The 419,711-nt window shown below is 41.8% G+C and overlaps 5 protein-coding genes, 1 long non-coding RNA gene and 5 other non-coding genes across 23 annotated transcripts in view; 6 read left to right on the top strand and 5 right to left on the bottom strand.

Annotated features, from left to right (window-relative positions):
* Positions 1-166, top strand: part of LOC146979156 (uncharacterized) — a 4,475-nt gene extending 4,309 nt beyond the window's left edge. Inside the window, exon 3 of the mRNA XM_085790253.1 lies at positions 156-166. Coding sequence (XP_085646379.1) covers positions 156-166 — 11 coding nt within the window. The remainder of the gene's footprint in view (positions 1-155) is intronic.
* Positions 167-24,873: 24,707 nt separating this feature from the next.
* Positions 24,874-291,170, bottom strand: ptprua (protein tyrosine phosphatase receptor type Ua). Of its 11 annotated transcripts, none has more exons than XM_085792294.1 (32): positions 290,870-291,130; positions 234,984-235,103; positions 225,592-225,720; positions 173,929-174,200; positions 156,181-156,262; positions 150,774-150,889; positions 147,367-147,538; positions 145,150-145,443; positions 131,659-131,979; positions 128,281-128,390; positions 122,678-122,879; positions 118,466-118,568; positions 110,876-111,155; positions 103,752-103,788; positions 91,360-91,498; positions 88,191-88,220; positions 87,525-87,685; positions 85,867-86,054; positions 79,290-79,362; positions 77,562-77,638; positions 73,163-73,180; positions 69,183-69,219; positions 60,210-60,307; positions 57,600-57,716; positions 55,962-56,116; positions 53,054-53,189; positions 50,570-50,719; positions 47,617-47,931; positions 37,030-37,155; positions 30,041-30,198; positions 29,277-29,412; positions 24,874-25,961 (listed from the first exon to the last, which is right to left on the bottom strand). In XM_085792294.1, the coding sequence occupies exons 1-32, from the start codon at positions 290,937-290,939 to the stop codon at positions 25,899-25,901; spliced, it is 4,485 nt and encodes a 1,494-aa protein (XP_085648420.1). In that variant the 5' UTR covers positions 290,940-291,130; the 3' UTR covers positions 24,874-25,898. The 11 variants fall into 11 exon arrangements, with proteins under 11 accessions (XP_085648420.1, XP_085648422.1, XP_085648428.1 ...); XM_085792296.1 differs by having other exon boundaries at positions 87,525-87,682; XM_085792302.1 differs by lacking the exon at positions 234,984-235,103 and having other exon boundaries at positions 290,870-291,170.
* A 44,155-nt stretch (positions 291,171-335,325) lies between these two features.
* On the bottom strand, positions 335,326-351,788 carry gmeb1 (glucocorticoid modulatory element binding protein 1). 2 transcript variants are annotated; one of them, XM_085792292.1, is made up of 10 exons: positions 351,636-351,788; positions 349,992-350,184; positions 349,708-349,760; positions 349,491-349,606; positions 347,842-347,945; positions 342,945-343,093; positions 341,440-341,565; positions 341,185-341,322; positions 340,201-340,338; positions 335,326-336,443 (listed from the first exon to the last, which is right to left on the bottom strand). In XM_085792292.1, the coding sequence occupies exons 2-10, from the start codon at positions 350,117-350,119 to the stop codon at positions 335,560-335,562; spliced, it is 1,836 nt and encodes a 611-aa protein (XP_085648418.1). In that variant the 5' UTR covers positions 350,120-350,184; positions 351,636-351,788; the 3' UTR covers positions 335,326-335,559. The 2 variants fall into 2 exon arrangements, with proteins under 2 accessions (XP_085648418.1, XP_085648419.1); XM_085792293.1 differs by having other exon boundaries at positions 340,201-340,323.
* Positions 351,789-352,208: 420 nt separating this feature from the next.
* On the bottom strand, positions 352,209-352,342 carry LOC146979153 (U11 spliceosomal RNA). Its single transcript, XR_015037179.1, has one exon. It is a non-coding gene; the product is annotated as a U11 spliceosomal RNA (small nuclear RNA).
* Positions 352,343-357,156: 4,814 nt separating this feature from the next.
* Positions 357,157-360,522, bottom strand: rab42a (RAB42, member RAS oncogene family a). Its single transcript, XM_085792291.1, has 2 exons — positions 360,124-360,522; positions 357,157-357,662 (listed from the first exon to the last, which is right to left on the bottom strand). Exons 1-2 carry the CDS (start codon positions 360,336-360,338, stop codon positions 357,221-357,223), a joined length of 657 nt encoding a protein of 218 aa, XP_085648417.1. The 5' UTR covers positions 360,339-360,522; the 3' UTR covers positions 357,157-357,220.
* Positions 360,523-361,265: 743 nt separating this feature from the next.
* Positions 361,266-363,469, top strand: LOC146979147 (uncharacterized). Its single transcript, XR_015037155.1, has 6 exons — positions 361,266-361,309; positions 362,196-362,255; positions 362,510-362,560; positions 362,734-362,781; positions 362,984-363,054; positions 363,222-363,469. It is a non-coding gene; the product is annotated as an uncharacterized LOC146979147 (long non-coding RNA).
* LOC146979151 (small nucleolar RNA SNORA16B/SNORA16A family) lies at positions 362,294-362,430 on the top strand. Its single transcript, XR_015037166.1, has one exon. It is a non-coding gene; the product is annotated as a small nucleolar RNA SNORA16B/SNORA16A family (small nucleolar RNA).
* On the top strand, positions 362,597-362,668 carry LOC146979150 (small nucleolar RNA SNORD103/SNORD85). Its single transcript, XR_015037168.1, has one exon. It is a non-coding gene; the product is annotated as a small nucleolar RNA SNORD103/SNORD85 (small nucleolar RNA).
* Positions 362,810-362,940, top strand: LOC146979149 (small nucleolar RNA SNORA44). Its single transcript, XR_015037174.1, has one exon. It is a non-coding gene; the product is annotated as a small nucleolar RNA SNORA44 (small nucleolar RNA).
* Positions 363,093-363,161, top strand: LOC146979148 (small nucleolar RNA SNORD99). Its single transcript, XR_015037181.1, has one exon. It is a non-coding gene; the product is annotated as a small nucleolar RNA SNORD99 (small nucleolar RNA).
* A 4-nt stretch (positions 363,470-363,473) lies between the features above and the next one.
* On the bottom strand, positions 363,474-378,829 carry ctps1a (CTP synthase 1a). 2 transcript variants are annotated; one of them, XM_085792290.1, is made up of 19 exons: positions 378,663-378,829; positions 376,805-376,986; positions 376,543-376,713; positions 373,617-373,717; positions 373,350-373,466; positions 372,045-372,128; positions 371,117-371,197; positions 370,146-370,297; positions 369,394-369,526; positions 369,217-369,305; positions 369,030-369,124; positions 368,876-368,938; positions 366,682-366,725; positions 366,503-366,599; positions 366,367-366,422; positions 364,907-365,003; positions 364,644-364,788; positions 364,459-364,550; positions 363,474-363,772 (listed from the first exon to the last, which is right to left on the bottom strand). In XM_085792290.1, the coding sequence occupies exons 2-18, from the start codon at positions 376,971-376,973 to the stop codon at positions 364,466-364,468; spliced, it is 1,779 nt and encodes a 592-aa protein (XP_085648416.1). In that variant the 5' UTR covers positions 376,974-376,986; positions 378,663-378,829; the 3' UTR covers positions 363,474-363,772; positions 364,459-364,465. The 2 variants fall into 2 exon arrangements, with proteins under 2 accessions (XP_085648416.1, XP_085648415.1); XM_085792289.1 differs by lacking the exon at positions 378,663-378,829 and adding an exon at positions 378,014-378,360.
* Between the last annotated feature and the right edge of the window lie 40,882 nt (positions 378,830-419,711).

The raw sequence follows: 419,711 nt of genomic DNA, 5'->3' as shown, positions 1-419,711 counted from the left end.
TTTAGGGGACTTCAAACTACTTGTAGGAAGGTTGATGAAAGAGTCTGTAGGGGTTTTGCACATGTACCTAAGTCTTAAGTCTTATTCTTCTTTGCACTTTGTAGTTTGCACTACTTTAATGTTTGTGTTCCGTGTTGTGTCTCCTGTATGTTCAGTTCGTCTGTAGGCTAACTTTGTGTTTTGCTGCTGCCTACCTGGAACAGGTCTCTCTTGTAAATGAGACCCTGGGTCTCAATGAGATTTTACCTGTATAAATAAAGGTTAATAAAAAATAAATAAAAATAACAGGTGTCGCAATCACACTCGCCCGCTCTCGCTCCATCCTTCAATTGTACTGGTTGCCAGGTACACCTATTAGCTATTGGCTAGTAGCTAAAGCTAAGCTAATGCTAACCGTATTTAACGAGCAGCTGCTGCGGTGCTTACAGCGAACTGAAAACACATCTGAATCGTTTTACACTAACTCACCTGCAGACGAACCTGCAGCATCACGCCTGCACCGTAGCTACCGGCTGACCATTAGCATTAGCACGATGCCATTTCTCCACAGAGCTAATCTGGCCCCTGAGCTCCGCCTCACGTGACATCAATGTAGGCTAGGCTACTGATGCTGTTGGTGCAGAGATCATTTCATGCCAACGTAACCAGATGTGAATTATATATTTTGGTCAAAATTAATAAAACAATTATTTCTATAGGCCTACTATAATAAGATTTTCAGTAGAATTAATAGGATACTTTTATTCTGCACCCTTCTAGACGTTCTGTGGATGTACGATTTATGAGAAATTAATCGTTTTGATGAAAAAGTTGTAGTTTATAACCTTATGGAGTCAGTGAATGAGTCATGCCCAAACACACAGCTGTGGCAGGAACTCCACTGTAAAAAAAACTTTCTGATTTAGCCTACTATTTAATTCATATTTAGAGAGTCAAAACTAGTTCCAGGATCAATCCACACAGCACTGCTTTACAGAACAGGTTACGTAACAAAACCAACACAGTAAAGAAAAAAGAAGAGCTGAGAGTCAATGTAAAATTCACACACCTAAGGGGAACTTCAGAACATCCTACTGAAGACAGAAAAAGTTAAAACTGGAAATCTGTTAGTCTGTTAGGGTCAGGGAACATGAACTAGTGGAAACTTATTGTTACAGTGTTCTTTTTTTCAGGTTCCTTCACGTATAAATGCAATTTAATTAATTTGCTTATAGTTCTGTAATTATCAGCTTACAGTGTTTAGATTCTGTAGTCTACTTTTTCATCCATGACAACATATGGGAATCTACTGAAACTGTGTGCTGCACTCTGCCATCTGCACCGGCTTTCTTCTTACGTATTTGTCTCTGCTTTTGTTTTTGTGTGTGACTGTGTGTGTATGTGTGATGCTCACACTCATGCACCATGTGATATCTTCACCACCACGACCGAGAGCCCATTATTTAAGAAGTCCTGCATCCTACATTTGTCAACAACAGTGAAACCAGGCTTCTCCCAATCAAAGACTTCCTTCTCTAGTTGGAGTTTTCCCTGCTCAGAAACATCTGGCTGCTGCAGCTGGAGACCACCAGAGTGGGGAGATCAAACCACTGCACTCAAGCTGAAGACTGTGAAACCAAAGCATTGAGCTGAAAGTTGCTCCACAGCAAGTTCTTCCTCTCTCTAAACCGCAACTGGATAATTTATACATGTTTAACAGAGCCACTTCAAAGTTCATCTGGAATTTGAATTCTGCTCACGTTCACCCAAAGGACCATAAACTACAGTGGAGACAGCCTGATCAAAAACCTGGGACAGATTCGTTCTTGAAAAAAAAAAACACTTCTAGCCCTTTAATGTGAGCCGTCACATGCTCACTCTCTCTTTGTACCTATTTGTACAAGGTTCCTGGAGACACAGTGTGTAACGACCAATAACGACCATCCCTGCCTGCTCTTCCAGCACATGAATGTGTGTGTGTGTGTGTGTGTGTGTGTGTGTGTGCGTGTGCGCACACCGTGTGATATCTCCACCGCTGTGGTTCACTGGGTTATTTTGTCTCCTGCTGCTGCTCCTCTGGCTCTTTGGGACTTTTACAGTGCATAATTATCAGAGTCCCTGCTCTCTCACAGCAGCCGGTGTGTTACGTGAGTGGAGTGTGATGTTTCCACCTCCACCATTCAGACAGGAGCAGCATGGATCATCTTAGTTTCACAATTTACATTAGTTAATTATAGGTTATAATCAGGCTTCTATTTTGATCACCAGCCAATGTGGCTGGTAGGTTTGTCAAGTTACCAGACATGTATGCTGTCATTCCGTCATCCCACCACTCCGACATACCGCTATTCCGACATGCCATCGTCCCATCATTCCGACAAGGCTTTCAATATAAGGAAATGTGCGTTACTCAACAGGTGACTCCCTCCTACTTATCTGGACTCTCTACTTCTGGACTCTATCTATCTGGCCTGTCTAGCCTCTACTGTACCTGGTCTTTTTACTAAACTTAACCAACTCCTTTCTTCATTGCCTAAGCCCAACCAGTGCAAAATCTTTTGGGGAAGAAATACGCTATTAAAGGAATTGTTGGAAAGGCAGGATGTTGAGAAGAAAAAAACACTGTCATTCCGACCATAGGAGGCAAGAATTGTTGGAAATGATGGGACATTTGATAGAAAATAAGTGTTGCCATTTAGACAGTTAGAGGCCTATGTCAGACTGGTAGGATGTCGGAATGGCGGTTGCCCCCACATTCAGAATGTCCACTAGACATTTTTTCCTTTGTTGAAAATAAGAATTGTCATTTTTTCGCTTGGTTGATTTTCCCTCTGTCCTCGATAACCTCCTGTCCTAACCCCCCTGTATTTTCTGTTCTGGCCTCTCTTGTCTGGTTTATCCCAACCATTGGAACATGTTTTAAGTTCTTCTTTTTTTCTTTTATTTTAAACTTGTTCCGTTGGCTCGTCTCTTCATCACAGTACTCATCGGCTACCCAGAAAAATGCCTCGCACCACAGCATGAGGTAAGTTCACAGAGCGTATGGGAAAGTAGTGTACATGGAGACTGACCAGAAACAGAGCTACAGGGAGAACGGCTCTGAGCGGTAGGCTAAAGTTACATTCATCATCGGCCAAACTGACCGGTAAGTGAACTTTGACACTCATTTGGCGAGTGTTAATTTAGAGCCCTGGTTGGTAACTCTTTAATTTACAGGCCATTAATTACATCATAATGTCAAGAAATAACAATTAATTGTGTAGTAATGTCAAGAAAAAGCCTAGAAATAATGGTCAATTCCATAGTAATGTTGAAAAATATAGCCCAGAAATAATGATTAATGCAATTTACGCATTTCATCTAAATGGGTTACTGGGCAAGACTATTACAGTGGAAGTTCTTATTTCTGTGTTAGTTATGTTGAAACTACCCAGTTTCTAAGGAACAAAGCCCACTACACTTTACAGGCAGCACAATTAATTGTTATTTCTTGGTTATTTCTTGACATTAAAGGGTTACCCCCATAATGTTAACCTCTATCAGTATTCGACATTTACTTTTGTGTTTATTTTGTGTTTTATTTTGGTGTGAACTTCCTTCGCACAGGGGGGCATGAGGGCTATTTATCTGTGAGGCAAACAGGGTGTTGCTGGTCTGAAAGCAAACAGTTTTTGACCGTGTCGTGTTCACAATAAATATTGGTTAATTTGGACAATCTTTGTTTGACATGCACGCATCATCAACCACCAAAGATCAGCCACCGTGACTTTCTTTCATTTGGGATTGGAAAGAGAATAGCACTACAAGTATATCTTGCTTGGGAATGTAAAGTCAGTGTAATAGAGACCTCAGTGCAAGGCTCAGGAAAATGGAAGATAAAGATCTCAACATGTGAGAAGAGACTGATGAATTCATAGTACAAAATATCACTTCTTACTCTTAATATGGCATTCAACTATTTATCAGTTTCTCCTGCTGTAAAAGAGAAGAAGTTTGTGTAATCTGAAGAGAAAGAGGTGTAATGAACTGTCTCAGTGTTAATTATTAATCAAAATTGACAATCATCTTCATTTTAAATCATCCTTCTCAGCTAATTAGCAAAGAAACAAAAGTCTTTCTCACTTGATGTACGTGTGAAATTAAAAATATGTTATTCACAAATTTGTGAACATTTTGTTAACGTGACACTGGGAAAATGAACACACCTCACAGCAGGATTTGAAAATATCTTTCCCGAGCATTCGGCTTTTTACACTGAATATTAAGATTAATCCACGGAATGTACTGCATGACTGCACACATACATGGAGGGAATAATAATTTGAATAATTTGTGTTTTGTTACATCATTTTGCTGCAATTTACCCACAGTATCTCATACAAGCTGAGCCTGAAGTCTGGATGGTGGTAAAAATATTTTTCTTTTCTTTTTTTTTATTTCGGAAGACACAACTTTACTTTGCATAAATAAACAGAAATGAGAAAACATACAGCAGCATGCCGATGGGATACCCTCCATGTTGACATAAGCTATATGAGGGCATATTTTGTGGGAGCTGTTTGCATGCAATTATGCTGCGCACATTAGCCGCTGCAGCTCAGTGTTGCGCTGTGTTGCATGAACGAGCAGCAGTTTCTACTGCCGCTAGAAACCAGCTTCAAAGAGGAAAAACAACAAATCCAACACTGGTTCTACTCAAAGAGACAGATCAATCTACAAGATGTCTGAAGCTTAAATATTAATGAGCGTGGAAATGTAATGTTTCAATCACTTCAAACACAAGCTTACATAAAAAGTTAAATAATGATAAGACATGAAGTGTTTTGTACACATGAACCCTCCTTACCACCAATATTCTGTTTATAGTTCACACTGAACCAGTAACAGCATGTTGTAGTGATTGTTCTGATGTTGGCAGCTCTAAGCTTTACTGTAAGCTTATGCAACCAGATGCATTAAACTAATTAGTGGGATTTAGAAAATAATCAGAAATGATCATATCCTTTTGTGTTTTATTATTAGTTTGCACTGTCACCAAGGATCTGGACTACAAAACAGGATTTGGGCTTAGCAAGGAAACTTCAGGGTTAACTCTGGGTTTTCCGTACGACGACTGTGGTTTACGTCTTACCCGGATACACGGATAACGTATAGCCTGAGAAGGCTATGTTCGGGAATGAGATGGCATGCATAAAAGCTCTGCCTCCTCACCCATCGGTTCACTTGGAAATTGGCACCATTGTTGGGTGTGTAAATATTGTTCATACACAAAATGTAGAAAAAAAAAAGAAAAAAGATCCATCCCATAATGATGGAGCAGTGATCTTCACTCCTTTCTGCTCTTTGCCTCAGTGACTGTGTTGCTTTTTGCCTCGATTTTGATCTTTTCATACTACTGGAGAATTATTGTCTGCTCCTCTTTAAAGAAATATATCAGTCCAATCCAATCCACTTTATTTATACAGCATGTTTTAAAAACAACAAGGTTACCAAAGTGCTGCACAACAGATACAAAACAGTAAAATAAATAAAGTTAAAGTTAAAATAAAATAAATTAAAGCATATAAAAGCACTATAAGAAGATCAGATAAAACACTAAGAAATATAAAAATACAATAAAAGACAAACAGAATACACAACTCTCATGCTGTATTAAAAGTGTCCAGGGTGGGGGCCATTTTGACGTGGATGGGTAGCTCATTCCACAGTTTAGGAGCTACCACTGAGAGCACACCGTCTGCTTTTTGGCACGACGAGACGTAGCTGATCAGCAGATATTAGCATTTACCTAAATACATTCAGAGCCATTGGTTGGCGTGCATATTTAGCATACAGTGTTAGGACTTTGTGAACGCAGGAGCACATTACCAAGCCTACTGGTTGTAGTGGTTTAGAGCTGCTCAAATCAAGAATGACAATGTTTCTGGCACATGGAGTCACTGTGAATAATATACTATCATACATGTGCAAACACACTAATGGTGTATGTGATGCTGTTGATATAATACCATCTTGATTCCAGAACATGTATTTCAAAGAGGTGGTGTAATACAAATACCACCTACTGTGCTTCCACTGTACTCAAATTGATTGTGACATACAGTAAATTGCATTCGCTTGCCCTCGAAGTCTGAATGTAAAGTTGGAGTACTTTATTACAGATGCGTCTGATCCTAATCATGTGCTCTTACAAGTCATGTGGGTTGTGCCATGTGCAGACTGTTATTAGCCCAAGAGTTTCCCATTGAGCTCTCCTCCACCTCCTGCTGCCAATCTACTGTAAATGGTAACTTGGCCACTGAGGCAATTAGCACTACAATTACAGTGCAATTATGCCTATAAACTTGCATTATGGAAAGAGTGTCTAATAATGGAGACTGATTAAGGACTACAAGTCAGGTGTTTACTTTTTGCTGCTTTAAAAACTAAAAAGTGAACTTTTCTCAATCTCTTTACGTTTGTACATTTTGGAAGGTTTGGAGTGAATGTGTGTGGGTTATAATAATTATGACTTCCATTTGGTTTACTGATGATTTCTGAGCTGCTCTTTATCAATAATAAAAAAAAGGAGGGAATGAGATTTATTTTCTCATCAGTTTGACTATGAACAGAGAGTGAAGGCTGGTGTTCTGGTGTACTTCAGGCTCAAGCAGAATCAGAATCAGACTTATCTGCCAAGTTTGTGCATAGATAACAGGGTTATGACTCCAGTTTCACAATGCTCTCTGATTGTGCTGGCATACAAGCACATAGAGGTCTGCTTTATGACGTGTGATATACCCTACAATTTCCTGTCCTTCCTGTCCACTAGACAAGCCATAGGGCTTCAATTGCACTAGAAAGTAGTATAAAAATACTTGTCTGTGATGTGTGCAGCTGTTCATGTGCATATCCGGTTGTTACGGTGAGGAGATAAACTGGACACAATTGCAGACACAAACCTGGTAACTGAGTAACAAAAAATATATTTATTTATTTTTTAAAAAAAAAGGTGAACACAAAAGAGATCTTCAAAGTCCAACGAGACACAGGGCAAGAACAGAGACGAATCAAAGAAGAGGGAAGAGCACGCACACTCAAAAGAAAAAAGTCTGGAGGTGCTCGGCTAACAAACAATTTAAAAAGAACAAAAAGCCAGCAACACTCGTGTCCTTCTAATATCTTTAATACCTCACTGGTACAGGCAACTCAAACAAACTGGTTTTGACTGTCAGTCTTTGTCAAATGTGTGAAGTGTCAAAATAAAAAGCTATGTGGGAAATAAGTACCTACTGTAGCATTCCCAGCAAGAACAGAGACGAACCAACAAAGGACAATACATGGGAAAACACCGAGGTTAAAGTCCCCCTCCAACGACCCTTTTTAATTATTTTAAAGCACACATACTGTGGTCTTTAAATTGTGATTATGATGGTTTTAGGCAAAATCACAAAACCTGTGCCATTTCCCAGGGCTCTCCTTCTGCACAGCATCAGCAGCTCATTAGCAATGCACCTCTGGAGAGTGGGCGGAGACTGCTCTGCTTTGCAACCACCCAGCCACCCCCCTCGCACCGCTCCCTGAAACTGCCAGTTTGTGTCTGCCATTGGTTCACAGCAATTTGAAGGCAGAAAAACTTTCCTGCTGATATATCCTCTAACATCAAAAAAATGACACAGGAACATGTGAAAAACACGATTTTCATCGGAGGGGGTCTTTAAATAAATACATGAGGAAGAAACATGACACAGGTGAAGTAATCAACATACTGAGACACATGGGGTCATCAAAGGGGAAAGCACAGGGAAGACAAACAGGAAACCAGAGACACTGTGACACCGGTGTGTGTAATTATGACAATGAAACCTCTGACATCTGTCATATGTTTAGACCAGTATGTAATTTATATTTCCTCAATATCAGTTGTGGTGGAAATTTTAGGTTGAGGTTAGCATATTTCTCTCTAATAATTAGTGAATTATTATTTGAAGTAGCCTAGTATTAGTCTCTGTAGCTTTAGCCTTGTAGTAACCTGTTAAAGTCTATTAGGGGTAACCTACTAAACCCTGACTGCAATAATCCTTGTAGGACAACAGGATGAACTCTGTATAACCTTTGTAAGTATAACCTGTATTATAGATAAAGCAACTAATTGGAGTCATTGGGACATGCAGTATCTGTTGATTATTGCACCCTGATTGTTGATTTTTGCCTATAGCAGAGCTCATCTTATGACTGGGAATGAGATACCCAGAGGCATAAGTTGGAAACAGGTTCAAACAATTGGTCAGTGGGCACAGCCATGAGCTACTTATTTCAATTTCAATAGTTTGTCATTGTTACAATACAACGGAATAACTTTGGAGCAGTCAAACTTATATATTAAAAATCCTGAGGAGAAATAAGGTGCATTGACAGGATATAATTAACATATACAATATCTAATCAGTGTTCATGATATATTCTTGGTCATGTTTTTGGACTCAGCTTCCTGATGTTGCAGAAATGTTTAGGTTTTTCAAGTATGAGTATTTATTTAAAACATATCTGGAACTTTAACATTGAAGACCAAATATAAAAGTTACATCAAATCACAGTTATGGAGTGTGACGTGTGTCCCTCTTCCTGACTCCTGCTCATTGCTCTATTATGTAACTGAGGCAGATCTCTGCTAACAGCCTCGGGCCCTACAGGGAGACTCTAACTAACCAAAACAAAAACTAATTGGTGTTGCTGAGGGCAAGTCTGTAGTGTGTGACTCATTAAGTTTAGTTTTAATTAACTTAATAGTGTAGTGCATGATTAGGGGTGCAGGACAGAGACCCCATGCCCAGACACATTAGTGTACTGTATAGTCTGTCAGGTTTGGTTCCCGAAGACACAGGAAAGTTTGAAGTGCTCTCAGAAGCCACGCGTTTTATTTTTGGACGACAAGGCATGACTTTTTAAAAAGGTGAAGATGGGAGGGGGGGGGGGGGGGGGATTTATACTTCAGATTTGGATAACGACATCTGAACCAAGGCGACAAACCCAAAAGCCCACTCGTCTGCTTCGGCAGCTGAGAGTAACCAGATAATGATGCAGTTTATGAAGGATTTAGAGCAGAAACCGGTGGAAAAACTTCAGAGACGAGCTAAAAAAAATACTGTAGCATTATTAATCAACCAATATGCTGCAGCTCTAACAGCTATCTTTTATCATGCTGTGATGGTTTATGTCCCGGAGCTGTATGCTCAGTGTGCGCCGCTATCATTAGACCGACAGACATGCACGGTTTCACTCGGCTCAACTTGTGAACATCAACGCTTTGCTCGCTGGTTTGCTGCGGTGCGATTGCGGAGGCACACCAACAGGACTTTGATCCCAATAAGAAAACCAAGCTCTGCTGGCAATTAGTTTGAAATGAACATGTTGGCATTGATTTTCCTCCCAAATCTACTTTAATTACTGAATGCAATGTTAACCTTACAGATCTCTTAAAAGATATAGCGGGACTGATCCTTCAGAGCTCAGCCGGTGCATCCTGGTGGTGCTGCTTTCATTAATGTTTCCACAGCCGGGTAAATTAAAGCACTCAGAAGTGCAGAGCTAGAGAAGATTACCAGGAATGCCGGCTAAACTAGATCGCCGATGGCATCTCAGGATCAGCTCAAGTTCACCATTCAAGGTGAAGCTTCACAAGTCCCCTGATGAGAAAGGCTCTTTATCCATCCCTGTCTCCGTTACTGCCTTGTCTGTATTATTTATCTGCCTGTTCCTCTGAAGGGAGGAGAAACATTTGGAGCTTGTTACATCATATAATTCAACTTGTGGTTTCTGAATGCAGCCCTGCTTTATTACAAAGATAAGGGGAGCACTACAAATTCCATGAAAAGGCTAAAACCTGTGATGAATTTATCCGACTAAAACAGTTGTGCTGTTGTTGCACTGGATGGCACAATTCATTACAGTGCACTGGGCCTGTGTCAGTTATGGCAACAAATTCAGTCGGCAAAAAAAAAAAAAAAAAATCAGTATTGGAGGATGCATAAAAATAAGCTGCTGTCTCTCAAAAACAGAGGCAGAGGAGGCACATCAAATCTCAGAGGGTGACAGTGTGAGATCGTTGGGCCAACAGTTTCAAATGTCGAGTGTTTTCAAAAACATCCATTAATTTCCCAGGTGATGTCTTCAAATGTCTGGTTCAGGGTAAAACACAAAGACATTACATTTAGCCAGCATAGCCTGTATATTCATTAATTTATTTATTTTTTACCCCATCTTAACCCTTTGATGCACAACAGGGGTCTAAATGCTGCTATATCTTTGCGAAAAATTTATTTCATCATATAGAATTCCAGGTATTCCTCAATTAACTTGTTTTTGATCATAATACATCCTTATTTTATTTTTTACTTTTTCACTTTTTTAATAAAAACACATTTTGTATCACTACCCCTCTAATGCGCAACATGGGTCTAAAATGACCCACATTCATTTCCAATGTGATTTCATGCTGAGTGATAGTTTCTTTGCTGTAACTTTTGAAATCTATCTATTTTATGATTGAATGTTCCAAGTATTATCTAATATCTTGTTTTTTATTAGTGGGGTCATTATTTCCATTTTTCATTTCTTACTTGTGAACAAAAATGAACAAAAATGTCTCAGTGAGTGGACCAGTTGAAAAAACAAGTATAGCAAGAATACTTTAATTTTAGCATTCCCTCACTATCTATACCAACAACAGACAATTGTTTCCTTGATTACAATAATGACTAGTCATTACTTGTCCTTTTTCCCCCATTAATAGCTCTGTTGACATATTCTACTGTGGTCAACAGCTAGCCATAGTTTATTCTATCTGAGTAGGCTATTTCAATGTTATATCTTTGAAATCACTGCACAGTATTTATCATTTTCTTAAGTAAATATTGTTTTTTAAGCACATATAATCATATTTACTTGTTTTACAATGATTCCAATTTACCTAAAGAAACATTTGATGACTCATTAAAGATAACTGTGCATAATTGATAAGGTTTTAGTTACCTTGAATAAGTAGCTACATTACTTGTCATAAAGGGAAATACCTTAATATTAGCAAGTTAGCTAACTGTTAACATGATGACATGTTCTAGCTGGTGACAACAATAGAATAATATTCTATTGTAGACACCAGCTAGAACATGTCAACAGCTACCTACCTAGCTAGCTGTTGACATGTTCTACTGTAGTTAACTAATACAGTAGAATGTAGAAATGTCAACTGCTAGCTAGCTAACTGGTCCACTCTCTGAGACTTTTTGTCTATTTGTTCATAAAATAAGAAAGTAAAAATGGAAATAACACCCTGTACTAATTAAAAACAAGATATTCAAATGATACTTGGAGGATTCAATCATAAAATGTATTGATTTCAAAAGATACCACAAAAAAACACTCACCCAGCATGAATTCACATGGAAAATGAATGCGGGTCATTTTAGACCCATGTTGCGCATTAGAGGGGGTGTGCATATGTTGTGCATCAAAGGGTTAAAACTACTTACTATATTAATTTCATGTTGAAGTTAGATTTTTTTTTTCTCAATTTTAGTTTTTTTTTTTTTTTTGGACCAACATTGAACTACTTTGCCAAAAGGTTAACAACCGCTTGACAAATTGGTTAGCATGTCCTTTATGGGTGAGTGAGTGCACATCCATTACAAGTGTAGTAGGCTTTATGTACAGCTCCACTACTTCCTGAACTTTAGCCAGCCCCTTTATTTCCTGTCTTACATGATTGGACAACCTGATGTGTCTGAACATTGTTGTGAGGTCAGACACACCTGGATTAATCAGTTTGTCCAATAATGTAAGGCAGGAAATAAAGGAGCTGGCTAAAGTTCAGGAAGTAGTGGAGCTGTGCATAAAGCCTGTTACTGAACCAGAACCAGACTCAGGCAACCTTTGCAGATGTTTGGAGTTATTCAGCTGATTAGAGTGTGACATCAGGTGATGATGTCTGAACTTTAACCATATTCTAAATGTTCTAATTTACTAAATTTGGGGGTTTCATGAAATGTCAGCCATGATCATTACAATTAAAACAAATAAAGACATGGAATATTTCAGTCTGTAATGAATCTATAGGCCTACAATGAGTTTCACTATTTGAATTGAACTACTAAAATAAATTTACTTGTACATGATATTATTCTTTATTGACATGCATCTGTAGTATAGGATTCCAAATAAATTCAAATTTGAGCTACAACTTTTCTTAACAAATGATAAATGGATCAATCATTTCAAACAACACAAACTTAACATAAGGTCTACTTCATTCTACCACGGGTCTTGGTCCTCATGACTGTGGGGCAGAAGACAGATCAGGGTGTCATCAGTGCTTCTATTCATGGTCCCTCAATTGTGAGAGTGCTCCCAGTATATCATCAGCGTGTGAATGTAGTTTCCATTAAAAAGCGTTTGGGCGGTCGATAAGACTAGAAAAGACCATTCAATTTTCTTCAGCTGATAGAGACTGCTGTTGTCATGGAGATAGCGAGACCACAAGTTGTGAACAAAATTCCAGGAAAAAAATCTGTGCGACACTGACCACATGTTCAGCGTCTTTGGATCCATGAAGGCAGCATTGATAATGTGGCTTGGACATGTCAGGCGCAGGGGAAATGTGGTCCCAATTGCAGACGCCAAAAAAGAAAAGTATTTATTTCAAAAAGCAAGGTAAAACACAACAAGGGGGTCCAAAGTCCAAAGGAAGGAAAAACACAGGCCTAAGACAAGCTCAATCTCAAAGTACAAACGAAAATAAGTAAAAAGACAGAAAACCAAGGACTCACTGGAGAAGCGGAGAAACAGGGAACACTTGGACAATGACAATGATCAAACAAGAGACAATGGAAAACACAGAGGTTAAATACACGGTTACACCCAGCCTTTCCGAAAATAGACTTCCATTCTTCGTAATAGCGGGGTTTCCTATTTTTTCTAAAGACCCGCTATTCCGAAAAGGCTATTGGGGAAAACCCTCCATTCCGAAACCCCCCTCACTCCGAACGGACAGAGGGACGCAATCAGAAAGGAACCAGAGGCTGTGCAGTGCGCAATGATCCTTTTTTTCCTTTTTGGGGTCATGGGGTCAACGGATCATGTGCATAATTAACTGCAAAACAAGCACTTAATATTAATGACATATAACGTTCATTAAGCTTCAAGCCTGTCTAGCATCTACCTGGTCTTTTTTACTAAACTCAACCAAAGCATCAGAGTAAAGAAATGTTTTTTTCTCTCTCAGTCTGCTGTCAGCAGGAGCGGCTGCAGCAGGCTCGCGCCCGTGAAATGGGCTCAAACCTAGTCTGGGGCCGTTGACTCACTGTTTTGGTAGGAAACAGATCCAGGGCGAGAGAGACAGGCCTTTCCGTCAAAATAAAAGCACCGAGCTAATAAAATGCGGTAAAACTCTTTAATTTAAGGAATATAATTTACAAGAAAGTCCCCGAGCCATTAAGTTAACATTTTGCTTTTATTGTATTACAAGTTAATGTTTATTTTATAAGTTTTATGTTGGTGAACACTTTTATTTTGGGGAATTTGGTGATTTCGGTTTCCGCTACAGACAGGAACCAGAATGCAGACGAAATTCGAGGTAACGGACACCAGGCTCTTCGCTTGTCTGAAGAGCCTAGTGATGCGAGGCTAGCTCAAACCAGGTTCAGAAAGAGCTGTCCCCTAAATACACGAGGAAACGAGACACAGGTGGTGCAATCAGACACAGGTGACACACATGAGTTAATCAAATAGGCGGGAAACTTAACAGGAAGACAGGGTAGGACACAGATTTCAAAGTAAAACAGGAAGGAACACAACAGGAAATGAAAGACAGACTAATGGTGCGTTCCAGGCAGGCTTTTTAACCCGTAAGTCACGACTTCAAGTCACCAGTTACGAGTTTGTAGCGTTCCAGGCAAGTTACGAGTTACGAACTGGGAACTGGGAGCAGATCGATCTAGTACGAGTTCACAGGTGGGAAGTTACGAGTTTGACTGTACGTTCTAACTGGTAACCATAGGAACAGGTCGGAAAAATACGAGTTACGGGTTGCCTGGAACGCACCATAAGACACACAGGAAAACAGGACACAGAACTACAAAATAACACAGGAAGTGACAGTTAGACAAGACACAGGGAATTAAATCAAACAAAACATGGAACACAGGAAGGACACAGACCATGACGGAACAACACACATTTAATTTGAATCAAAGACAAAATGTAAAATAGCAAACAACATGCTACACTGTCTGCTAGGTAGCTGTATCTGTTAGCCTCTATAGTTGCTAAGCTAACAGGCTGTGAAGCTATCGATTATAAAACCATGTTAACAGATGCTGTCGCACCTGATACAGGCAGACAGTCGGTGCGTGTGAGGATAACAACGCTTCCTGTACATCCAAGCTTTTGTTTAGTTTTTTTCCCCCCCTTCCCTCCTTTTATCTCCATACTAACCCAAGTCCACAGTTTCAAAGAGAGGCCTGCAGCAGCAAGGAGCCATGTGTTTTCATACAGAACGCATAAAAGTGAAAGAAACCATTGATCATGGTCCCGTGTGTTCACAGAGCCCTGCTATTATTCACTGCTGTTCCCTCAGGTCTATTTCATGGGCACTGGAATTTCTTTGAAATTGTAGTACATGACAACACACAGAGCAGACACACACACTTTCCAATGGTCCAATGGTAAACCTTTAAATGCAGATAATAATAATAAAAACACCTCTGTGATAAATGCTTGGTATTTTTACTGTCCTAATCTGAATGGAAACATTTTTCCAGTGGGTTAACTATGTTACTACACCTTTGCTAGGTGATTGGCTATTGATTTTCCATCTGTGCAGTAGACTGGTCGGTGTTGGAATTTGCCCAGCAGACGCAGACGAGAGAGCTCTGCTATTTAATTTCCAGGACCATTAGCGCCGAGGAAATTATCAAGTGCGGCGCGCGGGCTGTCTGTCATGTTCAGACATGACACCGCTTCACTGTGTAAAGTCCATGAAATCGCTGCAGTGCAATAATCAATCGGGTTGTGTAATGGTATGTAGCACATTACTTTGGAGGTATTGACTGGAGTCACTCTCCGCTGATGCGCCGCTGGTTCTTACAACACGTGCCAACAAGTGAGTCTTGCTTGTCTGGCTGCCACCTGGGCTTATATCAGCATGTATTAATGCAAAAGGTGCGACTGGACTCCAGGATGTTTAATGAACAGCGATGTGATATATTAGTATTCACTGTGTGACAAACTGAGTTCTGTACAGACTCTCTTCACTCTTCTCCCCATTTGAATGACACGGAGAAATCAAAAGAGTGGCGGAGAGGCGCAGAGGCCTTTCATCTGCCACCAAGCAGAAGTAAGTGAAAGAACAGGGCAGAGTTAAAAAGAAGTGATTCACTGCTTCTTCTGTACATTATGTCTTTTTTGCTCTGCATGCCATCTAGAAATTCTCTCTGACTCCTGGTTTTTGTTTTTCAGGCTGTGGCCATCCTCTCCCCTCGTTACCGTTCTCACACAGAACGGACTGGATCCAGAGGGAGAAGACTTCGGACTGAAGTTTTGTTTTCAATATTTCACCAGAAGTCGTTCAACATTCAGGGGGAAAGTCACTTACACCACATAATAAACTTGGCTCATTAATTAAAAGGTTTTTATAATTAAATATTTTTTAAAGTCATTTAATTTTGGCCTTTGAGGACCTTTTTGTGTAACACCTGAAAATTACAATTAGGGAGTTTGTGAAATGAATTGTAAATTAGTTTCTTCATTAAGAGACTGAGGAAACCAGGTGTTTTTCAGGGGTTAAGCTTTTACTTTTTTTCAATTAATGGATGGAATCAGTTGTTATGACAAATAAAACATCCACCTAAATTAGATGCAGGTTGGACCAATGAAGAATAGATACATGTGTTCTCACCTAAACTTGTTATTCTTAAGATTCCGTACTTTTCATGACACCCATGGTTACCATGGGAACAGGAAGTGTGGTATAAACAGGAGCAAACACTCGTTGAACAGTTTCTGTTAAAAAAAAAAAAAATGCATAAAAAAAGCAGGTGGATGCATTTATAGCACAGACTCACAAACAGACGTGTGTTGTGCAGCTTTAAGTCAGTTGATAATAATCGTGACAACCTGATTTTATGTTTATGATGTGAACATCGTTTCTCATCAGTCTCTTGCGCTGCCATAGTGAGTCTGAATGCAGAGTGGCTACTGCAGATACGACTCTGCGGGACTCAAACACAGAGACAGGAGGCTGAGGTGAATCAGGACGGTGTATTGGTGGTCACGCAGGGATCAAACAGGAGTCAGAGTTGGCAGGGACAGACAAGAGTGAACCAGGACACAGTGGTGAGACCAGGTTCCAGGACAGACAGGTAGAGAGGCAACAGAGGCATGAACATAATCTGCGCAGACAAACAAACAAGTATGTAAAGTTCACTTGGACATTCATGCAGGGTTCTTAAATACTCTGCAGTGATCAGGTGAGCTGATGAAGCAGATTGAATGCAGGTGTGAGCAATTAGTGACAGGACACAGGCAGGAGGCCACGCCCTTGTTGTCCAGGGCAACCCTAACACGAAGCCTAGGGCTAGTTAAAGAGCTGTATATGTCATAATTATCATAATTAAACCACTAATGCTACAGTTATGTGGTATGTGCTTTAACTTTAATGTCTAGAAAAAGGAAGAAATTAAATTGTTGTTAGATATTAATATTAAGGGATAAATTAATAGATCTTTGTTGACCATAACAAACCAAACCTTCATTTAGATTAGTGGTGATAGATGTAGGCTATGGACTATGGAGAATACATTTAGATTATAATAGAGACAAAAGGCCTGTGGATTAAACAGTAAAATACATGAACTTTTCAAATGTGCAACATGGCTCTAATGACGGTGTGTCTCCCTGTCTGTCAAAGTTAAAACAGACCACAGTCTTGTGAACAGCATAACTTATTGATCGAAGACACAACATGTGAGAGAGAGCCACAGGTGGTGCCCCAAGTAGTTTTCTGTTGGTGTTCTGGCATCAGTCATTGAACGTCCTTTAAAAAAAAAAAAAAATTGGTCGACCCCCACCCCAGTACTAACCATATGTACTATTATGACATCATTCACACACACATTCATCAGAAGGTGTATTGGGACCACAACACACCTTCCTCACAGCAGACATAGTAGGGCAACAGTAACTGTGGGTAAAGCTGACCTACCAGCTGCAAGCAGATAACTGGCATAACAGCCATTATGTTTTTTGCCATATTGTGCCAGAATTATTTACACACATGCAGCTCATGTTTGGATCTATACCCTCTTACAGGTTCATCTGGCCTGCTATGGGGAACTTGATAATAACAAGAATAATAATTAAAAAAATAAATAATACTACTACTAATGATAAAAATGACTCTGTTGCCGCAAAATAGAGGGTAAATGGTGTTTTTCCACTGAAGACTTCCCGTATAAAAAGAACAACAAGTACAAGCACTGAATGTTCTATGCATTTTAAAGAGGACACAGAGTCTAAAACAGGGGTACCATGCTGCCTCCTTTTAGTTTTAGTGAGGAGTCTAGCTGCTGCGTTCTGGACTAATTGCAATTGATGTGGGCTCTGTTGAGATAAACATGTATCAAGTGAGTTGCAATAGTCCAGATGGGAGTAATTAAGACTGTCCACAGATCACCATAGAGCTCTGTGGTTGGTTGTATGGAACAGCGGCCCATTCCTCTTTGTACCACTGCAGACCCTTGTCTCCAATCAGCTGCCAGGAGCCATCAATTAACCACACTAACAAAGGCCCAGTGGCCCAATCCTTCTGCCACAGTAAATACTTAATCCACTGTCAATATGCGATTATTTAGGTCCTGAGATAGTATAGTATAGTATAGAATTGAATTAATCAATTCATTTTTTTGCACTAATCACATGACAGAGACTGTTTAATGTGATTCTCTCTCTCCAGTTTTATTCATCCAGTCTGTCAGAGTCCACGGATCACAGATCAAGAGGCTTTCTTCATAAAAGTATTCCAGGTTATGAATAATATCGTCATGAGAGTCCATATAGCAGACCCAGCACTGCTTTTTCCTCACTTCTCCTCTATCTCTCTTCATCTGGCTACAGCAGGCATCAACCATCGAGGTTCAAATATGAAGCATGGAAGCACCAGAAACTTCCTCCCATAGCTGCTTGTGTATGGAGTCAATCCCCATAGATACCCCACACTACAGCATTTCATGAGGCATAATGATGTGCATAATGCAGGAGTTAGCTACTTTAAGCGACAGGTGGATGGACCTATTTCCCCCTGCCGCCAACCAGCATGAACCAAAGTCCATCATGCTTTTCCCTCTCTACCCATTCTTGGATGAACTAGTTCCCGGATGGGGACAACAGAACAACACTCAACAGCTTCAAAATTCCTCATCATAAACATTATACATGACAGATGACATTGTTTTTTTTTGTTGTTGTGGTACTTCTAAGCCAATGGCAGTAGGCTTGTTTTTGCTTAATATACAGTTATACAATAAATTGCAATTCAAATAGAGAGCCTAAGCGGAAGCAGGAAGTAACGCTCGTCATGGGACCTCAATTCGGAAAAAAAATCTCCATGTAAGTGAACGGGAGTCAAAATTTTATTTTGTGATCCGATTTAATTGTGCCATGAGAAAAACATATGAACTGAAGATAAAATAAAAGATAAAAATAAATTCTTCTGTTGCTGTTTTACGACAAACTGACAATTTTTTGGCAGGAAATGCAGCGTTTTAAATAGGTAGAGATCATATATTTTTCTTATGACACAGTTCAATGGGATCACAAAATAAAATGTTGACTCCCACTCACTTACCTGGAGATTTTTTCTTAATTGAGCTCCCGTGGCAAGCTTCCCTTCTGCTTCCGCTTAGGCTCTCTAGATAAACCTTATAGATTGCTTTTGTGATGACCAATTAAAAATAATACACCTGGAGGGGAGGTGCATTTCAGGGAGGTGATATCACCTTGTAGCCCCTGTCTGCTCCTGGCTTCAGCACTGCTCTTACTAATTGCATTAATTAATAGTGATTGTATCCAGGTGTCAGATTCCTGTGAGTGTAGATGTTGACTCTATCCATCCAGCCTACACCGTTGTTGCCTCTTACTGCTCACATGTCATTAACTTTATCTGCACTTTTATTGCCATGACAGCTTAAAAGTCGGCCCTGCCAAAAGGTCTATTCTATAAGGGAATAAGAAAGGACTCAAGAGGTAATTGCACATTGTTACACTTTAGACATATTGTATGTTATTATAAAAGTTCAACACTGGAAGATGGATTTGCCCTGATTATATGAGGAGAATTTAATTAGCTGCTGCATTAAATGTAGACAGCTGTCATGCTAAAACAAAGGCTGCACACTAACCCTAGCTGGAGCTTTATTATTTGTTGAATAACTTTAGAGAGTGGCTTAAAGTCAGATGATAAATACACAGTTACATTCAACTTTACATTGTGTTGAATATGTAGATTGTATCTTATTTCAAAATTACACACTGGCTTTTAAGAAAGGGGAAGTGTCAGTCTGCGTTCAGCAAAACATCAAGAGCACTGCAGCAGACAGGTCCAGTGTTCATTCAGAATAAATATAGCATCACCATTTACATTAAGCACCTGAATTAGATTTTATTTTCACAAAATAATATAGAAAGTGCAGCCCGTCTCAAATCCTTAAAATGCAATTTATCAACATCAGCTCTCTTGATGTTATACTGCACTGTGATTGGGCTTTTATGGGCTTATAGCAGAGATTGTGATGAATTGGAGCAGCACTATGACATCTCCATACTGTAGCTTCCTTTGAGGACACTGAGGTCAAGTCTCCAATGTTTTCTCTGGGAATTTTGGAGTTAAGTAAGTTTACATTCTACAATTTAAATAGCACCAACTCTGGGGATCTCTAAGGTCAGTTCCAGTCACTTTACGCTCTGTACTTAAAAAGCAGAGTCGGTAGATTTGCAAACAGAACACTGAAATTGGGCACCACCTCTCAGGCTCAACTGGGCACTCTGCAGACATAGTCACCACCACACATGAGTAGAAGCCAATAGGTGATTATGGAGTAGGATTTCTTTTGTTTAAGTCTATATTTTGTAGTGTTGTCATACTTGACAAGTCCACATTTTCAAGGTCTTGGTCTTGTCGCGGTCAGCCGAGCTGGACTTGGGATTTTCCTCAGGCCCAGTCAAGACAACAGCTGCAGTGACATCTTTTTTTTAACCGCAAAACTCCCCTTTGTCACGTGCTCAATTTGGTTTATCTACTATAATTCAATAACTTTAACATACTTGAAATTGTTCTACAAAAGTATGCGCTTGTGTGTAACCATCTAAAACAGTTGGTTGCACCAATGTCAAAAGTGGAGGATAGATTTTATACAAAATTATCAAATTATCTTTTCTTTTTGGCTGAGAAATGATGTAAATATCAAGCCACATGATTATTATGAGTAGTGAATACAGTGATGGTCTTGAAAATGGTTTGGTCTTGGTCTTGACCCCCTCAAAATCGTGGTATGCTCTAGTCTTGGTCTTGACTCAGTCTTGGGGTGGTCTCGACTACAACAACACTAATATATATTTTCTTTTTTAGGAAAATCCTACAGGCTCTACCTTTTTAAATTGGAAAACATTTTTGAGGAACAACATGAAAGATACTAAGCTTTGTGCCGGGTGTAGGGGTGGAAGATGGACATGCAGGCCTCGTGAACTCAGAGCCACCGGGATGAAGGAGGGTCATTACAGACTTGCCCTCGGCCATCGCCCCGCATCTTCCCTCCCACCTCAATAGATTATGCCGTGGGTGGGAGAGCGGTCTCATCAGTTTTATCCCTGCCCCACATTTCCAACGCTGCCACGGGGCTACCCCGACTGATGTGCTGTCTCCGTACTCGAACGCTACATTTGCTATTAACTGCTGCCTCCATAGACGTTCTATCATCCGGGCCTGACATAATCAATGATGATTGCCTTACTGAATGAGACGTCTTCTTAAAAAAAAGGAAGAAAAAAAAACAGCAGCTTTCTTCGTCAGCTGCCCCACCGTCTTGAAATAGGTTTTTTTTTGCCAGACCTTGTGGAACATTATTTGATTTGACCGTGTAAAGAGACGGCAGAAGCTTCCGGTCCACATACCCGCTAAGAGCAATCTAATTTAATGCAATGTAAAGTCGTGTCAGAGATAAGATGAATCCACATGGAGATAAAGTGAGCTCAAATTGAATCTGCCATCAGTCTGGGGAGACGCCCTGATACATCTACATTCGGCTGCCGGGGCCACGGTCCCCACCCCCCTCCACCCCCCTGTGGCGAATCAGTGTCAGAATGAAGGAGATATTAATTGATTCATGCGGCGCCCACTGCAGGGCTGAGCCTTCACACAAAAACCAGCAGCGGGAAGGAGGACGCGTCTTTGTGTTTGGACAGCTTTTCTTCCCTCAATCCCATCAACCCAGAGAAAAGCAAGTTACTGATTGATTAGAAGCGTTAAAGGGGTATTTCAACATTTTGGCAAATTCACATATTGCCATAATCCTTATAGTCTTAGGAGTAGGTTCATTACCTTTAATTGTCGGTGCAAGCTGTTTTGAGATCGGCAGAGCAGAGACGCGAGCTGCTCAGCTAAGGAGGTGCACGGTATTTCCACGCTTCCCTTATCAAACTAAATACACAATCCAACAACACTAAAACGCTCGTTATGTGTTACAAGACAAGTTGTGATTCACCACGCTATGAAATAATAACGTATATAATTAACACTGCGACACATGAAGCAAATACTCTGAACTACTTGCACTTTTGAAATCACTCCGCCGAGCAGCCGTGTCTGGAATGTAGTTCCGGCTGCATTTGCCTCTAAGACAACTCTGTCACGTAACGTTCCATTATTATCTCATAGCGTGGTGAATGTGGAGGCCACAGCTTGTCTTGTAACACATACTGTAGCGAGCGTTTTGGAGTTGTTGGAGTGTGTATTTAATGAGTTTGATGAGGGAAAGGCGGAAATACCGTGTGCCATGCAGCACTCACGTCTCTGCCCCGCTCTGCACCGACAATTAAGGGTAATGAACCTAATAAGAGTATATGGCAATAGGCAAATTTCCCAAAATATTGAACTATCCCTTTAAAAAGCTGCATACTTCACACAACAGGCTTCGAGGCTCCAGAGCCCGCTGGACGCATCGGAGGACAAACTCTGCGACCCGCCGCTGGCAGATCAGCGGTTTTAAACCTGCCCAGCGCTGTTTACCAGTGGCCTGTTCAAACAGCACAGCGTGTCTGTTCTTTTGTGTGGATATTAATAACTTATCAGCCAGAATTCGAACAATCAAGAGGCAAGCGTAAGTCTGCTGTGATTGCTCAGTTAGTAGCATGGTGTGACGATTGAAAATGAAACAAAAGAGCAAATCGGTGAAGTATTCATGTGTGGAGCTGCAGGTAGTCTGAGACTAAAACAAAGCAGACGCTTTTAAGATTACACAGTGTTACTGCCACCTTTATGCAGTGATTAGATAAAGTGTATGTTTCCGTCGATCGCCTGGAATGAGGATAATTTCTCTGAGTGTGTGTGTTTTTGTGCAGAAAATGTCCTGTGATTAATGAAATCATCAAGATAAGCATCCCCAGATACACACACACACAGACACACACTGTTTATGTTTTTCATTGCTTTCAGTCATCTAGAAAAGTCTCAGTTCCAGCGCATGAATGCAGCCTTTCAGACTGAAACAATGGCTCCTACAGTAATTACACACACTGCTGCTGTGACAATGAGACTCACGCTGTTCTCTAAAGCTTTCAGATCAACCTCAAAAAGAAAAGGAGGCAGCAGCGACAGAGGCATATCTGAAGACCTGTGCTTTCCTTCCAGCAACACACAGAAAAAACCCCCCCACACATTTCCAGGTTTGTGTTTGTGTAATCTGCTTTGAGGAGAGCGCCATCGCTGTCCTTTTGTGCGCTGCACACAATGGCAATTGTGTTTTCTCATCTGACGTGCATTATGCAGCTTTTCATCATCTTTTAAATGCAGCATAGGGAGATCAATTGCCTCGGAGATACAAACAGAGTGTAATTGAACCTGGGAGACGACGGTGACAGCTCAGCAATACAGCCCAGCGTGCCCTTTGACCTTTATCACATTGTTTGACTATTTTGTATAGTCTTTACACTGGCTCCCAGTCAGCTACAGAATAGATTTTAAAGTTCTGCTACTGGTCTACAAATCACTGAATGGTTTAGGTCCAGAATACATGAATGACATGTTAGTAGGGGATAAACCCAGTAGAGCTCTGAGATCTGCTGATAGTGGAGAACAGAGTTCAAACTGTGAAGCAGCATTTAGCTGTTATGCTGCACACAAGTGGAACAAACTAGCAGCAGAACTGAGATCAGCCCCAACTGTGAGCACTTTTAAATCCAGGTTAAAAACATTTCTCTTTTCATGTGCTTATGGCTGAGCTCTTTTAAAGGGATAGTTCAACATTTTGGCAAATAGCCCATTGCCATAATCCCTATAGTCATAGCAGTAGGTTAGTTACTTTTAATTCTCAGTGCAAGCTATTTTTAGAACGGCGGAGCAGAGCCGTGAGCTGCTCAGAGCACGGCTCTGCTCCGCCGCTCTAAAAAATAGCTTACACCGACAAAGCTTACTGCTATGATTTTAGGGATTATGGCAATGGGCCAATTTGCCAAAATGTTGAACTATCCCTTTAAAGAACTTTCAGTTGTAATCTTGGATTTGCACTGTACTGTAGGTCCTTTTAATTACAAATCCATATTTATGCTGCAAACTCATTTTTCATGCTCTATCTTAGTCTAGTTTTTATTAGATTACTTTTTTTGGTTGTACCTTCTTCATTCTTTTCTCTTGCTTTTAATTGGATGTTTAATGTTTACGACTTTTACTATTCTGGGTTTTCTTTTAAAAATTGTATGTTTTTATGGATTCCCTCCCCCTCCCCCCCGTTTCCAGCTCTTACTTTAAAGGTTTTATCTTTATGTAAAGCACATTGACTTGCTCCCTGCTAAGAAATGCAGTATATAAATAAAGATGCCTTGCCTTGCCTATTTCTAGGGGGTTCATTCGTCCTGCTCTCTCAACTCCCTTCTTTCCGCACGCTGGAAAATCATCTGTCCGTGTCCCGTCTCTCTCATTTAAAAAGTGCACAGGCAGCAAATGGAGTACACTATATTGATAAGAAGGAGGAGAAGACGAGTGCAGGGCAGATGGGGGTCAAACAGTGAATCAGTGGAGCTTATCAGCCACTCATAAAACACAGCAGCTAGACGGGACGTCGCTTGTAACGCGCCACATGCAGATTAAGTGCGCCAAGCCCTCAATCAATGGATCATCAAGACTCTCCAATTAAAGAGGTGGCTTAATACCAGAGGCTGTGTTTGGTGGTAACGATGATAAAAAAAAAAAGTCCATTAAAGTTGCTAATTAAATGATAAGCGCAAATTAAAACACAGGTCAAGAGAATGAACTGTGGGCTTTCTAAGCAGCGATATCTGCTGGTTGGACGAGGCGGGGGCAAGGACAGGGGCAGCGGTGGCGATGGCGGAGTTGTTACGGAGCCATCGACAACTCCTCCATCACAAACTCATGAATGCTTCAAAATAGCCGTGCAAAGTGCAGCATGGGCCACGTATCCAGCTGGAACTCAGCGAGGAGGTTACGCAACCTCAGATTTAATGAAGGAGAAGTAAAAACAGTGTTCAGTATTAATATTAATTATTATAAACAACTTTGAGTATTCTCAAGTGACAGCGTGTCCCTCGTCCCCGTCTGTAACAAAAGGGGAAAAAAAAACTCACCAAAAAGTGTAGTTGTTAAGCAACAACATATTTTATTTCTCTTCCTTTTTTATACACTATTTAGAAAATAAAACACATTGAATAAATACAAATTTAGAAAGCGACAGATTTTTCTCTGTATTCTCACAGCAACACGTGGTTATTCTTACCGAGCTCTCTGGGGACTAGCGGAAGGATTCACGTCGCAGAATCCACCCTAAAGCAGACTTGGGCCACACACTGCAATGAAACACTTAAGACTGGGCATGCAAATGTGGTCCCCATTTACAGACACAGAGAGAATGGATTGGCACATTGATAAGACGTTGAGAACATCTAGAAACATCCGGAGAGGGAGGAGGAGAAAAAAAAAGGAAAGAAAAGAAACATCTATATACACGAAGAATAAATAAAGAGAAAATAGGTCCAAGACAACTCTACTGTACAAATATGTCCATCGCATGTGACGACTCGTTTCCTTTCCTCCGTCAGTTGACTTTCCCATCGCCAGTCTCGCCCCACGATTAAGTTCAAATATAGTACAGTACGACATGGGATGTTCACCGACAGCAGATTGCACCATTTTACAGTGTTACAAACAAACACAAAATATCACCCAGTGGTTGGCATCAACTGTAGTTCCCTTTCAGTGTTTGTTCACAGTAAGGCAGGATACAGCGGAGATCTTCAAATCCCGTCACGGAGGTGTACAACAGGTAGTCTTGGCTGCCTTTGACAGTGGTCATATAGAAAATGAACTCCGCTGCGGTTAGTGTCCTCTGGTTTTGGCAGATGTGAAGTGGCACGAGAGGGTTACACGTTGGATCAGAGCGCCGAGGAAAAGCAAAAAGGGTGTCGGTAGTATTTTTACAACTTGTCCAGTGAGTGTCCTCAGTAGGTCAGTTTATGGCAAACAACGTTTCAATCCAGGCATGGCGAAGAAGACGACCAGAGCTGTATACGTACATGGACAGGGAGCCAGGAGCAGAAATCCAGGAACGCGTGATCCAGGTTCAAGACCTTCTCCTTGAGAAGGAACCAGAGGGGAGGGATAGGTGCTATCTCACTTCCAAGCAGTCCAGGTACTCCTGGGCCAGGTCGTAGCAGAACCGATACTGTTCCTAGAAAGAGAACAAAGGGTTAGTCTTCAGAGACACAGATTCCATTAATGCGGCATTATTATTTTATTTATTTGAATTGCAGATGAGAGGAGAGGATAGATTAGTGATTTTGTGAAATTTTGAGTAAAGGGCTTGGGGCACGCTTGAGAGTGGTAAGTGCTTAGTTGTGACATCACAAAATTACACAATTACATAGGGCTGGTTTTAAGGCTCAGTTTCTGAATACAGGCTGTGTGTATTTCTCTGTGGACTGAGGCTTTGATACTTTCACAGTATTAATATAGAACCTAGAGCTGCTTCATGATCAGACCAGACATGGACATCCAGATGTGTACATATGGGTCCTTTAATGAATTCCAGGTGTTACTCTCTAAGACAACTGTAAATATACAGCAAACAGCTGGTTAGCCTAGTTCAGGAGATGTTTCTTCCCAACTCAGTCCAAAGGTAAAAAAAAAAAAAAAGTCTGGAAAATTAAAATGAATAATTATTATATTATTCTAATATATAATAAGAACAAGAGTGTAAAATGTAATTTTGTAATTTCATGGCAGGTTATGTAGCCCATTATTTTGTGGATGAGAAGTGATCTGCTGGTTGCCTAGCAACCTCACACTAATTACAGAACTCCAAGGTGCCGTTGCACCTGGCCAGAAAACACTCAACCACATAAACCCTCCTAAAATCATAATGTGCTATTTTTTACACCTTGTATGTGTTAATTAATGAACTTTAAAGGTTCCTTTGGAACAACCCGGCTCTAGCTGTTCTCCTTTATGCAGAACTCAACTAACCATATTGTAACCAATAAGTGCATTTCCCAAAATGTCTTAACTCCCACTTTAAAAAATCACATCTCCAGTATGAGCTTCAGGCTGAGTGCCAGAGGCAGGGTAGGAAAGACTAAACTTTGAGAATGAGGTTTTGGTTTTATCATGGGATTTTTCTCTTTTTTTTCTTTTTAGCAACAAAAACAGAGTTTCGCAAGCCTTGTCCTTTAACTCAAGCCTCAGATGTACTTGCTTTTAACCATGCATCCAAATGCTCATGATGAATACCAACCAGCTGGTACTTTGATGTGCTGGTCATATGCATTCTCAAAAAGTAACACTACATGTCTGCAAGAGGAAATTAAGCCCATGAACAGTGGGGACACATGGCTGTGATGAGTCATCTGCTGTGTGAGCTCCTCACTCAAAAAACCACTGCATGTCTTCTTAAGCTGCACTGGATTCAGGTCTGTTCAGGTGACTGTGGGTGGAGGGATTGGAAATGCTGTCTGCTCTACAATGGATGTTTTCCCTGTTTGACTGCTGAATGTCAGCGGTAAATAATGGATGTAGGCAGAAGGTCTCTCTGACCCCAGGAACTGACACAAAAATCAGAGGTTTCCTGTTAAACTTTGCTTCAAGTAAAAACTTCAAATTCTGTGTCTGAGACAATCCGAGCACACAAACATCATCTTAAAGGGATATTTCTACATTTTGGCAAATTCGCCTATTGCCATAATCCCTATAGTCTTAGCAGTAGGTTCATTACCTTTAATTGTCGGTGCAAGCTGTTTTTAGATCGGCGGGGCAGAGATGTGAGCTCTGCACAGCGCGTGGTAGTCTATTTTCGCCTTTCCCTCATCAAACTCATTTAATACACAATCCAATAACTTCAAAATGCTCTCATGGACAAGTTGTGACCTGCACATTCACCACGCTATCAAATAATAATTGAATGTTACAAGACAGATTTGTTTTTGAGGCAAATGCAGCCGGAACCACATTTCAGACACGGCTGCTCGGCAGAGTGACAGTGAAAAGTGCAAATAGTTCAGAGTATTGGCTTCATGTGTCATAATGTTACATAATTATACGTTATTATTTCATAGCATGGTGAATGTGTAGGTCACAACTTGTCCAGTTGGAGTTGTTGGGTTGTGTATTTAGTTTGATGAGGGAAACGTGGAAATACCGTGAGCCTCCGTTGTGTTAGCTGAGCAGCTCGCGTCTCTGCCCCGCCGATCTAAAAACAGCTTGCACCAACAATTAAAGGTAATGAACCTACTCCTAAAACTAGGGATTATGGCAATAGGCGAATCTGCCAAAATGTTGAAATATCCCTTTAAAAACACACTGCTTTAAATGGTGGTTACCTGAACACAAAGCTAGTTTGCACACACTTAGCTCTAGCTAGCTAGCAATGTGTGCAGTGTGCAGCCTATGTAGGGAGTTTTGTGATCGCTCAGACTCTGATTTAGAATAACAACCAAACTAAAAGCCCATTTGGTTAAATTTATTCATTCATTGTTCCTGCCAATATACTACATTAGAGAAGACTGGGGATGATTGTAGCCTAACACTTTTTGTCTCAGCTCCTAGAACTTGCAGTGTTCATGTATGGTTCTCAAATGTTGACACAAAGTAGCCTCATTTGTCCACTACAAATGGCAATGCCTTAAACTAATTCTAACTTCAACAGTGTCAGTACTTATCAAAACATAGACTTAAAAAGATTAGTTTTTTCACCTAAAAAAATGTTTTTTGGCTGTAAAACCTATACATTTCTTCACACAGCCATGCAAATTCACATGAAAGCTCAGGGAGGGAGTGGGTACACGTAGCTAACAAATGTTATCCCTGATTGGTGAAAGTGATGCTGTTACAACCATTCCCTTTGTTACAACCATCCCCTATGAAAGTTATTTTAGTCCTGAACACAAAATAGCCTAAAATAGTAGCTCTAGTAGTTCTCATGCTACAGTATCTATTAAGGTCTGATTAGTCTTTTAATGTGGAAAACAAATGAGCACAACTCAAGTCTTATTGAAATCACTGAACAAATCAGAGCTAACTCACTCACTGCTCTCAAAACAGGTCTTCCTGCAATTTAGCTTTAGTCTTTCTCTGTATGTTCATTAATTGAACATATAGTGCTGAAGTAAATGCAAATGTTTCTTTCAGGTTGCAATATCCACTGGTGTGGACACAGCATTCTCAGTTTCTCACATTTGTATTGACTCTCACCCGCTCTGTTTTTCTTGGACTTTGAATGCAACACACTTCGTCTAAAATGTAATTTCCTGTCGATTTTTACCGTGTAATTTCCTTTTTATGCTCTTTTTCTAAATGGATGTAAAATAAGCGAGGCTAGCAGTAAAAAAAAAAACATTTATGTGTTTAATGAGAGCGGATGATGTAAACTCCCAGAGTTCCCACAGAGAGGCTTTTACACTTCCTTGGTGCTCCATGTCTGAAGCAGTAGTAATATGATTCAGTAAAGAGACTTAAAGACCCCCCCCGCCACTCCCCCCTCCTTCTTGCTCACCATTGTCTCCACCATGTTTGGCTTAGAGTTGCGCAGTGTTTTGGCAGCGAAGAACACGTCCGCCACGCTGTGGTGACGAATCATTTCCAGGATCATGGTGCAGGCACAGAAAGTACCGCTTCGACCACCACCGTTTCTGCTCCAGACAACAACAAAAAAAAATACAATAAACACAAATGCACGAGCATGAAGACATGGGTGACCTAATAAAGATGTGGCGCAGCAGCTCACGCAGCCTCTCGGAGGGGGAGCTACAGAGTGAAATGTCACAGTTGGACTGAGCACAGATCAAGCATGCTGTCAGAAAAAGGCCAACTGGCAGACTTTCAAGATGAATATCCGAGTAAAGTTCTCATTAAAATACAGGAGCGGGGTTCTTAATCAGATACGAGATGTCTAACGCACAGTCTGACCTCCAGAGATCAAGGGGCCTCCCGGCATGGAAATGGAGGGACAAATCTAGAGGCAGCCAGGCCCCCGTAAATCAAGCAGGTGATGCAAAGACTTAACGCTTAATTTTTCCTCCGTAATGCAGAGTTAATGAGGTTTAATAACTCTGAAAAGTACAAGAACTTTCCCCCCAAAAGTGTGACCATGGGAAGTTTTCAATTACGAGCACCAAGGTGACTAGTTTGAATGCAGTTACTGGAAACACAGTCTACTTCAGGCCTGATCGTTCAAAGCTTTTACGAGAGGAAAATTCATCACAGTTGAAAGTCTAAAGAGGCTCGTTATTGGTGTAGGTGCGTGTCGAGTGGACTCACAGACAGTGGACGATGGTACGTCCCTCTCCACACTCCATCTGCCAGTTGTGGACCTGAGCCAAAAGGCTGAGGAAGGCTTTCTTGGAGTCGGGCACGTCGCGGTAGGGGGACCAGCGCAGGAACTGGAAGTGACGCACCACCAGCTGGCCTTCCTGAAGCTGCAGAGGAGACCAGAGTTATTCCATTTGTATATGCATTACTGTACACCCATCACATATGCTTCACAGTCTACAAACTCATTAAAATATCTATCAGGTTATTAGCCAGAGGGGGTTTCTGTCAACACTTCAAACCCCGCTCCAGTTCAATGGCAGAGATTCTGCTCTTAACTTATAATGGACTATTAAAGCCGCCCCGTGTAGCTGTGTACTGTCACTTGCCACATTAAAATGAGATGTTATCAAAATGAATGTAAACATAAACCGGCATGCTATTAAAACTGATGGCTTCTGCACTGCATTATAATATAGCAAAGACAGCCACATGAAGCTGGTGCAGACATGACTAAATAGAAATCTTCCATCATCTTTTGAAGCACAAAGTGCCTTTTAAAAATGAAGGATTTTGTGCTTTATTCTTTGTTTTGTTTATATATGTATTTCTTTTAAATGTTTTCATCATTGTGATTTCCAGAACCACTTTCCATGTTGTCAAAGAAAAATAGATCTCTTTGCTTTAATCACATCTCTGAGCAACTTCTGTAACAGTTTCCTATGTATATATTATATGCAGGCAATATGAAGTATTCATGGCCACCTGATTAATTGAAACAGTTTTTTTTCTTCTTGATCTGTTAAATTCTTCATTGTGTTCATCAACTAGTTGCTATTGCTGTCTGAGCTTTTTCACTTTTTTGAGGATATTGTTCACATTACGAATCCACGCATTGCCTGATCAATTGTTAATATAAAAAAATATATATTTTAAGACATTTAAAAACATGGGTCACCAAATCCATACTCCTAAATGTCACTGAAAACGATTGGTGCTATCAGAGAACAAGCAGAACTAAAGGTTTCTGGCTTAACTTGTTTACACGTTTCAACAAGGCCGAAGAAGCTGAGGCTGCTCGGTGGATTGTGTGGAATGTCACCTTAATGTTACCCTCTGGATTTATTCATCTTTAATAATTACAAGACATTGAGTTTTTGAGTGCGTTTCCTTCTCCGTAACAAATGTGAAGGTTAAGGGTGCAGTGAGGGTGAGGTGAGTGGGTGGAAGGAGGTTTGTCAGGCTTAATGACAAGGACACATCTGTTCAGCTATAGCTGCGGGAAACATCTACAAGAGACTGCTGAGAATCTATTGAGGTCAAAGGACGGGAAGTGGAAGCATCTTGACAGTTTAAAGTGGGAGAAGGAGCTTGATTAAAAAATATTTCAGAGCGCTGAGACATCGGAGTACACACAAACACGCAACCCATACACACACACCCGGCAACGCAGAAGCCACACAGAAGTATATCAGAAAAAGTCAAAACCAAGAAACTTCTTGCAGACTTGCAGTTTGTACAGTAACTGCTCTCACTGAATATTCTGTGTATAAAACAGGCCTAGGCTAATGATATTATCATGCTGTTGACACAGTTGCTTTGTGGAAAGTAGGATTATTATGCTGCAAATCATTCTGACCGCTGGGAACAGCACATTCCAGCTGGGACCTGGGTCACCATTCAGAATCATTACACTGGTATCAGGCTTCATTACCCCTCTTAAAAATAAATTAATTGATTCAGTGCCAGGAAATGCCTCCCACAGCAATACGGAGCGGGAATAGTCTTTAGCCGAGGCGAGACTTGAGCGATTGTTTTTGTCCATGTCCTATATCAAAGTAGAAAACATGTCACTGGATGAGAAAATTATACATTTAAACAGCAATTATGCCATTAAGGCTGTCAGACCAGAAGCTGGTGAGACAGAGTGAGTAAGAGCTCAACATACTGGCCCTTATTTCTGTCCAAACACATGGAGGGGACAGTTACACATCTGAAATGTGTTTCCTCGCATCACACCAACATCTTGTACTCAATCACCGTCAGAGCCAGAGATGAATCATTCATATTTAAACAGTGAGGTCCATAGTGTGAAGATGAAAGTACACCAGTGAGTCTGGCCTTGGATGGAAGAGTGAATACAGCCCCCTCCCTCCATCCTGTCAACAAAGCATCTATTGTCATGTTTATTCTCATTACAGACAAAACAAGAACCCAAACACTAGAGATTCCACATCCACAGCAAATGAGGATCATCAGAAATGACTGAGATTATCCATCATGCCAGGCGCTGATGAGTTTTCTTGCATATCCTCCACACTCTTGGTGTGATTGACACCGAGGAATACGATGGAGAGGCATGATACTGTAACAATGTATGAATGTGTATTTCTGCTTCCTCCATGTTGGGGCAGTGTCAGAGACAGTGTACCCTGAGTAACTGAGCTACCTCAATGTAATGGATGAATACCCTCTGATAATTGTATCCTGCACCATATCTATAGACATAGTGAACTGAGCACACCAGGACGTTGTGAAGGCATCGAGTGTTGCTTTCGTCAACAAAACTTATGACAAAATATCGTCGTCAACGAACCTTTATCATGTGACGAAAACGAGAAATATATTTCAATATATATAATCATGCAATATTGTTGACGATTTTAAAAACGAGACTAAATGTGGTTCACAAAATAATAACTCTGCTAAAATGTCTCGTCATTTCCATTGGCCAAAACGAGACGAGACAAAACAACGTTATAATGTTTAGTCGCATTATTGTTATTATTTTGCAGTATTTCTGTTTCCTAGGCAGCGACGTCACTTCCTCAATCCCCAATCACGACATTATTTAGAAGATGCAGCTGCGGTGGGTTAATATTAAATTATAATCAGATAGTCATGGATTATTCAGACTAAAATAAAACTAAAATGCTCAGACTTTTAGTCGACTGAAACTTGACCAGACTAAAAAAGCGTATGAACCTGACTAAAACTAAGAAAAACTAAAATGAAAGTTTGACACAAAGACTGGACTAAAACTGAAATTAAAACAGGCCGCCTAACACAACACTACCGCATCCATAATTTTGATTTTCAGATGTTGAAGAAGTCTAAATCTTGAACAGGATGTGGTACCCACAAGGAGTAGAGGAGCACATTCATTTCTTCCTCTGGCACTACTGCCCCTTGGCTTAAGAGAAAAGACATTTCACTCTGTAAAGCCCCAGTGGCTTACCCTGCAGCCTCTGTAAACACCACGCCATTGAAACTCTTTGGTTTCACCGCAACCTGAAGCTGTAACCCTTGGCAGCGGCTGTCAAGGGGGCAAATTGCACAAACACACACACACACACACACACACACACACACCACCCTTTGCCAAGAGACCCGGGGGCTTCAAGCTCAGAACTGGAACAGCCTCGCCTTCTAGTGGCAACACTTCGCTGTGCACTTTTTCTTCCGATTTACACAGTTCTTCTGGGAAGAAACGAGAGCTGCCCATCTTTTCCAGAGAGGCTGAGCTCAGAGCAGGGATATGTTTCTGTACCGACTGCCAAATCTATGTTGCCACTAACCACGGCTCCTAAGTGGCTCTTCATCCCATCCAGGGGATCGGAGGAGTGAATCAATGTTGCTGTGGGTTTTGTGGGGTGGCATCCTCGGCGGTCAAAGAATTTTTTGCTCCAGTGCTTCTGGCCCTGGGAGCCCTGTTGATCGGTGACTGAGCAGAGACATGAAACCCATGCAGGGCCTTGAAGGCTCCTGCTGTGGACCTCTGCACCACCACAGCTGCAGCCAGCAGATGACAATGACTCACTGCCTTTTTCTCAAGTCACTAAACCAATGCTTAGAGATACAGCCTCCTCAAACTAGAATTTTTAAAACCTTTGTTCTAGAATTATTTTTGTAACTTTTCTCTAGAATTTTTTCCCCCAAAAAATATGAAAAACTTTTTACAGAAATATGTATAAAATCTTTCCAAAAATTCACACCATTGGCATTAATTTAAATTACATTGACTAAGAAAGTAATGTTATTCAGTCTCCTAACAAATGTGTATTTTTGGTGTTTGTTTCAAAATTTTGACAAATGGGGGTCCGTGGTAGCCTGGGTATACCCATGCTGCCTTGCGCGCAAATTTATTTGCTCTGCAAGTCAGCCTGGAAACCATGGACCAATTTTTCCCTGAACGAGGGAGCCAATCACAGAACAGGGGAGGGGGCAGCAAGACGATGACGACACACCAAAGTGACTTTGTTGATAGTTTGTTGATCCAACATGGCGGTAGGGTTGTTCGGTATACCGGTACTAGAGTGGTACCGGGGTACTGACGCATTTAAAACGGTACCATACTGCGCTTAGATGGGACCGGTACTTTCATTTTGCGCCGCCGGCAGCGGTGATGTCGCCACGTGAAGTCGCCGCATTGTAATTTGAGCCGAGGCGAGCGAGTGAGCGAGTCACAAACGAAGCAAGGTGCTTTTTTTTATTACCGTTACAGCGCCACCTGTCCATGTGCTTGTGTTTATGTGTGACTGTGTGTGTGTGTGTGTGTGCGCGTGCCGCGCGCGAGAGAGACTGGCCGCCACAGACTCGTTAATTAATGCAAACAGCTGGTTGATAAGTCCGTTTTTACCGCGGATCACCACTGGCATGCTCTCTGTCTCTGTCTCTCTCTCTCTCTCTCTCTCTCTCTCCCTCTCTCTGTGAGTGAGTGAGTGAACAGCGCTACGCGGAGATGAATTAACGGAGCGATATTGCGTTGATGGGGGGGTGGGGGGGGGGCTTGGTCTTGATTCTGTGCCGCTGCATATGGGAAACAATAGGTGTGTGTTTGTGTAAAATGAACGTTTGTGTTTCATTCTATAAACTACTGAGAACAATTTCTCCCAAAAATTACAACTGGTCAAAATAACAAAAAAAGATGCAGTGTTTTCAGACCTCAAATAACGCAGTTGATAATCATTTTTAAACAGACCACTAATGATTTAATTTAGGAAGAGTTCAGTAGGCTACTGATGCATATGTTATAGTTCTAAGATTTTCTATTAAAATAAAGTCAATAATGACATTTTTTGTGTTCTCTTTTTATTTGGAAAAGTACCGAAAAGTATCGAAAAACATTTTGGTACCGATACCGGTACCAAAATGTTGGTATCGTGACAACACTACATGGCGGCAGACGCTTTACCTTTCGATGCAGCATTAGAAAATGTTTAATTAAAGTAGTTTAGACCGCAAGTTTATTCTGAAAAAAGAGCAACGTTTAGCGTTTTTTTCCTCATTGGATTTCTGTCTCTCTATCATTGGGTATGATTGATATGATTGGCTATAAGCAACGTACAGACACATTTGATAGACATTCATAGCGCCCAATAACAGCTCTGGGCTTGGTAAACCACGCCTCCGTATGAAAAAATGAACGGGTGGTTCCCAGACTGAATCTCAATCTACATTGAGATGATATCTGGATGTTAGCCAGGCTAGGTCCATGGTCCCATTTTGTATCAATTTAGGGGTCCTTGATGTAAAAAAGTTTGAGAACCAAAGGGGTCAAACTGGGGATGCTCCTCTAACTAGGCTAAATCCATATTGTGGTCACAGCCCTGAAGTTTACCTTAGGGGTGGAGGGTGAGGTCCAAGACCAAGACATCATATAGGCTATTAAATAATAATCTATTCGTATAATAACCAGGTTCCTGATGAACTGCACTGTTGATGATTTGATACAGGAAGAGACTGATGCACTCCATCTCACCTGGTAAGGCTGGATTAGTGCTTTAACTATTTCTACAAAACGGAGGTCAACAAGCTTCACTGCCTTAATGTAACTGGTTGTAATTCTTGATGGGATCCTTTTGTGTGAAAGGTTTGTCTCAATAAAGTCTCATCTCACCCCTCAGGACAGTGAACGTGAGCTGTTTAGCAGGCTGAACAACCTTCCCCAAAGCTTCTTATCATCCCATCAAATTAAAAGCCCTCTGAGTTGTGCTGTTGCAACTGCCTGATATTTTGTCATGAATGTATATGTTGGAATTAGTCATTTAATGGCTGTTTGCCAAACTTCAAGTGAGATGGCATTGGGCTTTTACTAAAAGTGGCACCCACTGAGTAACTCTTTCATTTGGTCCTGATTGGTTCTGCATCTTAGCAGAGGGACTGTCAGGTTCTTGGTTCTGCTTGCCCTGCAACTCAGACCAACTGGTTGTACAGAGCCGCTTCCGTTTCACATATGCTTCTTGTAACACTCAAAGCTTTAGAAATGGTTTGTCCCTTTGCCCTCATCCCTGCCTCGAGTCGCTACAATTTTTTATCAAAGTTTAAAGATTTTCTTGGATTTAATGGTTTGGTTTTTACCCTGACATGCAGTGCGAGGAAAAGGGACTGAATACTTTTATAAATGAGAGGTCTCAGTGTTTGATTTTCAATAAACTTTCAAAAGTGTCATACAAAAACATGTTTTTACAAATGGATGGGTTTCTTTTCTGTAAGATAAATATGCAACACAATATAGTGAGATTCAGTTCAATAAATAAAAGAAAATTTGTTTTCTTGCACGCTGTTCCACCTCAGGTTTTTCTCTCTCTGGGCAAACTTTATGTTTTGTTAGTTCCCTTTATCCCCTGGTTCCTCCTCTGGGAACATAATAAATTGGGGGCTTGTCCTGGATGTTTGAAAGAAAGAATCAGGAAGCAGATTCATTGTGTGAATACACTTGTTCTCTGTTCAGACTGTCTCTGGTGACTACTGCTGCCTGAATTAATCAGAGTCTAGCCTAGTCAAGTGTGTATACAGCCTCCCTGGTTAAGGTAAGTGAGTGTCCAGCTGGGTTGTATACTGCCTTTCCATCTGGCACTTAGAATTATTTTTCCTTTCTTGTTTTCAGAGTAATCCTGAGGGGACGTAGCACATTCATATATATTCAAATATCACTGTTTGAGTCGATACAAGATCTTAAAGAATAGGAGTGACAGTATTCAGGTGGGTTCACCTACCCGGGTGATGTTCTGAACCCGGAAGAGACGGATGATGACGTCATCATCAGCTGTCCTCGTCAGAAGCTCCACTGTCATTGGCCCAAACTGCTGCAGCCCCGGCTCCGGCCAATACTGCAAACATGGCTGAGAGGAAGAGGAGAGGAGAGGAGAGGAGAGGAGAGGAGAGGAGAGGAGAGGAGAGGAGAGGAGAGGAGAGGAGAGGAGAGGAGAGGAGAGGAGAGGGGAGGAGGTGGAGGAAGAGGAGAGGAGAGAAGAGGGGAGGAAAGGAGAGGAGGAAGCAGATGAAGAGGAGAGGAGGAGGTGGAGGAAGAGGAGAGGAGAGAAGAGGAAAGGTGGAGGTGGAGGAAGAGGAGAGGGGAGAAGAGGGGAGGAAAGGAGAGGAGGCAGATGAAGAGGAGAGGAGGAAGGAATAGGAGAGGAAGAGGGGAGGAGAGGAGAGGAGGAGGCAGATGAAGAGGAGAGGAGGAGGCAGATGAAGAGGAGAGGAGGGATGAAGAGGAGAGGAGAGGAGAGGAGAGGAAGAGGAGGAGGAGAGGAGAGGAAGAGGAGGAGGAGAGGAGAGGAGAGGAGGAGAAGGAGGGAGAGAGAGAGAGAGAGGAAAGGAGGTAACAGGTCATTAGTCCACACTTGCTTGAGGCAGGACAAACCACTGTGTCAGCAGCCAGTGACGGTGAAGGCCAGTAACAAGACACCAGAGTATTGACAGCACAGACAATTAACTTAAATGACAATGATCATCAGCAAATAGCAACCGTAAATTAAACAAGCGGAAAAAAAACCCCAAAAAACACCTGCTTGTTGCTTAAAACAATCCCTCACATAAGCTGTGGTCACCTAGGCTGAATTATTTATGACTGAAAATCATTACCATTAGCACATTGTAAATTAATGAGCTAGGAGAGGAAGTCAGCTGAGAGGTGGGCACCTACAAAAGCCAAGGTCATCCATCACTACTGCTTCAGAGATGGGCTGTTGGGGGGAGGGGGCACAAAAAAAACAAAACAAAAGAAATAAAAAAATCACAGTGGAGGAGTGTTGATGTGCCAGTGTGTTCTGTGGAGGGAACCCCTGGAGTAGGAAGCGATAATGGTACCCCTGGAGGAAGAGGGGGGGGAGGAGGAGATGGAGGGGGGGGAGAGGGGGAGAGCGATAATGGAGGGGGAGGGGAGGGAGATTTCACATTGACAGGAGGGTATTAACAGGTGACATTGGGCAGGAGGGGAGATAAATATTTATGTATGTAGAAAGCAGACTGGCAGCCCCCCCCCCTAAAAAAAAAAAAAAAGAAAATGTGTGTGTATGTGTGTGCTCAAGGGATGAACTGCTAATCCACTGACAGTCGCAGACAAGGAGAGAGAAGCAGAGAGTGACAGAGGGAGAGGGACAGGTTGGCGCTGACAGGCACGGTGGAAACGCCGAGCAGGAATCTGACATGACGCGGTGACAGGGCGGCGATAGGAAGATGCCAGAACAAACCCACGCATGAGCAAACATGGAGGGAAATGATAAGAACGTGTTAATGCCATGACAGCACCCCGTGCAAATGAAATGGCACCCAGGGACCGAGGGCGTCGCGCCACGGCAGAGCACCGGCTGGAGACCAAGACCATGTGTTGACCCGCTCTCACTGTGCTGCGAGCCAGCGACGGAAATGGCTGACATGCTGTTACTACTGGTTTCTACACGTTACACCACGGGAAATCATCATACTCTATATACGTACAGTGCCTATAGAAAGTCATCACACCCTGCAACCATGAACATGTGTTCCTGGTTTACTGTTCTGTCCACAAGCAACCGTGATTTTGCAACACTGAAACCGTGGGCTTCAGCGGTTGCGTGAGGATATGACAACTGCAACTATTTCCATTGTTTAGCCTACTTCAGAGCTGAGTGCATGCTGATGTAAATAGTGCCCGTCTGTAGAGGTTGTTATGGAGAAAAAAACCCCGACAGGAGAGGAGAGGCGGAGAGGTTTCATTCATCCTGAAGGGGTTTATTTACCACCACTCAAGTCATTTATCTAACATCACAAACTGAAACATAAGGTAAATAATATCCTATAGTTTCTCTATATCTTTGCTCCTCTGATCAGAGCAGGGTCCCTAGCAACAGTCTGTTACACTTGACGCCGGCCATTATGTAAGGGATAATGTATAGTTCGGAGGTTGTTATGGAGAAATAAACCCCGACAGGTTGTATGGAACCCCGACCTCTCCTCTCTGTAGCTCCGCGACACAAACGCATCCCATAATCTCTTGTTTATGACAGATACGACTACACAAAATACACGTAACGTGTATGGTAATCCATCGATCCACTGATTGATTATCAAAGGCTTCAACAAAAATGCACGAAACGGGAGGAGGCTCAGCAAAACAGCGGCTGTGACTGGACAATTGCAGAGTCGGGTACCGTTGCTATGGAGTCCCTAGCAACGGTCCGCTCAGCGGTGGTCTATCGAGAGAAAGATAAACACCGCAGAATATTGGTGATTGAACCAATCAGAATCGAGTATTCAAGAGAGCCGTGTTCTAAGTAAGGGATAATGTATAGTTCGGAGGTTGTTATGGAGAAATAAACCCCGACAGGTTGTATGGAACCCCGACGCGAAGCGGAGGGGTTTCATACAACTGAAGGGGTTTATTTCTCATAACAACCGACCAACTATACATTATCACCGCTTAGAACACGGCCTACAACTAAATCATTCAATAATGTAACACAAAATATAATGATAAAAGAGATTTTATTGCATGTAAAATTAGACCGTTGCTCGGGACGCCGCTCTGACCAAGGCAGCACAGAAAAGAGAAACTAATGCAGGATATTTACTTTATGTTTCATTTTTACCGTCATTAAATAGCTTTCGGGACTAATAGTGATGTTAGATAAACGACTTGTAAAACCTGTTACAAGGAGAGTGGAGGCCTCCTTATTTCCACATACGTGGCTGAAAAGTAAACTTGCATCAGAACCTATACTGACCGTGTCACAGCTCCTCTCCTCTCTGTAGCTCCGCGACACAAACGCACCCCATAATCTCTTGTTTATGACAGATACGACTACACAAAATACACGTAACGTTTTTGGTATGGTAATCCATCGATCCACTGATTGATTATCAAAGGCTTCAAATGCACAACGGGAGGAGGGAGGAGGCTCAGCAAAAAACAGCGGCCATTGTGACCGGACATGCAGAGTCGGCCGTTGCTATGGAGTCCCTAGCAACGGTCCGCTCAGCGGTGGTCTATCGAGAAATAAACACCGCAGAATATTGGTGATTGACCAATCAGAATCGAGTATTCAAGAGAGCCGTGTTCTAAACAGAAATAACAGGTTGTAGAACGCAGAGCAGCATTCAAGAGCCGTGTAATAACCAGAGTTAATGTTAGCGAGCTAAAATGGACAGGACAAAGTTGGTGTTGTTTATACGGTTGTCATATAGGCCTACAGTTGTTCATCTACAGAGGCGCCTGGATGAGCAGTGAAGGAGACTTTACAGTTGCGTATGTATGGAGTATCATCATATGGAGTATATAGTAACAAAACTTCAGTTTCAAAAATACCTGTGTTCATGTATTTATATAAGGCCTGAGTCTTGTTTATGCTATTCAAAACAAACAAAAAAAAACACCTGGATGATTCTGTTGCCATGTGGAAAAACAAATTATGGTCAGATGAGCTGTGTCCATAGACTGTAAAAAGAATGGACGTAGCGTCAGTGACGTCACCCATTGGTTTGGGGGAGTCTGTTTTGTGCCGCTACTACGGGGGTTTGAGCCGCGCCATGTTGGATTCTACTTGCCATATTTGGAGCGGTGCGGCCGTTGGCCGGCCGAGAGCCCGCCCACTGGCCTCGTAGCAGCGGCAACCAGGGGCGCCGGACCTGTCACTCAACGGTTCTGCGCCCTAATTGGCCAGAACTTTTAAACCTAATAACAGTAAAACGGTAGAGTTTTAAAAAAAAAATTTTCACCCCACCCCCCTCAGAGTGTGTGCGGGGGTTAGATAGAAAACTATCGGTTGAGACCAAAAAAATGAAATGTACCAGGCTGTAAATATGTTTTTTAAAGCTGTAAAATCGGCTATTTTAACATGGGGCTCAATTGGAGTTGCTCCCTTCTGGAGCCAGCCCCCAGCGACAGCCCAGGGGGTTGCAGCTTTTTGAACGCGGAAGTGAGCTTCACTTCTCAGACCGACAACTGCCCCCTTGGCTGTGTCCAAATTTAGGGGCTGACATGTCAACCGTTGGTAAATGGGACGGTCTAGCTTTTGGGAGAATTTCCTGACATCATAACATTAAACATTTGAAAGTGCTGGCTTTTTAAAAATTTTTTTAAGTATATATTTTTGGGCTTTTCACACCTTTACTAGATAGAACAGTTGAGAGAGATAGGAAATGGGGAGGCAGAGAGAGGGGGAATGGCATGCAGGATTCGAACCGGGGCCTCCTGCAGCGAGGACTTGCGGCCTCTATACATGGGGCGCGTGTTTAACCTCCTGCGCCACTCGACGCCCCAAAAGTGATGGCTTCTTTAACACTTCCAACGGCTCCTCAGCTCCTCGCCTCGGGCTGCCATGGCTACAGCGCAGTGCTCCCTACACATTCCAATACGGCGCGCAAAGAATCTTGGGATACGGGAGCCCATGGAAGATAGGTGCGGTGTGTCCTTATAGAACAGGCAAGAGAAGGCCAGATTTGTCGGCTTCATTTGGAGGAGCCATCTAATTGGGACAGGCCTCGTCAACACGCTGTGATGTAATTAGCCTTCAATTGCGTCCTCCAAAGGATGCAGCCCTTGAACTGAGACACAGCATAAGATTGAACAATTTGGACCGAATTCCAAGCGCCATGTTTGGCGAAACCCAAACACAGCACGCCATCCATAACGCACCATCCCTTCTGTGAAGCATGGTGGTGGCAGCATTATGTTGTGGGGGCGTTTCTCTTCAGTTGGTCAGGATTGAAGGGAAAACTGATGCTGCAAAGTCACCCAAATTCTTGAGGTAAACCTGCATCCCTCTGCTAGACAGCTGAAGATAGGCAGGTCATTCACCTTCCAACATGACAATCCTGAACATACCACCAAAATAACAATGCAGTAGCTTAAATCAAATAGATAGTCTGTGGATGTACTTGAAGAGAGAATTCTTCACCACTCAGAATTTGAGCGAACTCAAACACTCAAACAATTCTGAAAAGTAGAATGGGTAAATATTCCTCAATCTAGGTGCAATGTGAATCACGACGGGTCAAAAGAGACTGATTGCTGTAATTGAAGCAAGGGGTGGATCTATAAAGTATAACGTCAGGGGACAGATGACTTTGTTACTCTAGTTTTCTCTCAACATTTTTTGGCATTTTTTGTCATAAAGGTTATATGTAAAATAAACCTGGACAATGTTTAGTTTAATGGGTTTTGATTCCAGCCTTTATGACAAATATTCTTGCTTTTTTAAATGACGATTCTTGCTATTTAAAATGATGGTTTTCTAAAGGCACTGTATGAATCATAGGGATTATACATCTGCATTGATTTCTTTCAGCAAAAGTGAACTGACTGGTAGACTGACAGTGGACAGTATCAGCAGATAATAACTGAACATAGGGCTACATCCGGCTTATCTAATGTGGCGTTTCTCTGCTTTATATCGCTGTAGTTTGTGTAAGTAAGCAGAAGAACTGTGGATGAGGACTTTCATCTTCATAAATTGTTATTTTACACTTCATAAAACTCAAACTGATGAATCAAAAATGAAAATAACCATTAGCTGCAGACTTGGTGTTTCCCCATACAAACAATCCAAAGTGTGCACACTGCAGAAGGACCGAGAACATGGTGAACATATCTCCAGACGTAAACAGTCTATTTGTATGCAGCACTCATTCTTGCATTGTCCATACTGTTTAACCAGCTATTACACTTGCCATGCAAAAAAGTTTTGAATGTACGAGTGAGTCTCTGTCTTTTTAGGCAGTCAAGAGAACTCAAGAAGTCAAGGAGAGCTACTCACAGTCAGCGATGTGCTGCAGGAGGAGCTGTGAAAACACTCTGAGATTTTGATGGCAGTCGTTTCTGCCGCCCGCCCCGGACACTAGAAAAATGTGGTTTTTCAGTAATCGCTATCTCGGAATATCTCAGCAGCTGGAAACCGGTTGTTCATCAAAGCAAAGACGCTGCTCAGATCCCAGTTTGTTTGCCAGTTCATTAAATGCTAATGAAATAATCAACTGCAATAAATGGTGATTCCATGGTCATAAGTGGATCATCCAGTGAAATCGCTGTCCCTGTATGCATCTTTATGTATATGTGCTGTTTTCACCGGGAACCATGAAAAGAGATTCTGTGCATGCTCCACCTAGAGTTTTCAACATGAGAGTGCTTTGTTCCAGTCGTGACTTTTACCTTTTTTGACATTTGTTGCAATAAGAAAACCTTAAGGCCCACATCAGGCTGAGTTTGTAGTATTTCATTCTTGTTCAAGCTAGGATCAAAGTGTATTTTACCTTCAACACAGCTCTGGGAGAGCTCCTTGTCTTTGAGAATATCAACATCTACAAGGCGATTTCTAGAGGAGCAGGAGTTGCTCTTTGCAGGAGAATTTGCTGGCTAAGTGGACAGGACTAAAGAGAGAGGAGAAAGCTCTCTGGTAACAAAGCATTTTTCCCTATACTTTTTATTTAGTCTTAAACTTTGCCTCTTTGCTATTTGCAGTGGAAACTGCCCTGACACTTCACATTTTCTATATTGTCTTTAGGTTCTGTGTCCTGGACAGTTTTCAGGAGGTAGAAGCAGCCAGTATCTGAAATCACCTTAGCTGCCTCAACATCTAACTAAACTAAAACCCTTTGTGATTCCACATTATTTGAATAATTAGTCTTGAATAAACAGGTTTTAGATACATGATTCTGTTGCTGCTGGAGCCTGATCCACACTGCTCTTGGACAATTTATTGTCTGAAGTAAGAGGACAGAAAGAGTCCAATCTCTGTTATCCAAGTGTAGGTAAATGCACAGCGTGGCACTACTCAAAATCCAGCTGTGATTAAGATGCTGCCACACAGTGTTTTAATGTCGCTCATGGTGAAAAGTGACACGATGATGGTAAGTTAGAACACTATGAGGTTTAAAATGAAATGCTTTCCACTTCAAAGCAATTTCATCTCCAGCTGGTTTATTATCAAGGTTGGAGCAACAACACCAGTTCCTGTGCCCGGCCTGTGCCCAACGTAGACTTCACTGGCACTTAAATATCTGAACCTGGTGTTCAGAAATGTACGTTACAGACAACAGAAGCATCATGCGCTCTTGCTAGCTACACTAGCTCTGATGAAATGAAATGAAGCTAACACAGAGGTGCTGAAAACTCTATGGGCCGGATTTACTAAAGGTTTGCGTGTATTAAAACGTGTGCAAACGTGATTGCACGCGCAAACACATGTGGAACCTGATCTACTAACCGGACGCACCGAGGATTGCGTCCCTCACACGAGCAGAATAGCACGTGTGATCCATTTAGCGTGTTTGCCTTGATGAATATGTAAATATGGGCGTTTCAGCCAGAACGTGCTAAATACTGGGAGGAGTAGATGCAAATAGATTTATTTAGCGCGTGCAATGTGATTTACCAAACCAGGAAGAGATTGCGGTGGCTGTTTTTGCGTCTTTATTCACCACGTCTGAAAACCATGTACTAACTGATACAACTTTGCCAAAACGTATGCGTTTATTGATTTGATACCTGTCAGAGTCCCGTGATCTTACATCTCTGCATTTCCTCACGTCTGGGTCATTCTGTAATAGTTTTTCAGCCGTGTTAAAAGTCTTTTACGCGCCGTTACGCACGGGGCACGTCTGTCCTGCAGTGCGCTCCTCTCCTCTCCTCTCCTCTCCTCTCACCTGGCTGCTCAGCTCCGTCTCTCGGTCCCGGTCCCGGACTGAGAGACGTCACCGCTGCCTTCACCCGTCTTTGATCCCTCTGGTCCGTGGTCAGAGCGTTTAGATCCGTGTGTCCCACCTGAGCTCTCTATTAATCCACTCGATCATGGGCGGCACACACACACACACACACACATATTACAGGTGTGTGATTGTCGCTGCAGCTGCTGCCTGTTAGTCACTATGACGAGTTGGGCCCTGTAGCGATTTGTGTTTATTTATCTAAACAGAGCGCGAGAGAGATGAACACACATGCTGTCATTATGCATCGGATCAAATGTCATTCTGTCCCTTCGTCCGTCCAGCTCTCTGTCCACTCTCTCCATGGCGGAAACGATTACACGCGCAAAACCCTCATTTACATATTGCGGTTTGCACGTGTTTTCATTTAGCGGGTTACTCTTAGTAGATCACCTGTTTTGCGTGCACTAACCAAACTCGCAATATTATAGCGGGCGCAAACAATATAGCGTCCGCTATCTGAGATCTTAGTAAATCCGGCCCCAAGTCTTCAAACGGCCACTTGAGTCTGACTGCAGCAGGGAGTCAGTCTCCATAGACTCCCATGTAAAACTCAGCAGAAATAAAAACATGTTTACAGCCTGCTAGAGTTATGTGGTAGTATAGTTAACTGAGTGTGTATAGCCTCAGTGTCAAGTGGAGGAGTAGGTGCTTATCACAAAGTCTCAGCTCTTCTGTTTGCATAACCTTGGATTAGCCAGGAATTAGATGGAGTCAGGCAATGAAGAAGCTCACTCAAGACCACTCATCAGGAAAATATGGCATGGCGTAAAAGTTGGCAAGAATACGCCCAGATTTATTCATTAACCCCTCCCGTCAGCAAAGTGACGGTGGCCTCCGAGGACAAATAAACTTGTTTACCACAATCGGGACGACTGGGAGTATTTCAGGAGCATGGAGCGATGAGGTGATCTAAACCATTTTACAATATGTCTGCTGTTTCCTTCTCTTTCTTCTTCACTGGTTTATTTATGAATGCGAAACTCACTAAACCTGCTCTCTGACTGGCTGGATTTTCTGTTCAGGACCCTTGCTATATAAAAGAAGAATTATAAGGCTACGAATACCAAACTAATTTTATTTTATAGTGATTATACACTTATACAAATATATTCATGGGTAGTAGATTCAGATTTTGTCAATAATTACTACACACTGGACCTTTAAATGCTTTTTCACAAAAATAAAAAAGTCAGTCACCTGTGGGACAGACAATCCTGTAAAAACACCATCCAATCATTTTGAACGCCACGTTCAAGTCAATTGGAACATGATGTATCAATAAAGCTGCCATCTTGACCATGTTGACCAGTGTTTTGCTGTTTGTGACAGTGTGAAAATAAATTTCCCCATGGGACAATAAAGACATTCCATTCAATTCTATTCTATTCTATCTTTGTCTCTCCCTCCGTCCTCTGCGCGTATCGCTCTTCGTGCACTAATCGCGTGCGCAAGTTATCAACAAGTGACGCCACGGAAATGACAACGCCAGTGATACAATGTACCACACTAAAGTCTGGTAGGTGGTGATGTAGCTCTAAGCTGGATGTTGGATGGTTTATGTCAGGTGTTTTCTTTCATGTGAATGAGCCATGAGAAAAGGTTGGAGGAAAGTTAGCAACGCTGCACAGCATCGCTAACTTTCGACTTCACTCCGCAAAGGTGATACCTTCACGGACTTTCAAAAATGTGACCTGTTAGAACCGTTTCTCCAGGATCTCCAACCGTACCTTTAAGTGTGTATGTATTCCACTGATTCCAAATGCAGGATGTGTTACAAATATTTTAAAACAATTGCGTGTAATGGAGGGAAACATCAAAGTTTAATGAAGCATCTGGCAGCGCGCAGGATACACTGGTGTGACCCCATGCTAAGCACATCAGCTGGCAGAGTGGGGGTGTGGAATGGATGTCGTGACAATTTTAGATTCAAGCACTGGAAACATGGAAATAAACGATACTGACAACAGCTCTGACCTACAAAGACAAAGTGCAGTATCTGTAAAAATGCCAAACTGAGAAAAACAGCTTTTTGTGTTTTTCATTGTCAGGTTTAAACATCAAATTATGAATAACTACCAAGTCTATAATTGATTAGATAACGGTGGACTGAATTAAATGTGTTTTGTAGTTTGTCTTTCCGACCAATTTTGACCATTTTATGGCATATTTTGTGACCAATCTTGACAGTTTTATGGCAGATGCAGCACTTTGGCTTGGTTTTACTCCAATGGAATTATAGAGGAAATTATAGAATAGGGAGTACAGTACTCTTACTTCATACTACACTTTTCCTTGGTTTCACTGTGCTTTTTTGGATGGACAGCAAAATAAAAAGCCCAATAAATCTGGAAATTTTAGCAGTACCAATATCAAATTCTACCAGATTGAAGAGAATTATGCCAGACTTTTGATTGCTCAAAAAAAAAAGAAAAAAGAAAAAATGCAGATACTTCCTTTGTAGGGCAGAGCAGCCCTTTCTACCATTAGTGAGAAAATGTTGCATTAATAAACTGTGTTGTTCACCATAGTTTTGTACGTTTTTTCAATTAGTAGATCAGGCACTGTTACCATATAAAAAAGCTTTGCTTTTGCACCAGTATCACCTTCTCTCATCTTACCCAGGCAGAGTTGGACTGGTTGAGCTGGTTGAGCATCACCACCGAGGTGCAGCCGTAGTCGTAAACCAGCCTCCAGAAGTCGGTGGTGGTGCCGGGCAGAGGATGCGGCGTCACCACGAAGGCGGCGGGCCGGAGGAAGCTGTCGGCCAGCGCGGCGTTGATGTAGTTGTTGCTCTCTCCCTCCGTGGTGATGAGGAAGGCCAGGGAGCGGTCCGGCGGCAGGACGTCCATGCTCCGGTTTTTCTCGCGGTTTCTGGGCATCAGGGAGACGCTGCACTCCTCCACATCCAGGTGGGGGGTCACTGAGTTCAGCGTCTGAGGGAGGAGGAGGAGGAGGAGGAGCGGGGAAGAGAAGAAGACAAGAGTGTGCAGAGAAGATAATTAGAAAGGTTGGCGCCAGTGTGTGAGAATGTGTTGAGATGCAGAGATAAAATGAAAGAGTGAGAATTCAGATTATGATAAGAGGAGACAGAGGCAGCGGAACAGAAATGGGATCAAAGACGGATGGACAGAGGCAATGGAAATACTCCCTGCTCAAACAGCCTGACTGTCAATACTTGACAAGCTCAACTATCTCCAATCATCTCTGGGAAACTTAAAACATATTTATTATCAGTCAAAATCCCCACCAGGCCTTAATGGATAAAAACACATTTAGTGCAATCTCATACATTATGAATAAGCACATTATGAAGCAAAGGAAATTGAAATGAACTTATTATCTAACTCTGCTCATATTGTGAATGAGTCCCCACAGGTTCAGTTCCGAATGAGGAGAACGTTCCGGCTCGGAGCGGGAATATTGCCTCCGGGCAACAAGTTGCACTTTGAGAGGCATTTCTGATTGGTCGGCTCATGTGGAACGAGGTTACTGTGCAGCTGGTAGAGAGAAGAGATTCTAATGATTCTGCCAATCAATAAACACACTATTATAACTGGTATTAACTGGACGTGGCATTAACATTACATAAAATATGTGGTGTTGTTTGCAATCTAAAACATTTATACTGAGCCCCCTGGTCGCCGTGTCAAACGTGTAATAATTAGATAAGCAGCTTCAGCGTTGGTGGCTGTCGCTGTAATGTCAGCATTCATAGTTTTCTCATTAAACACCTGCAGCACAGTGTGTTTTACAGGGTAAATGTGAAATTCAAAGGCAGTCATGATACTGTTGTGTGAGGCTGATACTCATGTCATGGATAAAGTCACGTAGCGGCAAGGTGTGCACAAATTACAGTAAGAAAACTGCAGCGCAGTCAGACAGTCTTGTGTTTGACTTGATCCCCCATAATGATTTTCATGATCTGCAGCCTATAAAAAAAGAATTACTGTAAAGCAAAAATAACAAGCAGTAATAAGACTGAAACTGAAATATGTAACTGTTAAAGTTCAGATGTGGGAATGTAATATCAACTGTGAAATAGCGTTTAGTAAATGAGTGTGGGCATTGCAGAGAAACTCTCTGCAAATACTCGCAGTCCAATGTAAAGGAAGATATTTATATGTGAACATTTTTGTTTACTTGAAAGGAAGTAAAATCGCTGTAAAGGAAATGGTTTTCACTTAAAGGTAGAGTCAGTAGGTTTGTTTGGTGCAGTTTTTAAACACAACATTCAAACTGGGGATCTCCTTGCCACTTACCACGCCCCCTGCCCCTGACAGCAGTTGCCAGGACCAACCCATGTTCAACTGATGTTCACATGGAACCCTTCTCCACTGTGGCCTCAAAGTGGAGAAAGGTTCCTGTATAAAGGAGACATATTACGCCCCTTTTCCACAGCCGGTTCAGAACGGCTGGCTTCAGTGTCTGTCCCATTCAAATGAACCACTGCTTGTCCCGCCCCACCCCTTTTTACCAGGTAGGTAGGGGTGGTATTATGCAAATGTAAAAAATAGTTGCATCATTGTCAGACAACTGAGGGAAACAGCATATTGTAGAAATATGACTTTTTGAAGGCTCTTTACAACATATATTTGGGTGTTTGTCTTGCCTTCTGGCCCCCAAAATGTGAGAATTGACAAAAACATCTGTAATTTTCAGGCTCTCTAGGTTGAAACCCATGTGGTTTTATGAGCTGTTCCCTCAGTTGTCTTCTAGTGATGTAACTAGGATTCGAATTTGCATAACCCCACCCCTACCTGGTACCAGTAGAAGGGGGTGGGACATGCAGTGGCTGATTTGCATTTAAAGGGACAGACACTGAAAGCAGCCGTTCTGAACAGGGCTGTTTTGAGAGGATGAAAAGAGCTGTGATGTTTGATTCTTGGGGGATTTTGACCAAAGCATGTCACAGACATGTCTTTAAGACACCTGGGCATAATATGTCTCCTTTAATAACGTCCTGAAGTGAAATCACTTGAAAACACTAACCCACTGTATCAGTAAAGCTGGTGTTAGCTCTGCTGGTTTATCGTACAAAAACAAATAATGGCATGATATTCCTCTTTGAATAGGCCTTTGGTCTGTTGATTTTCTGTTAAATTTTTCTAAATAGCTGCAGCTAAACGACTCAATTTCAACACGTACATCACATTCACACTTAACATTTATTCCCAAAGCTAATCAGAACCCGGTGTTTGCTTTCTTTAGTGAATTTTCCAAAAACTTCAAAGCACAAGAACTTTTTTCTTTCTTTATTTCAAGCTATTGAGAACTTTTATTCTGAAATTCTTCAACCAGATGTGTCAAGGGGTCTATTCTTTGCTTGACAGGCCACTTAAAAAGTAATCATGATGTGTGCATAATGTAGGTATAACATCTGACTGTGGCCTCGATGCCATATGTGAACAGTGATAAATTATACTCTAATTATGTTCTTGCCCCCCATTGAATGGACTAGAAAAAATAGCCCAAGGCCAAACTTCCTTGCGAACCCCTGAAATAGATGCTCATACAAACTTAAATAGAAAATGCATGTACACGCGCGTGTGTGTGTGTATGTATGTGTGTTACCTGAAACTCCTCTCTGAGTTGTGAGGTGTTGCTCTGAGAGTCAACCTTCAGCATCTCTTTATAGATGAGACCAAACTCATTAACAGGGATGGCGGTCTCTCCGCACAGACAGGCCTCCAGGATAGCATCATGGATGAACACATACTGCTCCTAAAACACCAGAGGAAAAAAATATATTAAAAACAAAAAGTCACAAAGAAATCCCCTCGCTGCACGTTTACGAGCCTCCTGACTGTTAATTGCCCACTTGTGAAGAACAATGCTAAAATTTAATTACTGCCGTTGAATGTTGACTAATAGTCATAACTGTCAAACAGTCTTCACACTGTCAGGCCCACTCTCTGGCATTATTCCCCAGCAGGAAAATGTCTGTAAACGGGGTAAGAAAGTGCAGAAAGCAGACATCAGAGGAGCCAAACACTGCCCACACACTATGTATATGAATAACATCATGAGCTGTGCAATTAAAAAGGGAACCGAGAAATTTGTTTTGACAATCAACCAAACAAAAGATTAAAGAGTGGAGGATGCATTCAAAATCATACAGGCGCAAAAAAATGTCCCTCTTCCAACTTGTTTATCATTTCTAATGCATCCTGTAATCACAGCAATATGTATTCAATTGGTAGGCCGGCTCCAGCTGAAAGGTGGAAAGGGAGATAAATACCATTGTTTTGGGTATTTGCATTACTGTCTCCACTTGTAGACGTGTTAATAAGAGAATCTTTTTCAACTTTTAATAGCTGTGTTTACTCCAGTAATTAAGGTCTTTCTCTGGTTTGTTTGTTTGGGATGTTTGGGAGCGCACAGTCAATACTCGGATGTCTTAGAGTCTTTATTTACACAATTAAAACCAGTATCTTTCTGCATGAAAAGTTAATGATGCTTTGCCTTTTACATACAACACTTGACAGTACTATCCTGTAGTTTTATGACTTGTTTGAAGGTGAATGATTTAATATAAATTGCCTTTATAAATGAGTAATGAGTGATAATTAAATTAAATGACTTTCAAACCATAAAGAATGTACCATTAAATCATTTGTCTTTCATTGGACAGAAGCATTACAGTGGCTAAAGTAACATTCAACTATCCTCAACTTGTGTAAGATGTTTTAGCATGCTAGTATGCTACCATGCAGGTACATTAGCGGTTTACAGATAATTTGCTGTTTCATGTTTTACACCTTTAATACTCAACCCGACCCTGATTATTACTCATAGCAATGCTGTATTAGCATCAAAACAAAGTAAATAAAAAATGATAATGCATAACCTAAGAAAAAAAGTGGAAAGGTCAGGGGAAAGGTGCCCACTTTAGTATTCTTTCAGGGGGCCCAGAATTCCTAGCAACGGCCCTGGTTGCAGCTCATACAGAGACATCAGCAGAAAAAAGAGACTTTTGCATATCCAGTTAAAAGTTATTTGTAGGGACTTTAACTACTCAAATTCTTAAAACTCAAACCTGCATCATCCATTTTCTTTATAGTGACAACGAAGCTAATCATTATGTCATCTAATGTGCAGTGAGAAACCCATATAGTACTGTCAGCTGACGCTAAGGGCAGCTCTTTAACCCATCTTTAGGTCTTTCACGCCCCATAATCTCAGCTCTTAACAACATGTTTCCAGCTGCAGAAGGCTTTGGAGAAGCCCCGTTGAACACACAGTATGCTACACATCCAGCACCATGCAGCAAGCAGACAGATGTTGAAGGCCGCTAAAGTTAAAGCTCGTTATTTTAGTGTTCTGGCCCACAAACTCTGCTCTAATCAAATACTCAGTTCAAGCTGGGTGAGCAGATGTTTTTTTGGAAAAAGAAAAAACGGATTAGTTTGATTGATATTGATGATCACTGTATGCTACAGAGCCAATTTTACTTTCATGAGGAGCTGGTGGAGACCAAAACAATGCTAAAAGAACAGTTTTAGCATACATTACATTTCCAAGGTGACCAGACACAACTCCATCCAGACTCCACCTGCATAATAATGTTACTGCCTGTCTGCCTGTCTTGCAAAATACCTTTTTTCTTTTTTTTGTGGAGCTGGGTAATATAACAAATATATTTGATATATCACAACTTGTTCCATGTGGGATGCAGTGTGTGATTTATTTAACACTGAGCTGAAATTGTTATATAAATGTTTATATAATATTGGGATTCTTGCTGAGTGCACTATTATTGTCGCTTGACTCTCTGTTTTCATTAAGTGTCAAATTTATCTTGAATGTAATTTCTCTTTGAAATTCTAAAAAAAAAAAACTTCTAATAGAAAGTAACAGCACAGCTCTTCAAGCACTGGTGGCCGTGGGAGTGTTCTCTTTTATTTTTTACTAACCTGAAAAGAATAAACTGTCTGACAGTCACCTTTAGTAATGGTCAAATATAAAAGTGTCCTTCATCCTGTAGGGATCAAACCAGACTCTCTCTGTTAAAAGTTGAACTCGGCCTCTCTGGTGCACCGCCGCCCTCCCACTCACTTCAGTCTGGATCATGTTGATGCGTCGTGAACACAGGGTCTTGACGCAGTTGTAGATGTCCACCACTCCTTCACACTCGGCCATATCCAGCATGACATCCAGCACAATGTAGCAGCCGGTCCTGCCCGCCCCCATACTGGTGCAAAAGAGGATAAAGGAGAAAGGATTGACAAGCCTGAATACATCACTGAAATGAAAAAAATAAAAATAAAAAAGCCTCAGCAGGGAGCTTTTAGTAATGATGAAGTTACTCTTCCCAAAGTCAAGTATAATAATGGGCTTTGTTCTGGTAAGAAAATAAAAGGAATAAAGTGACCATTGTGCTCTGGCAGCATAAAAAAGGGAAATCTAAGCTGAAGTTTGAAAGTTAAAAACCTTTTAGTTGGAGAGTGCCGAGACATTTATAAAGACCCTATATCAAGTCCTACGTCTTTCATGTCTGGGTCTAACGCTGCTGTAAAGGTAGGTGTGTGGGTTCCTGTGAATGCCTCGGCACACATCAGATAAGGGTTTGTTCCTTTAAAGCCCATTTGAGTTCTTTACACTGGGATGTTTTATGCCTCTAGAACACATCTGTCTTCATAGATTTTTAACTGTTTTCTTCAACAAAAAGACAAAAAACACCTCCCTGTGTATCAGCGTTGCTAAACAAGCACATCATTTATGATAAGATGCAGCAGGATACAGTGGGAGCTTTCTAATCAGAATTAAAATAAGGCCCACAGCCAGAATGAAAACTAAAGATAAGGAGCAGATCTCAGCATCTGGGCAAAGTTCCACTTGGATGTTTACCCATGCTCATGCTCCATTGAGTCACAATGCAGATTATTTCTGACAGTGTCTCTACATGCTGTACAATAATAATTCATTAGCTGACTCGGTTGCATGTTGTGCACATTTCAATGAGGATTGAAACACAGTAAGGCTCCAGAGAAAGCTGCCAATCACACTCTGGTGCAGACTTGAGATTTTCACACTGCGTGCCCAATTTAGATTTGTAGCAGATCCAGATTGTATGTTGTTTGTATGTTGTAGTTTGATCTTTATAACAGTCTGAACAGACAAAAACCATATGAGATTTGATCTTTACAAATCATATTCAAACCATATACGGAGCCCTGTTTAGAACAGCTGGTTTCAGTGCCTGTCCCTTTAAATGCAAATGAATGAACCACTGCTTGCCCCGCCAGGTAGGGGTGGGGTTATGCAGTTACATCATTAGAAGACAACTGAGGGAACAGCTCATAAAACCACATGGATTTCTTTATTTTCACATGGATTTCAACCTAGGGAGCCTGAAAATTACATATTTTTTTGTCAATTCTCACATTTTGGGGGCCAGAAGGCAAAACAAACACCTAAAAATGTAAAGAGCCGACCACTGGATTTGTCTTTTTCCTGCTTTATTTCTGTAATTTTTTATTTTGGAAAACAGTACAAATCCACAGGAGAGCTGTAGACAGATCACCAGGGGTTTAACAATGCAGCTCATATGTTTTCAACTGGAAAAAAGAAACCCAAAAAACCTTTGATTTAGGAAGGTCCTCCCCAGTGCCAACTGATATATCTCTGTAATGAGAGTATAATTCAGTGCACTTGTGGGGTAATATTTTTAAAATCTCCAGACTTAAAGGTCCCTCAAGACTTTGCTCTCTCTCCCTCTCAGTGTATGCCTTAATTCTGCTGCATTTTTATTTCCCTCTCAGGAGATGCTACTGTATTTAGCCACTCACTGGGTGCTAAAGCAGTTGGTGTCCTTGTTTGTGTTGGTCTCTGCAATGGAGACAGTTGTGTAAGCCTTCCTCCTGCTCTCTGGACATGTATGTGCTTTGAATGCTTTCCAGGATGTGTGGTGCAGCTCCGTCCCTCCACGTCCGCCACCTCTCTACTCTAACACAGCGCATCTTTCAAGTCTGTGGTAGTTTCATTTCACTTGCGATTAACGTCTTTTCTGCTGTTTGCCAAATCCTTTTCTCTTTTTTCCCCCCATGTCTGTGGAGGGTTGGCCATCACCTCTGACTGGGTAGTGTTTATCTCTGCATGTATGGCACAGATGGCAGCTCACAGGCCTTTCACACTGGCACCATGTTGGAAGGTTGTTGCAACAGTAAATGTGGTGGTTTTAAATCTTAAAATAGATCTGTATCCACTTATAAACTGACCAAGATGCTCTCTCTTTTTCTTTTTTCTTTCTTTTGCATCTCAAACTGCACCAGAGTTCAGGAGGTGACATGGAACAAAGGCTGGGATCAATGTTGCATACACCTGTTACATACAGTACATGTGTGTTCTTGTCAAGGTGTATTATTAAACTCTTTAGACTAGGAATGAGATTTAGAATAAGACTTGTGATAATAATAATGATATTATTATTATTATTATTATAATGATCATATGGCAGATTCCATCTCAGACGAGCCAATTTCCATATATTACTCAATTCTTACATGATGAAAGTACAAACAACAAACCTGGCTCACTGTATGCACACACTTACAGTTGAGTGAATATTAAATCTGTGAGCAAAGGCTTTGTTTGTCATTTTAAGATGATTGTCAAGCAGCCAGAACAGATAATAAAAGTCGTTTCCTGAAAAGGCAGGAATCGATGGTCAAAACCGCAACTTTCCCTGTTTTTGTGAATCTGTTGCTTATTTATGTGTGAACTATCCTGCTGGAGAGTCTTGGTCTATTTTTGTTTTTCACACTCTTCTGCTCTCCACTTTCACATATACAAGAGGCTCAAAGTTATTTCAGGAAATGCATAGAAGCACAAACTCAAGCAGAAATAAACAGGCTGAATTAACTGTGCTGAAAAGTGTTAAAGATTCAAGACTTTAAAGTACGATAAAGAACGTCTGAGACTGTGGTTTTATTTTTAAAACTGAAAACGGAAGGCGACGGGTTACCTGCAGTGGACCACCACGGGCCCGGCATCGGGAGGCGTGGAAGCTTTGACCCGGCGCAGGAACGCCAGCAGGCCGGTGGCGTGGTACGGCACGCCGTGCTCGGGCCAGGAGGTGAAGTGGAACTGACACACCTCGTGTTTAGCGGGGTAACCTCTCTGCAAGAAACAGTCAGGATGAGGTGCTGTTATTATAAGAACGGAGCATGCAAATAGAAACAAAGTAAACCTGCAGCTGAATGAGAAACATAGACTGACTGTCCTGAACATTATACACCGATCAGGCTTAACAACATGAGCACTGACAGGTGAAGTGGAGAACAGTGAATAACACTTTATCATGGCTCCTGTTAGTGGGTGGGATGTACTGTATTAGGCAGCAGGTGAACATGTTCTCCTCAAAGTTGATGTTAGAAGCAGGAAACATGTGCAGCGTAAGGATTTGATCCAGTTTCACAAGGACGACTCAAAGTCATTTTATTGGTCTCCCGTGGGAGAGATTTGTCTTGGACAAAGGGCGATGCTGCTACAAAACAGCTTCATGAAGTGCTAAAAACATAAGTCGGTGAAAAGCTGCAGCTGTTGTGAGCTGTTCCCGCTCTACAGTGGTCAGGATAAGTGAGGGGAATAACAGCATTAAAAAATAACGGCTCTAACTTTTTCAGGAACGAGTACAGTAGTTACTGTTTCCCTCGTTATAACCTCGTTACCGTTACTGACAATAAAATGTGCTGTGACTTGACTCAAGAAGTCCCGCCACAAAATAGTACACCTGTTAAAGTGTACGTTATGTAGTCTACACTTTTTTTTAGTTCATCAACTGGTTGAAAAAAAGGCGCTTATCTGGAACTAACCAACTCACTCAGTATTCTGTGCGGAGGAATACTGAGTGAGTTGGTTAATTCCAGATAGAATACTGACTGATATTTACAAAGATCTAGTCAACAAGGAAAAAAAGAAAAAAGACTTTTAAAGAACTTCAAGCAAGTGTAACTGTAATATACATCTCCTTTGTGTTTGTTAAATTTGTGTTTGTATATGTCAAATAAGAAAACAGTTAAAAAAAACAGTGGTTAGGAGGTTAGTCCAAGTTATTTGACATATTTGAGCATTTAAAACAGAATACTTACTTTTCCTGGTTATTATATTTTATAATGTAGTTACTTATTCAGTTACCTTTTGGGGAACACAACTAGCAACTGTAACTAATTACTTTTTAAAGGTAACATGCCCAACACTGGTCAGTATCTATCAAAAATGTCCAATGAATGGACAGTGGTGAAGCGGCCACAGGCTCATTGATGAGTTTTAAAATGAAACTTAAGACTTAAAAACTTAAACCAAACCAAAAAAAACTCTCAGTCTTGTCATCACTGACTCCCTAATATTGAACTGTATTTTACTGCTTATGTTTGAAGTCTGACAGAAGAACTCTTTACGCATTATGTGCTATGATTTGTCTATCTCTGGTACAATGCATCAAATGACTGATTGTTGAAACCTTCTGCCGTGTTAGAGAGCGTCGGCTTCAGCTGGGTGTACTGTACCTAATAAAGTGGCGGCTGTTTTGGCTGGTGTATATAGAGCCAGAGAAGCTATAGTGAGAGGGTTGAGATAAATATAACATCAGAGTGTGACTCACCCGCTCCATGGCGAAGGTGCGCACGGTGTACTCAGCCAGTGTTTCTGTCTTCAGTAGTGTTATCTTAATGTCACCATAGAGCTCAGTGTCATCAGGCCAATACTTACAGCACTTCATCTGGACAAACAACAGACAGCTTCAGGTTAGAAAGGCTCACACACACACACACACACACACACACACAAACACACATATAGTATATAGCTGACTCATTTTAACACTAGAACACAATCCTTTTCACCTCTTGGCACTGAGATTTCCACAAACAAACACATTGCAATGTTGTAATCCTCTTGTGACCTTTGCCAAATAATTGGACTTTACTCCAGGTTTACCACTCATCTCCATCTCCAACATTTGAGACAGAGACATGTTGACACTGAGTTAAGATAAGACATGTTTAGATATGATTTTAAAAGGCCATTTTGGAAGTAGAACTCTGCAGTAGGTGTTATTTTCTCTCTGCCACCAGGTCGGCCCTCCTCCGACCCTTCACGGTTTAAGTTTCTAAGAGAATGGCTGTTTTTATTTTTCTGTTGATGCAGTGTGTTTTCTGTTGTGTCTACATTTTCCTCCGCCGCCGGCTGCACGGTGTCGACACTTTCCACTACTCCAGGCTGCACATGCGTTTTACTGATCCAGAAGAGCGGCGTTTCTCACACTTACAAAGAGAGATGATGGTTGCACTGTAAAACGCTAAAAGGTCACTCGTAATTACACTGGGTGCTTTTTTAAAAATAATTTCATATTTCTACTTTTTTCGCCTGGAAAATGACTTAATTTGTGATGGAGGCTGAAGTTTATTTGGCTGCGCTGCTCATCTGCTATTTGACTTCATCCACAAAATGAGATGGCATTTGCATTTTTTTTGTTTATCAGTTGTTTTTAGAATGCAAACAGCCATTAAACTGTTGCTTCGGATGGAGAAGTCTGGTTAAGGGTTACCATAGCAATTGCAACCCATAAAGTTGTTTTCCTAGTGTTAAAGATAAAAATAAAATTGATATAGCACAGGCAGAAATGTTCTTATTTTCATGGACTTTGGAAAACTTGTTCCAGTAGTTGGTGTCATCCACTGTTTGTAAGTTCTAGTCTATATCAGGGGTGTTAAAGGGTAATTGCCGTTTTTTTTACAATCTGGACTTAACTTTGGTGTCAGTACAAGTCGTTCTGACGAAATTAGATCCAGCTGAGAGCCGCGTATATCCATATAATGTGAGTCTACAGGGCAGCAGAATGCAGCCTCTAAATAACACATTATCTGCCATGAAACTCGTTCATTTCACCAATATTTAGTTATGATACACTAGTGCTATTCCCCTCTGAGTCCGGGGTTAGCTGTTATCAACATCCGGGGTCTGTAGGTTGACCTACTAACCTCTGACCAGATCAAAGTGCTTCCTGAACTGACTCCAGATTTTTAAAGTATTAGCCACGATCGGGTTCATGGAGATCTTGTAATTGGGAGCACACCACTGACCATAACAAAAAAGTTGGATGATATTATCTCCATTTCAGCCCATTAAGGTAAGTACAGACTTGGAGTTCCAAGTAAGAAATTTAGCAATATTACATGCCCAATAATAGACTACTGACGGGAATTATTTTTGCCTCACTCTCAAGTCCATGACCAGCAGATAGACACCATCCTTTTGACTGTGCGTGCAGTAACAAGGGAGATAGAGCCGTATTGCCCGTAATTAGCTTAGCTCTAACGCTGGAAGTGTATAGGTAGTGTTAGCCGAATTCGTCCGAACAAAATTGTAAACAGCTGGTATTTAGACAAATTAACGACACACTGCTGATCTAAAATGTTTGAAATATCGATAAAGTGATATATTTACAGAGTTTAGAGCTAAAATGAAATCAGCTTCTGACTGCTGATTTCGGCTCGGGTAGGAGGCAGGCTAACACTACCTATACACTTCCAGCGTTTGAGCTAAGCTAATTACAGGCGATACGGCTCTATCTCCCTTGTTACTGCATGCACAGTCGAAAGGATGGTGTCTATCTGCTGGTCATGGACTCGGGAGTGAGGCAAGACACGAAAAAAAAAAGAATGGCGTATCCCTTTAACCCTAACAGTTATTTATGAATTAGGATTTTTTTTTTTTTACCATAGCTATGAACAGTTTTACAAGATGAGTCCATCTTAGATCATATCAAATATCATGTAACATCTTTGTTTTGGAAGATTGAATACTGTTTACCATACCAATTTACACATAGAAAGAACCTACGGTGTCTAGATTTTTACAAAGGTTACATGTGTTGCATGATGCTTATCACACACATGGCGAACACTGCATCACTTGTCGGCTGAATTCAGCAGAGGCAGGAATAGCAAATAGAAAAGAGGCCAGAAGATTCCTCCATGGGCCTTCACACACATCAAAGCTCTGACCTTGGTGTGCAGCCACCAAAGCAAGAGGTGATCACTCATGATCAGACAGCGGGAGCCATTTCCTCCCACGACACCGAGCACGGCAGCTCTTCTGATGTATAGGAAATGATAAAGGAAGCTCCAGAAATACATCCCCCCCTCCATCCATCTTCACAGAAGGAGGGGGCTGGAGAGGTCACAGGACAAAGGGAAGAGGAAAAACCTACCCTGCCCACTTCCACCAGCTTGGTGATCATGACAATACTGAAGCAGTTCTCCTGCCAAACCATCCTCCAGAAGTCGTAGATCATCTCCTGCTTGGGGCCTGCGGAGGAGGAGAGGAGGGGAGGAGGAGGGGGGTGGATACAGTAGAAGTACAGGTGGAGAGGAGAAAGGAAGTAAAAAGTGAGAAGAGAAGGTGGGAGAGGAGAAAAAGAGGAGGGGAAGGAGAGATGAGCCATAAGTCAGAGAGAATAGCGGCAATAACCATCAATGTAGAGGCACTATGTAATCCATGCCAGGGAATAGAGTAACAATGTGCCATTCATGAACTATTGCCCGCTCTGTGTTCTCCTAATACTACTGAGAAATGTCATTTCAATACACCCACAAATCCTGGAGCTATTGTGCAAACAAGCTCATGGATTGGCTTTCTCAGCCCCCCGGTGGCTGACACAAATCACAGCCCCCTGAAGAAGATGACACTTTCATTGATTTCATTACACACTGTGGTGTTGATAATATCACCAGGTCCTCCTTCATCCTCCTCCTCCTCCTCCTCCTCCTACACTGCACCTCTGTTTGTGACCACCATGTCTGTTCATTCCTACCCACACAGTGTGTTGAATAGGAATATAATTGTGTCTCATGTAAATGACCTGGTGACTTTTCTGAAGAGCTGGTCGTGCCTCGTCCTTCCTCTGTGGGCTGGCACAGTGGTGTGTGATTTAACCCTTTACTACATCGCCCTTCTGTTGGATAATAACAGTGTTTATCTCAGGTGGAGGAGACTTAGCCTCGTAAACCAGCCGCTCCCGGAAATGCGATTCATTTCATTTCCGAGGGAGAATCTGGCCTCATCCCCGTGGTAAGCGTTTGGCCTGAAACCCTCAGAAGGCCGAGCCAATCAGCGTCGCCGCTGTGATTGACACAGCACGTTGGCCAAACAGGGACCGACTGGTGCAAAGCCCCGTCACTACACCAACTTGCTGATTGGCTGAATGGGGTTGTCTGTCAACGCTACTACTCCCACCCAGCTCCCGCCCACCCCAAACGCTCACAGCGGGGATGAGGCCAGCCTCTCCCTCAGAAATGAAATGAATTGCATTTCTGGGAGCGGCTGGTTTACGAGGCTAGAGGAGACTCCCATATGAAATCAATGCTAAAATCAATCAAGTCAGTTATATCCACATTTGCTATGTTCTTTCATATGAACAAATGTTACAAATCAATAACAACAGTGAATATGTTCAACTGACAAGTGGTAACTGCATCTGAAGCCTGACATACAGTAGCTTTACTTTACACTCATTCATTCTCCTGTTTTTGAACAATAATAAAAAAATAAAAAAATTAATTTTAAAAAATTAAATGAAATAATCAAACAGGAAAAAAGTTGAATATAGAAAATATTATAATGAAAATAATATAACAAACATTCAATCAATACACCTGTTGAGAAGTATGGCTCATTATGAGCTAATACACAGTGACAATTCATTTGTGAAAAGGAATAGGACGAAGCAGAAGCTTAACTTGTCCTATCCCTACATTAATAATAATGTGTCAAGATGAAAAGCAAATTTATATTTTTTAATTAGTAGAAATGCTGCAATTTAGCCATAATTGTAAAAAAAAAAAAAAAATGGAGAGTAGTAGTTACAATTTAAAATGAAGCCTCATGTTTAGACTCGTGTCTGGATGTGGAGAATGATCTGAGAGTGTCCGTCTCCTAAATAAAACCCATTATGGACTTGATGTGCTCCACTCAATAGGTGAGATTAACGCTGAAACATCGCCATTCCCAAAAAGTTAATTTGCACATCAACAATGTCCACATGTTTACTCAGCACTACATGCTGATGGATGTCACTTTGGCTGAGATACTCTAAATGGAAGTGTCAAAATTAAGTTTGCACATCAGAGCAGCAATGTTCACTTCATGGACATTACTTTGACTTTGACTGAGATATTCTGCTTTTGTCTTATACTAAATTACTAAAGATAATATCAGAGCCTTATCATGACCCCTGCAGGAGAGCACCTGTAACATTACTGTAAGCGTTCAACTCCTCTGCTCATATCATATGTACGAGTGAAAAATCAGTCCTCAGCATGCGGATTCATTTGCTTGAACAACCACGGCTACTTCTACACTGCTCCCACTAAAGAACTGACCTGGACTGACAGTTGGACAGACTCCCTCCATCTTCCAATCAACTGCCAGAAGAAGGAGTGACACCAACCTTGTCCTTTCAAGTTCACAGTGCGGTCTGAGACGTGTCATTGAGTTTTCTTTGTCTTTCTATAACTTTTACAGGAAGGCCAACAAAAGCGGCTGTATTCCACCCACATAGAGACCGAGGTATGTTTGAAGGTCTGGCTGGGAAAAGAATAGATTGTATGTTTGAAATAATCCTTTTTAAGTCTGAAAAAATAACATTTTTTCCCCACAGAAATAAACAATTAAATCTGGGTCGCAGCAACTCTTGTTTTCCACTGCCTTTACTTCCACAATTGCCTTATTAATGAGAGGAATCAAGAGGTATGTACAGTATTTGACTAAACGCTCCGGGGCAAAGAGCCACAGAGGTTGACCAATGCAGAAGGAGGTGGAGGAGAAATAACCTCACTTGCATGTTAAAAAAAAACAAACAAGATATCTGCAAAGCCTGGCAGCCACATGTCTTTTCATGACTGGTCTGTACAGTAGTGGGGCTGAGGCAGGGCCGTTGCATAGGGGTGAGGAGTGACAATTCTAGGGGCCCATAGTCTAGCAGGGCCCCCAACAACCCCCAGTATCCTAATCTTCTAATTATTCTGCGTATAACCCTGACTAAAATTCAAACAAATGCTGCATCAGCATCAAAACAAAGCCACAAAAATGAAATACGATTTATTTTCCAAGCAATAACCTCCTACTTTCCTATAAAAATGATTTAGTCCATGCTAGAGCAAGAGTAGCTCCCTGCAAACTAATAATAATAATTGAGTATATTGCATCAGGCACTGTCAAGAACAAAGAGTGACAGAAAAGTGCATGATAATAAATGATAAAATAGTCTAAGAAAAAAGTGGCAAGGAAAAGTCAGGGGGCAGGGGCCCACTTCAATGTTCTTTCAGGGGGCCTAGAAATCCCAGGAACGGCCCTGGGCTGAGGTGAGCCCCTCCCCGCCTGAGAGAATCTTAATATACGCTCAAGTGGGCAGCTGCTCTAACCAGTGTTTTCAGCGTGCCGGTCGGTCTCTGTGTGTTTTAGTGATAGGGAGATGTTAATTTTTCAGCAGCAGCGAGAAAAGCCCGCTAATGCATCGCCGGAGGGACGTGGCAGTGAGTTTAAGAGACGGTTGATGTGTGATCCTGGCGGCTGGGAGGAGGGGGGGGCTGAATCTGTATGCACAGCGCAACTTTCCGCCGAGCTTTCAGAGCATGTTTGGCATTTTCTCCTCCCCCGTCCGCCTCTCCCCCCCTCCCTTACCCGCCTCCTCCTCCTCCTCCTCCTCCTCATCTCTGGACATAATGGAGAGTTAGCCCAGAGCACCTGCTGCCTGCTGCTGCACAAACTCAGCTACCTTAAGACTCATCGCTGAGACACGGAATAAAAACTCAACCTCAACCCGCTGCTGCACTCCACCACACAGGGCTCGCTGGGAGGTTATACAGTGTTATTCACTATTATGCAAACTGTGTGGAAGTAATGAATAGCACTTATTTTTGCAGCCACAACAGAGTGGACTTTCACTTTGGTACATATAGCTGCTTTCTATTCTGCATTTTCAGGTTAGGTTAGCAGTTTAAACTCCATCTTATCGATGGTAATATATGCTAATATAATCAATGAATATTAATTAAAAAAGTAATCTTAATTGTTAATTATGTCAAATATCTTTTGCAGTATTGGGTAACACTTTATAATAAGTACACACTATTAAGCATTGGTTAAGCATTAATAAATACTGAATTCTTTGTTTCTAACACATGAATACTCATTAGTATGTAGTTTATAAATACAGTTAGTGCTATCAATGATAAGTAAAACATTTTTAACTGTGTTTATAAACTACATACTAAGGAGTATCCATGTGTTATAAATGATGAATTCAGTATTTAGTGCTTAGCTAATGTTTAATAGTGTGTGTACTTATTATAAAGTGTTACCCAGTATTGTTTAAATTGTAGTCTGAGCTTGAGGGACTTCACTGCTGTAATTAGCCCCTCAATGGCCGGAACGAGCCACCCGGTGGAAGCCATCCTGTTGCAGTTTCCACAGTCCCCTCGGAGAAAGGAAACAACAACAGGAACCACGGATATTTCAATATGACTGTGAATAAATTCAAAACGTATGTTTTATGCCATTTGCTATGCAAGAAGGACGTTCTGGCTCATTTCTGCCGACCGGCTACGGCAAAAGTTATATCTATCGAGCTATAAGCCCATCATCTTCAGTGAGCTAGTGAGGCAACGTCTACCCATCCGGCAATATTTTGCAAGCACATCGTTGCTGTGGCACCACCCACAACAACTGTGATTGGTTGAAAGAAATCCAAACAGGTGGTTTTTTTTTTCTCTGATCTCAGAATCACAGTCCGACGGTCTGGTGAGTGAGACTATTTAAATTGTGTCAGTGATTTTTTTTTTTTTTTTAGATTAGAAACAGTAAGAGAGGGGCCGGTGTTTAGCTCAGTTGGTAGAGCACCTGCCCCATGTGTTGAGGCTATAGTCCTCACTGCAGGCGGCCCTGGTTTGAATCCCGCATTGAGCGGCCCTTTCTTGGATGTCACCCCCACCTCTCTGCCTCCCATTTCCTGTCTCTCTCTCAACTGTGCTGTCAATTAAGGCAAAAAAGCCCAAAAAATATACTTAAAAAAAAAACAAAAAAAAAAACAGTAAGAAAGATAACATTTATTGGCTGTGGGTCTGAATATAAAGCACTGAATGGATGCTTTGTTAGGAACAACAGAGGATATAATAATGCTGTTTTTGTGTTTGAAGTATTGTGAAGTCTGTTGTTGCTGTGTTGTCGCATCTGTTGTGATTTTTCTGTCAAAACAAGAGCAGTGCTGTGGAAAAGAATTTCACCTTTGGGACAATGAAAGTCAAAACTCAAACTCCACTCAAACACCGGCACCACGGCAGTGCCTCCCAGCAAGAAGGTTCTGGGTTCAATTCCCGGGCCAGGGGCCATTCAGGGTGGGGGTTTGCATACACTCCTCCTGCCTGCATGTCCAAAAACATGGACAATGCCCATGGACTTGCCCTTAGTCAACTGGGATTGGCCCCCAGATCAACACCCTGCACGGATAAGCTACTGCACCTAGACAATGGATGAAACCAACACACAAATACAGAAAACCACAATTCCTCTGATGACCACTACTGTAGAGGCAGGCTACAGAAAGTCAGTCAATCCTTGTCATCTCCCAAACAACATCACAGTTTTGGCGTCTCCAGCTAATTTCCTCTTCCATGACAACTACAGGGAGCCAATCTTTATTTAACTCATCTGTTTACATTTTATTAGCGTGTTGCATAATTGAGGGTTTGGCTGTTCCCAGTGACAGGTGGTTAAGCAAACGCTTGGCACTTACTGGCATTCACCACATCACCCAGAGAGTGACATGGCTGAGGCTAAAACCATCGTTATGCACGGACCAGGAGCCTCAGTCACTGTTCACATCCAATAACAAAATGAGAAAGATGAGATCGATTGTATGATCAGATAGCTGATTTGTGTGTTTCTGAAACTGTTCTCAGGATTTTTCATAAGTGACACTCTCTAGTGGTTTTTTTTTTTACTGTACTTTTTTTTTTTTTTAATTTGCATGAAAAACTAAAAAACATCCAGTAAGAGGCAGCCCTGTGTACACAACCACCTTGTTGATGAGAGAGGAGCTGACAACTAATCCGGCCCAGTAATATAAGCACTATTCACAACTGTGATGAGCAGAAACTCTTCAGAATACATAACATGTTAAAGGGATACTTCGCCCAAAATCGATAATTCACCAATCATCTACTCACCGTAATGACAAGGGTTTGGAGAACTTTGTGAGTCATCAAGACCCTTTAGGAGTTCCAGGGGTGGTCCGGCTGGCAACAGATTTTCATATAATGGCGGCGGATAGAGCTCACTTTTGAATCTTCCTAAACAACTTTTTCAAGACACTTGGGTAAGTACAGACGAGCAGTACGGAGGTATTTGGATGTTTCATAGTGTGTGTTTTGGACGATTCGAAAGTGAACTCTATCCGCCGCCATTATATGAAACTCTGTTGCCAGCCGGACCACCCCTGGAACTCCTGGAAAAGTTCTCCAAACCCTTCCTTGGTATGACAGTAGTAGATGATTGGTGTATTATCGATTTTGGGTGAAGTATCCCTTTAAACACTGAAGCAGATGGGCTGCAACAGCAGAGGACTATGTCAGACTGATGTGTTTTCTTAACTGACTCTGGACTTTAACATATGGGATGCGCTGGTCCCAGATATGGACTAAATAGCTTGATCATGCAGGTATGGGATAATAGGTTGATTCATGTTTCATCAACATAACAATCAACTTTAATGCCACCTCCTGAATTTAGCAGAACACCTAAAGCATGTGATAGCTTGGCAGTGTGAAATGTGCGACTGACGAATCTGAAGAAACGGCGTGACGCAGAGTCTCGGAGGAAAGTTTCAACACCTCTTGGAAAAAAAAAAAAAACTATCTCGCAAAACAACAGTGGCTGAGAGTGTAAGCAGCGATGAGCAGGAGGGAGAGCCTCTATAGGAGCACTTTGAAGTACTGGAAGGCTAAATATCAGAATGTGCACATCATGCTGCGACTCAGCCTCATGATACTGACCCACAGGTTGTTAGTCTGCACAGCCTGCATTACAAAAGCAGCAGCAGCAGCAACTTCAGTGCACTACAAAGGATCCACCTGGGCACAGTGCTGAGTGCAGGTCGCCTGTCTCTTAGCAATGTTTCAAGTCTATTTTCTTCTATTTTCATCATAGTGGGTGTTGAACTCTCAAGAAGCCCAGTGACCTATAGTCAATACTGTACCTGAACACATCCTGACACGCAGGCTGCTGATCATACTACAGTACAGTACACTTCAGTGAGTGGACACAGGTACAGGGATGATGGTGATGGATCAGAGACCTTGATTTTCACTACCTTTCACAGTCACATCCCAGCTGATGACCAAAACTATGACAAATAGGATGGAACCTTTAATCTGTACTGATGACTTTCCCTTCAAAGGGACAACGAGGAGTTTTGGAAAAGCAAAGTGTTTTCACACTACATTTATGAGCCTCCGCACGCACCATGACATTCTTTGACCAGCGTAAGACAGACTCATGTTTTCATTCATCAAGAATTAAAGTCAGAGGTTCGAAGACGATCAGATAGCGTCGTAGTTCCGACCATAAACGGCGATTCGGCGGCGTTATTCTCATGACTCGCCGGGCAGCGTCCGCGAAACCGAAAGTAAGGAAACGCTGGTCGACTCGCCCAGCGTTTCCGCCACCACTAATAATAACAACATAACGATAGAGACAAAACGATATATTTATCGAAAATGGGCCCATTAACAAGTGTGGGTAACATAGATTCATCCACATTAATATGAGACTTTTTTATTGTCGCAGAATTTTTCGTTCTGCCTCTGGAGAAACTCCTCGTTGTCCCTTTAAGTCACTTTTGAGAGGAACAAGGTATTTGAAATTTGAGGTGCATCTATCACAAAACACACAAAAAAGTACCTTATGTTAAAAAAAATGTAACTTCTCTTCCTTAAAACATCTAAATATTGTTACGCAGAGGAACAGTCCATAATAATATATAATGTAATCTATATTTTGGTTTGCTAAAAGTCTAAGAATGATCTATGGTCCACGATATGGGTTTAAACTTAGAAGAAAATTCTAGACTGACACTCAATATGAAAAAACTGTTCATCTCTTTAATGTTTAAACTGTACTACAATTCAAATATATATGACACTTATCATTGTTGTCAATCACTTTGGTCACAATACTTGTGCTATCTTCCAGTTTTGTGTGGATGTATCCATTATACTGTCCATGGTGTGTTTGTGCTCATGGTGTGTTTGTGCTCAGCTTCCATGTTATGTATGGGAATTTATGTATATATTCTGTTTTACAGCAGAATAAAAATCTAACTTACTAAAAAGGAGCATACACTTACTGTGGGCAGTATAGCTAGGGAATATACTATAGCCCACTATATAAGTGACTTAAGCACTCTATTTCATGAATTAAACAAACTTTAATGTTTGATCATGAATTGGCACCTTTAGTGGGGAATTTTTAATTCTGCCACGTGTTCCTATTGAATAGTACATTACTGTAACTCCTCTCACCTCTGCCTGCACCCTTATATGCATTGAGACTTTGAGAGCAAAATGTGAAGGAGAGAGAGAGAGAGAGATTTCAGAGGTTACTTTTGTGAAGTGGTAGAACTGAGACCAAAGTGAGAGATGGAAAGAAATCAGAGGAGGATTACGGAAGTGAAAAACATATTCCCTGAATAAATAGGATCACAGCCAGGAGAGAATAAAGAAAATGTCTTGCTCTCTCTCTCTCAGTCTCTCTTTATGTGACTGTGTGTGTGCTGCCTGGGGAACGCAGCCTATATAGTGCATCAAACTGACATCAGAGAGATGGTGCACCACACATGCAGATGGTGGGGAGGAGAGACACAAAAGCCGAGCTTCACCGACAGCGACAGTCAGCGGTGTTACAGTGCAGAGTGACTGACAGTTACAGTCCGCTGTTATCGAAAAGGAAAAAAAAAAAAAAGTGAGGCGTTACCGTGGAAATCCAGATGTGACCATGATGCAACAACCGGGCTCCATCTGGTCTACACATGAATACTTCAGGAAGCTTATTCTAATGCTGTCAGGTAAAACCGCAAACAAACGCAGCACATTAGCAGTCAAACACTGCTGCCGGAGGGCTTCACACTCACCTTGAGTGGCGATGAAGTGGTTTGATCGCTGGTAACCCTGCGTGACAGAGACAGTGGAGGAAAGAAAGAAAAAAAAAGAAAAAAGAGAGTTAATAATTACAATGATGAAATGAGACGCAGGGACCTCTAACTCTCATTTCAGCCCTTCCATCCATTCTCTTCCTCCGTTTTCAGCATCAAGTCATCTCTTATTCATCTCGCCTCTGCTAAAATCTCTGCTCCTGCTTTTTGACTGAAGACGTTTCAGCAGCCGTGGTGGAAACTGTGCCGTGCTGCCCTGGCTGATGGTGCTCTGCTTAAAATACATTAGCATATGTAACCGGACATGTTCTTTTTTTTTTTTTTTTTTTTGGATTGTTTAGGTTGGGTGAAGGATCACACTTGAATTATAATGCATAGAGAAATGGAATACATTTTTTTTAATCCTTTTTTTCTCTCTTTCTGCCTCTGAGCCAGGTCATTACATGCAGAGTGAGGGAGCTGCATTTCAAAGATGGCCTGGCGTGTGGGAGTTTGCACGCTGCCATGGCTTCTGATCAAAGGTAGATTGACAAGTGAGCGATTGTGAGACAAGTGAGTAATTCCACCTGAGTGACAAGTGACTGATCTGGCTGTCTCCTCTCTGCCCGGCTTGGCATTAGTGCTGTTATGATACAGTGTGTGTGCACGGTCTAGGGAGGCTATTAGTGGCACCCTGGCCCTTCCACCACCACACAGAGCCTGTGTGCTGAATGCAAAGCAGCCAAGCATGATAGATCCTCCTGCATTAAGATTAGCGTGCCCTCTCATCCCTCACGGCTAAAGTGATTCCAACTGCTGTATACGGTAAACATTTGTACAAATATTGTACACTGTGTGTAGCCGATACTGTACGCCTCCCACACCTACAAACACACACACACACACACACACACACACACACACACACCCACGTACACTACACATATGCACTATCAGCCAGAAAGCCACACAAATTACATTCCATAACTGTCATGCCACAGAGAGAAGTTGAGATGGATGGCCATCGCTATGAAAGAGTGCAGCGACCCTCATTCCCATGAGCCTCTGTTGCTGAGTTTCCCTGGGCCAACCGGTTTCCTGTCTGTCACCTTGGCAACTGCACTTTCCAAACAGCAGGCAAGCAGAAAAAACATCAAGCAATGTCAATTCACAATGGACTGGAAAATAAAAAATAAAAAATAAATAAATAAAATAAATAAAACATGCAGAGTCATTTGAGATGTGGAACTCTTATCAATTCTATCAAAAAAAGAAAGAAAAAAAGTGGAAAAACAACTTTCAGTTTGTTTTGCGTTTCACTCTTGCTACCACCTGTGACAAGTTAATGAACAGCTGACCTTCGTGTCTGCAAATAAATGAGCTCATATTTATCACGCATCTCAGAGTCACTTGTGAGAATCCTGCTGAAACTTTTAAGTGATAAAAACAAAAAAACAACGCGTCCCTGGGAGCACTGGGGCATTAGAGGGAGAGCTGAATAAATGACATCATGGTTTTGCAACACCTACAGCTTTTTTTTAAATTTTCAGTTCAGGTTAAAACTGTAATCAACAACTTTCATTTAAAGAGACACAAAATATAATTGTTTGTGGTTATAAAACAAGAAAGTTAAAGCCTAAGAGATATTTTGACAAATGATGAAGTAGCCTACACTAATTAAAGAAAAAGAAAAACAATGTAATTTAGACTCAGAGGAACTCATCTTATCACTGCTGAAGCTACATTCCCACAAGGACATAGAAGCAGCAAGAGGTCATTCCTGAAGTAATCTGGGTGGAGCAACTCCCCCAACCCCACAGAGCAGAAATGCTGTCACAATGTGGTAAAAGCATATCCATGCTACTCCTCTCTTTCCTCTGTCTCCTGCTGTTACTCTCTGCTGGTGCTCCCACTTCAAGAGCTGCAGACTGGATCTGCAACTGGGCAAAGCACCTATGCTCACTTATTACTGCTTATTAATGTCAGAAGCTTATTACTTAGCAATATCTGTGCTTACTTCACTGCTGTCACTATTATTAACAGCAGAGTGTGATTCTGTTTGAGGTTTAAGCTTTTACTGTTGCCATGATTCTCTTGGTGGGAATTGTTGGGTCCTCTGTGAATAATATCGGTCAACAAAAGTTGAGACCTCCTTTAAAAAGTGCCTCGAGATGAGCCTACTACTGATGCTATATGAATAAAACTGACTTGAGCTCAGCTATCTATAGTGCTGCTATAGTGGCTAACAAATGCTAGGATGTTACTGGCTTGGTAACATGTGAGTGGTTAGCTAGGAAGCTACAATACTTTTCAAAGAAATAACTGCAGTTACTAAGTCACCAAACATCAAGCAATAGCTACACCTGACAATGATGCAATGATGTCATGGTGCTATGGTTTCACTTAAGTGAACTTTGATAAGCATGTCCTAATTTAAAACTGCAATCTTGCTGACCAACAGAGCATAAAGCCTATATATATATATATAACTTGTATATAACTTATCTGTGTTTATTTTATACCGTTTTATATTTCTATATTTTAATACTTTTAAGCATTATTTGTATTACCTTGTAGCTATGCTACACTGCAACAACCAAATAAACAGTCTTATGTCAAAGGGAAATAGTAGGCTACAGCAGTTGGCAAATTATCATGCTTTAATTACTCGCTAAATGGCATTTGAGTCAGGTAGCCTTACTGCTTTGCTTATGTGGCTGGCTAATGCTATCATGTTAACATCTCCCTAGCGTCTGAATGGTCAGCCACACTGTTTCACAAAGTTAGGCCTTGTCCACATGGAAACAGAGTTTCACCCAAATTGATCCTTTTGTCATTAGTTTTGAAAAAGTTTTCCGTAAACACATCATCGTTTCAACAAATATCTGCGTACACACGTATCCACTGAAAACGACTCAAACCGCTGTAGTAGGCTACTACATAAGCTAGGCCTGTGTGGCGCTGTAACGCTGCCATATCTAAACACCAAAAACAGAGAAGAAAGAAGAAGAAAGTTCCCCCGCTGTAACTGCAAAATATTATGAGTATGTTGACTGGGAGTCGTGTCATTGTAGATTTGACAATTGATGATGATTAAACAGGCGCGATTCAGCTGCAGTGTCCACGGGACCATTCAGTAGTCGGCTGTTGTTGTTACGTCCATAGACTGTATCGGTGTGGCTCAGGTGACAGGTGAGAGCGGTGGGGGGTATGACAGATCTGTTTTGGGTGTCTACTGTAGCCTACATGAAAACGCTGGGGCGGTGTTTTGAGATTTTCCCACTCTGGGACCCATTTCCCCCCCCCGAAAATGCCGTTTCCATCTGGACGAAATGCCAAAACCATAAAATTCTTATGTGGATGAAACCCGTATCCGTATGGAAGGGCTCTTAGTCTCCAGTATTACATCTACTCCAGGGAAAGTGATGAATTTTGCAGTGCTACTTTTCCACTTCTTACTTTTCTCTGAGATGCTTGATAAGTATGGATCTGGTGTAACTGTGGTGAAACTGAGAGCAATATGTGAAACCTATGTAAGCTACCTCTAAATATTTAGTTCTGCATGCAGCGGATTTTGTAAAGTTTTTCATAGTTGAGTCTATCTACAATGCGTGCCGAGTCGCGGTGTGTCTACCTGGCTTTGTCCTGACCTCATCCTCTCTACACTGTTGCACGCTCACAGTTCAGAGGACAATCTGATGTTAAGCAAGAACTCCAGGTGAGCATCTGACTATGGATGACGGAGGACAGAGAAGCTGCTGCGGTGTGTTTCCAGGGGAAACACCCAGGGGGGGAAGCAGTGATGGCTAAAGGCAGAAAGGCTCAGCAGCACAGAGCAGAAGAGGGAAGGAAGATCTGCTGTTGGAGGGAAGCCATGACTGGCTGGCAGGGACAGCGAGAGAGAGAGGGGAGGGAGGGGGGTGGGGGGCAGCGTGAAAAAGGGAGAGGGGATGAAAAGAGATGAGAAGCAAGGTACTTACTTCCCTGTTTATCCGTATCTAAGAGGTGCCAAAAGGTTGAACAGGGAGGGGGGCAGAAAAAAGAGAGAAAGAGAGAAAGAAGGGAAGTAGAGGGGAGGAAACAAGAGCTAGTTATTGTGATTAAAAGAGCAGGGAAAGAGGGTAATGAAATGATTAGAGAGCAGCTCGCTTTGAGGACCTGTGGAGAGAATTATGTTCACAAACCTCAAATCCTCAGACTCCTACAGTAAACTGCAACTCAGGTTTTACACATACCAGTTATTCTAAGTAAAGTGATGGACAGAGTGGTGAAGTAGCAGGTGACCAGATTCCACTTACAGACATGCTTTGTTTTATATATTTAAAGGGATAGTTCAACATTTTGGCAAATTGGCCCATTGCCATAATCCCTATAGTCAGAGCAGTAGGTTTGTTACCTTTAATTGTCGGTGCAAGGTGTTTTTAGAATGGCTGAGCAGAGGCGTGAGCTGCTCAGAGCTACGCTACGGAGGCTAATCGGATGTCTTGGTTTCCCTCATCAAACTCATCAAATACACAATCCAACAACTCCAAAACGCTCTGGTGGACAAGTTGCGACCTGCACATTCACCACGCTATGAGATAATAATGGAAGACAAAGTTGTTTTAGAGGTAAATTCATGAAAAATAGCTGATGCGCGTTCCCGTCAGGGGCAGTTTTCCTGCAAGCTGCCGCTGCATTTGCCTTGAAAACAACTCTGTCTCATAACGTACCATTATGATCTCATAGCGTGGTGAATGTGCAGCTCACAACTTGTCCAACAGAGCATTTTGGAGTTGTTGGATTGTGTATTTGATGAGTTTGATGAGGGAAACCAAGACATTTTCCATGAGCCTCCGTAGCGTAGCTCTGAGCAGCTCGCGGCTCTGCTCTGCCGTTCTAAATATAGCTTGCACCGAGAATTAAAGGTAACAAACCTACTACTATGACTATAGGGATTATGGGCCAATTTGCCAAAATGTTGAACTATCCCTTTAAGTGAAGTGATAGAGTGGTGAAGTAGCAGGTGAACAGATTCCACTTACAGACATGCTTTGTTTTATATATTTAAACCACAATCTACAACTGATCTGACGTTTAGTGAAGCTGCTGTGGTATTATTACTAATAGGAAAAATGCCCAGATCTACTTCAGTAGTTGAAAGTCATCCGAAACCAAATTGTATGAAATCATAATTCTCCTTTCAGATGACACGGAGGAATAAACTGGGCCATCCTGCATTCTTTTGGATGAAACACAAAGACGGGGCAAAAGGCAAAGATAGATACAACATACTGAGTCTGTCTTTCAAAGAAATGAAGCCGTCAGATTTTGTCTGCTTAGCGGTGGCAGCCGTTACTTCGTCGTCCTCATTCCCATTTTATCTTACGCCAAACAAATTACTGCTGCTTACCAGCTCGAGTGTAACAGGCATCACTTTCTCTAAGCACCAGAGCAAGAAAAGAATCCCTTTGGTTAGTGGGCGTTCAGAACAGCGAATGCAAAATCCTTTAAGAAATGAGTGGGTACGGTGTCACTTTTGTGTTACATCTGTCAGCATTAGACGGCAACAGAAAGAACATCTAAATATTTGACATAAAATGTGATGTCTTGCTACCCATGCAAAAGAGAAAGGATTGTGTAATCCTACATGGCATTGAGAGGGTGGTGGAAGTTTTTTTTTGTTGTTTTTTTTTGCTTAATCTTTTTTTCTTTTCTTTTTTTAAAGCACCATTTATTTCAACCTTGGACTCATCCATGAATCATCTGGAATCATTTCACTGCGGCGTTGTGATGCCAGGGTGTCTTGGCTTGACTTGCAAGTGGTGCTGTCGATGGCACGGTTAATGACACAAAGGTCCTTGGAGCGTTTATACCCAACGGCATGCCTCGCGGAAGAGTAAAGAGGGGATAAGGTGGCCACACAAAAGCACCGGGGGAGCACATGGACATCCCGCTTTAACCGATGCCACCCACATAACACTCATTGGAGCTCTGGCCTCGTCTGCCCACTTTACATTCCCTTTTGTTCTGCAAACAACGGCAGAAACAAAGAGTCCAATGCTGAATTCAGAGACCGTAACAACCCTGGGAGGAGTGCTTGGGTAGGCTGTGCCAAAAAACACACTCAAGACCGACGAGAGCTTTTCAGATGTCACCTTCAAGTGACCCTTTTCCGTTTACGAGTGGGCAGGAGAGATCCTGGCCTGACCTGTGCGAGGGAGAAAGTGACTGTCCTTCAGATAGCGTTGGTCCGGCTTAATGCGAAGCTGCCAAGACAGGTTCTGGCAGCAGCGCATCACTGCTGCTGGGACCGGAGAGGCTGCCTAAGATACTCACTCGAGCTGAACTGTAAGTGAGATCAAAATATCTGAAAGTAGATGAAAGGATCAGCTGTCCGATTCCCACGCAATGTCGCCTTACTAAAGCATTTGGGGGAGTCATGTGGCTCTGTAACTTCAAGCTTATGGGCTCTTGTGGGATCACTGGGGTTGCTGTGATAAAATCTCACCTTAAAGCCTGCATTTACTAGAATGCATATTTATATATATATATACAGTTGCAAGAAAAAGTATGTGAACCCTTTGGAATTTTTCTAGTTTTCTGCATTAACTACTTTGCTTTCCATTGCAGGCCTGAAGTTTGCCACTCCAAAACACTAATGTGGAAATGTTTTGTGGACTGATGAAATTAAAGCAGAAGTAAGTGGTCCGGTCGTTTTCGCTAATGCTGCGTTCCAGGCAGGCTTTTGAAATCGTAAATTACAGCTTCAAGTCACAACTTACGACTTTGTAGCGTTCCAGGCAACCCACTCGTGTTTTTCCGACCTGTTTTACCGGTGAAAGTCACTATAACGGCCACTCGTAACTTCAGACCGGTGAACTCGTACCAGATCGAACTGGTACGACTTCACGGTCGGAAAAATACGAGTTGCCTTGAACGCACCATAACAGTCCTCGTCCCTACGTCGCCACATTCACGGCGTCCCTTGGCTGCACACACAGCCCTGCATGCCGTTCTCTCTCCTCATTGGATAAAAACTGTAGGATACGATAAATGTTTTCTCTTCGGCTCAGAGCAGAGCAGAGTGACTGACAGACCCGTGTTTCAGTCCAAACACTCTATGTAAGTGATTGCTGTCGGAAGATATAACTATTTAAGACTTATATTAACACAAATATATCACTTACTTCTGCTTTAAGATTTAATTTTTGTATTTTTTTATTTTATTTTACTTTACTTTATTTGTAAAGTGCACATTAATTAACATTTCTGCAAAAGTGCCAGTGTTAGCCAGAGGCTAGTTTTCAACTGCAAGATGTTAAAATAACATGTAAATATGCCGGATTATAGCAAAATGCTAATTTCCGTCCGAAGTCCCAATAACCAAAACAGTTCAACAGCAGCACACATTACACATAATATAAAAGAGAGAGAGAAAAATAATAATATTTTTTTTTTTGTATTTTCTTTTATGTGCGTATGGTGTAAAAATGTCACTGCATACCAGCATGTAAACATAATATCAGAGGTGAAGTATGATGGCATGGGGCTGCTTTGCTGCCTCAGGGCCTGGACAGTTTGCCATCATCGAGGGCAAAATGACTTCGAGAGTTTATCCAGCTTCCTACAGGATAATGTCAGGGTGGCTGTCCACTTGATGAAGCTCAGTAGAACGACCCTATACATTGAAGTAAATCTACTATCTAGATAATCTAGAGTAGCTTCAACAAAATAAAATCCACCTTTGGGAGAGGCCCAGTCAGAGCCCAGACCTGAATCCAATAGGGATACTGTGGAATGAGCCATTCACACCAGACATCCTATAATAACATGGCTGAGCTGAAGCAGTTCTGTCAGGACCAATGGTCCAGAATTCATCCTGAGTGTTGTACAGTTGTGATCTGCAGCTACAGGAAACGTTTGGTTGAGGTTTTTACTGCCAAAGGAGCTTCAACCAGTTATTAAATCCAAGGGTCCACTTACTTTTTCCACCTGCACTGTGAATGTTGAATGGATATGTTCGTTTAAGACATTATTATGGTATTAGGTTAAGCACATTGTGTTTGTTCATACTTGTGACTTAGATGTAGATCAGATCACATTAAATGACTAATTAATGCAGAAATTCCAAAGGGTTCACATACTTTTTCTTGCCACTGTATATAGATATATATAAATATAAACTGCTACGTTGTGGGCAGAGTTGCTAAACGACAGTTCGGTCAGAGTGATGGAGAGTTTGCACACAGCATGTGGAGTGGAGATGCTCTCTGGTCCACCACAACAACAAAACAGCATCAGTCTGAGCTCCGGAGGCGCTGCAGGATCAACACAGAGAGATGTACTGTAGGAGTAGAATGCGAGAGAGGAGGAGAGAGACAAATGCAGGTGACTTACGTCTATGTAGTTGGCATTGACATAATCAGAACTGGGGTCTGCGAGGAGAGAGTGGAGTTTGACCCGATGGCGATCATCTGAAACACAGAATAAACAGGATTTCTCAGTGGATGCATTAGTTCTTATGAATAAGAAAGACGGCAGAGTTCATATAACATGACTGTATTAGAGATATGGCTGTGGATTCTGGCTCATTAACACTCACCCTAACATTAACACCCCATAAGTGACTCAATGTTTCCTTAACTGTATTTGCTATATGTATGAATGTGTCTGTATATATGGGACTGCCATGGAAATGTAATTTTCTGTGAAGAATCCAAAACAGGGGTGGGCAAACATTTTGGCTCAGGAACCACAATGAGTTTTAAATTTGATGTACGGGCCGGGCCACTATCAGATACAGTAGATGAAGAGTGTTTGTGTGAACTATTATAAATGACATGTAAAAGCTATTACCTAGAAGTAAAAGAAAACGTACATCCCTGTTACATTCTGGTTCAGTAGAACAGTGTTGTTGGTTCCCCTTTTTTGCCAGTGCATCAAAGTTTGCGGTCTTTGCTATAATTTGGACAATTTTGTACCAATATTTGACAGGCTGGATTAAAAAGCCCAATGTGCTGCATAATGCCCATCTGCCTTATAGTTTGCCCATGTCTGATCAATAAAGTACTCATCTCATCTCATAAACACTAATGAGTAACACTTTATTTGACACACATTATAACCATACTTATAATGAGATATAATGCAGTTATAACACTGTATAACTATAGTTATATAAATGATGTATGTATGTATTATAATACATTATAATTGTTAGTAACTTGCTGACAATGCCCACATCGATAATGCATTATAGTTATGTGTTATAATTGTCTAATAAAGGTGTATAACTATCATTATAAACACTCATAAATTATCATAAGGCTTTATAACAATAAGCATAATACATTCTAGAGCATTATAACTCCATTATAATACTTGACCTTATAAGCCATTATAAATTGATCTATGATGTGTTATGCTTATTGTTATAACTACATTATAACTCATTATAAGTATGGTTATAATGCGTTATAGAGATAGTGTTACCCACTAATGCAATGAGTAAAAAAAATAATGTTCATATACTTTTATCATAAAAAAGCTCAATTTATTACAATAACCATAATATTAATGATATTAAATACAACAACAAATACAACATGGTGCCTTTCTGCTTTAACCTTGATCATAAAGTCCTAAAATATTATCATTAAACTAAACAGTCACCTTTTCTTCTTCAAAAAACAACTTCTACAAAAAACCACAAAGATTAATTTTCTACAGGCTTATTTTTGTGCACAAATTAAAAAAATATCTCTGATGGTTCTGAGTATATCTGCTATCAACTCAGACAAATCAAAATCCCTTTTAAAGCCACTGCTGATAAGTATTAATCAAACCTTAACTATGTAACTTTTTTTTTCTTTTGCCTACAATTAACAACCATTCAAGCAGAGGTAAAAAATAATTATTGGGTAGCTTTGGCTCACTCACAGGGTACAGGCAGTGGTGCCGTTTAAATGGTAATCTACTTTAGTGTGCAAGTATAAAAGGCTATTAATGTTTCTCCCGTAGCCAACAATGAAAGAGCTGGAACGAGGCCAAGTAATAACAGCATCAACATCTCTTCCTTGTAATTTGCTGGTTAACCCTGTAGGGCTGCGCGCGGTAAATACTTACGGCTAAGCAAGCTATCGTGCCGTCCTTTGGTCTTGTCTTTCTTTTTCGTCACGTCCCAGCCGTCAAAGAAGCTCTACAAAGTGAAAGACACAGATCACAAGTTAAGTTTTAAAGAGAGACATTACAAGAAACAAGAAAAAAAAGCGAGAGGGAGGGGGGAGAAACGTCTTTGATGCGTCTTGAAAACTCACAAAAGAACCGACTTTGTTACCCTGAGGTTTTGTCTGCAGCGTCTTGCCAAGTCATCAGCAGACATCTGCCACGACGCGGAGGGGAGAGACCGAGGCTGAGAGATGACACGCGGCACTGAGCGACGGCCGTGGCCTTGAGAGGGGACGACTCGGCCCCGCTGCACTCATTCTCATTCCAGACAGACTGCCAGACTTGCTGCTTGAAGAAGCCACTGCTCTCTAATACCCCTGCGCTCAAACTGCTTCATTCCTGACAGCTGTTTATAACACCCATCTACTAAATCTGCTGCCGCTGCGGGACGAGTCATTCAATCAGAATCAATATTATAAGCATAGGAAAATGGGGCTCGAGGAGATTGCGTGGACCTGGCTTGAGTTGTGTCATATTCTGTTGCACTTTAAGTCCCAGTTTGACCTCCCCTCCCTTCTCCATCTCCATCTGTAGTTCCATCCAGGCTGGTTGTAGTGGAGGAGGCGCGCGGCCTCTCATCTGCGGCCAAAGCAATCCCCTCCTGTGCAAATGGGAGAGCAGCTGAGACCCCCCCGAAACCGAACCCGAAGAGAAGCAAGATGAGCGGCGGGGATTACATCTGCCACTGGATCCTGAAAAGGTAATGCCTGATCTAATCCTTCTTAACACACCTGCCTTTGTCCAGCAGCGCCCTGTTATTTTCTGAAGCCACGAGACCATCCCGCTCACCTTCACGGAGCTTTAGTCGATTTATTTCTCTATTATCTTATCGGCTAATTTCACGAGGATCAGAGCTTTAAAGCCCCTTAACAAAAAAAAACTTGGACTCCAATCTTTCTCGATAAATATTCATGAGTAATTATGAACCAATCAGAGTTGGAAATCAGGAAAAAAAAACATTTTTTATGTCATTAGTTTAACGGGGAAAAACATGGCTGTTCTGCTTTATGAGAAGCGACCGACCGCGACCTGGTAACATGAGCAAACAAGCCCAACTATCATGGGATTTATATGCAAATACAGCTAAATCCTTGAGGTTTTGCTCATGCTTTTGATATGCCCACAGACAGGTGCAGATATGAGCACGGTCAATGGATGATCTGCCCCTTCCTTTCATGCTACAATTAGCGGACACATTCCGCACAAGCACACACTAGAAAAACAATACAATAGAAGCTCCTTTGTTTGACTGAATAACAAAGACAAAGAAAATAGTCGGCCGCAACCACTTCACAGGAACAGGGCAAAGGATAGCCAGCGCAGTACGTGACAGGCGGTCCCAAACTTTCAGATTGGACTGTTGCCAACGTGGGAAAAATGGCAAAATCCATATCACACGAACCCACAAAGACCTTTGTGGCCAATGTGGATGAGGCAAGTGTGAACTGTGCTTTATTTATTATTATTATAGCATCATTAATTTTTTTTTCCATCTGTGCCTCTCTAGCTCTACTGGAGCAGGAAAAAAAACATAGGAAAGTTTGATACCACTTTAGTTTTCCAGGGCGTTTTAGAATGAAAGTGTTTCACAGAGTCATTAGCTTTCCAACTATGGACACTAGCTACTTGATAACTAGTGTTCAGTGCTGTGCAGGTGGTGCACTGTGAGCTGTTAACCATTGTTTTCTCTCTCTCCTTTCACAAGAAACACTGATTAGTGCTACAGTATTGACTAACTGGGACAATATCTTTCAGACCCTATCAAGTATTTTACACAGACCTATTAACGTAGATCCATTGGTGGCAGCTCTAGGAATTATCACCTAATGAAAAGCAACATGGGACATACAGAAGTATGGTTTCGTTTGTCGGCGTATAGCACAAAGATTGATTTTACTCAATTGGAAACAAAAAGCAGCCCAGACTTAAATGTTATGACAGATGTACTGTAATGAGACATTTAGAGTTGGAGAAAATACGATTTTTTACTGAAAAATCAAGAATAGAATCTGGCAGCAATTTATTGATTATTTTAACCGCAACATAACTGCTCTTAACCATCCATATGAAAGGAAAGACAGTTGTTTTCTGCTTTGTTAAAGGGATATTTCAACATTTTGGCAAATTTGCCTATTCATAGATTTCATGTGACGTCAGACAGCGGTCGCAGCGCCATCTTTAGGACCGACTTGCAACAGGCCGTCTATCTGTTGCACCGTGGGCTGTGACAACAAGTCTCACAAAAAGAGTGGATTCACTTTTTTTTTAATTACACGGCTCTATTGAATGCTGCATTCTGATTACATTCTGGTTAATTACACTCTGATTCTGTATTTTACGGTCTGTTATTTCTGTATAACAGACTGTTGTAATGTAAAACACATTATTGCTAGGGACGCTGCTCTGGTCAGAGTAGAGGAGAAGAACTATGCAGGATATTTACCTTATGTTTCATTTTTACCATCATTTAACAGCTTTGCACTAATTGTGATTAGGAGTGGAGGCTCCTTCCACACTGTGGCTGGAAACCAAACCTGCGATCAAAGCCTCTGAGCCGGTGTCACAGCTCTCATCTCGGTGGCACCACGACTTTGTGACACAACCATAAACCATAATCTCTTGTTTAGGACACATAAGACTACACAAATACACACATCGTAACATGTATATGACAATCCATCAATCCACTGATTGATTATCAAAGGCTTTGTTGAAAACAAATGCACACGACCGGGAGCAGGGTTAGCAAAACAGCGAAGTGACCGGACTTGCAGATGCACTAAATGATTCATCTAATAAATCTCTAACTCCTAAACCATGTAATAAGTGGGATAATGTAGAGCTAGTCTGTTGTTATGGAGAAATAAACCCCCTCAGGATCTATGAAACCCTGACATTTGTGGTTTATATAAATATATACACACATTAGACATTTTCTTTTGAACAAATCACCTTCATCATATTCCCGTGTGACCTGTTTGTTCATTTTTTATTCTGAGATACTTAAAGGGACAACGAGGAGTTTTGGGAAAGCAAAGCGTTTTCACACTACATTTATGAGCCTCCGCGCGCACCGTAAAATTCTTTGACCGGCGCAAGACGGACTCATGTTTTCATTCATCAAGAATTAGAGGTTCGAAGACGATCACATACCGTCGTAGTTCCGACCATAAACGGCGATTCAGTGGCGTTATTCTCCTGATTCGCCACAAAACCGAAAGTAAAGAAAGCTGGTCGGCTCGACCAGCATTTCTGCCACCACTAATAATAACAAATTAACGATAGAGACAAAACGATATATTTATCGCTCTGCTTCCTCTCCTTGTTTACCCATAGCACCCACACATTAACAAGTGTGGGTAGCGGAGATTCATCCACACTAACGTGAGACTTTTTTATAACCAAATAGAAACTCCTCGTTGTCCTTTCATTTAATTACCATGTGTAAATATGTACATGTATAATGTTTGTATTTCTGTCTATCATGTATTATGTTCAAAATGAGAAAAATCAATAAAGAGAGTCAATAAAGGAAGCACTGATTAGTGAAGCTTTACTTTACTTTATAGACATGCACATACACTGCATCTTCTGTGCATACTACTATTTTCTATCACATCCCAGTGATACATCAAGGGAATTAGAATGAACCCTCGGCACAATATAAATAACCCGCTATGTGTGGGGCCTTCCATCATAACATTAGGGTGCACACAGCGAACCCAGACAAAGACAGAGCTTCACCCACTGGGGGGCTGCCTCAGTCACAGAGGGGTGACACATTTTCTGTCACTGTGCTTACTCACTGGCTGTGGTTCCAGATGTGGGCTTCAATGAATGCAACATGCATGTGGTGCCCTCCCCACACCAAGGCCCTGAGTCATTCACAACCCCCCCCCACCCCACCACCACCACCACCACAATGTGTTTGCGATGTCTGATCAATGGCAGCAGCAGCATGACCCTGTGGGAAATAAGGGTTATGAAGTCTGACAGCAGTGTGCGAGCCGATCCCCTTCATCTTGTTTATTTCTCCAGGCGATGGGAAGGCAGAGCGAGGAGTGAAAAAGTGACCCATATATTGATTTGGGAGGGGTGTAGGGGGTGGGGGGTGGGGGGATTTTGTTGGCCCCTCAGGGGATAGCTTAATGAATCGAAAAAGTGCATCTGGCTTCGCGCAGGTGGAGGCGCCGCAGAAAGACTCATCACCACCGGTTGATACAGAGATATGAAGAGAGGGGAACTTTGGAGCGCGTAATTAGTCCACGCAGCACCGGGACGTTCAGCACATCTGCATTATCTCTGTAATGTAGATGAGTGAAAACAGCACTTTACAGCTCGCACATTAATATTTAACTCTCCATTTAAGCTTTTTCAAAGTCAAAGGTAGCTGTCTGCAGTGAGCTCTGTCCACTTACTGCACCTAAAATATACCAGGGACCATCTGTATTATTGCTTTTCTGCTGTTTCTCCCAGCTGGACAGAAGGGTGATGGAGGTGTGTGAGAGACACCTGTGAATAAAAGCACACAGGTCCAACAAGCCACGTGTCCGACAGCAGTCCCTGTTTACCTGACTCACAATCACACACATAAGCCTGTGAAGCAACAGTAACGTAACATGAAATGCTGTGACTTGACCAGTGTAACAAGTCCATTTCATACTCCGCTCTTCTGTTGACAATGACCTCATGGAGCTGCATGTTCAGCTCTGCTCAGATGCTCCTACTGATGTATCACCACTTGACTTTTAAAGGTCCTATTTTGTTCATAAAAGTGGATGTACAGTACATGTGATTGATGAATTAAGCCTATTAAAGGGACAACGAGGAGTTTCTATTTGGTTATAAAAACGTCTCACGTTAATGTGGATGAATCTACGTTACCCACACTTGTTAATGGGCCCATTTTCGATAAATATATCGTTTTGTCTCTATCGTTATTTTGTTATTATTAGTGGTGGCGGAAATGCTGGTCGAGCCGACCGGCGTTTCCTTACTTTCGGTTTCGCAACGAGTCATGAGAATAACGCAGCCGAATCGCCGTTTATGGTCGGAACTACGACGGTATGTGAACCTCTTTGAACCTCTGACTTTAATTATTGATGAATGAAAACATGAGTCCGTCTTGCGCCGGTCAAATAATTTTACGGTGCGCGCGGAGGCTCATAAATGTAGTGTGAAAACACTTTGCTTTTCCAAAACTCCTTGTTGTCCCTTTAAATCATTGGCTGTGTCTCAACTTAAGGGCTGCATCCTTCAAAAGATGCATTTAAAGGACCAGTGTGTAATAATTGGCAAGGTTTATTGGCAAAATCCTAATACCTATGTATATATGTATAATCAAAAATCAATCAGTCAAATTCAATACATAATCCACAACAGATCCTCAGCCTTAGCACCCCACTCTCCCCCACCATAGCCCTGCTTGGTGACCTCTCACCCCAAAACATCTCCAAACATTCATCCTCATCTCCCCAACCATTGCCAAAAAAAAAATCTTACTCAATTGGAAAGACGGAACAAAACTATCAATAAAACATTGGTACAATCTGCTAACTGAACGATCTAACACTAACACTCAATTCTGGAAAGATTTACATTCACCATAAAAGACAATATCACCTGCTACAACAACACCTGGTCCCCATTTATGCACTTTATCCAAAGCTGATCCCTCCAAGGACTAGTCAACACGGTTCATCCCTTTATTTTCTTCCTTTTTATATATATGTATAATTTTTTTTTCTACTCTCTTCTCCTTTTTACTTCCAACAAATTCGACACAACTCAAGATTGCCAGCTCGATACCCCTTATCACAACCCCCCCCCCCCCCTCTTTATTTTGTTCTGTTTGTTTGCTCTGTTGCCCCTCGTCCCATGTACTTGGGACACCATGTACTGTCCCATGTACTTGTCTAACTGTCCTGTAATGTGTGCATAAAAAAAAAACATAATCCACAACACTTGTAGCTGCTGCTACTGACTTTGTGATTGGGAGATCGGAGAGCGGTGGGTGGATTAACAGGTCAAAACACAACATCAAAACTTAAACATGATTTGTGTGCTGCAAATTAGATTTTTAAATGCAGATTTTCTTGTTGTCAGATCAGTGTTTCAAATCAACATGATTCCTTAGTCTCTGGTGACATATTGGGTGATTTTATGATTACTTGTCATAGATTTCTTATAGCTTTAAAGTTCACAAGAAGATATTGCTTAGTGAAAGTATATGCATCAAGGTGAGGTGAGGCAGTCTCCCCCTGCCATCTGTCTGTTGTTTTATGTTACAGGTATAGAAACTCTAAGGTATCCATGTTGAGGATTCCCAACACACCCTGCAGGGGCCCTGTGGAGGTCGGTCAAGTTTGTCCGCAACAAACTGGAATAAATCATTTCTTTATGGACCTGGCTCAAAGCTGGAAGCACAATATCGCGTCACGCCACTGTGAGATCGTTCCCAATCCATCCTGCTCACCTCGTATTCCTGTTTGAAGCCGTATCCCTCCGCCGTCTTCATCTGGTTGATGTGCTGCAGGAGGTCGGCGACCCTCACGGCGGGGTGCAGCTGACCCGTGTGATACGGCGAGCTCTTCCTCCGACAGTGGCGGTGCGGCGAGCCTCCCAGCAGGCTGCTGGACTCGTTGACGGAGCTGCGCTGCTCAGCTGGGAACAGGGACGACATGCAGTTAGAGCCACGTACCACTAGGTGCGTTTCCATTACCAATAGAAATGTCCAAAACGGTAATGGAAACAATCAAATAAACTCAAATATTGCTAAGACATTTTTACGCTCTCATGAGGTGGGTTTTCAGATGTATCGTTATAAAAGTGTAGAGTAAAAGTGTTGTGGAAACACTATTTTTGGTTCAAAAACATCACACAGCTGATTGAATGTTTCCCGGGTCGTCCTGAAATTTTGTATCCATAGTTGGTCTCCCAGAAATTATATTATATTTTTAAATCTACTACCAACCTCTTTCGGTTTTAAATATCCTTCTCTTTTTCTTGTATCTCTATTTATGTTATGCAATTGACCAAAGGTACATAAGAATAATTATAAGTAGTATAACTTAAAGGGACAACGAGGAGTTTGTATTTGGTTATAAAAAAGTCTCATATTAATGTTGATGAATCTACATAACCCACACTTGTTAATGAATCCATTTTTGATAAATATATTGTTTTTGCTTTATCGTTATTTTGTTATTATTATTAATGGTGGAAATGCTGGGCGAGCTGCCGGACGCTACCTGGCGGGTCATGGGAATAACGCCGCCAAAGCGCCGTTTATGGTCGGAACTACGACGGTATCTGATCGTCTTCGAACCTCCGACTTTCATTCTTGATGAATGAAAACATTCTTGGCAAGACGTCCATCTTGCGCCGGTCCAAGAATTTCACCGTGCACGCAGAGGCTCATGGGAAACGTAGTGTGAAAACGCTTCGCTTTCCAAAACTCCTTGTTGTCCCTTTAAATTATATATAATATAATAATATATATCATATATACATAAGGGCTTTGCCTTTGAGCAATCAAGCGCTGTCTTTGTCTTCTGTTAAAAACAATAACAGCAACAGCTGTAGTGGCAGCTGAGATCGCTGTCCCATCACCATGGAAACACAAGACGGTTAAGTCCATCTTCCTCAAAGTGAAGTCTCTTGGGACAAGAATTTAAATGAATTACGGGATATTGCAAGACTATAGACTTTACGAGATAAAACACCTTTCAATGGAAACACCTGCCAGCAATTGTACTTTTTTGAAATTTTAAAAATATCGATTTTATTTTCCAAAAACCTGTGATGGAAACGCAGCTACTGACACACAGACTGTTTGTTTGTTATCAATGTAAACTCAGGAAGAAAATTCCAGGAGGCAGCTGAAGCAAGAAAAAAAAAAAAAAAAAGTCAGTGTTTCCACAGAGATGTGAGACATGTGAGTGAGTGACACTGCAGAATATCCAAACAGACAAGCGACTTGCAGGAGATTTCTCTGTTGAGAGCACCTTATGGTCTGGCAGAACAGATTGGATACATGCTTTTGAGTAAACATGGCTGAAGGTCAGGGAGGGAGGGAGTTTCATCTCAATAGACACTTTCTCAAGAGCACCCATATGCTCCTCACTGTCTTACTTCGCGCGTTGCAGCCGTGGGCATCCATGAAGGAGTGGGCCATCCTCTCATCCTGCTGGAGAGTGCTCTGCTCCGTCATGCTGCAGTCTAAAGAGCTCAGTTTCCGACTCTTCTCCTGCCTGTAGGACATGGCTGCCTTGTTTATGGCCACCTTCTTCCTACTGTAGAGATGCAGACACAGAGAGGCAGGAGGAAGAGAGAGGAAGAGAGAGAGGAGGAGGAGGAGGAGGAGGAGGAGGAGGAGGGAGGGGGGTAGTAATAGACAGAGGAGAGCAGAAAAGAGGCAGAGTGAGAGAAAGACAGGCAGAGAGATAAGGAATAAAGGAAAGCAGGACGGGTGAGGAGATGAGAAATTGGACTGAGGGGAAATATAAGGGCTACAAGATTGAAACTGGACAAGGAGGAAAAACCGAGATTTGGTGATAGTAAGAAGGTGTCGGGGGGGTGGTGGTGGTGGTGCAAAAGGAGGAGGATGAGGACAACGAAGAGGAGGAAGTGTGGTGTGGTGAGGGTGGGAGTGGATGGGGGGGTTGGGGTGCGTGGAGGATGGGCTGAAGATAGCGATGCCTATTTCCACGTTGGTAAATCCTGGGACTACGAAGGGCAAGCAAGGGGAGAGATGGCGTCAGGGTGGGGGGAGGGTGGAGAGAGAGAGGAGTAACTTACGGGTAGTAAGGGTAAGAATAGAAGTCCCTTCTGATTAGCATGACGGAGGAGGAGAGGAGAGGAGAGAGAAAGAGAGAGAGAGAGAGTGAGTGAGGAGAGAAAAAAAGGAGAGGTGACTAATGGTTGGTCAAGATGGGCATCAAGAGAGATCAATGAAGATGCTCGGTGCGTTGGGATGTTCTCAGCAAGCCGCCGTGAAGCAGGACACAGCATAGCAAATGAAGACAGGGCTGGATGCACGCCAAAACTCATCTCAACGTCTTGGATCATATCTGATACATTACAGTAACATCCAAAATACATAAACACAAAGGTCAGTTCAAGATGTAGACGTAGACAGCCTCTAAGTCCAGCTCCGCCGGCTCATCCTCGTCTTCATAACAGTATAATCAAAAAACTGACACGCCGGCCTTTAGCCAATCACTTGTAAGCTGTCAAACTTGAAATGTGTTCTCTCCCTCTGCTGTCATTCAGCTGTCATTTCAGCACCGTGAACATTTCCTGATCCACCTCCACCAGCTTCGGCCCTGGATGTCTGACTCCAGTCTCCAATCAAAACCGTCCAATCAGAAGTTCCCGTCTCATCAGGACGTTCCAATCCTCAAACTCCAGTCTCATCTAATTGGTAGGTTTCCTCAAAATGTTCATTTAAGAGAGTTTAAAATGTTCATTTAAGAAAGTCTTTTTCCTTATCTTGGTCTTACTTTCTTGACTTTCAACAGATGGTAGCCTCGTTGTCTGGATGTTTGGAAAGTACTGTTGTATATCTATATGAGTTATTAAACCATCCCATTCATTTATTTAATTTTTTCTACACCTTTAGTTTCATTGACTTTCATCTCTCATCAGTTGTTGACACAGCCTGTTAGCATTTTATCAAGATGGAGACAATCATTCATTTCCACTACGTGGTACCAGCTCGACTCGACTCCACTCTCCCTTTTTGGGTTCCATTAAGCTGCGTTCACACCGGACCTTTTGTTTTTCTCACTGGCGACGAGTTTACATGTTAAGTCAATGCAAACAAGTGATTGAAAGTTTAATCGCTCAGGCGAAATAACGCTGGGGCTCCGAGCGACAGCGACCGAGGGATTTTTTGCTCTGTCGCTCGAGATAAGAAATCCCAACTCTCCGGCCGTCAGTCGCTCGTCGCTCAACGCTGATTGGCTGCCGTAATCTATGTGTAACTATGACAACTACTTGAAATCATGGAAACGTAATACAACTCCGCCGGTCCGGCAGAGCAAAGCCGGCTTGACGTTGTATGGCGCTTGTGGGACTTCCACAACTGGTGAACGGCGGCAGCAGGTAAAATGTCAGCTGTGCTGGACCAATACAAACGGGAAGAAAAGAGCGACTGGAATCGCTTGAATGACGTCATCAGAGCGATCTGTTGTATCGTTCCAAAGTGACGAGCGACTGCAGCTGAGTGACAGAGCGATTTTTTTGGAGTGACACGAGCAACAGCGACAAAAATAAAAGGTCCAGTGTGAACGCACCTTTATAGGTTAAAGTACCTGGAATCTGGTACCTGGTTCTACTTTTCTGGTCTGGAGACACTAAAAGGTGATGTGAACACACTGCAGACCACTGACTGGTCGAGAATCGTCACTGTGTCAGTAATGTGCCGCGTGCATGAATCTCCTGCACGACTAAAAGCAGTTTTAATTCCCACTGTTGTTGTTTGAGTTGAGTTTTGCTTTGCAGAAAACCTTTTTTCATTTATGATTCTTTCCCATTCCCTGCATTGCGAGCCCCCCACTGAATATTCTGCTGCGTATGGGATCTCTGATTTTCTGCCTGATTAGAGAACCAAAGCACATTAGCACACAGAGTCTAACTTTGCACATGCAGACTGACAGTATTTTGTGACTGAACATAAACATGTCTGCTCCTGTTTGCCCCCATGTGGCTGTCTGGCTCCTATTGTGCCCGCTAGATTGGCCCACTGAATCTTATCAGTCACTGCCTTCTCCCAGACATCACCATTCATTCCCTCTCTATTCTCTGTGAGAAAATTCCTCGGGGCAGAGGATCTCCTCCCTCCTAAAAAAAAAAAAAAAAAAAGCAAAAACAACCTTCCTAACCAATTACTAGTCCATCCACTGGCACCTCACAGCTGCTCGCCTCATGTAATTGGGTGGGCAATGGAATAACATGCCCCTTGATGAAATATTTCACACTCAGATGAGTGTTCCGCCATCGCCCAGCGAGTGGAGGAAGAATACACTGCAGGTGCGATCGACGACAGAGGTAATTTGCAGGTGGAGAGCAGCCAGCGATGCCAGCGCGAGAGCGGAGCTGCATTTGAATGTGCTCAGCCGACACGCAGACCTTGAAATTAAAAGATGAGATGAAACACAAAGGCTTTGGCTGAGGCAGCGGTGGAAGAGTTTAGGATTAATGCTCTACCATTCCACTAACTCTGCTTGTAATTCACTCTCATTGCCAAATGCTTTCCTCAATAGACCCTAGCTGCCAAGTGGGATAGAGATAAATTTACTCCTTCGGATGGGGCTGTGCAGGAACAATAAGACTTAAAGCAGATATCATCGGCACGGCCGTTTCGGCTAATGCTGTGTTCAAGGCAGGCTTTTGAAACCGTAAGTTACAGCTTCAAGTCACAACTACGACTTGGTAGCGTTCCAGGTAACCCGTAGCTCGTGTTTTTACCGTCCTGTTGTCTGTGAAAGTTCCCTATAACGGCCACTCGTAACTTCCGACCCGTGAACTCGTACCAGATCGAACTGGTATGACTTCACAGGAAGGAAAAACACAAAGTACGAGTTTCCTTGAACGCACCATGAGTTAGCAGCCCCCGCCCTTGTCAGGCATCAATTGGTCCTCGTGCTACGTCACCACATTCACGCGCATCCCTTGGCTGCACACACAGCCCTTCATGCCGTTCTCTCCCCTCATTGGATAACACTTGTATCCCACAAGGAAAATTTTCTCCTCCGGTTACAGCAGAGCAGAGTGACGGAGAGACTCGTGTTTAGGCTGAAATACTTCATGTAAGTGATTGCTGACGGAAAATAGGACTATTTAGGACTTATATTAACAAAAACATTCCACTGATATCTGCTTTAAGTCTGTAAATGTTTGACTGTGGAGAAAAAAAAAGGTCCGAGCCGTCTCCCGCACGTCCCACTGCCCGGCAGACACTCACCCCTTCTTCACGATGATGACGATGGCTCCCAGAAGCAGGATGAGGACCACCAGGCCGCCGGCGCAGGCCCCCAGGATCAGGCCCATGTCCTCGGCATGCTGGGACACCTCCAGGGCCCGCTTCGAGTCCTTACAGGCAGCTGGATGTGACAGAGAGGTCGGGAGGAAGAGGAGACAGAGACTAATTAATCACATCTGATTGCAAAAACTGATGTCAGTAAATCATTGTCACAGGCATTTTAGCGTAATTACAATAAACAAACACATCGATTGCCAGTTAGGCTGACAGAATGTGCTGGTCTTGATACTTGAAGTCTTTTTTTTTTGGTTAGTTTATTGTTTTGGTTTCATTTGTCCAAGTTGTGAGGTAGATATTTCTGTTAATCCACAATGATAGTGAAATAAATTAGACCATGATGGTCAAACCTGGGAAAATTTACAATGGCTACAACCGGAGGGCTTTTAAAACTGAAGCTAAAAACGTATCTATTTTCTAAACAGTGAAGTAAACTAAGAATAATGTGTTCCCCCTGGTAAGGCAGCATCTGCAGGCCCAGATGCTGCTAAATGGACGTGAGAAAAAGCAGCCATGTTTTTGTGCAGTTTCAGTGTCGCTTTTATGGTTTTCACAGTTTCTTTGTTTGCAGGTGGAAGTGATGATTAGAAAAGCTGTTATGACTGAAGTTCACTTAGATATTGATACAGTAAAATGAAAGCTGAGAATTCACTGGTGTTGCATGACTGTAATTGTCTAATCCTCATTCTCTCTCTCCTGATAGAGACTCAAAACCACATGTGAAGACTGTCATCCAAGTGAAGACAGACATAAACAGCCTCAGAGCAATATTGATGGTTAAATAAACGACTTGTTCCAGGGAGAATGGAGGCTCTCTGCCTTCCACCTAGCGTCTCTTGGCTGAAAACCAACCTTGTACGATCAGAGCCTCCGACCCGGTGTCCCAGGTCTCGTCACAAACGCGCCCCTTAATCCGTAATCTCTTGTTTATGATAGATAAGACTACACAAATATACACATTGTATACAATATAACGTTATCCACCGCTCCATGGATTGTTTTCTCGCCGGCTTTGTTGAAAATGCACATGGCCGAGAGGAGGGTTAGCAACACAGAGGAGACAAGTCCGGATGTGCATAGTTCCTCTTTAAGGGGTGTATCTACTGCAGGAACTTTTGGGTGATTTTATGGATTCGGTGCAATTGGTGTGTGTCTCCATAGCCGGAACCACCCCCCGAAGGACCATCACCCAGAACTTTTACAGGGGCTAAACCAGTCCTCGGGGTAGGTACTCCAAGAGACCGCAATAAAACTCCCAGGGGGTGCTGATTTGGTAGGCTACATAGCCTACTCAAAGCAGGATGTGATGCCAAGAAAAAGGGGCATTTTAAAGGGATACGCCAACATTTTTTTTCGTGTCTTGCCTCACTCCTGAGTCCATGACCAGCAGATAGACACCATCCTTTCAACTGTGCGTGCAGTAACAAGGGAGATAGAGCCCATATCACCCGTAATTAGCCTAGCTCAAACGCTGAAAGTGCATATTGTTAGCCTGCCTCCTACCCAAGCCGAAATCAGCAGTCAGAAGCTAATTTCATTTTAGCTCTAAACTCTGTAAATATATCACTTTATCGACATTTCAAACATTTTTTGGCGAGAAAGTAGCCGTTTAGATCAGTGTGTCGTTAATTTGCCTAAATACCAGCTGTTTACAATTTTGTTCAGACGAACTCAGCGCTACTCAAGCTAGCCGTTTTGACCAACGCACTTCTGGTTGCTTTCACAAAATAAAACACCTGTTGCCCTTTACATACAGAAAACCATGACGATAGAACTTGTGCTTTTACTTTGAAATAGGAAGCTAACCTACCCTCGATGTAGCTAGCTTGAACCAAAATAAACGTCTTTGCTTGAACCCTCCGTTTTGAAGATTTGAAGATTTTTGGCGGGTCCTTCCCCATATTTTTACCCAGAACCTCCTCAGTGGAAATGTGGCTTTAGATGAAACCAGGAAATAGTCCCAGTCACATAGGGGTGGGCTCCTTCTGCCCTCATTGTTGAGCTCTATTCCCATCATGTAGCTCACTTTCAAGACTTATTTCTATAAGATAGAGCCCATATCACCCGTAATTAGCCTAGCTCAAACGCTGGAAGTGCATAGGTAGTGTTAGCCTGCCTCCTACCCAAGCTGAAATCAGCAGTCAGAAGCTGATTTCATTTTAGCTCTTAACTCTGTAAATACTATCACTTTATCGACATTTCAAACATGTTTAGGCAAGAAAGTAGCCGTTTAGATCAGCAGTGTGTTGTTAATTTGTCTAAATACCAGCTGTTAACAATTTTGTTCAGACGAATTCAGCGCTACTCAAGCTAGCCGTTGTGACCAACGCACTTCCGGTTGCTTTCACAAAATAAAACACCAGTTGCCCTTTACATACAGAAAACCATGACGATAGAATTTGTGCTTTTAACTAACCTACCCTCGATGTAGCTAGCTTGAACCAAAATAAACCGTCTTTGCTTGAACCCTCCGTTTTGAAGATTTGAAGACTTTTGGTGGGTCCTTCCCCATATTTTTACCCAGAACCTCCTCAGTGGAAATGCGGCTTTAGATGAAACCAGGAAATAGTCCCAGTCACATAGGGGTGGGCTCCTTCTGCCCTCATTGTTGAGCTCTATTCCCATCATGTAGCTCACTTTCAAGACTTATTTCTATAAAAGGCAATCAGTTATGAATACAAACAGGTCAGTGTTGTAAATACAAATGGAACCTCCGACAGGACATTAATCCCGGCGGCACACTAACAGGATGAGGATCCTTACTCTGCTCTCTACCAGACTGATTCAAACAAGCCGGGGGAGGAAACGAGGCGTGGTGGAGGTCATTCCAGATCCAGTCGGAGTACACACAGGAGAGTGTTTCCAGCTAAAGCAGTCAGCGGGCATTTATATTAGGCTACCATGCAAATACTGCATCGCACTTTAATCACAAGAGGCGACACAATAAAGAGCTCACTAGGCAGCACTGGAAAGGGCTTGAACGCCATTTCAGTGAGACATCATCAGCTACTTGAGCCTCTACAAAGGAGATTTAAATGCGTTTGGCTTTGGAGAGACAACGGTCTGGTTATCTTATCAAACTGATGCATCCAGACAACTATTCCCCCTCCTGCCCATGTGTCACAGTCTCAGCGCATTGGCCACACCAGTGAAACCTCCCACACTATGAATCATCTGGGCTCCATGCCCGTCTTTTATCCAGAGGTGAAGAATCGCTATTAGGTGTGTGAACGGATTAAAGGAGCATTCTCAATTAATGAGCCATTTCACTGAGAAAGCACATGCAGCAGGGAGCAGAACACAGAGCCCCACGGACAGGGAATGGGAAATACAGAGTCTCAAGAGTGATGCTTCCGTACAATATAAGGAGACATATTGTCACATTGTACATTCTCTGGATGGTATTAGACGTTGCAGTGTATTAAAATGAAATAGAAGCATCTAAATGATGTTCATGGCCAGAGAGGGAACACACAATTTAAGAGGGAATAGTCATTTCAAATTCAACTCTGAAAAAGTATGAGCATCTCTGTTTGTGGTGTAAAATTGTATAAAAAAAAAGAATAAACTAGATGAGGACATAAAAATGTAAAAAGTACAAGCAAACACTCTTTTGGTCAGCTATAAAGAATTGGACAGCTGTTTCATAATAAAGTTATATGTTTTAATCCTCTAAAATGTACGTATTTATGGATTATGTGTGTTCTTATGGATCTTGAAATCGTGACCGTAAGGGGGGCCGAACTTGACAAGCTTGCTTCCTTCAGCCCCTTCTCCCCTTCAGTGTGCCATTTTCTTTTTTCTCTGTTACATATACTGTTTATTTTTATGCTTGTGCTTGTTTGAGACAAATCAAAATCAAAATCAAATCAAGCATGCTAAGTTCTGTACGCCTCCATCTGTTTGAAATTTCGGATTCATTATGTGGTAAAGTGGAAAATTGTAATATATATGCCTATAATATAAAAGCATACATAAATATCCATATGGGCTGGATATCACTCTGATTTCTAATTGGAGTATACAATTTTAATGTATATGCATACTGCATTTGCATATGAGGATTGATTGAATCCTTCATGGTTCTCAGGCTTTTCTTGATGCAGCACAATTGAATTGGACAACATCTCTGTATCTTAACAAAGCAGAAAAAGCTTCATGGGGGAGTCGCTGCCTTTCATCATCTGTGACTGAAAGGAGGAAAAACAGCCTTTAGAGTGAGGCACAATGCAGAGTTTGGCGTGATAAGCTGTGGACTGGTGGTGACTATAGCTGCTGGCAGACAATGCCAGCCTGACAGACGTGCTGTAATCACACAAATCATGCTAGGTGAGTCATTCTGCTTTTAAGGCCGGATTTAGAAATTGGCTATTGCACCAAAAAAGAAAAAAGAAAAAAAACACCCAGCAGCGTACATGCAGGGATATCTACAGGAATAAGAGAGGAGGGAGGGAGGGCACAGACCGTCGCTTATTTCATCATAATTCATCATTTCCTTGCATCGGTCTGCAGTTTATCAGGCAAGCTTTATTCTTGGTCTCACAGAAAACAGGATAAATGTAAACAGACTGTAAATCAAAGGAGAATCTGTCTGGTGCAAAGTGCAGGCTACAGTACACTGGTCCATTTTAGTTCAGAGTACGATTTCAGCAATTATTCAACCGCTATAACAAGAATCATGAGACTCTCAGCACTCCTGCTGTGACTCACTGTCAGCACTTGATCAATGTTAAGGTACTGTCAGTAAAACTCCACCTCACATTGTTCACAGTTTCCTTGAATCAGCTTTAATCCTGAAATGAAAAGTCCTGATCACAGACTGTATATTAGAAGGGACGTACAGTACTGTAGGCTCAAAGAGTTTCTGGAGAGGAGCTGTAGACCTCAAATCAAGCAGTCCCTGACTCTCAGTCCATCCAAACACAGGCAGTGGGCTGAGGTATGTGTGGCCACTTATATTATATAAGTTATTATATACTTATATATTATATAATATATATTAGTGGGAAACACACCATCACCCAACTGTCACTCAACGTGCACCTGGCCTGAATTAAGCATAACTCAAGGTTCAGTGAAATTTAAGAGAGATTTAAAAATTCACCCCAGTGCATTTGTCATGAAGGAGGTTGATATACACTGTAAACATCATGTCTGCTGTAAAGTTGAACATTTTAACATGTGAGTCTATAAGTGCGTCTACACGGATACAGGTTTAAAGCCCCAGTATGTACAGTAACTTATTTGGCTTTGTATTAGCAAAAATCAAATATTGCTTTCATAAATATGTATTTCACTGAAGTCGAATCACACCCGCATACAAATGAAAGCTTTCTCGTACCTTAGATTCTAAGGTACGAGAAAGCTTTCAGCCCCCACCGGCGATGTCACGGAGCTGTCCCCGCTATGAGACCCGCTCCACGCCGCTGACACCCCCACCACACCCGTCTTAGAGCGACATACACAGCCTCAGTCACTACTCAGCTCATCTGTGATGACACGGTCAATATCTTGAAGTGCTATTTTGTTGAGACTTGATAAGCCATTTTATTTATTGTTTTGGTTGTGTGTGGTTTTATATTTGAGTGCATCTTTTCTTAACAGAGACAGGGTCTATTCTTGTTTTTGGTTGTAATTTTTATTCAAGTGCAATTTTTGATTTTTGAAAAAAAAAGAAAAAGAAAATCCAGACGAATTTTTCTTCATTTTATGTGGTCTTCAAATATGAAAAGTGATTTTGGTAAGAACTTGTTTAGATTTATTTATGTATTTAAAGAAAGGAAAAGAATGCCATTTGCAATAAAAAAGTATTAAATAGTTCATTTGCACACACACACACACACACACACACACATATATATATATATATATATATATATATGTATATACGTATTTAATGGGCCCCGGGCCACTTTGTACTATAAAAATTGGGCCTCGAGGTCAAAAAGGTTAAGAACCCCTGCCTTAGAATGAGTTGTTACAAGTCGTTACAAATACGTAAGTGGGCGACGCACCGAACCGAGGCTGCCATGTTGCATCGCCATTTTTTACGTTGAGTGGCAGCGTGACCGTAGGTAACCACGGAAACTCACCGGAGCTGTCGGCTCGGGGAGAAAGTTTTCCAGGTAGCGCCTGTTAAAACTGTCACCACTGCGTAGTGTGAAGAAGGACGGAGACACTGATGTTGCATTCAGGTGCAGTCAGGCAGACGGCCGTCGGCAAACCAACGGGATGTCATCTTACTCAACGACAGAAAGACGGTAAAACGTGGGTCAGGTAAACAATACGATGTCACCATGACAACACATATTGTCACGCCTGTACCTTACATGCAGTGTCTGTTGTCTGTCTGACATCTGCCCAATTTCACGTGAATGCAACATCAAGAATATGTTCTGATATGCCACCGCGCCGCTAGATGGGGATGATTCATTCCCATGTGATGTTTTGTTTTTTTATTTTATGGTTTTGGCCTTTGGTCCAGACAGTGTTTTTGTTTTTTTGGGGGGGAAATCTCAAAACCCTATCACAGCCTTTTCATGTAGACACCCAAAACAGATCTTTTGTGAAACGATGATGTCATACCCCTGACAGCTCTAACCTATATCCTGAGCCACAACGCTACATACTGTACAGTCTAGACGTAACATAACAACAACGGCCGACTCTCGGACACTGCGGCTGAATTGTGTCCGTTAGATCTTCACGATTATCACATTTACACTGACACAACTCCCAGTCAACATTTAATCAACTTGTTTGTTTGGAGTTTAAATACAGATGGCAAGCTTTCCGTCTTCTTCTCTGTTTTTGGTGCTCCAAAAACACGCTCCACACAGGTCTTCCATATCTAGCAGATATTTCTTGAAACGATGCCGTGTTTAGGAAAAACTTTTTTCAAAACGGACAACAAAAGGATAGTCTGGGGAGAAGCTCTGTTTCCGTGTGGACAAGACCTAGGAGGATCAACTCACATTTTCCAATTACTGAATATAAATGACACATAAAGATTGCTCTAATTATTATTGATGAGATAGCGCATGTCATTTGCTTTATGCAGACATTCATGACAGTGGTAACACAGATACTTCGTACACTTCATTAAATCATGTTGCTTTTGTAGAGAGAAAATGAATTGGTCAGAATCTTTATTTCTCGTGGCCATCAACAGAACAGCCAGGGAAATTCTATTACCTCCTCTAGCTGTTCCTTTGAACTATAATGACTTCATTTATCTGGGTATACACATCAAACTCTCTGTCTCCTCCATAATTAGAGATAACTATAATTCAGTTACAGAGGGGGAAAAAAAAGCTTTAGCTTGTTAGTCTCCCTCACAACTTTCTCCCCATGGATGTGTCTCAATCATAAAAATGAACCTCACGTCAATTTCCTGGAGGATATATAAATCCCTGGACTTTTCTTTTTGCTCTGCCAAAGGTATCAGATGATAGTTTCAATGATAAAGGACTTTGCTGCTTCCAGGATTTACAAGATACATCAGATACTTCCAGTCTGTCCTGTTTTTATAATTGGTTTATTTTTATTCTTTTTATTTTTACTTTATGTAAAGCTGCATACCCTAAGATATATAACCAGCCTATCACCCACTTTCTCTTTACAAGTTTGGCAAGACAAGAAACTCAACACATGATATCCCAGTCTTTCCACGGTGAAATGGGACTGTCATAACCTTCCCAGGTACCTATAGCTTTTTTGAAAAAGAAAATCACATTCACAGATGTTACTTCTCTAGGTAATTTTGTTTTTCAAATTCACTTATTAGTTACTCAGGGTTTCATTTTATATGAATGCTGCATTTTATAATATGGCACGTTGGTGTTAAATTATATTTCATGATAATACATATATTATATCCATGTCTGCATAAACTGCTGATGCCAGATGTTGTTTTATTGGGCATTTAGCTCTTATGTCTAATCTCATGGAACTTCTTATTTATATACTTGTTTATCTTCTCAACCATCCCCTTCCTCATATACATGCATAAGAGGGCTGTAACAGTGTAAATCACTTGTGTCGTAGCGCATGAATAAGAAAATGGCAACAAAAAAACAAACAAAAATCCACTTCCTGCTAAAAAGATCCACATTAAAAGCCAGTTGGTAAAGGAAGGAGTTGTGCCCTTTGAGCTTCTAGGAGTCTTTTCATGTTTTGTTGACAGTACCATGAAAATAAGGCGATGTAGAACCAACTCCTCTCAATTAGTGTATATAAGAAAGAAGGGGAGAAAGAAAAACAACATTTCTATTGAAGAGACAAACTCAGAGAGAAAATAAATAGCAACCTGGGAGCACTTTCATCAGAGCTTTTGCAGATATTTAATTTCATCAACAGCTGCTCAACAGAAATAGAAAAAAAAAAAGTCAATTTGAGTAAAATAACTGTTTGTTTTTTTCCGGTAAAAAAAAAAAGATGAAAAGGTGAGTATGACATACTGTAACTATGTCGTTCATCTGAGTAAATTAGTGCTGTGGCAATGTACTGTGCTAAATTCAGCGAAACAGGAAAACACGGGCGACATGCTGAATTTTGCATTTACAACAAACAGCATCAACAACCAATTAAAATACAGGAAACGAGAAGATGGAGAACTTATTTTGTCACTCCACACTAATGTAATAGAAGCCTTTTTTTTTCTTTTTTGGTCTGCGTACAGTCGAGGCGAACAAAGTGACTAAAAACTATTTGAGCTTTATTCATGCTATGTGATTCCATTCATCTGTCAAGCAGATTTCAAGCCAAAATTTCCCACTGCTGTGAAACCTAAATATGAATTTGATGCTATTCTGCAGGCCTGAGCTGACGTGAATAAAAAAAAAAAAAACCTTCTGCTGTGGCCGAACAGGGGGACTCTTTCAAGATAATTTGATTTGTAATGAACATGTTCTCATTGTCCTTTAGTGTCAGCTAAATGTTGGCCCTATTTCATCTGAGGACAAAAAGGCAAAGGAAAGTGCCCAGGTGGTGTTGAGAAAAAAAAGGAGAAAGAAAAGGAAAACAGGACAAAAAAAGCCCAGTCGCCCACCGACTGCGGTGGTTTGGCCGGGCCCCTCTGGTGAACACAGCTGGCAGCATCTGTGTGTGGGAAGCCAGTGACAGGAAATGAAAAGCAGCCAAGGACGGTCTTAACAGGACCTCTGTGCCACCTCTAGGGGGAGGGGAGGGGAGGGGGGGTGCAGGAACATCAGCATGTCCTCTGGGCCTGCCTGCCTGCCTGCCTGACACAGTCATATACGCTCAACTAGTACAGTAAAAAAAAAAAAGTGCCTTCTATAAATATGCCTGTAGCCCAGCTCCCCTACACACTGGCAGACAATAGGCAGCTGCTTTGATGTCATCACACTTCAGATAAGGAAAGAGTTCAGGGAGTGGAATCCAATTTAGCTGCCACCTTTCTCAAGAGCACTACAAACTTCAGGCATAATTCAGTCGGGAGGATGGGTGATGGTGGTGGTGGTGGTGGTGGTGGTGGTGGGGCAACTCCATTTCACCTTCTGTCTGCCCCCCCCTCTCCCATATTGTTTGAACTGAGAGGCTTCTATCTGTGTCTTTCTCTCAAGCAAATACTCCTGGTCGCTTCCTCTCTCAGGATAAAAAAAAAAGACACAGAGAGAGAAAGAAAGAAGAAAAAAGGAAACGTTGCCGCATTCTGGATTTCAAAGCCATCAAAGCCCCCAGAAGGGGGTTTGCCAAATGTCAGTGTCGGTGATTCAAGAGAAACAGAGTGAGAACACGGATGCATGTTTGCTTTCACCTTTCCTCCGGTGTCTCTGCTGAGGAGAGATTGGCACGGAGGGGAGGGTGGGGTGTGGGGGGGGGGGCTTCCTCCCCTGCAGCACCCAAAACAACACTAAGTCCATGTCAAATCCCTTAAGCAGCAGCCTGATCCAGGATAACTGCTGAAGTCTCTGACATGCACCCTGTACCACATCGCTGAAACCACTTGAACCATAACATAAAAAAATCCTACAGTGGTTATGATTACTTTGAGAATCCAAATCACTTACTCAACATTCAGCATTATGCTAAAAAAAGTAAAAAAAAAAATAAAAAAAAAAAAATGCACAGACAGTCGGCGGCCTTGGTCTCACCTTTGCCGCTTCTCACTATTGTGGCAGCGTTTTCAGACCTCCTGCTTCTTATTTTCATATGCTTGTTAACAATAGGTGACAATAACATTTTATTCGGCAGCCTAACTGCTGAGACATGGGGGACGCGACACTGGGAGACAGAGCTTAACAAAGGGGTCCGTGGGGCAACCAAACCAGCCCCCCATAATATATACTGTAGTATCATTATCTTATCTACTCATTATGATCCGTTAAAAAATCTCCGAGTCCAATGTCACTGCAAACCTGTATGTGCGCTCCCCTAAGGTAAGAACTGTATCATGACTCTGCAAAATGTAACAAATCTTACAGTTACAAGTGAGTTAAAGAGATAAATGTGAAATTCAAATTCATTTCTTATCTCAGAATAAGCGGTTTCGATAAAAGAATTTTTAAGCGGGACTTTTTAAGCAGCTGTCTGGTTGCTAATGCATTTGCCCCAGAACTCCTGTTATAAAGCTGTCACTGGGAACTCCACAATGACGCTGATGAGTGAAATATTCATATTTATCAGCTTTTTAAGTTGTACTCCTTGGGTGATTTTGGTGGCAGCTGTTAAACACACAGAGTTCTGTTAGAAACAGCATAGAGTACGCGCCGGCCACTGGGGTTAACAAACACAGCCACCGGCAGATAACAGATGAAATGCATCAGTTTGTTGGGTTTGTTAATAGAGCTGGGTATAATGGTGCTGCCACAGCCAGCAGCCACCTGGGCCCCTACGACAAGGAAACCCTGTGGTTCGCAAGGCGTTTTCCCTACAGACCCCAATTACAAGACAGATGTCTATACAACAGGAATCCTCCATCTGCAAACAAGGTCAGTTTGTGACTCATCTATATTTGGAAACTTTCCAAAATAATAAGAAAATGCAGGCAGAGTCTGTGCTGATCAACACTTCTATGACTAGTATGATGAAAGAGGGGGATTATTATGAGTCTCACATACAGCAATATGACATCAAGGACCCACTTCAATATCTTCAAGATTTTTATCCTTGATAACATGTCCATATTGCTCAGACATGTCTGAACTATAGTTTATTAAAGGGGAATTATGCAAGTCTGGCTGCTAGATAACGGTGAACTCATCCCTCACTCCCATTTGTTTTCAACAAAGCCGGTGAGAAGGCAAAAGGGATAGTTCAACATGCTGTGAGATATTCATGTATAATTATGTAACATTACGACACATGAAGCAAATACTCAGAACTATTTTCTTGAGTAAACAGGAGTAGCTGCACTAAACGTGCACTTTTGAAATCATTCCGCCCAGTAGCCATATCTAGAATGTAGTTCCGGCTATGTATTTGTCTCGTAACGTTCCATTATTATTTCATAGCAGTTTTTTTTGAGTTGTGATGGTGTAATTGATGAGTTTTGACAGAGGACCTGTACCATTCACCTCCAGTATGTTTGCTGAGCAGCTCACAGATCTCAAAACATCATACACTGATAATTAAAGGCAATGAATGATGTACCCCTATGACTATAGGGATTATGGCAATAGGCAAATTTGCCAAAACGTTTAACTATCCGTTAACCAGAGGTTACCAGAGGCATTTTTAGGCCATAGTGACGTAAAGTAGTCCATGTTTATCACGAGACGAGATCTGGGACACTGGGTTGGAGGCGCTAATCTTGGAAGGTCATTTACTATCACAATTACTGAGAAGCTCTTTAATTAAGGTAAAAAAAAAACATGCATAGTTCATAGCTGTCTTTACTAATTGAGTTAAATGCATGACACAGAGTGGGGTTAGATGAGGATTTCTTCCAGGCCCAGATTTCTACTAACTAGCATTATCCAAAATGTCGGTGTAACTTTAGATGAGGTTTTTTTTCCTCATGGAACAGAGTCACTAAGAACTGGTTTCACTTTGACTCAAACTTTTTTTTTTTTTTTTTACTTCATCTAATATCTGCAGGTGCCGTAAAGCCTGAGCCCCATCTGCACCGAGAAAAAGAACACCACCTCTGTGAGCTGTAAAACTATACAGCAATCCAATAAAGTGGCTGACAATGTGAAAGTACAAAGTCAGACCATAAGACAGACTTTTGCGGTCGCCATGTTTAATGTATACTGATTTATATTTAATTTGATAATACCTTATTGATGTGAAAATGAGATATGTAGGACCTTCATGATGGGGGAAAGGAAGAAAGAAAGAAAAGAGAGCGTTACCTTTGCGGGCGATCCGAATGCAGTTTATTCTGGTCTCCTGTGAGCAAAAGAGAAAGCAGGGCGTTAGGAATGAAGTCATTTGGCTTGAAACAATGAAGACACACCACAGTATAACTTAATTATGAGTCGGTCTGTTGAAAACCACAATCTTGTCTAAAACTCGCAACACAGGTGGCCGATGTCAAAGTCACCCAGACCTTTACTATGCGGAGGAAGTAATTGAAATTTCCACGCGGAAGATGTCTCCCTGGGATACGAGAGACCTCTGATCCACCCGCATCATATGAGGATGCTCGCCTGGGACCCCCCCCAAAAAAAACACAGCCACTTCTGCCCCAATGATAGAAGGGCATGTTACCAATTTAAGACTTAAGGAAGTTAAATCAGTCTTTATGGGCAATTATGCTAATCTGTGCTCTGAGACAGGAGTCAGAAACCCTTCACCTAAAACAGTTGCCAAATTACCTTTTTTTAATTGGAAATCCATTTCAAGTGGATTCTCATCTCCTCTCATCTTTTACGCTGACAGAGAAGTCATATTTACTCCCGCCCAGGGGTTATTAAAGCAGCAGTAGGTAACAGGTCATGTGTCATCCTGTCCTCTGTCCAAGGTGGACGTCTGGTGCGGGAACAGCAGTGCTGATGGAGGTTTTGTTACTGACGACCGTGATCACGCAGAGAGATGGAACAAGTTCATCAAAGCTGAGAAAATAAGCCATTCTAAACCACGACCTTCCTCCCTCTGTATAGAGTCAACTGCTGTGTCTCAGTTCGCACACCTCCATACTTACGTCATACTTACACTAACTAGTTTTGAGTGTGTGAGTGAGCTCACACTGACAAGTACGGCAAAATGCTGTGTACTGTTAGTGCTTGAATGGTGGACAAAAAGTTGAGTGCGAAACGCTGGACACTTCTCACCGTCAACGATCTCCAACTTGGTTAAGTATAGGGGATGGACTACCATGGTTACAGACTGAGACTACAGTAGTACAAATGTGTTGGATAGAAGCCATAATCGCGTTAATTTAGCCATCTGAACTGAATAACTGCATAGTGTGCACTACATGGTACACTATGTGGAAGTGTGCTAATGGAAGTATCCAAATTTAGACACAGGGAAGAGTTAGCTCTGTGGTTGTGCTGTGTGCTAATGTACAACATTGTTATTGTAAATTCATACCGTTTCTGTATTTGTTGAGTTTTATTTTTGTTCTAGTGTGACATTTTTGATTTTTTTTTAGTTTAATGTAGTCTTGTATTTTTTGTTTGTTTGTTTTTTTCTTATGTGAAGTCTTTTGTCGTACGTTGCCCCCACCTGATGATCATCAGTTTTACTTGAAAATAAATTAATACATAAGAAAAAAAGGAAATAAGAAAAATAAAGGGGGAAAAAAACGTCTGCACTAGGGTGAAAAAAAACAAAAAACACCGGTGCTGATCAAAGCTAAAGTCTTATGCCAATCTAGTTAGGTGAAGGGATTAAGAGTATAGAGAAGAATCCTCAGTTGAGTTTTATCATATCACTCTAGTATTAGATGTGCTTATCAAATACGAATCCTTACTAATCCCTTACACAATCCATTACGGTTTGGCTTTCAGTGTGTGTTAGAAAATACAGCCATAAAAAATAAAAATTCATAAGATTTGGAGATATGTAATGATGTTTTGTTGTCTGATGGACGGAGACACTACAGTTTGGAGTGGTGGTAGAAATAATTAATGTTTACAACCTAAGATGTGAAAACAAGATGGGCAAAATTGAGATATGAAAAGATGAATAAACATATCCATCACGGTGAAATGTGCCCTGTAACTGTGCACGTCGGCACATTTGTCATGTCATTGAGGATGATGGCAAACAGTCGGTGATTTACACATCCAGCAGCATTAGCATTCATTTGGAGTTGTGCGTCTGTCTCCCTGACAAATACAAGTCCACATGTCTCTCTGTCTTTGCTGTCTATGGAACTCTTATCACGTCTGACTCTGTAGTTGCATAAAACTTAACTAAGACCAACTGATCATCAATGTTAAATGTCTAGTGCAGAATGTAAAATTTCAGAAACAGTTTAGATTTAACATTTTGATCTAGGCTAATATTTGATTTAGATCTAACATATAGATTTAACATATGGATTTAGATTTAACATTTAGAAATAACATTTAGATTTAACATTTTAATTTAGATTTCAACATTTACAGATGGAAAGTAGCTTCCTGCTATATCTGGTGCGCACATCTTTTCAATTTCTAAATGACAAAAAAAAATCAAATTGTGTGTAACATGTTGCTTTACATGGATTTCTGTCTCACCTGACAGAAAAAAAAACTAACTCAATGTGAGAAAAGTGAGCAAAATAATCACAATATCATACAGTAAGGTTCACTGAGCTGAATAGAGCTGTTGAATCGATGCATTATTCTCTGTTGTTTCTCCACTTGAAGCAGCATCTCTAACATTCCACCATTCGATCAGTTGCTAACATATAAATATTGATTGGTGCAGCTTTAATTGGGAGGTTTCACACGTGTACATACTCGGACTGTTTATTTTTTATAGCAAAAAGACGAAGTCCACTGGCCCTGTAGTGTGGTGCTGCTTTCTCTAGTGGAGCACAAACACCACCTCATTTGGTTATTTGTAAGATTTCTCACACTGAATGTGGCTTCTTCCCAGGAGCATGTGCTTGCTGCTTGGTAAAAGCTTTGACTCTTGTTGTCTCCTTAAGACAAGAGGTTGTAATACGTCCTCTGAGCAGCAACGTCTTCCAGGCAGATCAGAAGCTACAGTAAGTTGCTCTTGTTAAGTGAGGAGATGGGATGGGGAAAACTAAAACAGAAGAAAAATACTTTATATGAGTTAATATAAATGCTGCTTTCCACCTTAGAGGTGGTGAGTAAAGGAAGAAAGTTTGAGCTCACAGCACTGCTGCTAATAAAAAAAGAACGAGGGTAGATAAAAGATCTAATAACAGATTCACTAGTTAAATGAATGTGGGTGTTTTGCCACTTGGAGTTGGATTAAAAACAGATCAGAATCAAACCCCTCCCAATCCACTTGGCCGTAAATGCACTCAATAAAAAAACAGGAAGACTAACCCCAGATGATGAGTAATGATAAGTGCAAGGCAAGAGTAAATGAAATGGAAAATATCAGCATAGTGTTATTTTCACTCTTAAAGTAATAGATAGCAGTAATCTAGATATTTCTAAAGAGCCAAATGAATCCTGTATAAAAATACAAATAAAATTGGAAATGTTTGTTTCTTGTTTATATGTTTCACAAGAAACTGGCAGCAGCCATTATACATCTTTCAAACTCCACTGAAGGCAAATCTGCCAAGGCAATTACTGTTTCAATTCCAACAGCAGCTTGTGGTCCATACAAAGACTTGTACATCTAATTATTTCTGGGGTAATTGTCAAAATAATTTGTTGGGGGGTTTTTTTGTATGCCTTCCTCCATGAGCAGAGCAGACCATCTCTATGAAACACTATAGTTTAGATAATAGATAGAAGATGAAAATGTTTTCGATGGGCCCCTATCAGTTTGAGAGAGAGTTCACCGAAGATGAGCTGAAGAAAATGGAGGAGAAAAGTGAAAGAGGTAGAGCACCGGTGGAGTCTATGTGCTGGACCTGGGGGTGGTGGTCACTGCCTGCCAGTGGCCGCTGAAACCAAGTGTTTGTGCTGCCAGTCGGACTCGGACGTGTGTTGTCAGTGCCTGGACTCTATGCTGGACACGTAAAGTTGCTGCATAGCGTATAACTGGAGGAGAGTGGGTGAGTTGTTTTCGTCTCATTTCAGTAGAAACCAGGCTAAACTAACAGATGTTTGATGCCTCGTATTATGGGCTGGGACCCTGTTTGTACTGTTGATGACGTTTGGTGCTGTTCTGAGCATTATTTGTGGCTATGAGTGGCTTTTTGATCGGTTGCGCGTGGATCAATAGACTGCGTGTTTGGTATGGTGCGGTCATGGCTAAAGTCGCTACAACTAGAGAAGCTAGCAGTTAGCTAGACTTCATCTCTCGAGGGGGCGGTCTAACTCGGTGTCACGGTGCGTTGGACCATGGGTTAAACTTACACCGGAATATCCCTTTAAGGAAGCCTGGCTGCATCCTCTGAGGGGCCAGGTGCTGATATGCAGATGAGAGCCCGGCAGCAGGCGGCCACTCATTAGCTCCACATGTGCGTGATGATTTGAAGAACATTTCCCTTACTCTACCACTGTGCATGCTGGCCAGCACATTACAGATTCACGCTTCACTCACTTTCCCAATTGCTCAAGATTTCCTTTTCAGATATTTTTAAGCCTGCGAGGCAGAGTTTGTGATTTTCCCTGAAGAAAAAAAAAGACTATTAATGTTTTAAATAGCTTGAATGTGAGAGAATGTGACAACTAGACAATTACAAAAAAAAAAAATGCAGACACTGTGTTCTGCAACCAATTCAATTTCTCCTCTAAAAGCTGTTACAGTTTATTTGGCCATGGTGCCTGTGTGATGTTTTTGATGTGATTTTAGAGAGGAAGAGGGGGGAAAAAAAAGAAAAAGTAATTGTCTTTTTATTTCTTTGTAAAACGGTGCAACATTAACGGGATTCAACAAAGATCCCCCGGTGGGAAAACAAATGACACAAAGCCATCCTAAAGATGCAAAACATACATCACTCCATTTGGAAATAAATCGGGCCTTGTTTATGCAGAGGACCGTCTCGTCTCTCAGAGTGCCTCCAGCGTACCGTCTCCTGACTTACTCCAACAAATCCAAATTGACTGACAAGGATGCTAAAACATAAGCAGCAGCATGTCTGAGCAGCAGAGGCATTAGTACAGTATGCAGCCCCTCCAGGGACTACCAACCCAACTGATATTTAGAAGGTAAAATTTTGTATTATGTATTTTCTTGTTAGAACTGAGCACTGATGTTGTATGTTTATTTATTTATTAATTTATTTGGTTCATTTCGGGCATGTCAATTAGTCATCATCATCACACATCATCTCAATCCAATTAATACAATACACATGACCGAAAGGGAAAGCGGGAGAAGCAAAAGCTTATCTAGTCCCGCCCCCAATACTCACATATTCATTTTTTCTGCATGTTACATTTTTGACATAACATTCTTCCAGTATTTTCAAAATTTAACAATTTAACAATTTGACATGACATTTTTTGTTTTGTTTGTTTTTTTGTTTTTTTTTAACATGACATTTCTCAATTTTTTTTTTCAACATTTGACATTTTGACATAATGTGTTGCAGCATTAGGCAGTATGTAGAGTTGAAGAAATTGAAGTCCAGCTCTAGATAGAGCATAAGGATTACGTGTGTGTCTGCACATGTGTCCAACCGTCATGAGCGAACAACAGTCTCTTCTTGTTGCCAGGCATGTCACAAAAGTCACAAAGTCACAAGATGTTAATGACGAGTAATGGTTTGTATGGAGAGGGACCGATCACTGATGTCTGATGATGTATATGTTGGCTGTTACTCTTTAGTCATGTGTTCAGGGCTGCAACTAATGATTATTTTCATTATCGATTAATCTGTTGATTATTTAAATGATTAATCAGTTAGTTGTTTGGTCAATAAAATGTTTAAAAAATGTTGAAAAATGTCAATCAGTGTTTCCCAAACCACAGGATAATGTCTTCACATGTCTTATTTTGTCCACAAACCAAAGAGATACTCAGTTCATTGTCATAAAGCAACAAAGAAACCGGAAATATTCACATTTAAGAAGCTGAAATCAGAGAATTTGGATTTTTTCTCTCTAAAGAAATTACTCAAACTGATTATTCGATTATCAAAATAGTTGATTATTGATTTAATAATCGATTGATTAATTGACCAACGCATCTTGTCCCTTTTTCTACAGCTGTATCTTTTTACTCTTATTGCAGTGAAGCATATTTAAAGGTACAATATGTAAGAATGTGGCCAAAATTGTTGCTGCAGTCAAATTCAAAACCCAGCAGTGCGTTGTCCCCCCTCCTCTACCCACCAGACTCCAGGTTGCCAGACAGCGACGCGCTAACCTCCGCTCTGCTCACTCAGTCAGTCTCAAAGTCTCAAAGCAGAGTAAAAAGCAAAATTATTCATCAACAACCTCACTGTTTTATTGCTCTGACTCACAGTAACTACGAGCGGAGTTCACGTCACCCAGGTGATCTGCAAGTTATCGTTAACAGTTAGGCTACATTACCGCTCCGACGCTGTGTCTGTGTGTGCAGCGCTGACACACACAGACACACACACAGACACACACACTGTAACCCCGTATCTACAGGAGCCTTAGTGCGTGTTAATCACGCCATAGATGAGCCAACATATGAGACGTCTTACCCCAGAACAGACGTCACGAGCCGCTCCGGTTCATTCCGTTTCTCCCTTTACAGTCTATGGTTTCTCCTCCACTTTCTGACGTCGGATCATAAAACATGACGACCGGAGACAGGCGACACGTTCACAATCACTTCATTTACCATCGGCTCCATTTTGCCGCATTTCCTCCATCTTTTCTAACTTTCACTTTGTAATTCTTCCCTTTAGCTTCAGCTTTAGCAGCAGCTCAAACTAACTAGGCTATATGCTGTGTATTAAACGGCAGAGCGACAAGCCGCTTATTTCTACCGTGTGACATCAAGGAAATGTGACCATAATAACCGATAATAGAACACAATCTTTTGTTTTTCACGATCTTGTTTTATCTCCCAGCCGTAGTTGCAGCTCAGTGGAAGCTAACTGGCAACCCGGAGGCTGAAACGCCACAGACACTGTGACTGGCAGAGAGCGCTGGGTGGCAACACATGCCAACCATAGAAATGGGTAATGCGAATATCTTGGCTGTAGGATTGTTGTTGGTGAGTTCAGTATGTTATATGAACATTATTCCTGAGTCTCTGTGACATATTAGGACGATTTTACAGCCAGTTGCTTTAGATTTCTTACATATTGTACCTTTAAAGATGGTGTTTCCATTTACTATTTTTTTTACTTATAGCTCAGATCTAGCATCCAACTAATGTTGTTTTTGGATATGCACATTTTCCACTTCTTACGAGCCAGAAATAAATTTGAAAAAAAAGCCTGGTCGGGCATCTCGACAGTCCTTACCCCTCTGAAGTTGCTGGTGGCCTGGAAATAGATGAGGTAGTTCTTGGTGGGGTCTAGGGGGCTGTTCCAGTAGCCGTTGTAGGTGTGGTTGTCGCCCACGGTGAAGGGCGTGGCCTCTGGCAGGCTGCTGGGGGCCAGCTCGGCCGTGTAGTAATGCGGAGCCCCCTTGGCCTGGGCCTCGCTGTGGGAGTTGGGCGTGGGGAAACAGTCGACGGTGCCCAGCTCCCTCCTCCTCACCTGACGGGACCCGTCCTCCTCCACCACCACCACCTGGTAGGCACTGTGGGAGGACAGAGTGGGCTTTACTATTCACAGCAGCACAACAACAAAAAAAAACTCATTTAAGAACTGTCATCGTTTCATATAGTGTCAGCACTAATGGAAGTTCCCTTACTTTACCTTTTTCTGGGCTTTTATCTACTGTTCTCTGTTATCTCCTCCTAACACATAACCCTTTTCTGGATGTAACAGCGAGTGTGGGAGGGTATTGAACGTGTCAACATTTTTCTCAGTAAATATATTTCTAATGGTGCTATTGACATGTAAATTTCACCAGATGTCAGTAACAAGCCAAATAACCCATACATACAAAGAAATCAAAACATTTACTGGTGCATCTCAGTAAATTAGAACATCATGGACAAGTTAACCTATTTCAGTAGTGAAACTCATAGATTATACTGTATAGATTCATACCACACAGATTATGTCTTACATTTCATGAAAAACCAAAGTTCAGTAAATCAAAAAATGAGAATATAGTGAAAAAGTTCACTAGTGTAACATAATGATGTCACACTCTAATTAGCTGATTAACTCCAAACACCAGCAGAGGTTTCCTGTTCTGTAGCTGCACTATCATGGATGGACTGTGACCTGACTGTGTTGCCTCAAAGGCATTTCTGTTATTCATCTGTAATGAGTGCTTTGAAAGGATTAATTTATGTTGTAACAGTAAAAATGGTTTTAAAAGTTTATTAAGAGGATTTTATTTTGACAGTGGAGTTACTGATTACCTCACTCCTGATAAGTCACTTGTGTTCCTAATTTCCTGTTTCTATTCCTTATTCTTGTTTTCTGAGAGTGAGGCAGACATGGGGAACATGTTCTGAAGCTATCCGTAGCCATCCACTGAGAAATGTTGTACAGGCAACGCCGTATTGTGATTAAAATAATAAATAGTGATAGTTGCTAAAACTGATATTTTATTTGTAATTACAAAAGACACTTTTGACATGTTTAAACACATTCTGCTGGTGTTATTTGCTCTCACTCAATGTGTCTATAATTGAGTTAATTCATTTTTTTGATGTTATTTAAAATGCAATGTGGCCTGCTCATTTACAGTTTTCACCACATGTAATTTAAGTCGTCTGAGAGTAAACAGTCAACTGCACTTCGTCCCAGGTCTTCATTGGACAAGGTTTAACTGGGTGTTGAATCAGAGTTGCTACACTCTGAGTGAGAGCACTGCATCCATCCATCATATTCCTTGAGATGCACCTAATAGATAAAGTTATGAATGTGTAATAAAGTGAATACATATTGAACAAATGAACAACAGAAGGTGCACAAAGGAATAGAAAGACAGGAAAGCAGCTGGCATCTGTCAGTATTAAGAAAGTCATCCTGTCCCCTATCAGCTGCTTTAGTCCTAACTGATTCCTATTAAAAGGTTTCTCGGTCCAATCAAAGATAATACAGTACCTGCTCTACATGTTCACCATTGATGCAATCATGTTATGAGGTTATGTAATGATAATATGTTTCCTGTTTACATCTGTGTGTATGAATAATGAGGTGGAATATGTTTTCAGGTATGTCTGTATGGACATAGATCTGAGACGCTTGTCCAGACAGAAACGCTTCGAGTAGTGAGCCATCTCCATGACAACGATGCAAATTCCAATCTACTAATGAAGTCTGTGGGGCTGCAGGGAAATAACTTCCACATTTATAGCGAGCCTGTTTTTGTTGTTCTCTATCACCTATGGGCACAATTAAAGGTAAATTTGCTCAAAAACTAACGGATCTAGTCTGTACAATTACTCTGCTGAGATTTGGGAATCACAGGGGGGAAGAAAATACGTGTAAAAAAAAGTTTAGCCAAATTATAATAACCGCTTTATTTGGGGGTGAAACTGTACTAATAGGTATACGTTGATGATTTCTCCTGTTGCTCCGCAGGTCTGGCAGCGAACATCATCACGTTACTCTCTAAGCTCTCGTCTCTTGGACGTCGTTCCTCAAACTGCAAATCCCACTCTACAGGTTAAAGTTGCCCCAAGAAGCCACTCTGTAAACTCTGATGGATGTTTACAACAGACAGCTGGGTAATAGGCTTGTAGCGTGTCATTGGCTTCACTCCCAAACAGTTTGTTTACATCCCATCTGACTGTTTATGTTTCACCCCCCTGTGACGTCTTTCCTTTTTAGCAGTTTTCCACATCTTAGCAATTAACTTTGTGAATACAATATTGAAATTAACAGCAGGAAATGACAGCCAAAAACTATCCAAGTAAGATCCAAGTTACATGAAACCACAAGTTCTCACTTAAAGACTGCGTCAACACTTGTGATGTTCATTTTAGGAGAAAGAGCTTAATTATGTTTTGTTTGACAAATGGGAAGAAACACAATTCTGTCTCTGTAAATACCACAAAATGGAAATATGTGGAAACTAAAATACACTGTACTAGTCCATGAGCCAGACCACCAAACGCAATCGAAAGGGTGGGCAAATTTTTGTTGCTATTTTATTATTCCTATATATGTCCATATTATTAATTGGTATGATAACCTTTGCACAAGAGTAGCTTAACAATATTTATCATGCATTCACTATTTTGACCATAAAAATGCCATATACACCAATTATGGCCATTCTCCGATGTTGCACATTTCATAATTTGTGTGCCACTACTGATGATTTAGAGCACCTTTGCAGTTGCAGAAAGGCCCTGCAGATAATATTTGTTTGCACCACTAGTTGTCGCTAATTCCACTGGGTGCATGAGGGAGCGAGGGGGAAAATCAGCTTTAATACTGCTGTTAGCAGGAAGTAGCAGAGGACTTTTGTGAAATCATATTATACAGGGAACATTTTTAATGGTTTATATATACATCCAAGGTTAAGAAGGCTAAGATGTAGTGAGTAAAGATGACATTAACATTATAGCATGTTACATCCATAGGTTTAGGGTTATTTAGGGGGAACTGGGGCATTGTTCATTAGGCTGACTGCAGAGACGAAGAAACTGTTCTTGTGGTGTGAGGTCCTGGTCCGGATGGACCGGAGCCTTTTGCCAGAGGGGTGGGACTGGAAGAGTTTGTGTCCAGGGTGAGAGGGGTCAGCAGCTATTCTGGCTCTGGTCTCCGGGTCCTGGAGATGTACAGCTCTTGAAGAGATGGGAGGCTGCAGCCGATCACCCTCTGGGCAGAGTGAATGACACGCTGCAGTTTGGCCTTGTCTCTGGCAGGAGCTGCAGCACACCAGACTGACATGGAGGATGTGAGGATGGATTCGATGGTGGCAGTGTAGAAGTTCACCAGCATCTTCACAGGAAGGTGGAACTTCTTCAGCTGCAGCAGGAAGTATAGCCTATCCTCTGCTGAGGCTTCTTGGTGAGGGAGCTGATGTTCTGCTCCCATTGGAGCTCCTGGGAGATGGTGGTGCCCAGGAAGCAGAAGGACTCAACCAGGGTCACTGTAGAGTCACAGAGGATGACAGGGGGGAGGGCAGCTTGGTCCTTTCTGAAGTCCACTATCATCTCCACTGTCTTCAGAGCGTTCAGCTCCAGGTTGTTCATGCTGCACCAGGACACCAGAGGGTCCGTCTCGCTCCTGTAGGCCGACTCGTCCCCATCAGAGATGAGGCCGATGAGGGTGGTGTCAGCAAATTTCAGGAGCTTGACAGACTGTTGTCCAGATGTGCAGCTGTTGGTGTACAGGGAGAACAGCAGAGGAGAAAGGACGCAACCTTGGGGGGATCCAGTGCTGATGGTCTGGGTGTCAGAGACATGCTTCCCCAGCCTCACCAACTGCCGTCTGTCTGTCAGGAAGTCCGTAATCCACCTGCACATGGAATCAGGCACATTAAGCTGGGAGAGCTTGTCACGGAGTAGAGCTGGGATGATCGTATTGAAGGCAGAGCTGAAGTCCACAAACAGTATCCTGGCGTAGGATCCTGGGGAGTCCAGGTGCTGGAGGATGAAGTGGGCCATGTTTACAGCATCATCTACAGATCTGTTGGCTCTGTAGGTGAACTGTAATGTAAGGTGGGTCAAGACGAGGCACTCAAAAGTCTTCATGACCACAGAAGTCAGAGCAACGGGTCTGTAGTCATTAAGGCCTGTGAGCCTTGTCTTTTTGGGAACTGGAGCAATGGCTGAGGCCTTGAAGCAAGCTGGCACATGACAGTTCTCCAGTGAGGTGTTAAAAATGTGTGTGAACACCGGAGACAGCTGATTGGCTCAGTGCTTCAGGGTGGAGGGGGAGACTTATATTCCTTTCCCACTGGCCAAAAAACCCGTTTAAACCCAGAAACAATCGGCTTTTAGTGGCAGAGAGAAAGGCGCACCGACCCGCGTCAACCCGGGACATCTGTCTGACTACCCATTTCTCTGACCATACATTTCTTTATTTTTGCGTCCATTAGTCCGACCTCCCATTTCTCCGACTTAAGTAGCCCTAACCCTCAACCTTACCCTAAAACTAACCTTAACACTGTAGCACTTTTGGGCAGTCGGACTGATGTATGCCCCCCCGTCGACCCGCGTCAAATGACTCGGCAAGAGACGCAGGTTAAAATCGCCTTAAATCGGCCCGGCTCTGATCGGCTTGCAGTGGGAACACCAGACCTGGCTCAACCTGCTAATTTATATGACATTGGGCGTTACGTGACGCCACATCATCGCACCAGTCGCGTCTCACGTAGGCTACCAAAACAAAACTCTGCTTGCATTCAAGACTGGGATTTGATCAAAAGATCAAAGAACACTGACCAAAAAAGATTGAAAAAAAAGAAGCGACAGTCTGTTTAACTGACATGTTGTGCCGCGGACGTGCATCATAAGGCGGCCGCGGCAGACTCGCTGTCCTCCGTGGCGGGCGGCTGGGGCATGACACAGTGTTTCTCACACTGCGAATGAAAGCGGGGCGACTGGTTTATGCGGGGGTCAGACAGACAGACCCGGCTCATTTTGGTCAATGGGAAAGGAGCCAAATGCCGATTGTTAGCGGGTCGAACCACATTTAAAAAACCTGCGTTGACCCGCTGATTTTAGTAGGAACATGGCTAGAGTTTGGGCCTGCAGCTTTGCAGGGGTTCAGCCATTTAAACAGTCTCTTCACCTCTCCTTCTTTGATTTGATATGATTTCTATGATGGAGAGAGGTGTGAGAGGTGTGGGGGAGGGTGGCACTGGGGTGTGGGGCTGTGTAGGTGATCCAGGTGTGGAGGAGCTGTTGCTGATCGATGGCTGGTGGTCGGAGGTGTGGGGGATATCAGGTCTGTCCCATTGTCTTTCTAAGCAGCAGTAGAACTCGTTAAGGCTGTTGGCCAGGCGTAGGTCGTTGACAGAGGGACACTTGAAATACTGTACTGACAGTATGCTCCTCATTATTTGTGACAGGAGGAGCAAGCTCTTTAGTTGATTTTAATTATGTAAAAAAAATATTTGTTTGTTCTTGTTATTGCAAACACTCTAAAAACGTTGGCTATTTCATGTCTATGTTCTAATTTTTATCACATTTTGATTCACATATTCCTGAGGTGAGTCTATTATTATTAATAGTAGGGTCTTGATAAAAGGGAAAAACATCCTTGAAGTGATTTAGGCACCCTGAGTGGTCAACAAACAGCATAATACCGAACAAGCGCTATACACAGTTTTCAAGTTTCCACTCTACCGGTCCACCTATTCAACACATGATAACCACCACTAAGCTACCTGTTTGCAATGGTTATCATGCCAAACTGTTCACTAGAGATGTCTACCAAGTCAAAAAAACAAACTAGAAATTGCCCACCCGTTCGATTGCGGGAGGCCAATTTTGGGGTCTTGGCTCATGGACTATACATGCTTTGTACAAGAATATTCTTTTTTTAAAATGTAAGTTGGATGTTCATACCTAAAAAATACCAATGCTGTGTCGTCTTATTATGCGTCTATCTTACCTTGTGTAGTAATTCACCTTCCACATTATTGTTTTGCCTCTCAACACAAATTTTCTGATGCACATTATCAGAATGCAATGTTTTTGGTAACACTTTACTTGATGGGTGGGTGTATAGCACATTCATAAGACCTGCCATAAGTTGTTCGTAATGCATTCATGCTTCATAAGGCATGACTCAGCATTCATACATCGGGTTACATTACAATGGAATGACTGGGAATTTCTGTTGCAATGGTTCATGACAGCTTTCAATATTGAGTGTCAGCCTACTGTATATCGACTGGACTATGTTGCATTTCAGAACTGGCACCCTGGAAGGAAAGTTCAATTTTTATGATTATTTCATAAATATCTTACACATGTTATTTTGTATGTGACTTTACAATACAGTCAGTGAAGGCTTCATAAGGGCTAGGAGTTATCTGTAAATATTTTATGGATGGTTTATGAATGTTACCTCGCATGTCACTTTACTATACAGGTGGTGAAAGATTCATAACCACGAGTTTGGTGTGTGGGCAACTTTGGCTATATACATGACTAATAAAGCCTTTGTATGAGTTGGTATTTAGTCCCAGTAAGCCTAATTCCAGGTGCGATGAAGTGACTTTGATCTGGGTACCACACTACCTACTTGTGACTGTTCTATGAGGCCTTCATGAACCATTACAACAGAATGCTGAAATTGGGTATTTTGTTCTTGTATTTCCAGGTGCAAATAGGGGACTTTTATTTTGAAAAGAATTCCCAGTTTGTTATTCCATAGCAATGTAACCCGGAGAGTTATGCCTTATGAAGCTGTCATGAATGCATTAAGAACACATTATGAAAGGTCTCTGAATGTGCTACATGCACACACCCGTCAAGTAAAGTGTTATTTGGTAATGTTATAGTTTTTAAAATGGCTCTATATCAAGTCCATTCAAGTTGTTATATGGAATATTTCTTTTTTTGATGTCAAAATTGTCAACTGAATTAATTCATTTCCATATTACATGGGAAATAGTGCAGTTTCCAACATTAAAGAATATTGGCCCAATCCTAATTTACATTGCTGCATTGTTGACTAAGAGAAATATTCTGCCACAGACGAGTTGATGTTCTGACATCTGCTGTGGGAAATAGTGACAATAGTCAACTATTTATTTCTATTAGTGTATTTTCGATCTTTGTTTCAATACTTACTCAGTTCAGACTGTCAGCTGCTGAATGACTCCTGATGGGACTCATGCCATCCTGCCATCCATCCCTAGTAATTGATTTAGAGCATCTGAATCTAACATCTTTCTGCTCTGCTACAAGCCTGGAAAAAAAAAAACTATCACCTGCTTCTCTACTTCCCTTTTGACGGCAGCTATAAATATCACAGCGTGGAGGAGCAACTGAGTGAGTGCTGGTGTATTAGTGGTACCTGACAGGAGCCCCTCTCCCCAGTGCAGGGCGCAGCAGCACGGTGATGGTGCTCTCCGACTCGCTCAGCGGAGAGGGGATGTCTTCATAGTCAAACACCGGGGCTGAGCAAAAAGAATTGGAGCAGGAGAACAACAAAGAAGAGATAAGGCCGAGGCAAACAAGTTGAAATGCTGTCGAAGAAAAACAGAATTTATTTTTACGCCTTTCCAGTGAAGGATCGAATACGTTTTTGGTTAGATATGAGAGTTTAAAACGACACGGAGCTGCACTTCTGCTCGGATATTTTAGCAATTTATCCTCCCCTATATGAAAAGATACAGTGCGCTATCTTTATTCATTACCCACACATATCCCCCTGTGTACTGTAAAGTGTGGAGGCCTCCCACACAACGCCATTGACTGATGATGACTAGAAACAGCAGCCAACTACAGAGAAAACAAGAGGCCCCCTTATAATATAATTAGGACAGATCTCAAAGCTGCACAACCTCAGCAAAGCTCTGGGGACAATGAGGTTGAGTGTTCCTATCTCTGTTTACTACAGGGAGTGAATTAACTGCAGCATGTAGTGAAGCAAGCGGCGATCCTGCTACAACTGATAAACTGAAACAAAACCAAAAAAAAAAGAAAAAGGCTCCAGAATGGAAGTGGAAATGTTTCTGCTTCCGAGGCTTGATGTAAAAAAAAAAAAAAAAAAAAAAAAATCTGCTTTTGTAAGCTGTCATCCAAAAAAAAAAAAAAAAACTAACTCAACTCGTGCTTATCCACGCAAGCAGCTGAGGTCGGCATTATACATAGTGGTGTCGGGGAGTGTTTCAGCTGGTGCATCGTGTTAGGTGGTTTAAATCCAGCATGAATTATGGAAGAACTAATAGTGCAAGATTACACTGCTCCCGACCAAATGGTTGATTCCCATTTGCGTCCTTTACACGGCACCGTCAGGGAGGGAGTGCATGTGTGACACTGTAGCTACTGTAGGTTGGATTGTTATACCTTGACAGCTGTCAGCCCACAGAGGCCACCTTCTACAGCAGATGGAACAGGTGCAGATAACAAGAAGAGAGGGGGAAGAGGCAGCACCCACGGTGAGGGGTCATAACAATATATAGTACATTGTATTTACATTCTTTTGTACATACACAAAGGTATCTTTCATGATTTCATTGATTATTCTTCAAATATTAAAGGGATAGTTCAACGTTTTGGCAAATTGTCCCATTGCCATAATCGCTATAGTCTTAGCAGTAGGTTTGTTACCTTTAATTGTCAGTGTAAGCTATTTTTAGAACGGCGGAGCAGAGCCGCAAGCTGCTCAGAGCTATGCTATGGAGGCTCATGTAATTTCTTGGTTTCCCTCATGAAACTCATCAAATACACAATCCAACAACTCCAAAACACTCTGGTGGACGAGTTGTGACCTGCACAGTCACCACACTATGAGATAATAATGGAATGTTAAGAAACGGAGCCGTTTTCGAGGTAAATACAGAGTCTGCTTGCTGAAAAACTGTCCCTGAAGGCAATGCACAGCGGTTTTGCATGAAATTACCTCTAAAACAACTCTGTCTCGTAACGTTCTGTTATTATATCATAGCGTGGTGAATGTGCAGGTCACAACTTGTCCACCAGAGCGTTTTGGAGTTGTTGGATTGCGTTTGATGAGTTTGATGAGGGAAACCAAGAAATCCCATTAGCCTCCATAGCGTAGCTCTGAGCAGCTCACGGCTCTGCTCCGCCGTTCTAAAGACATCTTGCACCGACAAATAAAGGTAACACACCTACTGCTATGACTATAGCAATTATGGCAATGGGCCAATTTGCCAAAATGTTGAACTATCCCTTTAACTTTTACATAGAGAATAAAACAAGCTAGGGTTTGCATTAGCTATAACATGCCGGTCTAGTTCTGAGGACTAAAAGAGTGACAATGTGGGACGATCATGTTGTTATTGGTTTTGGCAGATGCTGCGACTGCAATACAAGTCACAATTATGGTGGGAATGGTAATTGTCACTGTAGCAAACAAGCATGTTCCTTGACATTTCGTGAGCTTAGAATTATAAGGTTCTATCTCCATTTTTTTCAAAATTGAGTTTTTTGCATAATATCATCCATTAGTGGTCTGTTAATACCTGTGTTGTGCTATTTATAAATTTTCAACATTTTTTAATTAGTTATTCATAAAATAAAAAGATTCTATCAACCAAAACAAAAGCCGAGTTGGAACTTTGATGCTCAATATCTCGGAACTACCCAAAACGGAGATAGAACCCTATAATTCTAAGCTCACGATTTGAATAATTTGTGAGCTGGCACGTCTCCTTATATTAAAATGCTTCATTTACAATGGTGTTTTGACACATGCAGCTCCCACAATTAGAATATCGCCCATGGCCATGTTAAATTGGATGATATTTCAACTTATTTTATAAACGTGAGCACCGACAGGTCAAACATGTTGTTTAAAATCACCACAGCAACAGGTGGGAGGTCATAAGAATGAAAAGTGGAGGATTTATTTATGCGTTTCTGCACAAACAGCCGATTTAAGACCAAAAGGTGACTCAAAATAATAAAATGTGTCATTTATCATCCTTCCAATATAAATTATCTGAGCTTTCTGATCTGTTGTGTCTAAAAATCTATTCATATGATTATTTGTTCATCTAAACAAAGCATAAACATCAACAACAACAAAAAACATTAATAAATCATTCCATTTAAATCAAAACATCGATAATCTCCTACATTTGTTCCCATATGAATGAATAAACACTGCACAGTCACACACATATGATTATAATACTCTGCAATTTATATTCTAAATATACGCAAATGTACCATGTTATTTACCATAGGCACTAAAACACAGTTGTTACTGTGACTGTTCTGACTTTTATTGAATGTAGTGCAGTTCTTGCTTTGGACCCACAGTGTCTGTGGCTGTATTCTTGGTTGTTACTCTTATTTTTTTATTTTTTTTCCTTTGACTTACAAAAATAAACCAAATACATGTGAAATTGCATGTTCAAATGTTGACGATATTTGGTTCCATGTTGTTGTGCATTTAAGCACTAAATGATCAATTAAGATATATTCCTTGATATATAAGAGCCATATGGGTTATGTTCTATATAATTTGATATTCTAATATTCATATTCATTCATAAGATCACAATAGACTCAATCGGAGTTGTCCAGTCTTGTCAATTTTAATTGTAGCTCTTGTTTCATATCAGCGTTATTGTCAGTTATTGTATTATTTAAAACATGCATGCATTGTTTTATGTCAGTGTGTGTTGTCTAGTGTAAAAGTGTATTCTTATACTGTCACCATGTAATCAGTTTGGACCTCAGGAAGGATTGCTGATGCTATAGAAAAGCTAATGGGGATCTTAACAAACAAACAAATATAAAATGATTTGTAAGGTCAGTGAACCTTTGAGTTGACATGTGTTATGCTACTTCAACCTCATTCAACCGTAACCTATGAGACACTAAAGTCAAAAATTAGGCTTGAGATCCTTGACAGATGAATTTGAACATATGTTTTGTATCTGAACAACACAACAGAGGCTTGGAGCTGCAGGTACTCAAGTTGCAACATGTTTGAAGCTCAGCGCTCTATCGGGTGAAAGGATGGAGTGATTTTCATTTTTCACTAATTATTCTGTGGATTCTTGGAAAAAGCCACCCAGTTACTGGGAAAACATCAATAACATGTGAGGTCTCATTAGTATAAGTAGTGAAACAGCCTGTAGATGTCACTTTTGTAGAAAAGAGTGCTTCACCTTCCCCAAAGTTGAACTTTCTGGTCCGATCTCAACAACCTTTTCACTCACCAACATCGCTTCCCTAATTTCTGAGCTGCTGTATGGCCATTGAGTGGTAAACACAGCCTCGGTTTGCAGTGATGTTGGGTGAATAAAGCTTTCAGACAAACCATTCAAGCTGAACATTTGTCTGAACCAAACAAAGACACTGCAGGTCTGAAAGCTGTTTGGCTCAAGGAAAATTAAGATCATTTGTCTACAAGTATACGTATATACCCAATTTAATCAAAAGCTATTCAAAAGGAAGCAAATTACTATTCATTACTCAGGTGGTACATGCTTTGAGTAGGAAGACATTTTTTGTTGGTAAAAAATGTAAAAGTTCAGCTTGAACTGGTGACTGAACAATAAGTTGAGCATTCAGTGCAAGGCCTCACCGGAGATGTTGGTGGTGATCTCTGTGAGCGCCGTCTGGCCAAACCCCTTGGCGGTCCGGGCTCGGACCGACACCAGGTAGGTGGTTCCGGGATGCAGGCCAGAGAACATGTGGTAGGTCTCGTTCCTCAGTTTGGACACTGTGCGGCGAGGGCCCGGCACGTTGATGCCCGGGTCTGATGACTCGATACTCTGGTAGCTGATCTGGGAACGAGGAAGAGATGGAACTTGATTAAATAAAAAAGTTTACAGCCATGGCGGTAGCTGTATAAGGATGTACTCAGGTCCAATTATACTAAGAGGTACATTGTTTGTTATTGTATCTGCATGCTAATCACTTAATAATAGAATGTCCAGCTAAGGCTGATGGGAATGTCATAGGTATTTGCAGGTATTTTGATGGTGTTGATTATTTAAAATAATGACCAAAACAATCACAATTCATTATTAGGAGTATCAGTGTTAAATCTCATCCACTGTCAATACAGTTGGACAAAAAGAAACAAAGAAAACCAACATTGGTAGAATTTATCACAGATGAACCATAAACGCCTGTACACATCAATCTAGCAGATGTTGGAATATTTCCCAGCTGTTGGTGCAGAGGAAACTGTCAGGATTAAGGCGCTAAGAACGCAATGGACAGGGTCGGTTTGGTTCAAGAACTTATTCAACTACATATGAAAAAACACAAAGTCTTACAGGGAACATATTATGGAAAATATCACTTTTTGAAGGCTCTTTAGGCTCTTCCGAACCCCAAAATGTGAGTTTTCAATTTTGCATAACCCCACCCCTACCTGGTACTAGTAGAAGGGGCGGGGCAAGCAGTGGTTAATTTGCATTTAAAGGGACAGGCACTGAAAGCAGCCGTTCTGAACAGGGCTATTTTGAGAGGATGAAAAGAGCTGTGATGTTTGATCCTTGAGGTATTTTGACCAAAGCATGTCACAGACATGTCTTTAAGACACCTGGGAACTATTTAAATTTGTGGAAAGGGGGCATAATATATCTCCTTTAAAGAGGTGAGGCAAGTTCAGTTACAGGAAACAAACAAAAAAAATAAACATCCAAAATCTAAAAACCAAGACACAAGCCCTGTAATATAAAAAGATGCCAGAAACACGAGGAACTCAAATGGAAACAAACAAAATACAATCTAGTAAAAGTCCAAAGGAAGAATCTCTTCAGACCACATCATGACAGAACCACTTGAGCGTCACCAGAGCTGATAGGAGTCATCATCTGGCGACCATGAACAGAATCAGGATTGAAAATAAAATATTTGTTCAGATATCAGTCTCTAGACCAAGCATGGGAAATAAGGCACATGGGCATTACACGGCCCTTAGCCTTCTTAATCCAGTCTGTCAAATATTGGTACGAAATTCGCCAAATTATAACAAAGACTGCAAAATTCGATGCACTGGCAAAACCGTTTGACCAACAACACTGTTCCCGCTGAAACTGGATGGACGTTTTCTTTTACTGGCTTTTACATGTCATTTATATTAGTTCACACAAACACTTTCCATCCATCTGATACTGGCACCATCCTGTCCGTCAAATTTTAAAACTCACTGTGGGCCCTGAGCAATAACGTCTGCCCAGTGCCCACCCCAGACCTAGACTGAAGTGGTGGACCAACTACCTCATAGACCATCATAACCATCCCTACAGCCACAACGACCCCCCATCAGCTTTCAAGTTTATAGAAACCATCAAACTTTCAAGTTAGATCTATGACTTTCACTCAGCAAATGTTCAAATCCACCCACTGTAAGTACTGTATTCTCCAGTATACTACTCTTCTGAGTCCTGAACTAATCTCGCTGCATGTCTGCAGAGTGGATACTGTATCTGCAATTTGATTCACACAGCATGCAGCTAACTATCGACACAGCTTGGAAGATTGAATTTCGCTGGCATTTTATTTGAAACTCTCTCATGAGAAGCACCCCTCTATTAATCTTCGGACTCCTGCAAAAAGATGTCACCTCTCTGCTCAGATCTAATAAATCTCATGCAGCAGTTAGCCGCTGATAATCAGACTCCGTGTCAGACTCTTCCCCTACAGCACTGTCGGCCTGATTTTACACAGTTTCCTGGATTAGATGATGAAGCAGAAAAAGACAACAGGTACTGAAGATGACAGGTATGAATGAGAACCGGATCACAGTGCGGTCACTAATTGAAAAATGTGTCCAGGTCTGTAAATCGACATTCGTAAAACTGTGGAAATCAACCAAGCTGGTTATAAAATTGTCCATTCTTCATTCTTGTGCCATGTCCTCAGATGATTTCATTTCACCATTTTACTTTCGGGGTTAGCATGGTGTCAGGCTTCAGGCCCCCTTCTTTTATAATCTACATTTCAGTGATATAACTCCTTTTTCTGCCTCTCCTAACAGGTTTGTATTTTTTACAGGTGAGCCCCACACATCTCTGCATTAGTAAAATGTCCTCTTGTGAGTCTACGAGATACAAGTTATTAATTGCCACATGAATCAACTTTGTAATAGATTGTAGGAAAATCTTTGTCTTTTTTTTATAAAATGCCAAGTGATCAATAATTGCTAGGCAGTCTGGTCTGCACGTCCTTTATGGGTGAGTGAGTGCACCCAGACCCTCCGTTACACATGCACATTCATATCAGTCTTTCCAGGAAATAGAAATGCCACATAGCCAAATGTGTTAGTACAAGTTATGCGGATGATCCAATTACAGTTGTATTTTATCGTTTAGGTATTATAGTCAATATACTGTATTGGGGATTTTCTTTCATAAAAAGTTTGGATTTATAATGCAAGAAAAAATATATATATATTTTTTGCAATGCTATTTAAAGTACAATTCTTTCTTTGTTAAAAAAAAGAAAAAAAAAGAAAAAGGGAATTTTCTTTTCGATCAAATACAATTAGAGAACTAAAACTTGTTGTGGAGCTGAAAAGCTACGAGACAGAAAAATGTTGATTAAATGCTTGACAATCACTGGATGCCAGTTTGTTTTTTTGATTCTAAGTTTTACGGCACAAGGCATACACATGAGCTCTGAATGTTTCAATGAATCCCCAGGCTTTGCGAACCGGCTTCACAAAACGTACATCAATGAGAAAGAAAGAAAAAAAAAAAACACTAAATCGACTGGAGGGAAACAGAAGAAAGAAGGAGTTTCTAGTGCTGAGTTCAGTCAGAGGCTGAGCTGTCACACACACACACACTTTTGGGTGCACGTTCCATACGTCAAGGTTGTAGTAATATGGTATAGCTATATATGGTATAAGCTATACAGTAGCTTAACAATGCAGCTCATGTCTGTTCTGTTTGCCCATTGGTTCAGCGGGGAAATGTGTGTGAACAGCATAAGGTTATTGACAAAGGACAAAGTGTGTGGTGCTGCAGCTCAGCTTTACTGACTGGGTGACTGGACATTAGCAGCCACAGGTGCTGCTATGAGGGACTGATTTTTAACACAGCTGGATGAGTTGGAGGATGGACAGTCCTCTCAAGACAGCAATGATCATGCAGGTTTCCTCAGCGGTCAGGATTCTTCTGATTTGATTCTTTTGTCTTTGCGGTCACAAACACAGCATACAAACAGATGCAAACTAACAGGGTATCTCTGCTGCCTTCAAGAAGTTCCATCTCAAAATAATACACCAGTTGTATCCCTGGTTCCCAGACCTTTAGCAGTGTATGAAGAAGTGGAGTGATACAGTGCATCACATAGTCTGCCTACACCGAGGAATTGGGTTGGTTAGTTCCAGGTACTGTAAACTGCTTTTCTATTTCGGACCAGTTGATGCACCGTAAACAATGTGTACATGGGGTACACTTACATTGGTTTATTACTTTGAAATGGGCCTTCTTATGCAGCAGAAATACGCTGTTATATGTATACACGTATTCACACCAGGAAAGTCTGATAGTTCACTTGCTTTGGTGTGGACCACTTTTTTTTTGTGAAGTTTGTCTTTACATTGCATTTTTTTGTGTCCCACAGTCGCTCAATCATTGGATACAAGGATCTTGCATAAAAAATACACAATGAAGGTCATGCATGTGTTTCTCACTGCCCTTTTAATTTGGCAACAGTGCCAACTACTGACATATATAATTAACTACCTTACATACAATAATAATAGTATATATTCATATTCATAGTATATATTCCGTTCATCGCCTGTGTCTCTGTCCAGCACTGTGCGCTGGTATGGCTAACTGGGGGAGAGCAGAGCGCTGTCCACTGCAGATTGTATACTATACTCAAACCTGTGTGTTTATTTATCTCATGATTTGCCATTCAGTTTTCCTCAGATATCCATTCATATCAGACAAGACATTCAAATGACTTCCACTTTCCCTTTTGTTGAACTTCATACAATCAACGCACTTTAAAACACAGAGGACCATCCTTATGAAACAATCTACCTACATCACTACACTGGCTTTATTCAAAAAACAACTGAAAAAAGAATTATTTAGTTAAGATTTGTAACACTTCTGGATCTGTCAATTTGTACCTTTATTTTTTTATGTAAATTGTTTGTTTGTTTGTTTGTTTGTTTGTTTGTTTGTTTGTTTCATTAATTCAGTATCTTTCATTTTTCTGTTTCTATTTTTTTATATTATGAATTTCTGTATTATCTTCTTACTTTGAAGACCACCGCTGTTGTTGGTTTTTACATAGGGGAGGTATTTTTATAAGCCTTTTTTGGCTTCCACCTCTCCTGCATAATGTTTAATTTTACTATTTTCATTGTTTATGCAGGACATAATAATGTGCAAATAATAATAATACTTAGGGGACATTTGTACCTAATACAACCCCACTTAAAAACAAAAGACTGTTTAAAAAAACAAAAAAAGATCCCTTTGAGGTTGGGTTCACAAGTGCAGTCGTATCAAACAACCAAATGTTATCTGATTGTCTGGGATTAGATCTCAATAATCCTGTCCTAATTGCCCACTGGTGGACATTCAGGGCAGTAGCAGAGTTGGTAGCTGTAGTGAGGTTACAGCAACATTCAACTCTCTAGTTTCTCACTTTCTTGTGAATGGGGACTACTTTCTCCCACAATCAGACGACCTGAGTGGGTCTTCATGTGTACTTAAAGAAAAGAAGCCATGCGGTCTACGGTTAGGGCCCTTCAATAATTAATTTGAAACATTTAAAGTTTCCCCCTCGTGAAAGTATCTCCTAGGCAAATAAGTAATTAGAATGGTTGTCCCCCATGTAATTACAGCCTGAAGTCTGTGCCTCGGCTTCATTACCATATGAACATGTACAGTAAATCCCATGAAGTGTGAAAAGTGGGTCCTCCCCACTCTTGTGGCTTTGGCTCATGTGTTTTTACCAGCATTTGGGCAAAGAAACAGGAAATAAACAAGCCTGGGGAGGAATCAAAGAGGAGCAGTGTGGCGTTTAAAGCCTGCAGAGGAGACTTCTCCCTGATTTGAGTCATTATAGTGAAGGAGGATGAATAAAATAGATATTGGCAAGGGGAAAATAACATCCTACACCTGGAGAGGATTAGCGTGTGATGCAAAGGCAGCGGTATGGTTTGGATTGTAGGTTTCTTGCGTGACTAACAAGGTATCCTACCTCGTACTGCGTGATGAGACCGTTGGGTTCGATGGGCTCCTCCCACTTGAGGAAGATCATGTCATCCAACGGGGTGAAGGTCAGGGACTCCGGAGCGATGCCTCCAGGAACTACAGCAGGAGGAGGGGGAAAAGAAAAACAACCTTCTCTGAAACAAACACTCAGCTTGCGGGTCTGGAGTTAATGGACTCTTGTGCAGGCATGCCAGGGGGTAAAAACACCTTTGACAGAACGAAAAAAGCACAGGAGGCCAGGGAGGGGGACGGAAGAGGAGGAGGAAAACGAAAGCAGCAGAAAGACATAGGGCTGAAGGCAGGTGATGAAAGGAAAAGCGTGGACCGGCTTGCTCTCAGCCCTCAGGATGAATTGAGATTCTGCCTTCTACTGTCTGATAATAGAGCACCGTGTCTCGCGGGATGACAGTCGATTTTTCTTCCTTAGCACTTTACTGACAAAGAAACGGCGGAGTAATCCAACCTGTGACCTGCCAGAGTAATTCTCTGCATTTTCACCTTAATAAGATGCATCTGCTTAAAGGAATGCAGAGCGCAGTTTTTGAGTGTTTGAAATGTTCTGAAAAAATGAATAAAGGTCCCTCCCTATTGAATCACTGCATTAACAGTTGGTAGTATTAGCACAGTCACAAGATGGGAATAAAAAAGCTCTAATATAAGAGAGCCATAATGAAATGTAACTATATCTGTGATGGTTTTGTGCAGGGAAGTAGAAAACATTTCTTTGTTTGTTTCAATAGAACAGGGTTTGAAGTATAACTGCTTTCTTTGTTTCAACTGTACATGATCGACTGAAGCTGGGAGAGATCATGAGAAACTGTGGATTAAAAAAAAAGAACACCTCACCGGAAATAATTACATAATAAACAGTTCAATCTATATTGAGCAAATCATATTTCTATTGTAAAGCAGGAACATTGAGGAGAGGCGTGTCTAGGGGTGGGCTGGGGTGGTTATTGCCCGCCCAGAGGAATCATCTAACCATCCAATTAAAACTTTCCAATTAAAAAATCACTGCTTTCCTATTGGCCATTTTAAAAGTGTGGGTTGAACCTCCTTTTTCTTCTTTACACATGCGGTGCAGTCACAGTTCAGTGAATTGCAAGACCTGTTTGTAGCTAGCTGCTCTCAACAATCCAATTAAAACTGTCCATACCTTTGATTCTTGTTCAGTCTTTTCTCTGTTGTGTTAATCTTGTATAGTTTCACAGTTGAGTTTGCACATTTTCTTCAAAGACCTCCCCCAACATTTTTGTTGTCGCCTATACCCAAAGGTGACGTGCTAGTAGGAAAAGGTTGATGTTTTACATAATGCACAGTGTTCCTTCTCTGTTCAAGAAGCATAGTGTGTTATTATTAAATGCTCACTTAACTGAAGGAGCTACATGATTTGAGTGTTACAAATGAAAATGTTCTGTTCTCAAAACGAGTACCTACTTCATCTATTTAGCTTTGTGCTGGACAGTTAAACAAAGACCACTGACAATTTACTATTATTTATTCCCCTTTGCCTACACACCTACACTACCCATAATGCAACTTGACTGCAGACAGTCCGAGACCCTCAGGTGTGTCATGCCAGTAACAGCTAACATAGAGGACGTGGTCCGCGATGATGCGTTTATCGGCCGCATTTCAAAGAGCCTTTCTAAATGGAGCAGCTTTGTCACTGCGTTGTGATGTAATCAGCTCATGTTGCCAACGCCACATTAAAAAATTATGGTTTGTAAAATCCCCATATAATCTAATTGGTTCCAGTGTAAATAACAATTAAAGTATGACACAATTACATGAATATACTCTATATTATAATTATCATTATTATATAACACTCCACAGTGATATGTATTCCATATACTGTTGTAGTAAATGATTAATCTCACACATCAAAGTTCTCTTCCAGATATTTTTTTTTTCCTTTTCACAAGCTGCCTGCTCGTGTTTCTCGCCTTGTCAGACCTTCTTTTCGATGACGTTCCTCTCTTTCTGGATTTTGCGTTACTGGATTGCTGAATGCTTTATACTTCAGAGAGGACAACACCTAACTACTTTGACCTGTCTCTTTGTATCAGAGGCTGGAGTTATGGTGCTCTAGACAAAAAACAAAAACAAAAAAACCTGCTGCATCCGTGAATCCCTGACAGCCACGGTGCAGCAGCAGAGACACTGCGTAAGCAAAGTGCTCCGCCGGCGTTTGATTGCTGAGCCCAACAGGAAGCAGGCAGGAGGAACTGTCACCGGCTGCGGCTCGATTACTGTGGTTGTGGACGTCATGGCGACTCTCTGAGAGACGGGGGGACTGGTGACTGTCAGGTTGTCAGAGCAGCACTCAGAGGTTCAAAAGTAAAAAAAAAAAAAAAAAAAAAAAGAAAACTTTCCTTTGGTGCTGACATTCAAACTATTATGTAAAGTCATAGGGAAACAAGCCGGCTTGTTTTTTTTTTCTTTTTGACATAAACATTTTAACTTGTCACCTCCTGACCAGTCAAATCTAATAAATGAAATTAAAACCCCACGCCACAATCTGTATGTTATTTCCATTTATGTAAATGCATTTCCTCCTGCCCACAAGACAGCAATGTGTAGGTGTAGATAATTAAGCGCACTGTCTGTTTCTCTCTGTATCTCCTCCACTGCTTGTTATTTTCGAGTGTTGCTGTAAAATTGAAAGCAAAGCAATGTGGCAGGTTTTTTCTTTTTTTTTTTTAAGCAGAAACCGAAATGCATTTTGAAGATGCAATAACAAATCCTGCCAGTTTCATATCATAGCTGACGTTCCTGCCCGGTCAAGACTATCCCTCAGTGGCTTTCAATTACATTGAAAAGTCTTGCTTATTCTACATAACAATAAAGTGTTTGACCTTCTGTACTTCCACTCTCGGGGAATTTGCATTAGAATGTGCCTAATCTGCTGATGTACACAGGAAAATATTAATACAACGATAAGCAAAATCATTCTGCCATTTTTGCTAGCGGCCACGGCCCGAGCTGATTATTGTTCCACTGGTCTCCATTTAAAAGGCTGATCTTCCATTTAGTTATGCTGATCCAGCTTATTTTGTAAGTCAATATTTGTGTGTTTTTTTCCCCCCCGCTGCTAGTGGATGACTAAAGGCATGGATTTGTGTAAGCAGTACGCAATAATTATCTGAGCATAAAAGTGTGTGCATAGACAACTAGGAATTCAAGAAGTTCTGAAGCCTGAGCTGAGTAACTATGACAATACACAGCTTCAGTGAGTGCATACATAAAAACAACCTGTTCTACATAATGATGCTGCTAGAAGTAAATAAAAAAAATGCATGTTTTGTGTCAGCAAACCCTTGCATCTTTTCATCCTGGGTAAAACGAAATGCCCACTCACTGTCTTCCTCCGTCTGGAAGGTGACCTCCCTGCTCTCCTTCTTCCCTTCGGGGTTGGCCAGCGCCAGCCGGACGTGGACCGAGCGGAAGGGCGGCAGGTCCCTCAGCGTGAAGTGAGACGTGTTGCGTTCCACGGACAGGCACTCTCTGACGGTGGCGTTGTTCCCTCCGCTGCCCCCCGTGGGCATGGAGTAGCGGTAGCACAGGGACAGGGAGTAGGTGTGGCAGCGGGTGAGGTTGTAGCCCAGCGGCTCCCACTGGAGGGCCAGCAGTCGTGGCTGGATCTCTGTAGCTGTCAGACCCCGCAAGGCACGCATGGGCTCTAGGAGAGCAGAGAGAGCAGAGGTGATTCAGTCAGTGCAATGCAAACAGAGAACTCTGTTGTTTACCAGCTTCTGTAACGGATACCGAAGGGATCAGAGAGGAGGAGGAAGCTCACTGAGAGCATTTTGTTCCTCAGCTCATGTACAATAGAGCAAGAGCCATACTATAAACCAAAGCTACAGGCACAGAAAGTAAAACTCAGTATAACTCTATAGAAAAGGGAAGATTTCTCAGAATAAATACATTTAAGATATGACCCATCTGCCAATGTGAATTCAAACTTTATCTTTTAAATATTCATGTAGAGGAAGAGGTAAGTAGAGGAGAGTTCTAAAATGATGTGATGTGTTTTAATATAACCCCGCTGGTTAAAGGGATAGTTCAACATTTTGAAAAAATCGCCTATTGCCATAATCCCTAGTCTTAGGAGTAGGTTCATTATCTTTAATTGTCGGTGCATGTTGTTTTGAGACCAGTGGGGCAGAGACGTGAGCTGCTCAGTGAATACAATGGAGGAAAACAGTACTTTAGCCTTTCCCTTAAAACTCATCAAATACACAATCCAACAACTCCAGACACAGTTGTGTCTGGAATGTAGTTCCGGCTATGCATTTGACTTGAAAACAACTCTGTCTCATAACGTTCCATTATTATTTCATACCGTGGTGAATGTGCAGGTCACAACTTGTCCATAAAAGTGCTTTGTAGTTGTTGGTTTGTGAGTTGATGAGTTTGATGAGTTTGATGAGGAAAAGGTGAAAATAACATTCACCTCTATTGCGTTAGCTGAGCAGCTTGCGTCTCTGCCCCGCGGATCTAAAAACAGCTTGAACCGACAATTAAAGGTAATGAACCTATACTGCTGACTATAGGGATTATGAAAATGTTGAACTATCCCTTTAATTAAACTTAGTTATAACACATTGTACACACTTTCAGATGGAAACCATGAGATGTGGTCAAAACTGAGTAAAATCAGAAGCTGTGAAGCAGCGTTAAGATTATTTAGTCAAACAGATCTGTCATCAGATAAAGGTAGTGTTGACTGGACAGTGTTCCTCAACTCTACCTAGAGTCAGTTGGTTTCAACCTTTTATCTGTTCGCTTCTGTCCTCCACTCTGTGCTCACTCTTTCAGTTTTTCGATACGGATGAATTCCCAATAAAGCTGTTCTCAGTGACATGTTGTTCTGTTTCTGTTGTCAGACAATGGAACGTGTGTGAAATACTGACTGAAACACAAAGGCTACACATTAACCAACAGCTGCTCCACCCAATCAAAATGCTGGTTTTATAACTGTGATGTCATCGGATAAACTCATCACAGACAAAGGTTAAAGAAAAGACACTGCTCTGACTTTGGCTGTCTGTACTTAAAGTTAGTAGGTGGTTCAGGTCCCTGTCAGCTGCTGTGTAGTCGGCTTAGAAAGGAATGCCTGACATTGTGCTTGTGCAGCAATACCGGTGACTGTCAACACTGCAAATAAATTAAACTCTACGAGTTCATGTACAAATTACAATAACTAGTTTTTCTTATGTATAAGACAAGGGGTTTTCCTGACATGTTTCGAAAAGCCAGCTATGGCTAAAATTTGCCAGAGAAGACACAAGATGTGTTGCTAGGTGCTTTTCTGCAGCAGATCTGAAAAACCTAGCAACAACACAATAAATGTGCAACAATGCTCGTTTGTGCTGCATCGTTTTTACGACCAATTACCTTTGGAGAAACTCCAAGAGTCGGGCAACCAATGTGTAAAACCTCATCACTCAGTCAGCCAGTCAGTGGCATTTGCATTAAAAGGTTTGCGGTCCAGCCCAAATGCTCATCTTCTCCATTCCTATTCTCATCCATAGCCAGTAGTTGATTAGGGAGTTGTTTACCAAGATCAAGGTGGGGTGATCTTCACAAGTTAAATAGAGCATCAGATTGATGGGTGGATTACTGCATAGTAGGCTGCAAGAACCACACTGCTCAACAGAGATTTACCCATTGATTTACAATCTAAACATGTATGGTCAAGACTATAAGCTCACAGATGGAAGTGGTCAAAACAAAGCATCCTTTTGAATGCATCACATCCTCATCCTCCTGAGAGGGAGCCTGACCGTACGCATTTCCCCACATCGAAATGTATCCTTGAGCAGAGCCACTGTTCCTTCACAATGAACAGACTGTTAAGATGCTCAGGACTTGTAGTCGGGATTCTTCCCTGTGGAAGTGATCTGGGCACATCCGGACAAGAAGCACGGTGGAGGAATTTCATCACGTATCCCATCCAGTACGAGATTGCCTAGAGATCTCCCATTGGGAGTGGCGAGCCAGATGTCAGGCTAGACTTCGCTGTCACGTCCACACGGACATTGATAAGCAACAGAAAATGGGTAGATGGAGAAAAAAAACACAAGCAGTGTGTGTATCTGGTAAGAGGGGGATGGGTTGCTGTTTTCTCTTGCTGCACAATTTGGTAGTTCATGCTTACAAGACAAGCTTTTTTTTATTTATTTATTTATTTTTTTACCTAAATAATCCTACTTAGTGCAGCCTAAGATAGGGATACTGATGAGGAAAAATTAAACAGCAACAGTTGCAACTTTGAGGTTAGGAAGGGGTGAGACAATGAAAACAATCAAACTGCTAAAAGAAGACACATACACTGTAGCAGTGACGGCTGTATCAATGGGCTAGCAGGGCTAAGCCCTCCCTGCATTACACAACAACAGATGAGAAAAAAAAAAATCTAAATAACATACAGTACAAAAGATTGTTATAAGTCTGAGTGAGATCGGAAGTGGCGACAGTATTAAATAGTTTCAAGAAAAACACAGGATATCTCTAAATGGGCTAATTTTATGCAGCCCGAGCTCACCGAGTCTGCTCTCATTCATTTTCCGACTGTGGATGATTGACAGGTGCCATGTCCCGCCCTCGCCATTTGCCGACCGCTTGGGCTTAGTCTGGGGCCGTTGACTCGCTGTTTCGGTAAGGAACTGGGTCCGGGGCGAGAGACAGGCCTTTCCGTCGACATCAAAAAAGCACCAAACAGAAATCAAAAAGCACCAAGCTAACAGGTGAAACTTTTAATTTAAGGAATATAATTTACAAGAAAGCCCCCAAGCCATTTTGCTTTTATTGTATTACAAGTTAATGTCTATTTTATAAGTTTTATGTTGGTGAACACTTTTACTTTGGTGAATTTGGTGATTTCCGGATTTTTTTTGGGGGGGGATTAGGCCCAGTTAGTTGCTAATACGATGTAACTTTGTGTTAACCATTTAATGGGTATAATTTATTTATTAGCCCACCCAACTAATTTCACCACCAGCCGCCACTGCACTGTAGTACTGCCTTCTCTCTTGAGGGTCAGTAGGAGACCGCTGCACAGCTCTGGCAATGAATCATACATGAACAGAAGGTGCCTAATTACTGCTGTCACGTGTGAATGTTGTGATTGCAGATGCCCATGTCCCTGTCATGCAAAATGTCCAGTTTCACACCAGGGGGGGTTATTTCTGTCCCTGGCCTGGATTTGCTGCTGAGACATCAGATAAACCCACGAGGAGGGCGACGCTGGACTGGCAGCGCAGACCTGCAGACTGCTGGAATGGCTGGATGGCCCCGCTGCATCACTAAACATAGATCAGAGCTGCTACCAGAATTAATGAAGCAATGTCATGGAGGAGACATCAGTTCTGAGGGGACAGAGGTGCGACACAGAGGGAAATGTCTTTTAGCGTCCTTGCTGATTTGAAAGATGTTTGCTCTCCCAGGCAGGGTTTGGCTGATTTGTGATTTCGCAGCTGGTGCTAATAGAAGATAAAACTTTCCCAGGGAACAGGATCCATCAATCAAGCAGTAAAAATGGAACTTAAAAAAAAACTGCATCATTACTTCCCTGTCAAACATGCACTAGGATAGGTGTCTCAGTGTCTGGTTTCCTTATGAGCAGCAGGTAAGAGCTCAGGTGGCGTCCAACTTCAACTGGGTCCATTGACACAGCCAGCGTGGTAAAGGAGATCCACAAACACCTCAACTTCCTGAGGAAACCCAAGGCTGCTGGATTGGGTCTTCCAGTCCAGGATCACCAAAACAGATCACTGGGTCTAGTTTTAAATCCATCTGTGTAATTTAAAGTGCCTTGCAAAAGCATTCATATACTTCTTGAACTTTTCCACATTTTGTCACATTGCAACCACAAACTTAATGTCTTTATTGGGATTGAATGTGATAGACTAACACAAAGTAGTGCATAATTGTTAAGAGGAAAGAAAATGGTTCATGGTGTTAAAGATCTTTTGCAAAGACAAAAGACAAAAATTAAACTTTTTGGCCTACACGCAAAAATGCGATGTGTGGCACTTGACTTGACTAATGCTGCACTTGAGCATGAACACAGCAGCAAAAGACTTGAGACTGGGACGGAGGTTCACCTTCCAGGAGGTCAACCAACCTAAACACACAGCCAGAGCTACAATGGACTGGTTTACATCAAAGCATAGCGTCCCAGTCAAAGTCCTACAGACATAAATCCTACTGAGAATCTGTGGCAAGACTTGAAAACTGCCGTTCACAGACGCTCACCATCCAATCTGACTGAACTGGAGCTATTTTGCAAAGAATAATGGGCAAAGACTGCAGTCTGTAGATGTGAAAAGCTGGTAGAGACATACTCCAAAAGACTTGCAGCTGTAACTGCCACACTTTTCTGACTTTCATTTGTAAAAGACTCTTGCACACAATGTACTGTACTATCGTTTTCCTTCCACTTCACAATTATGCACTACTTTGTGTTGGTTTGTCACATAAAATTCCAATAAAATACATTTAAGTTTGTGGTTGTAACATGACAAAATGTGGACAATTTCAAATACTTTTGTGAGGCAGGATCGGGCCTCCAGGATTATGAGCGACCCCAAACAACCTTCATGGACTGTTAGCCATTAGCTTTTGGATTTTTTATTACATGTCTATTTTTCTATTTCTATTTATTTAGTTTCTCCGGGCCTCAAGTTCAAATTCTGTTCTTTCATGTCTCCATGTCGGAATGACAATAAAGTACCTTGAAACCTTAACAGTCTAATCCAGATGAAACCAGGTCCGTCACTGGAGGATCACTAACCGAATGTTCAGTTTCTGCTCCAGATGCCATTACTCATCATTACAGCAGCGCTGCAGCCGGCTCTGTCCTGCCCTCTCCACCCTGCAGTCCTCTACCAGTCCTGCCCCAAACTGACATTCAGCTTGATTAGCCTAATCAAAGGGGATAAGCCAGAGGCACGGGGAGTGAAGGAGGGATGTGGAAGCTGGACAAGAGATGAGTAGAGGAAGAGGGGGAGAAGAAAAAATGAATGAGGGAGACTCCCTGTGGCTCTCCACATTTCATCTCATCCTCCACATCTTTAACAGCTGCCTCAGTGAGCTGCCACTGAGGCCTGTCCCTCCTGCCAGGAGCAATGTTGGAATCATGACGGACTATCAGTGCACACCCTCACGCTCACCACTGAAGCCACACCAGCTTTGCACTGCTGGAACTTCTGTTGTAGAGTTAGTTCCTGCAGGTTTTAAACACACCACCGGTCAGAAGTTTTATAACAGCCTGATTATATGATGCAGTTTAAAGCAACTCCAAAGAACTTTTAACTGGATATGCAAAAGTCTCTCATTTCTGCTGACGTCTCTGTTTGACCTACAACAGCAAATGAGGCCATCAGTGGGAAGATGAGCTATTTCTTAATAGTGTAACTCTATACCTTCGGGAGGCAGTGGACGGACAAAACGATTTACTGCACTCAGACCGGAGGATACAGCACGGGCGAGCCAGATAAGCGTCTTTAGGACAATACGCACCAGAGCTTAGGGGAAAGGCATGTCTTCATTCTGGCAAAACACTACCGCTTTTGTCCACAGGGGTCGCCAAAACCAACACAAAATTAAAGTTCTTTGCACAGTAGTTGTTTTAACAAAGAAATCATGGAATCAATTTATGAACCAAAATGTATTCTAAACTTTTGACTCATCAACGTAGCCACCTTTGGCAGATATAACAGCTGAACACACTCGTGGCACTCCTTCTACAATGGAAATCAAAAGTTCTTCCCAACTCTGTCTCAGAAGTTTCCATCGATGTGCAGCTGCTTTGCTTTCCCTCTTCTGTCCAGTTCATCCCAAAGCAGCTGGATGGGGGCTGTGCTGGCCACTCAATGTTCTGAAGCTTTACCATCTTGTTCCTAAAGTAATTCTGGCATAGTTTGGACTTGTTCTGGGTCATTATCTTCTCTCTCTCTGGCCCACTAGGCTCATACCAGAGGGTCCTGCATGGCGCTGCTGCATGCTGTGGTAGCCATTTTGGTTCAGGGTACCTTTAACTCTGTACAAGTCACTGACCCTGGATCCAGCAGAACAGCCCCTGACCCATCCTCCATGTTTGACAGATTATGTCAAATGTCCTTTCACCTACTTGACGGCGTATTGTACAAATACCCTACGTGATAAACCGAAGATTTCAATTTTTGATTCATCAGTCCATAACACATCTTCTAGTCTTCTGTAGTCAATGTGGGATGCCTCTTTTTCTTTTTCTTTTTAGTTTTGGGCGACCTAGCCGTTTTAAAAACCTCTGGCAGTTCACCACTTACCAGAAATTCCAAGCTATTCGTTGGACTTGAACTGCTTGAATTTCAATAAAAAACTGGAAAAATTGTGGTGTTGTCAAACTTTTGACCGGAAATCCAACTTTTGAGATTAAAATTGTGTTGAGTCTTGGTAATGCTAGGATGTAATTACCCATATAACTTTACCCATGGAGGTAAATGGCATCTCTTGTGCTTCAGCACTTCCTCTAATAGCGATCGGAACTCTCAGAGTAAATCAGTGGGTCACGTCTGAACAAATGAACTTTGATGGAACACCAGAGCACAGAGCTCACCCTGGTAGTTTAAAGCAGATATCAGTGGAATGTTTTTGTTAATATAAGTCCTAAATAGTCCTATTTTCCGTCAGCAATCACTTACATGAAGTATTTCAGCCTAAACACGAGTCTCTCCGTCACTCTGCTCTGCTGTAACCCGAGGAGAAAATTTTCCTTGTGGGATACAAGTGTTATCCAATGAGGGGAGAGAACGGCATGAAGGGCTGTGTGTGCAGCCAAGGGATGCGCGTGAATGTGGTGACGTAGCACGAGGACCAATTGATGCCTGACAAGGGCGGGGGCTGCTAACTCATGGTGCGTTCAAGGAAACTCGTACTTTGTGTTTTTCCTTCCTGTGAAGTCATACCAGTTCGATCTGGTACGAGTTCACGGGTCGGAAGTTACGAGTGGCCGTTATAGGGAACTTTCACAGACAACAGGACGGTAAAAACACGAGCTACGGGTTACCTGGAACGCTACCAAGTCGTAGTTGTGACTTGAAGCTGTAACTTACGGTTTCAAAAGCCTGCCTTGAACACAGCATTAGCCGAAACGGCCGTGCCGCTGTTATCTGCTTTAATGATCAGTTTGAAACTTTATTTTAGTAAGTACTGTATCTCCACACTTGTGTAATCATTCAGAAATTTCAGTTGCAGACCAAGCATGGGCCAGAAATGACCATTTATCTTTTTTCTTTTTTTTATGTTTTTTTTTTCTCTGCAGAATTTCATTCTTTGACAAAAATTATGCCATCAAAAATAGTTTGCACAGAATGGCTTTCAGGAGGAGGTGGTGCAGGGAGCTTAATGACCATTATACTTTAATGACACATTCACCAAGATCGTACCCACATAGGGAGCCTGAACACCGGAGGAAAAAAAAAAAAAAGGCAAAGGCATATCATCCGTTTAGCATCTGAACCACCCCGGACAATAGCGCCGTGGGAGTTCTATCCTCTGCACTATTGAGTATGAAATGTCACACCCATCCACTGTCCAAAAAGAGGAGTCTTTTCTGCTAAAAGAAATGTCTCCGTGTGACACATTAGGGAGACAAATTCATCCAGAGTTGTGTGTCACCGGGCCTCTGCTGTCTGCTGCTTTCTCCCCAGGGAGAAGGCTTCAGATCAGAGCAATGGGAGTAGACAGGAGGTGGGCGAGTGGAAAGACACTGACGAGAGTGGATCAAAGAGCGTGGCAGGTGACAGGGGCGTCGTGCTGTCTACTCGACGGAGCAGCAGGGTGCCTTTTTTCACCCAGATGTGCAGCACCGTGGCTAAAACCCAGATGACAGGTTTCGGGGGAGAAGAGCCTGCCCTCGGCTTGCACGTCGTTCTTCATGAGAGAACCTTAATGTCACAGCAGCTCTTCAAGTGAACTTGAACAGCCAGGATCAGAGCAGTCTTTAACCCACAGGTGCGGTGCTTCAACTGTTGTTTTTCTCCCACTCTCACACACTCCATGCCTCGCGTCATGTAACCGTGACTGTGGATGAAAGCACGTCTCGGTTCTTCATATGAACTTATGTCTATATTACAGCTACGCCCAGGATGAATAGAGGCCATCACACGCCTTCTGTGCCACCGTGACAACAGACACACCTTTTGTTCTCAGTGGCTATAGGCAAACTACAAGTTGTTAAGTGATGCATCACAACATGTTTGATGCAGCTTCCAGCTGCAGCTCACAGCTCTGCTGAATGTTGGAGTGTCAGAGCAGGAACAGGCTGTGATTTCTGTGTGTGTGTGTGTGTGTGAAGTGCAGGAAGAGCCAGATGGTCTTCGGTTTGTTGTGTTGTGCTGATGCTTTAAGTCTTCTGCTTGTTGTATGAACTAGCTGTGTCACAGTGACTCATCAGAAGTCACATGCATTCTATTTCTATTCTGAAACACTTCCTCTGTTATTTTTATTCCAAGACATTCTCTTACTGGATCATTTGTGAATGAACCATAGAAACGATTCAGTAGTGAAAAGATCAATCAATGATCAATTAGTCATCCAAATTGCTTAATTACCACTCCTACTAATGACAGATGTTTGGCTTTGTCTCTATGTCCTAACCTGTGATGACAGATACTGTTTCTTAAAAATGTGCACAGAGGACTTTTATTTTTTGGCTTTTTTATGCCTTTTATTAGATAGTGCAGTTGAGAGAGACAGGAAATAGGGAGGCAGAAAGAGGGGGAATGAAATGCAGGAAAGGGCCACCCGATGCAGGATTCAAATCGGGGCCGCCTGGAGCGAGGACTGCAGCCTCTAAACATGGGGTGACCGCTCAACCTACTGCGCCACTCGACGCCCCGCACACAGGACTTTTTAATGAAAAAACACAAAAATATTTTGTTATTTGAGTTCCCTGTTTTCATGTTATGGGCTTTTAACACTAATACTGTATGTGTGTGGTTGGACGACGTGGAGAAGCTAAAGTGTCTTTTTCAGTTTGATGTATTCGATGTTCTTAGTAAATGTGTCTTGTAATCCCATATGGGATGGGCCACAGTGGTGGCATGACACGGAAATAAAAAATATTCATTCATTCATTCATATGTACAGTTAAATAAGCTGAGGAGTCGGTATGTAAACGTCTCTGTGGTGCTGTATCAACGCAGTATTTATTTTGGGATGCAGTATTTATGTCATTTCCACATCTGAATTGTGTTAAGTGGCCTGTTTTATCCATCACACTTGCTAATTAGTGTGAATGCTGGAAGCATTCACACTATTGTTATTCAGTTCGGCCATTTTCTTTATACTTATTATTATTCTTACTACTTTCACCCTTTTTCAGACATCTTCTACTCCTTCATACTTTGTGCTATTTCAACCATTCATATATCAAAACGTGTGGCTTTTTCAGGACAAGGGTGCTATGACTTTTCTCTTTTATACTATTTATACTTTTTAAAATATTTAACTTTTTCTGCAAATTTTTTCCCATAGGAATGCATTGAAAACGTCTTCAAACTTTTAAAATCTTCTTACTTCTTTGAACCTCTAAAACGTCAGCATAATTTCTCCCACAGACTCCATTTGTCTTTTAAATTGTAGACAAACTTTTAATCTATTCCCGTATGACTCATCTTATTGATATCTTCAACAGTTTTAGATTGTTGGCTGTTTTAAAATCATTAAAATTTTTCACAAAATCCAACTTTATAATGGTTGTGTATTGCGCTTAACGAGCAGGGCTTAGAGTGAGTGACATCATCGTTAGAGTGAGAGGGATCGAAAAAACATTCAGGATTTTTTCTGGATAAATTGCCAGCACGGCCACAAATTAAACTCTAGACACATGATTTCCTCACCGGTTTGTAGCCACACTTGTCGTGTCTCATCTGATGTGTTCAAAACAGCAGACAGACTTACAGAATTGTCTCAGTGAGCCTAATTATGCAGCTAGACCTGCTCCAGTGGCTCATCCACTTCAATATAAAAGTAGGAGCAGATTTTTTTAGAAAAACAGAAATGCCCCCCTTTTCTACCTTGCGACGGCAAGAAAAGTTTTTGCCCTACAAACATTTAATGCACATTGGCTCGCTCAGGAAGGTCTCCTTGCCCCAGTAGTCAGACCACATTCTGATAAGAGTTACGGTTCTCTTTTACTGGGCTGTTTTTGGAAGCTGCACTGAGCTCAAATCTCTCTGCTCTGCTCTGCTCTGTGTGCAGTTGGTCCAGCTGTAGTGGCCAGCTCGTTATCATGTCTATTAATAGAACAAGTGCAGCTGCAGCCTGGCCGCTCGTTAAGATGTTTTTAAACACAGCCCCACACACACACATGATAAACCAGACTGACAGAGGATGTCCACGCACAAACACAGGCATCACACTCACACAGACAGACACACACAGACGCTCACACACAGTCACACATGCACACATACACAAACAGACAAACAGACACAACACAACACTGTTCCACACAGTAAAATGTAAGCATGGTAGTCGCCATGGTAACTTCTGAGGGCAGGCTGCCACACAGGTGTAATCAATCAGATCATTAGGGAGAGAGGAGTTTTGTGGCGCTTAACAGTTTTACTTTCTGCACATGTACACACAGACAGAGAGACCGCCAGACTCACACACCCAGACACACACACACACACACACACACAGGTTTTCAGCTCAAATTCATCAGGCTCTCAATTATTTTATACTTTTGATGTAAACATCTCCAACAATTTATATTTTTCTCATGAATTTAAGTTCAGACGTTTAGTCTTTCCAACTCTATTAATAGTAGTACAATTACAGGTGGAGCCTGGGACATAGGATGCAGCTTTTAACATGTGTCCTATCTATCTATCTATCTATCTATCTATCTATCTATCTATCTATCTATCTATCTATCTATCTATCTATCTATCTATCTATCTATCTATCTATCTATCTATCTATCTATCTATCTATCTATCTATCTATTCCCCTCCCTATTTTTTAACCCCTCTGTCTCCTTTTTTTCTTTCTTTCTTTCTTTCTTTCTTTCTTTCTTTCTTTCTTTCTTTCACTCACTTTTTCTATCCTTCCCTCTCTATCCATCCATCCATCCATCCATCCATCCATCTACCTCTTTCTATCTATCATCCCCCTCTCTCTTTTTCTTCTTTCTTTCTTTCTTTCTTTCTTTCTTTCTTTCACTCCATTTCTGTCTTTTTACTTCTTTGTTTGTTTGATTGTTTCTTTCTTTCTTTCTATTCCTTTTCTCTTCCTTTGTTTTTACTCCATTTCTTTCTTTCTTTCTTTCACTCCATTTCTGTCTTTTTACCTCTTTGTTTGTTTGATTGTTTCTTTCTTTCTTTCTACTCCTTTTCTCTTCCTTTGTTTTTACTCCATTTCTTTCTTTCTTTCTTTCTTTTTTCTTTCTTTCTTTCTTTCTTTCTTTCTTTCTTTCTTTCTTTCTTTCTTTCTTTCACTCCATTTCTGTCTTTTTACTTCTTTGTTTGTTTGATTCTTTCTTTCTTTCTGTCCTTTTCTTTTTTCTCTCTTGTTTCAATCTTTCTTTCTTTCTTTCAACAATTTCTTCAGCTCATTCAGCATTGCTTACAGCATTCACACCATTTCCATTCTTGGAAATGTTTTTTCTAGTTACACACTGTTTACCCTAGTTGTGCTCAAGCACTTGTAGCTTACTCCCACAGTTGTTTAAACACTGCTCAGATCTGCTGGTTACTTTAGCGACAACTTCCCTCTCCCCCTCTCACTCTACTACTTTAACTTATTAAATATGACTTCCATCTAACTTCACCTTGTTAGCCTGGCAAAAATAGCTAATTAGCTCTACACAGACAGTACAGCTGAGACTGATGGGACTGTCATTAGTTTTGGCCACATGATCAGATGAAGCTGATCCAATAGTTATTTGGATATTTCAGTCCAGACCAAAAAGTGGTAGAACCATCTGCTGACAAGGCAACACTGCAACAGATGCAGGACGCGTCATACTGTAAAACCCATAATGCAATGGGTGATACAAATATCATCATGGAGTCTTGTGAAGGGTGAAGGGGGCCATGTGCTGGACTGTATTTCAGTTTTTTGAGAAAAACAGCAAGAAAGGTTGTGTTGTTTCATACAAATTGTATTGACTGGTGGATTTATTGATACTCTGTTTTGCTATGTAAAGCCCTTTGAGACAAACGGGTATGAAATGGGGTATACAAATCAAATTGCCTCATAAATGAAATATCTTCTGGTTATGAGAACTTGTGATAAGAATTTTTTTTCCCTATTTTCTTGCATTTACAGTGATGATGAAAGGGGAGCCGTGTTGTTCCTTCTCTCTCTGCCTCCCCATCTCCTGTCTCTCTTTACCACTGTATACTGTCAAACAAGGGCAGAAAAAGCCCAAGGAATAAACTTAAAAAAAAAAAAAAAAAACCAATATTGATGAAAAAAATGTTCAGCCACAATACGGTCATCACTTCATTTCAGTAAATTCAATATTCAGCCATATTTCTAAGAGGAAGAATGTCTGGAGGCAACAACACTGTCAGTGAGTGAGGTAAACCTGAATGTGGGGGTGGAGCTCAGTATGGATAAAATGAGAATGGTAAACTTCTCAGTATTAGCCTCCTCCTCTTCTGCCTTTTCTCACCAGGCTACAACCTAAAATAAAAGCTATTAAAGTCTCGCCCACTGAGGTTTATCCCGACCAATGAGATTATTTCTGGTGCCAGAGCTGCTCTGTTTTGGTGTTTGATACTAAAGCTCTAATTTGCTTCATTGCCATGGATCTTATCAAGGCTGTTGGGAGGATGATCTGACTCACCTGCACACTTTGTCCTACTGATCAGGGGGGGTCCCGGTGCTCCGGTGCCCCCCTCCGCGGGCCGGGTGAGCAGGACGCTGATGCGGTATTCCGTGTCCGGCTCCAAATGCCAAACTTTATAGGTGAGTGAGCCCACACCGTGAGTCTCCGTCCACGTGGACTGACTGGCTCGGTACTGGATTTCCCGCCGGATGACTGGCCCGTCCCCCACGATGGAGTTAGTGTTGAGCTGGATGATCAGATAGGTGGGGCCGGCCCGCAGCAGCTGAGGGGGCGCGATCGGAGTCGGGGGCACTGCAATAAAGAACAGTGACACGACATGTCATTATGGATCTACTGTAAATGTATAATCCTATTAGAGTCGGGTTTGTGGTGCTGTTTATAAGTGATAGCACATAAAACAACAGAAGGATGCAGATGAAAATCTGTCCTTGAAAACACTGATGAAAAACAGTCAAACACTGCAATTTTCAGCAGAAAAGAACCACATCATGCGAGGAAAGGAGACGTCAAGGATCTCTGTCATGGATTGTCTCTTTTTTGTTTTATAGTTTCAATAACATTATTTCTGCTCTGCTAGAGCACTGAGTCATAAAAATCTTTTAATCACATCAGGATTATGGGAGAGAGAGAGGAAAAGACAGGCATAAACAGAGAGGCAGAAAGAGAGAAAGAGAAAGAGAGAGAGAGAGAGACTTGAATGTTGCAAGTTCTTGTTGTGCACTCCAAATAAGAGCTTATTTGCATGAATAATTGCATAATTAATTCTTTCCTCTCTGCTCATAAGAACCTCAGGCTTGATGGACAACATGACCCTCATCAACCCTGCAAACATTACATCAATTCGCCAGCTAATGCACAATGTTTTTATTTTTTATTTCTTGTAATTATTTTCTGTGATTTCCTTTAATTTGAAAGGTATAATTAAGCATGTTTGAAATTTACTCATCTGCTCTGTCTGTACCTGAGTTAAAATGGAGCTAAGTTTAAAGAGTGGTGGAAGAATGACGCCTACTTCCTAAAACTCAATAATTAACAAGCTGTGTCTTTTTTGTTTGACCAACACAAAAACAGAAATATATGAATATGAATGAAATTAAATTTCATGTTGAAGCTATTTTTTTTAATTTTATGAACAACATAATATTCATCAGGAGAATATGTTGGTGCTGCCCTCCCAGCTGCAGTACTGCATAATGAACTGGGTGCGTGTATTTTGGGGCTTCCATTAGCTTAAACAAACAGTAGCCACATATTAAAGGTGTAAGACATTTTTCTTTGACAGGTGCAGAGTCAGGCCGACTGTTCCCTACAGTTTGTATGCCCAGCAAGGCTCAGTGTTGCCATCCCAGTGATTTTCTGGCAATATTTGTTGACATTCAAAGACCATGACGGCAAATCTACAACATTTTTTTTTGGGCAGGGAAAATATTTTTTTCAGTCATTGTGTGCACTCAACTTGTTTACTGTGGTTGCACCTTTTTCGTACTGACTGTGCTCAGCGAATGTGGGAAATCAGCAGCACGTTCAGTCAACACAGCCGCCAACAGCAAACTGTGAATCGGTATAAATAAACACTCATTATTCCCAATTGTTTTCCCAGGGAACTGATAAAACAGTAGGTTTATATATATATATAGTTATTATTATTGTTTATTCTTACTTATGTATGAAAGTTTACACAGGTTGTGACATTTGGTAGATGGAGGCATGTTCATGTTGATGAAATAAGCAATGAAATACGCTAGTTAGAGTTTTTAAAAAAATAATAATTTACTTATTTTTTTATTTTGACTGTTTAAATTTCAACAAATGGCATAGATACTGAAAAATGTATAATGATAGCTTATCTATGCGTATTATTATGTGATTTTATAATCAAGGTATTCCTACTTTGGAACTGACCATTGGTGGCACACTGGCAAGTTAAACATGTCCATTCTAGTTCTGTACTGTACTTAGAGTTATAGTTGGAGTTATAAGTGGCTAAAATATTGTATTTTGTTGCTTTTGCTGACCCTGACCCTGACTACGCTTCTGAACTGTGAGAGTGCTGTTCTGAATTAACTGCAGGTAATACACCACCCCACGTCAAATAATCTAAAATATCTTCACACATAAACAGATTGGTACCAGTCGTTACTCAAGTGTTGGGGATGTTTTTGGCCTGAACGTGCGCTACAATGTCCACATGTCCCTAAACGCATCATCTCTCACCTCTGACAATGAGTTCCCCGAAGTTGGAGACGGCGGCTCCTCTGGGGGACAGGGTGATGCAGCGGTAGAGGTCCTGCTCCCCACGTTGCGCCTCCACCTGGAACGTGGCCATGAGCCGCTTGTGGCTAAGGCGTGACAGTAAAGGCGAGTCCAGCACCACGCCGTTTCTCCGCTGGGAGCCAGGCAGCAAACACACAGAGAGGGAGAGAGGGAGAGAGGGAGAGAAGTCAAGCGTGAGCACCACACCAACCCAACCACATGTTTACCTGGAAGACTATTCAAGCGATTAAAAGTGGGGTGACAGGTTGAGGAGCAGACAGGAAGACAAAGGAAGGTTGGAATTAGCTACATGGGAGGGCGAGATAATAAGTACGTGATGAATGTCACAGGTAACAATGGTGTTTTTGCTTGCGAGCGCCGCTGACACGGGCCTCCCGGGTCGCTGTTTCCAGCACAGGAGGCTGAGGCTGACATCTCCTCATCTCTTTCCATGCTAATGTGTCAGCGCTGCAGGCGCTACCGGCAATTGGCTCAACCAGTGGAACAGGAAATCAGAAGACAACACTTAACAATAATCTGTTCCAGGTGCGAGCTACAATATATGCAGCTCCCTCACAGAATAAGCAGATTATTATGTAAAATGTCTCCTGCTCATGCTTTTCACAAGTAAGTGGCTTTGACAGCCGCACGTCGGAAATGGTTTCGGAGGATAAGGTGGAAAAAAGATGCAGTGTTGGTTTTTGGAAAATTTGAAATTAGATGTACGGAGGATAGGCGCCACTGTCGCAAAATACAGATTAGATCTGACTTTACCTTTAGGTTTGGTGTAAATAGAATCTGTCCCCCTGTGTTTTTTTTAAACTGGTTACCTCCATTGTTGTTGTTGTTTTCAACATTTATGTATTTTGGCTTGAAGTGACTCTTCAGAGTGGAGCCTGCACACCATTTTTTTTTCCACAACAACTTTAAAGACCACCTGCAGGCTTTTAACAAACACAAAAAAAAAAAAAATCTCTTTGCCAAGCCTGATGCCATTCTTGTCTGGCAGCGAGCCCTGCATCGTATTATAATTAAGAGTTTGTGCAATGACTAATTCAGGTTTGGACTCAGAGCCTGTTGATGTTAAAGATCTAAATAGCATCTGAGACAGCTGTCTGCAATTTGGGCCTGAGGACAGCGGAGGAAATATGATGATAATTGATTAAGATACATTATGTTAACAATTTATTTGGACTACCTAAGAAGAAGGAAGGAGAGAAGCTTCAGACTGGTCCAGAGAGAGGACCTCCACCGCGCCGGGGAGATCAAAGAGAAAGCAGCAATTAGCAGACTCAGTGTTGGTGATCAAACAGGCCTTGAAAAACAAATGGAGGAACAGAAGGCAGTAATAGTTTGTGATATATCTCTATTTTCTGCTGTTACCAAGTTTTTCTTTTCTTTTTTTGTTCTTAATGAGAGAAGCAGGGAGGGGCTGAAGCCTGAGTTGACTTAGGCAGAGAAGTTCTCTGCAGTACTCCTGTCAAATTATAAAAGACATGCTTCGCATTGTTTGTTTGCATCTTCCGACGTGGGTGTGTGTGTGTAGCTCCGTCAACAAATTTGGCAAACTGTGAAACTGATAAAAAAAAAAAAAAAGCTCTTTCACATGCCGATGATCTTCAAAGGCTTCAATTCAGAAGAAGAGAGAAGGGGGTGTGAAATAAAATCAGGCGGAAACACAAGGGAAGGATCACCACGTATACCGAGATCTCATTTGCAAAGCGCCTTCTCTCTGCTGCCATCATTTCAAAAGCACTTAGATGTGCGGGCTTCAAGGCCAGAGGAAGAGTGGAGGCATTCAGGGATGGATTTTTGAAGACTAATATTAGCTCATATTCAAACTAGGAAAATTGAAACTATTTTCAGTTGCTGCATGAGAAAAAATGACTTTAGGGGCTTTAGTACACTAAATGCCGTCACAATCAAAAAGCTACAAAAGGAGAGGTGCAAACTTAATAATCCTCCAAACTCTCAAATGACTCATTTCTCCACAACACCACCACTAATAAAAGAGAAACTCCGATAGTCGCAGATTTAGCGCATTATTAAACAATATCGAATTACACTATTTAGTGGTTCTATGCCAAGATAATGGCTCTCATATCCTTTAAAGGTCTCATATAGAAGGCTATAAAGTTAGATGTATATGTCTTCTTTGATCATAAAACACGTCTAGCTTCTGTATTAACACTGTGAAAGTATTAAAGCCTCAGGCCACAGAGAAATGCACACACTGAAACTGCAGCCTTTAAATGAGCTGTCAGGATTTCTTTTCTTTTGTGATGTCACAACAAAGCAGCCACCGCTCTCAGCCATGCCCCGAGCCCTGCTCACCTGGATCCACCATCCAAACTTGCAGGATTTGATTTCTGTGAGTGTTTAGCTGAATTCTGCTGCATTTGTTTTCCTCAATCACTTAGAAAACAGTCAGCCAATCAAAATAGAGGCTCAGAGCCTCCTCTCTTCTGATTGGCTCACCAAACCTGAGCGTAAAGCCTGAGAAACTGAGGTGTTTTATATCTTGTAATGGATCAACACAGGAAAATAATACAATATGTGACTATTAACTCCCCCTATACAGATAATCACAGGGCCAGATGAGATGATTCCTCTTTTATCTCAGGTAATTAAATTTTGGATATTACTAGAGATTCAATGTCTCACTTTGTTGCTGGGGGACGTGTGGGAAAATGTTTTAAAATACAAAGGACTGAACTGATGCAGCAGAAGCTAAGATATCCTGATTTATAGTCCCTTGTACAGTATGAGTCTAGCTCCTCCATATCCTTTCACAGTTCCTATTATGCAACACAATAATATTGTTTTCTTTCCACCCTTAATACCTGGTGATGTGTACACCTTTAAAATGATGTGTGCAATCCTGGTTATGATAACTCTCCCTTACCTGAAATGGAAAGCTATATGTGTCTAACATTGTAGATGTGGAAAGCGCTTCCTAATGGAACTACTATGAGTCCTTTAACTTTGGACTGCATTCAAACACATCACTGCATAGTCAAAGAGAAGGGTCTAGGGTAAATGTAGAGAGGAATATTCCCTTAACTGGTTTAGACAGTTAGAAAAGCTCGTGTTAACAACAGCCTGAATAAGGTGTCAATGGAAACATGCAAGTAAATGTAACGACTGTGTGTTGTTCTGTTAGACTGTCAGCGCCAAACATTATCATACAATTATCATCTTTTTTTTTTCTTTTTTCCTTTGTGTTGCTTCTTCCAATCATCCTCTGATATGTAGGTGCCGAGATGCTGGCTTGAAAAGATAATAAATACAAAAACAAAAGGGAAAACAGCCTCACACACACACACACACACACACACACACACACATACACACACTCTCTTTCTCACCTCCAGGAGGAAAGGCTCCGTCTCAGAAACTTTGCCCGTGGCGACACACTGGAACGAGGCATTCTGCCCGGCATTCACCTCCACGTCACCCAGCCGAGAGAAATGAGGCACCTTGTCTGTGGAAAGGGACGCACAACACACACGCACGCAATGATGAAAAGTGGCACATCTGGAGCTGAGCATCACTGTCTAAATATATTAACCACACAGATGTGAATTGTAATTTATTCAGAGCCTGTAAATGACGACATGCCAGGGCCCAGACTCAGCCTCACAGCCAGCATAAGGGAACTTCTGAATCTTTGGGGTCTGAATCACTGTTACAGCCCTATTGTTTCTGTGACAGTCGTATAATACAGCCTATTATCATGTTGTTCAATAAAATATGAAATTACTCAAGCTGTGATGCAAAACAATTCTGGAGACAGGCTTCTGCAATGTCTGCTGGAATGTATGCATTCTGTTTATCCAATGACAGACCCCCACACTTAGTCATGCCAGTCTCTGCCAGTACACAAATAGCATTACTTTTTGTTTACTGTAATGCCTGTAACACCATATGCTTGCCCCTTCATAATACACCCACAGTGTTACTGTTGAATATAGTGAACTGTATTTCCGGGTCATTCTGTGAAAGGTATCTGGTAAACAAACACATTCAAATACATATCTCACCAACACTTACTATATTTTCTATATTTTCTCTTACAGTAAATGGTGTGTAGCCTATGTGTGTGTGTATATGAATACATGAATACATCAGTCTTTTTATCATGAGGAAAGCACACTGATATTATAATGCAGAAAAGGCTATTTTGCAACTTGTTTTTCAAGTCAGCTCCTCATGAAGCACTTATAAAAATCTGAGCGCTAAACTTCAAAATAATATAGTATTATGGAGGAAAAAAACACACAAAAACATTTTAACTGCAACTGTCTCAACCTGATTACAAAAGCTCTTTTTCAAAGCCTGTGCTCTGCTATTAAGCATCAGGTGGGCCTCTTGGAAAAAAGATCCATACCGTTTTTGGCACCTGTTGGTACCTAGCAATTTCCATAAAACCTTGCTTGGCAATACATCAAGATCCAAATTAGTCACCTTGACTAAAATGTGTTGTGCTCTTCTGTTTGGAAAATTAAAGCTTTTGCAACCCTCCAACATTTGCACAAAGTCTGTTATCAACAGTAATAATGTCTGCATCCAAAATGGTTCTTTTCATGTGTTAATCACAAAAACTGAGAGAAGTTTTGATATTAAACGCAGTTTTAGGCAACACTATTTCCTTGCCAAACACTGTGTCTTGCCACAGTTAGCAAGGCTATTTGTATTTTGGCAAGATGAACCATATTAGCCACTAAAACCCACTTTTACATTTTTCTTTTTACAAAATAAGCTGGAAAAATTCTTTAGGCAGTGTCTGATGGTTGCAAACAATGTAGCTTACTCAGGTAGGCTAACTAGCCTATGTCTAGCTAACATTGTAATGCTAATGCAAAAAACAGCAACTGATATGTTGATATGCCTCAAAGATGCATTAACCTCACATATTCAACAACTCAAATGTTTTAGTAACGAGCAACTTAACTAGCTGAGTTCCTTTACCAAATGCAGCTCAAAGCCAAAATGAAATTTGCTTAATAATGAATATCAAACCTATCTTCCCACTTTAGCTATGTGAAAAAACATCTTAGAGACACAGTAAATTATGTTTTTGCTAAAGTTAAAAAACAAAAATACACGCTTTACTTTGTCATTGTCTTAAAAGACAAGCATTCAATGCAATCGCCTATGCATTGTTGCAAGCCTGCCGTACTGCAACTGGAGGGGAAGAACCCTCCTGCCTATGTTCATTGGAGTATAGAGGTGATGTTGTAGGTAGGCTATAGGCTACTGTAGGTGGGATGGAGGATAAATATGACAAAACCTGGTCACAGCTCATAACTCCTATCAGGAGCCTGCCTTTTGCCTGAGCCCTTGTCTTTATTGTCTTTCTTACTTTCTCATTGACCACCATCCTGGTCTTTTCAATGTCCAGATTGTGATTGTTGTGACTTTTCTTATGCCAAAGGTCCAGAGTGTTGGTGCTCTGACCATAGGCCTAATGGTAAACACAGTTTGCTTTGATTCTGTTTTGTTGGTCTGTGTCTGTCAGTATTTGTTTTCTTCTTTCGGTGCTTGTTGCCTGTTCAGTTAGTACATGAGTGTTTGTGGGAATGCCACCTGGATGGGGGGGTGGGGTTCACAACTCTTGGAAGAAATACTTGTCAATGCTTTTGATATGAAAAAACGATGAAAAAGTTGCTAAAAAAATAAAAGACGAGTGTTCACAGCCCCAAGAAGCTATGAGGATGATGCAACAGCAATAGTGAAAGAGAAAATTGAATTTAAAATCTAAAAGCCCAGCCATGTGACCTGTCTAGCCTTAATTACTACCACTAAAACATAATAGAGCCAAGGTAATTTAAGTCTCCAGTGTATTCAGACTATTTGAGATGTTGGTTCTTCAAATTAGAAATGTTGCCTCTTATTCCTGTTGGAGGAGAAATTGGTCTTGACACGTGTTTAGAATTTAGACACCGACTCAAGAGGAAAAACAACACAAATGTCAAATGAGTGGGAACGCCAACTGAATTGCAGTTACCTTTGAGTTGAATCTTCCCTACGGGGGCATGTCATTATCCCTGTTGCCTGTAGGGAAATTTCTGCCAGCTTACTAATGTTTACATGTTTGTGTGCGTGCGTTTTTAAGCGTGGGTTAGGGCGACTGCTCTTGCAGTTACGCCGGCTGATACAAAACAAGATTTGATTGAGCATGTAAGCATCTATCAGTCCTTGACATTTGTTTGTTTATGAGTAGAGGAGTGTGTGCTTCATCTCTTGTATGATTCATATGTTTATGTTACACAAAGTGGCTTCAGAAAGTATTCAGACCCCTTCACTGTTTGCACACTTGTGCTGCGGATCTCAGCCGGATAAAACTGCCAATTACCACAAATAGAATTTCTGCTGTAAAATTATCAAAATAAAATAAAATAAAATCAAGCCTGGAATATTTTCCTGTGGAGCTCCATATGCTTTTCCTGATTTAATTTTCCTTGAAATGCATCAAGAATTTGACCGGAGTCCATCTGTGGCAGACTTTGTTATTTGTGCAGTTTAGGAAGGTACACATCTGAGAGTCGATAAGGTTCCACAATTCGCACTGCATGGCAAAAAAACGACGCCTTGAAGTTCAAGGAACTCTGCAAAGGTGCAGACAGATAAAGATCAGAGCAACGGTATGAAACTATTTCTAAGGCTTTAGTCATGCTAAGGAGCACAGTGGGCTCATAGTTTGGAGTCAGTGAGACTTGCCCAACAAGATGTGAGGGTGTAATTGGTGCTAAAGGTGCTTCTCCAAAGTATTAATTAATTGATCTGAATATTGTTGTGAATAAGAGACTTCAGTTTTTGATTTGATTGAGTGCAGGGTGGCGGCAAAATGACCGTTTTTAAATATCCAACATAAATAAGTTCAGAAAAAAGTGAAGGAGACTGAAAACTATTGAAGCCACTGTATATATGGCAGGGTCTGGCAGGGACACTGTCCCCTAATGCGAGCTAATAGGCATGGTGGCGGTCCAAGCAGGACCATCTGTAGGCTAAACATGGCCTGAGTCACATACCAAAGGGCCCTGGCAACAGTACATGCCCAAAACCCTCATCCCAAGTCACTACGGAAACGCCTTCTGCTCCATTGAGGGCAAGTGTTTGGGATGAGCTTGGGTTATAGAAAAAATGGAAGTAGCCTATAAGGAGAGTTCTATCTTCTCTGTTTCCTAGTAAGTGTTTGATGATTTATAATGTGTGGACTGCATGTTTTTTTCAGGAGAGCCGGGAAAGTGCATCTGAATTTCATGAGCTCATAAATGTCCTACAATATCAGTCATTAACATTTTCCCATTTTCAGCAACTTGCCGACAGTATCACCTTTCTCACAGAAGGTCAGTGTCGATCTAAGCGGCGGTACTTTGCAGAAACACAACATTTCAACAAAAACACAACAGTGCTGCAGAAAGCTGACGGTGCATCTACACTGTTTAAGTTGCATGAGCACATTATCTGGTCGCACAGGGCAGCAGGACAAGCTACAAGGGCAGTATATCTGACCTGGTAAGAAGTCATATGGAAAAATGTATTGGCAAACAATTGCATATTTTCTAATCCCACAAAGAAAAGATTTGCATTCATTTGAAATGTGATGAATAGACAATGCATTAGTTGTCCTCCTGTCACCTCTGCTTTGGTCCCAGCAAACTCTAAGAAAAAATATCTCTGTTTTCTTTGACATTTAAACAATGCAATCCAAGAAATATATTAAAACCTACAACAATGCAACTTTTTTCTTGAATGAACCTGAAACTAATATTACTAAGATAACACAAAAAACCCTCTGTATTAAAAAAAATACAAGAACTCAGCAACACATAGCTATAGTGATAATAATGGTGGCAACAACAGAACCATCATACACGTGATGAATCTGATGAAACCCTTGTATTAAACTCCATTTAGTTTAATGGCTTTCCATTAACAATTAGTCTAGAACTGACTAATTATGGAGCAATTATGTAATCCAACGCTGCATCACATCACAGTTGGTGAAACAATAATTTGTCAAAATGAGAACTGTAAAACAGATCAACCTATTATTTAATAACAAGGCAGAGAGTGACACCATTCTCAGGTGGGTTGTATTATCTCCTTTTCCAGCTTCATGTGATCTTGTTTTGGAAGTTAGCACAGGCCAACAGAGACGACCTCTACCTCAAGGGTGACTTAGCTTTTGTCCATTGGGCCAAATGGAGCTAATCATACAGAACAGTGGAGGAACAGGGGGTCTGCTGAGATGGCTACAACATCTGCACAGAGCCTTTGTATATATATATATATAAAAATAATAAAAAAAGACAGTGGGGGGTATAATTGTCAATGTGACATGTGAGAGGCCAGAGCACCATCTAACATTACCAGCAAACATAAAGCACCAAAGCCCTGATATCCCATGATGACAAGGGAGAGAATAACTACCTGTGAGGAACAAAGTATAACAACTAGCTATCCTTTCCCTGTCTGCGACATCCTGGTAGCTTTAAAGGCACTCAGCTGGGAGCATAGCCATCAAAAGAAAAGGTCAGCCATTCTGCCGGCACAAAAGTGAGGACCCCCTGCTGTGTTATTGTGGCTCTGACACTCGGACAGGTATGTGCCTCCAGCTCTTCCACCCTTTAGCAGGAGAGTCTTCGATCACCTTGAGGAAACTGCTTGAGCTCTCTGGCCTGGTCCTCCACTGTTCTGATGGACACTTTCTCAGTAAAGGTCAGCAGGTATATATGGCTACGGGCATTACAGAGTGGGGTTACTTACAACAGGGGTAATTGAGCAGCACGATGTCGTCCAAGGCAATGTAGCCCTGTCGCTCCTCGGAAACAGTCGCTTCAAAGATGACCTGTGGAGACAATGGATAATTTAATGACTACAGGCCATTATGTCTTGAGTAGCAGGGAAATTGGCAGTGTAGGAAATTAAGGGGATGAGGGTCGAGAAGAATCCATTGTGCATTTAATCTTTGAGGTAAAATGTGATGTTGCTGTAAAAACCAATATGTTCCCTTTATTTTCCATTGCGAGGTTTGCTAAAAAAAATTTGCACAACCAAAAGTGACAACATTTAAAAACCTGGAATAAGCCCCTCAACATCAAAAAACAAACACTCTCTAGAGCTACTGCTTCATACTGGAAGGTCATATGGATTTTAGAAGAGAAAACTATCAAAGATGAGGTAAAGATACATGATTTTGGAAGTGTTTTTGAATACAAAACAACAATACAGTGGTTTCACCCATCATCCATATTCCCAGTGTAGTTTGTAGATGTGTAAATGCAAATTGTCCTTGTCTTGCAATGCAACAAGTCACCTGCCAACATGTCATTGAACAAACCTGAATTATGTCATGTTGTAAGTGACAATACAGTATAGTAGCAGTGGAGTTTCAGTCATAAATTCAGTGCTAAATACAAACTGACAGGGAGGAGGAGCACAGGGGAACAGTCACTTCAGAACTTTACTTTTGACTCCAATGCATTTCCATCAAGTACTTATACTCTTACTTTGATGAGAGCAGAACTGATTTTCTTTTGAAAATGTGATTGTTTTTTGTTTTTCTCCTGCATATGGTCAATCAATCACAATTAACTGTCAGTTTTGTTTAAATCTGTCAGTGTCCTGATGTTGCTATATATAAAGATGAGGAATAATCTTCACCAGAAACCATTTTAAAAAAACCCATAAAAGTGTTGAGTTGTATTTCTATCAAAAAAAATCTTTAATTTTATCTGAGCGCTGCAGAAATCTGCCGTAGAAGATGTGGAGGTGGTTTAACAACCTAAGAGTGTTCTTGTGTAATTTCCTGAACCAGATGGAAACATCTGTGGCTGTGTTTTGGTGGTTTAGAAATATGATTCATGTAGTTCTAAATGGCCGCTGTGTTTATCACAACCACACTCAGAGGTTCATTTATTTCCCGCTAAGCTTTTAGCCGTAGTTGTTACATGACTTACGGGCATGTGTACAGCTTATGTGTAATATCCTACAATCTTTATATTTCGCAAGTAGGAGGGCCCTACAGTATGATTTCTGTGATCGTGGACGCGCGGAATCGGCCAATTAAAATGGAATCTATTCTTAACTAATGTAACCTATCCTTAACAATACAATATACAACTGTATAGATTTATATTTTTATATTTAAATGAATCATGTCAATTGCAACTGTATAGATATATATTTTTATATTTCAATGAATCATGTTAATCACAGCTATATATATATATATATTTATTATATATATATATAATATATATATATATATATATATATATATATATATATATATATATATTTATTTTTTTTACAATTGAAAGAATCATGTCCAACCCTGTAACTATGTAAATGTACTTTTCCTGTCATCTACTGGTCCTCTGTCTTTATGGACTTTTTATGTTAATTGTTGTATTGTTTTGGGGACTACAGATGTAATTTAGCACATGTGCTAAATCCGGTGTATTTACTGTGGGTACTCTAGCACTCACTGTCCATTAATATGCATTGTCCCGACTAAATAAATAAAGTAAGGTAAAGTATTGTTTGTTAATTACTCAATAATATAAAGTGACTTCTATTTAATTTGTGTACATTTTAGTCATTAACATAAAAAACATTATTTTTGGTAGTAAAATAAGAATAAAGGGGAAAAAATTTGAATTCCCAAAAATTAAAATGGAAAAAACAAAATTTGGGAAAAAACAAAATGGAATTTGGGAAAATTAAAACAGATTTTATAGGGCCCCACACAGGTCTTACAGTCTATATTCAGTGTATTCAATGGGTTGTTAAAAATCTGCCTTTAGGTTTTATTGGAATTATATACATATATAAATAATATATAAATGTTAATTCTAGAAATATCAAAATGATGAAACCTTGGAGTTTTGGGGGGTAATTTGTTCAGATTTAATGCAAATGTACAGTCCACGGTGCAGTGAATAATCCTCCTCTCCTAGTCTACTGTCCCTTTTATCAATCCATATGGCAACTGCAGGAGTCCTTAAACACAGCTTAAGTATTCATTCACTCATCTAAATGAGCTGGGCACATGCAGAGCCTCAAAGTGAATCAGGACGCCTCCCAGAGTGCAACAAAGTCATTCTGGGCTTCCAAGCAGTAATTACAGTCAGTGGAGCAGCTCCTTACTTTATGCTGCAGCGCAACAAACTCTGAACTTGAGGGTTGAGTGCATTAACAGCAGCTAAGATGAAAGCTGTAACTGTACCCCGCATCAGACATATATATATGCGTGTGTGTGGCAGTGAGACTGTTTCACCCACTCACACTGTTGCTCTAGTTATCTATGCCAAAGCCAAGTGGAAGTCAGACTGTGACCGCGCACTCAGACGGCCAATAGATTGCAATGTTGACAATACATCAGGCTTTAAGTGCCTAGGGCCAATCAATACCACAAAAGGCCTTGGCAGATGGATACAGACTAAGGCTTTCTTTCCACTAATTTATTTTTATTTTTCATTCCTATGTCGGCCCATTAGAGACGTCTGACCGATTAACTCTTCAATTCATCACGCGTCAACACACACACCGCCATCGATTCACTCCGCTCCGCACTTTGAGCCGTCATTAAGCTCCTCTGCATTGCCCTCACTTATAGAAAAGTGTGTTTGACTATGACTGCACCAGACGCTGAGGAATAACCTTGGCAGCCAATGAAAACACAAGCTATTATACAAATGGCTACAGTGGGTTATTTTTTTTTTGCGTCCGGACCGGGGCGTCGCAAATGTAACAATTTGCTCAATATGAAAAGTGCAGAGTAGTTCCAGAAAGAGAGGCCACAGCAGCTCAGAGAGCTTAACACCACTGCAGATAAGATGAAAAAAAACAAAAAAAAAAACCAACATGTTCCCTTGTTGGACATGTTTGTACAGGCAAACACAGGCAAATACAAAAAAAAAATCATATAAAAACACACCAGTGAGACATTCAATTGTACAAAAATAACAAACAAAATTAAATAAGTTACAAAAGAAAGTTTCCAGGACGTGTGATGCTACACTATGTACAACACACAGCTTTCATATCTTAATCCTGCAAGAATTATCTTATATTCCGTTAATAGATATTGTTACCATGGAAACCCATGTGGCTCTTGAGCAAGTTAACTTTTATAATCAGATCAAAATCAAAATCTGCCAACGGCTCGATGACTGACCAAACCCTGAATCCTACATTCTTCTGTTCAAGAGTGAAGAACAACACACTGGTTGCATGTGAAATCACTCAGTCATCCACTGCTCTCTGGAGGACTGTGGCGTGAGCTCAATGAAAAACACTTCTCAAGACATATTCCCTGCACTTATTTTCTTTTTTCTTTTTGCACAGTTAAAAGAATACAACATAAAACATGATACGTAACAATAGGACAGTGCAGGGAGAGGCAAAAAGCCACAATGGGCTTATCATTGTTCATTGTTTACTTTGTTCACTGCTTTTCATGACGCACTACAGGATTCTACCGTACCATATATAGTATGATCATTTTGTAATCTAGTTTACTGTGAATAAAAGCAACAAAACACAGTTGTTGGTGAGATTCTTTCTCAATTCATCTAGGATGAGGTTTTAAGCAGCACTTCTAATAGACACTTTACAGAACAGACAGGAAGTTACAGCTGTAATTTATTATTTTAATAAGAGCAGAAATGGCTGGAAGTTGCTTTTTACTGTTTTTATTCATAATAGTTTCTTCATCATAGGACGAAAAAAAGACATGAAAATGTAGTGGAGACTGAAGATGGAAGGGAACGCTGACTATTTGTTTTAAATATTAAACTTCCATTTATGTCTGTAGTTGTGACATATTAAAGATGCATTAATATTCACTCAGCAATCTCTGCTTTTTGTCTCACTTCTATTCTCAAATCATAGTCTTTCACTATAATATTGCTGTAATATGTACACAAGTATTATAGTAAGGTTTTATATGAAAGAAGGACTTTATCATCCTGCCCTGAATTGAAATAGGGAAAATATCTACTTTATTGCTTATGGCAAAACAGAACAGACAAACATATTACAAGGCCATGAGAATAACTAAGTAATGGCTAAAATAACCTGTTTACATTCACCTTTTGTGATAGAATGACAAATTGTTCTTGCATTTGTTGTACAATGGGACAAAGTGAACTGCATTTATTGTCCAATTCCTGGCTGCTTAGCTTGGTGAGTGTTACAATAGAGTATTGCAACTGGTTTTGCTGTTTATTTCCTGCTCACAGGGCTTTTTACTGTATGTGTGTTGGTGGGGTTTCAAACTGCTGAGTGGGTTTCTATCGAGATGTATTTGCAGTGGTTGTTATTTGTCTGCCTGGTTATTCAGTTGGTGAAGATGTTTTCTTCAATGTCGTGTTTTGCCTGTGCAGATGCGCTTTATTCTGCCACAGCACGGAGCAGCTGTGTCATGGGAAAAGATAGCAGAGGAACAACTTGCATACAGTAGGTGAAGGAGATGAAGAGTGGAGGGCGGCAGCTTAAGCCACACTGACACTGCTTGTCATGACGCGGCCTGATAGCATCTTTAATATTTGATAGCAAAGTTTCACCCTGAACCCAACGCTCACAAGAGTATACGCACGGAGGAAAATCTATTCCCTACAAACAATATCACAGATAGATTGGTCCGATCGACAATGTCCAGGTCAAGGTGTTTCTCCAACCTTTCTCTCATTCTCTCTCAGGCTTTTGGTGTAAAAAAGTGGGCGACAAGAAGTAGGCTTGTAACACTGCAAAGGTACAATCTGTGAAGACCTCCCCTTGGAATTATAAGGTTCTATCTGCATTCTGACCAGATTTGAGATGTAGAGGTTTAGAACCTTATATTGTAAGACCAAGATAGAGTTTGAGTTTGTAGATACAGTACAACCTTTTGTTTTCCAGATTAAATTACCAAAAATGCATAAAACTTGAAAAAAGCATCTCCTATTATGTTAAAGCAGAAGTAAGCGATATTTCTGTGTTAATATGAGTCTTAAATAGTTATATCTTCTGACGGGAATCACTTACATAGAGTGTTTGGACCAAAACACGGGTCTGTCAGTCACTCTGCTCTGCTCTGAACCGAGGAGAAAACTTTTCTTCTATCCTACAAGTTTTATCCAATGATATAATAATAATAATAATAATAATAATAATAATAATAGGAGAACAATTCCAGATTGAATAATTGGAGAACGTCCAGGAAGCAGCTGGACAGTGCCATTTGATGTAAAAAAGTATGCAAGCATTTTAATATGCGCCTCCCGCAGCATCATGTTTGGGCTCGCCGTCGCAGGATTGATGGCGCGGGGTAACAAAATCCATAGTGCATCCCAGGAGGCCTCGCAGTGAATACATAAAATCAAGAGCTCTAGCAGCGGAGGGCATCACATTAAAAAACGAGACTCCAGAGTAATTAATATTTCTTAGTTTTTACTTTTCATCAGAGAAATGCAAAAATTATTTATGTGCGTGCGCCAATGATAAACCTCTCAGCTGATCAGCGGACGCCATCAATCTTCATGAGGACTTTAATTAATTTTAACGACTTACACTCGATCGTTTGAGTTGAACAAAAATTGCTACGATGTTCTGTTAATTGATTTCTCCGGGGCCAGAACGAGGCCCGGCGCTATTGATCCGTATTGGCACCGTGGCAGCAGGACATTAAAATATATGACACGTAATTGAGCCTTCTGCTCTTCTCCCTGCAGGCTGAGGAGACACAGCGAGGTGAGCGCTGCAGGGCGACAGCAGGGTTTCTGGTTGGGACTGCGTGTGTGATGGCCACAACTGGTGATATTCTTACAACACACATTTTAATTGGCACTTTTCTCCCTATACCTGGAGATAAGGCTCAGGACTCCTCATGTAAACCAGTGATTCTCAAACTGGGGGTACGCGATTACATTTTGAAACTGGCATAGAAATAGACATAGTCTGAGGTGCCCACTCACATTGCCATGAAGACCATAACGTTTAACTGTCTGAGCATTTGCATGATCAAGAGTTTCTCACCTGAACAAACTATAAGAGGACCTATTATGCTCATTTCAGGCGCTTGGACCTCCATGCCTATGTTCCCACAGCGCTGTTCCCACAGCCTTACTGTATGTTCCCACAGCCTTATGTTCCCACAGCCCTATGTTCCCACAGCCCTATGTTCCCACAGCCTTATGTTCCCACAGCCCTATGTTCCCACAGCCTTACTATATGTTCCCACAGCCCTATGTTCCCACATTTGAGATGTATCACACGCATGCTCTGCTGTGTGAATACATGTGGAAAGATGTCTATGGGTTATGTTATGTGTACAAAATGGTGATTGTACGGAGTTGGAAACAATTATCCTTGTAAAGGACGATAAATCCAGTACGATCTACATACTGTATTGGTATTGTCATGTGTAGTGTGCAAAATAAATGAAATATGAAGACAGAAGTATTGTATTGTTATAACATGTAAACATATTTAGGAATTTCAGTTTTGAAAATAAATCTTAGAATGTGGGAACATAGGGCCTACTTTTCAGTGGAGAAAAAAACAAAGTTATATGGGAACATACTGTAGGGCTGTGGGAACAGGGCTGTGGGAACACAGGGCCTAAATTTCAGTGGATTTTTTTTTTTTAAGAAATGTGGGAACATACAGTAGGGCTGTGGGAACACAGGATCTAATTTTCAGTGATTTTTGTTTTATTTTGTTTAATTTTTTTTTAGAAATGTGGGAACATAGGGCTGTGGGAACACAAGAATGACTCTGGACCCTGTGGGGCACTATTGAAAGTTGTCTCAACCAGTAACCGAAAAGTACAGAAACTGACTATTTTAGCATATCAAAAATGTTAAATTCATCCATACAACCATACATCTTGGGCCGCAAATCTGATCCAGACAACGGAAACACACAGCCTGAATCTCTGTTGCAGCAACAACTTTTGTGAGGTGAATGGTGAATGCTTAATTCCACCACATCTCATATTATCATCGTACAGTTAGATATAATGCTGACCTCCTACAAAAAGTCTGCAAATCCCACTCTGCCTTGAGGCCAGAGCCAGGCCAGTTGTCATATAGGGAACTTCCCCTCAACCTGTGAGATATCAAAGTGAGACTTTAGAAAAAAATACTCTCCAAACGGGAGAGTTTGCAGCGGGTCAGAGCTCCTGAAACTACCCCGGGGGAATTACTTCAACACATGCCAACCTCATGAGATGGCACTTATGCGTTAATCTCAGATTATGGGGGGTTCCCACAGCCATATTCCATGTGCGAGATGAAGTTAAGGCCATGATAAAGAAGTTGAACCTCTGGTTAAACTGCATGGACAACAGGCAGCAACAGGTCAGAGGTCCTTTCAGTGGTTCATGACTTTTCGTGCGCAATTGAACTTTGTTTGATGGACAGTGTGAAACATGATGTAACCACGCAGTGAGCTGGCTGCACAGCTGCACAGGTAGGCCTACTTCCCTGACTTTTTTGTTTTGATTTTTTATTGTGCACGGGAGTAAGAGAGAAAATTTGGGAACCACTGATGAAAGGCATAATTTTTGGGGGGGTTGAGGGCAACTGGGCATTAGCAGACTCTCTCTACCAATAAAAACTATTATGTTTGAATAGAAATACACTGAATGTCTCTTTCTCATAAGTAATATCAAAAATGTTGTTAAATTCATTAAAGTCCTAAAGATTCTCACCTTGTCAGCAAATTCCCACCAACACAAGGTTGGAAGAAGCAGCAATAAAACAGTTAAGTAAGAGAGAGGCACACGGGAAAGATAAGAGATGGAGACTTTAACAGTGAGCTGCACTGGGAATTAAGATAGTGAGATAAGGAGGACAGAGAAAGAAGGACAAACTGGACTGGCAAAAAAAAAAGACAACAACAAAAAAAAAAAACTAAAGGACAGAAGCCAGTGTTTCCATAGGAGGAGCATTTTAACACCTGCTGTCGTTCCCTAAACCAAACTGGCAGGGGAAAAAGTGAAACAGTCTGATCAATTCCCCCCTCCGTCCTTCACAGCCCTGACAGTGTGTGTGTGTGTGTGGGGGGGGGGTTGTTCACCAAAGCAAAGCAGCGTCCCAGAAGGTGTGGGGTCTTGAACTCAGGTCAGACGACGTAGTCTGATCCAATCAGACTGACACAGTGCAAGTTTACACAGTGAGTGGGTTATCGGTGTTAACAGCTCTTTTCAATAAGGATAAGCCGGCATGCTACTGAAGTTTCTGGATGATCTTATCCCACTAGCACAGTCGGGGGGGGGGGGCAAAAACTTATTTCCTAATTTTCAAATATCCCCAGGTTTTTCTGGCTCTGGTTTTAATGTGTTTGTTCTGTTCTTTTTCACTTTGACATACATTATAGCCTACAAACTGTCACCGTGTTTCCAATAACCTGCTTGAAGTACAATTTGACATTGTGAACAACAAATAAAAAATAATAATATGGAGAAGAGCACTCCAATGTGGCAATTACTGTATAACTATCCATCTATCACAGGGTGACATACAGAGAGAAACAACACACTCACATTCACACCGACAGGCAATTTAAAATCAACAGTCAACCTAGTCTGCGTGTGTTTAGACTGTGTGAGGCAGCTGGAGAACCTGAAGAGAACCCACAGTGAGAACATGTAAACTCCACCCAGGACGGGCCCTGGCCCAGGAATCGAACCCAGAACCTTCTAGCTGAGAGATGACTGTGGAAATCTTGGCTTTAAAATTTGAATATATTATTCTTGCACAATATTATGGCAGCTATGTGTACTTCCACCATGCACCTTTTGCCACATAAAATCAAAATCCATCAATTCCTGTTTCACCCTAAATTGTATTACCATGTAATAAATAATGGATATGGCAAGAGATTAAAAAAATATCAGGGACTAATCAACATTTTTTTTTTTTTTTTTTTTTTACTTTTTGACTCTTAACCTTCCTCTTGTGTTCGGGTCACCAGTGACCAGTTTTTAGGTTTTTAATGCATAAAAGTACCACAGAAATTTGTTTATTGCATCAAGGTGTTTAGACTTTGTCAGGAACCTCTATTTAAACAAAATAAAACATTACTTTCCCACAAAGTTCTAAAATGCTCTGGTTAAAATTATGACATTTGTGTTGTTATGGTCGGTTATAACCATAAGAACAATAATGAGAGTTAAAACTCAAATCCTAAGTGCAAAACCAACCTTTTCATGGATAAGGAAGTCTAACAATGTAAACAAGAGATGAGAAACAAATGGGATGATAAATAATGCTTTTAGTGTATTTTACAGCTGATTTAAGACTCGGGTCAGAACTGACCCTAACACAAGAGATGGTAGCAGGAAGTTGACAAGAGGAAGGTTACATTGAACCCTAGGGGTATACTGACAAAAAGGCCCAGGGGCCGATACCAAAACATATGAAAACTAACATTTTCATGGATAAGGAAGCCTAACAATGTAACCAAGAGAAGAAAAACTAATTGTATGGGAAAAAAAAAAAAAAAAAAGTTTTAGTGTATTTTCCAGCTGATTTTAAAAACTGACCCTAACACAAGAGATGGTAGCAGAAAGCTAACACAAGACGAAGGTTAATGTGGGCACCTGGGATCTATGAACAAAAACCAGGAACACACACAGACAGTTAAATTACTGGGAGAGGAAAAACAACTGCAGTGTATATAAGGAAATTGTATCAGATCCCTGGGGATGAATCTATACGGCTGCAATAACAACCGAGAACAGAAAATCCTTTACACTAAAACAAGTAAATGTATTTAACACATAAGCATCATCCAGACTGTAACCATGCCCACTGATACTGGATGTGTTGTTTGTGAGTTCAAATGATGTGTTTCATCCTGCTTTTGGAGCCAAAAGCTAATTTTCACATGGCGACTGAAATTACACTTTCATTTCTAGCCAGTAATTGTATAGACAAGGTGGTGATGCAGTTGAATCATGTTAAATAGAGTTAAAATAACAAAGACAGTAAAGGACGTGGGCAAGAACTGGTGATTTATCAGTGATCGGTAGCTTCACTGACTCGTTCATGTTTTATGGTCGACTACAGACAGCTGTTCACTTCTTCTGAGTGAATGTGGCCGTCAATCCAAGACACCCAGTGAGCTGGGGGGATACTGATTCCTGGAGAACAGGATATAGTTTTGTTTTTTGTCTTTTTCCATTTTTAATAAAGCCTTAATGAAGACATCTACATGAAGACATCAAACGTCTTAGAAACTAATTTGTCATTCATGACCCAAATAACAGGCAAGTAACTTAATATCCGCTGGGAATGTGTGCACTCACGCTGTTGTCCATGCTAATAGTTTAGAAGACATAACAGATAACTGTTGGAATTTCAAATAGACTGAGCATGACTGATGGCTGTGTGTTGCAGTTTCACACATCGATTTAAACAAAGTATGACAGGGTCTGACAAAAGTGCTAAAGTGTTAATGATCAGCTGATGACAAAGTTGATTTGCCTTATTTCCACAGCACTTAAAGGAGAATCCCTCTGATTTTTAGCATAAAGGTCGGTTCACTCATCACAGAGGACTCAACACACACTCAGCTGTGTACACAGTTGGTTTCCTCTGGAAGTGCAGGATAATAACAGCTGATCAGGTAAAGGTGACCACCTGGAGTGTTGGTCTCTTTAGCTGCCATATACACAACAAATCATATCAAAAACTCAGCCTGGATAAAGGTTGGAGGGCTTGGTCATGACAGAGGCTGGATATGAGATGCCGCATCAAGTTTAGCTCTATCTCTTTTTAATCTGCCTCTTGTGAACCTGATGGAAGAAAAACACTGGAGTCTGGAGTACTTCTATAGGGCTAAGTTTACCAACTCTGGTCTATTTCTTTACACAGTGTCCAGCAGCCGGCTCCAAAAGTTATGGTTTATATAAGTTTCTCTCTTTCTAATCTGGCCTGCAGCTTCTCAGAGAAGCCTGCCATCACTGAAACGCTGGATGAACCAGAAAATATTCTAATTTATAGCACAAAGTACACTATCAACAATGGACATCTGGAATCCAGGAATATTGGCATTGAATTTTAAAATCTCATATCAGTGAAAACCCAAAGGCAAAAGACCAGCACACCTCTGATCGCAGGCCAACACATCTCTGTAGCAGTCGGTCTTTCCTCAGGGGATGTTGATGCCCGCTGATTACTAGATATATTTAAATTTTCCAGCAGGCCCTGGGCCCTCTGAAGTACCAGTCCCCCCTGCCCCCCCCCATGTGCATCCGCTCCTCAGCGGCCTGCAGGGGCCGATCTGTTGGCTGGCAGTGCCGGACAATGATCTTTATCGATGGGACTGTGGTGGTGGGGGGGCCCCGTGGGGCCTGCACTGAGCTTTGAGTAGTACTGGTGGGAGATGGTGAGGAGAGGGGAGAGCTCTCAAGTGGAAAAAAAAGTGAGGGGGAGACTTAAAGGGATAGTTCAGCTTTTTTGAAGTGGGGTTGTGTGAGATACAAATGGCCATTAAGTATAATATCTGCAGTAGAAAGGTCTCTGCTCCCCCCCACTGAGAAACACTGACGCATCGCGCTGCACCGAGAACAGGCAGTACACTGTTGTCAATGAGGGACGATTAATCAGCGTATTTTTGTCCTGCCTCAAATCCATACACCAGTTCAAGAGTAGGATATAAAGTAACAATTTGCAATGCATCATCTGATCGGGAAACGTTTGTTTTTGTGAGTACTAAGTGAGTTAGTTAGTTCCAGATAAACTAACTTTTTTCCAACCAGCTGTAAGGAATTTTTTACTTTCTATCCTACTCTTGAACTGGTGTATTATTGAGACCGGACTTCTCGTAGGCGGCGAAAATATTAATTATCACTCATTCACCACAGTGTACTGCCTGTGTCTCTGTGCAGCGCAATGCGCCGGTGTTTCTCAGTGGGGAGGAGCACAGACCTTTCTACTGCAGATATTATACTTAAAGGAGACATATTCTGCCCCTTTTCCACAAATTAAAATAGTTCCCAGGTGTCTTAAAGACATGTCTGTGACATGCTTTGGTCAAAATACCTCAAGGATCAAACATCACAGCTCTTTTCATCCTCTCAAAACAGCCCTGTTCAGAACAGCTGGTTTCAGAGCCTGTCCCTTTAAATGCAAATCCACTGCTCTTCCCACCCTGCCCCTTCTTCCAGTACCAGGTAGGGGTGATATTATGCAAATGTGAATCCTAGTTACATCACTGGAAGACAACTGAGGGGACAGCTCATAAAACTGGAAAAAGGTTGGATTTCAACATGGGGAGCCTGAAAATTAAAGATTTTTTTGTCAATTCTCACATTTTGGGGACCGAAGACAAGACAAGACAAACACCTACATATATGTTAGAGAGCCTTCAAAAAGTGATATTTCCATAAGATGCCCCCTTTAATGGCTATTTGTATCTCTTAAAACCCCACTTCAAAAAAAGCTGAACTATCCCTTTAAAAGAGGCACAGAGCTTCACTCCTGTTCCTCCTCACACAGCAGACAGACACACTCCCCCAGGCCCTGTGTTTAAGCCTCGTCATCCATCTGCACGGCTCTACCTGCTTCATTACCTGCTGCCGATCATCCAGGTTTATAGGACAAATAATGCAATCTGTCCTGTGTCTACTTGCCTGGCAGGAGGACTTTAGAGAACAACACCTCCTCATCAATCAGCCCAGCTTGGACATACATCACCTGACTAGTAGATTACATTTGCTTATGCACACTTTTCTCCAAAAATGGTAAACACCGGCGCGGCGCCGAGCAAACTCCCCCAGCCTGGTCCGACTTGTACTGTACACCTCAGCGCTCCCCTCCCGCGTCCACCTCCGCCAACCTCCTCCTCCTCCTCTGCCGTGGGCATGGAGCGCGGCAGGCAAACTTCTGCCGTTCCACGCAGTGGGGGGAAGAAAATCATTACTTTAAATCAGTTTGGCTGTTTGCGAGAGTCGCTCAGGACAGCAGAGCTGAGGATGGTAAAGTGCAGGCTGTCCTCATTGATCTGCGCAGCCCTCTAATCTCATTAACTGGCTCTTGATTTATTGAGATGGGGCCCAGAGTGCGCCAAGGTTATGGAAGCAAACACCCGCCACCCCCACCACCCCCTCCTCTCCCCCCGCACTGAGGGTCACACAGAATTGAGGTCAATTGACTATTCAGCGGACCCAACGCTCCCACAATCCCTTACACCAGCCATTGCCTTCTCATTAACGCCCTGTTTTGGGGTGGAGCTGCTGGTGGTGGTGGTGGTGGTGATGGTGGTGGTGGGAGAAAGAGGGCATTAGGGGATAAATTATGGTCTGTAATGAGGTGAGGCAGAGCTGCATCCAGTCATCAGAATCTTACAAGCTACACAACGGCGCTAATAACGCCGCCCCGACAATACAGGCATCACACTGAGCTATTGATTACACTGCAGCAAAGCAGGTAAATCGACTAATAAATAAAGTTACAATGCAAACACATGCCCACTGTAATTATACACCTATTGAGCCAGTTTGATGTATGACACGGCGGTAATTTGCTAATTTTTAGCCTGTGGTTTGAATGAGAGGGAGGACGGTGATAATGCTGCTGGAGCTGGCATCAGCCACGGTGCAGCGCTAAGTGCTGCCAAGTTGCTATTCATTAGGACCGGACAATGTCTGAAAACAAAATGATGATAATATTTGATGCATATTATAATACACAGAAGAAAGGATACAGTAATTAGAGCATGAAGGAGAATACAACGTCACGACTGTTTAAACATCCTATATTACTGGTCAGTAATGACCAGAGTTCTAGAGAATAAAGGACAGAGCCAATCCCAGGAGAACCTCAGCTGTCACCTGCTCCTGTATCGGAACATGGACACCAACCAGAGCTGTTTATATGCAGTGACATTTGCATTGAAAAGGCCAAAACAGAAAAAAAGAGGGGAAAAAAAGCCCAGAGTCAGGGAGAGAGCCTGGATGGAGAGACGTGGGCAACATGATGGAGTGTGGTGTCAGAGTCGATTCAGGGAACTATAGAGCTGAACTCCCTCCACTAGAACAGAACTTCAATCACAGCTATATACTGCAATATTGTGGCTATCCTAAACCAAACAATCTTCATCCAAACTTCTAATCTAACTGAACTAAAGTCAAGAAGTATCGAACAAAAGCAGATCAGCTGGGTCCGTCACTTTTAAGCGCTCCCAGAAACATTTCCATTATGTTGTGCATTCATGCAGCACATGTGTTGTCAAACCATTAGATCAAGTTTCTGAATTTACATCAGTGTTCACTGAGCTCTAGGTGCAACCTTGAATGTTTCCTTAGTAAATATCAATATATCAATATTCCTTTTCAGATGTGTGCAAAACAGTTGAATGAGAATAATAATAATAGTAATAAAAAAAAGAATAGAGTCTTGATTGACATGAACAACATGGGAAATTGATTTCTGGATCAGCTGTGACCTTGACTTTTAATGACAAAAAGTCTGATCAATACATTTGTCCATGTGAACATTAGTGCAAAATGTAAGAAATTCCCTGAAGGCGTTACTGAGATATTGCATTCACTCAGCCAGAACTGTATTCATGATAACACCATGACCTTGACCTCTGAACTTTGACCAGTAGCCACCACACTAGAATCAGTTTGTCCACAAGTCCCGTTGAGATCACATGTCCATTAGAACAGGACGGAACCTGAAAACAATCTGCCTCCAGCTCCGTCTGTCATCGCTGCAGAGGCATTAGAAGAATAATAATAAAAAACTGCAGCAGAACATCATAATTCTGCAGATTTGGAGGAGGAAAAAAAAACACAGCTACACATGAACTGTCAGCAGCAGATGTTTCATGCGTCCACTTTTAATTATCACTTTGAGCGGAGACAAGACGCAGACTGAAAGACAGCTCACTAACTCATCTGCAGCACATGGGCCTGATATCTGCAGACAACTGGCCAACCCGCTCAGTCGAAGGAGCGCGGCCTCACATCTCATAGATGATATCTCCTCCGCGGACCTTTCCTATCCTATCTATCCCCCGAGATGTGAGATTGATAGACTGGAGTCGCTGTGAGACATCCAGAGTCCGTAACCATGACGGTCCTCTTAACAGCAGCGGGTCGACACCGCTTGTGATTAATTCCCATCGCAGTTTCTACGACCGTCCCAACCCGAGCTGCCTGCTGCAGCCAGCCAGCCTCTCTGCTTTAAGCAGTCTCCTTGTGCCTGCTGTACTGTAGTAACTCCAATTATTACATATTGGACATTTTAGACATTACACAGCCTCTAAATGAACCACTTACAACAAGTAAGCACTGTATGCTCATAGCATTAAGCGCAGGCAGGCATGTTTACACAGGAAAGGCACAAATACAAAGATCCATCTTGGAGTTTTTGAGGATCAATATTCCGATTGTTCACATTAAAGTCACAATTAATCAGAATATCCAATTCCACTGTGCACTTTATGCAGCATGTAATCAATCACACTGCATTGTTACCCCATCATAGGTACACACTCATTCACACATAGGTACATTCATCAATTATTCATGGATTTTTTTATTTCACTACTGGCTATTGTTTATTCTGTAAGAGGATCCCATTTATGTCCATCACAGTTACCCAGCCAGGCCCACACTGACATCTCACTCAGTCTGACTGACATCAAATATTCATTTTATATTGATAAAAGAGAAACAGAGACCAGAGGGAAAATGCATCCATTTATGAAGCTGTGACCAGAACATGTGATATCTTCACTCCACTAAAACAAAAAATCAATTATTCAAAGTATTATCAATATTTTTTTTCCCAACAGTTCTACACTGTAGAACTCTGTAAAATAAACAAATGGTTAGCAGAAGACATGTGATCTACTACATTTCCCATAAGGCTTCCTCCTCCTTTGTAAATATTTCTGTCTTTACTACTAGAAGATGCTGCTTGTTCCTAATAAAAGCTTTATTCTCATCCCTAACAGCCCCAATGACTTGAGTGTAGGGAGCTGCAGATGGCTGATGTGTTCACAGACTGAGCCCTGGTGTGGGATAAATCTGTGTTGTTTAACTGGGCTCAAACTGCACATGTTCCTCCATGTAATAAAAGTGAACTGTAGCACACAGGTAGTTCCTCTGGTACAGAACATGCTATTAAAGAGGATCTGTTGTGTTTTTCTTTATTTTTTGTCCTTCAAAGCCTGTATGATGTCATCATTTTTGATATTTAATGTGGCCATATTTCCTATTAATGAGATAAAAGGATGTTAAAGCCTCTGTGAGACAAAGGCTCAGGCGTCAGTCTGCTCTGAGACGATTTCTGAACATGGTCATCTGCTCCCAACACTCCATGCAAGATCTTCTCCAAAAACGATATTTGACAAGTATTACAGGTATTTAATGTCCTCCATCTTACAAATAACCCACCAAGCATGTTTACTGTACAGTCGTTTGCTGACAGCAGAATTAAATATTCTGTACACAGGTTGTGATTGAAGACTTAATCCATTCTTATATCACACAGTAAGCAGGTACTGTGAGGAATATTTACCGAACAGAGCCGCCCTGCTGTAATCTCTGATCCTGTGGATGTTCACTCTCTGATTCCAGATCAGATTTGTGCTTGTTTTTGAATTTGCGAAGCTGATATTTCTAAGCAGTTGTGTTCATTTGGTGGGTTTTAGTTACTGGTTGCATGATTTTTCTGAACAGTTAAGGATAAGACAGTGATCATAGTCACTGTGATGCCTCTCAGAAGGTTTCCTGATGTTCAGGATGAGGTGAGCTCCAAGTACAAGTACCCAACTAATATTGCCTGTGTCCATTAAAGGCTTAAGTGAGGGGCAGTTTAGTATTTTTGTGTGTGTGCCTGTGTGTGTTTTGTGTAAATATTGCAAAGATTCCCCTGTTGAGTCCTTGGATAAATAAAAGAGGTGAAAATGAGGAGATAAAACTCCCACAGCTTCCCAGGTTTGAATCCAGCCTGGTCCCTGTGCTGCATGATATTCCTTTAAGGGGGCTATTATGTAAATATCACTTTTTGAAAGCTCTTTAACATATATTTGGGTGTTTGTCTTGCCTTCCGGCCCCCAAAATGTGAGAATTGACAATTAACTTTTTTTTAAAAAGTCGTTTGCAGGAAGTTGAAATCCATGTGGTTTTATGAGCTGTTCCCTCGGTTGTATTCCAATTAGTTTTCAAATTGGCAAAATACCACCGCTACCTGTGAGTACTGGTACCAGAGGGGCAGGGCATGGCAAGCAGTGGTTCATTTGCATTTAAAGGGACAGGCACTGAAAGCAGCCGTTCTAAACAGGGCTGTTTAGAGAGGATGAAAAGAGCTGTGATGTTTGATCCTTTGGGGATTTTGACCAAAGCATGTCACAGACATGTCTTTAAGACACCTGGGAACTATTTCAATTTGTGGAACAGGGTCGTGTTATGTCTCCTTTAAAGTCATCTGACCTAAAAAATAATCACTTCATATTCACAGTGTGATGTCCAGTGTTTTCATGTAGTGGTCTAAAGACTCTCACCTGGTATTCACTGGGCCAGAAAGTGCTGACAGCCAGCTCCACCTGGTACCACTGGTGTCCCTGGGAGCCCGAGACGTTCCAGACGGCGCTGCCCTTGGGGCCGCCGTTGACCCGGATGTAGACCTGCAGGTCCCCGGGGCTGTGGCCGTCGCGGCTGTACAGGAAGTAGCTGAACTGGATGCAGTGGGTGTCGTTCTCGCTGAGCGGCAGCAGGAGCAGCTGAGCCCTCTGGCCTCCGAAATGCTGCGAGGAGTTGACCATCATGAAGGAGCCTGGAGGAAGAGGAGACCAGTCAGAGCTCAACAAGCAGCGGCTTCACTGTTTTACAGTTGGGGTGATACTGTCGACCTCACAGACAGCTTAGTGAGATGGCTTTAAGAGATACAGAACTGTTTAACCTTGTCTGGAAAAGCAAGTCTCCACCTCGTCTCTTAAACAGCAGCTGCCTTAGCTACACATGGTTCACTTCACAGCTGCAGCCATTTCAGCATTTTCAACTGCCAGACAGAATTGAGTGAAACATATACTGTATAAAATAACAAGCACCAACTCTTTAGGCTTCACCTGTAACACCTCAGCCCAGGATAGATATGTCATGTTAGTTTTCAACCGCTGAGGAACGGCTGCTTTCTTCTTTATTTTTAAATCCTTCCGAAAAAGAGCCCGAGAGCCAGAGTTGACAGGCTCAAGGTTGTTACTCAGAATATCTCCTGCGATCCTCTCTGGCTATTTGTCTGTATTTGTCTCTCGCCTTTCCCTCTGCTTCCTGCTTTCACAGGGGGCTTCCATCAGCTCCCAGGCACCGCCTCAGATGTGGTGCTTTCAAAGGCTGCAGCGTCGGGTGTCAGCTTGGACATTCATTTTTTGGGCAAAAGTTCACAGGCACTGGCAGAGATCTTGTGCTGCCACGGGAGAGAGCGGGGAGTTTTGTGATTATTATATTTAACCTTCGTCATAGCTTTCTGCTACCATCTCTTGTGTTTTTTTTTTCATCCAATTTGTTTTTCTTCTCTTGGTTATGTTAGACTTCCTTATCCATGAAAATATTGGTTTTAATATTTTTTGTTGTGGGCTCCTGAACCCTTTTTGTCAGTTTACCCCTCGGCTTCAATTTATAACCTTCCTCTTGTCAGCTTTCTGCTACCATCTATGGTGTTAGGGTCAGTTTTGACCTAAGTTTTAAATCAGCTGTAAAACACACTAAAACAATTATTTATCATCCCATCTCTTGGTTACGTTGTTAGACTTACACTTACTTATCCGTGAAAAGGTTAGTTTTGCACCTATGATTTCAGTTTTAACTACAATTATTGTTCTTATCGTTGTAACCGACCCACTGTCATAATTTTAACCAGAGCATTTTAGAATTTTGTGGGGAAAAAAAGTTGTATTTTTTTTAAATATAGGTTCCTGACAAAGTGAAAAGGCCTTGATGCAATAAACAAACGTATGTGGTACTTTTATGCATTAAAAACCTAAAAACAGGTCAGTGGTGACTCGAACACAACAGGAAGGTTAAAAACAAAATACAGACACAAAAATATTACAAATCGCCAATTTTAATATTTGAATTTGGAGCGATTTGTGTTTTTGACATCAAAAACCTAAATCCACCCGCCCATGTTTGGTTTGTCTTGTGCACGTGCGCATTGGTGACACATAGGGAATGCTGCCAGTGGTTTCTACTCCACTGACCTACAGGTGGTGGTGATGTGCCAAGATATGCAGCAACGTGCCAATACACACTGCAAACAAGTAAACATGGATATGAACAAAGCTGGGTTTAAAGTACCGGCATTGTTAGAGGGAATTGCCAAAGAAATGTAATACACACAGTGTGGATGGTGAAAAAATCTTAAAATGCTGAAATGCGAAAATCAGTGGTTTTGTTTTAAGTTTGCAAGAAAAGTCCACAGGGTGCCTTTTTTTCACCGAAGACAACATTTGGAAAGTTTAGAAAGGTTCAGCAATCAGTTTCTTTTCAATACCGCAATATCCAGCAAAGCCATCTCCACGGCAAAACCTTCTCCTCTCCGTAATCTCCACTCTGGTTTGCAGCAATTGGAAGAAAATAAACACAACCAGCACGCAGCAGTGGTCATTTATTTAGGAATGAGACGAGGGAAAAGAGAAGTTGCCGAGATGCGACTCCGGAGTAACTATGGAATCAGTCGGCCGTCTGTCTGTGTCACGCGGTAAATGAAACATGGAAACACAGTTGGTGTGGTGAGTTTAACTAAAGCCACCAACAGCTGGATCCAATAGCACATATCTAGTGTCATTGGTGCTGTCACATCGCTCAGCCCAAACAATCCACACCCTTATTTAAGACATCATCTAGTCTTGTGATCATGAGTTTGACTAAATCTATGGAGAGAGTCATGGTTCAGATCACAAATTGTAAACATGTTAGTGATATGACACCAATTTTAACACAAGATCTGATGATATTTAATGTCATATTTGGAGAAAAAAATGGATTTTTAGGGTTTTAAGCTCAGCTTATGTGTGGAGAAATAAGTATATCTGAAAGGAGCAGATGCAATAAAGGATAATGAGTTTAAATGAGATTTTTCAGTTGCATCCCACTCACGTTGCACGATGAGACCCCCGTCTGTGAAGATATGTATCTACAGACAAACAGTCGCATAAAATATAAACATGTTTGGTGGGGAACAGTGACAGGCCATGATGCAGCAGAAAGCTAGCTGATGATGGAGACACAGATTTTATTGCAATTTCAGTAAATATTTGATGAATGATCATAACTCAGATGATGGACAGATGCCCAGAGCCATGTGTTGACTTTGCCTCCAAGGCAGTTTGTAATCAGCTGCTCTAACTGGCTTTGGTTTTCAAATGAGCTCAAATATTGCAGTATTTTTATACTGCAGTAATGGTGATGAGATGAGTTGTATTTTCCTCTCCCATTACAACTAACAATACAATACTGAGATATTAAGTACAGAACAGCAAACACATAATAATGCATACTAGATCTGGTTTAGCTTGAGCCAGTGTTTGAGCTCTGATTTCAAGTGGGAAACATTTCTATATTTACTTCCCTTCATATAGCCTATATGGAATATGAAATCATTGTGTATTTTCTTTTGGGAAAAGTTGCATATTACCTTTGTTGGAACAAATAAAGAAATGAAATAAAATATATAGAGATACTGTAAGGCGTAATATGAAAACAGATGACTGATTTATTTATAGTATATTTGCATTTTATGTTGCCAGGTCACATACTGAGCTACAATGGGAAGCAAAGATGTGGAATATGGGTCAGACTAAGCAGCAGGTCAGATTGTGCAAAACTGCAAAAAGTATAAATGGAAGATTTTATACAAAAATATGGATTATGGTGCTATATATTGCAATACTCTATCCACAAGTTTCCGAACGTCATCTATGGTCAAAACTGGAAGCCGGTTTTGCATTTCCGGTGGAATTGTACGTTTATGTTTCCATGGTTTTCAGTCGTTGTCATACAGTAGTTGTGGTAAACGCATGGCTCTATTAACGCTAGCTTTTAACACGGATGTCAGTTTGTGTGATATCCATTGTTAAAAGCTGGTGTAATGATTCATGCGTTTTACAGATTTTCATTGAAAAAAAAAAATCCATGCATTTACCGCGACTACCAAAACCATGGAAACGTAAATTCCACCGGAAGAGCAAAACCAGCTTACGTTTTTGACGTTCGGAAAAAGGTGGATATTATGGAATATCAGCCCAAACCCATGCGGAACATCATGGACCTGAGCCTCATGATGCTGTTCAGACATTTCACTGTTACTTTGAGGAAACAACAGCTGAGCTGGGATGAGGATGAACACAATGAGGCTGAAATATACAGCCTATGTGTGTTTATTACCTTGGACTGTTTAACGCAGCCTTGGAGATCACACAGCTTCCTCACTAACTTGTAATCCCCCAATCATCATCATCATCATCATCATCATCCTACTGGCTCTTTGATGCCTCCAAGGGGGCGGGGAGGTGAGTGTAAACTAACTGCATGTGTAACCTTCACATCCAGTATCGTCATGGTGCCCAGGTCGCTACAGACAGTGGGATGGTGGGTTGCGTGGTTGCCTAGGTGCTGCTGTAGTTGAGTTGGAATGCAATCAGCGCCCTGCCTCCTGCATTAATCATACTGACACGGTTATTAGGCCATAATGGCAACCAAGGGAATGCTTAAACCAGAGAGATGGCTGTAATACTCACACACTGACACGCAGGACAAATATCAGCACACACACACACACACACACTGTTTACAGGCCCAAAAGCTGACTCAAAGCCGAATCCCACCGACCTTCCCACGAGTGAGAAGTGGCTTCCTCCCATCATTCCTCTTCCTTTATCAATTTTACTTTCATTTTCTCCTCAGTTCTTTGTCCTTTACCTCATTTTTTTTTTCACCTCCAATTCTTCCACCTCCTAATCCTCTACCTCCAGCTCCTTTTCATCCACGCTGTCGAAAATGCACAGACTTGAATAAGCATAAACAACATTCATTTAACACACAGCGATTCGCCATCTGTTGTCTGTTCTTTTTTTAAGGAAGCTGCATAACAAAACAAGCCTGCATCAAAGAAAAATATCTGTGAAGGTGTTTCATTAACAGGTGATGCGTAGACTCTGTTTCATCAAGCCGAAGAAACGTGCGCCGTTATTTTAGATTTTAGTGTGTAGTGGACCAACAACAAACTAGAAACGGTCTCTTTACTCCTTAATGTGCTCTGAAAAAAAAAAAAAAAGAGACAAAATCGTCCTCTGAGTGCAGCTATTTATTTAGGCAAAGGCGAATGTGAAATGAACTCAATTATACAACGTGTAGTTTGTGTTATCAAGTCATTTTCCTTGTCTCACTCTGTGATACAGTTGCATCATTTGGAATGCAACGGCAAAGTCACCGGGAGTCTGGTTTTAATGTGTATAGCCTGGAGTGTGCCCCGCCTGTTCGCTCAGAATTACAAAGAGAGAGATTTCTTTCATCAGTCCTTAGGTGTTAAGGAAATCCAAAAAAAAAAAAAAAGAAAAGAAAAAGAAGAAAAGGAAAGAAAGAAACAGGCCAAACGATGGGTCAGTTCCACGGACAGCCTGGGTATGGAGGGATTTTAAAATGCACAACACGAGGCTTCCCTGAGCTCTGTCCGTTCCCTCCCCTGGCTCCGTCTTCTCTGCCCCAAAAGCACAGATGAGACGTCAAACTGCCAGAAATATCCTGTGATAACAAGCAGCTGCTGTCCTCCGAGGTTCCACCTGTATTCTCCGACCCCGCTCGTATTCTCTCCCTCCCTCCATCACCTGTTCGCATGCACCGCCACCTTCTCCCCCCCTCTGATGTGTGTGTGCATCCTCGCAGGGGAAAAGGAGGGGTATACAGTTGGGTCGGGGAAGCCAAATTGCTTTTTTATGCAGCTACAGTACTGTATGAGTGCTGGACCTTCACTGTTGGAACGCGAGTGTCCAGCTGTCTTTATGACAGGATTGCAATCTGGAAGACTGAAGTGGAGACAGTGAGGGAACAGCCTGACGCTGTGTCCCCCAAAATATCAGGGATATGGAGGCTCATCCTGTTTGGTCAATCGAAGGCAGATGGAGTTTCTACAGGATGAAGCCACCTTTAGATGAAAGAGCGAAGAACAAGAGAGTAAACTATGATTTCTATAAAAGGAAAGAGACAATATCTCTACGTTCGGCAGAAGGAGTAAGTTTTCATCAGTGTGTCTGACTTTATCCTAACTTGTTTGTGGTGTTGTGATGACATCAGCTATTGCAGCTTTGTTAGATTCCCAGTATTTAGCCCTGTAGCAAGGCTTCCTACTGGACCGGCTCTCCGTTTAAGGTCCCCTCCAACGATCCATTGTAGTTATTTTATAGCATTCTCTGTGGTGTTTAAAGGGATAGTTCAACATTTTGGCGAATTGGCCCATTGCCATAATCACTATAGTCATAGCAGTAGGTTTGTTACCTCCTTCTCATAAGGTTCCGTTATTATCTCATAGCGTGGTGAATGTGCAGGTCACAACTTGTCCACCAGAGCGTTTTGGAGTTGTTGGATTGTGTATTTGATGAGTTTGATGAGGGAAACCAAGAAATCCCATTAGCCTCCGTAGCGTGGCTCTGAGCAGCTTGCTGCTCTGCTCTGCCGTTCTAAAAATAGCTTGCACCAACAATTAAAGGTAACGAACCTACTGCTATGACTATAGGGATTATGGCAATGGGCCAATTTGCCAAAATGTTGAACTATCCCTTTAAATTGTGATTATGAAGTTTTTAGCCAATATCACAAAACCTGTGCCATTCCCCAGGGCTCTCCTTCTGCACAGCACCAGTAGCTCATTAGCAATGCGCCTCTGAGTGGTGGGCGGAGACTGCGCTGCTCTGCAACCACCCAGCCATATGTCCTCTAACATCAGAAAAGTGCCACAGGAACATGTGGAAAGCACAAAAAACATGATTTCCATCATGTGTAAGGGTAAGCAGGGTAAAATGTAAGGGTTTTCATGACATCGAGGCAGCTGCAGTTTTTTATAGTTCTTCTAAAACCAACTACATTACTGTTTTGCATGCTGGGAAAAATCTTGTTTCCACCTGACCCAAGGACACGAGAAACGTCAATCTGTGATGTGTGAACAACACAATCTTTATTGTCTGTTTATTTACAAAGATCTTAGATTTATTATTTTCCTTTATACTTCAAACATTTACAGAGTCAGCTCCTTCTAAGGTTTCAGCTAACAGCTGGTCGATGGACTAAAGTGTTCTAGGGCTGGTCCCAGATCTGTGCAAACTCATCTTGAGCTACCACAAACTAAGTGTTTGTTTTGTATTCATGATATTTGATTGTTCTTATAATTGTGAGGACAGTGTGCATGACAGTTTGCTGTCTTTTCTCATGTTTCTGCTTCAGTTTGACGACAAGCTTATATGAAATGGCTTTGAAATAAAGAATTCACGCGGTCCCAGTTAAATTGTACATTGAAATACACTGCAGCGCAATGTATCAAGCTTCAAGACTGTTTTGCTTTACAAGATCACAGAGAACCTCTGGAACAGATTCAACAAATCTGAATATTGCAACCTTCATGACAGTATGATAGCATCTGCTTTATTGGACTGCATTAGTTAGCCAATGTAGGTGTCCTTGATAAAGTGGTTGAGTTAGACACAATTCTAACAATCATTGATAACTGAGTGACAGTTGCACCAATTATCTTACTAAATAACATTTTAATCAGGTGTTGCATTCAGGTTTTTGTCCCCTACACTCTCCAGTTTTTAAATGCCAGGGAGAACTCTTTTTTCATATTTACAAAGCAACACCAATCAGTCTTTTGGTATTTCTGGGCAGGAATCCACAACAAGCTCAACATCACACATTTTTAAAAGTTACCATGGCAAACAGAGATCTGGCTTATTTACACATCCTCCAAATACAAAGCAATGTCATCATTCATTTGTGTTGTGTTTGTCTCCCTCTGTCTCCACCAAGCTAGCTGCTAAAGCTGCTAAATGCAGCACTGCTACAGTAGCAGGAGCACAGCAGCAGGATCAGCCCTATTGGAATGAGCATCATTGAATGACTGTCTGAGTGAGTGATGGAGTTTCACCACTGCCAGCAGGCTGAGTGTTGGACTTCCCCCACTGGTCCATGACCAAGTAGCACTGCCAGCTGAACACATTTAGCTGGATCAACCCAGCCTTCGCCACCTCCTGTGGAAGAGTCACCTACAATAAAGTGTGAAGTCAGACTTTCCCTCTGCACACACACTTCTTTACACACTCTTCCCGCACAGCAAAATCCATAATACAGTGTTTGTGTTTATAAAATCTGGGTTTTAGCAAAAGCTGAGCGGCAGCTTGATACAATAGTGCAGTATTAAGACGTGTAGTCATAATGGGCCATATTTCTGCCACTGTTTCAACCTTGTTCTGTTGTCTGACAACCGAAAGAGGGAAAAGAAAATGTCAGTGTGAACAGTGTCATTATGAACTTGGCTGGATTCAATTATGTGAGCAGGGAGTGGAGGAAAGAAGCAAATAGACCAGCTAAGACCAGGTACTTGGTCCTGACCTATAGTCTTGTTTGCTACTTTGCAATACAGCGATCAGCCATAACATCATGACCACCTGTCTAATATTGTGTTGGCCAAATGCCAAAACTGCACTGTACTGTGTATCCTGATAGCTTTCAATCAGCAGTTTGAGCAACAGTAGCTGGTCTGTAGGATGGGTGCATACAGGTCAGCCTTCTCTCCCCATGTGTATCAATGGGCCTCTGGCTACGGTGGCCCTGAAGTGCAAATCACAGCAACAAATCAACAGTTGTGTTTAGTAATTTGTTGTCGTGTTTTCTGAATTGTCGTTGTGATTTGCACTTCAGGGCCACCGTACAGTATGTGGCCGATTCACCACTGTTCCTTCTTTTGATGCTTTTGATAGACCACTAGTTAATAGTCTAGGAGGAGTGAGGAAGCTAAAAATCTCAATTTCTTGTGCTGTTTCGATTTTTCGTTGTGTTGTTTTGTTTTTGTTAATGTACTGATGTTTTACTTTTTTTTGCTTTTATTGTATTCTGAATGTAATTCTGTCGGACCCCAGGAAGAATAGCTGTAGTTTTGCTGCAGCTAATGGGGATCCTAATAAACTAAACTAGTTGATGGACTGAAAAAAAATGTCTACTGTACATAACATACACTTTAACAGGTGTATTATTTTGTGATGGGGCTTCTTGTGTCAAGTAACGGCACATTTTATTGTCAGTAACGGTAACAGTGTTATGACTGGGGAAACAGTACGTTTTTGGATTACTCATTACTGAAAAAGTAGTGCCGTTATTCCCGTCACTGATCCACTGAACAGCCCACAAGAGCTGCAGCTTTTCAGATGAGAGACCCAGTCGTCCATGGAGAACTGGATCAAATCCTTACGCTACCCATTTGTCCTGCTTCTAACACATCAACTTCGAGGACAACATGTTCACCTGCTGCCTAATACATCCCACAGACTAACAGGAGCCATGATGAAATGTTATTCACTGTTATTCACGTCACCTGTCAGTGCCCAGTATATTATCGGTGATCGGTGTGTACAGTGTTTTGCTGACAACTGCCAGGAAGAGGGATCAATGAAAGTAAACTAAAACAAAAAGTTTGGAGACACTGAAAATAAGTGACTCCTTTCACATATAGTCACCTAATCAATTGATAATATAGGCATATTGATTGCCACAGCTTTGAATCACAGAGTAGACAAGAGATCTGCTGAAGGTTAGCGCGCCGGGACAAATTTGTCAAAACAAGCCCAGCAACTCATTTGGTTCCAGCGTGATGGAGTATAGTCAACATGATTGATGCAGTAATTAGAAACTTGATAATATTCACCAAGATATGACTGGCTCTGATAACCTTATTCAACATCCTTGAGGACACACACAAGCACACAGAGACATACATTGTGTACGCACACACACAGTTTAGTGTAAGAAGAAGGAAAAAAAGAAAAAGAAAAAAACACATCCAGCAGCTGAGAAATTCTCCATAAATCCATAAAAGCTGATAAGGCTCCATCTATTTCTCCCATGACCCTGCCAAGGGCGAGGGAACATGCATTAAGAGATTAGGGGATGGCCTCAGCTCCCTGAATTCATATCAGAATGTGGGGTGGGAACCTGAGTCATAGGTCTGCCCGCTTTTATCACACTTACACCGAGAGAGAGAAAAAAAAAAAAAAAAAGCAGAGGAGGGGAAAGTGGAAAAGGAGGGGCGGGGAAGTGCAGCAAGAAAAGAGGAAGAGATACCGAGGGCCTTTATCTTTATGTTTGTCTCTGTCATTTTTCGTTAGCTTCCCGCCACCGCCATCAATAACGCTTTGTATAACTCAGGCGGGCCCCATTCTGCACAATGACAACACCATCTTTCCTCGGGAAAAGGCCGAGCAAAACCTGATGCATTTTAATCAAAATTTTATCTTATGCTGTCTACCTCCTCTACCTCCCACCCTCCTCCTCCTCCTCCTCCTCCTCCACTCGCCGTGAATACAGCTTAACAGTCTGGTTTGCCGTGATGTGAAGTGCGATTGTATGATTGGTGAGAGCAAAACTTGACAATCTTTCTCGACCGTGCTCCTCCAGGACATCTGGAGAAGGTCATCCGTGATTTTCAATTTGCTCTCTGATTCTGGTCTTTCAGATCTTCATTTTTTTATTTTTTTTTATTCTCTTCTCTTTTTCCCTGATATTGAAAAACCCACAGCCATGGTGACCTCAGATGATATTGCGCACATGCAGGAGAAGTGAAGTGCGGCGAGCGTAGATGATTGGGGAGGGCACAGATTGGTCTCGCTGTTTGCTCCTCTTTGTATCTCCGGCTGTAGTTGTGTGATCTGCTCGGCTGGCGGGGAACACTGCGGCTGGGGGCTTGTTTACTGGAGCCAAAAAAAAGAAAGAAAAAAAAAAGGCAATGCAGATTTTGCCATTTACAAAGTGACACAGTGCTTACACCGTGCAAATGGGAAATCTGCAAACCAACAGCAGCTGGTCATGAATGCGATACTGACAGAGCCTAAACGCCCCGCAAAACAATACCAGTCTGACTGCAGCTGACAACTCCAGCTAATGAATTCCCCAGGTGAGACCGGAGAGCCCGGCAGACAACCTGGAGACCCGTTGACAACAACAGAGTCATTACCGTGTTTCTACACTGGCGCTTCCAAGATGCACCGATTAGCATGGCATACTGAGTGAAATGTGCCAACAGTGTCGCTGTCATCGGGTATGCAAATGCTGCTGCACATGTACTGCAGCAGTCATACCTGCTGCTGCTGCTGCTGCTGTCTTTATGCTGCAGGGTTACACACACACACAAACACACTGCATGACCTCATCTCAAAGGGATGCTTTGTTCAATATTAGCACATTGGAATATTGTTTGTTTGTTGGACATGTTCAGCAACAGTATTTGGTTTATTTTAACCACTACTATGATCGCTCCCTGGCCTTTTAACTCATTGAGTGCCGCGCTCCTTTCCAAAGTTTTAGTCAAGTGTACCGGCAAATTAGACCATATTTGACTTTTTATTTTAGAGCCATAGTGTATTCTATATTATTGCCACCAACACATACTGTGGCTCATTTGAAAGGTTTAACTTTATCCTTCAAATGGCCACAAACCGTTTGTTTCTACGTGCCTCCGTTCCTGAGAAAAGTCAAGCTAAACATGGCTGGGTTTCACCAAAATCCCTCCTTTTTTTCTAGAAAAGGAGATAGAGCGTCTTTTATGAAAGGTGCGCTGTTTGTGCCTGTCGCTCTTCTCACACTCGCATTTCTGGATCAAAGGGCTCGTATAAGATAAATATACACAACAATTGTTGTTCTATTCACAAAACCACCATCGGGGGCGGGGGGGGCGCCACTAAACAGCAATAACACAGACGCACCGTGCCGTGTCACAGCCTCTCGCCGCGGAACGTGAGGCTCTGCCGGCCACAGCGGCTCGCGAACACCGGTCCCGCCGGTGGTCGCGGTCCGTCTGTGGTACGGGTCGGTGTCGGTGGTGCCGTCTGCTTTGGTCCAGAGACCATCAGATTTTACCGCGGGAGGATTTTGGGGAGGACACGGTGTTGCTCCAGATGAAGACCGGGCGGGACAGTGGGCTGAGAGCTTCCTGGTTCAGCTCCCAGCTGCTGCAGCCTCGCGGGTGAGAGCAGAGCAGCTGCGGCGCAGCTGCGCTGCATCCACATGCAGAACTCCGTTTGCAGAAGCTGAGTTATGATAAAAACTTCCAGATCATGAGCTGTCATGTGACTTTGATCGTCATCTATTTCAGTTCTCCTCGTCGTAGAGTCCCAAATTTTACATATAATGTGTATTAAAGTGTCTATTTTCATAATTTAAAAAAAAAGCAAAAAACGAAAAATTTCGTTTTTGGCACTCAACGCATGGGAACGAAAAACGAGAGAAATTACGTGGTTGGCACTCAATGAGTTAACTGTAGAGCAGTGGTTCTAAAAGCTGATGTTCACAGCCCACCTAAGACCCAATAAACATTACCTCGAATAATGCGCTCTCTGAGCACTTTACTTTACTTTTCCGCCTGGGTCAAGGAAGGAAGGACGAAGGGCAAGAAAGAAGGAAGGAAGGAAGGAAGGAAGGAAGGAAGGACAAAGGGAGAGATGGGAGGAAAGATGGAAGGGAAAAGGGAAGGTAAGATGGAAGGGAAAAGGGAAGGTAAGATAGATGAACAGATTGGGTCAATTGGGTCAAAAAGAAAGGAAGAAGTAAGGACAAAGGGAAGGAAGGAATGAAGGAAGGAAGGGAAAAAGGATTGTCGAAAGAAGAAAGGAAAAAGGAAGGAAAGAAATATGGAGGGAGGGACCAGATTTGGTCAATTAGATCAAAAGAGGAAGGAAGAAGAAGTAAGGAAGGAAGGGAAAAAGGAAGGAAAGAAGGAAGGATGGATGAAACAACAGGAGGATTAATGATAAAGATAGAACATTCAGGGCTTAATTGCAAGCAAGGAAACATGTAGGAAGCTCCACAGTCACTTAGGGATTTCAGGCGTTGCCAAATGTAGTACTGTAGGTGGAGAGCCTGACCATGAACACTCTGCAAGTTACAGGAGCTGAGATAAGAAGTGTTACAGTCATCACTATTTTTATTTTTATATAATTACATTTTTATTTCTTTTTTAAAAAGTATTCTATTTTGAGAATGCTTGTAATTGTTGTGTAAGGTCATTTGTTGTAGAGGGCAGGTAAAAAACAATGCATGAGTCATTTCATTCGGGGCTTGTTTTGTCTTTTTTCTTATAATATATCAGAAACATGCATTCCAGCTGGGATGATGCCAACTAGAGTAAAGGATGTGAGCCTCACAGATTTTAAATAAAAGAGTTGCATGCAACTATCTTTGACTTTTACAAAAAAAAAGATGACTAAGAGATGCCCCTGTTGGATGCAGGAGTCATTTTAAGAAAGAAAGAAACTGAAACTGAGTTGTATAGACCTTGAGGACACTGTAATTAATATGATCAAAGTTGTACAGTACTTTCCCTTTAAGAAGCTTGATTTGACATGTGATCAATTTATTATAAATAACTTCATCCCATCATTATTCCTTTAGTACATTTTTAAGGAGAAAAATCCCTGCAGCCTAAAATCAAAGTGAACTTTTCTGTACTTGCCGAGCTCAACTTTTATTCCTAGAACTCAACAAATACATTGTTTTAGCAGGAGAGCAATGTTGCAGAGGAATCTGATTGGCTGCCTGTGGTCGTTTTAACCATGAAAGAAGTTTAGTTGGGCCCAACTTTTCTCATTCACAAGTTTGTCGCACCACCCACACTTCAGCACAAGACGCTCCCTGGAGTCGAAGCTGGATAATAAAAAGCTGGATAACTCAGATACAGAGTCCCAACAAAAAAATAAATCTCCTCCTGATCCTAACGTTGGGTTTAAACACTGGTCTGAGGGCCGAGTCCAGACCGGTTGACAGAGACATGAGTGGAAGCGGGATGTAGAGGAATCTTCTCAATGGCAGAAATCAATAGTGCATTAGCAGTTGCTAGTGACAACATGTGGGCTGACTGGTTCTCTGCCCCCTCTGCTGCGTCTTGATATACACCACCCACCCTGGGCCTCGCCATCTAGCTCCTATGATCTACTGTTTGTTTCATCTCAGCGTCCCGGGGGCCGTTTGGGGAGCTGGTACTCTGGTACTCTGTGTGCTCTTCATGCCAGCGCTCCTCGCTCTCTCTGCCCTATTTCTTCTTGGTTTCTCTGGTCAGTTAGTAAACAGAGCATATCACTTCCCAGGCCCTGTTTCCGTTCCCTTTGCTCGGCCTTGTTGTCAAGGATCAGGGCTCCAGCAGGAACATGCTGGACTTCCAGGTACAGAAGCAGGAAGCCCTCCCCTGTGTCATGTCCTCCACTGAAAGGAACGCTGTAGTCTTTAGAAATGCAGCTTGTTGTTTTTTTTTGCCGTTCTCAAACTTGAGGCTCTCACATTTTTCAACTGCATTTAGGTCTAATCCAAACTATGTATGATGGGGAAAAGGTCCAAGACATTCACAAGTTAACATAACAGAGAATTTAACAGTTGGATTGGACTATTATGGGTAGGGATGCAAACAATTAATCGACTATCGATTAATTGTCGATAAGAATTTAATCGATTAAATTAAATTACTTGCAATTAATCGTTCCTTTTCAATGGGAGTTTTACTGTGAAATGTAAACAAGCAAAGCCGACATAATGTAGCAGATCTCTGTGTAAACGTGTGCAGCGCTGCGCACTGCAGCACACAAGGGAGAGAGGGAGAGGAGGTGAAAAGAGACAACACTGTTACCTGTTGTAGCTATACGGGACTCAGGCTGTACCATCGCTAACACACAGACGACCGGTGAGTAACGAGTCAAAAAGCCGCCGACACGGAGCTGCCTGAGGAGTTGTAATGCAGCCTGAACGCAGCTCAAACCGACCCGGTGCCTCAGCACGGCGGACAAGCTTTGATAAACACACCGGATCCGCGCTGCTACTTTACAGTATCCTTCCGTAGTTTAGCCGGTCGCTACCGGAGCTTAATTTTAAAATAAAGAAAAGAAAAAAAAAAGCGCTCGTTGCGGTGCCGCGGAGAACAGCGCGTGTGTCCAAGCTGTGTTGGTTTATGTAACTTGAGGGGACAAATGAACCACATGTTTATTGTCATGCATTGCTGACCTGGGCATTGTTTCTCAATAAATTAGAAAACCCTTTCCTATCATTCCCCTTTTCCCTGCATGGTTGAAGGAGACTGGCTCGCATCCACGCTCCCACTCCCTCCTGCGCCGACATGTCACCTTAAGTCACATAAACCAGTACGGGTGTGTGGACACAATATTGTTGTCAGCGCGACAGCGCCTCATCACCGCTGGTGTTAAAAGGCTCCGTTCTTTCTGCAGTCAGGTTAAAGCGCACATCCGCCGTGTTGGTAAACAAATAATCCCTCTATATCAACGGAGGCAGCCGTGCTTGAGCAGCTTGGGTTGGAGGTGGTGTGAGTGCGGGCCAGCGGGGGACGGGGGGGGGGGGGGGGGGGGGGGGATTCGGGCTTCAGCACGGTACGGAACAACTGGCCCGTGTGAGTGCGTCCTTATTTGTGGCCGCTGCAGCGCCACACGGGCTTTGCCTTTCAGCAATCAAGCGCTGTTTTCGTCTTTGTTAATAACAATAACAGCAACAGCTGTCGGCAGCTGAGATTGCTGTGCCGTCACCATAGAAACGCAAGACGCATTACGGCTCATTCGCAAAATACCTTTCAATGGAAACACCCGCAAATGGCAATTGCACTTTTTTCGAAGTTTCAGAAATATCGCTTTTATTTTGCGAAAATCTGTAATGGAAACGCAGCTCTCTCACCTCATCTCATCTCATTATGATAGGACTTCAACCTCAGAGCTCTCTGTCCCAAATAACGTGCTACTTAAACATTTTCATTGTGCTGTGCTCTTAAAATAAATTAACAAATACTAGTGTAAAGTCCATAAGGAATTTTCCCCTTAAATTTAGGTTCTCAGGAAAATCGCCGCTTATCAATTAATCGATCATCGATCGATAAGGTCTATCAACTATCGATTAATGAATTACTCGATAATTTGCATCCCTAATTATGGGATTTAATCACAAAGCATTACATTTCTAAATGGACCAATAGAAAGTTCTGTCACATTGTACAAGAAAAGAGAGAGTAAAACCACATATTGTGTTGGACTAAAATATGCAAACTCATATTTTATGTTCTATTTTAATCTTAAAGCAGAAGTAAGTGGTCCGGTCGTTTTCGCTAATGCTGCGTTCCAGGCAGGCTTTTGAAATCGTAAATTACAGCTTCAAGTCACAACTTACGACTTTGTAGCGTTCCAGGCAACCCACTCGTGTTTTTCCGACCTGTTTTACCGGTGAAAGTCACTATAACGGCCACTCGTAACTTCCGACCCGTGAACTCGTACCAGATCGAACTGGTATGACTTCACGGTCGGAAAAATACGAGTTTCCTTGAACGCACCATAACAGTCCTCGTCCCTACGTCGCCACATTCACGGCGTTCCTTGGCTGCACACACAGCCCTACATGCCGTTCTCTCTCCTCATTGGATAAAAACTGTAGGATACGATAAATGTTTTCTCCTCGGCTCAGAGCAGAGCAGAGTGACTGACAGACCCGTGTTTCAGACCAAACACTCTATGTAAGTGATTGCTGTCGGAAGATATAACTATTTAAGACTTATATTAACACAAATATATCACTTACTTCTGCTTTAATTTCATTACATATATACTATTTTCTTTTTTTCGTGTACTTTGTTTATGTTTTTGCTTTTAATTATATGTTTAATGTTTAAAATCTTTACTATTCTGGGTTTTGTTCAATTTTTTTTTAATTGTATGTTTTAACACTGTTTTTTTCCCTTTCCATTTCTTACTGTTAAATGTTTTGTCTTTATGTAAAGCACATTGAGTTACCCCTTGGTATGAAATGTGCTATATAAATAAAGATGCATTGCCTAAAGAGAAACAGTTTGGCTGGGTGGACTCCCAACCGAACTGGACTCACAAGACTGAAGGGCCAGATGAAGACATTTCTGGTCACAGTGACCTTGACCTTTGACCTTTCACCACCATATTCTAATCAGTTTAGCTTTTAGTCCCAGTCAAAAGTGAAGTTTGAAGTAATAGTTGAGATATTATAACATCTCTGTTATGTCAAATAGCCTTGAATAGAACGACCAGGACTCTGTGATCCGGTCGATATCCCTGCAGGAGCCTGCACTTGTTTGTTCAGCACTTGAGTTGATTGCAATGTAAAAAATATTCCACTACAGCTCAAAACCCACTGATCAATATTTCTTCATTGTTCTATCACATTTATTTTGATAAATATAAGTATGCAAAAGATGGCTGATCATGTTGCTTCATGTTAATGATGCGTATTATCCAACTTCCCTTTCTTACCTGCATGAGGTTAATCAAACTATCACAGTTCTAGACAACTACATTCAGGCCTCTGTGATCATGTCACTTCCCTTGAAGACACTTGATAGGATATGATAGTTAAAAAGTTGAAAAAAACAATGAACCATTAGAAACAAGGTTAAGTGCATGTTCAGTCAGGAAGAAAATCTGCACACTTCATTAACCAGTCATTCACAATCCTCCATCTCTCTCTCTCAACCCACAACTAATAATCTTTTCTTTTTCTTTTTTTTGTAACCAATGAGATTCCCTCATAATCTCAGTCAATGAATCAGCCAATCACTAGGCTACTACACCACATCCAGCATTCTCTCCTTTCCCATCAGCACCACCATGAGCAGGATCCAGGCACAGGAAACACAACACGCATTATCCAAGTGTGTATTTATTTTCCTACTACACATTTGCCATGACATGCCGCAGAGTTGCCTGTCTTGATAAAAACTTATGGATGTGACTGAGGCCGCGCTCCCTCAGGATGAGAAAAACACACATTCTTCAGAGGGAATGCATCATCCTCAGACAGACATATTATCACCTCCTTGATGACTCCTATTGGGTGGATGAGTGGGGGGAGGGAGGAGGAGGGGGAGGTCTCTGTGCTGAAAATGGAAACAGCTGCATTGTTGCAGTCGTGACCCTCAAGTCGTACAAAAAGGTGAAAGATAGTGGAGACGTATACACTATTCTGTAGGGGTGGGAGAAAAATTCGATTCACATAAGTATCGCAATATTTTTTTTTGACGACTTTTAAATTGATCTTTTTTTCATTTTTTTAAATTGCATTTTATTTTTTTGTGCAATGTGCATTTCTTCCCCTTTTTACATACAGAGAGTCCAGGTTTTGAAAAGGGTTTAAGTTCACTTCATAATGGAGAATGTTAATTTATAGGCTCCTACAGTATTTGTGTGCAGATTAAAATGTAGCAGTTTGCAGCAAGGTTTCAGAAGCCCGTTTTTTTCTACTCTTTTATATATTTTTGCCTCTTTTATGCAGTCCAGGCTTTTGAAAAGAGAGTAAACATATTGCTGCTGAATAAATCTTAAAAACTGACTTCCATGTGATGTGTATTTTTGGGGGAAATATGGTTCCTGGAATAGTCTGTAGACAATCATAATCATTCAACTGTTTCACTGGTGTTAAAAATGCAGACTAAAAATCGAGAAAATTGGCAATATCGTACTGTAGAATCGCAATTTAAATCGAATCGGCATCCGAAGAATCAAATCGGGAGAAAAGCATATCGTCGCAGCCCTACTATTCTGTAAGTGTGAGGGAGGTTACACGATGCAACATGAGGAGTCAGGTGGAGCAACCTGAGGTTAGAGGAGGAAGATGCCAGGCAAGAGGAGAAAAAAAAAAAACAGGTCCTCGGAGGAGCCGGTCTGAGTCCCGGGCTTCCGTTCTGCTTGGCAAAGACAAACAAAGCCTTCAATTCCCCAAACCCATCTCCTCTTGAGATAAGCCAGCTTCTTGGCTGTGTTTGCCCTTCACTGATAGGAACCGTGAGAAGTGGGTGGGAAGTTTGAGGCCAATAGCCTGAAATCAGATTTTCATCAGTTGGTGCACTGCAGAGTTTGCAGCATCTGTGTGTGTGGGGGAGGGAGGGGGGGTGCTATTGGATCTGGCAGGCTGGATCAAGGCCCACTGCAGGTCCCATTCCCAACTACCCCCCCTCTGCCCACCTCCACACACAGAGCAGCCCCGCGATAAGGCCCCTATCTTTTACAGTCCTACTGTGTGCCAGTGGCGGATATGGAAAAGGTAAAGTGCATCTGGAGGAGAGAGGCGACCATCTGGTCCAGATCACCTTCAAGCTGCAAAGACCAGCACTTCTTCTTCTTTTTTTTCCTTTTTTTTTACCTCCACCTGTCCCTTCCTTAGCCCAGCTACGAAGCCCTGACCCTGGTAACCCTGGTAACCTGTCAGCCAAGGTCAGGGAAAGTGCTGAAGTCTGAAACAGCAGTAGCACATGTGAGTTTGTCAGTAACAGTTTTGCCTGATTAGAATGAAGCTGGTGACAAATGCAAAAAATATATTCAGCTCACAAACTGTACAAGACCTGTATTCACTAGAGACTTATCTCTATTTATAGGCTCATTAATGGGATGTGTTCCTTACGGGGACACGGAGCAGGTCTCTACAATGGGAATTGTTAAATTTAAAAATGTAGACATAGGCAGCTGTCATTTTCCTCTTTTGATTATAAAGCAGGAGAGTTAATACTGTGAGTTTCAAAACAAGCCAATGAGCTGTGTGGACCTTTGAGGTTACAGGAGTGTAAGTATTCTGGGGCTGTTTACTCACTGTTTTAGTAAGCAACCTGATCCAGGGCGAGAGACAGGCCTTTCTGTCAAAATAAAAGCACCAATGCGGTGAAACTTTTTAATTTAAGGGATATAAAGAAAATCCCTGAGCCGTAAGTTAACATTTTTCTTTTATTGTATTTATTTGTATTACAAGTTATTCTCTATTTTATACGTTTTATGTTGGTGAACACTTTTACTTTGGTGAATTTGGCGATTTCCAGATCCGCTCTCAAGACCGGAGCCAGAATGCAGACACAATTCAGAGTTAATAGAAACCAGGCTCTTCTTACCCTAACCCTTTAACAGTTTCTGTATCCTGGGGGATACAGACATTTGGCAGGCTGTGGGGGGGAGGGGCATTAAGTATCTGAACTTAATATCATGAGAAAGTCTTAAGGGGGGATGGGTCAAGTACCCAGGTCATGTGACTTTATGGCAGCATTCAAAACTAAATTGATACTTTTATGTCAAACTCCAAAATGGCCACATTTCAAAAAATCAATAAAAACACAAGTGTAATGTCACCTTAAGTCATTGAGACGACTGTGAGGGTGAGTGATTTTGTCTGAGTTAATAACAATTATTTCAAAATTCCAGGGTTATATATTGTATTGCACTCAGTCAGATAATTATTCATCTAGGGTATAAGTGTGGACATTCAGAATTGAAATCTGAATTATACGAGCAGAAAAAAATAAATAATGCCTTTTACAGTACAAAATAAAAAAGTTATAATGCATCCATCACATGAATATGGATGATCCAGGCTACAAATATGAAGCCCAGTAAACATGACTCCATACAGCCTGAAATCCACAGGATCAACTGAGTTAATCTTAATATGATTACAGATTTGAAATGTATAAAAGGGTCCTGAGTCTGTTTCTTAACGTTGCCGGGGGCTTCAGTCTGGCAGTAGGGGGCACGCTAAGGCTGGCCTGCATTAGTCTGACTGCTTGTTCCTCTAACAACAAAAGGACCTGGACGTGTCCCTGATCCGGAGCCTGGACACATGGCGGCGGCCCGTTGGATAAAGAAAAGCAGGGTGTTTTAAATTTTAAATGTGTCACTGAAAGAAAAGGCAGACCGTTAACTGACTGACAGGGGCCTTTCACAAAAAAAAAAAAAAAAATCCCTTTTGGGGACTATAAAGCCACGGAGTAACGGCTTAACGTACCACACACACCAGCGCGCTTCCACGCTGTGGCGGCTGGGAGTTATTCAAAATCACCCACGCTTGAATCCAATTGGCCGCGAGGAGACACAAAAGCCAGCCAATGGCACAGAGTGCGGGATTCAAACGGGCCAAACAAAAAGCAGGCATTACTTGGAGTTCATTTGCCTTCACACACACACACTGACACACACACAAACAGTGTTGCTCATTCAGAAGTCATTGCTCTGCCAGACACAATTGAAAGGCGGTTGTAATCCCCAGGATCTTAATTCATATCCTGCGTGGCTGCAGTTTTTAATGGTACAGCTTCCAGCAAATAAAGCTTTGGAAAATTGAAATCAATAGTGATAAATCAGCATAATAAGCATCTCGGCTGAAGTTGGAGGGGAAACGCACGCTGTTCTCGAATCTATCATTTGACATTTATGAGCAGAACTCTTAATCCTTGCATCTGCTAACGTTGGGAGCGCAGCCATCGGATGCGCTGCAAATCATGGCAGGAGAGCAGACAAATGTCTATAAAGGGACCGCAAGAGCTGACCCTGCACCCGCGGCAGCCTCAGGTCTGTAATTACAAGCAGACTGAGATGAAAAAAAAACGTCCTAATGAAAGCCCACAGGGAAATATCCACACAGGGTTACAGCTGTTATATTAGTTGTTTTTCATGCCGCAAAAGAAGACACACAAAAGTGTTTTCGGCCCAAGGTCGTGCTCTCTTACTGTAATTCTCTTTTCTCTCTCTCCACAGTGAATGCCTGACTCCAGACAAAAACGGACCTTTGACAATAATGCACGATCAGCCACACAAACAAAACCAAAAAAAGAATAATAATAATAAAGCAGCGACAGCTTCCCAAGGCGGCGTTCTCATCAGTTTTATTACAGAGAGCCGGGGCCTTGATTTAGTGCGACAGAGGTAGAACAACAAATAAAAGAGAGGGGCACGAGTTCTCAGCCGTGCAGAGGCGGGGCGGGGGGCGGGGGGGGCGGATTCCTTGTCCCCTCCCTTTACTGGCTCTCTGTGCAGTGCACTACAGATGAACCTAACGGCAACGGCCCCCGCTAGCGTGCAGGTCCCAGAACGCCGGGAGAACAATAGCAAGTGGTAGTGGCAGTGGCTGTTATAGTTGTGACAAGGCAGCAAGTGGCTGGAATTGAGAAGGGACGGAGGAGGAGGGGGGGTTAGGGGTGTGTGTGTGTGTGTGTGTGGAGTTTGGGAGAGGGCGGGCGGTGGAGGTGGGGGGGATTCAAACGGCCGAGTCTGGCTTTGTTCGCCGGCTGTTGCCCTCCTACTTGCGGGGAGTGACAGGAAAGGAAGAGTGCCAGCGAGACAAAGAGCCCCAACGGACTGAAAACGAGGTATAGCCAACGACACACTAAATCCTCTACACACGTTTGATGACACACATTAGGCACATACACTTAGGCATTTTTACACAATCTCATAACAGCGCCTAAACACAGCACAGGGAAGAAGAGCAAAGCTGGAACTGGGTCAAAAATCCAATTAATCCCTGACAGGAGCGAGGGGTGTGGAAGACCCTCAGAGAGACAATGCAGGAAAAACCACAAGAGATGGGAAACAATACACCGCTGGCCTTTGACCTGTGTGTATGTGTGTATGTGTGTGTGTGTGTGTGTGTATGTGTGGAGAGTGTGGTTATGTTAGTGTGGTGAGTGCATTCATTTTGGATCAAGGTCAGGCTGTGTTTGTTATGCAGAACTGGCTGCTACAGTCATACTGTAACTAATGTACTTGGACTGCTGGCATTTTTCCACACACCCCTTTTGAAGTTCTCTAAAAGGATTATCAACTCGCCCAAATTGTACATAAAAAGCATCGCTGGCTTTCTTTGTTTTGTTTCAGAGAGTGATTGAGGAGTGAGGGCTAAATCAAACAGTTGGCCGTCAAGTTCTTGTTGTTTTTTTTATTTTCTACTTCAGCCATACTTCATAATGTTCTTCTATAATTTGTGAAAGTTTAAGAAATTGTCCGTCACGTTCTTGTTGTGTTTTTTTTCCTACTTCGGCCATACTTCATAATGTTCTTCCATTATTTTTGGAAGTTTAAGAAATTAGCTGTCAAGTTCTTGTTGTTTTTTCTTCTACTTCAGCCATACTTCATAATGTTATTTGTGGAAGTTTAAGAAATTGGCCGTCAAGTTCTTGTTGTTGTTTTTTTGTTCTACTTCGGCCATACTTCATAATGTTCTTCCATAATTTGTGGAAGTTTGATAAATTGAGTGAAACTGAGTAAAACTAGGCAAAGGTGCAAGTGTGACTTTGCCCCAGAGGATCCTGGGGATGTTAATGTGGGGCAAATGGGCTGCGGCAGCGGGGTGACAGCAGGGATGTCAGCGGGGCTGCGGTGCAGTCACTACGGGTGATAGGTGTCGGTGCCGGGAAGATAAATAATGTAATGCCTGTGGGGAAAGTAATAGCGGGCCGTGTGATTGGAGCCGGTGACAGTCCTATGGGGGGAACGCTCTGGAAGTCCATTCTAATGGGAAGACAAATTCACAGCCGTCAGCCGCTGCTTCCAGTGTCAGCGAACCCAGAAGACATGGGAACGAATGAGGAGAAAGGAAAGAAGAAAAAAAAAAAACGACCCTATCAAGATTTAATAGACTGTTCTGTTAAATCGGTTTAGCCTTTACCGGCTGATTCTGCACCGATTCAGAGGAAAAGACGAGTCCTTCCTGTCCGACTGCACTGTTCCATCACAGCAAGCGTTGCCCATCAGCTGTTAAAAGTCAGACATAATTGCAGCTTTGCGGGGATTCAGTATGGATTTAGCCTTCAAACCTGTGACCGGTGCAATCTGAAACATGATGGCTTTAGCGAGCCTTCAGTGGTATTATTTTGTCAGCCGTCACGAGGAAACTTGCCACCTGCCACTCCCTAATCGCAATCAGCCTATCAATCAACCCGCATGCTTGGACCCTTCTTCTGAGTGATGCACCAACACTCAGTGTAGAACAAGAGGGAGCTGTGGATGTAGATAAACCAACAGGAATGTTTCAGCTGCTGTTATTCTGAGGAGCGTTTTTCTGCAAAGAAGCTAAAAAAAAGAGCAACCGGAGCAAACAGAAATCAATTTTTCCTAACAACATTGATGAATCTTCTGATTGGTTTCAAGACCACAGGAACCTCAAGCATTAAATCTGGTTGTAGCTGTAAATAGGCTCAGATCAATGCAAACACGGCATTTCAGTAAAGACCAGCTCAAAGGTCCTACTGTACAGCTGGACGGTCTACTGACCAGCAGTTCGTGGAGAAAGAGTGACAGCCTGTTGTTGAATGAAACATGAAACAAACTATCCAAAAACTTATATTATATTATTTATTAGGTGAGGTCACCCCTCCTTCCACTGTATTACTTGTAATTTTTGTATTTTTAAACTGTGCTAAATAAACTAAACTTTAGTTAGCGGCTGTAACAACCAGAAATTCCACGTAGCGTATACTAAAATGTTGGCACGAGGCGCTGAATGAAGGGAAGTAACATCATTCCACCAAGTGCATGCAAACAGATGAGCAACTATTCTGACGTATTAAACCTGACTCGGTGCTGAAAAACTGAATCCAACTTTTTCAGACTCATTTTCAAATCTAAAAAGCTCAGTCATGGCGTTCATTAGCGACTTCGCTGCTGAAATGTCTTGTCGCAGAACCCAAACACTACATTGACATGTTAGACATAGACCAGCAGTCTACATATGAGTGATGTTGGTGACAATATTGACACAACTCACAAAAAAAATGAGTGGCTGTTTTCTTAAAGCCCTGAAGAGATGGACAGAGTGACAGAGACAGACAGAAAGGACGAGAATGTGAAAACTCCAAAGAAAAGAGAAGTGAATACACATCCAGTCGGCAGAACTAGAGGTGCAAAACTAATTAGAGAATCCAGTTGTATTGTAGAGCAGAGCTACATGGTCAATGGTTCAATTACAAAAGATCTTCTTCAGGACTAAAGGACTAACAGGCAGGAATTAGGCACAAACCCTGAATCTGATTGGCTGGTGCCATCTGGGAAATCAGGGCAATGCATGCTGGGTGTTAGTCTGATCCAACCTACGGTGGCCCCCGAGAGTCAGACCAGTCAAAATAGTTCCCCAACAGAAATCAAATCAAACAATGAAGCCCACTGCTCAAACACATCCCTTCACAATAAATACAGATCAAGGAATAGAATAAATAACTGTTAATTCAAACAGGATAAAAACCCCAAATAAACATAGAAAAGTGTGTGGTACATTGAGGGATGTGAAGCTCCATCCACACTAATACGTTTTAGCTTCATCACATCGTCATTACACCTGACTCATCTCACTGGAGGAGAGAAGGTGTGTTGGTGTGGAGGGAGATTATTGATGATCCATAGCCAAAAGAGTCTGGAGATCATTTAAAAATACAGATTTAAAAGAAAAATATGACATGTGTGGAAAGAGCCGGAAGAAAATCCAGGTAAGGAAAAGGTGGCAAAAAGTGGCTGGACAAGAGCAAAAGAGAGGGGGGAAAGAGAAAGAAATGAGCAGATGGGTGAACCAGGGGGGCGGGCAGATTAATCTGAAGAAGAACGACAGGACACTCAGGGGTGAGAGCGAATGAAAGTAGAAAGAACAAATGTCTGCGAGGGCGAACCCCTCCAACGGCACTCATTTCTGGGGGTCGTCTGAGCCTTAATCAAGGCTCTGAGGCGCCCACGGGGCCGAGCCGCCGCCACCGCCACCGCCACCCCAGGAATGTGCTGCTGTAGTCAGCAGAAGGGTGATCAATCAGAGCTGGTGGCTGCCACGCAGACGCTCCGCTGTACCGTAAGTAACACACACACTCACACGCACAGAAAGCGACAGTGATGAATTGAGAAACGCTCAGACAGTTCAGGAGTCGCTGACTCTCCTCATCTGCATAATAAACTGTCGCATGATCTCATCTCATTCTGTCCCCCCCCCCCCGCCCCATCCTGTTCTCTCTTCTCTGACTTCAGTTTGCTCTTTGTCTTGCTTCGCCCCAGTTGTACTTCAGCTTCAGTTTGAAAACTGCGCGGATGAGCTCGAATTTACCATCCGTCTTTTAGCTTTCGCCGCTTTCTCGGTAAATCCAACTTCATTTGGGTAAATACGATAAAACGTAAAAGGAGAGCGGCTGCTGATGGAACGCTGGTTCCTCACTCAGCAGCACATACCAGCTAAACAGAGTTGTATGTTGTTACCTAAAAGCAGTCCCTAAAGTACGGCATTAACTCGAGCATGAAAGAAAAAAAATAGGATGTGCCTTGAGTGATTTCCGGGAACACTTGCTGTAGTATCACCCCCCCTCCTCCAACCCCCAATCCCACGTCCCAGTGCAGAGCAGAAAAGAGCTGCTGTTCCTGTTACTGAAGAACCAGGGCACCTTGAAAATAATGAGATCCTGTTGGTGAGCACTAGACACTTTCTCATAACATCCCACTCAAGTTTCGTTGACACCCGACAAGGTCTAAAAACAATACAACTAACGACAGCAGAGAGCGGGAGGAGGGGGAATAAGACCCCATAATACACACTTACATGACCATGGTGAAACACGTGCACAGCACATATCGTACTGTATGTGTCCATTTGCAGTGGACGACATGCTGTTTTACATAAGTTTGACTATCATTCCCATATTTTTCTTTGGCTTTTCACACCACGTATGTTGTTGATTGTTGATGTTTTATCTGGGGTGGACAGTCTATTATGTTATATTGTGTCTTTTATCTTGTCTCTGCTCTGTGAAGCACTTTGGACGACTGTCTGTCACAGGTCTTTTAACTGTGCTTTGTAAATAAAAGTGAACTTGAACTTTAGTATTTTGTCTTTTTATTATGTTTTCTGGTTTTTAGTTTGTTTCGGTTTGGAAACCTTTGTGTTTATTTAAAATGCTTTATAAATAAAATGGTTTGGATTGGAAATGGAAAAGAACAACACGACAGGTGCTTGGTAGCAGAAACACTGAAGAGTCTGAATGCAATGGAACAAACTATTTTAGCTGCAAGACTGATCCTCTATAAGGAAAACCATGCCAGAGGCCATCTCTTATGGTTTAAGTGCTGAACTTTCCACCATACATTTACAAAATGATGAACCACTCACAAACCACCTTGCTTTTAGAAGAACTTGATGGCACACCGTCTCCTTTTTGCTTCCCTCTCTCCTCTCTTTCTTTATTTCCTTTTTTGACTTCCTGATTTTTGAGGTATATTTGTAATTTGACCATCTGCCTTCTCCACCTTCTTACCTTTATGCTCCGTACTCATTGCCTGTGTCTGATAATAAATTACCGCTCTGTTGCTAATCCAATAGGAAGACTGGACCATTCTATGTAAATGGGGGTGGAGTTTAATAAGGTAAATATGTAAATAAAGTGTCATATTAGTTTTGTCAGTACTGAAACTACCAAAAGCGTGGACAACTTGTAACTTAGCCTGAGAGTCTGTACCTGTTTAATAATTCAGTTGATAATAGGCTGCCATGCTGCATGTTCTGGAATATATTTGCATTTAATCAAAATGTGATTAAACTAACTTGTTGTGGTGGAGGGCGAATAGGGGCACACGGCTCTTTTTTTTTTTTGCCCCAAGGTACCCCGGGGGCATCCAGGCCCTGACCCTGGCCTCCATTAAACTGCTACTCAGTTTCCTGTCAGGGCTGAGATTCATCCTGGACTAGTTTTAATTTCCCATTCACGGGTGAATGTTGGAGTGGCACTTCTTCATAATTGTTTGATAATGCAGACAATGAAGCGACAAAAGAAAGACATTTGCATAACAGCTTTTGTCTTGGCCGTCGTATCTCAAGTGTCCATTTCTTCTGTCAAATCACTCATTTGTTGGAGTTTGACATTCAACACAGACAAGCAGCATCTGGTTCTATTTTCCTCCTCACAGAAGCCTATCCCTCCGCTTGTTACCTACATGCATTAGTTTTCATTTTCTGTTTTTTTTCCTTATTTATGAGGAGGGCAGCGTAGCAGCTCGGTGCGTTACAGCCTCTATTAATCACATCTGTGTTCAGCAGCGAAAACAGCAAATAAGTTCAAAATGCTGAGACGCAAAAAAAAAAAAGCTGCTGCTGCCACGCCTGAGCTGAGAGGACAAACACAAGCACAGATCACTTCAATCTTCCCAGAGACGGGAGATTATCGAAGCAAGGTGGATCAATTAAGAAATTGATTTTTTGGGATTAACACAGAAAAAAAGAAGAAGTGACTTGAGATTTCAGTGAGAGTCAACTCTTTCATAAAGTTGAAGGAATTAACCGAGGCCTGTCCTTCATATCAGTGATGCTGTTGTGATATATTGTAATAGTTGACATCATCAGTACAGTGTTAGAGCTGACAGCCATTCACTTCTTTTCATAGCAGTCCTACCTGCATGGCACTGATATTTTTTTTGTTTTCTTTTTTGGAGAGCTACTTCAGATTTTTATTTCCACCCAATGAAAAAGGTTCAGCTGTTAAATGTTGAAGAGATTTTTTAAAGTGGCAACAAAATAACAATCCAACCAGAAATCCAATGCCACATTTTTGGGCAATATCATCATCATCATCATCATCATCATCATCATTGTAAATCTGGACACATTTCAGTCGATATAAAAAAAAAAAAACTACTGAGGTTCAATATCAGGTCAACCACCTGCACTGCAGTTTGCCCTGCACGCGGTCTTCAAGGAGTCGGAGGAATGTCTGAAACCTCCATTCCACTGCTATGTGCAATGATTTTGGCAATTTTTCTGAGCCAACAATCCAATAATTGCAGCCACTTTTCAAATTGATTTCTTTTTTGTTATTATTATTATCTTCTTCTTTTTTTGCCTTTAGACTTATTCAGGTGACTCTTAATACAAACAACTTATTCTTTTAGTCCAAAGAGAAATACGAATATTATCAACTGAAGGCACATGTGCTCATATGTGTTGTTGAGATATGAACATTTTCATTTTGAAGATCGTTTCAATGCAATATCCAGAGCTACAGTTAGATGGATCACGGATGGATCAGTCGAACCCTCCAAGATTTATGAGTGAGATAAAATAAGCAGCCAGTAATCCTGCACGCCACATGCATACACATCTTGTGATTACCTATCCAAACAGAGCCTGTATCAGACTGCTCTGCTTTATATATATATTTATATACACACACATGTTCCATCTTGTCACAGCAGAGGCATGAAGCTCCCTCCTCACATTCTATGCTGACAGTTGTAAGAAACAAAAGCTGCAGCCGTGTGCCTGCAGTCGGTGGGAATCTACATTATATGTCACCTAGTTTATTATTATGGTGTTTACATCAACTTTTTTTTATCATCACTTTGCACAGTATGTTGACCTTGGCACTATGCCTTTCCATTGAATTGTTGAATGTTCGTTGTTGCCTGTTGTTAAGTGGGTGTTTTAGTTTAGAACATATCAGTGTGTCTTTGCATTTCTTAGTTTGTTTTTCTAGTATTAGTTTTCTTTTCAGGCAGAAAATAAACGTTTTTCAACTGCACAGTCACTGGAGTATATGCACACATCATTTCACTGCAATATTACAGTACAGTATATGACAAGAAAACTCTCTTGAATCTCAAATCTCTTGATTTATGCACGGAGGAACCCGACCCCCCGACTGCTCAACCTAAAAATGAAACATTTAAAAAAAAAAATTAAAAAAATCTTACTTTAATACTCAAACTGTCCTTAACTCAGGTGGAACTTCTTAGCCTCCCCTGCTGAGTTGTATGATCTTTGAGGCCTGATTAGAAAGCCCGTGGAACAAAAGAAAATAAGGACCTGCGAAAAATGTAATACTTAATTCATTACCACTCCTTTAGAGATAGGACTAATGCAGCATTCAAAGACCACTTGAAGGCAAAAAAAATGACTCAAAAAACTAATTTGGTGTGCAGCACCGAGAGAAACTTTCCTGACTTTTAATTACTTTATCGCTCTCATTTTCTCTATCATTATAATATTTAAGTGTGAAGCGGAGAAAGGGAAGAGAGATAGAGCAGGACCTAGACAGCAAAAGAGAGAAAGGTAAAAAAGAAAAGAAAAAACGATAAGAGTGGAGCCGATGCAGTTCTGAGATGTGGACTTGTCTCAGCCTCTCTCAGCTCTTTTCTGGCCGGAGCTCCGCTGGCCACCAGAGTGTGGTTACGGACCAGAGACATTACACAACCCTCGCTCATCCAATTAATTTTCTGCCTGTTTTAGGGAAATAAACTCCCCATGCCATTCGCTGTGGAAGCCATCCCTCCTTCCTGATGGATGGAGAGCTTCACATCCAAACGGCTCCATCAACACCCAGCATCGGCTATAATCAGAGGGGATTGTTTGACATCCAATCAAAACTGCACAGAGTAAATTGCCCATGCAGCTCAGATTTAATCCAAGCACTATTGTTCATGAGGGAAAACGCAGGCTGAGCTGCTTTTTCTTGACCATCTCTGTGGTGATATGAAGTTTTGTGCAGGTTCACAGTGTTTCTCTGAGATTTTGGGCTTTTATTTTTTTCTATAATGCAGCATGTCTTTCACTCACCATGAAGCAATGTGTGCAGAAAAGAAAAAGAAAAAAAAGAAGAAGCCTTTGCTTATCTAAGCCAAGGGCAATTCTCAAGGTCACAACCTTCTATTCCTTGTTTCACTCTGGCCTGCGGTAAAAAACGTGCACAGCAGCAAGTATGATACAACTACAGTAAGCCTCCAGCTCTGGCCAAAACATTGCACCAGTGTGGGCGGCACCCCTCCCCCCCCCAATCAAAGTCTTGCATTCTTCTCTGTGGGAGTTGCAGCCCCCGGTTAAAGATAGCATGCAGGCTGGAACAGCACATCCTGAAGTCTGGATTAGGCCTGCCAAGTGTAGATTCCCCTTCGCCTTCTCGCTCTCTTCTTCCAACGGCTGCTCCAGGAGAGCATGTCAGTTCATCTCAGCATAAAGCCGTGCCAAGGGAAAGCCAAGACAACCCCCCCCCACCCATCCACTTTTTGAAGCGCAGCGCAGGAACCGCGAGTTACCCCATCGGGTGCAACTCTCGGCATCGCTCCGAGTGGTCAGCTCCACTCTTAACAAGCACTGTGGGAACTATGTGTGTGTGTGTGGTTATTCAAAGACAAGCAGGCAAACACGTCCAACGGACAGAAACCAGAGGTAACTGCCAAGTTGTTACAGAACCGCACTCAAGGTCTGTATTCATCAGAGAACGGCTTGTCAAGGTTCGTTTACACAGTACAGAAAAGAAAAAAAAAAGAATATGGTATAAGAGAAACTTCTTAACGTATTTTCAATTGCTAGAAATTCTTAGAATAAAGGTTTTTATAGATTTAAATAACACCCACTGAGTTTTTAAGCTCCCAAATCTTCTCTTTTTTGACAGAATTTTATTTTAAACTTATTAATTCCAGTCACTGTGTGCGGATTTCCGTGTGTTGTTAAGTGACCATCAATGCAACTTAACATCTCCTGCAGATGTTAATCCTGTGAGCTGCTGAACGGCCTGCTAATGGGATGCAGAGTGTCGAGATTTACCGAGGGTAATTTAGCAATCCCCAAGAATTCAGAAAGGAAGTGACAGGTTTTTATTCATTCTTTAATCACCTCCTCAAAAACTCCCCAATTCTCTCTCACACACACACACACACACACACACCCACGCACGTCAACTATTTCACTTTCTCCCATAATAATACTTCCACTCTGGTGTCAAGTGACTTTTTCTTTTGCGACAAGTTGAAGCTGCTCTCCAAAATACAAAATACACATTTTTCACAGGGAGCCATGAAGATGACGCTTCAACAGACCTTTGTTCCTTTGAGTTGCTAAAAGGCTTTTAATGTGCAACATATGTGCTTTAAGTGTTGAGGTGCATTGATGGCAGCTTATCGGTACAGATCCAAAGGCTGCAAAATGGAGGTAATGGTAAATGGACTGCACTTATAAAACACTTTTTCCAGTCTGATCGACCGCTCCGTTCGCTTTAGAAAACAGGACACATTCACCTATTCATACGGTGATGGAACAGCCATCAGGGGCAATTTGGCGTTCAGTATCTCTCCCAAGGACACAGTGGCATGCAGAACTAGAGGACCATGGGATCTAACCACAGACCTTCTGACTAATGGATGACCTGGTTGGAGAAAGGCAACCAAGCCTAGAGTGGATGGAAAAGACAAAATATCAACAGGCTTAAAATAAAACAGAGCTCTTTCACTTTCTGCTCAGGAGCCCTGTATTGTACAAATATGGATTACTTGTACAATTTATTTCCACATGCAGACCCAATGTTCTCACCTCACACACCAGCTCCAGTGTGGAGAGCCGTTGAGTATCAGCGGCCGACTCATCGTCAGAAATAAACTCATCTGGAGTTGTTCGCGAAGACAAAGGGATGAAGAGAAACCCAGCGTTGAGTGAGGATGCTGTGGTGCAGCACCTCAAAAGATCAATGTACCAAGTTGGAGGCTCCACATATTCCACCACCAACAGACTGTGGCCGGAGAATGGAGGTCACTCTTCCACAGCCAAGCTAGACTATCCTTAAAGTCTTAAGTTGTGGCTGCAAGAAAAGCTGCCGTGGTTACTGCCAAAGAAAAAAGACTATGACTAAAGGATTTAACTCTATTCTGCTGAGCACATTGTTGTGTTTGACAGTTTTTTAAGCAGGGTTAAGTTTTTTGGCTCTTGCTGAATGCTGTTCTGCTCTTTACAGTTTCTCCATTATCATGAGTTACTGAACAACATGATTGAGGTAGATATTTACTTTAATAACCCTTTGCAGGAATTTACATAGTGACAGCAGCAAAAACATCCTCACAAACAGAGACCAAAACTCTGTATTACACTTCAGAAACTATGAAAACGGATGCATGGAGACAGGACATTATAGTTTGGCCTTGCTATAGATACTGAAGTTCCCTTCTCGTGTCACTAAATTCAAAATGACCTGTTCATGAAGTTTAATCTGGTCTCTGTCCATCAAAGCATGGGAACACTTTTTCCCTGTGTGTTATCACTTCCTCTTGTTTGTTTTTTTTTTCTTTCTTTTTTTTGTAGTGGCTCAGTTTCTCAAAATGTTCAGGGCCTGAAACTCATTACTCTAATCTGATTGGCTCCCTGCTGGCCTGTTGTTGCTACAGCTCCAGAGCGAAGCCTGTGAGAGAAGATACAAAACTACCCTGACGAGATGTTTGGTTCTTTAAACCACAGGGATAGTTCAACAAAACAACTCTGTCTCATAACATTACATTATTATCTCATATATGGTGAATGTGCAGGTCACAACTTGTCCACCAGAGTGTTTTGGAGTTGTTGGATTGTGTATTTGATGAGTTTGATGAGGGAAACCAAGAAATCCCATGAGCCTCCGTAGCGTAGCTCTGAGCAGCTCATGGCTCTGCTCCGCCGTTCTCAAAATAGCTTGCACCGACAATTAAAGGTAACAAACCTACTGCCAAGGCTATAGGGATCATGGCAATGGGCCAGTGTGCCAAAATGTTGAACTATCCCTTTAAGGACCAACACTTCAAATAAAAGACAGGGAAAGAGTGATGGGACCTTTATATTTGCATCAAGAACTGACAGTATCAACGCCACCTTAAAATAAAAGCAGATTTAAAACAAAAAGTGGAGGTTGAGGTGGATAGAACTCCTGGCAGCTGCAGAATTTGAATATTTACAGCACATTCGACACAGAAAAGGTCACGAGTGAGGCAGAGCAAAGCTAACACTTTAACAGCGCTTCAACAGGTTTAAAGTGAAGATAAGGATGTCTCTCCATCCCCAGACGCAGCTTTCACATTTGGATGCGAGCAGCTGAGAGGGAAAATATTTCCTTTTGACATCATCATCTCCAACCAGCCCTCATTTCCCAAGTCGCTTCGGCATCTTCAAACGGCGAACCGAGTGGGGAGGATATTTAGCAGCACCATTTCAAATTTTAATCCTACAAACTTTCAATTTCACTGCAGCTGACATGGGCAAAAAAGAAAAAGTAAAAAAAAAAAAAAAAGTGTCGTGTGAGAATGAAAGGAAAAGAGAGATAGCGACAAGCACTCATCAGCGAGCGAGGAGACGAAGGGAAAAAGTCGGGGGCAGGAGAAGAACCCAATTACCCATGTGGGGAAGCCGACCATGGGGGAGAAGCGGAGCGCCGGGGCCCTGCCTGTTCTGCGTTCGATAACCCTCCCATGTCATCCCTCTGTGTCAACCAGAGTTTTATCTGCCACTTGGAGGAGAAAAGACCGCTGCCGCACAGGCAACAACAACAACAACAACAACAACAACAACCTGCAGCCAAAAAAAAGAGCCGCCAGCGCACAGGCGGCGGGGGGGAGACGAGAATTAGGAGAGTCAGGCAGCCACGGGGACGAATGATATGTAACACACAGGCTGAAAGGAAATGGAGAAGTGTGAAATACTAACAAACATGGGGGGATTCATCACACACACACACAACACAACACAGGGAGGAGGAGTGTAGAGGAAGAATGTTACAGGCTTTAAGAAGTGGGACTGGAGCAGCACAGCGGCCGGGCTGTGATAGGCCTCTGCTGCTTGTAATCTGCTCTCTGGATAAAAATGTTTAAAGAAATTCAATATTAGCACAAAATATGTTCACAGAGTCAAAGAGCTGTAGCTGTGTGAATAAAATAAAGAATCAAAGAACATATCATGTCTGCTCTTGATGTATTTTGGGAGAGAAGTACAAAGTAATAAGAGCAAGGCGAGACACCGGAGCAAAGAGATGTTCCTGGTTCAATAATATTAACTGCTCCACGGTTATTAAACCACTGATGTGTTGATAAATCAATAAATCATTTCCACATTTTGGTAGCAATGTGCAACGTCTATTATAGAGCCCTGCAGGCATTACAACACATAAGACTACTCTACAATTAGCTTTGGCTGCAGCACAGTGTTAACAGCAGCCTGCATCAGCCAATCAATACTTTGGAATGTAGCAAGAAAATAATGATTTAGTAATCTAGGTTTATTTAACATTTTGCAAAGAGATTGGTAAGAGTTTTCAAAACCTGCTCTGACCCTGCAGGAACAAAAGCAGAAAAACACATTTTTCAGAGTCTGGGCGGCAGCTTCTTGTATTGTTCTGCTGGACAGCTATTGTCAACCTGAACAAAGGCTATATAATGTTTAAAGCATTCACGCTCATGTGGTGTGTTTGTCTGAAAGCTGGGAAGAAGGCCCGATACGCCGCTAAACCCGGGCCGTTCTCCTGAGGGGAGAGCACTGTGAGCCCCGAGGACCGGAGAGCAACACAAAGCAGAAGATCAATGTACGACTGGAATGGAACACAGACGCCGGAGCAGCAGAGTTTGAGTAGAGGCTCACCACAGGGAGAGTGAGGTCTTTCAACGGGGATACAGAAGTGTCCATATGAAACACTGATGAGCTCTCAGTCTGATACTGATCTGATGGATCACCTGCTTGGCTGAAGTGAAGCCGTGAGGTCAGGAGCAGCTCAGGTCACAGGGTCAGGTTCAAACAGTAGCTTTCACTTTTGGATCAGTGTTAGCATCACAACATCACCACCCTCTGCTTGGGGAAATACACTTGATATGTTTTATCTGAGTAATTTTCAGTTACAAACACACAGAGGAGTTTGACCGGGACACTGGAGATGAGTCATCTTCCCCTTTTTCTTTGTTATTTTTGGGGTTTGGGGGGCTTTTATTGTGAAAGTATGGCTGTATTGGGGCAAGCAGCAATTTCTTTAATTCCTTTTGCCAGGTTAAAGGTTAAAACTAAGTAAATAATCAAATTAATTTGGAAAATGTTCAGATTTAGATGAATATTAATCATTTGATTAACATTACATGGACTAAATTAACAGGTATTGTTAACTGTGGTAATTTAACGATGAAATTCAGCATCAAGCACACCACTTGAATCAGGGTGTGAGCAAAAGTACAACATCAGAGGAGCCAAACACCCGGGGGCCCCTCACATTGACACATTTTGCCATGACAACTAAAAACCCTCTTAATCCCTACATAATGACACTATACTGCACAGTGTGCTGCTGAGGCCCCAACGCCCCCCCTTCAGTGGGGCTCCTGGTGATGTTGTAGCTCCAGCTTGTAAGTCCACCCATTCCGGCATGCGAGGCATTCAAACATCTGTAAATTATAAAATCTAGCAATAATACGCAGGTTTAGATGGGCTTCTTTGTCTGGATAACCAAACGTTAGCGATTGGGTAAGGGCAGATCCAATGGTTTTAAACTTCAACAGAGTATCCAAGTAAACGTTTCTCAATGGAGAGTGGTCAGCCTCTTTGGACTGATGAAATGAAGTGCAAGAGACAAGTTAGGATCAAGCTAACAAAATGTATGGATCCACATATGAATACTATTTTTTAATAAAGTCTGAGGGCCAACCAGGTGAACTGTGGGTGTTTCCGTGGAGAAAGAACATAACGGATCAGACGCTGGGAGATTACTGTTAAATATATTACTGCTGGCAGGAGTAAACACAACCAAAGCCAAAAATACAACCACTGATGGACTCACTTAGAACAGTTCCAATCATGTCTGGGTTCGTAGGGTTCACACTAGTGATGCTATAGTTTCCATTAGCGACTGAATTCTTCCTCAGACCTCTGGTCATAAAAAGTAACTCTCACTTTTGGTACAGTAGAGTTTTTAAATGTTTGTGTCTGGGCTTTCAGGACGGGGGGTCAGGGACCCTGTGGTCTCAGCAGGAGCTAGTTAAAGGAGTTAAGGAGTCGACAAAGTTCTTTGAAGGATTTGACTTTGTTGTGGAGTTCAGTAGATTTCTGTAAGATTTCCTGTCTCTTCTCCATTTTCGCTGGCTGCAGAGCTCCAGAGGTTCTGACCTGGATGGAAAATATCACTTATTGTGCATTATTTAAATGGTCATTAGTCTCGCAAGCCTCATCCTTCCTGCGTACGGCTCTAGGCTTTCATTATTACATCAGTTATCAGCCCATTATATGCAAATGACTCACCCTAACTCTGGAACCTATAATGTATAATATATCAATTACACTGACAGTGTGATGTTTGCAGTGAGGAGGATATGGAAATATTTCCTAAAGATAGCTTGCCGGCACCTGAGGGATGGAGGAGGAGGAGGAGTAGGAGTAGGAGGGGAGAGACAAAGAAGACCAAGAATATTGAAAGGAGGACAAGAGAAAGAGATATCAGAGACAGAGGATGGAAAAAAGCAGGAGGAAGAAGAAGAGGAGAAAAGTGATGGTGAGGATAATTAGGAGAAACAGAGGTCAGCCTTAGTGGACAGAGGTACAGTGCAGCCACAAGAACTGAAACTATAATAGGTGCTAATGTGACCCAACCTTAACCATACTGCTGCAGCACTATTTAAAGGGATAGCTCAACATTTTGGCAAATTGGCCCATTGCCATAATCCCTATATTCATAGCAGTAGGTTTGTTACCTTTAATGGTCGATGCAAGCTATTTTTAGAATGGCAGAGCAGAGCCGCGAGCTGCTCAGAGCTACGCTACGGAGGCTAATGGGATTTCTTGGTTTCCCTCATCAAACTCATCAAATACACAATCCAACAACTCCAAAACTCTCTGGTGGACAAGTTGTGACCTGCACATTCACCACGCTATGAGATAATAATGGAAAGAAACTCTGTCTCGTAAGTTGTTGAGGTTGTTGGATTGTGTATTTGATGAGTTTGATGAGGGAAACCAAGAAATTCCATGAGCCTCCGTAGCGTAGCTCTGAGCAGCTCGCGGCCCTGCTCCGCCGTTCTAAATATAGCTTGCACCGACAATGAAAGGTAACGAACCTACTGCTATGACTGTAGCGTTTATAGCAATGCAGCGTGATCGCCATGCACCTCACATCAAACAGGTGGTCCTGTTTAATGTGAGGTGGAGAGTCTCCTCTTACTGGTGGAAAAGCCTAACAGTATGTCTATTTACACATATTATATTCCGCTATGTAGCCAAGCCGGCGATCATTAAGGGCGGGAAGTGTCCGTCGTTCCCGTGCACCGATCAGGGTACTTACAGAACACTGCATTTTGCAAAACTTGTCAGTGTGAACGTGCTTACACACTCAAAATAGTTATAGTATCCAAAATGAGACACAGAAAGACATTAACAAATGAACAATGAGTTCACATTTCAAATTCTGTACATTCTTTTTGCAGTGTTGCTGTTATTTCAAACCTTAATATAAGAGCTCGGCCTCTAAGACACTCATGCCTAATGTATCTAAAGTGATGTTTGGATTATTTCATTAATTTTGTTGAAAAGTGATAATTGTGGTCCTTTTCTTTCTTTTCTTTATTAGGATCCCCATTAGCACCTGCCACAGCATCGGCTATTCTTCCTGGGGTCCGGATGTGAAAGTGTTTGCACGGCTTCACCTAAGTGAGGATACGAGCCGTTAGCCTTTAACTCCAACACTGAGTGGAGGCAGTAGCAGCAGCCACTCACTGTACAGTCCTCACACAAACTCTTGACTCGTGCCACATCCAGTTCCATTAACATCCAACATGCATTCTTTACTGTTTCCATAAATACACCTAGGAGTGATTCATGATGCGAGAACTTCTCTGGAGTACAATCAACCTCCGCTCCACCATTCCAGCTCAAGTCACGTATATTTAGATCAGCGGCGAACAAAGGATTTTCAGTGTGTATATATTTGGCTTCGCAAATTCATCCATTCCAACACGTTCTACTATTTTTACTGTCGGTGTGGATTTTCTTGGCTGTTTACAATTTATTAAAATAGTGACAACATGTCATGTTTCTGTGGGTGTGAATTGATGAGCGAGAGCAGGAGCAGCCTTATCATAATCAGCGGCATCAACACAGAGCGAGGGGCCGTGGCACAGTAGCGGGACCTGTTTGTGGGAAGAGTCACTCTCGGTCCAACGTGTTGTTAATACCTGGTATTAAAAGCTCAAGCAAACACTGAGGGGCATCGCCAGAGCTAATAAATAATGCAAATCTTCTCTAAATGCCTTTCATAAACTGGAGAGAGCTTAGAGGGGGCGTCGTGATTGACCCCCCCCCCTTGTTAGCATAAAGCTCGAGTGCCACATTCTCAGGCACTGAAACTCCAAACTGAAGCAGAAACGACTTCTCAGAGGACACGAGTGGATTTCAGGTAACGTTCAATGTTCTCTTCTGTTTGTGAGCTGTTGTTCATCCTGGACATTATAACCTAATTTACTTTCAGCAGAAGTAATGTTTAGATGGCGAACTGATTACCGAATGAGAGATACAAAGACTGTACAATAGCACAGCTAGCAAACCATGCATTTAGCTTTGTTTTGTGTAGTTCATTTAATGTGGTAGAAGGCAACATTAGACGTGGCAGGAAGCAGAAATGTGAGAGGAACGTACCGGCAGAAAAGAAAAGAAAAATCCTAATTTTCTTTAGACGTCATGCTGTGTGTTTGTTCAAAACACAAAGCGATGAGAGCTGCAGATGATGGTTCATTTGAAAGGTGTGACAAACCTGCATAATCACTGTTTCAACCAGAAAATACACCAAACTTTGACAACATTGCACCACCAATAACATAACATGAAGCTTTGCAACATGACCCACAATGTCCTAATTTGCCTAGAGATTGGAAGCAGGTATTAATGTACAGCATCATCATATAGGATATAGAACAGAATTCATTGCATGTAAAATTAGTAAATTACCTATTATCAGCAAGATTAGCACTATACACCATATGTACCGATCAACCAAATCATTCTGACCACCTGTCTAATATTGTGTTGGTCCTCTTTACTGCCAGGTACACAACAAACTGTGACGCATTGTGTGTTCTGACTGTTTTCTATCAAAAGCAGCAGGAACTTGTGCAGTGATTTGAGGTGGTCTGTTGGATGGGAACACACGGGCCAGCCTTCTCTCCCCGAAACGCTGTGTCCATCCATAGACATCCTGGTAGAGGAGCATTTACAGCAAAATCACATTTATCAAAAAAAAGAAGAGTTTATTTGTTTTGTGCCCATATCGCCCATCCCTACTTCTAGCACCTAATGCCTATCCCACCCACTAACAGGAGCCATGAAGTGTTATTCAGTGTTACACACTTCACCTGTCAGTGGTCTGAATATTATTCCTGATCGGTGTATCTTTGAATATAAACACAGTTGGTATTCCCAACTGTATAAACTACTCCATATTCCACATGTGAGTCAAATAAAGCTTCTTCCTCACCTGGCCCACCACTAAGCCTCACTCTATCCACCTTTTTTTCCAAATGTCAAAAGCCAGTTTTGCTCTTCTGGTGAAATTGTGTGTTTACGTTTTTTCAGTATAACGCATGGATCATCATGCCAGTTTTTAACAATGGACATCACACAAATGTATATCCATTGTTAAAAGCCACCGTTAATAGTTCCATGCATTTACCACAACTATGACAGCTACTGAAACCATAGAAAAGTAAAGCGGAAGAGCAAAAACGGCTTCCATTTTTGATGTTTGGACAATCAATACCAAAAATTCCATATTGTATGACGCTAAGAGGGCTAACAGAGTCAGATGTATGAGATTTTCCATCCCATCACAGATAAAATATGGCTTTTCTTTACAGACCAGGTGTAACAAGTCTGACATGTTCTCTACAGAGAGGCCATCACATTACAGTATGATTATACCTGCAGCAGACGCTCATAAATCCCTTGTATCGGCTGCCATTGAAAAAATTTCCCCCTTTTGAATCAACTGATTGGAATGGTCAGCAGCAGTTCTCCAAGGACAATAGGGAATCAGATGGAGCATGCCTAATCACATCTCTATCTAGCTGGATAATAAGCCAATCAACATGTGCTGTCTACATAATTTCTATAGCATCACGCTTGTGCGGTTGATTCACGACGGGGATAAGAACGTGCATTTACTCCTTGATGACAGCCGATGCAAACACAGTCCATGCTCTTCTAACACAAAGTGCAATTTCAACTGTTTGTCCTGGGTTGTTATCATTTGACATGCCACAAGAGGACAAGAGAGCAACAGGCAGGTAAAAGTTCCACATGGAAAATTCTTGTTGCTTTGATAAAAAAGAAAAGAAAGAAAAGAGGTGCCCCATCGGTCGCCTTCAGCATATCACTCCTGAAATCTCCCCTTTGTTTGCTGAAACATCTGGCATCCTCACAACACATCGCTTTTTCTCCTTTAGTGTATTTTTTTTCACCCTGTTTTCATTTATCGCATCTGTCTATGGTCTGCTTGTGGTATTTAGCGGGCTCAGTCTGCCTCACCCAAGATACACACACAGATGGTTTATGTCCTCCCCTCAGCTCCCCCCTCCCCCCCTCGGAGTCTGATAAAAGAAAGTACATTTAGAACCTCAGAGGAGCAGACGGCTGCAATGACAAGTGTCAGTGCTGCAGAAGAAGAACAAAAAGGGTCCAGGTTCTCTAGTGTTAAACTGAATTGTCAGGAGTGAATCGGTGACACCGGTGACAGACACAATCTGATGCAACTGCCGAGTTCATAAAAAGATGTTGAATTCGTAAATACAATGAAATGCTCTTTCAACTAAAAAAAAAAAAAAAACAGAGGAATTTGTTCTGCTACGGTTTCTGTTCACCACAACAGCTGAGCTCAAATGCCAAACCAATGATCAAATGGCACCAAGGCTGCTGCCAAAATCAAGGTTTTAACAACCGAACCTCAAAGGTGCCATTAGAAAAATGTGTCACAGCTCCATCAGTGGCCACTGTGAGGTAGGTCTCATAGTCAAATCACTGCCAAAGATATTAAAACTAAGATTGATACGTGTTAAGTGACTACACTTACAAAATCAAATCATATCAGTGATGGATTAAACTTTCTAGTTTTGCATTATGGAAACTTGATTGTCTCGGGAATGCTGGGATACCTGTATTCAGTTGCTGTTGAGCTGAGCAAAGAGAAAACATGCAACATAATCCTAATGGTGATCACCAAGAATCGAATGTTATTCAACCTCTCCTTTCAGTTTTGTTTTTTGTGTCTTGTTCATTCCAAAACTCATAAAAGTGGTAACAAAAAATCCCCCATTATGGATTTTTTCATAGATTCATCTTAAAAATGAGGTTTAGATTTAAAAGCTCAACAGCTAGAGAAATAGTCTGACATCTACTGTAAGTGTATGAATTTCCTTTCTCTGAGAGTGAGGAGAAGATGAAAACATGTCTGAGTGTTAAATAATGAAGCAGGACCCATGCAGGGGCGAGATTAGCACCTTTAAAAACAACTACCTACATTGGCCAATTAAAGTACATAAAAAACAGTTGTTTTACTTGTATCTTTAAATCTGGATGAACTGAATATGATCAAACTAATTACTGAGCTGGTAGCAGGATGCTTCACCCTGCTTCTAGCCTTTTTGCTATGTTAGAGAAAAGACAAAGAGTTGTGTTCAGGCCTGGCTCGTTTGGAGCAGGGAGTGTTTTACCCCAAAGATCGGTTCGTTTGGTCACATGTGAACACAGCAATCGCAATAAAACAAGCGAGTCCAGATCAAGAAGGGGCGGTCTGCAGTTCATTTGCAGTAAGAACGAAATCAACTCAGCAACTGACACAATGAAACAGACTATACAGTAGCCACACACAGCTGATGTTCCATGGTTTTTGTTTTTCCCAGGTAAATTCCTCCTCCTTCCAGGTAAGATTTCTGACCAATGAGAGAAGAGCTGGTTTGCGCATGGCATTTGTTTCCAACGTTGGACGAACTGAACTGAACACAAACGACCCAAAAGAAAAATGCAACAATTGCATAATTTTAGCTGCTGAATCAGAACAAAGCAAAGGAGCCACAGGTCTGAATACATCTTATGTTGAAAAAAAAAAACAGTTTGGTTTGAACTTTTGCTTGAGTGACGTTTGAAAATACATCGATCTGACTTGAAATGGGGATAAAGTGGTGCCAGTATTTATGAATAGACTACTTCAGCAGGGCATGGACCTCCACTGTACCTCCACAACAACAGACTCTCCAATGCTGACAAATTCAAATAAGTCATGGTATCAAGAGAAACTGCTCCCTGTTAATGTGCCATTTAAATGCAAAGAGTCATTCTGCCTCCTCTAGTTAGTTTTTCTAGTCCGGGGGGGTTGGTCTCATCAAAGCCAGCAGCCAGAGCAGCGGGCACAGGCAAAGAGAGGGCAAGAGGGCGGAGGCAAGAAACCAGAAAATGTTTGAAGTTGTGCTCAGCAAATGAGCGTCGTGTTCAAACCCCGAGAGGGAAGTTTGAAGGGAGGAGGAAGTCTCAGAAGTTTAGTTTGCTTTGCTTCCCACTTTGCCGAGCTTTGTGCATTTTTGGACCGGCATTCGTAGCTCAAAGGTGATTTACGCCGAACCAAAAGCCGTCATTAATGATGACTTGTGCGAGGCTGCATGACATTTGCATTCTGTCCGTTTGAAATGGAAGGGCCGCAGTGTTTGAAGGAATCTAAAAGCAGGCATTATCTCTTTGCATGGATGACGGCGCCTCCTCTGCTCTTTTTAAAATGTGAAAAGGTCTGTTCTCCTCACCAATAATATATGTGTTTCCACCTACATTTCCAACATGCTGCATGAGGAAAATGTATAAATATTTCCTCTTTTTTATTTTTTTGAAGTGTTGATATGCATGATAGTTGAACTGTGTGCTCTTTTCTTGAAGCCATGTTTTACTTTGATTTACAAATGTAGCTGAACTTTTAACACCAAAATGTATTTAATGAAGTTTTATATCCACTGAGCTGCTGGTGCGTTACTAACTGAACCCACAAACACTTTTTAATTAGAAAAGAAACTAACATAATGGCTGTAGACTATCCAAAAAAAAGAAAACAAAAACAAAAACAGAAAACATGGGCTGGAAATATTAATATACCTTCTGCTTCAAGGGTTTTCAGTCAAATGAACTACAAAAGAGGGTGCTGAATGATGTTGTGAAACAGCTCGGGTTCATGGGAGATGCTGTCTTCAGTGTCAGTGGTTCTCTGATCATAACTCATGAAGCAGAAATTCAGCTGCAGCTGAATTATCCACAGAGGCGTCCGCCTCCTCTGCAATAACAAACTGACCAGACTGATAAAAAATAAAGAAGTTTCACATTAAAAGTCAGTGTTAGTCCGACTCTGTTCAGCTGAAGCATGTCTGGGAGCTGAGCTGCCAATATTTGCTTGGCTTTTTTCCTCTGATAATGTAAGAGACACAAGAGTCCTTCGGCGGTCCGGCACCTAGTTACTTTCTTTAACTCACTGAACATCAAATTCAAAGTAATAGAGCACCCAATAATCAAAACTGGAACGTCCAGTCAAGGATTAGTTTTAGTCCAGACCGCAGCTCACTAATCATGAAACTACTTCTGCTGCACATTAAATTAAACAGGAGAACCTTGGCTTTTTAATGCAACTAAGTGTCCTCACATTTAGTTTTTATTTCTGGCTTTTCAGGAAAAAAAATAATTAAAAATTCAGTGAGTTATAGTGCAAATCAGTGTCAGATGGATCTCTGCCTGTTGGACTGAAGAGGAAGATTACATGTGGCGAATAAAGTGGTCTGTGGAGGTAAAGGACCACACAGAATGCAGCTTTTTCAGTTGTCTTGTTTTGTTTCAACTACTGCAGTTCACTACTTGCAGTGAATCGAGCGCTGTGTGTGACTGCTGGGTTTTTCCTGGATTTCCGTGATTTTTGCGAGACACTACAGGCAAAAACACTGTTTTTTCGTGCATTGATCAATTTAAGAAATGGTAGAAAATCCACATTAGGGTTTTTATTTTACTTCATTTTGTGCTGTGCCTGTTGTCTGACCCATGTCATGTCAAAAATTGTCATTTCCTCTGCATCAGCAACCAATCATAAAAGTACGATTGACAATAACAATCTATGGAATTTTACAGTACAAGTCTTTAAAGGCCGTTTTCTCAAAATGAGTTTTTCCTCAGACTCTGAGAAATCTTCCAGTTTTATTCCTGTCTATATTCTGAAGGTTTTTACAGAGGGGATTGTTGATATATCATTCAAAGCCTGATTTATACAACATTTTATTCCTAAAAACATGGCGAAATTGGATTCTTTTGGAGCTGGTGACAGTATTTTCCCATTTACAGAGTGATAAAAAGAGATATCCAAAATCCCCTCTGTAAAACTTTCTTACTCTAATATGTCAACAAAATATAACAATCATTTTGAAAGTGGTTTTATCCATTTTTCAGATTTCTGTTCTGGAAATGTATGCATATTAGCACATATTTCATTAGATTTTGCCTCATTTACATATTGAAACATACCATTTGACAAAACTTGTAATAGAAAAAATGTTTGTCCTAATGTAAGTAATAACCTTGGTAAGTCTCATGGTGATATCTGTTAGTTTACAGTTCACCTGTAGTGTCTCATCTTAAAACGGGTTAAAATGTCACTTTTGATCTTGTAGCATCCAGCTCCTCTGGCTGCGAACATTAGTATAATGACACAGGTCAGTTGGTCTCAGATGTTGTACTGTGGGACAGATATAGGAGAGACGCAAATTTGACATGGCGGCGATCAGACACAAACAGTTTGAAGGTACTTTAACTGGCTGCGTGAGGTGTGCGTCGCAGCCACCGCCGAGTGGTTCACATCAGTGGGACAAACCACAACAACTTGCATCCTGTTGTTTCCTCAACACAACGCCAGCGTGCACCTGTCTCTTTCATCTCATGAAGCAACTTGGCCCGACGTCTCTCCCTCCCTCCCCGCTCCCTGCTGAAAACCTTCACAAAGACTCTGATCCAGACCAACCATAGTGATATCGACTTAACTTTAGTCAATTTTTTTTTTTTTTTTGGAGCCTTCTGTGGGCTCAATTTAATTTAACTCCTATAAAATCTCCCCCAAGGGCGTCTGAATCTGTGCTTTGCTTTGCTTAGCACAACTCTGTTCAATTTTACTATCAAAAGAACGACAGAACCACTGTCTATCATGCACAGCAATCATGTCTGCTTTCCCCACATAGTTGCAGACACAGCCTTGGCAACTCACATCCTGCATTACAATGCCGATAAGCAGACTGAAACACTGTCATGAAAAAAAAAAAATGAAGAAGAAAGTGCAAAGCTGAAGGGGCGTGACGTGTTTCTTTTTAGCTGCAATGTTTCATGTCATTGGTATTCCACTGGCTGGTGGGCACAGATCAATACTATTGAGCTGCCGGTGCCCAATAAACTAAGTTGTTGTCTCAATTTCAGTGTCTTTAGCGACTCCGAAAGAATTTAATGCCCTTGGAAGAATTCATGGTGAAATGTATATTTGTGCTGTTACCTTAAGGCCCTTTTGGAAAACTGTGACCTTGGATATTTCTCCTGAGCTCTACAATAAGCTCTTTTTTTTATCATGTATGAAAACACAGCAGAGACACCTGACATCACACTGAATGAACAGATGCTCGACACATAGAACTTGACAGCAAATCAATTACTCTTGCTATGCATACACATACATGTGACTGTGAAAGCTAAAAGGCAGTTTATATTTAACACCGTATCTCTCTAGATTCCATATGAACAAGCACAGATACTTAATAATGTGCAGCAGCACTGGGGAATGAGAAACCTTGGTTTCACAGATGTAAATATTAACTCATGGTTTCAAATATAAAACTGCTGATTATTCCTCCAAGATTTATACAAAGATTTAACTCACCCGTTAGGTTCGAAATATCAGATTAGTGTCTGACTAAATGTACAGTAATAGCAAAGGTCTCTTTTTTTTTTTACATTTTCACGTGTATTATTTGAAGTGTTGATCCATAAGGAGATATAGTTTAGAATGTTGACATTTTCATAGTATTCATTAAAAAACCTAAACCTGTTGTAGAATCAAAGAACATTATGAACCTCATTTTATATTCTGTGTATTATTTCTGATGTCAATATCTGTTGGATTGTCCTGAATGAACAAATAAATTGACAAAAAGTAAATAAATAACTGAATCAACTAAGGTGTTTTATGCTTTTATTCAGTTTTTCCTCTTTTTTTTGTAGTTGACTTCAAAAATAAATTTTTCTTTTGCGTTATTTCTATCATTCCACACATGGACCTGAGGGTTGATTTTTATCTACAGTAACGTAGCCGTCCTTAGTTCACATTGAGCTGCATAAAAATATGACTGACAGCACAAGAGTTGGCTGTAATTGTTTTTTTTCCTCTTTTGACAATGACATTTTCAGAATAAAAGAAAATGAATTATGCTGACTTCAAAGTAAGAGTCAAATGTGATGTGATGTCAAACGTGCAACTGTCTTCAAGCTATAGATGAGTCACAAAATGTGCAAAAAATTAATAAATACTTGAATGTACTTTGTTACTGTCCACCAGTGGGTACGACTTACATACAGTACAATATCTCAAAGGGACAGAACAAGATTAGAGTTACAGTCAGGGCCGTAGAGAGAAAGGTGATGATAATTCTAGGGGCCCAGCGCCCAGTAGGGCCCACAAAAAACCCAGTAGTCTAATCTTTGTATGACTGAATTATTCTGCATAAGATCCTGACTAATAAGATTTATTTAGAAAAAAAAAAGTCAGGGGGCAGGGGCCCACTTTGGTATTCTTTCAGGGGGCCCAGAATTCCTAGCAACGGCCCTGGTTACAGTAACACTGCCTGTTGATGTGAGACCTACATAAATGGGTTCCACTTTACACACATTTGTCTGTTGATGGGATCTCACACAGCTACACATCAAATCTCCATCGCTCATCCAGCATCATCTTAGAGAGGAGCATTCAAGGCACTGGAGCATGTGCTCATCCTGCCTGAAATCGACCTTCTCTAATGGATGAAAAGAAGATAAATAAAAAAAAAGCTGCCTTTGTGGCGCTGCAAGGCCCCTGAGGAACACCGGGAAGTGTAATCAGCAATGACCCATGCTAGACTCCACCAATCCCTGGGAGTTCGTTAACATACCCAGCCTGGCCGGCCCCCGGGGGGGGAGGGAGGGGGGTGGAACAGCGGAACGAGCGCTTGATAACTGCGAATGAATTATGAAATGCGCCGACACCTTCCACAACATCGCCACAGTTTACCCCCGCCGAACCAGCAGCACCAGCAGCACCTTTCACACCCGCTCGTCCTCCCTCTCAGACAGCAATTCCAGAGAAAAAACAAAAAAAAACACAGACCGCTTTAAATAAACATGTATGGAAAATGTCAGTGCAGATTGGAGGCGAGCCACCTGCGTAGACGCATGGCGAACTTAAACAGAAAAGCGGCGAGGGACTGAGTGGGAGAAGGAGCTGTCAGCAGGTTCATGATTGTGAAGTGAGTCCGTGCTACTGAGGTTGTTTGTCATAAATCACTGAGGGAACCTGGGGAGCACGTGCACTGGGGGGATGTAAGTCCACCTCAGCATCCATTAACATCCAGCCTGAGTGGAAATAAAGCATGTTGGTCCTCTTCTAGAAGACAGGAGTGAGAGGCTGCTGGGATTCCTTAAGAGAGAAGTCACATTTCACAGCGTTTCTGCAGCGTGTGAATATGTAATCACAATGAGTCAGCTTCTTCTGACTTTTGATTTTATCTTTTTTTTTTTTTACTCCAGGGTGATCATGTTTTCAGTAACTCTTACATCATTTTAACTTTCTACTGTTACTAGAGGGGCGGAGATGTACATGCTCAGCTGGGTGGAATAAAGATTTTTCAGATCTGGAGGGATCAGACGGCTGACAGAAAATCAACGAGATATTACTTTGATCATCACTTATTGTTTTGGTCAAAATATTCCAGATCTCAGCCTGTGAGATATCAGAGTCTGTTGTTATCCTTTGTTGTATGAAGGAATATTGAATATCTAAGGTTTTTTTTTTTTTTTTTTTTTACTGATGGTGGGATTAAGTAATGATTAAAAAAAGGTAATTAGATTAATGATTCACAGATTTGTTTTGTTTGTTGCCTCTAGGAAATAGCCCAAAACACAATATATAATACAGTATACCATACCTACATTAACATTGAGCTGTATCTAGCCATGTTCTGACTGTATGTGTCTGCTCTTTGGTGCTGGCTTCTTTTAAAGACTCCATTTAAAGACTTCTTTTCTTTTTTTAAAAATTCCATTGGTAAATAAAAGGAAAACATACATTACAGTTACATAAGGCTAGAGATGATAATCTATGAGTAAAATGCTACTATCGCTATGCTATCAGTTTGTCCACAAGCTATTTGCTGAATGAAAATAATGAGCTACTGCAGTCAGGTGATGATTCTCTGTGCAATCATGATTATGAGATTTTTATTTTTAACAGTTGGAAAAATAAAGTTGGATTAAAGTTCTTTAAAGTGTATATAACCTTTTCTCATGAAATGATTATAACAATGTCATTTATTCTCAATAGATGAAGTGTGTATCTTTGCAAAACTTTATCAATCAATCTCTTCCAAACATATCACTAAACCGCAATTAACCTTTATAACAAGAATGAAAAGAGGAATGAGTCTGAAAATGAACTTATTTCAACTTTATTGCCAACCATGATGTGTAAAAACATGGCTGAGTGCAGCTTTATGACTGTTATGTACAATTTGTCGACTCAACAAAGCACCAACACAAGTTGCTCAACTTCCATCTGAGTTTCTGTCCCTGTCACCTCCTCCTCTAAGTTATTCACCATGCCCCTGCATATCTATGAAGCTCTTTATTCTTTTCACCTTAGGACGGCTCGGGTGACTCTGAGAAAAGAGAATGACTCTTAATAAGGCAGCAAAAACAGAGGAATCAGTCGGGTCTGGACGGCCCACGGGAAGAATACTGTGCAGACAAACGCTACAGTACGACCACGTAGCCAGCTCTCTATAAAGCATACTGTATAGCCAGGCAGCCCCTATTTGTCAAACAACTCAGCACAAGGTGATGAGGTTCACAACCTCCCTGAGGCAACACACACCCCCAACAGCCACCGCACCGTGTCTCTGTGCTCTCGCTGTACGGAAGACAGACAGCAGTCAGAGTTTGTTAGTTATAAATCATGAGTGAGTCGGGAGGTAAAAACCTATTCTCTAATGCAGATGCATCTGAAATTCATTGTTACGCTGGACTGCTGTCAGTCTGAGCTCAAGAGAGAACCAGGAAGTGTGTGGGTACACATTTAAAAGTCTGAACAGGAGCCGATGTACCTGTATACACATCATCTCACTTTTTGAGGAGGAACTTTCACAACACTGGCAGCTGATAATAAAGAAACCTGTCTTTGGACTCTCTGCATTAAAAAAAAAACAACATTCAATTATCTTGCCTGGGCTGAGATTTTCAGACTTGAAGCCTAGATTGTGAATCCTGACAGAACGCTGCACAAACAGTCCCATTCAGTTTGCAGTAAATTTGTCTTAATTAAAACGTGTCATTATTTCAGTTTGGAGGCATTCACCGAGCTCCCATAATAAACCGTCTGAAAAACAGCACAGCACATAAAAGCCGCAGCAAGTCTGCTTTATAGTAGTCTGGTGGCTTATTGCGCGCGCGTTGTGATTCTGTGCCCAAACAGCATTGTTTATAACTCTGTTTCCAGACTTAGCTGGTAAATATCTGCAGACACTTTGCTGCTTCTTGTTGGTTTCTGTTTGTTTTCACAAAGAAATATTAATTTCCAGCCCCGACTGCGAAGCCGTCAGCGTGGGTCGACTCTCTGTCCATCAGACATGTGAGGAAGCCAATCTCACAAATGACATTTCCATAGCTCCTCCACTTAAAACTGTTGCCTTCCCTGTTCCATTAGCACTTATTCATCAAATCATGAATCACACCTGTGGTCATTTGTCAGACAGTGTTATTTTCCTGAGGCAGTGTCCTCTGACCACGTATGGAAGCCAAGTGTTAATAGCTGCCACACTTGAAGTCAGAATCCTTCGAGCGGGTACTGTACATCATTGCAGACTGCGGTCTCTATTTTGCAGGCATCCGCAGAGTTTAACTCATTTTTTTTTGTTAGACTTCTTGGAAATTGAGAGAGAGGTTCAAACCCTGCCAACGTATCACACCTCCACACACACGGTCGTCGGCGGCTGCATCAAGCTGGCACGCAGGTCTTTGCAGAGCTGCGGCTGGCGAACACAGATCTCTCACGCCCATCTTTTGGAAAGGTGTGTGTGTGATAGGCTGCCAGATGCTGCTCTGCCACCATCACTGTACTTGTCATAGTGGAAGATCATATTCAGTTTGATTTATATTGTTTTATCCTACCATGCATTGACATGTAGCTAACAGCTAATTGCAGTATTTTTTTTAAAGGGGGCATATTATGGAAATATCTCTTTAAAGGGATATTTAAACATTTTGGTAAATTTGCTTATTGCCATAATCCCTATAGAGCTCACGTCTCTGCCCCGCCGATCTAAAAACAGCTTGCACCGACAATTAAAGGTCCCTAAGACTATAGGGATTATGGCAATAGGAATTTGCCAAAATGTTGAAATACTGCTTTAACATATTTCCAAGACAAATTTCCCTGAGCGGGACAATAAAGTTTGTCATATCGTATCATATCGTATCATGTGGTTTGCCTTTCGGCCCCCAAAATGTGAGAATTGACAGAAACAATCTGTACTTTTCAGGCAACTGAGGTTAAATCCATGTGGCTCAACAAGCTGTTCCCTTAGTTGTCATCCAATGATGTCATTAGTTTTCAAATTTGCACAATACAACCTCTACCTGTGAGTACCAGTACCGGTAGAGAGGGCGGGGCAAGCAGTGGCTCATTTACATTTAAAGGGACAGGCAGTGAAAGCAGCCGTTGTGAACAGGGAGGATGAAAAGAGCTGTCTTTAAGACACCTGGGAACTATTTTAATTTGTGGAAAAGGGGGAATAATGTGTCTCCTTTAAAGATATTTCTGGGGCATCTTTTGCTTTCATTTTGATAAGACAGTGTAGAGAGACAGGAGAGCAGGAACAGAGACTATGGGAATGGCATGTGTAAAGGATCATCTCAGTCGGGAGTTGAACCTGCGATCAGCGCCTCAGGCATGTGCCAACATGGGATGTGCTCTTTAACCACTCGGCCACCGAGCACCCCCAGAATTACATTATTAACCCCGACTGAAAGAGTAGTAGCAACTTCCTGTGTGGGCTTCTGCTTTCGTCATCCAGATGGGAGATTACTGTGAAGGCACATACTGTATCTGAACTTACCTCGGAGAAGATCCGGGGTCGGGTGTGGCCAGTTGTAGGTCCTGATGAGCTGCCAGTCAAAGTCATCATCCTGGCCCTGTCGGTACTCACACAAGCCGGGGTCTGAGTCCTCGTCAAAGGTACAGCCGGCTGCAGAGAGGAAGGAGTGAAATGTGTCAAAGCCGGCACACGGCAGAAAACACAACACTCTACAGCTACTGTGAAACTTTATATAGCTACGTCCTGCTATCAGGAGAGAAGTGGGGGGGAAGGAATGAATCACAGACCCCCATTAGATAAACACCAGAGAGATGATTCCTCAGTTACATCACCACGGGCTCACTGTAAATGTGTTAATACGTCAAATCCTGAAGAAACTCTGCAGCCATAAACAAAAAAAAAAAAACACAGCTAATGGTTTGCACTGGGTGGTCGACATGGACTGCCCATCTCATCTGTTCCCTCAAAAAATCTGCCACCATTTGGTGCAATTAGCCCTGTGGTGTGAAAATGACACAGCAGCCACAGGTCACCCAGATAGCCAGAAATAATGGGCAGCGGTGCCAGAGCAGCAGTGGAGGGTAGGGGTGTGGTGGGGGTGGTGATGGGATGGAGGGGTTCTTCATCTGATGGAGGACAACAACAGCCTGGCTCTCAGCCTGTGAAGGTGACCCAACCCTGTCTGGCTCGCTAATGGTTGCATTCACTATTCTGCCATTATCACACAAACCACAGGCTTTTAAAGCCACCGGCTTCGGTTGTCAGGCCAGGGGACCAGGAGGGAGGGAGGAGGGGGGATATGTGAGTGGTTTTGTTTTAATTGGTCAGAAAACACATGTGCAGTTTAGCAACTCCAAAGCGAATGATCTGAACTTTGGAGGACCAGTTTGTCGTCACACGCGGGCGGGAGCCACGCGCTGCACTTGGCTTCGTCCGCAGAGCGACGTTGAGCACTGATACAGATGGTTTACACAACTGTCAGAGCCGGAGCCAGTCATTGCAATTCTTCATTGATTAATCTATCAATCACTCGGTCCTTGAAATGACAGAAAATAGCAAAAAGTACCCGTCTCTCCTCATTTCAAGCGGTCAAATTGCTCGTCTTGTCAAATACCGGTCCAATCCGCAAAAACATTGATTTCATGATGACATCAAAAACAGAAAAACAGATGTGTCACGGTCGACAGGCCCCAGCCAGGAAACGTTCGCTTGAAAGCAGATGAATTGATTCATAAGTGATGAATCAATTAAAAGGAAAAGCAGGATTTTATGTGGTAGATCAGGACTTTGGTTCAGTGGTTATGAAAATATTTGTTTGAAGATCTAAAGCGATGAAGACGAGCTCGGAGGAAGCTGCGGAGCGAAGCTAAAAATTGACCGTTTTCACAGCAGACACCTCTCACACGTCGAAACGCAGCCGCAGCCGATAATAACACTAATTGATGCGATGCAAAAATTACCGGGGCCACCGGTGTCAGGGATGTTGTTAGTTCCACCTTTGATTTTTTCCTGCTGATATTCACATGTCTGTTAGTCTGACTAATTTGGGGATGATAAAGAAACGAGCGAATCTGCCGCTGCGAGATTCAGGTCAGCGAGATTTATTCAGAACCGACAAGATGGGCAGAAATTAGACAGGGACAGAAAGTGAGACAGATTGTGCTCATTGATCAAAGGGTTGTAGTGACATTTCAGTGTTATTTAAAATACAGAGATCTCACTTGAAACCTTTTCGGCCTCCAAAATGGGAAGCACAGAAGAATATTTGGGATCCACTGTACAAGTAAAAAGTAAAAGTCTGGACCTACTTTCCCCAAACTTTTGACTGGTGCTGTGTCTTCAAAGAGGAAATAACCATTACCAGGTTTTACCAAACCATAAGCAGGAAAAGTAAGACTACATCACCAAATAAATCTTCAGAGGAGGTTCAAAGACAGAGGCTGTGTCACTACTCACTATGTAGTGAATATGACATTTTGTAGTGCTGTCCAAATGTATAGTGATACCCTATATAAAGGACTCATAATATCCCACAATGCAGCGTGAAGAGCAGAGTACAAGCAATAGTCACTAACTAAGCAGCAATATGGAAAGTAATAGTAAAGGAAATAGTAACAACATCTGAAAAGGAGACATATGACATGTTTACAGTGACTCTGTTCAATCAGGATGGACAGTTGTGCAATATAATATACAAAGTGCAGGTGTGCAACTCTTTAAGAACTATCATTGCAGTATTAAAGAGTCTGGTGGCTAGTTGCATAATATCACCCCTACCTGGTACTGTACCAGTAGAAAGAGCGGGGCAAGCAGTGGTTCATTTGCATTTAAAGGGACAGGCACTGAAAGCAGCCGTTCTGAACAGGGCTGTTTTGAGAGGATGAAAAGAGCTGTGATGTTTGATGCTTGGGGGATTTTGACCAAAGCATGTCACAGACATGTCTTTAAGACACCTGGGAACTATTTTAATTTGTGAAACAGGGGCAGAATATGTCTCTTTTAATGAGTAATTAGTTGTGGTTACTAGTTTGTTTCCCCAAAAGTAACTGAGTTAGTACCTGAATTACTACATTAGTAACTAATTACCAGGTGAGATTACTGAGTGAGTTGGTTAGTTACAGAAAAACAGCTGTTTTCCGACTAGTTGATGGACTGAAAAAAAACAGGTGTATTATTATTTTGTGATGGGACTTCTTGAGTCAAGTAACGGCACATTTTATTGTCAGTAACGGTAACGAGGTTCTAACGGGGGAAACTGTAACTTTTTTGATTACTCGTTACTGAAAAAAGTAGTGCTAGTAATTTATTGTATAACACTGTTATTCCCATCGCTGGTGGGGTTAGAGAGAGTGATTTCAGACACAGTGTGGTTTGTACAAGGCCACCAGCATGAGACCTGTTGCTGGTGGGATAATGAGGCAGGAAGAACAGGTGGGAGATGGGTGCAGGGTGTTTGTTCATTCATAAGTCACAGCTACAGTGCAGCACATGCTCTGTCACCAATCCGCTCAACTGGCCGTAGCTCAGAGTAGTCTGTCCCCGGCCTTGGAAGTCGATACAAGTCTTCCATCTAACTCCAAACGCCCTGAGCCCTCTGCGGTCCCAGGACCCTCTTCACTAACAGATTAGGCTTGGCAGCCGTGCTGCTGGTGTAAAGAGCTGCTCTGACTCCGTGCCAGTTTCTGCTTAATAGTATCCCATTTGGCCTGCCTCCCCCAATGTTGCTTTTTTGTGTTAGAAGCCACTGTCTTGCTTTCTTTGTTCGTGTGAAACTTTCCAGTCTGAGGAAATATTAAATGTGACAATAAGCGACTAAGACTGCTAATTTTGGACCACCGCTTTGGTTGTTCCTGCTGACAAACAAATATCAAGCGCCCCCACCACCAGTCAACCTCCCCGTCCCTCTTCCCCTCTGCCCGCAGCCATGCGAGCATTTCCGGGTGTGTAAGCAGATCAGAGTTTTAATTGCCTCCTGTGTGAGGGGCTGCTTGTTGTGCAGCTCCGTGCCCGGTTATCTGAGGATGAGAGGGGCTGAGTGGTGGAGCAGGGCCCGCGGTGAAGGCCTGCCTTTCATTGAGAGCCCTCCAGCTCCGGGAAGAAATGTCACCATCAGACACGTTTCACTGATTCCCCTCATTAAGGCTCATCCTTCCCAGCCTCTTTTGCTTTTAGCGTGCACGTTCCTCTCAGTGCCCAAATGAGCTTCTCTGGCAGCGGGAGGGCAAGCCCATGTAATTAGAAAAGCCACACGCATTCTGCTGGATTCTTACTGATGTGCATTTCCTCGAATGTGTGCGTATATGTGTGCGGTTTGCTGTGGTTGTTTGCTGTTTTGATGTTTACTTAAAAACGGATAAAATTATAATGAATCTGTCAATGTCATGCAGACTGAAGCCGTAACGACTGCGGGAATGAATTATTTGTGTTCATCAAAGCAACAGGGAATCTTGGCCGACGTGGGACAGAAATTGCTTGAATTCCCACATAATAATAACTTGAATGTGAGAGAAAGCTGTTTTCTTTTTTTTTTTGGAATGGTAATTGCTTATTAGGGCGATAGCACGGCACCGTCGCGGCGCAGTCCCCCCGAGCGGAGCTCCGCCGCCGCCGCCGCCGTGCAGAGCAGCAATAACACCTAGAGCCACGGACGTCGGGGCCACGAGATAACTTCACTGAGCTACTGTCACAGCTGACAAGTTTCTCAGGAGGAGAACAAAGAGGGAGAAATAAATAAATGTGCATGAACGAGGCACCCTCCTCTTTGAAAGATAGGGGAGGTAATTTGCCAAACAAGGCTCAAGCTTGTCGTAAGATACCATGTCTGGAATGTGTTATCTGTGTTTGGCTTGCACTGGTGTCTCAACTTCCAACACACACTCTGCTCCTTATGCCTAGAAAAGGAAAAAAAAACGTACCAGATTAGACTTATTCTGTCCTCACCAAACTTGTACCATACTAACCAGTTGTGTTATCCATGCATATTGCTTAGTGTTTCACCAGATTTCACAGAACCAAGCAATGGAGTGTTTATTTTATTTTTTTTCTATTCCCAATTTTCTATGAGATGATCAGAAAAATCCTCTGTGTGGTGTGGGAGGATTTAGCTGCCAAAGCCTTCAAGAGGCTGCAAAGAATCTCATTAATACAGCTTTCAGTGATGGTGTAAATACTGTTTCAGAGGTTTTCCCCCATGATATGTCTGAGGGGGAAAATTCAATATTAGTCATCTCTCTGACTTTCTGTGGATAAGCGGTCAAATTTAAAGAATAAAGCCGGTTATTATTCATGTTTTTCTTGCATGCTGTGTGATTACATGGTAAGGCCACCAACAGTACTCTTGCACTTTAATTTCCTTGTAGTAGTAGCCTGTGTGTATATTTTCTCAGGTTTGAAGATATCCATCCTTGAAATATCTGCAGCCGGTGAATCTGATTTCGTTGGTTCCACTTCCCTCTGGGCTATTTCATCAGGAGAATGTAATTCTACTGAAAACTGTGGTGTGGGTTATCAAAAGCAGATATTTCTGTGAGGAGATGTTTTCAGTTAAAGTCAGTGCTGTTTATTTATGGATGAAGCAGCATGAAAATTGGACTGTTTATACATTCTGCTACTGCTACATGGCTGGTGTTAGCAATGCCACCTGATTTCTAACCAGACTAGAAAACATGTTGCAAGTTCAGAATCAAACTTAATCAACAACAGCTATTTCTAGAGGTGGAAAGCAGCCCTAGTGTTAACTCCCTCTTCTGTCACACTTTCCTTTAACTCTTAGCATGTTTACCAGCTTAGCCTGGGGCTATCTTGTCATTTTTGGATTGTGATTCTCTTTAACTTCCAAATTTGCCCTGAAGATCGTAGTGTTGTTTAATTCTGAAGACATTAACACCCAAAGCTTATGTCAAAAATACGGAATTGTTCCGTATTTGGAAACTACATTGAGCTACTCATTGATGAACGAGACACCGGTATGTTGCTGTGTCACTGTTGCTACGAGAATGCGGATCGCTTGTGTTGCTATAATACGCCTGCAATGCCAATTTCAGAGACATGGCTGACCCATAACGCTACCCAGACAAGTTTGGTGGCAAAAAAAAAAGAAAAACGATTGCACTGTAGAAAAGAATGGGAAAAGGATGGTAGGAAAACATAAGTCATACAAAGTCAACTGCACCGTCTCTAACGGAATTTCTCAATAAGTTACAGAGGAATCGCAGGGTTTTTTGACAGGCATCTATAGAGGCTGGCATGGCATGTATTAATAATTATATTGATTTTATTTAACCCAAATCGGGTTGGTAGGCGAGCAGTGACAGGGAAGCTAATCTGAAAGCAAAGCTAGAGAAGCCGAACCACAGCATAGCTGTAGTGCAAATGTTTAATAAGTTAACTAGGCCTACTCCCCACTCATAAACTGTGATTTGTAGGCTATTATAAAGGGTAAAGTACATCATATTTAAATATTATATATAATATTTGATTTGTAGCTTAATTATGCTACATTTTTACCTTAATTAAACAGCTTTTGAGTAGTGATGGTTTAATGTTACAGGGAGAATGGAGGTTCACAGATATACACGTCATAACATTGTATATAATATATAACATTATTGACTGTCTATTGATTGATTTATCGCCGGCTTCATTGTAATCAAATGCACATGGCCAGGAGGAGAGTTAGCAAAACAGCCAAAAAGCGGCTTCCTCTTTAAGATTAATTCATACAGTAATGTAGTACACACAACCGTAACTGTTTTATGAAGAGCAATACAATAATGATTCAAAAACTAAAAAAACTAAATTTCCAAATTTGGGAACTGCACTAGAAGTCCAACAGCTTGGATATTCCACAATATGTCCAGTCTGACATAATAACTTGAGATGCACTTCGTACAGTATAACTCAAAGGTTAGCATGCTAACTAGCTAACCCTGGCCCATCCTATTTCTGATAGAGATAACTTGCAGCCAGTAGCAGACAGAATTTACAACTACTGTAGCTTCTGTACGACCTGGAACAAAACTTCCCACTTAACCACATGTCAAGTGCTTCTGTAATTTGGGTGAAAGAGCCTTTTCAGAGTAACAGTAGACTACTGTAACCAGTCAGTACTTTCATTTAGTGTTAATTGAATCCTATTAGTGGCGGTGTTTGTGTAGGGTGAAAGTCAGAAAGTAGCGGGAAGACCATAACTCTGCTGCACAAAGAGGCCGCGAGGCAGCCAGAAGAGGCCCTGGAGGGAGATTAATGGGAGAAGGTGCGGATCAGCCTCAAAGTGCTTGTGATGGACCCCGGGTACGACTGTCCAACCTCCCTCGCTTCTACAGTGAACGCCGCGACCTTTGACTAATAGCCCGCACAGCAGGCACATTATAAATACGCTGTGATGGAGAGGGAGGAAAACACGGGCCTCTTACATAGCATTTATCCTAGTGTAGAGGGAGAAATAAATTAGAGGGACGAGACCTGAAAACGTGGGTGGGGTGAAGAGCCCTCAAACAGAAGGAGGGGAGAGACGGAGCAAAACCGTAAGAGGGGCGGGGATAATGAGAACAAATCACAGACAACGGTGGGGGCATGTATGACAGAAGGATTCGTAGAAAACATTTTTTTTATCGCTGACAAAAGCCACAGTTTAACACACCAAGAAGTAATCAAAGAGGGCCGGGATGAGACCGAGTTTCTATTGATCACACTGTTCCGGTGCTGTTCGGAGACTGGCTTAAATCATCTATATACAGATTTAACAAGGACACTCATTTGCAATTACTCTTACGAGGATAACAGTGATTACACAGCGCGAAGCAGAGTGGTGACTGATTCTCACGGATATAAATCCCAGCTCGTATGGACGGCTGCCAGTGTGAGAGATCGCCTTTCATTACTCATTTAAAGAACATGAACTGTAAATGTTACTGCACCTCTATTAAAAATGATACTCATTGGACTTCGCTGTAATGGAAGTTGATCACAGCACCTTTTCATCTCCATATGAGACATTATTTCTTTAACAATAGCTGGTTGGATGACCAAAAAAGAAACTAGTCTTGTGCTGATAAGGCAGCTGGATCTGTTAGGCCAATTCCCCATTGCATTTAAGCAAATTCCTCAGGCAGAGCACCCTAATATTGTGTAACCAACAAACAGCACTCCGCCAGCACTCCTTTAATCAGAGCCTCTCAGATGCAGCAGCTCTGTCGGGGCCGAGGATCCAGGATGTTCTGCCGCTTCTCTTGTTTGGTTTGAGATAAAGCTCTGATTTGCATTTGAGCGTGTGCAGGCAATGCATCAGGCCTGACAAGTTTACTTACGTAGAGGAGGAGGGAGGACAAGGGGGAGGGTGGTGACGCGGGGGGAACAGAGAGAGAGAGAGAGAGATACAGCTGCACAGCTCATCAATACAGAGCCAGCCAAAAGGAACCGTCCCAACGCCACTTCTTCTCAGACCATTAATAACAGGCCGCAACGTTTTCAGAATCCTCATGAAGGAGGAGGAGAGGAAGCAGCGCAAGCTCAGAGAGAGGAGTATTTAACAGAAACAACGTTCTGTCACTGATAGAGATTTTTGATTGACGATCCTGACAACATGAGCAGAATGGAAAGTCAGAGAGGATGTCTGGATGCCATGAAACTATGAAGTGACTGTCACTGTTTTCGACCTGAAACTCTATCGAGATAATCACTATACTAACTATAACGGAGCCCCATCCACCAGAGGCTATAAATGATGTATATACTGTACACAGGAGCCATGTATACACCACACCAAAGCTTCCCTGAACAACAAACACACTGTTTACATTGAGTTGTCTCACCAAGACATATTTTGTCACCGCCGAGTGCATTTCTTTCCTCATAAAACATTTACACAGCCAATTTAGAAAAAAACATATTTTAAAGTCATATATTATTAACGCCCGCTCCTTTTCTTCCTTCCTTGTTGTTTGCACATCGCCGGCTCTTTGTGACACGTCGACTCCACCGACTGTCGACGAGCGCAGTCGCGCAAACGTGCACGCTCGTGCATGGGAAAGTGCACAACGTCGATAAAGTGGAGGACTGCGCTGCTGAAACTATAGTGCCCCACGGTGCTCCAAGTGAATGGATTTCGACGGGGCATCTTTAACTGATACTGATAGACATTAACCATGTTTCCATCCACTTGTTGATCAAATTATCAGAAGATTGATAAAAAAAATATCAATGCAAATAAAGCCGGTTCAAGTTTAAGACCTTTAAATCGAATAAGAAAAGCTGTGCGTAATGACGTCATGTGTTGTTTTGCGATCATATTGGCGTATCCAATTGTTTTCTTGCAATTTAAGGTGTTTCCATTCATTTTTATACTGAATCACAAAATAGTATGACATCCATCCTTCATCTTAAACCGATTATCTGAGGTTTACTCCCGTCGTGTCTTTGAACAGCTGGTTATAGGCCGACATAGCGGAAGTTACATAAAACATGATGGCAACTCACATTTATCTGGCATAGAACTGTTTCCATCAGCTTTGTCGCATAAACTTTGTATTGATCAAGAAAAAATCAGAGGAGATCGACCATATTAACTTTTTATCGATATTCATGATATTTAATTGAACTTGACTGTTTCCATAAGGCATTTTTAATTCGATATTGCTTAATGCAAATAACAACATGTGGGTGGAAACATGGTTTATGTGATATGTTCTATGACAAGGTGAATGAGTTTAGAATTGAACTGTATGTGATGGGGAGAATAATTTATTGTGTTAGTTGGTAAGATGGACAGTCAATCTTATTGTTGCACTCACTACCAAATGAATGACTCACTTTACACTCACTATACATTACTACACATTTTCGTTTTGGGGGACAGGAACCTTTCAGAACTGTCAAGACCAATGTCAATGGAAAAATAAATTAAATTTGTAAACCTGAGGTCTGCAAAGGGGCGTTGTCACTCTTGCCTCCTAGCAAGAAGGGTCTGGGATGGTTTCCTGGTGCATGTTCTCCTTGTGTCTGTGTGGGTTCTCTCCAGGTTCTCCAGCTTCCTCCTACAGTCCAAACACATGCACACTGGGTTGATTGCGACTCTAAATTGCCTGTAGTGTGTCAATGTGACTGTGTACATTGTTCATCTCTATATATGTGGCTCTGTGGTAGACTGGTGACCTGAGTGTAGTATGAATGGATGGAATAAACTGAATCACTGATTGTCTTTGTCATATGCGATGACACCTGAGCAAATATGTCAGTGGTTTCCAGGTATGAATCATTATAGTAACAGTCAGCAGAGTAAACATGAGCATGGATAAGGAGAGGTAGTGTTTCTCTTTGCCTTCCTTTTTTACTGACAGGTCTAAATCTGGTGGGGCAGGCACAGGAATTTATATGCAAATGAGCGACAAAGTTGTGCGTCCACAACACTTTATTGCGAACTGCTGATGATGAGATCAGAGCGCGCCAGCAGCCTTCATCATGGCAGTAATAATACACAAGCAGGTAAGGTTTGGTTGGGTTCAGGCGCAAAGACTACTTGGTAAAGTTTAGGTATAAGGATCCTGATTTGCCCTCCTCGCCTCCTTTTCTCCCACCATAATTAAGGATGAGTATCATTTAGGTTTTATCCGATACCGGTGCCAAACCGGTACTTTTGAAACGCTGCCCGAACCAGTGCTTAAAGAATGGAAAACATACAAGCTTTGTCCAAAAATGGTGCCTTTGTGCATTTCGTGACGTGCAAATTGAACAGAATATTAATTTAAAGAATATAAATACAACTAAGACTAAGGGAAAAAAATTAACCAATATAAAATCAAATTAACAACAAACTGTCATAACTGTCATAATAAAAACAGCAGTGTACAGACACTAGCCATCACCTGACAATAAAATGTATCTCTGGTCATAATAAGCTGTTAGTATTTTTTTAGAGGTCAGTCTCAAGTAAAGACAACGCACACAGTTCTGATATATTTCCACCTCCACATAACATGAATTAATTAATTAATCTTTTATTTCAAACATGTAAAATAAGTAAACAAAAAGTGAAAACAGTGAGCAAGTAGCTGCACTTTGCAGATTTTTGAAAAGGAGTGGGCTGAAGTTAAAACTCATGTGGTCCCACCCCTTCTCCATTACTCAACCGAAACTAACTAATTTTCTGGCTTCCTATAAATGCTCTGCCAATAATCAATAATATAACAAATACAATATATCAATATATGTTCAGTATGTTTCAGTAAATTAAGTTATGTGCTGACAAATTTGAATGCATCTCAGCATATGAGAGGAGTGTTAACCAAACACGAAGTGAAACCTGTGCAGAACCCAGTGGTTGATTTCATGCCGTGATGTGATAACCTGTGTGATAAACACGGCGCGTACTGTACATGAGGGGGGAGATCGATCAACACATACTTAACAGACTCACGGCTGAGATCATTTCTCCTCATTCATCATTATAAAGGGATCGGCTGGAGACGCGGCGCCCGAGCATGTTATGACTGATCGGCTCAAGCGCTCGCGTCTCGTGACCTTTACAAGACACGTAAATGTAGAATAAATGCTCTGGTAACGGTGGTGTGGCTGCCCAACCTCATACAACCCCCCCAACCCATAAGTCTCCATTAAATTAGGATGAACAATGTCCCCTGCCACCATATTTTGTTCCCACTCTCTCCGGTCTTGCTCTTGCACCTTTTCCCCATCTCACATCAACCTGCTTCAGCAGATCGGACAAAAGAAAAAAAAAGCCCCTCTATGAACACACAAGGCAGAAATTGGCGAAAATCTAATTTACCTCTAACTGTATGCTGCTCTGGTTGGGAACGGATGGTGAGATTGGCACTGCAGGGCATATACTGTTGTGTGAAATTGTTTCATTACCAGTCCACGATGGTTCCAGTCCCTAACCGCGACTCAGGGAAACTCCCGGCAGCTGGGGTTGTAGCCAAGACCGCTCAATAATACTCTTCAACATCTTTCACTATCTTTAAGAAGGTTGATAAGGTTGTTGATATATGCCGCTAAATGAGTTGCGCTGGGAAATTGGAGAAGAATTTGCTACAGTTCTTTATTGGATGTTTATAAAAAGGTCATTGATTACCTAATGTGCTTTCACATCTAACCACTTTGCTGTCCAGAAGAAGAAAAGAAATCACCGTTTCCACAATTTAGCTCCTGAATTATTAGTACAACCCGACCGGATCCGCCAACACAGGTGAACTGGTCCGTATACACAGCGAGATTAAAAAGGATGGCTACGTGATAAAGCGGAAAGCGAGAAGGAAAAAATAAATAGAGACAGTGAATGAGTAGAGAAGATTCTCACTAAGAGATACACTTCACCCTTTGTCAACAGGGAATTGTATGAATCCTACGCCTGATGGAGAAAGTATCACAGAGAGTCACACTGCAAACATGGTGTGGAGGGGAGGGGGGAGTGGGGTGGGGTGCCTTCTTTCATTTCTCATTTAATCTTTCCATTTGTGCCCCCCCTCTTCCATCCTTCTCCACAGAGACATCAATTACAGGGCTCCATCTCCCATAATCTGAAACTGAAAAAAGAAAAGAAAAAATCGGAGCTGCTATGCCAGTTAATGCTATTGTTAGAGATGTCATGAGGAGAGGGGGGGGCCTGAATAGAGGCTGATGAATAAAAACAGACCTTGTCCGTTGAGGCTCAAATCACACTAATTAAGAAGACGGAAGGGTTTCTCTCCGCTACCTGCATTACAGCCCTGAGCCGTTTCCTCTGATGGAGAGAGGGGGGAAGATGACAGATACACTCAACTACAGTTACATATGAAAATTTAATCAAGAGCGCTGGAGGAGACACTTTTTTTTTTGCCTTCGTGTGGAAAGCTGTTTTAAGTGGTTATGTCAAGTCTTTTTTGTCCCCCCTGCAACAGCGGAATATTCATTTCAGGACTGACCTAAATGCATTAGTTGAAAGTTTTATATCTCTGTTTAGTGGTGATGTATTCATATCGGAGATTATCGCCGTCTCTACTCTTAAATTCCTCCCCGCCAATTAGAAGCTACATATAAACTGTAGCCAAAAATGTGCTACTTTTTTTTTTTTTTTTACAAAGTCGTGGGTTGACTGCAAATCAATTTCATCTTAACGACGTGAAGTTTCGAGGCCTCAGAAATAGCCTGAATCTCTCCGCCGGATGTTCTTTGCACTTATGATAATGGCTGCATAGATTTACTCAACATGCATCATGATTACATGATGCAACGGCGACCAACTGGCCGTCGGCTCCCCGAAAATCATAATGTAAAAATAAATGCTTCAAATTGCTCCGAGCAGACCGGAGTCATGCGAGGACTTAGAATTGCGGAAACCACTGTAAGTGTAGAAAAGAGCTGATTGTAATGGTTATTTATTGGTGGCTTTCTTTTTCATGTTGGGTGCAGAATAATGTTATGCGGTCTTCACCGTGGGTGGTCAGCGAGTACTCGGTTGGTAATTTCAGATTATTTATTTTTACTCGCTCCATACAGAAGAAGGAACTAGCGAAGGGAGGGAACGTGCAGTGAAAGCCAAGTGACGGGATGCGGGGATACAGATGACAGCGCTCCCTTGCCTCCATTCCCCTCCGTGCTGCAGATCGTCCCATGGGGAGCGCAGGCAGCTGCAGGGGCCTGACCTCCATTACTGAGACAGTGCCCCGACTGCATGGCCTGCTGCCATCCCATAGTCCCAACACGCACAGGGCTGGACTATGTACCGCAGCAGCACAGAGTCCCAGTTTATTCAAACACTGTGATCCTACAAGACCGGGTTCAAAGAGGGCGACAACATTTCAGCATGGCATAAATATGACAGGGATTTTATTTTGAAGTTTAGATCCGTTGATAGCAAAGATTCAAGAGTGATGCAGAAAATTATTGTAGCAGATTAAGGAAATTGTTAGCCAAATGCTACTTGTTGTCTGAATGGTTAATTTGAGAAAATAATTCCAAGTCCAATATATATAAAAGTCCAAAACCCTCAGGTTTAGTTGATTGATATAAAAGTTATCAAACCTTCTGCTAAGTGATTAAAGCCAAACATTTGATGGTTCCACTTCTTAAATGTAGGAACTTTACAACTTTACATTAGGGTATATTTATTTATAATGATACATGCTCATGTTTTTGGATATTTGTTACGGACAAGTATCTCCAGTACACTATCCAACACATAGCACATTTCACATGCATGAAGGAGTTTCTATTTTTTTTAATTTTTAATTGACCTTTATTTTACCAGGCAGATTGCTTGAGATAGAAAAAAAAAACTATTTTCCAAACAAGGCCTGGCCAAGAAGGCAGCAAACAAGATACATATACTGTATACACAATGAAGAAGGGAAAGACATGAGAGAGAGAGAAAAGAAGAGAAAACAAGTTGCTTGCCGTGGGCTGATAGTGATCAATCTGTGATGATCTATTACGAATCAATGCATCCATCAGCATCAGTACTGAAATCCAAAAGTTGCAATCTCCCGCTTTAGTGTGCAACGTGGATGAGATGCTAAAGTCTCTGTGATGTCATCAGGTCATCACAGACCTTATCTCATCAGGGCCAGAGAATCCTCTCCTTCGCTACAGGTTAAACCGAAAAGCACCTGCTGCTGTCGCTGGGTCTAATACACCGAGCACACGGAGAAATGAAATACAAAAGCCCCCCACAAAAAAAAAGCAGCAGCCATTTCCATAATAGTACTTTAAGAAACCAGCGTGTGCGCACTCACATTTCGCACACACACAAACAATATGCAAAACTCATATAACAGGGCAGCGTAACCACAGCGATGAGAGCCCCCTTTTTGAAAGAGATCAGTGCTCCTCGGAGAGAGTCACACTGTCTTTGCCTCGACTTAATTACAGCTCACACCTCCCCTCCCGCTCGGCAGAGGAGAGAAAAGAGGGCTTTGATTCAGATGCCCTGTGGAACACTTGATCCGTTCCTTCCAGTGGCATCGTTTACTTCCCCTCTCTAAGCCGTTCTGTTTTCTGCCCTCGCTTCCTTTTTGTAAATTTTATTTCTCTACCACCACATCTTCCTCCTGACCGAGTGAGTGCCGGGCTGAGGAGGCGCAGAGCACCTTTACAGCAGCAGCGCAAGGTTAAACCACTCGGCTGCACGTGTAAGAACTGTGCGACACAAAGTAGTCCTCAGCAACAAGAGGCTTTACATCACATTATGAGCGGCACTTTCCTTTAGTACCATATACATTTAAATGAGCGCTGGTAATAAGAGGCTTAGCTATGAGAGCCCTGTCCGTTATTATAAAGAAATATTACCTAATGTCCAAAAACGCAGACATAATTGCTGTTCAATCTTTTGGAAGACTTTTTTTTTTGTGAGCTGCTTAATTCCAGCACACAGGAAATAATGCCTGTGGATATTTAGAGTAACCTAAATTTCTGGGAAGAAAAAAGGGAAGGAAGGAAGAAGGAGAAGGGGGTAAAAAAGGAAATCCTCCTTTTATTCAATAGATGCCACCTAACACATGAGGATTCAGAAATGAACAGATATTTACCCTTTTCATCAACGTTCAAACACCTCATCGATTTATGTTGATCAAAATGAGAAACAAATGCAGCTCAATCAAACTGTATTGCTTTAAACACTTCACTTATGCATTTACACTTAAAGGGAAACTATGCAATATTTGTTTTACCTTAATTAAACAGCTTTGGAGTAATTGTGATCGTTAAATGACTTGTTCTGGGGAGAATGGAGGCTCTATCTCTTGGCTGAAGACCAACTTTGTTTTGTTTTTTTAATATTTTTTGGCGTTTTTGCCTTTATTTGATAGCACACAGTAGAGATAGACAGGAAAGGGGGAGGCAGAGAGAGGGGGAATGACATGCAGGAAAGCTCTGCCCGACGCGGGATTCGAACCGGGGACGCCTGCGTTGAGGACTGTAGCCTCTACATGGGGTGGCCGCCTTAACCAATGCGCCACGCGCCGCCCCACCAACTTTGTAAGATCAGAGCCTCCGACCCGGTGTCTCAGCTCTTGTCTCGCAAGAAACATGGACTGCTTTACAGCACTACAATGCTAAGATAATTATTCTGTGGGTAATGGGGGCGGGACTAGATAAGCTTTTGCTTCTCCCGCTTTCCCTTTCGGCCATATGTTGACATGCCCGAAATAAACAAATAAATAATTACTTGGTAACTTGTTAAAAGGGATAGTTCAATTGGCAAATTCGCCCATTGCCATAATCCCTATAGTCATAGTGTAGGTTAATGACCTTTAATTGTCGGTGCATGTTGTTTTGAGATTGGTGGGGCAGAGACGCAAGCTGCTCAGGCGAGCTGCTCCAAAACGTTCTCGTGGACAAGTTGTGACCTGCACATTGGCCACACTATGAAATAATAACATACACACAATGGTCAGACACACCTGGATTAATCAGTTGGTCCAATAATGTAAGACAGGAAAAAAAGGAGCTGGCTTAATTCAGGAAGTAGTGGAGCTGTGCATAAAGCCCATTGAGGCAAATACTCAAAACTATACTACTACTTGCATTTGAAATCACTCCGCCCAGCAGCCGTCTCTGGGATGTAGTTTTGGTTATGCATTTGCCTCAAAAGAAAAACCTGTCTGGTAATGTTCCATTATTATCTCATAGCGTGGTGAATGTGCAGGTCACAACTTGTCTACAAGAGCGTTTTGGAGTTGTTGGATTGTGTATTTGATGAGTTTGATGAGGAACAGGGGACTACTGTTTCTACCGTTACCTGAGCAGCTCGCGTCTCTGCCCCGCAGATCTCAAAACAACATGCACTGACAATTTAACTATCTCTTTAACATTACCCACCATGGTTGACATCGCTCCATGGATTACCTTCTCGCCAGCTTTGTTGAAAACAAATGCAGGTGGAGGGAGGGTTAGCGCTGAGTTTTTACCAGTGTTATAAAAGATGCACTCTGAAACTATAAGTGGCGCTGCCAGTGCTTTTGCTACTTGCTTTTAAATATGAATTTGATAAAGAGATTTTGCCTTGTAACAGTTTCTACTTTACACTGTGATATTACACAGTAAAATTTGTCAGTATCAGTGCTTCTTCCACCACAGGCCACATGTGACAATTACATAATGGTAAATGTAGTGTAAAAGTAGCAGATGAGTCATCAAGTCAAGTACAATGATCCACAATAAGAGAGTGGTCACGCTGGAGTGAGTTATTGTTTAGGAATTCATCTTTTACAAGCCGCATTGTTTCTCTAATGTATTTCGCTCAGTCCAGTGGAGACGCCTCCTGCAAGACAAGGAATCTGGCTCGACAGCGGCTTCATGTATAAAACTCTGACTGACAACTGGAGGAAAACACAAGAGGTTGGCGGGTCGAGATAAGAAAACTGAACAGCACGGGGAAGGTCAGGCTGGAGGAAATATCTTCAAGTCATTCTGCTGCTCAAGACGGAGGTGTTTGAAATCAAACATTCCCCTGATGTGCTGTTCAGGATCCAGTCACGGCTCGCCAAAATAAAAACCACAACTTGGACTAACATGGAGGCTGCTGAGATGTGCTGCAGCAGCTTGGCCTCTCAACATCAGTGAGGACATGGAGTTCTGTGCTGCTTCTGACACAGACACACTTCTGTAGAAGGCAATAAAAACAGAACAAGGAAACCATGGACCCATCACAGCCCAGTAAACACATCCACACACTAAGAGCAGCTCATGTAGCTTTCTTAAACAATGTTAATGTTACCGTCCTCTTCACGGCCGAGTCGTAGTGAAAAGCAGTCGTACTGAATTCATCTCGTTCTCCGATGATTACGAAAGATCGGTTCTTCCACAAAAGTCTTTGCAGCGACAATAAAATCATCACAGTGCACGGACACTAAAATTGAAAAATTATTATTTGTATCAGGTTGATATTTAAAAAAAAAAAAACTAAAACTAAAACCAAATAAACAGAAGGCTGTCTGATCCCCCTGGTATTCTGGTAAAAAGCAAAACAGGCCATTATGTTGGTTTATATGAGTGCTGTGTGCAGTTTAATGAGTTCATGATGCATTATTTCTGGGTATTAAAGGCCTTGAGATACACAAAAAAAAGGAAAAAGAGAAAGAAAGAAAAAAAAAACCTACCCCGTGTTTAGTATTGCTACATGCAAAAAAATATGTGAAATTAAGCTAAATGTTAATTAAGGGCAGATTTATCTGAATCTCACAAAATGACACATTTTAGCTTAATTGCTCAATATTTTCCCCCTCTTTTGTTCCCTTCCAGGCGGCATTCTAAGCATTTTTGGAGCCTCACAGATTACAGCCCTTCACCAGGCAGCAAAGCGCACAAATATATAACAAATGAGGCTGGTGCTGACTGCTCATGAGATATTGTACCGAAAACAACTGGGAGCGAGGAGGCGAGATGAGTGCATCTCAGACTCCCGTGGTGGGGGGGGCCTGTAATTACCACCACCCCCCCACCTGCTTGACTTGTACTTGTGTTCCGACGGCCTTGACACCTTCACAAGGGCCCTCAGAAACCACCACGGCAATGACAACGACGCCCCGCCCTCCCCGCCCTTGCCCCCCCTGCCCCCCTGCCTGCGATAACCCCGGTATAAGCTGATAATTAGCTGCTTAGCTGTGGTGGTACAGAAGTACAGATCTGATACACGGCCCTGTCGAGTCACTGGAGGGGGAGTTAAATGACTGTAGAGCAAGGGTAAAGAATTACAAGGGTTGGGAATTTGTGTTGCATATTAATAGCAGGCGGTATAGAGGGCAGCGCCCACAGTCCACACGGCCATCTGGGCCCAGTTACAAAACAACTGGGACTCTGTAGAGGTTAACTAGAGCCCGTGCGAGTACCGTACTGTATGTGCATGCGCGTAGCACGCCGGGTAATGTGTGTGAGCGCATCCACATGGGCATACGCGCAGGCATGCGCAGACGCTGATGTGTCTGTCCGTCTTCGGAGCATTAAGCAAGGAGTGAAAGTTTATGATGTGGTAATATCCATTATGACACTTAAGCCCCCCGCTCAGATAACATTTTAAAGCGCCCTATCCATCACTGGGCACCCGACCACTGTTGCCACCCCCTCCCAATCCCCAATCCCCAACCCCTCTGACAGGCCAGATCCCATCCTCATTTCACATTCACATTCTCAAACAGCTGCCAATATCTGACAAGGAGCAGCATCCAGGCGAGGTCGCAGAGCAAACACATCACTTTGTACCTCATTTAGTAGCACTTGGCATCTGGCCTCTTTTTTTTTGCATGGGGTTCATCCATATAGCAAGACAGAGCAGCTGCTCCACACAGAAGGAAATATAGTGCAACTTTAAAGTAATCAGGACATTAACCTTGGTTCAAGCGTGACTGGGTTTCCAAAGGACAATGTAAGTGGTATTATCTTTGAACTTTAACATGCATGCCCCAAAAGTACAATTGTATTAAGTCACAGTAGATAATAAAGTTTTATATTTTACACTGTTTCTGTGTTTTATTGGAAGAGTTGATCCATAAGATGATATAGTTGGATACAGTTGCATATCTTGTTATCGGATGAAAACACATCATCTTTCAAGTAAACACTCAGAGAATCCTTCATGTTTAGATGATCCAGGTGGGCGGGGCTTTGGGCATCACTGAGGGCAGTGACCACTTCACTGTGATATCATAAAGTCACAGAAGTCCTAATGGCTCATTTTAAGGCTCAGTTTTGAATACATGCTGTGAATTTATCTGTGGAATGCGGCTTCAACACTTTTGACACTAGTCATGGAGCCCAGACCTGCTCACAATCAAATATGATCAATAACATTTTATAAATTAAATGACAGAAACATCTGCCTGTATATAAACATCTTTATCTGTGTTCTTTTGGATGAGGGAGTGGGAATGTTTCCTACGCCTAGCCTTCAGCAGACAATGTACAAAAAGACGTGCGACACTGATGCATCCATTATGTGTTTCAGTTGCTCATATTGCGTCAGTGTGCAGAATATGGTGGGTGACCTTCCATTAAACAGCCACACTAAACAAGGCTTTAGATCGGCTCTCACACTTCATGCAGCGCCAACATTCTATCAAACTAGCAGCTGCATAAAACACATCATCTTTACAGGCGTAGCTATGATGATGGTGTGGTTTATAGTTGTCCTGCATTGATAACACCACAGACCTGACACTAATTGTAACAGATACAATTTCAAACAACCATTAAAATGTAGCATATGGACTGCAATAATGGTGAATCTGCCCAAAACTAATAATTAGGAAAAGGTTTAATGTATTTCAACCTACAAAATACAAAAATTCAATTTGCTTTCACGAGCATAATGAAGTGGATATAACTTTTGCATTGACTTTTTGTATCTAAACGAGCTTGTAGCCTTATCACAAAGTAATACTGCAGTTAATTTTCAGAAATGCAGATGTCATGATTTTTGTTGTGTTTTATACCAAAAAAGCATGTTCCTTTATATCTACAGAACATGACTTTTTGCCCACTGGCATAGTAGGCTACAACACTTGATTTATGGTTTGTTGGGACACAGTTTACAGCGATATTGCAGTTTTTATTTCATTTTGATTAATTACTTGGCCATCATAGCTCCTTAGCTACAGTAGCATATCATTAAATATATTACAAAACTCTTTCTCTATGATGTCCCCTGATCACGATGACACAATCCTGTCCAATTTAATGCAAAATTTATTCCATAGTGCTAAAACTACAAGCGTCTCACCTGGAGGCTCAGACACTCAGGACCTGCAGGAGCTCTGTGCAGGGATGAGACACAGCACATCGGCTTTACCAGTTTGCATGAGGACCTGCCACCTCACTCTTTCTCACCCGTGTGTGTGTATGCGCTCTGTAGCTAAATGCAATCCGAGCCCCCTCCCGCAGGTGAGTGTGTGTCTTCTCTGAACTGAAAACAGTGTCATCACTTTGTTTTAGCCCCTTTAAAGGTGTAAGAAAAGAAAAATGAACTTGATCCCACTATGGGTGTTAAAATTTGTGTAATCACTCATCTATCAGACGATGTAGCTCAAACTTTGTGCAAAATTCTATTTTCAAGTAAATCCAGGTAGTTAGAGAAGTTTAGCAAAATGCTCTGACCATCCGTGAAAAAATGTATTACGCTACCAATATCTTTCTTTACCAATGTGTTCCTGTAGGTGTCTAGTAACAGCTCTCAATTTAGGCTATTTATTTCCAAATCCATTTTGGAAAATTCTGGAGAGCCAATCAAAGTTAAGGTGCCCAGAGGGCTCGGGTGAAAAAAAAGAAAAAAATTGGAAATTCTAATTTAAGGGTGAAGGTGGGGCAGTTTTCTTTCCGCATTGGATAATACAGGCACACGCATTATGCATCACGTTGCTCACGATTCATCAGCCAATGATATCAGGATCCATCATCCGTCAATCAAACGTCTGAGAAAAACGAGGAAGCTTTGACAGCGAACCAGTAGATCCCTGTGGTCCATAGCCTAGCTAGCAAGCTATAACGTAGCTATCCTACTAGCTAACAGTTAGCTATGTTAGCTAAACACACACACACTGAGCTGGACAACATCCAATCAAATTCCTTCGAAACACTGTGTCCCGCCCCAAACACTGATAATCCCGTCTGCCCGATAACGCCCAATCAAATTTGTTCGTGTAAACTGAAACTGGTGGAAGGAGGCGGGAAAAACAGGACAAACGGCCATTTCTGAACACATTTAACTGACAAAAAAATCTTATATTAACTCTCCCGTGTGAAAATATAAATGTGCATGAGTTGTAGCAACAGGAAGTCATCCTGTTTTTTGTTTTTTGTCTCCTTTTCTCCCAGTGAGAGCTGAACAGAACCAGAAGCTCCAGGGAACCACAGAGTCAGAGGAGCCACGAGCAGATGGCTTCTCTCAGATTCCGGTGCATGGGAGATGGCTAGAAAAGGACCCTCGAAACCCCGCAGAGCGCTCATGGGTGATAATGACCGTCGGCTCCGTCTGTAGCAGAGTGTGTCTGCAAGTGTGCGTCGCAGCAAAGGCGCTGGGGAGAGCAGCAGAGGAGCAGAGGAGGGAGAGGAGGGAGAGGAGCAGAGGAGCAGAGGAGGGAGAGGAGGGAGAGGCGTCGGACCGTTGAGGAAACGAGCCGGGGTGAAAGGGAACTCGCGAGCTGTCAATGTAGCCTTGATCCCGGCTCCTACAGAACTAACCCCCTTGGCCTCCCACCACTCCCACCACCCCTGGGTCCGTTTAATCACCACATGGAGGCACATTTACTGATCCTTACATTTTCCCTTCAAGAGCAGTTTATTCCCTCTCTTCTACCACAGCTTTCATCTCGCTTATCAGACGGCCTCTCTCATCTCCGAGTGCTAACAGGAAAACCAGTCAAGCCAGTCAATGTGTGTGTGTGTGTGGTTCTGTATTTGTATTTGTAAGTGAACACGAGACATGGCGGAGGAGGAAAAAGCCCGCTTGGAAGAGAGTAGCTTTTGATAATCTTGGAGAGTAATGAAAAAGAGCATTAGCACAAAGTCTCTCAGGGGCTAATCAGCCCCAAACCTCCTCAGCTCCGGTTCCACTGAAGCCATTGACCGTTTTTCCTGGCTTCGTTCAAAGGCAAATGGATTGGAAAAGAAAAAGAGCGTTTTTTTTTTGTTTTTTTTTGTAAAGCCCTGAGTCTTTACAAATAAGCATGAAAAGAGAACAAGGAAGTGTTTACTTTATCAGACCTTCTTCACACCTCTCACATCTCTGACTCCGTGAAAGTGAAAATACTTTGTAGTTTCGTTTTTCACTGGAGAAAAGAAGCTCCGGCGTGATTTACGGAGCCAGATTAACACAAGCCTCTGGGCTTTTTCTTTACATGTCAGGAATGAATATTTGTTCTCATATCAGCGCAATCTGTCTTTGGTAAATTGTTGTCAGAAATAATGATTAGGTGTTTGTCTCCCTGGGCTCTTATTAAATGACATGAAATGGCAAATTTAATGAGGACGAGGGAGAATTCAAGCCATCAGACCTGCTGCATACACGTGCACATGCCCAGAAAGTCTTATTCCCCACAGTCTCTCTCTGTAGGTTCAGAGGGAAGAAGGAATCATCCACCTTAACTTGGTTGGCGATCGTCTCAATATGGATATGCGTTCACTTGATCCCATTAAAGTCTGTATTCATTATGATTTTAATGAAAACTCAAATCCTGTTACTACTTTCATCCCGTCATGTTTTTTTTTTAAAGCAGGCGTCATCGCTTTTCAAATATTACATATCTCATTTCAGAGATTTGATGAGATTAACTGACTCCAGCTCTCTGCTCCTCACTGACAAAATGAAGCGGTTGTTTTGATTGGGACTGTGTGTGTATACGTAAATGTGTGTGTGTACTATGTGTGCTATTTACTGTCATGTAATTGAAATTGATATAGAGCATATAACCCCCCTGTGGCTCAGGGCTGGACTGATAATGCTGCCTGGTTTATTGCAGATTTCAGCCAATGACGTTACAGACGTGTCAGAGACGTGCAGTTTCTAAAACAGTGCTACCATTACACACAGCAGCAATAAACAACATGATCTTGATGATATATATTTTTTGGTATTTTATTATATTTTCACACTGTCAAATATCAATATCTACCTCAAAAATCTCATTTATATTGTCTCATTGGATGAAATAGACTTTGTATATATATTTTAAGAAGGTGTGCCATTGATCTAGTATTGATTTCCTTCTATAAAGTCAGGGAACTCATTAGATAGAGATTAAATGTAATATTATTGCATCAGAGGCTGAGATATCCTGATTTTAAAGAGTCTATTTCGAAGTTCTCTCCCCCGTCAACCATGGCAGGGCTGTGGTTGTGACTGTCCATTGACCAGAGCTTTGACCATCACTGTTTTTAAGAGGTTCTAATCCTCCCTCAGAGCAGAGCTGCTGTGTGTCTTCAGAGCAGACTGGAAGCTCCAGTGAGTTTCCATTGGAAAGTGATGAGTAGAACTCAGAAGAAGAAAAGACATCAGAAACCAGAGTGAACGCTGACGTTGCTGGAAACAGCTGTCGAGTCCAGAAACAAGGTTCGATGCCGGCTGGTAAGTAAAGAGCTGTTGTTGCTGCTGCTAACATCAATATGTAGCAAAGACAAAACTGACAAACTGCACCTTTTGAATCCAAGCTTTACAAACATGAAAACTACACTTCCAATAATTCAACGTGAAAGTCTCTTCACATCCTCCGCTCCTGGTTATTAACTTTGCCTATCAAGCTCTGGGTTCATATTGCAGGCCCTCTGTGATGAGTTTTTAACTCTCAAGCCCAATTCTACAAAAGCATGATGAGTGTTATATGATCAGATGTGGCCGAGCTCCCAGAGAGACACGGACTCCATTATACAGCTGTTATCGCAGGCTGAGTACACACTGTACATGACAAGCAAACCGATCTTCCCATGTGCAATTAGTGCAGTATCCCTTTAACATTTATAATTGCAGATATTTAATGATTCATTACAAACAAATGAGTACAGTCTTATTAAGCTGCGCTGCTACTGTACTCATATTACCGCTATTTGAAGAGCAATTTCAATTATCAACAATTGTGCATCCCGCCAGATGTTGTTTGCACATGTTTATTTGCTGCATTATTCCACACACACGTGTTTTGTTTTTTTTTCTGTGCCATTCTACTGCCATTTAGCTATGAAGCCATTTCCCCAGAGGAGCATTGAGTGTTCCAGCCCCAACGCCTTGCTTTGTCAGGCAGAAACCCAGCATCATGTGATGATCTGAGAGCACAGCGGGTGCTGGCTCTGAAGCAGCGACGCTGTACTGCAGCTCAGTCCTTTTGCAGAATAAAAAGAATGCAGCAGATACAGGTACTTTGAGGGAAAAAAAGAGAGAGAGGACAAGATGAGATAAAATAAAACATTCATGATCGCCTCTGGGAAATTGAACTGTTGCAGCAACAAAATACCAAAGGAATAAAACAAAAACAAAAAAGTAGAATGAAACACTGTAGAGCAGATATACAGCCAGAATGAGGAAAATAGGGAATATCTGATCACAATGCGGCCGACTATGTTATGTGTCATGTTTTATTTACAAATGCATGATGAATAGATATGAGAAAAAATATTGTTGTTTTACCCATTAAATTCTTTATAGTGTTCTCCCAGATTTCCTGGAAAGAAGTGGGTAATATCGAGAGATAATATACTTGCTATATCAATGTTTTTATTTATAGGGAAACATAAACATTGTCTAACAATGACTGGACAAAACTGTAAATCTGAGGCAATAGATAATTTTACTCTGCAGTTATTTTCTTACTTTATCACATTCACAATAATGTTCATGTTTTGAAAATGTTCATCACAATTTTAGAGAACCCAATAAGGCATCCTCCTCATTCTATCTGACAAAACACCTGACAAAATTAATTCAGTGATGATTAAGTGTCAGTTACATTTTGCCAACTTTCTTGACTTATCAATGTGCCCAATTTGAATAATATTTATAGAAATCACTGCTGCACATCAGCTGCTTTCTCGGAGATATCAAACCTGGGGACCTTTAAACTAAAGGTACTACTGACATTTTTTTATTATGTATTTAATTTATTTCATTATTATTATTACTTTTTTTTCTCTTTTTTGGGGGGCGGGGGGGTGAAATGATGAGCAGTCAAGTATTACATAACAGTTACTGTATCTGTAATACTTGTTCACAAAACACCCCTCGTACGTAAATTAACACAAAGTTCTCAAAACAACAAATGACAAGCACTCAATCAAATACAGGTCAACTTCCACATTTGTCTCAAGTCAGATAAACTTTTAAATCATACAGAGCAAATGATCTAAATCTGCTGTGGCCTTCAAAGTCACCAGATCTCACTCGAAACACAACATGGGTGAAACTCAGTGTTGACTCGTTGTGGTGGAGCGTGGTGGCTCAACACTGTTTCGTGTCTGTATGACGACATGTGATGCAAAAAACACCTCGAAGGAACGCGGAGGCAAACAGCTGACTGGATTTATCATCTGTAGAGATGAAAAACACTGCCTCAGGCAATCACACATACACAGGAAGAGCCGGGTGTGAATGTCTGGCAGATTGGGTATGAGCTCCAGAGAGCGCCTGTACGACAGGAAGACTCGAGAGCGCTTAAGAGGCGAGAATGTCTAAAGTGAGTAACAAGACACCGGAGGAATGGTGAGGCGGAGAAGAGAGGAAGGTGGAAACATGGTTAAGCTGCGTTCAAGTCATGTGGAAATATCTAGACCTGATTGTTAAACAGAAACAGCAACTAAAGCATGTATGGAGCTCTGCACTGCAGCGCGTCTTGTCCGACTGCTCAGGTTTCCAACATTTGCTCCACATGAACTTGAGACGTGAAACCAGTTCCGGTTTTAGAGCTGATCTGTAAAGTCTCACACACACACACACAACATGCTGCTTCACGTTGCTCTTGTGCATGGAAACACTAGGGCTGGAAGAAAATAATAAACTTTTGCACCGCAATATTAAGTTTAAGGGGACATATTATGGAAATATCACTTTTTGAAGGCTCTTTAGCATATATTTGGGTGTTTGTCTTGCCTTGCCTGGCCCCCAAAATGTGAGAACTGACAAAACAAATCTTTAATTTGCAGGCTCCACAGGTCGAAATCCATGTGGTTTTACGAGCTGTTCCCTCAGATGTCTGGCAATGATGTAACTAGTTTTCAAATTGCATAATACCACCTGGTACCAGTAGAAGGGCTGTTTTGAGAGGATGAAAAGAGCTGTGATGTTTGATCCTTGGAGTATTTTGACCGAAGCATGTCACAGACATGTCTTTAAGACACGTGGGAACTATTTTAATTTGTGAAAAAGGGGTGTAATGTGTCTCCTTTAACTTCTGATCCCAAGGCAACACTGTCACAATCTGTCTTCAGCTGTTTGACTCTTCCACTCCAATGTAACCATGTCAACTGAGACAAGTAGATCACAACTGAGCCAAAATTGTCAAAATCATATTTGCAAAAGCCGAGTTTCCCACACATCACCTCTCCAACTTAGATCAGTATCACTTGATCTCAACTGTAACGGCAAATATCTCATTAGAGCTACTTATTTCTCTATTTTCAAACTAATTTGGGCAACTACACCCACACCACTATGTTTTCATTTAGAAACAAAAAACTATCTCCGTTCAGGCGAGCGTTTCAGCTTCCCTAAAGGATTCTACTTTTCTGATTGCACAAAAGATGTTAGACTTGGTTATTGTATTGAATACATATCTGAATATAATGAATCATAATCCTATTTCAATATAACTGTATCTGCAGATTGTTGCCAATACAGCTGCAGTAAACACCTCACCATGAACGTGACCTGACAGTTGCGTTGTCTTGTTGCTGGTGGTTTTTATGGGCTAATGGAAGATGAGACTGGCTAAATCTAGTCAGGTATAAGACACTGAAAATGTTGATGTAATTATCAGCAGAAGAGAATGCATGAATTGTGAAATGTGATTTTTAAAAATCCCCCAAAAATTATTCACTGTGAGAATTTCATGCTTCTCTTTGTCCTGTGTGATTGCAAGCTGAATATCTCTGCATGTTGGACCATTACTCAAACTGAAAGTAATTTCAATGTCACCTTCATCTTGGGAAAAATTTTCACAATTTCCCTCACATTGTACTGACAAAACAATTACTCTGTTCAGGAAAAATAATTAGCAGGTTAATCAGCGATGAAAGTAATCATTATTTGCAGCCCTGAGCTGAATTAAAGTTGAATGAGTCTGTTTCACATGCAATAAACAGGACGCTTTAACACCGACACAGCAGGCAGTTCTCTGGTTAGCTATGGGAGTTAAATGATGTGAAATATTGGCAGACTTTTGACAGGTGGGTGGGGGAAAAAAGGTGAAACTCATTGAGTAAAGGTGATAATCAGAGGTCACTGAAATATGAAGAGGACCATCCTGCTCATAGATTTCCTGTCAGCACAACAGAAGAGTGAAGACAAACCCAGATACTGCAGCCAGATTACACAAGTCAAGTTTCAACTAATGCCTACTGAATACAAGACAAGGTATTTAAAAGACTGAAGTCTGACACTGTGTTCCATCTCCAGACGTGCCAGACGTGTCAGATGTCTGACACTCTTTACACTCACAACATGAGGCTTCTGAAGACTCTGCGACTAAATTACCTTCTCCTGAGGGATGTTTACAGGAAGGAAAGGGACATTTCTTCACAGACTTTATTGCTGTTTGAGGCATTAATATTATTATAATTAATATAATTATTGTAATGTTTGTCATGATTTGCGCCTGAAGTAACCGTTTGGACTTTGTATTCATGAGTTTCTTCCCTCGTGTATTTAATGGCAGCCTCACACCAAATGACTCACCATCCATGTTCACTGTCAACTCAGTTTTGCTGCTTTCCATTTACTAGAGAAAGCATCCATCCCATCATGCATGAGTCAACACTGAAATGTTACACAATAGTATAAAGTATGTTTGATTTTTATGGGAATGTCAAAATGAAAAAAAGGAGAGAAAATGGCATACATAGTAATTTGAATGTTCAACCTCCAAATGTGTTTGGCTGTTTACATACAACATGGAGAGGTGGGGGTCTTATGGTGATCTACCTATCACATATTCTAAATGAAACTTAGAAGAGTGTGATCAGTTGTGGTTTAAACCTCCCTGACTGGAAATTTGTCTACAATAGTGAAACTGGAAAGTAATTTGGTGTAAGGTCAACATCAGTCAATATTCTACTGTGAGAAAGACAATTGGTTTTCTTACTCACTATAATGTCTGACTTGTAATCTTCCCCTGAATTAATTTTATTTAACAAATGAAACTGTAGACTCTAAAATACAGAAACTGTTGAAGAATGGAGTTAAACATTAAAATTGTTAAAGCAACATGCCTAATCTTATCTAGATCTTCTCTTTTCTATATTATTGTAAAATCAATTTTGATATTGGACTGTTTGGAACAAAAAAGACAGAACTGGACTGAAATGTGATACATGATATTTGTCGGCCAAATTCTCTATATTGGGTTTAACAAGAACATAAGACAATACAAGATATTTAAGCAAGAAAGTTAAGGTGTATAATACACTACATGAGCTAACACATCCCTGCAGTCATCCCTAAGCTGGCAGTTGGTTTAATTAGAAATTAATTTGAAATATATTGTTCCCTCCACTTGACTGCTCTTGTTGGTGACGCCGACCAGAAAGTTGATGAGTGCTTAAAAGTAATTTGCACAGACCGGAAACCGAAATAAAGTGTTTACAACGTAAGGCGCTGCTGTTTACAGAGTCCTGTGAATGCAGCGTCGTGTCCTTCTCTGTTACTTTCTCAAAAAGCAATCTCGCTCCGTATATTCCCAGGAGTCCACACACTGCCCCTTGTGGCGGCCGACTGCTTATCATCACTGCAGCATCCCTCTCAGTCAAAAGGCAGTAATTAGTCATACGTGGAGTGGTGAGAGGGAGGGGGGGCAAATCAGCAGCAACATGAGGATGCAGGTGTTTGCTTCACAAGAGTTATTTGCATTTGCATTGCGGCCGTTTAAACCGCAGCAAACACTGCATCTCATCACATGCGTGAAGGGATGGGGAGGATGTAGGAGGAGGAGGAGGAGGAGGAGCGGCCTGCGATGATTCAGACCCCCTCTGCGCCTCCAAAATGTCTCTAATTATCTCCATTTACCCCCCACAAACCTCTGCAAACCGAGCACAGCCTTCCTCTCCTCATACCCCCCCACGGTGCAGGAATTATCCCAACGCCACCCTCTCCCCATCTGAAAAAAAAACCGCCGCGTCTAGACGACACCCGCCCCGCCGCTTCCTCCTCATCCCGGGTTTCGTCACCCCGCAGCGCACCAGAACGGAAACAAGAGTTGAAAAAACACCGGAAAAGAAAAAGGGGATGAGGATGAGCTCCCGAGATGTCGGAAAGAGTGATGAAACCCGAGATGTTTTTCATGCAACGCCATGTCACATCTTTGTGTACAAAAGGTAATTTACCCCGAATGGAGCAGCAGGTGTGCACAATTTCAGCAGGTATAAGGCCGCGGGGGGAAGCGATGGGCCTTTTGATGTACTCTACTCTGATGCTTATGGAGAGCAATTTTGAAGGAAAAAAAATCTCCCATTTATTCAAACAGGGCGACAGATGGAATCACACGTATACACATAAACACTCGCAAAAACCACAGTGTGGAGACACATTGGAAAATGTGAGAACACATACTGTTTAGTGGCACATAATGTGCATACGTCCTCACCTAGACAAGGGTGTGCGCACACATAAACCTTTATCTGAGAGACGTGAAAATATTCGGTATAAATAAATACACAGTGTATTTGCCTTTCGTTTACAATAAGAAAATGATACAACAATGTCTGGCAAACCTGACATGGTAGGGAGATGTTCCAAATGTGTTGCTATTGATCTGATTGAGCCTTTTTTTTTTTAAAGGCTCCTGAACGAAGCAAACGATCCAACTCTCTCCTCCTAAGTTACTGTCATATATTCAGGACTAATAAGACAGGAAAGTAAAAGAGCAGCATTCAAACACTAACTGGGCTCAATAAAAAAAAAAAGAAACTGTCAAATAAAGGTGAGAGTTAAGCGCTCGTACCCATTCATTAACAACACTGTGCTGTGAAAACAAGGGGAAGCATCTGTTGTTACTGGAAGTGGGATATTTTAGGCTTTTGGTTTGGTTTTCTTGTGTAGTGATGAAGCACATCCATGTTTTCTTTGACTATAAATATATTGGTTCTATATTGAAACTGCTTTAAAAAGTATTAAACGGCCTTAAAACCAGCCGTCAGGACTTCTGTAACTTTGTGATGTCACAAAGCAGTCACCGCCCTGAGCCACGCCCATCCTCCCGCCTTGCAGGATTTAGTTTCTCCGAGTGATCGCCTGAAATCTGCTGTATTTTATTTGATCACTTACATGAGGAAATAATCAGCCAATCGGAGGAGAGGCTCAGAGCCCGCTCTCTTCTGATTGGCTAACTAACCTGTTGTTACGAGAGTTTCAAAGAGAAGCCTGAGAGAGGAGATGTAAAACTACACCGAGATGGTTTTTGATCCTTAAAACCACAAACCTTTCCCTCTCACCTATCCAACGTGATTTGCTGGTAATTATATCAATGACATTGTGAGGAAAATGTTGTTTTTGTCTTTTCTAGAATCTTCAGGCTTGGTAATGGCATCAATCCAAATAAAATCAGGTCATGAGTCACTGGTTTTACTCTCATCGAAATCACAATCTACTGAGGCAAAACTAAAAGTGGGAGCACCAGGACTGTGGATAATAACCCGTCTGAGTGACACCAGCGCTACATTTAAAGAGGCAGACTTGTATTCATTTCACAGCTTGCCCTTGTTTTCTCTTCCAAATAAATCTGACTAACCTGCAGGTTTGTTGAAAATCCGGATTCTCTGACTCTGCGTGTGTTTCTTGCCCTTTCGAACCTCTTTGTTCGAGCAGTAGCGTCATGCTGCGAGATCTACATTCAAACTACCAAAATAGTAGTCACCACCTCCAGAAACACCAAGAGGAGAAAGTGTAAGAGGAAAAACAAATCACGGTGATCTGTAAGAAACTGCATCAAAAAACAACGTGACGACAAGTCATAACCCATTTAAAGAGGCGTCTTATGCATCTTGAAAAGTGGAACTGTGTAGTGTTTGTGTGCAGGGGGAAGGAAGCTCCCCAGAAATTAGCCTGTGACTGAAAATCACCGGTCCAATTATGAAAACCCTGCATGCGTTGTGTACACAAACGCACAAACACACAGGAATAAAGAAGCGTTTAAATCGAGAGTTTGTCACAGCCTGACAGGTTGACATCAGCAGACGAAGACAGAGAGTCGCAGGCAGTTGGAGATTTGAAAAACAAACGACAGGCAGAGTCTCCACTGCTCTTTGTTGTTGCATCTACTTCCAGCGTAGCCATCTGTGCCTGTCTTAAAGCCCACACTCCCCTGCACAGTTTACTGCGGCTGCTCTGTCATGAGTTTTGCCTTAAAAAAATAAAAAATAAGGAAGGAAAAAAAGAAAAAAACTACAAGTGCCAGGGCAGACCAACAAGTCACTTGGATTGGGAGAGAAATGAAGACAGCCAGAGTCTGTGGAACTGATTGGCAAATCTGCACATCGAGTTGAAGGAAAGTAAACTCCACTCCTCTCTCCATCTCGCAGCTGAAGCTTTTTTCTACCATCTAAAAAAAAAAAAGAATCGGTCACAGTTTCTCTCAAATCCCCGCGGTTCATAAAATATTCACCTGTTACTGTCGGCAAGGTGGCTGGGCACGACGAGGTTATTTAAGGGCAGGGGCAGAGACGGCCCCCGGGGGCCCCCGCGGGTGCACAAAGTCACACGGCCTCAATTAATCTCTGTCAGCACTTGGACAATGTGACCTATACCTGTCCCTCCTCATGATGGGGTTTAATGGGAGTAGGTGGCTTTGACTTGGCCACCATCATCTACTCAATTTATGGATATCCTATAGGAGCTGCAGCGCTGGGCCCCAGGGTGGGGCCAGCTATTGATTCAGCATCCTGAAATACAGGCATTAAATCAGCCATTCGCGGAGTTAGTTTAAAAGTCTATTACTCTGCTGCTTTTGTACTTCACCGTCTCCTCGCTCACACCCCCAAGGATGAGTGGGAGAGCTGAAATAATGTTTGAAATAATTTAATAACCCCCCCCCACACACACACACACACACACACTCACAAACACACACATATCTCACTTCACTTCATCTCTCCGTGCCTTAAAGGTCCAGTGTGTAAAATGGGGGGAAAACCGTGACATCCAGCATTCAGATCATGGGTTCAGATTCTAGTTTGCAGCGCTCACTCACTCACTCGCTCGCACTCACCCCTCCCATCGGCTAAGTGACGGTGGCCTCTGAGGACAAAAAACACTTTACAATAAGGGTCCCTGAATTAACATTAGTTAGTACATTATTAAGCATTAATTAACTGTTTACAGATATATTAACAATCATTAGGATTAGGAAACACATTAATTACTGTAACTGTAACTCCAAAAAGGCACAGATAACTCTGAAACTTCTTCCAACCCTTAGTCGACATGAGGGTGAGTAGAAAATGAGTGAAATTTGAATTTTGGGGGAACTATCCCTTTAATAAATTATTAAGTAATAATAAAAGTTGAATAATGTAATTAGTTATCATTATGTATGCATTACTCAGCATTAATTAACACATTTGTTTATATATTAATTAAAGGTCAACCGATAGTGGATTTTTAAATTCCGATATAATAACGATAGTACTTTGGAGCAAGAAAAAGCCGATAGCCGATCAGCCGATTTTCCATTCAGGCCGCCATGGATATACAAATATGTCCATGGGTACTAGATTCAGATTTTGCCAATAAACCTTGACAAATATTACACACTGGACCTTTAAAGCAGACACATCGTCTCCTCTGAGCGGCGTTACCTTGAGCCTCCGTGCCGCTTGAGCTGCCCGCCATCATTAAGAGGAGCCGGCTAAGCAGCCAGAAGAACGCAAATAAACAAGATCAAGGAATGAGGTCAATGAATTAAGTGAAGCCCCTGTCATGCCTGCATTGTCTAATGCTGTCTGAAGACATTCGGCTCAGGACATGCCTGAGCGAAAACAAGCTACCCCACCCCCTCACACATTAACACACACAGGCCTCACACCGCACACTGTTGAAGTCGGAGATGTTTTTTTTCATTGTGTGTGTGAGTGTGTGTGTCTGCATGTCATACTGTATGCGTTATCTAATCCAGACAACACAAGGCCCCCCTGGGACTTATCTGGAAACTGTGAAGGAGACACAGAGGACATTTCTCTGTGTAAATGATGTATCCCGGTGTTAGTCACAAGACCGTGTCCCTTTTTTTTTTTTTTCTCAAATGGAGATACAACACATACTAGAATTAAATCATGTTTGTCACTTTGAAGAAAGCTTTGGAAGCCATCACATCTCGCTAATGGCTCGCCCGCAGAACAGGCCAGGAGGCAGGCAGCATAACGACGGAGCAGTAATAAATAAATAAATAAATAAAAACGTGGATAAAAAGGGAAGCAACACACTCTGTCTGCATCATTATCTCCGGGTCTCTCTCACTCTCTCTTCCCGCCCGTCTCGCTCGAGGTTGCGCCCGCCGCCGTCCGCGAGTTTGCACGGTCGGCGCTGCGCCACCCCGCGGAGGGCGAGGCCTCGCGACCAGGCTGTGCCAGGATAACACTTCACCTCCTGTTAGCGTCACGGCCGGGATTCGAAGCAAGAGGCCGAGAGTCTCGGTGCGAGGCAGGCCACCATCGGCGCCTCGCCCAACTCAGAATAAAGCTCCACAACGTGGGTCTGTTTCATGCTTATGCATGGGGGCTTGTTTGCAAGTGCTTTGGTGCCTAATAAGAAAGAAAGAAAAAAAAAAGAGAGAAGGAGGGAGGGTTAGCTAGAGACGTGGGGACGTGCGGGTTTTATAAAACAGACAGCGGATTCTCCATGTGTGTTTTCTAATCCACTTATGTTTGCAGCCTTAGGCCATCACAGACTGGAGCTCCAGAAGGGAGCATTACATTAGGCTAACCTGCCTGCTAATTCTTTATTCAGGCGCAGAGGCAGGACACAACAAAATGAACCGCTCGCTCTCAGAAATTTGAAACACATAAATACATCTGGACCAAATGGAGTGCTCTCAATGGGATTACTCCCTTATAATCCATATAGGTTCCAGGAATGAGGGGAGAATTCATTAAGCAGCAGACCAGCCCAGTAGTAGAGGGTGGAGGGGCACCGTCATGGCTGCAGGGTGAATTAACTACCTGTTAATTGTTCCAACTGGCCACCAGCCCCACAGAGTAAGGAGATCCAAGGGGATGTGCACTGAGAAAGCCCCGCCCCGCCGCGCACGTCTGTACACACATGATTCATGCTTGCGGCCAGAGCCTGAGACGTGATTTATGGCGGTCCCGCATCCCGTCGACGTCTGCCGTGCCGCCCATTTGAAGACGGACAGCGTCTCTTCCGTCCCGATTAAGGCGGGAATAATTCATCGCCGACTCAGCGAACACGGGTGTCACCTCCGAGAGCGTCCGGACCACAGCGCTCTGCGTCCAGCGGGGCGTCTTGATAGTCTGCAGTCAAGCTGCTGGACACGTCTTGATTTGTGCTCAGCTATAACGAAGGCTGACAACGCTTTGCACTTCCAGAAACGCACGCCTTAAAGACAAGCTGGGGAGAACCAAGAGCGCTTAGTCAGGGCTTATACTCTGCCGCTGTGTCGGGAGCTTGATCTGTTTGGGTGCACGGGTCAAAGGTCATCCAAGAGCAGACTCCCGTCTCTTGCATAATGCAGCCACATCTCATATTAATATGGAAACAGCCTCATTCAAAAGCAACTGAAACTTTGGTGATTCCATCGAGCCGGTGTGGAGGTCAGAGGGTCTTTAGAGACGGTGTCCAGGAAGTAATCCCACCCGCTCGGGCCTCCCCCAAGGGTGGACACTATCAGATGTACCTGTCAAAGCCGAACGGGAGTGAAACCGGGGACACGTGAAGCTAAGAGGAGCTCAGTCTGGCGATAGGGATATAAAGCTTTCTCCAACCCTCGGGCGAGATTCTCTAGTAGGGCTAAAGTGGATTTCTGAGGAGAATTAGGGCCTCTTAATCTCTTTTGTCACTGTTCCGCCGAACTCAGCCAGGAGACAATGACTATTTCAGGAAGAAAAGGGGTCTGATTTTCCACATTAAATTCAATAATGGAGCTCCACGGTTTAATTATTTTGCACCCTAAATAACAGAAAAATGAGCCTGTGTCAAAGCCGTGATTCGGAGAGAAAAAAGGAAGGTGCCACAGAATTCCTTATAAAATGCTAAGTTTGAATAAACGCAGTTAGATCTGTCACTGATTAGACGGAACAAGGAAAAAGCTTTTTAATTCTCCACCACGAACGGAAACTCTACGAGCGTACTCTTCTTTTATAAGTGTTCCCACAATCTCCTTGTACAGTCTTTTGCAGATGCTGCCTCTCAGCAGTGATTAGCATGTAGCACTAGGCGGGCGTCTTGGAGACGGACCAAGCTGCAGCCCATAGGGTATGAATGGATGAGATCTACGGTAATCCTGGATCATCCTGGCCCTGATTGAGGTAAGAGCCAGCCGTGCCTCTGTGCATTGCCCATCCTGTTTAGCTACCCAGACACATTAATGCCAGTCATGCATGGGAAACAATCAGGGCCCGCGGACGTAATCCTAACCTGAAGCTGTGTAAATAACTCGGTGTGGCTCAGAGGGGGGTTACGGCGGCAAAGTCACACACCGAACGCGAGGGATACAGTTTTGGCATTCATGAATCCTTGCGTTTGGCTAACGGAGCTTTGCAGCGAAAAAGCTATTGGAAATCACTCAACATGCATCAGCAAGAAAGCTTCTTTGAAATGATCCAATTACAATGCAAACAGCTGTGTGTATACTGCATTTATGTGTGTGTGTGTGTGTGTACACGCTGTGCATGTGCGATCGTGTCTGTACTTTTTCCCACTCTGTCAGCACTCTGGTTTGACAGAGAGCTGTAAGTGAAAGGACAGGGCAATATTACTGGCTGTTTGTTTGGCGCGTTTCCCCCCGTCGCTCTGTCACTCCGACTCACCATCAGAGCACGCTGACTGAGATGCTCTGACGGCTCCTCTGTCACATCGGCAGCGCGGTGGGAAGGCTGACTGATGGCCGGGACAGGCAAGAGGTGCGGGGCTGGCGAGGGTTATAGCAGCAAAGGCACAAGAAGAAAAGAAGAAGAAGAGGAGGAAAAAAAAGAGAAAGAAACAATGTGTATGTGTTTGTGCATTAGAGAGCGCAGGGAGGAGGGAAAAAAACATGCATCTGCTGGGAGGTGCAGCGAGTGTGAATGTGCATGTATGTAAGGGAGGAAGAAAGAGACGCCTTCGGCTCTTCTTGTTTGTCTCCTTCTATGACTTGTAGATCTGAGGCTTCACGCTGCTCGGGTCATGCTGCAGCCTCAGCCTGCTTTTTTTTTCTGTTTTTTTTTTATATAAAAGAGAGAAAGAAAAATCTCCTCTCCAACATGGCCGACTTTTGAGCCGGATGATGGTCATCCAGGCCCAACGCCGCCGATCAATTAGCGGCAACACAGTTCTAATGAGCAGCAGATCCTGGAGGAAAGCCGTCGGTGGAGGGCTTTGTGCGGGGGAACGGCGCAGCTGCCAGGCAACTCAGGCTTCATGTGTTATTCATACAGACAGGGCACTGGCACTGCAGGGTTGCCAACTTTGTGTCTGTGAAAAAAAAAAGAATATGTTGTACTTCCAGAACTTATGAAACTCACTGTATACATTAAGCTTTGAAGCTGCTTTAAAGAGCCATACTTCTGTCAGCCTCTACTGGTGAGAGGTTGGACCTGGGGCGATGCTGACAGAACTATATATATACTGTACTGTGGATGGTATGGAAATAATAAAGTCGGTGTAGCTGAGATCAAAGAAGGCTCAGCCACCTCTCAGCCACGCCCTCAACTATACATACATTTACACCTGAGTCAAATGTAAACAGCCGAGTTGAACTGAAAAAACTCACATTTACCCTGAAAGATACAATTAGCTGTAAAGACAAAGACTGTTTTTGTACCAGTCTATGAGGATTGACTCACTGTAGGAGCAGCACTCTAGTGGTCGTTTGTAAAACTACAGTTTTTAGCAGTTTCATGTTGTTGGCTTCATTTTTCCATCATTTGACTGAAAGATTTGGTTGGGATGCGCCGATCTGAGATTAAGATGGGACATCAGCCCAGATATTGACTAAATAGCAAGATCGGGTATCGGATAATGGGGCTGATCAGTGAGCATGGGCCGATCTATTAACTTCAATTGTTTGTGACGCATATTACATTATGTATCAGCAGTATGCACAGCATGGCAGTAGACAACACAGACAAAGCATCAACATGGAACTATTTCACATTGCAAAATCTGCAATGAAAATATTGCAAGGGTTAGGGTTTTCTCTCATTTCATTTTCTCATTTTTTCTGTCTTTCTTGTTTTTTTCTCTTTTTTGTCTTGTTTTGTTTTACCTTATATATACACTTTTTTTCTTTTCTCTCTTTTTCTGCTGATATGAATTTGTTGGTAACTTACTTGTCTGTAAGGGTATTATTGAGTGGAGGTGGAAGTAGAAAAAACACTTAAATATTACTGACTTTTAAAATACATCTTTGTGAGCCAAAGTGGAATAATTTTTTTTTTTTTAAAGAAAATGTTGCAAGGGCTGGTGATTGCATTGCAAAATATAAATGGATCGCTAGCGGGTATTGGCCAATACGCTATAGAAGGAGTATCAGTATCTGCATTTGGACTGAAAAAGCCGGATCGGTGCATCCCTAATTTGAGAAGGTTAATATGTCCCCAATGCAAAAAATGCTGTGATTAATTCTACAGTAAAAAGCTGCTTCATCTCTGTCGTTTCCCGGTTTAAGAACGAGACGTTTTAGCTTTGGTAGCTGAAACTGGCTCATTGCACCATCCATCAATAAGCTGGAGGTGCCAGTAGCTAAAGGGAGGGGGGAGTAGACGATCGGGTCACTCCTCAACAAGGGGGGCGGGACAGAAAGCGAGCACCTTGGCTGAGAAACTGGTGCCATTAATTATTTGTGGTAAGTTGCTGGTTTTGCATGATGACAGCTTCAGGTTTCCTGTGCATCTTGTGCCCATGTTCATTTCTAGTCACACATGGTCTTCTCAGAGGTCAGCTCACCTCACTGAGGCTGGGGGGTGGAATTAGAGTTTGATCATCAGATGAACTGGAGACTAAACTGATCAGTCATCTATGTGTGAGTCGGCCATGATTTACTATGCCTCAGCAAATGCATGCCAGTTGAAGAATTTACTAGACGATTTTAATTGCCTCTGTATACTTGAATAATTTTGGTGAATTGAAGGTGTAGCGTCTCTAATTGCTTTGCACCTACTGCTAATGTGCATAACGACTCCCCTTTTTTTTTCATTCCCATCAACAGTGAAAGCAGTGGCCCTGTTTAAGCCTTTATAGGCTACATGATTGCATTAACACACATAACATGCCTGTAATGACCCCGTTTACATGATTATTTATCCACAGATGAGGTAAATATACATTTCTTCCATGTTTTTTTCAAGGCGCTGTAATTCTGGAGGTCGTCCAGGTTCAGTAATCCTTTTCTGTCTAAATATGTGGTACACAAATGTAAAAAGCATGTAAGCCTTTATTCATGAAGGGTGAGAAAAGTAAGATTACCACCCATGATGGACATCATATAAACTGCTGATCCATGAATGCAACCTGCAGAAAACCCACACAGTCACAGAGAACATGCTTGCTGAGTACTCACCACCTGAGATCACTATGTGTTCTTTGATTAAAAAGCAGATCCAGGGGTCTATATTAATACTGTAAAAGGTCACTATGCCCCAAGGCTTACCCACCTCGACCATATCTGAAATATGCTGTATTTTCCAGAAAAAGGACATTTGCAGAGAGAAGCTGGAGAGAAACACACTGCTGTGCTTCTTTGGTTTATAAAACCATATTAACTTCTTATAGATCAGCACTTCAAATAAAAGTCAAGGTAAAGTATAAAATTCACTGTAGACCTCAAACACATTTGAACTCAAGTCAATATGTGCAGTACAATCTCCATTCTAACTGCATGGCATTGTGCTGTATAATGTGATGTTACAAGGAACTGCTTAGAACAGGGTTACTGTATCTGATTTGTATTTAACCCTTCAAACTCTGGCTCATATCTTCACTGCTTTTATGTCTATTTTTTTCCAAACACAATACACCAAAGAACAGACCGATTCCCGCTCCAACAAGTGCCCCTGAAGTTTTATTTTTACAATTGTATGCAAGAGGTAGTCATACTTCCCTCTGTTTTCAGAACACAAATGGGTAAATCTGACACTGCAGAACAATTATTCCAACATGTGTAAAATGCAAAGTGACGCTTTTCAAGAATTTTATGCAGATGAGTGTCGGTACTCACAGAAATAACACAGAACATGGCACATCAACGCGGCGGAATCAAGACAAATGATGAGCTTGTAAGGTTCTTTGAAAGGAGTTCATTTGCATTACAATATGTTTGAATAATAAGATGCTGGCACATTTGTTCCACTCGTTTCCAGATTTTCGGAGTTCAGTGTGACTCAAACTTTATTTTGTTTTACAGTGGCTGACTTTTAATGTTACACCACAGATCATATTTCTAGTAAACTGCAGCAATTACAACTATTTTTTACATCTATTTTTTTCCCCTCCAAGAGACACACAAGGTGTGAACGTCTCGGTGGCAGCAGCATGCGCAACATTCAGACATGTATACACACTCATTTCCCATGTACACACACACACAGACACACACATCTTAATTCTCATCTAAGAAGACAGGAGAGACTAAGCCCTGAGGATAATGGGTAGACAGCGCTGTGCGTCTTCTTTCATTTTGCCAGTAAGAGAAGAAATGAGAGTTAAGACACTCAGGAGACACATTCTTCAAGTAGACAGATCGCTTCTACAAATATACCCAGTCCCCTGTGGAGCGGCACACTCCTCCGAGACGATGCCTCTCTCAAGATATTCAGCCGAATTTACCAGAACATCAGAGGGAAAGAGGGGAGAGGAGGTACGGTTTTTTTTCTTTGGGGTGGTGGGGGCAATAACCACCCTCATAAACCTGTCTTTAGTTTGGAGAATTGACTAGAATAAACCCACACGCTGCCTCAGAAGCAACAGGCTGCGTTCATCTTCGCAGAGTCTTGGGATCTCTCTCAGCATGGGCAGCCTACTTAGCCATATAACACATTCCTCCAAACCCTTGAGAATGATTATAATTAGAGTCTATTGTATGAGTCATTGAGAAAGTGGGTAATTTATTTGCGAGAGCGATGATATGCCAACTATTGGCCAGCAGTTCCTTTTGCTCTGGCCTCTTTTAATAACGGGGGCTGATCACTGGCTTGTTAATGAAGCAACAATGATTGCTGGTGTGTTATGTATTTATCGTTTTTTTTTTTTTTTGTAGAAAAGCTGCTGTTTAAGGACAAAACACCAACAATTTTCTCATTTCCCACTCGCCACTCCGTAAAGCGAAGTCTATGATCTGTCAGTGTGGGGCTCTAATTATCACCCATTTCAACAAGAGTTGAGAAACTTGGTAATCAGCGGCGCATAATATGAAACATTACAGCCGTGGATTATACAGGGCGTTATTCTAAGATAAATGCAGTGTTCTGAATTTTCCATAATCACTCTTATTCACTGCTGAGGGTCTGTGCAATCAGATGGGTTTGTGTTATTGGCTGAAGTAATCAGGCCCTTCTGCAGTCAGGGTGGAGGAAAGACAGACAGCCGACCAGGTGCTGGGACAGAGGAGCAGCTAGACCACTGAATCGGACCTGATGATGGCTATCCTGAGTTCAGGTGAAAACAGAAAGTGGGATATCAGAAGCATTTGCCTGAGATACATTGTCACGAATCAGCGGCGCAGCTGGCAGCTCTTACTGTACTAGTGGGAAAATCCGATCTGTCATAAAGCTGACTGATGTGTTTACAGCCTCCTGCGCACATTGGAATGCACCAGTTTTGTCTGTGAAGTGTCTGTCTGTGATGACAGTTTACATTTATCCCACTGGACACATCCAGCGACACAAAACACACCGTTTAAGCAGGATTAAGGCTGATTTAAGCAAAAAGGCATTTTCTTTTAAGAGAAATTGGGATTTAACTTTGCTCAAATGTTTTTTTTCCCCATGAGGATGAAGGTGTCTGAAGCAGCAGGACTGAGGACTGTAAAGGTCAAGACAACAGGTCGTACCTGCTGGTGAGTCACATTTACCTTTAGGGACTTTGGCCCCAAAAAAATGATTTTCACACACAAGAGCAGCATTCAAATCCCATGTGAAATAAACTAAAAATTTTGTCTTGCTCTTTCTCAACAATCTTAACCATGCTGCCACTATTGTAACCATGACAACATTGATTACATCTTAAGAAATACTCATTTTAACCGGAACAACATAGGTGTTTTTGTGTGTAAACCACCAATACTGAGATAGTTTGTTAGTGTAACCATGGCAAAAGGCCAGTACACTGGTGTTAATACATCCCACCTATTTATTATTGTGCCTATGACAACCATGGTCCAACCTACACTGGCTGCCAAGGCCGTGCATTGGCAACAATCTGTCAATACAATACATAATGCTTTTTCTTAATTCTCATAGTATAAGAAGCATACAATGTTGGAAGCCTATACACAAGAAATATATGTATTCAGATTCAGACAACACAAAACAAACACCCACTACCTCACCAGAGCTTCAAACCCTGCTCTAATAAACTAAAAAAATAAAATAAATAACAAGCAATCATCAATTCAAACATATTCTGGATGTATGAATATTGATATGAATTTGAATGAATGCATCTGTTCTTATGGCACCATTTAGAGTTGCACATTGTTATTTTTTTTTTATATAACACAATGACAATAAAATGCCTTCTATTATATTATATTCTTACAAGTTACACCTGTATTTGTATTAAACTAAAGTTAATACTTTCAGAGCAGTCTGAACAGAATAATTATCATTGACTGAGGCTCAAATGCAAATACATCACTAGGCTGTCTTTACACTGCAGGTCTTGATGCCCAATTCCGATTTGTTGCCTATATCCGATTTTTTTGACGGTCTATTTACATGTTCTATCAGAAGTGACCCAGATCTGATAATCTGCATTTACACCTGCTGTGCCTGCATGTAACGACCCGCTGGAAATAAACTAGTGATTTCAGGAAATTGTCACGTAATAATATAAGAATATTTTTAAACAAAGGTAAGTCTGGTGTTCAGAGTTTATATCCAACACGTCACTTACAAAGTGAACGTTACAAAATAACGTTAGTGAAGTGGCTGCGTGGAGCGGAGCTGCTGTGAGATGAGCAGCTGAGTGACGGTGACAGTTGTGCCACCGTTTGATCCTCCGTCGCTCACGTCGTGAGGACGGGACAGCCTCACACATTTGTATACAATGTTTGTTTTTCCTCTCTTGATTTCTTATCGGCTCCGTTCAGTTTTTGCCGGTAGGAAAACGTGAAATCTGGTGTTTATCTCGTGCTCCCTCGCTTGCCCTCGTATCGATTCGCATAGAATGTTACTGTAGTGGCTATATGAAAACAAGAACTAGTGAGGGGGAAAAAAACAGACGCGCGGACACCACAAAAATTATTTTTTTATTTATTTAAACCTTTATTTTAACTCGTTGGTCACTGAGGTTTCCCTCATTTACAGGGACGACGAGTTTATTAAACACTGTAACGCCTGTGACAGTGATTACAGCTGGCCACAGCTGGCCACGGTAGTCCCGGTCAGCCCCACGTGTCAATCACGGACTACAGAGGTTCAGCGAGACGCGTGAGCACGTGAATTAATATTATCATTGATGACGTATGACACGCATTGCCAGGGAAGATCCGATCTGTCTGTTTAGACTGCAGACGCATTGGCAGAGATCCGATTTGTATCTGATTTATTTCCACATATAACGGGGGCCTGAATCTGATCTGACAATATCCGATTCAATGCGCATTTGTCCCGTTTACACATTCATGTTACAGATCCGATCTGAGCCACTTGAGAGAAAAAAATCGGAATTGGGCCACTTGAACCGTGCAGTGTAAAGACAGCCAAAAACACCGTTATGTGAACTATTTATAAAATACTGATACAGCACAATATTTTAGTTGATCAATATTTTATTACAACATTACTCGCGTTACTTCAGACAAATGTAACAAACAATCTTTTTGACTGTTCTGCTGGAGGATAGGCCAGATATTTGGAAGTTTATAAAGGTTATGGTCTAAATGTGTTTGTTTTTTTAATGAATGGAAAAAAGCCTTTGATTTGTAAAATGTAAAATGAGGAACATTTCCTAATGTAAAGTAAACTTGAATCCATTCTGATAAACAATCAGTGACAATTTTTCTGTATCAGCTCAACATGGTTTGATATCTGTTGTCAAATGTCTTGTTACTTAGATGTTTGCATTTATGTTTATGTTGTTCTATGTGTCAGGAAAAAGCTGATATCTTGCCAACGCATCACCCTGCACAAGTCTTACAACAACATTTATTTTTAAAAAAAAAGTGTTATACCTCACACAACAACTTTAACCGAATTACAATGGCAAATCTGATTTGAGCTGAAATCTTAAAAAATAAGTTCACAAGATAACAAAAATCTGAGTGAATATTTGATGCCAACTCTTCAAATGTTTTGTTTTTTTTTTCTGTGCTGCAAACACATTTGACTGGTACAATGATACCAAACATAATCTATGATTCTAAGACCAGTTCTGTTTCTTGCTCAGACACCCAGGTTCAACCAGCTCTGATGTTAACAAATCTCTTATCAAACATTTCTATCCTTCCCAGCTCCTTTTTCATTAGCTACAAGTAAGTTGAAAAACATTTAACTTAGACGGTCGGTTTCACAGGTCAAAACGAAAAGAACATCACCAGTTTCTTCAGTTTGTTCTTGGCAAAGTGCAGAGACTGGGAGCGAAATCACAACAGAGAGTGAAAAGAAACATCGCTTACAACCACCCAATAAGTGGACTGTGTATTTCTAGTCCAACAAGACCAACAGAGTGGTGACTATTTTTTTAAGGAATGATCTCGATGAATGATCAGGTTTTATTCCTACACAGCCGGCTCTACAAAGCCGAAAGAAGCAGCTTGTGAAAAATAAGGTGTAAAAGAAACAGCAGTTATTTCTATGTGTCAGTTAATCAGCATTTCAAATCTAATGCTGCGTCTTGTTGCTGTTAAATGTTGTCAAACTTCATTAGGCTGCCATTAAAAAGAAGTCACTCCTCTCTGAGCCAACAAACGGTGATAAAAGATCTTTGAGTTTTTATAATTACTTTTATCTGTAGTGCAAATGAGGAAACCTGAATATAATTAAGAAGGATGAAGTCTAGAGTTATTCCAGCAGCAAATGCGATAGTGGATTTGGATATCACAGTTTGCATCATACCAAGGGAGGGGCACTGAATTCGGTACTTTTGTTGGTGCCGACCGAATTCCCACCGAAGTACAGAATGTCAATTCACATGAAGTCAAACAGTACCACATTTCGATACCTGAACGCACCTTTTCGTTGCGTTCATCAGCAAAATAGAGGAGTGTCTGAAGCCCCACTATACAAAATCTCAGAATGTCACTCACATCTGGATTACATTGGGTCATGCCGACAGGTATCCCAGCATGTTTAGTGCAGCGCAGGCAAGAATACCCAACGGCGCAACCCAATGTAATCCGGATGTGAGCGATGTGGCATTCGGTGATGTCATCATCTACAGTGGGGCTTACGGCTATCCCCAAATAGTCGACCAAGCATTACTGTATGTTCACACCAAAAGCTTCCAAAGCCTCAAAAACACCAGAAGTCATTCATTTCCAAAGAAAGCCCGGCGACCTGAGCGACCAAAGCGTCAACTGCCATCAGCCACGCTTCCAAAACAGCCAAAGCTTTACTAGATGCTTTATGGCTAATTAACATAAAGTTAACTTTATGGTAATTAGCTATGACGTGGTTTGGCGGCAACCAGTCAGAATAGAGGGTATGGCCGGCTCCAATAACCAATGCCATCCAACTTTGACATCAAGAGTAACCAAAGCAGTTAAATATTTTGCCGCTTTGGAAGCTGGAACGCACTGTTAGTCGACCAATAAGTCATTAGTCAACCTAAATTTCCTTGGTTGATTGGTCGCAGAAAAAAACAAAACAAGAAAACATAATATTTTTCTGTCGGAGACTGTGGTGGGCCCTGATTAATATGAAACACAATCATTATCAACAATGATTAGTCGACCAATGGCCCTAATTGACAACTACTGGTCGACCAAGAAAATCTTTGGTTGGGGACAGCATTGCGACAGCATTGGGCGCACCAGAGCGTGATTACTTGCCGATCAACGCAAACATAGCAGATGGAAAGTGCGAGGGTGTGGCTCGATTTCTCCAAACTTGATGCCGACTCTGCTCGCTGCGACATCTGTGATGCCAAGTGTAAGGCCAGCTACGGTAATACCTCAAACCTGTAGTTGAACATAAATTACTCTTAAAGGCTGAGGAGTTGTCATGTTGTTGAGAAATACATATTTAAAATTCAGATGTTTGGACTATTTGGACAATATAACTTTAATTACAACACATAAACATGTACCGTTGTAGACCGTGAAACATTAACCGTTGGAGTATCGGTACCGTATCGCTTCAGTGTGAAAGGTACCCATCCCTAATCATACCACAGGAGGATGACGCAGTCTGTTACCAATCCATCCACTCTCCTCTGCAGCCACTGAGCCTGCAGGTGGAAGGTCAGGTCCACAGATTGTCAGTCGGACCACGAGCTGCGCCTGTCCTCTACACTCCCTCCGCGGTCACACTGGACAATTCCACAGACCTTGAGTCCCTCCATTCATCATGGGTAACCCCCCACACCCCCACCCCCACCCCCTCCTCCTGAAGCAGACAGGCCCATTCAGCCACCCCCTTTCTATTGACACATCCACCATAACTGCATCAAGAGCTTCATTTAAGACAGACTTGTGCTACTTCGAGGGCACCGCTTTGGCGGAGGATGCCCCAGAAAACTCGCTGAGCTCATCCCAGAGTTGAAAGATGTATGGTTAACTGAACTCTATATAGACAGACACAGTTAGAGCGCACACAAAGAAGTGCTCTCTGTCTCCTGCACCTGGTAGACAAAAAACGAAGAGTCTCCCTTGGGTGTTTCGAAGCAGAGACAGCGGAGGGCCGGGAGAATAAATAGATAGCTCTTCTTCTGTCTGTGTATGTATATATTTATATAGGGTAATATTGAGATTGATGGGGAGACAGGCAGCTGTATGAATTATCTAGTACCAGTTTAAAGTATCTGTGGACTGAGTTGATTTTGCATCACCACAATAAAGAAGACAAAGGATGGTTCCTTTACTATCTTGACAAACGAGCAGCTCCTACCAGGACGTAATGGACTCCTAAACGAGCCCCGTGTTGCAGCGCACGTTAATGAGTAGCCTCCCTTTAGTGCGGCTTCTCTGTGGGCATATGTGTGCGGTGCTAGTCCCACAGACGGAGCTCCGCCACAGGGACTGTGCAGCTGCAGACAGTGTCTCCGCTGTGTCCAAAAACCAGCGGACAACAGGCTCTCTATCCTTCACATAGTGACTAAGTAGCCCTCTCATCTTCCTCATTTCCTCCTCTCCTGATCGCCCTCTCTTCTTCAGTCTGCAGCTGAACACAGATTTTTTTTTTTTATAACGGAGGCATTACAAAGTTTCTGCTCTATTATTTCTCCCTCCATCTTGCTCTGTGACTTTGTTCCTTCAGCTCATTCTGTTTCCCTTTTCTTTTTTTCCTGGAAGCAATCTTTCCCTGTCCATCCCCACGTCTCAGTCTCCTGTAGACTCTGATAATGAGAGTATACGGTTTTGCTTCCCTGCTCTCGTTTTCTCTGCAAGTAGCATGCTGCTTTGCCGTTGCGATAGGAGTTTAAATCCTCCAGCGTGGCCCCGCCGGCACCGCTGCAGCTAACCCACTGGGCCGGAATAAATCCAGGAGCCTCCAGTCTCGCCTCTGAATGGGCCCACGCCTCTGAAACCAAGCCCAGAACAAAACCCCGCCCGCATCAATCCAGCAGCAATGAACCCAAAAGGCCTTCCTCTGGGAGGTTTAGCTTCTCTCTCTCCCTTGCCTGCGCTGCCTTCACAAAGGATGATTTCAGCTGCCTAATCAACTAGAAAAAAAACTTGTGCCCTCCTCCCAGTTCCTGCTACAACCACTTTCCCTCCACCACCACCACCACCACGCAAATTTCACATGCCAGTGATTTTGTTTTTCATAACATGAAGGGAGAGGGTGATCGCTCCGAACAACATTTTCTCCCAAGCATATTTGAAATGTCAACATCATTAAGACCAACTGCCAAATTCTGTGACAGAGAACGGGCCCCTGCCTACCTGATCATTACAACCTCATGCCAAGTCTTTAAAAATATGAGGAAATGGTTGTTTTTCTGTCAAAAGGCCCACAGTCTAACACCCCCACCACCCCACCAACACCTTCCTCCGTCCTCAGGGGCTCAAACACCTGTGGTAATGATCTCTGTGACAGAGTCAGGCAATTACTAGACATTTTTATTCATGCCCCTGGCTAGGTCAAATCTCACACACCCACACACGCGCGCTCTCCGAGTCCTATAACTACTACTGCCTCTCCCCGGCAGCAGACACCTCAGTCGGTGGAGTTTAGACAGAGCAAACAGCCCTGCTGCCCTCTGGCAAACCCTGCCGTCAAAATCCCCACAAGCCCCTGGGCCTTGTGTTGCACCAGCAAATGTTATAGGTCAGTCCTGACTCAGGTCTCTCCTCAGAGCCAGGGTTCTCATCCCACAGGTTGAAATCTAAGCTACAGTGGGAGTGGACATAGCAAAACCCTTAATTATAGAAGTCCACACACACTTTAGCCTCTGACAGTGTTTATTTTCAGTATTGATCCATAAGAAGATGTATTGGTGGTTTTCGGAGCAGAAAAAAAACATTGAAGTGTAGTCTCTTCTCTTAGGCTTCTCTCTGGAGCTCTAGTAACAGGTTGGTGAGCCAATCAGAAGAGAGAGAGGCAGTGAGCACCTCTTCTGAGTGTCTGACAGCTTTCTGAGTGAATTAATATAAAGCAGATTTCAGGTTAAAGGAGAAAAAACAAATCCTCCAAAGGTGGACTTGGGTACAAGTGGACGGGGCATGGCTCAGAGTGGTAACTTGTTGTGACATCACAAAGTTACAGAAGTCCTAATGGCTCAGTTTCTGAATACAGACTGTGTGCATTTCTCTGTGGACTGAGGCTTCAATACTTTCATAGAATTAATATAGAGCTTAGAGCTGCTTTATTCAAAGGATACATGAACATCTACTTTTATACTATATGGCAACTTTGAAAGTATGTTTGTGTTATCAAACTATACAAGCACACAGGTATGGGGAAGCTGACTGTCATGAATTGCAGTCTTTATCTTTGATTTATCTAGTGATGTGTAGCATCGATATATAGCAGGAGCAGTGATCATATCAAATTGCAGTGAAATCAATGAAAGTAACATTAAAAGCAGACACAACAGCAACAGCTTCAGGAGAAATAATACACACAACGTCAGCTGTGGTAGAAGCACTTAGAAGCATTAAGAGCAACAAGGCGTATGACACGTCGAGACTGTACACTCGTAATAAAAAAAAACAACACCTTTGGCCATTTGTGCAAGCAGCTCATTACGACCCATAGTTGAGTTTTATTGTTCAGCAACATCCAGCAGTCACAGGAGGCAGACTCAGCCTCTCAGCAAAACATCATCTTTACACTCAGGTGACAGCGGTGTTTAACAAAGGTGAGGAGGACGGGTTGTTAGTCTTATTGTCTGGACTTGGATGACTTGTTAAACATGCACTGTTCCATCAGTTAATCAATTTTAATGATTGATCAGTTCCACTTTAATTTGGTAGTGTGCAGACAGGCGTGCGTTAAAGGGATTAAACGATAGTTGCACCGACACATGCGATACTATTGACAGTGGATGCATTACAGTATATTGGTAATAAGGGATGCACTGATCCAGCTTTTTCGGGTCCCAGTGCCGATACCTAACCTAGGCTTCGTGTACCGGCCGATACCAATCCGACACCACTGTTTAATTAATATACTGTATATTTGCCATGTGGAGAACAGTGAAGCCATAGGGTGTGTGTTGGTTGCTGCTGACACGTGATGTAGCACGCCTCACAAACATAGAACTGGAGTGAAAAGTTTGGAATCATAGCTCATCTCCATTATCTGATACCCAATCAAGCTAGTTAATTAATATTTGGACCGATATCTGATTTTAATATCAGATCAGTGCATCCCTATAGTGATTGGTATTGTCATTGTAGCAGTGGAACTCATACTTAGTAGGCTAAGTTAGCAATGGTAGTGGCAGAAGTAATAAAAGCAGTGACATTAGCAGCAGCAGAACGTAATACTAGCATTAGTAAACTACTTAGCAGCAGATATTAGCATTAGCGCAAAGCAGGGAATGCATTAGTACAAGAGTTAGTGGTAGTTGTACAATGGTAAGAATTAGAAACAAGATGTACAAGCTACGGTGGCCTGGAGGTGCAAACCAACATTACAAAATCCGAAACACTTTTACAAAGCTCGAGACAAATTTACATTTTAGAAAACATTTTTACATATCAAACAAAATTACATTACCATAATACATTTACAAGTCCTGAAACAAATTTACATTTCAGAAAACAAATTAAAAAGAAAAAAACACTTTTACAAACACAGAGACAAAATTACAAGTCCCAAAACAAATTTACAAATCGTCGCCGGCAATAGCGCCGAATTTGCTGCGGCCATTTCCGGTACTGGAAATGAAAATATTGCTGGCACTATTGCCGGCGATGGCACCGATCGCTGTCCATCTTGGGTCACCATGAACTCCGTCAACGACAACAACAACTCCTCCCGTTATCACTTCCGGTTCAACCCTGGAGTTGGTACATTCCCTTTCCGGTTGATGTTATTTGTAAATTTATTTTGGGACTTGTAATTTTGTCTCTGTGTTTGTAAAAGTGTTTTTTTCTTGTTAGTTTGTTTTCTGAAATGTAAATTTGTTTCAGGACTTGAAATGTGTTATGGTAATGTAATTTTGTTTTATGATATGTAAAAATGTTTTCGAAAATGTAAACTTGTCTCAAGCTTTGTAAAAGTGTTTCGGATTTTGTAATGTTGGTTTGCACCTCCAGGCCACCGTAACAAGCAGCAGCTGCAGCTGCAGCAGCAGCACCAACAATAGTAGAGTTATCAGTTGTAGCACTTGTGCAGCATTAGTAGCAGCAGTAGCAGTGATGGTGATGAGGTGATGATGGTGGTGTAGCCTCTCCTCCCTCTACCTCCCACATCTAAGCCTGCGTGTCAGCCACAGTTTGCGTTTCCCACATGGCTGCAAGGTAAGTTTAGTTGTAGGGTATTTTTAAAGCGGTAGAGAGAGGAGTGATCTAAGCGTGCCTCCAGCCTGATTAAGCACAAACAAAAATCAAGTTAATTAAGCAGGACACCGCTTAAGAAAGGATTTACTGTATCCCACCCCAAAAACAACAGGGGCCAGCCGGGGGATAACACAAACTTGTCCGCCTTCGCCAACACCCAGCCAACCGGCCACAATAAACCTTCCATTTGTGATTCACTTCTTTCCCTCTACAGATTGACCCTGCCTTGTATCGTAATCCCGCTCGAGCAGATTCTTAATTAAACATGGACAACACATCAGGTCAAAGACATCGGCCATGCGGCAAGGACACAGAGTCAAACGGAGACTTTCATACTCGTGTCAGACTGTGCAACAGCTCTCGTTACTCAACCTCTCCTCCTTTCTTTGAAGGCAGACTGGAAAAAAAAGGACTGTCACTTTTGACAGCGTTCCTAATCTGCGCCCCCTAATAATTGTTCCCCTCCCTCCCTGGGTGCACTCATGCGCAGAGTGAGGACGAGGCGCGCACATATTCACACTTACACACAAACACCGTCGTTGGAGTCAACTGTTACTGTCCTTGGCTGCAGCCTCTAAAATGAAGATGTGACTGACTCTATTAGCATAAAGAAAGAACTGCTGCAAAACACTTTCAGGAAAGTGCAAAACTCTCTCCCCCCCATTTCTCCTCCGCCCCCACCTCCCTGTTCCATCTCGCTCTGTGATTGGCAGGTTTAATTAACAACAGGTCTTCCGGCCTGGCAGAAAGTGGGTGACAGTGTTGGCGACTGGTAGAGGAGGTGGGGGGAGAGGGGGAGGGGGGGCATGAAGAGGAGATATGAAAACAATACATAGCCTACTTTTTGTGTGCATATAATTAGAGATTGTCTGGAAGCGCGCGGGCGTGGCCGCACACATTCAGGCAGGAGCAAATTTATGTGCAAACCGTCCCTCAGGAGCGACAGCGACAAACACGTCCTACGTGGTTCTACATGCACTCCTCTGCTCTGCAGGCTCTGCTGTCACTAGTACGGATACATTTAGCCCAGTCCATGATAGAGTGCGATATAAACAGAAGCAGCAAAGAATCAGGACGTTAAATCTGCTTCATTTAAAGTGAAGCCTGACCCCAGCCAACGCTTAAACTGCACTAAACCCTTGTTTTAAGTCTTGTCCTGCCCCCCTCCTCATGATTTTGATGCTTGGCCCCACTCTCCTCTGTTTTATAGCCCCTTTAGGGCAGATTTCCATTTTTCATAAGTGTAATATTTCACTCAGTATTATCTACACTTATGGTTCAGTAAATACAGACGACTGAAGAGCTGCCCCTGTGTATATAGTTTATAGTTCATATATAAATAGACAGTGTTACTGCTGCAGTCTAACTTGGACCAGTGGTTAATATTAGTTAATGCTGGCTTTATGTCAGTCTCAAGAGACCCATGAGATCTTTTACACATTCAATAGATTAGAATGGAAACATGAAGGGAGGGGGCTGTTGATAATAAAACTGCATATTTGTATTTTATATTACTATGTGTTTATTTTTAAAAAATACATAATTATATGATTTGTTTAAGGCATACTACAAGGTGCTAGAACTACAGTAAGCATTTTTAAGTTTTATTTGTCGCTTGTCAGTTTGTAAGTTGTGAATGTTACACAAGGTGAGCTGTGTGACGTCTGAAAAATTGGCATAAACTTAATGAATGTATAATTAATACGTGATGAACTGACTATACCGGCAGCAAAATGTGGGGGCCGCTTTAATAACCCACGTCAATTTAACTCAGTGGCATGCTGCAGCTCCTCCTGCGTGTTTTCCTTCCATTATACATTTCCAGCAGCAAAGGAGCTTCTAACAAGAAACAAAGATTCTATATAAATAAATAAATCAAGCAGTGCAGCGTTTGATGGCGGGCTTTCTGCTGCTCTCATCACTTTTCTAGGTCAGCGTACAGGAGTCTGTGTTTAAACCAACTCACAAACAACATATGTCAACTGCTGCCTTATGCAAGGGCAAACAAAGTAGATCTGTTTTTAATGTCTACTCAGGTCATCTCTGCAACAACCCCTCCTCCTCCTCCTCCCCCAGCGTCTAGGCCACCCTCATCATCCTCTCGTGCCCTATTATTATTGTGTATGGGCCCGGTGACCCCGGCCACAGCGCCATCTGCTCAGACTCCATTGATGCTGAGATTAGGGGTGTTAGGCCAGGAGGGCACGGGGACGCACATGTTCGGCTGCCGATCTGGAGACGCCTCGCCCCCATCGAGTCACTTTCACCTCGGGGCCGGGGCCAGCCTGCCAGATCGGACGGTGGAGGGAAGATGAAAGGCGATGCTGCACAGTTGACAGAAAGCCGGCCACCAGCTGATTTCCATGCTGTTTTCCTACAGCTCCCTCCCATGTAATCAATAACCCCCATACCCCCCTCGTGTACTCCACAAACACTCCTCTTCGTCTTCCGCTTCCTTCACTTTACCCACCGTCTCGTTTTCTCCACCTCCACCTGTGATGCCGTGCCTACATTTGCAGCTTTTGCTTACTGAATCAGTGATTTAGGACTTCCTGCGACAGCTGCCTTATAAAAACAACAACAACGTCACACATCAGGCGCCGGCAGGAATACATCTCATAAAACGCAATGAAGACTTTATACGAGTCCAATCATCCATGCCGGGGCTAATGTGTTCCTATGTGAATGCAAAGATGCTCCGGCTCATTCCCATGCAGTGCGCGATCTGTCGGCTCCTTGCTCGCCGGTGTAAATCCTTTACGTTTATCTGTCCGAGTTCAAAGGCCGCCGAGGCCACAACCCCTGCGCTCGCTATGCCGATGCAGACGGCGTTTGGAAGGCGAACACAGCATATGCTGGCCCAGGTGCTATCGCTTCTCATAACTGCCAAAGTGCCGGCGTTGTCTGAATCGTTGCCAAGGCGCCCCCTTCGCATAGGAAGTCAGAGGAAAGGTGGAAGGAGGAAAGAGAACAGAGGAGACAGAACTAGTTAAAATGTGGATGCCAACAAGAGGAAGAGGAAGAACAGATGGGCTGGGAGGCAAGAGGGCCAAGGTGGGGATGCAAGACATTATCGCTGCCTGGGTTAATGGTTCGATTCCCTGCAGGAAACACCAAACAACAAGGAGTGTTTGGCAATTTCACTTTGAAATCTATTTATCCAGGAATAGTCCGCTTCCTCCACACTTCCTGCTGCAAATTGATCCGGTTCCTCTCTATGACAGTGAGCACTGCTTGGTGTAAAGCTGTCAAAATGATTCAAACAAAGTGCTTGTTAGATCGCTGTGCAGCGTCTCAGACCCCCTCCCCATACCTCCAAATTCAGGGAGGGGGGTTGCAGCTGACAATTTCAGTAGCTTTCCAAAACTAACAATCTGACAGGCACACACTACTTTTCAAGTAGGTGGGTACACAGTAGTAGTGTAAAATGTTTAAAAGAAAGACAGAGTTTGAACCATTTGGCTGGGCTGAATCAGTGGCCCTAATACTCAACCTTGTAGATCAGAGATCATCCAGATATGACCAGTCAAAATATTCATTTTAATGTCAACTCTTAAAGCCCCAGTATGTAACTAATTTGTTTTTTTATTAGCAAAAATCAAATATTGCTTTCATAAATACGTATTTCACTTAAGTTGAATCACACCTGCATACAAATGAAAGCTTTCTGGTACCTTAGAACGAGTTGTTACAAGTCGTTACAAATACATAAGTGGGCAACGCACCGAACCGAGGCTGCCATGTTGCATCGCATCAATCACATCGGGGAGAACGTTTTCCAGGTAGCGCCTGTTAAAACTGTCACCACTGTGTAGTGTGAGGAAGGACGGAGGCACTGATGTTGCATTCAGGTGCAGTCAGGCAGACGGCCGTCGGCAAACCAACTGGATGTCATTTTACTCGACGAGAGACGGTAAAACGTGGGTCAGGTAAACAATACGACATCACCATGACAACATATTGTCACGCCTGTATTGTTTTGCCTCGTGCTGGCGGACCACTTGTTTACATAGACGCTTGTTTATCCTGTTACATGCAGCGTCTGTTGTCTGTCTGACGTCTGCCCGATTTCACGTGAATGCAACATCAAGAATACGTTACGATATGCAACCGCACCGCTAGATGGGGGGAATTCCTACATATTATACCTTTAAATATTTTAAATGTTACATATTCAATCACAAGTGAGATTTTAAATTTGGGTATACAGCACAGGTGACAGATCCTGTTTGAATTAGCTGTGGGTAGGGACGTTGTGATTGTCTCCTCACACCAACTCAGATGACTGAATATTGCCTCCTGCCCCTGGTGACACATTGTGATTGGACAACAGCTGCACGGACATTTGAGCCTGAGAGTTATGTGCTCAAAATGACATCTGGAATAGGGTTGCACGATTTAATTCATCGTCTGAGAGTCCCATCATCGCCCTGTGATGGAAGTTGGGTTTTGTTACCCTATGAAGCAGAGAAAGAGCAACCACAAGCCAGAGCACAATGACTTTTGTGTGGTGGCAGAGCGATGACATGTTAAAGGGGCTATTTGTACATTTTCTTCATCATTGAATGTGAGTTTTTGGATGAATGGGCGGTGGATTGTCGCTTGACAGTAAAAGGCAATCTAGGAGGTTATAATACACACTCTTAACTACATATTCAGGATAGATTGGTGGCTAGTCAGCCTGCACTCTGGGGCTCCAACACTTCAGATTTATCATTACAAAGTGAGATTCAGAAAAAGGGGGAACATCGAGCCACGAAGCTGCCCAACAAAAACAAAGTGCATTATCTGTAAAAATGCCAAACTGAGAAAAACAGCTTTTTGTCTTTTTCATTGTCGGGTTTAAGCATCAAATTATGAATAACTACCAAGTCTATAATTGATTAGATAATAGTGGATTGAATTAAATGTATTTTGTAGTTTGTCTTTCTGACCAATTTTGACCGTTTTATGGCATATTTTGTGACCAATCTTGACAGTTTTATGGCAGATACTGCACTTTTGCCTTGGTTTTGGTACAGATACTGCACTTTGGCTTGGTATTAGCAACAGATTATAGAAATTATAGAATGTAGGGAGTACAGTACTGAACTTTGCCTTGGTTTCACAGTGCTTTTTTTGGATGGACAGCAAAATAAAAAGCCCAATTACTCTGGAAATTTTAGCAGTAGCTACCAATATCAAATTCTACCAGATTGAAGAGAATATGCCACACTTTTGATTGGTCAAAAAAAATACTACAGATACTGCACTTTGCCTTTAGGGTAGACAGCCTTGTACCATTTCAAACTGACTTACAGAAGGAGGAAGTGAAGAAGGTGGTGATGAAGATGTCCCGCAGTGATAGCAGACACACAGGTGTTGCTGCTCATGCCGCATAACCTCCCCTGCTGTGCACAGGAGGGTCACCGCTAACCTTGACGGGGGTGAACATCCACTGCCGCAGTGCCCTTGTTCACTCCGTTGAGGGACATGTCAGATTATTTATTTAATAATTTCACTTCTTTTTTTTTTCTTGCAAGTTTCCCTTCAACTTTTAATATCTCTAGTGCACCAAGGGGATGCATGGAGGCCCACAGGTTTGATAACTCTAAACGTCTGCTTTTTAAAGCGTAATATCTACAGCTACCCCGGGACCTTCACACCCCGGGTCTTGCTCCATATCAGTGATTTTCTTTTCCCCCCACTTTTTTTCCGTTTCAGTATCTTGTGAAAATGAAGGCAAGGATATAACAAGGAGTGAGTTTGTAGTTTGGCAGTTAATCTAACTTGAGTTTATCAGCACTGTGGTCTTCCACACTGATGACACGGGGGACTAAACATGTGAGCCTGAGAGGGAAAACTCTGGGAGATAAAGAGGAGCCGAGCTAAAAAGAAATAGCTTTTGATATCACACAGTTATTTTTCTTCTTCTTCCCCCCCAGAAGCTGCAGAGGAAAGGAAGCGAGAGGAAAGCTATTCCTGCAGTTTGGCCCCAGATGTCATCTCAATCTAAAGTGACACTTGCTGACAGCACCGCCACAAAAAAAATCATCCTGTGTCTGAACTTTGACCCCCACCCCACCTCCTCCTCCTTGTCTGCTGAATCTGCTGTTCCGGGGGGGGTTGTCTCGCACCGCAGCGATAACCAAGCAACAGTTTCCTCTCCGCCGCCTGCGTCACGACTCGCTTCAACCTGTCATCAGCTGTGACAGGTCCGACCACAGGTTTTCACAACCCCACAGGAATAGGTTGGACAATTGGTTCGGCGGCGCAGTGTAAACACACATCATCTCCCAGCTAGGCGGCGGGAGCGGCAGAGGAATATTCATAAAGATTATTCATGGCTGGCTGTCAGCGGCGGTGACAAATTCTGGGAGGTAATGGCAGCAGCCGCCCAAATCTGACGGAGAGCGGGACTGGACTAAACGGACAGGCAGCCGTCACTGCAGAACAGTCACGCTCTCCCGCATCTCATCTCTGTGTCCAACTCGTCCCTTAATAAAAAGCACACAGTCGCCGCTAAACCAACCGACTACACATCATCAGTCTCACCTGCCATTCCCTACAAACCGGTCAGGTCTGAGTGCTGTGAACCACTATTTCAATAGTGCAGGGTAAACCGTCCTTATGAGGAAGAACCCTCTTCATATACTGATGTAGACCACATTCAGAAAAACATCCACTTTGTCTGAACTAGGGATGTCACGATTACTTGTTTTCACAATTAATCACGGTATTAAACGCTGCAATTAATTGATCGTAAAGATTCCTAAATACTGTTACTTTCCAAAAAAGATGATTAGTTAAGTTAACCCTAACCCTAATAAATAAAGGATAATGCACAGATACTGGTAAACCTAACATTGATTTGGTAGGAATTTAAATGTTAGGGTGTCATTTGTAGTTTAAAAAACAAACAAAAAAACAATTTATGACCTGAATATTTCAAACATTTCCTCTGGGGGATTTATAATTATTCCTTTATTAATAGATGACTTGAAATATTTTGTGTAAACGTATGAGTAATGTAATTATATTTTGACTATATTTGATTTTACACATTCACAGTGTTGTGAAATTAATTCAAGCATACTAATCGTGATAATCGTAGTACCGTGATTATTTGTCTGACAACAACCGTGTCAAGAAAACGTATAATCGTGACATCCCTCATCTAAACTATCCTTCTAAATCTAAGTGCCAACTTCTTTTAAAAGTTACAACTGCTGTGCAAGAACTCTGAAACTGTCTCAAAGGGAGAGGTACATATCTAATCAGGTATTCAAACACAACTTTCGGTAGCTGACAGATCTTGATTCTCTGTGACAGCGACGGTGTTTGGTCAGCACCAAAATAGTGCTGAAGGTTAAATACCCAGCCCTCGCTTCTAAATTGGTTCCTATACCCCTGACAAAGGACGTGAAAGTCCAAGACCTGATCGGTGTTCCAATACATCCAACAAATGTTCTTAGTGGTTCAAAGGAAAAAGAAAGTATTAGCCTTTTTGTTGGACCCCTGGGGGCCCATGGGCCGCACTTTGAGAAGCTCTGCAGTCAGCACTACTTAAAGTGGTAGTGCTGGGTTTTTTTTTTTCTTTTTTCGAAGAACAAATCAATGCAAAAATAAAGTTAATGCTACAGGATGTGCCAATTTGTTAATGGCTAGTTGATTTAATTTTGGATAATCAATAAATCATTAAATTTCATTTTTCAAAATGTTTTCCTCTGTCTCATTTCATCAGTTAACTTTGTTGGAGTGTGGAGCTGTCAACCTGAGCTCATGGAGACTAAACCCAATTATTCATTAAGACAATAACCAGATTAATAGTTGGAGCAGCAATATTCCTGATATTGAAACCGCAGATCATTGATGCAGCGCTACTGGCTTGATTTATGCAAACAGCGGGATCCTGTAGTTATTATTCTTCAGATTTAAAAAGGGAAACTTGTTCTAATACAGTTTTATGTTAATATTAACAGCAAGATGAAATTGTGAACACCCCAGCTCTGTGGTGCGTCTAAATGAGTTATTTGAAAGCCCTGAAATGAAAAACAAGAAAAAACAAAGAAAACTGTACATTTCTCATAAGGCATGTATCACCAGAACAAAGCCTTTATTATTGTTTTCTTTGTTGGGTCATTTATATTTAATTTGGTATATTTGATGTTGTATTTTCCTTGTGTTGTTTTGATGTCTCATCTTTACACTTTTTTTTAAATCTTCCCAGCATTGCTTTAACACCATGCTGAATGTTTTGCAGCTTTGAGTAGCACCTCTGTATATTTTGAGCAGTCCATGGTGGTACTCGTGTTCAATGGACTCTAAAGTGAAGCAGGTTTACATCCCAGTTTATTTGAGTATACAATGTAACAAAGGCTCAAAGGAACGCGAGGCACATCTCCACCAGCTGTTACACAACACCGTTCGAGTGTTTCAAGGCAACCGTTCAAAGTTCATCCCTTCTGATTCTGACGAGACACATGTTCCTGCCTGGCCTGATGAGATTTCCTTTCTTCGGGGCTGTTTGAGGAATTAAGAGACACTTCGGTGACAAGCATCATCTTCACAGTCCTCAGTGCACCGCGGACAATTTGAGACATGATCTCCAGCAGACGGTGAGCTCTTCAACTGAAGGAGTGAGAGGCCTGAGGAGTGCAGGGGAAGAAGCCGATGCGTGAAAAGTCTGCTGTTGTTTCAGCAGCCGGGGTCTTTTCAGACTCCATCACACTGCACACCTGCAAAATCCCAACATCCAAATTCCACCGGCAGCTGATTCTCAATCAGCCGAAGCATCCGCGCTACTGGAATTTATTCGCTTCAGCTATTTCACTGATCTCATGAATTCTGTCATCCAGCAGATCATTACATAGCTGGTTGGAAATAAACCTGAGAACGGTATGAGCAGTGGAATGAGTCACGGGGAGAAGAATAAGCAGCATCACAAACCCTGCAGCTTCTTTTAAAGACAGTCATCTAGAGGGAGGCAGGGGCAGCCGCCCGCCGACACATCGGGACGTGTAAAAGTTGAGCAAATTAATTTTGTTGTCTAAACCTTGTTTAGCGATCAGCTTGACGGGCGGCGCGGCGCTGGCACCTCTCCATCTGTTCAATAAGGATATGTTGTCGATGAGGGAGAAACAACACGTTCCTAACACCTGGAGAGGCAGGAGCCGTCCCCGCTTCCCCTCCGCAGAACGACGCCTCGTGGGTCCAGGCCAAGGAGCTCTCTGGCAGCGCTTGTCAGCTCCATTATCAATGCGCGGTGGTGACGAGCATGTGTGCAGCAGCAGAGCCGGTGGATTAATGTCATAAACATATTGCAGGAGGCTTTAATGGCCAAGGACGGTCTGACTGCTACCACCATCGACGAATAGCGTGTGGCCCCAGACTCCATAATTACCAGAGTAAATGACTTCAAGAAAATCAAAGGTTTTTCATTCAAGCAAGAAAACTATGACTCCAACCAAGATCACATCATTTAAAGAGCAAATGCATCAGTTTGAACTGCCACTGAACAGTTTCTTGCAGTTTGGCCGCAGTTAATCCTAATATCGGTTGTGTAAGACATAGCGAAATGTAAAAATAGCTTCTGTAATTGGCCTAAGTTGGCTTCATCTGTGGCGGATTTGTGGTGACAGACTGTGCACAGCACATTTTTAATTAGGCAAGTTGATTGAATGTGTTAATATGGGGATTTATTTTGATATTTCATGACCGCGTTGCGATCGCTGTACCGGGCCGTTTTGACGAAAAGACAGCTGAGCCAAAAGGCAAAGCTCTGGATCTAATGGTCGGTCTACATGACCAAAAGGACAAGGTTGCAGATACAAGCAGCCAAAATAGGTTTTCTCAGGAAGGTGGCTGTGGCGTCCCTTAGAGTTAAGGTGAGAACTTCAGATTCGGAGTAGACCCGCTATTCCTTCTTGTGGAAAGGAGCCTGTTGAGGTGGTTGGGGCATCTGGTGAGGATGCCAGTCCAGCTGGGAGGAGGAGGCCATGGGGCAGACGGAGGACTCGGGGGTAAGACTATTTCTCCAGCCTGGCCTGGGAACGCCTCTAGATCCATGCTGGCCAATGTAACCAGGGAAAGGGAAGTCTGGGACACACCTGTGGATCTGCCACCCCCGCGAGTCGACCTCAGATAAGTGGTTGAAGATGGATGGATTGGGTTAGGGTATTTAATGGCAGCAAATGTGGTTTGCAGCTACTTTAGCAACAGCTTGTTGGCACATCTGAAAATTATTGCTGTTCAAACCACAGCCCCAATCAGAACACTACACTAATGTGGCCCTAAACAGCAAGAAAGAGGACCCCATCACCAGGATTAGTAACTGCACAAAAAAATGACCACATCTCAAATTGTAATCCCTTCCAGTAGTCAGAGAAAAAAAAAATTCACATCAGTGCAACATAATGTATTACTGCCCAGCACTGTTGACGGCTGATTACTACTTAAACAGTCTAGATGTAAAGACAGATGGCGCGGAGGGAGCTGGAACTCGGCCTGCAGAGATACAATAAAGTCTGTTGGAGGCGACACAGCGTTTCACCAGCTCCACTCGCATGGAGAAAATTGACTTCAGTGGCACAACAGCAGCCATGACTCCTCCCTCGATGATAAGGGGAAAATCATTTTTAGATAAATAGAAGTAATCATGTTGCAGCCATATATAAAAAAGGACCCACTGAAGTTTGCCAAGTCTCTCAGCTATTCACCAGCCGGAGAACTTCCACAAGCCTCCGCGAGTCTTCCGGTTTAATTATTAAAAAAAGGGAAACTTCAAATCTGTCAAACACCTTTGCTGGTTGGGCTCCGGCCGCACTGCCAGTAGAAACTCTGAGAGGAGCAGAGTGACTGACAGGCAACAGCAGATGCAATTAAAATGACTCACAAGCCATCAAAGAAGTGGAACATAGAGGGAGGAAAAGCCTTATTGACTTCCACCACGGCCACCCCGGTGCTTTCTCATTGGCTCCCTCTGTCAGGCCCTCTTTTGTCCACACAGCGCCTCTGACGCTTGACCGTTTAATTGTCCAATCTGAAGCAAAGACAAACAGGCCTGCGCCGGCTCGTTTGTAGAACGTAATCGGCAATCGGAAAGGTGAGGAGTGAACTGTGGGCTGTGCTTTATCATTTCAAATTGGTCATTTTTATCCATTTCAAGCTTAATTGCATCCATTTTTCTTCAGCCACACAGATAATTAAAACTGGATTGTTTAGTGTGTAGCCTCTGAAACTCGGTCCCTGAGCTCTGAAGGCTTGTAACTGTCTGGTAAACGTCCTGAACCGTGTTATATTGATAGATTTCCGCGATTTCTCTCCTTTTATAAAAACGGGTGTCGAAACAACCTTGTTCTTCTGCCATCTCATTATCATGAACTATAATTACAGAGTGTAGTCATTTTCTTGAACAGCATGTCGCCATTATGCAATTCGCCATTGTTCTATTAAAGAACCTTGTGTTATTTCCTGCAGAACAACCACATTTCATCATTGCTTCTTTTTTTTTTTTGTGGAAGCATACGCTCCATTTTCTCCATGTAAAGCTTCTACGTTCGCCCCAGGAGAGCTGTGTCTGTCTGTGTATGTGTGTGTCGGGCTATTTTTCCTAGGATTAACTCTGAGCCAAGTACAAACCGCCTCGCACACCGAGGACCTTCTCTACATAGTCCCAGCAGCCCATGAAAGCCCACCTTCCCCATGTCGGTGCCCGTTTCAGAGCGCTCTTTCAAAGCTAACCTCCTTCCGAGCATGTGGAGCTGTGTGTGTGTGTGTGTGTTGCGTTCACGTGGTTTCATTTCAGGATTAAATTACCGTCTTGCACCGACTCCTTGGAGCCCTCACTAACAGGGGCCGGGTGCACTTAAACAACACGCCCGGTTTCACCTCAGCAATCAAACACTCTGTGGGTGAAACCATACGGAGCCGAGGTGAGAGACCTCCAAAGGTGCAGCGGCGGCGCATGGCAGGCGGCACATCCTTTGATACCGGAGCATTTGCTCGAATACAGAGATGCAAAGCGAAGGGTGACACTGCATCCCTCTCTTGTTTTTCATCCCCGCTCGGATTTAAAGCTGCACGACGCAACTCGCAGGCAGAAGAGAAAAAAAGAAAACGAGGCAAATGTTTTAACTTCAACACCCTCAGATCCTTCCACATGACGTCAACAAACTGCAAGGCGCAATCTTTGATGATTTTCACCTCGAGCTAGAGCTGTGTACAAAAAAAAAAAAAAACCTCGGAGTCTTTAAAGTACAAAACCAGACTGCGTGTGAAGCTTTGGGTGGCAACAAGTGCTGAAAGCTCGGTGTGATTCTTCAGTTGCAGAGCTCACCGGTGACATTTGATGCACGTCAAAACAAACGCAGCCATTGTGTCGTGTGTAACCCCTGCAGATCGGCAGCATCCTGACAGGCATCAACAATGGTTATCCGCTCCTCAGGGTACAACATGCTTCTATTTTCCAAGCACACATAGAACTCAACCCTTGAAAAAACAGCTGCATTCTGGGGGATCTTGGGGGTTCATATATAAACCGTGAACTGGAACGTCCCCTGGTTTGAGGCTGGCAGGATATTTGTTTCATAAAAGCAGCATTTTATCACATTTGCTTCAGCTACTGTACCTCAGCTGCTTCCGCCAGTTTTTTGATGTGTTCAGCATTGGCCATGGGCATAAACTGACATGTGTCAAATGATGCAAGCCTCCGCAACGCTGGCAGTGAGTGCTGCACTTTAGCCTTGATAAATTATTCTCTTATCATACATTTTCATCACGTAAACCCCAAATAAAGCAACTTTAACTCCACTCTGGGGTTTATTTGGATGATGTGCTTTACTTTTAATGGAATTCACATATCTTTAGATTTAAAAATTGAGATAAAATAAATTCAGATTTCTCAGAGATTGAAAGTTTGGTGAAGCAATACTCCATTTTTTCTGACATGTAAACATAATGGTGTGTGTTAAAGTCATTGATTGAAAACCAATCAGTTGTAACTCCACTTATAATGACAAAATGATGCATTACACTTATGAATATTGACAAAACAAGATGTGGAAATTAAATCAATACATTTGGGTCTGTGCTAAAAACCAAATAGGCTACTGAGGTTCAACACACAGCCCAGCACATACTGTACTGTAAGTACTTTGGACCAGCTTTGTCTTCAGTATTGAAACTATTTCAAACCAGTGTCTATTTTGACAACAAATAAACTGGATTAAAGCCAAATGCTGATGAGAGAGTCTATTGTTCTGTCTAAGCTTCTAGGACAGGTGGCCTTCTGCATTAACCCTTGCCTACAGGACCAGTGTGATCCTGGAGAGCAGGGAGTGGCTCGGTGCACGACTGTTCAACAACTGCTGCTGGTGGCTGTGTAACCCACACCCGTGTGCCAGAGTATTTATATATATCGGGGTCTCTCTCTCACACACACACACACACAAGACGCAAAAAAACATTCCTGGAATAAACCAACTGGCACTTTTTCCTTGAGACAAACTTGACAGGGGTGTCACCAGAGGCGTGTTTCTTCCCCCTCAAATTCATATTCCACAACATTCCTCCAAAGACCAGGATCAATCTTTAAAATAAAACCTACTTCAGCCATTCAAATATTAAACCTGCTGCAGGCGATGTGAAGATGACTGGAGCTGCTATCTCAGATAGACTCGGTGGATTACAGGTATTACAGCTCAAAGTCTCTGTTTCCTCCTCTTCTGAGAAACACTTTTTAAACTGTCAGTCAAACTCTGACTGATAGAGGCTAAAACACAGAGAATATCTGGATCAGCTGCCTGTGCTGTTATTTGGGGCACAATAACACTTGCATTACTAATTCATCTGCACTGTATTGTTTTGTAGCAGCACAAACACACACATCCTCTTGATTTCATCCCCTCCTCTTAAAGTTTGCACTGCTGCAAAGTGAAGCAGCCAGTCCTGCTTCAGAAAACACTGTTATGCAAAAAAAAACATTCCATCAATACTATTAACATGCAGACCAGTTATCTGCAGTCCATTTCATTTACATGAGCAGTCAAAAATCCAATGAGGGATGACTAAATCACTGAGATGTCATATTCATCTGAGGGTGACAAGGCTGCTGCCACCTCCACGAGCCTGAACAATGCGAACAGGACAGTGAACGTCAAGATGCAGAATAGCCTACACTCGACAGAGATAAGAGAGCCAGAGAGGAGAGGTGACCATTCACACTTTCATTTTCCAAGACTGTGCAGTGTGTCAACTCTGCGCATCTGATCTGGAGAAGGAAACGTCCTGAGAATAAAATAAAATAAATCTCACCAAACAGCTCTGAGTCGTGTAGCCTAATAATAAATGAAAACGATGCTGAAAATGACAGGCAGAGGACGGAGGCAGGTCCACCGCATGCACAGAGACAGAGAGGAGAAAGTTGGCACCGCTGGACACAGCCGCGGAGTCTGATTTCACAGCTGAATCCACACCGGAGAGGCAACTTTTATAAGTTAGGAAAAGCGTGTTTACACTGCAGCCTGCAAATGACACTTTTAAAGCCCGAGAACCAACTTCATAACAGCCAAATTTACAAGATGCGCGCGTCTGGCACACACAAATAAATCCACACAGAGCCACCACACATGTCTGTCCTGTTTTTTGTTTTGTTTTGCTTTTGCATCATTTACCTGTTGGTCCTTCCATACTGTCTGCGTAGATCCCGACGCTCAGCATCAGTAGCAGTGCTGCCGAATACATGTTGGCAGAAGAAGTAAAGTCCAGCTCGTCTTGTCACCAGAAGAAAATCCTAGAGAAAACTCCAGCAGCAGCAGTGGCAGCAGCAGCAGTGGCAGCAGGCGGAGGAGGACTGGAGAGAAGTTGTGCGCTCAGCTCCATTCATCGCTGAATCCCCCTGCAGAGGCGCTGCCTGCTCCCTCCCTCCACAGCCCGCACAGGGAGCATCTGATCTCGAGCTAAAGCGTTCAAAAAAAAAGAGTCCCCCCTCTATCCTCCCCCTCCTCCTCCTCCTCCTTATTCCTGTAACGGCTTCACTACTTTTTTTTCCCCCCCTTGCACTGTCAAGCGAGCAAAGCGGGACGCAGGAATGCGGGTCTGCAGCGCCTCCACGTGGCCAGTCGGGGGAGGGGTGGAGCAGCCTGACATCCCACAAAGCTTTGCAAAAAAAAAAAAAAGAGAGAGAGAGAAAGAAAAAAAAGAAAATGCATCTGCAGTTTTTCCACAGGCAAAATGGATCAGTGAATTATTAGATGTACAACAGGTCAACACACTGTCACATCACGGGGGGGACGCTTTTTCCTCCGTGTTCCCTTTAAGTGCATTTTTGGCTTCCACAGCGCTCATTTCTATTTGGCTGTTATTTCCCATTATTATGCTAAAAACCACCTGATTAAATTCTGACTCACCTCTGCTGAGGTATTTAGGGAGTAACATCTTGCCAAAGGCGAGCAAATCACTGTGTGTGCTTGATGGCGTTTTATTCTTTTTTTTCCCCCCAGTATGATGAATGAGTAGCTGTTCTCTGGCTGTATTTAACATACTGGTTTGTAGAACAGCGGGGTGAGGATGTGATACAGATGAGGCTGAGGTTCATACCTGGACAGCTTGCAGGTTCCAGCCACAGAGGAAACACCTGGAGCAAAGTCGGCCTTTGCTCCAGCTCCAGCAGAGCTGCTCGGCCCGTGACACAGACCTTTGACCTTACAAGTGGAGTTTGTTTTTTTAAATTAAAGTCCATTTAGCTGTTATCACCATGTTTTAGCGTTTTGAATATATTCATGAATTCAATGTTATTCTGTTTTTATGCTCTGTCTGGTCTTAGTCTTGATTTGAGGTTTGTTTATTGGGGAATAAAATGTTCCTCTTCAGAACCCTGAACTGAAACAGTATAGCTACAACTGCAGGGTTATTTTTCGGTCAACATCACATTTTGAAATCAGAGTTTACCTACAGGCGGTCTGTTCTAGGTTTTGAGTTTTTCTCCATCCCTACAAAACTGTATTTAAACAGAATGATGGTGAATGAGGTGAGTGAGTACAGAGAGCCCTCATGACAGTCTCTCATGGCTTAGAGTGGAAAGGAGGTTGTCATGCAATTGAATGGGTTTCTTTAGAAATATCTGTTACAGTACGCAACCAAATAGTCCATACTCTAAAATAATTTATATGAGCGATAAACATAGCCACACTTCTAGTCAGGCTACCAGAGGTTATATTGCTAAAAAAAAAAACAGGACAGATGCTTTACATAAGGCCAATCACGATGTGGAACATGTTACCTGGTATAATCACTAACGTACACCGCAAGGCAGGTTTTAAGAAATTGCTGTGAGATTATGTTAATAACAACATAATTATAAATGAAATGAGCAACTGCACTTACTATGGGAATGAGATATTAAAGCAGAAGTAAGCAATCCGGTCGTTTTGGCTAACTTCTTGTCAGCCGATGGAGTTAGCAGTCCCCGCCCTCGTCCCTACGTCACCACATGCATCCCTTGGCTGCACACACAGAGAGGACCGCCCCTTTATGCCGTTCTCTCTCCTCATTGGATAAAGGTTGTAGGATACAAGGAAAGTTTTCTCCTCGGTTTACAGCAGAGCAGAGTGACTGACAGACCCGTGTTTCAGACCAAACACTCGATTGCCGTCGGAAGATATAACTATTTAAGACTTATATTAACACAAACATTCCGCTTACTTCTGCTTTAACAAATGATTTTTAGTGAATTTGTTATGGAAATGTTTGTAATTTGACTGTGATTTGTCTTGTTTTTGTCATAAAAATGTTTTTTAATTTGACTTGATATAACTGATACCTATTATATTTCAAGGAAATTTAAATCGAAAGCAACTGGACTTGGACTTAGACTTATTTGTCTGACTAGGCTGAGACTGGTCCAACGGTTGGTCAGTCCAGTCTCAGCCTGGTCAGATGCGAACATGAATTGATGAAGCCTCTTGGATGAGAGGTGAAACGTCTTCCTAGACAAATAACCAAGTCCAGTTGCATTCGACCTGGACAAATGAGAATATTCACAGGCTGATATCTATAATACTGTATGTGATGTGTCATGTAGTATGCTGATCCCAGGGAATCCGAATAAAGACTCCTCACTTTAACTCCTTCAGATTAAAACATTAAAAGGGCCCTTTGGCAAAATGTAAATCCCAACTCACTGAATTGTGTACACTCTGTATTGATCGTACCATGTAAGCATGTGCTGAACTAATGTTTAAAAAGTGTTTTAACCCCAGATTAGTTAAGATTGCAGTAAAAGTTTCATCATTTCACATCCTTTAGTTGCCGCTGTATGTGCATGAATAGATTTAGCAAATTATCACTATCTGATCACAGTGAGGACCTGGAACCTTCAGGGACCCTGGCTTGTTGACAAACTTATTTAGCGGGTAATCCATCTGACAAAAAAAAGAAGAAAAAAAAAAAATCCACTTCATTGATGGCACTAGCAGCAGCGTTGGCTCACAACATCTAGCATAAGGATCCAAAAGCTGTTTCAACACTTTTAGTATCAATCAGGGATAAATAGATGTTTTTTTCCCTCAAATACACAAAAAAGAAATATTACTGAGAGAATATGACACTAAGTGACGACAGGATTCAGTCAGTGAAGTAAACAACATTATTGGCCACTTTATATGAGTTAATGTATCCTCAATCTTGGCATCATAAAGAGCTCAGCCTTACTCAATATAGTGATCCAGTTGTTATGTTACACACAGCACTCCATTAAACCAACTGAAACAATGTCCTGAATGAGAAGTCAAATTAAGCCGGCACAGGTTCTTTGTTCAGTTCAGTCTGAATGAGAGGGCTGACAGTGTGAAGTGGGTTTACATCTTCCCAGCTTTGCTGGGTTTAATGTTTATTGGTAAATAAAGCTTTATTCATGTTCCTGCTCCTCTGCTTTTGTTCAAAACCATTATGCACTGAATGTTAATGTTATTTGCTACTTTTACTGCATAAAGTTTTTAACTAACATGAGTTTGTAGCTATTTTTTTTTGATGAGCCACTTTGTTTGCACAATGCACTTGCTGGTAAACAACATCAAAAATAACCATTTTATATGTGCTACTGTTTTTGTTTTGTTTTGTTTGTATCATTAAGATCACACCTATGTCAATATTGTGTCATTTATTTGCTCCATTGGAAATGAATGACACAATCTGGTACAAATAATAAAAGAAATGCAAGATATTTAGCTCAATTATGCTACATTTTTACCTTACTTAAACGGCTTTGGGGTAATAGTGCTGGTTAAATCAATGACTTGTAACTAGTTCCAGGGAGAATGGAAGCTTTCTGCCTTCCACCTAGCGTCTCTTGGCTGAAAACCAACCTTGTAAGATCAGAGCCTCTGCCCCAGTGTCCCAGCTCTCGTCTGTGGCTCTGCTACACAATTGCAACCCGTAACCCGTAATCTAGTGTTTATGACAGATAAGACTACACAAATACATACGATAAATAACTTTATCCACCACTCCATGGATTGTTTTCTCACCAGTTTCATTAAAAACAAATGCACATGGCCGGGAGGAGGGTTGGCAAAGCAGAGGAAAAGAAACTGGACTTGCATAGTTCCCCTTTAAAATCTTACATTTTCAAGTTTAGTATGACAGACATTTTACCTAAATTGTATGATTTAATACTGTAAATAACTTCTTCTTTTTTTATGTAGTTTTCATGGGTTTCAATTACCCACAAGTTGCATGGCGGAGCCAAGTTGTATTGGATGTGTAAAGTATATTATTGAACATTTAAAAAGTAGAAAAATAAATCCAGAACCTTGGGAAATTTCACTCACTTTCACTCAAACAACAAAAGCAAACTGGACACTAGTGACCAACATAGAGCCCAGAGGGTTAAGCTGCACTGTAATGAAGCTGGAAAAGGCTCTATGGTTATGACATATGCACCACCGCTGACATACTGTATGAGTAATCCACCAGTGAATGAAAAAATGTAAACAGAGACTGGAGGGAACGCATTAAAAGCACAATACAGGCTGGTCATGTAGAGCACCATCATCTTATCGGGCTCTGCAGTGGGGTTATCAACGAGTGAAATCCCAGGCTAAAGAGTAAATCAAAATCTACACCACGGGCAACCCCAGCTAGCCCCTTTCATTGACTATAAATCTAGCTCAACATGGAGGTTTAATAACAGCCTTGATAAGAACCAGATAAAGGAGGCACACTGCCGTTTGTATAAAATCCACTATGAATAGTCGGCCAGGTAGATTTTATGTTTGTAGAAATAAATGCATTCTAAAATAGGACATAAAAAAACATGTCTTCTGGTGTGAAATATTTCTGGATGTGAAACTAACTCATCCTGCTGCTCATAATATTGATTTGGACTGTGTTAAACTAGTCCTGAACCCCGGCTGAGCAGTAATATATAATGACCCGGCCGGCTCAAGATACTTTTATACCCTGGATTTTCAGATTCTATGCAGGGTTGTCCTGTAATAGAAAGCTCCACGCATTACCTGTGATGGTGACCTCGGCTTTTATTTCCAAAATTATCAACCCGCTGCAGAGTGAAGTGTGACCAACTCTTTCCTATACCTGTTAAATTTGTGCACTGGCCCAAATCCACTTGGCCGTGGCATCTGATGGCATGGAGCCATCCTGCTGCTCACTACTGGACTATTGGCTGCTTCAAAGACAGGAAGAGCTGGATCAAGACTCTTTATCACCTCCTGCCTATGAAATATTGATTTTGTAGCCTCGGGGCTTTTAACTTGTGTCTGGGAGATATTTATTTCTTACAGGATGGTGGTGGGGGGCATATTGTGAGCTTGCTTCATTTCCCAAGCCGTAATATTTCAATGTAAATTTTTAAACTATTGGGAGAGGTTGATATATTGGTGTCAGTGATATAGTGGTCCGCATGCCCTTCAACTCTAATAACTTGCTCTGTGCTTGCGTTAACAGCTCCCTCATAAAGTGCTGGCATTACATCTTATATAACCAGTTAATTTGTCCATATTAATTCCGCTATATTTCATGTCAGCTCTGTCACCTGTAATATAGCTGGGAAATATAAAAGGTGGAGAGTTCAGACTTCCAGCGTGTGATTATCATCAGGCAAGCAGAAATCAGCGAGATCTGCAGGGAAGCATCTTCTCCACTTTTAATAAAAAAGAAAACAATGAGATTGTTCAATCTATTTTTAAAGGGATATTTCAACATTTTGGCAAATTGGCCTATTGCCATAATCCCTATAGTTTAAGGAGTAGTTTCATTACCTTTAATTGTCGGAGCAAGCTGTTTTTAGATCGGGGGAAGAGACATGAGCTGCTCAGGTAATGCAACCAGAGGTGCAGTACTTTTGCGTTTCCCTCATCAAACTAAATACACAATCCAACAACTCCAAAACGCTCTGGTGGACAAGTTGTGACCTGCATATTCACCACGCTATGAGATAATAACGTATAATTATGTAACATTATGACACATGAAGCACACTCTGAACTACTTGCACTTTTGAAGTCACTCTGCCCAGCAGCCGTGTCTGGAATGTAGTTTGGATTACGCAGTGGCTGTGCGTTCACACTAAAAGCTTCCAAAGCGTCAAAAACGCTCGAGGGTGCACTTCAGACAAGACAGCTCCAAAACGGCAAATATCTTTAGCCGCTTTGGTCGCTCGTCACGTGACTGACGTCAAAGTTCAATCACGCTGGTCATTGGGAAGCCGGAGGATGTCTCTATTCTGACAGGTTGCCGCCGAACTGCGTCATAGCTAATTACCCTAAAGTTAACCAAGGCTCAACTTCTCGTCTGGTGACGCCAGTTGACGATTTGGACGCTCAGTGTCGCTGGGCTCTCATTGAAAATGAATTGACCTCCAGCGTTTTGACGCCATGGAAGCTTTTGGTGTGAACAAACATTAATGGTCGGTTACGCAGTTTGCCTTGAAAACAACTCGTCTCGTAACGTTCCATTATTATCTCATAGTGTGGTGAATGTGCAGGTCACAACTTGCCCATGAGAGCGTATTGGAGTTGTTGGATTGTGTATTTGATCAGTTTGATGAGGGAAAGGCAGGCAGAAAGGCGGTGCAGAGCTCACGTCTCTGCCCCGCCGATCTAAAAACAACATGCACCAGCAATTAGGTAATGAACCTACTCCTAAGACTATAGGGGTTATGGCAATAGACCAATTTGCCAAAATGTTGAAATATCCCTTCAATATTGGTAGAAAGCCAGCTTCAACGCCATCTTCACCTCTTCTATTGGTGAGTAAAGGAATTTAGTTTTCTAATGATTATTTTCATTATAAAAATAGATAGGACTATAACCACTGTATGTGTATCAGATGATTGAACGTCTCTCTGCTCATCCTTCCATCACTGAAGCTGGAGACTGGGCGGCAACAGTTTCTGTGACCTTGGATAACCGACAGCAGTTTAATCAGCGGGTGGCTGTGGTTCAGGCAGCAGAGTGGGTCATCCACCGGTCAGAGGGTCAATGGTTTGATTCCTGGTGTTGGCGTACGAGAAGCTGAACCCTAGGTTGCGTGTGTGGTAGAGAAGTGCTGTATGAATGTGTGTGGAGGTGTGAACGTGACCTGTAGCGTAAAGCCCTGAGTGGTCGATAAAACCAGACCAGAGCTGTGTAGTCCATTCACCACACCCACCTTCAGCAGAGGTGAGTGTGTTGGAGGGCGTGAGCTCCTCTTCACTGTAGCAGCACCATCAATACTTTCCAGGAAGAACCATCTGTATCCACACGATTACACAGCTGGCTCTTATATAACAACAGTGTTAATAGCCACTTTAACCTTTCCATATGGTCATAACAACACATGTTGTTGCAAAGATTTTTGTCAAACAAATCTTCCTCTGTAAAAGATCCACCTTTAGCTATGAGAAATGACCTTAAACTCACAGCAACAGCTGACCTCAGCACTTTCTATGTAACCCAATGATCCAAATCACCACAACAAGCACTACGTTCAGTAGCTATATGATAGTGAAGGCCAGATGAAGCCTCATGAAGCCTTGAAGCTTTCCATCCAATTGGTTTGGAAAAAGGTTCATTTCTCGAGGCTTCATGTGCACACAAACCCCCCTGCTGGTCAAAATCTTTATTGCCATTTCAACTATTTGTGATCCCTCTTGGCTGTCTGTTGTGCAACAGTGTCAGAATAGGAATTATCAATCTGTCAAGAATAGAAGTAAAAACATCTTTTTTTTTTAAGTATATTTTTTGGCCTTTTTGCCTTTTATTGAATAGCACAGTGAGATAGACAGGAAAGGGGGAGGCAGAGAGAGGGGGAATGACATGCAGGAAGGGTCTGCCCGACGCGGGACTCGAACCGGGGACGCCTGCGTTGAGGACTGTAGCCTCTACATGGGGTGGCCGCCTTAACCACTACGCCACGCACCGCTCCAAGTAAAAACATCTTTGAGTGTGGTTCACTCATTCATTTACCTAAGAGTTTGATTGACGTGTAAGGGCAATATAGGTCTATTAAAGGAATAGTTCACCAAAAAATGAAATTGAGTCAGTATTGACTCAACCTCATGCTGATGAATACTCCGGGAGTCCGAAGCAGTTTTTTATTCCTCAAAGTGCATCTGGAGACCTGGGAGGTCGGTTCGTAGTCCAATGAAATCCTTAAATGAGAGTCAAAAGCGCCAAAAACCTTGTAATCTTCCTCCACACTGCTTGTCCGCTGTAATCCAAGTGTCCTGAAGGGATATTGTCCAGAGTTTACCTGAAACAATGTAATTTAGGACATTATTCCAATTTGCCTGGGGCGCGCTCTCGCGTGAACATCAGAGTGCAATACAGGACTGTTTAGGCTGTAATAATGTCCTAAATGATGTTGTTTTGAGTAAACTCTGGACTATATCCCTTCAGGACACTTGGATTACAGCGGACAGGGATTGGAGGAAGATTACAAGGGTTTTGTGTAGCTTTATGGACTTTTTGTGTTGGGCGCTGTTGACTGTCATATAAGGATTTCGAACCGGCCTCCCGGGTCTCCAGATGCACTTTGAGTAATAAAAAACTACTCCGGAGTATACATCAGCATGAGGGTGAGTCAATAATGACTCAATTTCATTTTTTGGTGAACTATTCCTTTAATGCCAAAAAACATGTCAGTATTATTTCAATCAACATGAGATATTTATTTGCATTATTTTCAGAAGATGGGAGTTGTGCTTATAGGATGATAGTGTCTTTATTCATTTTTATTAAGAAACAATATTTTTTTCCACACAAATTTTGTGGGAATCTATTGCGCTTTATACATGTTTGTAAATCACTCAAACCAGTTACTGAAGTAAAGTGGCAATACTCGTGCTAAATGAAGCAAGCCTCAATACGCGCTTCATGAAAGACTTCCTGGATTTCACGACACATGCTGCAAAGCCTCGGCACAGTACATCCCATCACTGCTATATGAACAGATATCAAAAATCGCACCGCTGAGAGAATTACACTTGGCCATCCATCAATCCATCCATCCATCCATCCATCGTCTGTACCACTTATCAATGCAGGGTCATGGCGGGGGAGTCAATCCCAGCTGACACAGCAAAGGCAGGTTAACCCTGGACAGGTCACCAGTCTATCACAGGGCCACATAGACCAACATCATCACACACACACTCACATTCATGCACTACAGGCCAGTCATGCATGTTTTTGGACTGTGGGAGGAAGCAGGAGAACCCAGAGAACATGCATTGCAAACAGCACAAAGAAAGACCCGGCCTGGGAATCAAACCCAGAACCTTCTTGCTGAGACCACTGTGCGGCCCCATGCACTTCCAATATGATACAAATGACTTCATTCATCCCCAAAGGAAAATCAATTTGTTTGGCAGCTCATCTACCATTCCATTCGCAGAAGAATTAAAAAGCCTGATGGCTGTAGGTACAAAAAAACACAACTTTTTCTTTAAAAATAAATAAATAAAAATACCAAGCTGTAGGAATATGGAACATTTTAGTTTTTATTTCAGTACCAGATTAAAAAACTGTGTCCACCCTGCAGTGCATCACGAGTGGTGTACTGCAGAGACTGTGCTCTGGTTTGGGTTTTTTTTTCCCTTGAATGAACACAGCTGAGGTCAACCTAGCAGAAGTCCGGTGCTGCAGTTGTTTGGGTGTATGTGTTACATTGGGACTGATTTAATATGAATGGAAAGCTAAATGAAGGGTTGCAGAGGAAGCTTCGGAGCAAGCGGACGCCCGGCTGCTGCAGTGGCACTTTTTGCCACTCGGTGCTTAAGTCAGGCCTTTAGCAGTGGTTTTATTATCCACAATATGTTCTGTATACAAGCAGCTCGGTGGATATAAGTCACAGGTCAGCGGAAGGTCTCGGCTGCTTCATAATTCATCAGGGCTGAGGCGCAGCGAGCCTCCGTTTCCGTTGTTACTGATGAATAGTCTCGCATAGATCAGATTTGCTGTTGTTTTAGTAGAAACACAGGCTGCTTGTCAGGTTAAGGTGGCCCCAGTTTAATCAGCCGTGTGGTAAAACAGTCACATTGGATTGTGCTTTCCTCTACACCCCACGGTGATTTTATTTAGAAGATTTTCTCTTGACAAATCTGAGCTGGCACTGAGAAATCCACATATACTGCACCTTTCTCATGCATTTAAATGTTTTGGTTGCTTGTTTTTCACAGCCATTATAGTGTGCAGTGAGAAATAATGGCCTCGATTATGCAGGCATCGGGCGTTCAGCGCAGTTGTGTATGCACCTGTTTTGAGGCGGTAGCGATGGTGGGTGGGTTGAAGTCATGCAAATGCCTGCTGCTGCTGCTGCTGTAGGACTGCAGGAGAGTGGAGTTTGGAGAGTTAACTGTGGTCATTACAGCAGTGTTTGCACAGCCTCTGTGTTTTTAAACTGTGGCCCAGAGGCATGCGGTGACTTTTAGAAATGAAAGCAGAGCCAAACACCGAACTATACTCGCTCACCCCCGCCTTCGCCAGACGAGCCCACAACAGGACGCAGCCCGCAATGCCAACCGACATTAACCATGAGTGAAACGTGATGTGTAACAATTGTGAGTTTTGAAAAAGCTTGATTTATGACCAAAAAGGCACATTAAATCTTAAAGGGACATTGTGTAACATTTTCAGTTGTTTATTGGCCAAAATCAATGTCTGCATATCATCATAGGTGGTTTGAATATGGGGTTCGTTACCGTAGGCAGCGTAACAGTAGACTCACTCAAACACACCAGCCTCGTTGGTACATGGATTGACGGAATATGGGTTGTATTCACACTACCTCCATCAGTTGTTTTCTTTGTATCACCTTTTCCCTGACTTCACATTCTTAGCCATGATTCATAGTCAAAACTGCTCCGGTGGAACTTTATGTTTACGTGGCTAGCTTTTGTAGTGGCGGTAAACGCCGACTTTCAGTCATAGTAAACGCCACCTTTAAAAGCCTACCCACCGGCTTTTGGTCCAGCTTTAAAGGAGACATATTTTGCCCCTTTTCCACAAATTAAAATAGTTCTCAGGTGTCTTAAAGACATGTCTGTGACATGCTTCAGATCAAACACCACAGCTCTTTTCATCCTCTCAAAACAGCCCTGTTCAGAACGGCTGGTTTCAGAGCCTGTCCCTTTAATTAAATGCAAATCAGCCACTGCTCAACCCGCCCCTTCTACTGGTACCAGGTAGGGGTGGGGTTATGCAAATTTTAAAGCTAGTTACATCACTGGAAGACCTCAAAGGGAACAGCTCATTAAACCACATGGATTTCAACCTAGGTAGCCTTTTTGTCAATTCTCACATTTTCAGGGCCGGAAGGCAAGAAAAACACCCAAATATATGTTCACAAAGTCACATTTCCATCATATGTCCCCTTATATGCGACTATAAAAGCTACAGAAACCATGTAAACATACAATTTAACTGTAGGAGTATAACCAGGTTTCACAATCTGTGTCTGTCTGTCTCCATGAAGTGTCAGATGACATGGTTTCACCAATAATGTCAAGGCTTTTACGCAGCGGCTACTGTATACACAATACACATTTGAAACAGTGTGACGCTAACAGAGCATTATTCATTTGAATGCAATACACAATTTCATTGTTACAAGGGAGTAAGCCCTACACAATATCCCTTTAAAGCACAAATTATTCACATTTTGGCCACTTCAGCACAGCCTGTACACATCACTGACATAGAACTGTCTCGTAAAAGTCCTTATGGTGATCAGATTAATACTTTGCCTTTTAATGCATCCAGGAGACAGAGCAACATTAACATTCATATGGAGTCAGTTCTGGCCACCTGGGGAATGCACAACCAATAATCTCCCTCCTTTTTGGTCTCCACTAACTCCTGGTAAAATACTGCTAAGCCTTCACTGTGTTTGCCATCTATTTGCTGACCTTGCCAGTCTGATGGTTGGTGCTAGACAGGTTGCAGAGGAGACAGTGTGGAAACTTTTTTTTCTTTCTCCTCACTCAAGAAGTTCTTCCTAGTCAGCTCTCTGTGGGGTTGTCACCATGAGCAACCTTGTAACTTTACACAAAGTCCTCTAATCCATTGTTAATGTGAAATCATTGATTAGAGCAGCTTTAAAGCCCCCCGTCTACGCCATCCAGCAAAGCTGTCTTTAAAACCCACCTGTTTGGATCAATAATCAGTAGTTCCTCATGTCCTCGAGAGAATTTCAAACACACAGCCTCAATAGCCAATGGGAGCAAAGATTTCAACAGCGGCAATTACTCAGTTTACATGACGCTCGAATTGATTCATGCATTCAGTGATCGACAATGCAGCACAAAGAGATTCAATTATCAAATCATTCACACAGTGCTCAGCAATCAGACAACTGCAGCGTTGCTCACCTCAAGTTTGCTCTTCATGTGCAACGTGTTCTCACCTTGCTCCACGTCTTTATTCTCCTCCTCCTCTTTTGTCCTGTCTGAGCAGCTGGTTGAAGGTAACGTAGCGTGATGCCGATTTTTTTTTCTTCCAATAGTACAGTATGACCTTCACCAGCAGAGTAACAGCCTTCAGTATCTGAAAGACACGGCCAATGAAAACACTTGTGTGTTGGGTGTGATGCCACAATGTAAAACTCAGATGGTTGTTTCCATCCTGTCCTTGTTGCTCATCTCGAGTCGTCCTTTAAACACCATCCAGCCTGAGGATGAACATCAGCTGCATTTATCAAAGCTGGACTAATACTCAATACAAATGCCCACTTTGCTATTGTGCCATCATTCAGTCTGGCATTGCCACTGTAAAGTGTTTACTGTGGGACAGAACTGCATTTGCTGTAAACTAATTACAGGCATGTTTGGCAGGACAGCCTCAGTGAAAGGACGATGTCCTGGAAGCTGTGATTCATGAGATCAGTGTGTGATCTTCCTTCCTCAATTTAAAACCATTGTTTTCTTATGTGGAAACCTGGGGGTGCATTAAAGCAAAAAGACAAAGGATGGTGTTTAATTTTACTAAAGAAAGCAATTGAGAAAATCACAGATGCATTTAGCCCTCTATCAGCAGACAAAATACAGTTTACTTATTAAGATATTAAGATTAATGATGGCTGCGTTTGATTTAGTGGTTCCAGTTTCAGGGCCATGCTATTGTTATTCAGATTAACTAACTTACTGGAACAGGTCCACTCATTAGTGCCATCTGTTTTAAATTCAATTCAAACTACTTTATTGATCCCAAAGGGCAATTCTCTTTTTAGCAATCCACCAAGACACAAAAACCACAAATGGACAACAGATAGGATGATGTCAAAGCAAACAAGCAGACAATGAACCAGCTTTAATGAACCAGAGTTTAAAGAATAGAAAAAAAGAAAAAAGAAACTTTGCTTTTTCCAAATCAAAATATCTGCAGTGGATACTTTGCATGCCAATTCTAACTATGATTCGCTAATGTTCAACTAACTTAGCTACTTAGCCTTCCTTAAAGGGACAACGAGGGGTTTTGGAAAAGCGAAGCGTTTTCACACTACATTTATGAGCCTCCGTGCGCACCGTAAAAATTATTTGACCTGCGCAAGACAGACTCATGTTTTCATTCATCAATAATTAAAGTCAGAGGTTCAAAGAGGTTCACATACCACCATAGTTCCAACCATAAACGGCGATTCAGCTGCGTTATTCTCATGACTCGCCACGAAACCGAAAGTAAGGAAACGCTGGTCTGCTCGCTCAGCATTTCCACCACCACTAATAATAACAAAATAACGATAGAGACAAAACAATATATTTATCGAAAATGGGCCCATTAACTCATTGAGTGCCAGACCTTTTATAAAATGGTCAGTGCCAGGTGCCAGCGTTTTGGGGCATTCTGAGTAATATGTCAAGACCCAGAGAGTATTTTGTACTATGACTCTGAAAACACCAAACAGCTCACAGGAAAGAGGAGACTCTCTATTTAACTAGGGAAAAAAACATTTGTTTGTACCTTGTTCCATTCTTGATTTATCTTAAGTTGAATAGAGCCTGGTTGCACCAAAAAGACCACTTTTTTTCTAGAAAGCTGAGAAAAATGCATTTTTGTGAAAGAGAGTCTCTCAAGAAAAACAGTGATTTATCCGTTTTAATTTTGGCTTCAAAAACATGTAAGACGTCTGAAAATTTCATTTCACATTTTTTTCATTGTACAAAAAAAAAAAAAAAAACTAAAATACAACAAGTAGGAGTCTTACTCTGCAGAGTGATACCTGCTCTCCTACTTCTCCTGCAGTTGCTGCCCCCTCACCCTCTCCTCCCCCCGCCCCTCTCCTCCCCCCTCCCCTCCTTCTCCCCCCCTTCTCCTCCTGCTGCTTCCCCTCGTCTCTGCAGTAGTGAGGGAGACGTCGTGGCGTCTTCAGCCTCTCTGCTGGACGCGGCCGCGGCAGCGACGCACCGCGCTGATCTCTCGGTTCGTCGTCACGTCGGTTAGACAGCAACTGGTGAAACTGACTCCGCGATCCGCTTTCGCTTCGGCATTTCGGTGCTGATCATCTGGATCAGTTTACCTTTCCTGCCTCCTCTGATCACTTCATGCTGGAGCTATGCTAATAGCACCGTGGCTAAGCTTTCCTCCAGCTCCACGGTACACTTGTTCCAGGCTCTGCCTGTCGTTTTCCTCTAGAAATAGAAACTTTTCCCAACTTTTTTATCTCTGTACCGATCGCACTCGTCTTCTCCTTCCTCTTCACTTCTTGCTCTGATCTAAGTCTTCTTCGTTCTACACATCCCAGAAGCCCCAAAATTACTCACAGTGTGCGCAACAGCGTCCCCATTTACCAGCCGCAGAAAAGTGCATTTGACGTATATATACGTCAATGGCACTCAAGCGTTGGATTTTGATTGACGTATATATACGTCAATGGCACTCAATGAGTTAACAAGTGGGGGTAACGTAGATTCATCCACATTAACGTGAGACTTTTTTATAACCGAATAGAAACTCCTCGTTGTCCCTTTAAAGTATAGGATCTGTGATGCCTCACTTCTTGGTTAACCAAAAACAATGTAATTTAACAATTTTTAACAGTGATTATGTCAAAGGACAGAAATATAGACAACACAAAGGGCATAACGCTGTAAGGCCCAGATAATGTTCAACAGCACTTACCAGCAGGAGAAAACACAACCATGGGAAGGCAAGAGTAATTGAACACAGGTGAAACAGATTAGGGCGGGGCAAGCAATCACAGTGGAGGGAAAACAAGGAAGTAAAACTATAGAGGGCACACAATGGGAAGGTATTTCAAAATAAAACAGGAAAATTAAACTTAATGCCAAAATAAAGATTCTAAAACTATAATAGAAGGACAGATCATGACAGACTGTGAGACAAAAGATTTCATGAGCATGCCAACATAACCTAAAAGTGTCAGTATGTGCAGTAGCCTATGTCATTTTAGTCTTAGAGCTCCAAAATAACATATTTCCTTGCTTTGTTAGCTAACCCCAACCCCTGACTTAGCCTAATTCTTTTACTCACTCAAAGTAATGCTAATGCTAACTCTTGTTGTTGCTTGTGATCTTAGCTAATGGACCTATCCTGCAGTGACACTCTGCAAGTTGAAAAGAGGTTTGTAAATGAAATGTTCCCTTGGCAGAAAACACTGAGGCAGTGTAACAACATGCCTCCACATGTAACAAACAAGTCAGTGGAATAAATGTTTTCACGTAATAATTTATGGATGAAAGCTCCACTCTTCAGCCTACAGCACCTTTTAAATGGCCACTGATGTGTAAATGTCCAGATAAGTGGGCTCACATCAGAAAGACACCAGTCACAAAAGTCAATATGTAGGAGTTAGAGTGAAGCTTTAATCTGTTATATAACCCAACTCCATACATCCAGAAATGCAGTCGAGAAAAAGAACATTGTGCTTGATTTGCATATGGAAGTAATTTCAATAATTGCAAGTTACTTATAAAGTGTAATGTGTTGACAACAAAATGTTGAATGCTTTTAACACGTGAATGCAAGAAGTGTCCTCAGTCTATTTTAACTGTCAAACTGCATGAAATGTGTTGAGTGTGTGCCATCTACAGATATATTAATATATTCTCAGGCAGAACACATGGAGCTCCAAACACAAGTGACCTTTCTGAGCTGACCTTCAAAACAAAACTTTGAGGAGCAAGTCAAATGTAAATTTAAAAAAAAAACATAAATGACAAAGTTTCTAGAGTGTGACACAATCGAAAGCCTATAGGCATTGTAGCTCAGTTAGTGTGGCAGAAAGCCCACTCACTTGTCAGTTGTATTGAACCAACACTGTAATTATGGAGCATTTTGTGGACAATGTTTTCATTCCCACACATCAATTTTCCAATAAACCTGAGTTAGGTTGCGGGGGAATTTAATCAGTGTCAAAAGGAAAAATAAAACTGGTGTGGTATGGGAGGAAATATGTGGGTGGTAAGTGTTAGAGACTTTGAGTGTGTACCTGCACTTATAGGTGCAAAACATTACACCCAGCATACATTATTAGAGAGGAATGATTATAGTGATTGACATTAATACATAAAATGAACGATAAACAGAGTCAGTGACTGAAAGATTACTGTGTACTGTGACAGAAAACACAAAAATGACTGCAGAAAGTTACCTGATACACATTTAGTTCAGCAATAAATGCTGTAGAGCTTTTACAGATTGCATCTTAATGTACTTGGCTTATTCCATTAAAACCACCAGTGCCTCTTCAACATTGAAAACTTAAAAATCAAAATAACTTTACCTCTTTTCTTAACAGGCATAAAGTTACAACAACCTAAAGTGACAGTCTCAGGCTGTTTAATCTAAAATTTTGTGAGTGTTTTTCTCCTAAATTATTTGATAGCTTCAACCCTGAAACATACATAAGTATTACTGCATTTCTTATTTGAAATATATTTCACATTCATGAGCAGTACTTGAGTCCTTCAGATTTAGTTGTTTTTTCTCCCAATATGATATATTTATTTAACTGTGATTAACAAGACTTGCACCCTATTTTTGGATGGTGAGTCTATTAAAAAAAATATATATTGTCAGAGCAGAAACCTTTAAAAAAAATAATAATTTTACTGGGTAAACTCATCTTAACTAAACTCTCCTATAAAGAGGAACGTTTACCTTAATTAAACACCTTTGGAGTAATCGTGATGGTTAAATAAATGACTTGTAACTACAGGGACAGGATGGAAATGCTTTCTTGGAGACAGCTCGGTAAGTAAACAAGAAGTTTAATGAACTCTAACACTAGCTATGTAACAAAAAAAATACACATCTTCTTTAAATCATAGAACATATAAAACAGAGGTGATTTACAACATTTTGGGACAGCATTATGGTTGTATGCAGGTGATGTCCTGAATATTCTTTCTGTCTGGGGACATGATGGAGAAAAATGTAGCACAGCGGTGCCACCTGCGCTTCTGTCTTTCGTCACTTCTCAGAAATGGCACCGCGTTGTACAATTCAAATATAATCTGTTGTCTAGGCTGCATCTTTCCCACAGTGTGCTCTCTGGCGCGTGCATATCACAAACCAAGTGCGAGCCAGCTCTTGTGATGAATGTCCACGCACAATGCCCCCAAAGAACACTTCACTTGAAAATATTGGCCACATCAGGGGCCATTTTCAGGTGGAGTGTGTAATGAATACAGAGGCACAAGCTACTGCCACCTCATATATCAAGCAGTGCAGCATGAGAATTTCAGTTTGTCCTAACATAGCAGTATTACACAGCTACTTATCACTTTTAATGGAGTTTAATGGCATTAGTCCTGCACTCAGCAGAGCACAGTCTTCTGGTGGTGTTGAAGAGGAACAGGCTGGGAGGTAACATCTGGCTGGGGAATATGCAATGAAACCGTCACAGAGCAGATACATGCCTAGTATGCGTATGCCTACTATGTTGTTCTGAATATGCTTCATTAGTAAAGGCGGCATTGTGTCTGTAAGCTGTTTGTAGTGACTATCTTACTGTGGCTAATGCATCGAATTGTTTAGACCATATATGGTAATAAAACACTGCTTGAATGGGTCATTTACTGCATTTGGATAAAGTTGGGTGACTCAAAATAGAACACACACTCCTGCCAAGGCCAAACAGGCCAAACAACACACTAAAAGAATGTACAATATAAATTGTGACACCAATGCTTTATCTAGCTACATCTTTCTTAAAGGGATAGTTCAACATTCTGGCAAATTGGCCCATTAGCATAATCCCTATATCCTTGGGAGTAGGTTCGTTACCTTTAATTTCCATTGCAAGCTATTTTTAGAACGGCGGAGCAGAGCTGTGAGCTGCTCAGAGCTATAATCAAACTCATCAAATACACAATCCAACAACTCCAAAACACTCTCGTGGACAAGTTGTGACCAACACAGCTACCACGCTATGAGATAATAACGGAACGTTACGAGACAGAGTTGTTTTAGAGGTAAATTCATGCAAAGCTGCTGATGCACGTTCCCGTCTGGGGCAAAAGCAGGCCAATTTGCCAAAATGTTGAACTATCCCTTTAATCACTCGCACCCACACCAAGGCGATTGCAACATCATGAGCTTCTCTCCAATCTCAATCTGATAATTTAACAAAGACAAGATGAAACAATTTGTTTCCTTGATGCTGCTACATGGGGCCTGGAGTGTGTCTAAACAGCTGTGATCGAATATTCCACCAAAGGTTTTGTCCAATTTCAAGAATTAAGAACATTTGGGTCTTATTCACCAAGCCTTAAGCTTGAGAGACTGCAACAATAAAAGGGAGCTAGAAAAGCAGTCCTATAACTTTATACCATGTATAACCCATCAAAACACACAAGGACATTCTCCTCTTTAAGATAGAGGATGTATGTTGCTGAAGCTTCAGGAAAGTAAGCAGACAACGTCTGTTACCTATCCATAGACCCCAAGATTGTGCATCCAGGCCCTACAGTTGTTGAGCAATCACTGATATACTTTGGGTATGTCATTTCAGGCAGACATTGTCAAAAATAAATAGGCTAGTGTGCAAGTGGTATCTTCTTGTTCCTAGTCAAGCCACAGACACTTTGGATTCTTCATTTCCCATAATGCAGCTCAACCTGTTACCTTTCAGCCTCCGCTTCCCCAGTTGGTAGCACAGGTTTTCTGTCAAATACTTTGGGTCTTACATTCAAAATATTTATTTGAGTCTTTACAAGGGCTGCAAGGTTTAAAACATCAACAGCTTATCATGATTTTAATCACATCCCTTCAACCCTCCACGCCATTATCTCGCCTTAGAGGTAAACATAATCATTTAAAATGATCGTAGAGAATGAAAGTAAGAAATGGGATGGCCTGATGTTCTCTCCTCTCTCCCTATTTTCACAGGAGTGCAGATCAGAGAAGTGAAGTGCACACTTGTCATCAAGACAAAGATTGTTTATCGCAGGATGACAAATTCCCGAATGTGAAAATGGCCTAAATGACTGTAGAACTGTCTGAATCAATGTTTAAAAGCTGCTGAAAACCAGGCTTCAAGTCTACGCAATTACTTCATAACATTAAAAATGCAAAAGGCTTCTAAATAAGCAAAAGTTAAAGTTTAATATTGTTCATATTCTTATTAAGGGTTTCAATGTCATTGTAAAGGCTAGAAAAATGAGCAAACAAGTGGAGTATTACACCATCTAAAATATTGCTCAACTTTGACTGGTGGAAGTAAATACAATACAGTATGTCACATCATACTTTTCCAACAGAAACCATGCCTGTGTATGAATGTTAGGGTTAGAGGTCAGAGGGGCTATTTGGCACACATCGTCGGGCCCTATTATTGGGAATGTTCGGGAACGCACGTGTGGTGTAACATAACTTACGAACAGCGGTTCTGTGTCTAGGATGCTCCATAACGTCCCAATGGAAGATCTGACATGTTAGAATTAGAATTAGAACACACCCCTGTGGAGAGCTGGTGTTGGGTTCGATACTGAAGGACAACACGCCGTGAATCTTCACTGACTGTGGCCAGGCTGTCAAGAAGTCCAGGACCTAGTTGCACATCGATGGTTCCAACCCCAGTTGTTTTCAAGCTAGTGATGGAGAAAAAGACTTCACCAGGGGTCCAGACGCTGGGGGGGCAGATGTGTAAATTGTTGCATCTGTAACCACATCCAGTGGTGGTGTCACAGGACCTGCAGTACAACACAACAAAACAGGTGAAAACTGACAAACAAGGCAGTGGTAAATGTTAGAAGTTCAAGAAACAAGTAGAACAGAACAAAGTATGGTTTAGAGACTAACACATAATGTACCGCTTCTCCACCAACGCTGTATAATAAAAGAATCACCCAACGCCTATTCCAACCAGCCTAGAAATGTTTGTCTAAAATGATGTTGGTTCTCCTCCCCTGCAGCTCAGTAATAATGCCTGTCGCTCCCCTCCTCTGCAGGGAGAAGACACATGTAGAAAAAGGTCACATGAAATGGCCATAATGCAGACTGAATAAACTTGTAAGGAGGTATTTCTTTCCACAGAAAGAGCTGCATTCGTCAGGAACCAAATTCAGGTCACACAGTCGAGCATCAGTGGGCCAGAGGCAGAGTGCAGCTCGCTCACTGCTCCTGCTGTTAGGTATAGATTTTAACTGTTGTGGTCAAACTCTGCTCTGTGTCTTGCTGACATTTTTCGATTCTCAGTTTTTAAATAGGTTGAGATAGCAAGGCCTTTTTACTGCTGCTGGAAAACACGACCGTGACCATGCATTTGCTTGCTGTTCCCGTATATTTATGGAATTTGCACTTCTTACCTTGATGATGGTAGTGGTATGATAAGTCAGACACTTCCTACTGTTTCATGCCTGGCAAATTCAGGCATTGTCTGTTTCAGCGACATTTAAGTTCACCTTAATGTGCCTTTGTCAACCAATGGAAACACTATTTAGCTGCATTAATTCATAGGGATAAAGTAGGGATAGTTCAACATTTTTGCTGTGCATTGCCTTCAGGGACAGTTTTTCAGCAAGCAGACTCTGTATTTACCTCGGAAACGGCTCCGTTTCGTAACGTTCCATTATTATCTCATAGCGTGGTGAATGTGCAGGTCACAACTTGTCCACCAGAGCGTTGTGGAGTTGTTGGATTGTGTATTTGATGAATTTGATGAGGGAAACCAAGAAATCCCATTAGCCTCTGTAGCGTAGCTCTGAGCAGCTCGCGGCTCTGCTCATCCATTCTAAAAATAGCTTGCACCGACAAGTTAAGGTAACAAACCTACTGCTAAAACTACAGGGATTTATGGCAATGGGCCAATTTGCCATATGTTGAACTATCCCTTTAAAGCCATCAAGAATGTGGCATCACATGGTTTTATATACTGTCTTACCAAAAGCCCAAAGCATGACGGGAAACCATAGTCAAAAAGTTAAAAACTACAATCCTATCTCATCTCAAATGGCAACATGAACAAGAGAACAAACAGGAAATTAGCAAACGTAAAAAGTTTTCTCTGCCAGTGAGATGGGTGGTGTTGATGGTTGCTCACCAAGAACTTCAATCATCGCTGCGTTTACAGTTCACAGTGTTATAAGGGGGCAGCCGGAGATCCAGGGTCAGAAGGTCATCTTCTAGTCTGCATTTTAGGTAAAATACCTTACTCCAAATTGCCCTTGATTAATCACCTTTGTGTGTGTGTGTGTGTGGGGGGGGTGGGGGGGGGTGTAGGTATAGAAATGTTATGTGTGTATGCATGTTATGCTGTGTACTGTATGTGAATGTTGTTTCCTCACTAAGTGATAGAACATATTCACGGAATTGTTGTTTGTAATAGGCTGTGATGTTACTGCATAATAATGATTAAAATAATAAATAAATTAAGCATTTTCTGGAAAAGTTGTTCAGAGTCTTCAGCCACCATGGGTCATCATCTTATTACCCATCAGCCACACTAATAGTCATGGCTGGTCCTTTCATTATTTTGGTCCTGGTTAGATATCTCAACAACTATTTCAGTAGATTGCATTAGATTCAAAATGAACTGTAACTCTGATAACTTCATTTCCCTAAATTTCATTTTTAACAGGGGCAGAATTCAATTTTTTTTTTTTTTTTTTACCATGTGCTTCAGTCTATGACTAAATAATTGCAAAAGTAATGAGAAGCATCCTGAGCAGACGTTTGGTTGGTTCGGACTCTGTAGCAGCAAATGTTAGCATGCAGACATGCTCAACCTTAATGTTGAACATGGTCATCACTTTATAGCCTACATAACTAATTAGTATTATAGGCTACATAAGCACTTAATTAGCATGTTAACTATGGCCTTGTCAGGAGCCTGCTGATGTTTGCATCTCAGATCATAGCTGTGCCCATGGAGTAAGAAGACTCCCACAGCTGCTAGCGTAGCTCTTGACTCTTAATGTTGTTTTTAATCTTAACTTGTAATTTATCACTAGCTAGAAACGGACCGAGTTGTGCTGCAGAATTGGAGATGTCAGCTTATGAATTAAGGTTTTGTTTGCATAAAACCCCCCTGATATAAGCATGGGTCAAGTTATTAAATCGAAAGGGCATGTGAACAAAAGCAGCAGGCGAGAAGAGCAGTTTAAATATTCAGCAATTCAGATGTTGAAAGTCACAGGAAAGAAAAAAAAGAACATTCAAACACACACATTCACACACACAACACACAAAGACAGCGTCAAAGCGGAAAAGCTGCGGATGTCAGAAGAAAAGTGCAACGACAGGCCGAAACAAAAGACAGGCTGAAGTTTTTGCAGGGAGGCGAGGCGACAGCGGGGGCAGCATCAGCACTCGTCACAGCGGCGCTGATGGGGGGAACATGTTGCTCTGGAGGCGGGGTAACAGAGGCTGAATAGGAGAGGGGGGGGGCAGACGAAGGTGCTGCTTCATGCATCTCAATGTAAACCAGGCGCGTCGGGCCTGTCAGCCCAGAGAGTCGTCCACCCCCCCTTCTCTCCCCGCACGCGGCTGACACCGGAGCACCCCCAGTCGGTTCAACACTCGTCGTCAGCATTTATTTTCATAAGCGGAGGAGCGGCGAGCTGTCACAGCCTGCTCCCATTTCCTTCCACTTCTTCTTTTGCGTGTGCGACCGCTCAGTCGTAGACTACTCACGGGACGGGGGGAAGTTCCTGTGAAAGTTTGCCCACCTTCATTGTCTTGGCAGAGCTCCGTTGCCACACACACACACACACACACACGGCTGTCAGCTTTGAAAACTTTAACATAAAAGGCTTCAAATGTCAGATGTTCACCTCAATCATCCGCAGACGGAGGATTAACAGCTTAAAAACTCTTTATCCCCAAGGAGATGGCTGACTTTTAGTCCTCCATCAGCCCCGGCCCGGCTCGGCACGGGGAGGTAAAGGCCATAGTCTTTCACCTGCCACGCCACACGACACTAGTTTCTTTATTTTCATTTGGCCCCCCCCCCCCCCCTCCATGCACTTACATGGGTGTAATTGCGGTACGAGATGGTACTGTGAGCTGGGGTTGTTCTCATCAGCACCGAGCAATTACATACGCCCCCCGGGGGGGTGCTGATAAAAACACGCGCTGAGAATGAACTCGGCAGTGCCAGGTGATGGCGGGGAGGCTACGGCTACGGCGGGCCCATATTAAACAGAAAACGGACCGTGGCGCGTTGGAGGGGAATACAGATCACTCTCTTACAGGCACGCGTGACCCACACAAGCCCCAGCGAGCAGGCAGCTCCCCTGCTCCAGAACCGGGACTCTGGGCTTTGTCAGTCCGCTGACCTGTGAAAGGAACCAGCCTCCATCTCCCTCGCCTCATTATAGCGGCCAGCCAGGTTGATCGAATAGCATGACTAAAAATATCAGTCCCTTGTGATAGTATGTGTGTTTGGCAGACAAAGTGTGTATGCGTTGCTGGGGGTGTTTTTATATAACAGCAATGTAGCTATTTGCATTTGTTTTTCCTTCCTATAACAGCTTATTCTTTCATTGTTACTTCCAGCAACAAATTGACTTGCACAGTCAACATGTAGCGATAACAGGACGGCTTCTTTACACTGCTATTACCTGTTCCAAACCTCTATTTATTAACATTAACATGTTATTGTGAAAACTGCCTTGAGTCAGAGACACACAATGTTTGACAATGGACAAAGAGGAAAACAAGATAAAGCAGAATTAAAACATTTGTGCTTAAAACAAAATGCTAAATTCAAAGTGCTTGAGGGAGCTTTCTTTAAAAACACTTGAAATCCTCTGTAATCACCCCTCAGAATAAGTTCCCAAAGTCCCTTAATTTGATGAGGAGCTGATTAGTCCAGGAGAGTTAATAAAGCCCTTCATCATTAATGCAGGCTACACACAGGGTGAAGGGGGTTTAAAACAAACATCTGGGCTTAAAGTTCTGCTATTCCTTAACATTAGTGAGCTAAATTAAGTGTATTGTATTAATTGCCTTCCTCCACTTCCAGCCACAGCACTCCGTATTTGAATGGAGAATGGAATGAGACAAGAGTTGATGGAGTTGTTCCCTGCAACATGGGAGGCTACAGTGAAGCCAGTCTGCCTGTCTTTATGAAAGGCTTTGCTCTAGATGCCTGGTGACACAGTGAGTACTTGCAGGGCTGGCTGGTCAACCACTTCAGATGGTGAGTTAACCCCTCACCAGCAGGCAAGGCATGCCCGGCAGCAGCCTGATGACAAAGGCCACAGTCGGACCACAAGGCTAATTATACTGGTACGTTGTGGTGGTCAAAATGTCTGTTAATGTGGACAGTTCAGCAAGTGGAAGATGACACATTCTCTTTACAAGATGAACCTGAATATACAGTATTTACATTTTAAACAATTATGTAGGAAAGGGAAGGGGCTCACAGCAAAGGTTAGGGCCCCTGCATAGTTAGTAGCTATAACCCCCCAAAATAGTAAAATTTTGTCTGATACCTTGGTCAAAGTTATCTGAGAGCTCAAGTCTCCTGGGTTTCCCATTCTTTTGCAGGCATCTGCTTTGTTTCATTTTTCACTGTGAAATTGTAGAAAACAAAAAATAATGATGAAATGAAATAACCGATATTGCATAGGATATTGCAACTATTTAACTTCATGCCTTTTGGAGATCATTTCATCTTCCACTTGCTTAACTGTTCACATTAACAGACGTTTTGACCAGAGATGCCCAAACTTTTGCATGGAACTAGCTTTTGTCTTGGTTGTTTCAAATATCTACTATATTATTGGTAGCCTGTCTCCTCCCTGTGTAAGACAAGGATGGATACAATCAATATAGTTCCTGAACAGCTGGTCAGTTTCACTTGCTTCTATATTTCACAAGTCAAACTTCAGTCATGATTCAGCTCGTGACAGGAAGTCAAATATGATTTGATCCCTCTGATGGGGGCGACATAGCCAAATTTACCTTGGCAGGAGGTTATGTAAACCCCAATATTCTTCATGCTTTGAGGTACTAACAGAAGGAAATATTAGTTTGTCAGTTGGCAAACACTAGAAACATTTCATTGCTGCGGTTTGAATAAAATATTTCTACGTTTTCTAGCTAGCTAGAATTTGCATTAAATGGATATTTTAACATTTTGGCAAATTTACCTATTGCCATAATCGCTATAGTCTTAGGATAATAGGTTAATCATTACCTTTAATTGTCGGTGCAAGCTATTTTTAGATCGGCAGGGCAGAGACATGAGCTGCACGGTATTTCCACGTTTCCCTCATCAAACTAAATAACACAATCCAACGACTCCAAAACGCTCTGGTGGACGACTTGTGACGACACTATGAAATATACCTAATATATGCTTTTGAAAACACTCCGCCCAGCAGCCATGTCTGAAATGTAGTTCCGGCTATGCATTTGCCTCGAAAACAACTCTGTCACATAATGTTCCATATTATTTCATAGTGTGGTGAATGTGCAGGTCACAACTTGTCCACCAGAGTGTTTTGGAGTTGTTGGATTGTGTATTTAGTTTGATGAGGGAAATGTGGAAATACCATGCAACTCTGTCTCTCCCCCACCGATCCTAAAACAACATGCACCGACAATTAAAGGTAATGAACCTACTGCTATAGGGATTATGGAAATTTGCCAAAATGTTTAAATATCCTTTTAACAGCTGTCTAGAAGAAACACTGAGAGTTCAGCACTATCTTCTACTGGTTCTCCTCGAGGATGTGTGCTCTCTTCCCCTTTTATTTGTTCTGTACACATTTTTTTGTCGAGATCAGCACGCAGGTCATCACATTGTTAGGTTCGCAGATGAATCTGTTCTTGTATCCCTGCTCAATAATGATAGCTCAGAGTTCTCTGAATGGTGTAAGGCTGTTTACCTGAACATTAATGCCTCAAAGACCCAGGAAATGGATTGGATTGGATGAAGTTGATTTCAGGAAAAATCCTAATGTCATTGTGCCTGCGGTGATGAATGACCAGGCAGTGGAGCGAGTACACATGTATAAATACTTGGGTACCATCATTGGCAATGAACTGTCCTTTGAGCATCAGATTGATGCGGTTTGTAGTAAAAAAAAAAAAGAAAAAAGCACCAGCCTTCGTTTTTTCTTCGTAAGCTCCGGAACTTTAAAGCAGAAGTGAGCGATCCCGATGTTTTGGCTAACTTCTTGTCAGCCGATGGAGTTAGCAGCCCCCGCCCTCGTCATGGATCTATTGGTCCTCGTCCCTACGTCACCACATTCACGTGCATCCCTTGGCTGCACACACAGCCCTTTATGCCGTTCTCTCTCCTCATTGGATAAAGGTTGTAGGATACAAGGAAAGTTTTCTCCTCGGCTTACAGCAGAGCAGAGTGACTGACAGACCCGTGTTTCAGACCAAACACTCTATGTAAGTGATTGCTGTCGGAAGATATAACTATTTAAGACTTATATTAACACAAATATTCCGCTTAATTCTGCTTTAATGTGGACACAACTTTCATGAGAATGTTTTATTCATGTTTTGTTCAATCTGTATTAACTTTTACTTCCAGCTGCTGGTATGGTCTCCTTGACCAAAAGAATAGGGCCAGAATACAGGTTAATATGAAGGTGAAGGCACAACCTTTAATGACCTTTCTGATTTGCACAAGTCAAGGGTTGTAAAGAGGGTCAGGTTGATTCTAGCTGACCCTAGCCACTCTCTGCAAAATAAATGAAATGAAAGCACCTCCCTTCAGGCCGGAGATACGTCTTAAGAGCTGCTTTGCAACTGCTGCTACCGGTGCCCTTAATGCCCTGCATGTTTGACTTTGTTATTATAAGATAGGATAAGATAAAATAAGATAATCCTTAATTTGTCCCACAGTGGGGAAATTTACAAGGTTGCAGCAGCAGAAAACAGCAAAAAAAAAATGTATAGTGCAGATAATGAATGGCAAAAGCAGTATTTGTAATATTATGATTAATGAATAATAAGATAAGAAATAATAAGAAAAAAATATATTTTATTAATTGTTATTGTTGTAATTATTGTTATGTTTATTATTTGTCATACAGTTGAACTGTGTGCATTGATATTTATCTAGAGTTTGCCTCTTGGGGATAAATAAAGTTTACCACGACCTTGACCTAGCTAGGTATCAAGCAAGATCAGTGTTCAGTCTTCATCAGGTCCTGACTTTTACCTAAGTTTATTAGCATGCTAACCAGTTAGCTCAGACTACCCTGAATATGGTTAACCTCTTCTATTATAGCAACAATGACGGCTGACAATCTGTCCGGCAGCGCAGATAATCTTAATGGTCCCTTTAAGTAACATCACATTGGTTTTCATGGTAAAAAATCAAACCATAATCGTCTTATAGTCTTGTTGCAGTATCTGGTAGCTGTGTGAGTTGCCCTGATTTCAAATCAGCACTTTCCAACTAGTGCATTTGTTTAATTTTCAATAGTTTGTGCAGTGGGAGCTCTGGCTTTGAACACAGCAGCAGGTGGCTGCATGGTGAGAGAATTAAGTTGGTGACTGACTCAAGCTTTCTCTGGTAGAAACTTCCAATTACTGCTGTTGAGGAGAAATCAGGTATTTTATCTGTCAACTTTTGGTCTGTCACATCCTGCATGAGAAGAGAGAGTATCCCATTGACAATACCCAGCACCAAGGTTCCACTAAATTAGTGTGGATTAGATTTTTTTTTTTTTAAACCACAGACCCACTTTATGATCTGCACTCATCGTGATCAAACGGCACAAGTCACTTCAGGGCGTCAGGCAGTAAATCATATCTTTTCCACTTGAAACGGCACATCATTTCACACCTCGCGCCTCGGTTAAATGAGTGACGCTCGCTTCGATCAGGCTTTGACGGATGCACCTGGCCTGCTTTGGATGTGACATGCTAGAGAGTCTGTGGGAGTTAATGAAAACATGGGTGAAGAGAGAGTGATGAGGTAAAGAAAAATCCCACTTGTAAGCCTGTAACACCATTCCTCTTGTTATTTCTTTTTCTCTCTTGATGTAGGAGAAAAAGACTTTGGAGGAACACAGACATGGTTTTTTTTATGAACCTATGAGCGAAGCTGTACAATGTGGAGGTGAACGTTAACGTCCCTGACCTTTTGCTAATCACTTCATCTCTGAGGCTTTGTGACTCCAGCTCATGTTTCCAGAGAGAAAAATAGATGTCTGGATCAAAATTACAAAGAGAAGTGGGGTTCCTGGTGAGTTCTGAGATCAGAGACTGAGCTGTTTCACAAACACTATGCACTTGCTTATGTATGCACATGTGGTTCAGCAAGCCAACATCTGTACAAGTTGCATTGTGGCAAATAAGCACAGACCTGCATTAACAGTCTGCTGTGTATGTATATAGCCCTTCTAGTTGGATCATAAGGCAAAATCACTCCTGTTATAAGGACACATGTCATATTCCTACACCTTGAAAAAACAAAATATAGACTTATAAATAAAAATCCAGTGTAAAGGGATATTTCAACATTTTGGCAAAATAGTTTATTGCCATAAGTAGACATATAGTTTTAGTTTCTGTCTCTCCATTGCGGGGTGGCAGTTGAGCCTGAGAGGAGGGGCCCATGCAGTTTGAATGTTGTGTTTACAAACTGCAACAAATGAACCTACAGACTCTACCTTTAATTGATTGGATGGTGGAGCAAAAACCAAGTCATGAGGAGGAAGGGACTGTGCAGAGCTCAGAGAAACATGAAGGTTTTTATGCACATGACCTGCATTATTGTTAAAGGGATAGTTCAACATTTTGGCAAATTGGCCCATTGCCATAATCCTTATAGTCATAGCAATAGGTTTGTTACCTTTAATTGTCGGTGCAAGCTATTTTTAGAACGGCGGAGCAGAGCCGTGAGCTGCTCAGAGTTACGCTACGGAGGCTAATTGGATTGCTTGGTTCCTCTCATCAAACTCATCAAATACACAATCCAACAACTCCAAAATGCTCTCGTGGACAAGTTGTGACCTGCACATTGACCACGCTATGAGATAATAACGGAACGTTATGCAGGTCACAACTTGTCCACCAGAGCGTTTTGGAGTTGTTGGATTGTGTATTTGATGAGTCTGATGAGGGAAACCAAGAAATCCAATTAGCCTCCATAGTGTAGCTCTGAGCAGCTCGCCGCTCATCTTGGCGGTTCTAAAAATAGCTTACACGACAATTGAAGGTAACAAACCTACTGTTATGACTATAGGCATTATGGCAATGGGCCAATTTGCAAAAATGTCGAACTATCCCTTTAAATGTAAGACGTATGGATAAGTCCAGGGACTCTCCCTTGAGTTGGACACCTATACGCCATCAATCAGGGGAGGAGGGCCCTGTTGGGTGAGGTCTAGAGATCCCGTATAGTGATTGGAGAAGTTTTCTCCAGGACAGCCATACAATACTAATCCACCACTCTGACATGACCAACATGAAAGCCACTAGCAGTCTCCAAAAATACACCAGAGTCTGAGAATGTGAGAAGTTGTAACCTCAGCTCTAAGAGTAAAGTAGGCACCGCTCAATTACCTGCCCAATGCAATCCCAACCATGAAGCATGGTGTTGACAGCACAGAGCCACGACACAGAACCAAGACAGGAACCTGAAAATGACCGTCCATTCACAGTCTGCATCCAACCTGACAAGAGTCTGAGAGGATCAGACTGGCAGAAACCCCGCGGTCCAGGTGTGCAACACTTATCACATCATAAGAAGACTGGAGACTGTAATCACTGCCAATCACTCAGCACTGAAAGAGTCTGAACACCTATGTCAATAGCTTTTAGTTTCTCCTTTTTCATAAATGTGCAGAAATGTCAAAATTATTCCTTTTGCTTTGTCATTATGGGAACTTATTGTACCATAAAGCTGCAAAAAAGTGAAGGGGTCTGAATACTGTGAACACACAGTGCATGTGTGTATGTGTGTGTCTGAACTTCTTTCAATGCAAGTGCCCTACTTTCCCCCCCCAACAAGAATCAATTAAGTTTCTCTTCATGTTTTGGCAAAGACATGAAATTGATTTTTCCTGAGGTTTAAGCGTTTGACAAGACCCACAGTGCAGCGTCTCGCCTTCACTCGGTTACAGCCTAAAACATCATCCGCTCTTCATCATCTGCTGTATTGTTTTAGTCATGTTTTGCGTCTGTGCTTGAGCAGCTTCTTTGAGACCCAGCAGTGCTTGTGAAGTAGAAAAAAAAAATCACATGTGCACAGAAGTTCACAGAGGCAACACAGATCATACGTACAAACATTCCTGCATACAGGAATAGATCCCCAGCATGTAACTGGCCACAGCAGCAGAGCAGTAACTGCACCTCCAAGTCCTGTGGTGCTCTGCTCTCTTTCTCTGTGTTACAGTCTTTTCTAAAACCATGGGGCACGCAAATTTGTCTTATTTAATTTTAAATGCTGAAGTCACACTCTGGGGGTTGATAATATTTTATCTCCTGCGTTTTAACAAGAGAGTAAGAGGCAGGCGAGCCTCAGCTCTTTTCGAAATCTTCATCCTCCCCAGTCCCTACTCATCAATTTTTCTCCACTTATGCTTCCTACAATAGAAGTCATCAATTTGTGAGAACGTTTAACTCCTGGGACTCTTCTCCTCTCCTCTCTCTGCTGCTCTCGCCCCCTCAGTCCTTGAAATTTATATCCAGAATAGTGTCCATCAGGCAACAGCACAAACACACTGCCTCCTCATATCCCCAGGCTCTTTAAACTCTTCCTGCACAGAGTGTGATTCATTTACTCCCGTGTGCTTCCTTCCTGCTGAGATTTATTTTTAATTCTTTTTAACCTGCCAGTGTATTTTTGGATCCTGATGTTTTCTGGAAGTGCTCACACCGGGGCTAACACATAACTGCATTCGTTAAAAACATAATGTTAAATTCCTAGAAACCAATTTGGCCATGTTAGAATGTGTTCTGTGCAAGATCTAAACCTTTTAAATTCTCATATTTCACACTTCATATCATAATGAAAAGCATAAAATGTGGGCACCAAACCCACAACACGTTTAGAGAGATCTTGCTTCTTCTTTTTTCTCGGAATAAGAATCCACTTTTTTTTATCCACTTTTTCAAAGATATTATTTGTTGGTATAATAATCCAATGATCAGACTCTTGAATATCACATTTATATTACTTTACATCCTTTATTTTTAGATATGGGTCATTCTACACTTACGTGTTACTTAACATTGTGATGCTGACAAGTGTGACTGTTTAATTGAGGTAAGAGATTGAATACCTGTACTTAATTTCCTCTATTATGTAACACAAGTTCATCTTACATTATGAGGCCTTTTTTCCTCCTCACACTCCACTCGCTATCCACTATCCTGCTATTAGATTGCAAATTAGCTAATGTTACATAATGTCATGTCTATAGTGTTAATTCCCAAAATCTGCAAAGTTTCACAAAGGTTCACTTCCCAGAGAGGGACAACACTGAGATATGAGGTAAAATGGTGCATGGCTTAAAGGGATAGTTCATCCAAAATTCAAATTTCACTCATTATCTACTCACCCTCATGTCGACTAAGGGCTGGGAGAAGTTTCCGAGTCCTCCGTGCCTTCTCGGAGTTACGGGGGGGTCCACGCAGCACTGCATGTCCATATGGCGGTTGCGAACGGAGCTCACTTTTTTTCGTCCAAAAAGACACACCAAAAAACATCCAAATACCTCCATAGTGCTCGTCTGTAATGTCCCTCTTGTATTGAAGCCCCGACATGAGAAATTGTTCCGAAAAAAATTAAATAAGTATGTTTTAAGCTTGTTTGTAGCGGAAGCTCCCAGTGTTGCTCTGCCGGAATCTTGCGGAGCCGTGAACTGGGTGTCAATGCAAATCGCGCGAGATTTGGACGGACCAGGAAGAGCAGTGCTGGGAGCTTCCGCTACAAACAAGCTTAAAACATATACTTTAAAAAAAAAATTTGGAACAATTTCTCATGTTGGGGCTTCAATACAAGAGGGGATATTACAGACGAGCACTATGGAGGTATTTGGATGTTTTTTGGTGTGTCTTTTTGGACGAAGAAAAGTGGTGTCCGGTCGCAACCGTCATATGGACATGCAGTGCTGCATGGAGCCCCGCTGTAACTCAGAGAAGGCACGGAGGACTCTGAAACTTCTCCCAACCCTTAGTCGACATGAGGGTGAGTAGATAATTAGTGAAATTTGAATTTTGGGTGAACTATCCCTTTAAAGTGATTAAACATGACGGAGGGAAAGTCGGCCAGATGACTGAGAGGGAGCTGGTTCAGTAGGCTACTGTAGTGTGTGATGGTGCGTTATCAGATGCAGACATTTTACATGCTGAATCTCTTCTGTAGATGGAGTGCATGGGCAGTCCTGATAATACAATGCAAAGAAAGCATGTGGAGAGCACGGTGGAGACTGAACCCAGCCACAACTCTGTGGAGGATGTTAGGAAGAAGGGGCAGGCCAGTCCTGATACCTCAACACTAAGAAGACCAGGATCTCTGAGGGGCCTGTATGAAGATGTGGGAAGATGTCAGGGCGAGTAGCAGATTTGGAGAGTGTTGTGGAAATTATTTTTCTGTCTGAATTGGTGGAGGCAGGTAAGCTGTGTTTTCCCACTAGGCCTACAAGAACTAAATGCGAGCTCCAAAAGTACTATTTTTACCTATATTTTATTACCTTGGTCCTATTAGTAGGCTATTAGTTAGCGAGACTCTTGAGGCTGCAGATCAGTCTACCATCTTAATGCTGGATCTACAAGAATGTTTTCTAGGGCAAGATGTCTGACTTTAACTTAGATTTGCTGCGGGGCAGTGCGTGGCGCAGTGGGTAAAGCAGCCACCCCATGTAAAGGCTACAGTCCTCACCCGGTTCGAATCCTGCATCGGGCAGCCCTTTCCTGCATGTCATTACCCCTCTCTTCCTCTCCCCCTCTCTCTGCCTCCCCCTTTCCTGTCCATCCTGTGTGCTGTCAAATAAAGGCAAAAAGCCAAAATATAGGCCTAAAAAAATAACTTAGATTTGCTGCGACTTTTTACAAAGTTTCTTCTCCTCATCATCCTCGCCGTCTTCCCATCATCCCATGTAGCTATTCCAGACACGGCTGCTCATGCCCCGCTAGAGTGCTGCAGCTGTTTACAGTACAGGTCTGGCCCCGGGCCCTCAGCAGCTCGGTGTGGTGCTGTATGGAATCACTGCAGCTCTGAGACTGTGAACTTCCTCAAACTTGTTTGCTGGAAATAATCTCTTGCAAACATCTGTCAAGTGGTAAGAAAATCACACTGGTGCACAAACATAAAATACCCTATAGATCACATACTGTCGCATCACTGTTGGTCTCACCTTCATTAGCCTATTCCACCTCTTTTCATCTACAGTTGAAGCAACTTATTTCAGGAAAAACAAAATGTTGCTACGACAAATTTGCTAATTAGCTTTATGTGTAGGCCTAGGCTATCTTGAATTCTGCTTCATTCAGTTATGTGGTATATTTAATTGAAATCTTTAATTATAATGAACATAGGTGAAATAAACATTAAAGTTTAACCTGTGTAACTAAGAACAAACCAATAAGCTACAATCGTGAACACGGCAATGCAGAATGTTAGCTTAAGCTAACAGTTGCGACATTTAGGAAGAAATTCATTCATTTAAAACAGCAGCTAGCAGATGTTAGCAGTTAGCTACCATTATCATGCCGCTAAGTTACTAGTGAAAGCTCAGGACTTCTTTTTTTTTTTTTTTTTTACTTTTTAGAAGCTTGTCCTCATGACATTGACTGAGCCAGTGAAGGACAGTGGTGGTTAGTGGTTAGCAGTTCAGCAAAAAGGTTCGTGGTTCAATACCCAGGGGCCTTTTTGGGTTGAGTTTATTCTCATCATGACTGTTTGGGTTCTCTAGCTTCCTCTCACAGTCCCAAAACATGCACCCTAGGAGGTCATGTAGCCTACAAACATTCATTTGTATGCAGTAAGTGACATCCGAGGCCATGGGAAACTCAGATTAGACAGCAAAAACAGAAGGGGTGTGAATTTGTTTTCTGAGCCTAGTACTATATAGCCTTATATACAGTCTATAGCAGATTTCTGATAAACACTCAGAGAAACCAAATCCTGAAAGATTGGATGATGGTCCAGGTGGGCGGGGCTTATGCTTTGATGTGACATCACAAAGTTACAGAATTCCTGACGGCTTGTTGTGAGGCTCAGTTTCTGAACACAGATTGTTTGCATTTCTCTGTGGACTGAGGCTTTGATATGTTCTTAATATAAAGACTTGCTTTATAATCAAAGAAGACATAGCAATTGATCACCTAAATGCATCATAAAAAATCAGCTGAATTTAATAGGAAATGTTATGTATTTAAATGAATAAGCCACATGTTTCATCTGAGGAACAAAAATCCTTATGTCTCATTGTTGCCATGGCAAGTTTTTATCTGAATATCCAGTTTGAAAAGCATACAAATTTTGCATCAGGGACATGAGGGTACAGGGTCACTGTCAGCCACAACTGGACTGTTTGTGAGTGGGCGGATGTTATTTTGGGGAAAGGGGAAAATAACATGAAAGGCAACAATGGCATTGCTGAGGGAAATGATTTATGGTGATGTGAAGCTGCAGCAGGTCTCTCCTACTGAGAAGCTGGCTGTCTCGCAGCGAGATAAGAGGAGGCAGATAGGATGTTTCCGTGACAGACAAGGTGACAATCTGGCCTCAGCATGTGTAAACAAGAACGCTGCTATCTCCCCCTAGCCGACGATGGGGTTAACACCTCTGTCCATCAGCCGGGCTCCCATCATCGCTCACGGGCGCCCCCTCCTCCCTTCCCCTTTTCTGCTTGTCAAGGTCTGGGAGAAAAGGGAAGTTGCACCTTCTGTTGCATAGCGGACGCCAACATGGCTGGCAGAGGGAGAAGATGCGGTGGCACATGGTGGCACATGCTGCCAGAGTTTTATTAGTTCCCTTCACAGCCCCAGTTGTAGAAAAAAAAAAGAAAAAAAAAATCAGACAAGGTCCACAATCCTCTTTCTCTGTGCTGTAAACACAGCAGTCCTCAGAGCCAGAAATCCCTTCAAGCAAGACTGAGTGGAGTGTTTCGGGTGATACAGTAGCTCGGATTAACAGCTCAGCTTCTTGTGTCAGTAGTTTTAGTAGTGTCAGACTGATACTGTAGGTCTCTTTTCAAATGGATATTAGCATTTGATTTAAAGGCATTCCTCATTTTCTTTAGTATTTTAGTGAGTTAATCTATTATTCAACATCTGTATGACCTGTAAATATGGACATTATAGTTATATTAATAGAATCAATAAATATATATTTTTTTAAAACAGCTGCATTAAAGAAAAGCAAAGAGGTTGCAAGAGCCTGTTGTTTCAGGTACCAAAAGATAACCTAAGTGAAACTGGAACTGAAGGGTTTTTTTTTCCAGAGATAAGAGGAATCCCGCTGATACTTCAGGCAACACTAATAACTAACAATCCAGCCTTGGAATAGACCACGGGTGAGTCGTGAGGTCGTGGTCGGCTCAGACAAGTCTGTAATGACAGCGGCACAGAGATGAAAGCTGCAGAAGTTAAGAAGAGAGTTTTTGGTAAGTTGAGTTTTTTTTCTTCTTCTTCTTCTTCAAGTTCAAGTTCAAGTTTCTTTGACAGAATGAGTGGAGACGAGACAGGAGAACCAGGGAGGGAGTGGGAGAAGGACCCAGCAAAGACTCGCCGCTTCGGTCATACAAGGTCACATGGTGCGTGCGTGCACAACTATTTGGCCATGAGGCCACAAAATTGCTTAGTTTTAAAGGTATGAGCCCATGCTGCTGGGTTAAGCAGTGTTTCATGGGTGTTCTCACAAACATCTTTCCAACATACCTCTTTGTTTTCAAATTATGATAATTTTACAAGAGGCTTTGTGGTAGATTTAACAGCATTAATTAATTACATTAATTATGCAATGAGCTTGTTGCTGCTCCCTTGATATGTTAACAGATGGGTTGAGATTGTATGCATGCATGACCAGCTTACATTCGCAATCTGCTGCATATAAACTTGGATAGCATTGCATGTATGATGATTATTTGTAAGGACGAGGGCCATGCTAAGTATAGAAACAACCAAACAGGAGGATGCTGGGAGATTTCCTCGAAACTCCAAAGTGCAATGACAAAAGTGTTTACAAAATGGCATGAATATTGTTTTTGAATATTGACAGTATATCCTCAGGAGCACATGAACGAATGCTGGATGAGAGATTAGGATACAAAAGCCAGTGGAAGAGCCCAAATAGCTGAAATGCTGTATGATCCAGGAATTCCAGTTTGAGCAACAGATGCAAGAGCATGTTGGCTTATCTGAGGCGGGAACACAGCGAAGTGGAAGGTCAATCTGCCAGGAATGTGCACTTAGACAAATTTGATTGGCTGATGCAGATGATGTTGGATCATGTCGGAGATGTCGCATGGTCTGTTTTCACATAACGCTGTTTTCTGTCTAACCGTAGCCAAAGCTAAGTAAGTAAACATCTACTATTCTCATCGGGTTCAGTTTGCATCTTCTTGCTCTAAAATAATGATCATGGAATGTGTTTGTCACTGGGAGTCATTTAATTGAAATTGAGTGCTTCACTTTATCTCACGGGAAGACTCTTCATGTGTTTGGATCAAGTTGTTTTTGGGCTGAGCCATGATGTGATCTCATTCTCAAGTAAAATCAAATATGTTTACACAAATAGACAACAATCCAGCATATTTCTGATCCCCACCCATGAACCCTCTCCATGGAATATTTCTTGGATGCTTTTTGGTATCAAACCTTCCAGATAATTCTACTTTACTTTGGCCTCATATTTATGATTTTGACCATTGTATCTATTAGTAAGTATGTTACCATGGTAAATTGTTTAATTTTTTTTCTGATTATTATGGAATTTAAAATTCTGTTTTATTTCCATATTATTTTTTTCCAATATAATCTGGATTAACTGGTTCAAAAGCAGTACAGTGATGCTTTATCTGTTCCCAACTCTTTGATATCGCTTTCATTACAAAATCAGTATAATTGACTGAAATAATGGTCAAACCTGACACTTACATTTGAATAATAATTAATATGTAGACAAATGTTCTAAAAATGTTATTTTAAAATATACACTGTGACTATTTGCTACATTTTTGGATTTAAAATGTAAGGAACATTTCATCCTCCTGAGGCCAGGTGAGGCTTCAGATTTTTTTTTTTTCACTTGACATTGGCAAAGGTTTTTACTCTTCATATCAGATACCTGCTTCGCTGTGCTGGAGCTGACTGTAACCTTGTGATCTGGCAACCTCAAGGGGAACTGCTGTCTACATTCTTTTTAAGAAACTCAGGGGGGGTTGTTACTCAGAAATCATGTAAGGTTACATCACTGAACCACACACTGCTGGGACTAAAAGCAGCTGAAGACGATGCAGTCGGACCAAAAATTATTTCTACCCATGGTTTGAATTAGAGCTAATAATTGATAATTATGCTCCCCATTCTAAGAAAAAGAAACTTTATCAATTCACTTTAAAGATAGAAACTTTTACTCACAATCCACCTTTACAGTCATGCTGTGTTTAAACTTGTATTTCTATAAACTATAACTAATGGTATACAATAAGTTAAAGGTAGAGTCTGTAGGTTTGTTCGGTGCAGGTTGTAAACACAGCATTCAATTTGGGCCCCTCCTCTTCGGCTCAACTGCCACGCCCCCTGTCCCTGTAAGCAGCAGTCAGGACTAACCCATGTACAGCTGCTGTTCACATGGAACAATTCTCCACTTTGGCCTTCAAAGTTCTTCTTTGACTTTTTGGTATTACAAAGAGATAAGATAGTGACTGGACGCCGTCAAGCTGGGAGAAATGATGGCAGCAGGCCCGGGTGGAGTGTCAGGGCTACAACAAGATCTGCACCTGCGGTGGCTCCACCCAGGTACCCACCCTAGGCTTCCATGCTCAACATGGCGGCAGTCCTACTTGTTACAGCATAGTGACTCACTTGGATTCTATTTCCTTTTCTTCTCCCGGCTTGATGGCGTCCAGTCACTATGTTGTAAGCCCAACTTCACCTGTGCTCTGTCATTGGCTGGGGAGAACACACAGAGACAGTCACCACCACACGAGTAGAAGCCCATAGGTGATGATGAAGCAGGGTTTTATTTTGTATAAGTCTATATTTTGTTTTTTAGAAAAATTCTACAAATGTTACCTTTAAAGAGACCCTGAGGAGTTTGCTTTTGGTTATAAAAGAGTCTCATATTATTGTGGATGTGGATGGATCTACAATGGGTAGAAGAGTTCATTTGCAAAAGCAGATAAGTGCCATTTTGAAAAAAATGAGCTGAGGCTTTGTAATTATTCTTTGCATAGTGTTGTTTTCAATAAACCTTTATTTTTTTGAGATATGTCTGTTTTTTTACATCTCAAAGTCACTCAACTTTGGTTTGACTGATATCACCTTATGTAAATAAAAAATAAAAAATGAAGATTCTAGAATTTTTTTATCTGCTTTTGCAAATGAACTCTTCTGTCTTCTTGGCAAATGTTTTCGCTTTCGTCCGTCTTGCGTTAGTCCAAGAATTTCACCGTGTGCGCGGAGGCTCATGGGAAATGTAGTGTGAAAACACTTCGCTTTCCGAAACTCCTCCTAGTCCCTTGAAATGTAATGACATTAAAGCAACACCATGTAGTGTTTGGACCTTAATGGTTAAAGCAGAAGTAAGTGGAATATTTGTGTGAATATAAGTCTTAGTCTTAAATAGTTATATCTTCCGACGGCAATCAGTTACATAGAGTGTTTGGTCCGAAACACGGGTCTGTCAGTCACTCTGCTCTGCTGTAAGCCGAGGAGAAAACTTTCCTTGTATCCTACAACCTTTATCCAATGAGGAGAGAGAACGGCATGAAGGGCTGTGTGTGCAGCCAAGGGATGCGCATGGATGTGGTGACGTAGGGACGAGGACCAATAGATCCATGACGAGGGCGGGGGCCGCTAACTCAATCGGCTGACAAGAAGTTAGCCAAAACTAGCCAAAACGACCGGATCGCTTACTTCTGCTTTAACAGGATGAATGGTGCCGACACTGCAGCCTGAGGGTAGCGCCGTCTGCAACTGCACTATGTAACGGGCCTGCAACGGAATGCAACTGGACTTGGTTAACTGTCTAGGAAGACGTTTCACCTCTCATCCAAGAGGCTTCATCAGTTCATGTTCGCATCTGACCAGGCTGGGACTGCACTATGAAATGTTCCTGTGTGGGCAGGAACGCAGCGCCACACCACACTACACCACAGTTCTGCTCAAGCCCAGTCTCCCTGCTCCTCTCACCCACACACGAGTGCCCTATGCTGGGCCATACGATTGGCATACCATTCTCCCTCCAGAGCTGCAGCGACACATGAAACCCAGCAATGGCAATGGTACCGGAAACGAAAGCAGCATCAGAACCAGCAGGTATAGGGCCAGGAAACCCACAGTGTTGCTTTAAATCATGCGATTGTGGTAGCCTACTTATAGTTGATTCATAACCTAAGGCTAGCTTTTTACTTCTGCTGATTGTATTTAGGCTCTGAAAATCAATACAGGTGTTGATTTGTGCAGATTATCCTGCTGAGCCAAACATGTAAACATCATAAACTACTGTTTGTCACAGATCTCATTTGCTGCAGTGATCCAAAAGCCAACAGAGAAATCCCAGTGGCTTTGTGTCACAGGAACAGGAGACGACTCACACACACCAGTACAGCGTCCCTGTGGCTTTAATCCTCTGCCCACAAGAGGCCAGAACATTAACGGAGTGATTAGTGACTCATCAGAATTGTTCTTGGTTAGTTAGGTGAGCTACTTCAAAGGTTTCCATACTTTAATACATGCACAGTTCTTTAGCTGACACATCCTCGTTATTATTCAGACTCATGTCCAGCACTCCATTCCAAACTAAGCATGACTCTTATTCTGAGGCCTGGATAGAGTCCCAGTCCACTGGTGGGTTAACTTACAGCCAGCATGTGTGGAGTAAACATACAGGCTTATATAAGTCATGGTCACGCTGAAAAATTTAAAAGTACATGATTTAAAAACCAGCTGAAACCCTTCTCTTGCTCAGTTCACGGTCTGTAACTGTCTGTCACTTCATCTTTAAATCAACCACATGTTTCAGGGTTTTTAAATTTTTTTTTACAGGCATGTTTCCCTCCTCTGATGCTATAGATAGAACATGAAGCCGTCCTGTGTGTAAGACACACTGACTATGGGATGTCACGCCCTTGCATCTATTCTCAGCTGAACCTGCTATAGCCGAGGTGATAGCTCTTCTAACAGCCGTTTCAACCTCGAGGGCAGTGACAGTCAACTGGCAGCCTGTGGACTGAATCCGTCCCACGACTGCATTCTGAAATTATGAGGAACAAAAAGTAAATATCTTGCGGTCCCCGCTACAACTGATCAGAATATCTGATCGGAATATCAGAAACAGGTCATCAGGAGGAGCTTGAGATTCCACCGCTAATTTCCAGAACAGGTGTTGCTGCGTTGGGGAAAGACCAGGGATCAGTTGTAACACTTCAGTTTCTCCAATCAGAAACAAGTTACGAATCACCTGATTGAGGTGATTCACTCTGTATACTCAGTTTAGCCATATTTCCATATGTGAAAAACAAATTTTGAGGCATGAAAGTATTTTTTTTCTTTGGTTATGTTTGTGCTTGCTTTTCACTTTGTAGTTAAACTAATCAAACATAATCATGTTTATGGTGTGTCTATCTAAATCAAAATGAGCCAAAAACAGTTGTATGTGGATGGAGTGAATTTCTTTTTTTTTTTGCAGTTACTCATTAGATATTATTTTACTAATTCTTAGATTCATTGGGCTAGCCTACTATCCCATGATTCAAAGGTATTAGGTATTAGGATTTTACTCTAACTAATGTGGGGTTTTTTGGCGGAGATGAAAAATTTACATTTTCCACTGTGCTCCGGATTAATTAACACCTGTCTTCATTCTGACACATCTGTAGTAATCTCACAGGTGTTAGCTTTCTTTTTTTGAAAAACAGACTGAAATAAATCAACATATCTAATGGTTGCCTAAATATTTTACATAGTACTGTATCTTGTTAAATCTGTCCAAAAATTTGGAAAAGCAATTTCTCAGTCTTTGTTAGCTGCAGGTGAAATTTTGTGCTTGTACGCTACAGTCACTCACATTATGTGAACCTCCTTGGGGCTAAGCCCCCCTGTCCTTAAAACCTAGTGACACTCCTGTCAAAAACTAACTTAAGTCAAATTGTGAATTTCATTACACTTTACTTGAATGTCTGGCCCATAGGGGGGCTGTGGAGAAAAATTCCGGCCCTTTGACAAGTAAAGTTGGTGACCCCCTGCTCTGGGGTAGTCTTTTGAGACTTTCCCAGTATGTACAGTAACCAGACAGTGCTAGTCCTGCTCCACTTTTCAATGTCCTGCATGTGCAGATGTGAGGAAACCCGACCTGCAGCCTTCATACGCACCTGTGTGATTTATTCGGACGGCGTATCCTCGTCTCCTGCACCTCACAATGACCCCTTCTGTTCAGTCTCTCAACATTTTAGCCCCTCACTTGCCCCCCAAGCAGCTTCGCATTCAGCTGCTGATGTCAGGATGTTTCCTTTTTGTATTCCTCCCCACACACACACACACACCTAAAACCAGTTCACATCGGTATCTTTTTCAGCCTCGTGGTATATATGTGTGTGTGTGTGTGCGTCTGTTTTTGTGCTTGTATAACCCAAATCCCCCCCCATTACAGTGTCTGGGAGTGTTAGTGGCTACAAGAAGAGAGGACTGTAATAACCAGAGAGCCCCCCGGTGCCCTGTCAGCACGGCTCAGCCTCCGGAGAGGCCTGCCCATCATGGACAGTAGCCATGACTGTGCAGATTACACCACACACTGCAGTAAACCTGACACACGGAGAAGTCAAGAGATTACAGCAGCACAACTATTTCCTCCGTCTATTAAACGCGGCTGCGGCTGTGTGAACCCTTGTCTCCGGTTGTCGGGGGGTTGCCGTTGTGCTGTGGGCACACAGCGCACTCTGGTGGTCAGACGCAGACACAACCGCATGCACTCTTTCTTCTTTCTTTTTTTTTCAATTTTAATCTGATATTAAAACACATTACAAAGTCAGTATGCAAATACCCTCATTTGTTAAATTAAATTATCGGAAATGCACAAGTCTTGAATGGATTCTCTGTCGGTGTGAGCTAAAGCCAAGAGCATAAATTCATTTCAGGTTCGAACCTTGAAGAGGCCAGATGGAAAACTAATAAATATGACACTACTATTTTTTTTCTTCAAACAAGTGTTAAATACAGGCATACCACATTGACATTAAGTTTATATATGTTCTTTTATATATCGACTTAAACAATCAGTCCAGTAGCTCATACTAACTATGATACTGAGGGGAGGAAAAAAAAGCAATAGATGCTCACAAAGAATGAACGAGGATGAGTTTTATAAATGAAACTAGAAACCAAGTCCAATGAGAAGAGTTCAGTCTTGTTGCCATTTAACTATAAATAGAGCAGAACGTGGCACAATATCCAACAATATGGATATCATAAAGAATCAGAGAGCAGGCGTCATCCTTACAGGACACAGTCACACAGTGCAAAAAAAAATAAAAAAAATACAGCTTGTATGCAACACTACAACCTAACAGACAGTGCAATTAATCCCAGCCTTAAACGACCCCCCCTCCCTCTCCCTCCCCTAAACACTGTAACTGGTAATGACTGTGGCTGTCAGCACGGGGCTAGAAGTTAGAGAGGATGTGAACTGATGAATCACCAGCACCGTTAGAGCCCTGCATGTCGACTGTACAGTTACACTTCATTCTATTTCAGGTTGTTCACAGAGGCTTAAAGGATAATTCTGTTTTTTTCTCTTTTTTTGGTCTCATTTTCTAAGCTCCAGTCATCCTTTTTCTTTTTTTTTTATCAGTAATGCACCAAACCACTGTTAATTACTGAGATCTGGGAACACAACATGTTTACAACTGAGTCTGATAAGGACAAAGCTATGAGAGGTAAGTTGATAACGCCAGGTTGTAAACAAGCAAAAATGTTTGGCCTATTATCTAAAGCAGAGTCCTGAACACAGCAAAACCTGGTATTGACGGATTTAAGAAATATCAAATTGAAAATCTGACTCTAAGGCAGCGTTTGCTTTTAGTTTAGCCCTGAATTTTAATTTTAATTAAATTGAGCCTGTCTGTCACAGATTACTTTGGTGGGCTGCTTCGCAACGTGATTTGTTGAGAAAAAGCTTTTGTGGAGTCCTGTGTGTGAGTATTCTAAAATGCTGTGCAGTGTTTTTTGCCATCTGATACTGTATGTGTTTAAATATAATGTGTTACTGTCTGCGCCTTAAACTACCCTCCTCCATCAACTCAGCCCTCTGTGCTGGAGCTGCAATAAATACATTATGTTGAATACCCCCACTGAAAACAGACAAAAGTAACACAGCAACACACACAGTGGATTGAAGACTGATGACGGACTGTACTGTTGACAAACCTGGTGCTGATCCGCAGTCTGAGGTTCAGATACATTTGATCTTAAATACTTTACATGGAGGTGACAAGTGTACTTTCAAGCTGCGACTTCAACCACAGTAAGTACAGTAGGCTGCAGAGTCTTCTTTTTTTTTCTGTCCGTCTGTCTTTTACTCTTTCAGATCATTTTTGTTCACCTGGTGGTGGGGTGGGGGGGTTAATACTGCGGACGCGGACGCTGGAGCTGAAACTAGAAAAATAAGAGCCCAGCTGGAAAAACATGGAACTATCGTTTAAATACAAAACAGGAGTGAAGGTTTGATTCTTTGTTGTGATGCCACATTATGTAATAATGTAATAAATGTTCACCTTGTGATGTAATAACGTGGCATTTTGTAATAATCTGCCACATTTTGTAATAAAACTCTTGAATCCAATGTGTTTTAACTTTGCTGCATTTTACTGTATAAGTTGTTACGTAATTATTACATTTTCTTCATAAAAATAATGCACCATGCTCATTTTGTAATAATTTGGCGCAATTTATAATTTTTTTTTACACATTACGTTCAAGAATTTTATTACAATATGTGTCAGATTATGACAAAATGCGGCATTATTACATCACAAGGTGAAAATGTATTATAATATTACATAATGTGGCGCTGCATGCCTCTTTGTTTAATTTTTTTTTTTTTTAAACAAGAAGTTGAGGAGCATACACACACACACACGCACGCACGCACACACACATACATGCACCAAAAAAAAAGGAAGATGGCTACCCTAATGCTTGGTCTTAGGCCAAGTCAAACTGTGGATTTGAAAATTTGGTGTATTTACAGTTTCACAAGTCTGTAATAGCTCAGTACAAGTTCATACCTGCTGTGCTGGATAAAATAGGAGTGTCTCTCATTTCACCGTGTTTTCTTCCTGAGTGTTTTCCCCTATCACCACTATCTGTACATTTGACAACTGTCCGCTGGCGTCCAGCTGCAGCCCCTGAACCCCCTCAGTCTGCGCCTCCTGGATTTGGCACTGCGTCTCCTCGCCGTCGGCCGCCATCGTCACCTCCATCCCGCTCTGGATGACCATGGCCGCCCCGTCGGCGCCCGGCTCGCCCGTCAGCTGCAGCTCCATCACCCCGACCCCGACCCCCCCCTGCTCCACGGGGGCCGGGTTGATCTCGATGACCGTGTGCTCCGTGTGCCCGCCGTCCGCCTCGCCCTGCATCATCTCCTGCTGCACCAGCACGGTGCCGTCCACCATCTGGCCCTCGATGGGCACCACCTCGCCGCCGCCGCCGCCGCCCTGCTGGCTGAGGTGCAGCAGCTCCACGGGGCTCACCATGGTGGCGCCCAGCTGGCCCGAGGAGTCCTGCATGGCCGCGGTGGCGCCCACCAGCGTGAGGCCGGAGGACGGGTGCAGGGTGATGGTGTCGGCCTTGCCGTCGCCGGCCACCATGTAGCGGGTGAAGAGCTGCGAGCCGGCGGGGAGCAGGGTGACGGTGTTGGAGGACTGGGCGAGCGAGGCGATGGGCAGGCCCGTCACGGTGAAGGGCTGCCCCACCGAGGACAGGGAGATGGGCGAGAGAACGGTGAACTGCTGGGGCTGGAGGGCGGCCTGCTGGTTGACGACGGGGGAGGTGAGGAGGGTGGTGGTGGAGGCGGGCCGCTGCAGGCGAGGCCGCTTGGTCGGCCGCTTGGTGGGCGTCTTGTTTTTGGGCGGCTGCGGGCAGGAGAGGAGAGCTCGCACCTGCTGCTGCTTCCTCTGCTCCTCCAGCTGCACCTCCAGGTCTGAACGGGGGGAAACCACAAGACAGCCATGAGCAAACACAGCAGCTTTTTTATTTATTTTTTTATTCTATCCACAAGTTTCCGAACATCATTTATGGTCAAAACCGGAAGCCGGTTTTGCATTTCCGGTGGAATTGTACGTTTACGTTTCCATGGTTTTCAGTCGTTTCAGTCGGTAAGCGCATGGATCTATTAACGCTGGCTTTTAACACGGATGTCAATTTGTGTGGTATCCATTGTTAAAAGCTGGTGTGATGATTCAGATTTTCATTGAAAAAAAAAAATCCATACATTTACCGCAACTACCGAAACCATGGAAACCGTACCAGTGTACGTTTTTGACATTCGGAAAAAGGTGGATACATAATTTTCACCTTTGTTTCGTTTTTGTTGTTGTTGCTACTACCGTTTTTGTTTGTTGATGTTGCTGTTGTTCTTTTTTGTCCTTCCTTTTCGGTTTAATTTTGCATGTATACCATGAATTACTATGGATTTGTACCAATGATTTATATTTTTGTGAAATAATATATATATATGAAAAACACAAAATAAAATAAAAAACAAACAGCAGCTTCACATTAATGTGCCTCTGACTCATTTTCCCTGAGATTACATTTTACACTGCCACTATGTGACATTCAGAGAGTTATAGCAAATGCAGCTTAAACCACCAAATGTCGAGTCCAATCTCCAGACGACAACACTGACTCATTAACTCTCCAAGAGTTGGAGCATCACCACTTTTTAACATTTCAGACTTTTTCCAAGTAGTTTCAGGTCACAGTGATGCATTTCATCACATTTAATATGACTGAATAACAGAGGTGGGTAGTAATGCGCTACATTTACTCCATTACATTTACTTGAGTACATTTTTGGATAAACTGTACTTGTATGAGTAGTTTCAGTGCAGCATACTGTACTTTTACTTGAGTATATTTGTGAAGAAGAAGTACCAGGGTGTAAAATAACTTTTTACCTCATCAGCCATTGGCTAGTGACCTCCACAAATTTACCGACTAACATATTTCTCACCGGCCAAATTAATAAATTATGCCTTGTTTGTCTAAAAGTAATTGCCTTACGTTTTTAGTATAAAAATCCAACTTAAGCAACATTTAAAAAGCTGCACATCCTGGCATATTACAGTCAGGTATTGTCCCTCCTCTGTTAAAAATAAAAGGAGGCTGAAAATCACAGGACAATGTCTGTTCTATCTTGAAATGTGTGTTTCTCTTCTATAATATACATTCTACATCTCGGAGGCGACGCCTTTCCACATACGGGAAGAGCTCCGTGGGAAACAGTAGGAAAGACACAACCTGAGGGTGGAGCCGTGCACCATGGACATGCACAAAAAAAACATGGCGCATCGAATGCGCACCGCTACGGCGTCTCAGTTGTTACGTGTTCTTTGGGATTATCTGAATAAGCTTATTGCTATTTTATATTTTTGTGTATATTATTATGTATATATTATTCTAAAGTAACAATACTGCTACTTCAGTAAATGTTTTGGCTACTCTACCCACCTCTGCTGAATAGCTAGACTTTAGGCACAGAAAGTAGATTTTCTCTCCCAGCGGCTCCTCATCCACAGACAGGTGGCACAACCACAGGATAGTTACCTTCATTTGATTGGTGTTTTACTGTATTGTGTACACACAACTCAGAGAAGGGCAGCCTTAAAAGTAGCCAACTCAAATTTAACCCAATTTATAGCCGTAAGCACACACCGCCCTGTGGCATTAAAATGTCTTTATGAATGTTTTTTTTCAATTATTGTATTGATTTATCATGTATTTTCCTATATTGCTATTCATTGCCAGGTACCATAATACTGTTTACGCCTCAAAAGGTGGGAAAATAAGGTTGAAGAATCCCAGCATTACCCTTTAGAGTGTTTTAACGTTTAATTTTCAGGTGTTTGATGAAAACAGGCCGTGGTCATTACTGCAAACCCACAGATTGGCTCCTGCTACTTCATCTCAGTGCCGTCTTGGAGCTGTTCTCCACATGTGGTGTCACACACACGTCTGGGCCAACAGTCTTGTTAGTTTGGAATTATTTTTATTTCAGTGCATCTCTAAATAAATCCTAATATTACTGTGGTGAAAAGAAGGATTAATACGTTGCAGTTGTTAGCTGCCAAGCCTTATCATTTTGCCACTGTTAAGACTTCTTGATCCTTGTTTTTCACTGTGCATAATCAAAATAATGTGTTTGAGAAGAAATCTTTGTCCTTGTACGATCTGTAATTTTAAGACTGGTACATTTACTTCAGTAATGATTTGCATAATCTCCCCGGGACTTTGGGCCTTGGTGGAAATGCAGATGACAAGAGAACACTGGAACCTTTTAGTTCCTGAAAAGAAAGTTTGGGTGGAAAAGCTCCTTTACGGTCGACACAGGACCACAGCAGGTTCTCACCTGTTGACCATGGAGGTGGGAAAATGCTTTGCTAGCAGGTTAGACGTTGTGAAAGCAGTGGCTGCAGTGTTTTGAGGTAGGCTACAGGTGAGCAGTGGATTAGTTACTTTCAGTTTTTCTGCATAATACATGACCAGTATAAAGTATATAGATACTGATGAGGATACAGTATATCTGTTAATAATGCTATAATATACAGGATTGGGGAGTTAACAGATTACATGTAATGGCGTTACATTTTGGGATACAAAAAAGCTAACTATAATCCATTACAGTTCAGAAAAAAAAAATATATATATATATATATATATATATAGTATATAAATTATATTTATATTATAAATTATATTTAATAAAAACAGGGATTACTTACCAAACATATAGCAGCTACAATGCAGCAGACAAGTGCACAGTGCGCACGCATAGCGACACTTTCCGACACAACACCACAATTAAACCAGCACGTGAAACGACACCCGTGTAGCCTCGATCTGTGTGTGCCCCAATTTCCTCACACTGTTCTGTCTCTATTGTGGTTTATCTCTGACTGTCGGATCAAACCATCGCCCACTGCTCTCCGTCTCTGGAGCCCAGAGCAGCTGGAGACTCCAGATCACAAGATCACAGGAGCACTACCAGCTAATGTGATAACAACAGCTGTGTATAAAGTGAGACATAAAGGTCAACAGCAGATCACTTTGCCTTTCTGAGGTCCATTCACTGTTCAACATTAAGCTTTCTGTTTGTAGAACAGATGTTTTGTATCATTACTTGTTGTGGTTTTCCACCTCCATCATTATGTTTTCTACCTCCATGAGGTCCTGTCAGCTACAGGACCCTCTGACTGACCGCTGAATAATGTTGACCAAGTGTTGATTTTACAATCAGGATCTTATGTTGTCTTGTCTTATATTTTGAAATTCACCTTATGGCTGCTCAATGCGTTTGACTTCCTGTTTGGAGTGATCTAATCTACGTGGATTGATGCGTGCTGGCTGCGTGATATTCTTCATTTGCATTTTTGGTAGCCTATTGAAGTAATTTCAAAAGTAACTAAAACTAGGTAACTAAGTTACTGATTACATTTATTTAACAGGTAACTTGTAATTGGACTGGATTACATTTTTAAAGTATAACTCTTCCAACCCTGATATTACGTATATAATAAAGGTTTCATTTGCTTTAACTTTTTCACATTTTTCTATAATTGAATAAAAAACTGAAAGACTTTAACACAGTGGATCAGAGGGGGAAAAAAAGTGTTCAAGTTTTTATAATGAAACCAAACCTAGCATCAAGTGCATGATGATGATGATGATATACTCACTGGAGAGTGTGTTGAGGACCTGCTCCTGGCTGGGATCCGTCTGCTGCCGCCTCCTCTCCAGGATATTCTTGACCGAGTCCAGGAGGCCGAACACCTGGGCCAGGTTACTGAGCACCGCCACCTCTACCAGACAGGAATCTGGGATCAGTGCGGCAATCAATCAAAGCGTCACTTTGTCAGTCAGAAAGAAGGAACTAATTCAGCTGTTGCATAACGAATGGTTAGGTATTCAATCAGTACTCTCACAGAAACCGACGGTGGCCTTTCTACGAGCCCCCCGGTGTCGGTTTTCCATCCTATGGACCACTTGCACAATGTAGTGTACTTCCGCTTTAAGAAGTTACGGTCCGGCGGTCATCTTTACCGTAGCGCTTTCTGTATTTAGATTAGCCTACATAACACTTTACACCCAACTCTTTCATTCTACATTCGTTTGTAATTTTGTATCTAATTTTCATTTAGCCAGTATGCTAACTTAGCCGGGCGGCTAACGGCGAAATGCGATCAATGATTAAATGATCAGAAATGCTTCGACCAATATAAACAAAAATGCAAACAGAACCAACTATACTAGTAACAATATGTACAAACATGAATGAAAAATGTAAGTGTTGTATGTAATTTTATTTAGCCTCTAATTTTCATATAGCCAGGCAAAATGCCTAATGCTTCGACTACTATATATAAAAATACAAACTGAACTGACTATACTATTAACAACATGTACAAACATAACTATGAATGTAGAATGAGAGAGTTAGGTGTAAAGTGTTATAGGCTAATCTAAATTTAGCAAGCGCTATGATAAAGATGACAACTGGAAGTGAGCGGACCGTAACTTCTTAAAGCGGAAGTACATCACACTACACTGTGCAAGTGGTCCATAGCTTTCGTCAACAGCTGAATTTGTTCTTTCTTTTCTGAATTGTACTGTTATGATGATGCAGTTCTCAGCAAATGTTTCACACGAGCGTTAGTCTGTACCTGTGTCCTGAATGGCAGCCAGATCCCTGAGCTGCTGCACGCTGTTCAGCAGCTCTAGCAGCTCGGTGTTGATGTTCGTCACCACCTCGCCAAGCAAACCCACATCGGCAATACCCTTCCAGAAGTTCAGCGTGTCCTCTGTGGAACGAGACAAAAGCGAGGGAAGACGTCAGTCACCGGTGAGATCGGTGTTTATCCGCAGACAATTACCACTGTGGTGAAATGAGCCAATGACGATCGGTGTAGGGATGTGACCTGAGATCTCATTGGATTCCTTCTTGTCTGCAGATTCCAGCGAACCGGAGCTCCAGTCCACCTTCCCGCTCAGAACGTCCGGTCTGTCCTCGCCCACTACGCCACCGTTCCCCAAAACCACCTGAGCTGCAATGATACAGGAGAGCACCAGAGACAGACTGAAACTACGGTTCAGGGTGGGAATTAGACTTCATTCAGACTGCTGAAGCTAGCTAATGTTCATCAACCAAATCACAAGTATCAGAAATGTCGAGTGCAGAATTGCTTCTTAAAGTTTTAGTTTGAAAACTCCAGGGATGCTTTGTAGTCTGGACAAGATCTTTGAAAATGATGATGATGACGAATTAACCTTCCTCTTGTGTTCAGGTCACCACTGACCTGTTTTTAGGTTTTTAATGCATAAAAAGTACCACATACATTTGTTTATTGCATCAAGGCTTTTTTACTTTGTCAGGAATCTCTATTTAAACAAAATAAAACAAACAAACAAAATTCTAAAATGCTCTGGTTAAATTTATGACTTTTTTGTTTTTCTGGTCAATTTTGACCCGGTTATAACGATAAGAACAATAATGAGAGTTAAAACTGAAATCCTAAGTGCAAAACCAACCTTTTCATGGATAAGGAGCCTAATGTAACCAAGAGATGAGAAACTAATGGGATGATAAATCATTGTTTTTAGTGTTTTATGGCTGATTTAAGATTCGGGTCAGAACCGACCGTAACACAAGAGATGGAAGGAGAAAGCTGACAAGAGGAAGGTTACAGTGAAGCCAAGGGGTATACTGACAAAAAAGGCCCCAAAAATATTAAAACCAACCATTTCCATGGATAAGGAAGTCTAACAATGTAACCAAGAGAAGAAAAACAAGTTGGATGGAAAAAATGTTTTTAGTGTATTTTTGACTCGGATCAAAAGTGACCCTAACACTAGAGATGGTAGCAGAAAGCTGACACAAGACAAAGGTTAAAGAAAACGTGTTGTCTTGCTCAGTGCTGCTGTGTAGTTGACATCTGCATTGTTTCTATGGAAGGAAATGATTTCCAATGTAAGCCTAAAATGGTTGTCTGGATGCAAATTTTTTTTTTGTTTTTTGTTTTGTTTTAATTCTGTTTGGAGATTGAAATGTTACTATTGTAGATATAGCCTGAGATCTTAAGGCAGTGTGTTTTGCCTGTTGATGATTTCAGGACTTAAAAACTATGTGTTTAGAGTTCAAGTCACAGACTGTGTGTGGTATTCTTTGGTTTTCTATTTAAGTCCAGAGGTTTTGCTCCCATGCACTCTTCTCTAGGATCTCTTGGTCAAGAGAGGACGGGTCAGCAGCTCAGACAAAACATGGTTTGTTGCAGCATAACTCTGCCTCAAGAAATCAATGTTTCTTTATACGATCCATAAAATCTGAAACGAGACTGATGGAGCCAGATTCTGAATGAGGAGTATAAAAAACAATACACCATCCTAACCGACAGACTGACCAGTCATGACCATGACATGCTCTCACCTTGAGAGGACGTGGGCGTGTTAAGTCTGCTGCCATCTGGAGGGAAGCGTGTGTTGTTGATGAGAAGGTCAAACTTGGTGCTGCGACACGTGTTGGTACACAGCGTGCTGTGCTGGTAGAAGTCGAGCTGACCTGAATCCATCATTTTTCTGGAGAGCAGATATAAAGAATGGGATCAACTAGTGACAGAATAAATGATTGATCCTCACAGTATGTTATCAGTTTAGATCTTTAAAAATATTATTCCCTTTGTCTTCACCAAAAATGGACACAGATATTTAGGTTATTTATTTCAGGCACTGTCTCTTCAGATTTTAATATGCATTCAACATGTGCTGCCTGTGCACTGTGTGAAGTGGAACAGCTGAAGCAGGCAGGACTTGCCCACACAAACAGCCTGGGTGGTAAGAATAAAATCTGAGCTGGTTAAAAAAAGAAAAAAAAAAACCTATAGGGCACAAGTATCCCACAATGCAGGGAGAGCTTCAGCAGAATGCAATATGTGTTTATAGCTTCTCTAAATCAGGGAGCGTCTGGTATCAACAGTGGCTGTGGGGAGCGAATACAGTAACACAGCACACAACAGCAGCAGTACAGAAAACACAGCATTTCACAGAATAAAAAAGGAGAGGATAACAGTTTTTGTAAGTGGTCAGACATAGAAATACACCCCAGTGACACACAGACCACAGATGAGAATCAATATGAAAGGGACAATTCAACCCTTAGTTTAGTTTGAAAGATATAGAAATCATTGTAGGACGTCGCTCCAGATAAAATGCCAAGATACCATCATGTTTAAAATTATGGGTGTGTATAATCTGGCAATACGATACATATCACAATACAGGGGCAACAATATGAAATATTGTGATATTATAAGTGAGACAATATATTTTTGACTGTGCTAAGTTAGGTAAGGCTCAAACATGTGATGAGCCACAGACCTGAGCTCTGATGTGATGTAATGTTAATGTAATGTTTGCATGCAAATTGTTGATTAAAAATTGCAAAACAAAATATCGCAATATTTCAGTTAATATTTTCTTTCACCCCTATTTAAAACTTAAAGGGATAGTTCAACATTTTGGCAAATTCGCCTATTTCCATAATCCCTAGGGTTGTTACCTTTAATTGTCGGTGCAGGCTATTTTTAGATCAGCGGGGCAGAGACGTGAGCAATGGAGGCACACGGCACTTTTGCGTTTCCCTCATGAAACTAAATACACAATCCAACAACTCCGAAACGCTCTCTTGGACAAGTTGTGACCTGCACATTCACCACACTATGAAATAATATTATGCATGAACAGGGCTCCAGACTAACTTTTTCACAGGTAGCACCGGTGCCACCTAGCTTTTCATTTAGTAGCACCAAAACAAATTAGGTAGCACCATATTTTTCTGTTATTAATACGTGACCTAATACACAGAGTGGCATGTTTAAAGAGGCTGCAGTAGAGTGGGCTGTTGATGAGGTAAGAATGCTAAAATAATCAACTATAGACCACAGTGATGGAAAGAGTACAAAAAAAAATCTGTTACCTTGATGAAATTGTACTCAAGTAAAAGTAAAAGTAGGCCTACTGGTATAAAAATCTACTCAAGTAAAAGTAAACTCATTTAAAATGTACTCAGAGTAAAAGTTACTTAGTTACTTCTTTTGGGTGAGGGGGTATAGTGGCCAGGGATTGGCCTCACATTCTCCGTGCATGTCTCTGTGTTCCAAATCCGTCCCTTCTCCATCGATACACTGGTCTCCATCATCTTTTAGCTCGTGGCACCAACTTCTCTATTCTGACCTTCTGACACTGCAGTTGTCCAGGTAATCAGATGGACAGTTACTGGCACTAAGGTTGTCACGATCATGATCAGGATACTAACATTTTCAACTCAATATCGATATTCGGGAAAATATTCAATACTCGATACCATTTTCAATACCACAGGGATAAAAAAAATATTATAATAATAAAAATCTCTCTCTCCCTCCCTCACTCACACACACCTGCTTCTTTACTGTCTTTCCTGTCTGCTCTCAAGGAGGGGGGGTATTTTACTGTAGTCTCTCTCTTTCACACACACACACACACACACACACACACACACACACACACACACACACACACACACACACACACACACACACACACACACACACACACACACACACACACACACACACACACACACACCTTTACTGTAACTGCTCTGAAGCAGTGCGCTTCTTGTCTGTTCCTCTGAGCTCCTAGATGACCATGGATCAACAATGGGCTCCTACATTTAACTCAACGGGCCGGTACCGAGAATGAAGTCGGGCCGCGCCGGTCCACGGTCCCGTTAAAAACAATCAACACCGCCGATGATTTCATTTAGGAAAAAAAAAAAAAAAAAACACGCCTCGGACAGGACGTGAAATGTGGACATGTCTGGGCAAACAGGACGTTTGGTCACCGTAAACGTATGGACATGCCTGATAAAGTTAACGTCAGCTAGCTGCGGATAATGGTTAATAATAATAAGACTACAACATTACAGCGACTAGCCCTGTGCACATGTAGCGGTGAGGGGGAGAGGGAGTGTACCTGCCTGCTGCTGTGTGCGTGTGTGAAGGGAGAGGGAGAGAGAGAGAGAGAGAGAGAGAGAGAGGCGGCGGCGGCGTATTTTTGACTGACAACCCATGCAGACGCAGTGCAAGTCCATCTATTTATTTTTTTACTTTGTAACGGAAGCTATTTAAAATAAAATAAAAACTAGGCTACGTTTTTTTTCCCCACTCGTCCTCCCGCAAGTAGTAGCACCGGAGCGACAACATTAAATTTTAACTCGCACCTTAAGAAATTAAGTCGCATATGCGACCTAATAGGTCGCACGCTGGAGCCCTGTGCATGAAGCAAATACTCAGAACTACTTGCGCTTTTTAAGTTACTCTGCCGAGCAGCCGTGTCTGGGATGTAGTTCCGGCTAGGCATTTGCCTCGAAAACAACTGTTTCGTAATGTTACATTATTATCTCATAGCGTGGTGAACGTGCAGGTCACAACTTGTCCATTGGAGTGTTTTGGAGTTGTTGGATTGTGTTTTTGATGAGTTTGGTGAGGGAAAGGCGAAAATACTGCACGTCGTGTAGAGCTCACGTCTCTGCGCCGCCGATCTAAAAACAGCTTGCACTGACAATTAAAGGTATCGAACCTACTGCTAAGACTATAGGGATTATGGCAATATGCTAATTTGCCAAAATGTTTAACTATCCCTTTAATGTTGTAAAAGAGGCAGCTTTGCCAGCAAGTGACAAAGTGTTGTGCTGCCAGCGCTGCACAGACCAGACCAGCTGTTTTGATCCAGACCGAGTCTATAGCAAAAGCAAGAGTTAAAAGAGATTGGGAAATGCAAATGCTTAGTTAACTGACTCCCTGCAGAAAAAACCTGTCTGAGATACATCTTGGATGTGTTCGACACAGACACACATAAGCAGTCTCTCATTTCATCCTGCCTCTCTACTCCAGAGCCGGCAACATCCCTATGTAGAATGTTTACATGCTAAATTCACAAGAAGGCGTGATGATTGGGGTTATTTGCTAGGGGTGTGCATTGGCACTGCCCTCACAATTCGATTCGATTCGATTCGATTCTCCGATGCATTGCAATGCATCAAAATTCTACTGCACACAACACGGCAAATTTTTCATCAGTCATGAAATATTTAACAACAGATTTTATCGGCTGCTATGTGTGTATTATCACTCTCCTGTATCTTTGACATAAATGTCATAAAATAAAATAAAATTGAATGGTACAGGTATTGGATATGGGATTTTCAAACCTGAAAAAGAAAACATAAATCACTTCTAGGACTGCCCCCAAAAATTAGCCGACCAAAATTTCATTGGTCGATTGGTCGCAGGAAAAAACAAACAAACCTTTGGAGCTGTGTCTTGTCAATATTAACTCAAAATCAATATGACTTAACTATATGAAAGACTACAGGGCTTTTATTTTGAAGGGCCCGATACAGGAAGTCGTGACACTTTCTGTTGTGGTTTTTTTTTACACGGCACGGCAGGTCTCTCTCTCTCTGCATCAGAGACCCCCCAGCCTGAGCTCAGTCACTCCCCCTCCTCTACTGTGTTTATTGGTGATAAACGGGCATGTTGCCTGTAGTAACGGTAAAACCCGACCGGCTTGTTGAGTCTCGGACCCGACACGGCCGGACTCACGAGCGTTAATTAATTAATTCTCAACCCGACCGCGGGTGAAAAATAAAAAAAGGAAAAAGAAATCCAGCGGCAACACTGCAACTGCTGGTGCTGCTGCTTAGCCTGTAGCTACGGGCTGCGCATGTCGTTGCTCCGTAAATACCCACGGAGGTAATTGAAACTTCACAACTTTATTTGAGGCCAGAAAATAAACAGTGACATAATCGATTATGGCACGTTGCCGCATCGATGCTGAATCGGGCATGTCCCGCATTGCAATGCATCGCCGAATCGATTATTGTTGACACCCCTATTATTTGCCATACAGCCGTATAGGTAGTCAGTGCACTGATTCAAATCTACTGCTGTTAACACACCGACTGTCCATGACTTCCTACTACACAACCCAGCATCAACACTCCACACTATCTTTTATCATACAAGAACATGATAATGATTGCACTTGTTGAGGAGCATTTGGAAGTAAAGGGCCTGCACTTGACTTTATAATAAGTCATTATCAGTGTCACTGCACTGCAAACAAGCAGCGCTCAGAACATAAAAATACTGAAAGATTTGATTTATTGGTCCCCATGGGAAAAATTTGTCTTCACTGACTGTATGTTACAATGACGGACAACATTGTACATCACAAGACAGACAACAACAGTAATTATAAACCTAAATTTAAAGTCCCCTCACCTCAGCATGACTCCGCCCATCCTGATGGCTCTCTTCCAGTCTTTCAGTGTGGCTTTCCCAGAGATGTGCACAAACTGTTTGGGGCTGATCAGCTGGTCTTCATACTGGTGGAGAAATGTTGTACAGAGGCAGGTCAGCATCACATTGCTTTCTTGTTCCCTGGCTAAGCTTGTTGCCCTGTCCTATATTAAAGGACAATTCTGTGAAAATTCAACCTGGAGCTATGTTTTCCTAATATTTTAGGTCTAAATGATGGATTCTGAAGATTGTCTTTTGAATTGCTCCTGTTTTGCAGTAGTTCTGTCTGGCCCTGCATCCCTAAGGCAGCGATGAATGGGTACTGAATATGAATACTGATCTTATGCTGTTTAGGTGGTTTACATCTCTCAAAACCGCATTGTTTTTCCACAGACAGCGTCAGATGGCTACTCCAAAACACACTGAGGGGTTTGTTTACTTCAAGCAAGCCGACATGTTTGTAAATGGAGCTGTAACACAAAGTCTGGCGAGGTCTCGCGTGAGAGTCGGGTTGACGGCTAACTAACAGGTTGTCTGAAGCTCCCGTTTGTTTTATCAACAAAGTAATATCAACTCAGAGCCACAAGGTCTTCTTAGCAGTAAGAGTAAGTCCGGATATTGTTTATTCTGCCTGTAAACATACTGAGCCGTCAACTCAACTCCTGCGACATGTTTGTAAACGGAGCTGTAATACAAAGTCAAGCTTTGTATTACAGCTCCGTTTACAAACATGTCAGCTTTCTTGAAGTAAATAAACTACAAGAATGTCGGTGTATGTGTGAATAGCCATCTGACATTGTGGGAAAAAAGTGGTTGTGAGGGATGTAAACAGCCTAAACAGAGTAAGATTGGTCTGCTCCTATTCATTGCTGCCGGACAGACAGAACTATTGCAGAACAGGAGACATTAAAAATACCTATAATATTAGGAAACTAGAGCTCCGTTGAATTTGCCTGCAATTGTCCTTTAAGTGTTTGTTTCTGTATTGTCCAGTCAAACCTTTTGTCTTCTGTCTTAACAAAGCTGTGCAAGCCTTTTTGCTGCGAATTGATGGGTTGATTTACTTCACACTTCAGTTTTTACGGCCTAATGTACTGTGTGTTTACGATGCTGACAGAAGCCTCCCTTCTCCTGCACCACTTGTTCCTGATGTGTTTTTTTTTTTTTTTTTAGCTTTGTTGCTCTGAGTCATCATTTTATTTTGGTGAGAACATATGTTGTACTTGGATGCTCATTACAGCTTCTACTAGACCAGCTATGATAGATAATAAGTGTCAATTTAATGCAAATTATTCATAACACTACATATGAAAAAAGAATTGAACGAAACCAAACCTAAAGCTAAGAAATCTTCCAGGCATAAAAGATAACATTCATCTTATTTAATTATTCATGACACATGTCAACAGTACATGTTTATTTTACTGCTGAATGACTGATTAGACAGTGGCCTTTATGTCCAGTGATGTTTTGTAATAACAAGTCACCTATACATTTTCTGCTGAGTTTTAGTGTTTGTAAAAATACAGTTTATGTCTCCTGCGACGCATTTGAAATTTAAAAATGAGGATAATTCTTTGTAGTTCCCATTTTGCTTCAGCATAGACTTCAAAACCATAATGAATACCAACCTTTACACATTTCACGTTGATTCCCGGGCACACAAACTTCTTCACTAGCAAAACAGCTTTACAGTCGCCGCATGTTATGGGACAGCCGATCTCGACATCATCTCCATCGGTTTGTTCTAAGACAAGAGGAAAGAGACGCAACATTTCAAGTCGGACAGATTGGAGAGAAACCACAGAAATCTGTTGAGAAGTCCAGACGTCATTTTGATCATCTTACCTGGTTGTGCTTCGACAGCCATGACGGCCGCGTCTGTTTCAGCAGATTCATCTCTGAAAAGACATTTAGTGTTTTTTACATTTCCTCTAGGTAACAGATTGCAGATCTATGTTCCATCCAGCTACTTGGGAGTAGTGCTCTTGGTGATGATTAGCCTTGATTAAAACCAAATAGTGGCTAATGCATTTGTTACATTCAATATTTCTGAAATTAATTGTAACTTCAGTCCACATACTAGCTTTAACAACAGTCTTTAATATGCCACGCCTTGCCTGTGTACATACCCTGTGGTGATTGGTTGGAGCTGGAGGATGACCTGAGTCTTATTAGGGTCATCGGGGTCACCCTCTCCATCTGCCTTTACCATTACCACCTCACCCATGGACACGGTGACCTCTTCAGTGGTCGCCATCACACTCTCAGTAAGACTCAAAGAGGGCCTGTTTTCACAGCACAGCTGGCCGGGAGTTTGCTCATCTGAAGGAGAAATAAATAATAATGATAATAATAACTTTATTTATCTCCCACCTTGCATCTCAAGGGGCTTAAACAAAACAACATCAAACATTTAAAAACAATATTAATCAAGATGGCTCAAAAGGCAATAAAACAGAGCGATAAGCAATAAAACATACAAATAAAAGCTAGCCTGAGTTAGGGAAGGATAGAAAAGTAAAACAATGAAAAATGACATCAAACCTTGGTTCAGAAGAAAAAACATGCTGCGTTGTGACTTTTTTGACATTGACACTTGTTTCAGACAAAATTACTTTCCAAATTAATTAAAAATAAGAATAATTAGGCGGAATTTAGCTTGGAGAAAAAACCACAGACAAATAAAATAAAATAAATAAAAGGTTTAGCTAGGCTATGTTACAGCACTAGCTAAGTTAAAACACTCTAAAACCAAAGTGTTATTGTACGTTACATGTTAACAAAACTAACTAGCATTTGTTTTAAGAATTAATAGCTATACCGTTATTTAACAAATAATCAAACCAAACACTTTCCTGCCAGCTAAGAACACACACAGCTAACAATCGTTTTACAATTAGGCCATCACTTACAGGTTTTTTTTTTTTTTTTTAAAGAAAAAAATAGTAATATAATATCATATCCACTTATTATAAAATTAAAAGTCACATTTCAGAAAAGCCTCGACCGCCCCAAAATGTATTTTTGTCCGTGAACTAACCACAACTATATCAACCAACTCTATGAACGACGCTTTCCGTCGGGTTAGCATTACTAGAATGTCAAACTGTCATTTTTGAATCAAGATGTAACGGTAGTAGTGTGGTGGGGTTCCCCGCGCACCCGGGAACTGAAGCCGCAGTTTTAGGCTGATATAGAGGGATGATGTGCGGCATGAGGTCCGTAGAGCACTCACAGGGACACTAGTGCTAAATTCATCAGTTTTGATAAGGATGAGAACACTTGTATGTGTTAAAGTTGGCCGGGTTGTGGCGGCTGGAGCGGGGCAGCCGGCTGCTTTTTCGCCGCTGAGATCCTCACAGCTCAGCTCGACGGTAGCCATTATGGCTAACTGCAAGGGCGTAACTTGGTGTGTGGGAGGACTGGACATTAATGTGAACTATACTGTCCGAGACGGGTAAAGCTTTGCATTTACAGTGTGACGGTTACGTGCCGCTTGTCTATGAACCGTACGTCCCTTCGTAACTCTGCATTTTAACTCTCCGCTCCCACCTCAAAATGACGTCTCCCTGTGCGGCGGCACGTACAGCAAACAACGGCACGGCGACGGCGTTGCCCCTCCATTCTGTGCGAGCCTGGACGGCTGAACCCCCCCCTCTCCGCAGTATACCCGAAACCCCCGGTTAATACGACCGTTTGTGTCGTGGGAACGGCTGGTACTTTATCGCTAAGTCTATTTAAAATCCTACGGATGGAAATAGGCTTGTCCTTACCGTTTTATGAAGAGAAACACATCCCTAGATTGTGGAGAGCTGCGGCGCATGCGCACTTCGGCGATATAGCATGACTTCCTGCTGAACTGCGCTCGCCTTGTTTTCACGCTCTCCTAAACCCGGACAAAATTCAACTGCAACTCACTTTTAACACTACATTGCTGTAACCTCATTAGCCGTGGTGTATAAAAGTAGAGAGCGCTTCACTCTCGGTGACACCTTCTGTTATTATACACTTTATTTAGTCACTTCTTGTGGGTTGTTCATGTTTTAATGTCCTGCTCAGTGATGCCATGTGGTGTAAATAGATGCTGGAGAGAGTCAAGCAGTTCCATTATACGATCAAAATTAGTGACGCTTAATCCCAAATGTTAAACCGAGTCTAACATTTAAGTTACCGATCTAATTGATTATAATCATTCAGTAATATTAGTCTCAACAGCACATGATAGTATCACTCCCCCTGGTAAACAGGTCCTCTCTGATTCCTGTATCGTGTCACTGCTACTGTAGACATAGCAGTCTTCCTAACTAGGTTGTGGGTTAGTGATATATTGTTTTACAGCGTAAAGGCGGGGCGCCAGGACAAGTGATCACTAGCATCCCCTGTGTTAAAAATTGTGCTTCCGAAATCTCTTGATGGCGATTCCGCAGAAAGAATGGTAATCACCACTCCTCCTGTGCAAGTCACAGCAGAAGCCCTTTTTAACGATGTACCTGAACATCTCATGGAATAGGCACGGGGAGCACGCCCTTTACTCAGAGGTGCAAAACATACAGCGCGACTTTTGCATAGAAGTGTTTAATGACGTGTAATATAAATAAAACACACAGAGATATTGCAAAAGAAATACGTATTAGTAATCAATAGTTAGGTTTAAGAACAGATGGATGTGTGGGTTTCACCGCCGAAGAGCATGACGGGTAGTGAAAGGCGGGGCAGTACATTTCTATTGGTTCTCATTGGTCGCTGTGCGTATCATCACCTAGTGCTGCGTTCGGGTAATCAATGAGCACTGTGAAAGACGAGATTCCTGTTCACCTGTCTGCTCTTAATTTTTTTAAATCTGTTTTTAAACACCTATTTGTATAGAAAATAATGTTTGAAGGTGGTTATTGTCCACACAGAGTCTGTTTGCCTATGTGTTTTACCTCAAATCCTTTGAGAGCTTGGGTGATGTTCATGAAAATAAAGGGCAACAAATAGGCTAGTTATGCATTTGTAAATGTATTGTTGTTCCCCAAATAAAAAATGTCTAATGTCTAGAGAAAAAAAATCAAAATTATCCTTCAGCACTGTGTAGTTCCTCAATGGGTACAATACAGAAACAGATACTGGGGAAATAAATCTATTTTATTCAAATTTCATTTGTGAAACCTGACAGCCTAGCATATATGATGATACTCATATGCCAAATTACAGTTAACAATTTTTTCCACTGGAAATATCTCACTATGAGCTTTAAAATCAAATCTTACTTAATGTAGCTCCTGCTTTGGGTGTACGCCGGTAGCATGGTCACCATAAATAAAATATAACCAAGGTGGTCTATGTATGATTATCCTCCTTCAACCTGCCAGAAGAGGGTGCCAAATCCTTGTTTATATGAAACAATAACCAAAAACAGAAGAATAGACCAAACATTGTTCATTGGACATCTATTTATTTATTCATTTTTTTAACCAATCAATAAAATCACATCAAATAAGCGAATCCCTTCTACATAATATATAAAATAAATAACATTTATTCGATAAAGCTGTGAAATGTGACCATGGGGCTCAGAAGCTGTACAGTTTTGTGCCATGTACCGTCCTGCAGCTCGACAGCAGCCGATGTTTTCTGGTACGGTGGCTTTATCGGTGGACTGGCATATCATTCCAGTGGGTAACGTAACATCATTAAAGGCAGAGTTCAACATTGTGTGTGAGTGGGGGGAGGGGGGGAGGGGGGGGTTTGCATCTTCACAGTCTCTCTGATTGAGTGAGACCAGAGGATCAGTTGATCAATCTGATTTAAGAAAGTGGTGTCAATCTTCTCATCTCACTCTTGGAGAGAGGGGGAATTTGCATACACCCACAAATGTTGAGCTCCTTGTTTTTTTTAGATTTCAGTGAAGACAGACTGAGGATTGGTCATGGTCCCCTTCATTACCATCATTCTCACAATGGCCATTGTTATGTACAGAATTCAGATGGAGCTGCAAATGCATTCAAATGTTTGAACTGTTAATCACTGGTGGTTAAAGAGGCAGCTGCTGCCAGCCGATGAGATATAAGTACATGTAATGAGTCCTTTTGAAATCCATTGTTTCCAGTCTTTCGGTATTGTCCTTTTAAATTTGACCCTATGCTTTCAAACACTCCGAGGCTGCCATTTTCACACTGTTGAGTGCAGTAGTTCGGGGGGAATGATTCTCATGCTCATTGGAGAACGGTTTGCTCTTAACACGCACACATTCAAACGATATTGTACAATTGAACCCTGTTTTAACATGAGACAAAAGTGAGGAAGGTAGTTGTAATAAACAGACTGGCTGTCAGAAACGGTGGTTTTGGATGGACGACGTTTATAGCTGGATTTCAAGGCATAGCACCCCTGTGATGAAGTCCTCAACCTTCACCATGAACATGAAATGTTAACATCTGATTGTCAAACGAACAAAACAAAAAAAATCACATGTTACACTGTACTTAAACCTGGCTATAACACGTGGTGGTGGTCGATAGCAGACAGAATACAACATGAGCCAGTTTAGACGAGTTAAAAAATAAAGGGTTGATGCAAGTGTTTGAGAATTACATTCCTAACCAAATGCTACGCTGCAACCACATGATGTCCAGTATGTTACCTACCAGATCCAGCATGTATCAACTTAAAGGAGGGAAAAAATATATAAGCTTGATCATGTGAACGCAAAGTAAAAACTGCAGAATGCATAATCTCTTGCTGTTTACAATGTGTATGTGAACAGTGTTCTTTTTTCTTTTTTTTTGTCATGGGATGCTGGTGAAAGGTGATTGACGGACGTGAGAGGAGGTGAGTTCCCAGGCTAAGTGTACTGTGGTCTATTGTACCCTCCAGGCCTGTAAACAACAGATTAATGGGGGCCTGCAGTCAAAAGACTCCAGAGACTCAAATGCATACGTGATCCTCTGTGTTAAAGGTAGTTACTGCCACTGTGTGGTGTGAGTTATGTGGACGGACGACGTGCTTTCACCATAAATACATCTCGTTTGCAAGCTGACCACTAACAGGCTCCGTCACAGCTGGAATTATTCATGTCACAAGTCACTAAATCCAAAAATACTCTTAACTCATGTAAAAACTAGAGTTTAGTCAACATTTCTCAGCATTATACCTCAGGTTTGTACCTTGGTGATCACTTCTGTCATACCACGATTCAGAACAAGCACTTTGATAACTTTGAAGAAATAGTTCTACATTTTGGGAATTGCAGTGTATTTAGAGCACTCTTTGAACTCTTTGAAATAAAGCAATTGAGTTTATTTCCCAAGATGTTGAAAACTTCTTTTAAGGCCCTGCCAAACAATCTGAAATAAAGGGAACTGCCAAAACCCAGCGTGGTTTAACATGGTTTGCTGGACTTCTGCAATGCCATGTGGCATCCCTAACTTTTGACTGATCTTGCCCAGGTTTTCTACATGGAAGCTAGACTCTCCTACAGATTTAAACCCAAATGGCCTTCTTCCTGATACCTAGCAAAGCACAACATCCTTTTATGCTTGTGGATCAAATGAGTTGGAATTCCTCACCAACTCAGGCCTGAACGAAATTATATTTTTGTGCATTGAGCTTCGAATAGAATAAGTTGCTGTTAGCCTAAGCTGCAGATGCAAGTCAAGCTCCCTTTTGTTTGTATTTCACATCTTTACTAACGCTGACTACATGACTAAGAGATGAATCTGTGACATACTTGATGTCTTGCTCCTATTGCTATCGTACAAATACTTCAATTGGACCTACTATAATTACAGTGCCCTATCTGTATCTTTATCTATACGCCTGAACTAGAAGTGTCTTTTTTCTTTCCTTTTTTTTTTCTTTTTACAAAAACATTAATTACTATTCACAGAATGATCAAAGATTGAAGTCAGTTTGGCTTATGTGCACATACAGCTTACGGTAGCAGGAGGAGCATATTGATTTTCAAATGGTGAAACTTATTGTAGAGTGCACTGTGTTTGTTCACACGATCAACTGAATAGCTTTTGGTGACCTTTCTATATAGTTCACTATTATTTACAATATTACAGTCACATAGGATTGCAGGCAAAGCATTGCACAAACTTTTGACAGTTATAAACCCACAATGGTGCCACATGGAATGGAAGTGATGGCCGACCACAGTGTACCACTGACAGTCCATGGTTATCTCATCTGTACCTTGAAAAACCTGCAGCTACCTGAAAAAGGACTATCGAACTCTCAGTCCCAGGAACCTGATCACCTCTGCATGCTGTCTGGAACCATGTTTCCATCCACTTGTTGTTGGAATTATCTGAAGATCGATACAAATATAAATGTGAATAAAGCCGGTTCAAGTGTGTTTCCATCTCAGACCTTTAAATCGAATGAAAAGCCGTGCACAATGATGTCCTGTGCTATTTGCGATCATATTGGTGTATCGAATTGTTTTCTTGCAATTTAAGGTCTTTCCATTCATTTTTATACTAAATCGTAAAACAGAAGGACATCCATCCTCCATCTTTAACCGATTATCTGAGGTCAGGCTGCAGACAGGCCCAGTGTGACCAGCTGCTGGAAACCACTGAAAAAACCACTGAGCCATACGCACGCCAGCCAAGTTAAGTTGGTAAATACTGCCTATAGGCTATAGACTGGTGTTTATAATGCAAAATGCCATGTTAAATCCTACAGACACCAGAGGTGGTTTGTGAACAGCAGAGCTTCAAACTGTTCTGGGAGATGGAGACTCTTCACATGAAGCCAGTCTGTCCTGTTCACCTGCATCTTTCTGTGTTTACTCCACCGTGTCTTTAACAGCTGGAACACGTAGCAGAATTCACATAAAACATGATGCAACTCACATTTATCAGACAAATCAGCATTTGTCGTATAAACTTTGTATCGATCAAGAGAAAATCCGATGAGATCGACTGTATTTAACTTTTTATTGATATTCATGATATTTAATCGAATTTGACTGTTTCCATAAGGCATTTTTAATTCCATATTGCTTAATGTGAATAACAACATGTGGATGGAAACATGGTCTGTCTTCTGAAACTAACAAGGCCAAAAACAACTTGGCTCATGCTACACCATATGGACTTAGATAAAAAACTGGCTTATATATGATACACATCAGACTGTACACTAGCCCCCCCCCCCCCCGTGTGAAAAGAATCCCAGTCGTCTCATACGCGGGAAGCAGCACGAAGCACAAGGTGAGGAAGTGGTGGGTGATGATATCACGGGGTGCGGAGCCTGAGTGACTTGTTTCTATAAATGGACGGCTGTGAAGACGAGGCGAGCTTCTTTTTTTTTTTTCTTTTCTTTAGCGCGACGGGACAGCGCGCGGACGCAAGAAGTTTCTCAGTTAGCAGTGGCAGCCCTTTTCGGCGGACGCGGTGGCTAGCTCCTCCTCGTCGTCGGCCGGGTAGAGGACCTTGGCGGTGAGGCCGCTCTTCACGCCGTCCCAGCCGTCCCGGGTGACGATCTCTCCCATCTTCATCAGCTCATAGATGTCCTTGGTCAGCAGCTCAAAGGCCCGGTCCACGTTGCTGTTGCACTTGGCCGACGTCTCCACGTAGCGGATGCCCAGGTCCGCCGCCAGCTGCTCGGCCTCGTCCCGGCTCACCTTGCGGTCCTTGTTGAGGTCGCTCTTGTGGCCGATGAGGATGTAGACCATGTGGTGAGGCAGGATGTGCTCACTCACCTCCTTGTGCCATTCCCTCACGTGCTCGAAGGTTTTCCGATTGGTGAGATCGAAGACTAGCAGCCCGCCCACGGAGTTGCGGTAATAGGATGTGGTGATGGACCTGGTGGAAAGACAGACCACATGTTAGACAGTGAAAGCAAAGTCATCTTACTGTCAAAATTCATGACAAAGTCCCTCTATGGAAATATTGGACGATTTCACTCAACATTCCAAAGTCTTCCATTGTTGGATCTATAGCTATGTTTATGCCCTTTGGTCCAAGTCTCAAGTCATTTGAGACAAGTCAAAGTTAGACCTGGAGTCGGTAAAGAGTCAAATCTCAAGTTAGTTATGACTAGTCACTAAGCACTTCTTTAACTTCTTTAACGTCTTAACTTTTAACCTTCTACACGCATCTTTTATTCATATATTTATTTCTTTTTTATTCTGTGTTTTAATACACTATGTGTTTTTATGTTTTCATGTATTTTTACTCAGTGTTTGTGATCTGTGTTGTTGTCTGTATTGTCTTGCTGCTGCTCTGTGACATTTTAAATTTCCCCTCGGGGATTAAATAAAGTATTTCTAATTCTAATTCTAGTCAGGTCCAGTCTGAGGTTAGCCACAGTAAGACCAGTCAATGCCTCAAGTCTCAGGTCCAAATCAGGGTCATGTGTTTTAGAGGCTGGTCTCAAGGTAAAGTCCATGTTGAGTAAAAGTAATCAGCAATTCAATGTTTGCATTTGTGCTATTTATTAATATTGTTCTGGGATTTCAGCAGGTCAGTGCTTGAGATCCAAATATTTTCGCTTCAGGTCTCCAGTCACAAATTAAAGGGGAACTATGTCTGGTCTCTTCTCCTCTGTGTTGCTAACCCTCCTCTCCTCCATGTGCATTTGTTTTCAACAAAGCCGGTGAGAAATCAATCCATGGAGCGGTGGATAATGTTATTTATCATATACATGTTACAATCTGTATATTTGTGTATGTAGTCTTATCAGTCATACTGTAAACAAGAGATTACAGGTTACTGGGCGCGTTTGTGTGGCGGTGCCGTAGAGAGGAGAGCTGGGACACCGGGTCGGAGGCTCTACAAGTCATTTATTTAACCATCACAATCACGAGCTGTTTAATTAAGGTACAAATGTAGCATAGTTAAGGTGAAAAACCTGCATAGTCACTCGAGTTCATGTGTCAAACTACTGCTCTGACCAGATTCATATTTGCTCCATACATGCATGAAAATAGCCTACACTTTGCTTAAAATCACACAAAAATCAGCAAAGACTGGTGAGGTTACAATGTTCACTTTTAGTACAGATCCAATTAAAGAAATTATCATCCAAGTACGAGATGCAAATCCAGGGCCAAATTAACCTACAGTTCAAATTGAGCTAGAGGCCCCAGTCGTCCCAGGCTGAGCCCACTGACTCTGCAGGCACTGTAAATGTGTTCTGTGGTCTGTTACTGCCCCTCCTAAAAAGCAGCTGAATTCTGTTTTACCCAGATCTCCCTTTCAATGTTGAAGTGGAATACCCCATTGCAGAGAGTTAGGTGTGTCTGTTTTGATTCAACACTGATGCAGTGAGCCACATCAACGGACGTAGGCTATGAATGGTATTAAATCTCAGGGTTTTTTTTGTTGTTTTTTTCCTTTAAGAGATAGTGCATGACTATTATGTAAAAACTGATTTCAGGTTCCCTTTAAAGAGTGATTTAGTAGTTCATGTTTAATGGTTATTAAATACCCATCTGGCCCCCAATATGGTCATTTAATTCAGTTTAGTGAGATTGATCAAATTACTACAAACCAGACAGCAAACATAGAGTATATTAGGATATGTGGGCCCCTGAAGAGGCAGTATGTCTGCTTGGGACGACCAGGCTGCACATGTGATCCATGCAATTGGTGATGAAAAAAATACCCATTTATTTCACAAGCAGTCATCATCACAGCCAAACCCACTGAGACAGAAGTGAGGTGAAGCCTGTTGGAAAACACCCTCAGAAGCCTGAGCTTCAAAAGAGAAAGCAGATCTGAGAGCAGAGCTGCTTCTCCAGACAGAGGAGCGCTTTAAAGGGGGAATCATCCATGACAGCACAGACACAGACACATAAAACAAGCACAAGCAACAGGGCAGTTGAATGCAAAACTACATTTGGATACACAGTTGTCATCTTCTGTGTTGCCCTGGAGACCGTGCTATATGATGGAATCATACACGGGCGCCTGAATATGAGGATGCTGCCCATCATCCGTGAATGAATGCAGGGATGCGACTCTAGCCTATTTGAAATGTGTTTTATATACATATATAGGCCAGGGCATCACAAGCTCGAGGCCTGTATCGCCTAATCTACCCCTGACCGTTTTCACTGTGCACACTCACTTCATTGCATCACAATGGCCTTCATTTCATTTAAACGGTTTTCATATTTAAATAGGCTACGGCAGCGAACCGAGGCCTTTCACAGATCTAAGCACAAATCTCGGTGAAAAATGATGCTTACGTTCAGTTACAGAGCGATTGTTTGTTTGTTTTTAATTTCAAGCTGCATTTCTTTATGTTTCTTTAACCTACCTGAATCGTTCCTGACCAGCCGTGTCCCAGAGCTGGAGCTTTATTTTCACCCCGGGCTCGATATCAAGCGAACGGGCATAAAAATCTACACCGACCGTCGGATCCGCCACATCGCTGTAAATACCATCCGTGAAGCGCTTCAGCAACGACGACTTCCCCACGGTCGAATCCCCGAGTAAAATGATCCTGAACTGGTATTGCCACAAAATATCCATGGCATGACTAGAAGGGGGATACCAGCGGAGTGCGTGCGTGTGTGTGTGAGAGAGAGAGAGACTGTGTGTGTGTCAAACAAAGCCCTGAGCGCGGCGTGTTTACATGAAGCCCCGGCTGCCGCTGCGTCTCCTGCTGCCTTGTGCCTCGCGCTCTGGGAGAGACGCGGAGCACAGATCACAGATCGGCGGCCGCAGCAATCATGTGATAGATTCACCTATGCTCCACTACGCGATATTACAACTACGAACCAATGCTGTGGTCGTGAATGAGGCAGCTGTAGCTAAAGGGTCAGACTTTAAGCTTGGGGTTTAAGAAAACACCAGCCAGCTTTTTATAATCTCTAAAAATCATTAGAAAGTGGGCAGCTTTTGCACTAGGCATTTCTCAGCGTTAACTTGCAAACAGGCCCGTTGTGTATAAAGCATAAAGTTTAGCCCGAAGTGCATTGTGTGAAATTCAGTAGCGTTATGTCAGACAATTTAGTTTTTCAGCACCAAGGAGCAGCATTTCGCAACTGTTTGTTTTGAACGCAGCACACCACACTGTTGTTATCTGGAAACCGCACGCGGGACATCAGTGACAGGAAGCAGGCTGCTGTCCGTGGTTCTGAAGTAGCTTCCTTTCCCTCTCTGGTCTCGCTTTGCTGTGTGTTAATTCTCTCTTTATACACTTTATATATAATTTTAACTCTTGCTATTAAAACTTCGCACCATTTTGTGCCGCGAAAAACTTGTCTATACTTAAATGAATGTGTCTACGTGACAATGAGGCCAAAAAGGCAACAGAACTTCGTCTAAAAAGAAGAAGAACTTAAAGGAATACATATCCCATCATGCAAGTGGCCCGCATGTGGGCCAATCAGCGGGGCGCTCCTTGACGCCGGCGTGTATAAAAGCAACGAGACCCTTCCTTCTCTCTCTTCCTCTTCCTCTTCTCTCCGAGGTGAAGAGCCAGCTGACATTTCACTTTGGTAAGGCCTCATTCATCGTTTCTGACCTAATAGTTTCGTGTTCAAGTGTTTCGGCTTGCAGCTAATAGACATGCATTGAAGAGTAAACTACAACGTTATTGATTGTTTGGCTCGTATGGGCAATGGGAACAGCGGTAGACGTTTCAGAAACTATTAGTATGGAGCCTAAGTTAGTTACTATAGTAATGCGTTAACTTGAACTGTATTAAAGCACGGTATAAATTAATGTGACGACACACAATCTTGATATGCTGTGTTTTATTATGAAGATTGGAAGTAACTTGCTGGGCCTATGCTAAGCTAAGAGCGGCGCTAACGCTAACGCAACATGGTGGTTCCACGCATGGGAACCACGTGGCCCAGTCCTTAACATCTCACGCTGTAGTTTTATTCCCACTGTGCAGCTATGTCGCACTTTCACTTGAAATACGTAGTAGGTTTACTTGTATTACTAATCAGTACATGGTGGCTAAGTGACGTTTGGGGTGAAGTAGGCCTATGTGCACTTTCTTCAGTAATCAACTAGTCGGGTGGGGTGGGTGGGGGGTATTATCTGGAACTAACCGACTCACTCGGTCTTCCTCCGACCCTTCCCTGGTACTTTTATAATGTAGTAATTCACTTACTTTTGGGGAAAGTAACTACAATTAATTAACCGAGTATGTGGCACATCTGGCCTACAGCTACAAAGTGTAAAAGTAGAGCTACTTCAAGCTGCATCTAAACTGGAAATGTACCATGCTGTGTAGACCCACAACATGGGGATCAAGTGTTTCATGGTATTGAACAGGGTACTGGGTCGTAGTACCTCTAACACATCTAGATGATGACCTGTAGAGCTGTTTGACTAAGCCAAATTAATGTGACTGTCTCTTTCTCTCCACAGATTGAACCAGTAGAAGTTCTCTCCATTGTCGACAACAATGGATGTCTGCACACAATGCAGGTACGTTCCTCAAGGACTCAATGTACCGTTAATTTATACCAGGCTCCTATCGAAGCCGTTCATGCTCTCACGTAGCAGTGAACGGTCAAACGGAAGCCCAGATGAAGACTTTCACCGACGGTCGCTGTTCAGTTTGAAAATAACTGTTCCAGCAACATTTTGGGGAAGGACATCTGATCTTGAAATATAGGACTGAAATGTGACTTTTTTAATTCTGTGATGTCTAATGTTCAACTCTGCCTGTCTCTCTGCAGATCTTGTATATTGCTGATGACAGAAAGACCAGATGAACCACCTGGATACAGGTAACTTGGAATTTAGGCCTTGAACATGTTAAAGCTCTTGGCTGTGATGACAAACTTGCCCTCACTGATACTAGGTCTGATTGAGACATTTTGTACTCCTGAGCCATGCTTCTTTAAATTAAGGAAGTGATGATAGAATCCACAAACTGACTTTCTCAAATTGTGCTCCTCAGGTGATCCCATGGCTGAGCAGTGACTGGATGGAGATGAATCATGTCAAGGTAATTTTAAATAAATTTGAATACATTTCAGCATGCAATCCTAAGGACATGGACTTGTTTGTAGTCCAAGGTTCTCCAAGTGCGTGCAAGAACATGGGGTGGTCTTTGACTGCTGTGGCCCCATTTTGCCATAAGCAGCCACTCAACTGTCCTACAGATGTTCTGTCGCATGTTCCTGCTTCTAACAATCTGCTTCCTCCAGGTATGACTGACTGAGGTTTAGTCGTCTGGTATCGACTGTGTAGACCCTCAGACCCTCCTGGTTTTCTGAAGGTATGTAAAAGACACCCATTTCATATTGATTAAGTTATTCTGATCTATGATGACAAATATAAGGTGACTGTTGGATGAAACTTGCGGATATGGGACTGAGATCAGCCCTACTTATGTGTTAACAGATGACTCTTGATTTGTATTAAACAATTTCCCTTACATTTCAGGTGCAGTGATGTGGGAGGCCCACACCAGGTGGCGTGGTAGCAGTCCCTACCCATCAGGAAGACCTGCAGACCACCCAGAAGATGGAGTGATGCTTACAGTGATGTGACTGAACTGTAAAACAAGTTCTGATGTGTTAAACGGCTTTAGAGGCTGCCGGTGTTTTCATGATGCAATGGTGATGGCCAAGCAAGTGGCAAATCTTTGTGAGAACTTGAAATGCTGAATGCAATAAAACAACTTGTCAACCTTCTCTGAAATCCCTTTATTATATTTATCTTACATACACATCATTACAGGAACTTTAAAGAAGCTGTAAATGGTTGCCACTCAATAGCAGTATCTCATTACAATAAGGCCACAGTAGCACAGCTGTCAGGGGACAAATCTGATAGTGGTGGTGCATCTGCATAATGCCACCTTCCTGAGTCTTGATGTAGTCAGGTCCATCTCTTATGAAAGAAACCAAACTCAGGCCCGGGGTGGGGGACTCTTGGTTCACAGCTGTATTGCCAGGAAACTTGATGGTCAGCTTCCAACAAACTTCAGGTCTCTGAAACAGGAAATCAAAGTAAGATTTGAATTTTGCTTTATTCATCAATGACTATTTAGCTTAGTACTCCTAGGCTAACACAGGCATATCCAGTGTTGGCAAAGACTGGTGGTCGGTCAGAGATTAGTAACGGTTAAAGTGTGAATGTTGTCTAACACAGGCATGGGCAAAATGTAAGGCCATATGCAGTACAAAACCAAATTGTAGACCACAAACTTCAATGCACTGGTAAAAAAGGGACCAACACTGCTCCACTGAAACTGATATACATTGTCTTTTACTAAGGAAGTAGCTTTTACATGTCATTTATATTAGTCAACACAAACACTTTCCATCTGATACTGACCAGCCTGTCTGTAAAATTTTAAAACTCATCATGGCCCCTGAGCAAAAATGTTTCCTATCTAACATGTCTGTGGTTGTTAAGTCTTCTACCTTTTATAATATCAACATAATAATGACTCACTTAGTTTTCAATGAGGAATTTAGTTGTGTTTTGTGTGATAACCAGTTATGTAATCAAATAAAATCAAAGAATATACCAACAACATGGTAATTAAAGCAACACTGATGAAAAACTAAGTACATTTACTATTTCACTCGAGTACAGTTTTTGTATTTGCATTTGAGTATTTGGAATATGATCATTTCCAGTGATATGCACTCCGAGCCCCAGTCTTCTGTACCTCCAAGTCATTCGTTTGAGATGGCAGGTAACTTCAGCTCCGATATCTCAGAGTCTGGGGTGCTGCTGCCACTCCGGTCGCTGTATGTGTCCCTGTGTCAAAGTCAAAAGAATGGTTGTTAGAGAAAAGTCTGTGCGCTCGTACTGTGCGTATATGTGGATGCAAAATTGATGTTGCCTGATTACCGTGGAGACAGACGGCAGCCCTTCTGTAAGTAGCTCTGGAGCTTCCCTGCAGCAGCCAGCAGCAAACCAAGGTAGGGGGGCGATGGCTTTATGGGACGCGAGGTGAACTCTGGGTGGTACTGCACTCCGACGAAATATGGATGATCTGGAAATAGAGAATGACGTTAAAAAGAGCAAAGTAAACAGAATGTGGTGGTGCAATTAACCTCAAAAGGTTCTGACTGGAAACAATTGAAAGTGAATCACTGTTTGATTTGCATTACCGTCCAGTTCTATGACCTCCATTCTCTCTCCTTCCACATCTTGACCTACAAAGCGGAATCCGTTCTCTTCAAAGTGGCTCTTCAGCTCTGGATTGACCTGCACGTGAACACGTCATTAAAAAAAAAAGTACATACACAAGGAAATGCATTTCAGAGTTGTACAACTTTCTTTGGTTGACTACCGTATTTTTCCAGACTATTGAGTGCACCTGAATATAATCCGCACCAGCTAAATTTTAAAAGAAAATAAATTTTGTGCATATATATAGGCCACACTTGAATATAAGCCACAGGTTTTCATGTTGTAACATGAGATATTTACACAGAAAGACAGTAGGGAACTATGCAAGTCCGCTCACTTTTCTGCTGTTTTGGTTACGCTCCTCTCGCCCATGTGCATACAATGAAGCCAGGGAAAAATCAATAAATGGAGCGGTGGATAACGTTACATAACATATACGATGTTACTGCATGTGTGTTTGTGTAGTCTTAACTGTCATAAACAAAAGATTACGGGTTACGGAGCGCGTTTGTGTTGCGGTGTGCAGAGACGAGAGCTGGGACACCAGGTGAAAAAAGTAGCAGCTTACAGTCTGAAAAGTACGGTAACTTTTGACCTCTTAATTTCATCAGGACTGCATGGGACAATAACCCGTTTATGGTGTCGATGGATCAGCAATGGACCCCTTTAAACATCTTCCCTCTGCTCTCGTCATAGCCTGATTCAATGTAAAGTTCTCCACAGAATCCATTACACGAATGCAAAATTGGCCAGAATTGATCCCACGGTTAATGATACCTGTAATAGATGTAATCAATCCCCTGCTACTCATTCTCATATGTTTTGGTCATGCCCTAAATTGACAGCCTTTTGGCAAAGTATTTGTGATACCATAGGTGGCACTTGTAGCCAGATTATTCCCCCTAACTCTTATCAGCTATTTTTTGCTCTCCTCCTGACATTGACCTCTCTGTTGCGGCGAGGCGGGCCCCAACTTTCTCCATCTTGCTGAAACTTGAAAAACTTAGGTTTTCACTCAGTGGCTCCACCAAAAGATTTCATGACACTTGGCTCCCCTTCTTGGAATTTGTTAATTCTCCTGACCTATCTCCAGATGCGGAGGAGGACTAAGCTCGGATCCCTTTAATTTCAGAATCTTTTATCCCACTTTTTTTCCCCCTCTTTCTCCTCAACTGCTTTCTATCTTTCTTTTATGTGTTTGTGTGTTGTTTGTCCCAGTCTTTAGTGGGTGGGTTTGTGGGTGGGTGGGGCTGGGTTCAGGGGATTTGACATACTGTTGTAAATGTCTTTTTTCCACACTGTTTCATACCAATGTGTCATTTTGTTCGAAAATTGAAAGATTTTGAAAACAAATAAACCTTATTAAACTAACCCTAAACCAAGTACATACACAGACACTCCACTGTAACACTGCTGATGAACGGAGCAGTAAACGTACCTCAAAGCGATGTCTGTGCCTTTCATCCACGTACTCTGCGTCTCCATAAAGTTTGCCTGGAAGAACACAACAACTCTAAGCACCAGGCGGATGGAACAGACACATTACTGAGTGACTGGCTGGAAGTTTCTCTTACGTAATACACTGGTGTTGCTCTTGAATATGGTCCGTCTCTTCCCTAATCTCATCGTGCCGCCCATTTGTCCCGGGTTGTGTTCTGGCATATCGATCACCTGCACGGGGTTGAAGAATGAATCTCTGAGTACATCAGGTCAAACCACAAGCGGATCAGTTCTGGGTTTAAAAATAACTCACCACAGGATGCTTCGAATCTGGGTCGAACTCTGTTGAGTTGGCGTCTAAGTGTAAAACGGGGAGAGACATGTGACATTAGTTTAGTTAGACTGTATTCACCAGTCACTGCTTTCTCCTCACTGTGTAGGTATCTCTAAAAATTCTTTGTGGTGCATGAAATACAATATTGCCATCGGTTTCAAAGGAAATATCAGAAAACTTCCAGAAAAAACTGTTAAGAGATATTGTTCACAGTTACGGGGCCCGCACAGACACGACCAGACACTGTACAGAGCAGCAATAAGGACTGTTAATATCCCCATTTATCAACCCACGAAGACTTACGTCATCTCACTGATCATTAAGATAAGATACGTTGACAAACTGCAGGTTTTGGGCGATTGTGATCCAGATCTCGTCGCAGTTTTTTTTTTTTTTTGCCGCTGTATTTAAGTCAGTGAAAACTGTCCCTGCCTGGAGAATCCCTCGTCTAAAAGCAAAAGACCAAGTAAAAGCTTTAAAAGTATAAGTATCTGTGTAAATTGAGTGGACCACTTTGCTTTGTTATTGATTTAAATGGTTTTAGTTTATTTTTTAATCAGAGGGTATTGCGTGAAATTCCCACTGTGACGTTTACATGTGTTGAACTCTGGCCTGCTTTTTGTTACATCCCACATCCGTGATAAATGCTCCATCTTCTTCATTAGGCCTGTGTTAATCTGAAAACAGCAGGATTGAATAAAATTATATCTTGTAAACCATTGTTTTACCGCTTAATTTTCACTGAATATAAGAAAGTAGAAACAAGTAGTCAACTGGTATAAAATAACATGAGGCTGTGGACTGGTTTTCCTCCTGTCCTACCCAATCAATTCTTTCAGTCCAATATAATCAATCTAGCTGGTACCCATGAGAAGTGGTCATAAACGTGATGCTGTTCGGTATCACTGTGTACATCACACTGAATACGGATGAGAGAAAGAAAAGAGGAGGAGGAAGAAATGACTTAAAGAGAATACTACAAGACAATGTCCACACAGCTTGTGACAACAGCTGCTCTACTTCTTATTAAGTTTAAGGACAACAAGAGGAAAACTGACAATGCAAGACAAGAAGAAAAAAAGAACACTAATTAGATGACCTCCAAGATTAAACTACAACATTGTTTCTGAATGAAGAGTGTGCTCTGTGGAGGAAGATCCAGGAAAGAGGAGCATTAATAAAGCCCAGCTGGAGTTTAACAAAGAAACAATGCTGACAAGACAACAATGCCTCTGAGAGACTGTGACTTGGACAGATGACACAAAAGAAAGCTTTTCAGTGAGTCCCATCAGCTCTGTGTTTCAAAATGAAGCTGTCAAACACAAAGAACATCTCCCCACTGTGGAACATGGAGGAGGCTCAGTTCTGTTCTGATGCTGTTCTGCTGCATTTAGCACAGGAAGCCCCCGAGTCTGTCAGTGGATGTGTTTCCACTGATGACCAAACACTTCACAAAGTGTCTTTCTCTATTGTCAAGTTCCACCTGGGACACAATCACAGAGTTGACTGCTTTTCATGTTCACTGAAACTCCTTTGCTCCTTTTTTCCACAAATGTAAAAGCATAAAGAAATAATAACAGCTTCTTTTTACTTTGCAGCATGGGGAGACAAAAATTAAAGGGATAGTTCAATTTCAGCAAATTGGCCCATTGCCATAATCCCTATAGTTTTAGGAGTAGGTTCGTTACTTTTAATTGTCAGTGCAAGCTATTTTTAGAACGGCGGAGCAGAGCCGCGAGCTGCTCAGAGCTACACTTACGGAGGCTCATGGGATTTCTTGGTTTCCCTCATCAAACTCATCAAACACACAATCCAACAACTCCGAAACGCTCTGGTGGACAAGTTGAATGTGCTGGTCACATCTTGTCCACCAGACCGTTTTTGAGTTATTTTGATGAGTTTGATGAGGGAAACCAAGAAATCCCATTAGCCTCCGTAGAGTAGCTCTGAGCAGCTCGCGGCTCTGCTCCGCCATTCTAAAAACAGCTTGCACCGACAATTTAAGGTAACGAACCTACTGCTAAAACTATAGGGATTATGACAATGGGACAATTTGCCAAAAATGTTGAACTATCCCTTTAAATTTCTGCATCTTTAGGAGCCAAATCTGAATCAGGACACTGACCGATCTTAAGCTTGTAACTTTGGGGTAAAGATGTTTTCTTTATCTTACCTTTCCAGCCAATCACGTTTCTGGCATATTCACACACAGCCAGCTGCATGCCAAGACACACACCTGCGGGAACAACACAACAACAATGGCATCAGTTTTCAAATGCGTTACATATGAAATCTGATAATGTGTGATGGTCGTATCTATCCTCTACCTAGGAAAGGTTTTTTCTGTTTCCTCGCCCAGTTGATGGCATGAATCTTTCCTTCAGTTCCTCTGACACCGAAACCTCCTGGAACCAGGATTCCACTGAGGAGAGAGAGGGAAAAAAACTGTTGAGTGAAACTTCTACACTGAAGTCCAGGTTGTATTTCATCCAGACATAAGAACTCAGGACTCACTCAGCGCTACAGAGTTTCTGCCAGGCCTCGTGGTATTTCACCGGTTCCTCGTGCAGAGTGCTTGGCTCCAAATGAGCAGAGTCTATATACTGATGAGACGAGACAAACAAATGGAAGTTCAAGGATACAGATATACAGTATATCAACTACTAGATGACAAGTCTACTGTGTCCGTACCTTAACCTCCAACTTGTGACTAATGGCCAGGGCCGAGTGCTCCAGAGCCTTGATAACAGAAGCGTAAGAGTCGGAGAACTTGGTGTACTTCCCCACCAGCGCTATGCAGCAATGCTCCAGCAGTCTGTCTGACCTGTGAGGACAACATGTGCATTACACAACTTCAAAAACCAATCAAACCCGGGGTTTTCCCTAAATGTACTTCGATCTCTACACATGAAAATCTCTTCACTGAACTTGTTCGCCTCCAGAGAATGTTCCCTGACCCCTCCAACCTTTGTTAAAAATGTAAAATACACAAATCCACTTGTTTTGGTCGTGTGACCGCATCCAGACTTTCTGGAAGGAGGTTCAGTCTGTAATCCAGAGGGTCACTGGTAAACTGTTTTTGGCGTCTCCTTGTTTCTGTCCTCTAAACCATACTCCAGACAATGTTTCTGACACAGATACCAAATCTGTCAATAATTTTGTTTCTGGCTGAAAAACAAAATGCAGCTCTTATTCCTCTTGAGAAGCTGACTCATGACCTTAATCATTGCACTCATCTCTCCCTGGAAGATGAGGGCTGACTGCCCTTTCATGTGCTACTCATTTATATTGCAGCACCTACTATTTCTACTATTTTCTTTTGCTTTGTGTGTTTTGTGCTCATAAAATTGAAAAACCAATAAAGAGTATAAAATCAAACAAAAAGAAAGATCAAACCGGCCAGAAGAGAAGACAAGCGTATTGTTTCAAACCATCTGACTCACCTGTCAGACATCTCCTTCCACTTGGTCAGCATCTTCCTGGGCCGGGCCTCGATGGGCATGTTCAGCCTCCTGCTCAGGTAACTCACCACTCCCTGGTCCTCCAGCAGTAACGGTACTCTGTAGATGGACGACACGTCCTGCACACAGATGACCTGAAACCAGACGGGTCGGTCAGTTTACATCTGCTCAGAGCGTTTCAAGGAAAAAACACCATCTGCTACCAGGAAAATATTCATGGAAAGGGAAGGGGGTTAATATTTAAAGGGAAACTATTATTTTAAAAGCCTCTAGGGTACGCACAAGGAGAGGTTGTTGTGTTTTCTGTTATAGGAGTAAGACTTTGGAACAAAATGAATGTGGAATTAAAAGAGTGCACATCCACAAATAAATGTAATTGTTTGTGTGTGTGTGTGTGTGTGTGTGTGTTTATTTATTTGTATTATTATTAATTTATTTAATTTATTTTTTTTAATTTATTGACTTTATTTGTTTCAGATTTTTCATGTTTGCCTCTGTTTATACAATGTGTGTGTGTCTGTATTTATGTAGGCCTGTGTGTGTGTGGGTATATCATGTATGAATGTGTGTAGGAGTGTATGTGTATCGGCCAGATATTCATATGAACATTGTCGTTAGGGAAGTGTGATGGAATGGGTGATAATGTGGGTGAAGGAGGTATAGGACATATTTCTTCCTACTGCTTTTTTGGGCATGCTATTTTTTTTCAGTATTATTAGTATTTTAAGTATTAGGATTTTAAGAATTAGAACAGAGTGATTAGTATTATTATTATTTTTCACTCTTAAATGTTTTCTTTAAACTTGTGCATTTCCTTGTAGTACTGTTTGATCACGTTTTTCTTCTCTTTTTCTTTTACATGTTCAAAATAAAAAACTACCAACTCACTAACTAAGCGTGACGCTGCACCAGAGCTGAAACCATCAAAGTGCGTCAGTGTCAGTGTCAAGTACCTGCTCAGGTTCTACGTGGCAGAACATGGAGATCTTTTCTTTGACTGAGGTTTCCAGAGCGGTGGAGCAGCGACACATGATCTGTGGGCAAAAGATGAGGAGAAAATTCAACCATCGAACACCAGCAAAGAGAGAGACAAGAGTACATCTTTGATTACATGTGTACTTTATTATCATTTATCAGCAGCATTTACACATCCAGTGCATTCCGAAAGTATTCAGACCCCTTGATTTTTGTACATTTATTGAAGAAAAAAGAAATCCTGACACAAGTATTCAGATCTTTTACTATGACACTTGAAGTTAGCTCAGGTTCCTTCCATTTCTTTTGACCATTCCCTAATATGAGCTGTAGCTACTGTTTACGCATTCAGGGAACTTCTCTAAATTGTGGCATCTACCTATAGTCTGTATGAGAGGCGTTTAGGGGACATGTGTAAATTGGGGGGAGGTCCTGGGTGAGAGAGGTGACATTATGAGCCCATGCGAGTTTTATGGAGAAAACATGTTCAGATTTCAAACATTACCTTGTAGATTCTGCTGGTGGTGCTGTTGAGTAAGGGAAATGTTTTGATTAGAGCCATTGATGAAGTGAATGGCCCAGTGTCCCTCTATATTAGTATTGATTTCCTTGTCGGCCACACTCTAATCTTTCTAGGTCAGAGGTTTCAGCAGATTCCCTCTCTCCCTCATCACCACGATACAAGCAGGAGTGTCACTCAGTCAGACCTCATCAGCTCAAGAGCTCACACAGTGCTCCACCCTCTTGTTGAACTGGTGCTGTGTTTTGTGTGTCACAATCAGGCCTGACACAGAGAATGATTGTCTATATCTGGAGTGTGTACTGCTCTAAATCCCACAATGTTCGAAAACACTTTGGTCGTTCTTTAAACATTTTTTTAGGGGGGGGGACGGACTCATGACTCACCAGATCAGGGGACAAACCCAGTCCTCTCAGCTCTCTGACGCTGTTCTGTGTTGGTTTGGTCTTCTGCTCTCCTGTCGCACTGGGCTGGACACGGCAACAAAGACAATATATATGTTAAAGTGGCGGTGCACTGAGATTAACATGCAACAGAAATTGAAAAAAAACAAAACAAAAAAAAACACCAACATTACAATCCATTTACAGCAGCTATTTCCTGTTTGATCCTGGGAAGCTACCAACAAACCTTATTTGGTAAAATCATCTTTTTTCTTCCTCCCAATGAGACTGCCAGGCACTAAACACTTAGACATGACTGATACTAGCACAGAGGCAGGATATGAGACTTCCCACCATTATTATATGCTTATAAATAACTTGGGACACTTCTTATGAAGAGTGTGACTGGAATGAAATGATTGGTATTACTGAACATGTTTCCAGAGCAATAGGAATAAGATTACTGCAGTTCAAAATGTCCCCTATATATAACTGGCAGGTTATTGTAGACTAGGTTTAAAAGACCATAAACATAGTATCACAGAGACAGACAAACTATGTCCCAAACTATATACATACAGTACTTGGTAAAGCCATAAACCTCACGGTAAAACCTGTAGCTAACTGGGTCCAGACCAGTGTCATGATTTGCCAACAGATAATAGTGAGAAAGTGGAACGATGCTGCTGGACCATAATTGCAAGAGTGGGTTTTAGAACCAGCTAAGGTGACAGCTTTTTAATATTTTTACTTCAGGCACATTAATAATGTTTTGTTTTGGTCTTGTTGTGAGTCAGTATACAGTGGCATTATGCAAAAGTTTGGGTACAGTGAACAGTTCAGCAAGTGGAAGATGAAATGATCTCCAAATAAAGCTAAATATGAAACACTCTTTTGCAATATTTTAATCAATATCAGTGTATTATTTTAGTTTTCTAGTTTCAGAGTGAAAAAGGGAAACAAAGCAGCAGCCTGCAAAAGAATGGGAAACCCAAGAGACTTGAGCTCCCAGATAACTTTCACCAGGGTATCAGACTGCTGATCAATGTACCTTCCTTTACTCAACCCTCACATGTGACCTGTGTGTTGTTTAAAGCATTTTTGTACCTGCCTCTTTCTCCTTCACAAATGTTACCTACCTTCTTCTCAATTTGCATAAATATTAAACATGCATATTGAGCATGTTAAACTATTGTGTATGCATTCAAAAAATGTTGAAGTGCAGATTGCAACATGCAAATTCCAACAGCAGCGGGGATATTTGCCCTCAGCTGTAACCAGAGAGGCCTGAGGTTGTTTCTCTCTTACCTGTGGTATCAGACTGACGTGAATGTTGCAGAAGTTCTCTCTCTTCACTTTAAACTGGAACTGCCTGAAGGCCTCGATGAAAGGCATGCTCTCGATGTCTCCTACGGTGCCTCCTAACTGCAAACACAGTTAACACACACAGATATTATCAGTAACGATACAGGCAGCCTCAGATTCGGTTAAATGTTCAAAGGGGAAATGAGCCTCTACATCTTAAAGTCAAATCAGAACTGCTCTGAAGTGACAAAGTGAACACATGCAGCTTACCTCGATTACACAAACTTGAGGTTCTACATCATCGTCATCAACTGGTACTGCGGCCTGTTTCACCACCCATTCCTGGATGGCATCTGTGATGTGCGGCACCACTGGGATGAGAGAAAAAACACAACATTAGGGGTGTTTCCATTACCCCTGGAAATCCGTAAAACCTAAATGTCGCAATTAAAAACTGGTCATGTAAATGCCTACATTTAGAAAAACCACTCAAATATTGTCACAGCATTTTTACGCTCTCATGAGGTGGTTTCTCAGATGTGTTGATATAAGAGTGTATCGCAAAAGTGATAGGGAATGATCCCATTGGTAATTTTTTCTTTCTTAGCAGTAGGCTTGTCACCTTTGATTGTCGGTGCAAGCTGTTTTTAGAACGGCGGAGCAGAGCCGCGAGCTGCTCAGAGTTATGCTATTGAGGTTAAAGGGATTTCTTGGTTTCCCTCATTAAACTCATCAAATACACAATCCAACAACTCCAAAACACTGTCGTGGACAAGTTGTGACCTGCACATTCACCACACTATGAGATAATAATCTAATGTTGTTAGTTGTTTTAGAGGTAAATTCATGCAAAGCGGCTGATGTGCGTTATCGTCTCGGGCAGTTTTTCGGCAAGCAGTCTCTTTACAGCTTTGCATTGACCTCTAAAACGACTCTGTCTCATAACATTCCATTATTATCTCATAGCGTGGTGAATGTGCAGGTCACAACTTGTCCACCAGAGTGTTTTGGAGTTGTTGGATTGTGTATTTGATTAGTTTGATGAGGGAAATCCAACTAGCCTCCGTAGCGTAGCTCTGAGCAGCTCACGGCTCTGCTCCACCGTACTAAAAATAGCTTGCACCGACAATTAAAGGTAACAAACTAGGGATGCACCGATTGTGAAATTCTGGGCCGATGCCGATACCGATGTTTAAAATAACAACTTGGCCGATGGCCGATGCCGATGCCGATGTTTTTTCTTTTTGTTATTTATTCCGTCTTTGGTGCCACAGAAACATTACTGAACTATTTTAAAAGTCTTTCAGCTCTTCATCATATTATTATTTAATGAGCACAAATTCAGTTAGACAAATTTATGAAACAATTTTTAGTTGACATAACCTTAAAACACTTACAGTGGCCTAGAGTTAGTATTAGAGTTGCTATATGGTAAAAGTAGTTACCAGGAAAAGTAACTATAGCATTACTTTTTTTATATAAAATGCTCAAATATGTCAAATTACTTAGACTTCTCTCCCTGACCCCCTTTATCTGCAGTAACACAGAGACAGAATGATGAAAGGTTTTTTTTTTCAAACGGTTGATGAACTAAAACTTTCTGTATACACTGAAAGAGGAACTAATCAGGATTTCTCCTGTGGCTGCGCTACATTTTTACCTCAATTAAAAAGCCCCAGAGTAATTGTGATAGTTAACTACATGACTTGTGACTGGTTACAGTGAGAACGGAGGCTCTCTGCCTTCACCTGGCGTCTCTCTCGTTGCAACATCAGTGTAGTAGTCTACCTGGCCCCGCGGTGTCCGTGTCCCAGCTCTTGTCTCTGTGGCACCGCGACACAGACGCGCTGCGTAACGTAATGTTTATAACAGTTACGTAATCCACCGCTCCGTTTATTGATTTCTCGCTGGCGTCGTTGTAAATACATACACGTGGCCCGGCGGAGGTTAGAAAAAAAAGCGACCAGACGAGTTCCTCTCTAAGCCCATTGTATTAAGCCCATATGACGAGGGGCGTTCAAGCTCCTCCGTTCCTCCGCTCGCCATGACCGCGCTGCACTTAACAAGTGTGTTTATTAAACATGCGCGCAACTCTTTTTTCAAAAATCAATCCGCGGATCACATGTGTGCCGAACTGAAGATATTGATCCGAACAGATCAGGGATCAATGATGATCCGTTGCACCGCTAATATCCCCCCCCCCCAAAAAAAAGGAAAAAAGAAAGGTTCCTCCCAGCACAGCGTTCATGCGGCATTTAAACCAACATAAACATCGGCCACTGCCATCGGTAAATGTCATCTTTTTTTGCCGATGGCCGATGGCAGTCAACGAGCCGAACATCGGCCGATGTCGATGTTCAGCCGATGCATCGGTGCATCCCTATAACAAACCTACTCCTAAAACTACAGGGATTATGGCAAAGGGCCAATTTGCCATATGTTGAACTATCCCTTTAACAAAACTTTGGCGTGTGAGGTACAATCATTCAACTCAGTCTGATTTATCAGGCAGTGTGACACAATAACATGTGAATAACCAAAAAATAGTTTCTTCTGTTACAGTCGTGAGACTAGACTTTACGAGAATTACGGCTCATTTGCAAAACACCTTTCAAAGGAAACACCTGCAAATAGGAATGATATTTTTTCGAAATTTTTGAAATATTGCTTTTATTTTGCGAAAACCTGCTATGGAAACGCAGCTATAATTCTGAATTGACCACATACTCTCCAGCATGCCGCCTTCTTGCAAACTTAAAGGGGAACTATGCAAGTCCGCTCGCTTTTCCGCTGTTCTCAGCCATGTGCATCTGTTCACAACGAAGCTAGCGAAAAATCAATAAATTGAGTGGTGGATAAAGTTACATAACATAAACTATGTTACGGTGTGTGTGTTTGTGTAGTCTTAGCCGCCTTAAAGAAAAGATTACGGGTTACGGAGCGCGTTTGTGTCGCGGTGTGCAGAAACGAGAGCTGGGACACCGGGGCGGCGACCGAGTACCGACTACACTGATGTTGCAAGGTTGGTTTTCAGCCGTGAGACACCAGGTGAAGACAGACAGCCTCCGTTCTCACTCGTAATAAAGTCATGTAGTTAACTATCACAATTAGACCGGAGCTTTTTAATTAAGGCAAAAATGTAGCATAGCCACGGGAGAAATCCTGCTTAGTTCCTCTTTAAACAGCAATTGTTTACCTTGCACTGTTTTGCCAAGGTAGTCTCCCCTCCTCTCCTTGTTGATGACCGACTGGTAGATCTTGCCCGTGGTCAGGTTGTTGTCCTTTGTCAGCCGGATGTCAAGAAAACGTTCATAGTTCCCCAGATCCAAGTCGACCTCACCCCCGTCGTCGAGCACGAACACTTCACCTAAACACAGTGAGCATGACAAAATCAGACAACCTATATAACATGAGAGTGAGACTATTTAAAATAAGAATGATCCTCTCTTCTCACTTACCATGTTCATATGGTGAAAATGTGCCTGCATCTATGTTGATGTACGGGTCGATCTTGATGGCGGTCACGTGTAAGCCGCAGGACTTCAGTATTGTGCCAACACTACTCGCGATGATGCCTTTGCCGATGCCTGAGATAACTCCTCCGGTTACCAGGATGTACTTCATCATTGCGCCCTGGGATCTGCAGAGCGGATGATTAAAAATAACAGACACCAGTTCATGCAAAGCAGTTCACTAGGTTCAGGATTAGAGCCAGCACAGTGAATTGTGTTCAGGGAAATTCAATTTTTGGTCTTTAAAATATGTCAATTCTACATGTTGAAAGAATACAAAAAATAAAAGATGAGTGTAAACATGGTGAAGATCAACAGTTATAAAAGGTGACAGGCAGGTTGCCACGTATGGAGATTTGTCGACTGCAGATGAAGGCTCCTCAACAGACTGGAGGTAGATTACAATGTTCAAGGGATAGCTAAACATTTTGGCAAATTTGCCTAAAGCCATAATCCCTATAGTTATCCGTCTCATAATGTTACATTATTTCATAGCGTGGACCTGTACCGTTCACCTCCATTGTGTTCGCTGAGCAGCTCACGTCTCTGCCCCGCTGATCTCAAAACAACATGCACCGATAATTAGGCTAATTGTAATGAACCTACTGCTATGACTATAGGGATTATGACAATAGGCAAATCTGCCAAAATGTTGAACAATCCCTTTAAAGTACTTAGAGTTAAGTTTATTTTTAGAAACATGATGTATATTATCTTTTGTAGAGGTGAACTTAGGATGTACATTATAAAAAAACATAATAACTTTCATTATTATAATTATTTATTTGTTTTTATGTCTGTATGATTTAAAACTGGTGTTTAGATGTATACATTGGAGAGGGCATATTCTACACAGTAAGAGAGGAGGATACTATTATCATTTTGCTGCTAAACTAACCAAACAATGGCTAAACCTCCATTGTCCTTGCTGCTCTACAACGTGAACACGAGTTGTTGTTGCCAAGGAAACTAAGCCAAATACTTAATAAGTGATTGCCGTCTAAAAACCGCTGGTTAATTAACGTGACAAAAACACTCGGTGGTATTAAGTAGTAAGAAGTATTTGCTAAGAAGAGAGAGCTCAAAGGTTTTCATTCCTCTCACAACACAACACTGTACCCAAAGCGTGGTACATGGAAGCGCTCGGTAACTCACACAGCACGGGCCGTGCGGGCGGGGAAGCCCCACCTCCGCTGAGAGAGGATACGACGAGCAAGCAGGCCGCCCGTCCAAAACCCCATGGTCCTCAGAGTGAACGGCACCACGGCGCCTTTAGCTTTAGCCTTATTGTTAGCCGTGATATGAGCTCACGAAAATCACTGTCTCGCTGACATACGACCCCATGTCATCCTCTTAGACATACAGCGGTAAACAGACACATTTAAAGGTGGCTGTACAAAATGCCACCACTACCTGAGGCTGTTTTCAGGTAAAACTGGCTAGCTAACATGCTCTTCCCTTCTAGGAGATGCATCAAGTCAGCAAGCCTACACAAGAAAAAGTACCCAGTGCTGCATTCAAAATAAAAGCAAATGGTAGTTATTTATTAATATTCATATGAAACACGTGGTAATACAATACTGAGATAATAATATGTGGCCGTTTTACAGATAATTGTTTGGACTGCAGTCATTAAAATAAATCACTGTACTGCCACGCTCCAGCTCAGCGTGTATTCAGTTCAGTTTAATTTTGATTTTGAACCGGAAGTCAAACTTTGGTATCGTATCTAACTTGTAACTCCATGCTTGTTGCTAACTGGTCTACAGCATCTGTCTTCCCACAGCATCAAATTTCAACTTACCAAAATATTCTTCGGCCAGAGCTCCCCTTCAACAACAAACTGTAAACAACGACAACTGTAAACGAGATCTTCTGTAACAGACGAGATTTCGACCCCAACAGTAACACTTTTTGCTACCGTGCTACCCTAACAACCCATCTATCCTCAAATTCGCTCTACACGTGTATGGACCACGATTCAGGGCTGCAGTAGCCCCCTACATCATTCATTACATTCTTACGTCGTGCTGCCTTCAGGACGCCTCAGACATTTGCCAACTTTGGAACATTGGCGACCTTGTCACTTAAACTACCGTAAACAACATTGAAGCAGATATCTCATAATCATGTAAAAAATAATAAAAATAATAATAACACTATTATCCTGTATTATTTGCTGATGTCAATATGATATAGTATAATATTTCTGCAGCTACATATTTGTAGATGTGTTACTTTAACACTAGGGCAATTTAAACGTCTGCTCTATTTAAAAACAAAACAAAAACATAACCAATTGACAAAGTAACTAATGATAACGATTTAACTTGAAAAAATGTACATGTTCCATACAATGTCCTATGACATCTGGTCAATTTAAACAATATTGTCTGCCTATGAATTGTATGTTGAAGTAGATAGACAACGGTAATATAAAATGGATTTATTAAAGTAAGCAGTAAAATGTACAAGTATCAAAAGTAAAACTGAAATTTTAAAAATATATATTCATAGTATGCCTAGTTTTTTTATTTATTTATTACTAAAGCAAAGCAACACACTTCCATTATCAGCAGGGGGAGCTCGTGCTTCATGCTTGATGCTGCCTGTTGAGAAAGAGAAGAAAAAAAGCAACATTTTCTTCATGTAAAAAAAGGCCTTTAGAGAACATACACATGACTTCATGTTTGGTTTAGCTTTACAGATCGTACAAGGTTTTTATCAACACTATTTTATTTCTGCTCAAAGCTCAATGTGTCATTCTTCTCTTCTTTTTTTATTTTTTACTATTATCAGTGAATCAAAATGTCTTAAACAACAAATCTGTGAAAAGAATAAATTTGTTCTTTGTTGTTATCTCTCTTGATGTGTTCTCTTTCCCCTCCTAAGGACAATAAAAATAGCAATGACACATTTATATAAGTTCAACAATAGAATTAGGTTAAAAGCCAGTGTCATAGTCTCCTGATAATAGATGTAACAATGTAACAGTGTGACTCTGGTTGTAGCTGCTGCTAAGAAGCAACAAAGGGGGACTGAATTGGCCCTGCAACAGTGACTGGAGGCAAAGAAATGTGTGTGTGCATGTGCTTGTTTGTGTGCCTTTTTTTGTAGGTTTATAACACACAAGTTTGTCCTCCTCTCCCCGGCAAAAAAAACAACACATTCTGCTGCTCTGCTCCATATAATAAATGGCCACAGTCCAAAGTGGTTAGTTATAGTGTACTGTGGAAAGGTCAATGGTCCTGTGATGTGGATCGCAGTGTATTATCCTTGTTGTGTTCAGTGAGATATGAAGTCCAGCCTGGGAGTGCTGTGCTCTCGATTTCAGTCAAACTGTGACTCGTTCAGATAAAACAACAAGGCGTCCTCGTAGCCGACTGTTGTTTGGATCATCTGCAACGGGGCTCATTGGGTTCACTGTGTGGGTGAGCGCCAGCACTGCAAATTAAAATAACAAAATGATGGAGTTACTGTGACTGATAGCTGACTCACAGACAGATAACTGCAGAGATGATTGATGCTTCCATGTAACACCCAAATTTCTACTTGTGAGCCTTAGCAGCCGGCTTAGTCTCTGGAACACAGGAGGGGGGCTTAATGAGAGTTTTAATTCATTTTTGACCGGAGCTGTGATTGAATTAAACTCCCACAGAAGGGCTGGATCCTCTCCTCACCACAAGCCATTTCCTCCTATTAGAGATGTAACAGAAGCAGCAGGCAGAGAGGCAGGTCAGCCTGAGATGAAACTCTCCGCTTTGCATTCATTTCATGGAAGCATACTTGTGCCTACTGCTGGTGTTATGTATGGGCTGCTAATGTTCCTACTATGCTGCTTTATTCTACACTTTTTAAGAAATTGTTGTACATTTAGGGGGGAAGAAGCTTTATTTTCTTTTAGACAATGATAAATACTATTTGAATATAGTCATATTGCCTAGTGTAGCGTAATGCTCTACACAGGAGGCAGTGTTGCTGCTTTTCAGAGTTAAAAAAAATATATAGGACATCACATAGTGGCCATTAATCCATAACAGAAATGTCATAAGTAGTACAGGTAGTCCTTGACATTTTCATCTAAATGTATTTCCCTCTGTCTGTCTGTCTGTCTGTCTGTCTGTCTGTGAGTTTAAACATGTACATGATTTTCCCTATCAATTGCTTCTTCTTTGGAACAAACCCATAAAGAAGTTGAAGGACTTTGTTGTTGTTGGACTTTAGAGTGTCGTTGTAGGCAAATGATAATATTTAGCTGCTGCCACATCAGTTGACATCTTGGCTAAGTTCTGTTTCCATTGAAAACATGACTGGTATTAGCAGGAATTAACTAAGGACCATGACCTGGATGACTGACTATCACAGGTTGATACTATTGTTTGGAACAGGAAAGAACTTAGCCTTCATATCTGGGCAAATAACTCAAATAGTACATATATTTTCTCTGAAGTCTCGTCTATGTTTTTTGACACTGACCTTCTAGCTGTTTTTGTCACTCAAGAGTTCTGGCTTTCAATACATTATTTTCACTGACCATGTTCACAGCCAATGTATTACCAAGAAAAACATTTCAGCAACTACCCCCCCCCCAAAAAAAATCACATTTCTTATGTTATGGCAAAGCCCTCTGCCTGCTGAGGGAAATTATATACAACTCTTGTGCAGCAGGAGGGAAAGTAGTGTGATGTTGTCACAAAGCCAAGTCCGTGTAGGGAGGAGGCCTGGGTTGTTGGACGGGTCAATAAAATGTCAGACTTTGCCATGTGAGACCACTGTTTCTTCCTGTTCTTCAGTCCACATGTATGTCTTTTTTAACCTTAACAAAGTAGTTATTTTATCCCAGACCATGATCTTTGCTTAAACCTAAGTTGTTTTTGAACCCAAACCAAACCAAAATTTTACCGCAATGCTGTCAAAATAAGAATTCCAATCCAACAAATCCAACAATGATTAGCCTACAAACATTTCTGGAACAATGTCATTCTGCCAAACTATTTTGAACCATAATGAGAGACTTAAATTGAAAGCCACAATGAAAGCCACAGCAGGAAGTCAGACGTTGGAGCTTGGGAATGAACTCCCAAATCCCCAAAACAAGTTATTGCTTGCGTTGTCATTGTTATTAGAATATTAGCTTTTCCATTTGATAACAACCCATTAGCCAATATTTTGTGCATACAGACATGTCCACAGGTAGCTGATAGAAGCTGGATGATATTGAGTGAACTCATGGAGGCAAATATGAGACAGAAGAGCTGGTAAATTATTTAGGTTACTACCACAGGATGCACAGAGCAGCCATCTTGGATTTTGAAGTGATAGTTCACAACATTCTTCCAACTTTCCGATACAGAAATCTGACTTTCCTGTTGAAATTTACGATTGAGAAACTTTCCAGTTCAAATGTAACACATTACATCTTCTATCAGAGGTCACGACATTGTTAGCCTAGCTTGGCATAAAGATTGGAGGCAGTGTTTGTATATAGGGGGGTCTTTAACCTAAAAAGAACTCTAAAGCTAACTAAATTAAAAACTGGGATTTTTTTTTTTTTTTTAACTTTATTGCCTTTATGCACATTAACAGGCAATTAACATCACAAAGGAAAACAGATCAAAAAATCTTGAGATTGGGTCTCATCTGTCACACAAATAGCACTGTAAAGGGTATTGCACATATTTTATCTGGTTCTATATTCCAAAAAAATAATAATAATAATAAAAAAAATAAAAGGGATATTTTAGATAAGAGTCTTAAGCGATATAATCGGTAACTGGGGTCCACCTTCTCATAAAAACAGGTACCTTAACTGTAATTGGTCAGTCATATATTCCATCATGTAGACATGTTTTACTTTCTGTAACCACTGTGTGATCATGGGGGGGTCAGTCTTCATCCAATTTATAGTAATCATTTTTCTTGCAATCATCAACAAAATGTGTAATATATAACATTGTTCTGTGGTAAACAGGTCAGGAAAAAAAACTGGGATATTTTAAATGAAATTTTAAAAATGGTCATTTGTAGCATTACACTGTAGCCTATTGTTCCATCTAGCTTTTCATTAAACAGTTCAACACAAGTAGGCCTAGGCTAGCCTATGCTTATGGATAGGATCAATAAATCTCTGTGTAACATTGTTACAGCCGTAAGTCTTTGTTTAGTATCTGTATATTGGCAAAATGATGCAAAAATGGGGAGACAGTTTGTCTGGCTCCTTCCCAAGCTCAAAAACACATCTGCCAATACTTCTAAAGATCACTGATTACCATGCTGCACCTCTTTTTTTATTTAATCCATACAAAATAGAGATGTTAAAAAATGGCAGTTGATGATTTCACAATGGCAACAGTCTGCCCAGCATTGGGTTATATCGTCAAACTCATAGATCAGTTTGATCATGCTGTCTAATACATCACATTTCACATGCATGGTGAGCCTAATCCTACTCATCCACCGTGAAAAATTTAGATCTGTCTTACTGGAGCTTTAGTAATGATGTGGGGGTTTGCTGTTTAGTGCTGAGGACTGCCTTTGCATGTGAAAGTGTGAGCCTACAGCGGAGTGGAGTAGAGCTGTGAAGGGGGATGGGCAGATTACTTTGTTTTACACCATGGTGATGATGTCTCTCTCTCTCCCTCCCTCACGCTCACTGTCTCCTTTCTGCTTCTCAGTCCTCACTAAAAGACAGTAGGTTTGTTCATGGAATGAATATTGTCACATGATATGAAGAGGTTTATCTATATTCAGTATGTGTGTGTAACACTCTGAAAAGCACTTAATTTAATTTACTTAGGGATTTATATTTCAAACATTGCACATCTACTTAGGTGACCTTCATCTTGAATTTGGGATTAATTCATGGGTAAATTTGCAATGGATTATCTGCACTGTTTAGTTTTTTGAAGAGTAATACACCAAATAGCATTACAATTCACAAGTTGTACTGGTAAAAGGTGTTCAGTGCTCCTGTCTGACATGAAAAGGTGACAAAAGCAATGAGTTGTAAAGGGAAAGTGTTTTCTATCTTCTCTCTGGCTGCATTACGACTGCAGCGCCAATGAAGCCTTAGAATTAATGGCCACTCTGTTCATCAGTTTCAATGATATGCCATTAGGTCTAAATTCCTTGTGTTGTTTGATCCAACATAACACAAATTAAATCTGGTGCTGGCACTGGTTCATGTGTTGCTGTGGTTTATTAAAATACATTTCCAAGGATTTAACATATTGATTGCATCGCACTGTTGAGGTAAAGGTCAATTTCTCCTAACGGTTTATTTCATTTACAATTACAGTCCTGTTGCTGTGTTTGCCTGCAGCCATTTCTGGACTGGCAGGTGTAATGTTATGAAAGAGAATTCCTAGAAATTACTTTTTTTTTTTTGCTGGTATTAAAAATAAATAAAAAAGTCAGCAAGACTTTAAAGCTTGGAGACTGTTTACAGCCATTTTTGTTACCACACTACCTCCAACATTCATCTAGTCCCTGATAAGATACTGAATACATTTCAATTTGGATTCCTCTCCTGGTTATCTAGCCTGGCTTTTATAGATGTCATCCTTATCATCTTTATTTATCTCTACTCCTCAGTCCTGATCCTTTGTCTCATGTCAATTTGACATTGACACCTGTTAAATGTAATCTGAGGTGCATTTTTTAATATTAGTTTGTTATCTTTTGTGCTTCAATGAACATGTTGAGTAAGTTACACTCACTATCCTCTGTTTGTTTCATTTCATTACATTCAAGTTTATAACTTGGAAATATTTTAAGACACTCTTTCATCTCACGGCAAATGTGTTTCATTCATCACTAATAACACTAATGTAATCATGGGCTTGGTGAAAAAGAGAGCACGTCAGCACAAAGCTCAGTTTTTACGACTGCACAGACATGTACGCACACACCAATGCCACGCAAACATTAATGCGCCCAGTCAATACCGGCTGCAACACATACCTTGGAGCGACCAGTGGCTAGAACCCTCAACAGTTTCTCTCAGTGTTGGGCACTTTACTTTTAAAAAGTAATTAGTTAGAGTTAATGGTTACTTTCCCCAACAGGAGTTTTTACTTAAAGCAGAAGTAAGCGGAATGTTTGTGTTAATATAAGTCTTAAATAGTTCCGACGGCAATCACTTATATAGAGTGTTTGGTCTGAAACACGGGTCTGTCAGTCACTCTGCTCTGCTGTAAGCCGAGGAGAAAACTTTCCTTGTATCCTACAACCTTTATCCAATGAGGAGAGAGAACGGCATAAAGGGGCGGTCCTCTCCGTGTGTGCAGCCAAGGGATGCGCGTGAATGTGATGACGTAGGGACGAGGGCGGGGACTGCTAACTCCATCTGCTGACAAGAAGTTAGCCAAAACGACCAGATCGCTTACTTCTGCTTTAATTACTACATAATGAAAGTAACTAATTGCCACGAAAAGTATATTGCATTCTAAAATATGTCAAATTACTTTGACTCACTCGCCCCCCTAACCCCCTCAAGTAACAGTGCCTTTTATCATCAGTAACGGTAACAGCGTTACAACGGCGGGAACCACTTTTTTTATTACTCATTACTAAAAAAAGTTGCGCTGGTAGTAACACCCTTATTTTATAACGCTGTTCCCATCGCTGGTCTTTCTTCATGCTCCCCTTCCTCATCCCTTGTTATATTTAGTGGCCTTATACCACCTTCTTTGCGTCTTTGTCCTGCATAGCAGAAAGTGAAGCCAGTGCCACAAGGATTGAGGGAATCGTAGGACATTGGCATGAGAAGTGTTTTAAACTGGTACGCTCAACTGTGAAAGACTATGAAACCTCAAAGGACTGTGGACGTGGCACACGGAGTCGCTCTGTTCATGGTTCACCCAACTTCAAGGAGAAACATTTTGCAAGTTTTAAATCACACTGTAAGTGTTTAATGTCTTTTATTATCTTTGCACAATAAAAGGAGGCTAGAATTGAATGATAACTTTATAGTGCTCCTTAAGACATGGACAAGATGCACTTTACTTATCATTGTACATACTGTATTTAACCTTTTATGCCAGTTTGACAGCATTCAGTTCAGACTTGTTGGACATGATACCCAGATATTATTTTGTCTAAGTAACCAGAGTGTTCAATCAGACATGACGCTGAAATCTTAAACTGCCACTACACCCCTGTAATGAGCTGTATGGTGCAACGAGGCTTTGGGACAATTGAGCTGCAACAAAACAAACATCACCTGCACCAAAGGAATTGTATTTTTCTGTTTTTTACTGGAGAATTGATACCATTTTGTCACGTACACAAGTCTGCGGGGTGACTGTGTGCAACCACCAGCCCACATTGATTTTAGCTGATGACGTCCACTTCAGACAGTGAAGCTTGTGAGCAGCAGCACTGTGAGGAAACATTAATTACATGACATCATTAGCCACTTAATGGGCTAACTGTGCACTGCAAGACACGCTGCAAAGACTCACAACACAAAATCAGTTTCAGCGTTGCACTGCAGATGTAGTGATTCCCACCATCTGCTTCCCGCTGCTTCTGCTGCTGCCAAGCCGCCATGGCCGCGAATCAGCTCCTCGGGTTCAGGCAGGACGTCGGCCTATGTGCATCAGATGAGCGAACGAGCGTCGGGCGAGGAAGGAGAGATTCTTCCTGCCTCAAAGCGATAAAGGTTGCTCTGATCAATTAAAGAGAAAAGATTCATTATGTCCTCTCTCGCAATTATAATTACAATCCCAGTAAACTGTGCAGGAACACAGTTCATTATGTTTTATCATTTTGTGCCAGAGAGAGTTACAGTTGATGTCTCAGTTAAATATTTGATGAGATCACTGAGACTTGCTGCCCCATTGTGAAAAGCAAATGTGATGTTTTTGGCCACGCACTTTATCACCAATTGAGGTTGACAAATGTCTTAAATTAATTCAATGCACTGTCTGTCTACTCATAAAATGGGATATAATCAAGTCGGCTGTAAAATTAAGCTTGTGCCAGTTCCACTTTTTTGTTTCATTATCTGGTACTGTATTTGAAGCTGATAAAACCCAATCATGGAGCGACCACGGGTGGCTACATCATAGTTTTGAAAGATCTTCATTTTCACCCTTCCAGACTACTTGATTGAATCCATCCTATCATTCAACATAATAGCTTGGCTTGTTTCACTCAGTATCTCCCACAGTCACGGCCTAAACTAAATAATCAAGATCAGCAAAAAAATTGTGGGCCAGGAACCAGAATGACTCATCAACATCTACAGTACATGAGTCAAGAGAAAAGGCACCTGGATTGCAACAGACACAACACACTCTACACAGTCACTACAGTATTTTACCATCAGGCTGCAGATACAGATCAGACACATTCTGGACCAAGAGGGCATCATCCAGTTTCATTCCCACCTCAATTTGACTCCTTAACAGCTAGTTAGTGCCACAACCTTCTTAACCTTTAACATGTTTTTAACTTTTTTTTGCAGTATTTATTTACTGCAAGGCTTACTTATTGTTGTACCATGTTGCTGTGCCTGGCTGTTGTGTAAATGTGTGTGTTTATGTTGTCATTATCATGTGATATGTTGTTGCCATGTGATGTGCCGTTCCTTTAAAACACATGAACTTCTCATGTGATTCACATGTGGAAAATATGCACATGGGAATCATGTTATTACGTAACACACGTGATCACGTGTGGTAATAACATGTTACCACATATGTTACCATGTAGAACACATGTGTAAAACATGTTACCACATGTGGAAAATGGGTTCACATAGGAATTCACATGTGATTCACATAAAATTGGGCCAAAACCGCAAAACCACATTTCCCATTTTTTCACATTCACATTTTTCTGTAAGGATTGTGACTGTGTTGGGAGTGTCAGCACCTGCACCGACACCGACACTCCTTGCAACAAAGTTCCTTATAGAAAAATCAAATTATTTTGATTTGATTTGAGACTACCACACAACCCTGGAGTTTTCAAAAATAAAAGAGGTCCAGCAGTGCTTCTGAAACTCGTGGTTTCTGGAGGAGTGCGTACAGAAGGTGAAAAAATGTGCATTTAAAAAAAGAATCCATAGCGAGGGGCTGTCCACACAATTACGGATTTAGAAGTATCTGGCATATTATATATATTGGGGTAATCAGATGATGAAGGGTGGAGGGCCGGATAGGGAGAGGCTGTGTCTTGGGGGGTAATCGGACCTGACCTGACAGATACATGGAGAGCAGAGGGGCTGGTTTGCTCTGTCACAGAGTGTAGGGCTTCTCTCATGTCACAGCTATAGAGGTATCTGTCAGTTCCAACCTCAGAGAAGGTCTCCATGTCCTCCTCTGTGAAGTGAGGCTGTAACAGGAGCAGGGCAAGTGGAGCCGGGCTCTTTGTCCTCCAGCTGTAGTTGGCTGTCGGATTCCTCACATGTCAGGACTTTGTTGTGGTGTTTCAGAGTCAGTGAGCTCAGACAAGGAGGTGGAAACTCTGTTCTTTCTCTGAGGGACTGTGCAGCCACTTTTACCTGATGATCTTTGCCAGTAATCCTGAGCACCTTACACAAGCTATCCATAAACTTCTCATGATGGTTCCTCAAAGATCTGTTGAGCTCCCAGATGATCCTGATGTGAGCAACAGGCCTTGACACATCCAGCTCATTTTCTGTTGTTGGAGCTCTTCTTTCTGTTGATACATTTCAAGTAAACATATATATTTTTAAAACATTTCCTTAACCCATGCTTTACCTTTTTTTTGGGCCCTGTCACAAATCACCCAGTTGTTATTGGGACCTCCAGGTGCTCCTTGTTTGAAGAGGATCTTCTTGTGGTCCTTCCAAATCGGGATCGGGAATCGAGAAAATCCAAAGCCAACATTGTCTTGTGGTTGCTCTTTGCAGAAGCAGCACCCAAAATCAATGGGTTCAATGGGAAGGAGTTCCCTTGATTTTCTCCTCTGCACATTAGAAACTGAAGTCTCCTGGAAAACCTTCCCCTTTTTCTCTGACCCTCCTGAAGTTCATCTTCTTCTCTCCTGCTGTGAGTGGGACTGGCCTGAACATTAACTTCACCTTGGTCCTCATTTCTCCTGAGATCTTCCTTGAGTTTTTTGTTTGTTAGTTGAAGAGCTGGCAGTGGTGTCCACGTTGGTAAAACAAAGTGAGGACTGAACCTGAAGCAGGTTAGAAGGCCTCACCCTGTGCAGAGTGTAAAATATTTAAATAAAACTGCAACAAATAGGAAATCTGGTGTTGGCTGCAGTTTGAGGGCTCAGCTGCTGTCCCTGAATGAAAACAATTGGACTTTTTAAAGATCTTCTAAAGGTCTTTTAAATGTGACGCACACCTCTAGAGCCACTTTAAGCTTTAGGTGCATATATTTTATTTGGCCAATGAGAACCTGGAGAGCTGGATGAAGTTTGCTGCCAAATTTAATTTTGAATGGTCTAATTAAAGACACCAAATTAATTCATTTGGTAGGCTATCTGTCATACCAGTGTTAAAACGGATTTCCACAATGAATTACATTTTTGTTAGATATTTGCAGATCCATAGATTTTTTTTTGTCACAATGCTAGTGCATGAGTTAAAAACCAGTCTGACACTTAACTTACAATGCTCATACTTCTTTCTTTTTGCTCTGCTTTGGTCTCAACCCGCCTGACTCACACATAGCCTAACAATTACACAATCACAATCAAAATATTGATTAGTGTATCTTTTGTTAATTCAGACTTCCCAGATGCCTTGATGGCCTCATAGGTTTTAGGTGGTATAATCCTTTAAGCCTGAGGTTGAATTAACAGATGGTATCATTACATTTAATTTAAGGAGGAAACATCCGCCCTAACCCGCCATGTGCTGGAGCGTTTAAAGTGCACCAGCAGAGATGTAACTGAGCATGTTTGTATCTCAGAAACGTGGAACAGAGCGGTGCAGCTGATGCAGTCATCAAGCTTCAAGGCTCACCCCTCCACTGTGACTTTTATCTCATTTAATTATGCTGAGAGGTTGACATGGATGCGGGGCTTTTGTACACGCTGCGATATGTCTCAGTCATGTGGGAACATCAGTGGGCAAACTGTACCCCCATGCCCTGCCCCTCCTCATACAGACTAATCTCTCTCTATCTTCCTCCTTTCATTCATTGGTTAATTACATTACCCATCTCTCCCCTGGCCTCGGCGGTGTCAGTGGAACAGCTGGGGTTGTTCCTGGAGCACGGATCCATGGGAACCTTAAATCAAAACTCCCCCTGGTGCTATTGATTGAGACATAAGGGTGGAGAGACGGGTGAACCTAAAGGACAGGGACGTTCGCTGTCCTTGGTTGTGTTATCCCTGTCTAAAGTTTCTCAGAGAAAGGTCAGTGTTAGTGTCATATCTTCTTCTGCTCTTGTCCATGACAATCTTGCATACCCAGAGCTGGCCATGCTGTAGTGCAGCTGGCGAGGCAGAGGCTCTAATTATATCAAAAACATATCATTTAAACTACCTGTTGTTAGTCTCTCCAATTTGACCCTGACTTTTATTGTAGCAGAAAAAAAAATCAACAGGTTACTCGTATTTTTAGTTCTAATTGGGTGATATATATATTCTGCAGGTGGACTGGTATACAGGGGCTGCTGGAGGCTGTAGAATTTATCTCTAGTCACCATTGTTGGGCAAGCTACTTGGAAAATGCAGTGAGCTAAGCTACAAATTAGTCTACATAAAATGAAGCTCCACTACCCTGAAGCTACCCACCAGAGAAATGTAGCAAGCTAAGCAACAATAAAATTACATAAGTAGCTTAACTACATCAAAGCATTTTAACACTGAACCAACTTCATTCCAAGTCATTGCTATCTAATAATCAATGAAACTGATAGATAAACAGATCGACAAAAATGTTCAGTTCAATAGTTTATTTTAAAAATGTGCGGGGCGGTGTGTGGCGCAGTGGTTAAGGCGGCCGCCCCATGTAGAGGCTACAGTTCTCAACGCAGGCGTCCGCGGTTCGATTCCTGCATCGGGCAGACCTTTCCTGCATGTCATTCCCCCTCTCTCTGCCTCCCCCTTTCCTGTCTATCTCACTATGTGCTGTCAAAATAAAAAGGCAAAAACGCCAAAAAATATATATACTTTAAAAATGTGCGCACACACACACACTTGTATGATGTTTGTTGAATTGTGATGATCAGCTTAGCTGGCGATTGTTGCGTTAGCTTCGGGAAATACCTGAATGTGTGTGTGTCCTTAAATTTGTGTTTGACATCTTGGACGTTTGGAGCAGCTTCATTTTTGGGTTGCAGGGTTGCTGCAGTCTTTTATTTAATGCAAATATTTTAATTACTCATAAATTAACCAATTAACTAGATATACAAGCTCGATGCACCAATCTAGCTCGACCCAAAGTAGGATTTCCGAACCCCGGTGTCCCAGCTCTCGTCTCTGCACACCGCAACATAAACACACTCTGTAACCCGTAATCTTTTGTTTATGGCGGTTAAGACTACACAAACACACATGGCGTAACATCGTATATGTTATGTAACGTTATCCACCGCTCCATTTATTGATTTGTCGCTGCCTTTGTTGTCAACAAATGCACGTGGGCGAGAGGAGCGTAACCAAAACAGCGGAAAAGTGAGTGGACTTGCACAGTTCCCTACTGACTTTCTGTGTAAATATCTCATGTTACAACATGAAAACCTGCAGCTTATATTCAAGTGTGGCCTCTATATGTATTTTCTTTTCAAATTTAGCTGGTGCGGCTTATAGGCTACTCACGTACGCTCTATAGTCCGGAAAGTACGGTAAACTTATTACCTCACCAGAAGCCTTGATCAGAACAAGTGGATTAGATAGTAAACATACAACCCCAGTGGCTATATGGACAGTATTGTTGTTTTCACTACGTAGTGGTTCACTAAGGGGATGTTCCCGGTTTACCAGTTTTACCTCAGTTGAGAAAGATGATGTTAAGATTCATTTATCATTTTTGTGTTCGTAACACAAAAACACTTGAAATGAATTGACCTGTTGTTATTCTCAAAGCTTCAAGTTTAATTGTTACTTATGCAACTATCTGCAACCACATTTAGAACTGATAAGGCGAGCTTGTCAACAAGATAATTGTCATCACAAATTATATGTTTTGTGTTTACCTTCCTATGTCGACTATGTTAAAACCGCCCAGTTCACCTCTGTTTGGCTTAGTAACTGCACAACAATATGGGTCAGTTGATCAAGGCGCATAATCAATTCTCAAGTGCAGTTATTTTTTCTCTGTTTTGAAAACTCTTAGTACTCTCATTGGCCTGTCTGACCTCGCTGGTATGTACTTATTATTTCTCATACAGGCAGAGCTACGTTTTAACAGCTGGCCTGGTGACCTTCTGTGGTGTGGAAACCACACGTTTCATCGGTGTGGTGCACCACAGCTGTTTCATTTCGGCTGGAAACGAGGGGCGCTGTCCTGTCCTATCCAACCATTCTTACATCCACCTGGATGCATGAAATCCAGCTGTTCTTGTGTTTCACTTCTGCTCGAATAAACCGTGACACAAAGCACACAAAGCTGGCTAAATTACTATTACCTCATCAGCTATTAAGTCTTAGTAGGCTGAATGGTTACAGCAGCAAAGAGGAATAACTGTAGTGGGGGTGGATGTGAGGGAGGAGGCAAGGGGAAGTAGAGGGTAAAATCACATGTTCCCAGGAATGTTAGGCTGTGTTGTGGGTGAGCAGTGGGAGGCTCATGGCCATCAGCATGAAAACAGTGGAGAAGCCCAGTGAATCAGTGGAACAGGCCATGTTTCAGGGCTGGTTATGTTGTTTACAAGGGAGCAGCCAAGCAGCTGTAAATTATATGGACAAAGGTGTTTATTCACTGGATCTGGATTTCTGAAGGTCAAAGGGAAAAGTCAGCCTCGAGCTGCCAGCGGGCCAAAAATTCTTGACACATTTTCAACACATCATCACAACTGAGCAAAAGCATTGTAATCTCTGGGAAATATGTTCACTCTATGGGGAAGAGGGAGAGTGAACCAAAGCCAGCTCAACAGTGAGTGTGTTTAGATGAGACCACTGTGGCTTCTTGTGGGTTTGGTGCTGTTAAATGCTAAGATCGCGTTACAAATATGGCTCATTCATCTTATATCTAAGAGAGCAACAAAAAATATACCACTTACCTCTGACCGCTGCCTGCCTGTTACTGCCACTGCGTAGGAGGAGGGAGGGGTGGATGAAAATATGCAGCCGTGAATTGTGGGACAGGATCGTTATTAATAGAGCAATAGATTCTGGATGGAGAGAAAACTTTTGGATGAGTAAGTCATCTCTTTTTGTTGACTGTGTGACATATGTGACATATGACTTGTGTTTTTTTTCATTGTCTGCGCCTGCACAGACAGCCGCAGCTCTCAGAAACCATGATAAGGCGTTTACATGCCACAGTATTTTCTCTTGCAGTTTTCCAAGTAGCAAAACCAGGTTTCTCAAAACCGGGAAACGGGCCTATTCTGGTTCTGAAACCGGGATATGATGTTTACATGAGCAAACATAAAGATGAGATACTCGGAAATCCGATCATAACCAGGATACTCAACACTGTGTGCTGCAGCTCACTGTAAGGCTCTGGAGGAGCTGATAATTCTCTGTGGGTGCATCATACTGATGAGGTGGAAAATTCTGAGTAACCCTAGACAACGTGATATAAATTACCACCTCATGGTTGTATGCATCCACAGCTAGGTTACAGGAAATGTGGTCACAGTCTCTCCTTCCTCAGTTCCAATAGCTGGAAGTGTTTTGCATTAAAGTATGATGCCACAGTGAAGCTGACTTTAGACCTTTTATATATACAGTATATAAAATTGCATCACTTGTTGTATCCCTTTGTGTTAAATTGTGTCATAATTAGTGAATGAATACATGGGCTATGTTTTGTGAGGTCACAGTGACCTTTGAAAAACCAAATGTAATCCTTGACGAGTTAATGTTGTTGTTGTTGTGTGTGCAAATAGATTTCCTCTGGGTGTTCCTGATTAACCACAAGAACATGAGGTCACTGTGACCTTGAACACTGACCTCTGCCCTCAAAAAATCAAAGCACCATTCATTGTTCCTGAGTCCTAGTTATCTGCCAAATCTGCAAAAAAATCCTTAGGGCAGCCCTAAAAATAGCCTACAATGGCACTGACCTTTAGCCACAAAGATGTGGTTCATCCTTACGTCCAAATGGATATTTGTGCCAAATATGAAGAGATTTCTTTGAGGAGTTCTTAAAATATTGCATTTAGAAGGCCAGAACAGTTTTCATGAGGTCATGTGACATTGACCTTTGATCTGTGTCGACTGGGTTCTACAGAGTTCATCCTTGAGCCCAAACTGTGGAGTTAGATTTGTCTCATTAATATGTAAATGCACAGAGAGTGATCTACAAATATTCCTTGATTTGCTCATGTGTTTTGCTATCCACCGTGATGACGACGCAGGTTGACCAGCCGGTCACCTCAGCAGACCGGCTTCTGTCTCTGAGACGACCCACTGCTCCTGGACACTGCTCCCACAGGTGGAGCTTCACTTCTCCGAAAACGTCAGAGCAAACTTCCAAACCTAAATCCTAATAGAGTGACGTATTAACAGCGCTACAGTGGGAATTAAAATAACTTCTCGAGTTAATCCAGTAGCAATCGTCTTCGTTTGTTGTCAATTCAACTACGTGCCAACACTGCCACCTACTGGTGGTACTTTGTGAATCACTAGCTATTTGTCTGTGGCTCTGTGTGGATTTCGACAAAATAGTCAACTCAGAATTACGTAATTCAAGAAAGAGATGTGTGTGATTGGTGATCCACAAATGCTGAATCACACTTAACAAACAGAATTTTCAGTTTTACAAATGGCTTTTTTTGTTTTTACGAATGGAAAATTATATATATATACAAATACACATCTATTTGTAAAAAACAAAATACAAGTTACAAATAAGAAATGTGTATTTGTGGATAGCAGAGTACGTGTGCAAATCAAAGAATATTAAGATCACCCTCTGTGTATTCACAGGTGAGACAAATCTAACCCCATACAAGTGAATGTTTGTGCCAAATTTAAAAAAAAAAAAAAAGAAAAAAAATCCCTCAAGTTGTTACAGAGATATCACACTCAGGAGAATGGGACTGATAGACAAGCTGAACACATCATCCTTCCAGCTCCGGCTGCTGTCGGCACAGAGTGTCACTATAGGATCTGTTTTGATGTGATCTTCAAATAAATAAAAATGAAAAGAGTCAGTAGTCAGAGGTGGGTACAACAAACAGTACAGTTGAATATACACTCTTGCCTGTCCACTTCACTGCATCCATTAAAGCTGATCTCATAATCTGCTGTTTTCCTCCAGCTTGTCAAGCTTTAGCTTGCACAGAGAGCGGGGCGCAGGTCCCTGTGATCTCCATATAGCAGCGGCCCCTCTATTGCCTCTGGCTTATTGAATTCCTCCTAGTCACCACAGGAAGAAAATCCTAATTGACAATTTCACACTGGCTCCTTCCTTTCCCTGTTATTCATTTCCAATCATTAGCCCATGATGGCTCTTAACAGCATTCCATCTCTTTATTAAAATTACTTACACATTTCCTCCTCTTGCCCACATCACCGCTACACTGCTTACCTCTACTTGGAGTGCCCTTGTGTGGCTAGTCTTTGAGGGGCACACTGGATTGGTTGTATAATTGTCTGTTACATAACTGAGTGAATTAGGCAGGAGATATGTTTAAAATGAGGGCACGGATTGGTGGCAGTGAAGAATGCTGTGTTCCAGCTTTTTGCCTTGCAGAGTAAAGGGGGAGGAGAGTCTATCCAAAAGTGTGTGTGTGTGCGTGCGTCTGTGTGTGTGTGTGCGTGCGTGCGTGCGTGCGTGTGACAATAGCAGCGAGGGATGGAAAAGGAAAGAGGGGAGAAACAGATAAAGCTGGTGTGCAGCAGCAGCAGAGGGATAGCTGCATCGCCATGGTGTAACAGCATGAATCATCACAACTTAGTTGATGGACATGTGGCCTGAATCCTAAGAGGCCGTCCTCCTGGAAACCAGCAGTATAAAAACACTTCCTGTTGAATTTAAAGATTAAGTAGTAATCCCAGAGACAGTTGTTATTTACTTCCCATCTTGTGTTAAAGCTTGTTGCTATTGTATTTTGGACCGCACTACCAAGTGGAATAAAAAAAAACGGAGTCAGTATGGAAGAAGCAGAATCTGTTCAGATGAGAGCTTAAAGCAGAAGTAAGCGATCCGGTCGTTTTGGCTAACTTCCTGTCGGCGGATGGAGTTAGCAGTCCCCGCCCTCGTCCCTACGTCACCACATTCACACGCATCCCTTGGCTGCACACACAGAGAGGACCGCCCCTTTATGCCGTTTTCTCTCCTAATTGGATAAAGGTTGTAGGATACAAGGAAAGTAGCATAGCCGCCCTTCTTACTGTAGCTGTAGCCTACATGTTCAAAATAAAAACCTGAATACCGTTACATGAATGTGTGTATTTGAATTGCTTAGTATTGAATGCAGAATAACAAGGTACATTTATACATGGCACCAGGCCCAGTTTATATACTTGTAATACATATGTAGCCAGGTGAACTAGGCTGGCTGTGTTTTCTGACCCGCAGCCTGGACTAGACCCAACAGACACCCAAATTCATCAGTGGGTCACAAGATCAATCACTGTGTTACCTAATTCTGCAATCAGTGACTTACAAGCCTCTTATTTAAATGGAAATCTTGGAGCTTGTTCCACCTTGTTAGTATCACAAACTTAACTGATTTAAGTTGTAATGAAGTTCTGTAACAAAGTGGCCATAAATCTCCAAAACAAAGCAAACCAAACCAACTTAGACAAGAATCCAGCAGTGCAGCTCATTGAAGTTGTGGAACACAGGAGACACTGCAAAGCTCTTTAGCAACATCTTTTTGTTTTTAACCATTCTGTCATCTATCAAACAAAAAAAGTGTTATTTTCACTTTCTTCCCTGAGTTCCTGGGAAGATTCTTTAGGAACATAATACAGCATGCTGCAGAAAGTGCTAACACCGGTTGAACTGGGTAAAATCACACCATTTAGAAATGTGATAAAGGAAGAAAATCAGATAAATGGATGTTTTCTTTTGGCCCTGCTGCACCATTCTGTAGCTACATCCACACTGCTGTTTATCTAAAATGGCAAGTAATTAACCACTGACCTGTTGTAATCATGGCTATCAACTGTGTGCACTCTATTTTGTTTTCTGCATCCACAGTAATATTACAGCTCATGTCGACTTCAAAGGAAATAAAATGTCATGCTATAACTGTTTGGACTAAATACCAACACAACTAAATCAGTTAACCAGTGTATTTAATTGTGAAACACTATGATATAATAAGAATCCAGATGCTTTTAGGCAACAGTAGCCTATAATTCCCCAACAAAAACAGAATCTGTACAGTGTGAATAAAACACAACGCACATCCAGCTGAAATGGATTTGACAGAGTACACTCTTTCCTCTAACTCTTCTTTCATGTAGCCTCATTTTATAAAAGCTATAGGTTCTATGAGACGATTTATAGTCTACCAACACAATGAACACAAATCCTTGAAAGGTGCTCTTGTGTAGACAATCTCTTTTCCTCAGATCCACAGTAAACACACTGATGTGTACAGGGCCCATAGCATCTCAAACTGTGTTCTTTGTTTGCTCCATAAGCCTGTGTGCTCAATGTGAGGAGGGAATATGTGATGGTTATGTGAGGTTGATTCATATAGTAAATCTGAGTCAATTTACCACCAATGTATAGTGTCTATACAGGTAAATATCACTATCATCAGCATCTGTATCTTTAAAAGCCCTCCTCCTAAATCTCTAGCTTTCCTCCAAGTCACTGTGTTAACACTAGAACCGCCAACATTCTAATCCCCCTTAAAACACCACAGCGGTCTCCCAGACCGTCACGTGTAATTACATTGTTTCCAGTCGCAAACAGTTCTGTAAGTGGAAAAAATAAGATTTAATTTTTAGTAGTGTTAGTCCTTCTTCATATTATGTTGTGTTGGGGTCTTGATTGGATGTGGTTGGGGGGGTAGACTGAGTGATGTTACAGCACCGCTTGTTGCACCTACAGCAGACACGTCTGCCTACAGCTGAAAGTGGCGCATCTGGACACGTGTGCTGCTCTCATGCAAGGGGGCAGTTGTCGGTCTGAGAAGTGAAACTCACTTCCGCGTTCAAAAAGCTGCAATCCCCTCGGCTGTCGCTGGGGGCTGGCTCCAGAAGGGAGCAACTCCAATTGAGCCCCATGTTAAAATAGCCGATTTTACAGCTTAAAAAAACATATTTACAGCCTGGTACATTTCATTTTTTTGGTCTCAACCGATAGTTTCTACCTCCGCACACACTCTGAGGGGGGTGAATTTTTTTTAAACTCTACCGTTTTACTATTACTAGGTTTAAAGTTCTGGCCAATTAGGGCGCAGAACCGTTGAGTGACAGGTCCGGCGACCGCTGTTACGAGGCCAGTGGGCGGGCCCTCGGCCGGCCAACGGCCGCACCGCTCCAAATATGGCAAGTAGAATCCAACATGGCGCGGCTCAAACCCCCGTAGTAGCGGCACAAAACAGACTCCCCCAAACCAATGGGTGACGTCACGGACGCTACGTCCATTCTTTTTACAGTCTATGCTCTCATGTCAAGAGTCGATGTCGCTGTTCACTGGATTTGTATTTTTTCTAGGTCAGTTTGTTATCAACTCCAGTGTTTTACAGTTGTTCTACCTGGATATTACGTAGTTTAGGCTCCACGATATTACGTAGTTTAGGCTCCACGCCCACAGAAACTAATCATGATCTAGTCTGTCCTATGCCCACAAAATAAAGTTTGTGAAGTGTCTGTGTAACGGAGCTCCGCGCACCTCCGTTACACAGACAGTCCGCGCACCTCCGTTACGTGAGGTAACGTCAGCTGACAGCTGACAGATGCATATATCTGACAGATGCAGCTTACAATTTCCTCATCACTACCTGAGCCACCAACCGACCCCCCCTCCCTCACGTCCCGATGAGTCTCCTGGACATATCCTGTATTCTCTGATTTTCCTTTTTCTTTTCTAACCGGCTAACCGGCCTGTTTCAGTTATTGCCCGTATACACCCGGTGTCTCTCTCTCTCTCTCTCTCTCTCTCTCTCTCTCTCTCTCTCTCTCCTCATATAAAAATAAATATAGCCACATAGGAAAACAATAAGTGAAAAAAAGAAGCGCGATAACTGCAAAATGGAAACATTGTAATAATTGCTGTGTGATCACAGCTGGACACAGCGATCTATAACTGCCGTTGCTGGCGGTCCGAGGTATAATTGCTCAGAAATCGAGTGTGTTTCATTTTAATAAGTTGTAAGCTTCAGAAACCATCAAACACATATATTTAGGAAAAGTCACGGACTGATAGACCTGTAGGTTTAATGTAAACAAAGTAATTTACATAAGAAAAACACAAACGGTCTGTGAGACCGTCTTGGCGGTTCTAGTGTTAACATGCACAGCTAAATCCAAATACTCATAATAACTCGAGTTGTGCAACTCATTGGTATTCTGTCCCAGCATGCAATGGGGGAAATTGAATAGCTGACTGTGTCTGCCTCCTCAATATAGGTGGTGATATGCGTCGTTTCAGCAGGTTAATACGGACCCCTGTCCATTTGACTTTCTTGTCACCTGTAAGTAACTGGATATAAATTACTTAGGCTACGTTCAGACTGCAGATAAAAGTGTCCCAAATCCAATTTTTGGGGGTCAAGTCCAGACCAGGTCAGATTTTATATTATACTGTATATATAGGTGTATATGCAGAAGAATATCGGTTCTGCGTGTTTTATTCAGATATGGAGAAGTCCAGTCTTAGTGGGACTACAGTGTTACATGCATTTTAGTTGTTAGTAGTTACAGATGGATCAAGGCCATTTTTTTTAACTGTCATGAAAACGTACTGAGTGACAGTTTAGTGGCATATGACTGTGGGACAGGAAGTATTCTTTTTGTGATGTGCGTGAACATTGACATTTTTAGAATGGAATTCTAATTAAAAAAAATAAAGATTAAATTCCTCTCTAACTATATTATGCATTATATTGTGTATCATATGCAAATAGGAGTATGATCCTCTTCAGACATCTTGACTCGAACGACAGGCTTTGAAAAATGTATTTTAAGGACACTTGACAGGGCCATTATGTGAAAACACCACAAGCTGACAAGGTAATAAGAAGAGACAATATAGAGTAAACATTGCTCCACAGGCATAAATTCGAACATAATACATTACCATATTAAATTTATTAGACAGCATGTGTTTAACATGTGATGCATTTCTTCACTTATCCCCATGCAAGTCTGCAGAATAGAACACATGAACAATCCAAGCACAGTCATATAGGGTGTAAATTGCATATACCGGTATGTATATCTATGTATATTAAATTCAGTTTTTTCTTTGTTTGTTTTTTTGCTCTATTTTGTGTTGTTCCAATGCAAACAAAAGAAATACCTAAGCATTCAGTTGCAACAGAAGCGGTGCATTATCTGAAAGAAGTACAGGTTGTCAGTATTTCAGGCCATGACTTTATATGTATCTATACACTAATGAAGGTAATTACTGAATTTGATTAGCCTTCATCAAATAGCTCTTTCATTTCTGTGTGAACCTGCTAAATATAATGTTGAAACACATTAAAAAGCATCTACACAGCACAGTTAACATGAAAAGAAGCTGCATCACAACATTGGATGTCTCCCTGTCCCCTCCACACATCTCTCCCCCTCACTAATGAGCCCATTAGCAATTACACATTGAATCACGCTTCTATGGCAACACAGCACGAGCACAACATTTGGGATGAAGAAATTTACACAGCATCTACTCTCAGTGTTGCTTTTAAAATGGCTGGGAAAAAAAAAAAAAACTTCTTACCGTATAATGAATATTTAGACAAATTACAGGTAGGCTACATGAAACAGTTTTGTCATGAGAATTCAGATCTTATAATACAACCTCAAAATGAACTCCATGCATCTAGAGAATGGTTGGTCATGCTTATGTAAGATATGAATTTGTGATTGAAGTAAAAACAACATACACTACATGCATACGTCAGCTACAGATCCTTTGATTTGGATAACACGGGGTCATATTCAGTATAGTAAAGACAGATTTCCATATCTTCTCAGATTAAAAAGCAGCTGTGGGTGTAGTTGAGGTATGCACAGAAACTGAGCCTTAAATGATTTTCTATGTAGCCCACACTATCAGGAGCTAGATACACACCAGGGCTTACCACTGCATTGTGTCTTCATGTTCTATGTGCAGCAATACTACCCCCTCCTATTTCCCCTTTACCCCTCTTGTTAACCGCTTGTTATGTAAATAAACACAAGAAGGAGAAGAAGAAGTTCCCATTCTTTCAGGAAAGAAAAAAAAAACTATAGGACATGTGACATGTGGATTTAACTTTAGTTGTCGGGACTTCTGTAACTTTGTGATGTCACAAAAAAGCAGTGTGCCCCAAATCCTGCTCACCTGGACCCACCATCCAACTTTGCAGGAGTGTTTTACCTGAAGTCTGTTGTATTTTACTAAATCACTCAGTAAAGCCTCAGCCAATCAGAGGAGAGGAACAAAGCCTCTCTTTTGATTAGCTCACTATGAGAGCTCCGGAGAGAAGAGAAGAGCGGAGATGTAAAACTACATGGAGATATTTTTGACCTTGAATATATCAAAACCTAAAACACGTATTTACACATTCAATAACATCTCTTTACTTGTATTCTTCCTGTTTAAATATATACATTTTATATTGCGGTTGTGTTTTTAAAGGGACATCTTTCTGAATGCTTTCACAATTCCATACAAATGCTTGTCTGAACAATGGCCACTCTGGAAGCCAAGCAAAAAAAAAAAAAAAAAAAGCCCACAGTCCTGCGGAGGGGCAAGATGAGATGAATCATACAGTAACTGTGCACCTTTGAATGCATTCAGCGTTACACTCGGCTGCACGCACAAAAAAAAAAAAAGTGATGAAGAATGGCTGAAGAATGCGAGGAATAAAAAAAAAAAGAGAGAACAGGAGAAGATCAAAAACCTTCTCACTTTCTCACCTCTGCACACATGGTCAGTCACTGCATGAGGTGAACGTGCCTGTCGAACTGTCAGTTTCATAAAGTTACAGAAATAGTCCGACCCTGCTCTACTGTGAGAAACCAACGGAGGGAGAGAGCTGTAGATGCTGTTGGGGTGATTTCATTAGCACTCTGAAGTATACACTGCAGTAAAGTGGGTGTAGTACCAAACTGTCATGGTGGATAGGAAGCTATATGGGTGGAAATTAAACTTTCCATTTACTGGTCCTGAACTTTGGGAAGTGACAGAAAGTTTGCAGATCCAGTCGACCAAAAATAAAATTCCCTCGATTTATGACATTATGGAGTGGCTATAGAACTGCTGTTACTTATTATTTTAAAAAAGAAAAAAAGAGAGTTGTTGACGTTGTTCAGGCATAGGAGACAATGAATGTAGACCAAGAATACTCTGGAGGGAATATGTATCTCATCTGACCTGGAATCCACCAGTTGAAGTAAATAGCTATAGAGAAAATGATTCTCTCTACTTTGCAGAGTGTTATGGGACCTCCAAGTCTGTGGCCATGGTACTCTATAGGTTGGAACAAGCTGCCATCCCAAGTGGAAGACTTCATATAGGCCTATGAAGGTGTGAGTTTCGTGAGTATTGTTGTTTTTAATAACACTCTATGTGTATCACTGGACACAGGGCGATACTGTAATGAGAGAAGAAAACCAAATATTTATTTATATGAAGTGTAGAATATTATTACTGTATTCCACTGAGGAGTACCTCACGTCTGATTGTTGTTGGGGTTTTTTTTTTCATAAAAAGTGAGACATAAAAATAGCATGCGTCAGGACCAACACCGTGCTGTGAGGATTTTTGCTGCAATTTGCTGATGTGGGCGTTGCCAGGAGCAAGTTGAGGCTGTTTCTCCCTGTTCCTACACTGATTGCAAGGCCATAGGGGGAAAATCAGTAAGTGCTCTCCACAGTCTAATCAGGAACAAGCATGGGTTTTTGTCATCCAACTTGACTCAGTAGAGAGGCACAGCCTAATGAATAAAGGAATTGTTTGAACCTACTGAAATGTGCCGGATGCTCTGACAGCACCTCACAGTGTAATTAAGGCAGGTGTAGCTGTGTTACGCAGCCCGGATGTTTCAACAGTATGAGAAGTCGTCTGACTCATCTGTGCTACTTCAGGCTGCCTGGTTTGGGAGATGATAATGATGATGATGATGCAGATACTGTGAGTTCTTGTGAATGAGCCCAGGGGCCTTGGCAGTGACCTCAATGAAGTCGAGAGTCATGAATGCCAAACAGCTGCTTGAGGAAAAGTAGATGTAAAAAGAAAACCCAAGATTACCCTAGATGTTCACACTGATTTTACTGCTCTGATGTAGCTACTTGTCTCGTTTATCGTCATAATTTTGATATGCAAATCCTACAACAACAATATTATATTGAAACAATGACTGGACCACAATGCAGGTCCATCTTTGTAATGGCGAATGCCCACGACTGACTGACAGATCATATTTCCACCATTGTTCAACCACATGTAATGTGACTGGACTGTGTACAGCAGCCAACCATGGCCTGAGGGCTACACCTCTTGTCACTGGCCGTCATCCAGCTGCTTTGGTTCCTGGGCTGATCAGAGGCTGCAGGGAGGTGGAGGAGCACTTCCAATACACTGAGCCTTGTCTTGGTTACAGCAAATTAATTGCCTGTGTTATTATTACAATGGGAGGCAGAGGAATAACCATAACACAAGATACACTGAGCAGAGAGAGAGGGACAGAGGGGAAGGACAGATAGAGGTTATCGCTAACTCCTAAAGAAACCAGCAGATCGGAGCAGCATGTAAAAGACAGAAAGACCAGCAACAAGAAACATGACAATTCTGCAGCACAGCCATAAGTGCCCTGTTGAGAAATTATGGGTTTATGTCCACTTAAATGCTTCATTTCAAATGATTACAGGGTGTGTTGAGTGTACATAAACACATATGTTTAACACAGCAAACATAAGTGTCTGGAAATAGGACTTTTTTACTTAAATACTGGTATAAGAGATTATACTATATGAAAAAGAGGGAAAGAGAGACCTACCTTGCATAAGACCCTATTGTGTTCTGCAGCTAAGGCTATAACTTGGTCTAAATGTTACAGTCAGTTCAATTTACTTGACAACAGAAACAAAAATAACATTTTAATAACAACAGCTTTATTCTGAATTCAGCCATGTTCAAGACTGAATATGTGGACACAGAGAGGACAGTTTGAAGGCTCCACATGAGTTTTCTACTGTATACTCAATTTTCTGCATTGACCAGGTGGTCCAGCCATATCCTAGACTTTCATCTAGTCTTGTTTTATTCATATCCTCCTTTTGAAAACTTAGTACAGCCATCCTTCCCACTCCAAACCCATTTCCAAACCCACTCCTCCACCTCAGCAATAAAATCACCGACTGATGGTAAAAAATAACGTAATTTTTAATTAAAGCCCAATGTTAATCTGCTGCACCGGCAGGCAGATATATGTCTGTTCTGAATCCACCTTGTTTGTTTACCGAGACAGTAACAAACTGTTTCTCCCAGCGTGACCCTGGAGAACAAAATGTCTCACACTAACAGGGAACACACACTGCTTGCTGATAAGGCTTTGGGCCTGTGTGTAAAAACACTCATTACTCTGGTCTATTACTCCTCCAGCTCCAACACGTTACTGCAGATCTTGTGTCATCTGAACAGAACAACAACTGGAAAGTACACAGCATGAACTCAGCAGAGCAAAAGCACACTCACATGGCCCTGCCTGACTGAAGTCTCATGTTTTGGACTCATGTTCATAATTGAATGATAGTATCTATCTGTTTTCTTTTTTTGTTTGCAAAATTTTCTGAATGGAACAATTTTGTTTTGAGTTCATCTTTTTTTGGCCTCTTTATTATTTACTAAATAGTGTTCAATGTGACTTTAAAACATTGATGCATTGTTTTGGCCACAACCACAACCTCCAACAGAAAAAACACTATTATTGCTTCATTTTTTAGAATTCATTTGTAGACCAGAAACAGGCAGATGAACATTATCATTCATTTCGAGTCAAGCTACTCAATGAATCAATCAAAGTCCAGTATTTATTCTCTTTTGGCTCTTTCTCTGTGTTGTAAGTGAAGTGTTGGTTCATTGGAAGAGCCTCAGTGTAGTTGTAAGCCTGAATGCTTTCTTAGTGATTAAGTAAGAAAGCAGATCTCAGGTAACCAGATCCTACATGGTTGGATTGTGGATCCGGGTAGGTTGGGCTCGGGGTGTGGCTGCTTTGCTGTGACATCAAAGTTACAGAAGTTCTGACTAGCTGATTGACTGACTAGCTGATTAGCTTTGCTAATTTCACTGTATTAACGTTGAGCCTAGACAAGCTTAACAATCAAAGAAACAATGGAGACCACACTTTACACAATTATACAGTGCCTGTCTTCATTGCATGTAGTCTAAAGCAGGTGTATTTGCTGAAAACAGCTGCTGGTCTGTGACTGGAAACAAGATTGATAAGAGGTGGAAAGCAAAACACAGACTTAAAAGTTTTGTCATTTTATGAGTCATCTTGCATTTGGTGATTGTAACCACTGTTAATATAAAAGTCTAAACTTGTGCAGCTTTAATTAATTGCATACAGCTAAATGATCATCTGCGATAACTTTGGTAAGATGATCATCACATCATACACTTAATAAGGAGTAGCTCATCTTTAAAATAATATATCACAGATAGATGCAAATTCAATTCAGAATTCATTGTAACCAACACAGGGAGCAGCAGTTAAATTTGGATGAATAAACCAATCCAAGGTGTCAATGTTTATACTCCGTCTGGACACGTTGTCCACCAGAGGCTTACTTTTAAGACAAGTTCATAATTAATCATGTTTTGATTTAAGATATGGTGTCATGATGCCCAGGTACAAATAATCACATATTTATCTGTGATGGTTTACACATTTAATTTGCAAAATGTAGCTATAAAGACAGTAAATCTCTAATAAATATTGGTAGGAGTGTTGTGGTAATGGCAATGTAGTATTTTAAAGAATTTTTTACACCTTTCATACCAAGATCACAATGTCTTGTCCTATTTACAATGAGCCAACAAAGGCAACAAACTGTGATTTTGAAGGTCCTACTGGTGTTTTGGTATCATGTGTTTTTTGACCAGGATGGATTTACCCAGCTGAATTTCTCATTGCACCCCCCTCTCCATGTGTAGGGATCGGGCTTGTCAGGGAAAACAAACTTTGACAGAACTTCGGAATAAGAGACGTGACGGGCAACACAACACACAGCATCATTTGGTCTTTGTCCTGTCATGTCTCCCTTTTCCACAGACGTCAGTCTGGCTCTGTGACTTCCTCTGCTGCCAGCATGGAGGGGGAACAACAATACCCTCATCCCGTGTTCCTACCTTTTACATAATATGGTGAAATGGAACAAAGGCACGACATTCCTGCATTGAGCATGCTACATAAAAGGGTCTCTGTTTGTAGAAGATCAGAGAGGTACAACAATCAGACAGAGGGAGCTTTGAAATGCCTGGCAGTTGAGTGTCTGTAAAGCTACTGTATGTGTTCAGACGATGTGTTCATTAACCTCCAAGGTTAAAAAAAAAAAGCACCACGAACTTCTTCCAATGACTCTTTAACACTGGCTCCAGAAGTGAGTCAATCTCAGTAGGCTCCTATTTTCAAAACAAGAAAATGGTCTCTATATATAGCTTAGTTATAGCTTTTTGCTACTGTTACCATGTGCTAATGTTGACCTTGGGAACAATGGCTCGTCGAGATGCAATCGCCATGTTTGTTTGTCGTTCTGGAAAAATCTCAGCGGGTAGAGCTCACCTTTTTATACTAGACTGGCCCAGGGGCAGTACCAGTACCAGAAGGTGGAATTAGCTGCTTTTGACGTCAAGAGCAGCTGAATTTTTTTACTAGTTCGTTTAGGAACACAAACTCAAAAAGTGAAGCAATCAATTAAAGGTAGGGTTGAGATCCTATTCTGGAGCATTTTTTACAAAATTGTTTTTCATCCTCTTCGCAACCAATTAGGCTAATTAAATGTTTTTTTTTTCACAAAAATGACTGATAGGTGGTGCTGTAGCTCTAAGCTGGATGTTGGACGGTTTATTATGATGTTAGGTGTTTTCTTTCACATGAATGAGCCACGAGAAAAAGCTGGCGGACAGTTAGCGACGCTGCGCAGTGACACATGACAGTATCGCAGAAAGCCACGTCGCTCACATTGGGATTACATTGGGTCACCCCGGGAGCGCGATACCTTTGCGGCTTCTCCTTGATGTGAACCAAATGCTGAACAAGCGCTGTGTTCCTGCGCTATGGAGGCGTGGCTTCAGAGAGAAGTCTGAGGAAAGGGGCTTGGACTTTTGACATGTGTATTTTCAAAATGTGACCTGCTCTAACTGTTTTTCCAGAATCTCCAACCCTACCTGTAAGGGAGTGGACAGACTTCTTTCACCTCCAGGTGTCATAGAAAGGCCATGGGAACACATAACAGCTACAACTAGTACAAAGTGGATTTTGCATTTGCCTTTAAAGCGTCTGCAAAGAACTTTAATTGTTTTCATTTGGCGAACCCTGTAGACAAAAGTGGTAGCATTTTACCAGAATGAAGACTGCATTTCCCATGAGCGTTACCGCGTGTTGTCAAAAAGACACTTATCTGGCTCGCCTGTGCCTCTGGTCTGAGTTCCGTAAAACGTTTCGTCCAGTGGACCGAATCCACCACTGTCTCCTGAAGGTATAGAGCAGGGGTCATCAACTATATTTGTTGAAGGGCCAGAATTTTTCTCAACGGATGCCTTAGGGGCCGGACATTCAAGTCATTTTCATTTATACACATCTTTGGTGTTTTGTACGATATAAAATGAAAAAATCTCACCCCCCATGCATCCACACACGGTTTAAACCTGCAGGCAAAACCCTGCAGTCCAGCCGGCTCCGACGTTTCCTTATCCCAGTGCAGGGGCTCACAGGCACACACAAACACTGTGTGTGTTTCCGTGTCCTAACGCATTGACTCACAGGCAGACACACACCGCGGGCTGGATTCGGCACCGCCGGCAGCCAGTTGATGATCACTGGTATAGTGTTACACTATTAAGAAATAGCTTCAAGATTCAAGATTCAAGATTCAAGATTCAAGAAGACTTTCACAATCACTGAAACACAAATGACACCATAACAAAACAAGCAAAACAACAATATCTTCCCACCGATGGCCTCAACAAGAGACTTTTTAAATCCAGTTAAATGTTCTTTGTAGTTGCTTTTATATGACATTTCCATTCTTGTGCCTTGGGTGTTGTTGGATTTCCTTTCCTTTCTAATCCCCTCTCATTATTGTTCTGTGCCTGGTCCAATATAGGTTGAGGGAAAGTCAAGTTCTGTCCCTGTGTAAACTTCAGTACGGCCTCTCCAGGGCCATTAGCACTCACTTGTTAATCTGAGCCCATCTTCTGCCTCATACCAGGAGGTCTTTGATTGTCTTTAAATGTAAACACCAGATGTTGGAGCTTGGTTCAAGTGGGGAACGACCTCACAACTAATTTATAGAAGTGGCTTGGGCCACATCACATCTCAGGAATATGTCAACAATATACAGCACCTTCTGAAAATATTCACACTTTTTCACTTTTTGTAGATTGATAATAATTTACATTTAATCATCATCATAAAGATCAAACATTTAATGACTGATGGAAAGCTTAAACAGTGGCTGGGTTGCATTTTTGCATAAAACACAAGTTATTCTTTTAGGAAAGATGACCCAGTTGTAAGTGGTCTGTGTTTCCATTAAATGATACTCTGTGATTAAAGCTGGGTTCTTCTGCTTTCTCCTTTCATGATATCATTCCAATCATATGTGACCACAGATTTCCAGCAGTCTGCCTGTCTGATGGCACTGGCTCTCAGAGGCGCGACACGGCAGCTGAGAAGAACTGTTACTATTTCTCTTTTGTGAAATATTCCTTTGTTGCATTGTTCACCACTGTGCAAGTGTATACATTTTTTTGCTGGATTTGAGAGCTTTTAAATGTAACTTTCCATGACTCATTCATAAATTCACAGCTTCAAACTGTGCATTAAGCAGGTTAAATAAGCGCCTTCACCTTACTCCAGCAAGATTTAGGGAATTAATTTTTAATGCAATGATCACGTTTCACCATGTGAACCATTTTCTGACGTTCTGTAAGATTCTGTAATGACTGGGGGTTATGGTTTACTCACCTTTGATTTAATACATCACTGCTCAGTGCAATAATCTATAAATTATTATGCAACATGCTATTTTCTCTTGTCTGCGACCCCTCCTCCCTTGTGTATCCAGTTGTATTGTTGATCAGATATAATTGGTCTCCATCCACAGAAGGTCGATATCTTGAATCTGCTGCAGGGAGCGCTCAGTTTCTGGGACTCGTGACTGAGAGGAAGTACAGCCGCACAGTAAATACAATATAGACAATTTTACTTCATACAGCATCATTGGGGACATGTTTCATAATCCCATTCAAGAGGCTTTTATTCTTTTTATATACTTACTACTACTTTACTGTATACACAGACCCACACAATCTCCTTATCAGACTGTAATTTTTTACTTGACAGTGACATGTGTTCATTCTCAACTGATCATACCCTGACATACGATGAAATCCACAAACACACACGTCCAATTCCGGAGCTTGGAAAAAAAAACAGAGAGGAGAAATAATCCCAGGTCCCAGTGGGATCAGATGTCACCAGCAAAACAAGCGACAGATTGCCTGAGCCCACGGCCAGGCTGAAGGTGCTCCGCAGAGTGGAGGGAGGTCATTACTGTTGGCCCTTCTGCACAGGAGGAAACAGAGGGGGGGAGGTGAGGAGGCTGCAAGGCTCAACACAGCACTCACACTCAGCCCTGTGTTCAAATACAGCAGGTCACATTTGAACTGAAACCACTTACCAAAGGTTTTCCTCTAACTGTAACCTGCAGCAGATCCACTGTGCTGCAAATTGGATGAAGGTGACCCGTGGAGTAAATGACAGAAATGAAATCAGCTCACGCAGATGGAGTACAGGCTCACAGCGCATAGACTTAAATGATTATCAGCCACGTTTCCTCTACGTGGTAGCAGCTCGACTCGACTCAGCTCTGGTACGAGGTACTATTCTGGAGGTCGTTTCCATTACAAGATAGAGTAGCTGGTCGTCATAGCGACGCCGCTTAATAAAATAAAATGAAATTTAATAGAGACCGATCTGTTCATTTTTAAACATGTATTTATTGTAATGTGGTGACATCCGTACTTATAGAGCCCCGAGGCAGCGCTGCTGTTCTGTCCAGTACAAACATGAAGCTTCACTTCACATTCAGACAAACTACTGTGGCTGCCACAGTTGTTAGATTTCACATTTATCTTCCAAAAGAAATTATATCAGCCAGCGGTAAAACTCCAAAGAGCTGTAGGTTACTTCATTGGATCGCTTTCTCCCTGGGATGGAGGTTGATCTCTTGACCAGTCATCTCAAGAGACCTCTGAGATGGTCCCAGCCAGCTCTTCACATGTCACATGTCCACTATAATTTCCCAGCTTGGGATCAATAAAGTATATCTATCTAAAACATTGCAGCAAATATCTGCAAAGGTGTTATTTGGATAAAGTGACCACATGTTGGGATCTAAGCGGTTACTTTCTCGCCTGAAAACTTCATAAAGTGACAGCACTACAGTGGGAAATAAACAGCTTTTAGCCATGCAGGATATTTGTGCATGCCGTGCATTGATGACGCAATGACACATTCTGAGACCAGTCAGTGGTCTGCAGTGTTTAATGTCACCTTTTAGAACCTCTTTTGGAACCTTGGCCGAGGTGGTACCAGAAAAGTAGAATCAGGTACCAGATTCCAGGTATTTTTTATCTAAAGGAAACGCAAAAAGTGCGAGTAGAGTCGTAGTGGAAATGCGGCACAAGATCTACTGGTTTGAAGAGCGTTCCATTTGATCTGTTTCGCTGCTCCTGAACATGGACAGCTTAGTGTGAGACTGTTGGGTTATGTTCTCATCAGTTCTAATAATTTTGACGTGACCATGAGACATTTATTCTAATGAGTTACTGAGCTGCTGGAGTTGCACAGGTTGTGTAAGTATTATATTACAACTTATTTTATTCACAATGTCAAAAGCTGACATCCATGCTCAAAAAACAGATATTTTGATATGTAACAGGATTACTCATCTTTTGTACTGCTTGTGCCAGGAGAGCCTTACATCCACCCACCCTTGGGAGTGCTCCAACTGCAACGCACCAATAAGACCATCAAAGTAAAAAAAAAAAAAAAAAGCACTGGCTTACACTTTCACAACCTGGCGGCCAAAATAGTCAATCAGCCACCTGAATGGCTTAGTTACTGCAACAACAGCACACTCAAGTTTAAACAAAGCAGATTCACACTTAGAACAATTACTCTCATTACACAGTGATGAGGTTTATTATCCCCAAAAAATGCTAAGCTGTCTCAGATGAAAAGATTAACGTAGAAATACAGTCCCCTGCTGTTTGATGATGTAGGCGGATTTGCATATGAGAAAAGAATCACGATGCTTGTCTTGAAAACTGCAGGTGTGAGTTACACTGGATCTATTACCAGGAGCACAGTCAAGAGAACAGCTGTGGTAAAGAAAAAAAAAAGAAAAAAGGAAAAATATATAAAGTAAAACTATTTCTAAAGGCAGAAACAATAATTAAAAGAAGCACATTCCGAGAGTATTGGAGTCAAAGACTGTGGAGTTTTTTGGGCACCAAAATATCATATTATATATAAAAAAATATTTATTTAAATATAGTTTATGTAAAGCCGGTGCATATTCTCATTTGTCCAGGTCATAGTATTTCAAAGGAGGTTAAATCGAAAGCAACTGGACTTAGTTTTGTCTTTCTGGACTAGTGTTGTCTTTCCTAGACAAAACTAAGTCCAGTTGCTTTCGATTTAACCTCCTTTGAAATAGTTTATGTAAACTAAACGTAAAGGAGCAGGTACATGGTATTACTATTGATTAATTTAGACAGAATGTATCCTCTGTAACTGAACATCCTGGTGAACATGAACATCTACAGTTGAAATCCAGCCACATCCCAAGCTGGCTCCAGATAACATTAGCATCTCTAAAGTTGCTTTAATATCAGTTTCAGTTGTGTGCATTAACGCGCATCCAGCACTTCATTAGGAACACCTGTACATCAGGCAATTACCAGCCAATCATGTGGCAGTAATGCGATACATCACACTCCTGTAGATGCACAGATTAGGAGCTTCAGTTAATGTTCACATCACAAAAATGGGATTTCAGTGGCTTTTACAGCAGCATGATTGGTTGGTGCCAGATGGGGTGAAACTGCTTATCTCCTGGGGTTTTACTCACTCACAAACATCTCCAGAGATTTTACTCAGAGTGCTGTGAAACGCGAAAAAGATCCAGCGTGCAGTGAGGCTCTGTGGAGGGAGAGTAAGGTCAGAGGAGAACTGGCAGACTGGTTGGAGGGTTGCAGTTGACAGAGAAGGCTACAGTCTCTTGGATTACCACTCTTTTTACAACTGTGGAGAGCTGGAAGGTGTCTCAGAATGAACAACACATTCAGCCTTAAGCGCCGTGGACTACAACATTAGAAGACCGGGTCAGGTTCAGCTCCTGTCAGCCGATAATAGATGAATGCTGTGGTGGGAACACGCTCATCAAAACTAGACAGTTGAAGGCTGGAGAAATGTAGCCTGGTCTGATTTCTGCTGAAGCAGGAAATGGTAGGGTCAGAAATAGGTGTCAACAGCGTCAACCCAGCATGCTTTGTGTCAACAGTCCAGGCTGCTGTAATGGTGGTGTAATGACGTGGGGAATGCTTTCTTGGCACACTTAAGGTTGCTTAATATCAATCAATCATTGTTTAAATGCTGCAACCTGCCTGAGCATTGTTGCTGACCATGTGCAGTTCTTTATGGCTACTACAGAATCCTGCAAGGAGGGTGTATTTTTCGAGGCCATTCCAGATGTTAGCATCACCCTGGATTGCAGCCTATTATTTATGTAGATATTTCTACCAAATAAACAAAATCACATGACAAATAATGGTTTATGAGAGTTAGTCAGTAAAATAATCTTCACAAATTTGCACAACATTTCATTAATGTTTGTAATTTTGAAACCTGGGAGTAAAATACTAAAAATGGCTATAAACCAATGACACCATAGTTGCATAAGGCAAATTCCAAGACGGCAGGTATATAAAGGTGCACTGATCAGTCATTGTGTTTGGTGTGCTGTTAATGTAAGTGCAGCCCTCTGTCTCATTTAGCCACTTGACAGCAACAACCTCTCCTTCTTTTTTTATAATAAAGACAGTATGCTATTCTGCTGAAGGCACAACTGGTAGATGAAGTAAACGCTAAGGCTGGTGATGCAGCTTAAAACAGAGCTACAAATAGTTCATTTGAGACAACAATGTTATGTTTTATTTACTCTACCACACACTGGAATGAAACACATTGTAACTAGAATAAGTTTTGTTTGCCCCATTACCTTCCCTTCCAGGTGACTCCATGGCTACAGTGTCTCCTTATTCATGCACAATATGTCTGTAGAGATAGGACCTCACAATAAAACAATCATAGCTGTCTGAATTTTTGATGTGTATTCACGACACATTAACATCCTGTTTCGGTAATTTGGAATGGCTGCTGTTATATAATGTTGTTAAGCATTCTGGAGGTAAATCAGAACAAATTTATGAAAATATTAATCACCACAAATAAACATTATGTTTAAATATGAATAAATCAATTAAAGATGTTTCTGACTGGCTTTCTATTATTTCAGATGCCAAGTTGAAAAATGGAGATCTTCTTAATGAAACCTAAATGTAACTGGACATTTAGGTGCTTTAGTTGAACTAGGTGCTACTGTGTCTGTTTATGTGTAACGCCAAGTAGAAAGAGCCCAGTCATATCAAAAGCAGTTTGGTGAAATCTTAATATGAAAGGAAGATGGTGTTATATATTATATATATTGCTATTTTATAACTTATTGAATTAACAAAGGGAGAAGGGGTGGGATTCAATAGGCTTTGGTCTCTTCCCACCCCTTTTGAACATAAATAATAATGTTCTTCTTTTATTCTGTGTTCAAATAAACTTTCACTCATTCATTCATTGTGTCATTAAAGGCGAAACAGAACAGGCACAGAGAGGCAGACTCAGTCAGACTCACAGCTAGGTTCTAGCCATTAATCACCCATAAGCCTCGTAAAGCCTATGGGCTTTTAAATACATTTATTACAACAGTATTTTGGTAGCACCTTTGTTGTCCCCTGCAGCAACTGCTCTTCAGTAATTTCTCTGTTTAACACCCCCCAGTAAATGACATAAGGATAATTCCAGAAGGATAATGCGTTGTGTCACTGACTCACATCAAGTGGGTGCAGCGTACTTCTGTGGCCTCCTCCAACACCTCTAGGCTGTGGTGGAGCTGTGGTTGGCAGCATCAATGTGCAGCTGACAGATCTGCAGAGATGATGTGATGCCGTCGTTTCAATGTGGAGCAGAACCTTAGAGCAACTTTGTCTTCATACTATGGACTCAACATTATGAAGGAGCACGGCTGTTTCGACAGTGAAGGGAGACCTTATCCACTGTTCGCACCGTGTTCCTAATAAGGTGTCCAGTGAATGTAATGTATGTTTAATTAGAAGGCTGGTAATGTCTACACTAATACCACTGATCCAACAGCAAACCATTCAGTTTGTCTCAGCCTCTGGGTATGTTGAAGCTCAGCCTGGAATCCTGCCACTGTTGTGAAGGGGACTGCCACATTCTGTTAGCCTTTAATTTACACAGTTAATCTTAAACTAAAGATGGTACATGTACCATGAAGTAGCAATTTATATACAACCAAAGTTGTACTAAAACACAGATTGAAACACTGACATGTGCTAGCACTGACTTATAGATACCCTGGAGGTTGTGTGGCTTAGGTTTTTGCGTTAACCTATTTTGAATGGTATCGGCCTTGAATAGATATATTCCATTTCCATCTTCCTAACGTCAACTGTCATTGAATGTGCATCTCAGAAAAGAAATGGCTCAAATCAACTGAAGTTCAGCAATACTGAAAGGATATAGACATTCTTTATCCTCTCCAGCTACAGACAAGTTTGGACAGAAAAAAAAATGACAAGGGGTTGATGGTGGTGGACAGTTTAACACCTGTTTGCGTTGTATTTGACGCCTGTCAATGTAAAGTACTTTCAGGAAAAAAGTGAAAAGTAACACATGATTTTCTGAGCTGGCTTTAGGTGTGCGCCAGGTGCACAGGGCTTTAAAATTGCTTGCACCCTTGAACTATTAAAAATGACTCACCTGCTGAGCCACAAAAATGTATAAAAATAGTGGTTGGTTTGACTTTCATTTATGTAACAGGAGAGCAATAAATTCCTGTGCATCTGTTTCAGAGATATTTAGTGTGCGGACACACCTCCACAGTGCTGCTGTTAGCTTGGCATTTTGTCAGTGTTGAGGTTAATGATAGTCTAAAACATCTCCCTTGGCACAGGCCCACAGTGTGCACTGAAAGTTGTACAATAATGGAGAAAATACATTGAATTAAAGAATGATATTACATTATAAAATGTGGTAATGGCAGTAATAAATAAGGAGTGCATTCATTTATTGTAATTAAAGTGATAGTGTAAGGGTAAAACGTTTTACCTCAGCTAATGATGAGAGTAGACCATTAAAAAAGAGGTGTTTAAAATGTCAATAATGACTGTGTTGTATCAGCTGAGCCAGGATCAGTGGAAATGTGAAGTTTGTATCACAAACTGAAACTGTGTCTAACGGTGGCATATCCTAGGAGGAACACATCAATAGAAAATAAACATGGGCCAAGGATAGAACCCTGAGGCACTCCGCTCTCGATCTCTTATCTCCCCCAGATGACCTGGCTCCCCCTGTAGCAGTAACAGCATCATTAAATGTCCTATATTGGAAACAGAAATGAGATACCCAAAGGCAGATAAAAAAAAAAGCAGATGGAGAATTCAATCTGACATGTTTATCATCCACAATTTTTTTCAAACATAAATTTGGAATCCATATTTTTATGGCAAACGTGGTCTTGAATTAAAAACACTGTCAGTCACCAGGGTCTAATGCTTAGATGTACATCATGCTTAATGATCAGAGCTAATGTTGCTCTGATAGATTCATGTTTAAACTTGTTACTCCTCTAATGACAGAGACAACAGACGATAAGCAGTAATACCGTTCACTCTGCTACACAAACTCACAAGGCCACACATGCACATGCACACACACACACACACACACACACACACACACACACACACACACACACACACACACACATTGAGGACAGTAAGCACTGTAGCCGTAGGCCCAGATGGTGCTCCTTCTCCACCAATGACGATGTTACATAAGTGGATTGAGCCCAGGAGCAGAGGCCTGCATGCCTGCTTTACCAAGCCACAGTGGTTCATGGGATGTTTTCTGTGGAAAAAAAAAGGAAAAAAGAGAGAAGGAGGGGGAGAACGTATCTGGTGCTTGAGCCTCGAGAGACAGACACATGCAGCTTTAAATAGCTCTAATCCCACCCCCATCCTTGCACATGCATTCGGCCACTTTCCTGCCACTGGGTATCTGACTGAGCACGGTGAGGTATCAGGCATCCACAGCCCTTCTCTGCTCAGCTCTGGCGGGTGTGTGGGCGGCGAGCTGTATCCTGGATGTACGCCTGTCTATGGACACGCACATCTGTGTGTACACGGTGGTTAGAAGGTGTATTTGTGATGTGAATGCAGAGGCGATCTCAGCACAGAGGCTAGGGGTTTGAAAAAAGGCAAGGACAAATGACGGGGTTTGCTCAGGAGTAAGGACACGTTTAATGACCTTGGGCTGCCATAAGGCCAATCCTGGCACAGATTGTGTCCCTGGCTTTTTACAAATACTGTTTATGCAAAACTGACATTCCTAGATAAAAAAGAAAGAAAGACAAGGTTACTGAAGAGCCCTCTGTTGCTTTCATGCAAGTGACCTAATGCATATCCTGCTCTCATGCTGCACACCAATATTCCTTACACAATCACTGACACAATAACACTGACATGGGACCAGTGGTTAAAAACCATACAAATCAGTATTTGATCATCCGCTCCCCCGTTTCCCTGCCTGCTTTCACCTGTCCATCACACCACCACCACCCCCACCTCTGTTCTCTCTCTCCTCCCTCTATCTCCCCTTCTTTCATTCATCCACTCCCTCTGAGGCAGCCATCTCCTCCTCTTGTTGTCCCCCTGTCTTTTGTTGCCCTCCTCGACAAAGGAGAACACTTGAGACTGTGATGTGTGTTTGTGTGCCCGTGACAATGATGCTTCATTTCCTCCAGACTCACTGCTTGGGTATAATAGCTGGTGTGTGTGTGTGTGTGTGTGTGTGTATGCAGAGTTAATGCACTGCCTCTTTAAGTCAGGAGTGTGACAGCTTGCAGCTATGCTCGATCCTTGCCCCCCTGCCATTACTGAAACCCACTGCTGTTTGCTGCCACACACGCACTCACACATACACTTTGGAAGCATTATCTTACACATAATGGTGCATTGTGGCACACAAAGAAGGTTTTATTGTGATCACTGTGATCATTGCCACTGGTGGATTTTTGGAAACTGGTGTTTTTCAGATAGATAAAACAGCACAGGCTGAATGAAATGATCTTGCAAATAAACCTTAGTTTGAAATAAATAAATTAGACATTTACAACATAATCCCAATCCAGACACAAACAATGAGTACAAGCTCTAAGGATGGAAATGCACCACTTTGGTCCTGACTGAAATACAAAGGAAACAGCTCATAACACTTACTGGATCTATGATAATCGTAATAAATGTTTCTTTTTTCCTTCTGCAGATACCATCTACTTGACGTTTGTATATTTAGACAATACAGTTGTGAACCTCTCCTGCTCTGATCCTGGTCTGACTGGTTCAAGGTGAAAACATTACACACCACTCATTTATACTATCCCAAAACATGAGCAGAACAGGAACAGGAGGGCAAAATAACTCACAGAGCCACAACGCATGAGTGCACACACCAAAAGCACGCACAGAGTCAACTTATGCTGGGAGTTTGGGAACATTTGTTGAGGAATAATTCTGCCCCAAGCTTTTTGATCCATGTAAGCAATGGTAAATGGACTGCATTTGTGTAGCACTCTTTTAGTCTTATTGACAACTAAAAGTGCTTCACACCACACTCAATCACACACGGGTAACATATCCTGCCCAGGAACCTTTTGATATGCGCACATGAGGAGCTGGGAGTCGAACCACAGACTTTCCAATTACCATGCATTGCATTTCAACTAATGAGTGGAGGTTTTCCTCATGGGGAATGTAAATCCTACATTTTGGTGTTTCACTGACTTTTTTTGCCTTTCACTAATTATGTTGTTAACGCAACATAATGTAAGATTTAGTAGGCTACTCTGATTGAGAAGTGCAACTGTCTGCTACCTGTGTCGTAAATAGGACTGTATGCTCTATTACCGGAGAAGCACAGTAGGGTATATGTGACCCGATCCATCAAAATGAGTCACAGTGACCCAAATTTCAAAGTTGAGATTTTGGTATCAATGGAAAGATTATAAAATAAGCTTTAAAATGATACCCTAGTCAAAGTCATACATTTGATGGTTTTCGAGATGTGGCCATTTGAATTACGATCTCCTACTCTCTTGTTCCGTTCTAAAACCTGAGAAAATAGCAGTTAAAGTTTTTGCCAGTGACTCTGGCATCTGTTCCTGTACCATGTGATTACACGCACCCTATACGGCCCCTTGTTGTCATAGATGCAGCATTCAATGACCCTCGGAAAGCAGGGAATCTCACAATTCAGATGCTTTTTACAGCTCGTTTCTATCATAAACGGTTCAGAAGTTGTCATGTTTTGTTGACATTTTACATGTGTAAGCGTGTACGTTCGGGTTTAGCATCGATGCTACGCTCTGTTAGCGTCGATGCTACTCGGTTTAGCATCTGTTTCTGTATCCGTCCCTTCTCGTCATAGATGCAACATTCAATGACCGCCGGAAAGCGGAGAATCCCGCGATTCAGATGCAGTTTACAGCTCGTCTCTATCATGAACGGTTCAGAAGATATTTCATGTTTTGCACCGAAGTAACACTCATTTTCAGAGGGTTTAAGTTGCAAGTCAACTTTAATCATCATTTACGTGCCTTTTCTCAATTATCTGGACTGTGAAACTTTGGGAGATTGTTTTTGAATGTCATTGCTTTGAAATTAGGGTAAAAAAATTTTTGGGATTTTCTATGGGTTTTCCATGTTATCAGCTGATTATCTAAAAATAGAACGTTGCGACTTCCGACTCATTTTGATGGAACGTGTCACATGTGAATTTGTTGACAGAGCTCGTACCGGCCGTTGCAAAGAACGATAAGCAAAGAGGGTTTGTATGTTGCCGGAGCTCTGGAGGTGGAGTGTGGTTGGCCGTGCGGCCCAGCACTGGGTGCCTGTGTGGGTGAGAGGAGCAGGGAGACTGGGCCGGAGTTCGGTCTCTGGAGCTTAACGTAACCGCAGTGTACCAGGACTGCAGTGGGTCTA

Source organism: Trachurus japonicus, chromosome 11 (assembly GCF_045865225.1).
Source record: "Trachurus japonicus isolate A0001 chromosome 11, Traja_1.0".
Taxonomy (NCBI): domain Eukaryota; kingdom Metazoa; phylum Chordata; class Actinopteri; order Carangiformes; family Carangidae; genus Trachurus; species Trachurus japonicus.
The sequence above is the reverse complement of the archived record's forward strand: the minus strand, read 5'-3'. Positions and strand labels throughout refer to the sequence as shown.

Bases quoted from the DNA above. Each gene is read 5' to 3' on its own strand.
- ptprua (XM_085792294.1), bottom strand. From the start codon at position 290,939: ATGTATTCGGCAGCACTGCTACTGATGCTGAGCGTCGGGATCTACGCA. The intron at 225,721-234,983 runs GTTTACAAATTT...TCCTCTCTGCAG, and splicing joins CGCCCCTTTGCAGACCTCAG to CCGGCTGTACCTTTGACGAG. The intron at 53,190-55,961 runs GTAACCCGTCGC...CTTTTGCACCAG, and splicing joins CCCGTGGTGGTCCACTGCAG to TATGGGGGCGGGCAGGACCG.
- gmeb1 (XM_085792292.1), bottom strand. From the start codon at position 350,119: ATGGCGACCACTGAAGAGGTCACCGTGTCCATGGGTGAGGTGGTAATG. The intron at 343,094-347,841 runs GTGAGGGGACTT...TCTGCTCTCCAG, and splicing joins ATGGGCGGAGTCATGCTGAG to AAAAATGATGGATTCAGGTC. The intron at 341,566-342,944 runs GTGAGAGCATGT...GTATCATTGCAG, and splicing joins CACGCCCACGTCCTCTCAAG to CTCAGGTGGTTTTGGGGAAC.
- rab42a (XM_085792291.1), bottom strand. From the start codon at position 360,338: ATGGATATTTTGTGGCAATACCAGTTCAGGATCATTTTACTCGGGGAT. The intron at 357,663-360,123 runs GTAGGTTAAAGA...TCTTTCCACCAG, and splicing joins GCTGGTCAGGAACGATTCAG to GTCCATCACCACATCCTATT.
- ctps1a (XM_085792289.1), bottom strand. From the start codon at position 378,099: ATGGGGTTTTGGACGGGCGGCCTGCTTGCTCGTCGTATCCTCTCTCAG. The intron at 366,600-366,681 runs GTGAGTTATTTT...AACCCCGTGCAG, and splicing joins CAGATTCGAAGCATCCTGTG to GTGATCGATATGCCAGAACA. The intron at 364,789-364,906 runs GTAATGCAAATC...CTCTATTTCCAG, and splicing joins GGAGGTCATAGAACTGGACG to ATCATCCATATTTCGTCGGA.